Genomic DNA, 576,716 nt, shown 5'->3' with positions numbered 1-576,716 from the left:
TAATGACCACTTAAAAAATACTGGCATTACAATTTTGAAAACCCGTAGTTAACATTTAAATGTAGAAATGGCCCAGCGTTTATCATACTGTAGAGATACACAAATTGTTAGCTTACGTACATTCTACATCATGTTGAATAAAAAGAATTTCGTAATGTAATTTTTACTGTATATTTTTAAAACTTTAATCAGCTCAATAAAGTTAATGTTTATTTGTAGGAAGTATTTACATACTGATTTATGTCCTTTAAGCAAAAAAACAAATATACATACATATACTTAGTGTCATAATATTTGTTTTAAAATATTTCAGGTTAAATTTTGCTTTAAAGTATCTATCGGACAGCAACTTTAAGTTTGAAAAATACTAAAGAGATAGCGCCGCGTTTATAATGCTAGCTATACAGAACCAACAATATATTAAATATATTTGACTACATGTTTGCTCCAATAAATTTTTTCTGGCTAATATTATTACAGGTTTTTTAAAGTTGCGATTATATATTGTAATGACTATTCAATTCTACAAAATGAATACTTTTCGAAACTGGGCTTTATCTCAAAGAATTTTACATTAAATTTCGTGTGAGTTTCGTATTATAAGTAGAGACAGGAAAAATTCGCGAATTCATTTCGCGATATTCTAAAACACAAATAGTTATACCTCAGTGCTGCCTCTGCTATTGGCTCACAACTCACCTGGATGACTCTGGGCCAATGAGAAACACCCGACCAACGCTTTATCGAAACACAGGCTGCTACGTTGGGACGTCTCACACGACAGCAGTCAATGAGTGTGTGACATTTGATCTAGTGTACGTAGAACTATGGAGTTCATCCTGCAGGTCATTGAACCCGCGAATTTTTCCGGTCCCTAATTATAAGTTTATTTGCAACATGAGAACGCATGAATTAGCTCGTTACCGAGGTCAGATGTTTACATCACTGGCCAGTACTGAAATACTCCTTCACACAATTTATTATGTGTTGAGACATTTTGGCTAGAACGGGTTGTTTTACAATCAGACACTGAAAATCCCATAGTTAAGTTTGCGCTTCTAGCGCGGTGTCGCCTCTAAGCGAAATCTCGCCTTGCACAGGGTACCTATGAGATCTGAGCGGTTAACATGACATCATATGGCGGAGAAATGAAGATAGAGGTGTGATTGCAAGTCTCTTGAGTGCTTTCAACAATCTGTACCGGGTGTTACATGCCTAAATATGATTCTTAAACACGCGTTTAGCCTATTTCAAACTTCTAAAAATTCATTTCAAAACAGAAACATAACTACTCATCCATTTACAACGTTTTCTTATAGCCTTTTCGTAAACAAACTCCACTCGGATATTTTGAGTAGTTTTAAAACCATGTTGTTTATTTTTCTAAAGCTCTGCCCAACATGTGTACCCAGATAGGCGGGTCACTTACCTGTTCATATCCTTTAAATATTCTCTCCTTACGGAGATCCGTCAATTTCTCAGGCGCTGGAACAGTTGCGAAGGACAATAGATGATATGCCAAATAATTAAGGGCACGCATTTTTCGCGAATAAATCTGAACGCCTATTAGACTGAAACAAGGTAGGCCTATACCCGCACCAGGGATTTCTTCCTTGTGATTGGCGGCCGTCTAGCGAGAGAAGTCGTTGCCTTGTTTGACCGGGCCACTCAGGACGCGTTTGCTTCCGCACTTAATTACTGTGATTGGTGATGTAACAATCGACATGCGCCTGAAAGAAACTCACCAAATCACGAAACACAGACGGTGCTACAGTGTTTTAACTTCTAACTAATCTCGGAATCTTTTCGCGAAATATGCATGGCCCTACAAATAATTAAGTATGAAATCGATAGATTTAGCGTTAAATTTCTAATATTATATATAATATATAAGACCTATAAGCCAACCTATTTACATAAAGTTTCAATGGGAAAACTTCCACCCCACTTTTCAAACACTGGGACAAGTTTGTTAGGTAATGTTGGCAGTGCGACAGGCCCATCTGGAAACTTGTTTGGGAGACTGGGTCTCTATATCTCCGGCAGCGACTGGCTTCGGTGGGCTTTGGGGGGGGGGGGGGGTGGAGCGGGTCTTGGGAACCGGTGTCAATGAAGAGCTAACGGCACAGCACAGAAATTGGCCGAGTTTGGAATCGGAATGTCTCAGAGAGCTGTCGTAGCTGTCGCGGTCCGGGGGACGTATGGTATTTTTCACGTTCGCGCGTCTGTTGGTGATAGTGTTGTCAGTCACAGGACTTTCACCGTCACATTCGGGTACTTTTGCGTACAAGAGTTACTCAGTTCGAGTCTCATTCGGGCACATAACACAAAAAAAAGTGCGAAAACAAAATATTGCTTTCTTCTTTAACACAGATATCATATCGCTAAGGACTGGAAAAATTCGCGTTTTCGATTACCTCCAGGATAGACTACACAGTCCTCAGTATACTTAGGAAAATAACGGCTGTTCATTGGTTGCTGACTTCTGAGTCGTCTCAACTGGTCTGCCTGTGATACGATACTTCTTTGGTTGAGTGTTTCTCATTGGCCCAGAGTCGTCCGGATGAACAGTGAGCCAATAACAAAAACAGCTTAAAGATATATGTATTTGAATTTTAGCCTATCGCGAAATGAACCCTCAAATTTTTCCGGTCTCTAATAATCACTGTTCTGTTAAATATCATAATAGCGTGACAACGGAAAATTGTATATTTTTAATGCTGATGCCCGTGCGTAGAATTTTAAAATGAGTTTTTTTTTTTTTTTTTTTTTTAAGGAGGAAAGATAGTGTAAACGTTAAATACTACAAATTCAGCCACATGTGAAAAATAAATTTTCAAGTCAAAGGTTGGTGTAAAAAAATATTGTAAATACGGCCTGTAATATACATATGGCAACGTACATTTGTTTGTGTAGCCGAGACTGTTTTCAATGAGAGATATCCCTGATTGTGAAGTCGCCGCCCTGCTTTTTACTTGATACCAGCTGCAACTTGGTCCTGTGGTTCTTCAGAGATACTTGGGGATACAGCGTAGCCGAGGCTGTTTTCAAAAAAGACAAGGATTTTTAATGTCAGTACGTTGCGGTCAGGGCAAAGACTGTTTTCCACCGTAATTGGTTTTCCATTCCAAGTAAATATTGTTAAATATTTTTTTGTCTAATTTTTTCTCCCTAAATTCGATGACATTTGCGTGGGAGAGCGGTTCCTCTCGGCTGCCTGGTTGCGGACATAGTGATGCGGGTACGTGTGGCAACACTGGCTGCGGAGGCTGCAGCGGTTGGCAGCCCTGGAGGACCACGCGCCGCCACGTGACCCTGGGCGAGGAGGGAGGGGGGAGGGCGGACGGAAGAGAAACTGGTAGTAGCCTGCATCCACACCTGCCGCCTGCCCCCCGCCCCCTGTGCATACCCCTGGCAATATTCTTCAGAGCAGTTGCCGGAGATGCCTTGCTCCATTGGCGGTCTCTCCCGGACAGAGTTGCTGTGCGAGGATTGCAGCAAGAAGCAGTTTTCCTTCCATCTCAGTACTTGTTCACGTGAAACACTGTTCAACATGGAATATTTCTCACTGAATATTATCAATACTAATAATAAAAAAATGATGGATTCAAAAGTCTGTAGATTGGATGAAATGATTAAAAAAAAAAGCTATTGGAAATAGCTATTTAAATTATCGAGATTTGAAACATATAGTTTTAAATTTTTTAGTCTGTTTGTGTGTTCGAGTATCAAACGAAAACTACTTAACGGATTTTGTTCAATGTTTTTTTTATTTAAAAGGTCTTTGCTTAACTTAAAAACTAGGCTATAATAATTACAGAATTCCACCACTGAATGGGTGAAAAGGGGGTAAATATGTTTTAAGATAATTGATTATACCTCTGAAACAAATCAGGCAGAAGAAAAAAGTATTCGGTAACAATAATAAACATTCGAAAATATGAAAACGAAAATTTAAAATTTATCAAAAACCACCCCTAAGGGGTGAAAAAGGGGTAAGTATGTTCTATAAATGAATAATAATATCTCAGAATTTAATTAAGCGTAGTAAATGTAATTGGGAACCAATAATAAACATACAAATACAAACAAAATCAATTTTTTTTATTTTGCGCAATTCAATCCCTAACGGGTGAAAAAAGGTACTAAGTTTTTAACATTAATAGTAAATTAGAAGTAAATGATTTTGTGTACCATTACTAAACCAATCAACCATAATTTTTATATTTTGGGAAATTCATACATATTACTACATTAAAATAAATGTTATTATCAACTTCTAAAGCCGTCCAAGTATAAATCATCATACATCACGTAAAATTATCGTCCGTAAACTGACTTTAAAGACAACCCCCTTATTTTTAAATGCATTTTTGGAAAAATGAAAATAGCTTAAATGCGTGTTTTCAGAGTCATTTTTTTAAACATGAAAAACACTGGCAAAGATAATTGAAAGCACTAAAGGGACCTGCATTACACCTTTATCTTCATTTCTCCGCCAAATAATGTTATGGTTGCAGCTCAGGTCTCTATGCACGACGGTAAGTCGAGAGGCGACACCGCGCTAGCAGCACCAGCGAGCTTCGCGCTTATCATCCCGCCTCGCGGAAGATCAAAACAGCGGAAATCCCTGTCAGCAAGAGAATCTGGCGGCAATATGAAAATGTTCTTCGTTTTGATTGAAACAGGTTCGAAACACGGCGCGAGTGCGTGAGCTGTCAACTGCCACTCGCCGTGACACGTGACTCACCGCGCCGCCCTGTACAGTGCCGGCCAACACGTGCTAGCTCCACGGTACAGTCCCAGCTGCAAGGACAACTCTGCCGGCAACTCCCGCGCAGATTGTGTCGTTATGTTTTCAGCTGTTTATCTGTATGTTTCAGCTGTCTCTGACTACTGATCAAGTCTGTTTTAGTTTTATTATTATTTTTTTAATTTTGATTTATTTGATTTAGGTTAGGTAAGTGACATTTAAAATACTATGGATTTATGTAGACGCTCGGTTAGGTTACGTTAGCTACGTTAAAAAATATTGTTAACATCGTGTGAACGGTTGCTTACGTACGTTTCATATTTTAGTCACCTAAAGCTATAACTAGAGACCCGGAAAATTCGCGGGTTCATTTCGTGTTATGCTAAAATTCAAATAATTATACCTTAGTGCTGCTTCTGTCATTGGTTCACTGTCAATCTGGAGGACTGAGGGAAAATTAGAGACCCTCACTCATAGAAGTGTCGAATCACGGGCCACCCAGTCGAGACGACTCACAAGTCAGCAGCCAATGTATAGTTGGCATTTGCCCGAGTGTGTAGAGGATATTGGAGTCTATCCTGGAGGTCATTGAACCCGCGAATTTTCCGGGTCTCTAGCTATAACACTAACGTTGTTGTAAATAACTAGGAAAAATATTCAATAATACAATCTGATATTTTGGCTATAATGTTTTCATTACTATCCTTTAAATACTTTTTTAAAGTATATTAATATTACAATGATATATATTTTTTAGAAAATTAACTTATCTCTCTCTCTCTCTCTCTCTCTCTCTCTCTCTCTCTCTGCCGTTTCACCCCTTACGATTTACTCATGAGTAGAGACCGGAAAAATTCGCGAATTCATTTCGCGATAGGCTAAAATACAAATAGTTATACCTCAGTGCTGCCTCTGTCATTGGCTCAAAACTCACCTGGATGACTCTGGGCCAATGAGAAACGCCCGACCAAAGCTAAATCGAATCACAGGCTGCTACGTTGGGACGTCTCACAAGACAGCAGCCAATGAGTGGGTGACATTTGACCGAGTGTACGTAGAACTATGGAGTTCATCCTGCAGGTCAATTTTTCCGGTCCCTACTCATGAGTCTAGGTTTTAATTGCCAAAGAGGTTCCACCTGTATCACGTGTGCCTGAAATACTTTCGTTGGGTTTAATAAATCCGTGTCGCCTGGCGCGCGGGCCCCGGTGCGCTTCGGGCGCGGGGAAGGGGATTTATTCGCGAATGTTGTGTAAGTTGGCAAGGGCGGCGCGCGAGTTATTGGCGGGCCGCGCCGGCTACAAACATCTATTCCCAGTCACATATCTCTCCCGCGGCGTCCAGGGACAATACCCGCCTGCCCTGCTGCCCTTCTGCCCTTCTGCCGGCGCCGCGTAAAACACGCCGGCGATTATTTCCGTCCTATCAAATCTCGAAGCCAATTTACTGGCCCGGCCTTAACCCAATAAATATCGGAGATATTAGTTCGGGCGCGGCGATGTAATCCCGGATTGCGCTGCTCGAAATAATCGCCCAGTTTAATCAAGCCTCGCCCCTCCCCTCCCCCCCGCTAGGCCCCTGGTCGATGCTTCGAGGACGCCCAGGTGTGCAGCACATTCCCTCTCGTTATTTTCGGGCCGTTTCTCCGTTTTTACGTGGCATTACTATGTGCAGTAATGAAAACCGTATGAAATATTAGAAGTATACGTGTTACATGTAATGCTATGGGTAGGGACTGGAAAAATTCGCGTTTTCGATGACCTTCAGGATAGACTACACAGTCCTCAGTATACTCGGGAAATTAACACCTGTTGGTTGGCTGCTGACTTGTGAGTCGTCTCAACTGGTCTGCCTGTGATACGATACTTCTTTGGTTGAGGGTTTCCCATTGGCCCAGAGTCGTCCAGATGAACAGTGAACCAATAACAAAAGCAGCTTAGAGGTATATGTATTTGAATTTTAGCGTATCGCGAAATGAATCCGCTAATTTTTCCGGTCTCTAGCTATGGGTTTTTCCAGGGTAACTTAGCATTATCCAAGTTTCTGGGTTAAAGTTCGAATAATAACTGAAATAAATTTGAATTCAGCGTTTACCCGTGTATACCTAGGTCTACCCAACTCTTAATGGGTACGTGACGTTATTGTACATAGTCGCACTATGTGCAGTAATGAATACCGTATGAAATATTAGATGTAAACGTGTTACATGTAATGCTATGGGTTTTCCCGGGTAACTTAGCATTAGCCAAGTTTCTGATTTGAAGTTCGAATAGTTACTGAAATAAATTTGAATTCAGCGTTCACCCGTGTAGATACCTAGGTCTACCCAACGTAGGTTCGAGATCCCAGTTTGTTTGGGTTCCGCATTCTCAACGCTCTAAATTTCAACAACTGACAATTGCGGCAAAGTCACCAGTTATTGCTGCTATTCATTTAACGCCTAAAAAAGCTCCCAAATAAAAACCAAAATCCTAAACTGTAACCGAAGCTTAAAACTAAACAGACTTAAATAAAATGCCCGCTTTTATACGCAAATCCCTTTTAAAACAATGTTAATAAAGGGATGGCGGCCGGTTATCGCAGGATAAAAGACGCACCGTAAGAGCGAATAATCGGCTGATCGAGAGTAAGGCCCCCGACCTTCTCCAGCCAATAGGCTTAACGCCTCCCTCCATAGTTTCATGATCAAGATGGTGATTTTTGTGCGCACTTACAACTAACACACTTAAAATATTTGCAGGACTTTAATGTATCCCTTAAATAAACACAGCTATCTGCACTGGTAGCAAATCATTGAAGGGCTGCACAAAAATAAAAATAAACGGTTAAACATTTCTATTTGTGTTGATTTCACAAAGTCAAATTCCCTTTGGTTGAAAAGCTATAGGCTAAGTTTCAATATGGGCCCAAAATGTTTTTGCAAAAATTCTGTTTATGAAAATAATCTAATGGAAATTATTTATTTTTCAAACAAATTATAAATCTTTTGTGAAAAGTGAACTTAGTTAAAATACTCAAAAACGTACTGACTAAAAAATAATGTTTAAAAATCATTACTAACATTTAACAATTAAAAATTGTTTATAGGAAAAATTTGGAGCTTTGTCAATTTTGGCTTTTGGCCCCATTCCTTTGATCTAATTGCACAATTCTAAACACCCTATTCTAATTTAAAAGAAAATGCATAAATGGATTGCACATTTGCAAATTCATGTTTCTGGTTTTTCAGGCCGTATCCCAGATATCAAACTATTTTTTTTTATTACAACGTTTGAAGTGAACTTTCTTTGGGCGTGGAGGGAGTAAAATTTCAAGGCCGAATTTTGATGGAACGTTTTTTTCGTGAAACATTTTTTTTTAAAATGTTTCTGACGTCAAAGAGATATAAAGAGAACACCTAAAGTGTCGAGGATTTTTATTGCCAAAGAATTTTCACTGCTATCACGTGTACCTACTGAGTCACGCGCGCTCTGTTGTTCTAGTCAGAAGACTGGTCGTCCCCGGGTTGCTGTTCGCTGGTAGCACGCACGAACGCACGAACGCACGAACGCACGAAGGCGCGAACGAGCGGCGACGCCCCTCCCCCGTCACGCGACTGAAACCAGGACGGCTGGCGTGCCCGAGTCCGGACGGGACGTAACGCCCAATATTTCGCGTGCGAATAAATAAATCGCTTCAACAGCTGGGGAGCCGAAGAGGAGCGCCGCCGCGATGAAAGACTTCCCTTTGAATGACCCCGCCCTCCCCGGAAGAAAAAAAAAAAAAAAAAGGCTCTTGAACGTCGTCGTGCATTCGCATAAATTGCTTCCCCTTCACCAACCCCCCTCCCTCTCTTGATGGCCGGCGACTCATCATAATACTTTTAGAAAAGCTTCTTTTGAGGTCGTTGCAGGGCCACTTTCCCGCCCGGAGGAGGCTGTCCCCACCCCTTAATTCCGCAGTCACAAAACCTCCCTCAGAAACACCCACCCTCCCTCCCGCGTTGCTTTCTCCTTGTTATTGCTTCCTTCCTCCTTGGCGGGGTGGGAGCGGAGGAGGGGGGATAAACAAGCGGGCAGGCCGCTGGTCGCGTGGAGCCCGAGCGAGCGGAGGGGCGGCGGAGGGGAGGGTGGCGAGGTGCGCGCGCAGCTCCCGGGAGGGGAGGGGAGTCTGGGCCTCGCGCCTCGCCGCGCCGCCAGTCGAGGTCCAGCCGCCGAGCGAGTGGGAGGTCAGGACCCGCCGAGCGCGCCTGCTAGCCTTCAACCCCCGCGAGACACCGCCACTCCTCCCCCCCCCCCTGAAGCTGCGGTGATGTGAACCGGTGACGTGCGTGCCCTGCCGCCTTCTCTCCTCCCCCCCCACTGCCCCCTTCTCGCGCTGTTCGCGTCGCCCCCCGACACTTGCACAAAACAACCGCCGCCGCCGCCGCCGCTGCGCGTGGGACGATCAATACGGATTTTATACATACCGGAACCGGAGCGCCGTCTCCGCGTGTGTGCAGTGCGCGCGTGTGTTGCCTCGCCGCCGGCCCCGGAGAGGGGATAAGCCCCGCCAGCTCTGTGCCACGAGGAGTTGCTGCGAGTGTTGTTCCGTGTTGCACCTTCTCGCCGGTCGTCGGGGAAGTGCCCTGCTCGCCGAAGGACTCCAACACCTGGAGGTATTGTGTTTGCCCGTCAGCGGCAGGTCCTGTGTTGGATTCGGATTACGTCTTCCTTCAGGCCAAAGCTGGGAAAGTTTCTCACCAATGACCATAGCCGACTCCTTCAAACAGGATTTTCATTTGATAGAAAATCAGCTAAGTTTAAATTTGTAGGAGAATTTACCTGAAATCGTGTTAAAAGTCACGGATTTTTTTTTTGCTGCTTTGTTACAGTGCATAGTCATTCACACTATAAAATTTGCAAATGTAAGGTTCTAATTTATCTAGGTCAGCTATGTGGACGGTTGAGTCTGGATTATCTTCATTTATTTAAAAAAATGATGCTAATAAATCCGTAAGTTATTGAAAAAATGTATATAGTCAAACGGGATTTGTAATTTTTGGTCATGGAACAATAAGGGAAATTTTATTTCCCACGTGTGTATACACCCTACAAACAGTCCTTTTTGTGTTGCCATGTAGTCCCGTTGCAAGGCGGAGCAAGCCTAGACGTAACTGCTCGCACCACGTGTGAGGCTCGTATGAGCGCACGGAACTTTGGGTCCGGCGACGCGAAGAAATATTTTTAATTTTTTAGTTCATTTAACGATAAAAGCGGGTTTTTGTTAGTTTTTTTTAAAAGCTGTATTTTTTTTTTTTTTTTTTACCTGCTCAAAACAGTTAACGTTCCAGAGCTTCAGTGCCTGTCCGGCACTCTGGAGACAAGTCTTTTTCTCTCACTGAGCGGAGATAGTAATATTACACCGAACCAAAGCTAGTTAAAACGAATTATATTGAATTTATTTTTTGAGAAATTAACAATATAAATATTTAATAAGTGATTAATTTTTATTTCCTACAGAAGATTTACTTTATACAAGAACGCGTACCCGCTGTTAAAGATAAAGCAAGATATAGAGGCAGGTGCTGGAAAAAAAAAATTCCGGTTTTGACAGCTGAATTTTGTGACGTAAAACATATATAGATAAATGTAGCACTAGACTAGCTGATTGTGTATTAATATTTATTTTGATTTTATTTTTGTTTAAGTAGGCTATATTCATCTTTCGAAGTGTGAATGATCCTTCCACAAAAGTCTCGCCTTATCTTGAACAGAGTGTACCGGCTTCACGGCGTTGCGCCCTTGTTGACAAGTCAGCCCCTCCCCACATTCCTGCAGGGGGCAGGGGAGCGACCTCGCTCTTTTTTCCCCGGCCTTCGCCCCGCACCCCCCCTTCCCTGTTAGTGCCGCGCGACTAACTACACGTCACCTGCGATGGCCTCGTTATTTGCGTCTTAGCGGCACGCCGGCCCCATTCGACTGTCGTTACTGCATTTTGAACACGCGCACGTGACGTGCTCTGCGGTGTTAAGGCCTCCCCCCTCCTTTTCCTACCTGAGCGCGCGTGCGATCGATGTGCTGAGCTTCAGGGAAAAAAAAAAAACGCGATTTTTTGAAAACCACTCAAGATATCCGAGTGGGATCTGTTTACTTAAAGCATATAAGAACTCGCCGAGGGCCGAAAAAAATAGTTCTGATTGCGGATTAACTTTTTAAAATATATTTTAAGAATAGTTAAAATGGCTAAAAGGCGTGTTTTCACAGTAATATTTATAGTCACAAAACAACCAGTTCAAATACTTGAAAGCCCTTAAGGGACTTTCATTTCACCTTATCTTCATTTCTCCGCCGTATAATGTAACTGTCACCTCTCAAATATCATTGTCCTTTGGTGACAAGACTGCGCGCCAGTCCAGAGGAGACACCGCGCTAGAAGCACCAGCGAGCGTCGCGCTTATCATCCCGCTTCGCTAGCACAGATACAGCCGTGACTAGAGAGACGAAAGGCACAGTTCCTGCGAGTAAACATTTCTCAGCCAAGGAAGTGTGAATAGTCAGAAGTCACTATCATTCGCGACTCATGAACGCGACTCATTAATGACGGGTCCAGGGACGTCGAGAGAAATTGAGGGCCCAGGGGGAAATAATTATTTCAGACCCCTCCTTATTACTTAATTCACAACTATTAAAACCACTCGCGTTTAAGGAAAAAAGAGCACGTTGCAACTGGGTACATTTCCAGCCCAGATTAAGTTAATAATTTATTTTAATTTATATTTCTTCGTCCTGTATATATTTTTATCATTTGAAAACTCTTTGGGTTTGTTAATGTATATCTATGTAATAGAAGCTCTATGACTGAAACGAACGTTTGAGAACTAGCAATTGCAAGGACTCCTATAGGAACAATTGAACTTGTAACGGTAAATTGCTAATTTGACACCTTGTTTATTAATGTAAAATTTTATAATTAAATGTCTTTATTTTAGATGTAACGTAAGATTTTGTATTCCGCGCTATTGTTGCGCGCGGAATTGATGAATTTAATTTAAAGATTTGTAACTATCATTAGTTTTAGGCCAATCAGGAGCCGTATTTTAAATGTGGCACGCATTGTTAAACTACTTAAATTAAGAAGGTTTTAAAAGGGAATGTAATGGCCTATCAATGAATGGACACGTATCTGACTTCGTCGAAAACTATCTTGAAGAAAAGCTATTTAGAAATAGACATCCGCTCAAAAGTATGAAAGAAACGGATTGTTTAAGTGTCATTGTATATTAATAGGGCTTTATCCAAAAGGATAAAGAGTCTAGGAGTGCATAAATACGTGAGTAATATATGACTGTGTTTGTTACTCCATCTCGTTACGAAACACGTATCACGCCCATAACGAATTTATTTTGTGGGCTAACTTCAAGAAAGCCATTGAGAAACTTAAATATTGTAATATTAATTACGTGAATTTAATTTGACACTCGTATAACACACAAAAAAATCAAAAGACTGCAAATCTTTAAGAGATTATATTGCTATATAAATAGAAAAACACTAAGTGATTTTTACAGCATTTTAAGATAAGTTTTAAAATGAATTTATCATTAAAACACAATAATTGTTATCCCGGTCCACCTTTCCAATAAATGTGACAAAAAATTTTCTTTTAAAGTAACAATTTGCGTAATACCTAAAACATAACATAGGCTACTTAATACCGACTAACTTAAAAATCAGTAATCATATAAAAAAAGTTTTTCTTTTGCATATCAGGAAACTTTTCAATAGTGGAATTAAAATTCAACGTCCGAGTGAAGTCTTGATTCAATGCATAATGTTCCTAGATCAGTAAGTCTTTGTTGACTCATTGTTGATCTCAGGAAATTCTTTATTCTTCTAAGCACACTGAAAGACCTTTCTGCTTGAGCAACAGAAACAGGAAATACGCAGAATATGCGCAATGAAACACACACATTCGGAAAAAAAATTAACAAAATTGTGTTCTGTTAATTTGTTGAGCAATTTTAGACAGTGCAGAGTAGATTTAAAAATACTTGGCATCTATAACACCATTATTCTTAGCCAAACTGTATGTGTGCATTATGCCCACCGTAACTCGCTAACACTGCATGGACACTGTACACAAATCAAGGGGCGTAAATAAATCTTAAGTTACTGGCTGCAACAGAATCTGTACTGCTTATCATCTTGAAATAACCTCTCTCACATGACATCCACCTGTCGTTGCCGGCAGGTTTTTTTTATCGCCTTATCAGGTTTTTAACATCCCGCTGCCAAGCGATATATCCTCATCCAAGATGAAACAAGATATCTTATAGATAGGTACATTGTTTTGTCTCCTTGCCGTCTGTTGTCACAACTTTCTTCCGGGCAGATTTCAGATTTGTTTTGCACCAAGTTACCATGGCCGCCCCTTTAAACGTGATATGAGCATATCCCATAACTTGAGGTTTCCAGACTTGTAACTTTTGTCCTGCTATCAAGGTAAATTTTTTAGCATTCAAAGTCTTGGAAAAGAAATACTTGGCCCCGGGTATTTCCCCCTCCCCATACCCTTTCTCAATGCGTGTGGTTGCTTATTGTGTCTTCGAATGGAATTAAAAAAAAATAATTTTCGAACACAAATTCCCAAAATGATATATGCCTACTTGCAGTTATTGCTACATATTTTATAACTAGGGACCGGAAAAATTCGCGGGTCCAATGACCTGCAGGATGAACTCCATAGTTCTACGTACACTCGGTCAAATGCCATCCACTCATTGGCTACTGTCTTGTGAGACGTCCCAACGTAGCAGCCTGTGATTCGATAAAGCTTTGGTCGGGCGTTTCTCACTGGCCCAGAGTCATCCAGGTGAGTTTTGAGCCAATGGCAGAGGCAGCACTGAGGTATAACGATTTGTATTTTAGCCTATCGCGAAATGAATTCGCGAATTTTTCCGGTCTCTATTTGTAACATACCTAAATATTGTATAACACACCTACATATACAATATTTCTCGTTGTTTTCCTTCTGCTGGTGTCCAAGGTGAACAGCTACGTGCGATATGCTTCCGCATACTTTACTCAGATGTTATCTTCCAAACGACTCCAACCTTCTTCAAAGACGGCAAACACATAATGTCACTATCAGAGACAAAAGCCTATTTATTTAGCAATGCAGTTGGGATTTTAAATACCAAAATAATAATAACACCAACAATTTCAATAATTTTACTTGAGCAATGCGCAATAACAAAGCTATTATAAAACATTGGACATCTACATACTGATATGCACTTAATGCAGAGCGCAGGGACTTGGCTAAATAAGCCCGCGCCTAGGCGCATGCGCGCACTTTCGTCTCGGCGCAATTCGGAACGCTCGCAGGCGCCGCGCGGGTCTTGACGGCAGATGGTAAGGAGGGGGAGGGGGGAGGCAGCAAGTCGTCGCTGGGGGAATCTTGTACAAATTGCAGTATTATGGTAATGATTTTTCCTGTTCGGAATGGAATATGGACGGAGGCGGCATCGCGCCCGGCACGTCCATGATTTACCTACCACCAGGGGGAGGGGAGTGGGGGGAGTGGGGGATGAGATGTGGCGCCCACGTGACCTACCTGCGACCGTCATTACGTACTTACGTCTGCGGCTCGTTGCTTTCCTATTACTTCTATCCATAGCTCTCTCCGCTTATTGACGTGGGCAGGATAATCGAGGGGTGGTTTGCATGCCTAACCAACCAAAACCTACCGCAGTAGATCTACACTTTTTTTTATTCTCTCGATCAGTTATTTTAAAACAGATTGCTCAGAACTTGTTTTAAAAAAAATACTTTTGCTTTCTAGCCATAAATATATATTATTTTTTTTTTGCGGAACATACCATTTAAATGCTGTACCGTTTTGCATGTTATAATATAAATGACACGTGCTTACCGAATACGTACGAAACTAAGATAGTTTCTTAAGCAGAACATTTCTAGACTCCCATAGTTAGTTATTATATGACCTAAAAGACATCCCGCATTAAAAAATATATATATGTGCAACATTTAAGGGTGAATCATACCACTGAGCTTTGCTCTAATACAAATCAATTGTTTTGACTTCATGTGTAATATAATTTTCGTCAGAAATTCAATTTTTTTTTCTCTTTGAAATAGTTTCTGCGTGTAAACATTTTTTTAAAATCACAGTTTTCTAGTAATTTAAGTAAATAAGATTAAGTTGTGCACTTATAAATTCAGAACAAAGCAGGATCTTTATTTATATTAAAGTATCATTGACATATTTCAATACTGAGAAATACCATACACCAATATATTGATTACAAATAAAAATTTAATGATTTTTCCATTATTTTTAACACCCTTAAATGTTTGTAAATTATCATAGAAAACTAAAATTATATCTTGTAGTTGTAGTATAGAAAAAAAAAATTTAATTACAATTTTCCAGATTTATATGTCTAACTTAGTAGTACTACATAAAAACGTAGTGACACAGCTAATAGTGGAAAAACTACTTACAAGCAAGGTGTTACTTAATTAAACTAATATAACTAATGCCTACAATATGACCCGGTTTCGCGTAGACACAAACATTTTTTGAGATGATATCTACGTTCCTCCAACATAAATTTTCCTACATTCATTCATATTTTTTAAAAAATTTATTTTTAGTATTCAGTGTTTTAAAAATGGCCCCACCAGGCCAAAACCAAAGTCTCGGCTGTTTGCTTAAAGTCGCCATGTTTATTTGTAGTTAATTTGGACAGGTTTTAACTATAAATACCAATTAATTAATTGTTTTCTCATTTTTATCGCACATGATAATTAATGGGTCACTCAATCGGTATCTGATCATAGAAAGTATGGGAAGATACTGTATGGCATGATTAGTTTTAATTTGTACCCTAATGTATTATAAGTAGATTAAAATACAAGTGGCTAGAAAATTATTCAATATGTAGGCAATCTCTCCACCCTAATTTCAGAATTATAATACGTTTACGTACTTGCGTCCTCGTGCATTGTATTTGCCCTTGTGGTTTGAAAGAATATTTTAAATATGTACTGTTGCGTGTATGTTTTGACTTCTTGACATTTGTATTTTTTTATAATGGTTTTTAACTTTAGATAAAAATATAAGCTATTGAAGTACATTTTTATACTTAATATATATTTATAAATAATAGTAACTTAATCTAATTAATTGTCTACCTTGTGTCGTAAGTAAAAATCGATGTACTATGTGTATGTGTTTTTAGGAATTTAATAATTAAATTTTTTAGTATATATTTTCATTTAATACCTAAATCATGCTAAATATAAAATCTACGTTAATTTGTGTTTTAATGAGGTGTTATTTGTTCTATAATTTATTGAACTAAGCTGCGCTTCAGAACAAAAGTGTCATTTACGAGAGTAGATTCCGATACAAGGATAATTGTGCGCATTCAAGTGTCGCATACTCAATAGCTCAACCTCAATAACAACTACAATAGCAGGATTTTATAAATGTCAACAGTCTTCTTGGGTCGTTACCACAACGCCGAAATACCATAACGCCGAATGTCAAAATTGACCACAACGCCGACAGCTAGAAAACTGCTGTGTACCACAACGCCGAAATAACAACTGAATGAATTTGTGTGAGTTTTTTTTAATGTACCTTAACGCCGAAATACCACAATCAAACCTAACCTTACCTAACCTAGCGTAATATAACCTAACCTAACTTAACCTAGCCTATCCTATCCTAGCTTAAACTAACCTAGCCTAACCTAACCTAGCCTAACCTAACCTGGTCTAACATAACCTAGTCTAACCTAGTCTAACCTAACCTACTGTAGGGCCGCGACGTCTTGGCGTGTCGTTTTGCGGGGAAGCGGGGAAGAGTAAATGAGAGGGGAAGCAGCTGCGCGCGCACATCAGCCGCTATGCGGTTCATAGCAAAAACATCAGGCGCCACGCTCTCAGTCTGAAGTGAATAATGGAGCCCGACGCAGGACGTTCAAGATACAATAAAGTAATACATAGTGGGGAGAGGGAAATTATAAGTAGTGTAATCCAGTGTTGTGATGAAGAAGCTGCCAACAAATGTCTGCTAGTACCTCTAACAAATGCAACCGAAAGAGCTGCGCGATACACAGGTATAAGCCAAAGATCAGTTTCGCGCATCCGAAAACACAACAGAGAGACGACAAATAAAAAACAAACAACAACATTATAAGTTTTTCAATGCATTCCCCGTAATTTCACCCGCGGTTTGTTTGTTTTGCATTTGGCAATTTTCCAAACTTTCTGCACCGCTTGTTAGAATATTTTTTATCTACAAGTGTAGCCGATATTGCTACACATTATATTGCATTAGGTATATTACATGATATTATATTACATTATATACATTATATATTGCATTATATATTTTATAATATATATGATTTTATGATATATATTAATGTATATTATATTAATACATTATTTATTTACAATTTATATGTTTATATTTACATATATATATATATATATATATATATCACTCCTTTATTTGACCGTTAAACAGCCTCTCATGTTTAATTATTCATTTCAAGCCAAAAAAAACTGGGAAACGTTTGTTGTCAGTTGATGAGTTTGATAGAAGAGTGATCAGAGACACTAGCCACGAATTTTATGCAGTAAAAAAACGACAAGGAAACTACTGCCAGTTTTGAAAGAAAAAATCGGATGGAGTTAGGGAAAGACATCGCTGCGTAAAATACTCAAAGAAATGGGTTTTGTGTGGAGAAGAAGCCAAAATAAGCGAATGCTTCTTCTCGAAAGATCTGACGTTGTTGCTTGGCGATAACGGTAGCTGACTCAGATGAAACAGTGCAGGGAGGCTGGAAAGAATATATTTGACATGGATGAATCCTGGGTTGACACTAATTCAACCTTTCAGAAATGTTGGCAAAAGAAAGGTGACGCTGAAGGCAACAGGAAATGCAGCGCACAGACTGATAGTTTTAAGCGTTGGTTCTAGGCAGGGCTTCCTTCCCGGAGCCTCTCTTGTTTATAAAGCAAGCACAACAACAGGAGACTATAAAATACGCGAGGATGGTTTGTTATAAATATGGTTTTCGGACCCCTCGAAATTACTAAAATGGTTCTTTCAGAGTGCTGTTATGGAAAAAATACCAACCCGTGTGCATAAAAGTGGTAAGGTTCTTGAAGTGCGTGAAAGTGTCATGTCGATCGTCTTCACATTTCAGCCAAACCAAATGGAAAAGTAAGCATTAGCGAGGGAGTTACATGCAAGTCTTAATTAATTGTGTTTCCTACAGCAACCCACAATTACAAATTTAGTTCTTAACTTTAAAGAATTGTATAGCTATGTTTAACTATATTTAACTAAGCTGCCCAGTCGAGCAAATGGTGCACTACCTTTAAATAATAAATTACCGTAAAGCATTATCACATCTTTGTATCATTAAGATCTGCGCTGTGTTGCACCGTACGTGAGATTGTTCTCGACCAATGTTTTCGGAACGGCATGGAGACTTCCAGGCCGTTGTTATCTGCGGAGCAGACAAGGCGGGACGTGTCGATTACAAGGTCGCTGAGCTCTAGGGAGTCGACCCGCCAAGACGTCGCGGCCGTACTATAGTCTAACCTACCTAACCTTTGTGGCAGTCCTGCAATGACATTTTTCGGCGTTGTGGTATTTCGGCGTTGTGGTGCGTCCCCAGTCTTCTTGTATTTCAATAACTTTCCAGCGTCGCACGGGCGTCGTGCGGGTTGCATCGAGACGGGATGCCAGGCGCCTGTACCGCGCTCCCGTGGCTAACCCTGCCCACACCTCAAATACCGGTCCTGAAAGTGCCGAGAATTCCCGGTACTCTTGATAGGTGTAGTTAAAGAACCGGGAATTTAAAGTAGATTCCCGGTTGTTTCGGTAGTTTCAGGACTCGACATCGACAGTTGAGGTAGCTTCCACGTGCTCCTGTCTGGCGAGGCGAGAGGCAGTCGGCAGTCTGGAATAACTGTGTTCTTTCTTTTAAGTTTTCTGTGGAAAGAAACAAAAATGTTATTTTAAGTCTATAATTCTGTCGTATTGAATGCGTTAAAACGAGTATTTGTTCTCGTTAGTAGTTACTTTTTGCAATGAAAATTGCAGCACAAACGTTTATTTTAATTTTTTACTTTTGGTCAGTAAAACCTTTTTTCACCGTTCAAAACTAAATATTACTACTTTAATCATCGACTGCTGCACCATTAATAAAATTAACTACATTGTACCGATAGTTCCGGAAATTCTCGGTTCCGTTGAAGACTAGAAGCGAAATTCCCGATTCTGAAAATCGGTTGCGGTTCCGAATACCCAAGTCAATACCACTGTCTGGCATGCACGTAGTTAGTTTCCTTCATACTTACTTACAGAGGTGCATAAAATTAAAATTTTGTTACTATACCGCTGCATTTTCAATTTCTTTTTAGAACTTACACGCAAGACACTGTGTGATAGCTGGCTGACATCGGTGATTCATAGGCTCTTAGCTGAGTTGCATTCTTTCAACCTGCGGCATTAACACCGGCAATGTCTGGTGAAGTACAGGATGTCCATAAAATAATGTCCCAGTTTCAACGGTACATTATAACAGTTTAATTTGGACTATCGAGTCTGTATGCAAACAATTTATAGAAATAAAATAATTAAAAGACTGGAGGGATATTGTAAATACGGTTGTTAAATTAACTATAATTTTTAATTATTTATTGAATTATAATGTAATTTATATTTAAAATAAATTATGAATACGGGAATTTAAACTCACTTATATAAATACACTTGAAAATACATTAGAAATAGTTTACAAACACAATTACTGTTACTAATAATCCCAATAAATATATATTTTTTTAATTATGTGGACTAGTTCAATATCGATCACTAAAGTATAGGATTGAAAAGCAAATATATAACAATGTTTTATTTGTTTGTAGCATTTTTTTTTTCATTCGGTGATAATTTCTTCGTAAAAATTCAGTCGTAAAATTTTTCATAACGCGCCTATACTTGTGTTTCAGCAAGGTGCGTAATAAAGTCAGTTTTGCACGCGACTACCGTCAGTGTCTTGTTGACGTGTGCGAGTGGCTGCCGACTTGCCCTGCTGGAGGAGCGGCAAAGGGAGAGGCTTGCAAGCATCAAGCAGGCTGGGCAACTGCGCGCGGCACCAGACTGTACCGGGCTTGTATCGCGGTCCCACAGCGCACTATAGAGGGGCGACCTATTCTATGGCAGAATAATAAAGATAAATGCGGGCCTCGCGTCCCTGCGCTAATTACTTTAAAGTTGCTGTGTTGGAAGTTTGGAACTAAAAAACAAAAAAATTGTCCCCCGAGAGCCCAGGTTTCAGCCCTCCTAATGCCAGGGGAAAACGGTCCTTCCGAGACGAGGAAGTTATTTTATGAAACTGTCGTGAAACGTTCATCACACGCTATTTATAAACCTAACTCGATTTAAAAGTGGTTAATGATCGAGGCTGCGCCCAACCATTCAGAGGCTAAAATGGACGGACATTTGACTCAAAAGGATGCAGACGGTAGAGACCGAATTTTACCGAACTATTTCTACTGCACGTATGTTTTAGAGTGAATCCTGAGGCTGGTACACACGTAATTTCTAGAGTTCTTCCTGAGGCTGGTACACGCCATTTAAGTAAGAGCTGTGCACCTGCTATGAACACAATAAAGAAACATTTTAAGATAGAAAGCAAATAGTCTGGATAGTGCTTAATTTGATGTCATAGAATTGCAGGAAAACTTATCGTTATCGTTAAATATCTTAATTGAGTAGTTGCGGGCAGAAAGAGAAATTCAGTTTTAAAACAAATCAAAGCATGTTTATTATTTTATAGGTCACAAGCGTGTTTTCTTGTACTTTTTAGTAATTGGTTAGTATAATTCGTGCAGGTGTTTTCATGAAAGTTGTATGTGTTTAAACTTTTGTGTGGTTAAGTGCAGGAGACTTGGTCACGTAACATGAGTCGATGAAGTGTAACTAGTCCCGAGCGCAGAGAGCCGTGGAAGGGAAGGAGGGGGGAGTGGTGCGGTCAGTTTGTTTCTTGTCCGTCACGGGCCGCGGCGCCAGCGTCGCTCGTCTGTGGGAAGCTGCCCCCGCCTCCCCCGGCCTCCAGGCGCCGCGCTTTAAGGCCCTTGCCTACCCGCGCCTCAGGACTGGTGCTGGGGTCTGTCTCACGAAATTCATTTCAGAATACGCTGAGTAGTTCTGTTTACGTAATTTGTTATTTTTAGAAAGACGAAAAATGGCTAAAACCGTGTTTTTTTTTCCTCTTCGTAATAATGTTTAAACATGAAAAAACCCGATTCAGATTCTAGAAAGCGCTCTAGGGACTTGCATTAGCTAGAGACCGGAAAAATTCGCGGATTCATTTCGCGATACGCTAAAATCCAAATACACATACCTCTAAGCTGCTTTTGTTATTGGTTCACTGTTCATCCGGACGACTCTGGGCCGATGTGAAACACTCAACCAAAGAAGTATCGCATCACAGGAAAAACCAGTTGAGACGACTCACAAGTCAGCAGCCAAATGAACAGCCGTTATTTCTCCCGAGTATACTGAGGAATGTGTGGTCTATCCTGAAGGTAATCGAAAACGCGAATTTTTCCAGTCCCGATGCATTTACATATTCATCTTCATTTCTCCGCCGTGCAATGGTACGGTTGTCACTTAAAACAGCGTGGTCGTGCGCACGACGAGAAGACCAGCGCGCAGGGGCATCGCCGCGCCAGGAGCGACCAGGCGGGTCCCTGGTGTACAGGCGCGTGTCTCGAACACCCCAGAGCAGAGCAGTCTCGAGCCGGGAGCGCGAACAAAGAGAACAACAGTGTCTCGCCTGTCCGGACGGCATCTCGGCCGCAGGTGAACAGAGGAGAAGGAAGACGGGAGGGGAGGTGGTGGTGGTGGTGGTGGCAGGGAAGGTCCTCAGGAGGCGAAGAGATACTTCTCCGTCAAAGGGCGGACGACGAGGACGCTCTCCTCGGGCACAAAAGAGCGCGGGGTCCTGGCAGCCTCGCGTGCCGGCTACACACCAGCCAGACCGTGCTCCACCCCGTGCTCCACCCCGTGCTCCACCCCGTGCTCCATGCCGTGCTCCACCCCGTGCTCCACCCCGTGCTCCACCCCGTGCTCCACCCCGTGCTCCACCCCGTGCTCCACCCCGTGCTCCATGCCGTGCTCCACCCCGTGCTCCACCCCGTGCTCCACCCCGTGCTCCACCCCGTGCTCCACCCCGTGCTCCACCCCGTGCTCCACCCCGTGCTCCACCCCGTGCTCCACCCCGTGCTCCACCCCGTGCTCCATGCCGTGCTCCACCCCGTGCTCCACCCCGTGCTCCACCCCGTGCTCCACCCCGTGCTCCACCCCGTGCTCCATGCCGTGCTCCACCCCGTGCTCCACCCCGTGCTCCACCCCGTGCTCCATGCCGTGCTCCACCCCGTGCTCCACCCCGTGCTCCACCCCGTGCTCCACCCCGTGCTCCATGCCGTGCTCCACCCCGTGCTCCACCCCGTGCTCCACCCCGTGCTCCACCCCGTGCTCCACCCCGTGCTCCACCCCGTGCTCCATGCCGTGCTCCACCCCGTGCTCCACCCCGTGCTCCACCCCGTGCTCCACCCCGTGCTCCACCCCGTGCTCCACCCCGTGCTCCACCCCGTGCTCCACCCCGTGCTCCACCCCGTGCTCCACCCCGTGCTCCACCCCGTGCTCCACCCCGTGCTCCACCCCGTGCTCCACCCCGTGCTCCACCCCGTGCTCCACCCCGTGCTCCACCCCGTGCTCCACCCCGTGCTCCATGCCGTGCTCCACCCCGTGCTCCACCCCGTGCTCCACCCCGTGCTCCACCCCGTGCTCCACCCCGTGCTCCACCCCGTGCTCCACCCCGTGCTCCACCCCGTGCTCCACCCCGTGCTCCACCCCGTGCTCCACGCCGTGCTCCACCCCGTGCTCCACCCCGTGCTCCACCCCGTGCTCCACCCCGTGCTCCACCCCGTGCTCCACCCCGTGCCTCACCCCGTGCTCCACCCCGTGCTCCATGCCGTGCTCCGCGCCGTCGGCCTCACGCGACTGTCTGTCAGCGACTCTCCGCGGGGTCGCGAGATTCATGGTCACCCGCCTCGCTCGGTCTGCGCACTGCGGACAGCCAGTACACGCGGTAATTGTTAGGGACTGGAAAAATTCGCGTTTTCGATGACCTTCAGGATAGACTGCACAGTCCTCAGTATACTCGGGAGAAATAACGCCTGTTCATTGGCTGCTGACATGTGTGTCGTCTCAACTGGTTTGCCTGTGATACGATACTTCTTTAATTGAGTGTTTCCCCATCGGCCCAGAGTCGTCCTGGTGAACAGTGAACCAATAACAAAAGCAGCTTAGAGGTGTATGTATTTAAATTTTAGTGTGTCGCGAAATAAATCCGCGAATTTTTCCGGTCTCTAGTAATTGTGTTGGTCCTCCTAGCTTCCAGGCTGCGGAATAACGCGCACCTCAGCACTATGCGGCAGGGAGGGGATGAAGATAAAAACTTGTACTGCGAGTCGCTGCAAAATACAGTTTAGAAACGTTATGCGGAGACAAAACTACTCACCAGCCCTCAACGCACTGTTAAATGGTTTTCGTAAACAGACACCACTCGGATATCTTGAGCAGTTTTCAAATAGAGTGTCTTTTTTTGACCTGACAACGTCTAATAAATCGATGATCGCCGGCTGCACGCACGAAAAAGTGACCCGTTACGCGCATTTGTTCCGTTACGCTGTGTCCCGTTACGCTCATTGTACCCTTGCGCCGCATCTATCTCTCTTCCACTCGACTGTTTATAAAGTGAAGTGAAAAGTTAATGTGGTTTTCATTGCTTATTACAACAATTTCGGCAATAAAGGTTAATTATTCTTGCATTTTAAAAATCTGATTAGTATAATTTCAAGTATTTATTCTTTTATTATTAAAACAAAAATGATTCAATTTTATTCACAAAGTATGCAATCATTTCATCAATGTTTTGTTATGACGTTGTCACGTTAAACTATCGTACGTAAACCGACTTTACAGACAACCAATTTTTGTATCTCCTGTGTAAATTATCACTTTTACTCCGAACTGACGAGCACCATTAGAGATATATTAATTCGTAGCATCGACGTCCATCCTAACCTCCCAACCGTTGTTTTCGGAGTGAGGTTCTATTAAAACTACGTCCTCTCTGGAAGGTTGCTGAGGTTCTACGCCCGTTCTGCGAAGTCCTCGCCCGTGTGCGACGTAATTCATTTGTTTGTTCTTCTCCCCCGCACTGTTTCCAACACCACGCAACACATTCCTCCAGTCTCCCCTCGTCGGCGCCAGATTTATGCGCTAGACGGCGGGCCCGGCGCTCATGCGGCTCTGTCGGCAAAAGCCAAGTGATAAATATTATTTCCTGAGACAATGCACCATTTCTTTATAAGATTTTTTTTTTGTTTTCTCAAAAAGTAATTTTTCATTGATGAAATAAACTTTTTTAATATATTAAATTTTATTTTGCTTCCTGTATGTGAATGCGTTCGATGAGTTAGCGTAAAATTGAACGTAATATTAATTTATGTTTGATATTTAAGTTTAGCTGACTGCTTACTACAGGTGCTAGGCGCAGTTAAAAAACTCTTGTTAAATTTTTTTTATAATCTATTGTGGTCCTTTCACGTTTTTTAATGTTTTGAAATAGTTCTGCTCTTAAAAGTTACATTAAACCTGTACAAGAAATTTTTCCATAGTTCGTAATTCCAACTGTATCCTAGCTGTTCTCTCTCTTAAACTCCTGCGGCCTGTTTGTTCTAGTTTCATAGTAATATCGTGTTCTGCGCTCAGTTGTGCGGATGGAGTTTGGCAATAATATACATCTCCTTGGATGAGCTTCCAAGAATCTGCAAGCTGTTCACTTCTTGGCAGATCGCTTTTGCGTCACTTAGCTCTGGCTGGCTGTGCACTTGGACGCTATTTCGTCTGCGACTGAGGGTGTTTTTTTTTCTGTTGCTGCTATCTTAAGAATGGAATTGTGTTAGAGGTTCTCACGCTTGCTGTCAATTACGTTGTTGCTGAGTTCGGGTACTAGTGCCCATAACAAGCCAATGTGACGACTGTAGTTGAATAAAAGGAGAAAATACTCTCATTATCTCGTGACTAATACTGGTAAGCAAGCATGTATTACTGAGTCACGCCCATGCTGGTACTGAGAGGCGTTGATTATGGTCCTTGTAATGTAAATGTCAAAGAGCACGCAACCACGCTATTTTTACGTCCATATTTGGTCCCAGAACGCAGAGACGGCTATAGCCTCTCGTACACTGTAAAAACGTAGCAGTCGAACAGAACCAAGTTAAAATAAAGTTAGTTGTATCCAAGGCATTCAGAACGTCACCAGCGCTGCAGTCGTTAGTAAAAAAAAATCGATGCTTCAGATTCAATTAAATGTTTTCATATCACGGCGAGTTTTTATTTTGTATTTTTATTCGAATCACGCACTAACAAATAGTACCCAACCCTTTACGCAAATTTCTTACAAACTTAAGACAAGCGAATGAACCAGTGTCATGGGGAGATGTGAAGGGAAATAGTCATGGATATTAAAAGTTCGTAATACACTTTATTCTAAATTGTCTAGGCCGGTAAAATTTAAATAAGTTACTTTATAATATATTTACCTTCCAAAAATATATTTTAATCTGTTGATTTATTTATTTAGCGTTAAAATTTTATTTATCTAATCGCATGAACACGCGATTTCTCTCAAATGATATTTAAACTCTTATAATTGTTACTCGGTGATTATACATTACTTTATTTACATGGATAGTTTCTGTAATATTAGTTGAATAATTGAATATAATTATTTTTGATTCATTTTAAATTTGTTATTTTTTGATTCGTATGATATAGCACTTTCATCATTTATTTTTTTTGCAGAAAGTTTGTAAGTTTAATTTTTTTTAGTATTTTAATTTATTTTGTTTCTTAAACTGTAGGTATTTAGCTGTAAATCCTTGAAGGTGGAATGCTCATAAAGTGGGAGAAATGGGAGCTGAAAGAGCTATATTGGATTTTAACAGTTTATATTCCATAACAATAAATGAATTAACTATGCATTGACTAAATGGTTTGATCACTATCAGATGTCGATAGTTTTTTTTTTCGAAGTTTGATCAAATATAGTGGTTTTACGTTACAGATTATGTCTAACAACATTTGTTAGGTAGCACTAATGAAATGGTAACATTCAAACTGAATATTGCACCAGAGAAGATTTTATTGTAAATTTGAGCTTATATGTGTAGTTTTTGTTACGTTTGTGTATTTGATAAGCAATGTTATCTTGCAGAGCTGATGGGAGAGACACGGGAACAGAAAACACGAGGCCCCACTGGGAAAACTCGAGGAAATGTTCTCGATTAAGGCCCCCGCCCACCCGAGCACACACACACACACACACACACACACACACACACACACACACACACACACACACTGTGTGCAGAGATTCGCGCGATTTGGAAAACTACTCGAAGACAATCCGAGTGGAGTCTGTTCACGAAAAGCATCCAGGAATGCGCTGAGTGCCCCTTCCCGTATTTTGATTTTAAACTGTATTTTTCTAGAACAGTGAAAAGGGATTAAAAATAATGCGTGTTCACAGAATAATCGTGAAACACCCGGTGCAAGGGGCCTTAAATTACACTTTTAGCTTCATTTCTCCACCGGCTAAAATGTTATCGTTACCGCTGTGTTGGTAATTTAAACACATGCGTTTTGTAGATGTCTCCCGATTCCTTTGAATCTAGGCGTTACACATTACTAATATTTGTATTATTAGTTCAAATACACGATCTTTTGACTAGCGTAATTAAAAAAATTCGAGGACACACCAACCTGACAGTGTTACATTTGTTGATTCACAACTTAATTTAAATAAAGTCGGTTTGCGGACGATAATAAGAAAACATTGATGAAAAATTGCATACTTTTTAATTTTCATATATTATTTACAGTTTTTTTGAAAATTTAACTAAAAAAATTTGTTTAAATACAATCACGAACAATTAGTTAAAAAAAAAGCCAGCCTTAACCTGTTTGATATTATAGAAGATTTTCTCGCACGGATGGTTGGCATGGTTCTTGCACGCTCGGCTCAGGCGGAACGTGACAATGAGTCGTGCTTTTTTCGTGCGTGCAGCCGGCGTTCATCGATTTATAAGACGTTATCACGTCAAAAGGAAAATAATGTTAAATGGTTTTTGTCAACGTGAAGATGCTGTCCGTGTGTAACCGCAGTTGGTCCTGCAGTCGCTGGCTCTGCAGCCGGAGAGGCGGTGCTGGCTGCCGGCGGAGCAGGTACAACCCGGGGCGAGGGGCGAGGGGCGAGCGGGATGCTGCGAGCAGGTGGCTGGACCAGTTCCCCGCCGGGACAACGACCTCGCCACGCGACCCGTTCTCTCCCCTCCCCTCCTCCTCCTGGTCTCCTGCTGCGGCTCCCGGCGTCGACTGGAGCCGCCGCCGTCCGCGTCATTAGCGTCCCCCCTCCAGCCTGCGCCGCCGTCTGTACGTTAGAGACCGGAAAAAATTCCCGGATTCATTTCGCGATACGCTCAAAATCCAAATACGCATACCTCTAAGCTGCTTTCGTTATTGGTTCACTGTTCATCCGGACGACTCTGGGCCGATGGGAAACACTCGACCAGAGAAGTATCGTATCACAGGCAAAACAGTTGAGACGACTCACAAGTCAGCAGCCAATGAACAGGCGTTATTCTTCCGAGTATGTATACTGAGGACTGTGTAGTCTATCCTGAAGGTCATTGAAAACGCGAATTGCTCCAGTCCCTACTGTACATCTACAAATATATATAAAAAAAAAAACATTGTCAACGGGTTTTTTTACTTTCAAATCTCAACCTGAGGCACTAGATATCTCTCAGTCTCACATAGTAAGAGTTTTTTTTTCTTTCTTTGTCGCCAGGATGCTCGATACAATTTCAGATTTGCGTTCTTTTCACAAAATTAGACCTGATAATTTAATTTTCTTCAGTAATTAATGAAGCGATCGGGTGGTAACATGTAACCGTAAAAAAAACGCACATTAAGAAATATAAAATTATAATTTATGTTTTTTTTTACTTTTATTTATTATTTAATTCGTACTATTAATTCCTTCATAAACATTACAATTATTATTTAATTATAAGTGTTAATATTCTCGTTGAACTAGCTAGCTACAGTAGCGCTGGCTATCGTGTCGACTTGAAACTACTTGAGTGAGTACTTGTCGGGGTATCCGAGCTGCGTACGAGGACTGGCTTGTCTGGTGTTGATAGGCCCAGGGGACTGTCACTATGCGCTTATTGCACACGAACAATTCGTCTCTACGTCATTCACATTCAGAGCTGAATTATAAATAATTTTTTAATAATGTGACTAGTGAACAAACTGAGATTTTACTATCTTAATCTGATTATTTGGATTCAAATAAACATTTTAATGGTGACAAAATCATTTAACATTTTTGATTTTAGATAAAGTTGTGAATCAACAAAATTACTTTGTCAGGTTTCCTTTTTGCGTATTTACGGTATTTGTAGTTACCAATTGCAATAAAACCAATTTGTGTGTATTACATCAAATGGGCATTAGTAATGAGCAGAACGATTCTTTTTTACATTTGAATCAGTTCCATGTAATGATTCGTTCTTTTCATTCTTCCACGGGATGTGGCTTATCAAGAATCATAGCTCTGGAGTATTAGTTACGTCTTTGCGCGTGGCTGGTTGTCGTAATCTGCTCGGCTCGGTTAGCTCAAATTCCACACGTCTTGTTGTATACTGTCTGTTACAAAAATACTGACTGTTGATCCCTGCGAATGTTGCCTGCAATTATACATATTATTAGGGTGTATTTGCATGCATAGTCGCATTAACGATGATTCCTTTATACTCGTGTCAGAGCACGACCACCTCAGATGACGTCACGGCGGGAAGCCGTTGTTTACCTGGGTTTTTCGTGGCAAGTAACGATGTCAACTTAAAAATGTAAGTTAAAGGTAAAATAAAATAAAAAATACCCATTCTCATCTATGCATTGGAATGTTTTATTTACAAACGCTCTCTTTAAACTTTTTGGCATAACTTCGTGATGCCTTTGGAATAATAACTCTTGCTTCCTACAGAATATCTTTTATCACTTGCTGGTAATAATTTCATCCCAGAGTAGTTCAAATAAATCAAGAATTAATAGTTCCGCATGGTTGTTGGCCTCGTCATAAATATGAACGTAATCTCGCACCGCACACCGGCCCCTGTCATATAGCAGTGTTGCACGGCCCCTAGCAGCTATCCGCGGCTCTCTCGCCGCCGACTGGTGTGAAAAGAACGCAGTTCCCCGTATCACGTATCTCCGTGATTACCTCACCGGATGTGGCTTCTCCGAAGTAAAACGGACGCATAAATCATAATGTGGAGCGTGAAAACTAATTGTGTTAACCCGAGATAAATCTCGGATAGCGTTGTTCCCTGGCTGTTGGTTTAATTGTAAGGCCGAGCACCTGCCACCTGGAGCTTATGTGTCTTGCGCTTCGAGCCTGTGTGTCGGGTGGCCGATGTATCAGGCGTCCCTGCGCTCGGGGTTAAACTCCGCCAAAGTGAATACGACATTCCAAGCTGACAAACAAGTTATTTATTACTTGTTATTGTTGGAGTTGTGTGCAATAAAATAAACTGTAATTTATAGTTCTTTAAATTACGCTGCGTTTATATTTGCCCTAAGATGTCATACACAATTCTCTCGAAAAACGTTTTGTACCTTATCGCCCGAAAGAGCCGTGAATCTCAAGAACACAAAAATTCAGCCCTGTCACAGAGCGGAATGTATGCTGCGACACTTTTTCTCCAGGGGTAATGTTTTCATCTTAAACCATACCAGAGCCCTGCGCGTAGAGGCGATGAGGTGGCTGTTGGCCTGCCAGTGTCGACCTTACCAGAGCCCTGCGCGTAGAGGCGATGAGTCGACTATTGGCCGGCCAGTGACGAATTAGGCCGTCTCTCAAGGCGGGACCTCGGTGATGGGGGTCACTTGCCACTCATTGGCGTCTCGGCCCGGATGCCGGCTGAGTTTTCCAAACCCTAGGTTGACTCGCGTGCTGGCCCTTGAAGCGCGCTGGGATTGTTCGCGGCATTGGTGGGGGAGGAGGAGGGGGTTTACGACTAGGGTCGCCGTGGAAAAGGGGGTCGCGCACTGGCGAATTTTTATGATGGTAACGGTTTGTGTTTATCTTGGAGGGGGAAGGAGAAGAAAGATGCCATCTTGACGTGGCCAAGGGACACAGAGTCGGCTTGAAAAAAATAATCGCAAGCTAACACAAGCGAGGGTGAGCACGTGTACTGTTGCGTATTCTGAAATAGAATTAGAAATTTGAGAAGATTCCGTCGGTGCAAAATACAAAATGTGTAAACAATGAAATGAACAGTGAAGGTTGTAATGCTATTTCCAATGCGATGGAGAGTTGGAATAAGAAATGCGATTTTTGAGTGAAGATATTCTCAGACGTTACTAAAACAGATTGTAATTTTAATAAATTTCAACTCTCTGTAATTTGTGTAAGATGTCTCGGTTGATTTTAAATATTTTTTTCAGAATTTTTTGTTATTTGTATATATTATTGATTAAAATTAATAATTAAATTATTACCTGTCTTTTTTAATGATTGTAAAACAATTTTTTTCATATATCTGCATGAAAAACACAATATTCACAACGACTTATATATTATAGACAATTCATATATACTTTCCAATGGCGTGTTTGTAGTTATAATCGTAAATTTTACCTTTGAATTACATGTTACGTTGCAGTAGATATCTATGAAAACTCTTTTTTTAACTAGTCATATTTCACCTGCAGGCAAGCGTCGGCGAGTCAATCTAGGGTTTGGAAATACGCAGCCCAGATAATGTCGCAGGCGGTGAACGTGGGTTTCCTAGGCGTACTTCCAGCTTCCCCCTGGAATGCTCTCCGTCAATGCCGAACCATCGCCCTTCGTCGTGTGTGATGACCCCTGTGTCAACGCACATTAAGGCCCCTGCATACCCTGTCGACGCACGTTAAGGCCCCTGCATACCCGGGCAAGGCTGCAGGAGAAAACCTAGCGATTCGTTAAATCGCTCAAGATGTCCGAGTGGTGTCTGTTTACGGATCATCATTTGAAAATACGTTGATGCCGATGAATTGTTCTGTTTCGTATTTCCTTTATTTTAAACTGTATTTTTTTTTAATGAGATTGAAAATGGCTAGATAGCGTGTTTTCAGAATAATTCATGGGTATGAAACTTTTCCAGTAGATATTCGTGAAAGCACTAAAGGAACTTGCTTTAAACCCTTTTATCTTCGTCTCTCCGCCACATAAATGTCAATGTTACCGCTACGCACGACGAGAAGACCGCGCCAGAAGCAGCACCGACACAGACATAACCGCGGGGCGGGGGTTATGTCTGCGTCATCAGGGACGGCGCAGACCGGCACTTCGGGGGGGCCTGTGTAGCTGGAACAGCGACCAAGATGGCCGGACCAGGTCTTGGATTGTGTTCCGCGTGTCCGTGCAGTTGTTGACTCTCTGGAGCGACCTGGCCGAGAGAGGGTGGATGTGCCCCCCTCCCCCCCTAGGTCCGCGAGGTGAGGGAGATCTCTGCCGGGAGAACCAGGAACTACGCCCCGGGCTAAAGGAAAGAAGGGCCAGCAGCAGGGGAGGGGGGGGGGAGAGGGTCTGGCGCGGCGAAGACAAAAAGGGAAAGGCGAAAGGGGGCGGAGTTAATACTAGAACGAGCTCATCAGCCGGGTTCCCAGGGCTGCGCGGATCTCACCGTCGTCTTCTCGGGCTCAGGGGGGAGGGGGGGGGGGGAGTTTCATTTGGGACGCAACTAACAAGGGAAATAAAGAGCCCCTGAGGTCGGGATGGGTAGCAATTGTACTGCGAAGAAGGAAGAAGAGGGGGTGGACGAGCCCTCCCCCTCCCCCCCGCACTGCCAGGAGCTAACGCAGGTTTATTGCCGGCTGCGCGCCCGTTCCGGACTGGTGGCGCCGCGTGGAAGCAGTGGTTGCGTCCTGCTGCCGGTAGTCTCGTGTCTCCGCGAACCACTTTCACACGCCGGTGGCTCCCCTGCCTTCCCTGACTCCCCCCCTCCCTGCTGGGCGAGCAGTTACCCCGGGTTTCACCCGTCATGGCGGATCTTTTTTGAAGTTGTACTTCTTCATTCGCGTTACGAAAAAAAATTGGTTGTCTGTAAATTCGGTTTACGGACGATAGTTTAACGTGACAACGTCATAACAAAACTTTGATGAAATGATTGCATACTTTTATGAATAAAATTGAATCATTTTTATTTTTTTAATAAAATAATAAATACTATTTTGTATGGATACAAAGAAGGAGTGAAATGAGATCTACGATTTAATTGATAAATTTACTTTTATTAGCACTCATTAATTCAAATATATTTATTACTTAAACGAACAGATTATTTTAACTATAACTTTTATACATGTTTGCTATTTAACAGCTTCCAATCTGTGTTATTCTATTAAGGAAAGGACGATGCTAGGAAAAGTAGGAAACAAACGACTGGGAGTGTTTCAAGTTTAATGTGGCTCGAAAAAGTCAAATCGATGGTTGTTCCAATCGAGTGGAAGAGAGATAGATGCGGCGCAAGCGTACGATGAGCGTAACGGGACACAGAGTAACGGAACAATGAGTCATCCTTTTTCGTGCGTGCACCCGGCGTTCATCGATTTATTAGACGTTGTCACGTCAAAAAAATATGTGAGAGAATGAATAAAAGTCTACATACAAATACAAATTATACACGTGTTTTTAAATCACGTACTTAAGTGAATTATATTGAACTGGTCCACATCGTTAAAAAATATTTTATTATTGACTATTTGTGATATAAACTGTACTTATAAAATTTTCAAGTGTATTTTCAAATTTATTTTATATAAGTGAGGTTATATTCCGTACGTGTAATTTATTTTCATCATGAATGATACATTATTGCATTATTTATTTATATAATTAAAATTTAAAAAATAGAATATACATATTTACTGAGTTTCATTATTAATTAAAATTTAACTTGTTTTTTTACTAAATTAAATAATTTTATGAAAGTTTTTATATTAATATTAAATACTGAGTGTTTATTTAATTTTTTTAAAATTTTAATTGAATTTATACTTTACCAACCGTATTTATAATATAGCTCCAGTCCTTTTGTTATTTTATTTCTATTAATTATTTGTATGCAAAGTTAAAGTCGGTATTTTATTACGCCAATTAAGTATAACTTTTAACGTGTGCATAAGTACACAAACCTATTTTTCATGTGACTGCAGAAGTGAATTTGTATGCATAACCCAGCTGTGGAAGAACAGAAATATTACATCTAGCGAGTTCATATGACGCAATTAGTCAGGCAAAAAATTTAATTATCAATAAAATCCTGAATTTTTACAAATAACAGATACCGCGTGGAATATATCTGCAGTGTTTATACGCTCTTTAGTAAAACATCTGTAGAAATTGTAACAGGCTACAACAAAAATAATGATAAGTGAAAATGAAAACACCTAACATAATATGATATGTTGATTTCACGGTGAGAATCCTTGTTGCGTGAATGAAAAAAAAGTACGATTCGTATGTCAGCCAAAAAGTCAAATAAAACAAGAAAAAAGCTTTAATTAAGATTAACAATCTTAGTGAAATGACTTTCTGCCTGGTGAAACTGAGAATAAACATTCTAGCTGAGATAATGGTTTGTAATGAAGTTTTAAAATATATCTACACACTTTGAAACGTGGGAAATTGTTCGTGACCACTTCCAACATTTAGGATTATTTTATAATGCGAATAGTAGCTCTGAACTCTTAACAAGAGTAATAAATCACTCATGTGAAATAATTTTAGGATTTTATCTCTTATTTTTTACGTGCCCATTTTATTTGTTTTCATTTTACTTTTTTTTTGTACCGAATCTGTGTTGCAAAAAGACTCCGTCATGGCCTACATGTCTATAGCTGTCTTATATTTATCTGCAGTGTGAATTTAAATGGGCATTTAGGGCGGTATTACAAGACGTTCGGGTAAGGTAGCGAATAAGCATCGCCTTGTTGCGATACAATCGCAGCCTTAACTCACGGGCCGTGTGTGTCCAAACAGAATCCCAGTAAGGGAGCATATAGCCAACTGTATTAATATACGCTTACCCTGCGCGAGGCTATAAACTGGTTCCAACGCATTCTAGCGGATGTTTCGCGTCCATCGATACAATTGTTACGGCAAAAATCCTAGAGACGGCAGCACAATAGAAAAAAAAATTGAACAGCCTTTTCTAAATGTTCTCAAGTACTTTTTATGACCATTAAGATTTACATAATGTATTCCTGGATAGTTTCGCTACCACAAAGTTTCATTCGGCACACCAATATGCTTGGTACGTCTCCCGATTAACGTTCGCAGGGCTTTCACGGCCATTGTCGGAAGTAGCGGGGCTTCTTGGTTGTAGCCGCGTCTTCTTGGCGAATGATTCACCGACGGTTCCGGTCGGCATCGCAGTTCGCCGTCATCAGTAGTAGGCAACTGCTCCCTGACGATGGCGACTGCAATTGTCGGCCGGAACGTCGGTGAATTATTCGTAGAGACCGGAAAAAATTCGCGGATTCAATTCGCGATACGCTAAAATCCAAATACACATACCTTTAAACTGCTCTTGTTAATGGTTCACTGTTCATCTGAGACGACTCTGGGCCGATGGGAAACACTCAAACCAAAGACGTATCGTATCACAGGCAAACCAGTTGAGACGACTCACAAGTCAGCGGCCAATGAACAGGCGTTATTTCCCCCGAGCATACTGAGGACTGTGTAGTCAGTCTATCCCGAAGGCCATCGAAAACGCGAATTTTTCCAGTCCCTAATTATTCGCCAAGGACGCGCGGCTACAACCCAGAAGAAGCCAGGCTGATTCAACGTTTCCCGATGTTCACGAAGGTCACTATGTAAGAGCAGACGGCGGCGAGGAAGTTGTTGGAAGCAAGTGGCACGTCGTCACCTGTCGCTCCGTCGTCAAACAACAAGGAACTGCCGCTATCGTAAACGCTCGAAACCCCCTCCCCCTTAACAACATCTCCTCCCCGCGGCGCGAGCGAATAAAATTCGCCTCGGGAGTTTTCATCAGCCCTTTTTACGTGCGCCGTAAATTTTGTAATTCCTGCTCCCCCAGCCTTCCCCGGTTTCATGAAACCTGGCACGCGGGGAAGAAAAAAAAATGTTTCCGTAGTGACTCTGTTTGTTGCAGTTTGTTTTGTTTTTTTATGCGCTCGCAACCTGCATTGCGACTCGCGAGGGTTTTGTGGAATTTTGTTACATGTTTGAGGTTTCTTGTAGTAAATCGTGGATTGTTTGGGCGTTGTCCATTGCGGAGACCGATGAAAGCGTCGTAATGTAAACTTTATATGCAGTAGCAGTTCTGTGCAAGGGATGTGAGATGATGCCTTTCAATTCGGGAGGTTTAGTGTTCATATTCAGCAACTTTAATATAAGTAAGCCCGTATTATTTCATGTACAACTCTTTTACCACCACAATTTAAAACTCTTAAACTTTACCGTGGCCATAACTGTAGATGTGATGAAGAATCGCATAACTTACAAGGTTTTGCTATGGATTATATCAACAATATAAATGTAATTTTATTCGTACTATCAGGGTAAAACCGAGCCTTAAAAAAACTCATTCTAAAATCTAATGCGCTCGGGGGATCTCCACAACCCCCCCCCCCCCCCCCAACTCGACGGGTCTGTTTCGATGGAAACAATTTGTATGAATATACACTATACCTACACTATAACTACACGTCTTAAAAAAAAATTATATAACCTAGCGCATGCGGTGTTGGTTCACAATTAATTGAATCTGAGGAAATAACCTGACTATTTAACATGGGTAACTACAACTGCCATAATTGTTGTTTTACGAGTTCGCGAACGTTGACTTCAGCAAGACCCCAAAGGCATGTTCTTTTGCTGCGAGCCGCGAAACGCAACACAATGTCCTGGCTTAAAGCCCATCTGATTGACGGCTCAGACGAAGCTGCCAGTAACAGACTATGATTGCTCGGCATTTTGATCTCTGGGCTCCCACTGGGATTCGAACCCACGTCCCACAATCCCATTAAGTAACTGACATGTCAGTCATTAAACTGCGCTCAGCATAGTGAGGGGTCGAAAGCCGGGCACAAACCCGCTTGTTAATCAATATTAAACTTACTTTATAGCTAATCAGCAGTCCTTATTAAGGCCCCTGTTTACTCGGCCACACATACGGTGTGCTGAGCTTCAGAAAAAAAAAACGCGATTTCAAAACTTCTCAAGGTAATCTTGTGAGGTCTGTTTACGAAAATCATTTAAGAATTTGCTGTGGGCCGATACGTAGTTTGGTTTCCGGATAAAGTTTTTAAAATGTATCTGTTGAAGAGTTAAAATAGCTAAAGGGCTTCTATTCGTAGTAATCTTTAGGCATCAAAAAATCAGTACAGATTCTTGAAAGCAAGGGAATTCAATTACAACTTTATCTTCACTTCTCCGTAATATAATGGTACGGTCACCACTCAAATTTCATAGTTGTCCTATGCACGACGAGAAGACTGCTTGCCAGCTCAGAGGCGACACCGCGCTAGAAGCACCAGCGAGTGTCACACTTGTCATCCTGCTTCTCTAACAGATACGCCCCTGAATAGGCGAGCCACCTTAATGATTCCTCAAAAATTAACAGAAAGAGGTGGTGGGCGGCATTTTGGGGCCTGCGGGTATCATGTGTTGCGTGCAATCCTTTTCGTGGCATCGTTAGGTATAACCCCGTGACATGAACCGGGGGACGCACCACAACGCCGAAATACCACAACGCCGAAATACACTAACGCCGAAAAATGTCATTGCAAGACTGCCACAAAGGTTAGGTTAGGTTAGACTAGGTTAGGTTAGGATAGGCTAGGTTAAGTTAGGTTAGGTTACATTACGCTAGTTTAGGTTAGGTTAAGTAAGGTTAGGTTTGATTGTGGTATTTCGGCGTTGTGGTACACAGCAGTTTTCTAGCTGTCGGCGTTGTGGTCAATTGAGACATTCGGCGTTATGGTATTTCGGCGTTGTGGTAACGACCCCATGAACCGATGCAACGATGTTGGAATTACCACCGTTACAGCGCATCCGTTCATCAGTAGCCATGGGCGCAGATGAACTTGAAGCGGCCGCCTTGAATTTTACACACCCCGCGCCTAAAAGAAGAAAGAAGCAGTCGCCTGGTACAGTGATTCGAGGTGTCGGCTGACCTGAAGTGTCAGGCAGTTGAGTGGACGGTACGAGACCTCGCCGCGACTTCCTTTGTGACTGATCGAGTCCGTCGCGTTTCTTCACGTCAAGTTTCGACACGTAACGCATAGAGACCTGCAAAATTCGCGGATTCATTTCGTGAGATGCTACCTTAGCGCTGCTTCTACCACTGGTTCACTGTTAATCTTGGAGGACTGGGGGCCAATTGGAGATCCTCTCTCAAAGAAGTGTCGAATCACAGGCCACCCAGTCGAGACGACTCACAAGTCAGCAGCCAATGAACATGTGGCATTTGCCCGAGTGTGTGTAGAGTGTAGTAGAGTCTATCCTGGAGGTCATTGAACCCGCGAATTTTGCAGGTCTCTAGCACTAACGCTGCAACGAGTCCCCTATCTCAACTCTTCGGCGGTTTCGCGGTTCGATCCCCAAGTTCCGGCAGTCCGACTGCGATGGCAGTGCAGCTTGCGACACGCACTGTCGCGGTGTTGGCATCTGAAGCAACTGGTCCGAGCGTGAACTGGAAGTAGCGCGGGGGGCCGTGTGTGAGGTCTTGCTCGTTGTTATGGGCGAGTCATTGGCGGGGATAGCGGCACGTGCTGGGCTATACTAGCGCCGCTGTACTTACAGGCGGCAGACACGCCAAGCTGCCATCAATCTGACCCCTCCCCCTCGCCCCTGAACACTCAGGGGGGCGATCATTACACCGCTGCGCCGGCCATGGCACTTTTCGCCCGCGCCACACGAGACCGTAATAGTAGCAGAGGATACCTCGACGTGCGCATGCGCCGGACGTGAACCATGTGAGGAAAACCGAAGCATTCAAGTCCAATAAAGTACCTCATTTCTAGAACATAAAGAAAAATTATAATTATTGAACGAAAAAATAAATTTTTTTTTTTTTTTTTTTTTCAATACTGATGTCTTCAAATTTATTGCCGTAATTACAATTTTTGTTACATTTTTTTTAAAGTCAGTGTAGTAGCTTTCATGAATATCAGTAACCAACAAATTAAAAACTATTCAACTAAAAATAAAATTTTTTTTTTCCTGTTTGCAACAATTATATTTCGTACAATATTCACTAGCTGAGCAGTGTTCGGCAGAATTATGAAAAAAAAAATGTCCTGAACGTTAAGCTGGAATCACAATGCCCCGACGGCCCCGACACGACAGGCCCGACAAGTTCAATAGCCAATGAAATACAAGCTCGCCGTGAGGTCAGCCCGACAAAATACGCACCCCGACGGCCCGCAAGGAATAGATTCTATTTCTAATTTCGTCGTGTCGGGCTCCCGACAGAAAAGAAAACGGCAACAGAAAGGTAACAGTACAGAACTAAATTTCAAAAATATTTACCTACTTGGTAAATCTTTTTGCTGAAATTTCGTTTTACGTGTGGGTGAATTGAAAAATTTGTAGCTTGCCTTAGTCTGTTTGTATAAACATAAACAGATATCATCGTGTTTATGGTTAAAGACGTTATTTTAGAATCGTGAAGATTGGATTTAAGAATGGACGAGTTCAGCGAAGAACTTCTAATTAATAAATTCCAAGCTCATGCTATTTAGTATGATATTGGTCTGAAGGACTACAGAAACCAGCCAAAAAAAGAAAAAGCATGGGCTGAGATAGCAAATAGTTTTTCGGGAGAGGAAGTTGATGGTAAGTTAACTAAATAAATAAAAGAGCCTACTTTGTTTTTAGCGCATTCTATAATGCATTTTAATTGAAGTATTTTGCTTGGTACGACTTGCCGAAGGCCAAATTGAAAATCGTCGGGTTATATTATTGACGTGGTATTGTGACCCTACGCTTTTAAATCTGTCGTGCTGAGATGCTGCACGACAGTTTGTCGGGCCTGTCGTGTCGGACCCGTCGGGGCATTGTGATTCCAGCTTTATCCTACAACCGCAGGCCCTTGTTCATAACCTCAAATGTTCACTACTAACCGTGACATCGTACATGTCGCCCCACTGCAAGCCATTACGCATAGAGCATAGAGGTGATAAAACGTTTGATGTTCATGCTGGTGTTGTGTAGTTGCTGGTCTCGCACTCGACCGTATTTATTTAGCGTGCTAGATGCGATTAAATATCTGATGGATCTTTTTTAGTCTCCCTCCCCCCCCCCCCAAAAAAAAATTACCACTCATCCCGATAAGCATTTACCGTGTAGTCTGTTTCGACGTCACACGCTCGAATGCGTGTCGAAAATACATTTACTTGCCGGCGAAGATTTAAAAATTTATTGTGTCGTGTTTATCGCCGCTTCCTCGAAACAAAGCAAAAGCAAGACCTTGATTACGGTTCGGTAAAAAATATTCGTGTGATAACATAACACACGGCATTCAACTTTTATGTCAAGCTATTTAAATAATTATGCTACGTTATTTTAAACAATGATTAACTATTTTCAAATTATGGTACGTCATTTTAAAATACGCTACACTATTTTAAATATTGCTACGCTATTTTTATATTATGTTACGCTATTTGAAATTATGCTACGCTACTTATAAATTTAGGCCACGGCATGTGTTTCTTGAAGGTCATTGAGCCATACGTATTGTGTATCATCCTTTTAAGATAATTATGGCGAACAAAAACTTTATTACTAAAACACGAATAATAATGGTATTACCGATGCACCCGTCAAAATAAACTTTCGAAAATGAAATTCCTGACGCTCATTTCAGCGACGTCGCGCGCGCTATCTGGTGGAAGAAGAGAATATTTCCGATTGCGAAGTGTGTGCCGCGCGTGATTGGCTGGACACTGGCATTGCTCGCGCGACGCCCACGGCTGTTGGTGCGGCAGTCTCAACTCCAGCAGCTGTGGGCGGGGCAGGGGGAGTGTATTACCAGCTGTTCTCGAGCCGATATTGTGGATTTTGCGCGTTCTGGACGAAATAGAGGGAAACACCCCGGGAAGATTTACAGTTTTATCACCCCCCCCCACCCCCTCTTTGTTAGGACGAGGAGGGGCTACACATACTCGCCAAGCCTTGGGGAGGGGGGAACCATTTGGGGGAGGGGATAGGAATTTTTTTTCCACGTCCACACATTACGCCCCTTCTTCCCTCAAGCCCCCCTCCCCCTCCATTCATGCGCGAGAATATATTAATGTCTCGGTCATAACGTCAGCTAAAGGTCGACCTATTCCTGATCCCGTGTCCGAACACCCGGGAGGAGATTGGCCTCGCCCAAATATACGAACCACCTCCCCTCCCCCTTGACGCTGGCATCAAACTTTCAGCGGGTCCGGTGTTTTTCTTTTTTTTTCCACCGGCGTGATCATGTGACCGCCCTTCCATTTTTTTTTCCGCCTCGTTCGTCGAGGCTGTGGCCGAACATTGTAGTGGAACAATACAGTGGCGCATCCTTGCGGCGTGGCCTGACCCTACAGCGCAAGCGCATTTCAGACAATTTTAGCTAGCTATTTTTAGTGTACTTTTTTCCCAAGTTTTTTCTAGTTATAGTTATTTACTATGCCTAGAAAAAAATCGTACAGTGTTAGCTTGCATCAATTACTATGTTGCTAATTTAAAAAAAATATTTAAACTAATTTCCACTAAACCACTAGTCCCTGAAGCGGGTGTCCTAAAAAAATTACAAATTAATTACTCAAAAAAAATTTTTTTAAGGAAGGTGATTTTTTGCTCAAACTTACAATTAACATAAAAAAATATTAAAAAAGGCAGGGGTACCAACTCAAGTCTAAAATTTGTCCGCGGGACGAGCAAAGCGCGCCGCACGGTTGTCACACGATGCTGTTTCCGGGTTCTGCTCGCTAATTTCTTCTGGACCAAAGTGTTCACATGTTCGATTTCGATCTATTCGATTTCGATTTCGATTTATTTAGTGTGAATTATTTTAGAGATCCGCACATTGTGCACTCTAGGAAGAGCGGTCGGAAGAAAACTCTACGGCACTGAGCCTTCTTCTTGCAGCAAGCGTGGCTTCAGAAGGGGGGCGGTGGGGGCGATAGCCCCTCCCGAGACCAATTTTATTGATTAGTGTATATTTATGTTTACTTAAATATTTAATTTCACATGTTAAACTTTTATCTCATCAAAAGTTGCATGGAGCTACAAAGGTTCTGTATTTGAAAACCTGTAATTTGTAAATAACATTCCAAGGCCAATATCTGACCACTAATTTTTTTTTGCAACTACGACCTTTCTTTGTGCGATAGCGCCTCCCGAAGAGTCATCCTGAGGCCGCCATTGCCTTGCAGGAGCGGGCTGGTTGGTCGCGGTGTTCGCTTGGGTATTCAAAGGTAACGGCCGGCACCCCCCTCCCCCTCCACCACTCTCCTGGACTACCTCGGCAAGGCACGCCCAGTCGCCCCACGCACGGGCCCCGAAAAGGCGGAATGGAATTCCGGACGAAGTAATCACCGACGCACATGTTTAATGCACGGAGTGGATTGTCGCCGGAAACCGCTTCTTGTTTTTTTTTCCCCACGCGCGCCTCAGTTATCACCTTCTTCTCTTTCCACCTTTCTCCTTCGGCGCCCGGGGCTTCCGTCTTCGAACCGCCATGTTGGATCACTTAAAATAAATTGGTTTCTCCGGCGTGAATTATGGACGTGTTGTTCAGTTTGTATGGCTGGACAAACAACCGGAGGTGGCGTTTTCCAAGCGAACATTCTTGGGCTTTCGTAGCTGTTACGTCATGCTGGAAACCAGATTATAAGACCAAAAATAAAGCCTTGGAGTGCCAATAATTAAGCTGCATATATATTGTATGAAAATATGGACGCTAACAAAACTGTTCGCAGGCTTTCACGGCCATTGTCTGAAGTAGCTTGGCTTCTGGGTTGTAGCCGTGTCCTAGGCGAATAATTCACCGACGTTTCGGTAGACATTGCAGTCGCCATCACTAGGGGGAAGTTACCTAGGCGAATAATTCGCCGACGTTTCGGTCGACATTGCAGTCGCCATCATCAGGGAGCAGTTACCTACAGGTAACTACTCGTACCCCTCTGACTTCTCACCCCTTCGATTAAAATCCCAACGCATAGACCTGCACTGTAAATTGCATCCTAATACCAGGGTATTCCTAAAGTCTTTGACAACCTTGCTTCTCTCCTAAATGCTCTATCTATTCTATGATCTTAAATTCTGAGTCTTCACTTGCTTAAAACTTGCTTTCTTGAGGCCTTTGGTTTTCGGGGGAGCGGAATTGTTGCCCCTTGGATGGGCAGCCCATCAGGATTTTTCTGGCAATTGTTTTGTTTGTACAGCGACTGGAAGGGCAGCCCATCCAATTTCTGAAAACATGTTTCTTTAAGTGTTTAAATAATCCTGAAAACTTGCCCCTTGGGAGGGCAGCCCATCAGGATTTTTCTTACAGTAGTGTTTTTCAAAGGTTGTCTGAATTGTTGCCCCTTGGATGGGCAGCCCATCAGGATTTTTCTGACAGTGGTTAGGTTAGATTAGGTTAGGTTATGTCAGGTTAGGTTATGTCAGGTCACTTTACAAACTAACCACTGTCAGAAAAATCCTGAAGGGCTGCCCTTCCAAGGGGCAACAATTCAGACAACCTTTGAAAAACACTACTGTAAGAAAAATCCTGATGGGCTGCCCATCCAAGGGGCAAGGTTTCAGGATTATTTAAACTCTTAAAGGAGCGTGTTTTCAGAATACGGATGGGCTGCCCTTCCAGTCTCTGTTCAAATAAACCACTGTCAGAAAAATCCTGAAGGGCTGCCCTTCCAATGGGCAACAATTCAGTCGCCCCTGGTTTTCAACCACCGTAAGGTATCGTTTCAGACTTATAGTTTATTCTTATATCTCGTTTCTTTTATGTATATATACATAAAACTATTATATTAGGCAACACAAGCACACATATATGCATGCTTATATTGCTGTTTTGTATATTTTCGCAATATATGCTTTGAATCAAACTTGAAGTCCATTGGGCCTTATTAGGGCGCGGTTACACAGAATGCCAAAGTACTTCACAATTGAACAGTTTTAGGCTAACATGTTTACAAACGCGAAAATGTACGGTTACACTTGTCAGTTGGTATTAAGTGTGTTCAACGCCAAAACCGATTGTCTACTGTCATGTGTTGCGGATCCCATCTATTTGAGCAAGTGTAGGCCTACACCTCTGTTATAGAATCGCCGTCAGCATCAATTTTGAAATAATAAAATACTCACCTGTTGATATTTTTTTGTTGTAATAGGATAATCTATATTACCCGAACATGTGCCAGTAACATTATCCATTTTGCTTTTTTTCCTTCCAAAGGAATGTTTATACTCTCAATATTAAACAGCCAATCAGAGGCATATGTGGTAGAGATATCATTCTGAACTACTACTTTTGCCAAACATATTTCGATTGATTGAGAAATTGTCTCGGAACGAAATACATTCAGACTGCGTGTAACCGCACGCAAAAGTTGGACATTGTTTACCTGAAGTGTAGTTCAAGAGTCCTGCGCGACCGCGCCCTCCTAATAACAATTTGATCGTCCCTTTTGTTATGTCACGTGTGTGTTCTCCACAGGTAGGCCTAAACAAAGCGGGGGGAGTAGTGTTGAGGGGGGGGGGCACTACGTCTCCCGAGATAAGAAGGGTCTCAAGCTCCATCCCGGCGAAGTAGGGTAGGGAAGGTTAGGGGTGGGGGGAGGGAAGGCCTGGCGGCCCGTTATTAGATTATCCGCCCTTGTTTTTGTGTCGACGCGGCGACCCCCCCTTCCCCCTTGTCGAACCCATGGCGCGCGGGGTAATTAGTCGCGGTATGCTGGCCTTTGTGCAGCCTGCAGAGGCACAAAAGAACCTCAGGCCCCACCTGTCCCCCCCCCCCCCCCGCGGGTACGCTGTCCTCGTGTCCGCTCGCCCAATTAAATGAAATGAAATTGGTGGACGAGCTGAGGAAGGGATTCCCCCCCCCCCCACCATCTCCCGGGAGCCCCCAAGGGCGAGCCGAGGCTGATATTGGACGTCAGCATCGCGACATCGCGTGGCTGCATTTGTGGCTGGCCACTAGGGCGCAGTCTCCCCGTCCGTCGTGCGTAGCGGTAACACTGCCATCGTATTACAGATAAATGAAGATCAAGACGTAATGAAAGTCCCTTGCAGACTTTCAAGAATCTGTATCGCTTGATTCATGCCTAAAAACACTATAGTTTTAGAAAATAAGCATGAAATAAAAAGAAACTACTCATCCGCCTTTTTTTCGCAATGACCACTCTGACGTATATTTGAACAGTTTTCAAATCGGGTGGTTTCTTCTGAAGCTCTGTACATCGTGTGTGTGTGCGCGCCCGGGTATGCAGGGGGCATGTTTACAGTCTTGTCGGCATCGAGAGAGAGTCAGCTGAAACAGGGAGTGCGCGCCCCTCCGGTTGAAATGTTTGCAATTTCTCGCGAGGGAAGCTAATTATCACGCCACTACTCGGACCATTTAGGGTGTGGTTTAGGGGAGGGAGGAGGGGGGATAGTTCCTCTGGCAGCCGTTGACGGGTGTTCGGGCGTCTACAGCCGCAGTCGCGCCTTGCACCGCGTTTTTAATGACGCCTGGGTACGAAGGGTTGACGGGGGGAGGAGGGGTGGGGACGGGTCGAGGGGGAGAATGGGGCATTAGACTCGCTGTTGGTCGCGCCCGGGCACTAGAACAAAAATCGCCGTATTTTTCCGTAAAGGACTTTTTTTTTTCCTTCCCCCTTTACAATCGCGCAGCCGGGAATAAAGGGAGTGAATGAGCGCGAGCGAAGATAGAGTGGGAAAAGAAGGGAACTGAATAGTGGAGCAAAGGGTACGAGTGAGAAAGCGAAAAAAAAAAAAAAAGACAGGTATATTCTGCAAGCTGAGCTGGTTAAATGGGACCGAACCCATATTCAGATTTTCCCCAGAAAGATGAGATTTCTCTCTCCTCCTGTGTCCTTCCTCCTCTCTCAGTTCGCGACTGTTATCCTCTCTTGCGCTGTGCCTTCACGCGCGGGGCTCTGACTGAGAAACAGTCTTGGCGAATACCGACCAAACAATCCATCACTGTCTTGGGGCGGCGCGGAGGAGATGAACAAGGGAGGGAGAGAGAGAGATGATGAACAAGGGAGGGAGATGCCTCGCGCAACAAAGGAACAGGGGGCCGGAAGACGGGCGCGGTAATGTCTGCTTGTCTAGTGGCAGTGAGAGAAGTGTGCGTCTCGGTGTAAGTGGAGGGTGTTAGTGTCCCCACAGCGACACACGCGACATGGACCCCCGCGTCCTTTGTCTTAAGCTGCTGCCGCTATCGGCACACAGTTTATATAGGGAACACACGTGGTCAAATGAGCCAACAGCTGAGACGTCTTCCCAGTCGGCAACCAATGAACAGGCGACATTGGTCCGGGTAAACAGAGCACTGTGGAGTCTTACCATAGAGGTCACTGGGAGAGAGATAGGCACCGAAATACGCACTTTATTTCAATATTTTTTTTTAGTACATTATATTTTTCTATCGTTTAATTTACAGATTTTTGGCTTCGTTAAAGAATAGAATGTATATATATAAAAATATAAAGTCTGACGTTTAGGTATCCGTTGGAGCAGGGCTTTCTTGCAACCGTGATTAGCTGACACCTGAGCCAATAGGAAGACGCCTTACGTGATTCACCTCCTGAAGAAGTCCCTTGGCATTATATGAAGAGTCTTACCGCCATATAACTCTCAGAAAAAGCAAATTAAAAGTATACAACAAAAAATAAAATGAAAGTCAAAACTAAAATTGTATATACCTATGTATTAATTAATTTTAGTATGGCTGTTGTGTCGACTGGTTATCTGAGAAAAGTGTTGGGGTTGGTAAAGTGGAAAATTAAGTTAAGAACAAGCAAACAGACATCACAGCCATCAATCATTAATTCATTAATTATAGTTTCTATTTCTATCGCTTAAGCAGGAGGTTGAGGTCCAGTGCATCAAGTACTCCAAATAACAATGCAAGGATCTCTAGTCGCTACTCTATAGAGATTCAAGGAATTCAAGCAGGGATTCTGCAAAAAAAAAAAATTAAAAATTTTTAGCATTCAGGTGATTTCTCAAGCCTGAAGATGCCTTCTGCAATGCAGAGCGAAACGTCGGTACAATCCACAGCTTCGATGCTGCTCAGCTTCGAAAGCAAAGATAGTTTATTGGCATACATGGAGTTAATGGTGATTGGCTGCCACAAATAGTTGGCGTTTAGTGTTTAATTAATTTATTTTGGAAATTACAGTTTTTAACAGACACTGTGTTATTGAATTTGTAGGTATCTCAATGTGTGATCTCTGCTATATACAAGGCGAAGTTCAGATGTTAAACTTAACTAAATGGTTGTGGCAGAGAAAAAAATACTATTAAACCATAATGGCGTCTTTCCGTTGCTATCCGTCCGCCTAACACATTTACCCATCACGTCCTCAGTGGCAACGTGTGTTTGCGCGTTCTTGAGCCCTACGTACTTTTTTACCGGTATTTTTCGAACCATAAACCAACAAACTTCATGTTTGGAATAAATTCCACTTGTGGTACATTCAGCCTTCTTGTACTTATGTATATGAGTTGATGCTATGCATGTTCTTGATTCATCACAATTGAATTCACAATTAAAATTGATTAATGATTTTTTTAAAGACAATTTTGTAAAATTAAAATAAACAACAAAATATTATGTTGTAATTTAAAATGATATCTTGTAAAATTAATGTTTTCGAAAATTAGTTTACAATTTTCATTTAGTCCTTTTTTTTTTAAAGTACCTAGAGATAATAGTGTTGGCTTTGTCGGACTTTGATATTTTTCTAGTTTTCATGCATGCAGTAACTTTCAAGGCGAGTAACGGTCGCAATTGCTTCATTGTGGAAAAAAAAATGGATGCGTGTAGATGTGTTCGCACATTTAAAAATTATACTTACTTGCCGTAATAAAAAACTAACTTTAAATTTGCATGCAAATAAGTACCGGTAATAGAAATAAAATAGTTAAAGGACTAGAGATAAATCATAAATACGGTTGATGAATAATCTATTCAAATTTAAAATTTAAATGAAAACTCAGTATTCAACATTTATATCAACACGTGAGTAAATTATTTGTTAGTAAAAAATTAACATAAATTTGATATAATATTGAAAATGAATAAATATGCTGAACGTGTATTCTAATTTATTAATTTTGATTATTTATTAAAAAATAATGATATAATTTATGAACCAAATAAATTATACATACGGGAACGTAACCTATAACCTCATTTATATAAATACACGTGAAAATAAACTTGGACAAGCTTATAAACACAATTTCAATCACTAATATTCACATTTAATAAATGTTTTTAATTATATGCACCAGTATTCAATATCAATCGCTAAAGTATAAGATTGAAGAGCACGTATATAATTTATATTTAAATGCAGCCTTTTTTCATCTGGTCAATTTTTTTTTTGCATCGTAAAATTCATTCTCATAATTTTTTTTCATAACGTGCCTAAAGAAGTATAACTTCAAAAAACACATTAAGATTGAAATTTTTTTTTTTTGGTGGCGTCATTGAAACGTGTGAGCGGTGTCAAGCCTGTAATTTACACGACAGCGATATAATTTTTTTTTAATGTTTCTCAGTTGTCGCAGTTGAAATACGGCGTTCCGCCACGCCTACTTCGCGAATAATGGCCCCGTTTCTTAGCTTCGTGAATTAATTACCTTACGTAATAATTATTTTTTCTCTCCACCCCTCCCCCTCCCCCTTTGCGCGCTTGCCGCTGACAGATCTGCCCGCCATCTTGCTCCACCTGACCGTCGTCACAGCTCGGAGGAAAGTCTCCGAGCTACGTCACGCCAGTTTTCTAAAAGAACAACAGTTCATCTTCCTTGTTTCTAAGTCACACAATAGATTAACTTACTATGTCTTACTAGAGATTGAGCAAGTCTTTTTTTACTGGTGCTTGGGTTGACACCCTTGAAAGACTTTATTTACTTTCGCGAACATTAAAAACATAGTAACAAAACAAAGTCAAAATTGTGTAAAAAAATATTAACTAATCGACAAATTCCAAACGAAGGTGTGTGAACGGTTTCTTGTCGAATGTTAGAGTTGAAGAAACGTGGCGATTTATAGCAAATTTATAAGCGTGATAGTATAAAATATTATTAATTACGATATGAGTTCTTTAGGTGCTTACGGTGCAGTCAGAATTCTAAAGAAACACATCTCCTGATATGTGTTGTTTGTTGTAGATTTAATAAATGCGCGTGCTCAAAGCCTTGCAAACTGCAATCTTAAGGGCTCCGCCTACTTGGACGCACATACGGTGTGCAGAGCTTCAGGAAAACCAACGCGATTTCAAAACTACTAAAGATATCCGAGTGGGGTCTGCTTAAGAAAAGCATTTAATAGTTAGCTGAGGGCCGAAAAGTACGGTTGATTTTGTATTTAAGTTTTTAACTGTATTTTTAGATGAGTTGAGATGGCGTAAAACAATCAGTACAGATTCTTGAAAGCACTTAAGGGACTTGCATCTCACCTTTATCTTAATTCTACGCAATATAATGTTACGGTCACAGTTGTCCTGTGACGACGAGAAGACTGCGCGCCAGTCCAGAGGAGACACCGCGCTAGAAGCACCAGCGAGCGTCGCGCTTATCATCCCGCCTCACTGACACACACGGGAAGCATTCTTTTCACAGACGAGAGAGCCAAACGCCCGATCGTGCACCTTCGTTTTTTTTTTGTTCATTGTAAATGTGTTGATAAAAGGATACTAATGGTCAATTAGGTTAAGTTAGCTACATTATAAATACTTTAAAACATTGTGTACGGTTTATTTGGTTAGGAAAGCTACATTAAAAAGATACGGGGGAAAAAAAAGTGAGCATGAACTTCGGGTAACTTCGGGTTTGACTCTCTCGTCTGTGAAACGAAGGCTTCCCAACACACACACGCCCCTGACGAGGCGGGCCCCTGGTGCAGGTACAGTCTCTCCGCAGAAGCAGTCCTGCGGGCAGCCGCCAGGGGCGCTGGTGGCCAGCACCTTAGCTCTGGGGCTCTGGCCGCCTACGCCAGGGATTACAAGCTCCGGGATCCAGGGCCCTGGTCCACCGCTTGTTCGCGGTCGCCTACACGGTCCTAGATCCCCGCGCCTTCTGTGATACTCAACATACTCGTGCGTTAGTCGTGCTTTTGTAACTATCACCATTCGCGCGACTTTTTGCAGCAGTTCAATTATGCTTAGTAAATATATGTTGAAAATATTAGTGACAAGAGAGGTATAGTGTTAAATTTACATAAATAGTACTTTAGTAATTACGAGAAAATGAAAAAAAAGAGGGGGGGGGAGAACTTGCCCTGTTAGATTTCATCTTTTTCTCTAGCTGTATTTGACAATAGTGTTGGAGGGGTGATATTGGATCAAAAAATAGCTTCCAGTTTTCTCCATTAAATGAATTTCGACAGATAACCTCAAATATGATTTTAGTCATGTCGCACTATAAAAGTTTATGTTTGTAATAAATTTTAATCTCATTTTTAAATTAAATATTTCTTCACAGTGCTGGATAGAGTCTTTGAACTTGTTATGTCTTTTGTTAATTTTTAAACTTTTAACTTATCTATACATTAAATTCTCTTTAATACTCGTTATATAATACAGTTATTGTTCAGTGAGTTTTAAAAGCTATAAACTCATAGTTTTCTTTTTACATTTAAATTTATTTTGTCTCCTACATTATTATTAAATTCACTTTCAGTTATTTCACTTTAAAAACCTATTTGATCGCCCTTGCGTTTTCTTCGCCATTTTAAAGATTCGTTGTGACGGAAACAATACATCATTTCCGTTTTCGCAGAGCTCGATTTTGATTGGCTGAGTGCATCCGACATATAATAGGACCCGTCATGTATGCAAAATATTTAATGGAAACTGAATTCATCCATATTGTGACAGCGTTCAGTGACGTATTCAGTATCGGCAACTTTATTTGATCAAACGTGGTGGAAGGTGTGGAAGCGAAAATTTTGACTGCGTGTGACTGCTGGGCCTTTTGCGACCTTCACGCGTGTGGGGCTGACTGAGTGCAAGAAAGACGTTGTTAGCACTCACGCGACTGTGTAGTGGGTGCACTTGGCGATCACGTCGTTATTCGGTAGATTCACGGACAGCATCGCAGTCGACGATTGTGCGTGGGGGGTCGTTACCACAACGCCGAAATACCATAACGCCGAATGTCAAAATTGTCCACAACGCCGACAGCTAGAAAACTGCTGTGTACCACAACGCCGAAATAGCAACTGAATGAATTTGTGTGTGTTTCTTAAGTGTACCTTAACGCCGAAATACCACAATCAAACCTAACCTTACCTAACCTAACCTAACATAGCGTAATATAACCGAACCTAACTTAACCTAACATAACCTAGTCTAACCTAACCTAGTCTAACCTAACCTAGTCTAACCTAACCTAACCTAACCTAACCTAACCTTTGTGGCAGTCCTGCAATGGCATTTTTCCGCGTTAGTGTATTTCGGCGTTGTAGTAATTCGGCGTTGTGGTACACAGCAGTTTTCTAGCTGTCGGCGTTGTGGTCAATTTAGCATTTCAGCGTTGTGGTATTTCGGCGCTGTGGTATTTCGGCGCTGTGGTATTTCGGCGTTGTGGTGCGTCCCCGTGTGCGGACACAAGGGAAAACAAGGGTGAGTTCCCGGTGGTTCAGCTCCACGGTCGATGGTCACACGCCTCGTGGTGAGGGACTGGTGGGGGGGGGGGGGATCGATGCCAATTGGTTATTTCATCTCCGCGCGGCGGACGAGGCGTCGGGACGCCTGGCGTCGTTTGCAATTCACATCGGCCGGCGCCGCGGCGGCCGGGAGCGGAGACTCTGGTTCCAGCGCGGGCGGCGAGGACTGTCGAGAGTTGCCGCTGCGAGTATCGACCTGTCGACCGTCAATGTATCGACCAGTCGGCCCGCAAGGTCGTGCCTGACGTCTTCCTGTTTCATCCTCCGACGAGTCTGAAACGGGGACGCCCCACAACGCCGAACGTACAATAACGCCGAAAACCATAACGCCGAATGCCAAATTGACTACAACGCCGACAGTTATAAAACTGAAGTGTACCACTACGCCGAAATACATTAAAGCCGAAAAAATGTAATTCCAGGACTGCCACAAAGGTTAGGTTAGGTAAGGTTAGGCTAGGTTAGGCTAGCCTAGGTTAGGTTAGGTTGTGGTACATTTTTCGGTTTTCTAGTTGTCGGCGTTGCGGTTAATTTGGCATCGGCGTTATGGTATTCGGCGTTATTGTAGGTTCGGCGTTGTGGTAACGACCCGTCTGAAACACAGCGTAACCGCGGTTCATAGCGGTCACATGCACTGCCAGTCTAACTTGCGATCACCATGATGCGTGTGTATGTTGGTCTCTGTCACAATTATTTGCTTCAAATAGTACGATTTTAACACATATTTTTTGGGCAAAATAAAAATATATTGTCAGCCTACTTTAATTCTTATCTGTATTATGACAAAACAAATAATTTTTTTTGTTCACCAGAGTTAGTTCAGTTAATATATTTAGGTACTACCTACATTTTTGTTTGCATGGTTTAAACAGCTGTTAGGTTAATTAAAACCTTTATTTTCTCAGTGCCATAATATCTTGTTAACAATTAATATATCTTATCGCGTGTTGTCATTGAAACCAGTTTATCTTCTGTTCCAGGTACAGCGGGGTAAGTGAGGGAGTAACAGCAACTCATTTGAAAGCCTTACGTGTTGAACGAGTGTCATGGTGGGGAAAGTGCGGTACATAGGAGGTATGTTACTCTTCCATTGTTATGTTATATCCTCCTCTGTGAAGGACAACGCGTTCTCAACAGTTTTTATGCCTTAACAATATTAGTATTGTTTCATATTGAAAACTTGCTTCCGTCTTAGCAAATATCTAGGGACCGGAAAAATTCGCGGGTTCAATGACCTCTAGGATGAACTTTATAGTTCTACGTAAACTCGGTCAAATGTCGCCCTCTCATTGGCTGCTGTCTTGTGAATGTGTCCCAATGTAGCGGCATGTGATTCGACACAGCTTCGGTTGAGTGTTTCTCACTGACCCAGAGTCACCCAGGTGAGTTGTGAGCCAATAGCAGAGGCAGCACTGAGGTGTAACTATTTGAATTTCAGGCTGTCGTGAAATGAATCCGCGAATTTTTCCGGTCTCTACAAATATCACGCATTAAAAGATGTACTAAGGCTATATAACATAGTTCCTATTGACAGTATTGTTGCGGTTCTAGTCTTGACCGAAAATGAGATCAATACTAAACGCCAATGGCTTCACAAGGGATTCCATTAAATTAAATACTATGCTTTAATGTAGCCTAATTTGGAATTCAAACGAATAAAAAAATTGCAATGGCCTAAAAAAAAACCCCCTGAAACCGAATGGCGTATATCGTTTCTTATTTTATGTTCTTAAGTATCCTAGTATTAAAGTTGGTAACACTGTGAACAAAGTAGCGCGTTCCTAGAGCAGCCAAGCGCGTGGAACATATTTGAAATTAGCAGTTGAAAAAAAATCACAGCCCGTAGACTGCATGAAAGAAATTACCACAAATTAAAAAAAAAAAGTATTTGTAGTGATAAAAAAATTTAAGGGTTACAGAATGTTTTTTTTTTTGTTGAGACTACAAGATCAGTATGTAGAGCGATAGATATACTGACAAAATATTTCGTTTTAACCCGAAGCTGTTTTTTTTTTGTGCACTCCCTGGTACGCACCCAGTTAAGTTGGCAGCGTGTCAAGAAAAGTAGTTCCTCGACTTAACATATTATTTAGATTTCCGTGTTCGTAATCGGTGGCTGCTAATACGTGTTATTCTGAATAAGATAAAGCGTGACGTGTTGCACACAAAGATTAGAGAAAGTTACAGACGGAGCATAAACACAGTTTGTAGGCATCTCTGCTGAAGCCAGGGGACGTAAGGAGGAAGCAGGTCGCCGCCATATTGTTCCGTGAAGAAAATCTCATTTTCTCATAAGTGATGTATGTATGGTGGTGGAAAAGTGCATGAATATTAAACAAATAAAGACTGTTGACTCGAGGAAAAGGATTGTGTACAAGAGTATGTAGTAAACTACATTTCTATATGCTATATAAACGAATGGCCGCCATCTTCTTACGTGAACAAGCTGGCCACAGTGCCCAGAGCTTATGCTCCATCTGTAACTTTCTCCAATCTCTGGTTGCCAACGGTCGCGCGGCCCTGGCGCGGGGCGGAAGGATATCGAAAGTAGGTCTCGAGCCGGGAATCAGGACGACGTCATCGCCGCTAACGACGGCGATGTTTTTCCTGCGCAGCTACCCTCGGAGTGTTGCCAACACTCCCGACCTAAATTAACGGCAAACAGATCGCCCGTGTAATGACAACAGCCGCGCGAGCGGGATATCCCGCGACTCTGCCGGGGGGGGAGGGGGGATGTTGGGTCATTTCCTGATTGGTCGCGGTGTCCGGTTGCGGGAGAGGCGGCCAAACATGGACGCTCCCGTGGGACCAGCCTTGTGGCCGGAAGTCTGTGGAAGCACTGGCCCTTCGAGTTCGAGGTCCCGGGTTCGACTAAACTCTAAACTCATTCGCTGTCTTCCATTTCGTCCCCCCTTCCCCCCTGGACGAACACACGGTTAATGTATCAATCAAACTAAATGATTGCCAACAATATAAATTAACATAAATGTACCCAAATGAAGATAAATAAATGAAATTTAGTGAAACTACGTGAAATGTAATCGAAATAAACCAACATTAATGAAATAAAACGATTTGAATTTGCTACGAAGTCAATGAATCGATATTTTGAATTGTAACGAAATGAAACAACCGGAAAAGATTGAAATATATTGAAATGATACCTAACTCTTCATATAAAAGTGATACAATCGAAATAATCTGACTTTAAAACTGTTCAGGAGATCTGAGTGGCGTCTGTTTACGAAAAGTAAATTAAGGATACTCTGAGGGCGGGTGAGTAGTTATGCTTCTGGATATAGTTTCTAAACTGTAGTTTCGGGAGAGTGAAAATGACTAAAACGCGTGTTTTCAGAATAATGTTTAGACATGAAGCACCCGTTTCAGATCCTTGAAAGCACTCAAGGGACTGGCATTACCTTTGCCTTCATTTCTCCGCCATGTAACGTGATGGTTACCGCGCTGGAAGCACCAGCGAGAGACGCACTTATCTTCCCGCCTCGCTGCACTAAGGGCCTAGTCTATAGTCTCATTATTATCAATTAACTGGAAAAAATATACTTAAATAAAAATGATATAATAATAAATTGTATTTCCTCCATTTGTTTCTCACTTTGATTACAATTATTATTTTAATTGAACAGGAAATGTGGCATTCACAAAAGCAAGCTTGTGTGTGTCTAGTCACTTCAACCTAAGTGCGGTATTTTGACTAATGTAAACATTTAAAAAAATTGTTCAAATAGACAAATAAATATTTTTTAGTTTAAAAAATCTTACATAAGTTTTATAAAAAATTAAATTAAATAATAGCATATATGTAATATAAGATAAAATGTAACATGTTCCGGAAGAAAATTTATACACAAAAAAGACAAAAATTATTATTTATAGAGAAATTACAAATATATAAATTAGCACAGTATATAAAACCTTACTTAAATATTACAGAAATAAGTTAAATTATTCAGCTAAAGATTGACATTGTAAATATAAATTCACGTTATGGTAAATTAATCACGTTTACATTTAAATACGTAGAATATTAATCAAAATATGTTAATAAATATATTTATTGCTTAAATAAGAATACCCACTTTGTGTGAACACTAAATACATACTGGCGTAACTAATACATTTAAATGCAAAATGTGAGTGGAATTAATTTTGGTGGTTTACAGTGGCTGAAATTTAACTGTTATAAAAGAATGACTGCGTGTACTTATGTACGCGCGTTAGAAGTTATACTTACTTGGCGTAGTAAAAAAATAAACTTAAATTTTACATGCAAATAATTAATATTAATAATATAATAAAAACACTGTAGTGATATTATAAATACGGTTCGGAAAGTATAAATTCTATCATTAATCATTTAATAAATACTTAGTATTCAATATTAACATAAACATGTATTAGATGCTATTTTTAATTAATAATAAAATTATTCAAATTTATTAATTCTATTTATATATTAAATAAAAATGTAAAATTTACAAATAATAATGGAAATAAATTATACATACGAGAACACAAACTCACTTATAAAAATACACGTGTAAATACACTTGAAAAATTTTATAAACACAATTTCTATCACTAATGTTCACGGTAAATAAATGTTTTAAATATATGGACTAGGGTTCATTATCAATCACTGAAGTATAAGCTTTAAAAGCACTCATATAATTTTATTTTTATGTAGCTTTTTGTGTGTACCTTTTTTTTTTCATCGTGTAATTTTCCGTAGCATGCTGCACGCGCAAGGTGAAAATACCCCCATCGTTTTTTTTTAAAGAAGTATAACTACAAAAAAAAGTTGCAATGTTTAACAAAAAATATATATAATATTTTAGCTTTGATAAACGTGCAGTTAATTTAGATAAAATTTCATGAAACCGGTTGAAGATAAACCTAGTTCACAGCTAAACTGTACAACGTATTTGAGAGGGCGCTAGACTTCCCTCCCCCTAGCACCCCTCCGCTGCTGACCACGTGGCCTCTTCCGCTGACGTCACGGCGTGCAATCAGCTCTCGTCTCGCGCTCTGGGTCGGTCGTCCATTGTTGTCGCTGCATGGCAACTCCCCCCCCCCCCCTGCCTTCCACCCCTTACTAGGTCACCACGAGGGATGTTCTACTGGAGGCGAGATACACCAACCGGCGGTAGGAAAACCAATTGTGGCAATCAAAATTCAAATTCAAATTGAATAAGATTTTTCTGTATCAAACCTAGTTAATTTTTTTTTTTTTAATATTCGATTTATTTGGACAGTAATATTTCTTTGAGGTTACGATATCTTGGTTTATAACACAAACTTATTCATATGAATAGGAGCTAAATTCGTCATTAAGGAAGTTATTACAATAATTTAATGAAAAGAGATTCCTTTGGAAATCAGTTTGCCAAAATATAGTTGCACTACTACAATAAATATATTGTGTAACTTTGTAAATCTCATGACTATAGCTAGGCTATATGAAATAATTATTTTAATTTATGTTTCATTCAAGAATAATTTTTTAAACACTGGAAAAAAATAATCGATTGTTCAATAATTGGACTTAATTAGTTTTATTATGCTTTTAGTCTGCGCAGTTAATACTGGAACGATATTTTGGGAACGGTTGACAAATAACTTTTTAACTATTGGAGGTACTGGGACAACACAAAGCATAAATGCCCGGGAAAGAATCTGAACCCAGTATTACTGCGATTTTCAGCGATAAAGATGTTTTCATGTAAATGTACAGATGTAAAAAAATAAATCAGTAATCTCGCATGAATATATCTGGTCCATTTATAAAGAAAAATACGAACAAAAATTAAATTGTTTGCAGCAGCTTATTCATTTCTGCAGCTCATATTTAAACCATATTTTTGTTTGTACCTACAAATGATTTGTTGTGTCGGAGAAAACGGTTTCCCCGAAAAGTGTCGCATTTGGCACGACTGGAGCGAGGCGGGCGTTGGAGGGAGGGGGGAGGATAGCGATGCTCAGAATAGCCGCGAGGGGCGCAAATGGGCGCGCCGACCGCCTTTGATGTTAAGCCCCGCCCATTAGCTGATCGGGGCGCAGTAGCTCAGGGTTGGTGTTGGGGGAGGGGGGAGGTAAGAGGGATCTCGTCGTCTCTTGGAGCCATCTGCGCAAGGGGGGGGGGGTGACTTAAGTGCGATACCCCCTCCCCTCTCAGGTCGTTACGTCTCCGCTGCGCCCTCGCACTGACAGTTGCGTCGCCGGTGACGTGTCTGCCTCGTGCGTTGGAAGGGAAACTTCACCATTCGGTAATCCTCTTGAACAAGGAAACAAAATATTTAAAAAAAAAATTCACTTGTACGATAAACAATGAAGTGTACAATGGAGATGTTCAATTAAGGTTCATGAACGCATTCAAATAAAATTTTAATCGGTGGTTTATACTTACTGTTGATAGTAAAAAAGCTTCAAAAAACTGACAACAGGGATAAATACATGAACTCACGTAGGACCAGTCAGTAATGCATAGAAAGCACGGGTAATTCAACGGAAGGAATTTAATGTTGAAATAATTACAGCAGAGATGAACACGGCGAAAAAATAAACGTATAATATGCACAGACAACCGCACGGATGAACACAGTAGACTACCTAAGGCAAAACAGTTGCGACGTTTCGGGAACTGACATCTGTCTTCAGGCAAGACAATCTGTGCTTACTTGGCAAGTAAAAATTAGACATTAGCTGATATTGTCTAGTTGTTCTCCGTGTTTTTATGTGTTTATCTTCGTTGTCCATTCTTGGGAATTTTCCATGAGATCCATTGTGTACCAGCAATGGCGTATGCGTATGTTCGTAAAATAGTTTTATTTAATTCTTCGGCAATCATTCGAAGAACGTTCATTATTGTAACAAAATTGGTCAAGAAAAAGTTTTAAAGCGTCTTAACATTATTTGTTTTTTCCCCCTACCCCTTTCCTTCTCACTTTTACCGAAAGGCTCCGAATATTTTTTCGTAAAATCCTTATAATTCCATTCTCTAAATATCCTGGCTTCAGCTCGTCGCTCTGTTGGTAGTAAGTCGTGGTTGGGGCTAGCGGGTGCCTTAATTCCAATCACAAACCAGCCCCTTAATGTTCAAACAGCAATGCCCCACCTACCCGGTTGGCACACGTACTGTGTACGCAATGTATAAACTGCCCAAGGTACATGAGTGGTGTCATCTTTCTGAGAGCGAATTAGTAGTTCTGGTTCCGTATTTCAATTTTAAACTTTTTTTTTTTTTTTTTTTTTTTAGAAGAATCAAAATGACTAAAACGCGTTTCCCCCCCGTGATAACGTCTTTTAAATTGATGAACGCCGGCTGCACGCACGAAAAAGTGTTACGTTCCGCCTGAGCCGAGCGTGCAAGAACCGGCCAAACCACCGTGCGAGAAAAATCTTCTATAATATCAAAACAGGTTAAGGCAGGCTTTTTAACTAATTGGTTCGTGATTATATTTAAACAAATTATTTAAATTAAATTTGCAAAAAAATGTAAATAATATTTGAAGATTAAAAAAGTATGCAATTTTTCATCAATGTTTTCTCATGACGTTATCACGTGAAATTATCGTCCGTAAACCGACTTTTTAAAATAAATTTTCTGGGATTTTATTTTTTAAGTACAGGTTGTTGAAACCACTCAATGGACTACTCACGCTACGCACGACGGGAAGACTGCGCTGCCAGTTGAGAGGCGACGCAGCGCTCCCTACTCCGGGGCGACTGAATTGTTGCCCCTTGGAAGGGCAGCCCTTCAGGATTTTTCTGACAGTGGTTAGATTAGGTTAGGTTAGGTTATATAAGGTTAGGTTTGGTTAGGTTAGGTCACTTTACAAACTAACCACTGTCAGAAAAATCCTGAAGGGCTGCCCATCCAAGGGGCAACAATTCAGACAACCTTTCAAAAACACCACTGTCAGAACAATCCTGATGGGCTGCCCTTCCAAGGGGCAACAATTCAGACAACCTTTCAAAAACACCACTGTCAGAAAAATCCTGATGGGCTGCCCATCCAAGGGGCAACAATTCAGCTCCCCCCCTACTCCGTGGATGCGGCACTAACGACTAACGCACGCCGACTCCCCCCTCGTTTAGCCGCCGACTGGCCGCCGCAAATTGCTGTCTGGCCTGCGGTTCTGCTCGCGGCGACCTGGTCACGTGACTGCGGGTTCCCCCCGCGCCGGCGCCGTGCTCCCCCCTTCTCTACCCTGGGAAGCCTTTCTTTCCACAGACGAGAGGGACAAACACCCCATCGTGCATTTTCGGTTTTTTTTTTGACGTGACAACGTCTAATAAAGCGATGAACGCCGGCTGCACGTACTAAAAAGGATGACTCATTGTCCCGTTACGCTCATTGTACGCTTGCGCCGCTTCTATCTCTCTTCCACTCGATTGGAACAACCATCGATTTGACTTTTTCGAGGCACATTAAACTTGAAACACTCCCATTCGTTTCCTACTTTTATTTCCTATCATCGTCCTATCCTTCACAGAATAACACAGATTCAAAGAAGTTAAATAGCAAACATGTATAAAAGTTTTAGTTAAAATAATCTCTTCGTTAAAGTAATAACCATATTTGAATTAATGAGTGCAAATGAAAGTAAATTTATCAATTAAATTGTAGATTTCATTTCACTCCTTTGTATCCATACAAAATAGTGATAATTCAATAAAAATGATTCAATTTTATTCATAAAAGTATGCAATCATTTCATCAATGTTTTGTTATGACGTCACGTTAAACTATCGTCCGTAAACCGACTTTACAGACAAACAATTTTTTTTTGTTCATTGTAAATAAATATGGTGGTGTTGATAAAAAATAAAGACCATAAACAAGGCAACGGTATTTATTTGTACGCCTGCCATGTTTTTCGTTTGCCGTGTGTCCGTGAATGTTTATTTTGGACAACTCATGATAACTAATGGTCAATAAGGTTAGGTTAGGTTAGCTACATTATAAATACTTTAAAGCATTGTGGACGGTTGATTTGGTGAGGATAGCTACATTAATGATACTGTGAAATCTTGTAAACGGTTTCCTAGCGCTGGATAGCTACATATTAAAAAGTTATTTTGCTAAGCAACCATAAAATGATTTTACAATATTTTTAAATTAGCTATACTTACCTTAAATAACCAACCATCCACAAACTTTAAAATATTTATAATGTAGATAACCTATCCTAATCGACCGCAAAATTAAATGCCACACCGGTTTATACAATGAGATAGAACGGCGTATGACGTATGAGTAAGCTACATCCCAAATAAATAGACCTGTTGTGGTACGGGAAAAAAAAACGAGCATGAACTTCGGGGAACTTCGGGTGTGGCTCTCTCGCCTGTGAAATGAAGGCTTCCCTCCCTGAACCGCTCTTCAGTTGTTGCCCGCCACGCGAAGGGCAGGCCGCGCGTTGTCATGGTGACCGTCGGGCCTTTCGGAGCCCTCCTGCTAGCGGCTGAGGGCTGTGTTCCGAAACATCACCACCGCGCACCGGCGCGGCGCTCAGCCCTGCCAGCAGTCGACCCCGGTTAGCTTCCGAATGTCTTGAAGTGAATCTTCTTTGGGCGCGACGGGAGTAAAATATTTCACTGGCCGAATTTTAATGCAACGTTTTCCGTGAAACATTATTTCTGACGCGAAAAAAAGACAGAGAATAGGTACTTGGCCAAAAGAGATGTAAAGAGAGCACTATGCTATATACGTTGCTGGGCTGGTTTTCGTTATCCTCTTTGTGCGATGATTCGTCTCTCCCCCCCCCCCCCCCAACCCCAAAAAAAAAATAGAACCGAGAAAGATGGATGAACGAAAGATTAAAACAAAGTTTCAGAAAATAGATATAGCCTAGGTCTCCTATACAGACAGCTGTGAGTGGCTTGAATCTGATATCTGCTACCAGCACGCCCGCGTTCCTCCTTGTTCAACCAGCAGCGTAGAGAGCGTTGGTGAGAAAGTTCCTAAATTTCCCGCATAGATTGCGCTACTTGTTTTAATTTCATATTTCTTTCAGAAATTTTTAGCGTGGCAATTTGTTTGAAGAAACAGTACGTAACACGCACAGTTTTTTTTCTTTATGGTGTGAGTATTTCAACAGCTAGTGTGATATTTATTGTTTCTTAATCATTAGTAGATAATTGTTCTCTCTCTCTCTCTCTTTTTCTACCTCTTTGCTGTTTTAACCCTAACGGTATACTCACGAGTCGAGGTTTGAATGGTGAAAGAAGTACCACTTCTATCGCGTGTACTGAGTTGTGCGCTCTTTAAAAAAAATTGGTTGTCTGTAAAGTCGGTTTACGGACGATAGTTTAACGTGACAACGTCATACCAAAACATTGATGAAATGATTGCATACTTTATGAATAAAATTGAATCAGTTTTATTTTAATAATAAAAGAATAAATACTTGAAATTATACTAGTAATCATATTTTTAAAATGCAAGAATAATTAACCTTTATTGCCGAAATTGTTGTAATAAGCAATGAAAACCTCATTAACTTTTCACTTCACTTTATAAACAGTCGAGTGGAAGAGAGATAGATGCGGCGCAAGCTTACAATGTGCGTAACGGGACACAGCGTAACGGAACAATGAGCGTAACGCATCAATTTGCGTAACGGGACACTTTTTCGTGAGTGCATCCAGCGTTCATCGATTTATTAGACGTCACGTCAAAATGAAAAATACATTTCACTTTGTTTTGTAGTAAACTGTTCGGACATCAATACGTGTATAACGAAACGTCAATGAAACAACTCAGAGATAAAATTTAAGACGAATATTCTTGTCGAATGAACTTGAAACGGCCCGTGTCTGCGTGGCAGCCCGTGCGTGCCGGCGATGTGGCAACGTCGCGTGGGACTGCACGAAGTTGCGCGGACTGCGAACTTCACGGTCGAGGTAGCGACACGGACGCCCGTTTCCGACTTGCAATTACTCATTTAGGAGGGAGCGCAGTTAAGTGAGCGTCGCCCTAGTTACATATTAAACACACGTCACTCCGTAACAAAAAGAAAAGAAAAGTACGAAAGAGCAATAAAACTTTTTAATGAATGATTAATTTCTGTGTGTTAATTAATCTGTCAACTGTTTCAGAACTATTGTAAAGATACAAATGCGCTGTTTTAATAACGTAGTTATAAACAGGAACATTTCGGACAAGTTTCTAAAAATTAAATCCGTAGTGCAAGTAATTTACATTATTTCTGTTACGAATTGCTATCCGTTATGTTACTATCCATTAAGTATTCAGAACCAAGAGTTTTGCTCGTCAAAATATTTTCCAAGAATGAGGAACTAGGATGAATTTGGTTTTGATTGTAAACAACTCCCAAATAATTTTTTTATTATCGTCGAAATTCATCGTATTTAACTATCCCAATATTGACGATACGTTCATTCGTTCATTCATTCGCCGTTTGCATGAACGGTGTCTCCCACGCCACGTCTCCGGGAATGCCAGAGTAAGCTTTTAATTGAAAAAAATATATATTCCTGCAAAAATAATAATGATAGGAGTTTTTTTAATGATTGAAATCACAGCGAGGATAAATGAAATATTTTACTTTCACTTTTTTTATGCTACATGTTTATTATTTAACCCTGGCCACACGGGAGTCCGTGTCCACCCTTTTGTCCAGGCGCGCCGTCATAAATAAAACGCCCTCGATACTAAACCGTGTTTGCAGAAGTTCAGTATAGTCGAACAACAATAGCCGGGTTTGTGTAATGTAACGAAAACAAAACAAAACAAAATAAACAAAAACAGTATTAAAAATTGAATATTCACCCATCAGCCATGAAAAAAATGACATTTTACAGTATATGAATTCGTTATCTAAACTGTAAACGTTTCTGGATGGTCAGGGAAGATAACGTTTCGAAAACGGTTAGTAATAATTACAGACCGGAATAATTCGCGAGTTCATTTCGCGATAGGCTAAAATACAAATAGTTATACCTCAGTGCTGTCTCTGCCATTGGCTCACAACTCACCTGGATGACTCTGGGCCAATGAGAAACACCCAACTAAAGCTGTATCGAATCACAGGCTGCTACGTTGGGACGTCTCACAAGACAGCAGCCAATGAGTGGGTCACATTATTTGACCGACTGTACGTAGAACTGGAGTTCATCCTACAGGTCATTGAACCTGCGAATTTGTCCGGTCCCTAGTAATAATGAAGTAAAATTATTACTGTTCGCACATTAGCTCTATAGCGCGGTGCACTAGAAAGCGAAAGATAATTTTATTGACGACAGTATATATTTCTTACCTTCGATACATAGTGCGTTATTCACTAGCGCTCTCTTACGAAGGCAGTCATTTGTCTCTCTTTTTCACGCTCACGTGTCTGCATCCTGGCGGTATATTTGCCCCACATTAACTTGAAACGAACTGTATGATACAAGCTACTGCGGTGAAGTCGGCCTCCCTAACGCGGCAGTCGGCTTCCTATGCGAGGGGTTCCGGTTTAAGTCCCTGGCAAAACACGGGTAGTGAAGTAGTCAAGTCTATACATGCTAATGGTCAAAAATATGTTACGAGTCAAAGAATGTGACAAGTCAATTACTTCGTTCCAAATAGGCCACTGAAATGGGGGGGGGATGGCTATATCTTTTGTAGAGAGAAATAACAAGCGAGCCAAACCTAAAAAGAAGGTGGTTAGAACTTCCTGCTGGTGAGCCAAGAGAAGGGCCTGGCCGGTTGTACTGTAGGCAGGGAAGTTCCGGAAATGCCACCGGAACTCTCTCCAGTGCGGTGATCCGGACGTGCCGGCCCGGAGCGGACCCGGATGAAGCCGCACGGAGCGGAAGAAGCCCCTCCTTGAATAATTCCCCCCTCCCCCTCAATATGGCAGTCGCGGAGATCGATGATCGGAGAGAACAGCCGTGGTGCTGATTGATTTGTGGAGGGCTCAGGCACCACACAACATGTAGTAGGGAATTGCCAGTAGACGGCAGCACTCAAAAACACAGCGGAAATGCTACTTGACCACACCTGGTGGTGGTTAATAAGTAGAGACCGGAAAAATTCGCGGATTCATTATACTCCATGCTGAAATGCAAATAATTGTATTTTTATGTGACTTCTGCTATTGGTTCACTGTTAACCTGGAGGACTGTGGGCCAATTACAGACCCTCAGTCAAAGCAGTGTCGAATCACGAGTCTCCCATTTGAGACGCCTCACACGTCAGCAGCCAATGAACAGATCACGTTTGCCCGAGTATGCACAGGATCGTGGAGTCTATCCTGGAGGTCAGTGAATACGAGAATTTTTCCAGTCGCTATTAATAAGTGTAAATTATCATAATTGTTGTCACACTGAACAATCACGTCTGGATAATACAGTACTTCGAACCTGTTTTGACAGTGCAAACAAACACCAGGCTCGACCCACTGTTTTGGGAGAAGAGATGCAGCCCTGGGTCCGGACTCCTCCCGTCAAGGATTTAGATGAAAATAAAAACTAGTGAAGACAATATTTAAAAAATTTTCAGCAACTTAGCTACATACGTTCACAGCTACTTCCGTTCTATTTTTCACGGAATCGCTCCAACCCAACGCCGTATGCCTCGAGCTAAGATGTTCACACGTCAGAAATCTTGTAAAATATTATATCAGTTTTTATGCAGATACGCAATTTTTTTTAAATATTAATTTATTTCCCATTTTTTTACACTTTGTTAACAATATTCACTTAATTAACCAGGAAATTTAGCACTCACGAAAGCAAGCTTGTATGTGAGTGCATCTAGTCACTTCAAATTACATGCGGTATTTTGACGATTGTAAGCATTTGTAAATGTATAATAACTGAGAAATGAATATATAAAATACAACCTAAGAAACTTGACATTAGTAGGGACTGGAAAAAAAATTCACCTTCAGGATAGACTACACAGTCCTCAGTATACTCGGGGAAAATAACGCCTGTTGATTGGCTGCTGACTTGTGAGTCGTCTCAACTGGTTTGCCTGTGAACCGATACTTCTTTGGTTGAGTGTTTCCCATCGGCCCAGAGTCGTCTCAGATTAACAGTGAACCAATGACAAGAGCAGCTTAAAAGGTATACGTATTTGAATTTTAGCCTATCGCGAAATGAATCCGCGAATTTTTCCGGTCTCTAGAAATTAGTAGCGACCAGAAAAATTCGCGGATTCATTTCACGATATGATAGAATCCACACCACTGTACCTTTATATTGCTTCTCTGATTGGTAGGGACTGGAAAAATTCGCGTTTCGATGAGCTTCAGGATAGACCGCACAGTCCTCAGTATACTCGGGAAAATAACGGCTGTTCATTGGCTGCTGACCTGTGAGTCGTCTCAACTGGTTTGCCTGTGATACGATACTTCTTTGGTTGAGTGTTTCCCATTGGCCCAGAGTCGTCCGGATGAACAGTGAACCAATAGCAAAAGCAGCTTAGAGGTATGTGTATTTGGATTTTAGCGTATCGCGAAATGAATCCGCGAATTTTTCCGGTCTCTACTGATTGGCTTACAGTTTATCTGAAGGACTTTGAGCCAATGAAAAACCTTCAACCAAAAAAGTATCGAATCGCAAGCGTCCCAGTTGACAGGTGTCACGAGTCAGTAGCCAATGAGCAGGTGGCATTTGCCCGAGTGTATAGGAGATTGTGGATTCTATCCTAGAGGTCATCCAAAGCGCGAATTTTCCCGGTCTCTAGACATTAGGTATATAAAGATGAGAGTTAAAAAGAGCTGACCAGTTGACTCCGCGCGGACAGCCCGCCAGGTAGCTGTTCCCGTGCAACAACCGTGCAAGTGCCGAGGGCAGCATGCCGGACATCCCAGCTCCCAGCTGGTCCCTCAAGCACTTCCCGCGGCTAAATGGCGACATGCGCCGCATCTCCGGGGGGTGGGGGAGGGAGGCGCGAGTTAAGCCCCTTCGCGAAGGAGGGGAGGGGGGAAGAAGTGTCGGGCAGTTACGCCCTCGAGGGACGCCCCCCCTCCCCTCGGGCGAAGATTACCCCCGCGTGGCGCCAACGACGCAGCCCTTGTTCCTAATTTGAAACGGGAAGTTTTTTCCCCCCGCGCGGCGCGGAAGTTTTCCCTGAGAGCGCTCCGGACTGCGCCGGTCATTCTCCGGACCGAATCACAGAGCAGCCAACTCAACAGATGCGAAAAGTGCCGCGGCGGATGGAGGGGGAACACAACTTCCGGTGGAGCTCCCTGGAAAAATGGAGCAATATCCTTGGGGGAAAAATAGTTATGCCAAAAGACATCACAGTAAAATTGTATAACGTGTTATATTTGTAAAGTAAATTTTAAATATAATTTTATTTTAGTTGCTGCAAAACATTTTTTTTTCAGTGCACGTTAGTACAAAACTTTACAATTATTTTAAGAGAACATTCACGCCCGAAATTTTTTTTTCCGAATGGTTGGAAGTGTAAATCATGGCTGGCAGGGACAATGACGCTGTAATAACGAGATCTGCTGAACAGCCGCCCGTTGTAGCTCAGTTGAATGCAGCTGGCTTTCGGTTTGAGGGCTCTGGGTTCGAGTCCTGGCCAGGCATCTTCTAAGTGATCATAAATCTGTTAAGTGTCAGTGAAACTGTTAAAAAAACAAATAAACAAATATATAAACGGTAGACAGTTGTCTCTTTGGTGATTTTTGATCTTCAACGAGCCAAACCTTGTACAATAAATCTACTTTCAAAATTAACAACTAAGTCTCAAAATGGATTAAATAACGTTATAATGTTCAATGTATGAAGTATATTAACGTTGCCATACGAGTAAAGTTAGTTACGGCAAACTAATTAGTCTTGTGAACACCAGTTCTTCGAGCTGGGCCTCAGACCCTGGCCCTTGTCGCGCGAATGTAAGTCTGGAGAAGGGGGGTTACTCAGTCTTCTACACCGAGGCGAACATGCAGAGAAACAACTACATTTTTTTTTGCAAGAATATTACAAAAACTGCATGAATTAGCGATCCGAACTTTTCGCGTGACATTTTTCACCACCAGGCAAATATTAAGAAAACAATTTTAGATATTTTGATACTGCACACATGCCGCGCATTTGGAATCATATCGTGATTAGGTTGCCAAGTACATACCAGGTCCATAATTTAAGATCCGATTAGTCTGTAACGTGGACCAAAAGTGAGTTACGTCTGGTCCTATTTCTTGCAGGAACAAATAAAAATGTTGATTTTAATAGTAGTTGCGAAATCTCAAGTTTGAAGTTTCGACCTTTGTAGATGACATGAATGTTTTATAATTAATAAAGGTAATATTTGGACAGTGCATGCCTACTTGGAACTATAAACTACGGACGTCGTGACACGGGTAATCTTGGAGGATTTAAGAACAGACAGGTGATATGGCTCGTCTCTTGCTCTTCTCTTCAGGCAGTCTTGCACTTCCATGCCATTCATCACTTCTGCTGACAGCCCATCACCACTCAAGAAGATTCACTGCAAACCAGTTACAACTGCATGCTTGTATCAGTATAGTTTAGAATATTGTCCTAAGTGACTGACCTTTTTAAACTGAATCATCGATTATTTTTTTGTGCTGACTAACAGTGAATGAGACTTCTGCAGGTAATGGTGACCAGTTCAGACTTATAGAGTTGAAGTAAATTCATATTATTCTCGTGGATTCCTAGGTACTTTTTTGAAATGCGGTTACAGAGTCAGCTTGGCTTGAGTATGGTGAACATTCAGATAAAAGAAGGGCTGGCCAGACAACAAGTCGGCACGCCTGATCCAGGGATATCGCGCGGTTTTCTTTCCTTCCCCCGGCTGTACCTGCGCCGCGAGCGCAGGCCTCCACTCTTGGCGCGGAGTGTACGGCGAGTGAATGATGCTACGGTGCTTGCGCGCGCACAACGTACCGCTAGGGTCTCGCTGCCCTTATATCTCTCCCCCCCCTCCCTTCCTTTTACCATCCCTCCCTGCCCGGGCCCTTTGCGAACTCCCGGCCGCCTCGACCCTCCATTCAGTTTCTTCTGATGGATGGTTCGCATTTCGGCCGCGCGACCCTCGGCGGCGCTGGGGAGGCGCTCCCACCCCCCATTAGTTCCGTCGCACGACTTCACTAATTATAATTGGCATATTTATTCGTGGAGGGAGGTTCGTAGGTTCTGCGGCGCGTATATCAGCGTCACCCATCGGGGACCTCTTTCCCCCCTCCCATGGCATGTTCCAGCTCTTATCTCCTCCAGTCCCCACGGTACCCGGGTCTGGCCTGAGATACGGCGCGGTATTGGCCGAGTATCTTTTTATTTTTATTTAATTTATTTCAAATGGGCTTGGCGTCTCGTCGACACGGCGAGGTCATTTGGGATTTATTTATCAACGTACAAAAACAATCGCCAATTGTCATACTTATAAAATTAACCATGCAATCGGAATATAAGTACTAGTAATAATTTACGATATATTAAATTTTAACTTGAATACAGAGCTTGGCCTTTCTACATGTCCGCCGACCAAAGTTTGTGAAGACTTGGGCTTAATGCTCTAGTTTTTGCTACAAAGCTATTTAACTTAATTTTTTGTTATTATTTTACGAATGTATTTTTGTCAGTTTGAAACTGTAATAAAACACTTTACACAGGATGTGTATAAAAAACAAAAAAGGTAGTTAAATCATAATTTCGTGTTGTAACGCTTTACGAAAATTAATCTTTGGTGCGTAATTATTATCATAACTTTGTAAACCGTTTAAGATACCGCAATAAAATAAAGACTTAATTAATCATGGGGTGAACATCGAAACATACAGAAATTTAAAGTCTCTATTATTAGCAGTATTTTTGAGTTAAATACTTTGTACATAAAGATTGAATTTCCACGTAAGGTTTGGGTTTGGTAACTAATTTGCTAACACGGGAGATGTTTAAATGGATAAAAAAAAAAAAGGTGATTGTCTGTAAAGTCTGTTTTACGGACGATAATTTAATGTGATAACGTCATAATAAAACATTGATGAAAAATTGCATACTTTTTAATTTTCAAATATTAATTATAATTTTTTGCAAATTTAATATAAATAATTTGTTTAAATATGATCATGAACAATTAGTTATAAAAGCCCGCCTTAATCTGTTTCATATTATAGAAGATTTTCTCGCACGGGTGGTTGGTCGGTTCTCGCACGCTCTGGCTCAGGCGGAACGTGACAAATTTTTCGTGCGTGCAGCCGGCGTTCATCGATTTATAAGACGTTATCACGTGAAGAATCGGAAAATTCGAAGAAAAAAAAAATTCGTGTTTTAGTTATTGGTATGAAGGCGGGGGTGTGTTAATGAAGGTGTTGAGGTCGTGTGGGTGCGGCGTGTGGTTTGCGCTCCCTCGCCTAGCAAGTGCCGGCGAGAGGAGGCCGGGCGCAAAGCCCTCTGCAATCCTCTTACCGCGCGGGGCTGAGCTGTTTGTTTACTCTCTGGCGCGGGCGAGGGCTTGTTCAGCCGGGCCCTTCTGGCGCCGGTCATCAGCCCTCGCCCGTTCCGTGGAGCGGCGCCCCTTACACCCCCCTCCCTCCCGTGCAGGTTCACTCGCTGCTGCTCGCGGCGCCGTGCGCGGGCCAGCTACCGCGGAGGAACGAAGATGAAGGGTGCAGAGCTGGCTGGCGACCGCCGCAACATGATATGCGCCGCGCGCGCCTGGAAGATAACAAGGATTGTCGCTTCCCCCCCCCCCTCCTTCCTTCACAACGCTCCCAGTGTGGCGCTGATAGCTGAGACACCTGACACCTCACAGCTGCGGAGTTACGCGAGCCGCCGACACGTGTTTTTCCAGAGATTTCTGCCGTCGTGTCGGCGCGGAATGACGTGACTGGCCCCAGCCGCGCTCGGTGAGTTCCAGAAATGGCAGCTGATATATAAAATGAGGACGTCGGACTCAGAAGAATCTGAGTTCAGAGAGAGAGAGTTCAGGCGGAGTTTCCGGGACGAAAGTGCCGCGGGTGCGGCAGATTGGCGAAGTCCTTGGACGTAGGTTCCAGGGCAGGGAGTGAGTGAGTGAGTGAGTGAGTGGAGTCGGGAGTTTTCCCGCGGCGAAGTCCCGAGTGAAGTTCCGAGCGAGGCGTCGAGCGGATCCTCGGCGAAGGCAAGTGCGTCGGCGGCGGCGGAGTGCGGCGACGGAGTCCCGCGGCGGAGACCCACGAGGGGTGCTGCGGCGAGAATTGCGCCAGAGGTGCTGCCCAGCGAGGTGTGCGGTGTGTGAAAACGAGAGACTGGGGAAGCAATATTTTTTAAGTGCAATTGATTATCCGCCATTTTAGATCATTTGTAGTGAAGTAACTAGTGGGCTATCATTTACGAACCCGCGGTAAATCGTAACAATACAATAGGAAAGCTTCAAGAACGGACAACAAAGATAAACACGTAAAACGCGCGAAGGACCAGCCAGTAACAACCGACGTCAAGAAATGTTAAAATGCCTAGAAAGCACGGGTGATTCAGTGGAAAAGAGTTAACACGAGAGAAAAAAAAAATTACAGCAGAGATGAACACAGTTGCAATAATAAAACAAGGCACTGGACAACACTGCGAATAAACTAAACGGGTAACATGCGCAATAAATACCACGTCGACCGCGCGGATGGAACTCATTAGGCTTCTGTGACGAAAAAACAGTTTGCGACGTTTCGGGAAGCGACTTGTTCTGTTCCTGTCTTCGGTCGAAATGTGTTGTTAAATAATGCGAGTGAGAGTGTGCGCTGTGCAGGGCCTAAACTGGGGGGAGGGGGGGGGGGGCAAGCGTGGCATACGCCCCGGGCGCAAAGCTGTGCGGGGGCGCCAAAATCGCTTGCATTGTAATTCCTACTACAACTGGTAACAGGTAAAAAAGTTTTTTTAACTTGCATGCCAGGAATGTCTAATCTGATTTACAATATAAAGTCTCAACATATTTATTATAATATACTCTGAGAAAACCGTTCAGTTCATCATTAACAACGGACCCCCCCGCTATATTGGTGTGGTATGAGCAAAAAATGAGGGGGGGGGGGGGGCATGAATCCATTCATGCCCCGGGTGCCAGAGACTCTAGTTGCGGCCCTGGCGCTGTGTGACGCCGAGACATGCCATCGGGCGCCCCACTCCTGGATCGCTCTACCTGCGTCTTCGCCCCGACTTTCTTTCCCTTCTGCAAAAAATAAGTCCCGCTCTGAGACGAGGAAGGAGCGAACACTGGGGGAAGTTGTGCTTCAAAGGAGTTGCGAGCATCCAGGGGAAATGCGATGCGGATCACGGCGTCTGGAGCTCTTAGAGCACGCGCGAGTGTGTGAGCTCTTAGAGCACGTGTGCGTGTGTGTGTGTGCGTGCGTGCTTGACCTCCTATCCCCGCGCCCCGAATATGAATTTTTTATGGCTTTCGGAGTGAACGCGCAGGCGCCGTAACCGCCGGGGAAACCGGGGAGCTATTTGTGTTCGCGGCCGGCGGGATATCGAAGCGAGAGGAAAATATTCAACATTTACAAAGAATTGTATGCTCGTTCACGTCGTAAAACAAACTTTTGTTCACAAATATAAACAGTGAAACTACATTTCTTTAATGGAAATGCCCAATAATATACTGACGGCCTGCTACAAATAGTTTCTTGCGTAAAATAATAATTGTCGTTTAGTATTGAATTTGCGTTTTCAATATTGACTACAACTGATATGATGATATTGTCAGTAACACTATTTTATAGTCTTAAAACTATCAAAAAAAGAGGGGGGTTTGTCTGTAACGTCGGTTTACGGACGATAATTTTACGTGATAACGTCATAAGAAAACATTTATGAAAAATTGCATACTTTTTTAATTTTCAAATGTTATTTACAGTTTTTTGCAAAATTTAATTTAAATAATTTGTTTAAATATAATCACGAACAATTAGTTAAAAAGTCCCTCTTAACCTGTTTGATATTATAGGAGATTTTCTCGCACGGTGGTTGGCCGGTTCTTGCACGCTCGGCTCAGGCGGAACGTGACACGGTTTCGTGCGTGCAGCCGACTTTCATCGATTTATAAGACGTTATCTCGTCAAAAAAACACACAAACTGTGGTTGAATTAGTGCACCCCAATTCCTGAAGTGCAGGAGATTATTAAAACACCACATTAAAGTAGTACGACCTGAAGTCTGAGGAGTGTTTCACACTGACGTGTGTAAGAAAACAACGCGAAACAAACGTGGATTAGTTTCACACGATTCATCTGAAATGTTCACCATCGCTTCGTTCCGTGGTCCCAATACGCTTAAGTCTTTCAGTTTGGAGGTGGATTCTGACCTTGCCTCGGTTCCACCCTGGCTGGCCCTTTTCCATTCCACTCCGTCAGAACTCCCTGCCCGCGCGGCAATTACTGCGAACCGCTTCTGTTTTTACGAATAAGCCGAATCAGAAACACAAACAAACCTGGTTGGGGGGGGGGGGGGGCGATGGCGCGCGAAAGAGAGGGGGGAGAAATCTGGCCTGGTTCTCCGCCAACACAGATTTGCATGCTGATTCAATTTAATTTGGCAAGACTGCGCGACCCCGGCTCAAACGCCCGCGGGGAAGTTTCCGCGAGGCTCTTCGTCGTAGCTTCCGAGCAACAAGACGTTGTGCGGTCAGCTCCCGCGGACACGAGCTACAGAGCGTCTCAACTCACGCCTAGTGCAGAGCGAATGGCGCGCACTGATAGATCATAGTTCATACGGCTTGTTTGCACCAAAGATTTCATTTTTCACTGCATCGTAAAACTAGGGAAAATTTTTTTAATCAGTTTCATTTGTAATATTTTTGACGTGATAAAGTCTTATAAATCGATGAACGCCGGCTGCTCGCACGAACAATTGTCACGTTCCGCCTGAGCCGAGAGTGCAAGAACCAGGCTAACCACCGTGCGAGAAATTCTTCTTTAATATCAAACAGGTTAAGGCTGGCTTTTTTTAACTAATTGTTCGTGATTATATTTAAAAAAAATTATTTAAATTAAATATGCAAAAAACTGTAAAAATAATATTTGAAAATTAAAAATTAGGTATGCAATTTTTCATCAATGTTTTATTATGACGTTATCACTTAAAAATTATCGTCGGTAAAGCGACTTTACAGACAATCCCACCCCTTTTTTTTTTCCTGCAGACTGCGGCGTGGTAATCGGTGTGTGTGTGTGTTCCATGAGTGGGGAGGGGGGGGGGGGGCGAGTAGTGAAGGCGGCTGGGAACTCTTGCTCTGATGTGTGACAGCGCGCATGCTCTGTCGCGTAGCGGCGCCCTGATCCCCGAACAATCACATCCCCCTCCACCCCCCTCACCCCCGGGCGGGGCTGCTAATTGCCCGGCTCTGCCCCCCGGCTGTTAATTGTTTGCGCGTCCCGGCGATGATTGCGTCGCCGGTGCGTGACGACACTGCGGAAAGTGCCCGGCCTTGGTCCCCCCTCCTACCCCTACCCCTACCCCTACTCCACCCCCTCCTGTCGGGGAAGCCTTCATTTCACAGGCGAGAGCGACACACCCGAAGTCACCCGAAGTTCATGCTCGCTTTTTTCCCCCCCTGTTCTATCTCATTGTATAAACCGGTGTGGCATTAAATTTTGCGGTCGATTATGATAGATTAGCTACATTATAAATACTTTAAAACATTGTGGATGGTTGGTTATATTAGGTAAGTATAGCTACATTAAAATTACTGTAAAATCATTTTAGGGTTGCTTAGAAAATAACTTTTTAATATGTAGCTATCCAGCGCTAGGAAACCGTTTACATGATTTCACAGTATCTTTAATGTAGCTATCCTAACCAAATCAACCGTCCACAATGATTTAAAGTATTTATAATGTAGTTAACCTAACCTAATTGAACATTAGTTATCATGACTTACAATGAATAAAAAAAACCGAAGATGCACGATCGGGCGTATGGCTCTCTCGTCTGTGAACAGAAGGCTTCCCCTCCTGTGGAGTCTCGGGCGGAGATGCGAGGAAACAGTTCATCGCTGACGAGTTGTTATTTTACCATCGTGGATTGGGTAGTACAGTGCACTTCGGAATGAAACGTTTGAAAGCTCAAAGAACCATGAATCTCAACTGCTTAGGTTAACTTTTGTCCATACCAAAGTCAAGCTTTCCAAAAACTCGGTTAAATAATTAAAAAAAGAGAATTACCTGAGTGAAGAGTTCTGGTCTTAGCCTGTGGTTGATTTTATAAAAGAAAAATAGGTGTTAAATCTCGTACAACTTGGATACAGTTACAAAAATTAAAAAAAAAAAAAAAAAATTGTAGACCCGAGTAAATCGTTCAAAAACCACCCTTTAGAAGAAAAAAAATTAAAACAACATTTTTAAGACAACCTTGGAAGTTAAATAGTTATGCTGATTTTTCTTCTGAAAAATTTTCATATTCCTATTAAAAATCGAATATATGATGTTCACGTTATGAAATGGATACGGGTGTACATTGTTAAAGGCAACTTTGGCGTCGACAGTGAAAGGGTCGGGAAGACAGCGCGCTAGAAGAGACACAGCCATGAGACCCCCCCCCCCCTCCAAGCTGGTTCCACCCCCGGCGGCGGCTAGCAGGGGGCGGCGCTAGGGACGGGCCGCCGTACCCCCTTTCCCCTTCAGCGCCACCCCTCCTCGTCATTTCCTCGCCATTGTGGCCGGCGCCTCGCTGCCTTCCGCCCCATCACGCCGATGGATGGTGGGAGCTGTTTCCCGGGCGAGGTTGCTTCTTCGCCGACTGCTGCGTCGCCAGAGCTGCTCCAGTCGTCCCAGTGGCCATTCAAGAACACTCCGAAGGTGGATGAGTGGTTCGATTCCCGTGTTCCTTTTATAAACCTTATAGCCCAAACGCGTGTTTTCAACCCTTTTTTTTTGACGTTACAACGTCTAATAAATCGATGAACGCCGGCTGCACGGACGATAGTTTAACGTGACAACGTCATAACAAAACTTTGATGAAATGATCGCATACTTTATGAATAAAATTGAATCATTTTTATTTTGATAATAAAAGAATAAATACTTGAAATTATACTAGTAATCAGATTTTTAAAATGCAAGGATAATAAATTAACCTTTATTGCCGAAATTGTTGTAATAAGCAATGAAAACCACATTAACTTTTCACTTCACTTTATAAACAGTCGAGCGAAAGAGAGATAGATGCGGCGCAAGCGTTCAATGAGCGTAACGGGACACAGCGTAACCGAACAATGTGCGTAACGGGACACTTTTTCGTGCGTGCAGCCGGTGTTCATCGATTTATTAGACGTTGTCACGTCAAAAAGAGTCGCTTTGTAGCCGTCCGAAATATATTTTTGGCTATATTCCCAGTTGGCAACAAAAATGTTGTTTTGTAATGACCATCAGATGGTATTTTGGCGAATATTTTTTCCCATCAATAAATGATAGTGTTGTGTTATGTCACTGTCACGAAAGCAGTTGGTGGGCCTGTACTGACAGAAGTATTCAGTGTGTGGATCTCCCGGTGACCGCGATGCTTCCATGAATAAAGAATGATGTTCGGTAGAAGGAGCCATTTGGCTACAGTTGCTAGGCAAAAGTGATTGATCGATTCCTGCTCTACACAGAAAAAAAAACATGTTTCTTTGGAAACCAATCCTCAAGAAACAGTTTTTTAGTAGGTACTACAAAAAGGCTTATGTGTACAACGCATGGCTATGGTTATTTTTGCATGTATGAAATACGTTTTTCGAGATAATTCCGCAAAACATTTTTAAACCATAGAAAAGATAATCGAATATTCAACCATTTGACTTTATTTTGTTGTGTAGTGCTTATTATGTGCTCAACTAACACTGGAAAGCTATTCTGGAAAAAAATTACTGATAACTTTAACTATTGGATGTACTGGGACCACACAAAGCATAAATGTCTGGCTAAGAATCCGAACCCAGTATTACTGCGAACACTATTTTGAAGTCACACAGTTGTTTTCATGTAAATGCACACGTTTATAAATATCTATAAATTTACGTGACAATTCCTGTTCCATTGACAAAATAATTTACAGTGTACGAAGTGAACTAAGTTTTGCGAGTATTTTTTACATTCCCGGGGATGGTTGAAGTTCGACGTACGTAAAGGTCAGATGGTTTACCGACTCTTGAACATGCGACGTATAATTGCCCTGAGAGAAGCATTCGTGTTCTAAATTCAAGCCTCACACTTGCAAAGATTGACCCTGCGCTTTATATAGTCATAGCGAACGCAAGGCGTTATTGGAAATTGAAGCAGTTTGAACTTTAACGCTGTCGGTTTCAAAATCAGAAGCATGAATTTTTATATTATGGTGTTAGGTAAAATTTTACTATAAAAACACTGGCGTATTGAAATTTAACGTTGTGTCAAAAATTCAAGTCAATCGATCGACTACTTTTCGAGTTTGGGGAGCACAAAATAAAGAAATTATCTTTGAAAGATTTGTTAATGGGAGTGCATGACTTGATGTAAGCTTTTGGCGTATGTCCAAACGCTTACATCAAAACAAAATAAAGAAGCTGAAGTTTTACATATATAGATGTTTCTATGTTACTTTTTATGATTTTTTTTTGCGCCAGATATATTTCAAACTTAATGTTTTATTTATAAAATGCCAAGGAAATATAATTTTTTTTTTTTACTGTTTTCATGAGTTATAGCCATTCAATAACAAGTTCATTTCCTGTGTTTTCACAGTCGGTAGTGCGGGATAGTTTGCTTCTGCAGTCCCGTTTTCGAAGTATTTCTCTGTAAGAATCTGACGTTATCAAAAAAGTAATGCAACGTGGCGGTCAGCTTTGAGAGAGAGAGAGAGAGAGAGAGAGAGAGAGAGAGAGAGAGAGAGAGAGATCGTGTCTGCCGTCTGCCCCCTGGCCCTATTCCGTATTCCCCTTAGCAGGTACCATCGCACCGTCTCTTAGCCCCTCCCCTGCCAGATACTTCCGGAGCGCTCCGGTGATTAACGTAACGTGTAGAACTAAATGGTTCGCTGGGGGCATGCACCCCTCCCTTCGCTTCCCCTGATCACCCCTCGCGAATAAAAAATCCGCGGAACTCGTATTTCGACCGCTGGGAGCGCTGCGCAGCCCGCGGCTCGCCGAGGCCAGCGCTAGTCTCTCTCTCGTCTGCCCGGATAACTCCGCAGTGACTCCGGGGGAGAATTATCCGTGCGAGCGCACTGCGTTTTGCAAGGAATAACGATTTTTCTCCCCTCCCCTTTCCCCAACCAGTCCCTCCCCAGTTCGTGCCTCGTGAAAACAAAACTAACTAAAAGGGACATAACTACAAGCAATGTGTATCGTAAAAAAGTTAAAAGTTTTTTGTTAATCGAAATAATTACCGACAAATCGAGTTGGTTCCTAGTGAGAAGAACACGGATATAGTTTCATTCCATCGTGCCATGTTTTGAGACTGCTGTGAGCCTGACATAAAAAAATTGAACGGAAAGAGAAATGAAAAGGACAAGCGCCGAGGCTCATTTTTCAACGAAAATTTTCGTTCTGAGTTATTTCTCGAAACACTATACGTATATTCCTGCTATTTGTTTTTGTTGGTATACGTGTGTTCAACAGGGTGCTTTTATTGCAAGGCAAACCACAGGTGTTCAACATCCTGACAACGTTATTCTTATTGACCTAGTCGTAGTCAGTCGATCGTGAAACCTCACAAACCTTTGCCACATTGTTTAGAATAATTCCAACCAGCAGCCTGACAGATTCATGGGAGATATTAACATGTCCTTCCACACGATTCAATCCATTTCATTAATTAAATACTTTGGTTTCAGAAGATTTAGATTAGCTTACTATTCGTCAGCATATTTTTATCTTTCTTTCAGAAATTATGAAAGAATATTTTGCTGTGATACTAAGAACGCTGATGAATTACTTGTCAGGAAACAAGCACACGTTCGTGTGATGGATTATACATCTGTCTCTGCTGCTGACTAGAGAGAGATTAAATCCATTTCCGATAGGTTAAAATTTCAAATACGTACACAGTAAATTATGTTTCTTCTGCTATTGGTTTGCAGATAGTCTGGAGCACTACCGGCCTCTTAGAAAACTTCATAAACCAAACAAGTATCCATTCACAGGCCACGAAGTTCATACGCCTCACGTGTGAGCAGAATACGATCGCCCGTCCAATAGACAGTGTAGTCTGTTGTCGAGGTCCTAGTGTCTTATGAGAGGTCTTACTTATTCCTAGCGCAGTATTCTCACACTAAGAAACGTTTAAATGTGTAATCACCACTACGTGTTTCCTTTGAGCCACTTTTGCGATGCATTTTCGTACAGATTATTCATGACAGTTATCCTCTCAGACTTACTCCCGATGAGTGCAGTCTAGGGAATATGTTGTCATTTATTCTTTCCATGATGCCTTATAATTTATTATGAGCCAGTCTTTTGTGGACTCTCTTGGGAAGACATGTTTTAATGCTAGTATGACTATTTATTGGGGCCTTGCTGCCTGAGCCGTAATAATGTTGTATTTAGTTTGCTCCCTTAACTGGTAACTGTAATTCTTCCTCTGCAGTAGACTTGTTACAGAACAGAGCTGCAGCGGAGTTGAACGTGCCTGATCTAACGGCGCACGACTCCTGTTAGGGCGGAGCTAACGCCACCTGCCCGTGCTCCGTGGAGCCGGGGGAACGGATACGCCCTTCAGACTAGCGACTCGGAGTTGTTTGAGGAGTAGCTGCAGAGAGGCTGAGGGTGCCCACCCTTCCTGCCGGCCTGGGGTCGAATGGGACCGCTCAGAGAGGGAGTCCGTGATCCGGCCGCCACGCCCCCCACGGACACACGGACACACGGACACACGGACACACGGACACACGGACACTCCTGCGTGTGTCCGGCGCCGTGTCATCTCGCCCTGGAAGCCACGCTCCTATGCAACCCCGGCGCCATGCACGGGGGGTAAAAAATAAATAAAACAAAAAAAATGCGAGATATTTTTTTTTCATGTCGGCTAGCTTCATTTCACGTGATCATCTTCAGCTGTCGAAACGAACGTGCCGCATTTTTTTTCTTTCTCTCTCTCTCTGCTTTGATTTTTTTTTTTATCTCCGCTCTTTCATTTCCCCGGCGACCTTCCCCATATGCGCCCGCTTAAAAAAAAAAAAAAAACCCGCGTCAAAAATAGGAAATTGAATAAGCCGGGGCGAAGTTCTCCAGAGCGCTAGTTTGTTTCACGCCGGCCGATAAGGGTGCGAAGGGAATGGGAAATATGTGTGTGTGTGTGTGTTTGGGAAGGGGTGAAGGGGGAGAGAGGTTTGTACGAGTGTTGATCAATGGGAATAGAAAATAAACGGAGGAACGGCCAATATCGAGAAGTCAGCGGTGCGACGGGATAAATCACGCCCGCTTCAACCCTCCTGTGACACTCCCCTCCCCCTCCTTGTTGTGGCTCCGTAGGGGATACAGCGGCGCGGCCAATGGGAGCTCGCGCTCTGCTTGCGGCGAGGAACACCTCCGAGTAGAGACCGGAAATGTTCAGGCTTCATTTCACGACACGCTAAAATGCAAATAATTGTATTTTTTATGCGACTTCTGCTATGGGTTCACTGTTAAACTGGAGGACTGTGGGCATTACAGACCCTCAGTCCAAGCGGTATCGAATCACGAGTCTCCCATTTACGACGCCTCACACTTCAGTAGCCAATGAACAGGTGACGTTTGCCCGGGTATGCACAGGATCTTGGAGTCTATCCTGGAGGTCATTGAATACGGGAATTTTTCCAGTCCATACCTCCGAGTTGTCTCGTCGGCTCCGGCGCTGCGAGAGTGGAGTATGTCGTTATCCCCCCCTCCCCGGCTCGCAATGCCACTTCATCCCCTCTCCTCGGGTGGCTGCTTGTTTCAAGCTGTCATCTCGCGGCGACATAAACTCAGCAAGGTCCGTGATGAGACGGCTCTTTGAACTGGAGAACTGGGCGTATTACCGCCGGTTGCGCTCGTCATTCGGTGCTTCCACGACCGTACATGAATCATAAGGACCCTGCTTGCCTAGACACACACATACACATACGCCTTGCGCAGAACTTCAGGAAAAAACCCCGAGTGGGGTCTGTTTACGAAAAGCATTTAAGAGTTCTCTGAGGGCCGAAAAGTACTTTTTATTTCGTATTAAATTTTTAAACTGTATTTTTAGAAGAGTTAAAATGGCTAAAACGTAAGTTTTCACAGTATATTTAGACGTAAAGAAACCAGTACAGATTCTTGAAAGCACTCAAGAAACTTGCATCACACCTTTATCTTAATTTCTCCGCAATATAATGTTAGTGTCACCGCTCAGATCTCACAGTTATCCTGTGACGACGAGAAGACTGCGCGCCAGTCCAGAGGAGACACCGCGCTAGAAGCACCGGCGAGTGTCCCGTCTCACCAACACACCTACACCTCTGACGAGGCGGGCCCCTCAAGCATTATTCTGTAAACATCTGTATGTTACCCGAGGTTCGAACACATTTTCCCGTCGGAATATGCTAGCTTTTCATGGATTCTAGCTGGGATGGATTTGCGATTGTAAATTGTTAATAATACCAGTGATTACAGGGGGCCGGCAGGAACGGTGACAAATGCGAAAATAGCGCGGCATTAATCTGTTACTAAAGCAGTTACGAATAAATTGCCTGCAATTACTCAGAATTACCAGTGCCGTTTTTAAGCGCAACAAATTGCATTTTATTTCACCACACCCAACTCCGCCGCAACATCTGTTTCGGGTGTGTGCTATCGAAATCACGTTACAAAATAACATTATAATCGCAACGGAATGGGCAGTGTTTTATTCATTGTAAGCCATCATAAAAAAAAATTTATCCTCAAAAATAGCTACTAATGAGAACCAATTGAAACAAGCCCTATTTTAAATCTTGCCACATACAACTGAATATGAACCTTATGAAGCATTTGAATAAATAACATGATGGCATGGAATTTCTATAAATCTGTCAGTAAATCATGTGGCAAGTTAGCCGCGTCACGTATATACAAAATTGGTTCTACAGTCTCATTTTTTATAAAAAATATTTCTTCATAAATAATTATGACATTTTCGAGAGAAATAAAACGGGCGAAGTCGAAGGTGTGTCTAATTGGTGAAACGCATAGGTACAATTTTTTTCCTTGGGGCAGCGGCGTGTTATTTGACGTTAGCTGCTCGCGACACTGTTTCACGAGACCCGCCAGCGAAGAGCCGGGCCAGGTAGCGCTGTCGGCGCGTGATAGGGCGTGTCCGCGGGTCACGCCCCCTTGGAGGGGGGGGTAGGAGTTATGGCGGGTCACGCAACCCTAGTCCATCCGCCTGCACCGGGCAGTCGTTGAGTGAGGCACAAACATCTATTTTTTTGTGAGTGTAATTGCCCCCAAGGGCCAGATAAACTGTATACGCCTCCGTCTCACGCGTCGTGTTGGGCTTTTCGCTTTCTTGTCATTGCCATCGTGCGAGAGAGCTTGCTTGTCATTGCCATCGTGCGAGAGAGCTTGCTTGTCATTGCCATCGTGCGAGAGAGCTTACTTGTCATTGCCATCGTGCGAGAGAGCTTGCTTGTCATTGCCATCGTGCGAGAGAGCTTGCTTGTCATTGCCATCGTGCGAGAGAGCTTGCTTGTCATTGCCATCGTGCGAGAGAGCTTGCTTGTCATTGCCATCGTGCGAGAGAGCTTGCTTGTCATTGCCATCGTGCGAGAGAGCTTGCTTGTCATTGCCATCGTGCGAGAGAGCTTGCTTGTCATTGCCATCGTGCGAGAGAGCTTGCTTGTCATTGCCATCGTGCGAGAGAGCTTGCTTGTCATTGCCATCGTGCGAGAGAGCTTGCTTGTCATTGCCATCGTGCGAGAGAGCTTGCTTGTCATTGCCATCGTGCGAGAGAGCTTGCTTGTCATTGCCATCGTGCGAGAGAGCTTGCTTGTCATTGCCATCGTGCGAGAGAGCTTGCTTGTCATTGCCATCGTGCGAGAGAGCTTTCTTGTCATTGCCATCGTGCGAGAGAGCTTGCTTGTCATTGCCATCGTGCGAGAGAGCTTGCTTGTCATTGCCATCGTGCGAGAGAGCTTGCTTGTCATTGCCATCGTGCGAGAGAGCTTGCTTGTCATTGCCATCGTGCGAGAGAGCTTGCTTGTCATTGCCATCGTGCGAGAGAGCTTGCTTGTCATTGCCATCGTGCGAGAGAGCTTGCTTGTCATTGCCATCGTGCGAGAGAGCTTTCTTGTCATTGCACTCGTGCGAGAGAGCTTGCTTATCATTGCCATCGTGCGAGAGAGCTTGCTTGTCATTGCCATCGTGCGAGAGAGCTTTCTTGTCATTGCCATCGTGCGAGAGAGCTTGCTTGTCATTGCCATCGTGCGAGAGAGCTTTCTTGTCATTGCCATCGTGCGAGAGAGCTTGCTTGTCATTGCCATCGTGCGAGAGAGCTTGCTTGTCATTGCCATCGTGCGAGAGAGCTTGCTTGTCATTGCCATCGTGCGAGAGAGCTTGCTTGTCATTGCCATCGTGCGAGAGAGCTTGCTTGTCATTGCCATCGTGCGAGAGAGCTTGCTTGTCATTGCCATCGTGCGAGAGAGCTTGCTTGTCATTGCCATCGTGCGAGAGAGCTTGCTTGTCATTGCCATCGTGCGAGAGAGCTTGCTTGTCATTGCCATCGTGCGAGAGAGCTTTCTTGTCATTGCCATCGTGCGAGAGAGCTTGCTTGTCATTGCCATCGTGCGAGAGAGCTTGCTTGTCATTGCCATCGTGCGAGAGAGCTTGCTTGTCATTGCCATCGTGCGAGAGAGCTTGCTTGTCATTGCCATCGTGCGAGAGAGCTTTCTTGTCATTGCCATCGTGCGAGAGAGCTTTCTTGTCATTGCCATCGTGCGAGAGAGCTTGCTTGTCATTGCCATCGTGCGAGAGAGCTTGCTTGTCATTGCCATCGTGCGAGAGAGCTTGCTTGTCATTGCCATCGTGCGAGAGAGCTTTCTTGTCATTGCCATCGTGCGAGAGAGCTTGCTTGTCATTGCCATCGTGCGAGAGAGCTTGCTTGTCATTGCCATCGTGCGAGAGAGCTTGCTTGTCATTGCCATCGTGCGAGAGAGCTTGCTTGTCATTGCCATCGTGCGAGAGAGCTTTCTTGTCATTGCCATCGTGCGAGAGAGCTTTCTTGTCATTGCCATCGTGCGAGAGAGCTTGCTTGTCATTGCCATCGTGCGAGAGAGCTTGCTTGTCATTGCCATCGTGCGAGAGAGCTTGCTTGTCATTGCCATCGTGCGAGAGAGCTTGCTTGTCATTGCCATCGTGCGAGAGAGCTTGCTTGTCATTGCCATCGTGCGAGAGAGCTTTCTTGTCATTGCCATCGTGCGAGAGAGCTTGCTTGTCATTGCCATCGTGCGAGAGAGCTTTCTTGTCATTGCCATCGTGCGAGAGAGCTTTCTTGTCATTGCCATCGTGCGAGAGAGCTTTCTTGTCATTGCCATCGTGCGAGAGAGCTTTCTTGTCATTGCCATCGTGCGAGAGAGCTTGCTTGTCATTGCCATCGTGCGAGAGAGCTTGCTTGTCATTGCCATCGTGCGAGAGAGCTTGCTTGTCATTGCCATCGTGCGAGAGAGCTTGCTTGTCATTGCCATCGTGCGAGAGAGCTTGCTTGTCATTGCCATCGTGCGAGAGAGCTTGCTTGTCATTGCCATCGTGCGAGAGAGCTTTCTTGTCATTGCCATCGTGCGAGAGAGCTTTCTTGTCATTGCCATCGTGCGAGAGAGCTTGCTTGTCATTGCCATCGTGCGAGAGAGCTTGCTTGTCATTGCCATCGTGCGAGAGAGCTTTCTTGTCATTGCCATCGTGCGAGAGAGCTTTCTTGTCATTGCCATCGTGCGAGAGAGCTTTCTTGTCATTGCCATCGTGCGAGAGAGCTTGCTTGTCATTGCCATCGTGCGAGAGAGCTTGCTTGTCATTGCCATCGTGCGAGAGAGCTTTCTTGTCATTGCCATCGTGCGAGAGAGCTTGCTTGTCATTGCCATCGTGCGAGAGAGCTTTCTTGTCATTGCCATCGTGCGAGAGAGCTTGCTTGTCATTGCCATCGTGCGAGAGAGCTTGCTTGTCATTGCCATCGTGCGAGAGAGCTTGCTTGTCATTGCCATCGTGCGAGAGAGCTTGCTTGTCATTGCCATCGTGCGAGAGAGCTTTCTTGTCATTGCCATCGTGCGAGAGAGCTTGCTTGTCATTGCCATCGTGCGAGAGAGCTTTCTTGTCATTGCCATCGTGCGAGAGAGCTTTCTTGTCATTGCCATCGTGCGAGAGAGCTTTCTTGTCATTGCCATCGTGCGAGAGAGCTTGCTTGTCATTGCCATCGTGCGAGAGAGCTTGCTTGTCATTGCCATCGTGCGAGAGAGCTTGCTTGTCATTGCCATCGTGCGAGAGAGCTTTCTTGTCATTGCCATCGTGCGAGAGAGCTTGCTTGTCATTGCCATCGTGCGAGAGAGCTTGCTTGTCATTGCCATCGTGCGAGAGAGCTTGCTTGTCATTGCCATCGTGCGAGAGAGCTTTCTTGTCATTGCCATCGTGCGAGAGAGCTTGCTTGTCATTGCCATCGTGCGAGAGAGCTTGCTTGTCATTGCCATCGTGCGAGAGAGCTTGCTTGTCATTGCCATCGTGCGAGAGAGCTTGCTTGTCATTGCCATCGTGCGAGAGAGCTTGCTTGTCATTGCCATCGTGCGAGAGAGCTTGCTTGTCATTGCCATCGTGCGAGAGAGCTTGCTTGTCATTGCCATCGTGCGAGAGAGCTTGCTTGTCATTGCCATCGTGCGAGAGAGCTTGCTTGTCATTGCCATCGTGCGAGAGAGCTTGCTTGTCATTGCCATCGTGCGAGAGAGCTTGCTTGTCATTGCCATCGTGCGAGAGAGCTTTCTTGTCATTGCCATCGTGCGAGAGAGCTTGCTTGTCATTGCCATCGTGCGAGAGAGCTTGCTTGTCATTGCCATCGTGCGAGAGAGCTTGCTTGTCATTGCCATCGTGCGAGAGAGCTTGCTTGTCATTGCCATCGTGCGAGAGAGCTTTCTTGTCATTGCCATCGTGCGAGAGAGCTTTCTTGTCATTGCCATCGTGCGAGAGAGCTTTCTTGTCATTGCCATCGTGCGAGAGAGCTTTCTTGTCATTGCCATCGTGCGAGAGAGCTTGCTTGTCATTGCCATCGTGCGAGAGAGCTTGCTTGTCATTGCCATCGTGCGAGAGAGCTTTCTTGTCATTGCCATCGTGCGAGAGAGCTTGCTTGTCATTGCCATCGTGCGAGAGAGCTTTCTTGTCATTGCCATCGTGCGAGAGAGCTTGCTTGTCATTGCCATCGTGCGAGAGAGCTTGCTTGTCATTGCCATCGTGCGAGAGAGCTTGCTTGTCATTGCCATCGTGCGAGAGAGCTTGCTTGTCATTGCCATCGTGCGAGAGAGCTTTCTTGTCATTGCCATCGTGCGAGAGAGCTTGCTTGTCATTGCCATCGTGCGAGAGAGCTTTCTTGTCATTGCCATCGTGCGAGAGAGCTTTCTTGTCATTGCCATCGTGCGAGAGAGCTTGCTTGTCATTGCCATCGTGCGAGAGAGCTTGCTTGTCATTGCCATCGTGCGAGAGAGCTTGCTTGTCATTGCCATCGTGCGAGAGAGCTTGCTTGTCATTGCCATCGTGCGAGAGAGCTTGCTTGTCATTGCCATCGTGCGAGAGAGCTTGCTTGTCATTGCCATCGTGCGAGAGAGCTTTCTTGTCATTGCCATCGTGCGAGAGAGCTTTCTTGTCATTGCCATCGTGCGAGAGAGCTTGCTTGTCATTGCCATCGTGCGAGAGAGCTTTCTTGTCATTTCCATCGTGCGAGAGAGCTTGCTTGTCATTGCCATCGTGCGAGAGAGCTTTCTTGTCATTGCCATCGTGCGAGAGAGCTTGCTTGTCATTGCCATCGTGCGAGAGAGCTTGCTTGTCATTGCCATCGTGCGAGAGAGCTTGCTTGTCATTGCCATCGTGCGAGAGAGCTTGCTTGTCATTGCCATCGTGCGAGAGAGCTTGCTTGTCATTGCCATCGTGCGAGAGAGCTTTCTTGTCATTGCCATCGTGCGAGAGAGCTTTCTTGTCATTGCCATCGTGCGAGAGAGCTTGCTTTTCATTGCCATCGTGCGAGAGAGCTTGCTTGTCATTGCCATCGTGCGAGAGAGCTTGCTTGTCATTGCCATCGTGCGAGAGAGCTTGCTTGTCATTGCCATCGTGCGAGAAAGCTTTCTTGTCATTGCCATCGTGCGAGAGAGCTTTCTTGTCATTGCCATCGTGCGAGAGAGCTTGCTTGTCATTGCCATCGTGCGAGAGAGCTTGCTTGTCCTTGCCATCGTGCGAGAGAGCTTGCTTGTCATTGCCATCGTGCGAGAGAGCTTGCTTGTCATTGCCATCGTGCGAGAGAGCTTTCTTGTCATTGCCATCGTGCGAGAGAGCTTTCTTGTCATTGCCATCTTGCGAGAGAGCTTTCTTGTCATTGCCATCGTGCGAGAGAGCTTGCTTGTCATTGCCATCGTGCGAGAGAGCTTTCTTGTCATTGCCATCGTGCGAGAGAGCTTTCTTGTCATTGCCATCGTGCGAGAGAGCTTTCTTGTCATTGCCATCGTGCGAGAGAGCTTGCTTGTCATTGCCATCGTGCGAGAGAGCTTGCTTGTCATTGCCATCGTGCGAGAGAGCTTGCTTGTCATTGCCATCGTGCGAGAGAGCTTTCTTGTCATTGCCATCGTGCGAGAGAGCTTTCTTGTCATTGCCATCGTGCGAGAGAGCTTGCTTGTCATTGCCATCGTGCGAGAGAGCTTGCTTGTCATTGCCATCGTGCGAGAGAGCTTGCTTGTCATTGCCATCGTGCGAGAGAGCTTGCTTGTCATTGCCATCGTGCGAGAGAGCTTGCTTGTCATTGCCATCGTGCGAGAGAGCTTGCTTGTCATTGCCATCGTGCGAGAGAGCTTGCTTGTCATTGCCATCGTGCGAGAGAGCTTGCTTGTCATTGCCATCGTGCGAGAGAGCTTGCTTGTCATTGCCATCGTGCGAGAGAGCTTGCTTGTCATTGCCATCGTGCGAGAGAGCTTTCTTGTCATTGCCATCGTGCGAGAGAGCTTGCTTGTCATTGCCATCGTGCGAGAGAGCTTGCTTGTCATTGCCATCGTGCGAGAGAGCTTGCTTGTCATTGCCATCGTGCGAGAGAGCTTGCTTGTCATTGCCATCGTGCGAGAGAGCTTTCTTGTCATTGCCATCGTGCGAGAGAGCTTGCTTGTCATTGCCATCGTGCGAGAGAGCTTGCTTGTCATTGCCATCGTGCGAGAGAGCTTTCTTGTCATTGCCATCGTGCGAGAGAGCTTGCTTGTCATTGCCATCGTGCGAGAGAGCTTGCTTGTCATTGCCATCGTGCGAGAGAGCTTGCTTGTCATTGCCATCGTGCGAGAGAGCTTGCTTGTCATTGCCATCGTGCGAGAGAGCTTTCTTGTCATTGCCATCGTGCGAGAGAGCTTGCTTGTCATTGCCATCGTGCGAGAGAGCTTGCTTGTCATTGCCATCGTGCGAGAGAGCTTGCTTGTCATTGCCATCGTGCGAGAGAGCTTTCTTGTCATTGCCATCGTGCGAGAGAGCTTGCTTGTCATTGCCATCGTGCGAGAGAGCTTGCTTGTCATTGCCATCGTGCGAGAGAGCTTGCTTGTCATTGCCATCGTGCGAGAGAGCTTGCTTGTCATTGCCATCGTGCGAGAGAGCTTGCTTGTCATTGCCATCGTGCGAGAGAGCTTGCTTGTCATTGCCATCGTGCGATAGAGCTTGCTTGTCATTGCCATCGTGCGAGAGAGCTTGCTTGTCATTGCCATCGTGCGAGAGAGCTTGCTTGTCATTGCCATCGTGCGAGAGAGCTTGCTTGTCATTGCCATCGTGCGAGAGAGCTTGCTTGTCATTGCCATCGTGCGAGAGAGCTTGCTTGTCATTGCCATCGTGCGAGAGAGCTTGCTTGTCATTGCCATCGTGCGAGAGAGCTTGCTTGTCATTGCCATCGTGCGAGAGAGCTTGCTTGTCATTGCCATCGTGCGAGAGAGCTTGCTTGTCATTGCCATCGTGCGAGAGAGCTTGCTTGTCATTGCCATCGTGCGAGAGAGCTTGCTTGTCATTGCCATCGTGCGAGAGAGCTTGCTTGTCATTGCCATCGTGCGAGAGAGCTTGCTTGTCATTGCCATCGTGCGAGAGAGCTTGCTTGTCATTGCCATCGTGCGAGAGAGCTTGCTTGTCATTGCCATCGTGCGAGAGAGCTTTCTTGTCATTGCCATCGTGCGAGAGAGCTTTCTTGTCATTGCCATCGTGCGAGAGAGCTTTCTTGTCATTGCCATCGTGCGAGAGAGCTTTCTTGTCATTGCCATCGTGCGAGAGAGCTTTCTTGTCATTGCCATCGTGCGAGAGAGCTTTCTTGTCATTGCCATCGTGCGAGAGAGCTTTCTTGTCATTGCCATCGTGCGAGAGAGCTTGCTTGTCATTGCCATCGTGCGAGAGAGCTTGCTTGTCATTGCCATCGTGCGAGAGAGCTTGCTTGTCATTGCCATCGTGCGAGAGAGCTTGCTTGTCATTGCCATCGTGCGAGAGAGCTTGCTTGTCATTGCCATCGTGCGAGAGAGCTTGCTTGTCATTGCCATCGTGCGAGAGAGCTTTCTTGTCATTGCCATCGTGCGAGAGAGCTTGCTTGTCATTGCCATCGTGCGAGAGAGCTTTCTTGTCATTGCCATCGTGCGAGAGAGCTTTCTTGTCATTGCCATCGTGCGAGAGAGCTTTCTTGTCATTGCCATCGTGCGAGAGAGCTTTCTTGTCATTGCCATCGTGCGAGAGAGCTTGCTTGTCATTGCCATCGTGCGAGAGAGCTTGCTTGTCATTGCCATCGTGCGAGAGAGCTTTCTTGTCATTGCCATCGTGCGAGAGAGCTTGCTTGTCATTGCCATCGTGCGAGAGAGCTTTCTTGTCATTGCCATCGTGCGAGAGAGCTTGCTTGTCATTGCCATCGTGCGAGAGAGCTTTCTTGTCATTGCACTCGTGCGAGAGAGCTTTCTTGTCATTGCCATCGTGCGAGAGAGCTTTCTTGTCATTGCCATCGTGCGAGAGAGCTTTCTTGTCATTGCCATCGTGCGAGAGAGCTTGCTTGTCATTGCCATCGTGCGAGAGAGCTTTCTTGTCATTGCCATCGTGCGAGAGAGCTTTCTTGTCATTGCCATCGTGCGAGAGAGCTTGCTTGTCATTGCCATCGTGCGAGAGAGCTTTCTTGTCATTGCCATCGTGCGAGAGAGCTTTCTTGTCATTGCCATCGTGCGAGAGAGCTTGCTTGTCATTGCCATCGTGCGAGAGAGCTTGCTTGTCATTGCCATCGTGCGAGAGAGCTTGCTTGTCATTGCCATCGTGCGAGAGAGCTTGCTTGTCATTGCACTCGTGCGAGAGAGTTTTCTTGTCATTGCACTCGTGCGAGAGAGCTTTCTTGTCATTGCCATCGTGCGAGAGAGCTTTCTTGTCATTGCCATCGTGCGAGAGAGCTTGCTTGTCATTGCCATCGTGCGAGAGAGCTTGCTTGTCATTGCCATCGTGCGAGAGAGCTTGCTTGTCATTGCCATCGTGCGAGAGAGCTTTCTTGTCATTGCACTCGTGCGAGAGAGCTTTCTTGTCATTGCCATCGTGCGAGAGAGCTTTCTTGTCATTGCCATCGTGCGAGAGAGCTTTCTTGTCATTGCCATCGTGCGAGAGAGCTTGCTTGTCATTGCCATCGTGCGAGAGAGCTTTCTTGTCATTGCCATCGTGCGAGAGAGCTTGCTTGTCATTGCCATCGTGCGAGAGAGCTTGCTTGTCATTGCCATCGTGCGAGAGAGCTTGCTTGTCATTGCCATCGTGCGAGAGAGCTTGCTTGTCATTGCCATCGTGCGAGAGAGCTTGCTTGTCATTGCCATCGTGCGAGAGAGCTTGCTTGTCATTGCCATCGTGCGAGAGAGCTTGCTTGTCATTGCCATCGTGCGAGAGAGCTTTCTTGTCATTGCCATCGTGCGAGAGAGCTTGCTTGTCATTGCCATCGTGCGAGAGAGCTTGCTTGTCATTGCCATCGTGCGAGAGAGCTTTCTTGTCATTGCCATCGTGCGAGAGAGCTTGCTTGTCATTGCCATCGTGCGAGAGAGCTTGCTTGTCATTGCCATCGTGCGAGAGAGCTTGCTTGTCATTGCCATCGTGCGAGAGAGCTTTCTTGTCATTGCCATCGTGCGAGAGAGCTTGCTTGTCATTGCCATCGTGCGAGAGAGCTTGCTTGTCATTGCCATCGTGCGAGAGAGCTTACTTGTCATTGCCATCGTGCGAGAGAGCTTGCTTGTCATTGCCATCGTGCGAGAGAGCTTGCTTGTCATTGCCATCGTGCGAGAGAGCTTGCTTGTCATTGCCATCGTGCGAGAGAGCTTGCTTGTCATTGCCATCGTGCGAGAGAGCTTGCTTGTCATTGCCATCGTGCGAGAGAGCTTTCTTGTCATTGCCATCGTGCGAGAGAGCTTGCTTGTCATTGCCATCGTGCGAGAGAGCTTTCTTGTCATTGCCATCGTGCGAGAGAGCTTGCTTGTCATTGCCATCGTGCGAGAGAGCTTTCTTGTCATTGCACTCGTGCGAGAGAGCTTTCTTGTCATTGCCATCGTGCGAGAGAGCTTTCTTGTCATTGCCATCGTGCGAGAGAGCTTTCTTGTCATTGCCATCGTGCGAGAGAGCTTGCTTGTCATTGCCATCGTGCGAGAGAGCTTTCTTGTCATTGCCATCGTGCGAGAGAGCTTTCTTGTCATTGCCATCGTGCGAGAGAGCTTGCTTGTCATTGCCATCGTGCGAGAGAGCTTTCTTGTCATTGCCATCGTGCGAGAGAGCTTTCTTGTCATTGCCATCGTGCGAGAGAGCTTGCTTGTCATTGCCATCGTGCGAGAGAGCTTGCTTGTCATTGCCATCGTGCGAGAGAGCTTGCTTGTCATTGCCATCGTGCGAGAGAGCTTGCTTGTCATTGCACTCGTGCGAGAGAGCTTTCTTGTCATTGCACTCGTGCGAGAGAGCTTTCTTGTCATTGCCATCGTGCGAGAGAGCTTTCTTGTCATTGCCATCGTGCGAGAGAGCTTGCTTGTCATTGCCATCGTGCGAGAGAGCTTTCTTGTCATTGCCATCGTGCGAGAGAGCTTGCTTGTCATTGCCATCGTGCGAGAGAGCTTTCTTGTCATTGCACTCGTGCGAGAGAGCTTTCTTGTCATTGCCATCGTGCGAGAGAGCTTTCTTGTCATTGCCATCATGCGAGAGAGCTTTCTTGTCATTGCCATCGTGCGAGAGAGCTTGCTTGTCATTGCCATCGTGCGAGAGAGCTTGCTTGTCATTGCCATCGTGCGAGAGAGCTTGCTTGTCATTGCCATCGTGCGAGAGAGCTTGCTTGTCATTGCCATCGTGCGAGAGAGCTTGCTTGTCATTGCCATCGTGCGAGAGAGCTTGCTTGTCATTGCCATCGTGCGAGAGAGCTTGCTTGTCATTGCCATCGTGCGAGAGAGCTTGCTTGTCATTGCCATCGTGCGAGAGAGCTTTCTTGTCATTGCCATCGTGCGAGAGAGCTTGCTTGTCATTGCCATCGTGCGAGAGAGCTTGCTTGTCATTGCCATCGTGCGAGAGAGCTTTCTTGTCATTGCCATCGTGCGAGAGAGCTTGCTTGTCATTGCCATCGTGCGAGAGAGCTTGCTTGTCATTGCCATCGTGCGAGAGAGCTTGCTTGTCATTGCCATCGTGCGAGAGAGCTTTCTTGTCATTGCCATCGTGCGAGAGAGCTTGCTTGTCATTGCCATCGTGCGAGAGAGCTTGCTTGTCATTGCCATCGTGCGAGAGAGCTTGCTTGTCATTGCCATCGTGCGAGAGAGCTTGCTTGTCATTGCCATCGTGCGAGAGAGCTTGCTTGTCATTGCCATCGTGCGAGAGAGCTTGCTTGTCATTGCCATCGTGCGAGAGAGCTTGCTTGTCATTGCCATCGTGCGAGAGAGCTTGCTTGTCATTGCCATCGTGCGAGAGAGCTTGTTTGTCATTGCCATCGTGCGAGAGAGCTTGCTTGTCATTGCCATCGTGCGAGAGAGCTTTCTTGTCATTGCCATCGTGCGAGAGAGCTTGCTTGTCATTGCCATCGTGCGAGAGAGCTTGCTTGTCATTGCCATCGTGCGAGAGAGCTTGCTTGTCATTGCCATCGTGCGAGAGAGCTTGCTTGTCATTGCCATCGTGCGATAGAGCTTTCTTGTCATTGCCATCGTGCGAGAGAGCTTGCTTGTCATTGCCATCGTGCGAGAGAGCTTGCTTGTCATTGCCATCGTGCGAGAGAGCTTGCTTGTCATTGCCATCGTGCGAGAGAGCTTTCTTGTCATTGCCATCGTGCGAGAGAGCTTGCTTGTCATTGCCATCGTGCGAGAGAGCTTGCTTGTCATTGCCATCGTGCGAGAGAGCTTGCTTGTCATTGCCATCGTGCGAGAGAGCTTGCTTGTCATTGCCATCGTGCGAGAGAGCTTGCTTGTCATTGCCATCGTGCGAGAGAGCTTGCTTGTCATTGCCATCGTGCGAGAGAGCTTGCTTGTCATTGCCATCGTGCGAGAGAGCTTGCTTGTCATTGCCATCGTGCGAGAGAGCTTGCTTGTCATTTCATATTCCATCGCGGTTGCTCTTTTGCTTTCTGTGCTTCGACTCGAATTTACTCAACGGATATTTATAAGATATTATTGAGTGATGGTAACAAAAAAAATCACGTAAGTGTGACTAATGAGTAGAGACCGGAAAAATTCGCGAATTCATTTCGCGATAGGCTAAAATACAAATCGTTATACCTTAGTGCTGCCCCTTCTATTGGCTCACAACTCACCTGGATGACTCTGGGCCATTGAGAAAAGCCCGACCAAAGCTTTATCGAATCACAGGCTGCTACATTGGGACGTCTCACAAGACAGCAGCCAATGAGTGGGTGGCATTTGACCGAGTGTACGTAGAATTATGGAGTTCATCCTACAGTTCATTGAACCAGCGAATTTTTCCGGTCCCTACTAATGAGAATCACTCGTGTGAGTGACCTTGCTGCAGCTCTAAAATAACTTTCAGTGCCGGTGAATGTGCGGAGAGAAAAGTTATGAACCAAAAAACGACTTAATAAGTTTATGGGAGATTCTCTTAGCTAGCAATTTTAATAATAATAGGAAATTACGAATTCTGCTTGTATTATATTCATGTAAAAAAAATTAAAATATAATTAAAATTATTAATATAATACTGTCATCTCTCTCACACACATTCATGCAGTATTTTATTGGTTATGTTTTTAAACATCGCGTGCATGAGATTAAACGTTTTCAATGAGTAACATATACGGAATGATCTAATAGGAGATCTAAAAATACGTTTTAATGCATTTTTTGGCCACTGCAATGGCACATGAACAAAAAACTGCATTAAATCAAAATTCTCCATTGCATGAATCATTTGAAGAACCTAAAAATACGTAATATTCTACTTTGTTCTGTTCAGAGAAATATACCTGTAAGTCTTGCCACTGGAAAACTATTTTAACAAAAGGCAATGTTAAAGTTATTTTCTGTGATGTTTATTTCATATAGTTTTTTTGGCGTTTAATTTATTGTATTTGTAATATATTGCTACGTATGCCTACAAAGCGTACTACAGCCTAACAGTTTTATTTGTTTGTGGATAAATACACACATAAATTATAATAAGTAAGTAACAACCATGCATTCTGTAACAACGCGGCTATGCTACGCTCTGTTGCAACGAACAAAAAAGCGACTGTAACCTCGTCAGGAATCGTCCTTCTAGACTGATCGCGCAAGAGTGGAAGCTCTGCACTCTGCGCTCGTCATACGAAGAGTCGAATATGCACTCAGCGAAGGCGTGTAGGTCGACCTTATAGCCATCTTCGCCGGCAAAACACAAGTATCTCTCCTTGAAAGGTTACTTGCCAAGGATGCATATAAATATCTAAATAATTATTTAATTGAGGGATTAAATACCTAGCCATATACTTAACCAATAATGATTGTTTCAAGAAACAACAGCTGTGGTCGAACACACGAAATCACTTCACGCTTATACGTAGAGACCTGCAAAATTCGCGGATTCATTGACCTCTAGGATAGACTCCACAGTCTTTTAAATACTCGCGGAAATGACACCTGTCCATTGGCTACTGACGCGTGAGACGTCTCAACTAGGCTGTCCGTAATTCGGCACTTTCTTGGTATAGTGTTTCCCATTGGCTCACAGTTCCACGCATAAAATGTGGGCCAATTGCAGATGCGGTACGAAGTTATAGTTGTTTTGATGCTAGCCTATCGCGAAATGAATCCGCGAATTTTGCATGTCTCTACTTATACGTTGACCAAACATTCTAACTACTTGATAAGACTCTATTATATAGATGATTTTACTCAGAACTTATATACAAGCAAAAGTATTTTACTTAAAAATTAAATTAGTTAGTACAAAATCTATATAAAATTAACTAAGAAAATAACTTGGGAAAAAATGTTATATACGGGATATGTGTACTTATGTCTTAATAAGTGCAGTTTATGTGTTCGTCGTTGGTATTGTGACGTGATTGTAATACGTGTCGGGCAGTGACTGGCACTATAACACTCACGATAGTGTGTGTCGGGTGTGTCGCAACAGACGAGGTCGCGGGAGCGGGTGTTCCAGCTCCAGGAGAGACCTCGAGAGATCCAACATGGCGCCGCGGTATCTCCGGAGATAACCCCGAGGCTGTCGCCGGGTGGGCGGTAAATCAAACGAGTGCGCGGGCAGACTCGTTCGGGCCCCGCGACGGGGAAATTTGCCTCCCGTCCGCGGTCCCGCCGCGTCGTAAGGAACAATGCGGTATTGGGGAAATTTTCGGGGCTGGAGGTTGGTAGCGGAAAAGGGGAACCTGTGGGGGGTAGGGGAGGTGAGGGGGCAATAAATATCCTTGTGGTTCGGAGGAGGCGTCCTGAAGTTTGTAAGTTATCACTTCCGGTTCCTGTTGGCGATGCTGGCTCCCGCCCGGGTTTGATCTCCTCCTCTTCCCTCTTCCCCACTCTCTGGTTGTAAAGAATTTAGTGGAATTTGGGGTTGGGGTTGGGGGGGGGGGCAGAGAGAGAGAGACTGGTCGATAGGGCATTGTGTATGAAATTGGCCTCACAAGCGGGGCTCATAACTCGCTATACTTTCTGCCTGCGCCTTCGCATTACCGAGGCGCCCGTTGACTTTTCCACCCCCTCCCCTCCCCACTTTCTCCCTCCCCTCTCCCGGCTGCCGTCAACAATTTCCCAGCTCCATTTTTTACCGTTGCTTGTTATTGAAATCGCCTACGTAACTTCCGGCCATTTAAAATTAAAATGTCAAGTGGACGCCTTAAAAAAAAAAAAATTCCAATTTTGTACTCTAAATGTAAATTACCAGAACATATACGTGATGGACTCACATAACGTTACAATAAGTCATGCCATATTTCCGGGGAAGGAGGGGGGGGGGTAATCTCATATGAGCCCAAATTATTAAATTGCTGGTCTTTGTAGCAACCAATTAAATAGGCATTAAACCATTTAATGCTATCTGTAATTCTTCGAAAATGGTTGCTTACGTTATTGAGATAGCAGCAAAGTACTTTATCGTACGCAATTCAATTTCCTCTGGACGAATTAATGACGAGTTTCAGTTTTATGTGCTCAATAACATTACATAAAAACAATTCAGTGCTGTGATGTTTCCCACCTCGCAGCCTGGAAAAAAGGGTTACAACACAATGGTTTGACTTGTTAAATAATTTGTTTGTGAAATGAGCTCGGGTTTCTAGGGAAGAGTGGTTAGTGAAGGACAAGGGAGCTGCACCCTCACGACTGAGGGTACAATATCGGAGGGTCCTCGAGCAAAAGCAGCCCACGTGACATGTGAGGAGCCCTTCCGGCGAGGCAGTATCCATATCGAGCCCTCATTGTGTCCCCCGAGCCCATTATGGCGCCGTTTCTGCCTCCTTTCACTCGTCGCTTGTCAGCGGCATCCGCCTGGCGACGCCTGACGTCATTAGCTATCGGCTCTCCCCATTGGTCCTCCTCCGATCCGCCGCGGACTCAAAGTCCTGCCGAGTCTTCGTCTTCTGGGAACATCCCTTCTTCCGGAGGCTAGGCGTGCTCGTCGTTAAGGGGGAGGGGGGAAGAGACATCTTGACGTCAAATACTCTCTCAGAACGTAACAGTTAATAAATTGTGGTTTGTTATTTGAAAATTTGGCTACTTTAAAGCATGGCATGTAATTCTGTGGAATACTTAAAGTGGACTTTTAATGATTTCAACAAATGTTTTTTTTCCTGTGAAGTCATTGGTGGCTCACGGTTTAGTTACGGAACGAGGCGGTGCAGTGTTGGAGCCGGGTTCGAGTCTCTGTTCCCGCCCATCCACGGGTTTCCCAAAGATCTCACCAGGAAAAAGCTGTGATGTAGCTCTTCACTGTTTAATCAGTATTTTTTATGTGCAATCACCTCTGTTCTATCCTAGCCGAGCCACAGAGTTGCATGTGGTCCACCGAGACAATAAACAGCCCACGACCAAACGAGATAGACAAACGTTTCCGTCCAGGTTGGAGAGAGGACGAAACGAAATGAAGTAGCGGAATGACAAGGCTCATTTCAAGTGGGACACGGGTTGTATTGTATCCTGTTGCAGTGACACGGGTTGTATTGTTTCCTGTTGCAGTTAAGGGCCTTTAATTCTTCGCGTGTGGGGTCACAGCGATGCCGGATTACTGATTTTGTCGGATTATCGAAACGACAATATAGTTTTCTTGGGAACATCAAATATATAATAACTTACATCAACGTGGTATTTAATTTTTTTATACTGATAAGCTGCTCTTTAGAAAGAAACAAATGCAGTATTACAGATTGTTTTGGACATTAGAATGCCAAATTACAAACATTTCACTGTTGAATGTTTTCGAATTTATAAGTCCGTAAAAGCCGTTATTGGCTATGTTGTAGAGCAAAAATAAAATAATACAATGTTGTCGAAATTCAATAACATTTATTAAAAAATCATCCATGGCGACTGATATATATCTCCCCGTCTCAATTTCCTAAATACAGCATCGCCTTGTTTGCTAGTTTGGATGTTGAAGGTATGACGAAGCTTCAAGTGGCAGATTTGGTTTCAACAGTTTTTATGCCATAACAATTGTTATATTTTAATATTGAAATTTTGCATTCAATTTAGAGATTATGAACGACCGTAAAATAGTGTCAATTGACAGATTTATTACAGTCGAAGGAGTCATCCTCAAAAAATGAATACAAAATTAATCGTCATTGACTTCTTAGGTTAACTATATCTAGCAGTCTGTTATTGTTAATTAAGGCATTCCACTAAGTTGTATACTACGCTTTAACGAAGCCAAAATTTTGAAAATGTAATGGTAGAAAACAGTAATGTTAAAAATACTGTTGGAAACAATGGGATATCTCTGTTCCTACCTCGCCTCTTGCTCGGTTCATCAGATCACACATTCCCCCTATATCCGGGGGAGGCCGCCAGCGATAAGCCAGCTGATAGCGATGCCCGCGGCCATTGTTAATTAAGTGGTCGGGTATCGTGGGGGGAGGTGGGAGATAATCAGCGCCCTGGAGGTCTGTGGGGCCAGAAGACCCCTTCGCCCATTGGCGGGGGGGGGGGAAAAGAGGTGTTCCACGCCCCTCGCAATCACCTGGGTAGGGGGGGGGGGGGGGGAAGCCCAGAAAGCCGCGACTATAGCGTGCGCCTGAGATTGTTGTTGTCTAGGCAACCCTGCAGGAAGCACCTGCCCGTAAAGAGGCCTAGCTTCCAGGCGCAGGCAGTTCGCTACCCCCTACGGCCCAGTGGGCGGCTGGGTAAAGAGAGATGGGGAGGTAGGCCTTATTTCGATAAAACTCACCCCCGACTACCCCCGCTTACAACCCTTATCGCGTTTCTGTTTCCACCGCCGCCACGAGGTCGGGATAAACTGGCAGGATATTTATGACTTGACCTTCTCCCCCCGCATCTGTTCCTCTCCAACACCTGGCTGGGCCGTGACGCCACGGAGGCGTGACAGCCTGTCACGCCGCTGGATATTAATGACAGCGAGCGCAATTAAGGCTGGGTCTCGCTCCCGCCGCTGTGTGTCGGCGATGATGACGTCGAAGCGGCGCGGGTGTTTTCGCCGCGCGGACAATGCGCTTACGGGGAAGGGGAGGGGGGGGGGGTGTAAGTGTTAGGAGTGTTTTCAAAGTGGAATTCACTCGAAAACAACCCAGATTGACGCGGCATGCCGTGGGACACGCGCATGCATCAAATTAACGGTTGGTAAACAACTTTAATTGAATGATTTATTAATGCTTATGGAAATATCCGATTCAGTGACATAACCAATCCTGCCTATTAATATTTTTTTGTGTTACGTTAGTTGTCGTCGGGTTAAATTTCGATTAAGTTTGAAAGCACCATCGTTCACTCAGCCGCGTGTAACGTTATTTCCCGACATCCACACTCATACGAGATCAACTATCTGGTAGTGAGAAATAGAAGTTTTCAAATATTCATCAAAGCTTTAAACAAATTTAATTTCCTTCCTCTATAAGCCGTTCATCGAGGATTTTTAAAACAACGAATATATCATACTATCGTACATAATTGTATATATTTGTATAATTTTAAACTAAGATAATGGAAATGTTAGAAATTATTACATCACGAAAGTAAAGTCAGATGACTTAGGTACTGCAGTGAAGTGATGACGTTACCGATCAGTTTTTAAAAGCAGTTGCAGTAATACTCTAGTTATTTCGTATGTAAATGTCACCCGCATGCAAACAAACAAATACCAAACAGTATTAGTTTCTGTCGAAGATTGTAGACGAAACAATCCCGTTGCAATCACTTTAGGGGCCCGCCTCGTCAGGGGTGTGTGTGTGTTAGTGAGGCGGGATGCTCGCTGGTATTTATAGCGGGATATCGCCTCTAAGCGCCAGGCTCTGAACTGGCGTGCATTCTTCTAGTAGTCACAGGATAACTGGGAAATTTGAGTGGTGACCGTATCATTATATGGCCGAGAATTGAAGATATAGGTGTATTGCAAGACCCTCAAGTGCTTTCAAGAATCTGTACTGGTTGTTTTACGCCTAAAAATTACTCTAAACATGTGTTTCAGCCATTTTAACTCTTTCTAAAAATACTGTTTAAAAACTTAATCCGAAATCCAAATTACTTTTCGGCACTCAGCGAACTCTTAAATGCTTTTCGTGAGCAGACTCCACTCGGATATCTCGAGTAGTTTTGAAATCGCGTTGTTTTTCCTGAAGCTCAGCGCACCGTGTGTGTGTCCGGGTGGCCGTAGCCCTTCAGTCCAGACCACACCGATATGAAACGACGCAGCAAGCGACGGGGAAAGGCGCGGACTCGATGCACGTAAAGACTGACTCCACCCTCCGTAACTCTGACCTCGTCGGGTTTCTGGAGGCCGTATATCACGTGACTCATCGGCCTCTGCAGGGCTTCATCGCGGCCGCCCGGCTGTCGTCTCCTGACCGAGTCTCGGCTCATGATGACCGCTGAAGGCATTGCATGACCGCAGACTACTTTCATATGCTCTTACTAGGGACACCTGTACTTCGCGAATACATAGGGACCGGAAAAAAATCGCGGATTCATTGACCTCTAGGATAGCCTCCATTATCCTCTGCATTTCTCAAGTAAACACGTGTGTTCATTGGGTACTAAATTGTGAGGCGTCTCCACTGGGTAGCTTGTGATTCGACGCTTCTTTGGTCGATAGTCTCTCATTGGCCCAGAGAGCTCCAGTTAAACTGCGAGCCAATAGCAGAACCAGCAGAAATGTACACAAGTTTGAATTTCAGCCTATCAGGAAATGAATCCGCGAATTTTTCCGGTCTCTACGAATACATTTCGTGTCAAGGTATTTTACAAAACACTGTAGATTTTTCTTGTAATTATTGGCTGTGGTCGGTGAAGGCTGTTTTCCCGCACTTGACGGGGCCAATAAGGAAGTAGTTACCGTACTGCTGCACGCCCGCAATTCGCCAAACCTCTTAAGAAAAAAGCTACAGTTATGTGTGAAATAGCCTGACACGAGATGTATTCGCGAAATACAGGTGTCCTTAGCTCTTACCAATTCCGCAAGATTTCATTAAGTATTTTGATATTAGCTCTCGGTATACGTCATTCGGATGGCACGAACCAAAGTTCACAAATATAAGAATTAACTTTATAATGAACCTTTAACAACTTTGCTAGATTTTTAGTAAAATTACTTTTGAAAATCAGGCCCAAAGCCGGGATTTAGTAATTTTTCAAGTTTTTTTTTTTTTTTTTGCTTTTACGTAGTTTAAAATGTTGGTCTGACAATCAGATAATTCTATAGTTAACGTAGCTGCTCCGGCAGCGAATTCTAGCGGCGGATGCGGAAACTACGTGTGATTCGTGTCGAGAAACGTACTGTAGTTTTTGTTGTTTTATCGGTAGAGCGCTACTAATGACTACTATATTTTTCATATTAACTTTTTTTTCCTAAGTATCCTTTATTTTTTAAGAATTTTGTGTTGAAATTGTGAAGAAAATATTTTGATTTTATGTAGTTTATTTTTTATCGTCATAAAATTCCATGTAGATACGTGTATAATACATGTTGCGACTCCGTGAAGAATGGGCTGATATCAGTGGTAAGTCGGCCGACCGCCTGGTCTAGGAGGATCTAGTTCAGCCTGGCCACGACCGGTGCCTAGATCCCTGGACGGGCCCCCGCACTTCCACCCCCCCCCCCCTCTGGGCACGTCAGCGGCCGCTAATTGCGGGTGGTTCGCGCGCCACGGTCGGTCGCTTCGTTACCCGGCATGCATCGCGCCTTCTCCCCGCCTCCACGCCTCCACGCCGCTGCGGTGTTGTCGCACACCCCGTACCGGCTCTTCAGGTTCGTGTTTTTACTAGCGACCGGGGAAAATTCGCGAATTCACTTCGTGACGTGCTAAAATTCTAATAAATAAATAGGTACCTTGTGCGGCGTCTGCTATTGGTTCGCTGTTAATCTGGAGAACTCTGAATTGGAGACCCTCGCTCAAGTGAGTATCGAATCATAAGTCAGCCAGTTGAGACGGGTAGCTGGCAAAAAGACCGAAAGTCATTTGACGAAATTTCGGAGAAACAACTTCCGAGCTAGTGTCTTTCGGTCAAGTGCCTGTTGCCAGATTTAAGACATATCAGCAGTGACATAAATAACTATTTAAGTTTTCCGTCTAGTTCCTTTCGGTCTAGTGATTTTCGGCCTATTGCCGCGTCCCCGTTGAGACGACTCACAAGTCGGCAGCTGAGAAACAAGTGACGTCTATCCGAGAAATGCATGAAATTGTAGAGTCTATCATGTAGGTCATTAAACCCGCGAATGTTTCCAGTAAAGGCCACATGCTAATTGGCTACTGACTTGTGAGACCTGTCGCCTGGGATGCTTCCGAGTTGATACTTCATTGGTTGAAGGTATTTCATCGGCTCAAAATCCTTCAGATAAACTTTGAGCTTATCACTGAATCAATATGAAGGTACATGTGTTTGGATTATAGAATAAAATGAAATTAATCCGCGAATTTTTTCCGGCCTCTATGGATTGCTCCCACTTTAGGTTTGTTAAACCAGTCTTCTTAGCTGTAGCCTTACCGGCCTGGGGCCCCACGGGCGAGGATACGGAATGCGCCGTATACGCGAATAGGGAAAGGTGTTAGAGCTTAAGCAATGACCAGACTAGGATAACCCATCCCTGCATAGTCACCGCCTCGGCCCCCTGCCTCACTCAGCTAACGAGACAGTTGGCTGTGTGAAGAATTCGATGTTTCACTGACCTCCAGGATAGACTCCACAGTCCTCTGTACACTTCGGGCAAATTCCACCTGTTCATTGGCTGCCGACTGGTTCAACGTATCAACTCGGTGATTCTATAGTTGAAGGTTTCTCATTGGTCAAGAGTACTCCCTATAAACTGCGACGCAATAGCAGAAGCAGCTTAGAGGTGTACACATTTGAATTTTTATCCTATCACGAGTTGAAACCTCGAAATTTTCCGGTTCATAGCCGTGTTGCTTCTTTTGTGTTGGTTGTTCGGTGGTAACCTGATGGTTACCAAGCGTTATTGTCGAGGTGTAAAATGCCACGCACACGTGTTAATAGCCGTGAACACTCGCGTGGTAGGTAACGCTTGTTAAATATCTGAAGAAGGAATTCATAGGAACTGGAAAAATTCGCGTTTTCGATGACCTTCAGGATAGACTACACAGTCCTCAGTATACTCGGGAGAATAACGGCTGTTCATTGGCTGCTGACTTGTGTCAACTCGTCTCAACTGGTCTACCTGTGATACGATACTTCTTTGGTTGAGTGTTTCCCATCGGCCTATAGTCGTCTCAGATGAACAGTGAGTGAGCCAATAACAAAAGCAGCTTAGAGGTATGTGTATTTGGATTTTAGCGTATCACGAAATGAATCCGCGAATTTTCCCGGTCTCTAGAATCCAGAAAGGGGGAGAAGAAAACGCAACAAAAGCAGAAGGGGTTGTGGTTGTGTGTAGAATGTCCGTCGTGGAGACGAAACTCTGGCCCGTCCGAGCCCAAGTACTCGTGAAGGGTGGAGATGGGGGATGTTCCGGCCGGCCCCTGACCCGGAGGACTTATCGACTTCGGCGGGGCTTCTTCGCGGGCAGGGTAGGGGGGGGGAAGCGGGGCTGGGTAAACGGCGCCGAGCGGCGGCCTAATCCCCGTAATGACCTTCCTGCCGGCGCGACCCGGGTCGTAACGCGAGCGTCGCGACGCCGCCCGCCGGCGTCTCCTCAGCGCGAGGACTCTGGAGTCTCCAGCGGCGCCGCACTGGAGTCACACTCCAGAGGTCCCTGATTCACGGAGACCGGAAAAATTCGCGGATTCATTTCGCGACAGGCTAGAATCAAAACTCTATTACCTTCGTGGTGCTTCATCGATTGGGCCACAGTTTATCTGAAGGACTCTGAGCCAATGAAAAACTCTAAGCAGAACAAGTATGTAATCACGAGCAAACCCAGTTAAAAGGTGTCACGAGTCAGTAGCCAATGAGCAGGCGTAATTTGGCCGAGTGCATAGAGGATCGTGGAGTCTATCCTAGAGGTCATTGAAACAGCGAATTTTTCTAATCTCTACTGATTCAGCTTTCACGCGGTTAATGTTGTGGTTCCTTGCCATGAGCTATGGCTAGAGACCGGAAAAATTCGCGGATTCATTTCGCGATAGGCTAAAATACAAATCGTTATACCTTAGTGCTGCCTCTGGTATTGGCTCACAACTCACCTGGATGACTCTGGGCCAATGAGAAACACCCAAGCAAAGCTTTATCGAATCACAGGCTGCTACGCTGGAACGTCTCATAAGACAGCAGCCAATGATTGGGTGACATTTGACCGAGTGTACGTAGAACTATGGAGTTCATCCTACAGTTCATTGAACCAGCGAATTTTTCCGGTCCCTAGCTATGGCCGACGCCTTACTATAACATTCCCAGTTACTGTACACGTAGGGACAGTAGAAAATTGAGCGTTTTCAGTGACCTCCAGGATAGACTCCACGGTCCTGAGTACGCTGGGGCAAATGTCACCTGTTCATTGGCTGCCTCAACTTGGGAGCCTGTGATTCGGTGATTCTCTGGTTGAGGTTTTTTTTTATTGGCCCTCTGCACACACAATCGCTCGCCTCCTACTACGCCTAATTGTGGGGTTTGTAAGTGCGTAACGAAACTAATGAATAGAGACAGGAAAAAATCGTGGATTCATTCGGCGATAGGCTAAAATTCAAATACATATACCTTGTAGATGATTTTGCTATTGGCTTACTGTTAATCTGGACGAATCTCAACCAATTATAAACCCTCAACCAAAGAAGGATCGAATCACAGACAAACCAGCTGGGACGACTTACAAGTCGGCAGCCAATGAACTTGCGTTACTTGCCCAAGTGTACAGGGGAATGCGTAGACTATCTTGAAGGCCGTCGAAACCGCGAATTTTTCCGGTCCCTACTAATGAACTTTTTTTGAAGGTTTACTTCTTTGGGCACGTTATGAAAAAAATGGCGGGAGTAATTTTTTTACGATGCGCGCGCATCGTGCAACGAAATTTTTCACATGATGAAAAAAAAAAGCTACATACAAAATTAATATTAGTGTATTTTCAAGCGTATGTGTAGGTAAGTGAAGTTAAGTTCCCGTATGTATAATTTTTTTACCTTATAAATTATTACATTATTACTTAATAAATAATTGGCATAAACATTAAGTATATTTATTGATTTTTCATTATTAATAATTTATTTCGAAAATTGTATTAAATAAAATAATTAATTTCATACATTTGTTTATATTATTATTGAATTCTAATTATTTATTTTAATTTTTAAATTTGATTGAATTTATACTTTAATAACCGTATTTATAATATCACTCCAGTCCTTAAATTATTTTATTTATATTAATTATTTGCATGTAAGATCAAAGTTAGTTTATTACTGCGCCAAGTAAACATAACCTCAAAAGCGCGTACGTAAGTACACGCACCCAGGTGTCTCTGCGTGAGAATGTTGAAGGCCGAGCACCTCGCAGCAGACCGCTGGTTCCACGTGTGTATGTACCTTCTGCGCGGGTTTTTCAAACAGCGCTCGCTGTGTTTGCGAGGTGCAGCGCAGCTAACACGTGGCGCGTGTTTGGGCATGGCGGCCACACTCATTTGTTGTTATTATTGACGTTCATTTACGGGAAAGCAAACCATCATTAATTAACTCCACGGCGCCGTCACAACCTCGTGCGTGGGGGTCAATAAAGACTAATTAACGAATTGTTCATAGCTTTGTCCCTCCCGCATGCACACGACAATGTTAAGCATGCAACTTCATAACTACTACGAATCAGTGGAACTCGAACTGGAAAACTATTCGAACTACTTTTATTTTAAACCCTGTATTTACCAGAGTTTTTTTTACAGTGTTTATAAAAGTTTCATATTCAAAGTGGAGACTCTTCTTACTTATCTCACGAGATATGTAATTAATTACCCAACTCGCTTCAAACATGGCGTGCGTAAACACGCTGGAACTCAAACAACGAGCTATTCGCAGGAAATAGCCTATAGGCTATATATTTTTAGCAGAAGCTCTTTTTTAACGCGCGCGCACACACACACACACACATACACACACACACAATTTTGCGCTTGACTTGGCGGGCAGTTTAATTTAACAATTTTGTTTTTCATAATTTAAAAAAAAAATGCTGTTCAGTTGTTTTGTTTACCACTTTTTTTAGTGCTGAGTAACGAGATAACTGATCGTTTTTTTTTCCCGGTAGCAGCCAGTCAGTACTAATGACTAGAGACTGGAAAAATTCGCGGTTTCGATGACCTTCAGGATAGACTGCACATACCCCTGTACACTCGGGCAAATAACGCAAGATTCATTGGCTACCGAATTGTAAGTCGTCTCAGCTGGTTTGTCTGTGATTCGATCCTTCTTTGGTTGAGGGTTTATAACTGGTTGAGATTCGTCCAGATGAACAGTAAGCCAATAGCAAAATAATTATCCAAGAGGTATATGTGTTTGAATTCTAGCCTATCACCGAATGAATCCGCGAATGTTGCAGGTCTCCACTAATGACACCCGGCTAGGCTTGTGGGTGATGTCACGTAACCGCCGGTGTGAAGGACGCGTCACGCCGTAGAGGTGAGAGAAGGGTTCGAATTGAAACCGAACGCCCGAAAAAAAAAACCCCGGGAGACAAGAGCCAGATGCACCATCATTTGGTTTTTTTTGTTTTGTTTTTGGTTTTGTTTTCATCCTGCCTCGTTTTCCTTCCCCCCCCCCCTGCACCCCCGCGAAGGCGCGAAATATTTACGGCCGCAATAAACAACGCCAATCGCGGCGGGTACGAGGTGTAAATAAATCCCGGCGACGCCTGAGGGGGCGGGAAGGGGTGAGAGAGGGTCTGCGCGCGGAGGAACAAAGGGGGTGGCTCTGCGGTCCGGGTGCGTGGGGGTTGGGGGAGGGAGAATAAACACCGTCGCGCCTCGTGTGTGGACAGACGAGAGTTGCGCCCCCGCCGTGCAGAGCTGGAGTTATTAGAGGGATGTGCGCGAAGCAGGCCGAGACACCGCGACACACATACCCCCTCGAGTAAACACGGGTGGTTCTTGGCGAGTGTCACGGGCCGTGTCGGGGATCTACCCCTGTTCCCCCCTGCCGCTTTAAAGTGATGTTTGTTTTTTCCTAACCTAAGTTAAAACTAAGTGTGTAAGGGAGGGGTTTAGGTAGGGAAGACTCTAAGTGCGTCTCAGGGCAAGCCCTATACGCTCTAAACATGCGGGTTTTTAACCATGCAGAAAAGGTCACGTGCATCATGTGCTAGGAGGGGATTGGCCAGCCATGGCAGACGTTTTCGCCATGACTAACTCCCCTCACTCTTAATTCTAGACTAAAACTAGATAAGTTGGGCCCAGGTAAAACCTCCATAGACAGAGGGAAAACCCTGGGCACATACATGCGGGATGCAAAGGTCATGCATTATTACAAGCAGGTGGATTACAGGAATAGAAGGATGGTCCTGGAAGAAGAGTGGGGCGTGGTAGAAGTTCTACTATGCAAGGCGTGGGGCACTTGGACTTTTAAGTCCGCATTGGTTTGGTCAGGTCTGGTCTTTTGGGGGCGGCTTATGCCGTTTCCCGTCGTGCTGCCAGTTAGCACTCATTGTGGCTGTATGATATGATCGTGTAAGTGGGGCGGTCGCGAACTGTGGCGTCGGACTAGACTCCAGAGTGGTGACAGAGGTTCAGGTCGACCTGTCGAAAACAAACTAACTAAAAATTGGTTGTCTGTAAAGTCGGTTTACGGACGATAGTTCAACGTGACAACGTCATAACAAAACATTGATGAAATTATTGCATACTTTTTATTAATAAAATTGAATCATTTTTATTGAATTATCACTATTTTGTATGGATACAAAGGAGTGAAATGAAATCTACAATTTAATTGATAAATTTACTTATATTTGCACTCATTAATTCAAATATGTTTATTACTTCAACAAAGAGATTATTTTAACTGTAACTTTTATACATGTTTGCTATTTAACTTCTTCCAATCTGTGTTATTCTGTTAAGGATGGGACGATGATAGGAAAAGTAGGAAACGAATGGGAGTGTTTCAAGGATGATGTGAAGGAAAATGGCTTACCCAACACCAAAATGCAGTCAAAAATAATATATTTGCGCCACGGACTCTGCAGCAATGCTAGGAGGAACGGGTTAGCAAAAGAGCGATGAAAATGTTACATTGAAATGCATGAAAACAGAATTACGCTACGGACTCGGTCGCAATGCTAGGAGGTTCAGGTTAGCAAAGAGCAATATAAAATTAGCGTAATGGGACACAGCGAAACGGGGAAATGTGCTTAACGGGACACTTTTTCGTGCGTGCAGCCGGCGTTCATCGATTTATTAGACGTTGTCACGTCAAAAAAGCAAACTAAAATTTGAAAATGTGCTTGCATCAACTCTGATTTTCCTTTTTTTTTTTTTTCAATTTAATGCCAACAAAAAAATCACAATACTGCCTTTGAAACGGTTTGTAATATACAAAAAAAGTTAATTGTAGTCTTGGGGCCTAAGTGTGTGTGTGTGTTTTTATTTAAAAGTAAAAAAAGATTTAAATAAAAAATTTGGGGAAGTGTATAAGCCTTAGTTTTTAACGCATTCGTAATATGAAATTTTTTAAAAATATTGCAAATAAGTAGTGTGTCACTAAAGAACGTTGTAAATGTTTACGGATTGGGTTCAAATAGGAGCTCTTTTTCCAGCAGATTTCCAGTGATATTCTTCTGACTAGCAGTAATTTTAACCGTTTGAAGCTTAGAGTGTAGGATCTTAAAAATTAACATGTCTGCAATTAAAAAATGGGCGCGAGTATTTATGTACGCACGTTAGAAGTTACATAGTAAAAAACAAACTTCAATTTTGCATGTAAATAATTAAATATGAATAAAATAATAAAACGACTTGGGTGATATTATAAATATGATTGTAAAGTATAAATTAAAGCTAATGAACAAATTTAAATACTTAGTATTTAATATTAATATAAACACATGTATAAAATTATATTTAATTTAATAAAATAACAGAAATGATTTTATTAATAATGAAAATCAATAAATGCACTGAGTATTAATTCTATTTTTATTTTCACTGTTTATTAAATAATAATGTATTAATTTATAATGTATAAACCAAACTATAGTATAAATAAGGGACCATAATCTCACTTACATAAATACACTTGAAAAAGTTTATAAATACAATTTATAGAACTAATGTTCACAATAAATATATATATTTTTAATTATGTGGACTAGTATTCAATATCAATCACTAAAGTATAAGCTTTAAAATCACATATATAATTTTTATTTGTATACAGAACTTTTTTAAGTAGTATTTTATTTTCATCCTGTGAAAAATTCGTTGTATTATGCGCCAGGGTCGTAAACATTTCACTCTCGTCATTTATTCATAACTCGCCTAAATAAGTATAACTTGAATAATCATAGTAAAGCCTCAGTGGCCTTTAAGGTAGACCTCGCGGGCACTTGTGAAAGACACCTTAAGTCGGCGGCTATCGCGGCTGTTAAAACGTCGCTGAAGCAAAGGTGTTTTTTTTTCCCCCTCTTACATCTCGTTATTCTGTGAATTTTATTCCCTCCCCCTCCCTTTTGTATTTACCGTGCAGTTTCAAGCAGTCCATGGCGGGTATTCCCGCCGTTAGCTGCGAGCCCGTGGGGGGAGAGCGTGCTATTGGTGGAGGCGCCGGGTACGGCCGCGTGGTCGATAGCAGGGCGTAAAGGAGGGGTGGGGGGGGGGGGGTGGACGGGAGAAGGAAGCGAGCCCACACAGCAGTTAAATTTTCAAATTGTTGGGGCGCTCCGCCCTGGAAATGGAAAATGCTCTGTTCTCTATTTCCGCGTGAACATCCGTCCCTCCTTTACGCACAGTTTCTCTCTCGCTCTCTCTCTTCCCCCCCCCCCCCCATCAAACAGCGGATGGCGTCACGGCAAAGCGAACACGAGCGCTTTTAGCAAACAGCTTCGCTCGATATTAACTCGGCGGTGATTGGGCAGGGAATGACAAACAATCGGGATTTTTTTTTTTTACTAAACTCTCCCTGGGACACCGACTTAAGAACACTTATTTTTTTTTATACACTAAAGTACAGTTTTGTGTCAACCACGAAATATTTTTGAATAAGTTCATCTTGCCAAATACTTTTAAGGCGATGTTATGCTATACCTTGTAGGCTACTATAACATTATTATATAGTTGTCACAAAATATTTGATTTTAATTTTTATATTGTATAATAATAATAATTATTTTTTTTACCAACCATACATTTTTCTATTTGGGTAGTATAACCGACTCACTTTTGGATTATCCTGTATGATCCAAACTTGAACATCAGACTTTTTTTCTTTTCTCGTTTAGATTTGACGGAGAAAATTTGTGTACTTGAAAAAAAAATCAAATCCAAAATTAGAAATGAGGACAAAATCACTATGTAAATGCGAATCACTGTTAAAAAATCGGTAACGTTTGTTTGATTGTTTTGGCATACGCCGTTAAAAAAATTGATTCAAGGTTAAAACCAGTGAGTTATTCTTAAATATATTCTAATTGAAATGTAATTTTTTTTTCTCCATTGGCAAATATATTGCTATTGTATGAGAAAAGAATCCTCAGCCTTTAAAGATTACGTGTAATCAGGTTTCTTCTCAAATTGTGTTATATTTTACTCTGATTTTAATCAGCGAGTCGACTGACAAAACGAGTCGGTTGACGAGTGGTCGCGGAATGCTTACGAGTCTCTCCGAGAGATGTCAGGCGGCGTCTTTGATGCCGCGCTGTTCATGAACAGGTTCAGCCACGTGTTTACCACGCGCTAAAAAAAATAAAGAACATCTTCCGCTAATTGCCACGTGGGACTATTTTACATCCAGTTCTAATTCTGCGTCATCGGGAAGCTGGTGCGCGGACAGGTTGGCCTCAAAGCGCCGACAGACGCATGGACAAAAAAACCAAAGTGGGAAAGCAAAGGTCACCACGCATTATTCTGTTGGGACAGCAAAATACTTTTGTAGTGACCCGCCAATTTTTTTTTATGGTATCGTGATTTAAAATTAATACCTTCTTTTTAAGTCCCGCTTAGGGTAACTATAAACATACTTGGTTATCACCACAAAATATATGACGGAACGGAACTTTCACTCTTTTTTTTTGGTTGTGTAAACATCTTAGATCTCGGTATGCAAGTCGATGAACGGAAATGTGTCACAAAGATGGCGGACCTACGTGTAGCAACATAAACCCGCAAATAGTATAAGTACATTAAAGACATACCAAACGTATTGGTGGAGACAGGAAAAATTCGCGGGTTCAATGACCTTCAGGTTAGACTCCAATATCCTCTACACACTCTGACAAATGCCACCTGTACATTGGCTGCTGACTTGTGAGTCGTCTCGACTGGGTGGCCTGTGATTCGACACTTCTATGAGTGAGGGTCTCTAATTGGCCCCCAGTCCTCCAGAATAACAGTGAACCAATGTCAGAAGCAGCACTAAGGTATAATTATTTGAATTTTAGCATAACACGAAATGAACCCGCGAATTTTTCAGGTTTCTACGTATTGGTGTGTCAAATGAAACTTTAGTGAATCTACCCTAGAATATAATACGTAGACTAAAATAATAACGGGTTTTAAACTACCTAAGAAAACTGGTATTACATAAAATATAATATCTATTGTCCTTCCGAATTCTCACGACCCTTATAGTCCGGTCAAAATATACATAAAAATAGTGATCTAATAACAAAAATTCTGACAGAGCTGAATTTTGGTAGAGACCTTGGGTACACCAGTAGAAATAAAGTGCCAATAGTCCCCATAGAGCTCATGTGTGCTAAAAACGTTATTCAAGGTCAAATGTCAAATTTTTGGTTTTTTGGATTTTTCTCAAAAACTAAAGGTTTTATCAAAAACTTGGCCCAGACAAAAATTATAAATTATAAAATTATCTACAAAAATGGTCCTAATACTGTTTTTCTAAGAATCACCATGCCTAAGATATCGCCATTCTAAAAGTTGGAGTTATCCGAATTATCTAAAATCAGCGACAGTCTAAAGCCGGTGTGTAGGGGAACATGCGACAGTCCAGCCTCGTATAAGATCGCGGCAGATTGACGCTACGGAACGAACAGCGCGGTGCCTATTATTAATGCAGAGTTTAATTAGCACGTGCCTATACCCTGTGAAACAGTATACCAGGTACCTGACTCACTAGGCACACACAGTTCCGCGTTATTCCGCCAGAGCGCACGTGATAAAATTACGTCTAATCACAAAATGAGGGCGCGCGTATGGCAGAAGAGCCGTGCAAATTGTGGAACAATTATTTCAGCATTGCGGCGCCAAGTTTTTTCCCCCCTCTGTTGTGTACACTCCGTGCTTGTGTCAGATGGCACACCGCCCTGTATGAGTGGCGGCTGATAATTTGAAACTTCTCATCAGCTGTGTTGAATGCACGCAGTTTTCAGGGGAATCGGGTTTCGCTCTTTCCCGAACCACTTACATTACAGACCCGGTGCCCTGAATAGCCAATCGCGCACCACTTTTGTCACTCCTGCTACTACAGTAGTATACCGTGTTCTGCATGCCAGTAAACTTCAATTAATTTTTCAAATTTCAATTTTGCTTTCGTGTCATTCATGTTTGTAGAGTTAATTAGCGTAAAGGCTTTTCCCTAATTATATCTCTTGCATCGTTATAATTCGGATGATAATAAAAACACACCTACTGTATGTTCTAATTAACAAGCTCTTTACGATACCGGTTCATGCGGATGCAAATATGTATTTTTTTTCTGCTTGCCTTCTCTTTTACTCGTTTCGAATGTAGTTCAACCAAATAAAATGTTTTAAACTCGAGTTTTAGTTAGTTTATAGAAACTACACACACTTATCTTGACTCGTACATGTATTCGTTCTGTATACTGTGTACATGTATACATTATACGTATATGTATTCAGTGCAGCATAGGATGAAAGCCTTTGGCATCCGCGCGGACGGAAGTAGTTGCCTTGTTTTCAGAGCGGCACCGTTACAAAGCGGATCCAGCGATTGCAACCGTCACAGATGGGAGTGACATCTGGGACTTGACATACTAGCGTGGAGATAGGTTAACCCAGTTCGCGAGTCCCGAAGTTAATATGTCGAATATTTATTTCATGATTTCGCACTAAATTGACATTCTGTTTTACAAGCTTGTTCTAGGTAATTTCCCTTGCAGTTATATTATAATTTTTTTTGCATGTAGTATTATTTTGTGAGATTGGAAAGTGTTTGTTCGCCTCCAACGCGAGAACTCGCGGCAGACAAACCGCTTTTTGTTCGTCGCGACCTCCGCGGGCGGAAGGCAAACACTCACTCGCGTTAAGGCGGCCGGTAGGCGTCATCGGATCGCCAGGGGAATCAGCGCACGGGCGACTGACCCCCGCTTGTTTGACGGCAAACACGCCGTGCCTCGCGGCGATGCGCGACTGTTGACCCGCCCACTCCTTGTGGCCGACCAACCTCCAAGCTCATCTGTTTTGTGATGGGCCGTCTGTTTTTGTGACCCTTCTCCTCCAATTTTCACTTCATCCCGTCCGTAGTCTCCCCCCTTTTCCCCTACTTCATTTTTATACACATCCTCGCCGCTCTTTCGCCGCAACGCGCAACGCAATTGCACGCTTCATTATCGGGCCCCCGGGGGAAGCCAACTGTAACATCTCCTCGGAAGTCGCTCATTAGGGCGCAATTACACTGGAGCGTGCCTAATGCGCCGGCCTGCACCAGCCCAAATGACACGCCGGGCGAAGGGGGAGCGGGAGAAGCAAGACGTGGGTCGCAGGCCCTAATCAAGGGGGGGGGGGGGGAGGGGAATGCGGTGTATCAACTCTGCCGCGGTGCTAGGGCCCGTGATTGGTCGTGTCTGCGCGCCTTGTTCGACCACACGTCTGGGCCTGACGTCTTCCTCCGGAGCGCCTGCGGGCTTGTTGCCCACACGACTCTAGCACTTCCCACCTCTACAGTTCCCCTTTTCTTCCGGGCTGTTTCTCTCTTCTGCCAAGTCGAAATTCGACCCGAACTTAAACCTTGCCAATATTTTCCCCATTGATTTTCCCTGCATTTTTTTAAAGTTATTTCTTCTTTAGACACGTTATGGAAAAATAATTTATGAGTATGAATTTTTTTACATGCACGCGCAGCATGCAACATAAAATTGACGCGATGAAGAAAAAAAAGGCTACATGCAAATAAAAATTATATGTGTTTTTACACTTATTTATTGTGACAATTAGTGACTGAAATTGAGCTTAGAAGTTAATTTACAAGTGTATTTATATAAATAGTTTTTTGATGTTTACGTTTATCAACCCCGTTTCACAGTCACTATCTTGCAAGCACAAGCGGGCCTGCTCAGTGAGGGTATTCTTGATTCCGACGGGTAAGGGGGGGGGGGGGAGACAGGGCCCCCTCTTACCCCCTCTAGGGAACTACGCTCATACTCGCTAGGATTGACAACAAAAAAGGGGGTTGTCTGTAAAGTCGGTTTACGGACGATAATTTTACGTGATAACGTTAAAAAAAAAACATTGATGAAAATTTGCATACCTTTTTAATTTTCAAATATTATTGACAGTTTTTTGCAAATTTAATTTAAAATAATTTGTTTAAATATAATCACGAACAATTAGTTAAAAAAAATCCCCTCCTTAACCTGTTTGATATTATAGAAGATTTTCTCGCACGGGTGGTCGGCCGGTTCTTGCACGCTCGGCTCAGGCGGAACGTGACAATTTTTTTTCGTGCGTGCAGCAGGCGTTCATCGATTCACAAGATGTTATCACGTCAAAAAAAAAGTTTAATAAAAATCATTCAGTAAAAGGGTTTTTATAGTTAGAAAAAGCCTTTTTATAAACAATTAAAATATTGTTATATTGTTAATTTATTTAAAACAGACAAAGAATTATTATAAGCGAGGGGAGTCCAGGCGTGGGGGACCATTGGCCGGCGATGTGTTGGTCTTATCGGCCCATCTCGAGCCGCGAGTCCACAGCTGCGTGGCTTACCCCCCTCCCTCCTCTTCAGCAGACCTCTGTGTCGCGGCAGTCTGGTTACAGACCCGCGGCGGAGTGATAAATGACTCTCCCTTCGGTCTCTGTGCTCGCTCTAGGCCTGGGGTGGGGTAGTAGTGGTAGTCTCGAAACTGTGCTCGCTACCCCGGGGGTAGCGAGGATTGTCCTCCAGGGGTTGGCCCGCCCGCTGCGGTTCAATTACCCGCACTTCGCCAAACCATCCCTTCTTTCCTCCCTCACTCGCCCCCTTTCTTTCCCCCCTCCGCACCACAGGTCTAATGAGTCGCGGAATCTTTCACGCTTCCCCCCCCCCCCCCAATCCTCCGTCTTTTTTTTCCCTCCCGCATCACCTACCATAAATATCCACACTCCCATTCGTGAACTTGCTATTCACGCAATAATTGTGCGGCGAGATAAAACAAAAATTAAAAAAAAAAAGGAACTCTCAGGAGCTTTATTTTAAAATTTAGCACCGCGAGTCCTGAGTTGACACAAAATTTCTGCAGCGCTTTGAGTTGCGAAATGCACGAAATAAAATATGTATGGATGTACATACATACATACCTCTCGCTGTGTGTGGCCGTAAGCGAATTTTCTCCGCCGCGAGTGAAGCGCTGGCTGTGGGAATATATATCACCTCCCGCCGGCGGCGGATTGTATTAAAAAAAAGAAATTAAATTATCAGCTCGGTAAATATAAAATACGATCTCCATCCTTCCGTTAATTTTTGAATGACCACAATTTTCAAGCGGTAGGTAGATTTAATCGACTAATTGATGAATGAATATTATGTATATATTTTTATATCTTTTTTTTGGAAATAACAGAGAAATAAAAAACATTATTTCAGAAAAATCAAGCCATGATATACTGATAGTAAAAAAAAATTGTATTTTAGGTATTTATAAGATTGCTGAAATTAGTTTTTAAGGTTTTACTATCGGTCAACGTGAATGTCAAGTTCATCTAGTTTAGCAACATCGGTATGAAATCCACAAATATTTTTAAATGTCTTCGTCTTGTAATTATTGCATTTTTGTCTGTTGAGCGTTACTTAATATCCATCTCACGAAATGTTTCTGGAGACATGTATTGGCAATAATATTCCCGTCTGTATATGTTAATACACGCCTTTCCTCGTGGATTTCGTGATATACGCCTAATTGAAGCCTGTGCTAGAAATTTCCTGCATCCGAAAATGCAGAAGATATCAAGGCTCAGTCTCGCATGCCAAGTGTAATTTTTTTCTTCGTTTTCTCTTCATTACTGTGTTCTCAAATTGATTCATGCAATGAGGAATTTTGATTTAACAATTCCATGGTCATTACGCCATTGCCGTTTTGCACTGTTTGTCGTTGGGAAAATTCATAAATGCAAATTTAGAAATAAAAATGGAAAACAATCCCACAGAGAACAAGATTAATTCAGCTGATTTGAGATAAATCCAACGATGTACCTAACCAGTCATTATGTACACCACAACAAAGACAGCACAGACAAACTCATTCAAACGTAAATATCAGATAGCACAAAGAATTCCGTAAAATGAATTTTGTCGTGGAAAAAAAATAACATCACACACAAACATATACAAACGACGACTTCACCGACGAACAGAGTAGGTTTCCTGTGACGACACAGTTGCGACGTTTCGGTAACTGGCATCTGTTGCCGTCATCAGGCACACATTAACGCCGAAATACGGTCTTTCAATATTAAATCGTTCCAGTGGTTAGCTTGTTGATATTGAGGATTACCAGCTAGCTAAGTACCTATTTATTAAAAAAAATAATTTTTTTTTGCAAAAGTATAATTGTACTGGCATTCGATGGGTTGGGGTTCACATCCTGATCCATCCATCCATTTTTAATTTCGCCTTCTCATATTTTCCCGGGTGGCTCCAGACAAATGCTGGGGTGATATTTGCTGACCAATACATTGCAAAGCTGTTAAGGCCCCCGCCTACCCGGGCACACACACGGTGCGCAGAGCTTCAGGAAAAAACAACGCGATTTCAAAACTACTCAAGATACCCAAGTGGGGCATGCTTACGAAAAGCATTTAGGGTTTCGCTGAGGGCCGAAACGTACTTTTGATTTCGGATTAAGTATTTAAAATGGTTTTTGTATAAGAGTTAAAATGGCTGAAACGGATGTTTTCAGAGTAATTTTTTTTAGGCGTAAAACAACCAGTACAGATCCTTGAAAGCACTTGAGGGACTTTCATTACACTTTTATCTTAATTTCTCCGCCATGTGATGTTACGGTCACCGCTCAAATTCCACAGTTGTCCTGTGACGACGAGAAGACTGCGCGCCAGTCCAGAGGAGACACCGCGCTAGAAGCACCAGCCAATCCCGCCTCACTAACACACATACACCCCTGACGAGGCTGGCCCCTTAAGGAGATGTTCCTCAGCGAACCGAGATGAGAATGGAAGGCGGTGGTGTCGGTTTCCTCTGGTGTCGCAGCGGCCTCTGGAGAAGGAGGGGGGGGGGGTACTCGAAGGGAAGATAACGTCCGAGCGGACAGCTGGAGTTGCTGGACAACCGCTTCCTGCAGTCTTGTCCAGCCTTGCTCCATCCCTCCAGTCTCGCTACTTACTGCGTGGCTGGACACCCCCCTTCCCTTCCTCTCCTCGTGAAGAGCCCTCGACACAGTACATACATCGAGGCGTTGTCGAGGGGAACAAATTATACCGTCGGCAGTTTTCCTTTGGACCAAATCGAATAATTGGCGAGTTTTTTGAGTTGGGCAAGGTGTCTCGTTTGGAAAAAAAAAATCAATTATGTATTTGAAGGTTTTCGATTTTAACAAATCAAAATCAAACATTAAGGCTATTTTATGTTAGAACAAAATCAGTCGCGAGTTAGCGTTTGGCGGACTCCATGCTGTTGTATGCGAGTCGACATAAGGTTTATTATAAAATTTACATCATTATATTTAAAAAATCTTCATGGAAATATTAAGGCAAAACAGTTTTAAAAACATTGTTTTACAGGGAAGTTCGTCTATCATGTAGAGATTTTCGTTTCTTGGAATATTATCGATTCTACAGTAAATTATCTAATGTGTTTATTGATGATTCTTCAGACGTACAGAGCAAAAAAAAAAAAAAAAAAAAATTCGTAATTGTTAAAAAATTGTAATTTAAAACCTGTTCGTGTCATTTCAGAATTTGGGGAAGGGGGAAGCCACTTATCTCTATTCTCATTGGATGAGACAACGTTTCTGTAATTAATAATAGTTTATCGCTTCGTTCCCTAACCTCACTGTGGACAGTTTGATTATTTGGCTGTGCGTGATACCTTCAGATATATATTAATCTGTTCATCGCTGTAATACTGTGCGATATGGTTTCGGCGCAGAAAATCCAAATGGCTTCCTACGTTGGACTGGGTCTGAACGCCTCCGACGTGTTGGAGGTCATTAGAGACGATGCGACGGCGGGATAATGGAGCAGCGACGGGCGGGCGAGACCGGAGCACCGCGAGAAAACCCCCACCGGGTCATTGCAACGCCCGTCACATTTCCCACGTGCGGAAAAAAAAATGGTTGTCCGTAAAGTCGGTTTACGGACGATAGTTTAACGTGACGTCATAACAAAACATTGATGAAATGATTGCATAGTTTTATGAATAAAATTGAATCATTTTTATTGAATTATCACTATTTTGTATGGATACAAAGAAGGAGTGAAATGAAATCTACAATTAAATTGATATATTTACTTTTATTTTCACTCATTAATACAAATATGTTAATTATTTAAAGGAAGAGATTATTTTAACTATAACTTTTATACATGTTTGCTATTTAACTTCTTCCAATCTGTGTTATTCTGTTAAGGATAGGACGATGATAGGAAAAGTAGGAAACGAATGGGAGTGTTTCATGTTTAATGTGCCTCGAAAAAGTCAATTCGATGGTTGTTCCAATCGAGTGGAAGAGAGATATATCCGGCGCAAGCGTACAATGGTCGTAACGGGACACAGCGTAACGGGACACTTTTTCGTGCGTGCAGCCGGCGTTCGTCGATTTATTGGACGTTGTCACGTCAAAAAAGAAATGTACGTTGTTCCTCCTGAAGGAATCGAACCCGGAATTTTGACAACCTCGGCGTGGCTCGCGTGTAGGAGGAGGCCTGCTAAGGTGGGACGCGGTGTAGCTAGCTTCGCCGTTCGCCGGCGCAGTTCCTTGGAACCATCCATCAGCTCAGTTCTCCCCGCCCGCCCCTTCTCTACCTTCCGGCTGCGAGAACATGCAGAACATTTTTAGAGGGCAGCTCTTCGAGGCGCCGACAACAGACCCCTGCGTCGGGAGCCAGTGGCGTGTCGAGTACTGCAGGAGGGAGGTTTGACAAATTGAGGGCTCGGCCGGGCAATATCCCTTGTGTTTGTCTCGCGCCGGTAGAGCGACGTGCGGACAATGCCAGGCTGCCGACACTCATACAGCAATATTCTTTTGGTGTGGTGTTGGTGGAAGGGGGGCTTAATGACTATATAATTGGTGAATTTGAAGGGGTCGAGGATGTATAAGTAGGGGCAGGCATTTTTCGCGAGAAGATCTGAACGCCTATTAGACTGCAACAAGGTACACCCGCACCTGTGGCTTCTTCCTTGTGATTGGCGGCCGTCTGCGAGAGAAGTCGTTGCCTTGTTTGACCGGGCCACTCAGGACGCGTTTGCTTCCGCACTGAATCACTGTGATTGGTGTTGTTACAATCGATATGTAGCTGGGGGAAACTCGCCCAATCACGAAACGCAGACGATACTACAGTGTTTTAACTTTCAGCTAGTCTCGAAATCTTTTCGCGAAATCTGCATGCCCCTATGTATAAGGACTTAAAAAATTTCGGTCTCGATGGCCTTCAGGATAGACTACACAGTCCTTCGTACACTCGGGATAATAACGCCAGTTCATAGGCTGTTTACTTGCGATTCGGTTGAAGGTTTCTCATCGGCCCAGAGTCAATAAGAAAAGTAGCTTAAAGGTAGGTATGTGTATTTGAATTTTTAGCCTGTAGAGAAACGCATCCGCAAATTTTTCCCGTCTTTAAGGATGACTAACTGAATGACAGTAGCAGTATTGTAAATAAACTCATCGTACTGACGATTATGATGGAGATGAACGGCTCGGAGGCTAATGACGCGAGATGATGCAGCAGTGGGTCGCCATTGCCTTCCGCAGTGACGAGGTGAAGCGACAACACAAGACGCAGTCGGGGTTCGAACCCAGTACCCTGGTCTCCAGTCAGCAACAATTATTACCGAGAAAAACAGGTCGGACAACCGCACTGAGGGAACGACAAAATGTAGAAGATAAAGTGAAATTTAAAAACAAAAATTTGCTTCATACACGCACTGAATGATAAAACTATTTCCGTGAAATAACTGACTAATTTTGCTGACACGTAAAGTAAATTCACGGTTGGTTAGTATACAGTTCGATAACCTCATCACGTTTTTTTTTGCAATACTTTGCCCCTTTCTTAAACGACAAAAATATGCTAATGAAGATGATAATATTAATAGATAATTAAATTTGCTGAAAGATTTGTTAGTTCATTCTGTCAATTATTTTGATTAGTAAATGGAAGTGATCGATATTTTACGAATAATGTTTTTTTCAATATTTTCTCTTATTTCGCGGAATTTCTTTTATAACAATAATTTGTTTCATAAATACCTTTACGTTTAATAATGTACTTATTTTTACAATCATACGTAACCTCTTATGTATTAAGAATTTACATTAGTTTGTAAAAATTACATAGAATGCTTGCTACGAAAAAGTCATATCATGCTAAGCCCTATTAAAAAAATATATTTCTGGAACAAACACTTGTAACCATTGTATATTTTGTGAAAATCCTCCTTGGCTTCAAAATAATTTTTCAGTGTTTACAAGCATTTTCCCATGCGATAGTTGTCCATGTGTTTTAACTTTACGATTTTAACTTGGAATTATTTTCTAATATGTTCACAGCGTGATTGGGCTGTGCCCTTCAGCAAGTGATGAAGCCAAGTTCTTACGCGGTTATGACTAGGGATTTTTTTAACATTTATTCCAAAAGCGTTCTTCAAATAAACGCAAACGGAACATAAATCTGGGTATAATAGCAATTGCTTGCCTGCAGAACAACTCAAAGGTATAATTCTGTTGAGTTTCAGTATAAATTTTCAGCTCCGTCGTGGTAAAAAGAGAGAGGTTTTGAATTGCACAACTGTTTTGAAAAAAAAAGAGAAGCTTTGAGCACATGACAATAACTGCGAATGGCGTATTAAGCACAGCATTAGGCAGCGTGGTTTCAAAGCCGCCGCAGATGCCGAGTAAATTAATTTAAGCTCGTAACCAAGCACGGCGGATTTTTTTAAAAAATGTTTATAGCTCTCACTTTCTCTCTCGGAGCTGGCCGTGTGTTGTGATAACTCCGCGCCTTACTGCGTTCAAAAACACGAATTAGCGGATAACCGTCCCCAAGCACGGTTTAACGGTTCCAAAACCTTCCGCAAGAATGATTTACCTTATCGATATTCGCAAACGAAAAAATAAGCACGTGTATGCGGAAAACGGTATATTAAGTGTGAACGGGCAATTTTTTTTTTATTATCAAGGAGAGGTACGCGTCATTCTCTTAGACCTCATTTCAATAGTAGTTTACCGTTTTAGCAATTGGCGACGTTAGGTTATATAATGTTAAAGAACTGTAGCATTGGTTGGGCTGTTTTGGTTTGGTTAGTTTAGCTTCAGTTAAAATACTATAACATAAGTGGTAAATGGCGATAAGAAATCACCTGTTTTAAAGGCAGCCAACCTAGCCAACCGTAAAAACGTAACCTGCCAAAAAAGTATTTTAACATATCGAAATAACTTCTTAAAAAAAATAGAAAAACAGATACCAGGAACAAAAAACAAATATATATATTTTCGTGTTTTTATTTGCTTTTCTTCGGATGACACCTCCACTTGATAACCCACCCTTTTTAAATCTTTATTTTAGTTAAAGCTGATTAATCGCTCACGGGATCTCAGAACACCGCGCTAAACCGAGATCAGGAAAGCTGGATCGGAGTTCGACTCGGCGATAAGCATGTCGTGTGTTCGCTGGTGACTCGTGGCAGGTTTTCTTCCGGGTGACTGGGATAATGTTTGGATTGCCGTAGTTGCAATTAGTTAAGTACTTGAATGATTATTGCTTATGAACCTAAACAAATAGACATGTGCAGTTCTTGAAAACTAAAACAGTTAAAATGCTTCAAGTTTTCATTGTTATATTGCGTGATTTTGCAGACATTTCACTAGTAGGCTTACTGTTACAATTGCAATTTTTCCGTGTAGTAGGAAAAAAAATTCAAAGCCGCTATAAAGAATGAAATTATTTCCTCAGTCCCTTAAAATGTGTGGAATGTGTAGTGAATGAGCTAGATGTTGTCGTCAGCTAACATGACAGACCCTATGCTTGACAGCGGCTATATTTCTTTTCATGCTCTCTTTAAGCCTGCGCCTCTTTTACTGGCTAATCCTGTGATCAAAGTTAAACCTAATCTTAAAAAAAAAACTAAGTAAAATAATTTGCTTGTCGTCTCTGCCACCGATTCGACGGTATGATTAAAATAATTACACCTTTCATCACGGATAATGGTATGTAATTATTTTAAAACTTCAAATGGCGTGTCGGTTGCTTCAGGTAATTACTAACCATTAAGAGCTATTAGTCATAATTAGCAACGTCCATGGGTAGATGCGAAGGAATGTTTTACATTTCGCTTTTAACTGCAAACGTGTTCCATTCGTCAAAATTTATCGTACGCGGATAGTAATGTTTTTCCTTAACGCGAAATTAGTTATTGCCATTGATAATTAATTACAGTGTCCATAGCATGCATACAAAATGATCTTAGTTCAGTCGACTTTTAAGTAATTAAAAGCGTTGATAAGGCTACGATATAGTATATTGTGTTGTTTTTTTCATTCCGTTTAATCCTATCAGTCACAATATATCAATTCCTAGGATAAAATCTCAAGTTAATTTTTATTTTAACTCAACTATTATCTTTATATTTATAATTATAATTTTAGTGTGATATTTATAGTATAAAAGTTATTTTTATAGTCACAAGGTATAATGTCGACTACAACGTGTACCATGATCCACATCTTCTGGGTTTGATAAGCTATATGTATCATTAGGGACCGGAAAAATTCGCGGGTTCAATGACCTTTAGGATAGACTCCAATATCCTTTACACACTCGGGCAAATGCCAACTGTTCATTGGCTGCTGACTTGTGAGTCGTCACGACTGGGTGGCCTGTGATTCGGCACTTCTATGAGTGAGGGTCTCTAATTGGCCCCCAGTCCTCCAGATTAACAGTTGACTCATGACAGAAGTAGCACTAAGGTATAATTATTTGAATTTTAGCATATCACGAAATGAATCCGTGCATTTCTCCGGTCGTCAGTCATTGAGATATAAATATTTACTGCCGGTGTTGTTGGAGAAGGTCTTAACTAAAAAGAGTATCGGAAGTAGGTTGACGTTTTTAAAAGTAGCTTCCCTTCCGAATTGAGTAGTATCAACGTCCCCTTGTTGAGTCGCCGGCCACTGAGTGACTGGCCGCAGGGTTTCCCCTCTCCCCCCTCTTCCGCGGTCTCAGAGAGACGTGGTAAACTTGGTCGTGACGCGACCTTATTGCCTTCCCAAGTGCTTGCTGGTGGCCGAGCGTCTTTATTATCTCCTCCTGAATATAGCAGACTTCACGGGTCACTTCCTTTAAATAGACTGACTTTTAAATATTTGTGACACAGAAAGGTCTGCCTCATCAGATTATGCCAGCACCACGGACAATTTTGGTCCAGACGACAGCGTCAAAATCTTAAACTTTATATTTAGCAGCTAATCGAGTGTCAGAATTATGAAATTCTACCCTCGTTAATGCGATTTATTTTAGCGTGGATCTACACACACACACCTATATACGTATGTGTGTGTATACATACATAAAGCACGATGCACAACTCACTGACAGACTGGACTCATCCATGCAAATACTAACCAACTTCAAGTGAAGCTAGAAACTCGAACCGAGACCAACGAAAAAAAAAATCCAAAATTGCTGAAATTGGTTCATTTAGACACTATGTATAACTGTGATTCTAAGCATGTTAGTTAGCTTCCCAAGGATGAAGACCACAACAAGTTATTGTTAATCTCTTACAGCACCTCGTGTCGGTAGCCAATGAACAGCGGCAGACACTTGCCACCCTAGAGGTCATCCAGGCAGGAGCGAGAGGTCTCCGACACATCGCGGCGTGTGAGCCTGTCTCTCTCTCTCTGGAGCCGGGGGGGGGGGGATAAAAATGGGAAAGTTGGTGGGCCGGGACCGCCAGCCGTCGGGGAACAGCGCGCATGCGCTGACCTTTGACCCGGGGTCGGCCCCGCCGCGCGTGATGGGTTTACCAACGAGAGCCAATGAGAGTGACTAATAGCCGTCCTGGGAACCTCAACCCCGCTTCTGCCACACTGCTTCTTTTTTTTTTTTGCGCGCGCGTGTGTGTGTGTGTGCGGGTCTCGGCGGGGGTGGGGATTTCGAGGGCGGAGGGCACAAAGGCCTTCGACCCCCCAACCCCCCCCCCTCCTTCCACAAAGCCCTCTGGTGGCTCTCCGCTTCTTTCGCATTCAGGCGCGAGGCGGCGCCACACAAAAGCCGGAGCCGAACGAATATTTCTTTTATCTTCCAGCCTCGGCCGCAGTTTCCTGGTGGACCTCGCTTCAGCCTCGTTCTTTCACATCATTCCGGATCCGTGCGATGAAATGTAAACTGCAGGAAGGAATGTCAAGTGCTTTCAAACCCGGCTGAGAAAACAAAAATGAAATCAGAGTTCACCAGTGAGTTACCAAGACAAAATTACCTATTACAACCGTGTATTTTTTCGCGAAAATGTTTTCCAGACCAGCTGTGTGTGTGTTAAAGCATTGCAGAAATATATGTGTTTCTTGGTTGGCTGGGGTTTATTTCAGGCACATGTCTACACTCAGCCATCCAGTGCGGAAGCGAACGCGTCCTTGATGTCCCGGTCAAACAGACGGCCGCTGATCACAAGGGAACAATCCCTAGCACGGGCATGCCTTACTAAAGTCTAATGGATGATCATATATTTTCACGAAAAAAATTCATGCCCATATCAATTAGTGAAACAAAAAAAAATTGGTTTTCTGTAAAGTCGGTTTACGGACGATAGTTTAACGTGACAACGTCATAACAAAACATTGATGAAATGATTGCATACTTTTATGAATAAAATTGAATCATTTTTATTGAATTATCACTATTTTGTATGGATACAAATAAGGAGTGAAATAAAATCTACAATTTAATTGATACATTTAATTTATTTGCACTCATTAATTCAAATATGTTTATTACTTTAACGAACAGATTATTTTACTATAACTTTTATACATGTTTGCTATTTAACTTCTTCCAATCTGTGTTATTCTGTTAAGGATAGGACGATGATAGGAAAAGTAGGAAACAAATGGGAGTGTTTCAAGTTTAATGTGCCTCGAAAAAGTCAAATCGATGGTTGTTCCAATCGAGTGGAGAGATAGATGCGGCGCAAGCGTACAATGAGCGTAACGGGACACAGCTTAAGGGGACAATGTGCGTAACGGGACACTATTTCGTGCGTGCAGCCGGTGTTCATCGATTTATTAGACGTTGTCACGTCAAAAATGATGATGGTATCTAAGATAAAACCCTGAGCGGTTAGATTATGCTTGAGTGAATAAAGTTCTACAACCACCACGAATTTTGTGGTCGTAAAAATAATTAATTTAATAAAATAACAGGTGGTTGTAATATTGGCATTCAATTGATTTCAATTAAAATAATTTTGCCAAAAGCTCGTTTGAAGTTCAAACTAAATTTTATCGCAGACGACTTACTGTGATGACGTAGGCTATAAAATTAAACATACTATGTTTTAGTATTTTTTCTGCTGAATAGGTAACACATTTCTTGAAGTAGTTGTTAAACATACATGACAGAGACAAATCAATTATATTCCAAATTACAGTTTTCTATTTTGCCTCCGTTCAAAAAACTATCTGAAAAAATATTCATACATCGATGAATTCAAATTCCCGCTGTTGTAGTACTTTTTTTTGACGTGATAACGTCTTATAAATCGATGAACGCCGGCTGCACGCACGAAAAAGCATGACTCATTGTCACGTTCCGCCTGAGCCGAGCGTGCAAGAACCGGCCAACCACCGTGCGAGAAAATCTTGTATAATATCAAACAGGTTAAGGCGGGCTTTTTAACTAATATTCGTGATTACATTTAAACAAATTATTTAACTGAAATTTGCAAAAAAAAAAAACTGTCAATAATATTTTAAAAATAAAAAGGTATGCATTTTTTCATCAATGTTTTCTTATGACGTTATCAAGTAAAATTATCGTCCGTAAACCAACTTTACAGACAAACACCCCCCCCCCTTTTTTTTTTACTAGACAATAACTAGAGACCTGTAAAATTCGCGATTTCAAATCCCTAAAGGATAGACTCCATGATCCTCTACGCACTCGTGCAAATTACATCTGCTGATTGGTTACCGACTCGTTACACCTGTTGACTGGAATGATCGTGATTCGCTAATTCTTCTGTTAAAGATTTTTCATTGGCCCAGAGTCCTTCAGATAAACTTGGCCCAATAAATGAAGCAAAATAATGTCAAAAGTATTTGGAGTCTATCCTATCGCGAAATGAATCCGCGAATTTTACAGGTATAATAACCAATTATCATATATGTTTTTTTTGTGTGCAGGTAGGATAGTTTTCAACTTGCCTTGCAACCGTGAGTAGCAGGCTCTGGAATAAATTAGACCAAGCGACAAGGCAAACAAAAAAGCTAGCATCCTTTAAGTACAGGCTGAAAAAACATCTTTGTAACAACTGCTTACCATGACCACTTCGCTGCTACCCTACTGCTTGATTCTGTGTGTGAATGTGCGAGTGACTGGTTTTAATGTAGTAGCACCTAATTTTTTTTTTCGGTTTTGATACTATTTGCTGTATGTTTAATTACTTTCCTTTTTATGTATGTCTATGCTTAGTTTTTAGTTACTTTATAATTAGTTATGGTTGAATCTTTTGTAATAGTTAATATTTGAACATTAAGTTAAATTTTTAATTTGTTCTCTTAATATTTAGTCTATATCATGCTTAGTTTTTAATATTCAAATCTTTGATGTAATTGCAGAAAAGTGGTTAAGTGTAAGAGAAGGCGTACCGCCTTAACTTCGCCACCAATAAAAACGATAAATAAATAAATAAATAAATGTGATTGCTGATTGCGTGTGATCGATGGAAGTCCCGCTCGCGAAGTGCCGGTGACGACAGCTGACGACTGATCGGGAGCAGCGCGCGAGGCGCAGGTAGTTTGTAAAAGCGCGGCGGCGCCTTTGATGTGCGGCGCCCCCCCACCCCCTCACCCACCCATCCCCGGGACCCATTTCTGATTGGCCACGCCTCGTGCGCTCTTTGTGTTCGTTTCGCGCGGGGGTCGGCGCCGTCAAAGCGCTGATTGGCCGGCTCACCTCTGTGATGGAGCCCTGACCGAGGGTGGAAAAAGGCCAGCGATTGTCGCCAGCGGTGCCATTTAGAGTTCCAGCCGAAATCGCCCGTAAGGTGGGGAGGGGGAGGGGAGGGAGAAGAGTATTTTGCACCGGTCGTGTAAAAAAAAATGTTTTATAGCTAGGGGCACGATAATTCCACGTATTCTAAACCCCCACGCTATAATCAAATATCTTAAAGGTACATTTTCTGGCCGCTTAAGTGTTGACTGGGTAAACATTGCGGGTTGAGTGAACTTCAGGGTAGATTCCGAAGTCCTCTGTTGACTTGATACGTACACGGGGACATGTATGGTTCGCGAGAAAATCTAATCGCTAGAGACCTGAAAAATTCGCGGGTTCATTTCAAATTATGCTAAAATTCAAATAATTATACCTTAGTGCTGCTTCCGTCATTGGTTCACTGTTAATCTGGAGGACTGGGGGCCAATTAGATACCCTCAATCATAGAAGTGCCGAATCACAGGCCACCCAGTCGAGACGACTCACAAGTCAGCAGCCAATGTACAGGTGGCATTTTCCCGAGTGTGTAGATGATATTGGAGTCTATCCTGGAGGTAATTGAACACGCGAATTTTTCCGGTCTCTTGTAATACCGCTAAGCTGCTTACGCTGTTGACCAATGAGAAACCACCAACTAAAGAATTGCCGAATAACAGGCCTACGCATCACCTGTCTTCGGCCAATGAACATTTTGGCTGCCACAGTTGACCTCCCGGTGGGATGGCGTGTGATTGGGTAATTTAATGTTGTAATGCTGTGATTGGTTTCTTGTACCTACTTCAGAGCGTGGTGTATAATGGTACGCATTCCAGATTGTCTCCATAAATAACTCGTATTTTGAATTGTCTCCATTTATGAGAAGGCTCAACTGTAGAGACCTGAAAAATTCGCGGATTCATTCGGTGATAGGCTAGAATTCAAACACATATACCTCTTAGATAATTTTGCTATTGGCTTACTGTTCATCTGGACGAATCTCAACCAGTTATAAACCCTCAACCAAAGAAGGATCGAATCACAGACAAACCAGCTGAGACGACTTACAAGTCGGCAGCCAATGAACTTGCGTTATTTGCCCGAGTGTACAGGGGTATGTGCAGTCTATCCTGAAGGCCATCGTAACCGCGAATTTAGCATGTCTCTACTCAACTGTTTTCTAGTTTTTTTTTTTTTTGTATTCCAGCCCATTGCGAATTGACCCCTGTAAAATCACGCGAGCCCTTGCAGTGTTTGGAGTACGTGCAGTGCTCTCCTCTCGTATGGTGTCGGGATTGGGGAGGGGGGGGGGTTTGTAAAGGGAAAAAAGAAGGAAAATAAGGAGCGAAACTGTGTCCATTTCGACAAGGACTGCAGATTGCGACTCTGTCCTCCCCGGCGATTTCCCGCCGGGAAGCCGATGGCTTACTGCCTGTCGTCCTGCGACCCCAGACGATGACCCGACATTCGGTCGATCTATCGATCTCTCGATCTCTTCCTCTTCTTCCACCTCTCCCCCTCCCTTCCCCCAGCCCTCGCTTGCAGTGTTGATCCGCGGGGAGAACCAGATTCCTTAGTTTATGTCCTGCGGCGGGGAGTGCCAACATTCCCCCGCGAAAAGTTACGACAAGCAGACCGTCGCGCCGGGATAACATCGCGGGAACACGTCTTGCACCGACTCGCGCCCTGGGATGGCTACAGCGTTCATCGAGATCCGGAGTCGATGAGTCGAGACTCGTAACCATTTTTTTTTGCGACTGTCCTTCAAACATCTATACACTTTTCGTCTTCTTGCGTGATTGGACGGTTCGTTATTTCGCCAGCCCTGGTGTACCTCCAGCCAATGGTAAATAAATACATTCGCGTATCCGAGGGAAGGAGTAGCTATTCCTCCTCTCCCCTCCCCCCTCCTGCCCAAACCAATTGAGAAAACACAATAAAAACTGCTAGGAACGGTATTTAAGAAAATTTTGTAACTAATCCTTAGGGACTGGAAAAATTCGTGTTTTCGATGACCTTCAGGGTAGACTACACAGTCCTCAGTATACTGACGAAAATAACGCCTGTTCATTGGCTGCTGACCTGTGAGTCATCTCAACTGGTTTTGCCTGTGATACGATACTTCCTTGGTTGAGTGTTTCCCATTGGCCCAGAGTCGTCCGGATGAACAGTGAGCCAATAACAAAAGCAGCTTAAAGGTATCATGTATTTGAATTTTAGCGTATCGCGAAATGAATCCGAGAACTTTTCCGGTCTCTACTCATAGCCTACGCAGATCGTAAGTTACGAACCATAAGTAGAAGCGGATTCAATAAATAACTTCAAAGTTTGTAATTAAGTGTAAAATTTAATGTTTTTTAAAATTAGAACTTTTCAGGATTAAACTATCGCCCTCGTTGCTTCGTAGCCGCCGGCGCATGGTGGGGGGGGGGGTGGGAAGGGGGGGGGGGTAACAGCGTCCCGGCGGTGTTCTGGCATTTGCCGGTGGAAATGTCAGTCGTCCACGGCACAGATGGCGGGCCGATCCTCCAAGGAGACCCCTGTTCCCGCCATCTTGGAGCTACCGCTGACATCAAGTAACTAGAGACCGGAAAAATTCTCGGATTCATTTCACGACGTGCTAAAATGCAAATAATATGTATTTTTATGCGACTTCTGCTATTGGCTCACTGTTAACCTGGAGGACTGTGGGCCAATTAAAGTGTCGAATCACGAGTCTTCCAATTGAGACGCCTCACTCGTCAGTAGTCAATGAACAGGTGACGTTTGCCCGAGTATGCACAGGATCTTGGAGTATATCCTGGAGGTCATTGAATACGCGAATTTTTCCAGTCTCTACAAATAACTGTTCGTCATGCACGCATTGTCTACTTAATAACACTCGAACACTGACTCGCTCAACCGGTGGGTCTAAAAGCATTAAATCTTAGCACAGGAGTTCCTTATATAACGTGGGTGAGCATTAAGAAAGGATTTTTTGATAATTCATCCCCTAAGGGGGTTAAATAGGGGATGAAAGTTTGGGAAATCTGTCTGGGACGCGACTCGATACTAAGAACATTTTATTGCAAGAGTTTCATTTGACTAAAAGGTTTTTAAAAAATTAATAATCCTCTTAACAACAAACACCACTTTATAGAAAGATAATGACCATGTCACGAATATTTTCAGTGAATGAATAATTACACGTAATGATTCCCATGCCTGGTAGACCTGGAGATATTTATGCTACGTTGCACAACAACTCGTGATATGCTTTAAACTGTCCTGAATATGTAGCTTGTGGGAATGTATCGTGTTTTTCTTACTGAATGTAAATATGTTCCCTAAATTAATCATACCGAGATACGAAATGTTCTTGCAACTGTCTTAACGTGAACGAGTTCTAACCCGATAACCTTTATTTGCTTTGACCAATGTTCGCGTACAAATTAATACCTCGCAGGGAACAATTTATTACTGAATAATTTGTGTAAATATTTGCCAATGCAATTACTTAGTAAAACAGAGAGATAATACCAAATAAGTCCTAAAGTTTTACTCTTCCTTTTTGTACTTCTTTTCAAGTGTTTCATGATGTAAAAATTCAACAGCAAACTCTATTTACACATACCTTAAGTTCCTAGCATATTCATCGCTAAAATAGCGAACGTCATTCTTTTATGTAAGTAAGTGTTCTTTCATATCCATTCTTGCATATATATACATGTACACATGTACAGTCCGAGGTAATACGAAGTAATAAAGGACTCCACGTAAAATGCGAATGGATACATATTTAAACGTTCGTTAGCAAAAAAAAAACATTCCCGCCAGTTTGTGGTATGTAAACCTAAACGTCCAGTGTGTGGTGTTGTGTTGTAAATGTTTTTTTATGCATTTTGAAAACTGCTTGTAAGAAGGAAGTTATACCTGAAACTAGCGCGAGATTGCATATCACGCGACAGGGTTTTACGAGATTATTTTTTTGGCTTCGAACCATTCGTCTACCGATTTTCGTAACGTCAGTGGCGATGCTGGACCCAACTTCATACCGTCGCATGGCGGGAGCTGGGGGGGGGGGGCAGTGCTCCACGTATCAGGGGAAGGAGAGTTATGCCCGCGGCAGGAGGGAGGGGCTGACGCATTGCCACGGTGAAGGGGTGAGGAGGGGGGCGGGCGATAGGCAGGATGCCAGCGCGGAGGAAGAGAAAGCAAGACTCGGTAGTCTCAGTTCTTCTTGGACGACGACGCAAATCCCGAGTCTCACAGGCCGCGGTCATAACTGCTTAAATTGTAACGAAATAAATCAAAGTAAATAACTGAAATGTGTGGTAATGTTTCCTAACCTTACATTTTATTATGAAATAACCGTAATAATCTTAAACGATACAAATGGAAATGAAATAAATCCACATATACTGAAATGAGTCGGAAACCTAATACATCAAACAAAATCACTTAGTAAAATACAAATAAAATGATTTGTACCCAAATGTAATTAAATAAATAAAATGAAGTAAAATTACGTGAAAAACCATCAAAAGAACGCATTTATAACGAAATAAGTGTACTATAATAGAACCGAATTAATGATTAAATGCATGAATTGAAACGAAATAATTCAAAGGAAATTACTGAAATGTGTAGAAATATTTTTTACGTGATAGCGTCTTATAAATCGATTAACGCTGGCTGCACGTATAAATCGATGAACGCCGTCTGCACGCACGAAAAATGGTCACGTTCCGCCTGAGCCGAGCGTGCAAGAACCGGCCAACCACCGTGCGAGAAAATTTTGTATAATACCAAACAGGTTAAGGCGGTTTTTTTTAAAACTAATTGTTCGTAATTATATTTAAACCAATTATTTAAATGAAATTTGCAAAAACTGTAAATAGTATTTGAAAATTAAAAAGCATGCAATTTTTCATCAATGCTTTCTTATGACGTTATCACGTAATATTATCGTCCGTAAACAGACTTTACAGACAACCCCCTTTTTCTTAACCTTAATGATTTAAATTTTCTATTAGATGATCAGATATTAAAATTTTGTACTTTTTGACGTGACAACGTCTAACAAATCGATGAACGCCGCTGCACTCACGAAAAACTGGCCTATAACGCACATTGTCCCGTTACGCTGTGTCCCGTTACGCTCATGGTACGCTTGCGCCGCATCTATCTCTCTTCCACTCGATTGGAACAACCATCGATTTTTTTTCGAGGCACATTAAACTTGAAACACTCCCATTCGTTTCCTACTTTTCCTATCATCGTCCTATCCTTAACAGAATAACACAGATTGGAAGAAGTTAAATAGCAAACATGTGTAAAAGTTATAGTTCAAATAATCTCTTCGTTAAAGTAATAAGTAATAATGAGTGCAAATAAAAGTAAACCTTTCAATTAAATTGTAGATTTCATTTCACTCCTTCTTTGTATCCATACAAAATAGTGATAACTCATTAAAAATGATTCAATTTTATTCATAAAAGTATGCAATCATTTCATCAATGTTTTGATAAAAAAAAATATGTGGTCTAAAATGCTTCTCAAGGCTGTTGGTAAACGTGTTTCAAGTTGGGGCTGAACAAAAGTATATATCCTGTAAATAATAAAGAGTATTGAAGATGAAGCACAGAGCGTCTTGATTATGTTTATTTCAACCGAAGTTCTACAACCACTGAGAATTTGGCTACAGCGACATCATTAGTTAGCGTTGGTTGTTGAACTTCGTGCAATTAAACGTAACCCACACGCTCATTGACTTTCTTTATTATTTCCAACGGAAATGTTGTTTAACATCAACTTCAAACACGTACACCGGCCTTTGGGAAGTCTTGTAAATGTTTTCAAAATATTTCGTCGTATTCGGATCACCCTGTATTTTGTGTTAAATAAAATAAGTGCAAATTTTTTTATCGTAAAATATTTTTTTTTTAATTTTAGAAATAAGAGGATATTTATGCACAATATTAAAGTCTAAACACTGCTCTTCTCGACAGGGACGCAGGCATTAACTGTGTGTGTCAACGCCTGTCTTTGAACACACAAACATTTAGTACTTCCATGTCTTCCTTCCAACTGCTTCAGTGGGACTGATGTGCGTGGCGAGAAGATTGCATATCAGGGGCGAGTACTTATGTTGTGTCGAACCCCCTGTGTGTGTTCATTTAAAAGGGGGTTACACTTTTTCTTACACTGAACAATGAGACATTAAACAACGTATAATAAGTTATGTCTACGAATCAAACATTAATATACATACTAACAAATTACACCAATTACTGATGAATAGGGACCGGAAAAATTCGCTGGTTCAATGACCTGTAGGATGAACTCCATAGTTCTACGTACACTCGATCAAATGTCACACTCATTGGCTGCTGTCTTGTGAGACGTCCCAACGTAGCAGTCTGTGATTCGATAAAGCTTTGGTCGGGTGTTTCTCATTGACCCAGAGTCATCCAGGTGAGTTGTGAGCCAATAGCAGAGGCAGCACTAAGGTATAACGATTTGTATTTTAGCCTATCGCGAAATGAAGTCGCGAATTTTTCCGGTCTCTACTAATGAACCATCTACCAATTGAACATCCAAGTTTAGTACTGACATAAACCATATGAAATCATTTATTAAATATAAAAAAATATATATATAGTCAAATAAAATCCTGAAACATAATAAATATGATTTTAAATAGGAAACAAATATTGAAATGTGCCCTAAGTGAGGTCCTTGTTGTGATGATGTCGCCCTGTCTCGCACACACGCAGCTACGCGATGAAAGCCGGGGGTGGGTGCCACTGGTGCCGGCGGGGCATGGCGGGGGAGGGGAGAGGAAATGAGCGTCCCGGCATTGTGGCAGGGTCGGGCGAGACATGCCGTGGACGGCGCTACGCAGCAGCGGCTATTAGCGGCGAATGGCGCGCATATCCTCGGACCGCACTACCCCCCTCCCCTCCCAGCACGCGGCGGTGGAATGGCGCGCGCATAAATCACGGCTGACGATGTGGCAACAGTGTCAGCGAGCCGGCACGATGGAGGGGGCAGGGGGCAGGGGGTTACAGCTCGCCCTCTCGTGACTGATGGCGCGTTATCTTCGACCAGGGTAGGGGGTGGGGGGGCATCCCCTCCCTTCATTATCGACGGATTGTGCGAGCGATCGATACCAGGTAGTCAAGACGACCCGGGATCGCAGTCCAAACTATACAATCTAAAGAACCTTTTTTTAAAAAATTTTTTTCTTGGGGTGATACAGTCTGTCCATAAAAGAATGTGCAAGTTATACAATGTTATAGTAGTATCAGCTGTAAGCGTTTTAGAGTGTTTGTTCGAGATCACACTTAAAGAGTAGCGCAAGTAAGATCATGCGCAAGTACTGCTTTGTTGGTTTCTCGCTTGTGAAGCGAAATAATGGCTTTTTCCCCAATTAGCGGAGGGTGAACCTGTGAACTTTTATTCGGCTACAGGATGCAGCCCCTCCCCATTGGAATCTCCTTGCACGAGAGTGGTTGAAACTCAAGTCCCTGACCGTTGTATTGGTCGTAATGGTCGAGACGACAGAGCTCTTTTTTCGCTGGCCTCCACGTTTACCTCGCATAACGCAATGAGATTTTTTTTTTTTTTTTTTCCTTTCGTGTCTACGTTCCGCCGCTACCTAATGATTCGCCAGAGTTGAGACACAGAATTGTAGAGGCTATTGCTTCCACTACTCTGGACATGTTTACCAAAGTATCGAAAAAAAATGGACTTTAGGTTGAATATGTTTCGTAATGGACATAAGTGAATTTTTACAATGCGCGCGCACCATGCAACGAAAATTTCACAGGATGAAAAAAAGGCTAGATACAAAAAAAAGCTTCATACAAATAAAAATTATTTATGTTAGGTATATTAAATATTATCTATTAGTGATTTATATTGAATACCGGTCCATGTAAATAAACACATAATTTATTAACAATATCATTGATAGAAATTGTGTCTATATGCCCCCGTATGAAAAATTATTTGCATCATAAATTATTCCATTATTTTTTTAATAAATAACTAAAATTAATAAATAAGAATAAACATTCAGCATATTTTTTTATTTTAATTATTAATTATAATTTATCTCGATTATTTAACTAAATTAATATATGTGTTTGTATTAATATTCAATACTGAGTATTTATTTAAACAATTTAATTAATTAATTTCTACTTTACCAACCTTATATATAACATCAATCCATTCCTTGCTTTATCTTATTTCTATTAATGATTTGCATACAAAATTAAAGTTAGTTTTTTTATCACACCAAGTAATTATAACTTGTAGCGCGCGTTCGTAAGATCATTACTAAATCTTGTGTAGTTTAATCTAGAAATGTTATCCATCGCTAGGAATTATCTCGAAAAAGCATAGCTATTTCATATATGCAATGTGTTACAATTAGAGACCGAACAAATTCGCGGGTTCAATGACCTTCAGGATGGACTCCAATATCCTCTACACACTCGAGCAAATGCCACCTGTGCATTGGCTGCTGACTTGTGAGTCGTCTCGACTGGGTGGCCTGTGATTCGACACTTCAATGAGTGATGGTCTCTAATTGGCCCTCAGTCCTCCAAGATTAACAGTGAACCAATGGCAGAAGCAGCACTAAGGTATAATTATTTTGAATTTTAGCATAACACGAAATGAACCCGCGAATTTTTCAGGTCTCTAGTTACAATATATGTATATATTTTTTGTAGTGTTTTAAAAAATGTTTCTTGGCAACCGGTTTCCAAACGAATGTTCTGTAAACTTACAGGAAATTGTTTTTCTTTGTACCGACACCAGGGGGTAGTGCCTGGAGGGTGGTCCTGGAGGCGGCGGGACCCGGCGGGTCCCGGGTTCGATGCCCGCGTCTGAGGCCTCCAGGTAGCGCGTGTGAAGGGGGGGGGGGTGGCTGGAAGATCGCCAGCTCCGTGTCCGGCAAGACGGCGCCACCCAGGGGCCTCATCTGCATGCGGACATCCACCGTCGTCCGTGGGCGACCTCTCCGCCTCCGTGTATGCAGATACTCCACCGATGGGGGGATTCGGTTTTTTCTTCTTTTTTTCTTTTTAAATTTTATTGTGCCGCCCGCATGCATCGAGGACTACAGGCATGCGACCTCTCTCCCCCTCCCCCTTTTCCCCGCGAGCGGGGGTCAACAACACCCCCCTCCTTCCCTCCTTCCCCCCTCCCCCCAGCGGCAAGGCCGCGCAAACAGCGGGCTCCCGCCGCGGACGCATCGATCAATGAATTTAATTAAATATTGCGCGGAGGGTGGACCCGTCTATCGGGGTGCTTGGAACACTTCCTGCGGTGCGTATCCTCCCTCCCCTCCCCTCCCCTCCCCTCCACAACCCATCCTCGCCTCTACGTGTCTTCAAACTGAACAAACCACCACGTGCGTCAGTTAAACACGGAACTGATCCTGTGTTGCGTCGCTTCCACCTCGCGTGTCTCAAGGCATACTTGACCTCGGGACTCCTTAACATTCTTTTACATTGTTTGTTTTTTATTAATCAATGAAACTGGATCGTCAATTTTATAATACTGCTGTGATTTTTAAAGCTTTGAAAACAGTGTGTTGTACTATGATCACACTTTCATGTGTTGTTGAAAAACCATCTGTTATCGTAATTAATTACAAGATCAGCTAATCAATAAACGTTGTTTTAATTTTATGATTTAAGGAACTATAAAAAATGTCGCTATGTCATTGATCGGGTTACAATTAATAATGAATTGTTTTAACGTCTGATGAAATATAGTGGTTTTATACTGCATAGCATACTGGCAGTGTTGATTGCGTAGGGTGGATGGAAGTGATAGCACTGCAAACTGTGCTTGGGAAAAATATTTTATTGTTGATTTTTACTTGTCACGTATGGTCGGAACGTGTTTCGTTACTTATTGAGAGCGTGATGTATTTACCTATGTTTATCTTGAAAACTGGTTAATGAGGCAGGGAAAATACGTTTGGTTGGGCAGAGAAAACAGGGAACTCAGGAAAACTGTCTAGAGCAAGTGTGGGAACCCTGTGACACTTTCGATCGACACGTAGAGGGGTGCAGTCAAAACTTAGAAACAAACACACAAGATATAATTTTTTTAAAGTTATGAATAGAGACAGGAAAAATTCGCGAATTCATTTCGCGATAGGCTAAAATACAAATAGTTATACGTCAGTGCTGCCTCTGCTATTGGCTCACAACTCACCTGGATGACTCTGGGCCAATGAGAAACACCCAAGCAAAGCTTTATCTAATCACAGGCTGCTAGGCTGGAACATCTCACAAGACAGCAGCCAATGGGTGGGTGGCATTTGACCGAGTGTACGTAGAACTATGGAGTTCATCCTGCAGGTCATTGAACCCGCGAATTTTTCCGGTCCCTAGTTATGAAAGTTTTAAGTTATGACGTTTCTAAGTCGTGTGTTTCTGAGTTAAGTGTTTCTAAGTTGTGATAGTTTTAAGTGTTTTGACGTCGACCCAAGTGTCGCCCTAATTTCCGCAGTCCGTTATGTTGTGCCAACGCCTTCTCCTGCCCGTGGCAGAGGCGTGTAGTGTAGTGCGAACAAAGTGCAGTGTCAGTGCAAGGTGCAACGCGACGATCGGCCGCGAGCCGGAAGTGCAATAGCCTCCCGCGCGGCTATTCTGTGAGAGTTATGGAATCAGTGTATTCTCCCCTCCTGGGACCAATTAGTTACGTGAAACCATTAATTATATTATATTTATAATACATTTTATAAACCATCCTTCCTGTAATGTTTGATAAGTCCTTTTGTTTAATTGTTGTTGACCGCGCGACAAGGCCGCAGTTCGAGCCCAGACCGTCTGCCGCGCTCCGCACGATTCGCGCGCGATGTTCCGGCGGGGAGGGGGTAGTTCTGGCGACGAGGCTCTCGGAGTTGGACGCGCCTCATCCCTCAAGCATTGGGGATCCGTCATTAACTACAGGTCCATTCGAACTCGTTCGCATTGTCGTTTAAATCCGCCCCGAATTTCGGTGATATCAAGTCTGCCGTGTAACGGAGTAGTGAAAGAGTTCACCGCGTCCGCGTGATCGGTGCGAGGGAGCGAAACTGTAAATATTCAGTGTCTTAGTGTATCTCTATGCGTAATCCGTGTCGACCACTGATTGGTCAGTAATTGTACTGTGTGATGCGTGTTGTGTAGGCTAGTCTGTAAACACCTTTTAGTTCGTGCTCATGTAAACCGGGCGTCCCGCACCGGGAATACTATCGTCGTGTACCGGATCACCGATTGGTCAGGAAATGTACTGTGTGACTCGTGTTGTGTAGGCCGGATTGCAAACATCTGTGCGTTCGGAATCAACCAGAAAACGACCACTAATGTGTTAGAGCCGTGCCCATGCACTCGCAGACGGAAAGGGCTAGGATTGAGACAGCGCCATGTACTAAGGGGAAGGTGTAATTAAATCACAAGAAAGTTAACTCATAAACTCTTCATTTCGTCGCCACTGTCTCCCGCCACATGGCCAGAAACCCGTTCAGAGCTAGTCGGACCTAACAAACCATACAGGAGATAGTTCAGGTGACATCAGTTTATTTTATAATTTACGACGTTTCTAAGTTCGTTTTTTATGGCGTTGTATGTTACTAATTTACATGTTTTTAAGTTATGATTTAAGTTGTGATAGTTATAAGTTACGACTTTCTAGGTTATGACTTTCTTAGTTACGACGTTTCTGAGTTTTTTTTTTTTTTGGCATTGTGTGTTTCTAAGTTTAGTGTTTATAAGTTATGATCGTTTAACCTTAATGACAGTTCTAAGTTATGTGGTGTTTTTTTAAGAATTCTAAATTATGTCTGTTCTAAGTTATGTGGGGATCCCGACGTTTGGCACGATGACTATAAACCCCACCCGTGTGGCGGAACATGGGCACAGATCTCGCGGAAGAAACAAGGCAGAGCTCGTCTGACCACGAACAGACCGTTAGCAGAATGGTGTGTTGGCTTCGCTGGAAGAGCGGGCCGGGGGGGGGGGGGGGACGGGAATGTGCGGATCGCTAAGAAGCCGAAATTAACGGCGTCCATTCGAAAAGCGATGCCGCTGGGAACCAGTACCGAAAACCAACCCTCGTCGCCACACGCGGCCGAGCTACCGCCGCCTCCGCGCCGCTTTGCGCTAACGACCGTCTTTTGGTTTCCGGCAAACATTCTTCTCCCCTCCACCCACTTCCTCTCTCCTTTCCCCCCCCCCCCCCTTTCCAGTCCCCGGGTTCTGCTGGATCTCCGCTTGACTGCAGAGCCATCAGCATCGTGGAGACATGTACCAATTAAAATTTTCCGGCAAAATGAATTTTGGACTTGTAATAATTGTATGTTTTTATCTGTCACTTAATTTTTTTTTCGTTTTAAACAATGACTGTGTTGCTCGTGGCGAAGTTAAGTGCTTTCGCCTTCTCTGACACTTAACCTATGTCATGTATAGTTGAAATAACGTCTCTCACAAAAAAAAACTATTACTCTAAAATAAACTATATTACCTAAACAAATGAGTTGTACGAGTGTTATCAGTCCCTCGTAGGAGCGCCTGTACACTCGAGCCAAGTTACCTCGCGAGCTGTCCGGCTCGAGCTCTGACGAGTAGTTCTGTGCCTGGTGTTTCACTGCCTGACAATCATTCCGAAATCACACTAGCTTTTATCAATTTTCACTCTTGTAAAAACACAGATGAAAAAAAGAAAGACTATAAATTACTCATCCGGTGAGACCGGAAAAATTCGCGGGTTCAATAACCTCCAGGATAGACTCCACTACACTCTATACACACTCGGGAAAATGCCAACTGTACATTGGCTGCTGACTTGTGAGTCGTCTCGACTGGGTGGCCTGTGATTCGACACTTCTGTGAGTGAGGGTCTCTGATTGGCCCTCAGTCCTCCAGATTAACAGTGAACCAATGGCAGAAGCAGCACAAAGGTATAATTATTTGAATTTTAGCATAACACGAAATGAACCCGCGAATTTTTCAGGTCTCTACTCATCCGCCGTCAGCTTGTCGTAAACACGCCGTGTGTGCTGAGTGCCCGGGCACAGGCTGTGGTCCCCAGCCAGGAGACAAGGGAACGAAGGCTGCGCGGGGGCGGATGTTTCCGGCCCGGGTAGTAATGAGGGTCTGAGTCTGCTCGCATCAGCAGTCGCCGGAGGGAGCGTGACGTGACGGGTCACGTCGTGGTGTTGGTGACCAGGAAGCGGGCGGGGAGGGTCTGGCGGTTCCCCGGGTGTCGGGGGGAAGGGGGGGAGAGGACCGCAGAATGCAGACGACGAACTACTGTCGTCGGCGCACACACTAATGGCGAGACGCTCACTCAAGCAGGACACGTAGCTAGCCGCGGGCCTCCACCCCTTCTCTCCCCACCTCCCAGTCCTGGGAGCCACTACCCCCGGGCTAGGGGTGGCCACTAACTCCTGGCAAGGACCTCCTGAAATCCTCGTGCCCGTCTTCCACAGCTGCTTCCCGATGGTTATTTCATATATGCCTTCAACTAAAAACCAAGAGAGGAATGAAGTTTAAAGGAAATGCAAATCATCAGAGACCAGAAAAATTCGCGGGTTCATTTAATGATAGGCTATAATCCAAACAACTGTATTTTTATATTGCTTCTGTGATTGGCTTACAGTTTATCTGAAGGACTTTGAGCCAATGGAAAACCTTCAACCAAAAAAGTATCGGATCGAAAGCGTCCCAGTTGACAGGTGTCACGAGTCAGTAGCCAATGAGCAGGTGGCATTTGCCTGAGTATGTAGGGGGTTGTGGAGTCTATCCTAGAGGTCATCGAACGCGCGAATTTTTCCAGTCTCTACAAATCATGCGTTCGCGAAGCAAATCTTCGCGTTGGTCTTCCCACCTATGGTCTTTTCAAGCTTAGATGTCAGAACAAGAGTGTATCACGAACACTGTTGCCAGATTTATACTACCCGGCTTGTTTAAATTGAAAGTCTTATTTTGTATACCACCGTTAATCATAATGATTTATAATATAAAACAATTTTAACCCTTGTTCCTGATGGCATGATCGTGTATGATTGATCCTGTGGTGCATGATGCTTGCTGTTTTAATTTAGTACGTCGAAAGATCCTGGGACATAACAAAAAAAATTGGTTGTCTGTAAAGTCGGTTTACGGACGATAGTTTAACGTGACGTCATTACAAAACATTGATGAAATGATTGCATACTTTATGAATAAAATTGAATCAAATTTATTTTAATAATAAAAGAAAAAATACTTGAAATTATACTAGTAATCATATTTTTAAAATGCAAGAATAATTAACCTTTATTGCCGAAATTGTTGTTGTAAGAAGCAATGAAAACCACATTAACTTTTCACTTCACTTTATAAACAGTCGAGTGGAAGAGAGATAGATGCGGCGCAAGCGTACAATGAGCGTAACGGGACACAGCGTAACGGAACAATGTGCGTAAAGGGACACCTTTTCGTGCGTGCAGCCGGCGTTTATCGATTTATTAGACATTGTCACGTCAAAATATTGCAATACAAACTATGTTAGGAAGTAAAATTAAAACAATTTTCGGATTTTTATTTGATCTGATAATACGATCACAATTCATTGTTACATCACAATTTTTGTTGTATCCAGGATCTTTCGATGTACTAAATTAAAACAGCATCATGCACCACAGGAACAATGCATTCAGGATTATGTCATTAGGATCAAAGGATAGGCTTGCATACGCGATACGAAACTTTTACTTATTTTTTGAATTTTACTATTTCTTGTTTTTTCTAAGACCGTAAACAGTATCTGCTGACATATTATTTCATCTGTAATCATTCTGACAGAAAAAAATAATTAAATGCTAAACTCCAATTAATATGTCACAAGAGAAACTATTTGTAACATTGAGTCACTAAAGTATGTTCAATGCTGAAAAGATATAAACCTCTTAAAATTTAATAATGTAAAATTTTTTCAAACAAAACTGTTGTAACCAAGATGGCGTCTTTCAATTACATATTCTAAGAAATCAAATACAAATTGAAATTATCAGATGATGCTCTTGATGAAATACAACGGGAAAATGTATTTACACAATTTTCATCCCAAACGTTACATTACTAAATATACATTTTTTCCCTGATACCTTAAACAAATTTTCTTTACATTACAAGGGTGTGTCTGAAACTGTTGCGCTCCACGGCGTGCGTCTGGCAACACAGCACATCAAGACAATGACTGCGCTACTGGCGGGAATCATGCATTGGAAACAGAAAGTAAATGCCCATTTGAATGCACACTGCAATCCAAGGATGAGATGCGCTTTAAAATGCCCACCTCAATGCATCCCCTTCTATTTTTAGGTATGCAGATAGTCAGTGTCTGGACAAGAGATAGCCAATATTTATATAACGAGAGCTAATCAGAGAATTATTTTTTAAAAATCTATTGCGGTAATGTTTATCATGTGTGATCTTTAACGTGTCAGTAACATCCCTCCCCACTTTATTTTTATGCAATTTCGGGTTTGTGTTTGTGATTGATTGTAACGGGATGTTTCCTAGACATCCGTCAGCTCATATCTCGACTGTTTGTTCTCTCACGATGCAGTATATCCAGGCACTGATTTCATGTATCAGGTGCTCTGGACAGATAATCTTCAACCCCGCCCCCTTTTTTTCTGAGTTCCCATCAAACATAAAACATTTTTACAAATTCTAGTTTTAAAACAGCACTTTAATGCATCTAAATACTAAGGTTTTTCAAACCACATAGGCTGATTGTGTTTATTTCTTATTTAAATTTAATAAATGGTTGTTGCGATTTTTTACGGCTGATATAAATTTAAATTTGTATGATTTGCTTTTTTTTTTTTTTTGGAAAACTTATTTTTCCCGCCCCTCAAATTTTTGGGTCTTATTTTTTTTTGTTTCGCACCTCAGATTCTCCCGCCCCTCAAAAACTGGCTCTCTGGGCAAATGGCCGGTTGGCCCCCGTTTGCAAATCTGGAGCAGATGTTCCTTCCACGCGGACTGAGTTGTCGCCTCCGCGCGTGTTTCTTACCCGCCACCAGCGCCGCGCGGCGGCCGGCGTGGCAACCATGTCCTCGGGAGACCGCAGGAAGTTTCACTGCACGCGCGTGTGTGGTGCGACCTGTCTCTTTGGGGCGCGTCTTCCCTTGCCTGCCCCCCGCTTCAGGGTAACACCGGCGCCCATTAGCGGCGCCGACCCGCGCCGGGGACTCGGCAGACGCCGCGAGAGCAGAGGCAGGTATGTTCGAGTCGCTTATCAGCCATTCTCTTTGACCTCCTCGGAGCAGAGTGCCGTGCCGAGGGATCAGGGAACCTCGTGAGTTCTAGAAAGAGTGATAATGGCGGTGAAATATTCAAGGTGACCCATTAGCAGGGACTGATGGAATTCTCGGATTCATTTCGCGGTAGGCTAAAATTCAAATACTTACAACCTTGGCGCACAGTTGACATTGGCAGTGACCGGAAAAATTCGCGAATTCATTTCGCGATAGGCTAAAATGCAAATAGTTATACCTCAGTGCTGCCTCTGCCATTGGCTCAAAACTCACCTGGATGACTCTGGGCCAGTGAGAAACACCCAAGCAAAGCTTTATCGAATCACAGGCTGCTACGCTGGAACGTCTCACAAGACAGTAGCCAATGAGAGGGTGGCATTTGACCGAGTGTACGTAGAGCTATGGAGTTCATCCTACAGGCCATTGAACCCGCGAATTTTTCCGGTCCCTGTGGTCCAATGAGAGACCACCAACCCAAGAGGCATTGAATCGCAAGCTATCCAAACGAGACATCTCACAAGTCAGCAGCCAATCAACACGCGGCATTTTCCCCGAGGAATCAGAGGATTGTGGAAAACTAGCCGATAGAGGTCATTGTATCCGCGGATTTATTTTTCTTATTCAGTCCGTACCAATTAGCAGGATGGAACTCGATAGACGAGCCAGTGGAAAAAAAAAACTGGCGGGGGGCTTCATTGTGGTTTCAACGAGGCGAGAATCTTTGAACTGTGTGCAGGAAAAGATTCACCCGTCTTGAAGCAGTGAGATGTATGTGTGTGTGTGTGTGTGAATGTGTGTGTACACACACACTAGCTGAAGTACCCGACGTTGCCCCGACTATACCACCCTCGGGGGCTGATTTCCACAGACGTGAGAAGAAGCGACAAATCCAACCCGAACTGCAAAGCAACCGATGCACGGCTGATGTTAACGCGGAGACGCAGAAGGTATCGGACAGGCATCGAGGGACCTCCTAGCTCCAGGCGGCCCGGGAACTACGTGCATGGACCTCGCGAACCAACTGCCGTGGAAACTGCGCGCGGCGGGCATCAGGGACTCATCGCTGTAGAGACGACCCCCCCCCCCCCCCCTCTTCGCGAGTCCAGCCGTCCAGCCGCGGGCGTCCGTGCTCTGGAACAAGCCTACCCCTCCCCCCTACTTCCCCCCGTGCTCCAGGGCGGATGGTGGTTGAGTGGTGAGGGGGCAGAACAGCGCAGCTATAATTGCCGGTACACTGTTACCGCGACTAATTACCGACCCTAGCGCCGACGGCCGGCTCGCCCCCGGGGGCGGCTGTTGGGGGCGGGGCCGCCGCCACCGGTCACGGAACAGCGAGGACACTGAAGCAGCGTAGCAGTGATTCTGGAGGTCAACAATTTCCAGCCATGAGTGTTGATCCGGGGGGGGGGGGGCATGGTGTCAAACCACCACCCCCCCCCCTCGAGGGGGTCCTGCTTGCGTTTCGCCAAATCGTTGATAACCGTGAACGTCAAAAATATTGTTTCATGGAAGTTTTCTGTGTATTTAAAATTTTTCTACTTATTGCATGCAGATGGATAAGTATATGCGGGCAGTATACAACATACAAGAATCCAATCCGGAAGACGGAAGAGTCCACTTGTGGCCGTTAAAAACCCAAGTTTTAAAACTCTCGGGCCGCGCGGGGTGTTACGCCACTGGTTGTGTGTGTTCGTCTGTTGGTCGCCGTGCTGTCCAAGTCTTTTTGACGTGGCAACGTCTAATAAATCGATGAACGCCGGCTGCACGCACGAAAAAGTGTCCCGTACGCACATTGTCCCGTTACGCTGTGTCCCGTTACGATCATTGTACGCTTGCGCCGCATCTATCTCTCTTCCACTCGATTGGAAAAACCATCGAATTGACTTTTTCGACGCACATTAAACCTTAAACACTCCTATTCGTTTCCTACTTTTCCTATCATCGTCCTATCCTTAACAGAATAACACAGATTGGAAGAAATTAAATAGCAAACATGTATAAAAGTTATAGTTAAAATAATCCCTTCGTTAAAGTAATAAACATATTTGAATTAATGAGTGCAAATAAAAGTAAATGTATCAATTAAATTGTAGATTTTATTTCACTCCTTCTTTGTATCCATACAAAATAGTGATAATTCAATAAAAATGATTCAATTTTATTCATAAAAGTATGCAATCATTTCATCAATATTTTGTTATGTTGTTGTCACGTTAAACTATCGTCCGTAAACCGACTTTACAGACAACCCCCCCCCCCCTTTTTTTAGAGCGGTTCTATTTAATACTTGAAGAAAACCAGTGTAAACACTCTACTTTAAACTGCGCTAAAAATAGTGGATTTCAGGTCATGTCGGCCAACAAACGAGAGTTCGCTCGACTGCAGGGTTGTATCCCGCATTTCGAACACGCGAAGCGGGCTGCACCATGTTGTTCCGTGTAGTTTTACTGGTCAAGCATCCATGTCCATTTGTTTTCCTTCCCCCTCGGGCTTTATCGATCCTCTTCATTAATAGCCCATGTGGTCTGAACAACTGCGCCAGGCATTTTTCACGACGGGAAGATGGGCGGGCGTGAATCATTGAAGCAAACGGTCGGATAATTAAGAACCCATTATGGCGTACGAAGGTCCATTTAAGTCCAATCCGTCCAAAATTTTTAATCTGGTGGCGCTCGGTTGTGATTTCTTCGGTTGGTGGTGTCCTTGGGAGGACAGTTTTGTCATGAGCGATTATTGCATTAGACATTAGGATTTCAGCCATGTTTCAAATCTGTACGGGTATTGTTGAAAACGCTTTCTACGAACTGTCAGTTACTCCCATCTTCCCTGAGATGGCCCTGTGGTTGTTTGAAAACCATACACAGGGAAGAATGGAACAGGTTAGCAGGATATTATTTAAGTCGGAGCCATGTGTTAGTTTATAACATCCATTTTGTAATTTTTTTTTTATTGGTTGATATTTGAAAGCTTCTGAACAATAAGAGAATACGAGTATACTAGTACTCTCGTAAATTTTCCTGTTTTTATTGATTTATAAATATTAATTTTTACCTTTATATAAACCTAAATTTTTGAATGCCTATAGAATATGTCAGTAAAAATACAGTAATTTTGCAAGAAATTCAATGGTCAAATTTAAATATACCATAGGTAACGTCTAATAAGAATCATAATTATTAGTCTATTTGATTTAATACTAATAATAATTCTTACTAATTTCATCTAAGCCACTGACTGATATCCAAGTCCTCGCCATAGGATATGTCAGTACAAAGCATTAAAAAATTGTTCAACGCAACATTAAATTTATATTCTTACATGTCGCAGATGCATTGACAATTTTATTTCCACGTGAATTCCTATTCCCGAGACACATTTAAATATACGACTGTCGTTATAAAGTCACTTCACGTCAATTTTTTTATTCTTTTTTATTGTAGTTGATCTTTAGTCGATGCATGAAAATGTTCCTATTGACATAAATTCTCCTGTGAGGTTGCCATCCAGAACCTTTTGTAAGCTTTTGGTTGTGCGTAGCGAAGAGATTTTTTGTCAGATCTCATTCTGTTATGAATTATCTGCGATGGAAATCATTAAAAAAAAAAAAAAGTTGCTGTAGGTCCTATAGGTAGAGACCGGAAACATTCGCGGATTCATTTCGTGATAGGCTGAAATTCAAACTTGTGTGCAATTCTGCTGGTTCTGCTATAGGCTCGCAGTTTAACTTGAGCTCTTTGGGCCAATGGGAGACTATCGACCAAAGAAGCGTCGAATCACAAGCTACCCAGTGGAGACGCCTCACAATTTAGTACCCAATGAACACGCGTGTGTACTTGAGAAATGCAGAGGATAATGTAGGCTATCCTAGAGGTCATTGAATCCGCGAATTTTTCCGGTCTCTACCTATAGGACCTAATGTAATGTGCTCAGCGATAGTTCTTCAATGCAAATGCTCTACCTCTGAGGGGATCAGGTATGCGACAGGTTGCGGCAGGTACTGGAGGGCTGGCTGCGAAGGGCGGAGCCAGGTGGTCGTCTCGTCGAAGCCTGGTTGCCCGTCAGGACAGAGGTCATCACTCGCCCAGTGCCGAGGCCGTCTGGGTTCGATTACCCGGGGTATGCCGAGCGATGAAGATAGTGGGGAAAAGTGGCGGCGTTGTAAATCATGACATCTTGTCTGCCATTTTGAATTGTGACGTCGTCCGCCGATTTGTAACTATGATGTCACAGCTGCAAACTTAAAAAAAAATCCGTTATTACCATAAAAAAAATTAGTAAAAAAATTTAATTTATGTAAAAAAAGTTATTTACTTACAATTTTAATAAAAAAAAAAGTATTTATGTCATGGAGTACCGGTTGGTTTTCTCTGGGTGTCTCTTCCCCCCTCCTCACCAAATCACATGGTTTCAGTGTTCTAGTCTTGACAGCTAGTAGATGTGGCCTCCTTCGTCCAGACCACTGGATCTCTAGGTGTCCCAGAGGGATCACAGGGTTGTGGTAGACCTGAGAAGAGCGCCTTGTGATACCTACTCTACTATGCGGGTTCTCACTTCTACGGAAATAAGTTGGTCTCTTTGAATTTAAAAAAGTTTGTAATTTGTCTCTCGTCTCTCGGGTGCGTGTCGAAAACAACCAGCGGTCCCGACGAAAGCGCGCAGTTAACACGTGTAATGCGGTGTGCGTTCCGGCGTCTCCCCGAATGATGGTCTGCGACGATAACTCGCAAGTAAAGTTAGTTTGGCGGGTGTCCAGTTAGTTCCCCGGCGCGGTGGAGAGAGAGCGCTAGTGGCGTGGGGTCGACATGACCTCGCGTGGAGTGGGGATGGCGGTGTCAGAGCGGTGAGTGTTGGCGGTGACGTAGGCACGGCAGCCGGCGGTTTCGCTCGCGCCTGGCCACAGGAAGAGAGAGAGAGAGAGAGAGAGAGAGAGAGAGAGAGAGAGAGAGAGACAGAGACAGAGAGGAATAAACGAGCACGCTGGATGTTCCGTCCCTGCTCCACCCCCGATGTTGGGTTACCGTTAGAGAGACTTGCAAAATTCGCATTATTATTTGAAGAGAATATGATGGAATGCATACCATTACGCGCCTGAACTTCTTTCTAATTGGTTCACTGGTAGTCTTGACACGAACCAGTAGCAAACATTGCAGAATCCAAATGAGCCAATCGCATGTGATCCGGCCGGAAGGCAACAACCAATGGACAATAGACAGTAGCCAGAAGATATCACGAATTTTGGAGGTCTCTCGTTATCGTATCTTCACACCGTTAAATTTTTATCTTGATCAATTTCTTCGAATGGTCTACTATATAATCATTGAATTTCGTGTTCAGTTGCAATTTTTGCTATCTCATATAAAGTAAAAACGCAGGCAAATTATATAATTAAAAATGTTACCTGACTAATTTCTGCGTGATAATTCACGTCAAGTTAATTTTCTGGGTTTCTTCAGGTGAGTAACACATACGAGATAACGTCTTTGATCTATATTTTGCAATGTATTTTTCTAAATCTGTAACTAACCGGAAAAAAATATCAACAATGCGCGTAAAGCCGATCTTTCAGGTTCTCGCGCCATGTTGAGTCACTGTATTATTTACCTTACTAGCAGATACGTGCGTATTCTGGCACCAGGGTAAACTCCGCAACGCCGATGGTTACTTCCACATTTAAATATTTGTTCGGTTTGCATTTGAATCTTTAAAGTTGCTATCATATATTTATTATTCGGTTCTAGCCCTTTATGGCATGTCAAATGACTCAGGATTCAATGTCAAAGTTAATTCAAAAGAACAGTGGTATACAGGCTAGCTAATTGAAAAAAAATAATAATTTTGCGGGGTCCTCTGTTGATTAGTTTGCTACAATTGTTTCTCTATTTAAGCTCTGCATGTTATGTTTTGTTGAAAATGTTTGCCGTCAGATAACACTTCATGTTATCTCAATGGCATAAGAGCATCCCACTCGTAGATTGCAGTTTGAAAGTAAATGGGTGCTTTCTCTCTCTCTCTAACACACGTCGACAGTCGCGAGCGCTGTCCTTGTCCTACATAAATTTCAAGGCCCATTGCACGGAGTCCTTAATAACACAAGGTTATGTATGACCACGTATCAAAAGAAATCTGGAAAAATTATGTTGGACAGGTTATAAAAAAAAGGAAGAAGAGTTGTGGAGAGCTGACGAACTTCATTACGACGAGGAGAGGTTTTTGTGTTAAGTTTAGCCTCACCCAGTTCATATGAGTCATTTCAATCGCCCCAACCCTATTCCTTTGGTCAGCCCTGTGGCACTCTTATGGAAGGGGTGTCCACTTGGATCTACGGTAGCGATAAGGTATGTGATTATTAATTTATTTAACAAGTTCACGTTACAGTAATTTGAATAGGGACTGGAAAAATTTGCGTTTTCGATGACCTCCAGGATAGACTACACAGTCCTCAGTATACTTAGGAAAATAACGCCTGTTCATTGGCTGCTGACTTGTGAGTCGTCTCAACTGGTTTGCCTGTGATACGATACTTCTCTGGTCGAGTGTTTCCCATTGTCCCAGAGTCTACCGGACGAACAGTGAGCCAATAACAAAAGCAGCTTAAAGGTATATGTATTTGAATTTTAGCCTTTCGCGAAATGAACACGCGAATTTTTCCGGTCTCTACCAATGAATGCGTGTAAACGGTTTCTTGTTGTAAATTAAAGTAAAAAAAAAAGTTTCTATTTATTTAAAATATATAGACGTGCTAGTATAAAATAAAAGAAATCGTTATATGAGTTTTAAAATGCTTCTTGTGCAATCATAATTCCAAATAAATAAATCTCCTGAAATGGTTAATGTGTTAGAGATCTGGCAACAGCGCGCGCTGTAAAGCCGTGCACTGCAATCTAAGAGTGAGATCTTTTCGCGAAAAAAAAAAAATGCACTGCCCTACTTATGCGTCGATTAAAATGCGTCGATATTTGTGAATCGATAATGCCCCGCACACAGTGCGCGAGAGCTGTTGCGGGAAGGGCTGGTTTGCACACACGGCTTCATTATCCCGAGTCCCAACAAGGGCCCTTGGTGGGTGGGGGGGGGGGGGGGTCGTTATGCTGGGCCCCGCCCACCTCCAGCCACGCCCCCTCGCCGGCGCATTAATTACAGGCGAGCCTTTGAGCCGACACCCGGGGCTCGCGGAAAACATCCTGGGTCGTCGACGCCTCCGCCCGACCGCGCGTTAAGGCTCTTGTCCGCCGCGTTAAGGCCCTTCTCCGCCTCGCGAGATGTCAAGATTCACGCATTGCTTTCATGCAAGAAAAACTACCGTTGTTGAAGTCTTGTGTCCCTCGGCGTATTTACAGTCTTTAAACGTTTAAAACTTTCAAACAAAAAAAAAACATCTACTAATAATTTTTCAGAAACACAATGAGTACAATGCTGAACCCATTTTATTAATGCATGGGTATGATATTTTCAACGGGGCGTGTTACAAGAAAACATTATTTGGCGAATTATTGCTTAGTTGCAAATAGATTTAAATAAAAAATAAATGTGTTTTCTAAAATGTAACTCTTAACTTGGCAGTCGTTTTGAGTAAAAACTTTGTTAATTTTTTTTTCTCGCAAGTAGGTGTTGATGTTGATCTGTAACAACCGTAAAAGTCTCCACGAGACATAACTAGTGTCATGCAAGTTCAGTGACCAAACATGGCGGTGTTTATTTCAACCTCGAGGATCCTTCGATGCTGTTTCAAGTTTCAGATCTGGTTTTACTTCTGTCCTGTAATGGCTAGGGACCGGACAAATTGGCGGGTTCAATGACCTGCAGGATGAACTCCATAGTTCTACGTAACACTCGGACAAATGCCACCCACTCATTGGCTGCTGTCTTGTGAGACGTTCCAGCGTAGCAGCCTGTGATTCGATAAAGCTTTACTTGGGTGTTTCTAATTGGCCCAGAGTCATCCAGGTGAGTTGTGAGCCAATAGCAGAGGCAGCACTAAGGTATAACGTTTTGTATTTTAGCCTATCGCGAAATGAATTTGCGAATTTTTCCGGTCTCTAGTAATGGCTATAGATAGAACCCGAAACAGTTTGAGGTAAAAGGCTTTTTTCTTTACATAGGTTCTCAATTTTCTGCTAATATTCATTCCATCAATGCTCAGTTCTCATATCACGACCCTCCCAATATTCCCGATGTCAATGAGACGGTAAGCACATTATTTCATTTATTTGTTAATTCATTCATTCATCATGTTTGGACGTCCGGCTTTTAATAGAGACCGGGAATATTCCGCGGATTCACTGACCTCCAGGATAGACTCCAGAGTCCTCTGTGCACTCGGGCAAATGCCACCTGTTGAGACGTCTCTACTTGGGAGCCTGTGATTCGGAAATTCTTTAGTTGAGGATGATCTCGCTGGCCAAGGAGTAGTCCGTACATATTGTGTCCCAATAGTGGGAACATCTCAATGGCAGACACATTTGAATTTTTATATTTTTGTAACCTCTCGTGACTAACGCGAGGGGCACAAGGGATGAAATGGAAAACAGAGGTGTGCAGTGTTAAACACTTTTTCATCAACAAACACATACTCTTAACGACATCAGATTAAATACAGAATATTATAACGAAGTACATTTGATTTCAGAGCCTTGGCTCGTAACGGAAGTCGAAAGTAACTGCGAACAAACAAAACAAATGATTAGCAGAGCCCTTATCTTAGTGAGAGCGCCTTAACAAAACACTGGGCTTGCGGCTCGTCAACCACCGCGCAACCCCGGCGGGGAAGCGTCGGCTTACACTGTCAAAACAAATCACGTGACAAGCAAAAATAAACCATTCTTTACTGCTCCAGCGAGAACAGCTACACACGTTAATGTACGTAGTGCGAGAGCATACGTGACATTTTCACGAGATGAAACCCCCGAATGTTCCCGATCGCTAGCCACCGCGAGTAAGTGAAACCAAGAACCCAGAGCAGCACAACAATAGCCGAGGGAGGAAGACATGAGGTGACGTGGTTGTAGTCTCTCTCCTCCTCGCCATGGCCACGTCGCGACACCCGCTGTTGGACGAACTAGCACTTCCGACCTTCCTAAAACCGTTTCCCGAACGCACAAGTGTTTTGGATGACCTGCAAACATGGTATAGACCGCATCAGCCCGTGTAGTAAGGCACACGCAGCGATGAAGCTAAGGGTTACTTTTCATCACGACGAGCGATATACCTGCATGTATGTGTATATGTATTTTTTCCCCTCGCGCCTGTACGCCCTAGCTTGCGGACGGGATATTGGGGGTCGCGGGCGGTAATGTAATTAAGGCGTGGTCGATGTTAATTTCGGCTCGCCAGATACCGGTGAAGGGAGGGGGTGTGGCGGGGTGGGTATCCCATATCCGCTCTCTCGCGGGCGCAGTAGTAACCCTTCCGCCGCCGTGCCGATCGTGAGTTCCCACCCCCCGAACACTTCCCGTGTTATAAATACGGTTGGTAAAGTATAATTCAATTTAAAAATCTAAATAAATATTCAGTTTTTATTATTAATATAAACATGCGTATAAATTAATTATTTTATTTATTAATATAATCAATATAAAATTTAATTAATAATTAGAATCCATAAATATCCTAAATGTTTACAAATTTAGTAATTTTAATTACTTATTATTAAATAATAATTAATAATGCAATTAATAATACACACGGGAACATAATCTCACTTACATAAATACCCCTGAAAAGGATATTACTAAACACAATTTCTATTTCTAATTTTCAGTATGAATAATTGTTTATGATTATATTGACCAGTACCTATTCAATATCAATCACTAAAGTTTGCGATTTAAAACACACATTAAGTATAATTTTTTATGTAGCTGTTTTTCATTCCGTAAATTTTTGCTGCATGATTCGCGCGCATCGTAAAATTTCACTCTCATTTTTTTTTTCATAACGCACCTAAACAAACTTCAAAAAAATAAAAATTCTGGAAAAATGTATTTATGTTATCCTCTCATTCGGTTTGATTATTCTCTGGAACAGCATAGCTTTGTTATCAACTAGTTTACCGGTAGTTTGACCAGTTGGTTGTGTTCTTCCGCTCATTGGAGGACTACTCGTCATCCGTCCCTAGCCGGCAGGAACGGTCACAGGGTCACATGGGATGAAACATAATTAAAATATTAAATTATGCACCTTATGCACTCAAGTTTTTCTCGGAAGAACGTATTTCCTATGCAATAATAACCATAGCCATGTGTTGCACAAAGTTACAATATCTTTCTTGTAGTGTTAAAAACTATTTATTAGCAATTCGTAATCTTCTGTAAAAGTACCGTACATAATTTTATTTTCTGAGTAGACTTAATAAAGCGAGTCAGTTGCTACGGTAACAGCTGACAGTGACGAGAGCTCCAGTTTTGTTCCAGACAGATTCCACTTCGTAAAAAAATAAAAGAAGACAAAAATAGCCTGTAACATGATTAGAGCGACACAGCCGAAACGACGTCTTCATGAAGATGAAAACTTGGAAATGTGATAATCTTCGGAACAGCGTGTCAAAGGTAGCGTTAAGAGCACTTAAAAAGTGCCGCAGTGTTAAACAGTTCTCTGGCGTAATTAACTTTCTCCGGACAGAATCCCGCCCGGCGGATGGCTTCGAGAGGAAGAGATATTTTATGTTATGAGCGCGAAACTAATTACTTCCTCCATCTTTCTTCTCGGGACCTAAGAAAGGAATTTAAACAGTGAGACCGGAGGGCATTTGCCAAGGGCCAACGATGACGCAGTGTTCGGCTTAAAACTCTCACGCAGGTCGCAGTAAATATGGAATAATATCACTACACGTTAGCTCTGAAACATCTGCGCTGAAGCCAACTTGTGTATCACCGATGTTGGTCGACAGAAAAAAATTTTTTTTAACAAAATAAAAATTGTTATTGTCTCAACTGCGGTTTTATCAAATATCCGTCAGAAACTCTCCAAAATACGGTAAGGTGTGATAAGCGATATTAGCGCTCCTGGGGCAGACTATATTTTATGTTTATATTGCGGATTAGCAAGTTATAATGTATAATTTACTAACAGCTAGACAAATACTAAGAGTAAAAAAAATCTAATACGTTATGTATCTTTATTTACTTTATACATACTGTGCAGACTTTATATATTTTCTTTAAATTACGTTTTAATATAAATGTTACCAACTCAGTTGTAATCGTAACTTGCGTAGGCTAACTTTATTGTGTAATTATAAAAGTTATAAATATTAACAAATGGAGGATTTGGAAACAGTGATATTTATTTCGAGCTATTATTTTACACAGTGAAAAGATTCAAGTTCCATCAAAAACTTCGTGTATTGAGACATTATAACAATGGTCGGCGCTCAAGTCACCAGGGACGCTAGTATCGTTTGTCGCACTCTTTTTGCATTCCTCAAGATAGAAGTTTCTCATATTTGCGTGTTATTGATTTGGTTTAATAATAAATTTCTGGAACACTAGTTTTATTTTAAATTTTATTTTTGTCTTTTTGTAAATATATATATATTTTTTGCGAAAATCCAAATGAAATCACACCGCAGTGAAAATATTTGCTACACATTATTTGCGATAAAATGAAAGGATTTTCACGGAGGTATTTTCTTTTGTGTGGATCACGGGGGAAATTCATTGTAAAATCACAGCAGCCTAATCAAACAACGAGAGGGACAATGCAAGACCTGTTCGCATACAACCTCGCAGAACAAAGAAAAAACGAATAAACAACAGTTTTGTGCTAGTTTGAAACCGTTGTATTTGGCGGGGTAGGAAAGAAAATTGACTGCGGCACATTCCTCCGTACATTGTGTCCATGTTGGCAATGTTTGTTCCCGCAGCGCTGTTTTGGCACTGGACTGGGCCAGAGAGAGCGAAGTACCTCAAATATTTATTGAATTGTGTGATTCGTCTGAAAAATTATTAGCTTTGTTGGATATTGATATACCAGGCATTAGAGCAACAAGGAGATAAGGTATACTGATGACTTCCTACAAAGTAAAAAAAATGTAATTTTACACCAATGTAGTCATGTGGCAGCACGGTATACAATTATGTAAGTACATTTTTACAAGTTTACATGTTCGTGTTTTCAAACACTCGGGCTAAGAAAAATACTATCAGACGTATTAAAGTAAGTTTACAATTTAATTTTTTTTTTACAAAGAACATGTCAATCATGTGCGTATATTTACTCCGTGGTATATAAATTTGCAAATGCAATGCATCTGTAAATTTATCGCAACTGCTAGTTAATTTTATTCAAAATATAGTGAATTTACACAAACTATGAATGTGTAGCTTAAAGCCAAATAATATACGATGCGTATTTTAAAGCGGTTTCTATATCACTATTTAACTGTATAAAAAAGTCTTGTTATTTACTGAATGCATTGGTGGAGTATACAACCCATTTCGGACTGAAGTCGTAACGTTTTGCTTATTGCTATACATGTCCAACCACTGCTACATAAACAACAAGAGAATGTAAATTTAGTGAGATTTTGTCATCATGCATCATATGTATTTTTGCTGATATTTCATGGTTCTAATTTACGATGGATAATATTTTGCACTGTTAGCATGAAGTGTTTACAAACAGAATACAGATTTATTTAACAATTTTTGGTGTATTTCTATTTTTCATATCTACATACAAATGTGTAATTTAACACGTTATTTATTGTAATTACAGATTTGCATCCGTAAATTTTCACTACGGCCTGAAGTATAATCTGGTTTTTTTTTTGACGTGGCGTCTAATAAATCGATGAACGCCGGCTGCACGCACGAAAAAGTGTCCCGTTACACACATTGTTCCGTTACGATTGTCCCGTTACGTTCATTGTTCCGTTACGCTGTGTTCCGTTACGATGTCGGCGAGTGCAGTAATAATAGGTTATGTTACAATTGACTAAAAAATTATAGTGATTCATATAAATGATGATAGATATTTGATTACAGTTTATTTATATGAAAACTTGTTCATAATTATATTTAAACTTTATAGCTAAACGCCAGTTTTTAAAATTATTTACAAGTCATCTACACGTGAACTGTTTCGTCGACTGTTTATAAAGTGAAGTGAAAAAATAATGTGATTTCTTGCATTTTAAAAATCTGATTACTAGTATAATTTCAAGTATTTATTCTTTTATTATTAAAATAAAAATGATTCAATTTTATTCATAAAAGTATGCAATCATTTCATCAATGTTTTGTTATGACGTTGTCACGTTAAACTATCGTCCGTAAACCGACTTTACAGACAAAAAATTTTTTTTAGAGACGTCTGCACAAGTAATTTTACGAGTCATTTTGACAGTGTTTGCAAGCGAGCACTTGAAAGCCCGTTGTCGCGGATGGCAGTTGCAGTAATTGCTCGGGAGCGGAGTGGCCGCTGGAACAGCGGAGCGCTGCGTGACTGCCGGCCGGACACACGGCGACACGAGTGCTGGACTCGAACCCGCGTCGATGAGCGTGTAATGTCCGGCCTCAGTGCTCTGCCGTGACTGGCTGGCCGGGGTACCTCCACTCACGAGGCCTGGCTCTTCTCACGTGAACTCGATGTAATGACAGAACACTAGATATGCTTGCACTTGAAACCATTTCAACAGAATTTAAAACGTGCATAAACATGGCTGCCACCGCGCCAAAATACTCGGCTTCTTGATGTAAGCTTTTGGACATACGCCATTGCTAAAGCACATGTATGTCTGTAGAAGAAAACTACAAAAAACACAAAAGACAAAAACACAAATTAAGCAAAAAATTGCTGTTGTCAACAGGATATAAACACCACAAAATATTCCATAACATGAATATGGTCACAAACAAAGAAAAACAAAGAAAATGGACTAACGGAACGAAAAACCCCCACAAATGATGACAGCACAAAAATATTGAACCCAAAATATTCAGCGCAACAGTTGAAACATACAAAAACACAGCAAAACGATAAGACGAAACAAACACAATAGTTATCTCGGCTTGTCTCGGCTTCTATTGGCCGCACGGAGTAAGTAGCCTACTGTAAACGTAAGAGCTGGGCTAACCCGTACGGGTCTGTGTACGCATGCGTGCCAGTGCAGACACTCTTTCCCGTGATTTACGTATCCCCATGCGCGCCATTGCACAACAGGCCTAACAACATTTTTTTTTGGCAGTTCAAAGTCCCAAATATAATTAGAAGAAAAAAATTTTTTTTTGTAATTAGCCCACTAACGTTCTCGCAAGATTTCTCAGTCCAGCAGTTTGGTTTCTGCGGTCACGTGTTTTCCCGAGTGAAGTTAATAAGGATACTCGCGACACAGTGCGTGTCGCGCCCTCATTCATCACTCGCCGGCTCGCAGCTTGTGCTCATACTTCAGCCGAGCGATGTTTGCTAGAGGTTCTTGGCGTGCAGTACACACACTTCACTCCCTACTTGCGTTTGTGTATCTCCGTGTTCGTAAATCATCCTCCCATTCTTATCATCATCACGACCTCCCTGGAAAGAAGTCATTATATATATATATATTTTTAAATAGCGCTTTGCTACGTTTCGTCACATTTATTACGGGTGAAGATTAAAAATAGCTGCTTTCTAATTAACGCTGTATCTGATGGACTGTAAATTTCATATTCTCAACAGTACCTACGGAAAGAAAGAAAAAAGTCTCAGCAGCTGCCATTGGTCGTGACGTCAGTGTTTGTTACGGTATCGCGGCGAGCGATCTTTAAGATCCTCAGAGCCCAACAACTGAGTTACGGTACCAACTTCCAGTAGTGCTGTCAGCTTTTACATAGTCATGACGTGTTTGATGCAGTCCGTTCGTTGGTGCCTCGTTATTGGTTATTATAGTTTATGTTTGTGAATCGTAAAATTTTTATAGTACACATTTATTTAACGGTCATATTAAATTTTTTCTCTCGATAATATTAACATTATTTTATATATAAACATTAATAAGAAAAACCTTTTGCGACCATTACAAAATACTTTGTAGTCTAAGCAAAACCAATTTTAGACTAAATATTTAACTGTTTCTCAATATCCACGTTTGGACACTAAAAAATTAATTTGTTGTCACCACGAAACATTTCATATACTTAGGAAAATTATATTTTGTTGTTTTTTTTATTGTAATAGTGTAACTAATGTAACAGGCCAAGATAAATATGGTTCATACTGAAAACATATTTTTTTTTTTAAATTGCCTGATAAAAAACTGGAATGATATTTTAAAAACGGTTGGTGAAGCCAAAATTCAATTAAATGAAATTTAAAAAATACACATTATTCTATATTAATATAAACACGCGTATAAAATTAATTATTTAATTTAATAAAATAATCTAGAGAAATTTTAATGAATAATTACAGTCAATAAATATGCTTCATGTTTATCCTAATTTATTAATTTTAATTATTTATTAAATATTAGTGTAATAATTATAATGAAAATAAATTATACATACGGGAACATAAGCTCAATTATATAAATACCCTTTAAAAGGTTAATAAACACAATTTATATCACTAATATTCGCAATAAACAAAGGTTTTTAATTATATGCACCAGTATTCAATATGAATCACTTAAGTATAATATTTAAAAGCACATATTTAATTTTTATTTTAAGTAGCCCTTTTTTTATCCTGTCAAATTTTTGTTGTATGATGCGCGCGCATCGTAAAAATTCATTCTCGTTAATTTGTTTTCAAAACGCCCTTAAAGAAGTATACCTTTATATATGTAATATTTGCCAGTTAAATGTTGATATGTCTAGGTTATTCCTGCAGTGGTTTGCCAGCCTGGCTTCAGGAACGTCACGTGACTTGCAGGTGCCCGTCTTGCGCGCGCCGCGCACAAAGACCGTCGCCCCGGATGCATGCCGGGAACGGAAGAAAGAGGGAAGTAGACGAGACTCGTGCATATATAGCCGACCCTCCCTTCACCCCACCACGCCGCAAGGGCCTGAATGCCCTGGTTGGCTAATAAGCGTCGCCGGGCTCGGCACGTCTGCGGAATATTAAAGTCCCTAAGTCAGGACCAAGATAATGGCCGGATGTGTAAGTATAGTCTGTGCCACTTAACTCTTCTCGTATACGACCCACCAGTGATATCCATTTCCCTACCGTTTGCTAAGCATCGCGAGCACTGACAACGACGTGCGTTAAGTCGTTTAAAACACCGTCGTGACATCACTATTAATATTATAAATGCACGCGAAAGTGCGTTTGTCTGTTTGTTCTTCTTTCAAACAGCAACGGATCAACGTAAGGACGTGATTTCTTGCGTAAAGATATGGGCCGGAGAGTGGCATAGACTACATTTAATTACGAAATTCCATCCCTAAGGGAGTGAAAATAGTGTATATGAGGTTTTGTTAGAGGAAATCATAGAAGGTAGGCCATAGACAACCAAAAATTTAGTTTGGGTCATTTCTCTATGTCCACCATACGGTCATATAGTAAGGACTGGCAATTTCCTAGCCTTCTCCTTGGCGAAACCCATATCCGCTTTGTGAAGCTCGCGGCTGATAGCGAACTAAAGGAGCTAATAACAGTTTATTTTAGAACCTCGTCAGTAGATGGCGTTGCCTTGAATTTGTAACGCGCTATCGTTTGGTGCGTTCGTCACGTCTTGCCTAGGGGTTACCTGCCTTCCCACGAACTGAAGCTGAAGATTGGTGTCCGGTTTTGCTGATGCGTAGCCTTGATGCACCGAGATTATGCAATCAATGAGACTTCAAAATAAAAATCTCCCGTTTTTCAAGTGTTAGTCGTACAGACTTGAAAGTCGGTAGTGATGTTCCTTGTATCATGATGTGTTTAGCTGGTTAATGCAGCCAGTAGACTATACATCCGAGGAGAAGACCCAGTACCGCGAGAGAACCACCGTCTGGTTACTACTCCTGAATTCGGAACGCGCTCGACAGTTTTTATATCCGCAAAAAAAAAATTACCGAAAAAGAAGAAAAGCAACACACTAGCGCTGACAGAAAGTAAAAAAAGTCAAGAACACGAGACACAAGAATGGCACAAAAAAAAGAATAAAACAACGTAAAAGATGACACGAGCCTTAACCACGTTTCGGGACCTGAAACGTGTCCCCATCTTCAGGGAGACGCTGGACGGTGGATTGTTAGTTCTCAGTCTGGCTTGCGCCCTTCGTCGGTTTGTCTTATGCACAGTGTTCAAAATTTTCACCTTAAAATTTACGAAGTTACGAAGAACTCTGGTTACAAATTATCCAGGGATATTCGCAAATTTGATGTTTATCTTGGACGTCGCAATCAGGCATAAGTAGAGACCTGAAAAATTCGCGGATTCATTTCTTGATAGTCTAGAATCCAAAAACGTTTGCCTTTTCACTGCATCAGTGATTGGACCACAGTTTATCTAAATGATACTCGTCCAATGAAAAACCTTAAACAAAAGAAGTATCGAATCACTAGCGTCCCAGTTAACAGGTGTCACGAGTCAGTAGCCAATGAGCAGTTTTAATTTTCCCGAGTGCATAGAGGATCATGGAGTATATCCTACAGGTCATTGAAATCGCGAATTTTTCCGGTCTCTAGGCATAGTTCCTGCGAATGTCCAGTCGTCTGAGATTACAAACAACACCACGTTTATTTTCGGTTAATTCTTCGTTGAAAAATCCGTGAATTTACTATAATTTCAAACACTCGGCTGTACACATGGATTTAAGGCACGGGACCCTTAATTCTACAGTGGTCTCCGAACTACACTTCGCTCGTCAGTTGTAGTCATGCGGGGTGTCGTTCACTGCGTGAACCCTGGTAATAGCTTTGGACGGCAGTTCACTGCGGACAAGTTGAATCGTCCATGCAACTGCTTGCTAGGCCGGTGAAACCAACTTGTAATTCGACGAAGATAGTCTAATTTTTCTTTCAAATTTTTAAATATTATATTCCTGATAAATTATACTTAAATAATTAAATAAATTTAAATTATAATATTCCTGTGAAATTGCGTCATTATTCGAGGAAAGACAAATTTTGAAATATTTTTCTTGATGTGAAATCATGAAAATTAATGGAACTTGAAATTACATAATAATAACAATTTTCCTTTTCCTAGTAACGTCCAGATTTTTTTATATAAAAGTATGAAAAAATGAACTAAAATGGAAAATGGCCAGCGTGGAGCCCTGCGCGATTGTTCGGCCCTAAAGCCGCCCTTGATCCTAACAATGCGCTAGTTGTAAGTAAATTTATAATAACTGAACATGTGAAGAATTTATGTAGAAGGAATCCACGAGTTGAAACTGGCAACCACTCCTGTTCAACCGCACAGTCATACTCTTCGTACCTTAATGAGTAGAGACCTGTAGAATTCGCAATTTCAAATCCGTAAAGGATAGACTCCATGATCCTCTATGCACTAGTGCAAATTACATCTGCTGATTGGCTACCGACTCGTAACACCTGTTGACTAGAATGATCGTGATTCGCTAATTATTCTGTTAAAGATTTTTCATTGGCCCAGAGTCCTTCAGATAAACTGTGGCCCAATCACTGAAGCAAAATAATGTCAAAAGTATTTGGACTCTATCCTATCGCGAAATGAACCCGCGAATTTTACAGGTCTCTGCTTATTACCCACAAGTAGCCTTCTTATAGATAAAAGATCCTCTTGGAGAGGTAATTTTAAGTGACCTTTGCTGTTTTAAGATATATTTTCTTCTTCTCGATCTCTTATTCGATTACTGTTTCTCCCTCTCCCGGCATGTTGTTTTCGCAGAGCGCCTTCCCAGACGAGTCGGGGCACGTAATGCCTGTTCGTGGCACTAAAGACGGCCTGTTCTCGTATCGGAAGCCGATAAGCCGATACCTGGGGGCCGGCTCCGCCGAAGCAGCTACAACGATCGCAACATCGGCGAGTGAAGGAAATGAAATACGGCATCGGCGGCTCTAGGGCTGAGTCGCCCCGGGAAACTGCTCGCTTTCCGTCGGCAGAACTCGGCTCTTTCCGGCACAACTCGGCTCCGCTTGGTCCACAAAGTCTAAAAAGTTTGTGTGAATTCACACATTCTGTGTGTCTTTTTACATTTTTACATCACTGGAGATACATCTGCCACCTTCATCGGTATAAAATTACACTTTTATTTTAGAAGTTCGCACAAGTTCATGCATTCTTCCCACACGTATTTAATTTTTTCAAATTAATTATTTCAAATCACACATTTAAAATGATGAACAATGATTTTTTTTGTTTCTAATGTTGAAGTTACTTGGAATAGTCATTTAGTAAAGGTCACTGCTAAAAAAATATTTTCACTTCAAATTTACGAAGAATGCTGGTCGAGAATTTATCCAGGGATCGTACATTTACGGCTACCTTCGTTAAGTTAGCGGAAACTTAGTTCACTTACTTTGAACACGTAACCAAAAAATATATATGGTGTATTAAAAAAACATTAAAAAAATCGTTTCAGTCTACAACAAGAACACATTTATTTTGTCCACGCTTGTGTTCACTTTGGTTTAGAACGAAACGGAACAACTCTGAAGTCGAAATGCAGCTTAGTTTATACGGAGATTCAATTGTTTGAAATGGCGAAGAACTCTTCGGTTCGTTATTTGTGTTCGAATTCTTCGTCGAGGAGACAGCAAACTTGCTGTAATTTTGCAACGGCGCGAGTAGAAACACAGGCGCGACTCCTGCGCGGACGATGTGACTGTCAGAACACGGGACACAGAGTGTTGCCGGAGGACAGGCACTTCCAGTGGGCTGCAGCCTTGTTGGGAGGTGGTCCGTCCAGCCTCGACGGGACACTTGTTGGATCTCCGGGCGCGTGTGGGACACATCTCCCTGCGGGGGTGGGGAGTGAAGTGCTGTACCACGCAGCTGTGACTGCGTTATTGCTAGCAATTCCCACCCCATTTCTCTCTTTCCCACCCCTCGCTCCAACATTCCTCCCCTTCCGGGGAAACAACTCCGTTACAGGTCTGCCCCCACCCCACCCCACCCCCACCCCCGTGTTTTTTTAACCCCTCCCCCCCCTTTTCCCACGCCCAAGAGCGCGCTAATTTCTCCTGCGAAGTAATTATCCGCGCTTCGGCTTAATAAGGGCGAAGAGGTGTTGGCTCGCTTGATGAATTCTGCTCTCATGAAACTGGAGAAGTTTAGTACCTCTTTGGCCATCCTAAGCCTACGTTCTCTTTTCCATCCCCCCTGCCCCCACAAACCATCACAAATTTTTATATATTTTTTTCCGCCTCCTCAGTCTTAAATAGCCACGTGATCCTTAGAGAATTCACGTTGGCATGAACATTAATGAAAATAAATACATAAACTTCATGTAGGCTACGTCGTGGTCTTCAAAGGCGTCACCAAAGAGGGATCGAGAAACCCAGTTTTACCACCTTGGCGACTTCAAAAAACATTTGTGGAAATTTTGGTATCCCTAGTAAATTCTGCGGGAGATAGTGTGATACGTTTTAGATAGAACTTGGCAACTGAATTTTTATATATTGACCCGCTAGTCTGTGTATTACATGATCATTTGCTTATAATTTTTTTTATTAAATAATTATATTCAGCTATCAACGTCTGAATGTTCCTTGCAGCACTTGCTCGAAAAACGTCACCTTATCTCGAACAGAGTGTAGTTGCATTTGGCGCTGCCTACACTTTGTCTGGTGTTATTTGCTTATTTCACTAAGCCAGCTTCGTGTGGCATAACAGTTACATAAGACTTCCAGCGATAGCTTCAACAGGTACTCACTTCCACTTCAACAACAGTTGTAACAAAGCAAAGTAGCAAAACGGATACAAAAAAGAAAGAAAGAAAAAATGTTTTTCAACCGTGATGATTCGAATCTCCGGGTCCACTTATCCCGACTTCAGTTTTCAATGATGTCCTGAAAACAACCCGGCTTCGCGTCGGGAGGGCATTTTAACCCAGCGGTGATCGATTCTTTCCCTCGTTTTTACTGGTGGGTGTTGTACAGTCGTGGCCAGAAAACGTTGAGCAGTGAAAATAAACTATTCAACTCCAGCAATTTTCCGCTCTACGAAAGAAAAGGAGCGTTAGTGCTTGGGCAACACGCGAGGGAAAAAAAAAGCCCAATTTAATTGCGTCAGAAGACTGTGTGCCAGCTCACAACTTTGCGCTTAGGTCCGTTCTACAACGGCACGGAAACTTAGACAACCTACCCCCCGGGACATTAAACTATCGCGTCTGCTGCCTCCACAATGCACGGAAACGTAACAAATATGAACCAACGATATTGTATTCCAAGGTTACGAAATATTAATTTAATTTTAAAAAAATTATGCTTTGAGATCACAGCATGGGCAGAATTTACGTATGTAATAATAATTAAAGGTGAAGGTAGTAAATAGAACACTGGATAGTCTGTAACTTGAAGCAACTTTTAACGTATTTGAAACATAAACAAACCTAACTACCACCGCCACTCGGCTTCTATTGGTCGCATGTAACAACGTAACCGGAAGAGCTCAGCATTTCCGAGATAATCCGTACGGGTCCGTCTCCGTCTACGTGCTATTGTAGAAAGGACCCTTGAGGCAACATTAACACAAATTCACTCCTTACCTGGCAGGCTCCCAAAAAAAAAAAATTCGATACCGACCCTCTACCGAGTCGATACCGAGACTACTGAGTCGATACCGAGACTACTGAGTCGATACCGACCCTCTACCGAGTTAATACCGAGACTACCGAGTCTATACCGAGTCTGATGCCGAGACTTAAACCCGTTTAACTGTCACGCTCGTGCAAGTGCTTGCAGTGCCCCCCTCCTGGATCCACGCCCGTGCCAACAATCCACCAGGCGCAGCCAAGCGGCGCTGATGACGTCACGAGTCTACCTCGCCGACGAGCAAACAAGCCGCTATTCCGGCGCCTTTTTCTTTCTCGTCGCGTTGATAAGTCGGCACTCGCTCGGAAGGTGTTTCCGATTTCCTTTTGTGCGCGTCAGTGGCGGAGGGAGGGAGGGAGGAAGGGAGGAAAAAGAAAAACAAGCGAAAGTTGCGGGAAGGCCGAGTGCGAAGTGCGATAGGAGGCGAGAGAGAGAAGGACAGGTGGTGTCGGGAGACAAAGGAGTGTCACCCGGGGGGTGTCGGGCGATGTGGTTCATGAAACACGCGAAATGTTCTCTCACTTTATTTTTTTTTGTCGTTCCCCCGCCGGTCCCTGAGGAGTTGTCGCCCGGTGGTGCGGGGTGCGGGGTTGACGAGCCAGCAGGAAGCGAGCCAGCACGGAGTCGCTCGGCGAATCAGAAGGGAGAAGTCCCCGGGGCTCCGGCGACAAGTCACGTGCCAGCTGCGCCCCGCCGGCTCCCAGCAGTGACGGACCCCCAGGTCCTGGAACACCACCCCAGGTCACGAACAACCTGCCAAGTCGGTCGGTTGTAAGGTAGTACACGTAATGCTGGTAACACGCAGGGACCGGGAAAATTCGCGGATTCATTTCGCGATACGCTAAAATCCAAATACACATACCTGTAAGCTGCTTTTGTTATTGGTTCACTGTTCATCCGGACGACTCTGGGCCGATGGGAAACACTCAACCAAAGATGTATCGTATCACAGGCAGACCATTTGAGACGACTCACAAGTCAGCAGCCAATGAACAGCCGTTATTTTCCCGAGTATACTGAGGACTGTGTAGTCAATCCTGAAGGTCATCGAAAAGGCAAATTTTTCCAGTCCCTAGTAATACGTTCTTTAAATGTTCCATGCTATGGGGAAATACTGATTTGATTCGATTTCCTGAACAATACGGCATTTCAGTTTTGCACTGTTTGTCACGGGAAAAAATTCACGAATGCAAAATTAGTAGGGACAGGAAAATTCGCGGGTTCACTGAACTGCAGGATGAACTCCATAGTTCTACGTACACTCGGACAAATGCCATACCCACTCATTGGCTGCTGTCTTGTGAGACGTTCCAGCATAGCAGCCTGTGATTCGATAAAGCTTTGGTTGGGTGTTTCTCATTGGCCCAGAGTCATCCAGGCGAGTTGTGAGCCAATAGCAGAGGCAGCACTAAGTTATAACGCGTTGTATTTTTTTGCCTATCGCGAAATGAATTCGCGAATTTTTCCGGTCTCTAGATATAACCAACGATGAGCCTTAAACAGGTATTATGGACAGCAAAACGATGACAGCACAGACGAAATACCTTCAAACTTAAATATCAGACACCACAAGAATTCCGTGCAAGGAATTTAGTCATGGAAATAATAACAACACAGACGAACACAGGTCGCGTTTGCTTCCGCACAGGATGGCTGTGATTGGTGAGCTGACAGCGAACCCGGCCAACCACGGGACACAGACAGTACAATGCACGGCCCCTGGCTGTTCGCGAATGTGTCGGTGCGATAGATTCGGAACGCGCGCGCGACATACGCCGTAGTTACGGCACGGACGCGCGGCACGGACGCCGGATGGACCGGGGAGATTGATTCCGTCGCTCGGACGCGTTCCGGCGCCGCCGCTGACGGAAGCGTCGCGACGCCCCGCTATGTATAGCCCCCCGGCTCCAGCCCCGCGGCTGACACCCCAGACAATGCTATTTCCACAGCGCGTTCCCGCGCCTTTCCGCCGCACTGCCCGGCCCGCAAACATCGACTCCTTCTCTACACCCCAGTCTGCAAACATCAACTACTTCAGGTACAATAACTAGAGACCTGAAAAATTCGCGGGTTCATTTCGTGTTATGCTAAAATTCAAATAATTATACCTTAGTACTGCTTCTGCCATTGGTTCACTGTTATTCTGGAGGACTGGGGGCCAATTAGAGACCCTCACTCATAGAAGTGCCGAATCACAGGCCACCCAGTCGAGACGACTCACAAGTCAGCAGCCAATGTACAAGTGGCATTTGCCCGAGTGTGTAGAGGATATTGGAGTCTTTCCTGGAGGTCATTAAACTCGCGAATTTTTCCTGTCTCTAACAATAACTCCCCTCCTGTATAAACATTTATCTCATTTCCAGCCAGTGTGGCTTCTTTCCTGACGTCCATGCACGCCAACCTGTGAAAATATAACATTTTCACTTGATTCAGTCTAAAAAAAATCTTCTGCTGTATCACTGCCTTGTACACATTGGCTACCAATATTGATAATTTTTCTTTTGAAACTGCTCATACTTTACATCTCAACCTGTACTATAAGCTTTTCCACTGCCGTTGACTTTACACCTCATCAAGCAAAAATAGACACTCTTTTGTCGGTCACAAATAAATTGCAATTTGGAGACATACACCATACTTCTGCGAAGTGATGATAAGTGATATAAAATTAAGAGATAGTTTACCTTTGCTGGTGGGACGAACTTACCTTTTTGTTGAATGACCACAGTACACCAATAAAAAAATATATAAATAAACTGTGGTGGCTTACGTACCTTTATTTTTTTCAACAAACTGTAACGTGTATTACTAGTTATTTTCCCACCTAAATTCATTGGAAGTGGTCAATAATTTTTTTTTCGGCCACAATTTTTTTTTTCTGTTGTGTGTCTGAATGCAGAAACTGTGATAAGATTCCATTTTCAAGTGTTTCATGAAGTTTTTTTTTAACAAATAAATGCACTTAACCACGACTGACGTAGGGTACTTTTTATTTGTTGCAGGTGGACGTAACGAAGAAAGTGCGTGGTGAAAACTGTGCATGGACACGATGTGGGGAGATAAACTGTGGATATGATCAGAGGTGAGTAACTGACGGATCCTCAGCTTTTATATGTTGTCCTTCCAGAATCCTTACGTCAGGAGTGTGAAAGTGACCGTAGCTGAAGTTGCGGCAAACATAATACCGGCTGCCAGTTGTAACGGATGCATTGAAGTTGTAAAATTTACTTCATTAAAGGGAAATAAAAACATTTTGGTCAGTACAGACCACACAAAATTTATTTCGTTGTAGTATTAAATTTATGGGTGTTGACTGAACTTTTTTTTTTCAAATTGATTGTACAAATTACTGCATTAGTAGAGACCGGAAAAATTCGCGAATTCATTTCGCGATAGGCTAAAATACAAATCGTTATACCTCAGTGCTGCCTCTGCCATTGGCTCAAAACTCACCTGGATGACTCTGGGCCAATGAGAAACGCCCGACCAAAGCTTTATCGAATCACAGGCTGCTACGTTGGGACGTCTCACAAGACAGTAGCCAATGAGTGGATGGCATTTGACCGAGTGTACGTAGAACTATGGAGTTCATCCTGCAGGTCATTGAACCCGCGAATTTTTCCGGTCCCTATGCATTAGTAACCACGTAACAGTTTAGTAGTCAGTTATAATTGTCTTTTACCACATCGGAAACGCTTTATTAGTCTATATCGGCAAAATATTCTTATGTTATTGCAAAAAAAAAAAAAAAAAAACACGTGTACAACACACGTTTCGCTTAAATATCTGTTTTTGTTTATTATTGTGTCCAGAAAATCTTTTATGTGCAGAATTGGGCGAAGACATACATGTTACATGATGTATATTAAGTATAAAAAGTGGCCACGAAAAATTTGGCTTTCGAGCATGTAGGCTTCGATACAGAATCATCCTGGTCTAGTCTACGGCCCGCGCGAACTGCTCTGCTCCGCGGTCAGACTCCGCCGTCGACTTACCCCCCCCCCCCCCCCCCCTCATCATAATCATCGTCCGCCGCGGATATCAGATATCCCCCCCCCCCTCCTTCTCAATCCGGGCTCTAATGAACTGGGCTGAGACAATCCGCGCGTTAATCGCTGTGTGAGCCAGGTGAGGTGGGATTGCATCAGCGTGGTTAATTTAACGAACGTTATTCAGGAGTTACTGCTTTCATCTCCTTGGAATTTAATCTTGGAGCTTAGGCAAAAGAAGATGGATTTTTTTTTTAAATTTTGGTTAGATTTTGAACCAATATTTATTTTTAAATATTATTTTCAAACTATAGGAATTTGTAATATTATACGTAAAATAATTTTTGGTAGTTTTTTATATCTTGTAGTTCTGGTGATTACTAATAAATTTATAAGAAACCTTTTTTTGTTTCATAAAACTACCAAAACTCAAGCGAACAAAACTATTTCTGAAAAAACAAAAAAAAAAACATAAAGTTGAAAATAAATGTTAGTGTGGAAAAATAGCAGCTGAGTATTCCAAGTATGTCAGCCGATGGGGTTATTTTATTACGATCGCAAATATTTCCGATTGCATGCAAGTAAATCACATGGTCTTTTTTTCTTTCGCGGATGGTTGGCAGCATTTAAAAAACGGTTAACCGCTCGTAAATATGTTTTTTACGAGCTTCCATGGGAGGTCGAATCCCGAACAGAACTGAACAGGCAATGAACTATATTCAAAAATAATTTTCCAATAAACTTAACATTTCTACCTGTACCTGTTCAGTACGAATGTACACTCGGTCCAAAATAAAGTGCCAGTATTTGATAGGAGTTAAAGTGAACATTCAGACCTTTGACAGCTGAATATTCGCATGAAACTGACAAAAATAATTATAAACACGTGATTGGCCAGTCTGGCGGCGCAAGAGCCAGCGTTTGCTTGTTCAACACGTCGCGATGTTCAGCTGTCGGAGGTCGGAATGTTCTCTGCAGCACGCACCAAAGGTCAAAGGTCAAAGGTCAAGGTTCCGCGCCCAGTTATCGTTAGTGACCCGGAAATTTCGCGGGTTAAATTGGAATCAGGCTAAAATTTAAAGGTTTTGTGTATTTTCTACCCGCATCTACCTTCCTATTGGTTGATTTCTTACCGCCGTAACCTCTCCTTCCTATTGGTTGGGTGACGTGATGCGGTCACTCTCCTACTGCCTGGTAGCTGACTGGTGCACAGTCTTAGAGTGGAGGGGCGAGAGAACTGTGGACCAATCATCAAAGAAATGCATAGTAATGCATGTTTGCAGTCCACCTTGCGACCAACAGAATCCGTGAAATTGCCCGGTCTCTAGTTATACTATACACTAGTCCACTCTGTGGACTAGTTCATGCGAGGCATTAAGCTGTAATTTAATGTAAGTTAATACATTTTATAATATTACTTACTTTATTTTCCAAGCATTTTTTTCTCACAAATTATTTAAGAATATTCATCTGTCAAAAATATAAAGTCGTTAAAGTTAAGTATCAGAAAAAAATGCACTCGTGTTAGGGATAGTGAATCAGGCGAGACAGTCCCTGGAATGCGCTAACCTCAGCGCTTTCACCCTCCTCCCCCCTCCGCTCTCCCTGCAACATCGACCCAGTGAAGCCACGTGGAGGCTGGAACAAGGCAGATGGCGGGCTGCTGGATGAGAGTAATTACTGTATTCACAACCACCCCTCTACCCCGTTCCACCCCTTAGTGCCACACGCATTCTGCGCGCGCTCCTTCGCTCCCGTATTTATCATCATTTGGCCGGAATCTGAACAAAAAAATATATATATTAGTGGCTGGGGATTGTGCGAGGGTTGTAGGGCGAGGGGTGGAGCGAGGGAGGGGGGGAGGTCGCCGCTGTAACTTTCCAATTACAACTCGTGCGTCCCGAAACAAAAGGGAATTTATTAACAAAGATAAAGCGTGCGAACAGCGCAGTTGCGTGGGTAGGGGTGAAGGAGGGGGGGGGGAAGATGGCGCCCAGGATCTGCGCCGTGCGAGGCTTAGTGGCGGTCCCTTAAGGGGGGGGGGGGGTTTACATCCACGCAGTTAATTTAAGCGAATGCCCCGGCGGTCCCGTGGTAATTATCGCAGCCCGCGATTCCGACATTCAAGGAGTCGCCCTCCTCTTCCTCAGGTGGGGGGGGGGGGGGGGGTTACTGGCGATTTACTTCGCGTGGGAACCACATGGGAAAAAAGGAGGGGGTTGGGGCGGAAAGCACAGCCCGTGGATTAAGCGGTGCCAACTTTGAAACCTCCAACTTATGAACTTTCAACGTGATCTACTGTGGGGGTATTCCGCCCGCTGTTCTAGCTGTTCACGTCTCGCAGCGTTCATGTTCAGCCCCCGCTTTTTTTTTTTTTGCGTGTGCAATAGTCTTTCTGAAGAAACTTATATCATGAACCAAGTTTCTTTTAATTGATTTCATGAAAATGTTTTTTTTTTTTGTGTTTATCGCACACCAATTAATATACATTTAATAATGCTGCCTTACAAACCAGAGAAGTGCTAATGCTGTATTGGTGGCTGTGAAATGAAAATAATGAAACGTTACTCGTTGCATCCATTTATTTGTGATAGACAGCGCAGTAGTTATGTAGTTGCAAAGGAATTAAGTGCCGATGTGGTGAGATTCCAAAGTTTTTTTGTAGACTATAGCAATTCCAAAATCACTCAAAGATTTTACAAAGTGTCTCAAATCTAAAAATCACTATCTATTTTCAGTAGTATCATCATTAAGAAAAAAAAACTAAAATCACACCAATTATATAAATATTTGTGAAAACAGTGTCGGTGTTGCCAACTGGTGCTTAAATTTCCATACAAAACTGACAAAACCATGTTGCATGTAACCAGAATTACAAATTTCATGAATCCTCGCTTGCGCAACTATGTAAAATTTTGGATTCGTAAAAATTTTTGTGTGCATATATTTTAGGTATTACATTGAATGGTTACACGAAATAAACCAGAAGAGTTCCAGAATGATGTGATTGGAAAACTCAAAACAGAATTTTCTGATTTGCTCACTTCGAAGTTAGATTACTGCATTAAATCTCCAATAGATTTGTATCGTGTTATAAAACATGTATTTGTAAATATTTGTAAGAATATGGTCAAGCGTTATTTGTGATGGTTAAATAGTGTTTTTTTTTTTGTGTAGACAACAACCAGTTTTACTGGCCGCAGCTAAATGATTTTTTTTTTCTGTGTCTACAAAACACTTGGCGAGGTGCATTTCAACGTTTCGACTTTTCCCCCCTCCCATCTTGCGGTTACACCGTGCAATTAGGAGCTGAAGAAAGCGGACATTAACGCCGGAAGCACTCTTGTATCGCACACGCCTCCTCGCATTATACAGGTAATTAAAAAAAAACTGTGGCAACCTCGCCCGCGCTTCGCAGCGAGGCAATGCACGCAAAATATTCAGCGGCACGTAATAACCCCCCCCCCCCCTTCGTTCCCCCCCCCAAAAAAAAAACATTGCGAGCGTAGACAAAACGATGTATAGCTGGAAAGCATTCGGTTAATTATGAGTTCCCGTAGCCGAGCGGCGCTCATTCATATCGCCGGCTGCGATGAAGATAAATGATTTTTTTTTCCCCGTCCCGCACTCGTCGCATGGGAGAATACATATATAAAAAAATGCGTGGCTAAAATGTAAATGGTAGAGAGGAAAAAAAAAAATTTATCCCTTTCTTTCAAATCCCGAAATAATCTCGGAAAAAATGTTGCCCACGGCAATAGGCCTATCGTAAGGCGAGATTTAATCTACGCGCATTTAATGGGATAGAGTACTCCCTAGTGACTGCGCTGAATTTTACACGCTTTTCTCACATTTCAAAACAGCCCTTATCGGTTTTTTTCTAGTAAATTTAATCCCTTCTGAATTGAACTGTTTTGAAATTATTTTGCGACAAGATAATTGGTTATTGAGTGATTGGTTTTTCACTATTTAAAACCCCAGGATATTGATCAAACTTCCAGACCATTCGCGTAGAATGATCATTACTTTCGTTATTCGCCACAATAAAACACATATTTTTACTCTCTATCCCCAGAAATGGTAAAACATTGAGGACAGTAGAACATAAAACCAGGCGTTTGAAAATGGACTATATTACATGGACATAAAACTCTACAATTTAATATACCAGAAAATAACAAATATAAATAGTTTACATGTATTTAAAAAAAGTGAAACAAATTCTTATAGAACATTCTTCCTACTCTTTGAAGGAACTGCTACATTTACTGTCCAAAGTGATAAATTTTTCTTTATAAAAATAATTTCCTTAAATTAACTATACCATTATCATGTACCTGTTGTACAGTTAATTTTTGTGAACATGTGCTGTGTTTTAAGGAAATTAACATGTTTGTAAATTTTTTTTCATTTTATGTTAATAACAATATATTTTACATTATATGACTTGGCACGTTATATATCCCGGCGCTTTGACTCCATCTGGGATTCACGGAATAAAAATATATAAATACGTATTTACCAACAGGATGAAGTCTGTAAGCGCCGCAAATAAACAATCTATTTATTACTTTATTACTACTGCTGTCATGATAGTCACACCAGTTCACAAGTGTTGACTCCGAAAAGTAGTCAAAGCTAAGTCCTATTCAATGGCAATACAAAGAATTTAGCACGGAAGCTTTATTGGAAGCGGTATGAAAATATTTGAAATTGCAAGATTGCGGGTCCTAATCTCCGTTAACACAGTTCAGTGTCCTTAGGCATTAGGGTAGATATCAAGTCGAAAGATTTTTAAGGTATATCATTGCGAAAAAAAAGATCTTGTAAGCTCTCGTACTAGTCTGAAGCGTTTGGAGTCATATTGTGTTTATTTATCGTGTAAATATGCGTTCGCCAGTGCGCAAAATCAATTTGTCTCTTTCGACAGGATGACAAAAAATTGTTTAACATAAACGATATATAAATTATCGTGGGAAATCGTTACAACTCGTTTTAAAATTCTTACAGCATTACCAAAAAAAAAATGTTTCTCTCAGATATTTGGTCAAAATAATGTTTTTTTTTTGTCGAGTGGTAGGTATTTCTTTTTTTAAACCGCGCGCGGCTCGGAGCTGTTTTCACAGGCGGCGGAAGTCGCGTGCTTCCTGTCTCTCGGCGCACTTCCTGTCGGCTCCAGAGCTGACCCACTTCCTTCTTCCGCGCCGAAGGAGCACGTGTCGTCAGATGCTGCCCCCCCCCCTCCCCCCCCCCCGCATGACCGACATCTCGGATACTGTCGCGAGCCAGAGCTATTGTAGCCGTTACCATGGCGCGACTTACGGAAAATTTTGACGTGACAACGTCTAATAAATCGATGAACGCCGGCTGCACGCACGAAAAAGTGTCCCGTTACGCACATCATTGCCCCGTTACGCTGTGTCCCGTTACGCTCATTGTACGCTTGCGCCGCATCTATCTCTCTTCCACTCGATTGGAACAACCATCGATTTGACTTCTTCGAGGCACATTAAACTTGAAACACTCCCATTCGTTTCCTACTTTTCCTATCATCGTCCTATCCTTAACAGAATAACACAGATTGGAAGAAGTTAAATTGCAAACAATTATAAAAGTTATAGTTAAAATAATCTCTTCGTTAAAGTAATAAACATTTTTGAATTAATGAGTGCAAATAAAAGTAAATTTATCAATTAAATTGTAGATTTAATTTCACTCCTTTGTATTCATGCAAAATATTGATAATTCAATAAAAATGATTCAATTTTATTCATAAAAGTATGCAATCATTTCATCAATGTTTTGTTATGACGTTGTCACGTTAAACTATCGTCCGTAAACCGACTTTACAGACAACCAATTATTTTAGACAGTTTTTCGTTTCATGGTCCATATACCCCAAAAACTTCGTCAACTCAAGAAAATATTATTATTATTTTTTTCCCTCTCTACCATTTACATCTTAGCCCAGCATTTTTTTTATGTGTTCTCCCATGCGACGAGTGCGTTACGGGGAAACATTTTGACTGCAAGTAAAGTGTGAACATATTCAATACGTCCTTTCGGAATATTTTTAGGACTCTGATGATTAGAGACCGGAAAAATTCGCGGATTCATTTCGCGATAGGCTATAAAATTCAAATACACATACCTCTAAGCTGCTTTTGTTATTGGCTCACTGTTCATCTGAGACGACTATGGGCCGATGGGAAACACTCGACCAAAGAAGTATCGTATCACAGGCAAACCAGTTGAGACGACTCGCAAGTCAGCAGCCAAATAAACAGGCGTTATTTCTCCCGAGTATACTGACGACTGTGCAGTCCTGAAGGTCGTCGGAAACGTGAATTTTTGCCAGTCGCTAGGTATAAGAAGCCTGGAGACGCGGGCGGCAGTCGCCGGGTGGGCCTGGAAGGGCGAGGAGGGAGGTGGGGAGGCAGGGAGGCGGTGTGCCGCGCAGTCACGAGGTATATTTAGTCCCGGGCAGGGCGCGCCGCGCTAGGATCAGTCGCCCGGTCTCCGCGCTGCCCGCCGCAGCCCAGGCCAGTCCGTCCTGCCGGCGAGGTGAGTCCCGTCCACACCCGGTGGCCGCTATCGTCTACCCCTAAATCTCCTTCCCAACCTCATGTCACACACCCCTAAATCTCCTTCCCAACCTCATGTCACACACCCCTAAATCTCCTTCCCAACCTCATATTACATACCCCTAAATCTCCTTCCCAACCTCATATCACACACCCCTAAATCTCCTTCCCAACCTCATATCACATACCCCTAAATCTCCTTCCCAACCTCATATCACATACCCCTAAATCTCCTTCCCAACCTCATATCACACACCCCTAAATCTCCTTCCCAACCTCATATCACACACCCCTAAATCTCCTTCCCAACCTCATATCACATACCCCTAAATCTCCTTCCCAACCTCATATCACACACCCCTAAATCTCCTTCCCAACCTCATATCACATACCCCTAAATCTCCTTCCCAACCTCATATCACACACCCCTAAATCTCCTTCCCAACCTCATGTCACACACCTCTAAATCTCCTTCCCAACCTCATATCACACACCCCTAAATCTCCTTCCCAACCTCATATCACATACCCCTAAATCTCCTTCCCAACCTCATATCACACACCCCTAAATCTCCTTCCCAACCTCATATCACACACCCCTAAATCTCCTTCCCAACCTCATATCACATACCCCTAAATCTCCTTCCCAACCTCATATCACACACCCCTAAATCTCCTTCCCAACCTCATATCACATACCCCTAAATCTCCTTCCCAACCTCATATCACACACCCCTAAATCTCCTTCCCAACCTCATGTCACACACCTCTAAATCTCCTTCCCAACCTCATATCACATACCCCTAAATCTCCTTCCCAACCTCATATCACATACCCCTAAATCTCAACTCTCAGCAGCTCTCGGAATTCCCCGGGTTCACATCCGAACATGGGCTGGAATCCCAACCTAGTTCACCCTTCGTGCTTGCTTCAGTACCTGAGGCCGCTCTCAGTAGAGACCGGAAAAATTCGCGAGAATTCATTTCGCGATAGGCTAAAATACAAATATGTAGTTATTATACCTCAGTGCTGCCTCTGCCATTGGCTCAAAACTCACCAGGATGACTCTGGGCCAATGAGAAACGCCCGAGCCCAAAGCTTTATCGAATCACAGGCTGCTACGTTGGGACGTCTCGCAAGACAGCAGCCAATGAGTGGGGTGGCATCTGACCGAGTGTACGTAGAACTATGGAGTTCATCCTGCAGGTCATTGAACCCGCGAATTTTTCCGGCCCCTAGCTCTCTAAGCCATTGGAAAACTCTCAACAATAGGTTGCGTCGAATTCGCGAGCCATCCCGGATTAACAGCTTCCACGAGTCAGTAGCCAATGAGCAGGCGTGATTTCCCCCGAGTGCATGGTTGATCGTGGAGTCCAGCCTAGAGATCATCGTTGTGTTCGTATACTTGCTGCGTTTTCCAGGGTTTGTCGTCTGTCTAAATTTACTGTTATTGTTGTAACTGTCTCGCTGTTGTTAGGGTTAGCCCAGTGTGTTCGTCTGTGCTGTTATTATTATTTTTTTTTCATGACTAAATTCCTTCCAAGGAATTCAAGTGCTGTCTGATTGTTCATTTTGAATGTATTTGTCTGCGTTGTCCATAGTACCTGGTCAGGTTCATCTTGTGGGTTTATCAGTTTGACATCAGCTGATTTAGTCTTGCTCTCTGTGTATTTTTTTTTTATGTTTATGAATGCTTTCAAACGACAAGCAGTGCAGGGCTGTAATGGCGTAGGTCCAAGAAATCAAAAAATCAACATCTTTCATTTCATGAGTCATTTAAAGAACGTATCCCGATATATAGCCTATATATTTTTTTCGGCGGTTCACCCTGATCAATGTCAATCCTTTTATCTCGCGCAGTAAACCTGCTTGCTCGCGCTCTGGCGTCGGGGGAAGCATCCAGCCTCCAGCCGAGCTCCCGGAAGTTCATTAGTCGGGTCGACCTGGCCAGTAATGGCGGGCTTAACGTCGGAGGGCCGTAAAAGTGGGGGTGTTCGGAGCGCGCGCCGGGCAGTAGAGGCGTGGGGGAATTAACAACCATAACCATCTCAGCCGGGGCGACCCGGCGGCGTCAATTACATCGTGAGGGGGGGGGGGAGGGTGTTGCCAACCGGCCGTTAAACTTCCGGCTGGCGCGACGGCACACTTAGGCCCTCCGGCGTGTCTCCCGGGACCTCATCTCCGCGTGCTGCTGACCTCCGTGACCCGGCGGCCGCTGGTCAGTGCTGTTCCTTCCTGAGCCGGTACAGGCGCGAGAGAGACTTCACACGGACCGTCGAGGAAAGTTTTTAACAACACACCGCCATTTTTTATCATGCGTATGGACGCAACGAAGGAATGTGAACTATATTAAAAAAAAACCTGACAAAAGCCTTATTTGGGGCTGCCGGCACGGTGGCGAAACCAGATGGATAAGTTAGTTATTCTTGGTAAAGGCAAATGAGTAGGTGGCAACACCACTCACCCAGGCGAAATTTACCAACAGATGCCTGATCGGTAGGGACCGGAAAAAATTCGCGGATTCAGTGACCTCTAGGATAGCCTCCATTACCCTCTGCACTTCTCAAGTAAACACGCGTGTTCGTTGGTTACCTTATTGTGAGTCGTCTCCACTGGGTAGCTTGTGATTCGACGCTTCTTTGGTCGATAGTCTCTCATTGGCCCAGAGAGCTCCAGTTAAAACCGCGAGCCAATAGCAGAACCAGCATAATTGTACACATGTTTCAATTTCAGCCTATCACGAAATGAATCCGCGAATTTTTCCGGTCTCTTCTGATCGGCCAAGCATGCACATCCATCGTGTGCTTGGTCGATAAGAGAAGCAAAGCAAGTGCTCCTAGCACACCCTCACGGGTTCAGGTCTAGGAGTGGAGGTGGTGAGGCCGGGCCGGGCGTTTGCCCGGAATAACTTGTCCCTTCCTGAGTGCGTCTCGAGCCACCAGCCTGGCGAGACCTTTCCGCGATTAATCGACGTCATTAAGTCAATGAAATTGTTTTCCTACACGTCTCCCCGCACGCTCGCTGACCGGCAGTAAGGTCCAGGCTCCCCAACCCAGCACGGTTGAAACTCTCCGCCACTGACTTAACTCTTCTTCTTGTCCTGTGTTGATCCTGGTCTGCTTGGTGCTTGCAGTGTTTTCTAACCCTCGCATGAATGAGCCCGAAAATTTTCGCTTGTGTCTATGTAGGGTTTTTTTTTTACCCGGGACCAACTTTAACCAGTTATAGTTAGAGACCTGCAAAATTCGCGGGTTCAATGACCTCCAGGATAGACTCTACTACACTCTACACACTCGGGCAAATGCCACCTGTTCATTGGCTGCTGACTTGTGAGTCGTCTCGACCGAGTGTCTGTGATCCGACACTTCTGTGAGTGAGGGTCTCTGATTGGCCCTCATTGCTCCAGATTAACAGTGAACCAATGGCAGAAGCAGCACTAAGGTATAATTATTTGAATTGTTGCACATCACGAAATGAATCCTCGAATTTTGCAGGTCTCTAGTTATAGTGTAGATCTAAGATAGGGGAGTTAGTCACGGCATGGCTGGCCAATCCCCGAACAAAGCACACGATGCATGCTTGCTACCCTCTGCTGCATGGCTGAAACCCAGGCTGATCAGGCGTCAAGGCTTCGGCCTGGGACGCACCTAGAGTCTTATTTAACACAGACCTCTCCTAAACAAATGCACGTAGTTTTAGTTAGTCTAGCGCGGTGTCGCGCCTTTGTACTGGCGCGCAGCCTTCTCCCAGTGCATGTATGCGGCGGAGAAATGAAGATGAAGGTTCAATGAAAGTCTGTGTGCTGTTAATATTTTTTTTTTCATGTCTAAATTCCTTTCACGGAATTCTTCTGCTGTCTGATATTTAAGTTCAAATGTGTTCGTCCGTTCTGTCGTCGTTGTTTAGTACATAATAGGAATGATTATTAGAGACCCGTGAATTTCGCGGATTCAATGACCTCCAGGATGGACTTCAATATCCTCTACACACTCGGGCAAATTCCAACTGATCATTGGCTGCTGACTTGTGAGTCGTCTCGACTGGGTGGCCTGTGATTCGTAAATTTCTAGGAGTGAGGGTTTCTAATTGGCCCCCAGTCCTCCAGATTAACAGTGAACCAATGGCAGAAGCAGCACTAAGGTATAATTATTTGAATTTTAGCATAACACGAAATGAATCCGCGAAATTCACGGGTCTCTAATAATTATTTAGGTTCATCGTTGGGTTTATCTGTTTGACATGAGTTGTTTTAGGCTTGTTTTCTGTGGGTTTATGTTTTTTTTTTCATTTCTATTTCCTATTTTACCACTTAACGAGTTCCTCCCCGAGACAGACGAGCAGTGTCGTGTGTCACCCCCCCCCCCCCCCCCCGGCCTAGGAGCGCTGAAGGAACGCGCGCCGCGCATGCGCGCAGCGAGCTGCGCCCACGGCTGAAGGGCGGCGACTCTGGCGGCGACTATTTCGGGGCGGGTCGACCCTCGAAGGTCGCCGGGCGTCGCGACGCTCTTGCAGCATCCACAAACCGTGCACGCGTCGAATTAATAGGAACTGGAAAAATTCGCGTTTTCGATGACCTCCAGGATAGACTACACAGTCCTCAGTATACTCGGGCACAATAACGCCTGTTAATTGGCTGCTGCTGACTTGTAAGTCGTCTCAACTGGTTTGCCTGTGATACGATACTTCTTTGGTTGAGTGTTGCCCATCGGCCCAGAGTCGTCCGGATGAACAGTGAACCAATAACAAAAACAGCTTAACAGGTACGTATGTGTATTTGGATTTTAGTGTATCACGAAATGAATCCGCGAATTTTTCCGGTCGCTATGAATTAAGACACTGAACTATTTTGAGATTTATTTTTTACAAAAATGTATCAAATATACACTCAGTATTCACTATTAATATAAACAAGTTTATAAAATTAAATTAATTTAGTAAAACTATTGAAATAAATTTTAAAAGAACAATTCAAATCTACAAATATATCGAATGTTTATTATAAATATTTAATTTTAATTATTTATTAATAAATAATGTAATAATGTATAAATTACTATGCAAATAAATTATACATACGGAAAAATAACTTAAATATATATTTCAAAATACACTTGAACATGTATAATCACTATTTATATCACTATATTCACAATAAATATATGTCCCTTGGGTGCTTTCAAGAATATTTCCCGGGCGTTTCATGTCCAAAAAAAATATTCTGAAAAAACCCGCGTTTTCGCCCTTTTCTCTCCCCCAAAAATACAGTTTAAAAAAGAAAACAAAAACCACCGATTCGCTCTCAGATTTTCGTAAACAGACACCACTCGGATATCCTGAGCAGTCTTCAAATCGCGTGGTGTCTTCTGAAGTCTGCGCACCGGCCTTTATTTTTAAAATAAAGGTTCATTTGCTGCATTGTAGCGCACTGGGACCAACAGACAGACTGACGGTGTTGTAGTACGTGCGATAATAGTACTGCAAGTATTAAAAGTTTAAAACGAAAGAAAAATCTAAATACTCTAATTTTGTGATCATATAAAAATATTTTGTTTTGACAGAAAGTAGTTGTTTAGAGTCTACGAAATAGATTATTTGTGACAGCTAAATTTATTTTGTATGTATTTTTCGCGAAAAGATTTCCAGACCAAACTGCGTGTTGAAACTCTGAAGAATTGTCGTGTGTTTCGTGGTTGGCTGGGGGTTATTTCAGACAGGTACCTACGTGTCTGCAGTCGGCACACCAATCACAGCCATCCGGCGCGGAAGCAAACGCGTCGCTGAATGGCCCGGCCAAACAGAACAGGGCGATGACTGATCTTGTGCTGACGATCAGACAATCACGAGAGAACAATCGCCGGCCGCGGGCGGTGTAATGAGCGATCAGTCTGTTTCGCCCCGACGCACGAGTGGGATGTGGAAATGATGGCTGCTCGCTTTTCTCGGCCTGTCCTCGCGGAGTTGTTCCGCCGTCACTGCTTGCGGCGAGCGACAGAGATGCCGGACTGTGGGGCGTGGCTGGAGGGGATGCCGGACTGTGGGCGTGGCTGGAGGGGCGTGTCGTATCCCCGCCGAGGGCTCGCCTCAGCAATGACCAGGGCTTACCTTGTTCAGAGTGACGCGGGAGACGCAGTTAGCTCATTATTCGAGATGTAGCTCGTCCGTGCAAGTTCAATGGTAAAATTTTTGCATTGATTGCTTATGGTTAAGGACAGGTATTTTTTGCATGATAATGTATTGACTAGAGACCCGGAAATTTCGCGGATTCTTCTGGCCTCAGGGTAGAATTCAAAATTATAGGTGTGCTCGACCCATGTTTACTTTCCCATTGGTTGATTTCTTAGCGAGAACATTTTTATCCTTGTTATTTGGCACTACCTGATTCGCTTACTTCTCTTCTAGTTGGGCATCATTGGCTCACGGAGGTAGAGGGGCGTGTCCAAACAACTGCGTGCCAATCATGAACACAGTGCGAGAGTGTGAAGGTTTGCATTCTAGCTTGCGACTAAATGAATGCGCGAAATTTCCGGGTCTCTAGTAATGACATCTTTTGATATAATGTATTAATATATAACACAAATACAAAGTCAATACAAATACATAACACGAAAGTCACTATCCGCGCTGTTTTTTTTTTCTTACTTCTAAACTCCAAAAATGGACTTTGATGTGGTTTTCACCGTCATCTAGTGAATATCTTCAGGAATTTTTGTGCGTATAACGCATGCATATTAAATTTAAAGTTAGTAGAGAAATCTCGATGTTTTGTAATCAAGTCGTAAAAGGGTGTTTTTTTTAAAGGCTTACACTGATTTAAACATGACTGAAAAATCAAATAAATTGTAGGTCTTAAAAAATGAGGCCCACAGAAAAGTCTGCAATAGCATATATGTCTATCTTCAAACGGTGACTCACAATACCAATTTTTTAAAATTAAAATTGTTTATTTATGGGCAGTACGTTTATGTATTAATATATTTTTTTTTAAACACCGGATAAACTTGATACCCATAAGTAGGGGCATGCTGATTTCGCGAAAAGATTTCGAGACTAGCTGAATGTTAAAACACTGTAGCATCGTCTGTGTTTCGTGATTGGGTAGGTTCCTCTCAGATACATATCGATTGTAACAACACCAATCACAGTAATTCAGTGCGAAAGCAAACGCGTCCTGAATGGCTCGGTCCAATAAGGCAACGACTTCTCTCGCAGACGGCCGCCAATCGCGAGGAATAAACCACAGGTGCGGGTATACCTTGTTGCAGTCTAATAAGCGTTCAGATATTTTCGCGAAAAACGCCTGCCCCTACCCATAAGTAGAGACCTGACAAATTCGCGGATTCATTTCGTGAAATGCTACAATTCAAATAATTATACCTTGGTGCTGCTTCTTACATTGGTTCACTGTTAATCTTGAGTGATGAGGACCAATTAGAGACCCCTTACTCATAGAAGTGTCGAATCACAGGTCAACCAGTCGAGACGACTCACAAGTCAGCAGCCAATGAACAGTTGGTATTTGCCCGGGTGTGTAGAGTGCAGTGGAGTCTAACCTGGAGTTCATTGAACCCGCGAATTTTTCCGGTCTCTACCCATAAGTAAGTACTTACTTATTGTAGCTAGATGATGCCACATTAGTAGGTCGCAGGGGTCGCTAGTGTGTGTGTGAGTGTATGAGAGAGAGAGAGAGAGCCGGGTGATGCAGGAACAATACCTTGAGTGCAGGCTAGCGATATCAGTTGGGTTATTGCGGGTGGAGGGGGGGGGGGAGGGTGGATATAGGTCCTTATGGGACACCCTGCAGGGGTAGCAAGCTCTTATACCCCCCCTCACACACACACACTCGAGGCAGCGACCAGACTGTGACCCCCCAAGTATTCTCGGCACGACTGCTCTCGCGCGCAGGAAGTGCCTACCCAGGTCTCCAGGGTTGCAGGACGGCGGCGGCGTGGAGGCGGCGTGGAGGCGGTGTGCCGCCCCCGGGGGCGGGTCACTGGTCAGTGCTGGCCGCCGCCGCCGCTGTCCACCGCCCAACACAGCTCCGTCTGCAGCTTCCAGCTGGAAACGATGGCTAGAGACCGGAAAAATTCGCGGATTCATTTCGCGATACGCTAAAATCCAAATACATATACCTTTAAGCTGCTTTTGTTATTGGTTCACTGTTCATCTGGACGACTCTGGGCCAATGGGAAACACTCAACCAAAGAAGTATCGCATCACAGGCATACCAGTTGAGACGACTCACAAGTCAGCAGCCAATCAACAGGCGTTATTCTCCCCCGAGTATACTGAGGACTGTGTAGTATATCCTGAAGGTCATCGAAAACGCGAATTTTTCCAGTCCCTAACGATGGCTCTGTCTCTAAAACTGTGACGGAACAAGGACCGGTTAAATTTCGCGGATCCAAGGACTTCCAGGATAGACTGCACAGTCCTCTGTAAACCCGGGCAGATGCCACCTGCTCATTGGCTGCCGACTGGTGTGACGTCTCAACTGAGGAGCATTCAAGTCGGTTTCCCACTGGCCAAGAGTGTTCCCCATAAACTGTGCGACAATAGCGGATGGTGTGCACACAATATTGAATTCTATCCTGTGACGAAATGAATCGGCAGAATTTTTTTCCCGTCCCCCTAGGTATGCAATGTTAGGAGAATGTTTACCATATAAATATGATATATCTAGAGACCTGAAAAATTCGCGAATTCATTACGCGATAGGCTAAAATACAAATAGTTATACCTCAGTGCTGCCTCTGCCATTGGCTCAGAACTCACCTGGATGACTCTGGGCCAATGAGAAACGCCCGACAAAAACTTTATCGAATCACAGGCTGCTACGTTGGGACGTCTCACAAGACAGCAGCCAATGGGTGGGTGGCATTTGGCCGAGTGTACGTAGAACTATGGAGTTCATCCTGCAGGTCATTGAACCCGCGAATTTTTCCGGTCCCTAGTTATATCTCGTATGCAACTGACACGCGCTTGAAGACATTTAGAAGAGACAACGAGTGCCCGGGGTCGGGAATCGCGGGGTATCTTCTGTGTGCCCTGGTGGGCAGGTGTATGAACCTCTCGCAACTTGTTGTTAGGTCCTCGCGGTGGTGTGGCGAGAAGGGCAGTGGGCGGTGGGGCGGGAGTTATCTGTCTGCGCGCGCCGCGGAGATAAGCCCTACTGCCGCCCCAGGGAGGGCGCAGATAACAACCCCCTCCCCCACTCGCCCCCAGGGGGCGGGACTCTGACCCTTCAGACCAGTGTTGCCAGCCACGGCACACACAACTCGGGTACTTTCAGGGCCGTCAAGTTGTCAGTTCGGGTGTCATTCAGGTACATAGCCTATACACAAAACATGTATGAAAACAAAATATCGCTGTATTCTTTTAAAACAAATATCATCAAACGCTGTTCTGTTCAATCTCATAATAGCGCGACAACTTCTAATTTTATAGTTTAAATGTAATATAGGCTCTACTGCTAAGGCCCGTGCGTAGGATTTTAAAATGCTGTTTTTTTTTGGAGGGGGTGGGGGGATTATAAAGTAAACGTGTAATACTAATATTCCAGCCAAATTTGTAAAAAGGTATTTTTAGGTTCAAAGTTGGTGTAAATATTACCTGTAATATAATTATGGCAACTTAAATTGGTATTGTGCTTTAACAGTGTAGCCGACACTGTTTTCAGAAAAGCGAGGGGTGTTTTATGTCAGTGCGTTAAGGGCAAAGGCAAATTGGTTTTTCATTTGAAGTGTATGTTGTGTAATATATTTTTTTAATATATTTTTTTTTATTTTTCCTAAATTCGGGTACATTTGCGCACCTGAGCTGATCTCCTCGGGTGTCGTGTGCAGCCGCAGTAATCTGGGTTCGTGTACTTGAATTCGGCTTCGTCTGGCAAAACTGACTGGCGCACACGGGTAATATCCCTCGAGAGAGATTCCCTTCCCCTTCCCCCCCTCTACCCTTTATCTGCCGCCACAGAGCGCCCATATGAGGGACAGCAGATATCATCAGGCTTTTTGAATGATCCTTGCAGCTTGGCAGGTTGATTTAAAACATTATTTTCAACAGGATATTTTAGTGAAGATTATTCATTAAAATAAACTTTTTGGCCGGGTTTATGAACTATGTAAAATACGAAAGAACACAAAAAACGCAAGATGCAAAAGTTTAAATAAGATGTTACATGTACCGGGCCAACTTTCAGCTTCTAGCGTTTCGACTTGCGTTTCCGCCTTCTTTATTTCAAGTGAAGTCTTTCGAAAACTTTTTAATGATGCAGACCTAACGTGTACAGAATGGTTTGATTAATTTTTGATCACGTTTTCGCATATTAAAATATAGCAAAGTGAAAACAAATTACTGTTTTGAATTAAATTAATAATTTATTCATTTGTGAAAATAATACCAATGAAGAAAATAGTTTCTGCAGTTTTACTGTTTCAAGCTGTAGGGTTGGTGACGTATTGCGACTTAGGTGCTCTTTATAAACCCCCGGTAGTGTTATTGCGGTTGTTGCGTGTTACGTCCTTCCGCTGTTGCGTTTCCTACGTTTACCAGCTTTACGGAGTGAAGCGGCGCAGTTTAACACATTTGCAGCAAAATATCACTTATTTGGTGGTGTTAGGATTATTTTAAATTTAGAGCGTGGTAGTATTTTTTGTATGTTTTTTTCTTTCATAATTATTTACGTGTGTATGAACATCGGCCGCGTGGAAAACATGTATCGGTATTTTCATTTCGATAAACACAAAATAACAATTCTCCTTTGAAAAAAAAAGAGGGATTCTCGTCCGGACATTGTAAATGTTTCCATTAAACGATTTGAACTTTTCCTCTCTTCTAAATGCCACGGGTTGTCTGGCTGCTTCACTGACGACAGCGCGTTAGCTCGCTCGCGCTGGAGGCTCATGTCACAGTTTGAGGCTGAGGATCACTAACCCGCGGAAATTTTAAAATAAATGGAAATCCGAAGAGTAATCTAAAAATTACTAGGTAGGTAACTGTTAGTGCGTGTACTTGAATATTAATTACACTGTAAAAAAACGCTAGACTTTATATACAAACTTTCAGTAATTTCACTTTTTTTTCCTTCGTATAGTCTTGAAAGAAAACAGTACCTAAATTTGGTGTAGTTTCACATGAATATTTCCATTAAAAATATTTTGCTACATGCTTCGGTAAAAATACACAATGTACATCTGTTTTTGTTGAATCACACCTATGGATTTACCTATATGTGAAATTACACATGCAAAAAAGTGCTAAACTAATCATTGTCCTACATTTTTGCCGTACACTATGTTTGTATATAAAAACTCAATACGTGTAAAAGTGCATAATATTTGTCAAGAGTAAATTTACGACTATGCAGCTGCAAAAATACAATGTATTTTGTAATTAATACTGTCAAAAACACATTTAATTTACATACGAGGTATTTAAATTATTTTTCCATTTTTTATTTTAATTGAATTGAATTATAATTAATGTCATCACCCTCAAAATAACACAGCTGCATAAATAAGTACACGCACCCATTTTTTTTACAGTGTAAGGACAGAAAGAAATTTTGGGTTCGTTAACCTTTAGGTTTAACACTACAGGCCTCTGGAAACTCGGGTGAAAGCCACGTGTTCATTGGCTGATGACACGGGAGACATGTGACTGTGTTGCCCGTTATTCCATGCTTCTGTGCTTGAGGGTTGCTGATTGGGCCAGAGCCCTCCACATGAACTGTGGGCCAATAGCAGCAGCCGCTCAATAGCAAACGTATTGGTATTTTTTTCTGTTCGTAGTTTGAATCCCCGAAATTCTCCTGTCTATAACAATAAATAATTAAATGTACGTACGGACTATATTAGGTTACACACAGTAAAATAATACGTTTTATTGTGTACAATGTGCAGTGATCGACAATTTTCAGGAAATGACAGGATTATCTTTCTCTTCTTAATTTATTTTTGTGTTACCTGCCATTATTACGTTTAAATTAATTTAAAGTTCCTTTTATTTTAGTTTGTTGTGTTAGCTTGTATGTTACACTATCCGAACAGGTATGTGTTAAACATGTAATGTTTTCCTTTAGGGAAAAAAAGTGAAATAAACGGACAATCAAAAACAGAATCGAGGATGTAACATCCAATTAAAATGAAAATGACGTGGGACTGATGCGCCCGATTTTACTGTCGGTTGGCCAGACAACCAATCAAAAGCAGAATTTCATATTTGCCTCTTCAAAAATTACTCTGTGATATGTTTCACTTTTTTTTTACTTGTGATAATTGGCAAGGCATATTTAATTTGGGCTACTAAATGTCAGCTTATTAACCATAACGTAATTGATCCTTTCTTTTAGGGATTGTGCTGTATATTGTTTTGGGTTGTATTGTGACTGTGTTGAAAATGAGTGGAAAAAAAAAGGGGGGGGGGGGGGGTTGGAAAGGAACTATAAGTATAACAAAAATGTTTCTCTCTTCCATGTTGACTGTACTAGTCGAAAAATGAATTTTTTTGCAGAAGTTACGAACAATCCACTAAACATTAAAAATTCTGTATTGATCGCTTACGTGTATTTTATATACAAATGATTAGCTTAAATTTTATTAATGGAACGCGACAATTTTACATACATATCTGCTGAGTAATTTAAGAAACATCATTTATACATACGATGATATTGTAACGAGAATTATGTGTGTAGGGTTTAAGTAGAAATCAAATATAAAATGTTTGCATGAGGAAAAATATTTGTTCACCTGTCTGTCGCAATATATCTTTATTGATAACGCGATAACTACTGCAGCGTTTAAAACTTTTTTCCCTTGTAAATTGTGGTTTAAAACAGCGGAAAGTCTGTTACCCAACTACTGCATGTCGTTGCTGAAGGCAATAGATAGAAATTTTAATATTCGCACAAAAATCCCTTCAGACTCTGTCTCGTACGCCATTGATTTTAAAAATTACTTTTACTTAGGTGATATTATTATAGTTTTAACTCAATACCTCCCTTCCATTTGCTCTTCTGTCACAAATATCTTCAAAATATATTCACTTAGTGAAATGCAGTCGGTGTAAAAGTTCACGTAAGTCTTCGTAATTATTATCTATCACTAGAGACCGGAAAAATTCGCGAATTCATTTCGCGATAGGCTAAAATACAAATCGTTATACCTCGGTGCTGCCTCTGCTATTGGCTCACAACTCACCTGGATGACTCTGGGCAATGAGAAACACCCAAGTAAAGCTTTATCGAATCACAGGCTGCTACGCTGGAACGTCTCACAAGACAGCAGCCAATGAGTGGGTGGCATTTGTCCGAGTGTACGTAGAACTATGGAGTTCATCCTACAGTTCATTGAACCCGCCAATTTTTCCGGTCCCTAACTATCACTGGCTCGACTTTTTTTTTACATCTATAAAAATACACTACGTGAATATCTATTGCAAAAATTGTGACAGAACAACAAATACAAAGGAAGTATCGAGTAAAATATAAAAAATAGCTCTTTAATTAAAGGTAATGACGAAAAAAGTGAAAAAAAAAACATGGCGTTTGAGGCCGAGCCTTGCAGACGTACGAAAATTTCGCGCATTCATTTATTTGCAAGTTAGAATGCAAGACTTCACACTCTCGCACTGTGTTCGTGATTGGACCGCAGTTATCCTGACACGCCCCTCTACGACCGTGAACCAACGATGTTCAGCTAGGAGAGAAGTAAGCGAATCAGGAAGTGTCAGTTAACAAGGATTAAAAAAAAAGTTCTCGCTAAGAAATCAGCCAGTGGGAAAGCAAACACGGGTTGAGCACACCTATGACTTTGAAGTCTACCCTGAGGCCAGACGAATCCGCGGTATTTTCCGAGCCTCTATTTATACGTAGAGACCGGAAAAATTAGCGAATTCATTTCGCGATAGGCTAAAATACAAATAGTAATACCTCAGTGCTGCCTCTGCTATTGGCTCACAACTCACCTGGACCAATGAGAAACGCCCGACCAAAGCTTTATCGAATCACAGGCTGCTACGTTGGGACGTTTCACAAGACAGCAGCCAATGAGTGGGTGGCATTTGACCGAGTGTACGTAGAACTATGGAGTTCATCCTGCAGGTCATTGAACCCGCGAATTTTTCCGAGCCTCTATTTATACGACCCTGAGTGGAGCTCCTCACACGAGGTGACTGTCCAAATGCCCACCCGTCAACACTGCGGCTGGCCTCGTCTGCCTTGTCACGTGGTAAACGGGCGAAGCCGTTTATTTTTTTGCTTCAGCTAATGGTCTGTTGGTTGGCTGCAGTGTAGTGTTCGCATCGTGGAAGCAGCTTTGAAGGACTATTATTTTGTGAAGGTGACTGTGTTTAACGACGGATATTCTAACCATAATCAGACGTGGTGAAGCACCATCTTCGCAATATTTTTTTTGGCGTGGTAAAAAAAAGGGGGGGGGGGGTTTGTCTGTAAAGTCGGTTTAGGGACGATAATTTTACGCGATGACGTCACAAGAAAACATTGATGTAAAATAGAATACTTTTTTAATCTTCAAATAATATTTACAGTTTTTGCTAATTTAATTTAAATAATTTGTTTAAATATAATCACGAACAATAAGTTATAGAAATAAACTGAAATAAAATCAATGTCAATAAATTGTTAATTTAAAATGGCGAAATTGGACAAATAAATAAAAATTTTTAAATTGCTGCTGTTAAAAAGCCCGCCTTAACCTGTTTGGTTATATAGAAGATTTTCTCGCGCGGTGGGGGTTGGCCGGTTCTTGCACGCTCGGCTCAGGCGGAACGTGACAATGAGTCATGCTTTTTTTCGTGCGTGCAGCCGGCGTTCATCGATTTAAAAGACTTTATCACGTCAAAAAAAAAAAAGGAAACTTCAACTACGTCACAACATGGCGTCTCCTGACATCGCGCGCGGAGTCTCCGAGCGACGCATGCGCACGCGCGCCGACCTGTGACATGTCTGCCCGGCGTCGTCCGTCGGGCTTAAGGCCCCCGCCCACCCGGGCACACACACATCGGTGTGCAGAACTTCAGGGAAAACAACGCGATTTAAAAACTACTCAATATATCCGAGTGGGGTCTACTTACGAAAAGCATTTAAGAGTTCGTTGAGGGCCGAAAAGTACTTTTGATTCCGGATTAAGTTTTTAAACTGTATTTTTAGAAGAGTTAAAATGGCTAAAACGCATGTTTTCAGAGTAATTTTAAGGCGTAAAACAACTAGTAAAGATTCTTGAAACCACTTAAGGGACTTGAATTACACCTTTATCTTAATTTCTCCGCCATGTAATGTTACGGTCGCCGCTCATATGCACGACGAGAAGACTGCGCGCCAGTCCAGAGGAGACACCGCGCTAGAAGCACCAGCTAGTCCCGCCTCGCTAACACACACACACCTCTGACGAGGCGGACGCGAAGGGATTGCCTCGCTCGGTTGTTTTCGCGCTGCGGGGTTGGTAAGCCTGGCCGGCCCCGTGCACCCGCACGCGCGAGGATATCGCTAATTGCGACCCTTTTATCGTCCCCGGTTGTTCTCCTTGGTTTGATTGCCTCTCCGAGAGGGTTTGTAATTTCGCGAAACTAGTTTCGCAATTCCTGGCAGTAACAGTAAAATCCGCAACTCCCCCCCCCCCCTTGTCCCGCCGCTCTTATTCTTCTTTTTTTTTATTCGCCTGGTAGACACGGGAGCTAAGCCTACTCACGATACATTCGCAGAAAGAGAGAGAGAGTGTGCGAGAAAGGGGGAAAAGTCTCCAGCCTGCTGGTGTCGACTATTATAATCGATTTGTTCCGAACGGCCGTCTGCTGGTTGTACCTACACCTCATCGTAATTCAGGACCTGTGTGGACTTAACGGCTTAACCTAGAAAATACGGCTTCAAGTATCGAGTGGAATGACCCGAAAGGCGAATAGGGGAAAAAAAAAACTTTTTTTGTGCTAAATCTGGATACAGTTAAAACTACGTGTGTAATTAAGCATTATAAATGAAATACTTTCTACATTTAATTTTTTTATGTGCGTGATTAGGACTGCTTTTATTGAACATAGATTTTTACCACGCTTGTCTGAAGTTGACTGAATTTTTTGTTTGTGTAAAATAACTGGGAAATAATATCTCGAGTATCACATAACAGTGTATATTTAAAATTTATTAAATATATTTTTTTAATTTGACGACTTTCGAAGTTTATGATGGAAATTCATTTATACTAAATATATTTTTATGTATTTTTAATTTTTTTGCTATATTTAATAAAAATGTTTAGAGTAATTTTTTTGGGGAGATCCAATACGGCAGAATACAATATTCCAAATTGGCGGCCGGGTAAAGTTCAAAGGTCATCCAATATGGCGGTTGTGAAGTCATTCAAGGGTGCGGCCATACCCACGCTATACAACTAACTCGCTATTTAATAACCGCGATATAATTACATACACTGTTGTATGCTGGAAAACGGTGGTTTTTCTCTGTTTTTTTTTTCAATGTATAATCGTCGTATGATAATTTTTCCCCGCAAATAAATAAACTTAAATAAAAGCAAGAGTTGTTTTTATTACTTTTCATGTGCGATACGGCACATTTCCCCAAATAAATCTAATGGTGCGATGAAGATGAAATATCTTGAAGATTCTCTGGCAGAGAGAGCCCAAAGATAGCTGCCATCCAGGCGATAATATTCGCAGAGATCGGTATCACGAGACAACAGCGGTAATAGCAGGGGAAGAGATAAGCTAATAAGACGTTGTTCCTCCCACGTCGGCAATTACGGGCTTGGTTTCATGCAATTTAGAGCGGTGAGGTATTTAGAGAGAGATTTAGTTCGTTGCCATCATTCACGGTTCATTTCCCGCCTCCCCGCGGACGAGTAGCGATATCGGACCCCCCCTCCCCCCCTCCTTCTATCTTCTTCTCCACAACCCCCAAACACTCAGGTTGTAATCTTGTTCCCCGGACTACTTTCCCTGGCCCTCCCCGCTGTTCTAAATGGTGAAGTGGCTCATAATTAAGTCGTGTTTTATTCATAACCACTTCCGTTTTACCTCTTCAAGAAGTTTTTCTACCGAAAATCATGTAATTAAACACGTAGAAAAAAATCCCCAGCAGTGGCTGGTTTTGTTCTTAGAGTACGTATTTGAATCTGATGAATAATGCGTTGAAAAAAATTGGTATTAATTAAAAAAAAACATGGATAGCAATTTTTAATTGCAGATTGTAGTCAGGAATTTTAACATAAAACATTTCCGATCATACATTCAATTAATCTCTTCAAGTGGAATGGTTTTTTTTTAAGTAGATACGTAGCAACGCACACGTTTAAGGGGGAGATGTTGAAGTCAAAATACGTCTAATTGTACTCAAAAAGTTACTTGTTAGATATTAAAAATTATTATTTAACCTTTGGACAAATCGAGGTAACTAATTAACTTTGTTAGATTTTCTAAGACTATAAAAGATAAACTGTTGGATATAAATTGTTAAGCTGTATAGTTATTCTTAAAAAAAAATTAATACATACGGAATCCTTAATGTTTCACAGGATAACTTAATTGCTGCAGCTACTTTGTTTAAAAATTACTGTGAATTTACAAACTTTTCTACGAAGAATGCGCCACAGATAAACGAGTGTCTTAGTTCCAGATAGATGGATCTTCGTATTTGGCCCGTTATACAATGACACGGAAGCGGACACATATGACGCAAACGGAGACGGATCTCGCGGAACGGAGTATACACAATGACATTCACTCCTACGGATCAGCTCGGCAATGCCCAGCTCTTCCGTTTACGTCGCTCCGTGCGACCAATAGAAGCAGAGCATTTTCCGCTGTGGTGGCTGTGTTTGTTTACGTTCTGAATACGTTAAAAATATTTTTACAAGTACAAAGTGTGTTGTATTAGTACTTTGTGGTTTATTTTTATACGTGTTAATCCTGTCCCGTGTTATTATCTCGGGAAAAACAACGCGATTTCCAAACTACCCTAGATATACGAGTAGAGTCTGCTTTCGAAAAGCATTAAAACTCGCTCGAAAAGTACTTTTGATTTCGGTTTTAATTTTTTCAACTGTTTTTTTAGAAGAGTTAAAGTGGCTAAAACGCGTGTTTTCAGAGTATGTTTTATGCGTAAAACAACCAGTACAGATTCTTGAAAGCACTTAAGGGACTTGCATCACACCTTTATCTTCATTTCTCGGCCATACAATGTTACGGTAACCGCTCAGATTTCACAGTTATTCTGTGCACGACGAGAAGACTGCGCGCCAGTTCAAAGGCGCCACCGCGCTAGAAGCACCAGCGAGCGTCGCTAACACTCACTCACACACACACACACACACACCTACACTCACACACACACACACACACCCGACCAGACGGCCCCGTAAGGCGACGACACACGACACAGCACTCTGCGCAGTTCATCTTGCACGGGATGGCGAGCTTTCAAGGTAGTCTCTGCGGAACATGGCTTCTCCACAGGATATTGCGTTTCATTTCGCGCGCGGAAAACCCGTTCAGCGCCCTCTTCGTCTTGCAGGACGACTGCAGTGCGAGCGTCTCCGCTCCAGGTGCTTTCCGAAGTCCGTGTGCGAGAAGCGCGGAGTTCGGAGTCGGCGTGTGTGCGACAACCATACTCAAAATGCCTGTACATGAGCTGTCTTTCGAGAACGCCTATCGGTAGAGACCGGAAAAATTCGCGGATTCATTTCACGACACGCTAAAATTTAATTAATTGTATTTTTATGCGACTTCTGCTATTGGTTCACTGTTAACCTGGAGGACTGTGGGCCAATTACAGACCCTCAGTCAAAGCAGCGTCGAATCACGAGTCTCCCATTTGAGACGCCTCACACGTCAGCAGCCAATGAACAGGTGACGTTTGCCCGAGTATGCACAGGATCGTGGAGTATATCCTGGAGGTCATTGAATACGCGAATTTTTACAGTCCCTACTAGAGACCGGAAAAATTCGCGGGTTCAATGACCTTCAGTATAGACTCCAATATCCTCTACACACCCTGGCAAATGCCAACTGTTCATTGGCTGCTGACTTGTGAGTCGTCTCGACTGGGTGGCCTGTGATTCGACACTTCTATGAGTGAGGGTCTCTAATTGGCCCTCAGTCCTCCAGATTAACAGTGAACCAATGGCAAAAGCAGCACTAAGGTATAATTATTTGAATTTTAGCATAACACGAAATTAATCCGCGAATTTTTCAGGTCTCTAGTCCCTACTAATATCTTCCACAGAATTCTCTGTGCTTCGCATCGTTTGGACTTTGGGTTGTTTTTCCAAGTTATTTTGGTAGTAGTTATTTTTGTAACTTGTGGTGGTTTCTCTTCGACGTGCCTGTGAAAGTGTCTCACCACCACGGCTCCTGGCTGGAGGAGGGAGGATGGAGGTTCCTGACGAGCGAAGGAGACTCGGAGCGAGCGAGCTGGTGTAATGGGGCCGACGGAAGGGTCGCGGCAGGGAAGGGCAGGGGGAAAGGGCTCGGATCAGTCAAGCGCCCGCGCCCTGCTACAAAAGGACACCCTCCACAGGATTAATGGCTGTTTCGTCTGACAGCGCGGGGTTTACGCCCTTCGCCAGCGCAGTGGCGCCCCTACACACAACATCTTCTAGAACTGAAGGATAAACTGTTACTCTACTCTCGTATTCATCTGACATTTGAAGTTGGTTCCATTTGGTTGTATAAAATTGTATTAATTTAATATTTTATAGTGCTACTGTTTTTTGTTTGATTATTGTATTATATCTAAAAACACTTAAAAATCATATATATACTTAATTTTGATAATTGACTTTAGGAAAAAATGCGTTAAAATAGCCGTTTAAGGTAGGAAATATTTACGATGCGTGCGCACCATGCAACGAAATATTTTACAGGATGAAATAAAGACTACATGCAAATAAAAAAATATATATTTTTTTTAAATATTATACTTTAGTAATTGATAGAGACCCTGAAATTTCGCGAATTCGTCTGGCCTCAGGGTAATATTCAAAGTCATAGGTGTGCTCAACCGATGTTTGCTTATCCATTGGTTGATTTCTTAGTGAGAACAGTTTTATACTTGTTAATTGGCACTAGCTGATTCGCTTACTTCTCTCCTAGCTGGGCATCATTGGCTCACGGTCGTAGAGGGGCGTGTCCAAATAACTGCGGTCCAATCATGAACACAGTGTGAGAGTGTGAAGGTTTGCATTCTAACTTACGACTAAATGAATGCGCGAAATTTCCGTATCTCTAATGATTGATATTGAATACGGGTCGATATCATAAAAATATTTATTTATTGTGAATATTAGTGACATAAATTGTGTTTATATAATTTTTCGCGTGTATTTTTATGAGTGAGTTTATGTTCCCGTATGTATAATTTATTTGCATTATAAATTATGACATTGTTATTTAATAAACAATTAAAATTAATAAGTTAGAACAAACATTCAGCACATTTATTGATTTGCATTATTAATTACAATTTATCTCGACTGTGTTACTAAATTTAATAATTAGTCTTAAAAACGGGTTTATTTTAATAATGAATATTGAGTAATTATTTAATTTTTAATTTGAATTAATTTATATTTAATTTATTAACCGTACATATATCACTCCAGTCATTTTATCATTTTAATTCTATATATTATTTCCATGCAAAATTAAAGTTGATATTTTACTACATCAAGTAAGTATAACTTCTAACGCGAGTACTAAAATACACGCACGCATATTTTTTTGATTTCCAAATGTTTTATTTACACTATTTTAGTGATACTATAATTTGTGTGGTTTTTTTTTTAATATTTAGAATGTAAGACGTTAGGAATAGTGCGTTAAAATAGCCGTTTAAGTGATTACATATAAATAGAGACCAGAAAAAATCGCGGATTCATTTCACGGCATGCTAAAATGCAAATAACTGTATTTTTATGCCACTTCTGCTATTGGTTCACTGTTAACCTGGAGGACTGTGGGCCAATTACAGACCCTCGGTCAAAGCGGTGTCGAATCACGAGTCTCCCAATTGAGACGCCTCACACGTCAGTAGCCAATGAACAGGTGAAGTTTGCCCGAGTATGCACAGTATCTTGGAGTCCATCCTGGAGGTCAGTGAATACGCGAATTTTTCCAGTCCCTACATATAATTTTTTTTTTTTTTTAACATTTTGGACTGTCCACTTTTGGCAGGTGTTTCATGTCACACGAACTCTTCGGTCACTCGACGTCCCTGGCTCTGAAGCCGGACTTTGTGACGTGAGTGACATCTCGGGAGTTTGAAATCGGCGAGTTGAAAGTCAAGAGAATTCGGAGATTCTTGGAAAAGACACGGGGAATCCGAGGTGAAACTGTCGAGCTCCAGTCTGCCGTCACCCGGTCAGTGAAGGCATTTTTTTCTTTGGTCGTTTTCTGTTTTATTGCGTAGTCATACACACTATTGTATGGCGTATGCGAAGTTCTGTTTGAATTACATAGGCCAGCCATGGGAACGGCGGAAGCTGGATTTCTTTCGGAAAGTTGCAAAATAGGTAAATTATATTAAAATATGTATATTCTTCGAGATTTGTAGTTTCGATCAATGAAAGCAAAGGTAAAATCAATGTTTATTGCGGACATCCTGAAAGTAGACTGGAGGCGTGTGTCGATGGTTGGACTGCCAGGGCCGGAACAAGTGGTTACTCAGGCACGGGGCAGGTCTGCAGGAGGGAACCTCGCAATGGTTTCTCCCAGCCTTCCCCGAGCGACTGACTCGGTCTACACATCGCCGCCGGCAGGGTTCACATGGCGATGGCCTGTCAAAGGAGGGGGGGGGGGGGGTTGTATCGCGCCGCTTTTAATAACCGGTTCACCGCCCACACTGCTAATTTCCCCTTTATCAAAATGCATGGACCGCGCCTGCTCATGGGACAAGGGCAGGGGGGGATTTCAAAACTCCATTCAAAGGGAAAATTGAATGAGTTACGTTGTTTTTGTGCGAAAACCCCTAGGAAGGGTGCCGATGAAAGGCCGGTGAAGGGAGGGGGGTTTGCGCGGCTCCCCTTGTTATCTGGAAACCTACTAATCTCTGTGTTTTTGTTTTACGGAACCCCTCAACCTACCATCCTTCCCCCCTCTCCATTTTTTTTAATAAAAAAGAGGCGCCCGAGGGAAACTACCCCAGGGGGAAAGAGCAGAGAAAAATAAGGGACAGGTGGAAAATTAAGGAACGGGGGGGGGGGAGGGGGGAAGAGTTTTGTAGTGAACAAGGGCCGAAGAAAAAAATGGTCGTGGAGATTTTGCTGCAGCTGCGGAAGATGAGGCCGGGGGGGGGGGGGAGGGGGAGGGGTTAGAAAGTTAATAAAAGTTGGCCACAACGCCGAGGCTCGTTCTGCATATCCCCCCCCCCCCCCCAACACTTTTTTTATCTCGCCAGTGCTCAAAAAAAGAGAGAGAAACAGAGCGCATGACAATGCCCGATTAAGGGAAATTAATGAGGGGGAGTCATGCTTGTAGTCCTAGGCGCGTAGCCCCGCCCCCTCTTGCCCGAGGAGTTATGGCTGCTTATTCGTACACGAAGCCTGCGCACGTAAAACTCACAGGCAAGTATTTTTTTTTTTGGTTGAAAAGGGGGGTTGGTGGGGGGTAGGAGGATAAATTTCAATTTCCGTTTCATTGTCCACATGTTCCCCGCCCGCTGATGGAACGAACTTGCGGCAATTAAGTTGGAATGAAACAAAACAAATGCAGCGAATGCAGTGAGTGGGGGGGTGGGGGGAGAAAAGGCCTTAAAACGACGGGTGAACGCAGGGAAGGAAATGTGAAACTGCTAGAGCGACCTCTGTCATTTCGCTGGCGTTTGTGAGCTGATTATTGTCACGAGAATTACCCCCCCCCCCCCAATTCGAGAGTTCATTATTTAAGCTATTACTCCTGATGTTATCGAGACTGCTTTTGTTTGGAAATCTGTGTTGAATTTACCGTCAGATCACAAAGTAAACCATTTCTGTAAGTTTTACAAGAAAAAAAAAATATTTTTCTCCAACTTAGTTGCCAAAATATTTTTTTATTGCAGCGCTTCAAGTTAAATACCCAAAATCTTTCGTCAGGATAGTTGGTCCGTTAAGCTGGGTGCTGTGTGGGCTATTGTGAGGGTGGTTGTATTTTAAAACCAGTTATGAAAAAATTAATATCTTGAAGTTTTTTTTAACGATCACGGTATTCAGTCCTTATTCTTTTAACGAATGGTGGTTAACGGCCAGGGTAATTAAAAAAAATATATGCCACTTTAATTCTGAAAATAAGAAAAGTTTCTTTTTTCTAAAGATATTCATCGCTATGCTAATGGCGTACTTTCGTGTCCATATTGGGTTATTCTTACTCAGCGAGTCAGAAGAAAAAAACACATAACAATGCATGTAGATGTCAGCAGAAAAAGAACAATTTTCTTCGTGCATATCTTTCGCGGTAAACAGAAAAAAAAATTATTGCATTGTTACCAAATATTACTATGGAAACCATTTGCTGAGAAGTAGTTTGTAATACTACAAGAAAAATATTGTAATTTCGTACAATAAATGACTATGTTTTTTTTGCATGTACGAAAGACGTCTTTGAAGATGATACTGAGTATTTTTAAAGTGAAACATCTTTGGGCGCGACTTGAGTAATATTTCAAGGCCGAATTTAATGCATCGTTTTCGTAAAACGACGATTTAGCTTGGCTTCTGGGTTGTAGCCGTGTCCTTGGCGAATAATTCACCGACGTTTTCGGTCGACATTGCAGTCGCCATCATCAGGTAGCTGTTACCTACGTTGGTAAATTATTCGCCAAGGGCACGGCTACAACCCGGAAGCCAAGCTACTTCAGACAATGACCGTGAAAGCCTACCAACATTATTAATAAACGATGTTAAGAAACGTTTCTGACGCTAAAAGGTCGGAGGATATGTTGCGGACGGTGCAGAGAATGCCTTGAGCGGGCTCCACGTGGCGGGGTGCGGCTCAGGTTGAACCCTGCCGACCAGCTGGCATCTAGTAAGGGAGTATTTGGGCAGAAGGCAAAACAACGGAGTTTGAGCTTATTTTGAAGTGAGTACCTAATAATTTCGTTATTTCATGTTTATTTAGAAAAATGTCTTTTCTCTTTTTTCTCTCTCTGCCGTTTTACCCCTTAACGATACACTACGAATCGAGGTTTGAATTGCCAAAGAAGTTTCACTTTTATCCCACTAAGTTAATGAGTTACCTGTTTTTTTTTTGACGAAAATTGGCGCATAATATTATATTTTAATTGATGTTTCATCCAAGCACAATTTTTTTAAACTATGTAAAATATATTAGAATATTCAATAATTGGACTTTATTCACTTCTCTTTATTTAATGCTAATGTAAAATTTACAATTATTTGTATTTTGCATGATTAAATCAGTTCAATTTAGGGGGGAAAAAAATTTACAGTACGTATAATGGAAGTTTTTTTAACCTGGCATATTGCATATAAAATCTGTACGGCAAATTTACCGTAAAAAATTTATACAATGGCGTAGGTTGAGTTCCTGTATTGGTGGTCATATTCCCAGGACGTGGTTGACAGGCAGTTTTTTTAGTTCCACTACGTTTCCTAAACTGGAGATGAGTAATCATGCATTTCGGCATAGGGCTACAGTTCAAAATAATTACTTCTTGAAGTAAAATCTCGAATCTGCAGACTAATATAAACTTCTCAGAGACTTATTTCGTGTTATTTGCTTACGTTTTCACGTCACCCAGTTAAAAATAACAGTTTAACCGACAAAATTGGAAGGCTTGAACAACTTTAGTTTTATAAGCTGAGAAAGTAGTATTTGACATAGAAAATGGCAAGATCCAGTTCAGCAACCTGCCCAGTTCTCCTCATGCGTGTGTTCCGTACGCGCTGAGAGCGGCTGGTACAGTCGCTAGTCACGTGAGACATGTGCAGCGGATGTGTGTTTGTGTCAGTGCTAAAAAAGCGCGCAAGCTGAACAGTGAGGCTAAAAAAAAAAAAAAAAATAACGAGCTGAAGTATGATGCTCAAGGGCAGGCCTGACGTAAGCGCAAGAGTTTTGGGAACTGCAGTTGACGCTCGATGGGACGTAGTTTACGTTGTTTTTGGAATTGGCGGTTGGGGTGAGAAGGGGGGAGTTGTCCCCTCCGGAAACTGAGCATGTGCTCCGCAGCTGAAGCTCGGTGTGTAAGTGTGGTGGGGGGGGGGGAGAGTGGTGTGTGTGTGAGAGAGAGAGAGAGAGAGAGAGAGAGAGAGAGAGAGAGAGGTTCTCGTCACTAGACGCCCCGCGTGGGGTCGCCATGTGCTGTCTCGTCGGGGCTGAGCACTTGTCCTCACATGCTCCCCCTTAGCTTCCCGCGGCTGGGACAGTCCCCCTCAGCAGCTGGTACAGCCAGGCGCAAATCACAGTCTCCAGTCGGCCCAGGTGGCGACATCTCCTTATTCCTTAAATATCCCCTGGCTTTGCACACGATTTAAAAAAAAATACACACTATGCGCATATTTAATAGTTAGGGACCGGAAAAAATTCGCGGGTTCAATGAACTGTACGATGAACTCCATAGTTGTACGTACACTCGGACAATTGCCACCCACTCTTTGGCTGCTGTCTTGTGAGACGTTCCAGCGTAGCAGCCTGTGATTCGATAAATCTTTGCTTGGGTGTTTCTCATTGGCCCAGAGTCATCCAGGTGAGTTGTGAACCAATGGCAGAGGCAGCACTAAGGTATAATAACTATTTGTATTTTAGCCTATCGCGCAATGAATTCGTGAATTTTTCCGGTCTCTACTTATTACCTAATGTACAGAATTTTCAAACTCCACAATTAGAAAAAAATTAAATACTGTAAATTTTACCATGGCCACAATTGTAAAGGTGAGGCTACACATAGCTAGGCTGAGTTCGCGATGTTCTCTATGTATGCTATGTTTGCGATTTCGGTCATTAAAAAAAAAAATTCAAGTCTCTATTTATAGTCTTACTTCGTGTAAATTGTCTCAAATTTGACATTTCTCAAAAGTAGTACCAGAAGTCGACATATTCTTCTGCCACTGTGGTGCTGTTAACAGTTTTCGCAAACAACTTCGTGTGATTGACGTTGCTTGTCGACAAACATCATGTGTTACTTTGGAAGTGTCAATTGGCTGGTGCCGCTTTGTGAGACAAGTTACGTGGCACAAACTGCAGCCGTCGTCTGGTTGGACCAAGTATAGTGCTAGTGTGTTCAGGTTCTCGACCCTGCTTTCACAACTGTAAGGGATTTTTTTTTCTGTTATTATTTATAATCACCTGTTTGTGCGTTACCGTTTATTTATTGCGTCCGCATCGAATTGTGGGCGTCCCCTGCCTAGTTTAATCAAACATTGCGACGAGCTGTAAAGTGTAATTAAAATCCCCGGATTTCATGGGAATGAAATAACGTGGAAAATGTCACATGCGTGGACGGTGGTTTTTTTTACAGCGGTTTATAAAGTTTCAAACACACATTCGCCAAGTTTTAATCCAGGGTCGTTCGTTAATTAAATAAAACAAGTTTGTTTTGGAGCTCTTCGAATTGGGAAATATTTTTCGCTTTAGCGTTAATCAAACATTAAATATAAATTTATTATTTAAAAAAAATAATGTATTGCATGTATAATACCTAGCTTTCATGATATATTGATATGCCTCTGGCTTAAAGTTTCGACAAGCTAGTTGAAACATCATTAGGGGCATGTATGTTTTTACGAAATGATTTCCAGACCAGCTGTGTGTTAAAACTGTGTAACATTGTCTGTGTTTCTTGGTTGACTGGGTTTATTTCAGGCGCATGTCTTCTGTCAGAACATCAATCCTAGCGCAAGCAAACGTCTCCCGAATGGCCCAGCCAAACAGGGCAATGACTTCTCTTGCAGACGGCCGACAATTACAGTCGCTAGCGCGGGCATACCTTACTGCTGTCCTAGTGAGGGATCAGATCATCTCGCGAAAAATTACATGCCCCTAAATATCAGCTATCCATATAAATGTTATTTCATTACAGAATACACCATGGCTGTTGCTTATCAGATAAATCATTTGAATGAAAAGTCGGTCATGTTATTTTGAGTAGTATTTAGCAACTTTAGGGAAGTGTTGTATATTCCATTCATGCACGAGAATGTAATAGAATATATAAACCATAACCATAGACAGGGAAAATTCGCGATTTAATTGACCTTTAGGTTTGATTCCATGATCCGCTCATGCACTCGGGCAAATTACGTTTTTTCTCATTGGCAACTGGATCGTGACACCGATTAACTGCGATATTTACGATTCGGTATTTCTTTTGTCGAAGGTTTTTTTTTTTTTCATTGGCCCCAGAGTCCTTTAGATAAACTGTGGCGAAATCACTGAAGTAACAAAAAAAAAGAAGGGCAAAACGTATTTGAATGGCAGCCCATCTGACCGCAGCTGACCAGGTCGCGCGCGACGCCTGGAGATCACGGCTGCAGGGCTCTACCCCTCCCCCTTACCCCCCCCCCCCAGCGTGTCCCTGGGGGCGGGGGGGGGGGGGCGGGGCGAACGTTATTGATATTTGACGCACGCGTCGGGGAAGCGACTAATTAATGCCGGACTTAATTATTCACGCGCTGGGAGGCGGTCCGCCGGGAGACACCAAGCCCCGACGTTATATTCAGCGAACAATACCCCCTCCCCGCTCTCCCACTCCCACTACCCCCTGCCCTCCCTGGCCGGTGGCATTGCGGAGCCAGCCCCGCGCGGTCAGAAATTACAGCAAATTCACGGACTTTTTTTTTAGCGCAGAAGTTACCGCAAATAAACTCCGTTATTTCGACTTCCGAGCTGTATGTTTCGTCCTGAACAAACAACACACACACACCTCGGCTGTATGGAGACTTAACTCTTTTTTAAAAAAATGTTTTGTTAATACATAGAGACTGGAAAAATTCGCGAATTCGTTATGCTTTATGCTAGGATCCAAACAGCTGTACCTTCATATTACTTCTGTGATTGTGTCACAGTTTATGTCAAGGACTTGTGAGCCAGTGCAAAACCTTCAACCAAAGAAGTATCGAATCGGAAGCATTCTCGTTGACAGGTCTTAGAAGTAATTAGCCAATGAGCATGTGGCATTTGCCCGAATATGTAGGGAATCGTGGAGTCTATCCTAGAGGTCATTGAACTCGCGAATTTTTCCAGTCCCTATCAATACAGCAAATAAATTTCTTCTGGATTCGTGTTCTAAAATAGTGATCTCAGTGTGCGTCAGTTCAAGATGATGTTCGTAAATTTCGGGAGATCCCTGGATAATTAATTATAAACAAGCGTTCCCCATAAATTGAAGGTGAACATTTTTAACGGTGTAGGGCGCGTCTCGTCAGTTACGGTTAGGGACCTGGAGATTTGGTGGATTCATTTGGGGTGTGGCTTAAACTGACAGTCCAATGGTAAATATGCTCACAATTTGTTTTCCTATACGCTGGTTTATTTATGCGAATCACCTTATTTAAAATGGTTAACTTGATTCGGGCTGTCTACTGCTAGCTGGTAGATAATTTGCCCACAGTCGTAGAGGGAAGTGTCGAAACAATTGCAGTTCAATCATCAAAGAAATTCTGTCTACTTTAGGATGGGAAAAATCCGCGAAATTTCCGTATCCTCTAGAAGTAGAATACTACAGTGTTAAATGACAGCCAAATATACAGAACAATTGCAGATTCAGACACAATGATGTCGCATATTAATAAGGTATCAAAGTAGTCTCCAAACTCATTTATAGATCTCCTTTTTCTTTAATGATTGGACTAAAGTTGTCTTTACACTCTCAGTCCAAAATAAGAAAACAATTAGCTCCCCTTGGTATGCACCAATAAACACACTACACGGCAGCTGAGTATAGCCGGCCAATTAACGCATTTAAATGGTTTTATTATCCATAGAGCAGTTAAGTATAGCCTGAAATGTAAAAAATCCACTTAATAATCGTGGCCCTAAACATTGACTACTGTTAAACAACACAAGAAATACACTCTGTTCCAGATAATGTGACCCTATTTTGAAAGTTGCCTTACCGAACATTCGGACTACGATCGAAGATTATGTTTGAATAATTAATAAATAACTATTGGTACAGTGTTTGTTTTATCAGAACGAAATATTCATCTCTCAAAGTATGAATGTCCGCTAAGGCACCTGTCAAAAAATGATATATATTCTGGAGTATGATATCCACGCATGTTGAGCCTCAGTCACATTTACAGCGAAATGTTAAGGTCAACTTATAACACTTAGTGTGCCCCACTTGCAGTTGTCGGTTCGTTAGATCGACTCTCACTTTGACCGTGGCCATTTTTGACTATTACCTACTCTTTTAAATTTTAAGACTTCCCTCACTATGTTTGCAGGGTCATAATAGCCTCCATAACATAATTACTAGAGACCGGAAAAATTCGCGGATTTATTTCGCGATACGCTCAAATCCAAATACACATACTTGTAAGCTGCTTTTGTAATTGGTTCACTGTTCATCCGGATGACACTGGGCCAATGGGAAACACTCAACCAAAGAAGTATCGTATGACAGGCAAACCAGTTGAGACGACTCACAAGTCAGCAGCCAATGAACAGCCGTTATTTTCCCGAGTATACTGAGGACTGTGTAGTCTATCCTGGAGGTCATCGAAAAAGCGAATTTTTCCAGTCCCTAATAATTACTTCTACTCCTGTATCTGGAAACGTTATATTTGTAGGTATATTTGCGTAAGTGGTCATTCCTGTTAAAAAAAAAAAAATTACGAGAGGCCAAACATGATTGGCCGGTACAGAAACCAATGGCAGGAAAAGCTCTCTCCTGGTTGGCTGGCATGTGAGCCAGTAGAAAGATGCCTCTCATAATTGGCCGTCTGAATAAAGTCCCCTGGCAGTACTCTCGATTCATTTCTCAACCCTGATGATGCCTGCTGCCTTTCAGAGCGCAACGTCGGTATAATCTACCACTTATTCTTGACTCGACCTCGAAAGCAAAAAAAAAAAAAATAGATCGAAAGATTTTTTTGCTCTCGCAGGAAAATATATCTATATTTTTTCTTCGCGAATTTAATCAGCGATAGTTTGAAAAGGAGTTAAGGGAGCTGTAAAATAACAGTCTCTGAAAGTGGTTTGAACGTAAAAAAAAAAGTCATAGATATATATGTATTTAAGACATTAATTCCCAGACTCCTAATGTAGCGGTGACTCGTCACCAGCGAAGCGGTTTGTTATGTATCGTCTCTCGAACCCCATGAGGGGGGGGGGGGCCGTGATTTACTCTTTATCGCTGAGACGCTACACTGCGCGCGCCCACAGATGTGTGCGAAATAAATGCCAACTGAATTTAATAATGATAGTAAAAGAGGGAACTCATTCTTTTGCTGCGAAAAAAAAAATGACGCGCAAAAAAACGGGGATCACCCTTATTTTTTCCCTCTCTTTTTCTTCCGCCTAAAGGGCGGAAATATTTGATACGATGACATGCCTTTTAGTGGCTATGCTTTTTTAAAATATAATTTTATTATTTCTTATTGATTAAAAAAATAATCTACCTGCTAGAGTAGTTTACGTTCAGTAACTGTATTCATTTGCCATGGGTTTTTTTCGCTTGTTCCAAATATTTATTGAAAATTATTTTAAAAAGTCTACTGAATCAAAGTGTTACCAGAATTTTTACAAGAAAAAATTAAATTTGAGGATTATGTGTGGCGCAAAAATTAACATCCAGAAGTTGTATGCAATGATTATAAAAGCGAAATCACAATAAAACAAATATGCAACAAAGCCGAGGCTTAAACACGTGCTGAACCTATCAGCTTATTTTATATTTACTTTATTATTGATTTAGTGACCCGGAAATTTCGCGGGTTCAATTGGAATCACGCTAAAATTTAAATGTTTTGTGTATTTTCTACCCGCATCTACCTTCCTATTGGTTGATTCCTTACTGCGTAACCTCTACTTCCTATTGGTTGGGTGACGTGATGCGGTCACTCTCCTACTGCCTGGTAGCTGACTGGCGCACAGTCTTAGAGGGGAGGGGCGAGAGAACTGTGGACCAATCATTAAAGAAATGCAAAACAGTTGCTACTGCAATGGAGCATGTCCAAAGAATTGTATTAAATCATAATTCCCCATTCTATGAATAATTTAACGAACAATAATTATTTTACATTAATTTATACCACTTTATTTTTTCTAATGCACGTTTTTTTGGAAGTGTTTTGTGAAAGCTACTTTTCCCTCTGCGTATGCTTTAGCCACATACTACAGAATTAACGAGGAAACGGAAAAATTCTCATTTCCACTGACCTCCAGGATAGACTCCACAGTATGTACACTCGGGCAAATGTCGCCTGTTCATTGGCTGCCGACTGCTGAGACGTCTCAACTTGGGAGCCTGTGATTCGGTAATTCTTTAGTTGTGGGTTTCTCATTGGCCAAAAGTATTCCCTATAAATAGGAGCATGAATTTTTCGCGAAAATATTTCTAGACTAGCTGTGTGGTGGAACACTATAGCAACGTTTTGGTTTCGTGATTGGTTAAAATTTTTTGAAGTTCATGTCTATTGTAGGTGTACGAACCACAGCAACCACAGGCCAAATCAAGGAGTGGCCTCTCTTGAAGACGGCCACCAATTACAAGGAAGATACCACTTGCGCAGTAATACCTTTTTGCGTTCAGAATTATTTTGCTGAAAAATCCCCCCCGCCCCCTTTTATATAAACTACGCGCCATTAGCGGAAGCAGCTCAGAGTTATACACATTTGAACTTTATCCTATCACGGAATTAACTCACAAATGTTTCCGTTCCCTAATGATAACCAAGGCGTGTGTCTAAAATCTTTGATACATGCGTCCGTCAAGTTTATGAATCTGACATTTTTATAAAAACGTGGTTTGTCGTCAGCCTTCTAGAAGCCTAATCTGATGGCTAGGAGATTAGGCATGTGTCCTGGTGTTATATTACCGGTTATAAGGTCCAGTATTATTGTGCTCACACACACTTACAGATTAGCTCTGACTCTATATTTGCAGGATTTTCAGAGCACTTACTATTTCCTCGTTGATTTTTATATAGAAACTTAAATGATATTTTATATTGAGCTATATTTTACACAACTTTGGGACTGCTTTCCCTCAAAATCGGCTCGGTAGTAGAGTGGGGAAGGAGTGGATATGGAGGAAACCAGGAAACCTTTTTTTGGTTTTGCCAGTCGTTGAAAATAACGAGAGAAACTTTCGGTGCCGTCTTTTCGAGAGAGGTGGAATTTCCATGGATTATGTCTGCTCCGAAGTCGCTCCATGAATGGCAAGTGTAAAAACTTGTGCTCCACTTCAGGAACTTCTGTATCCGAACAAACTGTGGCGCCGTGCTGTCGTGGGGGGGGGGGGGGGGGCACTAAGCGACGCACGTTTCGGAAAGAACCCTGTCAAGACGTGGTGACGTAGGACCTAGTTAGGTCGGGCGGGTACTTTAGGGAACCCGCCTGGCCAGTGCGATGCTCGAAGGTGCTTCTGGCGCGGCGACGCCTCTGGACCGGCACGCAGTCTTCTCCCAGTGCGTGGCGGTAACCATGCCATTACCTACATGGGCGCTTTCAAACAATCTGTACCGGTTGTTTCGTGCCTAAAAAAACACGCGTTTTCAATTTACTTTCTCTCTCGTGAAATTACAAAATACGGAAAACGGAACCACTGATCCACCAGCCACCCGGACGCCGTGTGTGGTTGGTGGGTTGATTAGCGAGGGAGGGAGGGAACTCTCCACGCCCCATGCCTAGAGACCGGAAAAATTCGCGAATTCATTTTGCGATAGGCTAAAATACAAATAGTTATACCTCAGTGCTGCCTCTGCTATTGGCTCATTACTCACCTGGATGACTCTGGGCCAATGAGAAACACCCAAGCAAAGCTTTATCGAATCACAGGCTGCTACGCTGGAACGTCTCACAAGACAGTAGCCAATGAGTGGGTGGCATTTGTCCGAGTGTTACTTAGAACTATGGAGTTCATCCTGCAGGTCATTGAACCCGCGAATTTTTCCGGTCTCTACCCATGCCCCATGGCTGGACGCGTCGCTACCTGTGCCCGGCCACCACCACCCCCACCCCCCGGGTCCTGATGGCGTAATGGCGTGCGCAGGCCGGCTATCAGGCGGCACTAACTCAGCTGGCGCGCTATCGCCGGCTGGGAAAGGAGGCAGCGCAGACCGCACGCGATACCTCCCGCCCACGTGAATAAACAACCCGGCCTTGCACGCCGCGACACGCGCCGGTTCTGTGCCGCGTGGACAGTCCTCAGACGCGGCGCCAATGTCTCCAAGTATCCTTCCGCCACCGTCGTTCCGTTTGCAATCATCACGCGATGCTCCGGGATGTGTCCGGTGTTGGACAAGTCTGCGTGACGCAGTCCCAGTCGCGGCGCGCGAGGGAACCAGCAATGCTCGCTCCGGGGCCGCATGTGCCCCGGAGCGGGGATTGAGAAGGCCCGTCAGTCAGCGTGTACACGTCCATCGGGCGGGCTCGCGGCAGTGCTGCCAACAGAGGCTCAGTTCACACTCCGTGTTATTGGCATTTTATCTGGGTTAACCAAGTTATGACCAAGAAAATAAGTACTAACTCACAAGTACAATACAAACTAAATAAAAAAAGAAAACATTAGCAAGCAAACAAAAATTATAAAAAAATTAAAACTTCATTAAATGTAGTAATTTATTTCTCGTACCCTATACAAATTTAAAACAAAACCGAATAAAATAATTTAACATATTGACATTATTAATACGGTACTAAAGATAATGAAATAGAAGTAAAAATGTTACGTACGTGTTCCTCGTTATGATCACTGGCATTGACTTGAACATCTGGGAATTTATGTAATATAACATCTGGTGAAGAAATTTGTGACCCAACGACAAATACGAGAGAGCTAGCGGAAATTTACAGGAATTAGTTATGATAACAAAAGAAATAACCTATGGTATTCAGAGCTTCCGAATAAATACCATGCTATTTGGAAGCTATTCAAGATATCCGAGTGTGGTCTGTTTACGAAAAGCTTCAAGATGAGTAGTTTTTTTTATATCTTTAGGATAATTTCAGAATAATTTTTAGGCATTTAACTCCTGGTACATATTCATGAAAGCTTTATCTTAATTTCTAGCCATCTAATGGCATGGGTGCCGCTCAAATGTTATAGTTGCCCTATTGTAAAAGTAATGGGAATTTAAAATTTATTTAATTCTTTTACTTGAAAGGTTTTATTGTTTGCAAAAATATTTATTGAAACATATGAATAATTTTCTCTCTCGCTATTACTGCGAACACAAACATACACAAATGCTTCCGACAGGAGGTCCTGACGGGAAGCCGTATTCCACAAGCCGGACCGAAACTTTCCGTTTCCCAGCATGCCTGTCACCCGCCGAAACCTCGGCCAATCACAGGCCGCCGTCCAGGAAACTGGAGAAAAACGAGGTTCAACGATCTCAAGAAAATAAAAATAAAATTTTAATTAAACAGTCCGTGTATGAAAATGTGCCTGAAATAGTATTCAAAACATATAAAGCTGTTTAGTAAAGGTTGTTTAAACGAATCAAATAGTTACGTCAGGTATGGTAGCAAGGACAATTAAACCGTAAACAGAGGTTTAAGTGCGTAGTTTCGGCTCTGTGTGCTATAGAGCACCACGCACCACGCCTCACGCACACAGCCACGCCCCAAGGGTGGTGGGGGTAGGGGTTCTGTACTCTCCAGTTAGGCCCCGCCCCGCGGGAAGAAACAAAGCCGCACTCGGCGACGACGACTGGGGCTTAGCGGAGCGGAGCGGCTGCGATGTGCCAACACGCGCCAACAGCTACTGCGCACACTCGAGGGCTCAAGTGGCGGTACCCTGGTCCCGCGGGGTACTCTGTGTCCTGCGTGGAGTCTGTGTCCTGCGTGGAGTCTGTGTCCTGCGTGGAGTCTGTGTCCTGCGTGGAGTCTGTGTCCTGCGTGGAGTCTGTGAGCGTCCCGAGGCCCCGGTACCTCTGATGTCGCCAGCATGCTGAGTGTATCGAGCTCTACAGGTGGGCGTTAGAAGTTATATATATATTTATTATTTAATACACTAATCAAATAAATACTCAACACATATTCAATATTAATATAAACATTAGTATAAAGTAAACTATTTAATTTAGTAAAATAATAAATATTTAAAAAAATTAATAATGAAAAATATATAAATATGCTGAATGTTCATTATAATTTATTAATTGTATATATTTATTGAATAATAATGTACTAAATTTATAATTATTATTTCAATTAAATTATAAAAAAACGGGAAAAAACCTCACTTATAGTAATGCACTGGAAAAAGTTTATAAACACAAATGCTATCTCTAATATTCACAATAATAAGGGTTATTAACTATATGGAATAGCAGTCAATATCAATTACTAAAGTATATGATTTAAGAGCACATATGTAATTTTTATGTTTATGTAGTTTTTTTGTTCTTCCTGTAAATTTCTGTTAATCGTGTCCTCCTAAAAGTCTTATACGTGGGTAACAAACAAATTAAAATTAAGAGTAAATACAAAAAGAAAATGACGCCCTTAATTACTTAATTAAAATTACATGTAAAAATTCTTGCTTAAGAATGTCATAGAGAAAACCTCTGAAGAATGAACCAAAAAAAAAAATATCCAAACGAACATAAAAACAAGCCAAAAATAAGCCTATGTCAAATAATGTTAAATGTACACACAGCACAGAGAATATTGTGGTGGTAATTGTATAAATGTTACAGCACAGGCGACGACGAGACAGTTGCAACAAGAACAACAGATACAGGCAAACGGCACAGCGACCTCGGACGAGAGTGTGTCAGGCTGAAAACAGAACTCCGACTCGGACTGAGTCAGGAAGGCGGGTTGGGAAGGATCTCGGATCTCTTTCAAGGGGGTTTCACAGAAATGAACAATAACTAAAGGAAGATAAAAAAAAATCACTTACAAAAATTAATTTATTGAACGATAGAAGTAGCTTGGCTTCTGGGTTGCAGTCGTTTCCTTGCCAAATAATTCACCAACGTTTCGGTCGACATTGCAGTCGCCATCATCAGGGAGCAGTTACCTACTGAGGTTCTTAACCAGTTGTCCTGTCTTTATATACTCTCGCCTGAGGGGAAGGTGCTTCCCTGATTGGCTGCTGCTGTGGGCCAATCAGAGTCTTTCCTTTCTTCTGGTTGGTTGGGCTGTTTTGCCAATCAGGGGCGATTTGTCTGATGTTGGCTGTGGAGCTATGTTGTGAGGATTTCTAAAGAGTGGGTTCCATATTTTGCTTAATTTGTAGCCATCATCTCTATTAATGTTTGCTGGGTGTTTTAATATTTCTACTGTTTCTGGAATGTATCTTTTTCTTGTATTGTCGGATGTTTGGATATGGTGTGGAATTGATCGAAATTAATGCTGTGTCTGGTTTCCATGCAGTGTTCTGCTATAGCTGATCGTGGGTTTTCATGTTTGTAGTCACTGATGTGTTATTTACCTCTTGTAATTTATTATTCGTCTTCCAGTTTGTCCTGTATATACCTTGAACGATAGTCTGTCCAAAATTTAGCAATCATCGAAAGTTTGAAAGCGAGGCACGCATGAAGTTGTTCACAGACTCCGCTGACAGGACGGCAGGTAGACTTGCTGCGGGAAGTGTCGAGTTGCGCCGAAGGGGGAGGGGTAGGGTGAGGGGGGGAGGGGGGACGAAGACGCCGATGCGGGCCGCGATAGCAAGACGTGGCGGCGTCGCGACGCAGATTGCTTCCTCCCGCCGCCTCCGAGACGCCCTAGACGCCTCCATCTCCGGCCGCTGATACCGAACAAGCTCATCTTGTCACAGCACGTGTCTACACAGCATCTCGCCTTACCTCGAACAGAGTGTATGCTCGCTGCACTGCTGCGGGTATACGTATCCTTGAACCAGCGGAGTGTTCCAGCAGTACTTAACTAGTATCGATGCTTACAGACTCCAGATTAATGACGACTTTCTAAAGGATCAACTTTCGAACTTTTGATCATTCTTTCGCCACTTCAAAATAAAAAAATAACTTAACTTTAAATGAGTCGATTAGTTCAATCTTTATAAAATAAAAAGAAATGTAATAGCAAATCTTAACACTAACATACTAATGTATGAGACAACTAAGAGGAAAATTGAGACAAAGGTTTGATGTTTTGAAAACTTATGATTGTAAACCGTACATTTCTTGTTTGTCGTGTGTATATATTTTGAGTGTGTATATACACACACAAACACATACATACATACAGCAAAGAAATGGTAAGAATGGCTTTTATAACAATTAATCTAGTTCGTGTTCAAATCGCAGCCCGTATGACGTGTGGTTGATAGTACCGAATACATATGCAACAGAACAAGGTGTATTATGCCGTATGTAATGACCAATTCCTAGTACTTAACAGTCAAATTCCTCGTTATTAATTTTTTAATACCCTGCTATTAAGCATTTTATAAGTTCATTAGAGACTGTGTTATAGTACCGACGTCAATATTTATTATACTTCGAGCTGCAGCCCTGTTTTCCTTTTATAAACATACCTGGGCTTCGAACATCACCGGAACACCAAGGTCATTACTCCCAGCTGGTCAGCACTCTCTTCGCTACTTCGGAGGTCGTAAACAAACAGAAATGCAGTCAATATCAAAACTTTCACTGCAAAAGTTCACAATATTTTTTTCGTTGTACTGAAATTAGTAAACTATGATTGCCGTGGCCTTAATTTTCATATGAGGTTCCATGGAAAATTATTATCTGCATGCTTAAACACTTACTAGCATAAATATAAAAACACGTTCCTTTGATTGCAGACGTAAAGAGAAGTTCGGAGTAGTTTTACCTGCTTAGTGGTTAGCCCCCTTAGAACTGTATTTACATGTCTTAATATCTATCGACTGTTCCAATTACTGCTTTCTTTCTTTCAGTTCGTACTGCAAATCGTTTCGGCTTCGTGAATCGCTCAGACGTGCAGTAGTCGCATTGATTGGGGTGTAGCCCATTGTGATTTGAATTGCAAAGTAGAAAGCCACTACTATAAAGATTTACATTTAAGCACTAATTTGTTTCCTTGAACTTGAAATGTAAGTTCGTAAGAAAGTATTGAATATTCAAAGGAGCCAGAATATAGCAGGAATAGATTATAAATTAAGTAAAGTATTATGTAGTACATTGTAGTACATCAAGGCTTGAATATTTTTTAACGAGTTGAATTTTTTTTTAGAATTTTTTTTTAAATTGAGTTAAAACAATATGAATGACTTTGGAATTTCCTACAATCCAAATTCATAAACCCAGGTCCAATATGGTGCATTCGAGATGAAGGTCGGGTTGAAGGTCATAAAAAATGCGGAGGTGATATGCCTAAATGTCAGTCGTGAAGACACGGATGAAAGAAGGCGGCCAGCTGTTCAGTCTCACTCCTGCCAGGAACTCTGTCCCAGGACATGATGATAGTTTAGTTCTCCTCCGCCACGTGCAGTAAGACCACCCAGTCAACGAGTGGCCAGTGTCAATATCACCGAAGGTTGCCCGCCCGAAAAGAAAAGCCAGTTCCTAGTAAGAAGCAGGCGCTCAGCCATCCATGTCCGCTGGTTGAAGTCGTGCTTGTGAGCGCCGAGTGTTTCTTGTGGCGTCTCGGCGCCTGTCTCCTGCTGCGGCTAGTCCGCCCGACAACCCGCGTAGGCAGTCCCTCGCTGCTCTGGGAGAAGCCCGCCTGCCTGTCTGCTCTTCTACCTCCCTGTCTGTCTGCCTGCCTGTCTGCCTGCCTGTCTGACAGTCTGCCTGCCTGTCTGCCTGTCTGCCAGTCTGTCTGCCAGTCTGCCTGCTCTTCTACCTGCCTGTCTGCCTGTCTGCCCTTCTACCTGCCTGCCTGTCTGCCTGTCTGTCTGCCAGTCTGTCTGCCAGTCTGCCTGTCTGTATGCCAGTCTGCCTGCCTGCCTGTCTGCCTGTCTGTCTGCCAGTCTGCCTGCCAGTCTGCCTGTCTGTATGCCAGTCTGCCTGTCTGTATGCCAGTCTGCCTGCCTGCCTGTCTGCCTGTCTGTCTGCCAGTCTGCCTGCCAGTCTGCCTGTCTGTATGCCAGTCTGCCTGCCAGTCTGCTGTCTGTATGCCAGTCTGCCTGTCTGTATGCCAGTCTGCCTGCCTGCCTGCCTCCCTGTCTGTCTGCCCTTCTACCTGCCTGCCTGTCTGCCTGTCTGTCTGCCAGTCTGCCTGCCAGTCTGCCTGTCTGTATGCCAGTCTGCCTGTCTGTATGCCAGTCTGCCTGCCTGCCTGTCTGCCTGTCTGTCTGCCAGTCTGCCTGCCTGTCTGCCTGTCTGCCTGTCTGTATGCCAGTCTGCCTGCCTGTCTGCCTGCCTGTCTGCCTGTCTGTCTGCCAGTCTGCCTGTCTGTATGCCAGTCTGCCTGCCTGTCTGCCTGTCTGTCTGCCAGTCTGTCTGCCAGTCTGCCTGTCTGTATGCCAGTCTGCCTGCCTGCCTGTCTGCCTGTCTGTCTGCCAGTCTGCCTGCCAGTCTGCCTGTCTGTATGCCAGTCTGCCTGTCTGTATGCCTGTCTGCCTGCCTGCCTGTCTGCCTGTCTGTCTGCCAGTCTGCCTGCCAGTCTGCCTGTCTGTATGCCAGCCTGCCTGCCTGCCTGTCTGCCTGTCTGTCTGCCAGTCTGCCTGTCTGTATGCCAGTCTGCCTGCCAGTCTGCTGTCTGTATGCCAGTCTGCCTGCCTGCCTGCCTCCCTGTCTGTCTGCCCTTCTACCTGCCTGCCTGTCTGCCTGTCTGTATGCCAGTCTGCCTGCCTGCCTGTCTGCCTGTCTGTCTGCCTGCCTGTCTGCCTGTCTGTATGCCAGTCTGCCTGCCTGTCTGCCTGTCTGTCTGCCAGTCTGTCTGCCAGTCTGCCTGTCTGTATGCCAGTCTGCCTGCCTGCCTGTCTGCCTGTCTGTCTGCCAGTCTGCCTGCCAGTCTGCCTGTCTGTATGCCAGTCTGCCTGCCAGTCTGCTGTCTGTATGCCAGTCTGCCTGTCTGTATGCCAGTCTGCCTGCCTGCCTGCCTCCCTGTCTGTCTGCCCTTCTACCTGCCTGCCTGTCTGCCTGTCTGTATGCCAGTCTGCCTGCCTGCCTGTCTGCCTGTCTGTCTGCCAGTCTGCCTGCCAGTCTGCCTGTCTGTATGCCAGTCTGCCTGTCTGTCTGCCCTTCTACCTGCCTGCCTGTCTGCCTGTCTGTCTGCTTGTCTGCCTGCCAGTCTGCCTGTCTGTATGCCAGTCTGCCTGTCTGTATGCCAGTCTGCCTGCCTGCCTGTCTGCCTGTCTGTCTGCCAGTCTGCCTGCCAGTCTGCCTGTCTGTATGCCAGTCTGCCTGCCAGTCTGCTGTCTGTATGCCAGTCTGCCTGTCTGTATGCCAGTCTGCCTGCCTGCCTGCCTCCCTGTCTGCCTGCCCTTCTACCTGCCTGCCTGTCTGCCTGTCTGTCTGCCAGTCTGCCTGCCAGCCTGCCTGTCTGTATGCCAGTCTGCCTGCCAGTCTGCTGTCTGTATGCCAGTCTGCCTGTCTGTATGCCAGTCTGCCTGCCTGCCTGTCTGCCTGTCTGTCTGCCAGTCTGCCTGCCAGTCTGCCTGTCTGTATGCCAGTCTGCCTGCCTGTCTGTCTGCCAGTCTGTCTGCCAGTCTGCCTGTCTGTATGCCAGTCTGCCTGCCTGTCTGTCTGCCAGTCTGTCTGCCAGTCTGCCTGTCTGTATGCCAGTCTGCCTGCCTGTCTGTCTGCCAGTCTGTCTGCCAGTCTGCCTGTCTGTATGCCAGTCTGCCTGCCTGCCTGCCTCCCTGTCTGTCTGCCCTTCTACCTGCCTGCCTGTCTGCCTGTCTGTCTGCCAGTCTGCCTGCCAGTCTGCCTGTCTGTATGCCAGTCTGCCTGCCTGCCTGTCTGCCTGCCAGCCAGTCTGCCTGCCTGTCTATATGCCAGTCTGCCTGCCTGCCTGCCTGTCTGTCTGGTTCTCCCGCCGGAGCAAGACCATAACTGGGCCACTGGAACAATAGGAAAATAGACCGATACTGTAAAGTCTCACGTTGTGTGCTGTGGGGTATCGGGCACCTACGCATCACCGTCTTGATGTCATTTTACTTGGTCGTACAGTACGCTCTGTAAACTATTTTGTGTTAAAGTGTGGGTATGGTGCTGTGCATTCTTAAAAATTTTATAGCCCACTCGTAAATATACAAATTCATACTGCGTTATGAACAGTTTCGAATCGCTTGGTTCCTTTTGTGGCATGAGGTGAGGGTCGATTTGTTGCACCTTAATAATTTTTTCGTCATCGTGAAATACGAGTAATTTTCACGTTTTTTTTATAGCAACGAAACAGTTATATCAATGTATTAAACTGATTAATAGTATTAAAGTTAAATTCAGGAATTTCACATGATCAGATTTTATCCAAATATTTTCAGACTATAAAACTATTTCGACGTTGATGTCTGTCGCTTGATTTTCTAATATTAAATAGCTACGATATATTTTTGGTATCAACTTTTAAAATAACTTTAACATTTTCAGAGGGATCTTGTAAATAAAACGCGTAGCTAGATATTGATGTAATTTTTAATGTTAGACGTTTGAATCAGAATAGTTATATTGGGTTATAAAACATTTGTACTTATTTTGCGTTGCGTTTCATAAGTTCATGCAGACATAGATTGTACAAAATTGTTCTCTTGTTACAGTGATTCGTTGGACGCATGGGCAGCATTTATTGAAAAAATAAAAAGGTTGTATGATGTTACACCGTTGCTGTATCCTCGCCATGAATATTGCAGGCAGCAACGCACTGCGCATTCGTGGGGTCACTAGCATACGAAGAGACGGCTGAGCTCCTTTTAATCCAAGTTGCGTTGTACGTGCCGCGACTTGAAAGCTTGTTCCTTTGTTACTGAACAGTTCTCTTGATTACTTTTACACTTTTACTGGGTTTTTTTTTCACTGCCAGAACGGGAGAGAGAGAGAGCGTTATAAGCGTGACTACAATCAATATTAAATTAATTTAATTACCTGAAGTTGTTATTCTGGAGCGATTTCACCGAGAATAACCCGTGAGCTAATTTTGTCTGGCAAAAAAAAAAAAGTAAGAATGGAAACTCTGAAAGAGAGAACTTTGCAGTTCAGAATGTAGAACCACGGGTGCCTGTTGGAAAAGAAAGGCGCAGAGAGAGAGAAAAAAATTAAATTAACATCCGACTAAAATTTACGCAGACAAAAGAAAGAATCCTAATTATTAATGGTAAGATTTTCACAGGAATGTGGGAAGTAATTATTTACATATTCTATCCCAGTAACATAATTTCCATCTCAACTAACTTTACAAACTAATACTGAACATGTCTCTAAAAAAAGCATTTACAGCGAGAATATTTCCTATCAAAGATATTTTTCGTTCATTTTCCATTGCTAGGAATTTATTGATAATGAGTCCCCCTTTCTCCCTTCGTTTTCACGGTTACTTGTTATTGGTGTACGGATACTTTTCACAAGATGCTTAAGGTAAAATTAATTAAGGAATGTTGTGAACTGTAAGTGACTTAGTGTTATAGGACACGTGGTACTCAACTGTGCAATTTTGACTTTTAGGAATCTTAACACTGATTAATATCTTTTTTGACCATTGAAAAAAAGAAGAGATAGTTTAGTCGCTATACTTGCCACCAAATATCTTGTGGTAACATGAAAATGAATTTGGAAATTTTTATTTAATATAAATTTTTTGACATACGCCATTTCCAAATTTTTTATTAAATCTATAAAATGATTCTGTAGTCTCACTAAAACTATTTATTACTCCCAAAAAAATATTGTCACTAAGGCGAGCTACACACTGAAGAAACCGATTTCATGCAACGAATTCGTTTCATGAAATTTATTTCATTATTATCGTACACTAATTAAAATATTTTTTTCTCAACGTCGTCTTACAGAAGAAGAGTAAGTGCTAGTTCTGTTTGTGACTGCGTTGTTGTTGAGAAGGGAATAAGAAAAAAAAGGGGGGGGGGGGAACGTTTCTGGGTTCATCCACTAGCCATGATAAACAGCATAGAAGTTATGTAGTTGCAAAGGAATCAAGTGCTGGTGTGGAGAAATTCCAAATTTTTGTCAAAATGTCTCAAATGTAAACTCACTATCTCTTTTGGGAATCATAAAATAAAGAACGATCTTAAAACACTCCAATTATATATATATATACATATATATATTTAAACAATGTCAACTATTCAAACCGTTAGTTATTAGTTAAAAGGTGTAGATAAGGTTTCACTGCGCCCCCCCCCCCCTTAATTTTCCTTGTGATAACGGTCATTGATATGATAACTCAGGAAACTAAGACTTCTGTTAATTCATCGTTTATGGCATAGGTTTCAATTCTTCTTTTTTTACATGCTTTATATTAGCTTCACCTGTAACTCTGTCTGTCCGTCTGTAACTCTTTCGACTAAGAGTGAGTGACTCATCACAGTAAAATGTCCCACCCATTTCATTACGTTCGTTAGCCGAGCGGTCTAAGGCGCGCGACTTCTGTGACGTCAGCTTTCGGATTCAAAGATCGTGAGTTCTACTCCCGGCCACGCCGAAAAAAAAATGTTTTTTTTTTTCCCCCGGTAAATTCTAATATTATATCCATACATCTAACTGCAAATGATTCGTAGAGACTTTACCATTTCTTTGTGACGTTGCAACTCCAAATAGTTATCTCAGATGGTAATAGGTAGTGTCGGTAACTCATTTCCCTATGATAATTATACATAAATATAGTTTAAAAAACTAAAAAAACATGCTTTTAAAGAATATCAAACTAAAAAGTTAAAAATAAATATAGTTTAAAAAACTAAAAAACATGCTTTTAAAGAATATCAAACTAAAAAGTTAAAAATAAATATAGTTTAAAAAACTAAAGAAACATGCTTTTAAAGATTATCAAACTAAAAAGTAAAAAATAATTTTAAAATTAAATTTATGACAAAAGTATATAAGCAATACTAGTATAAATGAGTAAAAAGCATGGGGCGCTTAATATTCAAAAAATATGGCACAAAGCGCCTCAAGCTTTTTTCTCATTTATACTAGTATTGCTTATATACTATTGTCATGAATTTAATTTTAAAATTATTTTTTACTTTTTAGTTTGATAATCTTTAAAAGCATGTTTCTTTAGTTTTTTAAACTATATTTTTCATGTTCAGCTTTGATCGTCTGCTCACAGCTGTCCATTGCGTCGTGTTTGCAAGTCACTCAGTCACGAACAAAACAAACTTATACTGTCCCCCGTGTGTATATGTATATATATATATATGTGTAAATTATATAAGTACAGCCAATGATTGATCAGACTAGTTGCTTGTTCAGACAATGACGCGTCGGAGCATGCTGCAAACTGTATTGTAATCATATCTGTAGCGGACCTCACGGTCTGAATGCCTTATTCGGGCATCGAACAGCGAACCCGGGCTATGAAGTACCGTCCATCACCTCGATGAGAAGTGTATGGTAGTTGGGTTGTGATCGCGGTAAAAAAAGACCAGGAGTAGGTGGCCCTTAGTGTCAATATATTACTGTAGATTGTCGGAAAAAGGGACGGAAATTAAATGATCGATACTACGTAGGGAGGTTGGTTTTGAATCCCGATGGGAGCACTGTCTGTCCGGAACTCTGGTCAGCATCCGCGGGTCCTGCTGATCTCGCGCCTCTCTTAACTTTCCTCTGGAGCTTCTTTCGAGTTGGCAGACTTGGGCTTTCTCTCACGGCGTGACGCATGTGCTGATGCATGTCTAACGATGCTTCTTCTAAAATATATATATATATAATATATGGTCTGGAACAGGGGCGCAACAACTAAAATTCCAAAAAGGGGGGGGGGAATATACCTATTTATAAAGAATCATTGATCCCCCCTAATGAAGTGGGGGGTCCGGGGGTCCTCCCCCGGGAAGATTTGTATTTCAAGGTGGAAAATGGTGCTATTTAAGCAGTTTTATTATCTAAAAATTGATTACACAGCACTTTGTTTGCCCCCGTTTGCCCCCACTTCAAGGCTTCAGAGGGGGGGGGGGAAATACCCTTGCCCCCCCCCATCTGTTGTTGCGCCCCTGGTCTGGAAGAACCTGTTGGCTTCAGAAACCTTCGCTTCCACGACATCGGCCAGACTGCCTCGTATCAACTCCTGGTCTGCTGGGCGCGGCGGGCTGGCTAGTGGAGGAGGGGGAGGAGGGGGAGGAGGGGGGCGGAGCGACAAAACAGAGCGAGGGACGCCTCCCCCTTAATTCGCGCCCGCAGAGGCCTGCAGGCGGGGACGGCGACCCTAATCTGCAGTCGTTAGTCCGCGCGGAGACCCCAGGAGCGGCCGTCGTACTGCGGAAGAACGACCCGGCCCCCGGTTTTTGCCGGACCCGGCCCCACGTCCAGAACACTGCCGCCATTATGCCGCGGCGATAAAAACAGCGGAGGGGCAACTAATTCTGTCCACCTATCTCCCTCTCTTCCCCGCCGAAGGAGACTTAACAAGCGACCGAGCAAATCGTTATTCCAGGCCTCGCTTCCTTCTGCGCGCTTCTCTCGTCTTCCAGGATTATTTGTCCGCCATTACCTTGTTCCCTTCCCCCTCCCCAACCCAACACTCCTCCGCGGGCGCGGCACCGGAAGTCGGCCATTGAGCACAGCATCCGCCTCTCTCCTTGTGTCTGTGCCGAGGCCCCGTGTTGAGAGCACAGCGCGTCCACCCCTCCCCTCTGACCGCTCGCCCTGGATGAACCTGTTTACCGTGCATTGGCCTGTTTACCATTCGGTAATTCCTCTCTCTTTCCTTCCACCTTCGGTCGCGGAGCTTCCTCTTAATACTGCCCCCGCCGCGCCTTTCTTCTCGTCTCTAACTCCTCTTTTTTTTTAACGACCCAAAAAAAAAATTGTTCGAAAATTGTGTTGTTCTCTTGTGTGTTCGCCTGTCTCGTACCACGAACTCCCTTAAAAATAAAAACTTTGGGACGCACGGACCGTTTAATGAGGTACGCGCCGGCCTCATTTCCCGTGCCCCGGTCTTCAAGGGCTATCCCTGTCTCCGTCTTCAGCGGGGCGTGCATCTTAATGCCACGTCAATACGGGCGACTTTACGGCTGGGAGGTTTGCGAGACTTACTGCTGGATGTCGACCACTTGAAGGGGCTCTTTTCATTTCATTCTTCCAGTTTTATCTGCCGTAAAAAAAATTTACATGGTTTTTTTTTCCTTTACATGTTTGTTTATGTATTGATCATACCTCAACTAAAAAAATAAAAACCATACTAACTAAAAAAATTAAATGTATTATAAATGATGTTATGAACATCCATGCGTATTCTATTATATAAATTAATATTTATGAAGTTGCCAGTTCAAAAAATGTTTGGGCATAGTTTTGAATATTTGCCACCTTCCCCCCCTTTCCAGTACATCATCCCTTTTACGAAAATTCCCGACAAGTAATAAACGAACGTGCTTGCTGATTAACACAATCGTGACTTGGTTCATTAGGTGGCTGTGTCGGGTTGGAAATATTGCTTATTACTCGTGACCTATAAGTGGTCTCATGGCACTTTTCGCTCTGAGGTCATACTGATTATTTCTACTTTTTTTTATGATTTTGATAGATTTACGTGACACAATTGTATTAGGATAAATCACATAATTTTGCTTTGTAGACATGTGTCATTTCATTGGCTGGGTTGAGTACAGAACGAGTTTATTTCGCCGATAAGAGCCAATGAGAAACGGTATGTTGCAACTGCCGCTATAAATTATCATCATCTGTAATCATGCCATTAAGTTAAAATATTAGACAATGGCGGCCCTAGACAATGCAGGACCCTGGTCAAAATACTTTCGCGCGGGCGTAATATTCTGGAGAGGAACTTTATGGGGGGAAGGGAATAATGAAAAGCCCCCCCCCCCCCCCCAATATAAAAATAAACTTTTTGGATCAACCTTTTTTTTTTAAGATATCTGATTTGTAATTTCGACAATGGTTTTGCTTATTTATCTTAATAAATGTCTATAGTGTTTCCTGATAAATTGTGGGCCTACTCGGGTTAGTTTTATATAAATTCGAGTGATCAAATTCCTGTGAGATTGCGTCATCACATTTGGCAATAAAAAATTTGAATGTTTTTCTAAAAAAAATCATGAGAACTCTTTTGTAAAAGGATGTCCTTGCTGGCAAACAAGAGAATGAAAATGAAAAATACAGGTCCAGGGTTCTGATTGCTTTTAAAAATTTTTCACCTTCAACTTAATGAAGAATGCTGGATACAAATTATCCAGGGATCTTCATGGATTTCCTCATATCTTCGTAAACTTACGGACACTGTGTTAGATTACTTTGAACATGAATGAATCTAAAATAATATTGTTGGTACATTAAAAAAATTAAAAAACTGGGTAAGTGTACATTAGGACATTAAAGTAGCTTGGCTTCTAGGTTGTAGCCGCGTCCTTGGCGATAAATGCACCGACGTTTCGGTCGACACTGCAGTCGCCATCATCAGGGAGCAGTTACCTACTGAGGTCTCAGTGAGGTCTCGGTAGGCAACTGCTCCCTGACGATTGCGACTGCAGTGTCGATCGAAACGTCGGTGCATTTATCGCCAAGGACGCGGCTACAACCCAGAAGCCAAGCTACTTCAGACAGTGGCCGTGAAAGCCTACGAAAATGATTACATCAGGACATTCTTCTTTAGTCCAAATTGTGTTTATAGTTTAACTTTCACGAAATGAAAAATATATACAGCGCATACTTTTTGCATAATTAACTGCCAAAGTTACATTTTTTACGCTTATGGGTTGTTAACATAAGGAAAATTTAATTTATTGCAGAACTGAAACTTTTTAGGTTTAACTGCAATGCAACTGGCTACTTCAAGATATGGTTTGCATTTCTATCACAAAAACTCATTTCATGTTTCTTGGCTGTCGTTTATCTCAGGTGAACTGTTCGTTTTGGAAAGTCCGTGAGCTCACAGTGATTTCTGCCAGTGTAGCTGCTGGTATTGTGGACAAGAAACACAGGGAGTGCTTGTGATGCCGTGAGCGCGCAAGGCGAGGTGGCACGGGCTATACAGGCCTCCGCGCGACAGCTGGCGAGAGCAGTGGCTTTGTGGCGGGCCTGTCATCGCAGCCAGGATGTTGCCGCGCAGCAAAAACATCCTCCGTTCGTCCAAATAAACTCCCTCCCATCTCCCAGCATCCCAGAATCCCAGCATCCCTGCTACAGCATCTTGCTCCGCTCCACGCCTCTTACGCAGTTGGTCCTTGAAGCCACGACAGAGCTGGGTGGGGGGAGGGGGTCGATATTATTACAACTATCGAAGCAATGGTTGAATTATAAATTAAGTTAAAGCTGATTGTTTTTCACATTATATATTTTTTTTCCATGATTAAAGGTGTAATTTAGTTTATATTAATTTCCTTACCTATTTGAGGAGTATCGTTAACAATTATATTATTAAAAATAATACATTTTACTGTAAAAATGACAGGTTCGTGAAATAAAACGAAACTTTTTCACAAACGCAAAATTTATTTCGTAATTTCTACACTACTACAAGAACAAAAGCACACGCATCATTAACATAATTCATCCAATTCAACATGATGATTGCCTTTAGTGTTGAATTCATTCTTGGAAATTACTTCTGCTGTAATAAAACTGTCTTAATACGCACATGTTATGTCCTTTGATGAAAATCTCTTTAATACTAGCAGTTTAACATATGCTGGAACTAGTACGGCGTCGTTTGATTTTTTTCTCTCTCCCCGTAAAGGGTGATAAGTTAAATAATGGGTTTTTCGAAGACAACACATTCCTTGGGGCGTTATCGCAGGGCACTGCAACGGACCAGCAGCGATTCCTTTTTTTAAATTTTTTTCCCCCCTTTCGTGCATGACCGGCCGCCATTCCTGTCCCCGGCCCAGGAATAATTACCCCCTCGCAATCTCTGGCGGCGAAGCACTTGCCCGCGACCTATCGCAGTGCGGCGATTACTCCGCTGTTCTTCCGCCATATTGCCTGTGCTCCCCCCTCTCCCCCCCTGCTACCCTCCCACCCCTCCCACCGGGACACCGAGCTATGGCTGTTCCCCGCGACAGCGGTCTCAGAGGACTGTAATCATGACAATAAAGATTTCAAAATCAAATGGGATTTATACTCTAAATTCTTAAGTGTTAAAAATTGTTAAGACAGTTTTACACATACTTATACAAAGAAAAAGAGCGAGAGAGAAAAAAAATTATTTAATTTTAAAAAATGAATGTGAGTTTTTTTATAAATAAAAAGAATGTAAAAAAACATATTTTTCTGTTAAAAATATTTTTTTCTCTGAAAATTTTTAATTTATAAAGTTTTAGTATAAAAAATAGTATATTCCTATGCTAACTTTAGAAACGACTATGTGAGTTCGTACGGAATGTATTTATACATAGTCAATGAATTCAACAGTTAGATATGTTGTTTTTTGAAAAGGGGAAAAAAAATTGTGGGGCCTAGGGTATGAGTACATGTTCGGAATCAAAACTTACGTGATCAAATATTTGTTTGTTTTTTACCGAGTATTTTTCCTTGTGTCGTGTGACGTAATTAACACTTAAGTGAGAGGTACACGGGCCACGAGTTATTTTCCTTCCCAGGAAAGTTTTTTCCACCTCCTCCTTTTGCTTGTGTTGTTCGGTTGTAGTTGTTGTTGTGGGGGAATGGGGGACTGTGGCTTGCATTTTAAATGAACCTAGAGCTTACTTCCAAAAAAAATAAAAACCACCGAGACGAAACACTTCGCTGTCCTTGCCCGCAGGAGTCAGCCAGGCCCCCCCCCCCCCCCTCCATCAACCTAACATCAGCTGGCGTACAACTTTCCTTCCCCACTATTTAAAAATAAACATTTTTAGTCTGTAAACATTGCCGTGTCCATAACGGCAAATCTGACCTGCGCATACCGCGTACATTGTCAGAAATTACATTCAATTTCATGACTTTTAAACGAAGAATTTAACTCAGATAAACGAAGAGTTTTTCGTAATTTCAAATAAGTGAATCTTCTTAGAAGCTTCGCAGTATCTTTACTTTCCTGTTATATATTGAGTTCTAAACAAAGTTAAACACACGCGTGGACGAAATAAGTGTATCCTTGCTGTAGAAATAACCAGTTATTGAATGTTTTGATAGTATTCCATGAATATTCTTTTGGATTCACGTTCAAAGTAAGTGAACACGTTGCCGTAACTTTACTAAGATCCCTGGATAATGTTTAACGAGCGTTCTTCGTAAATTGAAGGTGAAGATTTTTAACAGTGTAACTTGGAAGATTTCCAATGAATTCTTTCATAAATAGACTTGTAACTTTCGTCCTGTTAGATAATAATTATTGAAACTCTACCTTTTGGTTCAGGAAAAAGTGGAACCCACGACAGGTGTTTCACAGAAAAAGAACAGTATTGAACGATTAAATTTGTACTTTGCTTTTGATTTTGCATCATGTTTTTTTTACAACCCACGGTTCGTTTATTATTTTGCTAACAAGTTGAACCCTATTATAATATTTGCATATTACTCGCAGCTTGGTAGCCTATGTAAATTCGATTTCAGTCGTAGTTTGACTTAAATAACTTCAAATTTGTAGTGATATCTTGTACATTGTCGCCTCTAAGCGCGAAGCTGTGTACTGGGACAACCGTGTGAAGCGAGAAGTAACCACAACATTGCGTAATGCAAGTTCCTTGAGTGCTTTCGAGAATCTTACATGAGAATGTTACATGAGAATGTTACATGCCTAAAAATATTCAGAAAACCCTCTTCCAAGAATACATTTTAGAAACGAAACACGGAAACGGAACTACGCCCCCGGCGTATTCTTAAATGCTTTTCGTAAACAGACTCCGCTCGGATACCCGGAATTTTCTTCACGTAGTTTTTTTTTCTTCAAAGAGGAGGAAATATAATAACTTATCATTTCACGTGAGTGATTGCAGTGGACACAATAGCTACACAAGACCACGAAGGTTCCGAAGATATTACCTGTGGTTTGTCGACCCATGAAATTAAAAATCATGCTGTAGGTTGTAGACAGCTTATAGATATAGAGACCGGAAAAAATTCGCGGGTTCAATGACTTCAAGGATAGACTCCAATATCCTCTACACACTCGGGCAAATGCCACCTGTTCATTGGCTGCTGACTTGTGAGTCGTCTCGACTGGGTGGCCTGTGATTCGGCACTTCTATGAGTGAGGGTCTCTAATTGGCCCTCATTAATCCAGATTAACAGTGAACCAGTGGTAGAAGCAGCGCTAAGGTATAATTATTTTAATTGTAGCATATCACTAAATGAATCCGCGAATTTTGCAGGTCTCTACTTATAGATAGGGGCATGCAGATTTCGCGAAAAGATTCCGAGACTAGTTATAAGTTAAAACACTGTAGCACCGTCTGTGTTTCGTGAGTGGGTGAGTTTCTCCCAGGTACACGTCGATTGTAACAACACCAATCACAGTAATTCAGTGCGGAAGTAAACGCGTCCTGAGTGGCTCGGTCAAACAAGGCAACGACTTCTCTCACAGACGGCCGCCAATCACAAGTAAGAAACCACAGGTGCGGGTATACCTTGTTGCAGTCTTAATACGTGTTCAGATCTTTTCGCGAAAAGTGCCTGCTCCTACTTATAGATAATAACGAATGTAAACGCAAAGGGAATGGTGTGATTCCACTTAAACGCAGGAAACAGGTGGGCTAGATGATGTTTCCGCTGGGGTAGGTCACTTTTTCTCGATGATATAGCTGCGGTAAATAAACACTCGGTCGATACAGAGGCGGACCGGCAGATCGTCCAATAATTTCTTTCACTTGTGCCGGGCGGGCGAGGGAACAATCCATCAACATCTCGTTGGGAAAATAGCCCTGTCGTTGCGCGGGAGGGTGTCATTTTTCTCGATAGTCCCGGGCTTTGCCGGCGTGGAAGATGGCGGCCCTAGGCAAGAGCGGTCTAAGCGCAGACACGTGTCCGCCCAGCCACGGTAGTGTTGCGTTGTTTCAAGCGTATTTGTATAATTGCGTCTGCGATCCCGTATGCATAATTTATTTGCATTATTAATTATTACTTTTTAATTAATAAATAATTTAAATTAATAAATAAGTATAAACAGTCAGCATATTTAATGATTTTCCTTGTTAATTAAAATTTATCTTGATTATTTTACTAAATTTATTGAATTTATACACATTTTCATATTAACATTGAATACTAAGTATTTATTTAATTTATGTTACAGTAAATTTTAAAATAGTTCAGTGCCTTTAATGAAAAAATTGTGTGTACATATGTACATACAATTTCTTTCTTAGGTTTTTTTTTGGGTGCATCCATATATACCTTGTCAAGAATTTTTTAGTGACGATAGAAAAATTCAAGTTTGACCACAAACCGATTTATTATTCACTTTTGCTGTCAGCAAAAAATATGTGGCAAGATGAATAATTAAAAAAAAAATGTTTTTAGCTGATACATTTATTTTCAGTAGGTATGCTGAAAGGTTAGCTGGCAAATGGAAAAAAAAAAAAAGAATGAATAAGGGAAATGGCCAAGGCTCTACTGGTTTTTTTTTCTTGTGTTAATATCACAGAATATATTCGCGCTAGGTTAGCCTTAACTGTACTGTCATCAGGATGGGGCTTTTTAAAGAAACGCCCCGTGGAACATGCGTGGAAAGTCCAGTATGACAACAACCTACCTGGAGGAGGTGCTGGAATGTCCAGGTGGAAACTGTCTGCAGCTCTTCCAGGTGTGACCTCACCCAATCACTCATTATTTTCACATATTTACCACAGCGCCTCTTCTAAAAGACCCATCCTGTACACCGTGTGATGTGCATTGCCTGAGATCAAAGCCAGCGTCACTTCGACGTTTGGACTGCGCTTTACGTGGACTTCAGTGTAAATAATTTAAGTTGATTTGCGGAAGACCTCGTGATAATTTGAACCAAGATACACAAGAGAGTGTGTCCTACAAGGCGACCCCAACCAAACAGGGTGGTCACGTGAAGGGGAGGGGTAATTCAAGCAGCTGTGTTGAAGCAGTCCTCGTTGGTGTTCAGTTTCGGCATTATCGGAAGTGGATTCCACGCAGGGAATGGGAACTAATCCAGCCAAACGCACACCGCATTGAGGCCACGGGAGATCGGGGCTCGGCTGGGAGTGTTCTGGGACTCGAAACATCTTCGGTTCGCCCGCCGGCCGCGAGAGTGCGCCGTGGAAGCGAGAGCAGAGAGGAGTTAGCGATCGAGCGAAAATGCAAAAGCAAGAAAACAGAAAAAAAAGGTCCCTAGGACTGCTAGGGCGGGAGAGAGAGGGTGAAATGCTAAAAGCAGGGGAGACTGTGCGGCCCTCCTAACCCGCAGTAATCCAGCCCCGCCCCTCACTGACATGTGGGCCAACTGTCTCTGCCGAGCTCTCGTCTTTATATTTTTTATAATGGCCGGATTATTTCCGGTTGGCATCACTGAGGTGTACGTGATGCGATTACAGAAGTCGCGGGAACCTGACTCGGCAAGGGGGAGGAAGAAACAGGAAAGTTTTCTGAAGTTTTCAGTATCCTGTCAAAAAGTATTTATCGAGGGGAAAATAACTATATACAGTATGAATGGTACGTTACCGAACGCGAACGCGTTTCTGTTAGGCTTGCTGTCTTTTAAAAAGTTTTCGGTGTTAAACATCACAAAAGCATCCCTATTCGTTTGTTCATGCAAATGTTTATTTTTTTCTTTAAGGTAACCCTGTACTTGACTCGCTCATGTATGAGCACCACACGGGGTCTCGGTGGATCGCAGCCCACAATAGTTATGTCACCGTAGACTTGTCTTCGTTTAACTGTACGAATTAAATATTTTTTGGCGTGATAACGTATTTTATAAATCAATGACTCTTTGTCACGTTCCGCCTGAGCCCAGCGTGCAAGCGAGAGCGCGGAACAAGCGACAGAGAGGCACGATCGGCTTGTGATGCATCTATCTTACTTCCACTCATGTCATCACGTAAAATTTTCGTCCGTGTACCGATTTACAGACAACCGCCCTTTTTTTATTTCGTTCTGTTTATTTATTATTAAAAATTCCAATCCTATTAGAAATATAACTTATTTATAAAACAGTTTCTAAGACAAACAAGTTCTATTTAAACTAATAATTTATTAATGTATTCAGCACTTTTACAAAGTTAAACTTACATGTTGAATTTTTGCTTTTAAATTTGTAAGAAAGCTTCAAAGCTGACAAAACGCAGATTGCGGGAATACGTCACTGAATCGGGCCTTGGTACCATTTCGTACGTAGAAGCGCCAATTGGAACACGGCCCGCGGCTTCGCTTTACTGCCAGCCCGTCGCAGGCTGGACGGCTTATCACGTGGATGTTCGTGATTTGAGTGGACGAGTGGGGGAAGTGGGGGAGGGGAGGGCGCGGTGCTAATGCGGTCGCTTTGTCGGGGCGGTCGTGGCGTGTTCCAACAATGGCCTCTCGCGGCGTTTCCTGCCCCGCTCTCTGCCGTGTCTCTGCCGTGTCTCTGCCGTGTCTCTGCCGTGTCCCTGCCGTGTCCCTACCGTGTCTCTACCGTGTCTCTACCGTGTCTCTACCGTGTCCCTACCGTGTCTCTGCCGTGTCTCCGCTGTTCCCTGCGCCCGCTCCAGCCTCGGCTGACCTCCTTCCGGTATTCATCTGTCGATAGAAGCGAAACATTTCCACAGCCGGCAGAGTAATACCAGGATCACGTGGTATCGGAAGTGAGTAGGTAATGGAGTTAATGTGTGTAACGTATGTAACGAAAATTGCTGGATGGCGCGGGAATAAAAAAAATGGTAATGATGAGATTAACGAACAGAGTAGAGAGTAAGACAGGATTTATCACTATGCTTGTTCCAATTGTGAACATTAATTGTGTACTTTATTTTAAAAATTAATAGTAGCATATATAATTTAATGTTTTAAAGTGAAACCTCTTTACAAATATTAACAGAGGTTTTTCGTCTCATAGTGTTTAACAATTGTAAACCTCTATTTTGTTATTTATTGTTTTCTTCTACCATTCAAGTGTATTTTTGAATATTTTCAAGTGAAACTTATTTACAGCCGGTCACATATAGATAGCATTAGCAGCGCTGTCAGTGAGCTGACGTAGAACTACGGTGAACATACTTTTGCTTGCAACAACGTTTCAGTTGGAAACACATTTAACATGATTATGATGACTTCATCAAACTGTAAAGAAATATAACGAAAAGTGTAGGGAACGAACATTGAAGACAACGCAAAATGTTACCATCAAGAGTGGGGCGCTCGATGGTATGTTTGCATCGTAAAACACTCACATAATTGCACATATTCAGTGTTATACCTCTGTGAAGTTTCCCTTCAAACGCGCGGGGCAGCTACGCGCACACGTGTTTTTAAATGTGTATCGAACTGTAACTAAGTGTAACCTAATCGGAGTCCGAGCTTTATCCTTGACGACAATTATAAAAAAAGTATGATTTTTGACATTTAGGATCAGTAACAAATAAAGTAATTACCTAATGTGTGTCCATACAAATTGGTATACAGAAAATAGTTGTTTAAACTTGGTATGTTTACTTTACTGCACATACTCTACAAACATAGTTAAGCTGTCGTCTCCCAAACGTACCTACGCGATCGTAAATATTTAGCCAAGACGTTGGGGCTATATTAAAATTTCCTCTCATTTAATCTTAAACTTGCATGATAAGTTCGAACATATGTGAGATTTTTGCAATGGGGAATATTGGTTTAAATTAACTTCATGGACACATGCCATTGCTGGTAATTATGTGTGTCCATGGTGATTGTATACTCTTGATTGAAAAAACTAGCACATCCCTCCTTTTTATATAATTTTTTAACGTGACAACGTCTAATAAATCGATGAACGCCGGCTGCACGCACGACAAAGTGTCCCGTTACGCACATTGTCCCGTTACGTCGTGTCCCGTTACGTCGTGTCCCGTTACGCTCATTGTACGCTTGCGCCGCATCTATCTCTCATCCACTCGATTGGAACAACCATCGATTTGACTTTTTCGAGGCACATTCAACTTGAAACACTCCCATTCGTTCCTACTTTTCCTATCATCGTCCTATCCTTAACAGAATAACACAGATTGGAAGAAGTTAAATAGCAAACATGTATACAAGTTATAGTTAAAATAATCTCTTCGTTAAAGTAATAAACATATTTGAATTAATGAGTGTAAATAAACGTAAATTTATCAATTAAATTGTAGATTTCATTTCACTCCTTCTTTGCATGCATACAAAATAGTGATAATTCAATAAAAATGATTCAATTTTATCCATAAACGTATGCAATCATTTCATCAATGTTTTGTTATGACGTCACGTTAAACTATCGTCCGTAAACCGACTTTACAGACAACTAATTTTTTTATATGATTTGTTTCCTAACCTCACTTATTCCAAGTGTGCTGGGCTGGGAGGGGTCCGGGTCAGGGAAGACTCTAAGTGCGCCCCAGGCCGAAGCCTCGACGCCTACTCATGCTGGGTTTCAGCCGTGCAGTAGAGGGTGGCAGCCACCGTGAGCATTGTTCTGGGATTGGCCAGCCGTGGCATGGCCAGCTCCCCTGACTCAGCTCCAGACTGTGACACGTCGGCAAGGGCGCGCGTCGAGTACGGGACCAGGAGAAGAGTCGTGCTGACTTCTGAAAAAAAAAAAGGGCCTCCTCTACTGCAGTGCAGCCAACTTATATGAACTTAAAACTTAAAGTCCCGCCATTATGCGTGTCCTTATATACAGGCATTTCGAAACACGGAGGAATAAGTAAAAAAAAAAAAAAAATCTCCAAGAAGGAGGCAATGTAGTAGGCCCTTCGTGCCAGGGAATGATAAAGGGTTGAAGAGGGGGAACGGGTGTTGTAGAACATCTTTGCCCGCTGTTTGCTTTCAAAGTCTTTCCTGGTGTCGGGGAGTCGCGGCCCCAAAGGCGCCCACGGCAGCCTGCCACACGCCATTGTCGCCGCCCCAGGAAGGGGATAGGAGGGGGGGGTGGGGCCAGGAGGGGTTGATGAAGGTTTAATTAGTTGTCTCGCGGGGCTTATGTTTCCCGGATTATTCCTGGCAACCGCGTCTCCAGGAACGCGCCAGGGTTTCGCGATGGGGCTTTGACGGGGTGGGGGGGTTCTGGGGGGAGGGGGGCGAGTAATTTGCGCAAGCCACCTGTACGGGCGTGGTCCCCGCCAACTGGGGAAATTGTGATGGCGGAGGGAAGTGGGGGGGGGGGGTAATAGAACGTTTGATATGCAATTAGTGTCGACTTGCCTCGCCAAACACACGCCACGCGCTCTGGAGGTAACCAGCCCCCCTACCTCCCACTCCCCACTACGTCATTTGGCCCGCGCTGGGTTCGCGAGTACAGTCGCGTCCACCTCCGGGTCCCGAGGCCTTCGACGGTGCGTGATCGGCCTGTCAATCACTACCTCCTCCCCCTTCCCTAGCTCCTGCCCGTCACTTGCAGTTCCGCAGTTGCGAGTCTCTCTTCTTCGTGCGTGTCGATGTTGCAGCCTGGGTCGGGGTTTCTGGTGCTCGCCACTGCGCCCTCTCTCTCTCTCCTCCCTCTCTCTCTCTCCCTCTCTCTCTCCCTCCCTCTCTCTCTCTCTCTCCTCTCTCGTCTCCCCTCTCTCTCTCCCTCTATCTCTCTCCCTCTATCTCTCTCTCCTCTATCTCTCTCCCTCTATCTCTCTCCCTCTATCTCTCTCTCCCTCTATCTCTCTCCCTCTCTCTCCCTCTATCTCTTTCCCTCTCTCTCTCTCCTCTCTCTCTCTCTCTCTCTCTCCCTCTATCTCTCCCTCTATCTCTCTCCCTCTATCTCTCTCCCTCTATCTCTCTCTCCCTCTCTCTCTCCCTCTATCTCTCTCCCTCTATCTCCTCTCTCTCACTCTCCCTCTATCTCTTCCCTCTCTCTCTCCCTCTCTCCCTCTCTCTCCCTCTATCTCTCTCCCTCTATCTCTCCCTCTCTCTCTCCCTCTCTCTCTCCCTCTATCTCTCTCTCTCCCTCTATCTCTCTCCCTCTAATCTCTCTCCCTCTCTCTCTCCCTCTCTCTCTCCCTCTATCTCTCTCCCTCTCTCTCTCTCTCTCTCTCCCTCTCTCTCTTCCCTCTCCTCTCTCCTCTCTCTCTCCCTCTCTCTCCCTCTCTCTCTCCCTCTCTCTCTCTCCCTCTATCTCTCTCCCTCTACTCTCTCCTCTCTCTCTCCTCTCCTCTCTCCCTCTCTCTCTCCCTCTATCTCTCTCCCTCTATCTCCTCTCCATCTCTCTCTCCCTCTATCTCTCTCCCTTCTCTTCTCCCTCTATCTCTCTCTCCTTCTATCTCTCTCCCTCTCTCTCCCTCCATCTCTCCCTCTCTCTCTCCCTCTCTCTCTCCCTCTATCTCTCTCTCTCCCTCTATCTCTCTCTCCCTCTATCTCTCTCTCCCTCTCTCTCTCCCTCTATCTCTCTCCCTCTCTCTCTCTCCCTCTCTCTCTCTCTCTCCCTCTCTCTCCCTCTCTCTCCCTCTCTCTCTCCCTCTCTCTCCCTCTCTCTCTCCCTCTCTCTCTCCCTCTATCTCTCTCCCTCTATCTCTCCCTCTCTCTCTCCCTCTATCTCTCTCCCTCTATCTCTCTCCCTCTATCTCTCCCTCTCTCTCTCCCTCTCTCTCTCCCTCTATCTCTCTCTCCTCCCTCTATCTCTCTCCCTCTATCTCTCTCCCTCTCTCTCTCCCTCTCTCTCTCCCTCTATATCTCTCCCTCTCCCTCTCCCTCTATCCTCTCTCCCTCTCTCTCTCTCCTCTCTCTCTCCCTCTCTCTCTCCCTCTCTCTCTCCCTCTCTCTCTCCCTCCTCTCCCTCTCTCTCTCCCTCTCTCTCTCCCTCTCTCTCTCCCTCTCTCTCCCTCTCTCTCCCCCTCTCTCTCTCCCTCTCTCTCTCCCTCTATCTCTCTCCCTCTATCTCTCTCCATCTCTCTCTCCCTCTATCCTCTCTCCCTCTATCTCTCTCCATCTCTCTCTCTCTCTCCCTCTCTCTCTCCCTCTCTCTCTCCCTCTATCTCTCCTCTATCTCTCCCTCTATCTCTCTCCCTCTCCCTCTCTCTCTCCCTCTATCTCTCTCCCTCTATCTCTCTCTCCCTCTCCCTCTCTCTCTCCCTCTATCTCTCTCCCTCTATCTCTCTCTCCCTCTATCTCTCTCCCTCTCTCTCTCCCTCTATCTCTCTCCCTCTATCTCTCTCTCCCTCTCTCTCTCCCTCTCTCTCTCCTCTATCTCTCTCTCCCTCTCCCTCTATCCCTCCCTCTCTCTCTCTCTCTGTCGCTGAAGACCCGACGGAAAAGCACATAATATAATCAAACGATGGGTGATACAAATACGTTAGTAAAATATAAATTTAATAAAATTAAACAATTTAAATAAGTACTCAGTATTCAATGTTAATATAAATATGTCCATAAAGTAATCATTTAATTTAGTAAAATAATTTTGATTAATAGTGAAAACCAATAAAGATGCTGAATGTTTGTTCAATTTTATTAATTTTAATTGTTTATTAAAAATTGATATAACAATGTAGTAATGAAAATAAATTATACATACGGGATCATAACTTCACTGGTATAAATACACTCGAAAAAGGTTTATAGACACAATTTCTATCACTAATATATTCGCAATAAATAAATGTTTCCAATTCAGTGGACCAGTATTCAAGACCAATCACTAAAGTATTAAATCTGAAAGCACATATATAAAATTTTATATGTATGTAGCCTTTTTTTCATCCTGTGAAAATTTCTTTGCATATTGCGCGCGTATCGCAAAAAGTTTACTCTCGCCATTTTTTTTTCCAAAACGCGCCTGAAGAAGTTTAACTTCAAAAGATAACTAATTTACGAATATTTTTTCTTTTTTTTATAAATATAATCTAATTCAAAATTGGTTGTGTTTTCATATGTGGGTCTCACAGACGGACCGGCCTCCTTCACTGACTCGCACCTTGCTCGAGTGGGGGGGGGGGTCAGAGGGCCCCTTAGGTCACGCTGTCGTGCCCTTCGGCATCGATATTCATACAAGCCCCGCGGAGCGAGAGGCAATGCGATTGCGATAGCGCCACCTCATTGGTCGCGCGCCGGGACTCGCACCCCCCCCCCTTCCCTCACCAACCACCCAGGAGCTGCTCCGAATTGCAAGCGTGTAAGCGGGAAAACCTGCGCCGCGGGGGAAAATAAAAGAGCAGAGAAAATCCATTAAAATATTTACCTTTCGAGAAATTTCCTTTCCATTTCCCCGCGCGTCCCGTGTTTGCGCCCTTTAAGTATTATAAGGGAGGAATTTTTTTTTATTTTTTACTAATCCTCTCCTTTCACATTTTCAATTTCCCACGAGCTCAAAGGTGATTTTTTTTTAGTTTCTTCTAGTGCATGCGTTCCGTGTGAGAGATTAAGTTGGCATACGTGCCGTTTTCCGCCGAATGGCAGCGCCACCATAGCTCTGTCCAGATGAGGCGACAGTACTACAGCTTTGCCCGGGGGGAGTTGACGACATATCTACACGTAGTATTTATAGTCAACGTGATTCTAAAGGTTATATGTTTTTGAATCAACGAACTACATCAACCTGAAAAAAAAATAATTTGCGTGCACTTAAAAAAAAGCATCATTAAATTATTATTTTTTTTAGTATTTTTTGAAGTAATACTTCTTCAGGCGCGTTTCGGAAACAATGGATGACAGTTGATTTATAGGATACGCGCGCAACACGCTACAAAAATTGACGGAATGTATAATGTATACATGCAAATAAAATTTATTTATATGCTTTTAAATCATATTCTTTAGCTATTTATTTTGAATACTGGTCCATATAATTAAAAATAATTATTGTGAACATTAGTGATATAAATTGTGTTTATAAACTTTTTCAAGTGTATTTATATAAGTAAGTTTATGTTCCCATATGTATAATTTATTCACATTATAAATTATAAATCATTAAAATTAAGAAATTAGAATAAACGTTCAGCATATTTATTATCATTAGAATTAAAATTTATCTGGATTATTTTACTAAATTAAATAATTACTTATATATATATAAATATTAAATACTAAGAAGGTATATATTTAAAAATTTTAATTTGATCGAATTTTTTTTAAACAACCATTTTCATAATATCACTCCAGTCCTTTTATATTTTTATTTCTATTAATTATATGCATGAAAAATTAATTTTTTTTATCACGCCAAATAAGTATAGTTAATAACGTGAATATATAAGTACAACCCTTTTAAATATATTTTTTTTCATATGGATATCACAAAGTGACTAGTAGTAGCCCTAACGCACAACCTTGTGTTAGTGAGTGTTGTATTTCCTTAAAATGTAGTGTAATGGTATAAATATTAAAAAATAATAATAAATGACAACATCCTGGCCACGCCTCCTTTTTTCTGTTAAGTTTCAATTCTAACGTGCGTGGCGTCCACACACTATTTAATTAAATAGTACTTTTCATTTAGTTTGGGTAACGCTAAATTGTAATAAATGTTTGGTTTTGAAAACATGTAACCTCTCGTGTCAAACGCAAGAGGAACAAGGGGTGATAAGGTAGACAGAAGGTGTACTAAGTGTTAGATATCAATTTTTTATTCTTCAAATACACATTCCCCCTCATCACAAACAAACATTAACTTCAATATATAAACAAATTACATTTTTTCTAGAGCTTTCACTTGTTACACAGCTGGAAAGTCTCTGTGAACAGAAAATACAAAAATGATTAGGGCAGTCCTTACTTAAGAGAAGCGCCTTAACAAAAACATTGCGCTTGGGGCTACTCGACTAGTACATAACGCCCGCGGCAATGCGTCGGGTTACACTGTCGAATCAAATTACGTGGATTCACAACAAAATACATGAAGCGACAATAAACCATACTTTAATGCTGAAGGCAGAACATTGATGCTGATGCACGTTAACCGAATATATTACAAAAATAAGGATATCTGCAGTTCCTTGAAAAACGAATAGTATACAAGTTTTATGATTTTCAAACACACAAATCTAAAACTCTCATCATTATCGTTAACACTCTTAAATATATTAATTCTTAGGAACATAATTATTAAACATCAATAAACCAAGCGAGGGAGTGACTGCTAAGTTGATCAACGTTTAAAGTCCTCAATGTTCAAAATTATTCTTGTATCTCCATTTACGTGTTGGTTTATTAGTAACTGAAAAACACGTAGTTCTGACTGTTGAATCCGGGAGTTACTGTTATTTGTCGAATCAAAGAAAATGTCTCTTCTGGGTGGTTTTAAGCTCAAACACCGTAATCTCCAAACCATGCCGCCGTCAACGCTAGCCCCTCTTCTGAATTTATAAATATTCATCCAACTGGTATCGCTGTCTTAAGGGGCCCGCCTCGTCACGGCTGTGTGTGTGTGTGTGTGTTAGTGAGGCGGGATGATAAGCGCGACGCTCGCTGGTGCTTCTAGCGCGGTGTCTCCTCTGGACTGGCGCGCAGTCTTCTCGTCGTCACAGGATAACTGTGACCGTAACATTATATGGCGGAGAAATGAAGATAAAGGTGTAATGCAAGTCCCTTAAGTGCTTTTAATAATCTGTACTGGTTGTTTTACGCCTAAAAATGAATCTGAAAACATGCGTTTTAGCCATTTTAACTCTTCTAGAAATACAGTTTAAAAACATGATCCAAAATTAAAAGTACTTTTCGGGCCTCAGCTAACTATTAAATGCTTTTCGTAGACATACCCCACTAGGATATCTTGAGTAGTTTTGAAATCGCGTTGTTTTTCCTGAAGCTCTGCACACCGTCTGTGTGACCAGGTAGGCGGGCCCCTTAACGCTGTTGCTCTTAGCTAGGCAAACAGTTATACGTAGAAGTGTCTTACCAAGTGGTTGGAAGTTGCTCGGGCAGCGTGACGGCAGGCAGGCGAGATTTCTGACGGTGTAGCAGTCGCGGGCAGCAGCTCTCCGTCTCGGTCGTCGTCTCGTAGCTGTCTCTCCCCCAGGGCGAAATAGGGGACCTTACTCTGGAACTCGAGGTAGAAAACATCGGAGATTGTTCTGGGCCTGCATGACCGGAACGCCCGCCCAACGAAGTTCGCCGAGCATTTCCGAGCGGTTCCGATGCTTTCCGCGCAGCGCGCGACAACTGGTGTTGAACACGTTGCATCCAGCGCGCGGTTAGGCGCCGCGCTGGCGTCATCGATGTACGTATGCCGGGTATACGTAACAAACACGTATGTTATAAATGTTTTAGTAATTGATTTATTTAGTTTGAAAGAGTAAGGATGACTGCTGTACGGCGGCGCTCCAGGTGTCGGCTGCCCCGCGCATGCAGACGAGCCAGCTCGTCAGGGCTGCCGCGCGGGTTGCCTGCCTCACTTCTCGCAGGGGTCGCGGTTACCGGTGCGCGATCGATGCAGGTCGGCGTATGGCAAGTTGCCGCATAATCGAGGACGTAATTAACGGAATGAGTTAACGGAGGAGCCACGGGAAAGGGTGGGGGAAGGGAGGGGAGGGTCTGGGGGGGGGGGTCGAAAGAGCGAGCAAATATTTGCGCGCCCTCACTGTGGAGAAACACAAACAAAACAAGGGCGCGCGCTTATTTACCTTCAATTATTTGCGAGCCCATGCGAGCGTTCGAAGAGCTGTTTTACCGCGCGGTTCGCGAAAGCAGCGTCGCAGAGGAGCGGCGAGACAAGAAGCAGAAACGCGGGGAGAGAGAGAGGGAGAGAGAGAGAGAGAGAGAGAGAGAGAGAGAGAGAGAGAAGGGATAGGAAAGGCGGTCGGACCGAGAACGATAACAAAAGAGGAAAGGAAGGGCCGTTCCGTCAGAGGAGGGGGGAATAAATCTGAATAATCTTGGCGCAGGGCGTGTTCATTTGAATGTAAAAAAATCCGACCCCGGTAAAAAAAACCCTGACCCTAAGGGGGGTTGGGGGGGCTATTTTGCTCGCAAGATAACAAGACCTGCCAATTAAAACAGGGGCGCAAGGAAGCCTCCAACCCTTGGCGGCGACTCGGAGAAAGAATGGCGGGGCGGACGCGTCCACCCCTTCGCCGCGACCGCCCCACCACGAGGCATTTAGCAAGTACCGAAGGGGAGGGGATGACCACGCGGCCTTCGTTAAATTGCACGACGACACTCTGGTTGCAGAAGAAGCCTCTCCTCCCCCTCCCCCCGCGGGTTAAGGAGGGGGGGGGGTGTTCTCCCCTCCCTAGCTCATTACTTCGAAACCTGCGCACAATAACCTCCGGTCGCGATTCCTTGCCCCCCGCGAACCTGACTGATGATGCCAAGCCGGTCGTAAAATCCGTCTTCTTGCGTAATGAGGACCATGTCGTGATAAAATAATAAAAATTAGAGTTTTTTTTTTTTTAAAAGCTGAGCTCTAAGTCCGAGTGCTGCTGGAGCCACAACTAACAGAAGTTCGACCTATCTCAAAGAAATTGCACTATTGCACTATAATAAGCCATAACCTTCTTTTCATAGACTACATAAATTAATACTTACTTTTTCTTCAATGAATTGCTTTATTTATAATTTCGCGATGTATAGAAAACTTTTCGTCTAAATTAATATCATGTTATATTATAAAATTAATCTATTACGTACCTAGGTGCATTATTCATAATACGGTAGTTCTTGTTTATTATGTTTAAATGCAGACTATTAATAATAAATAAGTACTATTTTGTAGAAGAAATATGAAAAATAATTATCGAAACATATTACAAATAGTTATCTTTATATATAATTAATCTATTAATTAATTTGTATACTTACCAAACAATTATCTTGTAAGATTTCTATGTAAACTAATTTTTTAATGATAATTAATTATCTTTCAACTCGAAAAATTTAAAGAAGAATTTGTTGGCGATTCGTTTCTCTGCAAAACAATTGCTGGTAAAACCAAGGTATAAATCTTTTCCACGAACCGGTCACGACCTGACCACGACCTGACCACGACCCGGCCCGGCAGGAGGAGGCAGCTCCGTGACTTGACGGGGTAGGCTGGTCATGCACTGACACTCCACCGACACCAGGTCAGGTACTACCATTGTAATTGTTCCGGCGAAAGACCGTATAATGTCAGATAGAGGGTTTTCTCATAGAATCACTTAAGAGGCCGTGTCACAAATTTGCGCTCCTATCTATATCAATGTTATTTTAAAAGGCAGTTTTTCTCAAAGTCTATAAGAGGTAGGGGCCGGAAATTTTGCCTACTGAAAGTATACAATACATTTAACATAACCGCTTTTTTCAAATTTAGTTATCATATCATATATTATTTCTGTGATGAAAATAATATTATCAATATTTTGATTTGTCCAGATACATTGAAATTTTGCTTATATTTATAATTATTTAGCAAAAACTGAAAACGCCATTGAAATGTATTGCACATTACCTTCCGATCAGTGTCTTCATGATCATGATGGGTTTATAAACCTGGGTGTAATCAAGTCTTTAACAATTACATGACAACATTTATACTTAATAATTTGGAGATATGCCTTTTCTATCCTCAGCCCCTGAGCTTTTACTATCTGGTCTGGCGACGGACCTGACACTCTTCAACCACCCCAGGGGTCTCCGATTGCACATCTTATCAAAAAAAAAAAAGCTGTTCGTTCATTTGTTTTTGTGTTCGAGCGAAGGTTTACTTCTCCATAAGTGCCACAGACTTCACACATTTATGCCAAGGGAATATTCCGCTGATGTGACGCTATACGAATGTATTATTCGCGACCATACAACTTTTTTGTTTGTCATCGGGAAAATGACGCCGCAGTTTGATTTTTTGTGGTGATATAAAATAAATTTTCTTGCTAGGGAATGTTCATTTTGAATTGAGCATTTTTAAATGTCAGCGTAGAATATGCTTATCTGCCCATTTTGTTTCTTTCCATAATAATGAGTAAAGTTAACATTGTCATAGACATTTTATTATATTCGTTTGCCGTCCAAGTACAAATGTCACACTATATCGCACGTAATTCTATTTTTTACTAATTTGTTAGTTGTCATTTTATTTAAGTTATAAATAACAGTAATAAAAATTATTACTTAATAGTCCAGAATAGAGATTGAGTTATTTTTCATTTAATAGGAGTTTAAAATATGGTACTACATACATATTTATATTATCTTGTTGTCTTCTTTGTAACTTTACTGGAAGAATGGCATTTGGTATGTATGTTAACTCACAATGAAAATACTTCAGAAGTACTCAATTAACAGTGAACAACCTAGGGCCTATACTAATTTCATTATGTTCATGAAATATAATTGATATTACTAATAATGAACTGTATGTGTTTTGCGTAGAGATATCGTACGAACTGTATGTGGTACAGACCAACATTAGCTAAGACTCTGTAAATAAGTAATTTCAGTTAATGTGTAGAGAATATTAAAAGTTAGAAATAATGATATATATATATAAAACAATGCAGAGTAATCAGCATAAAAATAGAAGTTGTTTTTACGTAGCGCCTACTGGAATGTATATTTTGTGTTGAATTATGTGGTATGATTAGTATTCTCTTATTGTAAGATGTGTTTTGTTAAAATCTTATAAAACATCACTTACTGTTGAAGGATTTTCATTTTTTTTGTGATGATCTTACTTAAACAAGTTTTAATTATATTACACATGTATATTTTAAAAGCATTTTAATGTATACTTATAGAATTGTAATAGGCTTTATACGGACTCTCACGATGCATGTGAGCATCTATAATTAATAGAGACCGGAAAAATTCGCGGATTCATTCGGCGATAGGCTAGAAGTCAAATACATATACCTTTTAGATGATTTTGCTATTGGCTTACTGTTCATCTGGACGAATCTCAACCAATTATAAAACACCAACCAAAGAAGGATCGAATCACAGACAAACAAGCTGAGACGACTAACAAGTCAGCAGCAAATGAACTGCCGTTATTTGCCCGAGTGTACAGGGGAATGTGCAGTCTATCCTGAAGGCCGTCGAAACCGCGAATTTTTCCGGTCCCTAATCTACATCAATATTATGGCCGTTTCACAAGATCAAATATTTATTGAATTCAATCTGTTGCATTCATTGTACATGATTTTCGATATGTACATTGAATTCAATACAAATTGAAGATGTTACTCAACTAAGCTTATTCTTATTAACTTATAAGTATTTTGTTTGTTCAGTACATAAAAGTAAAAGATTCGTTATTATTTAAATAATGAGCATCTTTAAGCAATAACGTTTTCAAAATATTTACATAAACATAATGGAATATATTTTTTAAATACTTTATATCTACGATCACATCAATGGCAGTATTATGTAATCAATGAGGTAATGAAATATCCTGAAAGGATATTTTCTTCTCTGTAAAGTAAATTTGTAATGCAGCCCTCTTAATGTTAGTCTTGTGAGTTATTTCGTCTTCTAATATGCTACAGCAATGTATAAAATTAAGTTTTGTTAGTGTTTTAGTCTTGTGTAATGTGATAAATTCAATATTTTTTTTGTATGTTCGTATTCATAAAGGTAGGCTACATATCGTATTAAGATAAATAGTAATATTTGTAAATTTAAATTCTTTGAAACAACGTCGATAAGAGGTTCACCTACCTCTGTTAAACTGTATGATGGTGCATTGTAAAAAATTAGGTAGTCTGACTTAAGTGAGATTGTATTTAGATTGTGTGTGATGCATATGCAATATCTAAGCATATGCATTTATGTTATTATCCTTTTAAAACGTTACATGATGAATTTCGTATACTTTTTAATGTCAACTAACATTATTTTTCACGGACTATTACATCCAGATAAAGAATAATTACCACATGTTTGAAGATTAATTGTATTCCGATACGTTTAAAGTATTAAAATTTTTAGTTTTAGTTTTAGATACGACTCATACTACATTTGTTAAAGTGAGGTTTCTTGATTCTGAATCCCTGCATCTGCAATTTCCTAGTGAGCCGCCGGTCAGATTGTCATCCTCTCAGATTGTCGAGGAACCAGATACATTTTTCGTCGAGTAAACTCGAGCTGTCAACCTTCCCACTAATCCTGTGATAAGGGTATAGTAGCTTTATCACGCTCTGCGGCTACAGTTCCTTCGGTTGAAAAAGCCACTAAATCTCACTGTTAAAAGAGAGAACTTCTAGAGCAGAATATTGGAAATAAACATTTACTGACACGGCCTCTTAAAAGGCTACCAAAATAATACAGAAAAATATCTAATTATATTTTTATGTAATTTTTTTTCTGCTGCAGAAATTAAATTACAGTCATATGAATCCTTTAAATATCCGACATTGCGATCTAATTACGACGTTCATAGTCTTTCAAGTTGGAACAGCGAGAGGCGGAAGTTATAAAAAAATTCTTTATAAATTATTTCAAAGGCTTTTATTTGTTATTGTATATTACTTAATACAGAGAATGGAGGATATGTATAGGTATGAGACAGGAAATTTAATAATAGGCTGTAATTAAAAATTGTGAATCCATTGTTTGTTTGTTTTTTTGCAAAAAAAAAACACAATAAAGTACGGTTTTTTTTCGCTAAAATCGTATTAATTTAAATACATTCATTCTACACACAAGTACATATGATCCGAAATATTATTTTTAATCAACGCATTATTTGGAATAAATTCTCTCATTCCCTGGAGAGGAATACGACACAATAACAAAATGGAGACAATAATTTATTTAAAAAAAAGAACCTTTTATTCAACAACTAGCCATGTGCCCGATGGGAAATTATTTGACCCTCATTTTTGATGGTTTACCATAAACGCCGATACAACTGATTTTATTTGTAAACAGTAGCCCAAACAGATATCCATATTTATAACTCCATCCCCTATTTAACCCCTTTAGGGAACTAATTTTCAAAAAAAATCCTTTGTCAGTGTTCACCAACGTTTTAAAAGGAACTCCACAAAATTTCGTGCTTTGACTGTCAGTCAGAGTTAAAGTTTTATTAAGTAGATAGTTTGTGAGGATGAATTTCAAGGTTTCTCTAACTACAATTCCTTGCTATGTGCTTTACTTTTTTTCCCACTTTGTAAAATTGGTGGGGGATGAAGTGGGGGGGGGGGGGAATTGGGGGCATCTCCGCCTCCCCTGGTACGCCCTCGTGTGCTTTAATGAGCCAGGAAAATTCCTCCTTGAGTTGGCAAAAAAAGTGGGGAGTTTTGAATTATAATAAATCCCGGCGGTGTGGGAACCGCGCGGGCGATGTTATCAGCGGGCGGCAGACGGCGCGGCAACAGCGCGCGACGTGGCAACGCTGCGACGGCCCCTGCAAAGCGCTGACGCCCGCGGTGACGCTGCAGACACCCCCCACCTCCCCCCTCACGCGCCGTCAGCTAGTTCCGTAATCAGCCGCTGCGCCGCGCCAGTGTCTGTGACTCGGCCCGCTGCGTGTGACGGCTCTCTGAGTCCCCCGCCGCAAACACACCCGAGCTCAGGAACAAAGGAAAACAATAACAGTCAAAAAAATTGGTTGTCTGTAAAGTCGGTTTACGGACGATAGTTTAACGTGACAACGCCATAACAAAGCATTGATGAAATTATTGCATACTTTTATGAATAAAATTGAATCATTTTTATTTTAATAATAAAAGAATAAATAGGCTACTTGAAATTATACTAGCAATCAGATTTTTAAAATGCAAGAATAATTAGCCTTTATTGCCGAAATTGTTGTTGTAATAAGCAATGAAAACCACATTAACTTTTCACTTCACTGTATAAACAGTCGACGAAACAGTTCACGTGTAGATTACTTGTAGTTAATTTTAAAAACTGGCATCTATAAAGTTTAAATATAATTATGAACAAGTTTTCATATAAATAAACTATAATCAAATATCTGTCATCAATTATATGAATAACCATAATTTTTTAGACAATTGTAACATAACCTATTATTACTGCACTCGCCGACAGCGTAACGGAACACAGCATAACGGGACAATGGGCGTAACGGGACACTTTTTCGTGCGTGCAGCCGGCGTTTATCGATTTATTAGACGTCACGTCTAAAAGGGGGAATAAATATGTTAACCGTAATCATTTAAATGAAATAATTTGACGTCAGCAACAAGATTTGCGATGTTGATAAAACTTCGTTCAATTAAATATTATAAAGGCACTTAAATGTTTAATCTTAAATACGTTCTATATTAGGCTACATGTTAACAAATAACCAGTTGTTTTTGATCTGTATTCATGGGCACGTACCAGCTTTCGATGCACTAAAGACTTTTAAGTCGGGTATAGTTTCCCGGTCGAATTCTGTATCGTCCTGTAAGGTTCACGAAACGTAAAATTCCTGCCTTATGTTTGGGCTGAACATGAAGGTTTGTACATTGACTCGGCGGCACGAGTATTCTCTCAGCGCCGAACTAAAGCGCGCCCAGACGCCAGTCCTGCGCGCAGTGGCGCTGACACATCTGTGGAAATAATAAGCGAGTCAGTTTTCATTCAGTCACCGAAACGAACAGTTGGAATTCACAGATTTTTCGCTGAGAAGTTTCAGTTGGATTTCCTATGAAAATTTCCCTCTTTTTTTTTTTTTCCTGATGCAGCTTCGACGATCAAAACTACCAAGTGAGAGTTTGTAAAAAAAAAAAAAAAAAGTTGTTTGGTCATTTTGCAAAAAACTCTGCGAGGGTAAAAGCTGCGTGGGTGGACAGTAACGTTTCATGTCTGCCGTGGCTGTGTGGGAGGGGGGGGGTTAACTCTCCTGTCAGCGGACCCCGGATAGTGATGGAGGGATGGGGAGGGGGGGAGTTGCGAATCTGCAACAGCCAGCCAAGCTGGCCACAACCCCCTGTAATCCCAGAGGGGGGGGGGGGAACTGGCAATGGAAAAGGGCCCTCGAGTGTTGGAGGGGGGGGGGAGGGGTGGTACGGCGCTAAGCTTCAAAGTAACCCTCTGATGCCACAATCAATACGACACTTCGCGATTTCAGCACCCTCCCCTCCCTCCCTCCCTTATAGGGCAACCCTTCGGTTTCCATCTCTACGTCGGTCTCTCTCTCTTTCGACGTCGATGAACGAGGCCGCCTAGGTTTGTTTGCCCACGCCTTTCCTCGCTCTCTCCTATTTCGTTTCTTCCCCCTCTGCATCTCTCTCTTTCCCACATCGTCGCCAGAATGATGAAGAAAAAAAAAAGACAAAAATTCTTAATTTACTTTCGCCGTTTTCTCCTGCTCTCGCCCCCTGCTCCCCGCTTGACCCAACTCCAGAGCTGCGCAGTCCTCTTCCTGTCTCGCCGAAAGTCCTGTAGGACCTCCGGCAGGACTCAGGACCTGGCGAGTCCCGGGCGACAGCGGGGAGTGAGGCTATAACTGTTCAGCATTGTAGTGTGAACGCTTACAAACGCTACGTGTGTGTGTGTGTGTGTATAATATTTTTTGACGTGACGTCCTATAAATCGATGAACGCCGGCTGCACGCACGGACAAAGCATGACCCATTGTCACGTTCCGCCTGAGCCGAGCGTGCAAGAACCGACCGATCACCGTGCGAGAAAAATCTTCTGTAATATCAAAACAGGTTAAGGCGGGCTTTTTAACTGATTGTTCGTTATTATATTTAAACACATTATTTAAATAAAATTTGCAAAAAAAAACTGTAAATAATATTTGAAAATTAAAAAAAGTATGCAATTTTTCATAAATGTTTTCTTATGACGTTATCACGTAAAATTGTCTTCCGTAAACCGACTTTACAGACAACCCCCTTTTTTTCTCTCCTGAATTAAAAATTCAAATTGGGGTTGTTGTTATAATGTACACATTTTTTTAGATCAGTAGAAAATGAATTTAACTAAAATTTTAATTTTTGTTTTAAAATCAGAAGCACAATCTGCTTTCAAACAAGTTGTAAATATTTTGACTTATAGGGCATTAGGTCTTGAATAAAAATCAGACGTATGTTAACCATTCATCCAGAGTCAAGCTCACAATAGAAATTCATCTTAGGTCGACCGCCTTACTTGGTAACTATTTATAGTATTTATTCTGTTGGCATTTGACTATTTTTTTCTAATGTTTGAGTAAAAGTACGGTTATTTGTAAAACTAGGTTTTAGTCGTGAAATTATGAATTAAAAAAATATTGCTAGTTATAAAATCCAGACATTTTGATTTCATTAAAAATCTTCTTTCAAAGCTTCATGATTTGAGAACCATTAATTTTTAAAATAAGGTTTTTTTGTTTGCTCATTTGTTAAGATATTTCCCGTGAATTTTTTAGGAGAATTCTACGCTCCTCCATAGAAAAACAAGAAGCTATTCAATTTTTTTACGATTGCACGTAGAGTTAATTAGCTTATGTAGGATACCTAGAAGGTAGGCATAGTATAATACATGTTGTTTTATCTCGGGGCGACTGAAATGCTGCCCCTTGAAAGGGCAGCCCTTCAGGATTTTTCTGGCAATGGTTTGTTTGTACAGCGACTGGAAGGGCAGCCCATCCAATTTCTGAAAACATGTTTGTTTAAGTGTTTAAATAATCCTGAAAACTTGCACCTTGGAAGGGCAGCCCTTCAGTTTTTTTCTGGCAATGGTTTGTTTGTACAGCGACTGGAAGGGCAGCCCATCTAATTTCTGAAAACATGTTTCTTTAAGTGTTTAAATAATCCTGAGAACTTGCACCTTGGAAGGGCAGCCCATCAGGATTTTGCTGGCAGTGGCTAGTTTGTAAAGTGACCTAACTGAACTTAACCTAACCTAAACTAACCACTGTCAGAAAAATCCTGAAGTGCTGCCCTTCCAAGGGGCAACGATTCAGCTCCCCCCTTCATCTTCTTGCGGAAGCCTCGCGCGACTCGACGAGTGTCGATGAGAAGCGAGCTGGTCCGTCGAGGAGTGAGGCTGTGACGTCCTGGTCCCCCCCTCCCCCCGGCTAGCTGCGGGCCGGAGATCCCGACTGAAAGACGGAGGTAACACGAAATGCGATTACGGCGAGCAACTTAGCAGAGCGAAAGCGTTAAAAAGGAAGGCGAGAAAAAGATGGCGAGAGGCAGGGAAAGAGAAAGCGAGCTATTCGAGGGGGGGAGGGGGGTAGAGAGAGAGAGAAAAAAAGGAAATCGTAGTTAACAAACAAATTTCCACGAGAGAAGAGAAGAGCGGGCGAGAGGCGGTTTGGAGCTGTTGCTTCGGTGTCCATGGCTGCAAACCTAGTTAGCGACGCTTACGCAGTTGGCCGCCTTGGCGGTGGGCAGGGAGAGGAGGGGAGGAGGAGGGGTCTAATGGCTGGCGAACAGACGTCCCTCCGGAGTGTCGGAGAGAGATGCTTCGTGTCGACCAATGACGGGCGAGAGACCCTACTCTCCTAGGACACTCCTCGGCGCCAATGATCCGCCGGCTAAATAATTAAAACACGGTAAAAAAAAAGAGACGCAAAAATTAGGCGCCTTGTGCAACGGCATCAACCCCCCCCCCCCCTCCCATGAGTAATCGACGACTGGGACTCAACCCTTCCTCCTTTTTTTTATCACATCGCACTCCATCGCAGCACTCATCCTAACAAACTCCGGATTTTGAGAATTCGCGCCAGCAACCAGCTGGCAAGAAGAGATATTTTTGTACTTGTACAATAAACGAGCGCGCGTTTGCTTGAAAAAAATACTGGATCTTGTTTTTTCATTCGTTTCATTTGTGTTGTATTTTTTTTTTTAGCACGATTTTTTCATTTGACTGGAAGATACTACTTGAAAATAGAACGGTAGTGTATTGCCCTAAAGTTTTTCGGACAAAACGCCGCCAATAAATAAAGTGTTTAGGTCACTACGTTGAAATTTGTAAAAGTTTACGTTCCGCGCACCTCTCCGACCGACCATGGGGCGTTGTTTTGTAGTTTTCGCGCTCGAACCACCTCGAGCTTGAACACGTTCATTAATTAATTCACCCCCCCCCCCCTTTCGCCCTTCTATGTTGGAGCGAAGTGGCGCGGTGAACTCCCTAGACTAACTACAGGCCATGCACAACACCTGGCCGTGTGTTGCACTTTTCGTTACGCCCCACGAGTCTTCGCCTCGCTCCGTCCTACCGGCTGTGAATAATTTTCACTGGGAAAAGTGACGAAGGAGCGGGAAATGCTAGCCGCAAGATTTCCTGCTGTCGCGCGTGTGTTTCGCGCGGCACCGAAGTCATTTGTCAGCGGGATCGATCGTTAGTTGTTTAACCCGGAAGAGGTGCTTAATCGACTGGCAGAGAATCGACCCTACCCCGCGCCGTTAAATATGTTCCAATTACGCTCTCCATACAAAGCACGACACGGCAACATGAATAACGCGAGTCGACCAAAAAAAAAATCACACGCTCTCTTCACGCATGCTACGTCATTAAAAAAACGTTCGATATTAGTACAAAGAAGCGTACCGTTAAAAGTTGTGTCCAAAAATATTTGTAATACAGGTTCTTTTTTTGTCAGTTAACTTGTGGTCGGGTCTTTGCCTCCCGACCCAGAACTAGGTTTCTGAACGGATTATTATATACTACTTTCGTGAGATCCATAAAAGATCCAGCCCTAGTAACCATACTGTTTTTAATGTTTCGTGCACTAGTGTAATTAAATTAAGTGAACTCACTGTTACGCCTCAGGCGACTTTTGATACACAACGACTTGAAGTTTTGGTCCGCGGTTTAGTCTGACGATTTTTTTGCTCATCACTATGCAGAATTATAAAAAAAAAATTAACAACTCGCCATGCACAAACGAAGCGCTCAAAGCTTCACGTTTATTTATTTTTGTTGTTATTTTTGTCATGCTTTCACACTGTCGATCAATCTGAACATTATCCTGTCAACTGTGAATGTCGTACACCGTTCAGGTTACATTCCCGAGGGAATGTTTTTCACGCAGTTTTCATTTCTTGTCTAGCAATGTTTATTTGCCCTCTGGGTTTACAAAGCTAATTATCAAGCTAATATAATTGGCTGGGTTTAAACTAGAATTTCATTTACAGTTGCTGTCCGAACCACGTGACAGTATAAATAATTTTGATCTCAATTTTAATTAGTTTCCAGTAAAAAAAATTATACGTTTAACGAGCTCCATAAGTTGAAAACATGTTAAGAAAATACTTATACAACACTGGAAGTAAATTACCGTATTTCAGAAACAATGCTGTTAAATAAAAATTAATTGTTACAAAAAACCATAATGAAAAAGGCAGTATTTATATATTAAAATGTAATATTGGGGTTTTGTATTCGAAAGTGATGTGTTAAAATTGACAGTATCGTGTGGTTAAAAATTATTTCGGTAACAATTGTCCAAATATTTATTCTTATGAGTATTATAGTGTTACGAGTGGGAAAAACGTGTTCGTAAGAATAGTCCAATTAATTTTTATACAGTTTTATTTACTACTAATATTTACATTTCTAATTAAATCACCGCACATAATTTCTGTTCACAAATCACTTGCATTAAAAATTGTCTGTTCACAAATCACTGAATAATTATCTAGTCCGCAGTTCGCACTCCTCACTGGAGCTAGGCTCAACAGTGGTTCGCCCCTCACCTCGCGACTGTCCGCACACACACAGTCTCGCGCCACTCAGTCGCACTCTCACGGTCCCGTCGTTACACGTCGTGCCACTCGCTCCACTCGCACTTCAATCAACTCGCCTGCTGGAGCTTTCTGAACTCCCGCGGAGGCCGGCGTCGCCGCTTTTATACCCTTGGCGGTCTCTCTGGAACCGACTGGAGTGGTTGTGACGTGTAGCGTCAAACCGGGCCATACCGTCGCTCGAAGCATCCAGAATAACGGCGCTTATTCACGTCACTCCACGCGTTATTGTCTAGGCCACTATGAGCTAGATAACAGCGCCGAGGAAGGAGGCCGCAGGGGCAGGGGGGGTGGACCCGGGCCGCTATAATCCCCGAAGGTATGCGTGTGACGTCAGATAATTGGCGCGCTTCCTGGCCTTGTCTCCCGCGTCCATTTAGTCCCGCAGATCCTAAACGATATATACTGAGATATATAAAAACACATGAATTATCAATAAATATAAGATGGTGTTTTCAAAAAGACAGGGATGTTTAATTTCAGGGCTTTAACGGTCAGGAGCTAAGACTGTTTTTCCACCCTGATTGGTCTTACATTCCAAATCAATACTGTTCAATACATGTTGACTAATTATATATATTTTTTCCTTTGTCACGAATGCGGCGAGTGTAGCTGCTATATGGTTGCCGGCGGCGGCGCGGGGGCTGATCGCACCTGTCAGCCCCACAAAGGCCCCCGCCGCCGCCGCCGCCTCCCGGCGCAGCTCAAAGGACGTCACGTGGGAGGCGGCACAAGGCGAAGTTGGTCGCCGGCGAATAAGCACCTCCCTCTCGCCAACTTCATTCCTGGGTTAGTTCCGAGTTCCACCGACCGGGGGGAAGGGGCTTGATAGCGCTCGTTTGTCATCGGCCTCGATGGGGAACTTCCCCTCTCCCCTCTCCCCTCTATCATCCCCCCTTCACCCCTTCCCCCCTTCCCCCCTTCCTGTGCGACGACTTCTGCAGTTCTTCGGCTCGGAGTTCGCTTTTTTATCCGGGCGGAACCCGCGCAGCACGACTGCGGAACAAATGAGAATCAATTCTCACCTTCGAATTATAGGTGCTTAGAGACAAGGGTTGATATATGAATGGAGCATGGACGGGAAATAATTTGATGCGAAAGTGTGTGTGTGTGTTCGGTGTTTGGGGGGTGGGGTGGGGAATTATCCCTATAAAAAAACACACCGCTCACAGGAACGTCAGTGTAACGCGATGATTAAAAAACATTTTTTCTGAATCGACGTCTATCGACATTTACACCTCTTATACACTATGGTCCAGACAAGGTGAGGCTTTTTTTTTTTTTTACTGGTGCCACAGGGAACATTCATATGTTAAAACAATGGTGTATCCAGCTCAAAATTGTTTTTAAAAAAGAAATCAACCTCTTATTATGCCATACAATATAAAAATTTATAAAGAACATAATTTATTAACAAATAATTTTTTTCAATATTATTTTGCGAATTTAAGTTGAAATAATTTGTAACTACAGCTGTGTTTGTTTTCCTACTTTGTAAAAGGAATTGGGGTCAAGCTGCCCTCCCTTGTTTCTATCTGGAAAACGCTCTTTGCGTTGGCATCTGAATATTCATGAGGATTTTTTTTTTTTTTTTTTTTACAAAATGGTTATTGATGCATTGTTAGCTAGTGAGGTGTTCGGTAAGTTTTCCCCACCCCTTCAACTCCTGTTTCTCACGACACAACATTCAGCTGTCTCCATGCAACACGTGGGAGGATAGTCTCGCCTTGTGAGCAGAGCGCCCGAGGAAGACACTGGCCATGAACAACCCTTCCCCCCCTGGTTCCTGCTCCGTGTGGCCATGCGGGTCTATCCCCCCCTCCCCCCTCCCCCCTCCCCCCTGGCCCGACGTGAGCGCGCTGTTTCACAAGCAGCCATCACTTGAACTGGTCGGTCGAACCGTCCAAGCGTCTTCACAAACCACGCGTTGCGCCACATCTCGTGTGACTATTGCGGTGTCTGTCGGCGGTCGGTGTTCAGCCTGGTTTTACTACAGCGCTACGCTGGTTTACGTAGCTTACGTAACCGCGCTTACGGTTGCGTTTTTTTATTTTAAAAACACCACTGTACTGATACGGCCCCTAGCATGAAGGGGCAAACAAGCAAATGACATTTTTTTTTTCCCCTTTGAGAATAATTTCGAAAGTGCGCATTTGTGTTTACGATCGGATACGTAGATGAGTATCATGACACACTCAAGGGAAACACATGTACTGAACTCTTGTTATCGGCGGAGTAACAATGTGCGCATGGTTGATGGGAGATTACACCCCGCGCTATGGGGACTCTGGAGGCCGTGTGTCTAGGAATGTCCCCGGGGGGGGGGGGGGTACAGCTAGTCCTGAATCCGTCCATCGTGAAAAAAGTATAGAATGGGAACTTCTTGGCTCTGAAAAGATTTATTATGCCACGTAATACGTATACATTTTCAGTATCCCTCGCAAGGAATGTGCGGTTGTCTGGGGACACAATCTCGCCTCACTTTACATACCAATTAATTACGGTCCTGAATAAAATAAATTAAATTAAATTAAAAAGTAATTAATTATTTATTAATATGCATTTTTTTCAGAACGCTTTTAACATATCTACCATGCACAACATTATTGGATACTGTGACTACAAATATTTATTACGCACTAATTAATAACCCTACTATTGATGATATTTGATCCAGGGTGATGATTTCAAAACGTTTGAAAAAATGATTTTAACTCAGAAAACGCCATAATTTTTTTTTATACAGAACAGTAACTAATTCGCCCATAAATATTGTGTTCAGCTTGACATTGAGTTCTGGGCGAACCTGTGTGTGTGTGTGTTTGTGATTATACGTGTATTGTATGTGTGTGTGTGTATATATATATATATAACCCCATCGGGAACTTTTGCATAAAGACTGTTGTTTGCAGACTAAATGAAATTACAATTTTCTCCCTTTTTGTCATCCAATATGCTTCACAATAAATCTATTCACATTAAAAAAAAGACTACTTTACTGGAAGTGTAATTGAAAAAAAATAAAAGGCTTATCCCTTACCCTCTTCAACAAATACACGGGATACAAAATTATGCCTTAACTAAGAACTATGTCATCAACCATTGATACACATTTAATTATTCTGATAATATTAACCGGGTCCTTGGTTATAAATGTGAATGTTTCGGATGGAAATAAAAGTAAGTATTCTCTCGAGAAAAAAAACTATCATCCGAAGTGTAGACATGCGAAAAGGGGGGGGGGGGGGGGTTGTTGCACGAGGAACGAGAAACCAGGCAGGCAAGTACCAGCTCGTCGTCGTCCCCCCCGCGGAATAATTTAAAGTAATACGGCAGTGTGAAGCCCGCAGCAAAGTGAGTTAATTATAACAAGGACCAACTTTCAGCGAGAAGAAACTTCCCCCCCCCCCCCCCAAAAAAAAAAAAATATGGAGTTCTCTTCTAGTCAGGTACAAGACAGGCGAGAACCGATATCACAGCTCTCGCCGGGATTAAATGTTTGGAAGAAAAAAATAATACCTCCACCATTTGAAAAAAAAATAATAATTGAAAAAGCGCGATGGTCAAATAACTGTGTTCTATCTTTTGTTTCTTCACACGCACGGATGACTCTCGTCAAACACTTCTCGACCGTCTGGCCGGCAGACCAAGATGTCAGGCACGGCAGGAAATTTCACCCTAACTGACAAATTTCCTTTCCAACTACCCGTAGACTATCTGAGGGAAATTAGAAAATTTCAGACCAAAATTGCCGCTAATAGTTTTCATCGTATGTGTAGATGACGTCGCATATTGATGTGAATCGTGCGTGGAAACGAGTCATTAAGTCCTTGCAAATGATTATTTTGCCATTTCACAGGAGAATACACGATTTTTTGAAAAGAAAAAAAGATAAATAAAACTAGACAGGGATTTTAATGGTCTTCATCCAACGGCCAATCAGCTGTGTCGTAAATGACTGTTATTTGCTTGCTTTGTTGAGTGCTATGTGAGAAATACCGCTGTAATATTATCCGTATTTTTTTTTTAATTCTATCAATGGGTCAAAACATTACTGTACATTACTGTTAAGATATTTGTAGATTTTATCGTTGTAAGGCAGGCGAGATAAAAGTTACGCTTACCAGTGATGTTTTTTTTTTTTTTTTATCGGCGATAGCTATCTGGGTGTGGTTTCAAAGGAATACGGCGTTGTTACAGGATTTTCGCAAATATTTGCCGTTAACGTTCGATATTTTTTTTTGTCTGTGTGGACTAGCTCTTCTGACGTGCTATATCTTGATGTTAAATAATGTCAAAGCTGTCTGTTGTCTTATCGTTTTCCGTGTAGTTTTCTTTCGGGCTGATAACCCGTCTTTCATCAATAAGTCAACCCATTCGCAGCTGAGGGAAGAGTCATAGACGGACAGTTTTCCGTGGGGAGGGGGCAGGGGGGAGGGAGTGCGAAGGCAGTCGTCCTTCCGCAGTCACTACGCAAACATCGATCGACTGGAAGAGAAGAATCTTTCAGCACAAACTTCTCCCCCCCTACCCCCCTCCTCCTCAAGTTCCTCTCTCAAACCCTCTACACTCTGCTGCCCAAACCTTCCCCAAATATTTTGATTGTTTTTCGCCCCGTCTTCGTCCCTTGTTCTGTTTTCCAATGAAAGGCATTACAAGTTGGGAGAATTTTTTTTTTCCCCACGCCATTGTGCGCAGTGTTCCCAGCGACTCAAACTATATTTTCCCTTCGATTTGCCCTCCCCATTGTTTTTAAATCTGTCCTTTGTTCTCGGCGAAGTACAGCTTCAAGAATAAAATAAAATAAATCCAGAGGTACGCAAAATACAGCAGCCACGATAAAAAAAAAATTCTCTATGGCATTTCAGAATGTCTGTTAAGAACAGCAGAACATATTCATAAAAAAACAGCAATTAATCAATATTTGTTTTTACGATGATGTATTCATGTGCGTTTGTCACTCTGTTACGAAGGACCTCGAAACGTGTGGACTTTGATAGGAAACTGGATTCAGCAACATTTTTCCGGTTAAAAAACACTTTACACAGTCGTGTTTTATCCTCGGAACAGAGTCGAGCTTAGCCTTCGTCTTGCAGGCTGATCTTGTTATTTCAGTTTTTTTTATTGATATCAATTCATGAATTTCCTTGTGAACTGCATTTTGTTTTGATGTGACAACGTCTAATAAATCGATGAACGCCGGCTGCACGCACGAAAAAAGATGACTCATTGTCCCGTTACGCACATTGTCCCGTTACGCGTAGTCCCGTTACGCTTTGTCCCTTTACGCTCATTGTACGCTTGCGCCGCATCTATCTCTCTTCCACTCGATTGGAACAACCATCGATTTGACTTTTTCGAGGCACATTAAACTTGAAACACTCCCATTCGTTTCATACTTTTCCTATCAGATTGGAAGAAGTTAAATAGCAAACATGTATAAAAGTTATAGTTAAAATAATCTGTTCGTTAAAGTAATAAACATATTTGAATTAATGAGTGCTAATAAAAGTAAATTTATCAATTAAATTGTAGATTTCATTTCACTCCTTTCTATCCATAATAAGTAGTGATAATTTAATAAAAATGATTCAATTTTATTCATAAAAGTATACAATCATTTCATCAATGTTTTGTTATGACGTCACGTTAAACTATCGTCCGTAAACCGACTTTACAGACAACCATTTTTTTTGTATGTCTAGATATCATTTCAAACTATTTTTTTTTCTCGGGTTGTAAGAGTTAAAACGAGAGACCATGTTCGCGGGAACTAGCGGCTTCGTGATTAGAAATGTATTTTTGCCAACATGTGTGATTAGACGCAAAATGTGATAAAATTTACAGTGAAATGTCTTAGTTGTTTGTAATGACAAGGGCATGGCGCATGACGCCTCGCGGCGGACGCCTGCTATCGACTTGCAGGCGACGGAATCAGCGGAGCCTGCTGGCAACCCACGGAAACGTCCGACACGTTTCTCGCTTTGCGGTGAGAGCACAATCAAACCGGAGCCTAAACGCGAGCCCTCTCTGCAGTCTGGCTCCGTTGTTGCTGCTCCCGCGTGGAGCCAGCATAACTCTTAGGAATTACAGCCAATTTACCGACTTTTCTACGAAGAATTTAACTCAAATAAAAGAAAGAGTTCTTCGTATTTTCAAATAACAGAATATTTCTAGAATTTATATAATAGTATATCGACTTCGGAGCTGTATGTTTCGTTCCAAACAAAGGTAAATGCACACATGGACAAAATAGCGTGTTCTTTCTAGACCAAACAAGTTTTGTTAATATACCAGAATATCCTTTTGTATTCACGTCAAAAAATTATTTTTTTCCCTAACCTAACTAAAACTAAGTGTATTTTGGAGGGGTCCGGGTTAGGGAGGGACCTAGGTGCGTCTCAGACCGAAGCCTATAAGCCTAGTCATGCTGGGATTAGTCATGCAGGGAGAGGGTCCACAATCATTGTGCCCTTTTTTCATATAAGCCGTGTGACATTTTTTTTACCTCCCTTCAGCAGTCTATGTCTTTTTTTTGCACGTGTGTCACTCTAGTAATGGAATTTTTAATTTTAGTTCAACAAAACCTTTTGTTGATGTATTTAGCAATTTTTTAATTAGTGGTTTTTAATATGGTTCGTTATGTGGCTCTTCGTCGTAAATTACAAACGTGATTCAATTTTGTAGCAATGAAATGTTTAAAATTGTGTTTTCGCAAAACTGGTTGTTAATTACCACATGAGTTCTGCTTAGGAATACAATTTTTTTCCGTCGGAATGACAAAATGAAAGAATTATTTACAGCGAATACATTTTTTTACATTGTGTACATTGTAGAAGATAGATTGTCGTAATGTTTAAAAATACACATTAATGAATATTTAATAATTTTAAAATAAAAACGGTTTTATTTAGTTTAATATAGTATATATTAAGTTGGGTATCGTAGACTTCAGATGTATTTCTTGCAACTCCGCCGTGAACGCACGGGAGAAACAAGCGGTGCGGCTCCGCAGCAGGACGTAAGTGCGTAGTGCGTGGTGCGTGGTGCGTAGTGCGTGGTGCGTGGTGCGTGGTGCGTGGTGCGTGGTGCGTGGTGCGTGGTGCGTGGTGCGTGGTGCGTGGTGCGTGGTGCGTGGTGCGTAGTGCGTAGTGCGTGGTGCGTGGTGCGTGGTGCGTAGCGTAGCTGCTGACTCGGCGGCGCCAGTGGTCAGACCAGCGATCCTGTTCGAGTCGCGGGTAAGACATGGCCTTAATCATTCACAATTCTGTCACGTCAGTAAATTGTAAAATGAAAATTATGTCAACCTCGCCACAAAGAAGCCATTTAGAAAACAAATAGAGGTACACAGTGGTAAAACAATGAACTAGAATTTGTAAGGAGCCGGTACAGCAATTTTTTTGACGTGATAACGTCTTATAAATCGTGAACGCCGGCTGCACGCACGAAAAATTGTCACGTTTCCGCCTGATCCGAGCTTGCAAGAACCGGCCAACCACCGTGCGATAAAAATCTGTTATAATATCAAACAGGTTAAGGCGGGCTTTTATAACTAATTGTTCGTGATTATATTTAAACACATATTTAAATTAAATTTGCAAAAAAATGTAAATAATATTTGAAAATTAAAAAGTATGCAAATTTTCATCAATGTTTTCTTATGACGTTATCACGTAAAATTATCGTCCGTAAACCGACTTTACAGACAAGCCCGTTTTTTTATATTTCAGTTTAGAATTTGTAAGGTGGATCCTTGGTCCTTCCTTAAATTAAGCCATGGCCCTGCATTTTGTTGCTGTGTTTTCTTCTCGTGACTTTGCTTTCAACGAGACACAGAGCATGTATACCAGACGTTAAAAAAATCTTCGCTGTGAATGTAAGGGAGCGTATGTTCTGTAAACTCTGCACTTTGGAAATAACGTGACACTTTCATATTTCCCGTGGCTTCGAGAGAAATGGACGAAAATTCATGAGGAGATGCAGACTTTTTTTCGCAGTTGTTATTCAAAAATGTTCATCATACTAAATATTGAAAATACATTAAAAATTATTTGCGACTAACCTTTTGCTTCTTAAGCCTCGACAAGTATAAAAAGGATAGTTTATTTTAACATAATATTTATTTAATATTTTCAACATAGCACAATCTATTTATCAACTCTCATGCATAATTTGTTGAACGAGCCAAGCCAAATTTTCTGGATATCACAGAAATTATATTTGACAACATGCAGAAATTAATATTGTATTATCAAAACTTTTTTTTTCTCTTTTAAAATACAAAACTGATTGAAAGGGTCATTTTAATGTATAAATTGGTTACCTTAAAAAAAAAATTGCTAAGTTTATTAATTTTTATACAGCCTTTTTTTAATATAATATCATGCGCCACAAATACCAGATGATAAAACAGTTAAGTGTGTTAAAGATATCAGCTTATTCACAGAAATGTCTACGGAACTGTGTATGCAACTTTGTGTTATTTGACTTGAGTTCGTGAGTTATTGGTTTACCTCGATCTTCCCGCCTGTCTGAGCTTGTGAACCGAACCCGGCTGAACACCTGAGCGCGATTAGGCGACCCCGCATCTCTGCGGTCAGCTTTTTGGTGGTGCGTGGTGGAGTGGGGGGTTAGAGAACTCCCGGGCGCAGATCCGACCTCCAGATCGGGCTCGTGTTTGTGTTCCGTCTTATAACTTGGCGAATTCGCGGAAACCGCGTTTTGCCAACACCGCCCCCTTCCCGCGCGTCTATACACCCCCGCTGGCGGACCGTCAGTTTACTCAGGCTTCCTCGTCGGGCCAACTGGCCAGCTGGCCAACTGGCCAACTGCCCCCCCCCCTCCCAGCGTCGCTGGCCGCGGGTCGCCGGTTCGACTCTCGGGCGTCGCACGAGACTGCCTCACGCGCCATCTTGGGTGTTTCATTTTCTCGTCGTTGTTACTATTAAAGAGCTGGAACTGAAATCGTAACACGATACCTCCCTCGCATTTGTTCTTCTGGTATTCACTAATAAAACGGATGTAAAAAAAAAAGTCGCGCAAGTGTCCGCAATTATTTTCACTTGCGCGAATATTTTACTCTCTTTAGTGAATTCTGTTGCAACTATGTATTACATGACAACAGATTCAAGGGACGTATCGTGTAATAATCGTATAAATAGCCCTGAAATAAGATAAATTACGAAAAACTTGATACTTATAAGAACCTACGTATTAAATCTAAATGAAGCCACGTTAGTATATAGCATCCGTGCGTAGCCTGGGTGGGTCGCTAGTTACGCAATAAGCCCTGCAGTGCGTTCAAGATAGTGTGAGCAGTTTGTAGCTCGTTCCTGTCAACAAACTGCGCACAACGTGGTCTCACACCTGGTGCAGCTGATCGCGCATTGGAAGTCAGAGTTTCATGTTAAAACCTATTTTGGGCTCAAAGCAAACACTTCGCAATAGGGACTGGAAAAATTCGCGTTTTCGATGACCTCCAAGATAGACTTCACAGTCCTCAGTATACTTAGGAAAATAACGGCTGTTCATTGGCTGCTAACTTGTGAGTCGTCTCAACTGGTCTGCCTGTGATACGATACTTCTTTGGTTGGGTGTTTCCCATTGGCCCAGAGTCGTCCGGATGAACAGTGAACCAATAACAAAAGCAGCTTAAAGGTATATGTATTTGAATTTTAGCTTATCGCGAAATGAATCCGCGAATTTTTCCGGTCTCTACTTCACAAGGACTCGAGTGTGTTCAGGTTATGTGTAACGCACTGTAGAGATGGATGTGTGTGTGGACTCGGTGAGAATGTGCAGTTCACTGGACATTAGTAAAGTAATAATGTTTGCGAACGTACTTTGATGTAAAAAAAGCAAGTAAAATATAACAGCTGAAAAATTCTTATTATATTTAAATTTCACAAAAACATCAGTTTAGCGGGAGCAAAGCTAGTACAAGTGGGTAAGAATAGTGGAAGAAGAGACGGACACACACACACACACACACACCTACAGGAAGTTTATCTCGTAATTCCGTCTTAGTACTGAAAGCAGGTACAGATATTGATGAGCCTATAACACTGTGTATCTGAACACTGTGCCTCGCCCCAGCTATATTTATTTATTTATTGCCTTATTTTAAGTGGCCACTTCTTACACTTAACCACATACATATTTACTAACTAGGTACACATACCAAAAATTGACACAAATACATTTAAATAAAAACTGAATTAGCATATCAATACAAATATGAAAAAAATTAGCATATAAGATACACATGAGCTATCTGAAGTATAACGTATTATAGGCACCTGAAGTATAACGTATTATAGGCAATACACAAATAAGACAGCTTGGAGAGATTTATTTCTGTGATTTGGACAAAAAGATGAGCTGCATAGGTTAGTCGAGTTTAAAGAGTTGGTTTGAGTCCAAGAATCTGCCCTGTGTCCTTGTCCGCGGTGTACATACCGCTGAAGGGTTGGTCGATGCTTGTCTGTAGCTCGGACGGCGTCTCGCAATAAAACAAAAGGTCTCGGACAGTAATTCTTCAAAGGAACTCCACGGAAGAGCGGAAGAAACACGCCGCTACTGGCTCTAAGCCGCTCGGCCTCCCAACTGGAGATAGGCTTCCAGGGCATCAGGGCTTGGGAACTTTTTCCTGTCGTGCAAACATTGTTTCAACGTGACCTCGATATTTCTTTTCACTCGTGTCTTTTCCTTTAAGAATATAAAACGAGAACATCCCAAGACCACCATATACGATTTTATGCTTTATTCAAATGTTTTCATTGGTCGCTTTTTTCTTCTTCTTTGAGCTTTGGAAATGTTCGAATGTTGTTGCGTTTTATATTTTTTTTAGATGCTTAAAACAAATTGTTCCGACTTAGAGCTCTTGTCAATAAACAAACTGAGAAAATGGCATATTAGTGGAGAGTTTTATTTTAACATTAGAAACGTAATGATGTATCATACGGTGCAAATAATGCTTAGCGTCACTAATATATATTTTTTCTTTTCAGAATGAATGCTGCTTCGAAGTTGAACTCTAACAAGCAGGTCCAAAACTTGGGTGAGTTATACAAAGCTTTAACATTAATTTATATTCTGTTGGTGCAACATTACAGATTTATAAGTATGAATTAAAAAGTAATTTTTATTTATACATGCTTAAGGAGAGACTAACTTCAGGCGGATGTTAAAGGATTAATTTTTCCTTTTGGCTCTCGAGTTACTTGTCTTTGTTAGAAGAAAGCCCTCCTTTTACTTCAGCTTGGTCGGGAGTTGCATTACAGCAGAAACATGTTATTTATTATATTATATATAAATGAACCAAAAATAACCAACGACAATACAGCATAATTCGAACCAAACCACAAGGGGGAGAAAATAATATCAGCTGGGATGGTCAGAAGAACTGAACTTTATTTAGTTTTATGTATTTAAGTCATTGTAATATTGTCTATGTTATTTAATAAACAAGGATTTATCATTCTAAGATCTAATGGCAGAGTTTTTTTTTGTTTGTGTGAGCAGGGCTCTCGTTGCGTCCTTTAGCATTATGCGGTAAATTTTTTTTTTTTCGGATTATTTTATAATTTTATTTTTGATTGACTCGGGTTTGGAAAATGAGTTGATTTCAATGATGATAGTTTAAGGTTATTCTGCATATTCCTATTAGTTCTATATGAAATGTTCGTACTAACTATGATCATGTTAGGGTTATTGTCTCAAACACAGTTATTCATCCTCCCTCTCGGTGTAGGCTGGGTTCATGCCAGCACGCGTGTGTTTGATTGCAAGACTAAGTGAGACCCAGCTTGCAAGATGCTCCTTTGAACAACTTACCAGCGTAAAAATAGTTAGGAAGTCCAGTAGGCTAAAATTAATGAACATTTTCAAAGTTTTGTATTGTGAATACACCGGTAGAAATAGCAGGCAAAATTTCGAACTTTCTAAGAAAATGCAGAATATTCGTATTTCCAGATCCGTTGGATCTGCGTATGGACTACGCCTATCCCGACTCCAAAGTGGCTTGCTGCTTGTAATCAGGGAAACAGGCTCTAGGCAGGAAGAAGAGGATTTCGCCTGTAGACTTAACAAATTCTTTCAAGGTTAAGAAAATCATTTATTGTGAGTTCATCTCCTGTGACTATAGCACCCGTAGATATTCAAACATATCCTTGAATATTCCTGGTAAATTGTAACAAGTGTTGTTCGTAAAGTGAGTAAAATCTTTTGACGGCGTGGATGGTATCGTGCACCAACTAATCGTAAAAAAAGAATCAACCAAATACTGATATTTAGTGACCTCGCTTATAGGAACGACATTTTTTTCCGTCGTTTTTCGCTGGGTTTCCGCTCTCGTGCGACCATAACCGGATATAAGTAGGGGACTGGGGGGAAAAAAAGGGGGGGGGGGGTCAGGGCTGATTGATCGAGGGATCTGGTTGGGTCCATCGTGTTTCCGATGCTGCTGATAAATATGATGGATCAAGTTTCCGGGCGGCCAGAGCGAAAAATTTCCACTCTCCGGCCGGTGAATCCGATCGCTTTCTGAGATCCCCCCCTGTGACGGCTGTTGAAGGGAGGGCGGATGGAAGACGGAAGAGTTTAACGGCCTCGTATGGGGCTGTGAAGAGCTCAGGGAACTGTCAAGTACGAGGGTGTTCTACACCGTGTATTTGATCTAGATTAATGCCTCAAATAACACCTGTCTTGTCAACCGTGTATGTGTTTTTTTTTATTTGGTATTCGATCTAGACCGATGCCTCAAAAGATTTCTCGTCCTTCCTACCATATTGGGTGTTTCACAAGTATATTTGAGCAGAACTGCAGTGGAGTATGTCCCAAGAAACTGTATTAAATGGGAATTCCCCAGCGCAGGAGTCGTTGGAAGACTACTTGATGTAAGCTTTTGGACATACGTCATTGCTAAGCACATGTATGTCTGTAGAAGAAAACTACAAAAAAACCAAAATACAAAAACACAAATAGTTTTCTTCTACATACATACATGTGCTTAGCAATGGCGTATGTCCAAAAGCTTACATCAAGTCATGCACTCCCATCGCAAAAAATCTTTCAAAGACGTTGGAAGACGGTAGGGCCTGGATAAAGGGGCATCACAAGGAAACACAACGCCCCGCCGGTTGGTTCGTAGTGAGGCCCGTGTCTCGGCGGAGCTGGGAGGGAGTGTGTCCGTGTGTCCGTGTGTCCGTGTGTCCGTGTGTCCGCGAGCCGGACAGACCTGTCCGGACTGCTGAGCGGGGGCCGTGGGGGAGGAGGAGGAGGAGGGGGTGTAACTGGTCCAGCGCGGATGAGGCTGCGGCCAGGTAGCGCCGCCCACTCGGGAGCGTGGCGGGGTCAACGGCCGCGCGGCCACGCGCCTCCGCCGACGACTCGGAGACGCCATCTCGGATCCAACTCGTCACGAAGGCCCTTTACCCAGTTCTGCGCCAGCATGGAGCAAACATATGATCATAGCAAGGCTGGATTAAGATCCGAAAGCGAACAAAGCTTCAACCGTTCAGCCGTTGCCAGGAGACGAAGGAGGCGTCTACAGTGCGATGAGCTGTTGCCATGGATATCATCAGGAAAAAAGTGGTCAATATTAATTAATTATTTAATCAAGTTACATAATCGAGATAGATTTTAATTAATAATGAAATTCATTAAATATGCTTTATGCTTATTTTGATTTATTATTTTAATATTTATTAAAAAATAATATAATAGATTATAATTAGAGACCCGTGAATTTCGCGGGTTCAATGACCTCCAGGATAGACTCCAATACCCTCTACACAATCGGGCAAATGCCACCTGTTCATTGGCTGCTGACTTGTGAGTCGTCTCGACTGGGTGGTCTGTGATTCGACACTTCTATGAGTGAAGGGTCTCTAATTGGCCCCCAGTCCTCCAGATTAACAGAGAACCAATGACAAAAGCAGCACTAAGGTATAATTATTTGAATTTTAGCATAACACGAAATGAATCCGCGAAATTCACGGGTCTCTAGTTATAATGTATAATGCAAATAAATTATACATACAGAAACAACCTCACAACCACTCCCATTAAAACGGCCAGGATACTATTAAACCTTCCACAGACACTCCCTGCCAGCGACAATAGAAACTTACAAGCAACCTGATATCGTTATACATACGGGGACATAACCTCACTTATATGAATACACTTTAAAAAAGTTATAAACAGAATTTATAACATTAATATTACACAATAAATAAATGTTTTTAATTATATGGGCCAATATTCAATATCAATCACTAAAGTATAAGATTTAAAAGTATTAAATATATTATATATCTTTTTTTTTCTTGTGAAAATTTCGTTACATTTTCATATAACTTGAAAAAATTTTTAACCTTTTTTTCCGTAATGGGAATTTTAAAAATAAAAAATGTATATAAAATTTTATATATATATATATATGGGCAATGTACACAAGTAAAGTATACTAATTCGGGAAATTGTGTATTTGGAATATCATCTGCACAGTTGTACTGTGGTGCGGCGGTGTTGTAATTTGTTATTAATTTAGAGTTGATACCATGGATATTTGGGGGGGGGGGGGGGGTCAAGTCTAGTTACTACCCTGGGTTGGTGGGACAGAACATGCCACAGCCAGCACACTGTTAAAATAATATTACAGTAAATTTGCGAACTTAACAACGAAGATTTAAACTCAAATAAACGAAAAAAATTCTTCGTAATCTGTAATCTTCGTAGAAAACTACACCGTATTTCGACTTTCGTCCGAAACAGAACGTAAACTCGCGCGGTGGACACCAGTTTCCCGAAAGTTTTTTTTATTTTATTTACCAAGACCTTTCTACGGGATGCATGTTCGAAGTGAACTCAGGGAGATGGCTAGGGACCGGAAAAATTCGCGGGTTCAATGACCTGCAGGATGAACTCCATAGTTCTACGTACACTCGGTCAAATGCCATCCACTCATTGGCTGCTGTCTTGTGAGACGTTCCAACGTATAGCGGCCTGTGATTCGATAAAGCTTTGGTCGGGTGTTTCTCATTGGCCCAGAGTCATCCAGGTGAGTTGTGAGCCAATGGCAGAGGCAGCACTGAGGTATAACTATTTGTATTTTAGCCTATCGCGAAATGAAGTCGCGAATTTTTCCGGTCTCTAGTTATTGGCGACTCGGGAGCTGGACGGTGCAGTTGTGGCGGCAGCTGGGGGCGATGCCCTCCGCGCAGAGCTGCCTGACCTCTGCAGCTGCAGCTGCGTGGGCGCGGTCTGACCGTTACACGGCCCCTGGACTCGCCGGAGGTTCCTCCCCCCCTCCCCCCCCCTACCACGCTCCGTGTACCGGCCGACTGCGCTCCACCGAGCTGCGAACACAAGGTTCACAACTGGGCAATTGCTTTGGAAGATGGACATGCGCTGGACACTTTCTTACCGCTTAGACTAATTTAAATATTGATACACCAGTATTATATTAATTTAAAATTTTAAAATAAAAAAATTGAAAAGCCGAAAATAATATTCGCAGGCTTTTACGGGCCATTGTCTGAAGTAGCTTGGCTTCTAGGTTTTGTAGCCGCGTCCTTGGCGAATAATTCACCGACCTTTGCGGTCGACAATTGCGGTCGCCATCATCAGGGAGCAAGTTTACCTACCACTGATGATGGCGACTGCAATGTCGACCGAAACGTCGGTGAATTATTCGCCACTGGACGCGGCTACGACTGAAATTAAATTTACAGAACAGTATTGTGCGGCGCACGAGCTGTGACTTTTGTATTAACATGTAACTTTCTTATTGCGTTTTTGTGCAAAAATATGTAACCAAGTTCCTGTTGTGATTGTGAAAATGTCATTGAATGTGCTAAAGAGATAATAACCACGTAATGGTAAAATAAACAATCATCTTTAGAAAGATCTTGATTTTTTTTCTTTCAGATCATGCAGGGTTATACAGTTGTATGAAACTAGCGTCGTGAGGGCTTCACCGCTGGTTTCACGACCCAAAAGCCAAGCTACTTAAAACGAAAATGTTTAAAGATTGGAATTTGGTCCGCCGCACCGTCAGAGAGTAAAACCGAACTAGTCTGTCTCGTGGCCAGCTCCGCACGTGTCGCTGCGGTGAGGTGGCGACCACGTGGTACACACAGGAGGGTGTGACGTGTGTCACGCGGGTATCTGTGTAGCTGTCGGTGCCTCCGTAGCTCCCGAACACACGAACACACGCTCTCTGGTGCTTCCAGCGCGGTGTCACCTTTGGACTTTCCTTTTTTTATCTATTTTGTTAGTTAATTTTAAGTCTGCTGGGAACTGCTGGAGAACTGTTCTTCGACCTCCCTTGGGTGAAGTTAGTTCACGTTAGTTCACGTGTACGTAAAAACGTCTCCGTAACGAGTGCCCAGTCAACAGAAGCGTGGCTCATACTGAATATACTCGTTTTGAATGCGGGGAATTTTTTTTCGGTCACTAGAATTCCATAATTTACATTTAATCCTGTGTAAACGGCTCCAGGATAGTGATGGGTAGAGACCGGAAAAATTCGCGGGTTCAATGACCTCCAGGAAAGACTCCAATATCCTCTACACACTCAGGCAAATGCCAACTGTTCATTGGCTGCTGACTTGTGAGTCGTCTCGAATGGGTGGCCTGTGATTCGACACTTCTATGAGTGAGGGTCTCTAATTGGCCCCCAGTCCTCCAGAATAACAGTGAACCAATGGTAGAAGCAGCGCTAAGGTATAATTATTTGAATTGTAGCATATCACGATATGAATCCGCGAATTTTTCAGGTCTCTAGTGATGGGCCTAGTCTCGGTGCGGGTATAGGCGCGAATATTTTATCTTAAAATGATTTTTAAACTCAATAAACTGAATGTATGTATGATTTCTCTCTGCCTACAAGTGTGTTTTTTTTTTACTTTTTATAATGTAATGTCAGTTCACCCGGCCGAGGGCCAGTTCACCCGGCCGAGGGCCAGTTCACCCGGCTGCGGGCGAGTTCACTCGGCCAAGCCCCTCGCAGAGCCCTGTTACGTCCTGTCACGGACTACCCCTGTGCGAGTCTAGGGCGGCTGTTTCACGTGGACTTCTCGCCGAGTGATTTATCCCGCGGCCTTATCACATGTATCGCCACTCGCCGAGCAGTTTTAATCTGCGCCCGTTTGTCCGCCGCCTCCTCCCCCCCGCAACCCGCACATGGCAGGAGCGCAGATTCCAAGAGTCGTGTTTTGCTCTGAACGTGCGATTTTTATTAGAGTTTTTTTTTTTTTAACGAAATTGCTGAGTTATTTGCCCAAAATCAACTCCCTCTTTTTTTTCTCTCGTTATAACCTGATTTCTTATTATTGTAGATTCCAAAATAATTTTTTTTAAAATAATTTTTTAGCTTATTCAGTGGAATCAAATAATCTTCCGCTCGCTTCATCGTCGATTTTGGCGGCAGTCCGTAACAGATTGGCGAAGCATTTTATTTTACTCTCTCGCGGGACCAAACTTCTACAATTTACGCCGTTTTTGCTACCGATTTGATCAATTTCTGGTAACAACTGCATACCTTTGTCCCTTAGGCAGCAGAAAATTGTTCAGCAGATTTTTTAAAAAAACTGTTTGAATTTTATTTATTTCCAAATCGTCTTATCGAGTGAATTACAGACAATTTGACGTGTCTAGTCAATGTTCACCCTTCCAGACTTTGAGGCAAGGGAAATTATCAGCTAATGAACAAAACTACATTTACGGTCTTTTCAGCGAACACTTTGACTCCGATCGACGAAGAGTTATTCGTAATTTCAAATAACTGAATCTTAGTAGACACCACGCCGTATATTTCGACTTCCGAGTTGAACGTATCGTTCTAAATAAATGTAAACACACACACAAAGGAAATAAGAAGTTTCTTACTGTAGACTTAACCAATTTTTTTTTTTTTTAATGTTTTGTTAATATTCCGTCGAAATTCCATTTTGATTTCGTGTCCGTAAATTTCCGAAAGATCCCTGAATAATTCGTGACGGGCGTTCTTCGGGAATTGAAGATGGAAAATGTGTACATACCTGCGTCGGCGCGGGAGTTGGGCGGAATGGAAACTCGTTAGACGCGCGAAGCGCTCCAGATGGAAATTAATTACTCGCGAGCGAACAGCTCTGTATCCGAGCGACGACCAGACGTATTGTAACTGCTATCTCTCTCTCTCTCTCTCTTCCTCGTCGTTGCGAGTCTTCCCTTTACGGAGTGGGAAACCCCCCCCCCCCCCCCAAGCGGAACAAAGGGGTAGCACGGAGAGGTGCTTTTAGCGGGATTAGGAGAAAGAAAAAAAAGGAATTACAAAAGATTATAAGAACGTGTGATTTATGACAGTTTATCGGCAGTGTCGTTGGGGGGGGGGGGGGGGCGTGTCTCGGGAAGTCCGGGTGCTGGCGAGTTGTTTAATTCCACGCGAGGCTCCTTCGAACGGGGTGGGGGGTAAAAATAGGGGGGTGGGGAATTTTTATTTTGTTTCGGGAGTGGTTAAGAAAAGGGAAGGGAGTGAGTGAGTAATAAATGCGATTCTGGAGGGAGAAGAAACAGACTCTCGTGCAACTCTTTTTTATTTTTATTTTATTTTCTTGTTTCTTTCCTTTTTTCGAAAACAACTGGCTGGAGATCAAAGTGAAGTGTTTCATCTGGTTATTCGACTGTCGAAAAGGTTGAAATGCAAGCAACTGGTGGTTTGCACATTTTATCCTGGCCGAGGGGATATATATGTATTTATATATAAATATTTTTTTTTCCACACAGCTCGAATATTTTTGTCAAAGCATGTGAAAAAAAAATTTCAATATTCTTACCTTCAAAGTTAATTCCCGCTTGTAAATTGGACTATTTTTTTTCTAATCGTACATGTGCAGTCTGACTATTTGTTGCAGTGTACTGTCGTTTACCGGCAGTCAGACATTTTTCATTCGTGGAAAATTTCCTTCACTTTCGTACGACGGAAGGGAACGGTGGACCTTTGCAGGATCTCTTCCCGCGCTGCTCTAGGAAGCGAGCAAGGAGGGCATATATTTGATGACGGATAACTAGAGACCGGAAAAATTCGCGGATTCATTTCGTGATAGGCTGAAATTCAAACATGTGTACAATTCTGCTGGTTCTGCTATTGGCTCGCAGTTTAACTGGAGCTCTCTGGGCCAATGAGAGACTATCGACCAAAGAAGCGTCGAATCACAAGCTACCCAGTGGAGACACCTCACAATTTAGTACCCAATTAAAACACGTGTTTACTTGAGAAATGCAGAGGATAATGGAGGCTATCCTAGAGGTCATTGAATCCGCGAATTTTTCCGGTCCCTACGGATAACAGAAACTGACGGGCTAAAAAAGTGTTGGTTCATCGAAGTTTTTTTGTATTTTTGTCTACGTACACTGTGCGGAGCCGCTAGTGCGTAGGCGCACGCACTTTCCGCGAAATAACCTGATCGCTAGAGACCGAAAAAATTCTCGGATTCATTTCGCGATAGGCTAAAATTCAAATACACATACCTCTAAGCTGCTTTTGTTATTGGCTCACTGTTCATCCGGACGACTCTGGGCCAATGGGAAATACTCAGTTTTAAGAAGTATCGTATCACAGGAAAACCAGTTGAGACGACTCACAAGTCAGCAGCCAATGAACGGCCGTTATTCCCCCGAATATGCTGAGGACTGTGCAGTCTTTCCTGAAGGTCATCGAAAACGCGAATTTTTCCAGTCTCTACTGATCGCTCATTAGACTGCAGTAAGGCATGCCAGCGCTAGCTAGTGATTGTTCCCTTGTGATCTGGCGGCCGCCTGCGAGAGAAGCTGTTCAGGACGACCACCGGATGGCTGCGACTGGTGTGCGGACAGCTGGTCTGGAAACAGCATCGCCCGTGTGGTCCCCCGCGCCGACTCCCAACGGGCCAATCGGCGCTGAGATATGTGTTCGCCCGCGTGGAGGGGGGAGGGGTGCAGTTGCGTCCCGGGCGCGGGTCGGTCCAGATTAGGTACAGGGTGCCGCGGAATATTAATAACTGGCCGGCCCGGCCGGGTGGCTTATCTGCGCTCGTAATTAACTCTGCGCCGGCCGTCGGTGGCGATCTGTCGCTCGTCGTTGGCCGTTAGCGGCGCCACCGTCGCCGCTGTTGATGGTCTGTTGGCCCGCGGCCGGCTGTGAGAGTTGTCATGTCTAGGGACTGGAAAAATTCGCGTTTTCGATGACCTTCAGGATAGACTACACAGTCCTCAGTATGCTAGGGAGAAATAACGCCTGTTCATTGGCTGCTGACTTGTGAGTCGTCTCAACTGGGTGGCCTGTGATACGATACTTCTTAAAACTGAGTATTTCCCACTGGCCCAGAGCCGTCCGGATGAACAGTGAACCAATAACAAAAGCAGCTTTCAGGTATATGTATTTGTATTTTAGCCTATCTCGAAATGAATCCGCGAATTTTTCCGGTCTCTAGTCATGCCCGCGTCTCTCCGACTCTTGCCTGCTTCAGATCTCTTCTCTTTCCTGAATCCTGCCGTTTATTGAATATTCAGCGCACTTTCAGCGGGATCGAGGAATCTTATCTCAAGTTCCATTAAACCTATTATAGCAACACATTATAGTTTAGTGAAATTATACATCTTTTGGTTACAAGTCACAAGGATATTTTATATCTTACGTGAAATATAATTTAAAAATAGTTATTATCTGGCTTACAAGTTCGAGTTCTATCAAAAAAACTATATATTTTTTTTTTTAAGAAAAAAAGAGGGGTTTGTCTGTAAAGTCGGTTTACGGACGATAATTTTACGTGATAACGTCATAAGAAAAAAAATTGATGAAAAATTGCATACAAACCACATTAACTTTTCACTACACTTTATAAACAGTTGACAAAACAGTTCACGTGTAGGTTGTGTGCTGCCGCTGTCTCTCTTCTACTCGGACGCATCGGCCGATGGAGTGGAAGAGAGATAGATGCGTCACAAGCCGATCGTGCCTCTGTCGCTTGTTCCGCGCTCTCGCTTGCACGCTCGGCTCAGGCGGAACGTGACAATGAGTCATGCTTTTTCGTGCGTGCATCCCGGCGTTCATCGATTTATAAGACGTTATGACGTCAAAAACATGTATGTAAACGTTCACACACAGAAAACTTCAGATGAATAAAAATTATTGAATAACTTGTTGAAACCTTTTTATTAGTCAAATTTTTTTATCTTATTTTGAGGTATATTATTTGAAATTAAATTTAATGTCAGGTAAATAGCAGCTAGTTATTAGGATTTCACAGTTTGCATGGCTGCAAGAGGAGATGTAATCTGCTGCAATCTTTTATAATGAGCGGTGGGGTATCGAGTTAAACATTTTGAACAGCGAAGTTGGTCGTGTTCTTCTTTCGAAGTCGCGCGTCAAAAGTGGAGCGAAAATCGGGTTACATCAGGCCGAGCTAAGTTAGATTTATCGCGCAAACTGCAAACTCTCGTTACGTAATTATATCACCGGAAGTTCGCGAGTTGAAAGGCGCGAGAATGACTCGGCGCAAGCGGATCACTCCATTAATTCATTATTGTAATTACGAACTGCGTAATGGCCGCCGGGTTCCGCCGCGCGGTCGGCTGCTCAGCTGTTCAGCTGTTTCAGCTGCTCAGCTGTTCGGCTGTTCGGCTGTTCAGCTGTTCAGCTGTTCAGCTGTTCAGCGCTGGGCGCCCCCAAACAACGGCGACAAGATGACTGCGCAGCCACAGAAACCTAGAACAACCATTGCTGAGAATTCTCGGAAAATAACCCTCATAACTTAAAAGTGTCATATGTTAGAACGATCATAACTTATAAACATGTCCAATAAACTGCTCAGGCTGTTTTGTAAACTTTCTAAACAATATATAAAGTATGTTTCATTTAATTTGTAAATTATTTCAGTATTTAGCCAGCCCCTACTTAAGGTCTTGTTTGGTGAACACATTGTGTTCACATTTAATTATGCTTCTAAGGTCTCTGCTCACATTGCTAACTCGCCCGACACTTGGGTCGAGTTGGCATTCTGCGCGAGTTACAAGGAAATATTGTTCTCATTTTTGCCAACTGTTTAAGACCGTTCACACATTGTCGGGGACGCTACTGTTTTTGTTTTGGATGGACTTTAATGAAGCGTGTTGTAGGACAGAGCGAAAGTGAAATGTGTTGTGTTTCGCAGTATTCATTTAAACTATTACACTTTGGGAGGACTCAGGAGTCCTAGGGAGTGCTATGGGAGTATTGTTGTTAAATCAGTTGTGTTTTAATCCTCCAAATCTTAGTCATTGAGAAATTTTTTAGCCTTGAAGTTTAAAGTGGTTTGAATCGGATGTTGCTTGAATTTTAAACATGCAAAAACCTAATACTAAATGAAGCACATATACTAAATAGCTTAGCTGGGACTCGAACCATGAATTAATTGAAACATATGTTCGTTTGATTGATATCTTATATTCATTAATTTTTATTTTAGGTCTTGTTTACGTTTCAAGCCCGTAATTTGGAGAGCTTAATGTTCGTAACAAATTTCCGAGATAGTACCCGAACCCAAGACCTAGGGTTAGGAGGAAGGTGCGCCGGCCACTACGCTACTGGCCCCGACCCGAATACGTAACTAGAGATAGTCAGGACTGAAAATAAGATAATCAGACGGACTTTAATAGAGAGCGAGCAGTGGTTCGTCCGCGGGAATTACGAAATTACAATTTGAAATTACGTCCGTCGCTTCCTTCCCCTTCAATTACCGCCGCTTGGATTACTGTTTGTTCGCGGCTGGCTTCGGGGCCGGTCAAGTCCATTACGTCCTCGCGCGGGGCCGCTTGCTGTTTCTCCCACGCTTACGCGGTTAATTTGCAATTATGCAACTTACCCAACCTTTCGCCAATTACCCCCTTCCTCCTTTCCCCCCTCCCCCTTCAACCACCGTCCAAATCCCAAACGAGAAACGAGTACGTTTCCCTCCGGTTGTGGCTTTGTAGAGTTCGCGCGCACTGATTGTGTTACCCGGCCTTAGGGCAGGGCTTCAAGAGGGAGGGGGGGGGGGTCCGCCGCGCGGCCAACAACAACCTTGGTGTCCGAACTTCGGCGGGTACGCCACCTGGACGAAATCAACTAAATAGCGAGCCTTTGGGCAGCAGATAGGTCACGGGTACGACATCGAAATCCGTTCCCTTAAAAAAAAAATAAGGGAGTGGCCGTGTCCCTATCGTGCACTTGGGATGCGATTAGGGAACAAACATGTGGTAGCACATTCAACACCCGAACCCCTTATTTTTGTGTCTCTTGCAATACCGACCCTAGCGTAATAGAAACTCGCGCAAGTGAAGATAATTACGAAGTGATGTACTTGATCGTATAACTGTACAGTAATTTTGGTAATATTTCGGTGAAACTGAATACTCACCAACTTGCACGGGTCTCAGGACAAATGAGGTAACGAAGTGAGCAGGCGTGTGATACCTTCCAGTCAACTACTGTTCTCTCTGATTGCAAATATTTCGCCTGTAACTTCCGCTACAAAGCACTGCCTGGAGTTTCTTCATTAAGTCCCGTAGCAGTACAACCAAATTAACTTCTGCTTCTTCGCGTAAATCTCTAGTTCTATGAAGGAAAAAAAAACTTCTGAATTGTTATGTTGTTAGACGGCGATTATCTTCGTTTCTTTTTTTAAGTCTTAAGAACGGTGTTGTTAGAGTTTTTGTTTTGACAAGCTTAGCTGTTCATTTTATTAGTTTTTTATAACGTCGTTTCTAATCAAGAATACTATTTTAATACTTTAAATAACTGGGAGGGTTTATTTTACTTTTACAAATATTTTTTTATAGTTATATTTAGACCACTCTCCCACCTCGAACACTTAGTAAATAGACAATATTTGTGCAAAACCTTCTCTAATAAGTGTTTCGCTTCAATAAACATTCTTTGTTTCTGACCGAGGCCATTATGTTAACGTTATTTATAAACTATTTGGCCGAATACATTTAAAAAAACACGCCGAAAGTACATTGTACCAGGGATCTTCGTTTATTTACGGTTATCTTCGTAAATTTATGGACACGATTCATTTACTTGTAACATTTATCCAAAATAATATTCTGGTATATTATAAAAACATTAAAAAATTAAAGTCTACAGTAAGAACATTGTTATTTTGTCAGTGTGTGTGTAATATACAACTGGGAAATCAAAATACGGCGTATTTTCTACGAAGTTTCAGTTATTTGCAGTTACGAAGAACTTTTCGTTTATTTAAGTTAAATTCTTCGTTGAAAATTTACGGCAATTTAGTGTTATTTCTAACAGTGTAGAAGATACATTGAAGTTCGTTGTAATTTATCGAGACATTGATTTTTTGTAATCTCGCCAGCCCGTCGTACAAGAACAGAAAATACGCGACAAGCATTGATCGAGAACCTAGCACAGGACACGGGCGAAGAAGGTTTTGGCATACAAAAGACGAAACAGAAAATTCCAAAATCTAAAAATAAAAGTTGTTCAAGATTTTCCCTGTAGGGACATTATATAAATAATAACAACACATGTATTAATTCATATGATTTTATTTAATTGTCTGTGAACGGACTGTTCTAACAGAATGGCGAGTAGACCAGGCCGAGCTTACTCGACTAATGTAGACCGGTATGAAGGACTTCAACATCTTGCAATATCCAGTGTTCTGCATCTGCTTGCAGTAAAGTTTCCGTGCTACATTTTGTGGGTTGACGTGGCATAGGCATTAGCTTTGGCTGCTTGATGAAGTCAACACATGTGAACTGGTGTGATAACATGACGGTTATAGTTGCTCGCGTGAAATTATTAGATTTTTCCTTGCGATGGTACCAAACTAGAACCTGTTCGTAAATATGTATTAGAAGTTCTGGGAGATGTGATTTATGCCATGACACGCCAAAAATCTTGGAATACATATATAATAATTAGAACCATAACAAAATAAAATTGAGTGCGCATTAAAAGTTGAACTTAATTGGCGTAATGACAAACGTACTTTAATTGTGCATGCAAATATTTAATCTAAATAAAATAATAAAATGACTAGAATGATATTTTAAATACGATTGGTAATGTATAAATTCAATCAAATTTAATAATCTGAATAACCAGTATTCAATATTAATATAAACATGTATATACATGTCATTAATTAAATAAAATTTTCGAAACAAATTTTAATTAATAATGACTATCAATAATGCTGAAAAGTTTATTTTGTTAAGGTTTATAAAAAATTATATATAACTTATATTCACAATAAAATTATGTTTGTACTGAAATGGACTAGTATTCAATATCAGTGATTAAAATTTAAGATTTAAAATCAAATACAGATTTTTTTGTATGTAGCTTTTTCTTTACATCCTGCGAAAATTTTGTTGCATGCTGCGCGCGCACAGTAAAAATTCACTCTCATCTTTTTTTATAACGGTTCTAAAGAAGCATAACTTAAAAAAATGTAAAAATGGGAGTTGGGGCGGGGCCTAATGCCGAGTGTGCACGCGGGACGCCCTTATCGCTTCACTCCGCCCACAGAAATTCACCCCTGGGCGCGCTGCCCCGAAAAGATGCCGGCGATACGGAATAACAATCCCACCAAACAAGCCCTCTCCCCCAGACAACCGGAAATATTTTATGCCGCGCGCGTTAGGCGCGAGAACAAACAACCACGGTGTTCGCTCCGCGGGATTGTCTGCGCTGCCCTCGCACCGAGCAGGCGACGCCCCGAACAAAACCTGCCCCGTGCGCTGCGTACAGCGTTCCGTTTCTCGGCGACTGTGATTTAAGCGCGCTTCGAGCGCAACTGTAATGTATACTGCACGAGTCTGAGTTACACCGACAAAATAAGTGGAAAACATCTGTGCGAATTATTGTCTTTGGAAACGGAGCTGAACAGCATTTCTGTTGTCAATAACAGAGAAGGTACTGAGCGTCTGTATTATGTCTAATTGATTTAAGTTCTACAACCACTACGAATTTCGTCGCTGTCACAAAAAAAATATTTCATAAAAATAACTTCATGTTCATGTGACATGTTACTACCCTTCTCCCTCTTTATGATTTCAATGAAATAAATTTTTTGTGACAGTAATAAAATTCGCGGTGGTTGTATAATCTATGTCTGTTGAACATAACTCAGACGCTCAATTTAACCCCCTAGCATACCCTAAATTGGGGTTGGACCTATGAGGTGGATATTGGATGAATATCGCCTCAATAGGTTGGAAACGTCTGTCTTACATAACACAAAACTGAGCGGGGAAAAAATACAGGTGATAAGGGCGTGGAATGAACCAATATTGACAAATGTTCCCGCAGGCAGAGAAAATCTAGAAAACAGGAATAATAATCAGGGAATTGAAAAGTCTTCTTCTTAAAACTATAAAGAAATTGACAATATCTATGTATAGAACAATGGTATCTATTAATAATCAATTAAATGCCCTAGGAGCGAATGAATTTTGATCATAATTCGTTTGCTGTTAATAAACCATTATCTGATTTTTAATGAAATAAATTAAACGTTAAGTAATACAGACAACTATGTATTAGATTAAAGCACAGTAAAATATATATTGCGTTACGCCCGATACACAATAAATAAAGTATCTACGGATCGTTTCAAAGAGTCGACTCCGTAATGTTGATGGAACTGACACCAGTGCAAACGGAATGTTGTACAGGAAAACATTATATAGTCAATTATGCATGTTATGTACGTTTGTCGAATTTTTTTTTGTAATGCATATAAGGAAAAGGAGGGAAAACTCGTGAAATGAGGACTCCCTGTCAGACTAAACGACAGTCAGGAGAAGAGGTGGACAGAGATGTTGTTGCTGACGTGTGTCCCTGTAATCCAAGGACGAGACGTGCTATAGCTAGAGACGAGAAAAATTCGCGGGTTCATTTCGTGTTATGCTAACATTCAAATAATTATACCTTAGTGCTGCTTCTGCCATTGGTCCACTGTTAATCTTTGGAGGTCTGAGGGCCAATTAGAGACCCTCACTCATAGAAGTGTCGAATCACAGGCCACCCAGTCGAGACGACTCACAAGTCAGCAGCCAATGAACAGTCGGCATTTTCCCGAGTGTGTAGAGGATATTGGAATCTATCCCGGAGGTCATTGAACCCACGAATTTTTCCGGTCTCTAGCTATAGCACACCCGCACCAGGGCTTGGTTCCAGGATGAGGGGTTGTATGCCCTAGCTTCAGTGAGCACCGGGGGAACCTGGCTAGTGTTCCCAGCGAGGTGCTGTGATGCGTCTTCCTTGGCATTCGCGACGCCCTAAACCGGCCCGGTCCACTCTCTCTTCCGCACGGATTGCGCGCGCAATCTCGCGTGTCTTCTCTTCCCCCCCCCCCCCAACTACTTTCTTCATCCTCCTCGACGCACACAAAGAAAAGAAATGCCTTGGCCCCTCGGAAGCCAGGAATGGATCAGCGGGAATGAAATGTTGGACGCATTACCGGATATCTTTTCACGAGGGTTATCAGGATCAGTGTTTCCTTGGGTGGGGAGGGGTGGGGGGAAGGAATTTGTACCACGCAGCCAGCCCTCGCTTTCCGCCCCATCGCCGAGGGGTGTCGGCGGGGGAGGGAATGGAATAAAACGCCGGTTCGCGCACGTGAGCGAAATGCAATCGGAGAAATGGACTTTTCCCCAACCCGCCCACCCCCCCTCAACCAACCTCTTCCTCGGGCATAGGCCGTATCCTCGCAGGCACCTCCGGCGACGTCGTGTGGGTAAAGTGTGTAGGGGGAGGGAGGGGGGATGCAGTGTAGCGTGAATTCAATTAGACCTCAACCCTGCCTCCCGCAAACCCAGCATTTCCTACCCCCTCTCGACTTCTCGCGCCTCCAGCGCGCGACGAATAGGCGATTTTGCGATTTCCTAGGCGCCTCTCCCAGGCGCTCCCCGCTAGGACACGTGATTCCGGTACCGGCGAGCGGCAAGGTCGACTCGCGCAGCGTCACCCAGCGCATATTCACCCTTGTGACCTGTCAGGTCTCACCTGGTGTCTCTGGGACATCTTTACTCAGGGATGAGCACGTGACAGGGCACCATGTTTCCATTTTTTCTCTCTCCCTCTTTCTCGTAGCCAAAACCGAGCTCCATGTCGCATTTGTCTGAAACACAAACTAGAAACTAAAAGTTCTGGGTTCGCTCGAATACGTTATGTATGTGTGTGGTGTCATAATTGCAAGATTAAGTTTAGTTTATAATCCCTCATTCCTTTTAATAATGTTCTCAGGCTTTCACGGCCATTGTCTGAAGCAGCTTGGCTTCTGGGTTGTAGCCCCGTCCTTGGAGAATAACTCACCGACTTTTCGGTCGACATTGCAGTCGCCATCATCAGGGAGCAGTTACCTACAGTAGGTAACTAACTGCTCCCTGATGATGTCGACTGCGAGTAGGTAACTTGCTCCCTGATGATGGCGACTGCAATGTCGACCGAAACGTCGGTGAATTATTCTCCAAGGACGGGGCTACAACCCAGAAGCCAAGCTACTTCCTCGTTCCTTTTGTTTAACCTGTCGCTATAAAAAAAAAATAATGGTACATGACATATCAGTAGGGACAGGAAAAATTCGCGGGTTCAATGAACTGTAGGATGAACTCTATAGTTCTCCGTACACTCGGACAAATGCCACCCACTCATTGGCTGCTGTCTTGTGAGACGTCCCAGCGTAGCAGCCTGTGATTCGATATAGCTTTACTTGGTTGTTTCTCATTGGCCCAGAGTCGCCCATGTGAGTTGTGAGCCAATGGCAGAGGCAGCACTGAGGTATAACTATTTGTATTTTTTTCCGGTCTCTACATACATATCAGTTAATTCCACTGTGCCGTGGGAAGGCCTGAAGTAGACAGCGCCGACCATAACTCCGGTACGCACCAGAACTCCGGCGCGCGCGGCAGTTCGTGGCCGACTCCTGTCCGCGCGACCCTCCGACGGTAAACAGGTCGATAGCTCGCCGCGAGACTGGTCGATGGGCGGGAGTCGTTACCGCCGGCGGCGACCTGCTTCCCGTTACGCCCGTCCCGCGCCGGGCGGGCTCGGGCGGGCTCGGGCGGGCTCGGGCGGATTTAATCTCTTCGTTAAAGTAATAAAAAAACATATCTGAATTAATGAGTGCAAATAAATGTAAATTCATCAATTAAATTGTAGATTTCATTTCACTCCTTTGTATCCATACAAAATAGTGATAATTCAATAAAAATTATTCAATTTTATTCATAAAAGTGTGCAATCATTTCATCAATGTTTTGTTATGACGTTGTCATGTTAAACTATCGTCCGTAAACCGGCTTTACAGACAACCAATTTTTTTATTAGGATTTTGAGGAAAATATTAGGAAAATATTTTTATGATTTAAGGATGACATGATAAAACTGAAGTAATTGCTGACAAAACTGATCATACGAAGAATATTCAAAAATTAAGGTCAAATTGGTCATTAAATTCCTGAAGAAAAAAATGGGGTTGTCTGTAAAGTCGGTGTACGAACCATATTTTTACGTGAAAACGTCATAAGAAAAAACTGTAGAATAAATTGCATACTTTTTAATTTTCAAAAATATTATTTACAGTTTTTGTCAATTTAATTTAAATAATTTGTTTAAATATAATCACGAACAATTACTTAAAAAGCCACTCCTTAACCTGTTTGATATTATAGGAGATTTTCTCGCTCGGTGGTTGGCCGGTTCTTTCACGCTCGGCTCAGGCGTAACAAGACACTTTTTCGTGCGTGCAGCCGGCGTTCATCGATTTATAAGACGTCATAATGTCAAAAATACATAGTTACTTCATTTTTTACACATGATCGCCCGTAAAGTTGTGACTTTTTGAAACAGTCAACCGGTTGTTTTTACCCCTCTGCACAGAAGTTTGCTGCCTGCCCCTGTGTGGGGCTTCACTCGTCTGCATTGCGAGTAGCGGTGCTTCCTGGCGGGTTGATTGCCAGGCGGGGTTACAGAAACTGGTTCACTGCTTCAAAAAGTTACAACTTAACGGCGATCACGTGAAAAAAATGAAGTAGATATGTAGTTAACAAACATTGTCAATAAAAACATATTTTTTTCCACGAGTTTATTATTTTTAATGACCAAGCGGAACTTAACTTTATGAATATACCTCGTACAAACGTTTAATTAAAAACTGTATACCACGTGATTACAACCTCTCAGTTCATGTCGAGTTGAAACAGGCATGAGTTGGCATTTAAGGTTATTAGAAACATTAATGAATTGACGAATACATTTGTACACTATTAAAAAATTTTAATTTCAACAACGCGATAAAACAATATGTTATACAAGCAAAATAAAGGCTCGGCTCTTAAATGGAAGTAACGACGAAAGAATTTAAAAAAAAATTCCACATGTTGTTTGCGACCGAACGTAGCAAGTTATCTCTACACTGGACTTACTGTTGTGTTACCGACACTGTGGGTTCAGTTGAAGTGACGGGAAGCGAGGTTGAACTGGACCACTCACCGCAGTGGAGTGGGGGGGGGGGGGAGTGTAAGAAAACATGAGAGACTTCCAGCAGCACATCAGGTATCGACCAGCGCCGCAAGGGTCGCGATGATTGGTCGCCAGGGGGTCGGAGGGAGACTTGACAAGTGGGAGCCACGCCCACCTTCATCGCGCCGTGAGTTGACCAGGCTCTCGTCCACGTGGTTGTTACAAGCTCCAGACGCTGTTCTGTGTCAGTGATATTATACGTATTTTTTAAAAAATTATTTTCGTATCATTTGCACAATTACATTATGTTTTACAGAAAATATAACTCTCACACTAGCTAGATTATGCATGAAGGCTACTTCTTTATTTAATTATTATGTGTGGCATTTTTTACAATATGTACAATTATATGAACAATATCATAAAGTTTTCAATTAATTATCTTATTTGGTGGATACATCGAAACATAATTTTATTGATACGTAAGTAATACAAGATAAATCGTGTAATATTTATATTCTAAAATTCTTTGTGTAATTTTCCTGTATGTGATGTTTTTAGTTGTTTTTCTTTTGACTTGATAACGTCTTATAAAACGATGAAGGCCGGCTGCACGCACGAAAAAAGCATGACTAATTGTCTCGTTCCGCCCGGGCCGAGCGTGCAAGAACGGGCCAACCATCCGTACGAGAGAATCTTCTATAATATCAAACAGGTTAAGGCGGGCTCTTTAACTAATAATTGTTCGTGATTATATTTAAACAAATTATTTAAATAAAATTTGCAAATAAAATGTAAATAATATTTTTTTAAATTAAAAAAAGTATGCAATTTTTTCATCAGTGTTTTCTCATGACGTTATCGCGTAAAATTATCGTCCGTAAACCGACTTTACAGACAACCCAACCCCCCTTGATTTCGTCATTACCTTTTTTTTAAGGGTTATTTATACAAATATTAACTCGACTCGATACCTCAACCTGCATTTGATGTACTGCCGTGAACACTTTCAACAGATGTTCGCTCGGTGTAATGTCGACGGGTGTGAATGATCGCGGAGATACTGGGAGAAAGCGTGGTTGGACCGAGCTGGCGATGCGGCGAGGCAATGCACCTGGTGCCATGACGGAGACCTCTGCTCTCTGGAGTCGCAGACCGCACCTCCCCCCTTTCCCCGGGCAACTCTCTCTCGCCGGCCGCAGTCGCAGCTACTTCCCTGGAACACGAACCAACCAGCCGTCGCAACGACACTTCTTCTTCTTCCACGTTGGCTTTCGCGTCGGCGGACTGGTTGGGGCAGCAGTAGAAACCTGATTCGTTGTGTACAAGTGAGCGGTCGTGCGTGATATTGTAGTTTTCGATATCTTTAAAAGAATTATTTAGAAAACAATTAATTTCATTGGCCATGTCATCAACTTTGGTTTACGTTTAATGTGATAGAAAAAAAAATTAGTTGTCTGTAAAGTCGGTTTACGGACGATAGTTTAACGTGACAACGTCATAACAAAACATTGATGAAATTATTCCATACTTTTATAAATAATATTGAATCATTTTTATTGAATTATCTCTATTTTGTATGGATACAAAGAAGAGTGAAATTAAATCTTCTATTTAATATATTAATTTACTTTTATTTGCACTCATTAATTCAATATGTTTATTACTTAACGAAGAGATTATTTTAAATATAACTTTTATACATGTTTGCTATTTAACTTCTTCCAATCTGTGTTATTCTGTAAAAGGATAGGGCGATGATAGGAAAAGTAGGAAACGAATGGGAGTGTTTCAAGCTAAATGTGCCTCGAAAATGTCAAATCGATGGTTGTTCCAATCGAGTGGAAGAGAGATATATGCGGCGCAAGCGTACAATGAGCGTAACGGGACACAGCGTAACGGGACAATGTGTGTTACGGGACACTTTTTCGTGCGTGCAGCTGGCGTTCATCGTTTTATTAGACGTCACGTCAATAACAATTAATTTCATTGCCATGTCATCTTTCGTTTACGTTTAATGTTATAGAAAAAAAAACCTTTAGGATGGAACGACAAATATGAATACATAAATACACAGAGAACAAAACAAAATCAGCTGAACTCAAATGCCAAATGTCTAGACCGTGGAAGTAATGTAGCCAGAAAATTAATCACAGCAAAACGATCACAGTGCGCTGACGGCGCAGAGACAGTTGCAACAAGAACATCGAATGCAGACGAACAACAACCATTGACAACTCAGCGGCAAGCAGACAACCCAAAGATGGAACTAAACATTGACTGGATAACGCATCGACGACAGAACAGACGAACCCAGTTGGCTTACGATAAAAAAAAAAAGGTTCCGACGTTTCGGGAACCTGTGTTTCAAACGCTTTCCCCAGTCATTTAGCTCCCAAACACAGATAAACGTACGTATCTTCTTACTGAATATGTAATTTACACACAAATAAAAAAAAAAAACAGTTTTGTCTAGATCTTCTAGCGAGCGAAGAATCGGAATCTTACCATACAACAGGTCCATTCCTTAAGTTCGCAATTAACGTCCACGAAGTTTTTTTTTTCTTTTTTTTTTCTTTCAAGAAACCCTTCCCCATATTTTGTGGTGATAACGAAATAGTTTGTAGCTTCAAATTATAATTTATTAGTGAAATTTAAAAGATTTCTTTAACCAATAAGCCGTTTAGTAGCTAGCCGTTAAAAAATATTTTTGCTGTCAACACAAATAATAATATTATTCCCCCGGTTTACTTGCCCTCTAAATTTTAATAAATTGTTAAAAATATATTGTAGTTTAAAAGCACCAAGCTTACACTCTTATCCTGATCTAGGAAGCCGCGCTATCTTGTTCTTTAACGTCAGACCCAACCTTCGTCTTTAGCTTTGTCGTCGTCAATGCATTGTTCAGTCAACAGTATGTGTAGAAGAAACATGAAATATTAACTCGCTTCCCATTACCGAAACCAGCGTTATGTTTAGCCAAACAACCTTTTTCCTTCGGCTCTTGCTCGGAAAATGCAATTTTGTTTCCTCCTCAGACGCCATAGTGTTCTCCAGCGACTTAAATAAACATGGGGAGGAAGTTTGCGTTGAAGAGTGGAGATGCAGGCACGATTAACATTATTTATGCATAGCGTATATTCCACGCCCACCATATCGGCCGGGTTCTTTAAAAAAAATTATACAGCTTTCTTCCTAACCAGTTACACTGCACCATCAAATTATTTTTGGTGTATATACATAAATTATTAGTCTGTCCTTCTTTTACATACATCAGGATGCCGCGCTTCTAAATCCCTACTCTATTTCTTATAATTATTTATTTAAATAAACAATACTTATGTTTATACGGACCCTTCAAATTCTTTACGTTCTTCCAAAAACTTCTGTTGGGACTGAAAAAGTTTCTCCTTGTCAAACATGTGCCCGTGTATGCATGTTTGTGTATATATGTGTATAGGTGTGTGTGTGTGTGTCAGACCGACACATGAGCACAGTTAATGAAGACCTTGGAAATGTTTCTTAAATAAACTCATCGTACACTCGAGACGCTCTGTATTCGTTCTTTCAGTGATCATTGCAATGGCGAACATACATAATGCTTGGCACACGCCATTACTAGTTTGTGCTGGTTGTCGTGAAGAAAAAAAAACAATACCAAGAATGGACAACAAGGATGAACAACCTACACAAACACACGGAATACAAGCCAGTATGAGCTGATGTTCAAACGACATAAAGAACTCCGTTACTTAATTCCTTCCGTTCCGTCTAAGCACGGAATCAAGGCATTCAGATAATATCGGCTTTTAACTCCGCGTGTTCACGCATACATCTTTTTGGTCCATTCCTGAAGGTTTTTTTTTTGAATGGCGACCAGCTTCCAACCAAAATTGACGTACGTCCAGCATGCATGATGTGATTCACGTGCGCATGTTAAGCCCGAGTGCTGTGTTCTGCGGCCCGGGCTAGGGCAAGGTTAATCCGCGGCGCGCGTGAACACGCTAAGCAGATGCGCATGGAGTCTCCGGGCAGCGGAGGAAGGGGTGGTGGGGCGGAGGGAGGGGGGGGGGAACCCTCCAGGGCCCCCGCATGCGCCCCTTGAGATAACTCCAGCAGGCCGCGATAGGGGTCGGCATTAGGGGAGGTTGTTGCCGGCCGGCGCGGTGTGAGGGGTAAGTTATTACCTGCCCGCCCGCACACCCTCCCCACTACACCCCTCGCCACGTCCGCTATCTTCCACAAGCCCTCGGCGAACCGCCTGCAACATTTAAATGCTCCCGTTTGAGCGAGACGCCGGCTGGCAGGCCACGCCCCCTCCCACCCCCACTCCGTGCACGTCCCGGGGGGAGGGGATGGTCAGCTGTGCGCGCTCACCCCTGACCGCCAAGCAGCCCTCACCAAGGCATTACGTCGTTTATTGCTTGTTGATCACTTTTTTTGACGTGATAACCTCTTATAAATCGACGAACGCCGGCTGCACGCACGAAAAAATTATCACGTTCCGCCTGAGCCGAGCGTGCAAGATCCGGCCAAACCACCGTGCGAGAAAATCTTCTATAATATGAAACAGGTTAAGGAACGGGCTTTTTAAACTAATTGTTAGTGATTATATTTAAACAAATTATTTAAATTAAATTTGCAAAAAAAATGTAAATAATGTTTGAAAATTAAAAATTTTTGCAATTTTTCATCAATGTTTTCTTATGACGTTATCACGTAAAATTACCGTCCGTGAACCGCCTTACAGACAACCCTCCATCCCCCTTTTTTTTTTTTGTACAATTGGATAACACGATCATTACCGATGCATTTCTTCTTCAACCCAGCATGTCTGGCCTGGTGTAACACAGGAACTCATGGTGAAATGTATCAAAACATTTTGCTTTCAGAGTTGTAAATAATTTCTTCGGTGACGTGTTTTTTTTTTACGAGGGCCTTTTGTGAAACTCACAAAAAAAAAACTGTTTGCGGCGCGGAGGAAGGGGTCAGGCAGGGCAGAGCCGCGGCGACTGTAGACACAGCCCAGGGGTTGGTTCGTGTGAAGGAAGGGTGCGTCTTGAAGGGTCGCCTCCCCTGGAGGGTCGCCCCGTGATGGATGGCCGTCGCCTGAGCGCCGAAGATGCGCTGTCCTCTTCCCCCCGCGCCGAGTGCCGGTCTAATGGACCGACACCCGACACGACAATCCACACCGCCGAGAAACTGCAGTTGTCAAGTTCATTATCTCTCAAGGGGTTTTTTTTGTAGGGGGGAATAAAAATCTCCCTTCGTGACAGCCAAACAATTATATTTGTGGTTGGATTGGCGATGGTTAGAGACAGGAAAAATTTCGCGGATTAATTTCACGATATGCTAGAATCCAAACAACTGTACCTTTATATAGCTTCTGTTATTGGCTTACAGTTTATCTGAAGGACTTTGATCCAGTGGAAAACCTTCAACCAAAAAAGTATCGAATCGCAAGCGTCCCAGTCGACAGGTGTCACGAGTCAATAGCCAATGAGCAGGTGGCATTTGCCTGAATGTGTAGGGGGTTGTGTATTCTATTCTAGAGGTCATCGAAAGCGTGAATTTTTCCGGTCTCTAGCGATGGTTTCATCGTCCTGAAGGCCACGGCAGAAATTAACTGCTTGACTAATTACCCTGTCTTAAAAACTTTAATTTGCATATGTGTTTACTTGGGCCCAGGTGAAACCTGCGTAGACACAGGGTAAACCCTGGACACAAGGCGTGGGCTGCACTGGCAGCTATAGCGTGTCCCATCGTTAGTGCGCAGTGTGTGTACTCCAGTGCGTGATTCCCGCCAGTAGCGCTGTCCTTGTCTCGCTGTGCTGTGTTGCCAGACGCACGCCGTGGAGCGCAACAGTTTCAAACACAAACTTGTAATGAAATGAAAATTAGTTTAATGTATCTGATAATTTCAATATTATTTATTTTATTTATAAGGAAATTCAATTGAAAGACGCCATTTTGGTTTCAACCATATTTCTTATTATATTATCTTTTATACAATTGAATGAACGTAGTGTTTATAGTTGCTTATTTATGAATTAAACGGAATTCTCAAATACTACAAAACTTTTTTCTTGTAAAAACTAACGTAATATTCAAAAGACGTTTTTTTGGTCTGTAAGTTGCGCGCACAATTACAAACGTCGCATGACTGCGCAATGCTGCGACAGCTCTTCGCCAAATAAAGTCGAGGAAACACGTGACATGGTTGGTCGATGTCGAGTCTCTCCAGTCGCGGTGTGGCTAGCTGCTAGGACTGCGCCGTGGCGAAGGGAGACCGACTCTTGACTCTTGACTCTTGACTCTTGGAAGAACTGCTCCTCCAGTCGCGGTGTGGCTAGCTGCTAGGACTGCGCCGTGGCGAAGGGAGACCGACTCTTGACTCTTGACTCTTGACTCTTGGAAGAACTGCTCCTCCAGTCGCGGTGTGGCTAGCTGCTAGGACTGCGCCGTGGCGAAGGGAGACCGACTCTTGACTCTTGACTCTTGGAAGAACTGCTCCTCCAGTCGCGGTGTGGCTAGCTGCTAGGACTGCGCCGTGGCGAAGGGAGACCGACTCTTGACTCTTGACTCTTGACTCTTGGAAGAACTGCTCCTCCAGCGCCGGGTCCCGACGAGTCGTAAACGTGGCGGACGTCGCCAGTGGATTCTCAGCTTTCTTCACATTTACCACTACGTTTTAGATGACATGCCCATTTCGTTTACCAAAAGTACCTATCGGAACATGTTCCAAGGAAAAACTTAACTAGTATTTTCATGATTAAACTTTTTTTTTTAAACTTAAGCTCAACATTTTCACATTCGTAGATAGTTTCAGTTTGTTTCTAATATAAATCTCCGTTCTTATCCTGATCTTGACTAAATATTGCACACTTGAGCTACAAAACAAGAGCAAGATAACTACGCGTGATTACGAGAAAACCAGAATTTTTCAGTGTTCTTTGCCGTCACAGCCTGTAGGCTAAGTAGTGTGTGTGTGTGTGTGCGCGCGCGTGCGTGCGTGCGTGTGTGACCACCAGTGACGACCTACGATAGTGAGTGGTTTCGGGGGAAATCATCGTCAACTTCCAACAAATCATGAGGACTGAACCTGGACTCGAACCCTGGCACTCGCCGATGTGCGTCAACTGCGTTTCCCCTCTTTACCCCTCATCAACCGTTTAGAGATTGCAAACAGAAGGGATCGGCTTGTTTTTAGCCAGCGAATGCTAGTTTATTTCAGCTCTGTGAACTGCATTACGCCTACACAATAAATAATGCCGCCAGTAGCTAATCCATGGGAACACGCCCCTTTTTTTCCCGGGGAAATCCTTTTAAAGTTCAAAGCTGGGTTGAGCTTTTTTTTTTTTACCTTCTGTTTGGATTCGCTTCCCCCGGGCGGTAGGCATCTCTTTGACGCAGCGGTGTTGTGCGGGTTGCTGCCGCCCGGCTGCAGGCGGACAGTCCGCTCGGGACAACCGGCTAGGAGCTCCGACTGCAAACAACCCCCCCCCCCCCCCCTCCATCTTCTACTAGACTGCTTCAGGGGGCCCACGCAGCGCTGATAATTTATTAAAATTACGGTGCTCCCAATGTCTCTTACTTTGTCATTCTGAAACGCCATGCATATTCTCGGCGGGAATTCTTTCTTAATCCAGACTAATCTCCGTGATCTTTGACTTTTACATTTTATACTAACTTTAAAAACCATGCAAAATGGATACATGACAAGGTGACTTATAGAACCCCAATTTTATTTTTAACACTGTGAGTGTGATAGATATTCAAACCTGCAAATAAATATTTCACTTGAGCGAGCCAGAATGATATCTCATCAGATTCTTCCAATGGACTTAGATGATCATAAAACACAATAAAAATACCTATTACGAGAAACCCTACAAAGCAAAGCTTTGATTTTTTTATATGTTTAGTTTTAAAGTAATTCACGAATTGATAACACATTTGCGAGCGGTAGCTGTCTCTGTCATGTCTGCAAGAACATGTCAGTGATTGAAGGCTGCTTCTGGAAGCAGTGACTGTTGTCACTGGCGGGCCTCGGGGCGGTGCTAGAACTCACGCATGCGCGGTGGGCTTGCCAGGACACGCCCCCTCGCAGGGCGGCCAACGTGACCGCGCGAGAGAGTACATCAACTCCCGACGTGATGCGAGGGAAGGGTTTTTTTTCTTTCCCACCTCCCCATGGTTTATTTTTACCCAGTTGGTACACTGGCAAAGGGGGGGGGGGGGGCTTGATGGGGGAGGGGGTGGAGGGGGGAAGGTACACACAACCTGCGCTCTGTGAACGAGGCGCGCGCTGAATTCGAATCCCGCGGCGGCCGCACGTGTCTGGTTGGTGCGGAGCTACGTGCTACGTGCTACGGTGCGCCTGTCCCTTTGTCGCCGTCAGGTTGGCCACTCGTGCGGCCACAGAGCACAAGCACAAGCAAACACAGCTCTGTGTGATCCTCCATAATTATTGTCGTGTCTTTGAGAAACGTTCAATCTGTGTTTGCCAAGTATATGCATGGTTTAGGAGTTTTTGTGAAAGCATTTTTTTATTTCCAAGACTTTAAGAGCTACGTGGGTGCTGGCGATATTCAGTCTCATTTGTATAAACTTCATTTGGAAATTATGGGAGTTGGTTGGACAAGAATGCTCGAGGAAAATGAAAAAAAAAAACCCCTCCAGTTATAAAAAAACCTCATTTATGAGGAATGGTCATTTACATGAACCGTGATAAAGACAAGCCAGCTGACACAAATCCACAAAAAATCATGTGCATTACTAATTTAGTTGTTAATAGCTTCAAATGCTGTTTACTGCGATATTACTATAAGTATTATTAATTAATATTTCACTGATTTTGCACAAGTACGCTATGTTTCACAGAAAATATAATTCTCACACTAGCTAGCTTATGCGTGAGTGCTACTTGCCTACTTAATTTTTTGTGTATCATTATATATATTGTCATGGTGGGTCTTAAATAAATAAATTATGAAGATATAAAATGTAAATAAATACAAAATACAGGGATGAAAATCCATTCTTAAAAGTAGAATCGAAGACGTTCATTCTTAAAGTAACTCAACACAACCATTCACATCTTCACACAACGAAGGGGGGAACGTAGCTTAAACTTACTTCGCAAAAAGGTAAATCTCGAAATTATGGAAAGCATCACTATATTTTAACCTAACCTTTCAGATGTGTTTCTTAAATTTAAAACTGAGGTTTTATTTAAAATCAATAATAACTTACGAGTTTCAAGATGAGCAACTGCTAAGGCAATTGGAACCAGTTATGACGGGGGAGGCATAAAAGGTTTCTCGCAGCGGGGATATTGCTCTGTACGCCTGGCAACACCGACACACCGAGGTTGCGCTGTTGCCAAGCGTCCAGGCGTGGTCGGGAGGGGGGGTGTGGTTGAGCCAGGCTGCGCGGGGCGGTATCAGGCCGCAGTAGCCCTCGCTGATTGCCGGCTATCCGATTTACCGGTAGTTTGGCGGTCGGGTGGTTGGTTGGTGTTAGAGGGGTGGGGGTTTGGGGGGGGGGGGGGCAGGATGCGGCTGGAAAGAAGTCGTAAAGGGCCGATCTGGCCGCGGAGGAAGCCAAGGGCCGACTAGCCCCTTTTAACCGACCCTTCCTTCGGACTTGATGGAATTAGGCGGCCCTAATTATCGGCGCGGGATGAGCAGATCGGGGGAAGGAGAGAACTCTCTCTCTTCTCTCGCCTCCTCTCCTGGTTCATCCTCCTCCCCTCCTTGTCTTGGAGATCCTTGCCGCCTCCGTCTCCTCCTGGACTCTTGCGCCCCGGGTGCGTCCAGGGGACTAGTTCCGAAACTCAGCGTCTTACCGCTACTGCAGTCCTGGTCGCTACTAGCCAGCTACACATCAAAACGACTGTTAATTTTTTTTTTTTTTTTAGATAAAAGGGGGGTTGTCTGTAAAGTCGTTTTACGGACGATAATTTTACGTGATAACGTCATAAGAAAACATTGATGAAAAATTGTATACTTTTTTAATTTTCAAATGTTATTTACAGTTTTTGCAAATATATTTTTGTAAATATAATCACGAACAATTAGATAAAAGGCCCGCCTTAACCTGTTTGATATTATAGAAGATTTTCTCGCACGGTGGTTTGCAGGTTCTTGCACGCTCGGCTCAGGCGGAACGTGACAATGAGTCATGCTTTTTCCGTGCGTGCAGCCGGCGTTCATCGATTTATAAGACGTTATCACGTCAAAAACAAAAATTTTCATACATGTATTCATCGCAAATTTTCTTAAGTTACAATCGACACGTGTGCATGCATGTATTTGTTGAAACTTCCTTATGAACGTATTAAAAAATTTGTGGTTTTTCGATTGATATGTTAATCTAGGTAAAACAGGGCTTGGAAAGAAGTTACTTAGAGAGGTTTTTGTTTGTTTAAGTGATGAATGATAAAACATAACCTACAAAACGGTTTTCGAAATGCCGAGAGCGACGTTCCTGTGCCTGTTAAGTGCACGAAGAAGTACACTCGCTTCACTTGCAGCTCGGACAGCCCTCTCGGAGACACAGATGTATTCCGACCTGGCGGCCGGCATTTCTCATCGTTACCCTCCCAACACGCGCCCTTGAAGGGTAGGGTGGGAGTAACTTCCAGTTCTGTTTTAAAACATTGCAGAGATTTTTTAATAATACAGAACTGTTAGGGCTCGCTCCCTGTTGTTTGATCGGGAGGGTATAAGACCAGCGGCTGGGGCCACCAACCCAGCATAGTCACCGCCTCAGCCCTGTAACCTCCACTCAGCTGACCAGACAGTTGGCTGTGTCCTACCAGCACTGCTGGCGCCTGCATCACACTCGGAGACACAGCGGGTGACATGCGCGCTGGTTCGTGAGATGCTCACTAGACACCGTGGCTGTGCTCGCCGAGATCTGCCCTGTCCGGTGTTGCCAGCTGTAGCACACACTGCTCTGGTACGCTCGCGTCTGCATCCGGGTGCTCTCGGGTACGAGTGTTATTCAGGCCCATACACAAAAAAAAAGTCCGAAAACGACATGGCCAGACCCTTATTTTTACGGAACTGTGTCCTTTCCTTCATCCATCGTTTTTTTTTTTTAATATTTAAGGTAACCAAGAATGACTGTAATATGTACAATTCTCGTGCAACTTGGATTTATATATTAAAAAAAGTCAGAAAGGCTATGAATTAAATTTTTGAATTATAGTTACAACTAAAAATATTAAACACAGAACATATTTTGATTGGAATCATTGGATTAAAAATAATTTTTTTTTTAGAGGTTAAGCTTAACAGTAAAACATTTAATGAAAAATCTTGCTCTCTTTTGTATGGATGTTATAAACACATACATATTCTATAAGTAGAAACTCTATTTAAGTTTAATTGTTCGAAAATGAGCATTTTAAACTTATGAGTAAGTATTGTGAATTATAACAATTGTAAAAAAAGAAAACATAACTGTATAACATAATTCAGCATAGGTTTTATCCCTTTTTTTAAAATGTAATATGCAGGTTGGGCCCCATCTGGGCATGTGTTTACCTCGCGGAAGGTAACAAGTGTTGGAAGCTTGCAGCGGGAGCTGGGACTCTGACGGGGCCCGGCCTCCACTTCTTGTGGGTAAAGCCGGCTGCGGGCAGACCGCGTGTGTCGAGGCGGCGCACTTGGGGGGCGGGACTCGCGGCTTTACGGCCGCGGAACTGCCCCGAAGAGGGTAGTTACGCCCCGTCGGCTCGCAACTTCGCCCCCCTGCCCCCTTCCACCTTCCCACCTCTTCCTGCGGAGCGGTTCGCGGGCCCGGGCTTTTTCCGCGCCAAGTCTTCTTCCCCCCTGTTTGATTTGCCGCGGGGAAATCACCCCCCCCATCCTCCCCTGCCTCCACTACTTGAACCCTCGGCAGTTTCCCTGATGAGTGCGCGCGCGGGTGTGCGGCGCGGGTGTGCGGCGGTGCATTATTAATAAAGGCAAGGAGTTGCCTGCCGCAGTAGTGTCGGCTGAGTAGCGCTGCGGGTAGCGGCCCCTGAGAGCACCGCGCGCTACCCCGCCGGGCACACTGTACTGTTTCCTGCATACTCTGTTAACAGGAGTATGACCATCAATATCATTGCGCCTTGGGAGGACGGGCAGCCTTCTTTTCACAGACGAGAGAGCCAAACGCCCGGTCGTGCATCTTCGGTTTTTTTTGTTCATTGTAAATAAATATGGCGGTGTTGATAAAAGGATACGAATGATAAATTAGGTTAGGTTAGCTACATTATAAATACTTTAAAACATTGTGGACGGTTGATTTGGTTAGGATAGCTACATTATAGATACGGAAAAAAAAACATGAACTTCGGGGAACTTAGGGTTTTGGCTCTCTAGTCTGTGAAAAGAAGGCTGCCCTGGGCGGACTGGTGTTTAATTTGAAATATATATCTCAATGTTAACATAGCTTGTGAAATTTTGTCACATTTTGAATAGTAAAAATGCTTGATGGGAACTTTCTAGTGTCTTGCATATCCAGGGTATCACATTTAAAATAAACTTTTTACCTTTATTATGTTTACACTTGGTCAAGGTAGGCAGATGCTGCAAAAATCATCGTTGTTTTTCAGTCAATCTTTCTCTCACTGTGATGGATTTCTTTTCTTTTTCATATTTTTATTTCCTCTAAAATTTTTTTTTATCTACTCCTTCATCTTTCAATTCTTCAATATTCTCAAGTATTCTATAAATTTTTCATGCATACATGTTAAACCATTGGAAGGCTTATGTTCAAAAATAAGTGTAGACATAAATCAATAGTAAGAGTAATTCATGGTACGCCATTATACTTTTTTATTTGTTCACAAATGTTAGGGTTTTGAGCTTCTAAAGAAACCAGGAACTTCGCAGTACTAAGCATAAATATATTTGAGTGTGTAAAAATGTAAATATAACTTTTTTAAGGTCAGAAATTCCGGAGTGCCATGCAAATGCAAGGAGATACATGGTTGTAAGTTAGACGCCCTTCAGCTTGGTCCACAGTTGGGATAAGCTATATTTTTAAACAATGTTTCCCGAACTGCGCCGCGACGCCAGATACGCTAGGCGCATGCGTGTGTGGACGTGACGTCACACTCGGCGAGTGCCGAGCACTCCTCTGATTGGAGGGAACCAGTGGGGCGCAGAGATCAGAGAAAGTTACAGATGGAGCATGAACACAGTTTGTAGGTATCTCTGCTGAAGCCAGGGGACGTAAGGGGGAAGCAGGTCGCCGCCATATTGTGACATGAAGAAAATCGCATTTTCTCATAAGTGATGTATGTATGGTGGTGGAAAAGTGCATGAATATTAATTAAATAAAGACTGTTGACTCGAGAAAAATGATTGTGTACAAGAGTATGTAGTAAACTACATTTCTATATGCTATATAAACAAATGACCGCCATCTTCTTACGTGAACAAACTGGCCACAGTGCTCAGAGCTTATGCTCCATCTGTAACTTTATCTAGTCTATGGTGGGGCGAGTTGAGGCGGTGACTCGCCAGAGCTAAGTGGAATAAAGTGTAACTGCATTGTTGTTTGGCGCCATCTTTGGTCCACTTGCACTACTTTTTTCGACACCCAGTGGCTGCGGACACGTCGACTGCATTTACACACACACACACACACACACACACATTATCCTGTAGCATCTTGAACACCACTTAAAACTGAACATAACAATAATTACAATATAATAGCACGTGCACTGAAGCCAATTAAGTCTAGCCACCAAGTCACTCGCCAAAAGCACACATGGCAGAAACAGCGACGCCAGTGAGTCTACGGGGAACTACAACAAGTCTGTGAAGTTTCGCTTCTGACGCTCCGGCCACGCGAACACGTGGTTTTTTTTTCCCCCTTCTACACTCGCTTAGCGTGGGCGCGCTTACCCGGAGCTTTGAGCCTGTACAGAGCGTCGGAACAGCATTTCTCTGCGATGAGGACGTTACTTATGACTGATTCACCCCGAAATAAATTTTATTTTCAAACTTGCAGCCGTGAACGAGCGGATTATTTCATCCATCATTCGACGATAAAAGTACGGTTTAAAATAACAACGGCGAGAACGGAACATTTCAACTTCTCAAATGGAGTGGCTATTTTCGCCGTCGGATGAGACGGATAACAGAAAGCAAATACGTGTTAGCATCCGACATCCCCCCACCTCTCCCCCCCCCCATCTGCTAATCTTCCTCACTCCTTTCACGTCACTCTTGCCTGGCGTTTTTCAGCTTGATTCATCCCGCCTGCAACCTGGAAAAAAATCGTTCGATGGTTTTCGAGAGAAGATTATAGTTTTTTTCGAATCTAGTAGCGATTTTATGAACTTCGCAAAGTGTGCTTGAACATTTAAAACTTTGGTTTAGATACTACCGAACAGAGTTTACAGTCAGTTTTAAGATATTTATAAACACAATTTATATCATGTTACATAACGGATATATTACTTAGCATTTACGTAAGTAATTTTTTTTTGTATGTAGCTTTTTTTTCAGCATGTGAAAATTTCGTGGCACGGTCCGCGCGCATCGTAAAGATTCATTCTCATAATGTTTCCATATCGCGCGTAAAGAAGCATAACTTTCGAAATAAAACAAATTAAAAGGGGTTTTTCAAACTAAAAATACAATTTTCTTTGTCTGGATGATTTAACTGATCATAAGATTTCTCTAATATTTAAGTACGGTTTGGTTTTCTCTGGTAGCGTATATGCATATATGTATTTTTATTTTTTAACTTGATTAATATATATATATATATTAATTGTGAGATACTTTATCGAGCCTAATTTTATATGCTTTTTAAAAAAAATTGGTTATAAATAGTTATTGTATTTTGTATAGTTTTGTATTTTTTTTTAATTTTGTGTAATTTTTTTAATACGTTTGTTCCCTCATTAATTGGATGATTTAGTTAAAATATTGCACGAAGCATAAGGAGACTTGTAGCACACGCGCACCAGATTGCTTCAGTAAGTGCTATATTCCCTGAGAACCTGGTGCGATGGCGCGAAGGAAATAAGTAAACAGTGCTAATGAGATCGTCGCGAGCGGAGGTGTTCCTGAGGCGCAATCACGCGGCAAACAGAAAACAAAACGTGATTTCATTTCCGCGGATCTCCGTCTCTCCTAGCGCGAGCTGTAAGACCGCCTGTGTGTGTGTGTGGGGGGGGGGGGGGGGATAATATCCCTCCGCCTGCGACCCCGAAATCCGGACGCCTACGAAATGCGGAATTTTCGCCTGTGTGCCCCGCCAGTTCCGCGCGTATGTGTGTGTGTGTGCATGTGTGCTATGCTGCAGGGGTTGGGGGGGGGGGAAGTTGCGCGAGAATCGAATCAGCCTGTATGAAATTTGATTTACGTTCCCTTCCACACCGCGATATCACGGACCCCCCCCCCCCTTTTTTTCCCTCCTTCTACTCTTCACACATCTCCACGGCACTTTTTTTTATCCTTTCGTCCTTCATTTCTAGTAACCCACTTTTTTTTTATCTCCCCCGCTATTCCTCTTTCTCACCTGCCATTTTTGTTCCTGCGCTCCCCATCTGAATACCGTCGCCCCGCCACGCCCGGAGACCATGGGGGGGGGAGGGGGGTAGGCTTGGGATCTCCGTGGGGCAGACAGAGCCCCTCTCGGATTGGCTGGCGACGTCCTCTTCAAAACACCAGGTACTTCCCGTTACCGCTCCAAAATGTTTCTTCGTAGAGACTGTACACCTTGGCCCCTCAAGGGGGGGGGGGGGGGCTGGGTGGACCCCTGGGTCCTGGAGGGGGGGTTCATGCCCATCCACGTTTATTTTTAAATGTTTAACCATTATAATTTTTTACAAACTTAAAAAAAATTTTCAATTATTTTTTATCCAATGCAATTTTAGAAGATTTAACACACCTACAGCTAATTTTATTTTTCTGTGACTATTTTCATTTTTATCTTAGTGTGTGAAATAAATATAAATACTCGCTGTGGTTATTTTAAATTAAAATAATTTTATAAATAAAGTTTAGTTTGGACTTATAAAATAGTAAACATAATTTTTACCCTGTATTTTCAGGTTAAATAACATTCTAAAAAGAGTGTAGGTAAGAAATAACCATGCAATTACAATGTAGCACGTGACTGTACAAGCCGATGGGGGAGGGGGTTTGGGCGTCTCCGATCCTGGGTTCAGGGCCCGTAATCGAATTTGGGGGCCATGCTGCACACACATACTGTAACGCCCCTCGTGCCCAATTTTTATATTATTTTAAATTAATCAAAGAGTCCTTGGAAACTGCTGGGCAAAATATTAATAAATAAAAATTAATTACCAGAGGGGGCACGAGACGGTGAACAAGAGAAAATTTAGACTCCCTGCACACTAGTAACTTGGGAGTTCGTGGATCGTTACAATGAAGAAGGTATCTGATAAATGAATACACAACATTGGTAGCTTGGTCTATAGGGTTTCCTAGTTTATTATTATGGAATTTTGTGTTCGTATTATTCAAACCTGACAATAAAAATCTTAGTAATTAACAAGGTTAAAGGGGGCGCCCCAGAATAATTTAAAACAATACACATTACACCTTAACAAAATATTATTACATAATCAAAAATTTAAAAATTGCACCAAATTTGAATGTCCCAACAATTACATATATATATATATATGAGTTTCCTCGATTTTACAGATTCTTGAGGATGACGTCCTTAAAGCACTGCTCGCTGGTATCTTTGTTTTAGTTCCTTCTATTTAAGTGACAAGAAAATATATATATTTCATATCACCCGGGTCTTGCCAGGATGACCTCGGACTGCCGGCCAAACTCTTCAAACAAGGGGGGGGGGGGGATCAGCTGGAGGTCCCGAAGATCATGCGGGGGCAATTTCTCCTCCGTAACTTCGACCCTGTCAAACAGGGTGTGGAAACAGGGCTCGCGAGGTGTCTCGCGCCGACATCAGGATGACGCGCACCGAAAATTCGCGGATGCGCGAAGGAAACCAGAATTGTTAGAATTAAATATAAATAAAAATAATTTAACTATGCATGACTTTTCTAAAAACTACCTCCTCTGCCTGGCTACTGTACAAATGGGATCACATCCCTTAAGTAACTGACTACATCTTTTGTGTAACCTAAAATCGCCGTTCCCGCGAAAGGCCTCTTAGCGCAGAGGACGTCGAGCACACGTGGTCAGTAGCCGAGCACAGAGAACTAAGTGCCCGAGGGCGGACGAGGCTTCTAATTAAAACAGGCGCTAAATCCCTAGGGAGGAGGGGGAAGGTTCGGTTCTAAGCCGAAGATATCCGAAGGAGTCCGAGGCGGGCGTGACAAGAACACGACATGCGCGCTCTCTACCGGACCGAAACGAAAGCAACGAACAATCGACTTCTATAGGTCGGGAGACGAAAGCATAGGGCCATAAGGCGTAGCGGCGCTGCGCTCTGGCGGTGTAAAGCGGAACTAACGGAGGCGGTGAACTGACTCGCCGCCAGGTGTCACGAGCGTAGTCTCAGCTCGCTGGCCACCATGGGTGAAGTTGCTTTTTTTCTGCCGCTAGGTTTCGCGGAGGTCTCTTTAGGTCTCTTGGCTAAGTTCATGTCAGGTCACTGCTCCTGGATTTCTCAGAACTAAAGTGATGTGGAGAGAGAGGAAGGGGGGGCACAGAAAACGCCACTCCGGTGGGAACGCAGCTCCACTGGAGACTGTTTCGTGACGAGACATGCTATTCTCAGCAGGTCTCTACAAGGTAGCAGCTTGCAGCCTGGGAGCTGCTCTTTGCAGTTTTGGTCATGCAGGGAATTAAAATTACAAACTCGGGACGTGACTGCAGGCGAGAGAAATTTCAACCGGGCTGACCATGTCCACATTAGACAGCAAAATATCAGATTGGCCCCCTGGGAAAGGGCTTCAGTCCACTGGCACAAAGTTTAAATTCGTGGCGTACACCAGCCTCACAAAAAGTAAATCACCCCCATTAACAACCAGATAAATTAAAAAAATAAGAAACCCCAAAAAATTTTAAAATTATAGAAAAAATTAAAAAAGGTGACGAAATGCCTAATTTCCGGCACAATACGTTCGCTCTATATTTGGAACTGTGTCCACTGCTGTGACTTAGGGTAAAAAAAAAAAACAGAATAAAAGTTATACTGTTTGAAGCTAGCCATTTTCGAGAAGACTTTTACGAGTTATATTTCTTTAAATGTATGCTTGGTCAATATAAGTATCACTGGTATATTTCCGCGTTGATTTAAAAAGATAAAACTACGTGCAGGTTTATGAAAATTACGTTCAGAATTTTGAAATTCGTCGTAGAAACGCGAATGCGACCTCGCCTCAAATAGAAAATTCCTAGTTTTTTTTTTTTTTTTTTAGTTACCTATTAATTCTAATTTCCATGCAGATGCAATAACGGAGCGTGGCTCGGAGGGTTTCGGGACGGAACTCTGTTCGGAATTTCTAGCACGTTTTCAACGCGTGGCTGAGCGTAATTGTCCGTCGTTTTGTGAACAAATTAATTTCCCTCAGGAGTGGTAGGGCCTGACCCCCTCCCCCCCGGGGGTGGGGGGGGGGGGCTGGGGTGGTTCGCTCAGAGGTCGTCGTGGTTCGAACTCCCGCGGGTGTGTCTGGCCGCGACTGCGCGGTGTGTTATAGTCATGCGAACTGGCAGCACGCCTCACATCCTTATAACTAGAGACCTGAAAAATTCGCGTATTCATTTCGTGAAATGCTACAGATCAAATAATTATACCCTAGTGCTGCTCATGCCATTTGTTCACTGTTAATCGGGAGTAATGACGGCCAATTAGAGACCCTCACTCATAGAAGCGCCGAATCACAGGCCACCCAGTCGAGAAGACTCACAAATAAACAGCCAATGAACAGTTGGCATTTGCCCGAGTGTGTAGAGGATAGTGGAGTCTATCCTGAAGGTCATCGAACCCGCGAATTTTTCCAGTCTCTACTTATAACTAACCTTCATGTGGGGGTGGGACCACTGCTTGTTACTACCAACCCACGCGTGGATTCCCTGCTGTCCACAAACTGAACTTGACAGTCAGCTAAGTTGCGTGGTTCCACGCCTTAAGAAAAGGGGTAACGTTTGATTCTCAGTCGTGGATTTTGGTTAATTTGTGAAGTGAAAACTTCTTAAGCCTCGTTGAGCGATTTTTGGTAGGGGCAAAACTTATTGGTTTGCGTCACCGAAATGCTAGTGACGTGTTGCGCCAGACTGGCTAATCGCAGCGGCCTGTGTACATGTACACGCATATATACACTAGTACATTGTATATACTCGACTGTATCATGTGCGTGTTGGACTCTTTTTTGGATGGGTAAAATCTTGTGAGTTCGCGTTGCCGACATGCCGTAGTAGCAGCAAGTGAAGTTAATTTGACCACGTGAATACATGACCTAGGGCTGACATCACTGGTAAGTCATAGCTAGGTAATTAATTTTTACGTAATTTTGACATACCACTGACATCTGTTGTGACTAAAAAATTATGTAAGGATAAATGATATCATGCTGACATCGTACTGATATAATACTAAAATCAATTTCTTACGTACATTTGACGTAGAAATGATGTCATATTAAACATTTAAAAACAAAGTTTAAAGTTTTTACTTCTGTTGACAGTCCCCATGACTGGCTATTTATTTTATTGTTCACCTTTCAATTCAATCAATAAAATAAATAATCTTTATGCTTAATCACTTGTACTTTAAAATATCAGTGAATAGTAGTGAATTTGCATAAATGAATGCCACAGGATAGGCTAGTGTAAGTAAGCGTTAATTGCGTACATTTGGAGCGTGTACTACCTATCGTACCTAGCTGACAAAATAACATATTACCAGGAACATTCTAATGCATATTATAACTACTTATAAAGGCCACATTAAAACAATGTGAAGTGTGATGAAAACAAAGAACATAGACCTACTATGGAGTGGGTAGCTTCCAACTGTTTTCTTGTTAAATAAAACAAGGCACAGTCAACCCCGTGAAGAGGGAATATCAGTAGATCCAAAATGGTTCAGAGTAAAACATAATTTATTTTGACCGAAATTCTTTCAACTTACTTTCAGCAGACGTGAATTCGTTTAGCCTACATGGTTATTTACCTTCTTTCTAGATACATATTTGCTAAATATAGTCAGCTAAGGGTTACTTTTAATCGTGAGGGTTTTGCATTCAAAAGCAGGAAGATTTTGTCCAGAATTTTTCTGGCAGGATATCGTTCTTCCACAATCATATTTACTTATTTTTTATTTTCTATGCAATCACAATTTAACCTTTGCGGCGACTTCTGCTACTGAGATAATCGTATTGAAGGGCTTTAGACACATAGGACCTGTGGGAACACACCTCAAAAGTTTTCTCAATCCTTCAATATACCTTCTTATGCTGTGTCCGCTCATTCGTTTTATTTTCTCTGTACTTTCTCCAAACTACGTATATTGGAACATGCCAATAGTTTCTTAGTCATTCTTATTGGATACTACTAGGAACATCTGAAGGCATCGAAACAGCTCGAAGACGCCAACCTTTGCGAGAGAAATAAAAAGAGAGCCTCGGAAACAGCGGCGCTGAAGTATATTGTTGTGTGTCGGGAAGGAAAACATGTTTGTCCGGTCCGCCGAGTGGTGAGTGGGGTAGGGGGGAGGGGGGAGGGGGGAGGGCTGCGACAGTGTCTTGTTTCTGCTGCGACGGACGCAGTAGTCCATCTCCGATGCGCGGAAACAACCCCCATCGACCGCTTCCACCCCGAAGGTCCCCCTTTTACGCGATTTGTATCGCCCGGGAGAAAAATACCACCGCCATCTCCTCCGTTTGCGGATCATTTTTCTTCATCTCTCTCCGCCCTTCCGCCGCAGCCGTCTGGGCGCCTTGTCCTCCGGCCTTCCTCGTCCCTGTCTATTGCTAATTCTTCCTTCCCCCTCCCCCTTTCTTTCTGCGGTCGTTTGGCGCCCGTCGAAGGACATCCTTTCCTCGTCCCCGCAACAATTTCCGCCTGCCCCCCCATTTTCCCAGCTCCCTCTACTGGCGCATCCGCCGCTCCAATTTCCCTAAGTCAATACACCTCGCGGAGGCGAGTTGGCACATTGTCTGACGCCTCCCTCTTTCATCAGCCCCTCTCCTCCTCTGCTCGTCCGTCGTCGCCTCTGGCGGCGTCTTCCGAGCGTCTGTGTCCTGGGCGAGGCTTGCTGCTGGCTGTGGCGCGCAGACAGGCTGGCGCAGACGGGCCGGCGCACAGAGCGAGCATGCCCGGCTGACTAGAGAGTATTCTGGCCGCCACAACATATTTCAGGCACAATATAGACCCCCACCAAATATTTTCTGTCGGCAACGAAAAAAAAAAAAAAAAAAATATCGAGTCGGTGATACGAGACGATGACTCTTCATAGCGTAACTGAAACAGAAAAAAGTGCAACGCTTAGGAGTGGGGCACTCGATGGACAATAACGAGATATAGTAGAGAGACAAGACAACTGTAAGACCCTTTGCTGGTTTTCTGTCGCCATGTTTGCTAAGAGTGTGAACTGAATATTCAGAGTGAACCGCCGTTGTGTAATATTAAAGAGTGAACCTTCATTATGTAGGTACTTTATTGTTTAGTTTCATAGTTCAAGTAAATTAATAAATATATTTTGTTATACTTAAAGGGAATTATTTAAATGAGAGGTTTTCGCTTATAAAGTAACACACAACATTTTTTTTGTAATGCGAACGAATTGGTTTAGCACTGACAGTAATACTTTGTTGTCACAAATAAATAGTTTTGTCGCAGCTAAGAAATGTTCGATGGGGTCTGAAATATGACGTGGAGGCCACAAGACTTGTTTTTACAGTATACATTTTACCCTTACATTTTTTTCAAAGTTGGCACTGAAGGTATTCGCAATATGCATTTCCTAATATGTTGACTATTCAAGTTTCAGTCCATTCCTTAAGCCACTCCTAGAATATGCTGGTTCTCAACTTTCCCGGCTGACTGAAACCCCTACTGGACCTATCGTTGTGAATGTCAGCAAGAACCACGCGATTTGAAACCTGATCAGGATATCAGAGTGGCGACTGTTTACGAAATGCATCTAAGAATACGCTGTTTACAGATATCTATTCTAAACTGCAAATTTTACGAGAGTGAAAATGGCTAAAATGCGTTATTCCAGAATAATTCTGACGCTTGAAACATCCGGTACAGATTCTTGGAAGCACTCAAGTGTCTTGCATTACCCTTTTTATCCTTATTTCCCCGCCATATAATGGCATGGTTAACTCGCACTCATGTATGTGAGCTGTTCTGTGCACGACGAGAAGACTGCGCTACTGTTCAACACTGTGCGCGTATGCGAAACCACTGGGCCGATTCTCGCGATCAACGCCACTTAGAACACTTGATACGGGCCACCGCTCCGAGCCTTCAGAGCGGAAATTCACCCATAGTGATTAAAAGGTTTCACAAAGAATGTATTTTTTTTATTGACAGCGCGTGGAAAGATAAAAATTTCTATATTCAAATGTGTTGGTGTCTTAAACAAAATTTACTGAACAGGAAAACAGATTTTTTTTTAAATTCATTCAAACATAAGCTGTATTTGAACTCAATAAATATATTGGTTTTGGTTTTCAATTTCAGATTAAAATAACTTAATTTTGGCGCAGCAATACAAATAGATATATTTAAGGTGAAATAAATTTATCTTCCAGCGATCTGCAAATGTTACTGGACACGCACGACTTTGCACTTGAAACGACTTCATGTTCGCTCTTGCGGCCTTTTTCTGCGCCGACTGATGTCCGAGCAATGTCCGAGCAATGCCTGAGTACTGTCCGAGCTATGTCTGAGCTATGTCCGAGCAATGTCCGAGAAATTCCCGGGCAATACCCGAGCAATGTCCGAGCAATGTCTGAGTACTGTCCGAGCTATGTCTGAGCTATGTCCGAGCAATGTCCGAGCAATGTCCGAGCAATTCCCGGGCAATACTCGAGCAATGTCCGAGCAATGTCTGAGTACTGTCCGAGCAATATCCGAGCAATGTCCGAGCAATATCCGAGCCATGTCCGAGCACTGCGCGTGGCTTTCAGCCTCACGTCTCCTAATGCGCTTCAGAAATGAAATTAAAACATCGCTGCGGTGTCCCGAGAGAGGTGCTACTCGCGCTCCAGGAAAAGCAAAGCTAAAGAAATAAATCCAATGTGGAAAGCAAACATTTTTACGTCAAAGACCATGGTTTTTATTTTATCGCAAGTCCACCGTTATTTTTTGTTTTGCTTTTTTGACATGGTAAATTATTCTTTTTGTTTTAATATTGAAGCTAGATGTATTCTCCACTATATTTGTTATGTTTGAAAGGTCAGTAAAAATTTCATAACCAATTTTTTTACCCTTGGAAACGTTATTAACACTTTATGGAAGTTATTTTTCTATTTTTTCCTGAACTGGAAAATGCATACAACTTTAATTTTATTGTTCCATTATCGAAATAACTCCTTTTAAAACTGGGATTAGCATAAAAAAAATATATAAATTCGCCGTAGTGCGTGAAACCGAGTTTTAAATTAACGCTGATGGCCGTGTTACATATTTGCAATGAAGTAATACAAATAAAATATTTCCCCCCTTTTTCGAGAATTTCACTCTGGTAAAATAAAATCATAATTTTTTGAAGATAACGGCCGATGAGTGATTTCCGTAGGTAGCAGAATCCTCATTTTCTAACGAAATCTTCTTTTAAACTCGCTATGATTGGTTGAATTTGATTTCTGTTGTTGAGACTGATTTTTTTTTCTTTTTATTTGGCCGTATCATAATATTAATATCTTTTCGTGCTTACAAATTTAAGTGTAATGTTTTACTATTTTTTATATTGTCCGTTTTTTGAACGATTCTTCCAACGGAAAAGATTTATTAAAACTTTTTTTATGGAAATACGTTTTTTTCTGGTTTACAGTGTATGTCATAATAAAACCCAATGGACGGACGAAAAAGATAATTATAGAAACACACCGTGAACAAACCAAAATCAGCTCATGCCTAGACAGCACAAAGACTTCCGTGAAAGAAAGTAGTCAAATAAATATTACACCACAGATGATTACAACGTGCTGAGAAGAACCGAAAATACAAACAAACAACAACTTTGGACAATACAGCGACAAAAAGACAAACTCAGCGATGGTGCTAAACAAATAATCGGGACAACACTCCAGCAAAGCAGAGAACGCACGGCCAACCCAGCGATGGACGACACAGCGGCGACGGCACAGACGAACACAGCAAGGTTCCTATAACAAAACAGTCGAGACATTTGGGGGACTTGGATCTGTTCCCGTCGTCAGGCACAAACAATTGGAATTCTCTGTTCTGTCCACGCATTTAACATTTGACATGAGCTTATTCTGGGATACTAGCCCTCGCCCCGGCCACACTCGCCCTCGCACTGGCCACACTCGCCCTCGCTCCGGCCACACTCGCCCTCGCCCCGACCACACTCGCCCTCGCTCCGGCCACACTCGCCCTCGCTCCGGCCACACTCGCCCTCGCTCCGGCCACACTCGCCCTCGCTCCGGCCACACTCGCCCTCGCCCCGGCCACACTCGCCCTCGCCCCGGCCACACTCGCCCTCGCTCCGGCCACACTCGCCCTCGCCCCGGCCACACTCGCCCTCGCCCCGGCCACACTCGCCCTCGCCCCGGCCACACTCGCCCTCGCTCCGGCCACACTCGCCCTCGCTCCGGCCACACTCGCCCTCGCTCCGGCCACACTCGCCCTCGCACTGGCCACACTCGCCCTCGCCCCGGCCACACTCGCCCTCGCCCCGGCCACACTCGCCTACCCGCCAGGCGCTAGGGGACTGAACGCAGCCTGGCTGCCGCGTCATCGCCGGGGCACGAGCAGCAGCTGTTGATCGAGGAATGGCGGGATCGTAAGTCATTTTTTTTTCAATAGCGAACTATGGAAACAATGTAACTACCTAAAAAAACTGGTTAATAATCCAAGATGGCTACCACAGTTGGTGGAGGCGTGGTTTTTGCAGAAGATAGTCCCGTGGGAGCCACGACTACCTGTGTGGCCCTACGGGGGGGGGGGGGGAGGGGGAAGGGGGCTGAGACTCTCGGTCCAGCGCACTTTTCGGGAGCGCCTGCCCTCCCCCTCCGCCCACAGCAGTTCATATCTCCCCGCTGGAGACCATGAATAATACATGGGACGCCCCAGTCGGGCCCCGGGCTGTTTGTCGGGGCGCTGATAAGAGCCGCCCCTCCCCCGGTCTGGCGCCGATTAGCTGGGTCAGCTGGCCCGAACACAACCCCTCCACCCCCCACCCCACCCACGTGGGTGGCCAGCAGCCCAGCGTCCGTCGGGTCGTGAGTAACCGCACGTCACTGGAGCCATTCACTGCACGTGCAGACCAGCTGTGCATTTCTGGGCTGTCCTCTGTCTTACACGTCATCACTGCCATCCAGGTACATCCTGAACGTCAAGGTCAAACAGGGCAATGGCTTCTCTCGCAGACGGCCGCCAATCACAAGGGAACAATCAACTAGCGCTGGGCTACCTCTCTGCAGTCTAGTGAGCGATCAGATAACCTCGTGGGAAATACGTGTCCCTACTTGTAACAAACACCCCCTGGAGGGCCTGAGGTGTGGTTCACACCAGGACCCTAGCTGGTCCCTCTGCACTAGCGGGGCGATTATTGCAAATACTCGAAGCCTCGAACACCATCAAGTACTTAGTATTCGAAGGAGTCGATTTTCGAGGGGGAGGGGGGACGTTTTAATAGCATGCGAGTAAGTGTAACAGTTCCACAAATTATAAGTTGTTGTAACATTGTGAAAATTGAGGTGTGGGGGGATAAAAATATCTGAATTGATTACTTGACTTACAATAATATATATATTTTTTAAATTGTTAGGTCTGCGCTAGCATACCATTTTGCGTGTTTTTCCCATTGTTTGAGCTATGGAACGTATATAAATATAGAGTTATCAAGCTCCGTTCAGTATTTAAATTAATTAAAATTAATAAATACATTAATTAAATGTTTTTTTTTATAACGGTACAAGGAATAGTTTGTTGAAAATACCTGTTCAATGAAGTAAATGGGAAATTAGGATGTTGGAAATTGCATGTTATAGCCGTTAAAAGTTGTCACGTGTTTTCTATCCCAGGAAATAATTTTTTTTTCTTCCTTTGTTAAAACAAAAAATGAGCACTGAAGAGAGCATAATTTCTGTCTCCTTTTACTGACACGAAAGAGAATTGTCTTGGAATTGAACCGCCTTGCCGCAAGTATTTCGTGGTTATCTCGAGAATCAGGCGGCTCTGAGACGGCGGGTGGAGCGGGTGTTTGTTCTGCGGAACTCTGACTCCGCCGTCTCGCGTTTGACATCGTCGCCGGAGCCCGAGTAGTAGCGGTGGCGGCTGCTACTCGCTGGTTGTTTGTTGTTGTAGCGAGTGCCTGTCTGTCCCGCTGCCGGAGACCACAAGTCCCGCAACTCGAGGGAGGAGTTCCCGCAACTCGACTGGCGAGACTAGCTCGTGATGACTCGCACAGAGCAAACACGGGGTTATTACAGCCGTCGTCTCGCCCGCGTGAAATACTGCGCCGTGCGGCCGGTGAAACACCTTCGCAAACTGATATGAATGAGTTTACGACTTCCTGCCACACGTCACGTACGATGCAGACATTAAGGACTCGAGGCGCCTGCCTAGCCAGGGGTGTACTTGTGTAAGTCAGGTGTGGTGTCGCCTCTAAGCCAAAAGCTTGGCAATCTGTTTTTTTTTTAGTCTGCAATCGAGAACTACTTCTTTGCCGACGCAACTGTTAAGCTGCGTGTGTGTTTGCTTGCACAGATGTACTTGATTGGCAGATTTTAAGTCACATTTTTGTTTTTTGGAAATACGTTTGTCCGATTTGTATGTACATCCATTATTAATTTGTATCCCGTGAAGAGCACATAGGTGTGTATAGCTATACGCTATCTATACAATAAATTAAGATAAAAAAAAATACATGTAACGAGAAATTTCTTGTACCTCAATTAAGGAAAATTGTCTATAACAGTCATGCCAAAACGAAACAGAACGTGTGCTGTTAGATTTGTGGAGCATTCGCAACAGACTGCAAACAGTTGGCCTCATCTGGCGTCTGCGGTAGCGCGCTCGCCGCTAACCAACGAGGTTTCACGTCGCGTTAACAACCTCCTTGGCCGCCGCGCGCGCCCGGAGCAGGAGTACCAACTCACTTCGACCAGCAGTTTCCCCAATCGTGGTTTTACTGCAGGGTTATCTCGGGACCGTGGTTTACGAGACCGGCGGGGCCTAACTGCGGCGCCGTTAGTACCTGCGCCTCGCCCCGTCGCGGCCCTCCGTGGCTGGACTCGCCAAGTCGGTTCAGAACAAACATTGGTAGCGGCAGGCATTTCTCGCGAATAGATCTGAACGCCTATTAGACTGCAACAAGGTATACCCACGCCAGCGGTTCCTTCCTTGTGATATTGGCGGCCGTCTGCGAGAGAAGTCGTTGCCTTATTTGTTTGGGCCACTCAGGACGCATTTACTTCCGCACCTAATAACTGTGATTGGTGGTGTAAAAATCGACACGGACCTGAAAGAAACTCACCCAATCACGAAGCACAGACGATGCTACAGTGTTTTAACTTTCAGCGAGTCTCGGAATCTTTTCGCGAAATATGCATGGCCCCTACTCATTGGTCGATACTACACTGTCACAAATTACAATAAACTTACGTACTTTTCAACGAATAATTCACCTCGAATAAACGCAAAGCGTTTCGCAATTTCTTAGTAAAAACTACACCGTGTTCCAAGTTCTGAATTCTCTTTATCGGTAAAACAGGGAAAACACACACATGAAAGAAAATGTGTGTGTTTTGCGTGAGTCCTAACCATTTTTTGAATGGTTTTTTGTACACAAATATTATTTTAGTATATTCATATTCACAGTAAGTAAACTTTGCACTCGTAAAGTTATGAAGAGAACGATACATTTACGGATGCACCTAAATAATTCGTAACCACAATTCTTACGAAGATACCTGGATAACTTGTAACCAGCATTCTTAGTAAATTTCAGGTGAAATAATTTGACAGTGTAAGTTCACGTCACGACTTGGCGTGTTCCACGTGACTTTTTACTTGTTCAGAACTGGCTAAGGGTTGTCCAGGGCGTGTGAAGGTGTTTTTAGACCAATCATAACACGGAGATGTATATGTGCTTCAAGTCTGCTTTGCTTCCAATGAATCAACTCTTGGATGCAAACACCATCACTGTAGTAACTGCGAATAAATGAACGCATTTATCTACCTGGCTGGTGATACATCCAGTTCAGGGGCTGTTCATTTGACGATCTTAGATTTCATAAATTTTAACCGCAACCTTCAGTGCTTATTACGTGTTGCAATTTATAGCCTGCCAGGGTGAAGTTCACTTGTCGAATTAAAAATTAATGGACCAGTGGGTTTTTACGGCTTAAGAGTTTGCCAGTACTGAATAATTAGGGTAGTTATTTTTTTTCTGGCAGTTGTGCGGTGGGTTTTATGCTAAATAGCAGATTCTTATAACTTAAGTACGTCTAGAACATCTTATTAAAAGTATAATGGTTGAATTGGTGACGATTAAATTCTCTTCGTGATACATAAATACCGCATTATTTTTCGAATGAATTGTTTGTTGAGTATGATCGAAAAAAAAAACGCATCATTGTGGCGTCGGTTCACTGATGCTTGTTCGAGCTTGAAAAGTGGGGCACTCAATATTCCCGTCGTCGAGGCCCCACTCCTGAGCGTTGCATTTCTCGTTACTCCCTGACGTTCAAACATATTACTTACAAACGGTTATATATTGAGATTAGTAATTCAGATAAAATAATATGATTCTTTTTAACGGCAGTGTAAAAGTTAATCTTCCCTTCCACGGTGACTGATTGTTAAGAAACGCACCACCGCGCGCTAGTTTGAACGAGGGCAGTTAACCCCACGACCAGGTGAAACTCAGAAGCAAGGAAGCACGTGGGAAGGATTTGCGTGATCCGCCGTTGAATGAGTTCTCACACTGGGCGCTCTGTTCAGCCTGACGTGGAGGGGCGAGCTAATGGCCGCGCTTCCTCCGCTGTGATTTGCTGTCGCCGCGGGCCAGATGGTACCTCGGGGACTCCCTGGCCCGTCTAACCCCTGCGCCCCCCATCCCTGTCGCTCGGGGGTGGTCGTTTGTTTCCATTTGCGCCCCGGGGGCGGGGCGGAGCACTCGCTGTCTCGCGCCTGGGGAGACAGGCAACCCCGCCTGACTCCCGTGTTGCGCGGGTGCTCTACCTCGCAGGGGCACGCGTGAGCCTATAGAACATCGAGCATGGCCTTTTTTTGTGACAAGTTTGCAACGCACTCAAAGTTTCTGTATTTACTACTACCACTGCTGTACTAATAACCTATTTCCACTACCACTAATTATAAAAAAAATTGATGTATGTACTTATGTACGCGCGTTAGAAGTTATACTTTCTTGGCTTAGTAAAAAAAATACTATGTATTAGATAATAAAAGGACTGGAGTGATATTATAAACATTTTTATAAAATTTATTATTTTATTTCAAATCATATACTCTCTATAATTAAAAACCTTTATTTATTGTGAATATATAGTGATAGACATTGTGTTTATAAACTTTTCCAAGTGTATTTATACAAGTGAGGTTGTTCTCCCGTGTGCATATGTATTTACATTATAAACTATTACATTACTTTTCAATAAGCGTTAAAAATTAAAAGAATAGAACAAATATTTATCATGTTATTGATTTTATTTACTAATTAAAATCTGTCTGGATTATTTTACTACATGAAATAATTATTTTTTATACATTTTTTATACAATGCAAAATTATTTTTTTATTATGCAAGTAAGTATTGCCTCCAACGCGCGTAACATATGTACACGCGCCCATTTTTTTTAATTTCTGGTTTGTATTTCATAAAGACTTTTAACAACCAAACTATTTACACCTAAAACAAGTTTTTAATTCTACTTTCTGCATAAAATTTACAACAAATGCTGTGGGATGTGCAATAATTAATGCAGTTCCTAAAAGTGAAGAGCTGCTTCTTTTGTGGATATTTTCGTTTTAATTGTGCGGATGCAGGAACAATTTTCATGCTATATAAGAGTTCTAGACTTTATTTTTTCTGCAAATTTAAAGGGCTGTAAAGCAATAAATAAGATTCAGCTGGAATTAAGTTGTTAAAGCTCAATTGCCTTTAAAGCAGAGGTACCTGGAAAAGTCTTCGTATCAAACGGATTCATCGGACTTAACCGTTAAAGTGATGAATACAACTCGTCTGTCCAGTTTGTATTTTTTTTTATCCTACTTCCCCTCGTCCATCCCTTCAAAACTGTTTCCGCCCCTTTGTTCAAGGAAGTTAATTATAACCAGAACTCGAGCATGGACCGCCTCCCGAGACTAATGCAGACTAAAGTTTTGTTTATCTTCGCTCAGTTACTTAATCCTCTCTCTGTCTCTTTTGTGCCGGTTTTTTTTTATGTTCGCGGGGATATTAAGCCAAATAATCAGAAAACGTCGGACTTGGTGAAATATTCTTGTTTTCGTTTCCACTTTGGAGATCTCTTCTTTAGCGCCGGGAGTAGAAAAGTAAATAAAAGCTATTCAGACTCAAGTTCCCTTTTTTTTTTACCCCTCCGGCGCCTGTATGTCCTTTTGATCATTACTGTTTTCATTTGCTCGGCTGGGAAGCACCGACGCGTTGAATGCCTGGCGAGAATCCGGGGGGGGAGGGGGGGAGGAATTCTCTTTTCACGTAATCAACAAGAAGGGGTGGTAAACATGAAAAGAAACGCTAGATGACGTGTAGTTTCGATGTGTTGGTTTTGACTTGATTGCATTCATCAACTGCGCCACGAGACGAGAAACCCTCGCAAGTAGGACGCTAAAGTTTTTTCTTCCCGAATATTTTGTCTAATTACACGTGCGCAGAATGATGGGGGAAGCAGTTATAATCTGGAGCGGGGGCGCGGTGTCTTTAACTCGTCCTGGCGTCGTTGTATCCCCCAGGTTCCTCGTGCAGGAGAGACCATCACAGGTCCTTGGGCCCTTCTGGGGGGGGGGGGGGAGTCCCGCCAATCCGAAGCCGAGGCCACGTGCGTGCAGTTGCATGTATTGTCATCCTTGCACGCGAAGGTATGCCACGCGAAAAATTTTTGAATGTCTTACATTTTCGAAGTTTTCACGAATTCGGGACAATGTTTGAAGATTTTACTGCTTGTGAAAATTTTGAAAAAAAGTTATAAGAAATATTGAAAAGTATTTCACATATTTAGGGAACAATTGTTTTGACAGGATGTATAACGCAGCCACTCAGCAGTCCTTAAATTCACTCTTACGTAAATTACTTATTTTTGTTCCCCGCCAAAAGTGGTTTAAAAATAGGTTAGTATGTTGTATAGGACGTTTGAAATAAACTTTTAAATTTGTTTTCCTTCCCATAACAGAACGTATTTTAACTTTTAAAAAACCCGGGTGAACGTGTAATTGATTTTTAGTCACATTATAAAAATTAATTTCATATTTTATTTTTTTTTTTAAATTTGATGACCCATAAACCTAAGCACAATTTCTCTAGATTGATTCATAAATGCAAGTCACAAAATTAACAAAAAGCTAGTTTTGTTAAATGGCAGAACAACCTACTTTTGAACAAAAATAAATTTCTCATCAAAGCTTTCAGAATAATGTGGACTTGAAACAACTCTAGTTTTCATTTCAAATGAATTAATTACAACCATTACTGAGAAAAAGACTCCTTTGTGTTATCCCCTCCTTCCTTTTTATATAAACTGCGAATGTCCTCATTTCTTGAAAAATATACTTCGGCAGACACGAAAAAAAGGGGGAGAGGTATGAAGGAAATTAACGCAAGCTAAAAGGAAGGCCAAACTATAAAATAATTTGAAATGTCTGGTATATACGAGAACATTTTTAAAAGATGATTTAATGCTTTTTGCGTCTCTTGGAGCGTAAACACGTGGGCGCCAGGGAAGGCGAGCGCTTATTTCAAGGAACTGAAGGGGGGGGGGGGGAAATACGCCTGCAAATAAAGAGAATCTGAACATTCTGAACTGAAAAAGGAGATAAAAAAAAAATTCGCTGGATCGTATTTTCAGAGATTCGTGTGGTTCTGCGACCGAAGCCTAGGGCTGCCCCCCCCCCCCCGCCCTTCCCAAACCCCTCTACAAACCACACCATTCACGCTCCTTTCAGATTCTTTCACGCACATTTCCACATCCCATATTCAGATTGGTTTCGTAAAGCAAAAACTATCGCGTCTCTGTCTGTGTTCTCGGCTTCGTCGATGTGCAACTGTTTCACGATCGTCTTTTGTTTCTCAGGTTTTCCGTGCTAAGCGCTGCAACCCGCAGATTTGATTCAATGTAAAAAAAAAATCAAACTCCGCGCAGCGTTGTTCTAGTATAATTTTCTTCTCTGCTGCGCGATTGTATTATTTCTTTTTTGTCGTTCGCGAAAAAGAGTTGGAACTAAAACGTACTACAACCAGCCAGGCGATGTATGGATATATACTGGAATTATATAAAAGTCTTGCCTCGTGGGGGGAAAGAAAACCAGTTGTGAGCCTCGTGATATCCGTAGCTGCACCGTAATTTGGTTTATAATCCGGGAACTCTAAACAAATGTTTTTCTAAAACAAATCTAAGAATATAATGGAAATTTAACTTAACCTATACAACTGTATGGGGTATTCACTAAGTATATGTCATATTTCTCATAAATTTACATAGGAAGGATTTAAATGCATAGTAAATGCACCATATTTGAATGTAACATTTCTGATAAAATTTTATAGATTATTTCCATGAATGCGTAGTAATGTTAGCAAAAACATTTACAGCGTTAAGCACACAGAGAAAAAGGTTTGTTTGAATCAAACTAATATTTGTTTATATATGGCGAAATAAATACAAAATTTGGTGGAACAAAATGTTTTGTTAGTTTAACCAAACTCGGTAAGTAACAAAAAATAATTTGTTACACCTAACCAAATATACATTTGAGTTGACAAAATCGTTTTGTTGGGTCAACAGTATCTTTCCTACTACAAAATATCTGTTTGAATTAAAATATATATATATTTTTATTTCGCCATATATAAACAAATGTTTTGTTGAGGCAAACACTCAGTGCGTGCAGTTATTACCAGTTCATTAAGTTTCTGCAGGTGATGTGCTCACCGGTGAAACATAAAACGTTAATGTCACTGGTAGAACCAACACCTCCTCAACTGGAGTGTTCGCTGTTGGCATCCACGTCTCCGTCGGGAAGCAAATACTTCCGCGCAGCTGGAATGCGCGCGTCAGCCGGAGTAATGGGTCTCTCGCATTCCTGCGATCCTGCAGAGCGAGGATTCAACTGTTTTCCGCTCGCTGGCCCCTCCGCCAGCGATACCTCCCTGCCGCCCGACCAGGTAATGAAAACGAATAAGGACGCTGTTTAGTCCCGCGCGATTATGTACACCCCCCCCCCCCCTCGTGCTTTATGTTAATGGACTTGTTAGCGTCGCTTTTCTCCCCGAGTTCACTTTTAGGGGGAGCAGGAGTCGTCTCACAGATCTTACAATCCAGAGCCCAACATCTGAGCTAGACCTGGAAGACAGGTGCCCTCCGCTCTGTCCGAGCCGCGGACCGCCAACTGCCTGCGCGAGTCAGTAGACAGGCCAAGACCCCACCAGTGCGCACTGACCCCGGAAACTGGTGACCACCGAGGTCTGCCACCAGACAGGCTTCAACCAACTAACTTGTCAATCCGGGTAGGAAAAACCAGAACCGTGCCCCAGAGATGATAGACACTACAACACACACCCCCTCCAAGTACACCATTCATAATCACGGGACAGATGTATTCCGACCTTGCGGCCGGCGTTTCTCAACGTTCCCCTCCCAATATGCGCCCTTGAAGGGTAGGGTGGGAGTAACTTCCAGTTATCTTTTTAAAACATTACAGAGCTTATTTAAAACAGAACTGTTAGGGATCGCTCCCTGTTGTTTGATCGGGAGGGTAATTAGACCAGCGGCTGGGGCCACCAACCCAGCATAGTCACCGCCTCAGCTCCTCTACCGCACTCAGCTGACCAGACATTTGGCTGTGTCCTGAGCCCTGAGACTATCAGCACTGCTGGCGCCTACATCACACTGGGACCCGGTGAACCCGCGGTCCGGTGGAGGCCTAGCTGTCCAGGCTGGTAGACACGGGACAGCAGTGGACCGGGACTTCTCCCCAGGAAGTCTCCCCAGGTCCCGCCGGGCAGTCGGGCCTTTGTGCTCGTGTTGGGCGGTCCCGCCGCGGAGCAGACAGTCCCGCCGCGGGCAGAAGCTCCTCCGGTGCTTCGCTCGCCTGCCGCCGGCGTTAAATTAAAAATTCCGGCCGCGAACGAAATGTTTAATTAGGGCGAGAATGTCGAACAAAGCGCTCAGCGCACCGGGGGGAAGGGGGGGTTGACATTCATCAGCATCACCTTCGCTCCGCGCTGTAGGCATGACAAGGCCGGGGGAGCTGATGCTGCCATACTCGCCTGTGCACTCAAGGTTATTAGATGAGCTATTCATGAGCGTCAGCCAAGGAACATTCGAGATTATAATAACGTCGCTCCGCTATTTTAAGTTTAATAAGTCCTTGTTTGAGTCCTCGATCTCATAACCTCCTCATATGCCTTGCGTTTTTTTTTATCCTTTATCTGCTTAGTGAGTTCATAACATCAATTTCACCCTTAAGAGTTATTTTAGCCGAATACGGACGCACTAAAATATGTTGTTTTTAAACAACATATTATCTCTTATTTTCTTCAAACGTCAAGATTGCCCGCCATTGTATATTGCAAATAGTTATTCAGTCGCTCAGCCTTATTTTAAATAATTTATAAATTATTAATATCTCATTTTATCTTTAGTTAGTTCCTTTTAAAAAATAATTACGGCAACAGTTTAATATTTTTTGGTTCATAACTGTATTATACACGTTACCAAAATTGGCATTTGAAGAAAAGTATTTCGCGAGTCCTAACCTGATCTTGATATCTTGTTATATGCCGAGGTCGGATGATTAGTTCTGCTTCCGTATTTAGTTTTTAAACTGTATTTTAGGAGAGAGAATGAGAATAAAACGCGTGTTTTCAGAATATTTTTTAGACATAAAACTTCCGGTACAGATTCTTGAAAGCACTCAAGGGACTTGTATTACACCTTCATGTTGATTTCTCCGCCATATAATGTTATGGACACCGCTCAAATCACATAGTTAATCTATGCACGATGAGAAGACTTGCCAGTTGACAGCCTTGCGCTTAGAGGCGATACTGTTCTAGAAGCACAAGCGAGCGTCGCACTTATCACCTATGCTCTTTAACACAATATTGTAACTTAAAGCCCTATATTAAAAAAAATCTTTGGCTTTACAATCGAAATTGTTTAGAACTTCATCGTACTGACCAATTGCAAATTGCAAAGATATTTTCCGTGAATCTACTTTGTCTTTCCTGTGTTTTGCGTATTCCCCAAGCAATGTTCGTGTTGATGACTTCCATTACTTGATTAGGGACATTTTCAGAACTATTTTTGTTTCATTTATATATAATTAAATAAATTTCAACTTGATATTTATTTTTTAAATGTGTGCGAACAGTCAACTTGAAAGAGTTTTTGTCTACCGGTAAGGTACTGTATATTTATCGAAGGCTTAATTCTCGCCGGTGTTTAAATGAGCGAACGCTAATTAGTTATTCCTCCCTTCCGTAATTACTTCTTTCAGCCAAGTGCAACTTGGAATTAGTTGTGTCTCCCCCGACTGCCCCCGGACGAAGGTGTGGAGAGGGATGTTTGGTGATGATTCGAGGGGGAGGGGGATATTGAAAACTGCCCGAATAAAGGACGCATCACTAGGAAACTAACTGGGAAGAGATACCCCCAGGCCACCCCCATCCTATCTGCCGCAGTGGCAGGCGAGCCAGCCTGCGAGGAAAGGATACGAATTAAAAGGAAACAAGTATTCAATTATATTTTTCCTTGGCATTTATTCCTTTTTCCTCTCTTTTTTTTCTCATTCTTTCCAGCGACGTGCCCATTTCGGGCAGTCGGAAGTTATTTCTGTGCGCGTTGCGGGAAGAAAGTGTTTAGCCCCGAGGGGTGGAAACTGCGAAATAAGAGTAGGTTCTCGAAGGGGCTGGAAAGAGGGGGGGGGGGAGGTAATATGGAAACGGTTGTGGGTCGATGAGGGGCGAAAGAGGTTTGGGGGGGAGGGGGGACAAAATGGCGTCTCCCTCAGGAAATACACGCAGCCAGAGGCCGCCTCTGTCTTCCGTCGCGGCTCCAGTTTTTATTGGCGCTACCTGTTTTTATTCCCGCGACGAGCAAGTTTTCCTGCGCTGAGAAAGTTCGATAAGTGTGCGGCCGAGGGCCGCGGAAGTTTGTTTGGTTAGTATTTACAGGGTGTTCCAACCTTCATGGAAATAAATGCCGCTCGAGAGTTGTTGGGGAACCATGTTCCAAGACAGATTTTGTTTTGTGTTCACATTTTATTGTTTGCGTTGCCTCGTCGCTCTTGACTGCAAAAAAAAAAAACCACGGAGTTAGGAATTTTCAGGACACGTCACTTTTTTTTAACCTCGCTATCGCTATATTGTTCCGCCCCAAAAACTACGGAAATGGTGCTCGTTCGCTACTTTCATTAACAAAAAAAAAACATCTGAAACTTTTTTTACGATGCAAACATTACACTTCAGCCAATGTTTTTTGGGTGTCAAACTAATTAGCGCAACAATTATCTGCAGGAAAAACAAACGGCATCATACACTTGCCTTGTGATCATGCGCACGTGGACTCTCCCTTGGCATGAACTATATCTGGGGGGGGGGGGCGTGTCTTTCGTGAAAATATTTCAAGACTAGCTAAGAGTAAAAAAACATTGTAACATCGTCTGTGTTCGTTGATTGGGCGAGATACGTTCAGGTACATGTCATTTTTGTTGGAACACCAATCACAGTGATTCAATGCGGGAAGCAAACGCGTCCCGAGTGGCTCGGCCAATCAGAGAAACGACTTCTCTCGCCGACGGCCGCCAGTTGCGGGTGTACCTTGCAGTCTGATGGGACTCAAGAATGTTTCGCGGAAAAATGCGTTCCCCTCACAGCGATCCACACGGACCTGTACGAACGAGGAGCATATTTAATAAGAATATTAAAAAAAATAAAAACAAAGGTTTTTGCAACTCAATAAGTACAAAATTTAAAGTATCGTTAAAAGATTCCCAGTGAAGAAAACTTGTGTTTCCAAAAGTGGAAAATGTTTCAGTTTTTCTGTTAGAGATAAACTTTCCGAGATATAAGCCTTTTTATTTTAGTAATTATAGGCATAGCTACATGTTTGTGTGTTACACTCAACATTGTCAGTTAAATGTTGTTTTTTTTTTAATTTGATTAGTTAATGTGGGAGCGGGGGTAATCGTTACAAAGAGCAGCAATCGAGTATCGGTGAAGCTGTCCGATGTCAAAGGAGCCTTGATCTATTTCATTTCCGTTTTGACTCAAAAGAAACCCGATTGGCGAAAGGGGGAAGTAATATTGCCTTTACGACGAAGAGCTGGAAATCCGCCTCCACCAGTAACGCCCACAAAGCTTGATATTAAATTCCTGTAGCCAGGTTTCATCGAAACAATGCGTATGTGAAAAGATCGGGTTTAAGTCGAACCGCTGCGTACTTCCACTACGCTAGCTAACAACCAAAATATACCTTTTTTAGGGAGTGCGAATAACTTTTTTTTTTTTTTGCTTTTGAAGGCTGTATATGTAAGAAACCTGAGCGAGTTGAAATATATCTTTTTTAAAGAGGCGTAGTGTTTTTATTAACAAGAAACGTTTTCGCTTAATCTCCCTCCCTAATTGCCTTAGAAAAACAGTTATTGTGTGACCTACCTTAAGAGACCTGCAAGGTTGTGTTTTTTTTTCCGTTACCAGGATCACCTGCACACACTTTTACACAAAAATTGTCGCTGGCTTTTGTCCGTTGGCTACTACCCTTTTTGCATGAGGATGGCCAGTTTAACTCGAGTTTAAACGAGAATGCAGTTCAGGTGTACAATTGTGAGCATTCTAGCGTCCGTCCAAATGATAACGCGAATTTTAGCAGAATTCAATGCTATTTTTCGCGAGAAAAGAAAATTGATCGCCCATTAGACTGCAGTAAGGTAGGCCAGCACTAGCTACTGTTCCCTTGTGATTGGCGGCCACCTGCAAGAGAAACCACTGCCCTGTTTGACCGGGCCATTCAGGACTCGTTTGATTCCGTACTTGGATGGTAGTAATTGGTTCTGGCAGCAGACATGCGTCTGAAACAAACCCAGCCAACCACGAAACACAGACATTGCTGCAATGCTTTAACAAACAGCTGGTCTGGAAACCTTTCCGCGGAAAACACGTGGTCCTAGCTATACGTTAACGAATGCAGATTTTAGAATACCGATTTCTGCGAAACGTCTCCATGCATAATGTATAAATTCACGATGGCAACTTTGATGAGTTGTGCGAGTTAAGGGCAACCTCCCTTCTCCCAGCAGTTGGAGCGGCGCATTAATTCCTCCCCCCTCCGTTATCCTCGTCTGTTTTCCTCCGCCAAGGTACATATAACCTAGTTAATTGTGTTTGCTTGTAGCTCAGTTGGGGATCGGCTCCTAATTAGAAAGGGGAATACGAACAGCTACGGAGTGTAGATGATGAGGGTTGATTGAAACGTATGGGCCCGGTGGGTCGATGAGGAGAGTGAGAGGGGGGGGAGGGAGGTAGGCGGCCCGCCACCTGCGAACCAGCCGCCGCCCGCCCCATTTGACACCGCGGGCCAATTAGAGCTCTTCCTCCGTGGGCGCCGTCTAATGGGGACAATCGTCGGAGGGGAAAAACCTTTCAGGGACACCCGACTGTGAATTTGCTATAACTGCTTAATCAGTGTTAATCGATGAAAAAGTTTTTTAACGTTTTTTTTTTTTGCTGTCAAATACCACGTGATTCCCAGATGTTTTAGCAGCTTTATATTTAAGGTTTTAATAGGGCCATGCACTTACTTTATCTCGAAATGATTTACAGACCAGTGGTTTGTTTATGGCTTTCGCATTTGTGTTGAAGTTGTAGAGGCCAGAAACATTCTATATATTATATATTATCGTTTATATTAGTCTGTGTCTGGGGTGAAAATCCGCATGTCCACAGAAATGCCCATATTTGACCGTCGCGTCGCGTCCTTGGCGCTTTGCGATGCCAGCGTATCGACGGGCTTGCTCGCAATCGATAGTCGTACTCGATGTGTAACGACTATCGATTATCTGCCGCCGCGCCATGCCAGTGCGGAACACAACAAGCTTGACCACCCTCCCCCCCCCCCCCCGAGGGAACCAAGAGGACACGCTAGCGATGGGGGCGGGGCTAGAGCTGCCCAGAAACCAATTTCCGGCCGCGACGTATGAAAACATCTTGTTTGACGGCACACTGCGGCAAGAGTTCCGCCGGCGTGTCTGCCTGTCCGTCTGTCTGGCGGTTCTCTGAAGGGTCGTTAACACCAGGGCTGCGCAAACGCGCTACTCAATTTAAGAATTTCAACCATGTTTAACTTTTTCTTGGTAACGTTTTTAATCGTGTAGTTTTCAATCTATACAGTTACAGTTATATGAAAAAAATATTTCATGCAAGTACAATATTTATCTTAAATATGTTCAGGAAAAAGTCAAATTTTAAGAAGTAGCATACCTGCATGGTAACTTCTCTATGAAAATAGTTTAGTTTAATAACTGTCGTTTCATATTTACAGTTTATTTAATGAGTAACAATTTTTAAGACAAAAATGAGCTCTCGAAGCAGAACAAAAAAAATTTGAATATAAAAATAATTACTATTTTTGTGAAAAATGTCACCAATTTTTTTAAATATATATTTTTGAGACAAATTAAAACATACATTTTCAGTTCCCTAGCCTATGATTTAAATGCACTGTGTTAGTTGTAAACGGAGATAAATAAAGGGTTGGTCAAAAAAAAGTTGGTTTACGGTGAAACAAAAATTTACTTGAAACAAAATCTTTCGCTGAATTAACTAAATTTTTTGTTTACCAAAATTTTTTATATTTCTTTTGGGTCTACATAATATTTTCCTTTGCGTAAAATTGTTTGAGAGAATCAGTTCAATGTATTTATTCGACCGAATACAAACAGTAATTTTCTTGAGGCAAACATGCCGTGGTTTCGGTGCATGTGTCCGGCGATTATCATCCTTCTTTCGAAAATAAGTAAAATTACATTAAAAATTTTTAAAATAATAGTCAAATGATTGAAGTAATATTTAAAAATAAGAGTTTTCAATATCAACACCACGACAAAACCTAGATCAAACTGTGAAATTTCTTGTTGAAATTCGTCGCTTGTTTAAATTTAGAGAAAACGTTGATTCTTAAAAGTCCATGTCGCCCAGTCGTAAGGCCGTGTGTGGGTGCGGTGTGCCAAGGACTCTCGCCTTATTACCTCACAAGAACAAATACAACCCCCGACAAGCATGACCTTGGAGGACAAGGGGTTACGGCGGGCATCAGAGTGGACTCGCCCTGCCGCAGTGTGGAATCAGTAGGGTCTGGCAAAATTCGCGTTACCGATGACCTTCAGGATAGACTACACAGTTATCAGTATACTCGGGAAAATAACGGCGGTTCATTGGCTGCTGACTTGTGAGTCGTCTCAACTGGTTTGCCTGTAATGATACTTCTTTAGTTAAGTATTTCCCATTGGCCCTGAGTCGTCCGGATGAACAGTGAGCCAATAACAAAAGCAGCTTCTAGGTATGTGTATTTGAATTTTAGCCTATCGCGAAATGAACCCGCGAATTTTTCCGGTCTCTAGGAATCAGTCTCGTTAACGGAGCAATATTAACAATCCGCGCGCCACGTCCAGTACGGCGGAGAGTTAACGAACGTGTTCCAGCGGTTTGGGGTTTGGGAGGAGGGTGAGCGGAGAGGGAAAGTAAGGGGGGGGGAGGATGATGAAATGTTAACTCGGAGGGCGAACGATATTTCTGTTGGCGGGCTGTAAACCGGGCCGTTCACTGCAGCAGCGCGGGCTGGTCCTTGGACGAGAAGCCACTAACGTCAAGGGGGGGGGGGGGGGGCGACCGCAGATCGCGCATTTACGCCCTCGCGTTCAACTGCACTCCCGCGATTAAGTGGCCTCCAACAATGTGTGGTCGCCATTTGAAGTAATTCCATTCCCCCCACTGTTCGGATGCGCATAGTCGATTGATTTTTTTTTCAACTAATTAATAACCATTCGGTAAGTATTTGTAGCAATGCTTTGTAAATTTTTTGTTTCGAACAAAATACAAGGATTAATGCGAATTGAAGTTGATTTTTTTATTACAAGCATAAATAAAAGAATTAATTTATACAAATTTTTATTACAATGCCGAATATTTTATACATGATGTTGTATGGGTTATATTAATGTACCTATAAGATATACGGCATTTTAATAAAACAATGTGAAATAATCCTTGTATTTTGTTCGCTTAATGATATATGTTTAATAATGCATAGGTTAAGTAGTGTGCCTCGTCACAGGAAGCCTGTTATGCTGCCGCCATTTTCGTGCACAAGATTTTTTTTTTCGCTATTGTTTTTTGTCTGCGCTGTTTTCCATTATTTGTCGTCCAGAGCTGTTTGCCTGTTGTCAGCAATGTTGCTGTTGTTGTTTCAATTACGTTAATACTCTAGCAGTTGTTTCCGTGGGGGTGTTTTTTTTTTTTTTTTTTTTTTTTTCCTTCCTGAACTTCTATTTCTTCTTCGGAATCCCTAGTTTGCTTGCTCACTTCCTCTGCACTAGCTCACACGTGTTATTGATCGGCAAGGACCGGAAAAATTCGTGAGTTCAATGAACAGTAGGATGAACTCCATAGTTCTACGTACACTCGGTCAAATGCGACCCACTCATTGGCTGCTGTCTTGTGAGACGTCCCAACGTAGCAGCCTGTGATTCGATAAAGCTTTGGTCGGATGTTTCTCGTTGGCCCAGAGTCATCCAGGTGAGTTGTGAGCCAATAGCAGAGGCCGCACTGAGGTATAACTATTTGTATTTTAGCCTATCGCGAGATGAACTCTCGAATTTTGTCCGGTCTCTATTGCTCGGTGTTGTTGTCCCAGGAAGTGAGCTCGGCGTGCAGTGACGGCATGTCCTCGTGTCTTCGCGGCGCCACGGACATGGACACAGGACACAGGACACAGGACACAGGACACAGGAGCGGTCCCCGGACTCCCTGCGGGGTCAGGTCCGCCCCCCCCCCCATCCCCCATGATCGCCGCGGCGTCAAGGGGTGGGCCGTAATTTCCCCGGCCGGTTTACACCGATCATTTGCCCCCCCCCCCCCGGGAAATAAATCGCGTCACTTAATTAATGACGAGCGATCACCTGTGGGGCCAAAAAAAAAATGTGCGAAAGGGGCTTATTTCGCCACCTCTCTCCCCCCACACCCTCCCCGTGGGCGCCGGACACGCCAGGCCAGGGGCAGAGGGGGAGGGGTTGGAGCGGGGCATTACAGGCAATAAGGCCGTCTGCGAATAGCGAGACTCGACCGCTAACGTCATAAAACGGGGAGCGCCGCAGCTTTGAAAATTGGAAGATTAGTGGGTTGGGAAAGAGGGGGGTGAGAAGTGGGGTGAGTATTCCGAAAATTGTTAGTGCGGCGATTATCTCAAATGTACACCAATCAATCTCTCTCCCCCCAAAACCACCGCTGCTTCTCCGCAATTAGTGCCGTGCCGAGAGGCGATATTAATTATGGCGATTGATTTTCAATTTTGTTGGCGGCCGCGGCTGTCCGGGCGCTGTCGCTCGCGTCGCTCACGTCGCCCGCGCGATGTCGCGCACGTGTCGGTCCCACTGGCGCCACTCATTAGCAGCTCCGAGCAATCCGCTCGCCATTACTAGACATACATCGTGTTAGTATGTACAGCGAGAAAAAATGTAATGAATGGATGGGGTGGGCAACTTTGATATTGTTTGTTTTTGTTGTTCCGATTCTTTATACGTCCATTGTTATGGTAAAGTGGTAATAAAGAGAGTGGGTGATATGCATAACGAAACTTTAACGCGCACTTTACGACCGACTCAGTGAAAGCTCCAAGTAACACTGTGATATTCTGAATTGTGTGCTGTCTATACATTTAATATTTGAACATGGGTTGATTTGGGCTTGTTTTCCGTGTGTGTGTGTGTGTGTCCGTTATTTTGGTTTCTTCTGTGTCATACAGGATAAACCAGCCAGTGTTCAAAATAATGTTTTTAAATTAATCTTCCCCATCGCTACAATAATAATTCAAAGTAATATAATATCACTGTCAGTATACTCTATTGTTATGATATTTTTAATATATTTAATGTGTGATCTTTGGCTTAATGAGGGAAAATTTCTAATATCAAACGTAAAATAATTTAAGGGTCTGCAAGAGACAAGGGATCTAAATCCAAAATATTGATTTTAATGTTTTTTTCATATATAAAAAATAATCCCTTTATCGTTTGGAGTATGCCAGGTGATCTCATTGTACACCATTCCTTATTAACACGAGCCTTAAACACTTTTAAACCTATTAATGAGAATTTTTAAAACAAAATTGTTTCCCCGAAACCTTTGAAACTGGTATATAGATCCAGTTTGATGCAAACCCTTGAATCGTAGTCGCTTGAAGACCAGCACGGCGGCTGTCAGCGGCTGTGTCCACCAGCGCTTAGCTAACCGCGGCCAATGAGGTTGCAGCTTCGCGGCGCGGGTAATGCGATTGGCCTGCGCCAGTGGCTCGGCTCCTGGTCACGTGGGGGGGGGGGGGGGTCGTGTTCTCCCGTGTCGTTCTCCCCCCCCCCCCTCCACGGGGATATCTGTGTTCATCTGTGATGAACGCGCGCGGCCCGTGTGAACGAGTGTACATTTCACACGACGCGTGTTCCAACCCCGCTGCACATTGTCTGCACTGCTACAGAATAAGTTCAGCTTTCAAATTTACAAAGAAATTTGGTTACAAATTAGCAAGGGTTGTTCGTGAACTATTCAGTATATTCGTATAGTAACAAAACCTTAAAAATTTGTTGAGTCTCCAACAAAAAAAAAACTCCTTTCTTCCTGCATTTTTATTTTGTTTTTTTCACAGAAACGATCTCGTGTTTCGGAAGAATCCTTTCATTTGAAGTGCATTCCTCGGTGGAAAAGTCCGTAAATTCGCGGTAGTTTCTTACAGTGTAACTGGACTTGCATCATGTACTTAATATTTTTTGACGTGACAACGTCTAATAAATCGATGAACGCCGGCTGCACGCACGAAAAAGTGTCCCGTTACGCACATTGTCCCGTTACGCACATGGTCCCGTTACGCTGTGTCCCATTACTTTCATTGTACTCTTGCGCCGCATCTATCTCTCTTCCACTCGATTGGAATAACCATCGATTTGACTTTTTCGAGGCACATTAAACTTGAAACACTCGCATTCGTTTCCTACTTTTCCTATCATCGTCCTATCCTTAACAAATTAACACTGATTGGAAGAAGTTAAATAGCAAACATGTATAAAAGTTATAGTTAAAATAATCTCTTCGTTAAAGTAATAAACATATTTGAATTAATGAGTGCAAATAAAAGTAAATTTATCAATTAAATTGTAGATTTCATTTCACTCCTTCTTTGTATCCATACGAAATAGTAATTCAGTAAAAATGATTCAATTTTATTCATAAAAGTATGCAGTCATTTCATCAATGTTTTGTTATGACGTTGTCACGTTAAACTATCGTCCGTAAACCGACTTTACAGACAACCATTTTTTTTACTTATAACTTAAACACACGAGTAAAAATACATCAACACGTAAATTACTCTAACATCGATGGAGAGACCCCGCTGCGATACATTTAGTGTAACATCACAATTGCTATGGTTCGGTATAAATGCCGTAGCTGTGGTCTCATCTTTACTCTGTGTTAAATCAATTTACAACTGCACGCATTTGTAGAATTAGCACAACCGTCTGTTGATTTTAATGCCCCTTTTTCTAAATTTGCATTAACAATAAACATGTTAATTTTAACTACTTCCAGTTAAGTTGTATCATCTTGTAATGAATAAGTAATTTCTTCCCCTAATCTAAGTGACATAGCGGTGGATCGAACCCCCAACATTTTGATTTTGAGTGCATCGTGTACAATAACAACCATGAAGAAATTTGAATACGACCGTCGTAACCTAATGTAAATTAAATCGGGGTTTGCAAATATGAATTGTATAATAAAATTGTATTTGTGTAGTTTCTATGTCGTTGAAAATTTACAATGAGAGATTTTGTGCATTTTTACAATGGCATAAGTGTGTATATACAACAGTGTACTGATAAGAAACAGTAGGCTATTGATTAGTTGAAAATTTGTTGTGTGAGTGGTATCACTTATACATTCAAATGTGTTATTTAACACATACATTATTGAAATAAAATATTTACTTGTGTGTATTTTTACCGAACCGTTTAGTTAAATATAAAAAATTGTGTAAAACTACACAAACTGTACAAACTTACTAAACGTTTGTTTATGTAAGTTCAGGAAAGATTTTTGCATTGTAGGTGTAAATCTAGCAGAAGGATTGTTAATTTACACGGCAAATGTGTATTTTTACACTAATATCTTACACCTACATTTGGTATAAAATTACACGATGTAGTTGTAATTTTGCACAAGAAATGTATAAAACTTCACAATCTGTGTGTGTGTTATTTTTCCGAATTACATGATAAAAATATAAAAAAATACACTACAGCAACTTTGGTGTAAATTTAGGAAAAACAAATCCAAAGACCGAAATTCAACTTGTCCCTAAACGTCTAGCCGCACGCACCATTCAGCGGAGGAGTGTCTGGTCGTGCAGTTGGCTGCCCTGTGCCGGTTATCGGTAGCAGAGCGGGAGCGACGAGCGAACAATAATCCAAACAAAAGCCTCCGTCCGATTAATTATTTCTTCGCTACTTTTCCGGTCGGAATCCGTTACGCGCGCACTCTCGTGAATGGTCAACGAGGAACAAAAAAAAAATGGGGCGAAGGGGGTGGAAATGGAGTGGCGATGGATGTATCAGATTATTCCCTCACGTATAGTGCTTTCGAGCTAATCCTAACACTTTTAAAATAAAGCTTAAAAAAAATCCTACCCTCTTGACTCCATAGGATTTTAACGGGAACACCAGCCTGTTAGGTTGGCAATGAATCAGGAAATTAGTCCCCGGGTTCAGATCCACGCGCTCAGCATCCTCTCTGCGCGCACAACACTCTGAACTCGCTTCAAACCGTGTGCAAAATGGCGAAATCAAAGACTCAGGCCTTCTTTTCTATCCTGTACAGATATGACTAGGGACTGGAAAAATCCGCGTTTTCGATTACCTTCAGGATAGACTACACAGTCCTCAGTATACTCGGGAAAATAACGCCTGTTGATTGGCTGCTGACTTGTGAGTCGTCTCAACTGGTTTGCCTGTGATACGATACATCTTTGGTTGAGTGTTTCCCATTGGCCCAGAGTCGTCCGGATGAACAGTGAACCAATAACAAAATCAGCTTAGAGGTATGTGTATTTGGATTTTAGCGTATCGCGAAATGAATCCGCGAATTTTTCCGGTCTCTAGATATGACACTAATCAATAGAGACGTGGAAATTTTGCGTTTATTGTCTGGTGCCACGCTAGATTCCATAAACCTGTGTGTTTACGATCGTGATCCTACCGCCGTATTGTCTCGTAAACATGGCAGGCGCCTGCCATTTCAGAGAGTTAGATGCCTTTACTTCTGCGAACTCTCGGACCTCGAGGAACTGGTCATTGCTAGAGACCTGCAAAATTCGCGGATTCATCGACCTCTAGGATAGACTCCACAGTCCTTTAAATACTCGCGGAAATTACACCTGTCCATTGGCTACTGACGCGTGAGACGTCTCAACTAGGCTGTCCGTAATTCGGCACTTTCTTGGTTTAGTGTTTCCCATTGGCTCACAGTTCCACGGATAAAATGTGGGCCAATTGCAGATGCGGTACGAAGTTATAGTTGTTTTGATGCTAGCCTATCGCGAAATGAATCCGCGAATTTTGCATGTCTCTAGTCATTGCCCATTCTTCACGGGGTCTCGAGGGGCCATTGTTGCTCACACTACTGCTCGTGCCAGATCTACCAACATGCTGGAAACAAACTCTTCACACACGTTAATTCTCTACACACCGCACTCAAACACGTTACAAACAATGTACATACTCTGTTGGAAATTACAGTTTATTTACGGAATAAGGGAAGTGTTCTTCGTAACTGCAAATAACTGATACGAAATTCCAAATAACACGCGGATAAAATAATTTGGTTTAGAAACAATGCTTGGTTAAATAAACAGGCAGCATATCGAGGTGTAACAATATTGATGTTGGAGCGGCTGCTGACCTTATTTTAAAATGGAACTCTTGAGAGTCGCATTCCAAATCATGGTCTGTTGTCCTTTTCCATTTCCTCCAGACAGTTTACACGAGATGAGGATAGCTTATTTGATTTCGCGGTTGTGATCGAGGTCAGCAACCTAAAACAGCGAGTATTACTAGAGACCAGAAAAATTCGCTGATTCATTTCACGACACGCTAAAATGCAAATAATTGTATTTTTATGCGACTTCTGCTATTGGTTAACCTGGAGGACTGTGGGCCAATTACAGACCCTCAGTCAAAACAGTGTCGAATCACGAGTCTCCCAATTGAGACGCCTCACGAGTCAGCAGCCAATGAACTGGTGACGTTTGCCCGAGTATGCACAGGATCTTGGAGTCTATCCTGGAGTTCATTGAATACGCGAATTTTTCCAGTCCCTAAGTATTACTGCTGTTTACAAATATGAAAAATTACACTGTTAATAAATAAACCGCGGACAGGCGAAGCTCCGCTGGTTTTCAGTAGTTACTACCAGTTTCGCGTTTTTCCACAAGGATTACTATTTTCTTTCCCCCAGCAGTACAAAGGAAGTAGGCGACCGCACTACTAGTGGAGCTCGTTACTTGCGCAGCAACACGCGAGTGTTCAAGAAGTGCCGGCTGCCAGGTGGGTTGGGGGAGGGGGGTTGTAGCTTGTCGACGCAGCCACAGTCGGTGCGGGCTATTTGCGTATCAGCGCGGGCGGCGAGTATCGACCAGGGCCGCCGCAGTTGTGTCGCGTTACGTCATGCTTCTAGCTCTGCTACAAGCCTGGATGGTAGGGCGTATACTTCACCTCTGGGATTGACTCCACGGTCACGCATATACTCGGACACATTACATCTGCTCATCGGTAGAGACCGGAAAAATCCGCGGGTTCAGTGACCTTCAGGATCGACTCCAATATCCTCTGCACACTCGGGCAAATGCCAATTGTTCATTGGCTGCTGACTTGTGAGTCGTCTCGACTGGGTGGCCTGTGATTCGACACTTCTATGAGTGATGGGTCTCTAATTGGCCCCCAGTCCTCCAGATTAACAGTGAACCAATGGCAGAAGCAGCACTAAGGTATAATTATTTGAATTTTGGCATAACACGAAATGAATCCGCGAATTTTTCAGGTCTCTACTGACTCGTGACACCTGTTAACTGGGATGCTCGTGATTGGAGACTTCTTTTGTTGAAGGCTTACCATCGGCCCAGAGAACTTCCAGATAAGCTGTGGCCCAATCACTGAAGCAGTAAAGAAGCAAGCGAATTTGGATTCTGACCTATCGAGAAAATTTCAGGTGTTTAGTTATACGTGACTGGGTAACCTCTTCTCATTGTTTATACCTGGCTCAAGCAGTCAAGGGTGTGTCTGTAGCCATGTAGTCCCATCATCAACGCGAAGCAGATGTAGAATATGTGCTTCGAGTCTTAATTTGCTAGTCGATGAACCCGTGAAATAAACCTTGTTCTAGTTAGAAAACTTTAAAAGAGTCTCGCTCGGGCTATCCGTGCTGGGTTTATTTCAGGTGAATGTCTACTGACAGTAGGCACACCAACCACAGCCATCCAGTGCGGAAGCAAACGCGTCCTGATTGGCCCGGTCAAACAGGGCAATGGCTTATCTTGCAGACGGCCGCTAATCACGAGGGAGGAACGCAGTCTAATGAACGATCCGATATTTCCGCGAAAAAGTACATGGACATGTATGTCTTCGTTTTTTTGAAATGTCGGTTTTAAAGATTTTTTGAGTATCGGAAATACACTTTGCGTTGTGTGATCTCTGCCTGGCAGGATTTTTTTTCGACGTGATAACGTCTTATAAATCGATGAACGCCGGCTGCACGCACGAAAAATTGTCACGTTCCGCCTGAGCCGAGCGTGCAAGAACCGGCCAACCACCGTGCGAGAAAATCTTCTATAATATCAAACAGGTTAAGGAGGGGCTTTTTAACTAATTGTTCGTGGTTATATTGAAACAAATTATATAAATTAAATTTTTAAAACTGTAAATAATATTTGAAAATTAAAAAGTATGCAATTTTTCATCAATGTTTTCATATGACGTTATCACGTAAAATTATCGTCCGTAAACCGACTTTGCAGACAACTCCCCTTTTTTATTTTACTTAATTACTTTCCCTTGACGGGAGTGGCTGGTCCAGTACTGGCCTCTGTTCTCCGCTGTTCCTCCTCCTCCTCTCCCCCTCCCTTCACGGGTTCTTTTACCCGTCGCAGCGCCGGCCTTTGTCAAGCCGCGGCGCTGAGGGTCGCACAGGACGTGTTCTCGCTCAGCACTGGACATGTTTATTCATTATTTGTATCTTACCAACAAAAACCGGGAATAAGGAATTATTGAAAAAGAATTTTAAAATATGCTATGATTAAAAACCTGAAAAATTCGCGGGTTCATTTCGTGTCATGCTAAAAATTCAAATAATTATACCTTAGTGCTGCTTCTGTCATTGGTTCACTGTTAATCTGGAGGACTGAGGGCCAATTAGAGACCCTCACTCATTGAGGTGTCGAATCACAGGCCACCCAGTCGAGACGACTCACAAGTCAGCAGCCAATGAACAGTTGGCATTTGTCAGAGTGTGTAGAGGACATTGGAGTCTATCCTGGAGGTCATTGAACCCGCGAATTTTTCCTGTTCCTAGCTATGATACACTGGAATCTGCTCGGCTAATATATATATATATATATATATATATAGACTACATATTCAGTGTTTAACACTTGTGTCTGAGTCAATGATTGATCAGTAGGGGCCATGCATATTTTCGCGAAAAGATTCCGAGACTAGTTATAAGTTAAAACACTGTAGCACCGCCTGTGTTTCGTGTTTTGGGTGAGTTTCTTTCAGGTACATGTCGATAGATACGACACCAATCAGAGCAATTCAGTACGAAAAGGAAACGCGTCCTGAGTGGCTCGGTCAAAAAAAAAAGGCAACGACTTCTCTCGCTAGACGGCCGCCAATCACAAGGAAGAAACTGCTTGTGCGGGTATACTTTTTTGCAGTCTAATGGACGTTCAGATTTATTCGCGAAAAATGCCTGCCCCTATTGATCAGGTTTTAAAATATTTACTTAATAGAGACCGGAAAAAATGGATGTTTCACTGACCTCCAGGATAGACTCCACAGTCATCTGTACACTCGGGCAAATGTCACCTGTTCATTGGCTGCCGACTGGTGATTAATTAAAGGACTGGAGTAATATAAATACGGTTGGTGAAAAGTTAATAAAATCAAATTAAAACATTTCAATAAAAAAGTAATAGTAAATTAATATAAACACATGCATAAAATTAATTAAGCTCAGTAAAAAAAGAGTTATTAATTACTTAATAATTAAAATCAATAAAGATTCTGAATGTTTATTCTAATTTATTAGTTTTAATTATTTGTTGAATAATAGTGTTGTAAATTCATATTTATAATGAAAAAAATTATAAATACTATATAATTAACCTCACTTGTACACCTGCAAAAGTTTTTTTGAAATTAATTTCGATGAATAATATTTACAATACATATTCTTTTAAAAATAATATGGACCAGGTTTCAGTACTTATAAATCACTGAAGTATATGATTTAAAAGCACATAAATAAACTTGTATTTGTGTGTAGCCTTGTTTTCATCCTGCGTAAATTTCTTTGCATGGTGCGCGCTCATCTTAAAATTCATTCTCATTATTTAGTCTATAACGTGCCTAAAGAAGTATAACTTATGTTCCTTTGCTAGGGGTGGCTTCACACTACTTCAGGTTTAGGACGGTCGCACTTTGAGAACTGTCCTGCGCAGAAGCAGGAGAGGGGTTGGATCGAATCCAGCACCGCCCGTGAAGACTACCCTCCCCTCCACTTGCAAGGAAGATAGAGCCGCAACTCAGTGCTATTACTGACGCTCTAATTTCCTTTGGAAATAAGCCAACCGTGCGGTATTTATCGCAACATAAAAGCTTAAAAGTCGTTAAATTTCAGAACGTTAAGTGTTGCCAACCTTGGTTTTTATTTTGTGGTCGTTCGTTGCCGAAACAATTCACCTTATTTGCTTAAGAATATATATTCCCAATACGGAACAACCAAAACACTATGTTCAAATACTTTATCTTTTGTTTCAAAAAATAAAAATAACCGCATAGCCGCAAAGTATGAGTGCTGAAAAACTAACCTCAGTTTCAGTCGCAAAAAATAACACACGTGCACAATGTGTCCACATGTGCACATGGCAGCTATGCTTATTTCATTGCTACCAAGGTAATTCAATACTGTCAAAAATTATTCCAAAGCATAATAGTTTGTAATTATACTCAATACACTACTCTGTTAATACAACATTCCATAAATTCTGAACCATGCATGTTTGTAATTATATTTTTATTTATTATGTTTGAAAAAATGCTATGTTTTATTTATATTTAAAACTTAGTTTTTGATGTTGACATTTCTCAACCGCGCAGTTATTTTAGTGGTCGTGTCCCACCTGTCCATGCGCTGTCCGCTCCCAGGGACCGTCTGCATGATGCATGTTCTGTCCCATTATTCGGCCGTGATCATTATCCCCGCATGGACGTAAACACCCTGTCGTTCCCCCCCCCCCCCCCTCTCAGCCCGCGAACACCCCCTTGTTTGCGGACACGTGGCAACACCGCGCAGTTCGTGTCTGGAGGCTCGCGCATGGCTCATACATGAGCTCTCGTCGCCTTCAACCTCTGTGCACAGCCGTGTGACGTAGGAGAAATCTACTTTATTAATCTAAAATTGCAAATAAACAAATTTTTAACTTATCTTAACTTCCTTTCTATTTTTTTTATACCGCAATAACGCAAAAAAAAAAGAACTAATGTTTTCACACCTACTCTAAAGTTAATTCAATTCCGAGATACTGTGTTAGACGTTTTAAAATGCACGCAAAGTAGGTACCTGTTATGTTTATCAATTTTAAGATCACTCTTCAAATACCAGAGACGTTTTTTAAAACTTTAAGCGCACGAAACGAGGCAATGTTTTATTTCATTTTGTCATCACTTTTACGTAAGGTCTGTTTCTTAAATTTTGACTCCATACCGCTCTTGCAGTTGTTTCGTAACAAATATTTCTAACAGAAACATTTCACTAAGTGAATACACGTTGAAGATACTAGTGCCAGAACCGGTACAGCCACACGCGGCCCGGTACAGCCACACACGGACCGGTACAGCCACACGCGACCCGGTACAGCCACACACGGCCCGGTACAGCCACACACGGCCCGGTACAGCCACACACGGACCGGTACAGCCACACACGGACCGGTACAGCCACACACGGCCCTGTACAGCCACACACGGCCCGGTACAGCCACACACTGCCCGGTACAGTCTCACACGACCCGGTACAGCCACACACGGCCCGGTACAGCCTCACACGGCCCGGTACAGCCACACACGGCCCGGTACAGCCACACACGGCCCGGTACAGCCACACACGGCCCGGTACAGCCACACACGGCCCGGTACAGCCTCACACGACCCGGTACAGCCACACACGGCCCGGTACAGCCTCACACGGCCCGGTAAAGCCACACACGCGGCCCGGTACAGCCACACACGACCCGGTACAGCCACACACGGCCCGGTACAGCCACACACGGCCCGGTACAGCCACACACGGCCCGGTACAGCCTCACACGGCCCGGTACAGCCTCACACGGCCCGGTACAGCCACACACGGCCCGGTACATCCACACACGGACCGGTACAGCCACACACGGACCGGTACAGCCACACACGGCCCTGTACAGCCACACACGGCCCGGTACAGCCTCACACGGCCCGGTAAAGCCACACACGCGGCCCGGTACAGCCTCACACGGCCCGGTACAGCCACACACGGCCCGGTACAGCCACACACGGACCGGTACAGCCACACATGGACCGGTACAGCCACACACGGCCCTGTACAGCCACACACGGCCCGGTACAGCCACACACGGCCCGGTACAGCCTCACACGGCCCGGTACAGCCTCACACGGCCCGGTACAGCCACACACGGCCCGGTACAGCCACACACGGCCCGGTACAGCCACACACGGCCCGGTACAGCCTCACACGACCCGGTACAGCCACACACGGCCCGGTACAGCCTCACACGGCCCGGTAAAGCCACACACGCGGCCCGGTACAGCCACACACGACCCGGTACAGCCACACACGACCCGGTACAGCCACACACGGCCCGGTACAGCCACACACGGCCCGGTACAGCCACACACGGCCCGGTACAGCCTCACACGACCCGGTACAGCCACACACGGCCCGGTACAGCCACACACGGCCCGGGCAGAGCGCGTGGGCGGGAGGACCGACTGTAAATCTGAACGGTCCGTGCTCCACAATGGGCCGGACCGCCGACTGTTTTAACAATGCAACTATGGCGTGCCGGGCGAGGAATCAATTTGTCGTTTGGCGGTCCTCTGGTTGTTCTGCCAGGAGGGCGAGGGGAGGGGGCTGATCTCGGTCCGTGGCCCGCCGGGCCTTGTGCCAGTGGCACATCGCGCGGGTCTTTGTGCGGCGGCCATTGTGCGCGCATTCCTCGGCGCGCCGCCATTGCGGGTGGCCAGGCCACGCCCCTCGCGGCGTTCACCAGTCGCGTCAGTTTGGAGCTAGGTCCGCTTGGTCATTAAAAAAATCTTTTTTAGCTATAGCTATATATTTTATTTATAGCTTACTACATATCTACTTCATTTTTCCACACGATCGCCTTTCAGTTCCAAGCACTTTTAGTGACGCTGCACCAGTTTCTGCAACCCCTCTGCACACAAGTTCGCCGCCTGGTGATCAACCCGCCAGAGAGAACTGCTACCCGCAGTGCAGACGAGTCAAGGGGAAGCCTGCACACAGGGCCAGGTGAAGATCCTTCTGCACACACAAACCGAATCACACGTCCTGGCGATTAGCCGTGCCTGCCAGGCGCGTGACTCGCGTCGGCTCGGTGGTCGCAGGGCCCGGGGTGCTACGACAAGTACACCTGTGAGCAGGCTTCCCGCCTCACTCTTCTGCACCGCGGGTAGCCGCTCTTCCTGGTGCGTGACTCGCCTGTTCGCCTCAGAGATCCGCGCTGTTTGCTGCTCTTTGCTGGACTTTCTTTTGCAGATGTTGCCGTGTCCGCTTTGTGGCTGACTGCGATCTGACTACGAGGAACTCGAGACTGCCCGTTGTCAACTTGTTTGTTTCCCAGGCGGCGAACTTCTATGCAGAAGGGTCAAAAAAAACTGGTACACCGTTTCAAAAAAGTGCTTACAACTGAATGGCGATCATGTGGAAAATTTAAGTAGATATGTAGTTTACTAATACTGTCCAATGACCAAAAAGACCTTGTTTTAAAAACAGCCCTCCTATTTTGGGCATACACCGTTGCTGGTTTGCATTGTAGGTTATACAGAAATCCTGATTATTGGGAATATAACAAGGCAATACACAGACACTCAGAAAACAAGCCAAACAATAGCCGATGCCAAATATTGAATATATAGACAGCATAGGAATCCCAATCAGTCATCCCAATTTCATATTCAAAAGAATGCAATCACCTAAAGTTTTCTCGACCACTCTTCGTGAAAACAGGATCCTTAGATGCATAAATGTGTCATAATTAAAATTATAGCTCCAGTGTTTTCGCATTATACTTTAAAAGTAGCCTGGCTTTAAAACAAATATACTTCTCTTTCATTTGGGGGATTTGATAGCTATCAATTGTACCTGCCGCACAGAACTGTTTAGTCGGTGGGAAATACGGAGAACTAGGAGTCCGTCTTGTTAAAATTGACTCAATCGGCAACCGATGAACATCTGATTGATAATCGAGCGAATATAGCACGGCAAAATATATATTGTGTGAGGAAAATAAATAACGAAATCTTAAGAACTGTACTAAAAAATCCCTTGGTGCTTATTATACTCAGCTCCTAGTTTGTGCTCATAAGTGGGGAGATGTTCCTTGTTTCTTATTTGACACGGTTTTCGGTTATTTCTGGGATGTTAAGTTCCTAGCTGGTCAAATAAGCGTCTTCGTGGACGTTCTAGACTTGGCAATTTTTTAATTGGAACCCGTGATTATAAGCTTTGTAATTGTATTGCACCCATCTTAGTTAACACATATTGGTTCAAATATGCGCATACAAAACGTTATCCTGACTGAAAGAATATTCTAAAAAAGTATTTTAAAATGCTTGACTGTTTAACTGAAAAGCAGTACAGGAAGCCTATGCTAATAAAAATAAAACGTTCCGGTTGACGGGTACGAATGCTAGTTTCCGATAAGTCGTTAAAGACACGTGACTGCTAGCTTACTGCATATACGAGGCAACGCTTGGTTTCAGTTATCTGCAGTTATAGGTTTTCAAATATTTATTTGAAACGCGATCAGATATGCGCGACAGCACCACATCTTCTCCAACGTCATTTCCGCTAAGCTGCGTGGATGAGGAACTCAGCTCGGAGGAACTGTTTGCCTTGCAAATAACCAAGGTTAACGTTCGGTAGCCGTTCTTTGATGGAGGCCTTAAAGGAGTGTTTGTGGAGTGGAGGGAGGGGGTGGCTTCTGTTCACCACGCCCTTCAGGGGGGGGGGGGGGGTGTAGATACTGCCGTGGGCCACGGTATACACACCGAGCCCCGCACGCGAGGTTTACGACTCCATGCCGTGCCGCCCCGACATGACGATGGGGCTTTTAACATGTGGCTGAACAACCGCTAATTCTCCAACCCTTTCCTTATTGGCCACCTCTCCTCGCAGCCTTCGATCCGCCCACCCTCCCACCTGATGACACGGGACTGAGACACCAACAAACTGGTGGTGTCTTAAGTCGCTTGACAAGGGCTGGGTTTCTAAGGGCGTATTTGTGTTTGTGAGGCTCGCTGGGGCATAGCAGCAAGGCTCTGAACTGCACAGAGAAAAAAAAGTTTGTTTGAATCAAACAAATATTTGTTTATATATGGCGAAACAGATATATACTGTTAGTTTATTAAAACTCGGTAAGTAACAAAATTTTTGTTACACCTAACCAAATATACATTTCAGTTGACAGAATCATTTTGTTGGGTCAACAGAATCTTTCCTACTACAAATTATTTGTTTGAATTAACAAAATATATGTATTTCACCATATACAAACAAATATTTTGTTGAGGCAAACAAACATTTCTCTCAGTGTGGCGCCCAGTAATCAACGTCGTGCAATGAGCCATTTCGGGTTCTTGAGTAGTGACCCTGGAATTTAGCGGTGTAGCAATAATAATATAGGCATAATACAAACATATTTGCTGCTTTAGAAAATATTTCATTCCATATATTTCAAATTTTATTGTTTTCATGAAAATATATCCTATTAAGTCATTTTCACTAATGTCTGGAGGGTCTCTGGTTCTATCCTAATCTTGTCATTGCTACAGTTTGTGAACCCAGGTGACGTGATTAGTTCAATCCTGAGTTGTGTCATGAGAATGTGAGTTATTTGCCCGACATTGCTATTGGAAGAAACAATAGTTAGGGTACTTGGCATCCTCTGACTGGGCACACACAGGTACCGTGTGCTGAGCTTCACGAGAAACCACACGGTTTGAAAACTGCTCAAGGTATCCTAATAGCGTGTGTTTACAAAAAAACATTCGAGAATACACTGAGGGTGTATGAATAGTTTTGTTTTCGTATTTAAATTTTAAACTTTATTTTCAGAAGAGTTAAAATGGCTACAAATCGTGTTTTCAGAACAAATTTTAAGGCGTGAAACATCCGGGAAAGAATCTTGAAATTACTCAAGGGACTTGAATTACACCTTTAATATTTATTTCTCCTAAATAAACATGTTATGGTTTCCGCTTCAATCTCATAGTTGTCCTATGCACGACGAGAAGACTGAGCCTTGCGCTTAGAGGCGATACCGCGCTAGATGCTCCAGCGAGCATCGCACTTATTATCCCGCCTCACCAACACAAACACAGCCCTGTCTTGGCGGGCCCCTTACTCACAAAGAACGAAGGAATGAGCATGGCTGCTCAAAATTGTGTCCATAACCCGAGGATCCCTTCAGTATCCAGGTACCAAGTGCAATAACTCCAACGCCAAGTTTTCAGCGATAGATTTTCTGATATAAATCTTCGTATTCTGAATCAAGCCTGGTGAGGAATCACCCACCCAATATTGGGCTTTCTCACCCCAGAACATAGCCGTGATCTTAGAAACCTCACCGTTGTAAAACCCACAGAATTGGGAAGAAACTATTAGACGAAAGTGCCGAGTTGGACGGCATTAACGACAGTTCCAAACGAAACGGTGGAATGTGACACCAGGTGCGTGACAATTGGTGATACGGGACTATAAGAGTTGTGAGTACCCGAAGAGAAATTTAATTTGTGGAGGGTTGGTGGCAGAGCGTGCGTACGGGCGCTTAGTCCTCCTCCCCCTCCCCCCCAGACTGGCGTGAGCAGGATTGCCAACTGTCGAAAGTCAGGGAGAAGAGAAAACCAATTAGAGGAGGCGGTGCGTGAGGCCAGCGGAAGGGAGAGACACTTCCAGAGAATCAGCTGAAGGCAAGTTTTCCTCGAGGCTTCACCGCGCTGTGATGCCTGAATCCTTCAGCCGGATATATCAGTCGTTAGTGGAGACAGAAATGTCAGTTGCTTGCCAGGATAGGTAAATATAAATGTTTGGGTATGGATATGCTCAAGGTGAGAGTAATAGAGTAATCTCTAAGTTTATAGTTGGTTCTGAACCGCTGAAGTACACTCATAGACACGCATGAAGTACACTCATAGACACGCCTGAAGTACACTCATAGACAAGCTGATGTACAATCATAGACAAGCCTTAAGTACGCTCATAGACAAGCGTATAAAGGTCGTTTTAGCTTGATGGAAAACTCACCCCCCCCCCAATACTGATGTTTATTTGAAATTGGTTTTTGTTTTCTTTTGTGTTCCTAAGAATACGAACTGGTGCGAACGCACCATAAATATCGGTGAGTGAACCCGCCCTAACGTTTACGCTCTTACGGCTTCGCGCGTGCCTGCTGGATCTAATGGTTCGAGATAGCATCCATGCCACGTTTTCAGGAAATAATTCGCTGCCTCCCATCCTCAGAATTATTTGTGCATGAGCTGGAAATTACCTCACCAAATATGCAAATCAGCCGTAGGGTTCATTACTCTACAGTGGTTAATTCTTCATTTACTCACCCTCCTCAAATTGTACCATCCTATCTTCCCTACCTTCCTGTTGCTGCCTGCATGGATTCGTTTCCGTGATCCATTTCCGCGCCTGTACTGCTTTAAAGCCGGCGCAAGTAATCAGCCCCTGCGAGCACTCGAAACGCAGCACGCAGCGCAGGACTGCTGCGCGGGTTGGCGTACCGTCGCTCGGCAGGGGGCGAGCGATTATCGCTTGCGGGCTGTAATGCACAGCACTTAAAATGCCCAGGGCTGCGTTCCATTAAAGCCAGCAGTTTTTTTCCCCCGCGGTAATCTCTGCGCGGGGTGGTTTCCAGTAGCATATGCAAACATTTGCGGTATCTATTTGGCCATTGCCCAATGTGTTTGTGGTCCGTGCACAAGTGATACGGATTAGTCACGCAACTGATATTACACGTTCGGCCGCAGCTTTTGGAATCACCTTCACTACACCAGTGATGCATCTTTGTCAGATATACTGTTTTTTAGACAGTTTATTTATTCACGGGGGCACCGTTCAATTATGTCTGTGCATTTGGATTAGTTTTGTAACATGCAAGTTTAGACTAGCTATAGGCTTAATCTCTTTGAAATGAGACATTTAAAAAAAAAACAAATTTAGACGGTGAAGAAACTTTAGTAACTTGGGTATAAAAATAAATGTAATTTCTATCTGGCGTCAAATTAATCGCGAAATCGTCAACAACGCATCGCTTTGAACACACCAACTGTTAAGAATTAAACATTATCTAGCTTGAGGTTGGAGGTCTTTCTTTGGTGGTTGGCAGTTGCATAATTTTCATTCTTAACTTGTGCGGGGATCGAGGAGAGAGATCTCTGACGGTAGGACGCGGAACTAGCGTAATCACTGTAGCAGAGCACCCCCCAGATACCATTAGTGTTCATGCCCGGAAATTACAACCTAAACACGCCACGTGTTGGCGGGATGGCACTTCGCACCTGGAAGTCTCGCTTAAAGGCGCGCCGACCGAACATCCCGAGCGGTTCTAGCGGCCGGGGGGGGGGGGGAAGGGGGGAGGGAGAGCTCTCGCCGTAGACTTGGCAACGTGGCCGATAACTCGTCGATGTCCGCGGGCCCCGGCGAGACACGGCCGAGCGAGAGGGGTTCAGGGGGTGGGAGGGATAATTAGATCACGCAACGCCGCGCTGGCCCGGGGCTGGCTTCGCGCCTGCCGCCCGGTTAACCCCCCCCCCCCCTTGGGGGAGGGCGGTGTTGCCAGCTCGCGCTACGTTGCCAGAACCAACAATTTTCAAGACACGTTTCAACAGTGTTTGCTACACAACGTGTCAAGTTACGACTTCTCTCTATAAGTCGGCTTCCTAAAATACGAGCGGACACAGAGTGAGTTCTTTTAAAAAAAATTAATTGGGAAAAATTAAATAAAGATCAGCATAAAATTTAATTTCTAAATGATTGTAGCTCCACATACAGGTTTAAAGATGTTCCAGAATGTTTGGGGGGGTGGGGGGGTGGGGTGGGGGGAACAAAGTAAATGTGACGTGGAATATTTTGTATTCAGAAATCAAAATGAAATATGGAATTATAAAATAATGTGTATGTTTAGGGAACTTTCCCAGCTGGTTTGAGTCCGGGCAGAGGTGGCCGCCGCATCTAACGAGTTTCGTTACGGCTGATGACGTCAGCAGGGTCGGGAGGAGCCGGCGCCAGCCCGGAGCGGATTACAGTCCATGACTCGAGTCATCCGGTAATCCGTGGCTCGGGCCGCGCGGATTGGCGGAGCTGCCAGATCCGAGCCTGCCCCGGCTCCGAGCTCCGTCTGCCATTTTCATTCCATTATGCTCTGTTTGGAAGAACTGCGGTCCAGGTGGAAAAAAAAAATAGAGACCTTTTTTTTTTATTCCGCAGTTTTCCCTGCGCTCTTAAATTGTCTCTCTTTTCTATCTCTCCGCCCTATATTATCTCCCCCTTTTTTTTATCTCCCTCTGATTCTCCACCTCTGCTGCCTCCTCGTGTTCTCCACCGCCCCCTGTCCCTGCCTCTCTTGCCGCCCTCTCCCCCCACACTTCTCCCTCGATGTGGCAACACTGCTCAGCTCCGGGTCCAGGCTCTTGTGAAGTACGACCACTGCAGCCAGTTTTCTGTTTGTTTGGATTTTAAAAGAAAATTAATTGTCGCACTATATAATGCTCATAGAAATTTAAGTAATGATTTATTTTTAAAGAATATTAAACATTTTATAATTTGACTTTTATTTAATTGGGTTTAATACTTTGCTCTTAAGTTCACTGTTCTATTATTTCGTTAACGTGACATGTGTGTTTTATTAATTTCAATTACATTCATATCTATGAACTGTAGATCACATGCTTGCGTATAAATGTAAGGGTTACAAAACGTGTTTTTTTTTTAAAGGTGTATGATAGCTTGCGTTAGTAGCAAGCAATGCGAAATGACAGCAGCTTGGACGTAGGAGGAATAAAGGGACATAATGAAGCGAACCCAATTTAAAAAAAAAACGTTTTATTAATATAAAAGCGTATAGCAGTTACGTGTATGTGTTTAAGTCCGTCGAGAATGTAACTATGGACTCACATTAAGAGCGATGTAGCTAAGAAAAGACGACGGACGCCGTCCAGAAGTGTTCGGGCGATGTCACCCAGGGACGGACTGACAAATTAGTTGAACTTTCGGTGACGTCCGACAATTTGTTGGTTTGTTCGAACAGTCGGCATTCGTCGACGGAGTTACTTCGTGTGTCGTCAGCTGGTAGAGTGGTTAAGGCCACTTGCCTCCCGTCAAGGGCGAACTTTTGTTGGCTTCGAACCCGTGGCTTCTGTCGATCGGGAAAACGTTGCGGACGTTGCCGTGAGCAGGTGCGCCATCTCGGGGCCCCATCATGTCCCCATCCTTCAGTCCATCGTCGTCTGTGGTGACCACGACGTGGCTGCTGGACGTCTCCCACGCACTCGTTCATTGGTAGAGACCGGAAAAATTCGCTTGTTCAATGACCTCCAGGATAGACTCCAATATCCTCTACACACTCGGGCAAATGCCACCTGTACATTGGCTGCTGACTTGTGAGTCGTCTCGACTGGGTGGCCTGTGATTCGGCACTTCTATGAGTGAGGGTCTCTAATTGGCCCTCAGTCCTCCAAGATTAACAGTTGACCAATGGCAGAAGCAGCAGTAAGGTATAATTATTTGAATTTCAGCATAACACGAAATGAACCCGCGAATTTTGCAGGTCTCTATTCATTAGTTACTTGCGGTTGTGTTAAAGCCAGGTTCCTGGAGTCGCTATTCCTGGGTAAAAACACCTCTAGTGAATTATTTAAATAGCTCCCAAAAATCACGGACCAACGAGCTGGTGTCTTAGAGCGACAGGTCTGAAGACTTCCCACTGCTACAACCGCGTCGACTTTGTGCCAGCTCCGTCTCCCGCCATCGATATCTCCTGCTTCCTCTCCTTCCTTCTCCCGTTCCCTCCTCCCGTCCGTTCCGCCTCCTTTCTCTTCATTTGCCGTCCGTCCCCGCGCCCGCGGCGGTACAGTCGCGTCGGGAAGTCGCGGACATTTGTCTGCCCGAGCCACAGGCGCTGCGTCTTAATCCTCCTCGTCTCTTGCGTTAGCCGGGGCGGGGGGAAGCGCGGGGGAAAGAAATCTCGACGACGGAAATAATCTGTTCCCGACTGTATTCCCGGCGACGGGCAACAGCTTCCACCTTCTCCCCGACATCATCCTGCGCTACTTTAGCCAACCCGGTTACTCAAGGGGAGGAGGAAAAAAAAAGGATTTGTCTGAGTTAGCGAAATTCTGGTCTGCGTATCGCGACAACAAACAGGCTGCCATTTTCTGTGGAAAAACATTTGAATGTTTTAACGTAATTTTGTTGTGCAACAAAAACTTCTGTTGAACATCGAACAAAATAACGGTTTTTTTTATTTAGTTGACGTGGCCCTTTTGGTTAGCCGAATAAAACTTTATAATCCCATTTAAACGTTTTCTTGAATAAGATTTGAACATTTTGTTATGTCACATACAAATTAGTATTTCGTTGAGCGTTATTAATCTTTTCAGTTTTGGATATCACTGGTCTGTTGTGCAATGAACTAAATCCGATGTATAAACTGTAAAAAAAAAAAAACACTTTTATAGCAGTGAAAATATTATATTTCTGTTGAAATAGAATAACTCTACTAATAACTCTACTATTTCAAAAATAATATTTAAAAAGTATGATTAATTTTTTATTGGATATATTTGACTTATTTTTGAGGTTTTTTTTGTTACACTAACTTGGCTTGTATTTCAATCTACACCTTTTATAAATAGGAACTAACTATACCACTGAACTGTTAATACATTGTGTATTTTAATGATAACTTAAACATGCAGTAGATTCAAATATGTAAATTCAGAATTTTTTCGCAGATACAAAAATTAAGTGTTTTATAATTAATAAAATTTTGTTGTGACAAAGAATGCGATTTCTTGTGTAGTTAATTGTATCTTTCGCTCAAAATTTATTTTGTCTTGCAGACAAAAATACATTTTGGTTATTTATTGGATGAAAAATATGGGCAAGAATTTTGCAGTGTCGCATGCCAGGGAATGTTCCCATTCTTGAGTTATTGTTCGGTAAATTATTATTATTCAGTAAATATTCCAAAAATTTTAAAACAGTGATTTTACGCCCAGAATTATTTTTATAAAAAAGCTGGTAACTCTCTCTCTCTCTCTCTATGTGTATATATATATATATATATATATATATATATATATATATATATACACACACACACACACATAAATTCCTAATAACTCGAAAAAATTTTTAAGAAAATTCCTAACGGTTTATCGAAAAATAATTTTTTTATTCACTATGTTGTTTTTGCCGCTTAAAAAATATATTTTTAGATGTAAACGGCCATTGGGATCGTAGGAATTATGTCTACAAAATTATATTACTTTAAGTGCAGCAACTGCGTTCGTAATCATTACGTTTTTCTAAATGTTTTTCGTTAATTCCATTACACGTAGCGCCCGGATTTTGTCATTTAAAAGTCCATCCCCGAATACACTTCCATTCAAAAAATACATTTTTTTCTCTCGATATCTTCGTGTGTTCAGTTTTCAAATGGCGAAGCGAGATTAGTTTGTGCAGGATACAACAAAATCGACCTCACGTTTAAAAAAAAAAAACAAATTCAGGGCATTTTGCGGAGAACAGAAGGGGAGTTGAAGGGATTTCTGTACTCGGTGCGACGTGGAAACGCCTGTCAAAGGCAGACAGTTTTTATTTTAGGAAACTCCCCACGCAGCTCAAACAAGCGAAGGCAACTTTGTTTGTTAGCACTCCCCCCCCCCTCCCCCTCCCTCTTCCACCTTTTCATGCCATCCCATTCCAACCGACATATTCTGTTACGGATTTTGGAATCCCTTCCCCCCTCTTTTTTTTTTTTAACCATGCAATTAATATCCTTAAAACCGATGTTGTTCTCATTGGGAGAGTTCTCTTCTTTTTTTTCTATCTTTTTCAATTGGCATATCAGGACCGTGTAATGCGGGCAGCTGTCTCAGCAGGCAGGGATGATTGAGAGCGTACGAAACGAGGGAAAAAAAAAAAAAGATTGTTATAAATGCCGGACGGAGGAGGGGTGTTAACTGCGCCGGTTCAATAATTCCGGGCGATGTACTAGGCGGGGATTGAGTCCGGCACAAAAGCAACCGTGATCTGTCCTGCTGTTCTCTGCTACACCTCCCCGGGTCTCGAGGCCGCAGGGAGCAGGTACGCCCGGAACGACGGGCGATCCGTTTATCGCAAACATTGTTCCCCGCTGCACTTCAAAGGAGAGCCAGTTTGTCGGGCTTGTGTGCCGGGGGATTAGCCCCCCCTCCCCCCCCCCGGGGGCTCTAAGCCCCGGTGCTGGCTCGCAACATTCGTGGCCCGTGGAAAAAAAGGGGGACTGTAACCACGGGGAAGCCTTTTTTTTTATTTCCTGGAATCACCTCTGGCCGACAAGTGCCTCTCGCTCCTCCGACGTCCCTCCCTCGCGCTGACGGACGACTTGACGAGCCTCGCGTGACACGGGACCTCCGGGACTCGAACCCAGGACGTGCGGAGATATCGGCGCCGTGTCGGAGTCCAGCAGCACCCGGTGGGCATTAGCAGCGGCCCATCACAACGATGCAAGCTCACCAGAAACAACTACGGTACCATGTGATACATTGACACAAAGCACGTGGTTAAATTAACATATGACTAGGGACCGGAAAAAATTCGCGGGTTCAATGACCTGCAGGATGAACTCCATAGTTCTACGTGCACTCGAACAAATGCCACCCACTCATTGGCCGCTGTCTTGTGAGACGTCCCAACGTAGCAGCCTGTGATTCGTATAAAGCTTTGGTCGGGTGTTTCTCGTTGGCCCAGCGTCATCCAGGTGAATTGTGGGCCAATGGCAGAGGCAGCACTGAGGTATAACTATTTGTATTTTAGCCCATAGCGAAATGATTTCGCGAATTTTCCCGGTCTCTACGTATTACACATTGTCACATACCAACGCTGAAATTGCCCAGCAACAACGCAGGTGCAAAAACGTACCCTCACCATCTCCACCACCGTCAAAGCCCATCGATGTAAGAACTCCAACGATGTCAAAGCCCATCGAAGTAAAAAAAAAAAAAATCCATCGATGTAATCCGTCTTCACGATGTGCGTCCGCCATCTTCCCGCGGGTTCCTGGAGGCTTCTGCGCAGACGCAGCGCCGCTGTCCCGCATTTCCCGCTCCATTGTCGCGAGACTGCTCCTGCCAGATATGGCGTATACCGGGAGCTGAGATGTTTGTTTACACGTCAAAAAACTACGGGAGCTATAAAAAAACTGATCGAGACATTAGAGTGGGGGTTGAGTGCTGATGAGCAGTTCGTATCCTTAATTTTGTTTCTAAGCTGTTTTTTTTTAGAGGGAAAATACCCAGAATTGTTTTTAGGCACGACGCGCTTGGTACAGATACCACGGGGGAGCTGAATTGTTGCCCCTTGGAAGGGCAGCCTTTCAGGATTTTTCTGACAGTAGTGTTTTTGAAAGGTTGTCTGAATTGTTGTCCCTTGGATGGGCAGCCCTTCAGGATTTTTCTGACAGTGGTTAGTTTAGGTTAGGTTAGGTTAGGTTAGATCACTTTACAAACTAACCACTGTCAGAAAAATCCTGAAGGGCTGCCCATCCAAGGGGCAACAATTCAGACAACCTTTCAAAAACACTACTGTCAGAAAAATCCTGAAGGGCTGCCCTTCCAAGGGCCAGCATTTCAGTCGCCCCGATTCTTGAAGGCGCTCCAGGGACTAGCACTTGGCCGCACACACGCACTGGGAGAAGACCGCGCGCCAGTCCAGAGGCGACGCTGCTGACACAAACACACCCCTGGCCGAGTGCGGAGACGCATGCCCTCCCTAGTGGGTCGCGACTGCACCGCCGCGGTGAATTATTCGTCTGGCGGGGATGTGTGTGTGTGTGGGGGGGGGAGGGGGTCGCGACTGTGGTCCACGCTCGGGTTTCCGAAGGTAAACAGCTGAAATGCGAGCTCCAGGACGCGTTTATGATTTCCCCAGTCGCTTCGCGCTCGGACGGCTAATTGGAGGGGAGGATGAGGGGAAGTTACGGGTCCGAGCCACGGATAAACACCGTGTTTCCAAAACCACGTCTCCCTCGTTTCACAGGCGAGCTGAGGCCGAGCTGCCAGTCATCCTGTCTCCCGCCCGGCGCGACTAGCGACCGGGAAACATTCCGTGTATTCATTTTTCCATCTCAAAATTCCAATACTTTATTCCTTTTATTGTTATGTCGCTTCTGTTATTGACTGATTCGCTGTTTTCAGGGAATCCTTTTGGCCAATGAGAAACCACCAATCAAAAAAATTGAAGAATCTCAGGCAACCCATTTCATGCGTCTCAGAAGTCAGCAGCCAATGTAAAAGATGCTGTGTAGTCCATCGTAGAGGTCATTGAACTTCTTGGTAAATCCACCAAAAGTGTAAGCAATTGCTAACTTCGATAAAAAAAATAATTGACTTCTTCCAAAGCAATTAGGTTTGTAAGGAAACGAGGTCTTATTTGAAACAAACAAGCTTTGCCCTGTTTGACCGAGCAATTCACTGGATGGCTGTGATTGGTTTTGTTGACAGTGGACATGTGCCTGAAATAAACCCAGCCAACCACGAAACTCAGACTGTGCTAACACAGCTGGTCAGGTAAATCTTTTTCCGCGAAACAAAATACGTGGCCCTACTTGTATTTTGTGAGGTTGCCAGATGAACTTCTTGGCACCGGACTTGCGATTGCCGAGGTGTCGAGGTAGGCTCAGGCGGCGACCGGGTTCTGCTTTTTCCCTCGCTCAGGCCGGTCCTGGTTGTGTTTCTGCGAGGATCTGTAGTTTGTTTTCCTGAGATATAGATTGATGAGACGGGGAACACAGATTATTCCGACCTTACGGCCGGCGTTCTCACGTTCCCCTGCCACATATGCGCCCTAAACAGAATAGCGTTCCAGTTCGCTTTTTATAAACATTCCAGAGATTTTTAAGAAAAACAGAACTGTTAGGGATCACTCCCTGTTGTTGATCGGGAGGGTATTAGTGCTTCGGCAATGACCAGCGGCTGGGGCCACCAACCCAGCATAGTCACCGCCTCAGCCCCTCTACCACGCTCAGCTGACCAGACAGTTGGCTGTGTCATCAGCACTGCTGGCGCCTTCCCCGACCTCCCACAGCGAGAATTCAGGGAAACTGGGCATGGGAACCTTGTCGGGCGTGACGTTGGTCGTCAGTCCGTCAGGAAGATCCGCCTCTCTCCGCTTTCTGCGAGGTTGTTCCATTAGTTTCCCCCGAGCTGGTTTCTTTGTCTTTCCTAGCGCCTTTCCCCCCATCCTGTCTCTCTTTCCCACGATAAGTACCAGGTTAGTCTAACAAAAAGGAATAAGAAAAATTCGTGACATAAAGCTTCATTAAGATATATCTATACCGTAAATGTTCTTTAACGTAACGGACCTAAATGAAACCGGCTAGCGAGCCCGCAGCAAAAGGAATGTTTCGCCATTGTTCTGCGAGCTCTGAGGAGGTGGTATTGTCTGACCGCGCGATTAAACCTCGTAATATTGTGAATCTCGAACGCTCGTGTTTTTTTTATTTTTTATTATTCTCTGGTGCGAAAGAGGAGTCCAACTACGGGAGGGGAGAATCAGAACCCTAGTTACTGCAACGAACAAGAGATGGCGCCGAAGGAGAAGGGGAAAAAAAAGAGTTGTGTTTCTTTCTCTCTCTCCCTCTTCCCCTCTTTCGTCGCAGTTTGTGCCCGCGTGGACATAAACCACTAAAACTTTTTAATTTGAAGTAATTTACCGCGAAAAATTATAATGGCTTTCGCGAACGTAAAAAAAAAGAGAGAGAGAGAGAGAGGGGAGTTTTCAAAGCGCCGAGTGCTGTGGAGTGGCCGGGTCTCAGGGCACGAGGTGAGCGCGGGGAAGACATGTTGCTCTTCGGGAGGCCGCCATAGAGCAGTGCTGACGTAGACCGACCCTCGTCCACATCGCCTGGCGGGTCGCCAGCAGAGCGGCGGAGACCAGCGGGTGTAGACAGCGACACAGGACTTCGTCAACACACACGTGGCGTTCGTTTCAAATTATTCAATACAAGGTAGTATTTTGACGCAGTATATACTTAGTTTAACGTACGAATCGGAATACTAAGATCGGATGAAAACAGCTATCAAGGATCGCAGCTATCAATGATCACAGCTATCAAGGATCGCGACTATCAGTGATCACAGCTATCAAGGATCGCGGCTATCAGTGATCACAGCTATCAAGGATCGCGGCTATCAGTGATCACAGCTATCAAGGATCGCGGCTATCAGTGATCACAGTTATCAAGGATCGCGGCTATCAGTGATCACAGCTATCAAGGATCGCGGCTATCAGTGATCACAGCTGTCAAGGATCGCGGCTATCGAGGATCACACATTGTGGGGTAATCAATGCGAAACCAGCCATCACGCCTTGGGATATCCTCTTCGAGTTATTCCACTTCGAGACGGTTGTGTGTAGACGATCTAAACTTTGTCGCAGCTGTGCTGTGTGGATTTCCTCGTCTGAATTATTAACTTTCTTGCGCGAAGTGCCGTTCCGTTTAACTGGCCTTGCGAGGCTTTGCAAGTTTCTGCCCTGCGCCTCTACCCGGCTTCCCCTGCGACTTCTGCAACTTCCGTGTTGCGTGACTACTCGCTGGGTCAGCTTCGGGACTGGAGGAGTTTGTTTCTCACGCCACTTCTTGACATCACGGTTATAATTGCAAAGCCTGAGAAAAAAGAACGTGAAAAAAACAGGGGGGTTGTCTGTAGAGTCGGTTTACACACGATAATTTTACGTGATAACGTCATAAGAAAACATTGATGAAAAAATGGCATACTTTTTAATTTTCTAATATTATTTACAGTTTTTGCAAATTTTTATTTAAATAATTTGTTTAAATATAATCACGAACAATTAGTTAAAAGGCCCACCTTAACCTGTTTGATATTATAGAAGATTTTCTCGCACGGTGGTTGGCCGATTCTTGCACGCTCGGCTCAAGCGGAACGTGACAATGAGTCATGCTTTTTCGTGCGTGCAGCCGGCGTTCATCGATTTATAAGACGTTACCACGTCAAAAAACTGAAGCGAATCTTTTCCGCCCCTTCGGTCTTGGTTATTTTTTAAGAAACTGCCTTATCTCTTTGCTCTTGCTTGTTCTCCCAATTATCTCACCTTATTAATCTAGTTCCAGCGGTGAGTGTTTTATGAACGTTTTAAAAATATTATTCCTTAAAATAAGTTCAGTTTGTTAATATTTGTTACCATTTTTGGTGGTTTAATTTAATTTGCCTACTCGTCTAACTTGTACTCTTGGCGCGTTTAAGTGCTGGCCGCCTTGTCTTGCACATACCACAGTAAAACACAAAACATTTTCCTAACAAAAACATAGTACTATGTCTAAAATAATATTTTCAAACAGAAAAAAAAGAAATTACGAGAATAGCTCTCATTAAAGTTACTAAATTAAAAAAATGAAATGGTCGAGGAGTTTTTTTGATTTCAGTATTATCCATAGATAGACCTTATTTAAGCTCATTATTTTAGACCTAATAAATGTAGAAAGAAAATTATATTCTTAATGTTCAGTGTTTATTCAATTTAATGAAATTTAAATTAATACACGACTCGATATATGTATTTCCAGTTTACGGCCTGTGACATTTTCCCAATCTAATCTACTTTTTCCGCCAAAGACCCTCTCGAAGGCCCACTTCTAATCTACTTGCAACCGCCTGTTGTTGAAATTAATCTTCCATGTAAACATGCGCAAGGCAGGAGAACTGCTAAGAACATGGCGCTCGGTATCGCTGGCTTGTGTATGTTTGAATTAAAGTGTTTGTAAAGTTTGCGTGCCCAAGGGGAAACTGAAAGTAAATCTCGAAGAAGTTGATCGAGAGCTGGAAATCCACAAGCACTCCATGTTTATCTTACGAAAACTTCCCTTTACAGCTCATCTTCCTTCTGCATGTCTAGTGATGTCATGCCTGTCATCAGAACAAAACGTGCTCATAATTTCGAATCGCTATAATCGCTCAAAATCATGCACAGGACATGTTTTAAATAGTAAATACTATAATTTTATTGATTTACAGTTTAGTAAAAATTTAAATTGTAATCTTTAAAAAATATATTTCGCACCTAGAAGTTTTCACTTTCAAAAACGTTTTTCAAAATTCAGTTTAGTGGAAGTTTATAAGATTTACTTTCATCTCCGTGTGCACGCTGCTCTAGTTTTGAAGTTGTCATGACGGTTCAGTGATTCGTAAACTATCTGAAATTTGAATCACGAGATAACCAAAAACTGTGTTCGCTGTCATAGCACTTCTGTGTCGGGAGTGATGTTCGCTGTCACAGCACTTCTGTGTCTGGAGTTATGTTCGCTGTCACAGCACTTCTGTGTCGGGAGTTATGTTCGCTGTCACAGCACTTCTGTGTCGGGAGTTCTGTTCGCTGTCACAGCACTTCTGTGTCGGGAGTGATGTTCGCTGTCACAGCACTTCTGTGTCGGGAGTTATGTTCGCTGTCACAGCACTTCTGTGTCGGGAGTTTAGTTCGCTGTCACAGAACTTCTGTGTCGGGAGTTATGTTCGCTGTCACGGCACTTCTGTGTCTGGAGTTATGTTCGCTGTCACAGCACTTCTGTGTCTGGAGTTATGTTCGCTGTCACAGCACTTCTGTGTCGGGAGTTATGTTCGCTGTCACGGCACTTCTGTGTCGGGAGTGATGTTCGCTGTCACGGCACTTCTGTGTCGGGAGTGATGTTCGCTGTCACAGCACTTCTGTGTCTGGAGTGATGTTCGCTGTCTCAGCACTTCTGTGTCTGGAGTTATGTTCGCTGTCACAGCACTTCTGTGTCTGGAGTGATGTTCGCTGTCACGGCACTTCTGTGTCGGGAGTGATGTTCGCTGTCACAGCACTTCTGTGTCTGGAGTGATGTTCGCTGTCTCAGCACTTCTGTGTCTGGAGTTATGTTCGCTGTCACAGCACTTCTGTGTCTGGAGTGATGTTCGCTGTCACGGCACTTCTGTGTCTGGAGTTATGTTCGCTGTCTCAGCACTTCTGTGTCTGGAGTTATGTTCGCTGTCTCAGCACTTCTGTGTCGGGAGTTATGTTCGCTGTCTCAGCACTTCTGTGTCTGGAGTTATGTTCGCTGTCACAGCACTTCTGTGTCTGGAGTTATGTTCGCTGTCACGGCACTTCTGTGTCGGGAGTTATGTTCGCTGTCACGGCACTTCTGTGTCGGGAGTGATGTTCGCTGTCACGGCACTTCTGTGTCGGGAGTGATGTTCGCTGTCACAGCACTTCTGTGTCTGGAGTGATGTTCGCTGTCTCAGCACTTCTGTGTCTGGAGTTATGTTCGCTGTCACAGCACTTCTGTGTCTGGAGTGATGTTCGCTGTCTCAGCACTTCTGTGTCGGGAGTGATGTTCGCTGTCACGGCACTTCTGTGTCGGGAGTTATGTTCGCTGTCTCAGCACTTCTGTGTCTGGAGTTATGTTCGCTGTCACGGCACTTCTGTGTCGGGAGTGATGTTCGCTGTCACGGCACTTCTGTGTCTGGAGTGATGTTCGCTGTCTCAGCACTTCTGTGTCTGGAGTTATGTTCGCTGTCACAGCACTTCTGTGTCGGGAGTGATGTTCGCTGTCACAGCACTTCTGTGTCTGGAGTGATGTTCGCTGTCACAGCACTTCTGTGTCGGGAGTGATGTTCGCTGTCTCAGCACTTCTGTGTCGGGAGTGATGTTCGCTGTCTCAGCACTTCTGTGTCGGGAGTTATGTTCGCTGTCTCAGCACTTCTGTGTCTGGAGTTATGTTCGCTGTCTCAGCACTTCTGTGTCTGGAGTTATGTTCGCTGTCTCAGCACTTCTGTGTCTGGAGTTATGTTCGCTGTCTCAGCACTTCTGTGTCTGGAGTGATGTTCGCTGTCTCAGCACTTCTGTGTCGGGAGTGATGTTCGCTGTCTCAGCACTTCTGTGTCTGGAGTTATGTTCGCTGTCTCAGCACTTCTGTGTCGGGAGTGATGTTCGCTGTCTCAGCACTTCTGTGTCGGGAGTTATGTTCGCTGTCTCAGCACTTCTGTGTCGGGAGTTATGTTCGCTGTCTCAGCACTTCTGTGTCGGGAGTGATGTTCGCTGTCTCAGCACTTCTGTGTCTGGAGTGATGTTCGCTGTCTCAGCACTTCTGTGTCTGGAGTTATGTTCGCTGTCTCAGCACTTCTGTGTCTGGAGTTATGTTCGCTGTCTCAGCACTTCTGTGTCTGGAGTTATGTTCGCTGTCTCAGCACTTCTGTGTCGGGAGTGATGTTCGCTGTCTCAGCACTTCTGTGTCGGGAGTGATGTTCGCTGTCTCAGCACTTCTGTGTCTGGAGTTATGTTCGCTGTCTCAGCACTTCTGTGTCGGGAGTGATGTTCGCTGTCTCAGCACTTCTGTGTCGGGAGTTATGTTCGCTGTCTCAGCACTTCTGTGTCGGGAGTTATGTTCGCTGTCTCAGCACTTCTGTGTCGGGAGTGATGTTCGCTGTCTCAGCACTTCTGTGTCTGGAGTGATGTTCGCTGTCTCAGCACTTCTGTGTCTGGAGTTATGTTCGCTGTCTCAGCACTTCTGTGTCTGGAGTTATGTTCGCTGTCACAGCACTTCTGTGTCTGGAGTTATGTTCGCTGTCTCAGCACTTCTGTGTCTGGAGTTATGTTCGCTGTCTCAGCACTTCTGTGTCTGGAGTGATGTTCGCTGTCTCAGCACTTCTGTGTCGGGAGTTATGTTCGCTGTCACGGCACTTCTGTGTCTGGAGTTATGTTCGCTGTCTCAGCACTTCTGTGTCTGGAGTTATGTTCGCTGTCTCAGCACTTCTGTGTCGGGAGTGATGTTCGCTGTCTCAGCACTTCTGTGTCGGGAGTTATGTTCGCTGTCTCAGCACTTCTGTGTCGGGAGTTATGTTCGCTGTCTCAGCACTTCTGTGTCTGGAGTTATGTTCGCTGTCTCAGCACTTCTGTGTCGGGAGTGATGTTCGCTGTCTCAGCACTTCTGTGTCGGGAGTGATGTTCGCTGTCACGGCACTTCTGTGTCGGGAGTTATGTTCGCTGTCTCAGCACTTCTGTGTCTGGAGTTATGTTCGCTGTCTCAGCACTTCTGTGTCTGGAGTTATGTTCGCTGTCACAGCACTTCTGTGTCGGGAGTGATGTTCGCTGTCTCAGCACTTCTGTGTCTGGAGTTATGTTCGCTGTCTCAGCACTTCTGTGTCTGGAGTTATGTTCGCTGTCACAGCACTTCTGTGTCTGGAGTGATGTTCGCTGGCACAGCACTTCTGTGTCGGGAGTGATGTTCGCTGTCACAGCACTTCTGTGTCGGGAGTGATGTTCGCTGTCACAGCACTTCTGTGTCTGGAGTTATGTTCGCTGGCACAGCACTTCTGTGTCGGGAGTTCTGTTCGCTGTCACAGCACTTCTGTGTCGGGAGTTATGTTCGCTGTCTCAGCACTTCTGTGTCTGGAGTTATGTTCGCTGTCACGGCACTTGTGTGTCGTGAGGGAGGGGCGAGGGGGGAGGGAGGAGTGACTGAGGCGTGGTTGGTTGTTTCAGGCGCGCGCGCGGGGACCGGGGTCATGCGCACAACTCCGAGGAGCACCAACTGAAGCTGAGACGCTGAAGCACTTGGTCCGAGCGGTGAGTCGACTGAGACGGAGCTCCCAAACAGCCTCGCCTCGTTGAAGCAATGTCTCCTACACCGGTGGCCAAAACACTTATTTGTAAATCGTCAACTGTATGTACCTTGGCATTCCTGGTTGTTTCTCAGTTCGTGGTTAGTACGTTAGTGACTGGACAAGCACAATTCATTCACCCTACTTGTGCTGCCAAGTATCACGAATTCTCCCGTAATTATTACTGATCTGGATGTGGTATGTCACTTGTTTATTACGGAAGCATCACTGCTGTGGTCGCCGCTTAGAACACTTGCTTGGATGTTGCTTATATGTAGGATTCGTGTAGTTGACAGTTTTGGGGAAAAAAACGTTTCCTTAAATTCATTGATTCCATGTCATTACGTCTTTTCCTGTTTTTTTCTTAGTTCATTATTTCCTAACACAACACACTAGCAGTTAACCGGCTGACTATAGCATGTTAGTTTGCAGTGTGCAACTTATTGGGCGTTTACTCTCTCTTTCCGAAGCACGATATCTGCTATTACCGCTGTCCTTGTTTTATATTTCTCTGTCGCCAGAAATGTGCAAAGAGCACTAAAGTTTTAGAAAACTTGATATAGTAATTTTTTTAATTAAATTTAAAATACTTGTTTTTTTAAGGAGATTTGGAATGTGAGTTTTCTAAATACATTTTCTTGTTGTATTTAATCAAGAACATCATTTCATAATAGTCAACTCTTATTTCTAAAGAAACGTAACTGAAATACGTCAAATTGGTTCCAACCGCTGTCAACAAATTGTTTATATTATTTAATATCAATTTTTTTTTGTTTTGTTTGACCATATCACATAATAAATTAAATGATATGTTATTAATTGTGACAGACTGTTACATATAGTTTCTCCTGTGAAATTATAATTGGTGTTTAGAATATTTATATATATATATATGTCTTTCTGAAAGTATACAACTGTAATAATACTATAAAAATACGTTAGGTTAGCCAAATTAAAGGAAAAAGATTTACTATATAACTGTCTGTGTCATACAAAATATAATTTTAATAGAAACCAGCGGGTAGTCTCGACTCGGCAACAGCGGACTGCAAAGTAATCGTGATAGTTATGTTTTGTGTTATGATAACTATAGTTATGTTGTATCGCCCCTGATATGTGCCACGAATTCTGAAACATTCTGTAATATCAGTGGTTCATCTGAAAACTTATTATAAAGAGTATTATAAAGAGTACATTTTTCTTGTCTCGAAGCAACTTTGTAAACTGCAGGTGAAATAGTTTTCTCGTCCTTGTGAGTTCTGGACGCGAGACTAGATCGAGCGCATTGTTCCCCAGCAATGTGTCGACACCAGTAGCTTCTTTCTCCCTCCTCCGGGCTGCTGCGAAGTGCCCCTCCATCGAAGCGAATCAATCGATCAATCGACGCGCTGACTGACTGTCGAATGCGTCAAGTGCGCAAATTAAATTACAACAACTCCGTCGCCAGTGTCCAGATTCCGGGCATATCGGAGGATATCTCATTTTCCAAACGATGGCAACTCCTTAGAGATTAAATTTTACAAATAACTCATCAGTTTTGTGTTTAAAATATCATAGTTTTTTTCGTGCTGTAGTTTTAGTAACGAAAATTTACCATCCTAAAAAATTAAAGATTTTAATAAAAGTTGTGCACAGGAATACACTTGATAGGTCTACAAAAAAGAGTGCTATTTGCAAACAATATGAATTACTCAGGAGTGTTATATTGGGAAAAAAATTCCAAAGTCAGACCATCATAAACGTAAATAAATGGTTAAAATAAACCTAATGGACACCGTCAATTAATTATGATTCCAATTCGATAACCTAAACAGCCGTTAAATTATATATTTGTTCATCGTGCTTGAGTTCATTGAAATTCAAAATGGTTGCAGAAAACGTTTACTCGAAAATTAATTTGGTTATGGGAAATACATTCTGTTAAAAAAAAAAAACATTCGCTGCCAGTGATAAAGCTGTTTATACACTTTGGAACTATAAACTACTTCAATATAAAAATAAAATCTTTCACTCATTTAAGCAGATAAAAAAGTACCGCTTTAAATAGGTTATAAAGTCAGTTATATATTTCCTTTGAAGATTTCTGCTTAGATTATCTAGTGGCACTTGGTTTAAGCTATAAAGTAGGAGTTTCTACATCAAATGCCATTTCGTATTAATTTTTTACTAAGAATCCTCCTTAAATATATACCGCTCTGGGGTAAGAATATATCAGAACACTTCCTTTAAAAAAAAAAATAGCAGAATAATACGCGTGTTGTCTTTATTCTTAATACTATGCGTTAGAGGTCTCTACCCAGGGTAGACGGACCCATTTTACCTGTTTCGCAGCACTACGAGACGAACACCTACTAGTTGCACTGCAGTTAGAGCAACTGGAAAGCAACACGCAGCAATGTGAACACGCTGTGTGGGTGTGGGGCACCTAGGCGATGAATGCGCAGGTTCGCGACCCTAGCCTAGGGCGCGCTGGAGATGAAACACCGAGTGGGTTGGCAGCGCTTCATCGAGCACCAAGTGCCCGCGGGTCAAGTTGGCAATATGTTCTTTTTTTTTTTCCTGCCCGCGCCTCTGTTCATCGCTGCTCCCAACAGCTCACTTGCGCCTCGCGGACTTATGTTTTTATGGATGTTCCGCGACCCCACCACTCCTTCTCCTCAGCATCCTCCCCTCCCCCCTCAGGTCCCCGAGCTGCTGTGTTTCCTCTCGGCCGCACTTCCGGCCGGCCGAGAGGACCCGCCAGTTCTCGGCCGTTTCCGGCCGTTTCCGGAGGAAGACCCGGGTCACGCCTGCCGCGCTAGGCAACACGCTACACCGCTACACCGCTACACTGCCCGGTTCTTTCCACCGCTGGCTCTGTGCGTTCCTCGTGCGAACACTTCACGCACTTCTAAGTCTTAAACTGAAACTAATGCCATAGCATATCTCTACTATTGTAAAATGGTAGTTTGCCTGTGTTTGTTTGTTCGGGTTGACGCAAAAACTACGAGACATTTTAATGTTTGTTTGTTCGACCATCACGCAAAAATTACTGGAACGATTTCGATTAAAACTTTTGCGTTTTAAAACTTACCATTAGACGTAATGACTGGTGTATTTTTTACATCCTCATGATGACGGTAGCTGAAGATATATAACAATAAAATCACATTTTTTCACAACCAAGAGCATAAAATATAGGTTGAGGTCCCATTCCAAGTTCATTCATTTTGAATATTCATTCAGATGTTATTTTATCTACCTACTGCTTCATTTTGTAGTTCTTACTCTTACATAATCAGTCAAAAATACTAGCACAATATTTAAAATAGCAGGCTTAAGATCTACTCATTTGAATAGACTTTTTTTTTCCTTTTCTTCGAACGCCTGTAAGCAGTACTTCTACCAGAACTCGAACTGTCTACTCTGGTGGCACACACAATGGCGCCATCCAAAGTTTCAACAAATCCAGCATTTAAAGAAAAGAAACTTTCCCCCAGCGTTCAGTTGTTTAATCGCGGTCCTTCCTCGGCCGAACAAAAGGTCCTTCGACGGAAGTTTAGAACCGTCATGATTTTATTACTTTATCAAGATTTTCTGTTCGTATAAGCTTTCGTATTCATTCGAGTTGGAAACAATTTTTGTGTGTGTGTTTGTGTGTATGTGGCGTAGACGTCTTAATACTTCCCCCAACCACCTGGCATTCATTCGTTCAAAACTTGCTATCGAACACTCAACTCCCCACGCAGTCTGGAGGAGGCCCGCTATTCTATCCACGTGTCTGCAAGTCGGTTATTATAACTGACTGGCATTGTCGGGCCTCTTAGTGGTTACTGGTTACAGGGAGAGTATAAGTTTTTTTTTAAATATCCTTGTTTTTTTTTTAATTGATTACTAGCTAATACCCAGCATGCGTTGCATTGCCCCAATCAATTATTTTTTGTAATTTCTAGGTACAAATATACAAAGCATCTCTTATCTCTCTCTAGTTATCTCTCTATTATATCTCTGTCTTCATATATATCTACCTCTTTATCGCTATGTATCTCTGTATCTACATATCTCTACTATATATATATATATATATATATATATATATATATGTCAATATACAGCAACAGCAAAAATATAAGTCTATGTTTTTACCTCTATACATTTAATCTATCTTTTTACGTGTCACAGTTGTGACATATGTATATAAAAAGACGCGCGAATTCGGATGCAACGTTGTGTCAAAATTTCAAAGCAATCGGTGAAGAACTTTTCGAGATTTAAGATTATGAACGAACATTCACATTTTTAAAGCATGAAAAATTATTAATAAAGCGTACGTTTTATAATACCCCGTGTCGCATGGAATATAAAGTTGTGCAATTATGTACAACTTATGTTCTGCGCTGCACATTACATTTATTATTGGTCATAACATCCTGTAAAACACCTGCTGTTTTCCTTCCGTCACGTCCACCCCACCTCCATTAATTTTAGCAAGTTTTTTCATTGGTAGAGACCGGAAAAATTCGCGGGTTCAATGACCTCCAGGATAGACTCCAATATCCTCTACACACTCGGGAAAATGCCACCTGTACATTGGCTGCTGACTTGTGAGTCGTCTCGACTGGGTGGCCTGTGATTCGGCACTTCTATGAGTGAGGGTCTCTAATTGGCCCCCAGTCCTCCAGATTAACAGTGAACCAATGGCAGAAGCAGCACCAAGGTATAATTATTTGAATTTTAGCATAACACGAAATGAATCCGCGAATTTTTCCTGTCTCTAGTCATCGGTCCTTCTTGGATGCGGGCAGCTAGGACAAGGTCGTTCCAGCCTCGCTCTGATCTGAACGTGCATGCAGACATACATACTAGGCTACCACTTGGTAAGTGGTTCTAGTTAGTTGTTGACGCAGATACTGCAAACAGCGAACACCCGCGCAGCTGTCCGCTCCGTTTGACCACATCAACTGCAGGTAGCTCTCCGTCGCGAACACACATCCCTCTGCTGATTGGCTGCCCACACCTTCCCCCCCCCCTCTCCCTTCCCCTCCCTCACCAGGCGACATTCCAATCACGGTGTGTGCAGTTCCTGATTGGCTATTCCCTCTGTTCTCGAGATGGCGATGCTCCCCTCACGCGAGCGAGCGGACTGCAGAACGATTAGTCGATCATGATCCGCACGCCGTATCGACACCTGTAGCCGAGGCGGCCGACCTCGGCTCGCAAACTGCTCCAGAGGTGGTTGTTCCACGTCATCTGTGTTGTTACTACCGAGGTGGTTATTTCATGTCATTATCTCTACCGAGTTGGTTATTTTTGATGCCATTGTCACTGCCGAGGTGCTTATTTCATGTCATTATCTCTACCGAGTTGGTTATTTTTGATGCCATTGTCACTACCGAGGTGCTTATTTCATGTCATTATCTCTACCGAGTTGGTTATTTTTGATGCCATTGTCACTACCGAGGTGCTTATTTCATGTCATTATCTCTACCGAGTTGGTTATTTTTGATGCCATTGTCACTACCGAGGTGCTTATTTCATGTCATTGTCACTACCGAGGTGGTTATTTCATGTCATTGTCACTACCGAATTGGTTATTACATGTTATTGTCACTACCTAGGTGGTTATTTCATGTCACAGGGTTGCCACTGGTCCCTAAAAGTCCCTAAAAGTCCCTATTTTTCCATAGGTCCCTTAAAAGTCCCTATATTTTGATAGGTCCCTAAAGTCCCTTTTTTTTAAATTTTGAAATGGATTCATTGGAAAATTAGCATATTTATTTAATTTTTTATGAATGTGTCATGAACAGTGGCCATCAACACGCTTCCACACATCCATAAAGTTTTGCATCTGTCGAGCTACATTTTCCTGCATCTTACTACATGTAAGTTTTACAGTATTGATATTGTTTTATTATTCTTTCAATGTTTTTATTAAAAAATATTGTGTGAACAAATTAAAATTTTATGGGGGAGATAACATTCTTAAGCCCCAATGAAGATTAACTGAGGGGCACACATGCTCCAACTTGGTATAACACAAGTTGTTTGTAGCATTTTATTTCAGGTACCTTCTATATAGCTTATAATCTAGTTGCAGAACATATAATGACAAAGTCGTCATTACTTAAACCAATACTGAAATGTTTTCAGTGTCTTCAGCCTAACAAGAGAGTGTTAGACCAGAGTTCACTTGATATTGTTACCATCAGCAAATCTCTTCCATTGAACATAAATACAAACCTGCTTTTTGATGAGTGGAAGTTATTGCAGTCAGAACCAGATCAAGACATAATTGACAAGTGTGAAGTAAGAAATGACAAATACTGGTATCATTTCATGACATTAAAAAATGCTTTAGGGTCTCCAAAGTATCCAACAGTTTCAACTGTAGTCGAGCTGCATTGGCAGTATCACATGGAAATTCAGATGTAGAGAGAGGGTTTTCAACTTCAGTGAGAATTTTAACAGAAGACAGGTCTTTGTTGTCAGAATGCACTCTCAATGCTGTGTTAATTGTAAAGTCAGCCTTAAAAATATATGACAACAAGCCACATTTGGTACCTGTAACAAGAGAGCTCCTGAATCTTGCAAGGTGTGCTCATCAGAAATGTTGTGCTTATTTAGAGGAGCAGAAAGCAAAAAAAGGATTGGAAGCAAAAAAACTGGAAGAACAGAGGAAAAAGGTTGAAGAAAAGCAGCATGCTATAATGTTGGAGAAAAAAAAGATGTCTATTTTCCAAGCTGAAGAGAAGTTGAAATATTTGAGAAATAAAAAAGAAAAAAAGGAAAACTGCTGAAAGGTTATTTTCAGAAGCTAAGAAAAGACTTAAAGAGGCTTTTAAGTCAAATGATATTGCTGCTTTAAAAGAAGAAGCAAGTCTTGCACAGGCAATGAATGATTGAAGGGGTTATGAAAGTCCAGAATAAAAGTTATGGTAGAAAGGGAATGGTATGAGCAAAATATATAATGTTTTTTCCCCTAAATTAATTTATAATCAAAAACAGCATTTATTTGCATTACTTGTTAGTAATATTTGACAAAATGTTTCTTAAATATTTTCTAACACTGAAGATTGCAAGACTTTAAAAGAAAAATAAGAAAATTGACATTACTTACCGCAAAACTTCAAGGTAAATTCAACTATAAAGTATAATATTATGGAATGACATACACACATTGTATTTTTGCTCATTGGGGAGAAGGGTGACCATTCTTTTAACGAAGGTATTGATCACATTATCTATTGTGGTTTTGGTTGTAGCAGAACAGGGACTCAAGTTTTATATACTGGATTACTTGGTATGCTGAGTTAATACTGTGTTATTTGTTGTACTCGACCATAAAATTGTATGAAAAATTCTAGAAATGTTAAGGTTTCCGCAAAATTTCAGTCCCTAAAAAGACCCTAAAAGGTCCCTTTTCTTATTCTGTCAGTCCCTAAAACACCCTATTTTTGGAGGTCCAGCTGGATGGCAACCCTGATGTCATTGTCACTACCGAGGTGGTTATTTCATGTCATTGTCACTACTGAGGTGGTTATTTCATGTCATTGTCACTACCGAGGTCGTTATTTCATGTCATTGTCACTACCGAGGTCGTTATTTCATGTCAATGTCACTACCGAGGTCGTTATTTCATGTCATTGTCACTACCGAGGTCGTTATTTCATGTCATTGTCACTACCGAGGTCGTTATTTCATGTCATTGTCACTACCGAGGTCGTTATTTCATGTCATTGTCACTACCGAGGTCGTTATTTCATGTCATTGTCACTACCGAGGTCGTTATTTCATGTCATTGTCACTACCGAGGTCGTTATTTCATGTCATTGTCACTACCGAGGTCGTTATTTCATGTCATTGTCACTACCGAGGTGGTTATTTCATGTCTGTCACTACCGAGGTCGTTATTTCATGTCATTGTCACTACCGAGGTGGTTATTTCATGTCATTGTCACTACCGAGGTCGTTATTTCATGTCATTGTCACTACCGAGGTCGTTATTTCATGTCATTGTCACTACCGAGGTCGTTATTTCATGTCATTGTCACTACCGAGGTGGATATTTCATGTCATTGTCACTATCGAGGTCGTTATTTCATGTCATTGTCACTACCGAGGTCGTTATTTCATGTCATTGTCACTACCGAGGTGGATATTTCATGTCATTGTCACTACCGAGGTCGTTATTTCATGTCATTGTCACTACCGAGGTGGTTATTTCATGTCATTGTCACTACCGAGGTCGTTATTTCATGTCATTGTCACTACCGAGGTGGTTATTTCATGTCATTGTCACTACCGAGGTGGTTATTTCATGTCATTGTCACTACCGAGGTGGATATTTCATGTCATTGTCACTACCGAGGTCGTTATTTCATGTCATTGTCACTACCGAGGTGGTTATTTCATGTCATTGTCACTACCGAGGTGGATATTTCATGTCATTGTCACTACCGAGGTGGATATTTCATGTCATTGTCACTACCGAGGTGGTTATTTCATGTCATTGTCACTACCGAGGTGGATATTTCATGTCATTGTCACTACCGAGGTGGATATTTCATGTCATTGTCACTACCGAGGTGGATATTTCATGTCATTGTCACTACCGAGGTCGTTATTTCATGTCATTGTCACTACCGTGGTGGATATTTCATGTCATTGTCACTACCGAGTTGGATATTTCATGTCATTTTCACTACCGAGGTCGTTATTTCATGTCATTGTCACTACCGAGGTGGTTATTTCATGTCATTGTCACTACCGAGGTCGTTATTTCATGTCATTGTCACTACCGAGGTGGTTATTTCATGTCATTGTCACTACCGAGGTCGTTATTTCATGTCATTGTCACTACCGAGGTCGTTTTTTCATGTCATTGTCACTACCGAGGTGGATATTTCATGTCATTGTCACTACCGAGGTGGTTATTTCATGTCATTGTCACTACCGAGGTCGTTATTTCATGTCATTGTCACTACCGAGGTGGTTATTTCATGTCATTGTCACTACCGATGTGGATATTTCATGTCATTGTCACTACCGAGGTCGTTATTTCATGTCATTGTCACTACCGAGGTGGTTATTTCATGTCATTGTCACTACCGAGGTGGATATTTCATGTCATTGTCACTACCGAGGTCGTTATTTCATGTCATTGTCACTACCGAGGTGGATATTTCATGTCATTGTCACTACCGAGGTGGTTATTTCATGTCATTGTCACTACCGAGGTGGTTATTTCATGTCATTGTCACTACCGAGGTCGTTTTTTCATGTCATTGTCACTACCGAGGTGGATATTTCATGTCATTGTCACTACCGAGGTGGTTATTTCATGTCATTGTCACTACCGAGGTCGTTATTTCATGTCATTGTCACTACCGAGGTCGTTATTTCATGTCAATGTCACTACCGAGGTCGTTATTTCATGTCATTGTCACTACCGAGGTCGTTATTTCATGTCATTGTCACTACCGAGGTCGTTATTTCATGTCATTGTCACTACCGAGGTCGTTATTTCATGTCATTGTCACTACCGAGGTCGTTATTTCATGTCATTGTCACTACCGAGGTCGTTATTTCATGTCATTGTCACTACCGAGGTCGTTATTTCATGTCATTGTCACTACCGAGGTCGTTATTTCATGTCATTGTCACTACCGAGGTGGTTATTTCATGTCTGTCACTACCGAGGTCGTTATTTCATGTCATTGTCACTACCGAGGTGGTTATTTCATGTCATTGTCACTACCGAGGTCGTTATTTCATGTCATTGTCACTACCGAGGTCGTTATTTCATGTCATTGTCACTACCGAGGTCGTTATTTCATGTCATTGTCACTACCGAGGTGGATATTTCATGTCATTGTCACTATCGAGGTCGTTATTTCATGTCATTGTCACTACCGAGGTCGTTATTTCATGTCATTGTCACTACCGAGGTGGATATTTCATGTCATTGTCACTACCGAGGTCGTTATTTCATGTCATTGTCACTACCGAGGTGGTTATTTCATGTCATTGTCACTACCGAGGTCGTTATTTCATGTCATTGTCACTACCGAGGTGGTTATTTCATGTCATTGTCACTACCGAGGTGGTTATTTCATGTCATTGTCACTACCGAGGTGGATATTTCATGTCATTGTCACTACCGAGGTCGTTATTTCATGTCATTGTCACTACCGAGGTGGTTATTTCATGTCATTGTCACTACCGAGGTGGATATTTCATGTCATTGTCACTACCGAGGTGGATATTTCATGTCATTGTCACTACCGAGGTGGTTATTTCATGTCATTGTCACTACCGAGGTGGATATTTCATGTCATTGTCACTACCGAGGTGGATATTTCATGTCATTGTCACTACCGAGGTGGATATTTCATGTCATTGTCACTACCGAGGTCGTTATTTCATGTCATTGTCACTACCGTGGTGGATATTTCATGTCATTGTCACTACCGAGTTGGATATTTCATGTCATTTTCACTACCGAGGTCGTTATTTCATGTCATTGTCACTACCGAGGTGGTTATTTCATGTCATTGTCACTACCGAGGTCGTTATTTCATGTCATTGTCACTACCGAGGTGGTTATTTCATGTCATTGTCACTACCGAGGTCGTTATTTCATGTCATTGTCACTACCGAGGTCGTTTTTTCATGTCATTGTCACTACCGAGGTGGATATTTCATGTCATTGTCACTACCGAGGTGGTTATTTCATGTCATTGTCACTACCGAGGTCGTTATTTCATGTCATTGTCACTACCGAGGTGGTTATTTCATGTCATTGTCACTACCGATGTGGATATTTCATGTCATTGTCACTACCGAGGTCGTTATTTCATGTCATTGTCACTACCGAGGTGGTTATTTCATGTCATTGTCACTACCGAGGTGGATATTTCATGTCATTGTCACTACCGAGGTCGTTATTTCATGTCATTGTCACTACCGAGGTGGATATTTCATGTCATTGTCACTACCGAGGTGGTTATTTCATGTCATTGTCACTACCGAGGTGGTTATTTCATGTCATTGTCACTACCTAGGTGGATATTTCATGTCATTGTTACTACCGAGGTGGATATTTCATGTCATTGTCACTACCGAGGTGGATATTTCATGTCATTGTCACTACCGAGGTGGATATTTCATGTCATTGTCACTACCGAGGTGGTTATTTCATGTCATTGTCACAACCGAGGTGGATATTTCATGTCATTGTCACTACCGAGGTGGTTATTTCATGTCATTGTCACTACCGAGGTCGTTATTTCATGTCATTGTCACTACCGAGGTGGTTATTTCATGTCAGTGTCACTACCGAGGTGGATATTTCATGTCATTGTCACTACCGAGGTGGTTATTTCATGTCATTGTCACTACCGAGGTGGTTTTTCATGTCATTGTCACTACCGAGGTGGTTATTTCATGTCATTGTCACTACCGAGGTCGTTATTTCATGTCATTGTCACTACCGAGGTGGTTATTTCATGTCAGTGTCACTACCGAGGTGGATATTTCATGTCATTGTCACTACCGAGGTGGTTATTTCATGTCATTGTCACTACCGAGGTGGTTTTTCATGTCATTGTCACTACCGAGGTGGTTATTTCATGTCATTGTCACTACCGAGGTCGTTATTTCATGTCATTGTCACTATCGAGGTGGTTATTTCATGTCATTGTCACTACCGAGGTGGTTATTTCATGTCAGTGTCACTACCGAGGTGGATATTTCATGTCATTGTCACTACCGAGGTGGTTATTTCATGTCATTGTCACTACCGAGGTCGTTATTTCATGTCATTGTCACTACCGAAGTGGTTATTTCATGTCAGTGTCACTACCGAGGTGGATATTTCATGTCATTGTCACTACCGAGGTGGTTATTTCATGTCATTGTCACTACCGAGGTGGTTTTTCATGTCATTGTCACTACCGAGGTGGTTATTTCATGTCATTGTCACTACCGAGGTCGTTATTTCATGTCATTGTCACTATCGAGGTGGTTATTTCATGTCATTGTCACTACCGAGGTGGATATTTCATGTCATTGTCACTACCGAGGTGGATATTTCATGTCATTGTCACTACCGAGGTCGTTATTTCATGTCATTGTCACTACCGAGGTGGATATTTCATGTCATTGTCACTACCGAGGTCGTTATTTCATGTCATTGTCACTACCGAGGTGGTTATTTCATGTCATTGTCACTACCGAGGTGGTTATTTCATGTCATTGTCACTACCGAGGTGGATATTTCATGTCATTGTCACTACCGAGGTGGTTATTTCATGTCATTGTCACTACCGAGGTGGTTATTTCATGTCATTGTCACTACCGAGGTCGTTATTTCATGTTATTGTCACTCCCGAGGTGGTTATTTCATGTCATTGTCACTACCGAGGTGGATATTTCATGTCATTGTCACTACCGAGGTCGCTATTTCATGTCATTGTCACTACCGAGGTCGTTATTTCATGTCATTGTCACTACCGAGGTGGTTATTTCATGTCAGTGTCACTACCGAGGTGGATATTTCATGTCATTGTCACTACCGAGGTGGATATTTCATGTCATTGTCACTACCGAGGTCGTTATTTCATGTCATTGTCACTACCGAGGTGGTTATTTCATGTCATTGTCACTACCGAGGTGGTTATTTCATGTCATTGTCACTACCGAGGTGGATATTTCATGTCATTGTCACTACCGAGGTGGATATTTCATGTCATTGTCACTACCGAGGTGGTTATTTCATGTCATTGTCACTACCGAGGTCGTTATTTCATGTTATTGTCACTCCCGAGGTGGTTATTTCATGTCATTGTCACTACCGAGGTGGATATTTCATGTCATTGTCACTACCGAGGTCGCTATTTCATGTCATTGTCACTACCGAGGTCGTTATTTCATGTCATTGTCACTACCGAGGTGGTTATTTCATGTCATTGTCACTACCGAGGTGGATATTTCATGTCATTGTCACTACCGAGGTGGATATTTCATGTCATTGTCACTACCGAGGTCGTTATTTCATGTCATTGTCACTACCGAGGTGGTTATTTCATGTCATTGTCACTACCGAGGTGGATATTTCATGTCATTGTCACTACCGAGGTCGTTATTTCATGTCATTGTCACTACCGAGGTGGTTATTTCATGTCATTGTCACTACCGAGGTGGATATTTCATGTCATTGTCACTACCGAGGTGGATATTTCATGTCATCGTCACTACCGAGGTCGTTATTTCATGTCATCGTCACTACCGAGGTGGTTATTTCATGTCATCGTCACTACCGAGGTGGTTATTTCATGTCATCGTCACTACCGAGGTGGATATTTCATGTCATTGTCACTACCGAGGTCGTTATTTCATGTCATTGTCACTACCGAGGTGGTTATTTCATGTCATTGTCACTACCGAGGTGGATATTTCATGTCATTGTCACTACCGAGGTCGTTATTTCATGTCATTGTCACTACCGAGGTGGATATTTCATGTCATTGTCACTACCGAGGTCGTTATTTTATGTCATTGTCACTACCGAGGTGGTTATTTCATGTCATTGTCACTACCGAGGTGGATATTTCATGTCATTGTCACTACCGAGGTGGTTATTTCATGTCATTGTCACTACCGAGGTGGATATTTCATGTCATTGTCACTACCGAGGTCGTTATTTCATGTCATTGTCACTACCGAGGTGGTTATTTCATGTCATTTTCACTACCGAGGTGGATATTTCATGTCATTGTCACTACCGAGGTCGTTATTTCATGTCATTGTCACTACCGAGGTGGATATTTCATGTCATTGTCACTACCGAGGTGGTTATTTCATGTCATTTTCACTACCGAGGTGGATATTTCATGTCATTGTCACTACCGAGGTGGTTATTTCATGTCATTGTCACTACCGAGGTGGTTATTTCATGTCATTGTCACTACCGAGGTGGTTATTTCATGTCATTGTCACTACCGAGGTCGTTATTTCATGTCATTATCACTACCGAGGTGGTTATTTCATGTCATTGTCTCTACCGAGGTCGTTATTTCATGTCATTGTCACTACCGAGGTCGTTATTTCATGTCATTGTCACTACCGAGGTCGTTATTTCATGTCATTGTCACTACCGAGGTCGTTATTTCATGTCATTGTCACTACCGAGGTCGTTATTTCATGTCATTGTCACTACCGAGGTGGTTATTTCATGTCATTGTCACTACCGAGGTGGATATTTCATGTCATTGTCACTACCGAGGTCGTTATTTCATGTCATTGTCACTACCGAGGTGGTTATATCATGTCGTTGTCACTACCGAGGTCGTTATTTCATGTCGTTGTCACTACCGAGGTCGTTATTTCATGTCGTTGTCACTACCGAGGTCGTTATTTCATGTCGTTGTCACTACCGAGGTGGTTATTTCATGTCATTGTCACTACCGAGGTGGTTAATTCATGTCATTGTCACTACCGAGGTCGTTATTTCATGTCATTGTCACTACCGAGGTGGATATTTCATGTCATTGTCACTACCGAGGTCGTTATTTCATGTCATTGTCACTACCGAGGTGGTTATTTCATGTCATTGTCACTACCGAGGTGGATATTTCATGTCATTGTCACTACCGAGGTCGTTATTTCATGTCATTGTCACTACCGAGGTGGTTATTTCATGTCATTGTCACTACCGAGGTCGTTATTTCATGTCATTGTTACTACCGAGGTGGTTATTTCATGTCATTGTCACTACCGAGGTGGTTATTTCATGTCATTGTCACTACCGAGGTGGATATTTCATGTCATTGTCACTACCGAGGTCGTTATTTCATGTCATTGTCACTACCGAGGTGGATATTTCATGTCATTGTCACTACCGAGGTGGTTATTTCATGTCATTGTCACTACTGAGGTGGTTATTTCATGTCATTGTCACTACCGAGGTGGATATTTCATGTCATTGTCACTACCGAGGTCGTTATTTCATGTCATTGTCACTACCGAGGTCGTTATTTCATGTCATTGTCACTACCGAGGTGGTTATTTCATGTCATTGTCACTACCGAGGTGGATATTTCATGTCATTGTCACTACCGAGGTGGTTATTTCATGTCATTGTCACTACCGAGGTCGTTATTTAATGTCATTGTCACTACCGAGGTGGTTATTTAATGTCATTGTCACTACCGAGGTGGTTATTTCATGTCATTGTCACTACCGAGGTCGTTATTTCATGTCATTGTCACTACCGAGGTGGTTATTTAATGTCATTGTCACTACCGAGGTGGATATTTCATGTCATTGTCACTACCGAGGTGGATATTTCATGTCATTGTCACTACCGAGGTCGTTATTTCATGTCATTGTCACTACCGAGGTGGTTATTTCATGTCATTGTCACTACCGAGGTGGATATTTCATGTCATTGTCACTACCGAGGTCGTTATTTCATGTCATTGTTACTACCGAGGTCGTTATTTCATGTCATTGTCACTACCGAGGTGGTTATTTCATGTCATTGTCACTACCGAGGTGGATATTTCATGTCATTGTCACTACCGAGGTCGTTATTTAATGTCATTGTCACTACCGAGGTGGATATTTCATGTCATTGTCACTACCGAGGTCGTTATTTCATGTCATTGTCACTACCGAGGTCGTTATTTCATGTCATTGTCACTACCGAGGTGGTTATTTCATGTCATTGTCACTACCGAGGTCGTTATTTCATTCATTGTCACTACCGAGGTCATTATTTCATGTCATTGTCACTACCGAGGTGGATATTTCATGTCATTGTCACTACCGAGGTCGTTATTTCATGTCATTGTCACTACCGAGGTGGTTATTTCATGTCATTGTCACTACCGAGGTGGATATTTCATGTCATTGTCACTACCGAGGTCGTTATTTCATGTCATTGTCACTACCGAGGTGGTTATTTCATGTCATTGTCACTACCGAGGTGGATATTTCATGTCATTGTCACTAACGAGGTGGTTATTTCATGTCATTGTCACTACCGAGGTGGATATTTCATGTCATTGTCACTACCGAGGTGGATATTTCATGTCATTGTCACTACCGAGGTGGATCTTTCATGTCATTGTCACTACCGAGGTCGTTATTTCATGTCATTGTCACTACCGAGGTCGTTATTTTATGTCATTGTCACTACCGAGGTCGTTATTTCATGTCATTGTCACTACCGAGGTGGTTATTTCATGTCATTTTCACTACCGAGGTCGTTATTTCATGTCGTCACTACCGAGGTGGATATTTCATGTCATTGTCACTACTGAGGTCGTTATTTCATGTCATTGTCACTACCGAGGTGGTTATTTCATGTCATTGTCACTACCGAGGTGGTTATTTCATGTCATTGTCACTACCGAGGTGGATATTTCATGTCATTGTCACTACCGAGGTCGTTATTTCATGTCATTGTCACTACCGAGGTCGTTATTTCATGTCATTGTCACTACCGAGGTGGTTATTTCATGTCATTGTCACTACCGAGGTGGATATTTCATGTCACTGTCACTACCGAGGTCGTTATTTCATGTAATTGTCACTACCGTGGTGGTTATTTCATGTCATTGTCATTACCGAGGTGGTTATTTCATGTCATTGTCACTACCGAGGTGGATATTTCATGTCATTGTCACTACCGAGGTCGTTATTTCATGTCATTGTCACTACCGAGGTGGATATTTCATGTCATTGTCACTACCGAGGTCGTTATTTCATGTCATTGTCACTACCGAGGTGGTTATTTCATGTCATTGTCACTACCGAGGTGGTTATTTCATGTCATTGTCACTACCGAGGTGGATATTTCATGTCATTGTCACTACCGAGGTCGTTATTTCATGTCATTGTCACTACCGAGGTGGATATTTCATGTCATTGTCACTACCGAGTTCGTTATTTCATGTCATTGTCACTACCGAGGTGGTTATTTCATGTCATTGTCACTACCGAGGTGGATATTTCATGTCATTGTCACTACCGAGGTGGTTATTTCATGTCATTGTCACTACCGAGGTCGTTATTTCATGTCATTGTCACTACCGAGGTGGTTATTTCATGTCATTGTCTCTACCGAGGTGGTTATTTCATGTCATTGTCACTACCGAGGTGGTTATTTCATGTCATTGTCACTACCGAGGTGGTTATTTCATGTCATTGTCACTACCGAGGTCGTTATTTCATGTCATTGTCACTACCGAGGTCGTTATTTCATGTCATTGTCACTACCGAGGTCGTTATTTCATGTCATTGTCACTACTGAGGTCGTTATTTCATGTCATTGTCACTACCGAGGTGGATATTTCATGTCATTGTCACTACCGAGGTGGATATTTCATGTCATTGTCACTACCGAGGTCGTTATTTCATGTCATTGTCACTACTGAGGTGGTTATTTCATGTCATTGTCACTACCGAGGTGGATATTTCATGTCATTGTCACTACCGAGGTGGATATTTCATGTCATTGTCTCTACCGAGGTCGTTATTTCATGTCATTTTCACTACCGAGGTCGTTATTTCATGTCATTGTCACTACCGAGGTGGATATTTCATGTCATTGTCACTACCGAGGTGGATATTTCATGTCATTGTCACTACCGAGGTCGTTATTTCATGTCATTTTCACTACCGAGGTGGATATTTCATGTAATTGTCACTACCGAGGTCGTTATTTCATGTCATTGTCACTACCGAGGTCGTTATTTAATGTCATTGTCACTACCGAGGTGGTTATTTCATGTCATTGTCACTACCGAGGTGGATATTTCATGTCATTGTCACTACCGAGGTCGTTATTTCATGTCATTGTCACTACCGAGGTGGTTATTTCATGTCATTGTCACTACCGAGGTCGTTATTTCATGTCATTGTCACTACCGAGGTCGTTATTTCATGTCATTGTCACTACCGAGGTGGTTATTTCATGTCATTGTCACTACCGAGGTGGATATTTCATGTCATTGTCACTACCGAGGTCGTTATTTAATGTCATTGTCACTACCGAGGTGGATATTTCATGTCATTGTCACTACCGAGGTCGTTATTTCATGTCATTGTCACTACCGAGGTCGTTATTTCATGTCATTGTCACTACCTAGGTGGTTATTTCATGTCATTGTCACTACCGAGGTCGTTATTTCATTCATTGTCACTACCGAGGTCGTTATTTCATGTCATTGTCACTACCGAGGTGGATATTTCTGTCATTGTCACTACCGAGGTCGTTATTTCATGTCATTGTCACTACCGAGGTGGTTATTTCATGTCATTGTCACTACCGAGGTGGATATTTCATGTCATTGTCACTACCGAGGTCGTTATTTCATGTCATTGTCACTACCGAGGTGGTTATTTCATGTCATTGTCACTACCGAGGTGGATATTTCATGTCATTGTCACTACCGAGGTGGTTATTTCATGTCATTGTCACTACCGAGGTGGATATTTCATGTCATTGTCACTACCGAGGTCGTTATTTCATGTCATTGTCACTACCGAGGTGGTTATTTCATGTCATTGTCACTACCGAGGTGGTTATTTCATGTCATTGTCACTACCGAGGTGGATATTTCATGTCATTGTCACTACCGAGGTCGTTATTTCATGTCATTGTCACTACCGAGGTGGTTATTTCATGTCATTTTCACTACCGAGGTGGATATTTCATGTCATTGTCACTACCGAGGTCGTTATTTCATGTCATTGTCACTACCGAGGTCGTTATTTAATGTCATTGTCACTACCGAGGTGGTTATTTCATGTCATTTTCACTACCGAGGTGGATATTTCATGTCATTGTCACTACCGAGGTGGTTATTTCATGTCATTGTCACTACCGAGGTGGTTATTTCATGTCATTGTCACTACCGAGGTGGTTATTTCATGTCATTGTCACTACCGAGGTCGTTATTTCATGTCATTGTCACTACCGAGGTGGTTATTTCATGTCATTATCACTACCGAGGTGGTTATTTCATGTCATTGTCTCTACCGAGGTCGTTATTTCATGTCATTGTCACTACCGAGTTGGTTATTTCATGTCATTGTCACTACCGAGGTCGTTATTTAATGTCATTGTCACTACCGAGGTGGTTATTTCATGTCATTGTCACTACCGAGGTGGATATTTCATGTCATTGTCACTACCGAGGTCGTTATTTCATGTCATTGTCACTACCGAGGTGGTTATTTCATGTCATTGTCACTACCGAGGTGGATATTTCATGTCATTGTCACTACCGAGGTCGTTATTTCATGTCATTGTCACTACCGAGGTCGTTATTTCATGTCATTGTCACTACCGAGGTCGTTATTTCATGTCATTGTTACTACCGAGGTGGTTATTTCATGTCATTGTCACTACCGAGGTGGTTTTTTCATGTCATTGTCACTACCGAGGTGGATATTTCATGTCATTGTCACTACCGAGGTCGTTATTTCATGTCATTGTCACTACCGAGGTGGATATTTCATGTCATTGTCACTACCGAGGTGGTTATTTCATGTCATTGTCACTACTGAGGTGGTTATTTCATGTCATTGTCACTACCGAGGTGGATATTTCATGTCATTGTCACTACCGAGGTCGTTATTTCATGTCATTGTCACTACCGAGGTCGTTATTTCATGTCATTGTCACTACCGAGGTGGTTATTTCATGTCATTGTCACTACCGAGGTGGATATTTCATGTCATTGTCACTACCGAGGTGGTTATTTCATGTCATTGTCACTACCGAGGTGGTTATTTCATGTCATTGTCACTACCGAGGTGGTTATTTCATGTCATTGTCACTACCGAGGTGGATATTTCATGTCATCGTCACTACCGAGGTCGTTATTTCATGTCATCGTCACTACCGAGGTGGTTATTTCATGTCATCGTCACTACCGAGGTGGTTATTTCATGTCATCGTCACTACCGAGGTGGATATTTCATGTCATTGTCACTACCGAGGTCGATATTTCATGTCATTGTCACTACCGAGGTGGTTATTTCATGTCATTGTCACTACCGAGGTGGATATTTCATGTCATTGTCACTACCGAGGTCGTTATTTCATGTCATTGTCACTACCGAGGTGGATATTTCATGTCATTGTCACTACCGAGGTCGTTATTTTATGTCATTGTCACTACCGAGGTGGTTATTTCATGTCATTGTCACTACCGAGGTGGATATTTCATGTCATTGTCACTACCGAGGTGGTTATTTCATGTCATTGTCACTACCGAGGTGGATATTTCATGTCATTGTCACTACCGAGGTCGTTATTTCATGTCATTGTCACTACCGAGGTGGTTATTTCATGTCATTTTCACTACCGAGGTGGATATTTCATGTCATTGTCACTACCGAGGTCGTTATTTCATGTCATTGTCACTACCGAGGTGGATATTTCATGTCATTGTCACTACCGAGGTGGTTATTTCATGTCATTTTCACTACCGAGGTGGATATTTCATGTCATTGTCACTACCGAGGTGGTTATTTCATGTCATTGTCACTACCGAGGTGGTTATTTCATGTCATTGTCACTACCGAGGTGGTTATTTCATGTCATTGTCACTACCGAGGTCGTTATTTCATGTCATTATCACTACCGAGGTGGTTATTTCATGTCATTGTCTCTACCGAGGTCGTTATTTCATGTCATTGTCACTACCGAGGTCGTTATTTCATGTCATTGTCACTACCGAGGTCGTTATTTCATGTCATTGTCACTACCGAGGTCGTTATTTCATGTCATTGTCACTACCGAGGTCGTTATTTCATGTCATTGTCACTACCGAGGTGGTTATTTCATGTCATTGTCACTACCGAGGTGGATATTTCATGTCATTGTCACTACCGAGGTCGTTATTTCATGTCATTGTCACTACCGAGGTGGTTATATCATGTCGTTGTCACTACCGAGGTCGTTATTTCATGTCGTTGTCACTACCGAGGTCGTTATTTCATGTCGTTGTCACTACCGAGGTCGTTATTTCATGTCGTTGTCACTACCGAGGTGGTTATTTCATGTCATTGTCACTACCGAGGTGGTTAATTCATGTCATTGTCACTACCGAGGTCGTTATTTCATGTCATTGTCACTACCGAGGTGGATATTTCATGTCATTGTCACTACCGAGGTCGTTATTTCATGTCATTGTCACTACCGAGGTGGTTATTTCATGTCATTGTCACTACCGAGGTGGATATTTCATGTCATTGTCACTACCGAGGTCGTTATTTCATGTCATTGTCACTACCGAGGTGGTTATTTCATGTCATTGTCACTACCGAGGTCGTTATTTCATGTCATTGTTACTACCGAGGTGGTTATTTCATGTCATTGTCACTACCGAGGTGGTTATTTCATGTCATTGTCACTACCGAGGTGGATATTTCATGTCATTGTCACTACCGAGGTCGTTATTTCATGTCATTGTCACTACCGAGGTGGATATTTCATGTCATTGTCACTACCGAGGTGGTTATTTCATGTCATTGTCACTACTGAGGTGGTTATTTCATGTCATTGTCACTACCGAGGTGGATATTTCATGTCATTGTCACTACCGAGGTCGTTATTTCATGTCATTGTCACTACCGAGGTCGTTATTTCATGTCATTGTCACTACCGAGGTGGTTATTTCATGTCATTGTCACTACCGAGGTGGATATTTCATGTCATTGTCACTACCGAGGTGGTTATTTCATGTCATTGTCACTACCGAGGTCGTTATTTAATGTCATTGTCACTACCGAGGTGGTTATTTAATGTCATTGTCACTACCGAGGTGGTTATTTCATGTCATTGTCACTACCGAGGTCGTTATTTCATGTCATTGTCACTACCGAGGTCGTTATTTAATGTCATTGTCACTACCGAGGTGGTTATTTAATGTCATTGTCACTACCGAGGTGGATATTTCATGTCATTGTCACTACCGAGGTGGATATTTCATGTCATTGTCACTACCGAGGTCGTTATTTCATGTCATTGTCACTACCGAGGTGGTTATTTCATGTCATTGTCACTACCGAGGTGGATATTTCATGTCATTGTCACTACCGAGGTCGTTATTTCATGTCATTGTTACTACCGAGGTCGTTATTTCATGTCATTGTCACTACCGAGGTGGTTATTTCATGTCATTGTCACTACCGAGGTGGATATTTCATGTCATTGTCACTACCGAGGTCGTTATTTAATGTCATTGTCACTACCGAGGTGGATATTTCATGTCATTGTCACTACCGAGGTCGTTATTTCATGTCATTGTCACTACCGAGGTCGTTATTTCATGTCATTGTCACTACCGAGGTGGTTATTTCATGTCATTGTCACTACCGAGGTCGTTATTTCATTCATTGTCACTACCGAGGTCATTATTTCATGTCATTGTCACTACCGAGGTGGATATTTCATGTCATTGTCACTACCGAGGTCGTTATTTCATGTCATTGTCACTACCGAGGTGGTTATTTCATGTCATTGTCACTACCGAGGTGGATATTTCATGTCATTGTCACTACCGAGGTCGTTATTTCATGTCATTGTCACTACCGAGGTGGTTATTTCATGTCATTGTCACTACCGAGGTGGATATTTCATGTCATTGTCACTAACGAGGTGGTTATTTCATGTCATTGTCACTACCGAGGTGGATATTTCATGTCATTGTCACTACCGAGGTGGATATTTCATGTCATTGTCACTACCGAGGTGGATCTTTCATGTCATTGTCACTACCGAGGTCGTTATTTCATGTCATTGTCACTACCGAGGTCGTTATTTTATGTCATTGTCACTACCGAGGTCGTTATTTCATGTCATTGTCACTACCGAGGTGGTTATTTCATGTCATTTTCACTACCGAGGTCGTTATTTCATGTCGTCACTACCGAGGTGGATATTTCATGTCATTGTCACTACTGAGGTCGTTATTTCATGTCATTGTCACTACCGAGGTGGTTATTTCATGTCATTGTCACTACCGAGGTGGTTATTTCATGTCATTGTCACTACCGAGGTGGATATTTCATGTCATTGTCACTACCGAGGTCGTTATTTCATGTCATTGTCACTACCGAGGTCGTTATTTCATGTCATTGTCACTACCGAGGTGGTTATTTCATGTCATTGTCACTACCGAGGTGGATATTTCATGTCACTGTCACTACCGAGGTCGTTATTTCATGTAATTGTCACTACCGTGGTGGTTATTTCATGTCATTGTCATTACCGAGGTGGTTATTTCATGTCATTGTCACTACCGAGGTGGATATTTCATGTCATTGTCACTACCGAGGTCGTTATTTCATGTCATTGTCACTACCGAGGTGGATATTTCATGTCATTGTCACTACCGAGGTCGTTATTTCATGTCATTGTCACTCCCGAGGTGGTTATTTCATGTCATTGTCACTACCGAGGTGGTTATTTCATGTCATTGTCACTACCGAGGTGGATATTTCATGTCATTGTCACTACCGAGGTCGTTATTTCATGTCATTGTCACTACCGAGGTGGATATTTCATGTCATTGTCACTACCGAGTTCGTTATTTCATGTCATTGTCACTACCGAGGTGGTTATTTCATGTCATTGTCACTACCGAGGTGGATATTTCATGTCATTGTCACTACCGAGGTGGTTATTTCATGTCATTGTCACTACCGAGGTCGTTATTTCATGTCATTGTCACTACCGAGGTGGTTATTTCATGTCATTGTCTCTACCGAGGTGGTTATTTCATGTCATTGTCACTACCGAGGTGGTTATTTCATGTCATTGTCACTACCGAGGTGGTTATTTCATGTCATTGTCACTACCGAGGTCGTTATTTCATGTCATTGTCACTACCGAGGTCGTTATTTCATGTCATTGTCACTACCGAGGTCGTTATTTCATGTCATTGTCACTACTGAGGTCGTTATTTCATGTCATTGTCACTACCGAGGTGGATATTTCATGTCATTGTCACTACCGAGGTGGATATTTCATGTCATTGTCACTACCGAGGTCGTTATTTCATGTCATTGTCACTACTGAGGTGGTTATTTCATGTCATTGTCACTACCGAGGTGGATATTTCATGTCATTGTCACTACCGAGGTGGATATTTCATGTCATTGTCTCTACCGAGGTCGTTATTTCATGTCATTTTCACTACCGAGGTCGTTATTTCATGTCATTGTCACTACCGAGGTGGATATTTCATGTCATTGTCACTACCGAGGTGGATATTTCATGTCATTGTCACTACCGAGGTCGTTATTTCATGTCATTTTCACTACCGAGGTGGATATTTCATGTAATTGTCACTACCGAGGTCGTTATTTCATGTCATTGTCACTACCGAGGTCGTTATTTAATGTCATTGTCACTACCGAGGTGGTTATTTCATGTCATTGTCACTACCGAGGTGGATATTTCATGTCATTGTCACTACCGAGGTCGTTATTTCATGTCATTGTCACTACCGAGGTGGTTATTTCATGTCATTGTCACTACCGAGGTCGTTATTTCATGTCATTGTCACTACCGAGGTCGTTATTTCATGTCATTGTCACTACCGAGGTGGTTATTTCATGTCATTGTCACTACCGAGGTGGATATTTCATGTCATTGTCACTACCGAGGTCGTTATTTAATGTCATTGTCACTACCGAGGTGGATATTTCATGTCATTGTCACTACCGAGGTCGTTATTTCATGTCATTGTCACTACCGAGGTCGTTATTTCATGTCATTGTCACTACCTAGGTGGTTATTTCATGTCATTGTCACTACCGAGGTCGTTATTTCATTCATTGTCACTACCGAGGTCGTTATTTCATGTCATTGTCACTACCGAGGTGGATATTTCTGTCATTGTCACTACCGAGGTCGTTATTTCATGTCATTGTCACTACCGAGGTGGTTATTTCATGTCATTGTCACTACCGAGGTGGATATTTCATGTCATTGTCACTACCGAGGTCGTTATTTCATGTCATTGTCACTACCGAGGTGGTTATTTCATGTCATTGTCACTACCGAGGTGGATATTTCATGTCATTGTCACTACCGAGGTGGTTATTTCATGTCATTGTCACTACCGAGGTGGATATTTCATGTCATTGTCACTACCGAGGTCGTTATTTCATGTCATTGTCACTACCGAGGTGGTTATTTCATGTCATTGTCACTACCGAGGTGGTTATTTCATGTCATTGTCACTACCGAGGTGGATATTTCATGTCATTGTCACTACCGAGGTCGTTATTTCATGTCATTGTCACTACCGAGGTGGTTATTTCATGTCATTTTCACTACCGAGGTGGATATTTCATGTCATTGTCACTACCGAGGTCGTTATTTCATGTCATTGTCACTACCGAGGTCGTTATTTAATGTCATTGTCACTACCGAGGTGGTTATTTCATGTCATTTTCACTACCGAGGTGGATATTTCATGTCATTGTCACTACCGAGGTGGTTATTTCATGTCATTGTCACTACCGAGGTGGTTATTTCATGTCATTGTCACTACCGAGGTGGTTATTTCATGTCATTGTCACTACCGAGGTCGTTATTTCATGTCATTGTCACTACCGAGGTGGTTATTTCATGTCATTATCACTACCGAGGTGGTTATTTCATGTCATTGTCTCTACCGAGGTCGTTATTTCATGTCATTGTCACTACCGAGTTGGTTATTTCATGTCATTGTCACTACCGAGGTCGTTATTTAATGTCATTGTCACTACCGAGGTGGTTATTTCATGTCATTGTCACTACCGAGGTGGACATGTCATGTCATTGTCACTACCGAGGTCGTTATTTCATGTCATTGTCACTACCGAGGTCGTTATTTCATGTCATTGTCAGTACCGAGGTGGTTATTTCTTGTCATTGTCACTACCGAGGTCGTTATTTCATGTCATTGTCACTACCGAGGTCGTTATTTCATGTCATTGTCACTACCGAGGTCGTTATTTCATGTCATTGTCACTACCGAGGTGGTTATTTCATGTCATTGTCACTACCGAGGTGGATATTTCATGTCATTGTCACTACCGAGGTCGTTATTTCATGTCATTGTCACTACCGAGGTGGTTATTTCATGTCATTGTCACTACCGAGGTGGATATTTCTTGTCATTGTTACTACCGAGGTCGTTATTTCATGTCGTTGTCACTACCGAGGTCGTTATTTCATGTCGTTGTCACTACCGAGGTGGTTATTTCATATCATTGTCACTACCGAGGTGGTTATTTCATGTCATTGTCACTACCGAGGTCGTTATTTCATGTCATTGTCACTACCGAGGTGGTTATTTCATGTCATTGTCACTACCGAGGTGGTTATTTCATGTCATTGTCACTACCGAGGTCGTTATTTCATGTCATTGTCACTATCGAGGTGGTTATTTCATGTCATTGTCGCTACCGAGGTGGATATTTCATGTCATTGTCACTACCGAGGTGGATATTTCATGTCATTGTCACTACCGAGGTCGTTATTTCATGTCATTGTCACTACCGAGGTGGATATTTCATGTCATTGTCACTACCGAGGTCGTTATTTCATGTCATTGTCACTACCGAGGTGGTTATTTCATGTCATTGTCACTACCGAGGTGGATATTTCATGTCATTGTCACTACCGAGGTGGATATTTCATGTCATTGTCACTACCGAGGTCGTTATTTCATGTCATTGTCACTACCGAGGTGGTTATTTCATGTCATTGTCACTACCGAGGTGGATATTTCATGTCATTGTCACTACCGAGGTCGTTATTTCATGTCATTGTCACTACCGAGGTGGTTATTTCATGTCATTGTCACTACCGAGGTGGATATTTCATGTCATTGTCACTACCGAGGTCGTTATTTCATGTCATTGTCACTACCGAGGTGGTTATTTCATGTCATTGTCACTACCGAGGTCGTTATTTCATGTCATTGTTACTACCGAGGTGGTTATTTCATGTCATTGTCACTACCGAGGTGGTTATTTCATGTCATTGTCACTACCGAGGTGGATATTTCATGTCATTGTCACTACCGAGGTCGTTATTTCATGTCATTGTCACTACCGAGGTGGATATTTCATGTCATTGTTACTACCGAGGTGGTTATTTCATGTCATTGTCACTACCGAGGTGGTTATTTCATGTCATTGTCACTACCGAGGTGGATATTTCATGTCATTGTCACTACCGAGGTCGTTATTTCATGTCATTGTCACTACCGAGGTCGTTATTTCATGTCATTGTCACTACCGAGGTGGTTATTTCATGTCATTGTCACTACCGAGGTGGATATTTCATGTCATTGTCACTACCGAGGTGGATATTTCATGTCATTGTCACTACCGAGGTCGTTATTTCATGTCATTGTCACTACCGAGGTGGATATTTCATGTCATTGTTACTACCGAGGTGGTTATTTCATGTCATTGTCACTACCGAGGTGGTTATTTCATGTCATTGTCACTACCGAGGTGGATATTTCATGTCATTGTCACTACCGAGGTCGTTATTTCATGTCATTGTCACTACCGAGGTCGTTATTTCATGTCATTGTCACTACCGAGGTGGTTATTTCATGTCATTGTCACTACCGAGGTGGATATTTCATGTCATTGTCACTACCGAGGTGGTTATTTCATGTCATTGTCACTACCGAGGTGGTTATTTCATGTCATTGTCACTACCGAGGTGGTTATTTCATGTCATTGTCACTACCGAGGTCGTTATTTCATGTCATTGTCACTACCGAGGTGGATATTTCATGTCATTGTCACTACCGAGGTGGATATTTCATGTCATTGTCACTACCGAGGTCGTTATTTCATGTCATTGTCACTACCGAGGTGGTTATTTCATGTCATTGTCACTACCGAGGTGGATATTTCATGTCATTGTCACTACCGAGGTCGTTATTTCATGTCATGTCACTACCGAGGTGGTTATTTCATGTCATTGTCACTACCGAGGTGGATATTTCATGTCATTGTCACTACCGAGGTCGTTATTTCATGTCATTGTCACTACCGAGGTGGTTATTTCATGTCATTGTCACTACCGAGGTGGATATTTCATGTCATTGTCACTACCGAGGTCGTTATTTCATGTCATATTCACTACCGAGGTCGTTATTTCATGTCATTGTCACTACCGAATTGGTTATTACATGTTATTGTCACTACCGATTTGGTTATTTCATGGTATTGTCACTACTTTTAGTTAAGGGATTTTCCATTTATTTATTTCTATAGCGATCTTGCATTTGCTGTTGGGTCACAAAAATTTCTCACCAGATAGTTACCGTAAAACGGGGCTACTTTGACATGTTTTGGAAGTTTTTTGGTGGTTACTTTTTTTTAACATCCAAAATTAATTATATATTTGATCCAACAGAACAATGTGTTCATTGGCTATCCAATTCATATCAATATTACTCCCCACTAGTCCCCCAAAATTTTATTTATATTTTTAAAAAAGTGTCAAAGTTACCCCGAGTGTGGGGTTACTTTGACAAGGCATTTAAATGCCACTGATGTCAAAGATCTAAAGCGTAAAGGTTTCTTTGACATTATTTAGATAAACAAATATTAATATTTTATACATTATACACAAAAATAAAAAGTAAAAACGAGTTTTTTAAAACAATTTATCATTTTTATTAAAGACTTATTTAACACAATAATACCAAACACTTAGGTTACAATTATAGGCACATAATCAGTCTTGCAATTATCTTTGAAATCATAATTAACATAAGCATTATTACAATCAACTTTAGTAATAAACGTAACAAATTTGTCAATATAAAAAGCTAAAATTAATTATTAATCCGTATCTTCGCACTCCATACATTCATAGGCAGGATTGGTTGAGCCTTTGTTACACATGCCACAAATCCATTTGTTGCAAGTGATGCAGCAAATCCAGTCAGCAGCATGGTGGTAGAATCTGAAGTCACACTTACAAATGTAACAGAGGTTGTCCTTGTTCTTGCCTTTCTTATTGCGCTTCTTTTTGCCCGTTATTTCCATCTTACGAGACAAATCACTTAGAGGAACACCTTCATCTGAAGAAGTCTGGTCAGTCTCAGGCAGAACCCGAGATGTTGAGGGAATTGATGTGAAGGTCGGGTCATCCTCGATAGCTGAGACAGTTTCAACTGAGACATCATTTTCCATTTCTGGAGCATTATCGAATGCTGGGACATCTTGGGTTGTTATAGAGATCTGTGTACCTGGTTTATGAACGACTTTCTTTCCTCTTCTGTGTCGAATTCTTTCAGAGTTGTAGCCCCTTGTCTCTTTTAAAAACTCCAGCAGACTGCTGTCGAGGACACGTCCAGACTCTTCTGAGCGATCTGCTGGAAGCTTTTTCAAAACGGCTTCCGGATCAAAAGGGCAAAGACCTGTAGTTCTGAAGGAGCTCTGTAGATTTTTTTTTATATTAGGAGCCAATGCATCCATCAATCTCTTTAGCAGCATGGGAAACTGTGGCTTTGGGATGGCGCCCCGTGTTCTTGATTCTTTTCTCCAGCTATCCAGAACCTTCCGCCATTGTTTCTTTAATGGTCCATAGATACCCACATCCAGTGGTTGCATCATGTGCGTCGAGTTAGGGATCAGAGTTGTAAAATAAATGTTGTTTTCTAGTGCAGTTTTGATGACTTCAGGTGAAAAATGAGACGCCAAATTGTCACCAATGACAACGACTTTTTCATTTTCTTCTCTGTGTTCCTTGATGTGCGGTAGCAATATTTTGAAGAACCATACTTCGAAGAGGTTCATATCAAACCAGCCGCTGCTGCTGTTCCTGTAAATAGTTTCAGGTGGCCCACCCAGTGTCCAGTTGTCGTAAAGGTGCTTCGATTTGTAGACAACCATGGGAGGAATCAAATGTCCTTCTGCTGTGCCACAGAACATGATGCTGATAGATGATTTTGAATGCTCCTGGACTCTTTCCACACGTTTGTGCCCTCGGCGTACTAGGACTTTTATCGCACCCGGGTCGTCTGTAATATTTGTCTCATCATAATTATAAATGAGAGCGGGACGTGTCTCCTCTAAAGCTGGTCTCAGATTCTCGAAAAACTCTTTTATCTCGTTAGGACCCACTGATGCCCTTGAAGTTTTGATGTTTGTGGCCAGTCTCTGCGTGAGGTTGTTCCGAGCTGCAAATTCGTTCACAAAGTCATAGCCTGGCAAATTGTCTTTCCACTGTTTTACAACTCTACCTTCCCTGTTGATAATCATTTGAACGATTGTTCGAATGTCAGCTTTTGTGAAAGGAAACCCCCAGTCTGCTAGTACACACAAGGTATCTGCTATTAATTTTTCACTCTGAGGTGTCAAAACAGTGGGGTGGCCTGGCTTTCCTTCGTGCTTGTGATGGATCCTGTTAAGAATTGTGGTCCTATTAATTTTGTATTTCTTGGCAGCACCTGCCTGAGTAAGTGTCCCCGCTCTCACTTCTGCAACAGCTTTAGCAAGGTCTTCATCACTATAATGTCTATAGTTTCGGGCACCGAGTTTTCTTTTATAAGTTCGCACCATTGTGACTCATCTGTAATGCAAATAAACACAAGGTTAACCTATAACAAATAGAAAAACCTTATATACCTACCACCGATTAAATCACATATGCACACATTTATATCTTAATCTACCAAAAAACTATATATGATTACGTAAATAATACTATAAACTTACCGAAAACTAAGCATCCAAACTGAACTAAGACGTATTTACGCACCACACTACAAACACTAACGACGAACACGCTCGGACTAGTCGGTGAGTCAGGTGATCGCAACACAACACACGCGCCCCCCTTACCGCGCCCCCCTCACCAAGCTACCCCCACCGCAACATGTCCCACTTCCCCCACCAACAACTCGTCCCACTTCCCCACTCCCCGCAGTAACCCATTCCCAGCACACACAGCACTCCCTTTCTGCCTCACAAGTCACGAGAATTCGCTCTGCACACGTTTACACCTTATTTTGGCACTCTGTTAAAGTAGCCCCAAAAACTGTCAAAGTTACCCTTAAAGTCAAAGTAACCCCGTTTTACGGTACTAAGCATTAGTCTAGTCTGTAAATAACATGCAAAACGCCCTTTCTGGCTCATTGCTGGTTATGTTGTTATCTTTTTGAAAGTCCAGTTATCTTATGGTAGAACTGGTGAAATTTTCTTTGGTTGATTTTTGCAATGAACGTTCCACCAGAAATATTTAACCTAACTAAAATAGGGCGATGAAGTTATAGTATTTTGTAAACTATATTGACCCCGAAATAAATTTCGCGATAAATCATCATTAGGGCCATGTATTTTTCGCTAAAAGATTTCCAGACAAGCTGTGTGTTAAATCTTTGTATCATTCCGGGTGCATGTCTGCCGTCAGCGCACCAATCACAGCCATCCAGTGCGGAAGCAAACACGTCCTGAATGGCCCGGTCAAATAGGGCAATGGCTTCTCTTGCAGGCGGCCTACAATAACAAGGGAACAATCGCTAGCGTGGGCATACCTTACTGTAGTCTAATTAGTAGGGACTGGAGAAATTCGCGTTTTCGATGACCTCCGCGATAGACTACACAGTCCTCAGTATACTTAGGAAAATAACGGCTGTTCATTGGCTGCTGACTTGTGAGTCGTCTCAACTGGTCTGTCTGTGATACGATACTTCTTTGGTTGAGTGTTTCCCATTGGCCCAGAGCCAATAACAAAAGCAGCTTAAAGGTATATGTATTTGAATTTTAGCCTATCGCGAAATGAACCCACGAATTTTTCCGGTCTCTACTAATGAGCAATTATTAGAGACCGGAAAAATTCGCGTGTTCAATGACCATCAGGAAAGACTCCAATATCCTCTACACACTCGGGCAAATGCCACCTGTTCATTGGCTGCTGACTTGTGAGTCGTCTCGACTGGGTGGCCTGTGATTCGGCACTTCTATGAGTGAGGGTCTCTAATTGGCCCTCATTACTCCAGATTAACAGTGAACCAATGGCAGAAGCAGCACTAAGGTATAATTATTTGAATTTTAGCATAACACGAAATGAACCCGCGAATTTTTCAGGTCTCTAGCAATTATATTTTTTTCGCGAAAAATACAAGCCCGTAATGATCATCCACGTGCGGGGAGCTAGTCTTGTCCACACCAGCGCGCACGTGGTTCGGCATCTGCCGCTAGATGTCAGTGGCGGGCAATGCGCCCAGGCCCGAGCACACAGACACTCGGCCGCTGATCCGCGGCCTGGGCGCGTCCTCACCGCGGCAAATATTTACAATTTGTAGTTCGTGGCGGCCAGCTGTTTGCCCTGCCTTATCCCGAAATAATGTATTCATCCGTGAACATTGCTGGCTGGCGGACACCCAGAAGTGTCAGGATTTACAACAGTGTGACACTTGACACATTTCGGAACTGCGACAACAGATAACGTGAGCATATTGAGAATGGGTCTTAAGTGAATGCAAAATCGAAACAAAACTGATGAATCAATTCATAAGTAGGACAGATATTCAAATGATTTAAGATTTCCCGTTTGCAAGAACCATTCAATGAACGTAGATAAGTATTTAGTTATTGAAAAAAAAATCACCTTAAACAATTTAAGTAAGATTTAAAAAAAATGTATCTAAATAAGTACACGGTTAACTATAACTTTTATACTTATTTCACACATAATAATTAGAAATTAAGGAAATTTTGATAAATTTTGTAAGTTTACAAACCGGTAAATTTAATAAATAAACCAACTCTGAGTGTATAACATTGTTTTTTTGAAAATTTTGATACGTGAAAATTTTTTTTATGATTTTCGCGCATTTCACCAGGACTTCCGATTGTGTAGTCAGAATTCAATAGTAATTTATTTTTCGCTGGACGTTGAACGAATTTTCTCTGAGTTTAGAGATCTCCTCAAGGGCTCTGAAATTTATATATATATATATATATATATATATATATATATATATATATATATATATATATATATATATATATGAATACCCATGCATCTCTGCATCTCTGCCAAGTCTGATTGTTGGGAACATGCCACTGAAACATGCTGCAGCGAAGTCTGCCACACCCTCGGTTGCAGTCAACGGGTTGATAATTGTTTTTTCCCCCCTTCATAAATCGACGGAAATGGTGATCGGCGATTTTTGTAGGCGAGATATCATTTGCTTCAGATCGAGCGACAACAGCAAATCGCTCGGAACTCAGCAGGAAGTTCCGCAGAGAGAGCGAAAAAGAGAGAGAGAAGAGAGAGAGAGAGGCGCGGGTATAAAAGCACCCGCCGTCCATGCACGGGCGGGAAAGCGCATTACAGAGCAGGTTTCGTTCGACATGGATGCACCCGGCATGTCGAATCAAAAGAAAACAACGTGCCATTTTGTGCGAGAACAAACAATAACAATAACGGTAATTTTTTCTTCTTCTTGGGCTTGTTATTTCCACTACAGCACGTGACGCGACATTTGGAGAAGTTTAACAGTGGTCAGGGGAGGACCCTTGTGTAGTTACGTGTTCCTCGAGCTGGAATATTTTAAGATATACGCACTGGATGTTTTGACAATGATAGTTTGTAATAATCTGAATCTTGTTTTGTATTCATGGGATAACAGTTTGTCTTTAATCCTACTGTAAAGGTTTCCTTGTAGAAACGTGAGTTTAAAACACTCTGAGATATAATATTACGCTTGGGTATGGTTTTCTTTAACGTATCTGGGATAGTATTAAATATTTGAAATAATAAAATAACCTTAACATATTTTTTAAATTATATAACTACGTGGAAATCTGCGTAACACATGGTATATTAATGTGGAAAAAGCATGTTGAATAAATTACAAAATAAAATTCTTTGTAACGTTCCTAAATATGTAGTAAAAATTAAAAACATTTATAATTTGATGGGAAGTGTCCCAATAATTCATGACATATTTCCTAACTTTGATTTTAAAAAAAAATTAACTCTAAAGACATGTACGATATGGTTAATTTGTAATACAATATTTAGGAAAGCTACCAATTTTTTTTAAAGGGTACATAGTTTCTTGCAATTTTTGTTCAGGTTTTCGTTTTTATGACTTTAGATTGAAGAGAATCTATTCCTCACAGAAAATGTATTCTCCAGCTAAGAGGCGTAACCCGAACTGTTAACATCACCCTTCAGTCTATATCTGTGACTTTTTTTCCATAACTTTACCTGCATGTGAGACACATAGTAACATTAGTTAGTCCTGTATCTATATTTAGAGACTGGAAAAATTCGCGTAGGCTATTAATTTGTGTCGCTTCTGCCATTGACTCGCAGTTTATCTGGAGAACTATGAGCCTGTACGAAACGTCCGACCAAAGAATGTATCCCATCACAGGCCACCCAGTTCAAACGGCTCACAAGTCAGCAGCCATGGATGGGATCTCTGAACTGAGTGTGTGGTGGAGGTCATTTAACCCGGGAATTCTCCCAGTGTGTGTCCATAGTATGTCCATGAGCGGGCATGCAGGGCAAATAAGCATACAGTTTGCAAGTTAAAGAGAAAAAAACCGTAGCGTACGGAAGTGTCAGTTGTGGAAGGATTCGCGACGCTGTTGGCGCGCTCGAAGAAACGGAACGCCGCCTCGCGAGTTGGCGCGCCTGTGTCCCCCGTGCAGGGACCGAAGCAGCATACGGAATGCCGCGCCGCTATTCGGAGACCGTGCGTGGACTGCGCAATGGCTCTCGGCTCCCAGCCTCCTTCGCACTTCGCACTTCGCACTGCTCTGCACTCAAAACAACCAACAACTCCGTCGAGAATACTGTCGTAGTACTAAAAATAAATCTGCATATAAAAATACTTTTACAGAAATACATATTTTGTTCAGTAAATATTTATAAAATAACTTCTATGTTTTTTAAAAAAAGTGTTTTAAAATGTGACATGTTTTATTTTTAGCTTTTGAATAAATTTTCCACCACATACTGTTTTTTTTTTTAACTGTTTCCTAATATGTACAAAAAATCTTACTTCTTGTAAACACCTTTATTCTTCAATAGGTCCCCTGAAAACGAACGTGTAGTGGGTATCAAAAAACGTACAAATTCGTGTCTGAACGTAAACGAGTCTTTTAAATAGTCAGTTTCCAGTCGTAGCCACGATTTAGATTATGCATGTTTAATTGTATTTATTAGATGAATATTATTGTATATGAAATATTTCACGCAGTATGTAGTAGGTGAAAAAAAAACTACGGATACTTAGAGGGCGATGCATATGTCATATGGTGGTAGCATTATAAATACTCTGCAAACGTTTGTGTGAGTAGGTTTGTTGGCAGTAGTACATAGAGCAACGCCAGCACTCCTAGTAAGTGCCCCATCACTTATGCAGGCAAGACTAACTGCCCTCTCAGTCTCTAGTATCGCATGTCAGAGAGATATGAATACATGTCATCTTGGATTTAACTTTTTGTAGGTCATGATATTTTACTATCGTTTATGTCTTCAAGAAAACACTCACATGGTTTAACGAAATTCCTAAAAAAATTATAACTGGTTATAAACAACGAACTTCTCTGTAACAATCTCTTCAACTGTATTAATATTGTATAGTTTCAGAAAACCTATCAATGAGTATAAAGTGCCTTAACGCATCAGAATTTTGTCAAATCTATGTTAAAGTATGTTGCGAAAACTAGGTGAATTTCAAGTGGCGACTATCCCTCCCCGCGTTCTAGAAATTTATAAAGAAATGTTTCAAATTCATGAGTAGAGAATTTAAGTTGTAAGAATATTTAAGTTTTGGGAATAAAAAAAAGAACTTATAGTGTGTGTGTGCACATGGCACAAACAGACTTCCAATAAATACAAGTTAACTTGTTGCTTGTACCTGATGTCAACATTTCTTGCAGATATGGCGAGCAATGCTTACAAGGACAATCAGGGGTAAACGCCGCCCGCGAGGCACCTGTGCGGCGCGGGTTGCAGGCCCGGCCCGCGGAAGGGGCTGGCCTGCTGGCCTGTCGTGTGCGACCCCTGGGTAATCGATAGACGGCGCCCCAGTGTTGGCGTGTGTGTGTGCGGCAGACCCCGCCCCTCCCCTCGCTTCTTCCTCCCGTCTTGATCCCTCCCCCTCCCTTGTCGGCACAACTCCCTTCGCTAACCGCGACGATTAGCGGTGCTTTCTTTCCTTTGGGCCCGATAAGCCCGGCATCAGCCGCCTCTGCGTCGATGTGTACATGTACACAGTCATGTGTAATGCTTATCGCGTAGGTTTACTGACAGCGCCTTGAAGAAAGTCATGGATAAACAATTACTTTTTCTGGAAATTAAAACAAAATTTATATCGAAGAGATCAATAAATGTCAAAGTGGTTCAATTAATACAGAACTACGTATACTCGACCATCTATTTTTTTCCCTTCATTTTTTAATGCAATTTCTTTTCGTATAAAATTTGCAATTCACCTTGTTTGATTATTGTCACAGAAGTCACGTTGCTTTTATAACAGTTGAAATTAGAAGGTTTTAAATAACGATGTTACCATTGAAAATACTTTAGTTGTTTAAAATAAACACATCATTTATTATAATAAAAATACACGTATGTAGAGCTAATTTGATAAACTAGTTATGTGTTTTAAATGGTTACGAATGCGCGCGTGGATGCCATTGTTATTTTTGAAAGGTTGGTGTGACGTACCGGAGCGTAACCGCCGCTCTGTCTTCCCTCGCCGGGCGAGCAGAGACGAGGGACAAGAGAAACAGGGAAGACGGGCAATATACCTGGCGGCGAGCATGAGCCCGGAGCGCAGATATGAGATTGTAAGAGGCCGTCAGGATCCGGAACAAACAAACAAACAAACAAACACTCTGCCCCTCGCCCTAGTACAGAACCTTCTGCCTCGACCTAGTTATGCGAGAGCATCGTGTTGGCAACCCTGCATGCGCGCGTGTGAAGTAGCGCTCGGGAAAAGTTCGCTCGCTGCAAATGAGGAGTTGTGTGACGTCAGAGGGCGATGTGAGGCCGTAACGGCCAGCCACCGGCTTCACAAACAATTTTTTTTCTTCCTTTTTTCCCTCTCAACATAACAAAACAAAATAAAATAATCCCGCTTTCGAGAAAAAAAACATTTCCCTTCTCACCGCGGACGCATTTTCCTCTCTTGATGTTCGATACACGTCTCGATAAATTTTTGTATGGTAAATGCACGGTAAAGCGACGCGAAATACGCGATGCGACAGAAAATACTGCGTTAACTAGAACATGCGCGACAAGCAGGGAGAAACATCTAGATGCGTGACGTATACGACGGCCATCGGTGTTCAGGAGGTTGCTGAAAATGTCTTGTTTGATAACAATTTGATCCATACAAACATATTTATACCCGAAAAAAGTATTTGAACGTATTTAATCGCAGCGCATCGCAACTATTTGTAATGTTATTGTCATTCCGGAATAAATCCAGTATACCTGGAGTGATTTTAGCTCTTATTTTATTTCATTTTATCGTCATTACTATTACTAAAGAGCTTTTTATAACATTTTAACACGATACCTCCCTTAAATTTGTTGTCCTGTAACAAATAGTTATAACATACATTCACTTAGTGTATAATGATTATATACCTAGTTGAGGGAATGAGGTTTTTTATATTATTGCTAAATTTACATTAAATTCAAATAAAAATCATCAGCTTTTTCTTTAGTCATGAATTTATTTTTGATTTTTAACATTTTAATAAATACATTTCTTTAAATTTACTGATATCTTAAATATTTTATTGTTATTCCCTCATAAATTCTCATTCCCTCATTAATAATTTTGGTGCTTGCAAAAGGTTGCGTAAGACTTGGAAATTATTATCACTTGCTCGATTTTACACCCTTAACATTAAACTAAATGAGCATATGTTGAAAACATTTCTTGCGGAACGACAGGTGCAAGGGAGGTATCGGGTTCAAATTTTATAAATAGCTATTAAATAATAGCAATGACGAGAAATTGAAGAAAAAATGAACACGGATTGTGTGGCTGAGGCTCCTAGACGGCGGGCACGAGGGGAAACTGGGGCGCGATTACACCCATAACCCACCCCTACGACACTATTCACGAACACTGCCCACTAGATCACTCGGGTCGTGTCATTCTGCTGAAAATATCATTGAAGCAAACTTTTGAATGTACCAGTTTCTTTTCACTCATCGGAGTTTATCCTGTTTTAAAAATATATTAGAGCAAGCATACTTGTTTTTAAAATACAAAAGCAGTTACTCTCTTGACTTGGTGGGAGGGGGGAATTCTCGTGTAAAGTATGCGTATTTTATTATTAGGTCCTTTTCAAACGTCACTTCCATTATAAGTCCATGTTTATAAAACTGTAGCTACGCACGCAAAAACATTCCTTCCACCGAAATAATTTTTTTACACTGAATGCAATGGTTTTAATATTTCCAGGATATTGATATTTCTCCTTCAGTGCGTGGGCAGTCTTTGTGCCAGTATTTCATTATTAATGCTTTTGTAATACTTGCAATACTTTTGCAACTCTGTGAAGGATTTTATGTATACGCCATTGTGATTCAAATAGAATTGAAGCCGACTATATGTATGTGTGTATACATACAAATACATACAAACACGGACAAACATAGATTTACTTTTGTTAGATGACATGCACAAGAAAACACATAAAGAATTCTCGGACGGAACTAGTTCTCTAAACAATATAGTATAGTCATAATGTGTGGTTAGCAGTGACGTAGCCAGGATTTGTGTATGGGGGTGTGTTAAGAAGCATGGCCACCCCTGTATTAAGCGGGGGGGGGGGGGAATTTGGATTTTAAGGTGTAAAATAGTGCTATTTTAGCAGTTTTCGGTACTTAAATTTAAATATTGTAATGGTAAAAAAATTATTAATTTTAATATGAAATTTGTTTGAGTGATGAATAAGAAATTAATTAAAGATTTGCTGCTAATGCGGGGGGGGGGTTAACCCCTAACCACCCCCCCCCCCTGGTTACGCCCCTGGTGGTTAGAGGGAAGTAATTTTTGGAAAGCTAATTTTTGCTGGAAAAGATCCTGTATGTTCACCTTTACCTTTGGAAGGGAATACGAGACAAGGAATAAAAATAACAGAATGTGTTTTGCTTTTTTTTTTGTAATGAAACAATACTGTTTAAATATTCTCAAGTGTAAAAGTTTCCCCTATCACCTGGGGTGTTACCTCCATTAGAAAACACTGCAGCAACGCGGCAACAGAGGGACGGGAGGGGGAAGAGAAACTGCTGCCAACTGAACAAAACTAGAGTATCTGAATGAGAAACGAGGGAAACATAATGTTCGTTGACTCAGTGTTAGACGCCCGAACAATTCGCGTGTGCGCCTATTAGGTTCATTTTTAATCTTTTTAAGCTGTTATTTAAGTAATATTTAGGGTAGAAGAGTTGCATAAATAGCATATTTACAAAAAATATATTGCATGAATTTATGTACGCGAGTTAAATGTTGTACTTACTTGGCGTAATTAAAAAAACTCATTTAATTTTGCATGCAAATAATAAATAGATAAATGACACCAGCGCGTCAGTCTCATAACGCACTCTTCTACAATCCACGTGTGTGTCACGTGTGGGGAGAGAGTGTATATATAGCATGTATCATCCTTAGGTTGCAGTGAGCATTTTATTGGGCATTTACTCTTTCTCTCTTACCAATGCACAGTTTATCTTGTTTTGGTGTGCTCTGTTGTCGGATACACCCCATAGAGCACAACAGTCTCAGATACAAATTTATAATTTATATTAATTTTATTGTGTCAAGGGAAAATTTGGAATAAAAATTTTGGAAGTACATTTTGTTGTTGTATTTCACCAAGGGTATCTATCATATGATCGTAGCCTATTCAATCTTTACTTATAAAATTACATAACTGAAAGACGTTATCTTGGTTTGGTTTCGAGGGTTTTTTTTGTCAACAAATGTTTATATCACTTAATATAAAATATTTTCCTGTGATTGAGCATAGCTAGAGACCTGAAAAATTCGCGGATTCATTTCGTGTTATGCTAAAATTCAAATAATTATACCTTAGTGCTGCTTCTGCCATTGGTGGCAACTGAACAGCGCTGACAAGGCGAGGCAGCTGAACAGCGCGACAAGGCGAGGCAACTGAACAGCGCGACAAGGCGAGGCAGATGAACAGCGCTGACAAGACGAGGCAACTGAACAGCGCGACAAGGCGAGGCAACTGAACAGCGCGACAAGGCGAGGCAACTGAACAGCGCGACAAGGCGAGGCAGCTGAACAGCGCGACAAGGCGAGGCAACTGAACAGCGCGACAAGGCAGGCAGCTGAACAGCGCGACAAGGCGAGGCAACTGAACAGCGCGACAAGGCGAGGCAGCTGAACAGCGCTGGCAAGGCGAAGCAACTGAAGTCACCGAGTCGAACCACAAGCAGTTTTGCACGTACAAAGGAAAAGTTGCGCAAGAAATAAATTCCGCCCGGATTTACTCTCTCTCCCGTGCCTTCGTTAAAAAAAATCAGACGTCCCTGTAATTCCTACGGGATGCTGGGTTTCCCTTGAAGAGTTGGGAGGAGGCAGTGGAAAGAAAACCGCGACTCCTGTTTTTCAACGTGGACGTCCAGTTTGTTAGCGGGCGACGACTATCGTGTGGTTGGGGGAGTGGAAAGGGGGAGAGATGTCTGCCTACAACCCCACGTGTCACATAAAATCAGTTAAGAAGCGGTCTCACTGCCAGCTTTCCAGGGGATACATGAGCGGAAGAAACGCAATAAATCTCTCTCTCACTCTTCGTTTCGCTCTGTCTCTCTTCCTCCCCCTCCCCCACTCCTTCCTCCACTCTCCTACGTCTGCAGTTCCGGGAAACCTTTTTTTTTGTCCGTCTCTTGTGGCAGCGAATTCGCGAATAAGACTTTGCGCAGCGGGGGTCCCAACTAGACGCAGTGCGATATTTTTTTAAAAAAAAAAAAACTTGATATATTGTAAAATACTGTGGCAACTATTGAAGCTGAATGAATAGAGACCTGTTAAACTCGCGTTATTTTCTGCCCCGAGATAGAGTTCACGTTCTCGCAAATAATCAGTTGGTAGGGACCGGAAAAATTCGCGGATTCAATGACCTCTAGGATAGCCTCCATTATCCTCTGCATTTCTCAAGTAAACACGCGTGTTCATTGGGTACTAAATTGCGAGGCGTCTACACTGGGTAGCTTGTGATTCGACGCTTCTTTGGTCGATAGTCTCTCATTGGCCCAGAGAGCTCCAGTTAAACTGCGAGCCAATAGCAGAACCAGCAGAATTGTACACATGTTTGAATTTCAGCCTATCACGAAAGTAATCCGTGAATTTTTCCGGTGTCTATCAGTAGAGTCAAGAAACAGTCGCGTTTTCACTGACCTCCAGGATAGACTCCACAGTCCTCTGTACACTCTGTACACATTGGCATACAGTTTATACGGAATACTCTTGGCCAATGAAAAACCTTTAACTAAAGAATTGCCGAATCACAGGCTCCCATGTTGAGACGTCTCTTAAGTCGGCAGCCAATGGACATGCGACATTTGCCCAAGTGTACTGAGAACTGTGGAGTCTATCCTGGAGGGAATTTAAAACGCGATTTGTTTTCCTGTCTGTAGTCATAGGTAGAGACTTACCAAACGTAGTGTTACTTTCTGTAACCAGGATGAAATACACCCTCTTGTTCGCTAATTAGTCCGAGTCTTCTGTCCATTGGTCGCTGCCACATTTCACCTTCCGGCCAGATTGCATGTGATTCGTTCATTTCAATTTCATGTTGTTTATTGATTTCTCGTGCTTCGGGATGTGTTTCTGGTCCAATGACAACGCAGTTAAAGTGGTGTAATGATATCCGCTTCAGGCTCTCTCTTGAGATATCGTTAATTTTTCAGGTCTCTTCGTTGCTTCCCTAGATTTTCGTCAGTACGGTCTTTTTATTTTATTTTTTGACGTGATAACGTCTTATAAATCGATGAACGCCGGCTGCACGCACGAAAAATTGTCACGTTCCGCCTGAGCCGAGCGTGCAAGAACCGGCCAACCACCGTGCGAGAAAATCTTCTGTAATATCAAACAGTTTAAGGCGGGCTTTTTAACTAATTGTTCGTGATTATATTTAAACAAATTCTTTAAATAAAATTTGCAAAAAAAACTGTAAATAATATTTGAAAATTAAAAAGTATGCAATTATTCATCAATGTTTTCTTATGACGTTATCACGTAAAATTATCGTCCGTAAACCGACAACCCCCTTTTTTTTTTTTTTTTTTTTCGTCGATTCGTGTTTGATGTCCATGGAAAGAAAACTACGTAAACTCGAATTCAAATAGTGTCCAGACGCATGCCGTTGAAGAAGGTGACGTCAGGTTGTTTCCCCCGTGAAGTCTCCAAGACGTCTGACCTCCAGACGAGGTATCATGCAGCGCGGTCGTAAAACAAGGACCGGGGGCGGGGGATGCTTCGATCATAATAATCTCTCGAGACGACGCCGTAGAAACAAAATATTTTTTTGAATTCCGAGTGGGATTATAAAAATAAAAAATAATAAAAAAGGGGGGTGGGGTGTATCCGGCGCGGCGGTGCGCGACCACAAAGTTTTAAGGGCGCGGCCACGGAAAAAGGCGAAAATATTCCGTCTCCGCTCACTCACGTCTCCGCAAAATGTCACGCGTAGCACGTGTCGAGGGGAGGAGGGGATAAATAAACAAAACCGTGGGAGAGGGGATTTCTCTCTCTCTCTCTCTCTCTCTCTCTCTCTCTCTCTCTCCTTCTTTACTGTCGCGAAAACCACGTGATCTTGTTACGAAAAAAATAAAAAAAAACCGGCGTGGTGAAGGCGCGAGCAGGACGTTCTGCCGACGAGTTTATAGTTGGCGCGCCCGGCGATAGAGATCAGCACATCAGCTGCGCGCGTCGCGCCGGTTTACGACCTCGACACTCGCCCCACGACGCAGTCCTGGGGGCGGCTTGGCGGGACACCAGAGGTCGGCCGATGTGTGTGTGTGTGTGTGTGAACTCCGCAGTTTTATGTATCGGTTCTGTTTTCCTCGGTTTCCAATAAAGCTGCGCCGGGGGCTGGAATTGCGTCGAGCAGGGCGAGTGGGAAGACGAGGGGCGAAGGGGGGACGACCCTTCCAGAGTGGCGCGACAGTAATGAGGTCAATAGTTCGCGCGTATTGTTTGCGACTGTGTGCGGGGAAGGGGGGTTGATACGACACGAAGCCACCGTTGTAGAAAGGCCAAAGGGGAAGGGGATGAAGGCAGTAAATATTAACGGGCGGCAGTTATGTTCGCGGTATTTCAACCCCCTCCGGAGGCCTTCGTTATCTCGTCGTCGGACACGGAGCTTTATAGTTCGGGAGGTGACCTCTTTGATGTCGCCGTGTTGCGGACGCGCGTACCTGGTCGCTGGGCATAGGTTGTTTGGCCTTTTTTTTTGTCTCCCCAATTGGTAGGGACTGGAAAAATTCGCGTTTTCGATGACCTTCAGGATAGACTACACAGTCCTCAGTATACTCGGGAAAATAACGCCTTTTCATTGGCTGCTGACTTGTGAGTCGTCTCAAATGGTCTGCCTGTGATACGATACTTCTTTGGTTGAGTGTTTCCCATCGGACCAGAGTCGTCCTGATGAACAAGGAACCAATAACAAAAGCAGCTTACAGGTATGTGTATTTGGATTTGAGCGTATCGCGAAATGAATGCGCGAATTTTTCCGGTCTCTACCAGTTGGTTCCTCGACAGTTCTGCCACCGCCGTTAATAGAAATAACAAATAGAAAACCTTTCGTTGCAGCGCATGTCTGGTGGCGTAGTGGTAATGCACTGAACTCTCGTTCCAGAGGGTCCGGATTCGAATACCCGTGCGATGATCCTGTCTTTCATGTTGTAGACGGCTTCTCGGAAACACTCCGGGAGATCGCTGGGACTACTCCTCACCAACGACCTTGGTAGATTCCTTCCTCGACTGCCCCGAACATCCCTAGGCAATTTCGCTCTCGGACAGACTTGAAGTCAGACTTCTAAATGGCATATCTGACCCATCAGGGTGGATCCCACAGACCTGTTCACACTCCAGGGGATGGCAAACTGTTCATCCGCCACTTGCATCGGACGCTATATCCGACTACCCATGACTCAATGACACAGGCGGATTGAATTCCCCGGTTCATTGACCTCCGAGATAGACTACACAGTCGACAAGCGGGTGGAAGTCTCCTGTTCATTGGCTGCTGACTTGTGAGACGTTTGAACTGGGTAACCTGTGATTGGATACTTCTTTGATTGAAGGTTTCTCACTGGCCCATAGTTAGACGCACGGAAATATCGCCAATTCGTTTGATGCCCTATTTGTGCTCCACCAACGTTTGTTTTTCCATTGGCTAATAGCTTCGTTGAGAACCTTTATTTGTTCTTGTTAGTCGACACTACCTGTTTTGCTTACTTCTCTCCTAGCTGGACATATTTGGCTCACGGTGGTTGAATGGCGTGTCATAATAACTTCGGCCTAGGGGAATGTATTTTTTCGCGAAATAATCTGATCGCTCATAAGACTGCAGTAAGGTATGTCTGGGATAGCGATGGTTTCCTTGTGATTGGCGGTCGTCTGCAAGAGAAGCCATTGCCATATTTGGCCGAGCTATTCACTGAATTGCTATGATTGGTGTGCTGCGATAAGACATGTGCCTGAAACAAACCCAGCCAACCACGAAACACAGACAGTGCTACAAAGTCTTAACATACAGCTGGTCTGGAAATCTTTTCGCGAAAAAAAAATCTATTGCCCTATTGCTAGGGACCGGAAAAATTCGCTGTTTCAATGACCTTCAGGATAGTCTACGCATTCCCCTGTACACTCGGGCAAGTAACGCAAGTTCATTGGCTGCCGACTTGTAAGTCGTCTCAGCTGGTTTGTCTGTGATTCGATCCTTCTTTGGTTGAGGGTTTATTATTGGTTGAGATTCGTCCAGATTAACAGTAAGCCAATAGCAAAATCATCTACAAGGTATATGTATTTGAATTTTAGCCTATCGCCGAATGAATCGGCGAATTTTTCCGGTCTCTACCTATTGCTGTTCAATCATGAATAACACAGTGCAGGAGTATGAAGGTTTGCATTCTAGCTTGCTACCAAATGAATCCGCGGTATTTCCATACCTCTACTTAGTGTCTTTCAGATAAACTGTGAGCCACTAGCAGAAGTGACACAAATTTATGTGGTTTTTTTTAATTATAACCTATCGCGAAATGAACCAGCGAATTTTTCCTGTCTCTGGTGATTACTATAGACTCTTTTGCTTCTATCTCGTGGCAGGTACAGTCACACGACATGTAGAAACTCATCGATGTTTCGCGGGACAGCGCGGTGGTAGCATATGGCGCAAAAAATAAGTAGGGTCACTAGCAACTAGTATCCCATTGGAGTTTGAGATCAAAGCCCACATTTGACGCTTTGAACTACTGTGGCGATGTCGGAGAACCGTGTGTTAAAAACCGAGCAAAATTATATCCCAGTTGTGTTCCCTTTACAGTGGTTGGCCGTTGTGACGAGATGGCTGTTTGTGAACACTGTTCATTGTTTTATTCGCGTCAGATGAACGTTGTTTGAATAAGTAGTGGGTGCGACGCAAGGTTAGTTATCGTTTGAATTTTTAATGAGCGTTCTCCATTACCAAGCGCGAGAGAACAAACTAATTACAGAAACTAGGCGTTACTCTCCTTTGCGAGTGTAAAACTACTTTAGAAAATCTTCTCCTACAATAACATTACTTACAAAGTGATAAGGTATGTTCGTTTGTAAGAAAAATAAACTCGGAAACTACTGAACCGTTATAAAAAAAGTCATTGAAATGAATGTAAATTATTTCACGTGAAATAGGTTATAATATTACGTGTATAAAAATTATGGCACACATTAAATACTGAGATATTTGCTTACGCACTAAAAAAGTTTATATTAATAGTTTTATTACAGTCACTCTTAAATATGAATTCAATACTTAACACCAACGACTTTAAGCAAGAAACTATTCGAAGCAGTCAGTCCATATTAACTTTAGGCACTCAAAATTACGTACTGCACTCAAACGAAGCCAAATATCCAGTATTAAACTATGAAAATAGCCTCAATAAGTTGAAACCCTCTTCCTCGAGTAATGACTCTATGCACAAAATGCCGTGTTTTTTTTCCGATGTGGGTCTTTGAAGCTGATTAGTGAAGCGAAGGTTTTGACTTGTTTGTAGGCTGCGTGGATGCTGCCTGCAGACGGCCTCTACCCTCCTCCTCATACACTCTGTGGGGCTGATGCCCCTAGGCCCGTCTGTTTGTGCGCGGGTCATGCGGGGAGCTGTAAACACTGTCCCCCCCCCTGCCCTCACGACCTCACGACCCAGCGCGTAGAGTGTTCTCTCCCCGGGCCAAACACGACCATCAATCTCTGAGATCGGCATTTGTAACGCTTGAAAAAAGAAAGATCTTCCTTTGTAACCTTTAAAAGGACCTGTGTTAAATTGAGAGACTCATTGGCTAGACGGATAGTTAAAAAGTTGATCCATAGAGGGTGTGTCTACACGCGAGAAAGCCACGACTCTGAAGAACTATTCGCCAAAGTTATGAAGCTCCCGGACGATGCGTCCTCGTGCAAAATTAGGTGCTTCGTGTGGGACCTGCATACTTGGAAGAAGCTAGGACAACAAAACCTTTTCAACGCCAGCTCACCTGCTCACTACACTATACCTGGCGTGTTGGCCAACAAGTGTCATGCCGGTCGTATTTGACACGTTGTTGACGTCATAGCACTATGTATGCATGTGTTTTTATAAAGTGACTTAAACCTTAAAATATGCTCTACCTTAAAATATGCACTGTGTGAAAATACAACTTTTAAGATAGAGTGTCCATAAAATAGGGACCATTTTCCCACTATGATGGGGAGGGGGGGTTGTTAGGTGGCCGTTATTGGTGCTGGGTAACACATACTCAATTTTATCACTTTTTTTTGCCATGGCAAACTTGTCACCGCATTGTTTTTTTGTTTGTTTCATTTTACTTCAATTTCATTATTTAATGGCAATATAAATTTTTATTTCCTCCAATCTAGTAACAAAAGATAATTTATTATTTTTATTCATACTTCTTGAAATATACAACAAACGGCAATTTTTACGGGGTTTTAAGAGCCAGCAGGAGTGTTACGATTAAAAAATATATATTTCACAAATGGATATCACAAGAAGCCGAGAAGTTAGCTGCACTGTCATTGTTGATCTCTTGCCCCGCCCTTCTCCTTTTCCCCCTCCAGATGCAATCCTAGTTAGGGCCGCGACCGCCCCGAGCGCTGAGGTCGCTCCACTCCGCACAGGCGCGGACATTCAACGAGTCGGGATACGCTTCGAATCAACCCCCCACCCCCTTCCCTTTTTTTAACGCTTGCGGCTGGAGGTAGGTAAAGCAGGCGAAAGGGTCCTAGAAAGAATCGCCTTCCCCCCCCCCCCTGTTTTTATGCGGTGTGGGGGGGGGAAGAAAAGGAGCCAGAAAGAGAAGGAGGGGGGTGTTGTTCCAAACCCATGCGTTTAACGACGCGACAACTTCGGTGTCCCATGTTCTGTTTTTAACTGGCTGCAGGATTCAAGCGATGTTATTGCCCATCATACTCCTTCCCCCCTTCATTCTTCTGCCCGATCCTTCTGCATAACAAGCGCGTTTTCTTTACGAGTATCGAGCCCGGTAGCTGCTTTTCGGCCGGCTTGGACGCTTCGAATATCGTTGGGGTTGTGGAGGGAAGGGGGTGGGTGGTTAGCCGGATATAGTCCATATTTCCTGACCCCCCCCCCCTTACTCCCCCCGGATCCAGCCCGGCTTCCTGTATCGCCCTGTCACCTCCCGCCATGACCTCCGGAGTCCACCCTACCTGCGCGATATTTCCGCGCCCTGAACAATTCAATATCCACTCCCCCCCCCCCCCCTTTTTCACGTGAGTCCGGGTCCAGCATCGCATCGCCAGCTCTCTCTCTCTCTCTCTCTCTCTCTCTCTGTCCGCAGCCCGACCTGCGACCTTCAGCGTCTGTCTGCGAGACAGCAGCGTCTGGAGTCACATCTACTTGTTCCCGTCACTAGTTAAACACTTAGAGGAATACTGCATTGGTTTAGGATGATTAAATGTGAAGTATCGTGAAGGGAAAAGGGAAGGGGGGGCACTTCACTTTACCTCAATTACGTTAAAAAATAGATAAATGACAAAAAAGCATTGGCCCTAGTAATAGGGTCAGGCAGAGTGTCAGACGTGTTGTGCAAAAAGTTAAGCCGAAAACCCCTAAAGAAAAAAGCATAAATATCATGGCAGAAATAATACACAACTTTATGAATATTTATCGAAAGAGCAAATAAAAAACAGCCCTATATATATATATATTGTAACCCTTCTTCCTCCTTAATTGGAAGAGGGGTTGCGTCCCCGACTCACTCTGGGCGCGAAGGGAAAAAATAAATATTAAAACCAGGCATAAAAAGCTAAACAATATAAATTCCCCACACCACTGCCCAGGGGTCAGGCCAAAAACTTCAAAGGATATAATAGCAGAGTAACCATTAAACAAACAAGAGGCAAGACTTTGGACGTATGTTATTAAAAAATAGAAATTTGCAAAAATAGTATTTACTATACATAACCATACAAGCTTAGTTACAAAAGCTGACGTTAATAATGGCAGCATCTTATCCCCATTTGCGATACTAACAATAACCTTTAAAAAAATCGTAAAAAAAATAAATACTGATAACAACAAGTATAAAAATATATAAGGGCGTGAGGCGTGGCCACTATAAAATACCAAAATTAACTGACTGCCCTAATACCTAGAATCAAACAAGACAACCAATACAAATAAATACAAAAAAAATTCTACAATAATAATACTGAAGTACAAAAAATTTATTTAAATAAAGTTCTTAAACTCTCAATCAACGGTTTAGTCTTTCTTCAGATGTTCGTTGCTAAAGACTTGCCAAAAAACAAAGTTAATATCCTAGGCGTGCGCTGGCTTCCTGACCTTCCTATGTTACCACAGAAGTATTTATCATCTACTTCAAACAAAGTCTTACTTCTTTATTAACTTGCCAATGATTTCATAAAAACGTAGAATGGCCGCACCAACGAAAATCAGACTGCGCATGTAGTGCAATATCGATCGCATACTTTTAATAATACTGCACAAGCTAATTATATTAGCTAAAGCCAACTTTAAGTATGCAAATTCCGAAGACAAAGTCTCAAAAACAAATTGCAAAATGTTCGTTTCTCCCAAACAGGCAAACGGGCGACCTTTTTTAAAAAAAAAAAATCCCACACTGGAACAACGTGTGAAACAAATGGGCTCCTTCACCAAACAGGCTAATAAAAGTTCCGTCCAAATAAAATTTAGTATGGGAAAATACACAGTTCACTAGGTTTGCCAAAAACCAGTGCAGCACCACGAGGGTAAAAATCAAAATTGCGGCCTCTCTTTACCTTGATTTCTTCTGTATCACAGGGCAATCCATTGCCCTGCCACCCAGCGTGGATCCTCCATCCCAATACTCTTCGTCGCCCGTTGCCGTCCGGCACACCAGTCCGCACCGTCACATAGCTCTCTCCTCCACGGTCGCTGGCCACCCACTTTACACGCGGCCCCAGCTGATTTTCCACTCCCGGCAAGCCGAAAGTCTGACGTCATCAGCCAACCGCCGGGCGCCCGCCAAGTGGTATTTACGTGAAACACAATCGATGTTCTTAAACTCATAATCGATAGCTACCAAACGGCGTATAACTAATAAACAGAAACAAATATAATTAAAAAAATTTACAGATAAATTAACAATAATTAAAAAAGGCATAAAAATACGTAAAATAAAAAACCATATAAAATTTAGAGACCAGCAACAAAATAAATTACAAGTAAAAATGTGGCCCTGCCGGCCACTATATATATATAAAAATCCAGATGGCGCTATTGTTGCATTCAGTAGGCCTGGAAGGAGGTGCCTACGTCACGCGGTCGTCAGAAGGGGCGGGAGGGGGGGATTTAAGGGGAACGAGGGAAGGGGAGGAGCAGGCGGGCGTCTGAATGCCGGCGCGCACGTTGCAAATGAAACGTGATTTAAACGTCGATAGTAATTCTCTTAGTCACAGTCAGCATGTGTTGTTTCAAAGTTTGATCCAGTGTTGGTAGTGGTGTTATATCGCAGTCTGGCCACGCTAGTTGCATAGCATTGATGGAGATGATAACAGTGCAACTGTGTATGGTGCAGGGAAATATTTTACGTTAAAATTTACATGTTTCGTGTGTTCAAATGTGTTTATTTTAAGTACTTGTCGTTTAGTATATTTATGATATATTTCAATATATTTTTGATGGGTCAGGGTAAAATTTGAAGTGGGCAGATAAAACAGGTAAATTTATTAAAGTAATAGTGTGGAAAAAACCTGTATACTATATATAAAATTTTTCTTGTCATTACATACGTCACCAAACATACGACAGCCATCAATGTTAGTCATTCTTTTATTCCACATTTTTGAGGGAAAAACATTCAATCAAAGTTAAAAATTGTTCGCAAAAATCACTATGCGCAAAACTTTAAACTTTGGTAAACAAAAATAAAACATTATCTTACATTTTCTCACACACTGATTCTTAATATGCAATTTAAATAAGTGATATTTTTGTAATTGAAAAATTCTGGTAGTGATTTGTTACCAACTGGTAAATCAGAGACTGCACTATGAATCTCTCCTTAAATTTGTGTAATTCACTGATAAATCTGTGAAAATCACCTAAAAAGTCATCGAAGTTCACAGCAGCAATCCACCGATTCAGTCGGAGCAGTTTTAGACGATTTGCGATCACATTTAAATTTTCAACTGTTTTTTTTTAATTTTTTTTTTATTTTACAGTTTCAAAATGCATACGGCATTACTTTTATATTTGCAGTTATGAAACAAGCTGTAGTTAGTAAAACGAGCCCAAAGCCCATCATGGCGTGAGGTTGAGGCAGCTTTGCTTCGGATTGCCAGCTAGTCTCCTTGTTCAGGGACTGCTACACATCTAGATACAGGACAGATCACTGAATTGTGTGGCTGGTAAGGAGATATAATTACAGTCGTAGACACTTTGCGAATTCTTTTGATGATAACCTTCAACAACATCGAATCAAATATCTCGCTGAAAAATGTTATTCTTATATTAATTCTTTAAATAAAAATTTAACATTATACATACACCTATTATTTAAACTACTCAGAACCATCAGATAGGTTTAATATTGGATCACTGGGTGGTATTTATCAAGAAATATATTTTGATAAAAATTATAAAAACCAAGGGAGAAACATATTTTCAAAATATGTCGTCGAAAAAAACTGAAAGCTGCGTCCAAAAAAAGAGTGTTGTCAGGCCTACACACACTGCTCTTGTGTAAAATTAAATTTACTTTTCATTCTGGAAGACTGTAAGAAATTTCAAAGACTAAGAATCTTTCAAGAGGTATATTCCCTGCGGGTAAAATATTCTATGGACACTACAAATAGGTAAAACATAAAATGATTTATGGATATTGATTCCCAACGGCAGCCTGATGTCACCATGAACTGTGGTAAGGACAGTGTAATCTACCAAGCGACCGGCAGCGGGATAGTACAGAGAAGCGCGGGTTACACTAGACGAGAAGAAAGCAGCTCTCCCAGAGGGTGAGAGGAACTTACTAAAATAATAAATCGTTGCCATCCGTGCAAGTTTAAGCTATCTTAGTTTTTTTTTCCCCTTCCTTCGTGTCGTAGGAACTCCGCGGAAACTTAATACCGACTTCACTGTTGAAGTCGCTGCTCCATTGCACGACGCCTCAGGGAGAGCGGAATTTACATTTTCACGGAGTTTGCGATAAAACACATTTGCTCTTCGCGGAGCGTCGGGCTAGCAACACTCGCCGCGGGCGTGTTTTCTTCCCCTCGCCGTCCATCGAGCAGTTTTCAACCATGCGTGCATTCGCCAACAATCTCGCCTCTGTGCCTCCGTCCTGTTGCAATTTGTACATTCCCACGAAGCATGTTATTACACACGAGACACTTTCGAATTGTGGTCGTCGCGATAGCCCCCAGTCCCCTGCTGACGCGGCGAGAGTTGTTATCCTAGGAGGCACTATCGCGACACTGTCGTGTGCTAGTCACTTCCTCGTTTAAATGTGTCGAATCCTGGAAATCAAATCAGCATGGTTGTCTGGTTCAATAAAAATAAACTGGTTTGATTTGGAAATGAAGTAAATACATTTTCACATCTCAGGAGCAACATTCGAATAGGGTGCAAGTACAAATAAACACATTAAATTAAATTTTTTACAAATAAAACGATAAAGGTACTAAAATCAAACGTAAAAGCAATATATATATATATATAATTGTTTTCAATAATCGTTTAAAAGAACCAAGCCAAAGTTTCAGTCGGTTTTCTGTTTTGCTTTCCCATTAAAGTTTTGAGTTTTTTGAGATTCAAGTTTTTTTTTTTTTTTTTAATTCCCAACCAATGATTGAATTTTATCGTGCAAAAAAAAAACAGTCCACACAGTCGGCCATCTGATTACCAAACTTCCGGTGAATTTTTATGTAGCTTTATAACTGTAACTGTTTCAACATACAGCCGGAATTCCGAGTTTTATTACATGAAAATTTACTGATTAGATTGGAGTGTATTAAAAAAAAAAGTCGCCGGTCTTTCGGGCGGGAAGTACTCGCCCGCTCTGAGCGGGTTCCAGCAACGGGCGGTGTTATTGGTTTGCGGGAAGCGCGGGCGCATTGTTTTCCCGCAAGTAATTTCTGGCGCAATCTGTTTCTCGTGTTGCCGGTCCAAATGCCGGTTTAATCCCCGCGAGATTTATTTTTATATCTGCATCACTCCCCCCCCCCTACATCCCTCCCCTTTCTAAACCGATTTGTCTTGTACAAAGTAATCCTTCATCGGCTCGAATCAATTTATCGGCGGCCTCGACAAAGGCCCGCGCCGGCAAGCGGACTGGCAAATACGCCGCGTATTCACGGCTCGATGCGATGAAAAGAGGCGGTCGGAATGCGAAAGTTGGTTCCGCTAGAGGAGGGGGTGAGTGGGGGGGGGATGTTCAAGCATTCCGCGTTCATTATGGTCGGTTGCGGCTTGATTATTCAGCCAGTTAACCGTCCTTTAATTATTCTAATGCGGACATTCAAGTTTAATTTTTTTTTCCTTCAAATGTTTTCCTCCTATTATTTTTTTTTTTAGATCATGTTCTCTTGGCTGGTTTCTAGTTCACTTCAGGTCATTTTGCTTCCAGTTCACTTCAGACCGACTTGCTTCCAGTTGAATTCAGACTATCTTGTTTATAGTGTCCATCAGGTCATCTTGCTTCTAGTTCACTTCATGCCATCTGATGTCTAGTTCACTTCAGATCATCTTGTTTCCAGTTAATTACAGGTCGTTTTTTTTTTGCACGGTCACGTCAGGCCATTTGTTTATAGTTCACTTCAAGCCATATTTTATATTGTTCACTTCTAGTAATCTTGTTTCTAATTTAATGCAGTTATTTTTTTTGACATACGCCTGTTTTGCGCTGTTTATCATGGAAAAATTATTAAAAGAAAAAAAAATATGAAGATAAAAAATTTACAGAAAACAAGACTGAATCAGCTAATGTCGGATAAACGGAACCAACGTTGAAACTAAACGAGTATTATGAACAACACAACGACGACAGTACGGACAAAAAAGGCTTTATTTTTTATATTATTTTTTCCATGAATAAGTTCCTTCAACGAAATTCTTGTTTGTTATTAAAATAATACTTTTATAGGATTGCACGTAATTATACAAAAACTATTCATTCATTTTTTTAGCACAGCATGCTTAATAAATTTGTTCTGAAACAGTTATTTATTTTTAAGTAGTCCATTAAACCAAAGTAGTTAGTGGTTTGTTTCGTAATTTACTTTTTTTTTTTAAAGAGGAAACATTCTCTCTCCCACGGTATTTTGAATTAAAAAAAGTACTAGGTATGTGAGTTAACGTACTAAAACGTTAAAAATCGAGAAGACGCGCTAGATCCAGCACTGAAGACAACCACAAGCCGAGTGTGTTCCACTGTTGCCAGACTGCACGTCTGCGCAGTTCCCTCAACCGCGGTCCCACCACCCAGCACGAGTCAACAAACAGGACAACGCAAATAAATTTAAAAAAAACACACGACTAAACAAAATACCGAGCTCTACTTTGTTGTTTATTTGCTTTGTATCTGTGTTGGAATTGTGTCACTGCTGCTGTTTTTTTTTTTTTTAAGTGAAAAATATTTACTTCTGTTAGGAGAAGTCTATGCCATGATCTATCTCATCAGGGCATAGCGAAAAGAGCGACGATCGGGAGTGGAGAGCACGTGCATACTTGTTCACTGGCACACTCGCTCACTGGCACACTCGCTCACTGTCACACTCGCTCACTGGCACACTCGCTCACTTAATAATATATATAACATTTTTTAAATTACAAAACAGCGTTAAGTGTTTCTCGTACAGTTTAGGTCTCTGTTACTAAGCATTTAGTCGTCAAGTAGTTAAATTAACATTATAAACTTAACAAAAAAACTTTGTATTTGTACCTCCGACCGAGTATTTGTCGCTAGTAGTTGTGGGCCCACCCAACAGATAGCGTCACGCGTCGCGAGAAACATGGTTTCAGTTGCCACTTCAAGAGTCGCACGTCCATTGGCTGTGCGACTGCGTGCTCCTAGCTGCACCGTGTCCTGGCCTGCAGCCAATCGCAGAGCCCGACAGATGTAATCCGTCTGCTCGTCAAAAGTTTGGCAGAGTCATGCTTCTGATGGACGGACGGGCGAATGGAATGTACATTTGGTTTGGTTGCGCCGGTCAACTGTCACCTGAATACAGAACTGTGGAGTTCGTGTTTGTTCGCTGAGGTGTTTTGGAAAGTAACGTAACTCTCGTTGAAACAATTCAGTCATGACTGCATTAATATCCGAGAGAGAAAACTTATTTTGGAAAGGAAGGATGAAGCTTGGTCAGCTGCGTGGCCTTAACGGACCGAATAGTGACGGACTAACGGTATTTTTTTAAATTATGTATCTGTGTTTACAACACAGAATGCAATGCTTATTTAGTACCTCTGAAGAAATAACCGCAGATGAACAAGACAATGGCACGGAAATGCAATAACCCAGCAACAACAAAGAACTGCGGAAGAGCCCAGTTGCTAAAATTGGTATGTGTACAGCTAATGAAACAGAGCGATGACCTTTGGCTTTCTGCGTCGAAACGACTGTGGATTTTTTTTGGAACTGGGATGTGTTCCCGTCTTAAGTGTTGTTTGTGCTTGCGGCAAGTTCTTGGGAGACACCCTGTGTTTAGGAGGGCCTCCACGACCCCCCCCCCTTTTTTTTTTTTTACTTTCTCCCGCGAGCGCATTCGTTTCGTAGGAACTTCAGAGAAAGCAGGCACTTCGGCTCGGAGATTACTCGTAAATTAGGCAGCCGGAGGAACAATAACAACTGTGCCGCAAACCGCCCGTTACAAAACACGACACGATATATATATTTTTTTAGTCGGATATTTAACAGCTCTCGATTGCATTCCTCTGAAAATATCGCCTCGGACGAAGCTACACTTCCAAGAACTCGAGGACACTGTTTGTAGGTTACTTATAATTTTCGTTGCGTGACATCGAACTGACGAGAAGTAGTCCTCTCTGCTCGGAGCGTATTATTATCATTATTTAGTTTAGTTTTTTTTTCTTCCTGCTGAGTCGCCACGGGCGGGTCTAGGCACGCACGACTCCACACCAGGTCTTCTCGGACCGTGGACTGCATTCCTTCCACACTTCCACACCTCGACACTTCGATTCTTCGACAACTCCACACTTGGACACTTCGAAACCTCGACAATTCTACACTTCGATTTTTCGACAACTCGACACTTCGACACCTCGACAATTCGACACTTCGATTCTTCGACAACTCGACAATTCGACACCTCGACACTTCGACACTTCGACACTTGCCGATGAACACCGTAAACAGCTGAACAAGAATCAAACTACGTACCACATCAATGACATTGCACTCAGATCACGTGTGATTAAACTGCAAAGGAGATTCGTTTGAAGAGATGTTTGTTGCCACAGCTTGCAGTACAGCTTATTAGTATTATTATTACTGGCTCGACATGACACATCACTCAGTTCTGGACACTTGCTGAAATCGACATTCGTGGACAAGTTTAGTTTCACCCACGGAAATATTCATTTATTTTATCGCAGAAGTAACATTCTAAAAAATACCAGAATCTAACAAGGTTTAAAAGTTTGCGGATATGTTATGCACTGTATCGCCAAAACATTTAGTTACATAGCTCAGTATTGCAATTATAGCAAATAAATTGAATAATACAATATAGTTAGGATAAAATTGTGAGTATTTGATATTGAATAATTAATAAATAAGATATTTAAAGTTTAATTAAAAACCGTTCGGGGCTAAATTATAAAGGCTGTTACAGAAAGTAATGTGTACAGACCTGCGAATTGTCACAATATAGACTCATTGTGGTCAGACACTTTTTCACTCTCTCTCACTTTTTCTCTTTCTGCTCCCTTTTTTTCTGTTTGAAATCTTCACTGCATAAAATAATTTGTAATTATAGGTATATGCCGTGTGCTTGGTGTAGAGTGATTTTTCATTCGGTAACGCAAGGATACAGTAATAATTAAATTCAGATGTCAGTAATCCTACGGTTACTGTGTTTGGAGAGTTCGCTGAAAAAAACAAACATAAAAAAAACAGATGTTCTCCTATTACAGAATAAATATGTTTTTTGTCTAGATAGAAAACGTTTGCTGTTAGCTCGTTTGAATGATTTTGTTTTCTCGGTGGTGTCTTAATTCGCAAAATCATTTATATATGTTTCTTCAGTACTTTTTCAAAGAAAATAATCTCACCGAACTGGAAATGTCTGGTCGCCGCTGCGCTGTGGCATTTCCAGTGATTCCCGCCGGCGGTTCACGCTCGTTAAAAATGTAGACCTCATTTTTTAGAGTGCCTTGAAATACTCTTGAAAATTATACGCGCAAATACCCGTGCCCTTTCGCAAGTGCAAGAGAATGCAAGATGAGTTTGAAATTGACTAGTTGTGAATTACCACGGAGCGATAAGGGCGACGCCGGTCGGCGCATCGCACGTATCTTCGCCTCTATGCGCCAGACACTGTGCAGGCTATTCTTCAGTAATTCGACTCTATGGAACTGAGGGTTGACCGTGCAGTTCTGCAGCGCTGAACACAAAGGCTTCTGCCCCCACCTGAACCATTTACAGGATCTAGTGCCGTGTTCTCATATCTAAAGACGTTCGTGAAAACACTGTATTTAACCATTATAATAACAAGACTAGATCAGTTATATACGTGGGTTTAAGTCTGTTCTCTTATTGTTTTTAATTAGATACTGTGGCATGTTTAAGCGCCGAACGAAAGTGCTGACTGGATGTCACTTCACTGCAATTGTGCTGTTTGGATGCCGCCGTTCAAAGGCGGCAAACGGTAGTGTACTGTGTTCCAGAAACCTGCCGGTCTCAGAGCTACAAAAAAAAAAACACTTTGTCACAGTTGTAATTGTTTCGTGTTATTCGTTACGTGACGTACAATAACTGATCTCTCCAACAACTCAACAGCGGCAAGTCTAGAAATCGACATTTGACACGCCATTTTATTTCACCGTCCATGCTCGTAGATATCGGGCGCACGGTATAGAGTAACTTTTATTCAAACCGTCTTAATGTATTTGAAGGGTGCAGGGGAAAAACCAACAGGGTCCATAAAACTAAATTGTGCAGGAGAGAGAAAAGAAAGTTTGAAACGTTATAAGTGATATAATGTAATGTCCATGTTTGTATCAATTATTTAAAAAATTAGTTTAGACCTCGTTGTGTTCCCCTTGAAAATACAGTAACATTCTGTTTTTATTTTATTGCACAATTAATTATTTACTGAAACAGTGACTGGACTCTGTTGGTTATTCCCCTGGATTTTGTAATAGGCTCAATATATTTCTGGAAATATTGTTTATTATTGAATGTTTTATTAGACTATTAAGTCTGAAAACAACAAGAAACAATCTACAGAGTATATACCTTCGTTAAATTATTTGAGGTCAATGGTTTCTTTTTATGTTCAACTAACATTAAACAATATAAGATATAAAATTCTGATAGCAAAAAAAAAGATGCTTTTCTATTTAATTGTGTGACAGTATCTTTCCACAGATATCTTTATAATATTGAAATTATCAGCACACATCTAGATATCACTTTCCTCATCAAGGATGTCATTATCATGGCTGTGCTGATGAATAGCAAGAAGTTGTCTGTAGTATTCCTTGGATCCCTAATCTTCACAGAACTTTGACAGGATTTCCAGGTCTCGACACTTCTCATTGGGCAGAGGAATAGGTGCAAGGTAGAGCTGGGCAGGTTCTTGAAGATTTGACAGTGTGGATTTTTTCTGCCGCTTCTTCAATTGATCCTTTACAAGTGCAGAGAAGAACACTCCATTGTACATTTCTCTGTGATCTACGGTTTTTGGATCTGATTGAACGAATCTTAGCAGTTTTACTGGCCGTATAGCAAAAGGAAGCTTCTTCTTGTACAATTTTGAAGAAAGAAATCCACCCCAGGCTTTGAACATTGGTTGGCCACATGATACAACAACAAACGGATTCGGCTTGGCTCTGGCCCCTTCGATAACTTCTCTCCAGGCATTAGGAGTTTCAGCCTTTGCATGCTTAGGGATTAAACCCATATTTTTATCAGGTTCCATGAAAGAATGGCCACGCACCGGGTATGTAACAGTAACCATCTCAAAACGCCTTAATTCTGTAGTTACATAGTGCAGGAACTGAATGATATTATGATTTTTGTTTTGTCCTGCACATGAGTCGGCGAAGATATGAAGCTTTTGAATGCCAGTGTCCAGATAGGTGTAGAAAAAATGATACAGCATTGAGCAAACATCATCTGACCCCTTTTTTGCCACTGTCTGGTCATAGGTATACATGATTGAGGAGCCACTTGATAAAACATGTACATTGAAGATGTAAAATGCAAGCTGTCTTCTAAAGTACACCTCACTTGAGGTTATGTTTGGCGTAGGAAGATTTGCCCCGAAATCAATAGCAATGGCCTCAACAGTTGGAGACTGCATAGCTTCCTTTTTGGCACTTCTTTTCTTTTTGTAGAACCAGTCAGCTTTCTTGAGGTGAAGTGTTCTCTCATCTTCTAGCCTCCTATGATCCTCCTGCAACTTCACTAGATCCTCATTACTTGTAGCACTGGCAATTTTTCTAGCGGTATCGGTGAGTTTGGCTTTATGTTCATCACACCAACAGCATGTTTCGGTTCGAGGATAGCCGAAAGCAATGTTGAACTCAGACACGAAAATTTTTCGGAATGTTTCATAAGAGATCTCAATATTGAGATGTTTAGTCAAAAATAGCCCAAGAAGTTTTTTGACATTCAATTCCTCTGGAAGATACACTTTTTGAGAGTCTTTCAAGCTGTAGTGTGCTTTACGTCCCTTTAAACTACCAAAAAACTGCATCACAGCTTCACGGGTCTGTTCAGTGAGCTTATGAGGGCGATTAGCGTGTTTGCCTCGTCCATCAATAGGTGACGTGCCTGTTGTTCTCAAAGATGTTTTTATTGTGTGTAACCGGGAGGGTTTAATTCCAAACAGTGACTGGAACCCTTTAAAGCATACTGGTACTTCTACTGTACAGCCACTCCTTACCACATGAACTTTGTAGCTATAGGAACTATCATTTAACCTAGCATCTTCTACATTCTTCCTTGGTCTTCGCCGTGCCACAGAATGTGTTGAAATAAGGCCTGAGAGATAACTGTTCTGTGCATTAGTACCACCTTCATGTCCAATGTTGTTGAATGTTCTTATTAATTCATTTCGTTCAGCCAAAGAAATATTCTGAAAACATCCAAACCGTTTACACTGACAGTCAACTCCAGTTTCAAATGTCGTTGCCCGCAGCTGCTTGGTAACATCTTTGAGGCGACCAAATTTCTTGCGTTTTTTCGTTGTTGTTTCATCACGTGCATGTACATTTTCATCACTCACTTCACTTTCAAGTAATTGAAATTCGTCGTTAATCATTGTTTGCACACAAGTTACTACAGAAATTGCAGAATTATTTCATTCACCATGAAACATTGATTGTAAGAATCTTTTATAACTGGTATAACACAATACAATCTGCATCAATAAACACAAACACACAAACAACATAAGACAATAAAAACCGTCTGGGCCAAAGATAATATAACACACAGCAGTGCAATACCCTACAAGAATAACATAAGTCAGAACTAGGACTGTGTTGGTTATTCCCCTGTTTCAGATGGACTCTGTTGTTTTTTCCCCTGCACTATAAAAATAAAAGCTGCAATACCTTTGGACTGCATCGTTTTTTCCATTTTATCTACTTGCAATGTTACAATAAAGCATGACAGCACTGCATTACAATCATAACCTCAATTTTAACTTTTTTGGACTCTGTTGGATTTTCCCCTGCACCCTTCATTTGTGAGTTCAAAGAGCATTCAAAAATTCTTTTTCAACCTTGTTTTTTAAGCCTAAAATATCATAGTTTGTTTTCTTTTAAATTGATAATTTTTTGACACAGAAAATGGTTGTTTGATTTTGAAATACTCCTTCAAGTTGAAGAGGAACCCTGGTACTTGCTATTTAAACCGGTATAAGCATTAGCAGCGCACCTGTATGTACATTATCATGCCGTGAAATAAAGGAGGTTGATAGTTAAAATCAAACAGAAGCACGTTGCCGACGAAAATAATGACTTCAGATCAGTCCCTCGCGCTTAAATGTGAAGATGTATGCGACACACAGGCGCGCTCCCGCGTTTATATGCTTGGAACACTGGGAATCATCAAGCCAACGATTTTTTGGGACGAAGTATTTTACAAACTTAGCTGACGAAGTCACTAAGATACGGACTGCGACAAATCTCCTGTAGCGTGCGTTGAATGGAAATAATTCATAGATTTTTTTTTCGTACACGATTTACCCTTCGTGTACGATAATCGTAAATAACGTTATTCAGTGGTACTTGGCAGAGAGTATTTTCTGCGGAATTTATGTTCTGCGGCTATCGAGCTAGGAGCTGGCGACTTTTCCCCGTAGCACATCGGTCCAAAAAAAAAAATGAAAAATCTGGATTTATCGTCACTGCATTATATCAGTTCTGTGCCACTGAGTGAAGCTGGGAGTTCGAGAGGAGGTATTAAATGATGCTGTGCATTCCCTCGAGATTTATGACACTGGTCACGCGAATGGACGAGAACTGCACAGACTTAAAGAAGAAAAAAAAGAAATTCATCTCCGTTGGTTTTCATTCGCCAGGTCTCGTTGAAGCTTTTTTTGTCTGAGTGTTTTTTGTATACAAAATGCCGGTTGAGATGTTAAATTAAGCGGTCTCCCCACCCCCAGAGCTATTTTGAGTTGAAAGCCTTTTCCATGGCAAGTCCCTTTGGCCCAAAGGGCTTTGTAAATCCCTCCCCCTTCCTCCGCTCACTCTGGACAGAACAGGACTCTTCTAGTATCGTACTAAACTGATGTATTGAAAGATGTGTATGAATGTGGGAATTTGAGTACAACTTCATGAAACTAAAAATTCACTAAATCATAACAATTTGCGATGTAAAATAAAGGGGGGGAATTTTGGGAGATTATTATTTCCAAAATTATAAAAAAATTATATTTTGGTGAAGGCCGTCCGGTCCCGGTCTTAAAACAATGAGTAGGCGTGGTTGGCTCTTTATTTAATAATAGAAGAAGTTGAAGATAAAGAAATTGTACTGCAACTATGCGAGGGAAATGCTGAAACAACTGATTTTCCAAATAAAGACTGAGGAAAATCTTTTTTTTTTATTTTTAATTAATCGGCACTTTCAAAAAATGATAAGGCGACAAAAAATTTCGTTTGCATACAAACATAATGAAAACATTCTCTCGTAGCGTTGCAAGCACGGAGAGTAAAAAAGAAAGTTACTTTTAACTAGTTTTCATCTTTCTCGAGTTCATGAGAGTTTCGGAAATTTTCTGGGCTCTTTCATTAAGTAAACAGTTTTGTTTGTTTTACCCTCCAATTAGTCTTAAACCAGAAAAAAAAACATTTTGTTTATTGATTTTTTTTTCGTTTACACAATTTACTTATATAAGCATTCCTAGAGAATGATGGAGATGCAGGAACATCGCCCTGGCAAGGTTATCCACCTTGTTAGTGGTCAGTAAACTTCTAGTTTCCTATCCTTACCGTATTTTTGACGTGATAACGCCTTATAAATCGATGAACGCCGTCTGCACGCACGAAAAAGCATGACTCATTGTCACGTTCCGCCTGAGCCGAGCGTGCAAGAACCGGCCAACCACCGTGTGAGAAAATCTTCTATAATATCAAACAGGTTAATGCGGGCTCTTTAACTAATTGTTCGTGATTACATTTAAACAAATTATTTAAAATTAAATTTGCAAAACTCTGTAAATAATATTTGAATAATTAAAAGTATGCAATTTTTCATCAATGTTTTCTTATTTATGACGTTATCACGTAAAATTATCGTCCGTAAACCGACTTTGCAGACAACCACCTTTTTTTTTAAATTATATTTACGTAGCTATATTATTATAAATCAACTTTTATGATATACATAAGTATTTTATTAAATAAGCTTTGTTTATTTTGTATTTATACTATAACAAATAGGTTTTGCATAATTGGTTGGTAGGTCGCGAATTAAAAAAAAAAAAACGTCATTTCGTGCCGACCATGCGTGCTATGGAGTTCCCACCAGGAACATCCTGTACCTACGCCCTCCAGCAGTGGAGACGTCGAGTGTCGCAAGTCGGGAACATTGCCGAAGCAAGTGGCGGCCGTCAGGCTGCGGAGTCCTGGTGCGTGGGGGGGGGGGGGGCGGCTCCCCGGTGGCGGGTGACGTCACAGTGATCTCGTTAACGCCGTCAGTTACCGCCGCGGGCCGCTGATTTGAGCCCCGACCGGACAATCGATCTGCCCGGCGCGCGACCCGACACGGCCTCTGCGCTGCCATTGGCTGGTCGCGGGCCTCTGCGCTGCCATTGGCTGGTCGCCGGTGGCACTCGCGGGCCAGGACACGTCCCTGATGGAGCGGACACAGACACACAGACACACAGACAGACAAGACAGATGAAAAAAAAAGGGGGTTGTCTGTAAAGTCGGTTTACCAACGTCTAATTTTACGTGATAACGTCATAAGAAAACATTGATGAAAATTTGCATACTTTTTAAATTTTCAAATATTATTTACAGTTTTTTTGCAAATTTAATTTAAATATTTTTTTTTTTAATATAATCACGAACAATTAGTTAAAAAGCCCGCCTTGACCTGTTTTGATATTAAAGAAGATTTTCTCGCACGGTGGTTGGCCGGTTCTTGCACGCTCGGCTCAGGCGGAACGTGACAATGAGCCATGATTTTTCGTGCGTGCAGCCGGCGTTCATCGATTTATAAGACGTTATCACGTCAAAAACATTTATGAGCTCGTAATAATATAAATAGCCACTTACAACTGATTATTTCATCCATCTACAGACCCTTTTTTACCTCCAACAGTTTTATTATCATTATAGATTTATGTATGTCAGCCGGTTCCAGTAATATATCTGCGCCGGTAATCTCTAATAACGAAACAATATTAAGTCAACAACAGTGTCTGCTTTGTCAGAATTTTTTTGAACACTCGTCAGTAATTTTCGTTCATATAGCCTAAAACAAAAAAAAAAACATAATTTGTGATTGTAATTTATGTCTGAATTAGTTTCGTAATTTTTTTTTAACACTTCAGATAAATAAACGTGTGCTTTGTTTGTGGAAAATATCATTTTATGATAATTAATTATACTTCCCAAACTAATCAAGTTTAAGATTCGAAATTGGATACCAATAATAAACATTAAAAAAACTACCAAACTCAATTTTACCATGTTGCGAAATTCAATCCCTAAGGGGTGAAAAGATTAATTATTTATCTACGAATTAAAAAAACCATAATGAAAAATATCGGGTACAACATATAATAAACGTACAAAAGCCATCAACTATAATTTTACCATCTTGAGAAATTCAATCCCTAGGAGGTGAAAATGAGGTTAATGTGGTTTTAAGATAAATAATTATAACTCCGAATCTAGTCAAGAATAATAATAATAATAATAATAATAAATGGGGTACCAATAATAAACATACGAAAACTACAAGCCAAAATTTTTCCATTTTGCGAAATTAAAAACTTAAAAGGTGGGTATGTTTTCAATGATAAATTAACACTTCCGATTCAAATAGAACACACTAAAAGAGGTTTTATAAAATTATATTTTTATTCTATACTAAATAAAACCAATTTAAAATATTATTAGATGCTTTGTTATTAATTAAATAGTTTATGCGCCCCTCTATTTATTGTGTCTATTTGTTTAGTAAAAACGTTTGGAAACAATTAGGCTTACATACTTTTCTTTCTATGATATCACCAACACCCTGAAATGCGCGAGCGAAGAAGTAAATAAAGTAATCCAAGTTTGATTAATGGAAATATGGATTACAAATTAGTTACTTAATTGATTTGAAACATTATTGAATTTGTAATTGTATTTTAATTATTTTAAAAAGTTTTCATAGGTAAATATGTTCACACATTTACATATTTTATCTTTGTGCACTGGTTTTGTTATGTTTTCTGAGGAAAAATAAAAAAAAAATTTCCACATAATCTACTAAAGGGCAATGATTTACAAAGCAAAGCACACTTTTATGGCCTCCCAAGAAATTTTTTGAAAAATAAACTGAACTGAATCAAACTCAATTTGAATATTCCCAACAACATGTAAAAATACCTGTGTTGTTTTATTAAACTCAAAGGGGGGTTTTTATTTGCCGCTTTGCGTATGCGTGTGGTGGCGTGTCCCGGCACGCGATAACGCCTCGCGCCGCGCATTTGCAAGAATGGGCCGTCGCGTCGGCCAGTTATTATTCAAACACACGTGACAACACTTATCTTTATTCTCGGTGCCCCCCACCACAGGGGCCTATCACATGTCCCGGTCGTGCTAACGAAACACACACAGCATATTAATTTAGAGGGAACAGCAGAGCGGGGTGCTGGCTGGAATACAAACATAATGGTAATGAGCCCTTTTTATTTAATCCCTTTTTTTCTCTCTCTTTCGACCCGTGTGCGGATGCATCCCCCCCCCCTTCCCCCCTCCCACAGTTGTAAAGCACCCCGTGGACCACGGAGCGATTCCCTGTATTTGTTGTGGACGATATCGCTGGCTGGATTAGGCCAAGTCTTACTATTTTTTGCTGTTTCGGCATGTCCTGTAGTGACCATCTTCACGTAAACCACTTTTTTTTATTACTCATTTCGATATATGCTTGTATGAACTGATTACATCGCTGCAAGATATTGTAAGTATACATTTTCATGGACAGTGTAGGAAAACGTATAACCATTATATTCAATATCTATTGTGGACAAAGGGTAACAATGCTGTTCGTATTTAGGGCATTCTTTTCAGCTATTCACACTCAGACTTAAACAAAATTTCTCAAAATCTATTGAATCTAATGAGAAAAAGGGCAGGAAATGCTGTGTCAGGAATAGTCAAATAATGTACTGTTGGTGGTGACTTCTTCCACTGCTTCAGATACTGATTTTTGATAATGCTACACCTACTGAAATTCAAAGTGAAATGTATTTAATTGTTATAAACCACTTATTTAGATTTAGAATGTTAAATCTTATGCATTCCGAGCACAAAATTTGCACTGTTAAGATCGTTAAACTTCAAAAGTCGCAATTCTAAAAAAAAATTGTGAATTCAAAAAATAAAATAATTCAGACTGTTCGAGTTCATAAAGTTCAGAAATATCAACTTCAAAAGCTGACCGTGTTTAGGTATTTCGACTTTGAAAGCTGTCAGTTTTCAGATAATCCCATTTCAAAATCCAGGCAGAAACCTTAAGTCTGACGGTGATATTTCCACTCGTCGGAAATAAAGCACACCGACTTCACTTGACGGTAGACAGTGGACGTATACATAGCTTTCCACTGTCGGGATTTCATTTCTCAGTGGGGTTTTTTTTTTCCTTGTGTTTGCTCACCGTGATTGTGTTTGCTTGACATCTGCAGGACTGCCAACCTTTCCAAGGGGCACTTCAATTAATATTCCCGCCATCCCAGGAAGATCTCGCGCGCTGCTACGACCAGTGCACTGCCGCCGCTGATGCAATTACGGGGGGGGGGGGGGGGGTTCTGGTGAGCTCTTTCCCACTCAGTTGTTTCCTCGCGGTTCGAGCTCTGGAATGACATTTGTTATGGCTCCGTCTCCGTGTTTGCTGAATACTGCATCTAGGGATCTTTGCCCTTTTGTTTGCAGAAAAAACTTCTGGATATTGCTAAAATACTAGAAAGAAAAGGAAGTCTATTGATTTATTCATTGCACTGTACACAGTAAAATATTTTGTCCATTATATATATTTTTTGAAACTTATTAAAAATATTCTAGTATCAGTTGAAATTATATTATTGCATTTTAGAGACATCATGTATCATCATGGTAAATTTTCCTTACACATAAGACCTTATACATAAGACCATTTGATGTTTTCACTATTGTTATCATGAATAGGATGCTTAGGAACATTGGTCCAAGACTCTTGGTACCATCAAACATGTATATTGCATGGCAAGAGGAATAGATTAAGCCATAAATTTGCAGCAATCAGTGCTACTTTTAATTAGGAGTGTAGCATTTTATGTGAAATTATTAAAAAAATTAACTCAAATAAATGTTGCTGATGTGTTTTTAATGGATTTGATATATTGTTGTAACCTATAACAGATTAAAAATACATATACATATTTGTTTAACAAAGAGATGAAAAAGAATGTAAATAATAAGCTGGATTTGTATGGTTATAAATGCAAAAAGGGTTATCGTTCAAAATGACACACCTAGCATTGTGTATCATGCTGTATAGAATAATAATTTAAAAAATTCTCGTAAAAGAATTTAAGTAAATAGCACCATGAGAGAGATGAAAGGTAAGGGTCAGTTACCAAACAAAGATTTTGTTTGTCTAAATAATAGCCAGGAAGCTGGAATATGCATATCATGTAGCAAGGAATAATGAAAGGCGTGTTTAAGAAAATGTTAGACTTTTCTTGAATGTAATCTTGTTTTATTTATTACTTACTATCATTGATATTATATTTTTTTTCAGATTGTTTTTCTCACGAACTGTCCGCTGTACTTACATGCTGTTAAATCGTCGGTGGCAGGGTAATGGAGCGATGGTAGATGACCTGTATTTGAGATTATAAAGCTATGTGTGAGTTTTTTTTTTTAATTTATTATAAGGTCCGAGTCCCTGTGCCACTGGTGTGTTCTCGCATGGTCGGTGCCGTTCTCGCGAGCGGTAGCCGTGTAATAGGAGCATCCGGTGGTTCCTGGGCGGTTCGGGAGGGTCCGGGATTGTTCGGGAAGTTTCGGGGAAGGTTCTCGAGCGAGAGCGCAGTTAAGGGCAAGCTTCAAGGTCGCGGTTCTGAATCACGGTCACCAGATAGTGTTGGGGTGGAGCTGAGAGCGACAGATCGCAGACAGAGATAAGACCGTGGCAGCGAGTGGGCCGAAGGGTGGGAGGGGGGCGCCGGCGGGATCACGTGTCCATCCGGTGTTGCCAACTGTGTGTCCCACTGAGGGGAACAGCCGCGTGCCTAGCTAGGGGCGGACCGTTAGGCGAGAGACACTCACTCAGCAGAGTTTCAGCACTAGAAGACCGGGACAGCCGGAATCTTCATTGGGCATCGTATAGAGCAGGATGTTTTTGGAGATGAATTCAGATAATACGACATCGATAACGTTTTTTTTAATTATAATCCTACAACCAATGGTCAGTTAAACTGAAATCTATTGCATGTCACGTTCAAGGATGACGTGCACTTACACGTCCCATAACATAAGCCCCGTCACTCTGGCGGGTTTTTCCTACACACACTCGCATTTCATTTTATGAACAAACCTATTTTGTTTTTAATTTAAAATATTTTAACTTATCCACATAATGTATGCGAATATTACACTTGTTACCAAATGTTTGAATTATGTTTATAGATATAAACATAAATATATATATATATATATATATATACTCGAGTTATAGGGCAGGACTATTTTCATAATATTAAACAATTTGTCATTTATTAAAAAATTTAACAGTAGTCGAGATGCGTTTCTTGAAATATAGTTATTTATTTCAAGACACAAATATTTCGTAAGAAATAAAATACGATGTACATACATCATATACTTGTTACACATTGGCAATGTAACAAAATGTAAAAAATTAGGACCTAATACAAGTATGTATTAAAACTTAAGTTTATAAAAGAATTGCCAAGTGCAAGTACAATAGGTAAATCAAGTACTCCGTATCGTTCATGGATATGTGTTCTTAGCTTGCAAACTTGTAAACTGAAGTAATCTGTAAATTAGTAGTATAAAAATAATTTAATATAATTAAATATCGTATTCCTTACACAGAAAAAAATGTTTTTGGACATTTACACAAAATTCCTTTAGAAATCGGTTGCCAAGAAATATTTCGTAATATTACAAGAGAAAATATAGTAAATTTCTACAAAACATTGATATGGTTATTTTTGAATTTATGATTTGCGTTTTTCGAAACAAAGCTGAATATTTACTTTCGCGCTTACGAATATTGCAATATTATATTATATTTCGACTTTTTTGTACAAGAGTTCATTTTTTAACCCTTGGAAAATGTAATAATATTTAGCAATTGGACTTCATAATTGTTTATTGTGCTTTTGTATGTGCGCATTTAGTCGTGGAAAGCTATACAGGGAAAAGTTTATAAATAACTTAAACTAATTCAGGTACTGGGACAACCCAAAGCATAAATGCCCGGGCAATAATACAATCCCACATTTGCAGCGATTTGCTTTCGTGCAAATGTACAGATTTACAAATATCTGTAATTCTGTGTGCATGAACATTTCAGTTTGATTGAAAAAAAATTTCTGAGTACTGTCTAAGCTTTCCAGTATAAGAATCAACAATGTTTCAGTCATATTGGCTGTAACCACGGTAAAGTTATGCTTGACGAGCTGTCAACAACTTTGCAGATGCAGCGTTCCTAACAAACTACATATATAATATGTGAACATGGAAATTTTTATAGTTTGTCTTTTATGATCTACAGGCCAGTGCAGACAAGACATAAAAGCAAATGCAGACTGACAAATGACCAGATTAGACAAAACAAGGTTGGTTACCAAATCTGTTAGACCTTTTACCTGAAACAGGGACGGAAAAGTAAAAAGAGGCGAAAGAAGTATAGGAATGTATGTCCGGGCACAGGCGCCAGGCGCTGGTGCCGGTGCCGGGTCAATGACCGACTGACCTCTGACGTCACGGCGGCCATCTTGGACTCAAAAGTTCCTCAAAATGACTCAACATTCCTCAAAAATGACTCAAAATTTCTAAAACATTTCCCGTTTTTCAGGGAAAAATTCCCGTCTTGAGGGAAAATTTACCGTTTTTAGACCTTAAAAATACCAGCGGCTAGAAATATCCATATTGAGGCTTAAGCATCCATGTCTACAGCTTCCGATAAGCCTCTGACGTCATCATTGAATATGTCATCATGTAATATGACGTCACCGTTGCAATTTCCGTTACGGCAGCCATCTTGAAAATCATTATTTATTATCCGATTTTAATGAAAAAAATTAAATTTTTTTATAAATATAACTTTTTTATAAATATGGATATTTCTAGTCGCTGGTATTTTTAAGATCTAAAAAGGTAAGTTTTCCCTCGAGACGGGAATTTTTCCCTGGAAAACAGGAAATTTTGAGTCATTTTGAGTCATTTTTGAGAAATTTTAAGGAATTTTTGAGTCCAAGATGGCCGCCGTGACGTCAGAGGTCGGTCGGTCATTGACCCGGCACCGGCACCAGCGCCGGCGCCTGTGCCCGGACATACATTCCTATACTACTGGCGAATCGAATCACAGCCAGTATTATCAGTCTGGACAGGCCTATAAATAGAGATAGGTAAATTTCGCGCATTCATTTCGTTGCAAGTTAGTATGAAAACATTTATACTGTTCCACTGAGTTCATTTTTGGGCGATAGTTATTTGGCTACCCCTCTGCGATGCCCAACTAGGAGAAAAAAAGTAAATCAGGTAGTGCTGATCAACTAGGATAAGAAATCAGCCAAAGGAAAAGCAAACATGGGTTGAGCACATGTAAGACATTTAATTCTATCCTGATTCCAGATTAATTCACGAAATTTCCGTGTCCCTACATGGAAGTAACGTGAAATCAGTACGTGTGTACGAAGTTTCGTATTCACTTAGTCATTTTCTCAATTTTCTAGAAGTGGCCATCCAAACCTCATTAAAAAATATATATTTCCTTTTAGTTTCCCATTACCAAGCAAATAATGATAAATCAGCATTTATTAACACACACAGAGATTTTCAGTAGAGTAAAATTGTTCTTAATGCATGAAAAATAATTATATATATACACATACACACACATATATATATGTGTGTGTGTGTGTGTGTTTGTGTGTGTCATTGAAATATAACTTTACTTTGAAAACGAAGTTTTTTTGCGAAACTGAGATCTCTCCAAGATAAAGAAGTTTGTTATAAGTTAGTAAGAACTACACATTAACGTATTTATATGTTTTTATCATTAATTTCAGTTAAGTGTAAGACATTCTTAGCTGAAACCGATTTACATTTTTAATATTCAATTGCTGCAAGAAAAAAAAAACCTCATAATAATAAAACATTAATGAAACCTGCCAGAATTTGAATAATTTTCATCCACATATAACTTCACAGCTAAAGTATTACATAATAATTAAAGTTGTTTGCTTTGATTTTTAAAAATTATTTTCAGGCAATTAATATCAGCTGAGAGTGAGTCAAAATAATTACAAGAAATGTTTTATGTATTTTTGAAACATAAATACGGTTCCATACGTTTCAAAGCTGTAAATTTTACAAATATTTTTCTTTATTGATCAGTAAATGCAGCGATATGAGTTTATATTTATGAAGGATCTTATCAGAGGATGTGGCTATGACAATGCTCAAAAAATTGGTATTGTGAAAAATGTGTCTAAATCAGAATTAACACAATATTAGATTAACTTTTCTTAAAAAAATTTATGTACCCTCTGCCATAATGTTTAATGCTAATGATTGTACAACTATTGGTAACCGTGTATTAATTATTACATTTACCGGTACTACAAATAGTTATTACGTAGAATGATCACTTCTTAAGTTGTTGCGAAATGTGAACCACAGTTAAAGAAAATACATTAGGTTTGAAAATCATGTTTTATATTTAATATTTTACAAAGAATTCAAAATAATAGTGACATTAACTCATTCAGTATAATATATCATACAAAATAGAAAAATGAGAAGAAAAACGATAGGCTATAACTGATAGTAGAAACACAGTTTATATCAGCATAGAGACCAAAAGACACGTATATTACTACAACATACAAAACAAATAAATAACCATAATAAAAATAAACAACTATAATCAGTTCTTCGGAATTCAGTGTAAATAATATTTTAAAAGGTATGTCTCAACAGAATTAAAATATAAACTTCAGATAAAATTATAACCTTATATAAAACTCATGTACAGTTACTTCCAAAAAAAAATTTTTTGCTTTCGTTTAACTTAATGTTTTCGATGTTAGAACAAATTTGAACACAACAGAACATTTTATGGCAATCGTCTAGAGTTTCAAAGAACAAAAATATCTTACTTCAATTATATTTACATTCATTTATCCCTTGCTTTTTCCGGGTCAGTTTTTGACGTCTTGATTGCTGTTTCTCTGCCAAGCTTCTTTCAGCTTCCAAAATGTAGTCTGGTTCTCTAATGGCTCTGTCTATGCTTTGATTTGGCACCACTATCTCAGGCAGAAAACACCTACGATAAAATCTAGTCAGTTTCGGCAACATTTCTGTTTCCCGCATGAGCTCATCTATTTCTACTCTTTCTATTTGTACATTTTGACGAACAACAGACATTACCATGAAGTAACAGTATTCGCGCTATGTATGTTTAAAGTCCCTTGCAGCTCATAAAAATAAAGGTGTGAACGTTTAAGAATTAAACTTCCGTTTCATTCACACGTGGAAAAAACTTTCTTTTTCTTATTGCAGTTTCTTGGAGCCCTTGGTCAACTGCAGAAGGCACACACTTGATTTCAGCAATCACATTTTCTTCGACCACAAGTCCGTCAGGGCTAGCACTGAAATATCCGTATTAGAGATCCAAAAATAAACCACACTTCTGTACAACTAATCCGGTTTGTGCTTGAAACCTCTGAATGGCAATATGCTCATTGCGACCACTGTACTCCATTGCCAGTGTCGAAAACGGGGGCGTGTAAAGTAGGTAAGTGTTTAACATGATTTGAACAGGACATAGATTCTTTCCGGCGACAAACAACGCCGAAATTACTGACTTTTAACCGCACACGTCTCATTTTGTGCCATAGCTCACAATCAGCTAGCATTTTTGTTCGTTTCACGATATTAGTTCTTTCTCCAAAAGTGACTTGCAGTGATTCAATGTAATCAACAATAATTACATAAGTAGTTTTGTCACAGAAATAATACTCCTAAATATACTAACTTGTGCACCTGTTAGATGTCAGACATGCAATTATAACATGCCAATAATATACATTTTTAATACTATTCATTACTAATAAATAAAAATAAACGTTATTAATATAGTGTTTTTCAGTCACATTATAGTAAATATAAGACGTGTGTATAATCACAATGGCAGTCACCGAAACTCAGAAATTATAATTTATTACTACTTTTAAAGTAAATTGATTTTTACATTAAATTAAAATTTTTAATAAAATGTTTGTTTTACATAGACGTATAAATAATTTATACATGGTAAAATTTAAAAATTGAATAACATAAAGCATATTTTACAGAAATATTTCGGGATTGTTTTCTTAGTTTCTGTTTTATAATCTATTGTCGCCGACAATAAGTGCCAGCACGTAAAATTGACAGCAAAGATTACAAAAAATTATAGACAAAATTGCATCCTAATAAAAATGGTATTTATAGCTGCATATAAAAATCAAAATTGCCCCGCATGCATCCGCAATTTTACGGCTAACATTGTCACTAGAACAAATGTGTAATGTATCATTAATACATTTTCAAACTATAGGCTTATTTTTACGCATAAAAGGAAACGTTAAATTCGTTTAAAATGTTTTTAGAGCAAATATATTTATCAACTCTTACAAATGTTAAAAATTAATTTCCAGGATTCAGTTTTCAATATTATTTTAAAAGTTTTACAGTAGGTCACATATAAATGTCTCATATCCGTGTATGTATAATAATATATATAACACATGTACATCCTTTTTATTTTTAGCAGTACCTACGTGCCAGAAGCATTTTCTTTTTTTGCGGATTTATTTCGCTTTGATAATTGTGGCCGTTTCTTGAGACATTTTGTGCTGCCGATAATCGCACAATGCGTACCAAGACTTGATAAATTTCGTTGAATAAGTCACACGTAGTCGAGCGTCACACTAATAATAAACAAGAGAGAATGAGTGACCTCGGTGAGACGCTGGCGCCAAACACCTTTCCCCATCCCTTCCCATCATGCAAAGTAGTCGAGGGTGCAACTAGCCACGGGCCTCAACGCCATAAAATTTTTTTATTACAAAAAGTTCTAATTGACAGAATGTGAGTGTCGCTAGGTTTTTTTTTTTATCTACTCAGGTCTACCAATAATATCAAAGTTTGAAGCAAACCTCCATAATGTAATAGTTTGTGCGTCTTCAGAAACATTTGCATTTTCAGGAGAAGCCTAAACCTAAAGATAGCAAAAGCTATTCTATGTTATTTTTTAAACTCGTTATTAAAATAAAATTTTATCAAGTATGTGTAGATATTCAGATAGGAATTTGAGATCTGTGTCACAATAAATGTGAAGTTAAAATTTTTAATAAACATTTGGTTTAGACAGGATTGTTTCGATGAAGCGTCGGTGTGCATAAAAGTGTGACATAAAATCCTCCTAAATTATATACGAAAAAACGACCACAGAAAAAGCTATTTAAAATAATGAACAAATTTAATTTGTGAAGACGAACTGCGCGAGCACAATTTATACTGTTTTTAATACATGACCATCATGCTATCAGTTTTTGTTTTTATTTTCTGTCCTGTAAAGAGTTAAACACTAACCAGTGAAGTTGTAAATGCAGAACTGTCAGAACTGTCAGTACCTCGCGCGCAAGGCGTGACAGATGACTAGCCCGTGTCCGTCTCCCTGGCTCACAGTCGCGAGGGGTGGGTGACCTTCCAGGAAGGAGCTGGCAACACGGCAGCCTGTCTCCGCCTCCCCGCGCGCTGTCCTCTCCCCCCTGCCACCCCTTGTCCACAACCACGTGCTGGGCCTCGCGGCCTCAATGTTTCCATTACAAATAACCATCCTGTGACTTTGTTTTTAAAGATAGAGTATCAGCCCCGCTGACTTTTTTAAAGAATTCAACTCAGTCAAGGTTCCAGTACAGCCGTTTAAGCGATTAAATGAATAGCCTGAAAACTATGATACTTTGAATATTATATCACATGATATCACCATCTTGAAATAAAAAATTAAAACTTTTAAAGATATAGCGCTGTTAAGGTCTTCAAAATCTACAACATGGTTTTTGTTTGACGCCGTTATCACAAAAATTGTGGAAATCGCGCGGGAATTTGTTTTGCATGTAAATGCCTATCCCGCGGCCGGAGTGAATTTGGTTGAAGCCCGGCCTTAACACTCGGCGAGTCCGCGCGGGCGCGAAGCGGAAGTTACGCCCCGGAAGCGGCGACTCGCCCGAAATGCGCGCGCGGGTGTCTGAACGAATTAATTTACTTTATCTCTTTGGCTGAAAAGGGAGGGGGAGGATGGGGGGGGGAGAAAAGAATGATTGCCGTTCGCGTGAGCGGTCAAGGCAGCCCCTGAAGAGGGAGGGGGGAAGTGAGTGCAGGAACAGCGGCTGTCCCGCCGAGCGTGGTAATGCGATTTGCGGGGCCGACTGGCGCCATTGTTGGGCGGCCATCACACGGAGCGTGGTCTCGTGATTTGTGGGGCGCGGGGAGCTGGCCCGGCGCCAGCCAATCACGGCAGGGGCGGGCAGGAGCGGAGATTGTCCACCTGCCCTCCCCTCCACCCTCGCCCCCGTGACGAGTGTCAGTCTGTCTGGAGCAGAGATGACACACTCTGCTCTGCGCGATCCACCAGACACGTGTTGGTTACTGCGTGCAAAAGTTTAACGTTAAAATAGAATATACACATTTCCTCCGGTATTTATAAGCTTTCCACAGTTTTTTCGTATCTGTTATTTAAGTGCTCGGCATACCACTCCATACCTAACATATATTTTTTTTAACTTTTTAAGTTGCAGAAATTAATTAAAGTTTTTTAGCTTATAATTTTCGATAATATAAATAATTTCTCCGAAGCTTTGTGTCTAGTGCTATTCTGATCAATAATTTTAATGCGCGTGTTTGAAGTCACTTGCTGGTAAATTACGTATCAAATGTAAGTAATGTTTTGCCATTATTTTGGTTTTCAATTGTCTCATATTTTAAATGCACTGGGGGTTAAATCTGGCACCAGTGTATTCTTGTACGTGCCGCTATTAGAGCTTCTGTATCCTCCGCGACGCAGCTTCACTCCTGAAGGATGTGTCTTATTTTCGAAACTCCGTTTTTTTTTTCCTTCGTATTACAGCAATATTCCTCTCCTCTGAACTCGCAAATTTCCTTTTCTGCCCCCACCTCTCCCCCCTACAGCCCCTCATCATGCCATCAGCCCTCTGCTTCGCTGCGCGGAGGAAAAAAGGCAGGCTGGTCTTTTTATTACTCTTTATTCTCCGTGAATGAGAGGGAAAGTAAATAAAAATGGAGCACCGTATTTGACCCTCATTTTTATTACTCTGTCGTGGGAGTTTCTGTAGTGCAGCATGGCTTCTTATAATTATTAGCTCTGCCGAATAATAAAGTTGCGTGAACTTCATCCAGGCCTTTCCTTTTTGTGAGATAGACACATATTTTTAGATTGAAGTTTAGTCAACTATCTTCAAGTTTAGCTGGCATACTTTGGCACTATTAATAATCACCTATCCTTTCCGAGATAAAATTATGCACCTTAAAAAATTCTTCGCACAACCCCATATACATCACTATAAAAATGTAATTTATTAGCGAAAAAATAATTTTAAAAAATCTACCAATTATGATGTAACACGTAAACATAAAGGAGTTGTGGAAACGAACGATGATTATTGAGTTAAATGGGTGTTTTATAAATGCAATCACAGGTTAAAATTAGCGTAGTTATCAAACTCATTTGTTGGCAGTAACCAAAAAGATTTATGTAAGAATGAAAAAAAAAATATATTCTGCAAAAATAATGAACCCGTGTTATAATTTACTAGAAAAATGTAATAATATGTAATAACAAAAGTTTATTAATTTTTTTGTATTTTCTGCATGAAATTTGATTATGTTATTCTACAGATTAATCATTGTCAAGATTAACTCATGTGTCAAATATGTTAGAAAATCATTTTAGTTTATGCCTCAAGAAGTATTTTTATAGTTATGTAATACTTTAGCTGACAATGCGGACTATTTACTAGATCTAAATGCAGTGCAGTTTTTAATAAATTCTACAGTTAAGGAATTTATGTGATTTGTGCTTGCATAAACTAGTACTGTTGGAATTCGGTTGACAGGTGTTATTGTATTAAGATAAACAATCTTAAAGAATCTTGGTGTATACATTTTTTTAAAATCTGTCATACTTGCCTTGTGTCAGCTTCAGTTTTTAGTTGTTTGCATAGTCTACCTGAAATACGAATATTTGTTATTGCGAAAAAACGATCATTTTTAAGTTCTTAATTTCTTGACTGTTTTTAATGAACAGCAGTGGGGGATGCAGAATTTTTTTTTGGAGGATCTGAAAAAAAATAGAAAAATAAATAAAATTATAATCTGTGTCAAAATAATGTGTATGTACCGTTACACTATCAATCTCAACATCTTGTTCCAGACGTTGACAGCTAATCCTGCATCCTTAAATAACATACTTATTCACCAAAATATTTATTTATTTATTCGTCTTCTTTTTTTACATGTAGCACCGCCTTGTCTTAAACATAACCGCAAATTTAAAAAAATAGATTTATTATTTTTACAGTTATAAATAAACATTAAGTAGTAAAACAAAGAAGTGAACATTAATAAATTATGACTAATCTAAGAAAATAGTTCACACTTAAACTACTGGAAAAAAATGTATATTTAATTAATTTTTCTCAGTATGTACTCTTACATATTAGTCTCATTTCTTACAGAGAAAAAGTACACAATACAAATATGAAATTTAAAATATATAAATAAACAAGACCAAAAACCCTTAATTTACATTACACACACACACACACACACACATACTATATCCTCCCATTTCCCACCCCTCTTGTGTCCGCCAACGGTGAACAGATTGTTTTGAAAAATGTTATATGAAAGAGTTATACATTGTATTAAGAAACTTAAATGTTTTTCACCATTCGTAATCGAGTTAATCACAACCGTGTATCACACCAGTGTAGCAGCCGTACGTGAACCGTATTTATTTAGTCCTTAATGGTTTCTTCGAAATTAATAGCATAGAAAATAGGAATTAGGTTTTTAACTGTATCGAATAAAATATCTTTAACCTTTTAGCAATATATTCCTGATCCTGGAGTTACTATAAAAATTGTTATTTATGATTGACGCAAATTACTGTGAAAATTAAATATTTAGGAAAGGTAAATTTTCACCCAAAGTTTTTGACATTTCACTTAATTTTTCTTTAATGCAAGACATTACAATTAGGGTTATAATATTAATTTATCACGAGTAGATTTAAATGTTTAGCTATAGCGCGTATCACCCTTAGATGCAGTGTGCATTTAAATTGGCATTTACTTTGTCTTTCCAATACACATTTTCTGCCATTAGCGTTTTCCTTATTTCGGTGTTCTCTATTGTCAGATATACTACACCATAGAGAGAAACAGATTTTTGAAAAATCTTTGTAATTTAATGTATATTTAAAAAAATGTGAACATATTTTTTTAAGTACAATTTAGAATTATAATTTTGAAAATACAATTTTCCTGTTGTATTTTATCAAGAGCATCATTTGATTATATTCATTTTTTTTCTAAGGAGTCGTAATCGAAAGACGCCATCTTTGTTTAAACTATTTTGTCGACAACTAATGATATCATTCGATATTAAAGATTTTTCTCTTTACAGCACAAAACATCATTTTATGGAATGCCTTGTAATTAAGAACAACCGACTGCTACGAATAGTTTCTCTTTGAAACAATAATAGATGTTTAGCATTAATTTATTATTTTTGTCAAAATGACAACTAATTATTCTTTCAGTAGACAATATTTTTTATCTTAAAAACTAAATAGTAAAAATTTAAAAAAAATAATAATTTAACTTATAATTAAAATTGGTGTAAAAATAAAATGTTGAATGTTATCAAGACGGGTAGTATTAATTTGGCAAAAGTGGTCACCATTTGCTCTGTACTGTAAACTAATCATACATACCACAATGACTTCGTTACTGGCGCTCTGATCGGCGAAGGAAGCTGGACCCCATTTGACCGGGCCAATCAAAGTGCAGCTACTGTTCTTTTATAACGTCCGTGGTTCGTTTGGTTTTTCCATGTAGCAGTGCTTCTTCGAGCCATTAGAGAAATAAAATTTTACAATGTTTTGGTGACTTATCTCGAAGGGAAAATATTTATGATTCTTTTTTCTACTTTTTCTTGCATTCAGGATAAGCGATATTATTTTAATTTGAAATTATTTGTGCTCACGCTGTTGCTGAATGTTTTACGTTCCCGCCCTGTGCCGAAAGTGCAGCAATGAGCAGTTCGTGCTTGCGAAGCGAACGCAGCTGTCTGAGCTGGAACTCCGCTCCGCTCCGCGAGGCATAAAGGAAAGACATAGTTTGTCGAGATCTTATCCCCCGACCGGGGATGCTGCAGATTTATTCTTACAGAATTTCATTCAGGAGAGAAGGGGGGGTGAGAAGACTCCCCTATCCTCCCCTCCTCCTTCCTCCTGCTTTACGTCTGCTGATTACCGCATTCCGGTCCCGTTTCGGAAGCGTGTCTGCGAAGGAGCAGAGATAGCCGTCCGCTGAAAATTCAACTGTTTTCCAACGGCTGCTATCGCGCCTTCGCGTACAAAACACTTTTTTTTCTTCCTTCTTCATCCTCCGAGATAAGTTTGTCACGTTTGCTCCTTAAGTGAAAAAAAAAGTTTTAAACTGCTTCACTTTTTAGGTATTAGTGCTTTTTAATCCCGCTTACGTAATTATTTTTAAATTTGCGATTTAAAATAAAAATTGTGAGCGGTCCTCGAAATGCTCTCGGAATGGCCTCGTTAATCATCTCCGTTGACGGAGTTAAAAAGCGGGGGAAAAAATACTGTTAAAATATTTTAATTTAAAAAGTTCACTTCGGAAAGGACGATCTTGACCTGGCCTCAAATGAAACGGTACTTAGTTTCATAAATCATTGCCATTTGGAGAAAATGTCTTGATAATTAAGGTGCAAAATAATTTCACTCTAGAGAAACTGTAGATAAATTTGCACTATGCAACTTACCAAAAAATATTCGTGTGAGAAATATTTGTTGTTCTCTCTGTTTACGGAACCAAGTTCTCTACATTTCTTTGCCTCGTTTTATGCCAGCATCCCAGATCGTAACATAGCGTGTAGATAGTTGGCCCGCTCACTTATTTGAAATCGAGGAAAATGATCTGTACGGGGAATATATATTTTTAATCAGCTTTAGATTTTGTCATAAGTAATACGGAGGCGGCCAACACAGAAATTCCGAAAATGTTTGTTATTTCGTAACAAAATTAAGCTAAAACTATGAAATGGCGTTTGATGAAATTAATCACGCTGCTAATATACGACGTTAATTAACCTTAAGGACATATTTCGCGCACATATTTGTTCTTACATGTGAAGCTCTAACAATATAACACTTGAACGCAGTCTTGGGCACAGCTAGTTACAAATATGTTCACATACTAACTTTATTGCATTTTGCCAAAGTGTATAATTTGTTTTACGTAACATCGACGTCGCTACCTTATTCCTGAAGTTACAGAGATATGGGCTTAAAAATGCTAGAGGCGTGACTATAAATCACTGCATCCTGGTCATAAGTGACTACGCTGACCATTTCACTACTGAGGCTGACCTAGTGGATAAGCATGAGTTTATTTTTTATTGGAAAGCGAAACAGTAGGAGAAAATATTTGAAAGTTTCCGAAATGCATCTTTTGTTTTTTATTTTATTTTTAATAGAACCATTCTTTAAAATAAATGTGCCAATCAAGGCAATGAAATAAAATGGCTGTTATTTCAAAAACCCAAGAGTTCAGCAGCGATAAAAAAAAACTAAACGTCAGTTTGGGATTTTTTTTTTTTTGCGTATTAAGTAGCTATTAGATGTAAGAACTAAGGATGACAATGGCTCGCACTTCATATGTCGCCCCAGCTTTACACACAAAGGCTGCACTGACGTGTAGTCTCTCAGCTGTCTATTTGCCTCTCGTGTGAATTCGTGTGTTTTTATTTTGGAGCTTTGGAATCAAAATCCTTAAGCATTTGGAAATGTAGACACGTAAACAAAATAAGATTAATTTACTTGATATAAATAATTAATTAAGTAATGATGAAGCCAGTGTTTAGCCTAAACATTTCCATTCCAGTACGCTGGTCACCAAAATTTTAAGATAATCTCTTTAAAAGCTAGTCGTAAAAACTATTTCGTGATTGGTTTTTAATTATATAAATATCGCGTCACGTTGTGTGATTATGAGTTACCGTATCAACTCATAACTCAGTTTTTATGAGATCTTTATGAAATGATTCGTCCTGGTTTCTTAAGTTTAAGTGGAATGCTGACACTTCTGGAGCCAACAATATTAAGGCTATTAAATTCATCATATACCAATCCTGCAAGTCAAATTCTTTCCTTGCACAGCTTTGTCATACAAGTGAGTTATGATACACTAGTCATGTTTTAACACCGCAACTATCGCTTGGCAAAATAAATAATGGATTTTACTGGCAGATAACAGACCTGAAGTGTCGTTTTATCCTTTTCACCCCCTCTTTCCGACAATTTGTAGCCTAGAAATAAAATGCGAATTAAGTAGAATTCTGACATTGGCAGTTTGTTTAAAGCATAATTTTTTATATATATATAAACAGAGGCCACTGAATATTGAGAGTAGTCGGCGCTCGGATACCAGCGCCTGCCCGTCACCCCCCCCCCCCCCTGACCGCCGCGGGCCGCTCCCCGCTCTGCATGCTAATGCAATTAGCCTGGACTGTTGCCGGCCTCCAGGGGTGGCTACCCTTGTCGCCGGGGAAGGACTGGCCCAGCGCCAACCAGGCAACCCTTCTCTCTCTCGATCCCGCCGAACAGATCGACCATCCGCCATCGACCCGCGAAATCAAGTTGGCTCCGGCGACTGCCCGCGCCGATTAACGTCATTAATTTAATTCCTCTCCCCCCCCCCCCCCTCTTCCTTCACCAACGGGGCCCCGCGCTCGACTGACGGGCTGCGTTCCGACGTGAGGACTTCTTCCGAGCGACCGGCCTTCGCGTCGTGTGTGTGCCTGATGACGGCAACAGACGCCAGCTCCCGAAACGTCGCAACTGTTTTCTTACAGTAAACAATGTGTGTTGGTCGGTGCTGTAGGGTTGTCCATAAGTAGGGGCATTCAGATTTCGCGTAAAAAGATTTCGAGACTAGCTGAAAGTTGAAACACCGTAGCCATCGTCTGTGTTTCGTGTTCGGGTGAGTTTATTTCAGTTCCACGTCGATTGTCACAACACCAATCACAGTGATTCAGTGCGGAAGCAAACGAGTCCTCGAGTGGCCCCGGTCAAATAAGGCAACGACTTCTCTCTGCAGACGGCCGCCGAACACAAGGAAGAAACCACAGGTGCTGGTGTATACCTTGTTGCAGTCTAATAAGTGTTCAGATCTTTTCGCGTTGTGTTCGTACACTTGCTGCGTGGTTCAGGTTTATTTTTGTCGGTCTGCATTTACCGTTGTTGTTGAAACTGTCTCGTCGTAGTTAGCCGACTGTGTTTTCTACTGTGCTGTCATCGTTGTGTTGTCCGTAACACCTGTTGAAGGCTCATTGTTGGGTTTATCTGTTTGGCATAGCTCATTAAGGTTTGTTCTCTGTGTGTTTATGTTTTCATTTTTATTTCTTAATTTGCGTTCTTGAATTTTTTTTATCATGACAGACAGTGCAAAACATGCAATGGCGTATGTCCAAGATATTGTATATAAATAAAAATCCCCCATTGCGTGATTCATTTAAAGAACGTGAAATATTTCCTGTTCTTGCACATAATTTAAAAAAAAATTCATGAAAGGTTTTATTCTACTAAACAAGTCCTTATTTATTGGCACTTTTTTATGTCGGACCTAGTATGTACTGTTATACAGTTTTTAATTAACCGTTCGTCTGTAGCCTTCGTATTAAAACTATTACTTTTTGGTACTACTTAGCAAATAAAAAAAAAATTATTTTCCCAAAACCTTCATGAACTCTAAATTTCTATGGTTTTTGGGAAAACGTAATTTTGTACTGATTACATGAATGATATAGCTCTGTTAAAAAAAATAGGATTTGAGACGAAGGCTACTTATTAAAAGTTACTAAAAACCTTTAAAAAAGTACTTGTTTATTAGAATAAGTTTTTATAAACAATTAAGTGTGTTTATATTAATATATTTCAAATAATTAGCATAGACACAAAATATCAGAAGCAAATATTTAGGATACTACTTCCTTAAGGCAGAGCTCACACGTAATACCTGTGTTGGTGAGGCGGGATGGTAGGTAAGTGCGACACTTGCTGATGTTTCTAGCGCGGCGTCGCCTCTAAGCGCAATGCTCTGAACTGGCGCGTAGTCTGTACGTCGTGCATAGGGCAGTTGTGATATTTTAGCGGTAATCATAACATTGTACAGCAGATAATTTAAGATAAAGGTGAGTGCTTTGAAGAATCACTACCGGGTGTTTGTGGCCTAAAGGTTGTTCTGAAAACACGCGGTTTAAGCCATTACAACTCTTATGAAAACACATTTTAGAATCTAATTACCAAACCGGAATACTCTTCCGTTATATCGTATCCTTAAATGCTTTTCTAAAATAGACACCACTCGGATATCCGGAGCCGTTTTTAGATCGCGTTGTTTTTCCTGAAGCTCTGCGCACCAGGTTGGCGAGGCCTTAAGAAATTTATAAAAACCATGGTTTTGTGTCTATTGACAGTACAATTTCATGTGTAATCATTCGCAAAAAAAGTAATAATTTTAGTACTAAACGCCAATGACTAGCAGCCAGCCGCTATAAAAAAAAACGATACAGCCGCTGTGTCTTAACGAAGCCAGATATTGACGACTGAACGATAGACGACAGTAATGGCCTGCACACTGTAGAAACAAAGATGGCGTGTTTCTGGTTCTGTCGCTCCCCACGTAAGGCCCCTGCGAGGATGGCGCGGTGCTGTAGCAAAAGGATTTAAACATGGTTCATCTTGTATGATTTGAGTGAGCCTGTCTGTAAAGGCGTCCGTGATTGGCCGGTGTGTTTCAGTGTCCGGCCCTCTCGGAACACTACAGCGCGCGAGGTTGCTTTGTTTTTTACGTGTTTATTGCCACGCGATTTCAACTGATAATCAGGCCTAAAATGTTTTTTTTTATTTTTTTTAAGTAATTGGACGTAAATTCACGCTCCCCAGTCTCGTGGTTCGAACGACATTGGCGCTAGATTGTAAAAGTATTAGCGGGGCGGGGCGGAGGAAGCAATCACGCAGATATAGGCCGTCTCCCATTGGCGGGATGAATCATGTATAATTACTTTAAAAATCCATTAATTACTTAAAGTGTTAAAAGGAACCTGCTCCTTCTTCCCACGTTGTTTTATCAAACAAAGAAAATTTGCAAAATAACAGCATGCGAGTTGATTGTGGTATAAGTACTTCCCGCAAGCAAGCAGTAATGAAATTAAAGTCTGTCGCTTAGAATCAAGGAAGATCAATATTTCACAGTAAAAATTAAATCAAACTAATCTGATTTTTTTAGACATTTTTTTTTGTTTTCACGCATATAAAGACATTAATTTTATCGCCACATTAGGGAAAAAGCATCATCGATATTGGAAAACAATTAACTGATATTGATTATTGGTAGACCTATGAATAGAGAGCAGGAGAGCTGGGGGGTTCATTTCGCGATAGGTTATAATTCATATGCGTATAGAAACCTTCAACTGTAGAGTCTATCCTGGAGGTCAGTGAAAACAGAATGTTTCTGCTCCCTACCAATAGATTTCTGATATGCAAACTAAATTCCATGTTGTAAATATACCCGTTTTTACATTATTTTTGTTAAGAAAACTGGCCTTATCTTCTAATGATTTTATTTCCAAACAGTTATTTTCCAGGTAAACGACAATCACATGCAATTTTGATTTCCTTTGTCGTCATGCGTGAAACAAAGTATTGCCATCATATCTACAGTAAATTACAATTGATTTTGTAATGAACACCGTAAGGTTTAACCAACTGGAGATGGAACTGCAGGAACGCTTATGGTTCGGCTTCACCGGACAAGCTTTCTTTATTTTATTTTTTTAGGTAGGTAATTCAGATATACGGGCTCATAAAGAACTATTCCGAAAATGGGAACATAGAAATATAGTTGTACGCATTACCAACTGTAGAAACACTGAAGATAAATGTATAGTAATTGACCATCATGCTAAGTCAGGCAAAAATTTTAATTTTGAATATTTGCCTTACGTTTTTCAAGTATCAGAAAACGTGAAGAATATGTATGTCGCAAGGTAAATAACAAAAATAAATAAATTTACAATAATTGTCTAGCGAAGCGTCCGTAGAAAATTGCAATGAAACAAAAATTATGCCGTGGAAATAGATTTTTTTTTAATTTTATTTAAAGCGAAGCATGTGATGGGATGGTTCTTGAGTCCACTTCTCCGATTTCCCTGAACTGTGTTGTTGTGTCTGTCAGTCACCGATAACATGGCTGCCGTCAATACGGCAAAGGAAATCAACGCACCACCAACAAGACGTAAAAAAATTAGACGCTTGTAAAAAATAAATTCGTGACGTAGCATGTACATAAAATGAATATGTAATTCAAACTGTGGATGATGACGGTAGAAAAAAAAATGGCATGAACCTAAGATGGCGGGTCAAACACTTTTTTTGAGCCAAAATAAACAATCAAATGAAAACAAATGTTGTGAAAAGCAGAAGGGGGGAAGAAAAAGAAACGTGATCGAAGGAACAGGCGAAGCGAAGGGGAAAAGACCCGATGCCGGTCTATCTCGCCTGCACGTTTCCTCCGCCATGAAGTAGCCGAAACAACTGGGTGGAAGGGGGATGGAGGGGGTGAAGTCAGAGTCAGGAGGTGACGAAGTCCCTGCGGCGAACTGCCAGTCATTCATCTTCCTCACCCCCTCCTCCCCACGTCGACCCAGCCTCCCCTAACTCTCCAATCCACTATCAGCCTCCTTCCCTCCTGCCTGGCAGGCCGCGGCTGCTCGCCTCTCTGTTAACTCTTCTGTTTCTTCCCGCGGCTCCGCCCTCGCTCCTAGTTTCGCGCGCCGCTGGCTCCGACAAGCCCCCCCCCCCCTACTACCCCCCCCCCCCTGCCTGCCCGTGTGGACTGCGACACACTTGACTCGTGTGCTGAGGCTCTACTACTTTAGGCGCGCTGTGAAAAATAATGAGAGGGAGTATTTTTTTTTTACGATGCGCGCGCACAATGTGACGAAATTTTCACAGGTTACGTACAAAAAAAGAAAGGCTACATAAAAATAAATAATATTACGTATGTGATTTTTAAATGAAATACTTAAGTGATTGAAATTGAATACTGGTCCATTCAATCAAAACGTTTATTTGTACATCGCCCCAATCCAAAGAAGAGTAGTTCTGAGGTAAGAAATCGTCCAACAGGAGACCAGGCAATGGTAGAGTGAGTATACATGACACTGTGACACTGTGAATCAATCCGCAGAATGTCCGGGTTTCTACAAAAATAAACGACTGCTGGCAGGGGCATAGATCTCTGGGGGGGGGGGCAGCTCTCCCCCCCCCCCTCTTCTGTAATTAAGGATCCCTCGTTGAAGTGGGCCTGGCTGCGCATGCAAAAGCGTGACTGTGAAACGGTTGTGATGTCAAAACTATGTCTCGTGGAAAAATTTCTGTGTATTTTATAGTCTTCTGCGTATTGCATGCAAGTAGGCCAGCATATGGGCAGTATACAACATACAAGCACCCATCCAGAGATGACTAGCGCAGGACTCTCGTGTCGCCCCCCCCCCCCCCTCCCGGATATCTCCGCGGGCCTCCCTTGCGAATCCTACAGATGAGCTCCTCTGACTGCTGGTGGAACCATTTCCGGTTTACTGCGTGTCGCGAACTGCCTTTTGCAAGAGTCGAGACATTTTTCCTGAAAAGATCAATTTTTTTTCGGGTTTTTTTCCGGTCAAATGACTGGTGGTCAAACGAAGTTTCGGCCAGATGAATTTTCGGCGAAACGACTTTTGGTCCACTGCCGAGGCCCGAAGGCGGGAAGAGCTGAGAGCAGGCTCGTGGCATGTGTCCGGCCGGGCTGTCCGACCACTCCTGTGTCCGGCCGGGCTGTCCGACCACTCCTGTGTCCGGCCGCCGACAGTGTCCGTCCCTGGCCTGGAGCCGTGTCCGTCCGTGAGCGCCAGGCGGCTGGCCTGTGCTTAAGGGTGTGCGTCCCCTTGCGACACGATTGGCCGAACTTCAACATAATGGGGGGGGGGGGGGAATGGAATGCGTGTACTTTTGTACTCCGTTCGAAAGCTATACGTACTTGGCATAATAAAAAAACTAACTTTAATTTTGCATTCAAATAATTAATTGGACATAAAATAATAAAATTACTGGAGTAATATTATACGTTTTATTCTTAGCTAGTGTGTTAATTTCTGCGGATTCATTTTAATGCCTGCAATAAAGTCATACATACTAAAAAAAAATTTAAATGTGTTAAATAAGTATGCCTAACTTTACGTTGCGTTTAGTTGAAGCATTTACCTGTGTTACAAATTTTGCTTTGCAAGGGACTTACATTACATCGATTGAAAATTGACATTAAAATTATAATGTAACTAGATAATGCCCGGCATGCGTTGCAATGCCTCAATAATTTTTTTTTGTAATTTTTTAAACGTATACTAAGCATCTCTCTTTATCTCTCTTATTCTCTATCTCTCTATCAATATCTCTATAACTCTCTCTATCTTGCTATTTATATCTCTATCTCTCTATATATCTTTCTATATATATATATATATAATATATATATATATATATATATCTTTCTAGCGGACCCGACAGACATTGTCCTGCCCAAATGTACTTTTTGTGAGATATGGATATGGCGGTAAGTATTTCTACGCTGGACATTTTGTATCTTCTCATTATACATACCCCTCCTCTTGGGCACGCCACTGCCGTTACCAAAAACCTTTCCTATGGTTACGCAGAAGGCAACAACAATGCAAAAGCCCGTTGCCATGGAGGCTAATTATCAACAATTCTTAGTTTTTTTTTTTTGCTTTTAAAGCGTGTTTTTTTTAGTTTTTTCTTAACTCAGAATCGAGATAAAATATCCAATTGTGAATCTAAACCATCCTCGAATCCCCGTGAACTCACACAAAAAATTTCATCAAAATCGGTCCAGCCGTCTAGGAGGAGTTCAGTGACATACACACGCACACAAGAAATATATATATATAAAGATATGCACCTAAATAAATAAAAAATTGCTTTTTTGAAAATGCAAATCTGTTTGTTTATAGCGTGGTAGTTGATGCGTTATCTTCACTGTTTAGTTTTTTGTATGGCGGGAATTTTAATGTTTCATGCGTCAAGCGATTTCTTTTTCATGAAACTGATATATCAACCTGACGTGAGGGATTTGCGTGGATTTTCATGGAAAGGGGGGGGGGGAAAGGTTGCAGCAGAAGAGGAAGGAAGATAAATAGCTGTTACTGGCCGAATCCGCTGTATTTATTCATCTCTGTAAACCTTTTCACGTCATCATGCTTGGTTGATGCTCTTTGGACTGGCATGAACTTTTTTATCCGAAAATATTAAAATAAAAAAGGACGTCGGATGCCAGGGGAAAAAAACACGAATTCGTATCATAGCTCCAGCGTGTACCGTCAACCCAGAAGCCGTGGCGGAAATACAAACGGCTGTTTTCTTGCGCCGGGGCGTGACTGGAATACAGGGAACGCCCGGAATGAAGTGGCGACCAACGGAATTTCGCCACCTCCTCCGTGGCTGCAGACATCTCTCCCCATTGGCAGATAGTGCCTACTGTCAGAAGTGGCACACGGCACGACCGCTGAGGCTACTGGAGGGCTCCGAACCATCGGGTCACTTGACTCTGTCCACGAATTATCACATTTCATACCGCGGGACAAGGAGATAAGAAAAATCAACCGTACAGAAAAAAAAAAATATTGGTTGTCTGTAAAGTCGGTTTACGGACGATAGTTTAACGTGACAACGTCATTACAAAACATTGATGAAATGATTGCATACTTTATGAATAAAATTGAATCATTTTTATTTTAATAATAAAAGAATAAATACTTGAAATTATACTAGTAATCAGATTTTTAAAATGCAAGAATAATTAACCTTTATTGCCGAAATTGTTGTTGTAATAAGCAATGAAAACCACATTAACTTTTCACTTCACTTTATAAACAGTCGAGTGGAAGAGAGATAGATGCGGCGCAAGCGTACAATGAGCGTAACGGAACAATATGCGTAACGGGACACAGCGTAACGGAACAATGTGCGTAACGGGACACTTTTTCGTGCGTGCAGCCGGCGTTCATCGATTTATTAGACGTCACGTCAAAAAACTTTCTGTACTCTTACAAAAGATTCTTTTGGAAACCAGTTGCCAAGGAATAACAACACTGCAAGTAAGATATTGTAACTTTGTACAGCACATGGCTATGGTTATTATTGCATGTCTGAAATACGTTTGTCGGGATAATACTGAATATTTCTTTAAAAAATAGCCCATGTTTTTATATTTTAATTGATACTTCATTCAGTTATAATTTTTTTCTAAACTATTGAAATATATTTTGTTTAACGATCCTGGGCATTGCAGCTGTTATCTTCAGGTTCGAGAGTATAAAGTGAGAACTGGGAAGTGTTGCGGCAGTAGGTATACTTTCCAGGGATCTTCCACAGGTAGCCAATAATAACGAAACGTCTGTAGACATTACCTCGAAAACCAAGATAATTTATTAAGAAATATATTCTACTTATAGTTATTATTTGGTAGTGAAATTGTCTAAAATGATAAAGTCTTTAAATAGGTTGAGCAAAACTAGTAAAAATATAAAATTAGAACTAAAAAATTATTGAAATACTGATTAAAGTTAAGAAGTGCAGTGTTAGAAATTAACCTTGAGGATAAAAGCTTTAACTTCGTTATTCTTACTTTAAACAATTCTCGCCGTATTCTAAGATATTTGAGACGATTGGTATTCGGGGAGATTTATGCACAGGTCCTTAAACTTCCCGCCCGATCGCGAGATAGCAACTTCCGCCGGAGATACCAACTTGCCCTCTCCGCGCGCTCTCTTTGCTGCAGTCTGGCAACACTGTGTCCGTCACGAGGCCTAGTTGAGTGGACAGTCCCTTGGGTTGGCCCGGGGGGGGGGGGGGGAAGTGTGAAATAGCGGACATGGCCAGGGAAGATTTCTTATCCATTATCCGTATAAAGGGGTCGTGAGAGAGCGAGGGGTTGGGGGCTGGAAGGTTCACAATCCAATCGACAAGTCGTAAAACTGGCGGGCTTCCTAATTCCGTGCCGCGATACCATCGATCCACGGCATGCCTGAGGGAGGGGGGGTGTCCGGGGGCGTAGGAGAGGATACCCCCTCCCCCCACAGCCTCCAACATCCTCCCCCTCTAGTAATTATAGCGAGCAAATGTACGGAGTGGCTTCGGAGTAATGGGACTCCGGGCTCTTCAATCTCCCCCCTTACCTCTGCCCGGGTAGGCAGCACACACGACACCATTGCGAGGCGGGCGGCGGAACTGACAGGCGCCGCGCGTCACGCCGCAAGGAGAGGCGAAGGCTGGCTGACGGCTCGGTGTGTAGTAGGCTACCCGCGACGTGACACCCTGTACGTCACGTCGACTCCCACTCGTTGCTTGTAATAGGTTCTGTGTCACACGCTACACCGGCCAAGCCACAAGACTGCAAGACCTAACACCTTAGCGACCAAGTTAAGAGTTATTTATTAATTTTATTTCAGAAAATATTAATTAATTTTAACCTGGCATTTCGAAATTCTCAACTTTCTTACGGTTTTGACAGCCAAGAAATATGAAATTAGTTTTTGTGATAGAAATACAAACCATATAATGAAGTAGCCAGTGGCATTGCAGTTAAACCTAAAAAAGTTTCAGTTCTGCAATAAATTAAATTCTCCTTATTTGTACAACCCAAAAAAAAGTTAAAAATGTAACTTTGGCAGCTAATTATGCAAAAAGTATGCGCTTTATATATTTTTCATTTCGTGAAAGTTAAACAATTGAAACAATCTAAAAGTTGATCAGTGATTAATGCATGGCCTGAAACGGGAGGCACCCCTCCATGCTGCAGACAGCAGGGGCTGCGAGCACAGCCGTGTGATTGGCCGCAGCCAGCGGTGCGGCGCGGGTGTCTGCAGGCGCTTCCCGCGGTCAGGATAGCAGGGAGGGGGAGGGGGGAGAGAGAAGCGCGACCCGGTGTTTAATCTCGTGTATTGGAAGTCTGGAGCAAGTTTTGCCTGAGTTTTGGAGTTTATTTACGGCGGTGGGAGAGTGTCTCGTTTGCTGAAGAGGGAGGGGGGGGGGGGGGAAGCCTGGTTCTTTAAGACAAAATTCCAAAGATAACGTGAAACAATTCTCTCCGAGAAGCGCCTTCTGTCTGCCCGGGGAAATTAATTTCATCACCATCGCTACAACCCCGACAATAGCTCAGAATACTAATTCTCCTTCTGAAAACATAGTACGGTTTTTTTTGCATTGAATGTGTTGGCACGAGTATTGTTAAAAAAAAATTATATGATAATTTTTTTGTATTAAAAATCTGTTATTGTAACTTTGTAAAGGTGGCGACCACGCCTCTATGATTCGCAGAATATCCCTGGTTTTATCCTTGACCGGATAACTAGGTTTTACACATTAATAGTGTTATTCGCTTGTTTATTCTTGGATTTGTCGCATTCTTTACGACCCGGTATGGATTCCTGCTCTAGAAATTCAGATTTAATTTTCCATGATCTGCCGATCGCTTCAAGATGGTCCAGATGGTCGCTCGAAAGGCCGTATCTGATTCCTTCTTCGTCTCCTTGCATGTGTGTTGTATGTCTTGTCTTCATCTCCTTGAATGTGTTTTGTATGTCTTGTCTTGATGACCGCGCTGTTGGCGAGAACTTATAGGCGTGCAAATGGCCGTGATAATCATTCCCTTAAACATTCAACCCTACAGCTTATTGATCGTAGAGGCAAGGTACGATCTAAGACTGCGTGCGGGCGCCCAGTTGTGTTTTTCACGACTCAACCACACAGCGGAGGATGGTCGCCTGCGGGGTTTCATTTCCCCCACGAAGAAACAGCACGACTGGCATAAGCGCCCTGCTGCAAGCAACGGAACGCGCGACTACAACGCGTGGATGCCGTGCGTGGATCACTCGACTGACGTGCCTTGTTTAAAAAAAAAAAAAATACAGCGCGTCGCCTAACTCCTCCGGGGCTTGGTGGTGTTCTGGTAGCGACTGCGTCGTTTTTATTACAGGGGTTTTCTCGTTTCCTCCCGTGGGGGAGCACGACCCCCCCCCCCTCCCCCAGCATCATGCAGGCTGATCAACCCCCCGTGGAGCCCGCGGGGCAGTCTTACACCCCCTCCACCCCGCGGCAGGGGAGGGCGTCATTCCACTGAAGTACAAGCCTGCATCCAACCGACCAGATTGTTCAAGTTCGTGAAAATATCCAGCTAGGAGTGATTCACAGTCGGAAACTTGTAATGACAACTGTACTCTCCGCGATTTCTTAAGTAGTTTACTTGAAAGATACTACAGAAACGTGAGTTACTGATAATTGTATCCTTCAAACTTGTTTACTGCTAATTTTCTACCTACTTTAAATCTTATGCAGGTTACATTACAAGTTTACCGACTATTCTCTCAGAAAGATGTTTTGTTCTTGAATGAATTAAAATAAAAACATTAATGTGAATAAGAATTATAAAAAAAATTATGCAGCAACTAAACAATAACAACTGTTACCGGTGCATTAATTAATTTAGTTTATGTTGCCAAATCTTGTTGCACGTTTGTTAATTTTGCCAAATCTTGTTAGTTATACGTGGTGTTATGATGCCAAAATTTGTTTATTTACAATTTTATTAACTAAACTTCACTTCATGTCATCCCTAGTTTAAGTTTTCTTATTTCTGTAGCGTGTCACATTTCAGCTTCTAGATGATTAGTTAAATGTTTGTACGTAAGATATTTTTTCTTGTATACTGCAATAGTCTAATGTCTGGATTTCATCAGCTATTCTCAGGCTAATACCTAACTTATGCATTTTTGAATTAATTATTCAAAAACTGATTTGCAATGTTGATGGATTTTTTTTAATCATTCACTTTATCGTAGCCTCTACGCGTAATAAATTCTAAGTATTACTAACTCTTCTGTCCATCTAGGGATGCAGCGAAGCTATTTTATTGTTTTGTAATACACTTAAAACAGACACAGCGTGGCTATAATACTGTGCTGGAAGTGTTTTGTACCCAAAATAATAGCATTGAAACAATTCTATTCAGCAGCTTTCGTCTTCCCAATAAACTATTTATTTATTCGACTTTGTTTGGTGCAGTTAAAGCCTGCACGCCTTCTCTTGCTCTGAAACATATTACATAAACAACGTGTAATAAGTAATATCTAGCAATAAAACATTAAATTACGTTCTTACAGATTACATATTACAGCAATTACTGATTAATAATCTACCAAATAACATTCAAAGTTAGCACTTACATAAACCGCATAAAATATGGTTTTAAATATTAAAAAAATTAAAATGCGGTATTATTATACTGTAATTCACACACACATTCATTCAGTAGAGAAAGTATATGAAACCATTACTACGAATTCTGCAACAAAAGGTTATTAAATCCTATTCGTCGTGAGACATCACGCAGGCATACTTAGCATGTTTCAAGTGTTGCGCGGTGTTAAATCTCGACGGAGCCAAACTGTTCGTTGCTGTCGCCAGACAGGAGAGTAAATTCCCTGCTCGCGGTGAATTATCCTGCGGCGGTGGGGAGTGTGTTTCCTTGGAGGAACTAACAACACGAGTCGAGTGGCTCCATTCTGTTGCGCCGTTCGCTCTCTCGTCACGTGATTCCACTCGTCCTTGAACATCCGTTCCCTTAACAAAATCTTCCTTTATACTTCTTAATGCATCTTATTCCATTTTTATTTTGCAAACGGGAGTTTAATCTCTTTCATACTTCCAAAAGTATTGGAGTCTTTACGTGCAGATAGCGACTGCCTGAGTTTCAGTCTTTGCTATATCGCTCCCATTTCTTCCATTCACAATAAAGACATATTCAGAAGCCAATGATTGTTCTGCGTGATTTTTTTTTTTTTGAGAATCGAGTATTCTGCAACTTACAGGGGCACACAAGAATAAAAGGGGGGTGGATCGTCGTTTCATACGCTCTTATTCGTGCGTTCCCGTGGAGATATGACATCATTTATTAAAATAAATATTTAGATTTTCATTCAGGATGATTCACCTGGTAGTTTTTCCTGCATGTAAGACTTGCTTTCAAATCGGTTTATATGTTTTTTTTTTGTAGGGAGACTGAAGATTCTTCCCGGAAATCCTTCGCTATTTTGTTTTTCAGCACTTCTTGAAAAACTGTTTATTAAGAAATGCTGGCTTGGTGTTCTCTGAAATATTATATCCCCCATCGCTTTACAGTCAAAAACTGTCGTATAAAAAATATTCTGTTACTGTGATATTATATGGTGACGAAATTAAGATAAAAGTGTAATACAATTCCCTTTAGTGCTTTCAAGAATCTGAACCGGATGTTACGTGCCTTAAAAAAATATACTGAAAACACGAGTTTTAGCCATTTTAAGTTTTTAAAACGAAACTCGGGAACAGAACAAATCATTCGCCCTCAGCGCATCCTTAAATGCTTTCCGTGAACAGACCCCGCGCGGATGTGTGGAGCAGTGTAGACGGGTAGACAGGGGCCTTAAACCCTTCCCCTTACCCATCCCCTGTACTTCAACCGACCCTCGGAGCTTCGGGCGGGTTGCGATAGCTCTGTCCTCGATCCGCCACGCCCCCTCCGACCCCTCCCCCAATACGAGGCCTTCCTCAATCCACGATCTAATAATAGATTGGCCGGTCGTCCCAGGCCCCAGTCTACCGTCGCGTGTCTGACGGCGCTTCCCCCCTCCTCCACACCCCTGGCCCTCTCTTCACCGAGACCCTTCAAACAGCCCGCCGGTGTTGAAGTCCGCTGCCGTGATTGGTCGGCCGCGGGCAGACCACGTGACTGTCTCACCCCCCCCCCCTTACCCGGGTGCGGAGCTTCGCTATTTGAATACCACTCGAGATAGCCTATACAGCGTTTAAGAACTCGCTGAGGACCGATAATTAGTTTCGTTTCCGGATCCACTTGCTAAACTTCAATTTTACAAGAAGTTGAGGCCACTTGCTGGGCCTCAGTCTTCCTGCACCCTTTTTATATAATGTTTTTTTAAATTAAAAATATATATATAGGTATATAAAAAAGGGTGCAGGAAGACTGAGGGCCAGAAAGTGGCCTCAAAATTAAAATGCCTGAAGCGCGTATTTTCAGTATAATTTTTAAAGCAGAAAACAACTGGTACAAATTATTTAAAACACTTAAAAGGTATTTGCATTACATCTTTATGTTCATTTCTCCGCCATCCAATGTCACGATCACCGGTGCTACGCACGACGAGAAGACTGCGCGCCAGTCCAGAGGAGACACGGCGCTAGAAGCACCAGCCAGTCCCGCCTCGCTAGCACTAGCACTAGCACTAGCCTGCCTAGACGGGCTCTCAGCCGGGTGACTGCTCTGGCGTGCTCCATTGCGCTCGGCTAACAACTGATTCAGTTCTTCAGCACTGCAAATTCTGTCGCAAAATTTTACGCCGCGTGCTATTTGCTATTTGTTAACACTCACACAGGTATTCTTTCTGTTGCGAGCCATTGAGTCGTGACCATATGCTCTATGAGTTCCTCCTCTGTGTTTCCTTGCCCGGGCCGTGCCTGCTATCCGACTTCTTTAGTCACTTCAGAAGTAACGAAATAAATAGTAACGGTGCTGGGTACTCACTAGAAACGTTAATTCCCAAGAGCCTTTTGCTAACTTGCATTTCAAATTTTCACTCCTCGCTTCAGTTTGTAGTCGCTCATTTATTACAAGTAGCTGGAGACCGTTCACTTAAATCACGGGGAAGTTATCTAGGAAAAGCTTTCCAACATAAAAATCAGCCTATTCCTACATTTAATGCGTATTAATATTTTGTACTACACGATAATGCTTAATTTCGCTCAGTTGATATATAAAGTTATCATGCGCTGTCACTATAAGGCTAGTTACCTAATGGATTGTTGGTACCACATGTGTCCGTGCTACATACGGGACTATTGTAATCTGTGGTTTTAGGATGTCCTTATAGTGATAATCTTGTTTGTGCTGAAGTTTGGTTTGGACCATGCCAACTTGCTACGTAACTGTTGTTTTTGGTCTGATTTTTTTCTTTGGCAATTAATGTTGAGTTATTGCATTTTTCGTGTCATTAATTTTCCTTTCGTGGTATTTCCTACCGATGGTTCCACTGTGTGAGTATTGCATACTTGTGTTCTGTCGCATATTTCATGGCCGGGTGCATTTTCCGTGTGATCTTATTATGTGTCAGTAACTGCGTAACAGTAACCCACGACGAATTACTTGTCTGAGTTTGCACAACAGCATAGCAGCATAGCGCATACAATTAAGATTTAGTAGGCTCTCTTTCGAAATATGTATTTTTGTATAAATTTTGCAATCATAAAAAATCTAAAACCCAGATCTGAGTGACACCTGTGAATGAATAGCATCTATGGTGAATAAGTCCTATCCATATGGGATTTTATATAATATCTTCATAAGTTAAGTATAGAGTTAGGTGTTTCAAAAAAATCCTGCCTAGCGTGCCATAAGTGCCGTGAATGATATTTAAATATTTATTGTATTTATTTGTAGTTAATTTTTTTCTACGTATGTGCTCTTGTTTTCTTGAAACTACATAGTTGTTTTTCTCTAATTTTTTTATCACACGCAATGAATAATTGATCGTATTCAGCCTGTAACAATATCAGATGCCGTGTTAAGGGAATGCTAATGCCACTTTAAGCTTTGATTTTTAGTATTTTACCTGTAAGGGGATTCACAAAGAGATATAAAAATGCCCACGAAGGAGGAGGAAATGTTAGAAAATGTTAAATTCGAAATGGTACCTCAGTCCCCGCATCTCACCTCTGGATGTGTGTGTGTGAGAGAGAAAGTGAGTGAGTGTGTGTGTGTTTTAGGGTGAAAATGGAAAAAGGTGTTTCCAGAACAACTTTCACATATAAAAACCGCGAAACCGAATCAAACAGCGCCGCGGGGACTTGCATTGCACTTCTGCTCTTCACACAAGTCCCATATATGGCGCCAGTGAGAGCCTTGCGCCTAGAGGCGACAGGGCTTTCACCGGTGATGGGAAAGCCGACCTTAGTAGCGTGGTTAGTTGCACGCCGGGTCCCGATTTCGAGTACCGCGTAGGCTTGTTTGGTAATGGAAACATTGTTGCACTAAGTAATATCATAAAGTTTAAAACTAACATAAAGGTGCTGTGATCGCTAGGACGTCATGCTCATTATGCGAGGGTCATGAGTTCGATCCCAACACCTCGACATCACTCATATTTATGAGCACTGATTCGGTGTCCTCGGAGCCTGCTCTAATCTTGGACAAATCTTTTAAGTCAGCAAAGCAATATGTACGTGCACACAATTATTCTCATGTGTAATTTTCAGCTTTACAGTTTCCACAGACGTGAGGTGAAGACAATTTCTTGACTCTCCCTCCCCCCCCCCCCCAAAAAAAAAAAAGTACCAGCGTACTCCAACGCCGAATCGAAAATTTAATTTTTATTCTCGCGTCACTCGTTTAATACTTTTCCCAGGGGTTAAAAATTTATCTCGTATTTTTCCCCCCACCCCAGGCAAAAATATCCTGTCCAGTTGTGATTTTTATTTTTTTTCCGCAACCCTCAGGTTTGTGGAGAATCGCGAGTAGCCATTTCACCAACACGGCTTGTGGGCGCCAAATATTAGCTTTCTGCCACTGAATTTCGCGCCGCGGGGTTGTTTACACAACAAATTTTCAATCGCCCCCTTCCATTTTTTTTTCCACACCACTCCCGAAGTTCAGTAACCAGTTTCTGGCGGCCGAGGGAAGTAAAAAAAAATAAACAAAACATTTCAATGGTCACGACGGGTCTGAAATTCCGAATTCGGCAAAGCAATCAGCGCCAGGCCTGGGTCGTAAAGCATTTGAATTCATGTATTTGGTATCCAGCCGAGTTTCTAATTTCACTCAACTTTAATTCTTCCTGTTTTTATGCCTACAAGTTGGTCAGGAAAAAAAGGGAAGGGAAACAATCTCAAACTGTAGGTAGTTGCCTAAACTTATTTTGAAGCAACGTGGCGCTAATAAAATACGTTTTCAGCGAACTGAAGTTCTCAGACAATGCAGGATGGAAGGAGACGTTTCAGTATCTGACTTAAGAAGATTCGAGTCACAGTTAAACATGTTTACCCAACATTTGCATAGAACTATAGTTACAAACTGTTCAGGCATCTTCGTTAATCTTCGGTTCGTTACCTTCGCAAATTTACAGTTACTGAGCTAATTTATTTTGAACATAAACCCATAATAATATTCTTGGAATTCCAACAATACATTAAATAAACTTGCCAAGTCTACAGCCAAGACACTCTGTACTTAAATGTGTGTGTTTACCTTGTTTACAACAAAATAAATAACCCGGTAGTTGGAATACAGCGTAGATTATGCGAATATCCAGTTAACCGACACTGCTAAGAACTCTTCGTTTGTTCGACGTAAATTCTTCCTTGAAATGTCCGTAAATTTACAGCGATTTCTTGCAGTGTAGGAGCGACTCGCGAATTCTCTGTTCGACTCGGTGGAACTCGGAACACGTGGTGACAATAATTGACAATGGCGTGTCGCGCGGAGCTGGCTGCAAGGCAAGCGGTCACATACACCGTCACTGTTCCTGATGACGTGGATTTCGAAAAACAATAATTGGACTCAAAATAGTAATAAAATGGAATAGTTTTATTAGTTTAAAATACTAAAAAATTAACAAAAAGTATATGTATTACAATCAATTCGGAAATGTGCACTTACGGAAATGGATTGAGTTTAGTCTCATGGAAAAGAAGTCATAAAAGACGACGATGGGTGATGAAATGAGAATGGAACTCTGATGTATGAATTTGGTGTTGGTGAGGGGGGGATAGGAATTCGGGTGTGGAGGGGGGGGGGAGCATAAACCCAACACTTATCACGGAGTTGTTGCATTTTGCGCAAACGCCATGCCTAGTCAGGGATTGCATTAGTGTTAGTGAGGGCGGTGCTTCTGGCGCGGTCTTCTCCCAGTGCACAGGACAGCTGTGAGGTTTGAGCGGAGACCACGGCATTATGTGGCTGAGAAATAAAATAAAAAAATTGGTTGTCTGTAAAGTCGGTTTACGGACGATAGTTGAACGTGACAACGTCATAACAAAACATTGATGAAATGATTGCATACTTTTATGAATAAAATTGAATCATTTTTATTTTAATAATAAAAGAATAAATACTTGAAATTATACTAGTAATCAGATTTTTAAAATGCAAGAATAATTAACCTTTATTGCCGAAATTGTTGTTGTAATAAGCAATGAAAACCACATTAACTTTTCGCGTCACTTTATAAACAGTCGAGTGGGAGAGAGACAGATGCGGCGCAAGCGTACAATGAGCGTAACGGGACACTTTTTCGTGCGTGCAGCCGGCGTTCATCGATTTATTAGACGTTGTCACGTCAAAAAAAGTTTTAACACAAGTCCTTGAGTGCTTTAAGAATCTCTGAGGGGTGTTTAATGACTAAAAATTATTCTGAAAACCGCGTTTCAGCAATTTTCACTCTCCTGTAAACCCATTTTGAAAACGAAGTACGGAAACAGAACTACTGATCCGCCCTCAGCGCATTCCTAAGTGTTCTTCGTGAACAGACCCCACAGCAGTCCTGAGGCCCGGGTGGGCAAGGGCCTTAAACTGGCTGTGATGGGCTGTAGGAGCGTGTCCGCATTTGACCTGGCCAATCAGAGCGCTGTTACTGTGCCTCTGTTAATGCGCTTGAGACGCCTACCAACACAGACACTAAAAAAAGCTGTAGTATATTTTTAGAAATAGCTTGGCACCTTAAAAAAAATTTAAATTGCAAAATACATCGGGTTTATGACATCATTAGCTCTGCTTAAACAAAAATTCACCGTAACCACCAAAAAACACAGTTTTGCTTGTGAACGTTAGTATTCGGATGTTAGTAGTCGAAACTTTCCCTGGTGGTTCCAGGTAGCAGCAGTGCCTTCGTTAACGTTTCATGGCTGGCAGCTCGAAGAGATGCGATACAAACAACACAAGGATAACAGTTAGTTGGTGCATATATGTTTCATCAGTGTTTCTCCCCGCCGAATTAGCATACTTCTCTGGGGTAGTAGTGAACGCGTCTCACTTGCAACACGATGACGATGTATTTAGGACTGAACTCGGGCGTAATAATTTTTTATTAATACTCGAAGAAACGCCCCATAAACCCTCCATCGTAGGAAAATAGACTTTAAAGCTATTTAAAAGATAAACATAAATTTCGGAGGTTGATTTTGTAACTGTTCAAATGAACCGGTTGGATGTTAAGTATTTCATTGACGCAAGCAAACATTTTCTCTTGTGCATTTGGAATCAGCTTGCCGTTTGCTGAAATTCTAAATATTCTAGCTTCGTTCCATAGTGGAGTGAGTCCGACAATTTTTTATTTAGCTCAAACGTCCAACTTTATTTTTCTGTTGGTTAAACACGCCGCGCATTGGCCGGCCATGAAAATTAAATTCCTTGGTTTAAAATAACCGTGCGTGGTTGTGATTCGTTTTTTGAGTGCTTTTTATTTTTTAACTAGCGATGCGAGGCGAAATTTTCCGTTATTTATTACTTCAAATCATTCCCGCGCCTCTGGGCGAGGTTCTGCAACAGATGGACAAGTTAAAGCCCTCTGTTTGAATCCAGAGCGCCGAGCTTCAATACCATCGGAATATTTTAAAAAATGCTCTCCGAGTTGAAGTTGAATATTCTGTCTTCATTTGTACAGAAACACATTATTTAATGGACACAAATCATAGAACGACAGTATTCGAGAGGTAATCATATTTTCTTACAAAAGATATATATTAAATTAAATGACGTTTCATTTCGGGTTTAGTAAGGAACTTAAAAATGCAACTTCATTGCAAATGATGACTTTTTTTATCTGGTCAGTTTAAGTCACACAATGATTGGTCGAGCCTCTTGCAAGCGACAGTAAACGATCACCTTTCACTAGCACGTGGTGCGACTAAAGGGAGTACAGACAAATCTGTGCGATACTCTGCACAGCACAACTAAGACAGCACAGCGGAACACAGTTGGCATCCTACGAAAACATATTCGCGAAGTTTTCTATGCTCAAATAAATGAACACCCCATACGTCGCTGGCAGCAAGACACACGCCTTGTGTGTATGCAGCCGTGCGGGCCCGCTGCGCAGCGGCACACCGCGTGGAGTCTACCTGCCAGGCGCGGACAGGCAACACATCTGCAAGGCCTTTCTATTTCCGGCCTAGGGGCACGCAAGTTCATCCAAGAAACGTTCCAGATGCATTCGCGCTGAGCTACATGCATTTTTTTTAAATTTATACGCAAAAAGGAGGGTGTGTGTAACACTCCTTTTTTTTCGTAATTGCATTGAATCTAATAACAAAATTGTATAGGTACACGTAAGGAAAAAATATTTCCGTGGCTATATTTTATATTTAAATTTTAATGATTATAAGGCGCATAGAAAGATACGTTCGTTAGTTTGTCTTCTTGAAACGCAGGAAATTGTTTTTGTTAGGGGAGGGTAGTATCTAATGGTAAAGGAATATCTGGTCACGTGTGATAGGCTGGTTACGTAGATGCGATGGTGAGTTATCTAGTGGTTAATTTTTTATCAGCTCTAACGAAACCAGACGTAATCCAAACGTGCGTCTCATTGATGTTCGCAGGCTTTCACGGCCATTGTCTGCAGTAGCTTGGCTTCTGGGCTGTAGCCGCGTCCTTGGCGAATAATTCACCAATGTTTCATTGCTAGGGACTGGAAAAATTCGCGTATTCAATGACCTCCAGGATAGACTCCAAGATCCTGTGCATACTCGGGCAAACGTCACCTGTTCATTGGCTACTGACGTGTGAGGCGTCTCAATTGTGAGACTCGTGATTCGACACTGCTTTTGACTGAGGGTCTGTAATTGGCCCACAGTCCTCCAGGTTAACAGTGAACCAATAGCAGAATTCGCATAAAAATATACAATTATTTGCATTTTAGCGTGTCGTGAAATGAATCCGCGAATTTTTTTCCGGTCTCTATTCATTGCCGTGACGCATTTTTCACGCGAGCTTATTTAGGCTGCTCTGTTTAGCGGATCGCGAGTCGACGACAGCGGAATCCGGTCTGTGTCACGGTTGGCCGGAGGCGAAGAAGCGCCAAGGGAGGGGGCAGGGGGCGGGCGATCGGGCGAGCGGTGAGTCACGCGGCGAAGGGCCCTGCGAGGCCCTCCAATTAGGCCCTGCGAGGCCCTCGAGTCTCCGCGTGCCGGGCCGGGCGACTGCTCTAATGAACCGGGGGGCCCCGCCCCAGTGGCGCTGCGATTACGTGCCATTTCAGCTCGACCGCTGTTCCGACGCTGGGGCAATCTTTGCCGTTTTAAAACATTAAGGTTGTTACGTTCTGTGAATGATTGATTCACGCAGTGGGTAAGAGAGAGTTAAAACAATTTTATGGGAACAGGTAATTGTTTTTTTCGTTTTTTTTTTGTTTTTTTTTTCACTTTGCGGCAAAGCAAAAACCACAAGAGGGATTAATGCAAGAAGAAAAAAACAAACAACCGATGTCAAATATTAAATGCAAATACATCACAGAGAATCCCTTGGAAGGAATTAGTTGGAGAAATGTGTCACAGCGCAGACGAACAACAGTGGGCTGGCACGACGAGACATTTGTGACAAGAACAGAAAATACACAATTATAGCAACCTCGGACAGACAAATCCAACATTGAATCTAACAGGTGATCTGGACAACAACGACAACACACATATTCTGAACAGCACAGACGAGCGCGGTAGGGATCTTAAGACCTAACAGTTGCGACGTTTCGGGAACTGACATATGTCCTCGTCATCAAGCAGAGTCAGACTGTGTTCGTGTATTCATCTTTCTCGTCCATTCTTGTGGTTTCTCTGTGACATCCAGTATGTCCATGCAATTGTTGTTAAACTAACTTCCGCGGAGTCTTTTGTCCGAGTGTTCTTCCGGACTGTTTCCCTGGGCTGCGCGGCGCAGGTCTCTGGAAGATGGCACACCGCGGGAAGTGGGCCCGGCCGCAGACATGTCTGTGCGACCACGTGGCCCTCGGCGAGCGGGCGTGTCCCGGGGACAGGCGTCCACTCCGGGGGACTGCGTGTGGGCCGCATCGCGTGCTGTCGCGGTGTCGCCTCTCTTCGAGCGTCCGAAACGAACAAAAATCTTCATCAGAAACTACGAAACTAAGAGGAACTCTTCGTTTATTTGGTTTCAATTATTTCGTTACGAAATCCTGAAATTTACCGTAATTTATATTGGTGTGGGTCAATTGAGTTTTTTTTTAAATGTTTTTTGTAGGTTTCTTGCCCTTCTGGGAAACTCAAAACTACGCATGAGCCAATGAGAGAACATTTGAAGAGTATTTTGGTTTGCAGTCCGGGCCGTCTTTGAATAACGCCTATATGCAGGTCTCTATACATAATGTTTAGTCACTTGAAATGAAATTGCATACTACTGTTTACTATTAGTCTTATAATTTATGTTGGCTACATTATTTTCTAATTTTCTATCGTTTTAAATTTATGCATTCGATTATTTAAACTTATTAAATACAGGATGTCCATAAAATAATGTCCCAGTAGTAAAACAGTTTAATTTGGACTATTGACAACAAATCATACTTCGAGTTGAAGGTAAACTGACCTAGTTTTTCTTACAAATGTTCAATGTGTGCACCTTTAATTATACAGCACACACATCCAACCTGAAGTTCAATTCTGCCCACACCCTGGTTAACAAGTTCGGAGTAATGGAAACAATAACCTCCTTCAATTCTGTGTCTCGACTCTGGCAAATCATTAGGTAGCTGCGGAACGTAGTAAGCGATCTTTTACAATCATGAAAAACCCTGAAAACTGAAATCGGGACGGGTGTACCGTGATCATTTTTTTTTTATGATTTGATTTTTTACTTCAACCAAAATTATGTTAACTGGCCAACTATACGATTTTGGTTGTCAATACTTTCAGTGCGACAGGGAAGAGGGATTGTTTGACGATGCCAGGAATAAACTTGATTGGCAGCATCCGCCTGTTTGCCTCGCCGGGAACATAGCTCATAGCTAGAGTCCCGGAAATTTCGCGGATTCCTCTGGCCTCAGGATATAATTCAACGTTTTAGGTGTGCTCGACCCATGTTTACTTTCCCATTGGTTGACTTCTTAGCGAGAACATTTTTATCCTTGTTATTTGGCACTACCTGATTCGCTTACTTCTCTCCTAGCTGGACATCGTTGGCTCACGGTCGTAGAGGGGCGTGTCCAGATAACTGCGGTCCAATCATGAACACAGTGCGACAGTGTGGAGGTTTGCATTCTAGCTTGCGACTAAATTAATCCGCGAAATTTCCGTGGCTCTACTCATAGCGCATGCGCGTGTATCGCAGTTCCCCGCCTCCAGTGTGGCTGTGGAGCCACCACACGCCGTGAGTGGTGTGGAAATAGCGCCGTCAGGCCGGGTGATAGGAGGGGAGGGGGTGTCTCGGACAATTTGCTGTCGCGTCTCGCCTGATCGCTCTCCTTTGTGCCGGGGCGTGCTGGTGTCACCGCGAACAGCAGCAAATGACTGAAAAGGTTTTTTTTTTTTGACCGGGGACTGCAGCTATGGTCACTGGTCGAGGGGTAGTGGACAGGGGGAGGGGGGGTTGTATTTTCGGTCGCTCCTGGTTTGCGGGGAAGCGGGGGAGGGTATTATTGTCTATAATCCCGGCTGTTTTGTCCGCGGTGAATTCCCCCCAACCTCATACCCCCCTCAGCCTGTGTCTGTCCTGACGTTTAAGGATCATTAATAAACACCGCTGTCGGTGGTTGGTGTGTGGGGGGGGGGGGGCGGTTTTGGATGGTTGGTGAGTGGAGGGGGGGGGGGGTGGAGTCTCTTTTCATTGGCCCGGCGTCAGCAGACCGCGAATAACTCGTCTGTCGGGGCGCTGCCTCCAATCGAACTGATTGCGAACCCGCCTTCCGCCCAGATTACCATAGCGCAGAACGAGACTGGCGAAGCGCGGGCGGGAGATCGATCAATCGATAGATCGATATATTTAGCTGTCAATTCCTCTGTGGGAACAGCCCATCTCCTCTGTCCCCATCATCGCGGTGTGTCGGCAAAACATTTGTAAGGGGCTGTTTCTTGAGCAAATGCGAGTTGCACGGATATCCCTCCGAAGCACGGTCTCACTTCGACCCAGAGGCGGCTCCGGTCTGGGCTCGAGTTGCCGGCTCTTCCAGTAACGGTAACATGTGCTCATGGGAGGATATATTTTTTTTTTTTTAGTCGACACATTTTAAGCTTGCTTCTCGAGTAATAACGGTGAGCATTGCACTTCAATATGACGATTTTTTTTTCTTTGCGGTTCAGTTAGATTCAGGGCAGCGTTTAGTGGAAAACTTTTTGCTCGAGATCTAATAATTGATTCCAACGCTCCAGTCAGCTGGTCCAGACCATCTCTTGCTTCGCCCCTGGTTCACTCCGGAAGCAAAAATGTGTGCCCCTTTGTAATTTTTTTTTTTTATTTCGGTTGAAGAACTTGCTCGCTTTGAGTGCACATAATTAATTTTTAGTTTTGTTATCCCTTCTCCACCACGCCATCATTGTGTGAGATAAATAGATGAGCTCGGTGTCTACTTCATCAACAACTTGTGATGAAAACCAAGCGATTATTTGAAATAATTTCAATTTTTTTTTCCTTCTCTCCGGAGTGCGCTAATGTCGAGGCCCCCCCCCCCCCCCCCCACTCCTGATCGCGGAAGGAGCCGGATGTCCCGTGCGGACGTGACGGAGTGGGCCGCTCGGGGCCAGACCTCGCTTGACGGCGCTGACTCGGCGCGCAGTCGCCATGGCAACCACCGCGCTTCTCGCCCTTACAGGTCTCTCCCCCCCCCTCCCCCTGGCGCGATGCAGTGTCCCGTCTGCCCGCGCGAGACCAGGTCAGGGGTCACGGCCTCCCCTCCATCGCAGGTCGCACGGCACGTCGTGAGCAACTTCAATGACGGACAAGCCCATGTGCGTTCCAGGCATTTTTCACTTTTTCACATCGGCCGATGTTTGGCTTGTTTCCAGTGCATTTTCATTTTTTTTTTGGTTCGTTTTATTGAGGTATCTTTATGAAATACAGTGCGAGCAGCTATGTCCGTTATAACAATTTTTTTAAACCTATCTTCTTCATTGCAAGACCATTTAAATAATGGCAAAGCTCTAATATAAAATTATCCAGAAGAAAATATGAAAAAAAACTATCGCAAATTTACGCAACCTTACATTCATATTTTTAAATTTAATTTTTGTTCAGTATTTGTTTATTTAATTTTTCTTTTCCTTATATTTGCGTTGATACTGATCTCTTTTATGAAAACAGCTGTGGTGGAAAAAAATTGTTTTGAAATGACATGTATTATAACTGAAAATAAAAAAATTAATATAAAAATTGGCAGTTGTCACTTTTAATCGTTACTCTGGAACTCTCACATTCAAGAAATTGCGCGAAGTGTAGGATTGCTACTAATGAAAATCCGCATGATAGCAGGCGTGGAGTCGTCCGCCACGTCTCCGGCGCCGCGCTGTTTGCTCTGGGTCTAGCGGCGGCTATCGATCGCTCGGCCGAGCGCCTGGGGCTGCCTATCTTTCCCCCCACCACGTAGTTCCTGGTTCCCCTACTTCCCCTCCGGCGCCCCCACTCCTCGCCGAGAGGATGGCCGCCTCTCTCCCCCCACCACGGACCTCTCGTTCCCCTACTTCCCCTCCGGCGCCCCCACTCCTCGCGCGCGGCCGAGAGCCTGGGTGCCTCTCCCCCCCTCCCCCCTTACCAAGAAACCGTGGTTCCCCTACTTCCCCTACTTCCCCGCCGGCGCCCCCACTCCCCACTCCTCGCTCCGCGCCGGGCACCTGGCTAGCGCAGCCTTAATATTGCAAGCCCGGTGCTGCCTCCGCGTGCACGCGGCTCTCTTCCCGCGCAGGGTCCGGGCACGTCTTTCTTCATGCTCTCAAATATCGTAGCAGACGAATATGTTAGCATTGGCGAAGCGCGAGACAATTTCCTGCATTGCTTTCAAGCTTTTTTACACTCCCACTACTTTTAACTAGATTCACGCACTTAAAAACGTAGTTACACTCCACACCGCCAGTTTCGCTGGCATCACTTGTCTCGCGTATATTGTCCTTATTACAATATTTTATACACTCCTTTGATACAACGAAGCAAATTTTAATTCAAATTGTGAACAATTGGGCTAGGCTTTGTCGGAACACGGTTGCAAGTTTGTGACGTGAATACGTCGTGCAAATGGGACAACGTCCGCCATCTTGGCTTTCTTCCTCGTCCTGCAGTCTGGTCCGTTTGCACTGGGGGAACAGTCACGAGCTGTTCTTTCTATTAATCCCCTTTACTTCCAATATCGATTGCATTATGTGGCCAGATGCATCGACAGTGTAATTTTTTTCGCTCTGTTCTTCGTAATTTCGTCTCACAGTTGTTACATCATAAACATTCTTAAAACTTTTCAAACGTGATTTAAATAGTTAACTCTTTTCTGCACAAAGTAAATGTTATTTTATTCAAATTGGTGTACGCATGGGTCCAATATGTACTCTAAAAGCGGATGAATTACCCGGATAGAATTTTTGAGAAACTTGCCTATTACTCTAAGTGACCTTGTAAATTCACAATAACTGTTTATAATGGCCCATGCAAAACCCTTACCCTGCTTATGTATATATGCAAATCGAATGTAATAAGCTTTGTTTATATTTTATATATTTTCAAAATATTTCCTATTTTCGTTACAATTCACCTTTCAAACTGGCATCCAGATTTTTAAAACATATTCACGTCAAACTGTTTAAATTCCGTGATAAGTTGAGCTCCGAATCCCCTTGTACAACGCAAGTCGAGAACATCGGGGAAAAAATAATAGGCCCTTTTCCTGTTATAAATCTTCGGAAAATCATGAATACCGGAAAAATTAAATTACATAACTTGTGTAGCCGAAAAATTTTCATCGTGGTCTCTTAATACGTTTAAATAAAAAAAGAAGAGCTTGAAATAAAATAAAAAATATATCGATAGGACTACCTGAGTCTCAAAGTACGGTTTTTAAACGTTAATTAATCACGATACAGATAGTAAATACGTAATTATTGATATATTAATACCAAATTCTCAAACTACATTTTGAAACGTTATTTTTCAAGATGCAGGAAGTAAGTAATTTATTTTTTTATGTGTATATATCTATTAAGCTCTGTAGTTGTGCAACTACTGAGCTTAATGGCATTCACGAGATGGATGTTGAGAGTGTAGCGGGTTGTCGACTTCATGAGTGTCAGGCCATAACAGACCATAACCGCCATGCTTAATGTGGTGACTATAATCAGCGGCATGCGTGCATGACTGGCGCCATGCCATTAATTAAAGCATGTAAAGCACGTTAAAATTTAATAAGTATAATTTTTATTGGTCAGTAAAACGATGTTGCAAACTTAATATTTACAGTTTCATTGCTAGGATATATGAACTACAATTTTAGGAACAAAAGTACTGTATCAAATAATGTTTGTTATACATATTGCCCATATGTAAATTACTCATCTTTAAACATTACATCAGATAGCATTCCAAGGATATAACAAAATTTGTGTCTGGCACAGAATAGGTCAGAAAATCTTTGAAGTTCACTAGTTTTTCAATAAAAATGCTCTTCAGTTTTCTTGCAAATATAAAACCAGTTTCGTATTTGCACGGAATCGTTTTTAAGAGCACCGTCACACAACTCAACTAAACTATTTGAGTTAACATGTTTAGGCAGCCATATTTTAAAACATTGGCTCGGTTGACATGAGAAAAAAAGTGATTTTCATGTAACGTAGGAATCGATTGTTTGCGGTTCAAATCGATCACAAAGTTTCTGTTTATGTTTCGGTGTCATTAGGATGGATTGTTAATCTAATGCTTAAGTCTATCTACTACCGCACAAGTATTCTGTACTTCCGTCCGCGCGCCTGCAGGGTATACTGTACCGGGAGTGTGTGTGCCTGGCGGGTTGCAGGCATGTCGGGGGCCAGACCAGAGATGTGCATGTCCTGTGCTACGCCTGCAGGGTATGCTGTACAGTGGGTGTGTGTGCTCGGCGGGTTGCAGGCATGGCGGGGGCCAGGCTGTGCGTGCTCTTGGCGCTGCTGGCGACGCTGGGCAGCGGCGAGCAGAGGTTCGCGATGGAGCCGCAGGACCAGACGGCCATCGTGGGCAGCCGAGTGACCCTGCCGTGCCGGGTCATCAACAAGACGGGCGTGCTGCAGTGGACCAAGGACGACTTCGGCCTGGGCACGCACCGCAACCTGTCGGGCTTCGACCGCTACTCCATGATCGGCAGCGACGAGGAGGGTGAGTTCCCCCCGCCCGTGTTTCCTGGACGCTGTCAACGAGCTGTGACACATTGTTACCGTCAGGAGATGAACAGTACGGAAGCTTCCGAGCATTTGCCTGGTGTAAACTTGGTAGCTTCCGAGCATTATCGTGGTGTGAACCTGGTAAACAGTGTTGAACCACGAGAAGCCGTAATAATATGGCAGTTCTGTTATTCGAACCCGCATCCACTGGTACGCGAAACTAATGTCTAATCATTTCTGCTTGAATCTCTCGGGAATTTTTTTTTTTAAATATTACAAGTACATTTTAGTGAATTAAATCAAATTTCTAAACATAGTTTTAAAACAAATGAAATTATTGTGTGGCCAAAGAAATTCCCGTAAGAGGGCACGTTTCTACCGAGATACCTCGCACTATTTTAGGGACATTTACGGAGAGAAAATTCTTCATTAAATGCACTAGAGGAAATAGCTCTTAACATATTATCTCACCGGTCACACATTTCAAACATCATTATAGTCGTAAATAATTTTTTTTACGAAATATATTTTCACAAATCTGTGCGGATTTCGTGACAGCCGCTATTTTCGTGTTAAAAAAAAATGTTAATAACAAATACTTTTTTTACTAAAGTTATCCATTTGAAAAAATAGTTGGGCATGTTTTTTATAGGTACGTGTTGTGGATTTTCTAATGCCTTAGAAGGGCCGTATTTGATACACCGAGATGTGTGAACAAACACCGTGTGGAGGGAAGACATTCGCCTTAACTGCGGACCTGGCAGGTGTGTCGATAGTTCTCCCTGCCCCCACCCCCACCCCTCCCCTGCTGTTTCACCGCACGAGCCCATGCGTCTGCATCACGCGTGATTACTCCTCGCTGGCAGAGATGACGCAGCCGCCATAACCCTCCCCCCTCCCTCCACCCCCGTGCTCAGCCCCTGCGTGCGTGTGCGTGTGTGTGAGGCCGGGGGCAGAGAGACTCGAGACTTGTCTTCTGCATGGCCCCCGCCAAGTTGGCCACGCTCGAAATACCCGTAATTTAAAATTTCAATCGTTTGATCATATTTATTTCATGAATAGTATGTTTATTGCTACTTTAAACAAATATATATCCAAAATTATCCGCATTTAATTTAATTAATAACCTTATATTTACCAACCCACCTGTAAGATATTTTTATAATTTGTACAGTTCCAAAGAGAGAAAAAAAACAGTGTTTATGCCGCCACATTTTTTTCCCCCCACTATAGACTCTCCCAAATATGTTGTAACCACAGACAGTTTTTTTTAGTGTCCTCAAAGTGAATTATTAGTAACAACTAAATTATATCTCAAATAAGTTAGTTATGTTTCGACTACAAAATTATGTTTAGACCAGAAAATTATTTTGCGGTCGCCACAAAATATTTGGTGAGCCAATTGTATGATCACCATTTATAAATTTATTTTTTAACAAGAACAATACTATTTGAGAGTTAGGGGGAATAACTCTTCTATTGTAACACTAGACACCTCGATAATGTTTAATTCAACCCTTTTATTACAATGTAAACTCATAGTTAGTTCAGATTTGTTTAATAATGGATTCCGCTCATCTGAAATAAGAGCAAATGACTCGCTGAAACAGCGGTGTGGTGTCTGGGATACGCAGCTCAGGGAAGAGTGGTCTTGCGTGGCCAGACGGCCGGGAACTGCGATACGTCCTGTTAGCACGGGTTTCGTGCGGCATCTTGTTTATTTCCGGGGGGTGGGGGGTGGCCGCGGAGCTCTTTACAACCCCCAGCGTTCTCCGTATTTTCACCTGTGCCCACCCTTTTTTTTTTTTTTCATTTCATTTTATCATGTTGCCAGTGAGGGGCATGGGCGTCTTGTGACTGTCGACTCTGAGGGGAAATTGGGCTCGCTCCCCCCACGAGCCGGTTGAGTTACGCCCTCCTCCCTCGCGAATGGTGCGTTCATTTTGCTTTACGAGGGCAGGGTGCCCCCCCCCCCTTTCCCCTCGGGAGCCTCGTGAGCTGGGCTTTTCTTGCGTCCTTTGAATACAGGCTAGTCTGCGAACCATTATACGCTTGAAACACGTTTTCTTTTTGATCATGGATATACACACCTGTATTTCAAAGGTAAATTTTGACTGTTGGTCAAATTTCAACCCATTTTGTTAGTGTTTATCTCGATTTAAATAAATAAAAAATTACTTCAGCTACATCCATGCCAATTATTTTCATGATTTAGGAAATTATAAGCTATTTCCAAACGAATGTTACGTCTTTCGTGATCTCCCTACACCTACAGTTATAGTATGTATAAGCGTTGTTTGGGTATTATTTATGGTCATTAATTTGTATTTTTTCTTGTAACCGGTGAATAATTTCTAATTTTTTTTTGGGGGGGGGGGGGGATTTACGTCATTTTAGCGTCCTATATTCTGGCGTGTTTCCCTCACAGAATAATCTTATCCATCATTTGTTTTCTCTTCGCTTCTCTCCTACCATCCACTTATACTACCACTGCCATTTTGATTAAGCTCCGTCATATTCAATTTTATGTTCCCTCTTTGTTACTATAATTTCAGACGGCTGCTCGCGTTTTCACTTTCCACTGCGCCTCTTCGCTTCTCGCTTTGCCATTTCTCTGCTTTCTTGCCACTACCAAGTCATTTGCATACCCTCTAGGGTTTTTTTTTTTTTTTTTTACTTGTACTCGCTTCAAAGTATAATTTTAGTAGAATCAAGTTCCAGTCTAACTGTTAGTATTTTTTTTTATTTTCTTTGTGATGCATTGACCCAGTATGAAGTTAATAACGGGTTGTCTTTTTATTTCAATGTTAAAATTATCAAAATTTTCTTCTTGATATGTTCAAGTTTTTTTGACAACGGTTTTTTACATGCTTGTATTGTTAAATATGTAAAAAGTGCTGTTTGTAGTTCCTTTAATTCTCCTGATATATTCTGCGTACTGATCACATTTTCCAGATCAAAAAATATGCCGAAAGTAAGCATCACTCCTTTTTTTCTCCATACTAGAACTAATAAAGAAAACTTGAGTACTTCTCCTATTTGATTTTACTTTAGTACTCGTGTGTTAAGATGAAACAGATTTGCCCAGATATTTTTGACGTGATAACGTCTTATAAAACGATAACGCCGGCTGCACGCACGAAAAAGCATGGCTCATTGTCAAGTTCCGCCTGAGCCGAGCGTGCAAGAACCGGCCAACCACCGTGCGAGAAAATCTACTATAATATCAAACAGGTTAAGGCGGGCTTTTTAAAAGCAGCAATTTAAATTTTTTTTATTTATTTTTCCAATTTCATCATTTCAAATTAACAATTTATTAGCATTGATTTGATTTAGTTTTTTTTCTATAGCTAATAGTTCGTGTTTATATTTAAACAAATTATTTAAGTAAATTAAATTTGCAAAAACTGTAAATAATATTTGAAAATTAAAAAAGTATGCAATTTTTCACAATGTTTTCTTATGACGTTATCATGTAAAATTATCGTCCGTAAACCGACTTTACAGACAACCCCCTTTTTTTTATAGCTATCTTTATTGAGGAAGTGATCTCGTCTGTGCACGAGTGCGCCAGAGAAAGCCACGCAAGCAGCCAAGTGGGGGGTGGCGATCCACCCCAGGAGTGTAGGGTCGCTTTCCGCTTGGTCTGCAGTCGAGGGATCGAGAGTAGATTAATCGAGACGGACGCGAACAAGGGGAGGCTCGGATTCAAAGACGCGCGCTTCATCGCGATGACGTCTCGAGAGGTCGTTAGGCCCGGAGGGTCGGAGGGTCGGAGGGTCGGAGGGTCGGAGGGTCGGAGGGTCGGAGGGTCGGAGGGTCGGAGGGTCGGAGGGTCGGAGGCCCGGAGGGTCGGAGGGTCGGAGGGTCGGAGGGTCGGAGGGTCGGAGGGTCGGAGGGTCGGAGGGTCGGAGGCCCGGAGGGTCGGAGGGTCGGAGGGTCGGAGGGTCGGAGGGTCGGAGGGTCGGAGGGTCGGAGGGTCGGAGGGTCGGAGGGTCGGAGGGTCGGAGGCCCGGAGGGTCGGAGGGTCGGAGGGTCGGAGGGTCGGAGGGTCGGAGGGTCGGAGGGTCGGAGGGTCGGAGGGTCGGAGGGTCGGAGGGTCGGAGGGTCGGAGGGTCGGAGGGTCGGAGGGTCGGAGGCCCGGAGGGTCGGAGGGTCGGAGGGTCGGAGGGTCGGAGGGTCGGAGGGTCGGAGGGTCGGAGGGTCGGAGGGTCGGAGGGTCGGAGGGTCGGAGGGTCGGAGGCCCGGAGGGTCGGAGGGTCGGAGGGTCGGAGGGTCGGAGGGTCGGAGGGTCGGAGGGTCGGAGGGTCGGAGGGTCGGAGGGTCGGAGGGTCGGAGGGTCGGAGGGTCGGAGGGTCGGAGGCCCGGAGGGTCGGAGGGTCGGAGGGTCGGAGGGTCGGAGGGTCGGAGGCCCGGAGGGTCGGAGGGTCGGAGGGTCGGAGGGTCGGAGGGTCGGAGGGTCGGAGGGTCGGAGGGTCGGAGGGTCGGAGGGTCGGAGGGTCGGAGGCCCGGAGGGTCGGAGGGTCGGAGGGTCGGAGGGTCGGAGGGTCGGAGGGTCGGAGGGTCGGAGGGTCGGAGGGTCGGAGGGTCGGAGGCCCGGAGGGTCGGAGGGTCGGAGGGTCGGAGGGTCGGAGGGTCGGAGGGTCGGAGGGTCGGAGGGTCGGAGGGTCGGAGGGTCGGAGGCCCGGAGGGTCGGAGGGTCGGAGGGTCGGAGGGTCGGAGGGTCGGAGGGTCGGAGGGTCGGAGGGACGGAGGGTCGGAGGGTCGGAGGGTCGGAGGCCCGGAGGGTCGGAGGGTCGGAGGGTCGGAGGGTCGGAGGGTCGGAGGGTCGGAGGGTCGGAGGGTCGGAGGGTCGGAGGGTCGGAGGGTCGGAGGGTCGGAGGGTCGGAGGGTCGGAGGGTCGGAGGGTCGGAGGGTCGGGCACGAGGGCACGTAGCAGCGGCGTCGAGCACGAGGACGTCCGGCCCTCGGCGCCGGCGGGGTCCCTCGCAGGACGAGGTCCTTCCAGCGCCCCGGGTCCCCGAGGACTCTCCAGAGCAGCCTTCACCCTCGTCCTGCCGCGAGCCTCGCTTACACTGGCTAGCCCACCAGCCTCTAGTCCTGCCGTGAGCCTCGCTTACACTGGCTGGCTCACCGGCCTCTAGAGCCTCGCTTACACTGGCCGGCCCACCGGCCTCTAGAGCCTCGCTTACACTGGCTAGCCCACCAGCCTCTAGAGCCTCGCTTACACTGGCTAGCCCACCAGCCTCTAGAGCCTCGCTTACACTGGCTAGCCCACCAGCCTCTAGTCCTGCCGTGAGCCTCGCTTACACTGGCTAGCCCACCAGCCTCTAGAGCCTCGCTTACACTGGCTAGCCCACCAGCCTCTAGTCCTGCCGCGAGCCTCGCTTACACTGGCTAGCCCACCAGCCTCTAGAGCCTCGCTTACACTGGCTAGCCCACCAGCCTCTAGAGCCTTGCTTACACTGGCTAGCCCACCAGCCTCTAGAGCCTTGCTTACACTGGCTAGCCCACCAGCCTCTAGTCCTGCCGTGAGCCTCGCTTACACTGGCTGGCCCACCGGCCTCTAGAGCCTCGCTTACACTGGCTAGCCCACCAGCCTCTAGAGCCTCGCTTACACTGGCTAGCCCACCAGCCTCTAGTCCTGCCGCGAGCCTCGCTTACACTGGCTAGCCCACCAGCCTCTAGTCCTGCCGCGAGCCTCGCTTACACTGGCTAGCCCACCAGCCTCTAGAGCCTCGCTTACACTGGCTAGCCCACCAGCCTCTAGAGCCTTGCTTACACTGGCTAGCCCACCAGCCTCTAGAGCCTTGCTTACACTGGCTAGCCCACCAGCCTCTAGTCCTGCCGTGAGCCTCGCTTACACTGGCTGGCCCACCGGCCTCTAGAGCCTCGCTTACACTGGCTAGCCCACCGGCCTCTAGAGCCTCGCTTACACTGGCTAGCCCACCAGCCTCTAGAGCCTCGCTTACACTGGCTAGCCCACCAGCCTCTAGTCCTGCCGTGAGCCTCGCTTACACTGGCTGGCCCACCGGCCTCTAGAGCCTCGCTTACACTGGCTAGCCCACCAGCCTCTAGAGCCTCGCTTACACTGGCTAGCCCACCAGCCTCTAGTCCTGCCGCGAGCCTCGCTTACACTGGCTAGCCCACCAGCCTCTAGTCCTGCCGCGAGCCTCGCTTACACTGGCTAGCCCACCAGCCTCTAGAGCCTCGCTTACACTGGCTAGCCCACCAGCCTCTAGAGCCTTGCTTACACTGGCTAGCCCACCAGCCTCTAGAGCCTTGCTTACACTGGCTAGCCCACCAGCCTCTAGTCCTGCCGTGAGCCTCGCTTACACTGGCTGGCCCACCGGCCTCTAGAGCCTCGCTTACACTGGCTAGCCCACCGGCCTCTAGAGCCTCGCTTACACTGGCTAGCCCACCAGCCTCTAGAGCCTCGCTTACACTGGCTAGCCCACCAGCCTCTAGAGCCTTGCTTACACTGGCTAGCCCACCAGCCTCTAGAGCCTCGCTTACACTGGCCGGCCCACCGGCCTCTAGAGCCTCGCTTACACTGGCTAGCCCACCAGCCTCTAGAGCCTCGCTTACACTGGCTAGCCCACCAGCCTCTAGAGCCTCGCTTACACTGGCTAGCCCACCAGCCTCTAGAGCCTCGCTTACACTGGCTAGCCCACCAGCCTCTAGTCCTGCCGCGAGCCTCGCTTACACTGGCTAGCCCACCAGCCTCTAGAGCCTCGCTTACACTGGCTAGCCCACCAGCCTCTAGAGCCTTGCTTACACTGGCTAGCCCACCAGCCTCTAGAGCCTCGCTTACACTGGCTAGCCCACCAGCCTCTAGAGCCTCGCTTACACTGGCTAGCCCACCAGCCTCTAGAGCCTCGCTTACACTGGCTAGCCCACCAGCCTCTAGTCCTGCCGCGAGCCTCGCTTACACTGGCTAGCCCACCAGCCTCTAGAGCCTCGCTTACACTGGCTAGCCCACCAGCCTCTAGAGCCTCGCTTACACTGGCTAGCCCACCAGCCTCTAGAGCCTTGCTTACATTGGCTAGCCCACCAGCCTCTAGAGCCTTGCTTACACTGGCTAGCCCACCAGCCTCTAGAGCCTTGCTTACACTGGCTAGCCCACCAGCCTCTAGAGCCTCGCTTACACTGGCTAGCCCACCAGCCTCTAGTCCTGCCGCGAGCCTCGCTTACACTGGCTAGCCCACCAGCCTCTAGAGACTCGCTTACACTGGCTAGCCCACCAGCCTCTAGAGCCTTGCTTACACTGGCTAGCCCACCAGCCTCTAGAGCCTCGCTTACACTGGCTAGCCCACCAGCCTCTAGAGCCTCGCTTACACTGGCTAGCCCACCAGCCTCTAGAGCCTCGCTTACACTGGCTAGCCCACCAGCCTCTAGTCCTGCCGCGAGCCTCGCTTACACTGGCTAGCCCACCAGCCTCTAGAGCCTCGCTTACACTGGCTAGCCCACCAGCCTCTAGAGCCTTGCTTACACTGGCTAGCCCACCAGCCTCTAGAGCCTTGCTTACACTGGCTAGCCCACCAGCCTCTAGTCCTGCCGTGAGCCTCGCTTACACTGGCTGGCCCACCGGCCTCTAGAGCCTCGCTTACACTGGCTAGCCCACCGGCCTCTAGAGCCTCGCTTACACTGGCTAGCCCACCAGCCTCTAGAGCCTCGCTTACACTGGCTAGCCCACCAGCCTCTAGAGCCTTGCTTACACTGGCTAGCCCACCAGCCTCTAGAGCCTCGCTTACACTGGCCGGCCCACCGGCCTCTAGAGCCTCGCTTACACTGGCTAGCCCACCAGCCTCTAGAGCCTCGCTTACACTGGCTAGCCCACCAGCCTCTAGAGCCTTGCTTACACTGGCTAGCCCACCAGCCTCTAGAGCCTTGCTTACACTGGCTAGCCCACCAGCCTCTAGTCCTGCCGTGAGCCTCGCTTACACTGGCTGGCCCACCGGCCTCTAGAGCCTCGCTTACACTGGCTAGCCCACCGGCCTCTAGAGCCTCGCTTACACTGGCTAGCCCACCAGCCTCTAGAGCCTCGCTTACACTGGCTAGCCCACCAGCCTCTAGAGCCTTGCTTACACTGGCTAGCCCACCAGCCTCTAGAGCCTCGCTTACACTGGCCGGCCCACCGGCCTCTAGAGCCTCGCTTACACTGGCTAGCCCACCAGCCTCTAGAGCCTTGCTTACACTGGCTAGCCCACCAGCCTCTAGAGCCTCGCTTACACTGGCTAGCCCACCAGCCTCTAGAGCCTCGCTTACACTGGCTAGCCCACCAGCCTCTAGAGCCTCGCTTACACTGGCTAGCCCACCAGCCTCTAGAGCCTCGCTTACACTGGCTAGCCCACCAGCCTCTAGAGCCTCGCTTACACTGGCTAGCCCACCAGCCTCTAGAGCCTCGCTTACACTGGCTAGCCCACCAGCCTCTAGAGCCTCGCTTACACTGGCTAGCCCACCAGCCTCTAGAGCCTCGCTTACACTGGCTAGCCCACCAGCCTCTAGAGCCTTGCTTACACTGGCTAGCCCACCAGCCTCTAGAGCCTCGCTTACACTGGCTAGCCCACCAGCCTCTAGAGCCTCGCTTACACTGGCTAGCCCACCAGCCTCTAGAGCCTTGCTTACACTGGCTAGCCCACCAGCCTCTAGAGCCTCGCTTACACTGGCTAGCCCACCAGCCTCTAGAGCCTTGCTTACACTGGCTAGCCCACCAGCCTCTAGAGCCTCGCTTACACTGGCTAGCCCACCAGCCTCTAGAGCCTCGCTTACACTGGCTAGCCCACCAGCCTCTAGAGCCTCGCTTACACTGGCTAGCCCACCAGCCTCTAGAGCCTTGCTTACACTGGCTAGCCCACCAGCCTCTAGAGCCTCGCTTACACTGGCTAGCCCACCAGCCTCTAGAGCCTCGCTTACACTGGCTAGCCCACCAGCCTCTAGAGCCTCGCTTACACTGGCTAGCCCACCAGCCTCTAGAGCCTCGCTTACACTGGCTAGCCCACCAGCCTCTAGAGCCTTGCTTACACTGGCTAGCCCACCAGCCTCTAGAGCCTCGCTTACACTGGCTAGCCCACCAGCCTCTAGAGCCTTGCTTACACTGGCTAGCCCACCAGCCTCTAGAGCTTCGCTTACACTGGCTAGCCCACCAGCCTCTAGAGCCTTGCTTACACTGGCTAGCCCACCAGCCTCTAGAGCCTCGCTTACACTGGCTAGCCCACCAGCCTCTAGAGCCTCGCTTACACTGGCCGGCCCACCGGCCTCTAGAGCCTCGCTTACACTGGCTAGCCCACCAGCCTCTAGAGCCTTGCTTACACTGGCTAGCCCACCAGCCTCTAGAGCCTCGCTTACACTGGCTAGCCCACCAGCCTCTAGAGCCTCGCTTACACTGGCTAGCCCACCAGCCTCTAGAGCCTCGCTTACACTGGCTAGCCCACCAGCCTCTAGAGCCTCGCTTACACTGGCTAGCCCACCAGCCTCTCGCCTGGCAGTGCGAGACTATCTCGGAGCTCATTCATTGCGGCCATCTGTAAAGCTCCATAAACTTATTTGTTGCAAACAATAAAATATAAATTACTATCAATTTACTATGAATTCAAGTTTTTCCTAAACAGATATAACATATTCCATGGTTTCATGGCACATATCGAAACATTTTTTTAATGTTATGTGTTTTAAAAATTATTATACAATTGTAACTGGCCTTGTTTTTTAAAAGGTTATAAATATATAATTATCTTTGGATTTTTAAATAAAATAAGAAGGATAATTGAAAACATCACAATGCAAAAATAAAAACACAATGTTTTCACACGAATTCTCTTTTGAACATGTACTCGTCCTTCTTAATCCACAGTCGTTGCTTCAGTGACAACACCCTCACACCACGCCAACGAGTTTCTAGTAACTCGCCCATGTGTTTCCAACCACGTGCGAATAAGACAGGTTCCATCTCAATTGAATAACACTCTGCGTTATTTTTCATAAAATAATGTTAATACTATTTAAGATATGGTTACGATTTTATTCCACACAAATATGAAACTGATATTCTTTAAAAATGGTTAGTTTTATTCATTGACACTAATTTTTAAAAAATTATAATATCAAAATTTGCACGTTTTTAAAGGTAATTAAAAATTGACTTTTTGAATAGCGGATTAGGTTGTATGTTTCTAAACAAAATCATGTCAAAATCACGAGTATGGTCACAGCATATATATATATATTTTTTTTTAAGCTAAGAAAGATATTGTTTTGTTTTGCACGAGACTCCGCGTAGCCAATTGTCCAATGACCTGGACTCTGTGAATCACTCCTAAGTTACGTTTTATCTTTGTTGGAGCGCAATTCCCCATGTATCGTGGCTCAAATGCACGAGATGTATCCCACCTTGTCACGGCGTGATGTAGTTTCCGAGTTGGTGCTTGGTGAGCAATTTCCGTCTGCGGCTGAGCACCGCCTGGCAGCCCAGTGAGGCCCCCGCAGCGAGCGACCAAGTTGTTTACTGTTCGGAACAAAAACACATTTATAAAGTTTCTTGAGCTTGTATTTCCTACGTTAAAGTGAAGCTTTACGAGACAGTGTTATGAGAATGTATAAGAACGTGGCAAGTACACGAGTGTACGAGTGTGAAACTATGCAGATGCGAGTGCGCAGATATGCAAGTGACTGTAATAGACATGCCATCGAGCGCTCCCCACTCTGGTAATGTCATTTCCCGAAATGTTATTTCTTTAGTACTACTTGCTCCTAGTACGTCCACTTGGTCCAGTGGTTAGCGTGTCTGGTTGGTGGACCAAGGGACCCGGGTTCGAGTCCGGGTTGGGGAGGGGATTTACAAACCTTCTCCCTGGGTTCAAGACTGGGTGTTTGTGATGTACCTTTCACCTTTATCCCACGGTAGGCAGTGGCAAACCACCGCGGAATCATCCTGCCTCTGCAAGCATAGTGACGTTACGGCTGTAATCACCGTGGTGATGTTCAAACTTGACATCCAGCGATGGGCTTAAACGACTACCTAATCATCATGATCACTCACCCCTAAAAAACTGCTAAGTTCAAATGTTTGTAACCTAACATAACCAAACGTACACGCTAATTAACAGTATATTTTAAAAGTATATAACCTACCCCAACCATTCGTTCACACTAATTTACAAAACTATGGAAGCTAACCTTACCAACCGTTCACACGATTTAACTGGGCTCATAACATGATAAAAAATTTTCTGGGCATGTTTACTGTACAAACCATTCACTCAGTTATACTTGTATTATTCTTCCGGTAGTTGCACGTTGCTAACAGCAACATCCTCAAAGTACATACACCTGCTGGCATGCATTAATTTAAAACGACTGGCATCTGTGTTGCTGGCATAAAGAAGTATTTCTTCAAAATATTCACACTTGTAGTAAACATGGCTACGAAAATCCTGCAGAGTTTTACATTTGTCTTTCTCTCTACTTTATTCGTTGTTTTCTCCCCCCCCCCCCCCTTTTACAAGTTGTTTTCAAACCCCTTTTAGTCCTTTACTTATGTTACCTATGTTACATTTACTCACTTCCGTTAGGTACCCTGACATGACTTCATCTCTCAACTTACCTTACCGTGCTGTAAATAAGTTTCACCTCACTTCTTGTCACGAGTCGTGATCATGACTGTGCTCAGTTTGAACAGTCACTTGTGAGAGTTAGTTGCGCGCGCTGCCGCTTGGAGCGCTGAGCCCCGCCCGTAGTTGTCAGAGAGTGCAAGTTGCCGGTGTGTGTGTACTTCTCTATGGCGAGGATGTCGGAGGCGGCGGTAATTCGTGTTCTGGAGGAAGCGGGACCGGGACGGAGAAGTGGTTAGTCTTGCTCCTGAATGCTCTTTGCTCCCCGCGGCTTGCTCGTGTTTGAGGAAGGGAAGTGAGGGGGTAACAGGATTTACACGGTGTCCTGCGCTGGTTTGTGGGAGGGGGGAGGAAGGAAGGACGCCGACACGAGAAGGCAGACACCCCGTTATCGCGGCAAGAGGCGAGTTGGCACCGGCTCCTCCCTCGTCAAAGTGATCAAGAATTTTAATTAGCGACGCCTCTGCCCCTCCGGAGGGAGCTTTATCGGCGACGCCCGCAGAGTTTCTGGCCCGGGGGGGGGGGGGGGTGGAGCTGGTCCGAGCTCTTTACGAGCCGGGTTCAAGGGTCGTATGCGAGCTGCCGTGAGGCAATCGAGCCCGACCCTCCGCCTAACAGCCTCCCCCCCCCCCCCTTCTCCCACGCTAATCGGGCAGTTCTGAGAGAGCGGCTTCGCTGAGGTGTTGCGATCTCTTCAGGCCGGCCAATCCTCCTCTTCGAGTTGTTTTTCAACCACTTTTAGCCGCTGAGTCAACTTGCGTGCGGCGAGAAAATTCGGGAAAATTCAACAAATCAAACCGTCTGCAGTTTATAACCCGACAAAAATAAAATTGTTGTTTGAAAATTGGTTTTTATTGTTTACTCCCGTCAATCGTCGTCCAATGTTATAATATATAAGAAATGTTTAAGTATACAAGAGGAGACACGTAAAATAAATTGTGTTTAAGATTAAAGTTTTTTTTATAGATTGTTAAAAATTTTAACTATAAGTTTCTTTAAAGTGATATTATGATACTCTGAAAACAACACAATAGTCATTAACATATGTATATAATGTTGTCATACCATCGTAAATAAAATGCTCAATTATAAAATTATATTACAAATATGTATGTGAGAAACATGTATTTTTCTGCATATGAAGATTTGTGGTGTATTTCTTAGTTTGATATGAATTTTAGAAAATCCCTTGAATATCGATGGCTCTCTATGAGCACAAACGTGCAACAAAAACCTCGCCTTTACGTAAATAAATATAAAAAAATTCCTTTGCGGCGGATTAACCGATGTAGAAATACTTTGACTTTTATGTTACTGTAGTTGTAGCTGTAGCTATAGCCGTATCTAAATTCCCGGGTGCACTTAAATATGATTTTAATTACAAAATAATAAAATGATAAATAAAAAGTGCGCGTGTACCAGCTACTGTTCCCTTGTGATTAGCGGCCGTCTGCAAGAGACGTCATTGCCATGTTTGACCGAGACATTCAGGACGCATTCGCTTCCGCACTGTGTGGCTGTGCCAAGTAACATTACCTGAAATAAACCCCGACAAGCACGAAACACAGACAATGCTACACAGTTGTAACACACATCTGGTCTGGAAATCTTTACGCGAAAAATTACGTAGCCTTGAATATTGTTTAATTTTCAAGCAATCGTCGTCAACCCAAACTTCTTGTGTTTTATCGTGACTTAAAACTACTTCAAATAGACGATGAAAACGGACAGCAATGACAGCCGAGTATCGCCGAGTATCGCCGAGCGAGTTCGGACGCGAGCGAGTAGCTCGCGAACTCGTCCAGGGTAATTCCTTCCACTCCCCCCCCCCCCCTTCCCAACCCCTTTCCCAGCAGATCAACTCACGGCAAAAAAAAATTGTAGCGTTTCTTCCACTCTCGTGGAACCGGACACTCTTCTGGTGGGGAGGGGGAAATCACCGCCCTTTCGTTTGTTATTGTTTTTTAACATCCCGGGACGCAGGCACTTCAGGATGTTATTCAACCATCCTCAAATGAACACAGGCATGGCGGTCTGTAATTACGTGCCCGTCGGGCCATCAAGACCAGCCGCCGCAGTCTTCCGCGGGGTGGGATGCCGAGAGGGGGGGAAAGGGGAATTGGGAAATGCGCCACACTCTACAATGAGTGTTTTTTTACATTCGGGCGTATTTCTGTAGGGAAGCCTTCTTTTCACAGACGAGAGAGCCTAACGCCCGATCGTGCATCTTCGGTTTTTTTTTTTTTTTCATTGTAAATAAATATGGCGGTGTTGATAAAAGGGTACTAATGGTCAATTAGGTTAGGTTAGCTACATTATAAATACTTTAAAATAAAACATTGTGGACGGTTGATTCGGTTAGGATACCTACATTAAAGATACTGTGAAATCATGTAAACTTAGGGAACTTCGGCTATGGTTCTCTCGTCTGTGAAATTAAGGCTTCCCATTTCTGTAGGCGCTATTTTCCCCTTCGACCTGCGGCCACAAAGACTGTATATAAAAATAACATTAATTCAGCTACTGAATGGCTGGGTGACGAAGAGGGGGGAGGGGGGGCTTGTAACGGGTGGGTCACGGCCTGAATGGCTCCACCAGGTGGTGCTAATTACCCGGCCGATGTGGTGTCAAGTTGGGTGAACCACCTTTTCTTCTTTTTTTTTTTTACCTCCTCGGGAAACTTTTCTTTAACGGCGCTTGAACGACTATTCCTGAAATACAAGAAAAACACAAAACTCATTTATATATATTTATTTATATGTATATATAAAGGAAAGAAATTAGTTAAATGTTGTTGACGAAATTCGAAAAGATCGCCTCGTGCCTTGGTGGCATAGCTATTTCAACGCCACTTCAGTGTGTATTGTTTTGTGCTTCTGGCCGTGCGGTAGACGCCGAGGCCGGTACCCCGGCGCGGCGCGTTAAGGCCCTGTCACACGCTTCCAACACCTTCCAATATGTCGTATAAAATAAAGTTGGAGGATTATGACGTCACTGAAATCGTCACAAGCACAGCCATGTTTGTTTGACAAGTTGGTTGACTTGACTTCCCGTCAAATATATTGTATGTTGGATGCAATGGGCCAATCAAAATCGTGCCTAGCGAAAACGGAAATGACATCCGATTCTTTAAAATGGTGAAGAGCACGTGGATGATTAAAGAGGTTGTAAAAGTAAAATTAATAAAATAACGTTAATGCGAATGTCGTTTGCGAAAACATTTTAGTGTAGAAATGAAATAATGCTTCTATAACTTAAAAAAAAATCACTGATCATGTTTTTCATCCGGTAAAGAATATTATTTTTTATTTAAATTTATACATTTTCAAAAAAAAATAATGCTCAAATCTTATAATAATAGTAAAAATTCCATTCAGCACAGTTTAATTTCAAAATTGAGATTAAAATAGAACTTGAGATAACAGACGAAAAATAAACTTGATAGAGTGACATGATTTAAAACGTATTTGAGGTTATATTTGACGGAGAGAGTCGGAAGCCATGTCCAACTCTATTGGCATACATATTGAGAGTGTGGCAGGGCCTTAAGGGCGGGTGTTGAGCGAGCCTACACATGCACAGCGGGGCATTGTCCGCGGGGTAATCGGCCCCTGCACATGCCCGGGGAAGGGGGGGGGGCGGCCATACGAGATGCAAATTAACGCTTGGAGCACCGCCGCCCGGCTCGCAACTGGCTCCGTGATGCATTGCCTTCTGGGGGGGGGGGGGTTGTTTGCCTGCTCACACCTTCTCGCGTACAGGCCCGCCATCTTGGGAGCCTTACCAGCACCGAGCAGGCCGCGCGCGACTGTGGTGTAATGTCGGCTGTGTTGGTGTTGGTAGTAAAATAAATTAGAATTTAGTTACATTTGTTTTTTAAGTGTTGCAAGACATCTCTCTCCTGTAGTGTGATAGTCAGCTGTTTGAATATTGTTTGTTTTTTTGTAATATTGTAAATCCTGAATCGTATTTATGACGGCTGCAAAAAATATATATATATATTTTCTGTGAACTTCATCTGGCTGCAGAATTGCATAAAATGAAACAAAATAACGACTTTTACATCTGAATCTCTTTGCAGTCTGCACAACCTTCTCCGTTTTCTTTTTTCCAACGATACTCATGTATTTCAAAGCACGATTTCTGTTATGTTATAGCTTTATTTAATACAAAGCAAGCGGAAATAAATCGATACACAGAACATTTAGAGAAAGAAAGAAGCTTTCTGTTACAGAAGTATTTTTTTCTGCAATATTGTTTATTTAATAATAAACTATATGACTATTTTCATTTCGCTTCTTGGTTCTATTGGTGTGCAATTTTCATTTCAATATCATATTCCACATATGTTACTTGCATGACAGGAAGGTAGTATAGGTTTGTTAGATAGGTAAGGGGGGGAGAGGATATCCTTTATTTTCACGTTTAGGTAGTTGCAGTCGAGCGTAATTGACCCATGTCTGGAGTCGTTTGAAGTACATTCAAATCCCGGATGGGGTTACCTTACTACGAATAAATGTGTATATATATATATATATATATATATATATATATATATATATATATATATATATATATATGCCAACTAAAAGTTCTGGTAGTAGCGTAGGCCGGCGTCGCCGCTTTTACACAAATTGGCCGTCTTTCTGGAATGAACTGGAGTGGTTGTGACATGTCGCGTCATCCCGGGCCGATCCGACGCTCGAAGCATCCAGAACAGCGGCTGTTATTCACGCCACTCCACGCGGTGGCTTCTGAAAGCCCGCATAGTTCCCAGGCCATTCAGGGATATATGACAGCACAGGGTGAAGGAGGGAGGAGGAACAGGGGGTGGCGAGGCCGGGCCGCCATAATCCCCAAAGGTATGCATGCATGACGTCAGTGGCACCAGGCAAGGTACCTGTTACGTGCTGTGGCCTTGCCTCCCACTTCACAACAATATTTTAATGGCTCCATTTGCCATCAAGTTAGTGAACTATATATACTAACTGCTTGATTATGTGAATTTAATGTTATTTCATCCCCTGCCGTGCATATTTTGTCCGATTTAAAACAATTTCATGGGCATACACCATTGCTGTTTTATATCAGATGTCATAAGCAATGGTGTATATCCATGAAATATTTTTTAAAACAATCTTGCCCGTGGCATGAATATTTCCAATGACATATTTAGTCTAGTCAACGAACAACTAAAATGCAATCTTTGGCGCGTGTGAGTACCAGTTTGATCGACCTCTAGTCTGGTGTGAACACATGTTTGTCTGGAGTTCTTCAGCCCCGTGAGGGGATTCGTGTTTGAGTAGCCTGCCCGTGTCGCAGGGAGCGAACGGCAGGTTTTTGTGAAGGGGAGGTTTAGTATAAACATTATATCTGTAGCCCACTAAGGATTACAATAACCCTTCCAAAATAATCTCCCTGTAACCTTGTTTGATTTATGCTGTCTTAGCTTGTGTTTTCGACGAAACAACGTCTAATAAATCGATGAACGCCGGCTGCACGCACGAAAAAGTGTCTCGTTACGCACATGGTTTATTACGCTGTGTCCCGTTACGCTCATTGTTCCGTTACGCTGTCGGCGAGTGCAGTAATAATAGGTTATGTTACAATTGACTAAAAAATTATGGTGATTCATATAATTGATGATAGTGTACTGATACACAGTACAGAGTAATGTTTTTTTTTGTTTACGTTTTTCACCGCCTCAACTGCGTGTGCGATATTTGTTTATGTATATGTTGGTACTCTATGCCGGCATTTATTTTCGTGCGTTGCCGTGACAACTACCAATATAAACAGTCGCCGCGGCTAGGACGCCCAGAGACAACAATTAACATTAAAACGTGTGCTACGACGGATATTAAATAAGAGTACGTCTGGAAATAATAATTTTCATTCGTGAATTAAGTTATTCACGATATTTGGCCGGACGTTACGAAGGCCAAGGCTTCTTTTCAGGTATGGCTACATCCTAACTTTGAACTTTGAAGTGACGTTATACCGTTTTCCGTTTATTAAAGACGTGTTTTGCCGCTAAAAACATCGTGCATTTGGAAAATTATTATTAAACTAACTTTGTTTCGAGTTGCAAATCCTAATAATTCCTTTTTACACAACTACCAAGTTCAGTAGTCCCGAGTTAAGGAATTTCAAACTCTATCGACTGAGTGAGCTGGCTAAAAGTTACCCTGAAATTTTAAAATTTAATTTTGTTTCGCAAGAATTACGCATCTAAAAACTTTTGATTAATGTGTGTGCATCTTACTGGCAACGTGGAAGCTAGCTATTTGCTTTTGTTTTCAATATTATTGGAGTGTTATGGAAACTTATTACATAATAAAATAATACTTCATTTGTTCTTGTTTGGAGAAACCTATGATTTTCATTGTAGCTAGTGTTAATTACACAAGTCAGAATATCAGAGCACAAATTTTATTTTTGTTATTTATAAGGTTATGTTTACCTAACTATTGGTATATTTATGCTGTGACGTACAGAAAGTGACGCAGCAACGTGTAGTTGTACATGTGTACTTACAATAGTTATTTGATTACAGTTTATTTATATGATAACTGTTCATAATTATATTTAAACTTTATAGCTAAACGCCAGTTTTTTAAATTAATTACAAGTCATCTACACGTGAACGGTTTCGTCGACTGTTTATAAAGTGAAGTGAAAAGTTAATGTGGTTTTCATTGCTTATTGCAACAATTTCGGCAATAAAGGTTAATTATTCTTGAATTTTAAAAATCTGATTACGAGTATAATTTCAAGTATTTATTCTTTTATTATTAAAATAAAAATGATTCAATTTTTATTCATAAAAGTATGCAATCATTTCATCAATGTTTTGTTATGACGTCATGTTAAACTATCGTCCGTAAACCGACTTTACATACAAACAATTTTTTTTAATTCTGGAAGAGAGGGGTCTAAACCCCACGGAGCTTCCCCCCCCCCCTTCCTCCCTCCCAGCTTTCTGGCTGGTGCATTATGCCATTGCCCTGTCTCTCCAGGTAGCTGTGTGACAGGCCAAAAAATGCTTGTTCATTCAAGTAAGATTAGTAATGCCACAATCCTACCACCAGGCCCCATCTTAAAAAGCAGTGTCCCAAATTGTGTCCATGTGACCCATCATGCTTGGTGTGGACAGTGGTCCGAATCACAGTTGGTCAACTTTTAACTTTTTGTCCCAGTCTGTGTCTTTTGGTAGCACTGAAGAAGGATAAGAAGATTCATGATATTTGCCATTTTTTCATTTTTCACAACTCTCACAAGTTAAATGGGTAATTCAAAACTTCTCAATTGAATCTATGACAACAATAAACAACAAAAATTGAAGGAAAAAAAAACACTTATTACATTGTTTATTTATATTTACAGTTCTCTGGTGAATACTTTTTGAGTTCAGTGGATTCGAACATTGCAATTGTTGACTGGACATGTTTTTTTTTTCCGTGCGACACACATTAGGATAAGGACACGGACCGCCCACGGGTTCAGATTGTTGTAGACGGACATTCTCAATAGCTTTAACACGCCCAGCTTGCTGCCAGCTTGTAATACGTTCCCTCCGTCAGTAAGTGTCTAAAGCACTAAATCAGGAATTTTGTTTTAAATTAATGATTTTGGTTTATAGAGAAATGTTTTCGTGAGTGGTGGCCCCGCTGACTCTCGCGTGCTCGCTGTGGCAGGCGACTACTCGCTGGACATCTTCCCCGTGATGCTGGAGGACGACGCGCGCTACCAGTGCCAGGTGGGGCCCGGCCCGCGCGGAGAGCCAGGCATCCGCTCCAAGTTCGCCAACCTCACGGTGCTGGTGCCGCCCGAGCCGCCGCGCATCGTGCAGGGAGACTTCCTGGTCACCACGGAGGACCGCGAGATCGAGCTGGAGTGCGTGTCCATGGCGGGCAAGCCCGCTGCCGAGGTGAGCCCCTGCCGGGCCTGGTCTATTAGGTCTCCCACTGCTTTTCTTAAAACATTGGTAAAAAAAAAACAGTGTTGTAGAAAACCTTATTAGTAGGGACCGGAAAAATTCGCGGGTTCAATGACCTCTAGCATGAACTCCATAGTTCTACGTACACTCATTCAAATGTCACCCACTCATTGGCTGCTGTCTTGTGAGACGTCCCAACGTAGCAGTCTGTGATTTGATGCTGCTTTAGTTGAGTTTTTCTCATTGGCCCAAGAGTCATCCGGGTGAGTTGTGAGCCAATAGCAGAGGCAGCACTGAGGTATAACTATTTGGATTCTAGCCTATCGCGAAATGAATCCGCGAATTTTTCCGGTCTCTACTTATTAGTTATGTGATACACAAAGCTCACATTTACAGTTATGGGTACAGTAATGTTTACAGTCTTTAAATTTTTTTTTGTTTAATTGTGGAAGTTGAAAATTTGTGCTTTAAATTACTAAATATTAGGGAGGGAACCCAACAAAATTAGTTGCCCCTGGTCCCTTGCTTTTCCCTCTGCGGCAACGCAACAAACATTTTCTCTTGCTTTGTAAGCAAAGTTTGTAAAATATGAGAACTAAGGGTTTGGCCTGGTAAGCATGGGCAATCTGTGTTGTCGTTTAGGTGAGCCTATAAAACAATTCGTAATGTATTAATAATTATGAACAATAAACAATCATAATGGAGATAAGAAAGAAAATTGTCAAAAGAATCTATTTTTGTATTTTTAATTATTCTTGGTTGCAAGTTAACATAAAAAGATAATTTTTAATTTTCATAAAAGTGAACATTCAACATAATTTCTATTGTATCAATGTTCACATTTAATATTCCTGTACAAATAGATTAAAAAATTAAATTGTCATTAATTACAAAGATTGGTATGATAAAAAGTATGCCCACTATTTTAAAAAATGTTTTCTTTTGCGAGGTTTTGAATTAGATGTTTTAAGTTAGTAGTAATTAAGAAAAAATTTAAAAAAAATTAAAATCTTTTCTTTTGGCAGTTGAAAAATCTCATAACTATTTTCTTTTGGTCTAAAAAAAATGGTATGAATTTCTCATAGGCTCATTTAAAGGGCCAGATGGTTGAAGATACGACTTTGTATCAGGAAAAGAGGCTAATCTGTAATCTCCTATGCTTATCCGGCTATACCCTTAAAGACAATTTACTTGAGAGAGATTCTTTTAGTTTAACTCTCATGTTTTTGTGATTGGCAGACTAGAGCTATTGAGAATCTGTACAAATTTAAGAATGCTCTATGTAGACTTACTTAATAGCAACTTCAGATAACTGCATAGGTAATGAATAATGCAGCACTCAGTTTAGTTTTTTTTTTTTTTTTTGGGGGGGGGGGGTGAGTCCGAGCAAAGCCTTCAGTGAAAAAGTTGAATTATGTATAAAACTTCTAGTCCTAATATGATGTAAGAACAGGATAGAAATTTAAGTGAACCTTTAATAAGAAAAATCACTATCAATTAGTACAAATAAATGTATTTATGTCGCTAGTTTTGTTGCAGAAAGTTAAATTGAATGTAGGCTTTAATAATAATGTAAATGATTTGGTAATTTATAATCTAGAAAATTTTTGATAAGTATGGAGTATATTCTGTATTCAGAGTTGTGGCGTGTGGAACAAGTTCAAATCCAAACACACGTGCTGTCGTCATGATCAGATCCGCCGTGTGTCTCGGAAGGCTGTGATCGACTCTGTTACTGTCCCCAACTCGCAGATAACGTGGATCGACGGCCTCGGGAACGTGATGAACGACGGGCTGGAGTACATAGTGTCCTCGCTGCCCGACGGCCGGCGGTTCAACGCCAAGTCCATACTGAGGCTGACCCCCAAGAAGGAGCACCACAACACGACCTTCACCTGCCAGGCCCAGAACCAGGCCGACCGCACATACCGCAGCGCCAAGCTCCGTCTTGAGGTCGGTTCTTATTCCACCCCAGACACTAACAAATAGTATCTTAATGCCAGGTTCCTTTTTTTTTTTTTTGACATGATAACGTCTTATAAATCGACGAATGCCAGCTGCACGCACGAAAAAAGCATGACTCACTGTCACGTTCCGCCTGAGCCGAGCGTGCAAGAAACGGCCAACCACCGTGCGAGAAAATCTTCTATAATATTAAACAGGTTAAGGCGGGGCTTTTTTAACTAATTGTTCGTGATTGTATTTAAACAAATTATTTAAATTAAATTTGCAAAAACTGTAAAAAAATATTTGAAAATTAAAAAGTATGCAATTTTTCAGCAATGTTTTCTTATGACGTTATAATGTAAAATTATCGTCCGTAAAGCGAATTTATTACAGACAACACCCCTTTTTTTTTATTGACAGCATTATTGAACTCGTGGCCCCCACAAGGGTGGGGCTGGGTGGATCCCTGGGACCAGCCCGGTTATTTTTGAATGTTGAACTATTATAATCTTTTTACTAACTAGAAAAAAAAACATAGAATATTTTATAAATAAAGCTTAGTTTGGACTTTTATAAAATAGTATCCATGATTATACCCTGTATTTTCAGATAACATTCTGAAAAGTGTGTAGGTAAGAAATTTCCATGCAATTATAATGTAGCACGTGACTGTAAAATTTTCTTTGGGGGGGGGTATCGATCCTGGGTCCAGGGCCCGTAATCTGAATGTGGGGGCCATGATTGAATTGCAACAAAACCATTTTCTCTACTCTGACTAAGTCTTCATTCAGTTTTACAGTATTTTTTGGGGGAAAATGAATAGAAAATGGTATTGGACTATAAAATAAAGGATAAAATCAGATTATAATAATATATTGTGTACAGATCTACAGTAACTTACAAAAATAAAGAAAAAAAAATTTTCAAACGGGTTTTATATGACTAGCAAATACTAGATCAGGTTTAACACACATCTAGTTAGACATACATGCAAGCAATTCAATTTCCTTTTCTTTGCAATAGGTACCTACATACCTGAATATAAACCATATCAAAATTATTTAAGTCATAAAGTAATACTGAGTGTTTTGATGAGAGTTGAGGCTATAATAATTACTCAAATGTCATTATTTGTTGCAATAAAGAAGAGGAAAAATGATTTGTTGCAATAAAGTAGAGGAAAAATGAAAGTGTACAAGGTTGATGCTGTAATTTACTTACTTACGTGGCCACCATAGTTGACTTGCCTCTTTTTGGTGCAGACGCGCCAGTTGTATGTACGTGAACATACCGCAGTTGGATATCTTATGATTTTACTTACCCTTTCATATCTTAGTTTTATTTTTAGAGCAATTTGAATGATGTTAAACTATGGAGTATTAAGTGTAAAATATTTATTACGTTTTGTTAATTTTTGAAGTGAAAACTTCTTCAGCAGCGTTGAGCGATTTTTGGTAGGATTAAAACTTGTGGGTTCACGTCACCGACATGCTAGTGACGTGTTGTGCCAGACTGGCGAATCGCAGCGGTCTGTGTACACGTATACGAATACATACACTAATACATTGTATATACTCGACTGTATCATGTGCGTGTTGGACTATTTTTTGGATGGGTAAAATCTTGTGAGTTCGCATCACCGACATGCTATAGTAGCAGTGAGTGAAGTTAATTTGACCACGTTAATACATGACCTAGGTCTGACATCACTGGCTAATCAATTTTTACGTAATTTTTACTTACCACTGACATCTGTTGTGACTAAAAAATGATGTAAGGATAAATGATATAATGTTGACATCGTACTGATATAATACCAAAATCATTTTCTTACGTACATTTGACATAGAAATGATGTCATATTACACATTTTAAAACAAAGTTTTAAGTGTTCACTTCTGTTGACAGTCCCCATGACTGCCCTTTTTTTTTATTTATTTATTTATTTATTTATTTATTTATTTAAAAACCATAGGTACGCTAGAGTACTTACACTTCAGAAACATGTTTAAAGCCAAATATGTTTGTGTTTGCTAATCAATCTGTTTTAGAAAACTATTGTGTTTGTTACGTCTTTTCGTTTTGTCTTGTTTTTGTCTCGTTTCAACTGTTGTGCTGAATTTTTTTTGGGTTCAATATTTTTGTGCTGTCATTTGTGGGGTTTTTTTTTTCGTTCTCTTCGGTTTTTGGAAAACTATTGTGTTTGTTCATCTTTTCGTTTTGCTGTGTTTTTGTCTCGTTTCAACTGTTGTGCTGAATTTTTTTGGGTTCAATATTTTTGTGCTGTCATCATTTGTGGGGTTTTTTTCATTCTGATAGTTCATTTTTCTTTGTTTTTCTTTGTTTGTTGACCATATTCCTGTTATGGAATATTATGTGGTGTTTATATCCTATTGACAAAGGCAATTTTTTTTTATGTTTTTGTAGTTTTCTTCTACAGATATACATGTGCTTAACAATGGCGTATGTCCAAAAGCTTACATCAAGTTTTGCCAATGAAACTTGCACAACTCGAGAACATGTGAGATGAGTGTGGTCGGGGGCTCTCGCAGGTGAAGTACGCGCCCAAGGTCAGCCTGAGCGTGGCGGAGGCCAAGGAGGACCGGCTGGTGGAGGGCCAGGACGTGACGCTGGACTGCCGGGCCGATGCCAACCCGCAGGAGCTGACGTACCGCTGGTACTTGGACGACGAGCCGGTGCCCGGGGACTACACCACGCGCCTGGTGCTGTCCAACGTGTCGCGCCGGTTCCACGACGCCATCGTCAAGTGCGAGGTGCACAACCCGGTGGGCAAGAGCGAGGAGTCGGAGACCCTCGACATCAGCTGTGAGTGGGACACTGTTTTACCAGTAGACGGAATGAATTTTTGGGCTGAGAGTTTGTATAGAGAAGCAAAATTAACCACCAGAAAAAAATTTGAGAAAAACATTTTTTTATGCAATTGCTAAGAACAAAGAAAAAACTTGCAGATATATTTCAAAATATGGTAAATTTTAAATTCATGCCTGCTGGTGCAATTGGATCACAATTCATCATGATGATGTTGAGCCAATGAGCAGCACTGATAAATCAAGGGAATCCCATTCAAGACATCTCAATGAACTCACCTATTTTTTTCAAAACCAACCAATTGCAAAATAGTGGGAGTGGGCCAATAAAATCCTCTATTACCATCAAATTCAAAAAATTCATTATTTGAGGATAAAGATTCAAACAACAGTATTTGAGGAAATAAAGTAAATTAAAAAATTTAACACTGAAAACCACTATAGTTTATTAAGTAAATTTTTCTTCTTCATACCTATCCTGTTACCATTCCCCAAGATATTATAGGTACTTTTAACATGTAACTATATAAATAAAATTACAATATTTATTTATTTTGGAAACTTAGTTTGTGAAACAACCATTTAAGGGTAGAATGTTTCGTTTCAACACTACAGTTAATAAATTAATAATATTCAAGTTGCTCTATGGGATTTGAACTCAAGAAAATTGGGATTTGACCTATCACTACAAAATAGTGGTTGTACGTCGAAGGAAAACAATTTCCAGGTTTCTTGTGACAATCAAATGCTCTGCCCTAAATCGCAACAAGCAACACCCTGCCCATAACTAATATTCCCACATCCTTTGATGATAAGGGTGTCTCAAGTAGTCCCGTGCAAAGTTCCAAATGTCTTATCAAAATACTTGGCCTGCTGCAAAAAAAGAACTCTGCTAAAAATTCGCCAAACAGACACTGAAAAGAAAAATTCCAAAAAAACGTAAGCTTGCTACAGATTTTTCTATTTCTTTTGTTGATGAAGAGCGAGACATACCTCCCAAAGTCAGCCATTAGAACAACATGTTGTGCATCATTCTCTTATTGTACGGCAGGAATGTCCGGCAGAAAATACGAGATCTGGTTCGGCTGCAAGTTTCTTCCGTCCTGCCATTGCAGTTTGTTCGCTGGGAGGTTGTGGACATGTTGAGATGCAGATGGAGCAGAGACAGAATGAATGTTTGGGGGAAATGAGAGTGCCCCGAGGAAACCTGTCAGCTCGTGTGACCCCGCCAGGAATGGAACCCAGTGTCGGCCATGTTCAGGAACGCCGTGTGTGTGTCCCGCAGACGGTCCCCGGTTCCGCGCGAGGCCGCGCAGCCTGCAGGCGGACGCCGGCGACACAGTCACGCTGTCCTGCGACGTGGACGGGAACCCTGCGCCGGAGATCGAGTGGCGGCAGGACACCACCCACAAGGCGAGTGTCGTCGCCCGGACTGCCGGGCTGCCGGGTTGGCCCCTGCCAGCTGAACCGGTCAGTTTTTTGAAAATAATAAAGAAAAAGATACTTACGATGAAACACCAAGCGTCTGGGTAATGTCCAATTGAATACAGTCCTACAAACACAACAAATATTCTCACTGGAGTAAAATTATTTAATTTAAATAATTTAGGGTAACACCCTGATTTCCCACAAATTATTTTGATGCGTAGTGGTTTTTAAAGGAGGCTTATTAAAAAAACTTCAAAAGTTACAAAAAAAGGTCCCTTGTATGTACTGTCCTGTTCTCCACCGTTTTCACGAAGAACTAGTTTTATTAAAATTTAAAGCAGAATACTTCAACGCCAGGCAGGTGTGCGACCCTCAGAACACTCAGTTTGAAACTGCTGCCTAATATCAGGGGCACGGATTGTCAAGTTATGTATACGCAAATGAAGGTTTTCCCAAAAAAAAAAAAAAAAAAAAAAAAAAAACCATAGAACTAATTATTAAACTAAAACTGAAGACATTATTTTAAAGCAGTTAAACGTGAATGCTTAAAAAATTATATGTGTCATCAAACACCACAGGAATGAAATAATGTAGTCACACCTACCTTTATTTGCAAAGAAATATCCTGTCATAAAACATGACACGTTAGTTTACACTGGCAGGATTGAATCGCTAAAGTGCGAGCTAGCGTGGTGGTGTGTGCGCAGGTGGTCGGCACTGCTGCCAACCTCACGCTGAAGGTGGAGGAGGGCACTGCGGGGCGGTACCTGTGCCGCGCCAGCGTGCCGCGCTTCCCGGACGCCCGCGCCGAGGCCACGGTGTACCTGCGCGGCCCGCCCAACATCACCAGCCACGGCGCGCAGCTGGGCGTGCAAGGGGACGGCGCCCGGCTCGAGTGCGTGGCGGCGTCCGTGCCGAGGCCCGACCGCGTGCTGTGGACGCACCGGGGCAGCGAGGTGGGCACGGACGACAAGGACTACACCGTGCTGGAGGAGCCGCTGCCCGGCGGCGTGCGGAGCACGCTGGTGATCCGCGAGTCCCGGGAGCAGCACTTGGGCTCCTACAACTGCAGCGTCTCCAACCCGTACGGCAGCGCCGTCGCCGAGATACATCTCGAGGCTCGGAGTACGTCCCGTCATGTCCCGTCACGTCGCCACACACACACTACTCAGCTTGTTGCAGCAGTAATACTGTCCGTATGAGGGAAAGCATTTGTGTGCTTTCTTGAGATTGGCAGTGTAGTCAAATATTGTGCAATAAATACCGTATTTACTCGCATATAGGTCGCACCCATAATTTGAGGTCTTGAATTTGGTATTTAAGATTCCCCCCATATAGGTTGCACCGGTAATTCATTACCGCGCCGCGCGCGGAGAAAGGTCATTGTACTCGATCAGCTGCTGTTACGGCACGCCTGCTGGCTCTCTTTGTTCACTGAGCTGCGCATGTGCAGTATAACTCACTCAACGCTCCGCCCAGACAAGTGACCTTGCATCAGCAGCCAGCCAATATATGTGAGCTTAGCGGAAAAAAATATAAGCTCCACCTCCCGTGTACCAGTTTTGTCCAGTTCTAATACGACTTTATTGGTATACGCACCAGTTTTCTCGCTGCCGTGACATGTTCAAGTTTACGTCCATCTTGATGTCTTGATACCAATAATTAATTAATTACGATCCCCAGAAATAAATTGTTAGTTTAAAAAATATGCGTCAACTGTACAATACTTCCGAAATTATAAAATACGTATAAAACAGTTACCAAGACTCCACTCATTTTATCTTGTGAAGTTTGTCTCGTACCAGTATTTCGGCTAAGTTGTGACATAAATACAGTATCAGAAATTAACAATCAGCCACGTTCATACATTCGATTCGTGAGTTTACGTTTTTCCCTCGTGCAGTTTAGATTGTCTCCTGCTATAATTACTCTGAATTTTACACGCCTAGGCTTAAATTATTACATGTTTAGAAATAAAAGCAACTTTTCATGTTATAAAATATGTATATTTTGCGATTTAAAATGTTCATTGCCGACTATAAACGTTAAATTTGCCTATACCTTATAAACTTCTTTTTCACATTTTAAAGCAAAATATTGCAAAAAAAAATTCCTCAAAAATTTTTCTTCACATATAGGTCGCACTTCATTTTTTCCCCATCAAATCTGGTAAAATTGCCGCGACCTATATGCGAGTAAATATGGTAATTGGAAGGTGGTAGTTCGGATGGATTGGGATATACGCATAATATATTCCGGTGGCAACATTAACCTTGCAACACAATTTTAAGTCGCCTTCTTATAAAGTTCTGAGATAAATACGTTGTTTGGTTTACAATATTGATGACTTACTACAATCATAAATTGTAATAAGTGTAGATAGAGCAGGTTGTTTAGCAAAACTGTAACTAATGATCAAGCATAAAAAATCAAAGTCGGCTAGCCAACTTTCTACATTTAAGATAAAAATGCTTTTAATCACACGTGCATCTTAAAAGTGTATGTTAAATCTGCTTTTTCTATTTTAGAAACTAAGAAATAAAGAGGGATGTGACAGAATCAATGACATCTTATGTTCGAGTAAATTCAGTACATGTAGTTACTATCTTCATCATATGAGTTTACTCTAAAGATTGGCTCAAAAGCGCTGGCCATTGGAGAGAGATTGAGATATGCAGTCACTTTTAATTGAATCATGATAAAAAACATAATAACTGCTCACTTTTATAGCCTGATGTATCATTAAGTCTAAAAGCAAGCACATAGAGAATGGAGTGCAAGCATTTGAGAAATTTTATCCTTCACTGCTTTTAAACTGTAAACTTATCACTTACTTACTATAAAAAATGTAATCCATACAATCTTTCCTAAATGATACAATTTTTTTTTTTCCAGAAAATTTTCCCTTACTGATGATTCTGACTGGAGTTATTGGAGGTGTGGTCGTAATCATCGCCATAGCAATGGTCATCATCCTGTGTCAAAGAAGAGAAAAGAAACCACAAGGTAATACTCGTTTTCCATCTGTAAAATGCCAACAATTTGGAAATGATGTGCCAGATTTAAAAAAAAAAAAATTGGACTTGTTTGTTCACGAAGAACCTGGCCAGTACACTCACTGTCTGGATGTAGTGTCGTACACGAGCGAGGTGTGTACGATCAGTGGCGTAGCCAGGATTTGTGTATGGGGGGGTTAAGAAGCATGGTCCCCCACCCCCCCACCCAAATAAAGCAGGGGGTCCGGGGATCCACCCCCGGAAAAAATTTGGATTTTAAGGTGTAAAATAGTGCTATTTTAGTAGTTTTCGGTACTTAACTTTAAATATTGTAATGGTAAAAATATTATTAATTTTTTAATAAAAAACTATTTGAGTGATGAAGTAAGAAATTAATTAAAGATATTTTTATCAATCCAAGTGCCTTGTTTACGTCCACTCAAAATCATAAATCATGCTCGAAGCTCGACAATACAAAATAAAGGAGTAAAAATGGCTGGGTTTCGGCAGAACTGGCCTATTCCTGGAAACTATTAGCTTTAGCTTGGAGAGTTACCCAGTCACCACCTGCTTATAATTACCGCGCTGGTTAAATACAGTAGGTGTCAGATATTTGAAAGCTTGGGACCCGTCACGGCGTCACAACCTTATAGCTTCTGCTCGCGACAATGGGTAGGGGGAAGGGAAGGAGAATCGGTAGGGCTCGCTTACTCTTCCCCTCCAGTGCAGTGGCCGGTGATAGCAGTGAGACACCCGGGCTTTTAGCTAACCTGCTTTCAGTTAAGAAAAAATAATTTGTGGCTATGGGGGGGGGGGGTGGTTTAGAACCCCTAAAACCACCCCCCCCTTCCCCTTCCCCTGGCTAAGCCCCTGGGTATGATTGTACGGTTAGAGTATTGGACTCTTCACAGCGCGGATGTGATATGACACCAGGCAGGTGCCGGGAGTGTTGACGCGCGGGTGGTGGGATGCCCCAGGCGACTGCAGAGACGTGGAGAAGCAGTGCAAGGAGTCGGACCGCTCGTCCAACATCTCGGAGCTGAAGATGGAGCTGCGGACGGGCTCGTCGGTGAGCAACGTGCACTGCGAGCTAGAGTACGGGCCCGGGGACTCCGAGACGGGCAGCGAGAGCGTCGTGACCCGGGTGGGGGTGCCAGTCGCGCTCCCCGCCAACGGAGGGGAGCACCTGTACCCCCGCTACTCCGCGGAGTTCACCGACCCCACCTTCTCCCCGAACAAGGTGAGCCGTGTGCCGTTCTTTATTGGCATGTTCTCCACATTCACAGATCTTCAGTGTTCAGTTCCATGTCATGAGCTGCCTAGGACAGCGCCTAGCTTCCTTTCCACGTTGTTCTCGAATGTTTAGAGCCCAGGGTTTTCCCTGTGTCTATGCAGGTTTTACCTGGGCTCAAATTATATAGTTTTTCAGTCTAGAATAGTCAGTGAGGGGAGTCAGTCATGGCGCCAATCGCTGCCATGGCTAGCCAATCCCCCTCCTAGCACATGATGCATGCTACCCCTCCTGCATGGCTAATACCCTGCATGATTAGAGCGTATGGGCTTCGGCCTGAGACGCACCCGGAACCCTCTGCAACACATTTAGTTTTTAGTTAGGTTAGGAAAGAAAAAAAATTAAATCTCGAATGTTTAACCAAGTCACTGAATCCTAGTCCACTACCAACCGACACATCACAAGCCTGACCTCGTACACTTGTACACTGCCGACGCATCACAAGCCACATCTCGTTGTTGCTTGTTCCAGGACGGACAGAACAACAACGGCTACGTCCCGTACGTGGACTACGCGCGGGACTACAACCCCCCTCCGCCCGTGGAGAGCCGCGAGGCGCCGGCGATAGACCCGCGCTACTCGGCCGCGTACGGCAACCCCTACCTGCGCGGCGCCGGCGCGGCGCTGCCCGCCCCGCCCCCCTACTCCTCGTCGGCGGCACGCAACGGGGCGGCGCCCCAGGTGGCCCGGCTGCCCAGCTCGCCCACCCCCCAGTACATCGTGCCCAGCTCGCAGCCGGCGCCCGTGCGCCGCGGCACGCTCGCCACGCACGTATAATACACAGCCTCCTCCGAGTAACCAGGGTGCAGCGCGCGGGGGTTGTGCCCATCGAGTTCTCCGACACGGCGCAATAGCTACTCTCGCTTCGCTACCAAACTTAAATGTTTTGACGCGTTAGGTTTTTTTTTTTTTTTAACTAAAGAAATGCGTTCTTTCACATATTTTCTGAATAATTTAGTATCAGAACAACACCAAACATTACAAAGAGTATCGTACACTTTGCCAGCATACGTGAGAGTTGTTGCAGAACCAGAGGCTTTTGTAAACTAATAACAAATCTTGAAAATACTATGGTGAACCCCAAAAAAAAAAAAGCTTTCGAGTTTTGATTGCGTCATGCTGTTTACATAATGTCGTACATTTATGAGTTGTGACAGACCCGCATATTACATTATTGTATACGAATTCATGCAAGAGTTGATTACCATAGTTATAATAATGGTGGTTCATCCCAGAAAGCTGTGCTTCTCTCTCACTAAATAACAAGTCACATTTCTCTACAGGAAATAAATTTTAAAATTTGTCATTTTCTACAAAAACATTTGTTCTCAATATTGGGATAAATTTTGCATGTAATTCATATTGTTTACTTTTAACCACTAAACTTGCCCAAGTCAGGTAATGCTGGTGACTGTAACAATAATGCTGGCAAATACTGTGCAGCTGGATTCATTACTTTTAACTTGGCAACTTATAATTTGTACGGTTTCTTAAAGTTTTTTTTTTTTTAATCGGCAACGAAATGATGGTGAAAGGATGAATTCTCGATGATGCAACATTCACTGCGACTGCACCAAAAACCAAAAAGCCTTGCCTTTTCACGAGTACAATAGTCGTGTACTTGGTGTTTAGAAGTCTTCAGACTGTATCCACAAGATAATAGCTGCAGAGGTTTCAAACTATGAATCATCAGAGCTTCCAAGTTTATTTACTTCTCGTAGGTGACAAGGCGTATTGTTAATGATTAGATACATACCAAAGACTTTTTTCTTACATAACAAATTTTCTTCATTACGTTAAAGGGAAAAAATTAATAAACAGTTTCATTTTGAATAATGCCAGGCAAAAATGCTGTTGCATTTTCTTTCCATGAAAGATGGTAGCAAACAAGAATGAACTTGGCTTTGCCAAGCTTCACAGACTTCCAATGCTGTGTCCTGGAATTTACGTAAATGTTGCTTGGTGTTATTCGACGAAAGATCTCAGCCTGTGTCCTGCGCAAAGTGGAATACACTGACGTGTCCTGCAACGATGAAGCGTGTGCTCATAACGAAACACTGCTCGACTTAAAACTAAGTTTTGTTTTAGAACAACGTAAAATCAACGATGTGTGTGCATGATGATTGCTTGTATACTTTCGTTGATGTTATTGAATCTGTACTAGATGGGCTTTGTCGCTCTCCTCTGCTCCATGCTACCGAACTGGCACAACGTAGAGGACATCTTGTCTGTGATTACGACTTCTGCGTGTACTCGCTACGAACGAACCTAAACTTGTTTTCCATTAATGTTTTGTTTCACTTGGAGTTAAAAGTTGTTGTCATGAAAACTGATTTAATGTTAGAATATGTTTCTGGAAATTTAAAAAATATACAGGCCTAATGACTCAATTTTTTTTGGGGACAATGTTTTCTTTACTGAAGTAAATAAAAAGTGTTTTGAATGTTTAATACAATGAAGTAAGGTCTGATGTAACTAGTTGCCAAATGGCTTTTATCAACTTTATACTCCATGTCAATTCAATGCAAAAAGCACTGTTATGTTCCGTGACATGAGCAGCCAAGTGTTAATATCATGTGATAGTTGTTGAGTATGAAGTTGGTATTTTTATACTGTAGTTGGTAGCCAATGGACTGCCAGTCCTCTCCCGTCCCTTCAGCTGCTGAAAATAGTCGTTATCGGCATTACTGTGGCGACTGCTGACTTGTGTGAAAAAGCGTGATTGTACCACTAATCGATTTTGTGTTGGCTCGATTTGCCTGTGTCCGATGCCAACATCTGCACAGCAGAACACGTGTCTACTGAATGCGGAATTAAAAATTCAGGAAAGTAAGGATATGTTAAAAACTTAACAATTTTAATAAATAACACTGGTACTGTCAAATGCTCAAAAGTCAGGATACCTAAATTTTAATTTCATTTAAAGTAATTTAATATTTGGATAAGTTATACCTTATCAATAGCGTACAGCTGTTAAAACTCACTGAAGCAATACAATCGTCAATTTTCAGCATTTATTAGAGCATCTCAGACAGCATTTCTTTGTAGTCCAAATGTGCAAAAAGAACAACCAGACTAAATTTTTGATGTTAGAAATATCAGCTCTAATAACTTGGACTTGCTGATTATAAAGTTGTTACAGACTTATCCCTAGGAGTAAACTGCAACGTGAAAAACCTAATCGTAAATTTTTCTGGGCACCGTATTCCTGAAATCAGCAATTGCCAATATTTAGTGAGCTCAAGTTTGTATTTTTCTATCTATGATGTCCTGTTTTGAATCTATCAACACCATGTTGTGTATGTTTTGCAGTTGTGTAGATACATAGTTTCAATTACTGGTAAAAAAATATGAATTTTTTTTTGTTGGGGGGGGGGGGGGGGGGAAGAAAAGAGAGGGGACTGACTCAGATAATTTTTGTTAATTTCAGAAATTTGGCCTAAAGGAAAAGATTGAAGTTGAAACAACGATGAGATATTACACATCAGAAATTATTTGTTATACTAATTTAATTTCAGATACTGTGTCAAATTGTGTACTTCCAATTATGTTACCTGATTCTATTGTAAAATATTTGCCTGCTTCCTATGTCCTCCTCCCCCCCTTTTTTTTTTAAGTGTTTGAACATACTCATCTTATGTAAAATACATATCTTTGAATTATCCTCTTTTATTTTATATGGACAAAAAAGTGATGGATTTTATAAGATTGAGAAATGTGTTGCATTTTTTTTTTTAGCATGGCAATCTGTTGAACTTTTTTGAATGTATGAGTAGGTTTGCTTCAATTGTTGGCTGTATCTGTTTCAAAAACTGATTTTGTGATTTACAAATCTGTAAAGAAGATACTAAACATCCATTTTGTAAAAAATTAAATACTGTGAATATGTATAAATTAAAAATTCTTGTTTATAGGTTGCTTCCTGTGTTTTTTTTTTTTGTTTATAATGTATTCAACATGTGTCGGTAAAGTCACTTATCAGCGTGCTAGATTTGTGATTAAGTTGGCTTTTCTCCCCTCCTCCTTGCTTTTACAGGTAAGGTGGGCATGGCCTAAATGCTAAGGTCAGTCCAATCCGTAGAAAAATTTATCATGATGCTCACGTCATACTTAAAATGCTGATGCTAATCTAGCATGGGTTTTAATGGAAGTATTGTAGAAAATGTAATGCTAGAGTGAAATACAGCTGATCCAACAAGAGCACTAGAAATAAAATTAATCTATAAAAAATTGAAGAACACACTTTAATTGTTGCATGAACTAAAATGTAAAAAAAAAAATCATTAAATTTAAGTAATTTGTTCAACAGCTACAGAATTAACTAAAACTCTGTATAATGAAATTTCTGTAAGCTTAAAATAAGAATCAAGTAATCAACAAAACAATTAATTTTAATTAAACAAAAGCAATGGGTGCTCTCTTCTTTCTCATAATGACCCTGTCCTAACGAATAGACATTAGTGGTAGAAAATTTATGGAGACTGATATCAAACACACCTTTTTTTTTTTTTTTTTTTCGTTCCAATGAAGTGTTTTGTTTATTACTTGATTCTTATTTTTAGCTTATTAAAAAATTTCACTATACAGAATTGTTATATCTATTGCTGTTGAACAAATTACTTAAATAAAATTTACTTGCTTTACTTTATTTTACTTTTTAGTTTATATTGATAGTTTTTTTTTTTTTTACTTTTTAGTTCATGAAGAATTATTTTTTTTACATATAAATTTCTTTAAAGGCACTATAAAATCAATTTTCAAGGTACCAAAAATTTCGGAGGCAATTCACAACCCCTCCCCAGGAGATCCGATGGTGCCTTGAGGCCCCAGAAGCACGTCAAAATTAAAATACTTTAATTGTCACAACTTTTCAAAAATCAGGCAAAAATGACCTCTCTTGGGGGGGGGGGGGGGGGGTGTCGAGGTCCCCGAATGGCTCGGAAAAAGGATTGACTCAAAATTTTGTGGCTTTGACCTTACCCTCCCTCCCTCCCTCCCCCCAGACAAAACAAACAAAAAAAATAACTAAGGGAAAAAAATATACTATGTATATAAAAATACAAGTAACATAGCTACAAAAACAAAGACATGAATACATGATAACTTTATGTTATGTACCTTTATTTCTGGTCGCTACTTTATCAATAGGTGCCCCTGGCAGTCAGTATTCAAGTTTCTTGAAACAAGACAAAAACTTTAAATGGATTAGCATAGTTTATTTTCTAAACCTGCAGTTTTGAATTAATCCACATAACATATTTTACTTGAACTAAGTTAATTACATAGCATTTTTTACGATTTTCTGGCAGGAAATAATGGTAACTTTTTTTTACTTACAAGGAACTATTTAGTCCACACAGTTCTTCACTTACAGCCCACAATTTTTCTGCAGTTTCCTCATCTATTGTGGCTTTCGACTTGTAGACAGCACAGTTTCTATACATCAGCCCTGAAATTCCTTCCAACGATTCCTCTGTAGCACAATGCAAGACCGTCTCAGCGCCCTGGAAAAAAAAAAGATCTTTATAAGGGACTTTTCTCATTTTGGACCTCTGCAACTGCAAAAAAAAAAAAATATATTATTTTCACTGCCTGGTTAATTTCCCCCTGGCACTTTAGCGATTCTGCCCGGTACTTTAAGAAAAGGAGCAGTGAGTGCCTTCCTTCTGAAAAGAAGCCTCGGAGGAAAAGGAAGACCTCTGCACACGGCTCGAAGGATCGGAGACAACTCCCAACACCAGGGCCAAACAGCTGAGAAACAGTACAAAAGGCTTTCTCGTATCTACTGAAGACAAACATATTGGTGCAACTCATGTTGGACGATGACCCTTACAGTGAAAATGTTTGTTTTGTAGCAAATGAAAAATCAGTGCTTTTCCCACAAATGGTAGCAATCAAACAGCTAAAAATTATCATTCATGGTGACTGACTTGCATACTTGTTGTGGTTAGAATGTAGGAAGCCCCTACAATTAAATTGGCTCAGAAGAGCCTCCCTTAAATACTGTCTCATCTCCTATGTTCTTACAACCGGGAGTGAATAAATACCCGAAAGGCAAAGTGTAAGGCCAATTCTAGCATACTACAGGATCATCCAGAATGATTTCCGAGATTATCAACTGCTGTGTAAAATAAATATTAAATGGATATATATGTGTATTATCTTAAAATGTTTATTTTTATCATTTAATTATTATCTTGCTATTGTGGTAGTTCTGCAATTGACTGACGAATCCAGGTGGTCCACAGGTCGATTGTCCTCGCACACACGTCAAATACGTATCGTTTTACAATATAAACTAATATATTGGTTTATACACTTTATTGGAAATAAAGTTTTTTATTGCAGTAACCAAAGTTTCCTTTGCATCCTTAGAAACATTTATGTTACTTGAACCTAAATTGGAATTTTTTTAATGATTTGGGCATACCATGCTATCTCACCAAACATTATTATACAAAATGAAAATGTTATACAATTTTAAGGGCCAAAGTACTACTTTATTGTAATGAAACTATTTTGAATGCAAATGTACCTCATGTGCTTAACTTAAACCTTCATACAATTTTTTATTTATATTTTTAGATAAATGCAGTAAAATGATTTCTTCTAGCTTAAATAATAAAATTTTTAGCAGAAAACATTTTAGTAACAAGCAAAGCATAACTGGCTGTAAATTACACTGGTATGTTCCTTTCTTTCATGACTAGTTTCATGTGTGAACCGAGGGCTAACAGCCAAGACCGTCGATTAATAAATGAATAAACAGCTGGGAATGAGAAAGAGTCATAATGAAACATGATAGAGCTTTTACGAAATAAAAAAAAAAATGTGAGTGTGTCTTTCAGTACTTGCCTCTGTTAATGAGCGAATTCATGTGTTCTCATGTTGCAAATTAACTTATAATAAGAAACTCTGAGACAAAGTAAAATGTAGAATCTTTTTTTTTAAATAATTCAGAGCATGATAAAGTTTCAAAAAGTTCTCATTTTAGGGAAAAACAGTAAAAATTGTTCCTCTTTATAAATAAACCCAAATATGATTCTGTTTATCAAGATAGCAGCACTTGATTTCACAGGGCTAGCCAAACAACAGGAGTACCAAATGCCTTAATGCTGAACCTGCGACATTTTCCCCTGGATTGGCATTATCATCACCCGTGTTTTAGAGGTTATACTTCTTTAAGTGCATTGAGAATGAAATTTTATTATGCACCAGAAATGCAATGAAGTAAGCATTACACAAAAGAAATATAACAAGTTGAAAATCCAATGTGCATACATGCAGAACTGCAATAGTCATGCGCCACTATCACTAAGATAGTGAACCCAAGTGTGGCAGCACCCGTATATATTAACTCTCGTGAACATCTGGGGATATACTAAGCTTTTGGTGTGCCAAAGTAAACTATATGGTAACAAAGTGAAACTATCCTGGAATAATTTATTAAAATTGTATAGTTATAAGAAGATATAATCGCAACTTAAAAAATACCTAAAATTTATTATCCAGGAAAATAGTGTTGGAACAAACATAGCGTCAACGATGTTTAACAATTTCTTCGATCTCTAAAACATTAGGTATAAACACTGCGCTATATTTCAAGTATTTTTTCAAACTAAAAGTTGCAGTCCTATAAATACTTTAAAACAAAATTAATCTGAAACATTTTAATACACATATTATAACACAAAGTATTTTTATGTATGATTGTTTTGCTTTCACGACAGGAATCAGTCTGTAATTACTTCCTACAAACAATCCTTAACCTTATTTCGTTGATTTTACAGTCAAAATTTCACTTAATTTCAATGTTAACTGAAGATTGTCAAAATTGTAATGCGTATTTTTTAAGTTTTCATTTCTTTTCATGACTAAAAATTATAACATAAATACTAGTTGTACTATTATAAAGTATACTTTGACCCACAATCACGATGTTCGGGAACGTTAATCTATTTGTATATAGGCTACAGATGAATTACAGGGGTTCACCATCTTTTCGAGATTTCTGAGACTTCCACAGATGGCAGCACCTTGTTTACACATTTCCGTCCTAATCAACTTCCTTTCCTTTCAAAAAATTACTTTTACCAAATGCTGAATAACAAAAGCTTAGATGTTCACAAATCAAACAAAATTACAGGACCCTTATTAAAATATGTACATCACGATAATAACTTCCTTATTAAGTTATTATGATTTTCAAAAACTTGTGTTATTTTCTCTTTACGTACGTGCGGACGAAAGATAACATCCTACAAATGGTGTTGAGAAGACAGTACTATATTTGTCCCCTCCTTAGCAGTCTCACCCGCACACAACTGCAGACGCCAGGCTTCAGCTACGAACTGTCTGCTATGATGCATGCATGTGGACAACAGACTCCTTGCAGGTCCAGACAGCTCCTGGTGCTGTTCATGGAGTACATTGTCGTCACCATGTCTGACGACCTCGCTGTAGGAGAGCTGACCGGCCCAGGGAACCTGGCTTCCGGCACTCACCTGCGCTGCGGTCCTCAAGGCGTACAGGGCTACCGGCGCGACCAGGACGTAGTGGTACCACCGCACGGGGGTGTGGCGGAACAGGCCGGTGTAGGTGAAGCCGGGGCAGAGCACGTGGGCGTCCACCCCGGAGCCCTGCAGACGCCTGGCCAGCTCCCGCGTGAACAGCACGTTGGCCAGCTTGGAGTTGCAGTAGCCCGGGTTGTGGCGCCCGCCCCCCGCCGGGAAGCCCCTCTCGCCCCGGGGATCGTCCAGCTCGATCCTGCCGCGCTCGTGCAGCGTGGACGACACCGTCACGACCCTGCAACGCACCTCCTGGCTTCATGTTCCACCTAGAAGATCCGTTAATGGTCGAAAATATCATTCAAAATTGTAAGTATCAAGTTCTATAATATATAAATTAGTAAAGGGGAGGGAAACTAAGTCTTAAATGTCACCTACGGGAAACGAAATTGAGTTTAACATCTTGTCAACGAAAGGTGATGAGTAGAGACCGGAAAAATTCGCGGATTCATTTCACGACAGCCTGAAATTTGAATAGTTATACCTCAGTGCTGCCTCTACTATTGGCTCACAACTCACCTGGACGACTCTGGGTCAGTGAGAAACACTCAACCGAAGCTGTATCGAATCACAGGCCGCTACGTTGGGACACCTTCACAAGACAGCAGCCAATGAGAGGGTGACATGTAGAACTATAAAGTTCATCCTAGAGGTCATTGAACCCGCGAATTTTTCAGGTCCCTAGTGATGAGACGTCAATAGAGCATTGATGGAATGAATAAGCGGGGGAAACAAGGGTATCCCAAGAACATCCACAGGCCAAAGCAACGTCTCCCACACTTCCCTTCGGCAGAAGAGTGATCTGACCACTCTACCACCTTGGCCACATTACTCGAAGAATTCTCACGATAAGATCATGGGGAGGGCAACAGCACTATAAAGATCACAAACATTTGGGTAAAATAATAAAAACCTACTGATCAGCTTAGTCAAATATTTACTTAAAAAAAAAAAAAAAAAACCTCTATAATGATCACACACAAAATAAGGTGAAAAAGAAAAATATACTTTTACCTTACAACTTGCATGTTACCTTCACTTTTACTGTATTCACTCTTATAACATTATGTGAGATGTCACGATTACTATCTAATAATATTTGTAGAAATTGTTTACACTGTGTGACCTAATGCAAGTTACCTAGGTAATACTAATGCACAATGAGAGTATGATTAAACACAAAGTGTGTGTGTAAACCTTTCATTACTTATCAGGATCATTAATGCAGATGAAGAGTGTAGTGTAGAGTTGGAAATGGCAAAATGCCAGCATATTAAACAACACACAATTTGAACCAACCAATCAAACAGCAGCCTACCTTGCAGGGGCGCTCTCTCGCAAGCGAGGGATGAGCAGATTGGTCAGCAGGAAATGGCCTAAATGGTTCACGCCAAAATGTATCTCGAAACCTTCTTTTGTTTTGCAGTTCTTCTCTACGGGGATATAGACCCCTGCGTTGTTGATGAGAACGTGAATTTTTGGGAATTCTTTTAAAACTTCAGACACAAATTCTCTCACTGACATTAATGAAGAAAGATCAAGATGTATTGGAATCTGAAATTTAAAAGAAAAATATATTATTAGTTCCCGGTAACAAAAAACATTAAATACAACCAATCATTCATTCTCAGTAAATCCTAATTGCAAAGTGAACATGTGTGAAATGTACCATGTATTTTTAAAGTTGGATATCATTTACATTTAGGCTATAGTGCAATGATGTTTATAATATGCCAAAATGACTTGTTATAGTTCCAAAATACAACTACGCTCTAAAGATGAGGCCACACAGAAAGCTAGCTACGTTCTTTGTACCAGGTGGCCAGACAGGATAGTCTACTTCGCGACATCAGAGAGACGCATGCGTGGGATTCGAGTGATGATTCCGACGATAATATTCTGCTGGCTCGCGCAGTATGTGAACGTAAAAAGAAATTAGTTCATGGAGTCAATTCAAAAAAATATAATTTTTGAACATTTCATCATTTGATGAAGCAGGTGCATGAAGATGAAGCCATATTTATGGATTATTTCAGAATAAATACAACTCAGTTTGATAGCATTTTATTACTCATGAAGAATAAAATTGGGAAGAAAAATCTAAATTGCAGGAAAAGCATTTTAGCAGAAGAACGAGTGACTATTTGCTTGAGGTCAGTAAACATTGATTTCATGACAATATAATTCTTTAACGATTAATCATCAACAAAATAAAAGGAAAATTAATAAAAATAGGAATTCAAACCAACAATTATTATTTCCTTAACACACAGCATTAGTGAACCTCCCTTTAAATCAAATCCCAGGCATTATCCCGTATATCCTGCTTCCTATAGCCTTCTATTGATTTATTCCATACACATTGATATTTTCGTACTTCAATAAAATTTTCAGTCGACATGAGACCAATTTTAAAGCAAACACAAAGTACCGCACAATTCCACACCAAAATAAATGATTTTGTTTATTTGCTCATCCACAAAGTCAGCGACGTTTCAGAAAAACCAGCCGAGAACCAAACACCTGGCAACGTCGCCAACGTAACAAAAAACACAGCTTTGTGTGGCCAGTGTCACCCGAGATAAAGCTGGCTACATCACAAACATAGTGCCCTGTGTGGCCATAGCTTTAAGGACATTTCAATAAAAAAATAAACAAAAACTTCTTTATCAAAAAATATATTGACATCCCAAAATTTTCCCCCTTTTGTACCAAATTTCATTTTTTTGCAAATGCTTAATTTTCTTTTTTAAAGGAAAAATAAAAAGGCATGGTACTTTTAAGTACTTCTAACACTGCTTCATTCATTATCAAGCAAAAGCAGTTTTTTTCTAATTGGATACATTCTCAATAGTCTGGTCAAATTTTTTTAAGATGGAAGATGCTTAAAATCATTACAATGAAATTGGAAACTAAAACATTGAAGTAACTTAATCACATAACGTCTAAAAACAAGACATGTGCCTACTAATTACTGAGTTAGTGCTGAGGCTGCCATTAGGTGGCTGTGGAATTCCTGATCTGCTCGAGCTCCAGAGGTAAAATGGTGCACAATTGTGACAAAACGCATTAACATAGGGGCATTCCATATCAAAACAACCAATAAAATAATTATTTTAAACCTTGAGGTTTTCAAAATGTATTATATTTGGTGATTGTGTTCTACTCATCAGTATGACCAAAAAGAAAAAATTAAATTTTTTTTTGACCTTTCATTTTTGATCTATAAATTTATGAAAACTTAAAAAAAAAATATTGTAGGAATGTTTTAAAATTTTGAAAGCATGTAACTCTAAAACTGTTTATCCTGGAAAGCTCAAATTTATACCACTCTCTTTAGAATTACAAGGGCTTTAATTTGACATATAACTTGAGTGTATCACATCAACTTTATATTTTTTCCAAAGAACTCAAAAAATGTTTTTTAAAAACAAAAATAAATTTTTTTAATTTTGATGAAAAAATATATATTTTATACCCTACTTGTTTAGTTAAAAAAAACTTGCGTTACTTTTTTATTTAAACATGTTTTAATAATTTATTCTCCATCATACCATAAAAATTTACAAAGGAAAAGTTAGGTCTAAATGTGATAATAGTTTCTGTGGTAAATATAACAACTGGACATGTATCAAACTGGACATGTTTTGTTCCTGTCTCAACTCTCAACTTGCAACGCCTAGTCAGCTTCCTCCTGCTAGGACTCTTGTCTTCAGTCACTGTGTTGTGAGCTGTCTCTGAGTGAACAAGTGCTCTGTGCAAGTTCATATACAACTGGATAAACCGTGTGGTAGATACTGTTGCAATCCTTGTAATAAAGACAGGCATTGGGTAACTACAAACCTCAGGAATGTCACACCATGGATGACAAAGCTAAGTGATATTATTGAAGGAGGAATGAAAATTTTCACATCTTGCTACTTAAGAGTTAAGTAAGAAACTCAAGTTCTGAAAGCGATACAAATATTCATGATGAACCATTGCCTGAAAATGTAAATACAAAACCAGGCTGCAGCAAAGATGATCCTGCGTATATGGATATATAATCAGGTATAGATATTTTAAATGACTCATTGATTGATATTAGGAGAAATAACTGTTGTTAAAATAAAATAAAAAATTCAAATAAGAAATACCACAAAGAAAATCTTGACACAGAAGAGGATAACAAGAATCCACCTGACAACTCTCAGACAGAAATTCTTGATAAGCTAAAAGAAAAATTTGCAATAGCAAACAAGAGTGAAAAACTTCAGATTTTAACAATTTTACCAACCAGTTGGTCTTGTGCAAGAATGGAACATGAATGAAGTATTAGTAACTATATGGTGAGTAAAGCATAAAAACTTGAAGAAAAGGGAGTGCTGCTATAGACACCTGATCCAAAACCTGGGAAAACTACCTCGCGAATCAGGTGTGTTGGTAACGGAATTTTATGACGACGAAGTGAGTAGGAAAAAGCCTGAGAAAAAAAATGTCTCCATGTGTAAGGACACTGAAAATAAGGCAATCCATGTTCCAAAAAAGGTCAATTTTGGAAAATTTGCACGAAATTCAGAATATTTACAAAACAAATTCCCTTAAAATTGGCTTTTCAAAGTTTTCAGAACTGAGGCCCAAGAACTGCATTACTGCTGGTGCCAGTAGCACTCATTCTGCCTGTGTTTGCTCTGCACACCACAATGTAAAACTCATGTTTTCAGGAGGTAGGTTAAATAAATTGACACTTCCTAAGGATTGGTTAGTTCATATACTTAATGTGATATTGTCAGAATGATATGTTAAATTTTTAATTGAATTTATTTTTATTTTTTATTGAAGTCTTTCATATGGGCCAGTTGTACAAAGACAGAGAAACCGAGACGGATCTCATGGAACAGAGTATCTACAATAAATAAATGGCACACATGCAGACACGGACCATGGATCATGGGTGGAAGATTCAGAGAGTGTGGAGAAGAATGGAATGAGGAAAGAAAGCATTCCTTATGAGGATGGGAAGGAGTGGAATAGGATTCGGGGAAAGATACTGGATGCGAGAAGAGGAAAGGACTTGAGGAAGAGCCTTCAGAAATTGGACAAGTGGGGGGGGGGGGAGGGAGGGGAGAGATTCCTTGCTACAGAGCAGAAGCCCAATTGCAAATGTAACTAACAATCAACAATCTAACACACACTGAGTTTTTTTTTTTTTTTTCAATTTCCATGTGATTTTGTTTCAACTAGGAAGTTTTTTGTTTAGGAAAGATTTTGGGGTAAAAATACTTATTTAAATATGTAATAATAAAGAAATTATTATTTTTACCCCAAAATTTCTCAAAAATTCGAAGTTTTTTTTTGTTTTAAAAAACCACATGGAAATTGACTGACCCCAAAAATTTTCATAAAAGATTCTACATTCATATTTACCCGGTGTTAAACGTACCAATTCACCTGATGATGTTTCATGTCTAATATCTTCTATCGCATTTCGAGCACTGCTCAAATCCCTGCAGGCCATTATGACACGAGCTTTCCTTTTCACCAATCCTCGGGCAGTTTCTTTGCCTATCCCTGAATTGGCTCCTGTAACTATAAAAACTTTATCTTGAAGAGAAGACTGCGATTTACACTTCCCCCATTGTTTTTCTTGCCATTTCCGTATCAAACCGGCAGCTACTATAACGACTGGAAATATAACGTACAATACAACAGTAACCATGACTAACAACAACGCATTCGATCAAAACCAACTTTGGACAAATATTGTAGAATATTTCTACAATATTTGCTTTGGATCAAAACCCAAAACCAAAACAATTTTCAAAACAATATAAAACAGAATGTTTGATAAAACATAACAAAACAAAATTCCCTTTAACTTAAAATGCCTAGAGTTTTATATGGCCTAGAGTAAGGAGTACGAAGCAGAGATGTTAGAAAGTAGCCCGATGATGTTGGTATAACTGCATCAGCTTACCCACTATTAAAAACTACATTATAAATAGGATTAAGGAAGGTAATTAAATTTGTGGAAGTAGTCATTTATTGCTCTGAAGCCATGCTAATTAATAGATATTCTATTTTTATTTTAAAGTCCAAAATTTGAATATAAGTGCATTCGTAAGGGATATCCCAATTAACTTTTATTACAATTTTATTCATTACTAATATTTACATTACTAATAAATAATTGAACTTTAAAATGTCTGATCACCAATCACTTGCTTTTAAAAATGTTTATTCGCAAGTCTCTCAATGTCTGTCAAGTTCCACAGTTCGCACTCCTCACTGGAGCTAGGCTCAACAGTGATTCGCCCCTTACCAAGCGCCTGTCCAAACACACAGTCTCGCGCCACAGTCGCACTCACACAGACCCGTCGCTATTCATCGCGCCACTCTCGAGGTGGCCTCTCACTCTCTTCGCCGATGTCGCACTTCCCTTCACTCACGAAACTGTCAGAACTCTCGGAACTCCCGCGGAGGCTGTCGTCGCTTATATACCTGTGACATCCTTCTCGAATGGACGAGAGCAGCTGTGATATGTCGCGTCATACAAGGCCGACATGACACCCGAAACACTCAGAAAGAGATGCTTATACATTTCACTCCTCCAGTGGCTGCTGTAAGCCCAGAATTCCCAGGCTGCTAAAGGTAACAATAGCCCTGGGCATGATCGTGCAGAGGGGGTGGGCAGCGAGAACCCTTGTAATCCGGCCAGGCAAGTGTGATTAAGTAAGATTATTTTGACGACGTTAGGGCCGTTCCCGTGGTTCGGAGTCGCTGCCCAACTGCTCCGGTAGAGAGGGTACGTGCCACGTGGCAAGGGAACTACCCTAACTTAGGTGGAATAAAAGAGTTTTGACGTTAAGGTGTGTTTAATGCACACGTCACACTGTACATGGGCTGTCACGGCTCCCCTCTGTGACAGTCCATCAGGGCGAGGCCCGGCTCCACGCACCTTGAGCGCGACACGACACTACCAGTGACCTGACTGGCGGTGACACGACAGTGACGCGACTGACAGTGGCGTGGATGACGGTGACGTGACTGGCAGTGACGCGATTGACGATGACATGAAAGACTGACGTAACTGCCGACGCGAACGACGGTGACGTGACTCCCGGTGACGTGATTGACGGTGACGTAACTGACGACGCGAACGACTGACGGTGACGTGACCTTCGCGACCGCGCTCTCTCATGCCACTTCGGCGACTGACTCCACCCACGCTCCGCGACGTCTCAGCGGCCTCCCCCCTTGCCGCGTGCACATGAATCTCCCCTCTTTCCTTCGTGTGCGAGTGCGTGGAGCCACATGGTCACAGGCGGGGAGACGCGACTCAGTCGCCCGGGAAACACATTTTATCCGTTTTGAACTCAACACAATATCAACACAACAAGACAAATAGATATCCACACCCTTACATAATTACATAAACAAAACCTGTTACACTTTTGCGCACGGGCGCCGGCGCACACGCAAGCCTGAAGCAGCGACGGGCAATAATGGCCTCAGCGAGCCGGAGGAGCACTTGGGACGACGTCAATTTATTTGTGATGTAAATATTAGTAATCAATAAAACTGTAATAAAACCTAATTGGCTTTTTTATTTGTGAATATCTACAATAAAAGTGCAATATTACTATCCTATACAAAAATATTTTAAGTGTGTTTATTTTTACATTTTGATAGTATCGGTGGAGTGCAGAAGTTGGAAAAATATTTTTTTTTACCTTTCGAATAAAATATTTTGCCTGCAGCCATGAATCACATCCTGTAGTGACCTTGAAAGCAATGCTTTTATGGTTCACATGTCCCAGTGCAACCATGTCCATTTGTTTTCATAATGTCCTTTAATGATTCCCTACGGCATTTTAAAGCAGCAAATACTGCTATGCTTGGCGAAGGTAATTTCATTTTATCGATTCCCTTTACAAATGCTCTCTAAGAAACGTCTCTTGGAAGACTCTGAATTATTCCCCTCATAGTTTGGATTGCGACAGGTACACAAAGAATAGCTAGAAGGAAAACATGTTATGCTCTTGGTGTTTGAGCATTCGCTATGACATGAATAACGTTCGATAATGTGTGAAGTAATTCTTTCCATACATGTTTTTGTTATGCCTGAGACGTTACTTGACTTCTAGGCTAATTAATTGCCTTAGAAAATAATTATAAGAAAAAAGAGGAACATTTGATCAAACTCGCATTAGTGGTATACATTTAGTCTAATGTAGTATTACTAAACCCCTCGGTTACATTAAATAAGCTATAAGTTATAAAAGTATTGCTGCCAGTTATTATTGCAAAACCATTTGGTAATTTGTTTCAAAACAAAAATAGATCAGTGACTTGAAAATTTTGGTGCTGTGATAAAGTCGTATGATTAGTGATCCATAGATCGCGGGTTCAATTACCGAGCTGGTCGGTGTTAGAAAAGGTTGATAATGATGAAGATGTATTCTCTATAGAATGTAAAAGCAGTTGAACTAGTGTAGCGGAATTATTAGTAAGCAGTACACATGTAAAGATACGAACCTAACTTTCTTCTATGTAAAAAAAAAGGGGGATATTGTCATCTTAGAAATGCATTTCTAAGGGATTCACAAGTGCTCCGGATAGTGCAAAGGCCAACTATCAATACTTTACAAGTAGAAATCTATCGCGAAGCAATCAATTCCTACGGCAGTAGCCAGGATGCACAATGATACCAATGAATAAGAAATCAAACAGCTGTTTGATCCTAGTCTTATTTATTAAGAAATCACTTTCAGCACTCTTCGGAAACCAATTACAGTGAAGATAAAACAGGCTACAAGTCTTAGGATAAAACAGCTTTCTATCTGCTTTCAAATAGGAAGACTAAGGTTTATATAACTCTGAACAAGTTTCTGATTAATTATCATCAGTTGTTCAAACTGTACGTATAATTTTAAAGTTTAATGTCTTTCCACTCTATAGTTCTCATATTTACCATTATTTTAACTCCAGGAAGCACATTCTGCTGCAATGGTACACATCCGATTGAAGATTTTCTTACAGAACTGTTGAACTCTATATCGAAGAAGCATTTGACTTTTTTTAATTGCATCGTCGTTGTAACCCAAAAAAGCTCTAATAGAATTCTGAAACATGAAAAATTAGAACATCCAGTTTATTATTTTCTTGAACCTAAAGGCGATCTTGGGAACTCAGTATATCTTGGGTTCAACGACGATCTAACGCAGAGCATTTGGGCGCCAAACTACTCATTCCAGAAAATTATACTGCATACCATGAACGAAGGTTGTTCGTCGTATATTTTACAGACGGCAAAACCTAAGGCCATTCTCACGATGTTAGCAGATTTACTTCGCCGTAGCACGAAGAGAATGGAGAGGAAATTCGTTTTCCTACCTCCTATTGATGTTTTCACTACAAGGCCTCACATGCGCAACGAATACACAAACGAAAGTGACATTTTTTCTATGAATGAAACAAGCTTCATACCAGACCTGCTACTTCTCAGACCAGTGTTCCCTGAACACGTGGAAAACACTCCAAGAGCTGGCTGCTATCGACAGGCGGATCAAGGAAATCACACCGCTCAAGCACAGGTTGAACTTCCCACTCACCACGTGCAAAGGGCCGGAATGCTGTTATCAGTGACGAATCGCGTACCAAACATTTCGCGTGCACATGTTAACTTCAAAGAGGATTCACGAGTGAGGTCGGTGAATGGCACCACGAGGGCCCAGATGGAGCGCTGCAATGCTCGGAACCTCATTCTCTCGGCGGCACGTGAGCCCAGACATCATCGGGTGCAAGAAGGCCTCGTCGTAGAGGCCCTCACACACCGGTACAAGCACCCAGACCCATCAGGCACCCGGGTGCTGGCGAGGTGGCCGGTGGCCGCCCAGGTGCAGCGGCATGCATGGGACATGTTCCCCGACAAGCTGGTCGACCTGGGAGGCAGGCCACTGACCGTCGCGGCCATAGACTACCTGCCCTACTCCGTCATGGAGTTCTCCGGCCAGCAGGGAGTGGACGATGGCACGGAGTTCCGCCTGCTGAGGGAGTTGGCGCGCAAGCTCAACTGCACATGGAGGAAGGAGTTGGACCCAGACAACTTGTGGGGAGAGGTGGAAGAAGATGGCACAGGTGAACTGCCCTGACTCTTACTTTACTTCTGCAAACACCTTCTTGGAGAAAAGAAAAATCTTTGTAAGAGATGAACCAAGAAAGAGAGAGACACCCCATTTCTTATTAATTTGTGGGGAAAATGCAAATAGGTCTTTCTAAAATAAATCATAAGTAAGGTGTGAGTACACAAACTTTTAATACTTTGCCATAATTTTATTGATTTGTATTTTTCTTATAGGAAACAGTTTTATATTATCAAACATTACTTAATTTACATACAAATCTTGTTTGCCCAGAAATGTACCTGCCCCAAACTTGCAGCAAGACCTTCAACTATACTATCATATATAGGTCAGGATTATTGCTTGATGGGCGGTATTTCCCAGATGAAATTACAAGCCTGGCCAGAGATGTTTCATATTGAAATTTGATCAGGACTGGCTATCATACTGACTCTTAGTGTTAAGCCAATTATATATAGATTGTAGGCTTCACGGCCAGAGCCATTGTGTGTTTATTAGTTCTGGGTTGAAGCCTAGTTTGTGAAGTACTTCTTCCACAGATAACTCGGAAGCCAAAAAGAACTTTATTCAAATTATTTGAGGCCATTTATAATCTCAGAAATCCCACCACCTTAAGTGTTTAGATGCTTAGTAATGGGATATTATGCACTTGTTTTCTGGCAGCGCAGGCAACGGCATTGCCGGGCTGGTGTCGGAGGACAGAGCGGAGATCGGCTTCAGCGCCATGTACCTGTGGCACAGCGTGTACCGCTTCGTGGACTTCACGTACCCGCACGCGGTGACGGGCGTGACGTGCCTCGTGCCACGGCCGCGGCTGCTGCCCGCCTGGAGGGTGCCCGTGCTGCCGCTCAGCGGCCAGTCGTGGGCGGGAGTCGTCGCATCGCTCGCCGTCACCGCAGTCGCGCTCCACGGCGTGGCCAAGGCCACAGACGAGTGCTTGGGTGAGTACTGCCCATCCCTGACTGCCACTGCTCTGTGATGCCTAGTGCGACCAGGCAACTGCTGCTGGTGCTGATACATTGGAAAGGGTGTACCAGGGTAAATAACTGAGGGGGAGGGTGGTCTGAACAGAACATCGCTCCTTAGAAGTATGGCTTTTGTGAATATATGAGTGTCATATGGGTGCTTTATAACTCGTGAAGGAGAGGTGGTTACAAAGAGACTGTGCCGTCAGCAGTAGGAAGCCATCCATCCCAATACCAGCCTGCTAAACCTACTTGTAACCTAGACGTATGACATGGTCAAACAATAGTTAGCTGCATACGTATGTACTCATAATCGGAATGTGTGGTGAACGTTAGTACTGGATTCCTGCTAGCACCATAGTGATATGTTCTCTGAACCAAGAACTGTATGTTTGAATTGGTTTTTTTTTTTTTTTTTTTTTTTAAGTTTTTCTAAACTTAGAGATGACAATATAGTGCCAAATACAAATTTTTTTCACAGGAAATTCAATACAGGTATTTAATAGTCAATTCACAAGACTAATACTGAGTAAACAGTATAAGATCTTTAACATGTTCTTAGATAAAAAATATTTAATATTCTCAATTAATTTAAGGCAAATTTATTCCCTTCATTTTTTGATGTTTAAATCCATTTTCTGTATGAAATAACAGCTTCCCCAGAAATAATCAAAACTCGAAACCCTAATCAGACATAGCCCGTTCCACAATACATTCTTGGTAGCACAGCTGTGCTTACGACTGCACTGTTCCAGGAATTGCAACACCCGGACGTTTCAACACATTCACCGACTGTGCTCTGCGCACAGTGGGGCTGCTTGTATTACAGATTCCAAGAGAAGATTTTCGGAATTTTCCAATAAGACATTTGACACTCTGGCTGGGATTCATGTACCTGCTCATCTCATCATCTTACAATGCTGGACTCTCATCCGTGCTGACATTACCAAGGTATTGTCTCTAGATGCCTTATGATACATTATTTCAATAAAAAATTAAAAATATATTTTTCATAATATTAATATAAACATAAAATGACCATGTTTAGAAACTAGCACTGCATAGCCAGAGTTTAAATCAATTGGGGTGCTGACTTTACGAATATCAGGTTATTTTCAAAACTATATCTGTAGCCGGAACACAAAACACAGACAAGAATTTAACATGTAGACTCTTATCTTCTTGTTGATGGGTCCAAAAAATTAAATTGTATTGTTAATCCTAGTATTAATGTTCTGTGAAACAATCTATAAAGTTCTCATCGAAGCAACATGCAGAAAAGGTTACATCATGTGTTTCTAACACAAATGTAATTTTTAAATGTGTAGATGTTTCAGCTGCCAGACAAATCAGATTTTGTCATCTTTACTTGGTTGTGAAACACTGTATAGTATATTTCTCATATTTTCTGTGACGAACATAGCATATTACAGTCATTAAAAATGAAAAGTGATTTTTTTCTTAATCTTGCATTTCAAAGCTAAAACATAGTTTACTCACAGTACATCATTAGAATCATTTCCAATGTACGTTCGTCAAAAGATTATTGCATAGAGGAAAATTGATTTAAAACCATTTCTTGGACAAACACAACTTTTTTTCTGACAGTCAGTTCCTTCTACGGAATTCTTGTCCAGACAGATGACATTGGCTTGTTCATCAGGTGTTGTGTCAAGTGTTGAGTTTCGAACCAGCAGTGACGTAGGTCCAAGGAGTCCAGCACGCCCCCAGGTACGCGCCGCCAGTAGACACGGTCCCGGACCTGGCCCGAAGCGGCACCCTGTGGGTCGCCAACCACGAGGCTTGGGTCACGTCCATCGTCGACGCTGAGGACCCGGACCTCCAGACCGTGGCCGGGAACTTCAGAGTTTTCAACGACAGCATCCTCGAGCAGAAGTCAGATGAAAGCCAGGTGGCATTTTCCATAGAGAGGTTGTACGGAGGTATTGTATCTTTTTTTTTTCTACCCTTACATTTCAGTAGATTCCAGTTTATGTTAATGTTGGCATAAACTATGAGGAACTACACAATCACCCTAAAATATCATCTACATAAAATAGTCACATCCTCCGAGATGTATATTAATAATTAATTTTTCGAATTCTAACATTCTAATATTTAACACAAATGACATAAATCCCTAAATGGCCATGCACTGCATTTCAAGACATATGGGAGCTTTTTATATATAATCAAACTAACCTGTTGAACAAATGACTCAACATCAAGAGGCAGACATCATTTAAAACAATAAAATATTTGTTTTCAAAGTTCATTCACATTAATTTTTTTATAGTTCAAAAAGGTCCCAAATTCACATTTATCGGTGTGGGCTGCATATCAAAATGTTTGCTAGCTAGGCCAACATAAAAAATAAATAGATATTAGTTTTTCGTGCTTCGCAGTTTACTTCAGCCGAGGACAAGGTTGCTAACTCGCAGAGACAAATTGCCGCGGAATAAATGCATTGTTGTAAATTTCACACTAACTTCCAAATATAAATGTGAACTTGTAAATATCTTGTTAAAACCTTTAAACGAACTGGGCAGAGAAAATTACTTGCATATTCGAAGTGCACGGCTGGCGATGCTACATATATACAGCAGGGTCGTAAAATTACGGCACCCAATTTCAACTGCAAATGTGCCTGGCGCACAAGGGCGTTAATCTAAGCATGGCTTAAAACCAGGTCACTAACGACGAAAACAACAGTCGTTACAAATTACTGACCAAGTTTGGGATTCGTGCTTCGAAGACTGTCCAGGGCGGTAGAACTTCAAGTATTATTTTAGTTTATCAATCATATTTTTTTTTTTACAAATTTCTCTCCAAAATGAGCAAAAAAAAATCATCATCATCATCTTGGTCTTAACGTTCTTGTTTTGAACTTAAAAAGTTTTTTTTTATTTTTTATTTTGTCATGTATGTTTTCTCTGGTAAGCGCAGGCAACTTCGCGGTGGGCGACTACATCCGGCCGGCGGCGGTGGGCCGCTACCGCCTCATGGGGCAGGACCTGTACCGCACGTACTGCACCACGGTGGTGCGCAAGGGGTCCCCGTACGCCCGGCGCTGGAACCGGCTGGTGCTGGCGGTGCTGGGGGCCGGGCTGTGGCGCCACTGGGAGGGCGAGGTGGCGCGTCGCTTCATGTCCCACCAGGTGCAGCTGGCAGTGGCCACGAGCGCCCGCCGGGCCAGCGAGGGTCCCAGGAGGCTGCGGCCGGAGCACGTGGGCGGGGCTCTCTTGTTCCTGGCCCTGGGGCTGGCCCTCTCTTCCTTGTGTCTCCTGCTGGAGCTGCTGTACCACTGTGTCCCGCCCTTACTGGCCCGAGGCTCCAAGAGTCCGCCCCGCTCAGCAATACACATCAAGTCTAGTCACATATCCCACTTAGGTGGCAGCAGGAAAAACAGACGTTGAAGAGGCGTTAAATTTTTTTTTTTTAGTAAATTATCATAAGTTATCGTAAGTTTTCTGCACATTATACTGGAACCACTATAATGGTGATTCTGTCGTTCTGAGCGTGCATTCATGTGTTGTAATTTATTTGTATTTATGGACCGTACTAGTTTGGCAAAGCCAAAAAAAACAAATCATCGATCTTTTTAAACAATTTTAATAAAGATATTGTACTTTGTATAAAAAAAAAAATACTGCTTCCTATTATGCTCGAAACAGAATATTCTGACATGAATTTTAGTAATTTTTTAATTGTTTTACGCAACAGCACCAGGAAAATTAAAATAACTATATCCGTAACTTCTTGTTGTCTTGTACCTCCAAAAAGACGCAGGCTTTCATCTTCAACCACGACAAATGATACGGAAACAAACACAGGGAAAAACTTTCAATCAATTGTCGGTTATTACTGCTCTGCCTGCGCGGGAAGACATGAGGACAGGAAAGGGAATGTCGATTGACATATAAATGATGTATGTCAACAAATGTATATTTGTAGCAATATGTAAGTAAAGGAAGTTGAACTAAGGCAAGTTAAAATTTATCATGACCCCAAAAGCACAGCATGAATCACTGTAATCACATTTCAGGAATGTGAATTTATTGATAAAATACCTGTATGTACAATATTAAATCTCTCTCTGTACAAACAATGGTAACATAATAGCAAATATCAGAACAAGCACTGTACAAATACACATATGAACTAACTACACGTTCTTCAGTTGGCCTGAGCACCAGGGACAGGGGTGGAAGTTTTCACTGCTTTGAGGGTCCACCAGAGTGGTCGATTTTATCTCTGTCAACAGTTCAATTATTTTCTGAGCGGTGGCTTTATCCGCCGGGACTCTACCTTTCTCAGATGCCACATCTTCGCCATGCTTGCCTTTTTCTATTTGAGGCACAAGGTCGCCTTCAACCAAACCATTTGGAATCCCTGAAAATAATTTCATTTTCTAGGTCAACTCTCCCCAAATACAATGGCTGTCAAGGAAAAGAAATTGGATACACTAGCAAAATGTTCAACAAAAAGCAACTTAATTTACTGATTACCGTATTTAGGTACTCTTTTACTATCATTTACTGATTAACTATTAATACTTTTAAGGGGAAGCCTGATATAGTGGTCATACGAATGGATATTTCACCATTAAGTGGAGTTCGATATACTTCTTCAGGATGGCAACACTTACAAGCATCCTAAACCAAAAACATGAAAAATCATATTTGTGCTGTACTGTCAAGATACAAATACACAATTTAAGTTTGTTATGTAAGTACAGACAAGTAAAAAAAATAAATTTTTTTAAATGAAATTAGGTGACCCATTTTTTTAGCTTTGCTGAAACCACTCACCAAATACCTACCCCACAAATGTGTAAAAGTTGACAATAATTGATTCAAGGTTATGTACATACACTGAAATACGTATGCAAGAACCATATTGTAAGCCAATGAGTAACTGAAGTTCGATAGCTGTATAATTAGCCACTTCATATCACATACCACCAGTTTATTAAAAACTTCTTTAGTCAATTATTCAAATAACAAATCAAACAAAAAAATTTAAACATTTTGAGAATGAAAACAAATGTGAACAAAGATAGTATCAAAAAAAAAAAGGGGGGGGGGGGGGGGGGGGAGAGGTTTCTGTAAAGTCGGTTTACGGACGATAATTTTACGTGATAACGTTATAAGAAAACATTGCTAAAAAATTGCACACTTTTTAATTTTCAAATATTATTTACAGTTTATGCAAATTTAATTCAAATAATTTGTTTAAATATAATCACGAACAATTAGTTAATAAGCCCGCCTTAACCTGTTTGACATTATAGAAGATTTTCTCGCACGGTGGTTGGCCGGTTCTTGCACGCTCGGCTCGGGCGGAAGTTGACAATTTTTTGTGCGCGTGCAGCCGGCGTTCATCGATTTATAAGACGTTTCAAAAAGTCCATCCGAGAAATCAAAACACGCACTTGTACGATGGAAACAGGATATTTGAAAGAAAGAAAAAGATGGTTCGAGACGCAGTGTTCACCTTGATGCACGGAAGGTGTTTCGTTTAGGACTCTGTGCTCCTTGTGCGAGAGCAGCTGCCGCACCAGGCCGTTCAGGCTGTCGAGCTTGGCTCGCAGCTCCTCCCTGTCCTCGGCCAGCCTCGTCAGCTGCTCGTCCTTCTCCCGGGCCCTCTGCCGGAGCACGCTGCGCTGCACCTGGTACAGCGCTATGTACTCCCCTGGGAACACACCCCGCCGGCATCCCGCCGTCAGCCACGTCAACTGTCACAGGCAGTTTGTAGAGACCGGAAAAATTCGCTGGTTCAATGACCTTCAGGATAGACTCCAATATCCTCTACACACTCGGGCAAATGCCACCTGTACATTGGCTGCTGACTTGCGAGTCGTCTCGACTGGGTGGCCTGTGATTCGGCACTTCTACGAGTGAGGGTCTCTAATTGGCCCTCAGTCCTCCACATTAACAGTGAACCAATGGCAGAAGCAGCACTCAGTTATAATTATTTGAATTTTAGCATAACACGAATTGAATTCGTGAATTTTTCAGGTCTCTAGCAATTTGTTCTCAGCTATCTTCAGCTGAAAATACAAAATAAAGATATACGCAATAACTTTCTTTGATAATCAAATAATCGCACGGGGGAAAAAAAGGAACTTTGAACTTTTGTTAAAACTGTAACTCCACAAGACATCAAATTTTCCTATAAACATCATCATCCTTTCCAACACTCAAAAATATTTTTTTTTTTTATCAAAAAAGGTAAATTGCAAACAATGACCACAACAAAATTGTAAAATCTTGTGTGGTGAATGATTATTTATTTATGTCCTCTAAGAATAAATTACAGCCTGCTAGAACCTATTACATTTAATAAATCCTAGAAATTACTTTATTATATTTCAAGTGAAAGGTGAATCCTGAGGGGGAAAACAGGCTGACCTGAAACATTTTAAAATACATATTATAACATTAAATGTTTGTAAATAATTACAACAAACAAATCTTAACTTTTTTGAGCTTAATCAACATTATTATATTATTTTAAAATGTAATTTTTTTTAATTATGTTACTTTAGGTTAAGAAGTGCCCACTCTACCACTGAGACATCAGAACAATTTGAGTATAGAAAAAAGACTATGCATTATAATGTATTTTCAAACTTGAGATTACTTTTCATTATGACTATTTTAATCTACCAAATATATTCCAGGGTAATTTCACTATCATTAAGTCTCATTTGGCACACCAATATGTTTGGTATACGTACCCAAATTTTTACAAAAGTGGCTACCTATATACAGGTTTTTGTTGCTACACTTGAGTCCAACATAATTGTCCATTTCCTTTCATCAACTTCAGTTACATTTTCAAGAAATTACTTTTACCAAATGCCATGTACCCAGAGCCAAGATGATTAAATAGGAAAGAGAAAAGAAAGAAAAAAAAAAAAAAAAGGACAGACCAGGCATACCTTGCACCACCTCCCTCGGTCCCACAAGAAATATTTTGACTGGTTACAATTTACAATGCTGGAAGATGAAAGCTACGTAAACTTCAGGGTCGTAAATTTCTTTATTAAAAAACCTCCAGAAGTATATAATAATAATAATAAACCAAAAATAATTTCTGCAAGTGGTGAAAACAACAATAAATCAATTACTATATACAGGTACTGATTCTTAACATGCAATCATTTATCATACCTGATCAAACATCATACCTAGAAAGGGAGTAAAATCGTAAAAACAATATAGCCGCAAATTAATGAGACTTGTTAATTACGTGCGATTAAATGCGAAAATCCCATATTCCTGCGAATTGACACTAAAAACTTCTCATAAACACTTTGCCGGGCAAAACTAACATTAAAAATACATTTTACAATAATTTTTCTTGGAAAATTTGACATTTAAAATGTTAATTTTTCACGTACATGTAATCAAACCCTAATATTTACTCTAGAAACAAACCACGCCACCATGTTGCCAAAGAATTGCTGCCAACACTTTTTTCGGCATTGTCAACAACTTTACAAACAATATGAGAGAAATAAAATATGGCCCCGAAATTTTACGCATATTGTCAATAAAGTGTAGTTTGCACGGATTTTTGATAAAGTGCTCACATTTTACCATACAGTAATTGTTTTTACGTGTTTATGATAATATGGGGCGGACCAAGTCCGTTTCCGTACATTCGCGCGCATTGGAATATAAGGGCCATCATTTTTATGTTAGCGATACAAATATTTTGATGTGCAAGCCGTGCAACCTTCGCATCAACTGGGAGAAAAAGGATACGTCGGAAAAACATATTAAAACATTGGGTCACATTGACAGACTCAAGCAATTTTCTGAGCAAGATGACAGGAAACGACATGCAACATTACCAACCACACAGCATAACCAAAAAAAAAGCAAAAATTGAGAAAAAGGAATTTATTGAAGAGACTGTGAAAATGTTTCTCAAGGCTAATATCCCTCTTAGAAAAATCGATGATCCAGCTGTAAGGGAATACATCAACAAGTACATTCCTGGTTCTGGGAACATACCCCAAGCATCTACACTGAGAAAAAATTAGGTCCCTGTGGTTGGTGAAGTGCTTATAAAATTCTATAATATTGGTAATAAATGCTATAAAAATGCTACAAGTAAATATTTAAATGCTATAAATGACCAGAATAAATGCTATTTTTCACCCTCTCTAATCATACCCAATTAAAGAGCATGCAAAAATAATGCTTTTTGAAACTGTAAACAGTAATTTAAAAAAACCGGCAAAATACATTATTTGTAAGAATATACGAAGAAACATTATTTCATTCCTATGTATTTCATTCAGTACTTTAATTTTTAGAAAAAATTACTAGTACAAAAACAGCAGCTCAGAATGGTGTTTTTATCAGCATAAAATTGCAGAAACCAACATTTTACTGAATTTTTTATAAATCAGTTATTGTATAGTTGTATCCACTGATTCCAATGAATGCTAATCCAAATCAATACAGCCTAATTTTAAGAATAAAACTGACACACGTATATGTTTAGGTTATTATTTCTCCTAGTTTAAATACACGTGAATACCAATATTTTCACATGCCAAGTTATTAAATTCCAGCAAGAGCGTCAATGAAATCATAGTGCAGGTGGGGGCCTTACCTATGGTTTCAGTTTCTCCTTGGAGTTGGAGGACAAGATGCTCGAGCCTCTGTTTCTCGTCGGACAGTTCCGCAACGTCTCTCATCTTGTTGGCAAACCTGTCTTCCAGCTGCTCCATGGCTTGCTTCATCGTCTCGTACCGTTTCTTCAAATCCTCACTGTCAGCCACCTCCGGGTTGTCTAGCCACAACAGAACGAATGTAGTAATTAGTACTGTTCTGATACCTCCGTTCCCGATACCGATACCACCACCGGTACCTGATACTTCAACAACACTTGCAATTACTGGCTACTGTACACAAAGAAATAATTTAAGAATAAATAAATATGTTTGTGGAAGTCATAATTTTATTACTAAATCTAAATTCCAAGCCAGCTTTTTTGAAAACATTGTGCCATCACTTATTTATTAGGTATACTTGTAGTTATAGTTAACTAATACCTAACTGAATAATTGAATTTGTGAACAAACTTTTCCGATACCCAAGACGATACCTTGGTATCATCTAATAGGTGATTATCGTCAGATATGTAATACCAGATATCAGTATCAATATAACCCGAGTACAAATTACAATTATAAAAATTATACTACGAGTCATATCATCATATGCCTATGTATAGTTTGAATGGGGAAGGAGGGGGGAGGGGAGATACACACAGTTATATACATACATATGTGTATAGATATACAGTGAAAACGCTTTATAAAATCACACGATATGACGACAAACTCCTTAAAACGTCTAAATTGCTTGACTCTGGTTGGTTTACCTTGTTTTCTATACAATAATACACTCTATAGCATCACGCTCACTCTCTTTAATGACAACAATATGGCATTATAAATCATTAAGCATAAGCAGTACTTTCTAAGTTGCCGAAGTTGATAATAACTGCAGCTGTGAACTTTCTTTTGTTTGCTGTTTTGTTGTTGTATTATCTAGAACGTGTTTACTTCTACTGACGTACCAGAAATTCTAAAAAAAAATTTTTTTTTTGATGAACTTGCACATGTTTACCTCGGTCACTAGACTTTTGTCAAGTTGTTACATGTTATCATTATCGCAGTTGCTTACAGACTTTCGAACTGTAAACATGTCGAGTAAACCAAAATCTGTGTGTATTGACGAAAAGGTTTTATTAATACTCTCAATAGAGGCTGGAGAAAATATCAGTGATGTTGGAAGACACTTTGGATTTAGCCGCTCTACCGTGTCTACAATATGGAAAAACAAAGAAAAAATTCTGCAAGCAGAAGAGGATGGAAAATCTACTAAAAAATTAAAGATACCTCAATACGTAGATTTGGTCAAACGTTGCTATCATGGTTTTATAGACATGTAAAATGTGTACTATATTAGTAAATATGTACATATTATTAAATAAAAGTAAAATAATATCTTTTATTTCTCTATATTCAACGACCACTCTCTATAATGCCGAAAAATGCTCAGTCCATTAAGTGTTGTTATATAGAGTTTACACTGTATATTTCATAATTCTAGCGCACCCACAAGTCACAAAGCTTTTACAGACTTAACCATGTTTGCGAACACTAGACAATACTGACCAGCTGAAGCGACAGACTTCTCTCGTAATTGCTCCAGAAGTTGGTTTCTCTCCAGCTCCAGCTGGCTCACGCTGGCAGACAGCGACTCCAGCATCGCGTCTCTGCGACCGTCTCCCTCGAGGGCTCCGGACGCTGTCTCGCCGGGCCTCGCGTCTCTCTGCGCCAGCAGCGCTTGCAACTCAGAGTTCTGGGCGGCCAGCTTCTCTATGCGCTCCTGCGAACGAGGCCAGACTACAACACCTCTGATAAAACTGCAAATTACAAAGATTAAACAACAGGTGACTGAATAACCAACCACAAAGTATTAAACCCCTACTTTACCATACCTGGATTTAGCAAGCGCATACAAACCGTTCCGAGATTTTTACTGGGAAGATTTAAAACTGGTCGAAAATAAGTCAAAATTCAATTTTATTTGATGAGTGAAAATTTACAAGCCTGGGCTCAAAATCATAAACCAGAACCAACCTCACATAAAAGCAAATGTAATACATACAGCCTTGAAACATTTCGATCCAGCCGGCAGTCCGACAGAATTAAAAGTTAGAACCTTATGAAAAAAAAATGAGCTGAACTTGCAACTTTCAAGAGATTTAAGATTTTGAACCAACCAACATTTACATTTTCATTTATATAGAGTGATAATTAGATTACATTATTAAAACAGAACACTTATGATTTTATCCAGACGTTTTAACGAGAAACCTACGGCGTGGACCTGCGGTATATTTTAAGGTTTGCGGAGGAGGAGAGGGGAAAGCGGGTACAACTCGAGACTGAGCCCCGACCACTGCGACGCACCTTGGCCTGTGTGAGCTCCTGCTGCAGCATGTCGGAGAAGTGTCCCTGGGCCTCGTAGTGGCGCATGCGGTCCGCGATCTGGTGGTTCTGCAGCACCTGAGTCGACAGCTCCCGGGAGCTCTGCTCCAGCGACGCGATTCGCCGGTCCCTGCCCTCCACGGCCTTCCTGCGCATCCCACACGGCGGAACATCGCTCCGACAGCTCGTGGTTTCTACCTTCGCACCACGATGAGGATTAGGTAATTACTTAGGTGCCATTTTTAAAAATTTAATACTTCAGATGTACATCCACCCCTCAAAGTACTGCCCTAATTTGTGCTGATCAAAACCGCTCTGATCAAATAGCTATCGCCTTGGTCAAGTAAGTTATACAAATGTTATCCTTCATTTTCTGAACTGAATATTATTTGCCTTGCTCAGATTCTAATCCAACTTGATTACTAAAGTTCACTGTCCACTGCTATTTTCGAAACATGATTGTTCTAGCTGGATTGACGTTTATTGTGAGAAACCACGGATGATTCTAATGTTTACCTTTTCAAATTCAAAAATCAAATCAATATTCTTTATTGCTGTTCAACTTATTCATGATTACTAATAGTCATTTACCCAGATGTCCATGCTCTGCTTAGATTGAAGTATTAGCTTGAGGTAATTTTTTTACGTAAAAATTTGATGTTTACTATGAAATGTCACATTTTCTTGCTGCCCATTTTAAGAAGTGATACATGGGAAGTTAATCTAACTATAATAAAGCATCCGTAACCGTTGGTTTCAATCGCATCTTCTAGTGTCGCAATAGTGATAGAAGATTTCGAATAACAGATCATTCAAATTTTGACATGAAAGTTGTAGAACTATGGAATCTCATGCAAAGTTCATGAACAATTTGTTTGAATAAACAAATATAAAGGTACATTCCAATTGGTTCAATGTTACATAAAACTTTCATAGTTGTCACTACAATGTCACCCAAATTTATTATATACCAGTAATCAATAGAATTACCAGTGGTCTTTATTCACATACATGGTATGAATTAGAGGAATAGTATAAGATCACAGTTTCTTTATCAGCATGGAGTCACTCCACATTATGTTAAAGATGACCGTTTAGAAAATGTAAGCTGTCACTGTCATGTTATGATTCTTACTCTTTACCTTCAACACAACAGTTATGTCATTCTGGCAAGTACCTACTAGGCAAGGATTTTTGATAGAAAATGAATTTTTTGTGTCAATTTGTGTTTATTTGGTTTTTATTAAAAGGGAAAATCTAATAACCCCAAAACCAATTACAAGAGGGATTTTTGGTTAACGATTTAGGAATCTTTTGGTGCTATATTATTCTGATGTTTCAGGCGAGAAAACATCTTAAACAGTGTGATATTAAAACAGGTTTTACTGTACTTAGAAATATTAACTTATTAAAAGGGTTAAACATACTGAAAGGGTAAAACCTTATGTATGTACACGTCAAGTGCTAAATATTTTTTAACATATTATGCAGGAAAATTTTAATTAGCGGGATTTTTTTATGAGGGATTAACTGTACTTCCATTATAACTACTGTATTTACCAGCAGTGTGGGTTGCATGTTTGATTTTGGGCATGAAATACCTAACTTTTTTTTTACCACGAGGGTCACTTTCAAAAACCATGTTTTGTTGCATATTTGTTGCACATCTTGTGCTAAAATCAAGCTAGAGCAGCAGGGGTGCGGGTGAATGCTCCCGTGATGGGGACACTATTACAACACTATTGAGAGCCATGTACTCATTACTGTGAGTCTATAAGGAACTATGGCAGGATTCCCCCTCGTCCAGGCGGGGGATGTGGACCGCAAGTGGCAGCAGGGTGTCGGCTCTCGCGGCTGGCACGGCTGGCACGGGCGGGTACCTCAGCTCGTCGAGCTCCGACTCCTGCTGCGCCAGACGCTCACCCAGCTCCTTGCTGACGTGTTGCTCGTACTGCAGCTTATCCGTCAGCTCCAGCTTGTTGTTGCTCTGCGACACACACCCCCCCGCCATCACTTCCCCCTCCTGCGCTCCGTGCCACCACACGCGTTACCGAGGAGGCAAAACAACTTCTTACCAATACCGTCAGTTGGGGTAACATTGGCCCTTTGAGGGTAACTTTGGCCCAAGACAAAAAAAATGTTAAACCATGTTACAACTCTTCCAAATATTTATTAGATGTGATGATACATATGTTACAACATATTACATGTTACATATGTACATATGTTACACATGTATCATCACATCTAATAAATATTTGGAAGAGTTGTAACATGGTTTAACATTTTTTTTGTCTTGGGCCAAAGTTACCCTCAAAGGGCCAATGTTACCCCAACTGACGGTACCACAAACGTTAACATGCCCAAACCCGAAGCAAAGTACGGGCAATCAAGCCGTGTAAACAAGGAGTGGCCAAATTATATTATTCGACAAAGACTAAGGTGTTTGTGTATTAGAAAACAATGCATTCAACAGGGACTACGAAGGTAGTTTCCAATGAGAGAATATTTAAAGTCATGTTTTACTTGAGCCCAGAGCATAATTAAGCAACACAATACACAATAGAACATTTCATACAAAGTAATACTGACAGGTAAAATACCATTATCATGAAAATTTAATCATTAGAAGTTATGCTGTCTGTGAACATTAAGACATAAATTTAGGTAAATACAAAAAAAAAAAAAAAAAACAATCCAGCGAAATAAAAATTGCCTCAAGCAATGATATCCTAAAGGGATACACACGAATAATTACGTCTAATGTAGACGAGCATTACAATTATCAAGGCCATCAACATTTTCAATGCAAGTAACACCCACATAACTGGAGTATAATCCCTGTACGGACCATCAAAAGGGCCGTTGTGTCAACCAACTCAATTACCTAAAGTTAAAGTTCGCGGATTACATTATGGCAAGGGCCACCGCCTCAATCACAATATATGACACTTACATAGCTTCCCCCCCCCCCCCCCCCCGAGGTCGCTCTCAAACGTCGATAAAGAAAACTCTACTTGAAGACTACATGCTCATGACTACTAAAAATAAAGAGAAGGGGGAATAAAACCCTGACGGCTGCTTATATGGAATCGGCGCGGCACAGCGCGCATTCGCCAACCCTGAGAGGGAAGGCTGGGAGAAACAATACACAACACTAGTAGGGGGAAGGAGGAGGGGAAGGATGCGCCGACGCACGCGGTGAAGTGCGAAGTTTGAAGGCAGCGGACCTGCAAGGACTTTTTTTTTTAATGTTGGCTGTCTGTAGTACAGTGAAAGGTGATTTATACAGGCATCCACTGGACCGGGACATTCTATAATCTGGCCAGAATCAAATTGCTCACATTCAGATTTGTTCCGTCAGGTCTCACTACTGCAACGCTGACGTTTTTATTTGGTTGAAGAGTTTGCAGTTACTGTCGGTTTTCATTTCAGCGGTGTTTCCTGTTTTCTTGGAGGTAGGTACCGTTTAAAATATTCACATTTTTGATACAACCACTAAAACTATACTGTCCTTGCACAATCCCGCTAAATCGCTAATCCAGCATGATGGTGGTCCCAAACACCAGACAGAAAACATTCCTCTGTAGCATTTTTGATGGAGTTGAAATATGATTTAGTGATGGGCCAAACGCCAATACCCTTGAATCCAAATCTCAAATTCAAAAGTGTTTTGTTTAGTTTGTGCAATTAACAAGGAGAGGTAGCGAACTTCTGGTCAGATTCAAATCCAAAAGAGTATTTCAAAAATACCCCTCAAATCCAAATACGTAATTTTTTTAAGGTTAACTGTGAATATTGTGGAAAAAAAATAAGGCACTTTGAGGTAGATGTACACACATGATAAGAGAACAAAAGTTAGGTTTTAATAATAAACATGTTTTATAGGTGGTGAAAACGTCACAAAATGTGTGGGTTCTGGACAGCTTTGGCACGACACGGAGTCAAGTTGCAGTTTTATGAGCAAGTGATACTTAAGTCTTTTGGTGAATGAAAGACCTGAGATTAAATATTAGTTGCGCACTGAAGAAGAAATTGTAGTTCGGTTTGTTGACAGGTTATATATTTTTACTGTCAGGAGTTCTAACCCTTGCAACTACGCTGAAACACCGTCGAAGTGCGGAAGCAGGATTGCCAACTCACCATCCTCACGAAGCCCTCCTGCAGCTCCTCCAGCTGTTGCTTGAGCTGCTGGTTCTGAGTCACGGCCCTGGCCGCGGCGACCTTGTCGCTCTCCATGGCCGCCAGCAGCCGGTCCCTGTCGGGTTGGCCCGACTGCAGCTTCTCCACCCACAGGTTCAGCTCCTCCAGCCTCCCGCCCCTCTCCTCCAGCTCTTCCCGCAGGGCCGCCATCTCCCGCTCCTGCACAGTCGTCGCCGCCTTCGCTTGGAACCACGCTTCAGACCAACTATGGTTGACAAACTCTTTAGTGACAGCCAGAAACAACAGAGCATCAACTTGTTAACGGGGACACACAGTGTCCACGAATGAGGCCGGGCATGCGGTCTCTCGCTGTAGGGTGCAGACGACACTGGTTGGCAAAATGGTTGGTAGAAACACTCACCGATGATGTTGAACAAATGCTTATCACAAGTTAACACTTTTGTTTCAACCGCCTCTCCGTACGTACTGGTCCAGAATCGACACGCTCACACTACTCACTCATGACGCCGTTTCGCCGCGGGACAGTTACTATGGCCTTTAGCTGGGCAGATACCCCTCCGTGATCTGCTCCCAATCGCTAGTCCCTCGAACTCTTGCCACACGGGGGGTAGCCAGACGTCTGGGTGGTCGGCACTGCGAGAGGTTGATGCAGTGAGCGAACCCGGGTGCCTTTGAAGTAGACAACTGCCTTTGCATGGCCAAGGGGCGGGCTTACATTCCGATTCTGAAGGCCTAGGATTGAGGTAGGCAAGGGAGGTTCTGGAAACTCCAGACGACCGAGGTACAGCGTGCACTCGGCCAGCCAGGTGGGAGAGGGGGTGGGCTGGGGGTAGTGGCTGGTTGGGTAGGCTAGGGCTGCTTTGTTGGTCCTCGAAGCGGTTGCCCAGGGCAACCAGAGACACGGGTGCATCCCACCAAGGTGCTTTGTTTATTTAATTAATTCAGGTTTTCCTGTTTCATCAGTAGAGCTCTATAACATGTTTTCCATTTACATGATTTTTTCTTACGTAGTCTTCATTTTTAAGACTATATTGAATTTGTGAACAAAAATATTTAGATTTTATCTAGTTTTATTTTATTACCTTAAAATTTCATTCAGATAAAGAGAAAAAACTTGATGGCGGCTCTCTAGAAAATTGGAGAATATTAATACTTGGTTCATCTCACTCGAAAATCTGCCGACCCATGGTCTAGAACGATTATAAGAAACTACGGAAAACCTAAAAAAGGATTTCTTAACTTGGAATGTTTTCCGTCTCATGCCACATGTCACAGAATGTCACAGTTTGGTTTCCAAAAGCGTTTGCACCCAAGCCAAACCTGAGCGTCCAACGCCAGCGCGAGCTGTCGCTTCTCGCCTTCCAGCGCCTCCAGCCTCTGCTCCAGCTGCCGCGTCGCCTCCGGCGTGCGCTGCGACTGCGACTGCAGCTGCAGCTGCTTCTCCAGCTCGGAGACGTGGCGCACCAGGCCCTGCTCGCGGGCCCTCAGCTGCTCGCTCTCTGCCGTCGCAGCCTCCAGCTGCACGCCCGCGCATTCCACACCAGTTCCACGTCAGGGGCGGGCCAGTCCAATACTCAAATACCATCACATCCTTAGTATCTGAGAGTTAACATTAGGGGCGGGCCAGTCCAATCCTCAAATACCAACAAATCCTTAGTATCTGAGAGTTAACATTAGGGGCGGGCCAGTCCAATCCTCAAGTACCATCACATCCTTAGTATCTGAGAGTTAACATTAGGGGTGGGCCAGTCCAATCCTCAAGTACCATCACATCCTTAGTATCTGAGAGTTAACATTAGGGGTGGGCCAGTCCAATCCTCAAGTACCATCACATCCTTAGTATCTGAGAGTTAACATTAGGGGCGGGCCAGTCCAATCCTCAAGTACCATCACATCCTTAGTATCTGAGAGTTAACATTAGGGGCGGGCCAGTCCAATCCTCAAGTACCATCACATCCTTAGTATCTGAGAGTTAACATTAGGGGCGGGCCAGTCCAATCCTCAAGTACCATCACATCCTTAGTATCTGAGAGTTAACATTAGGGGTGGGCCAGTCCAATCCTCAAGTACCATCACATCCTTAGTATCTGAGAGTTAACATTAGGGGCGGGCCAGTCCAATCCTCAAGTACCATCACATCCTTAGTATCTGAGAGTTAACATTAGGGGCGGGCCAGTCCAATCCTCAAATACCAACAAATCCTTAGTATCTGAGAGTTAACATTAGGGGCGGGCCAGTCCAATCCTCAAGTACCATCACATCCTTAGTATCTGAGAGTTAACATTAGGGGTGGGCCAGTCCAATCCTCAAGTACCATCACATCCTTAGTATCTGAGAGTTAACATTAGGGGCGGGCCAGTCCAATCCTCAAGTACCATCACATCCTTAGTATCTGAGAGTTAACATTAGGGGCGGGCCAGTCCAATCCTCAAGTACCATCACATCCTTAGTATCTGAGAGTTAACATTAGGGGCGGGCCAGTCCAATCCTCAAATACCAACAAATCCTTAGTATCTGAGAGTTAACATTAGGGGCGGGCCAGTCCAATCCTCAAGTACCATCACATCCTTAGTATCTGAGAGTTAACATTAGGGGTGGGCCAGTCCAATCCTCAAGTACCATCACATCCTTAGTATCTGAGAGTTAACATTAGGGGTGGGCCAGTCCAATCCTCAAGTACCATCACATCCTTAGTATCTGAGAGTTAACATTAGGGGCGGGCCAGTCCAATCCTCAAGTACCATCACATCCTTAGTATCTGAGAGTTAACATTAGGGGCGGGCCAGTCCAATCCTCAAATACCAACAAATCCTTAGTATCTGAGAGTTAACATTAGGGGCGGGCCAGTCCAATCCTCAAGTACCATCACATCCTTAGTATCTGAGAGTTAACATTAGGGGTGGGCCAGTCCAATCCTCAAGTACCATCACATCCTTAGTATCTGAGAGTTAACATTAGGGGTGGGCCAGTCCAATCCTCAAGTACCATCACATCCTTAGTATCTGAGAGTTTACATTAGGGGCGGGCCAGTCCAATCCTCAAGTACCATCACATCCTTAGTATCTGAGAGTTAACATTAGGGGCGGGCCAGTCCAATCCTCAAGTACCATCACATCCTTAGTATCTGAGAGTTAACATTAGGGGTGGGCCAGTCCAATCCTCAAGTACCATCACATCCTTAGTATCTGAGAGTTAACATTAGGGGTGGGCCAGTCCAATCCTCAATTACCATCACATCCTTAGTATCTGAGAGTTAACATTAGGGGCGGGCCAGTCCAATCCTCAAGTACCATCACATCCTTAGTATCTGAGAGTTAACATTAGGGGCGGGCCAGTCCAATCCTCAAATACCAACAAATCCTTAGTATCTGAGAGTTAACATTAGGGGCGGGCCAGTCCAATCCTCAAGTACCATCACATCCTTAGTATCTGAGAGTTAACATTAGGGGTGGGCCAGTCCAATCCTCAAGTACCATCACATCCTTAGTATCTGAGAGTTAACATTAGGGGTGGGCCAGTCCAATCCTCAAGTACCATCACATCCTTAGTATCTGAGAGTTAACATTAGGGGCGGGCCAGTCCAATCCTCAAGTACCATCACATCCTTAGTATCTGAGAGTTAACATTAGGGGTGGGCCAGTCCAATCCTCAAGTACCATCACATCCTTAGTATCTGAGAGTTAACATTAGGGGTGGGCCAGTCCAATCCTCAAGTACCATCACATCCTTAGTATCTGAGAGTTAACATTAGGGGCGGGCCAGTCCAATCCTCAAATACCAACAAATCCTTAGTATCTGAGAGTTAACATTAGGGGCGGGCCAGTCCAATCCTCAAGTACCATCACATCCTTAGTATCTGAGAGTTAACATTAGGGGTGGGCCAGTCCAATCCTCAAGTACCATCACATCCTTAGTATCTGAGAGTTAACATTAGGGGCGGGCCAGTCCAATCCTCAAATACCAACAAATCCTTAGTATCTGAGAGTTAACATTAGAAGTGGGCCAGTCCAATCCTCAAATACCAGAAAATCCTTAGTATCTGAAGGAATCAACATTCGCGGGAAAAGATTCAAAGAAAAATATTAAGAGCAAAAAAGTAAATTAAAAACATTTAGGGATGGGCCAATCCAATCCTCAAATATCATCAAATCCTTAGTATCTTAGTATCTGAAGGAATCAACGTTGGGGGGAAAAGATTCAAAGAAAAACATTAAGAGGAAATAAAGTAAATTAAAAACAATTATGGGTGGGCCAGTCCAATCCTCAAGTACCATCAGATCCTTAGTATCTGAAGGAATCAACGTTCGGGGAAAAAAGATTCAAAGAAAAATATTAAGAGGAAATAAAGTAAATTAAAAACATTCAACACTTGACCTCCAGTTTAAGTAGATAAATTTTTTTCTTCGTACCTATATTGTTACCATCTCTCAAGGTATTGCACTTTTAACCAGTAACTATATCAATAAATTACAATATGTATTATTTCTGGGAACTCAATTCATAAATAAAACATTCAAAGAATTAAATTTTTCAACAACATAGTAAACATTTTTCATTTATTGTGCACTATTTTATTTTTGAACCTTCAGATACACATTCGGATTCAAGGGGTATATAAACGAAGTACCCTTTGTGTTTCGAATTCAAAATTCAGACTAGAAAATTGGATCTGACACATCATTAATTAAAATATTATGGCATACAGGTCAGTGATACACTAGCGTGACATTGGTTCCACAAAAAAAAACTCTTGCAGGGTTTTGAGTGCTACATTTTGATAACATTTCTTTTAAACAAATAAAACAGATTAGGAGAGGGAAATCAATTACAGACACCTAAATAAATTTACCAAGAAACTCGCTTGGAAATTTTCTTGAGAGGATTACACCTTTCCTGTTCGCAAAACCAATAGCAGAAGCAGCTGAAATATCTAATTATTCAAATTTTAACATATCACAAAATGAATCAGCAAATTTTTTTCCCCGACTTTAACTAAGCGGTTGGAACGGAGAGGCTGCCAGTTTCTGCTCGGTGATTCTTTCTAGATCAAACGTCTACACGGTCGATCTTGACAACTTTACCCAGGACGAAGGAATGGTTAGAAACGTCACCTTAGCCGCGATGCTGTGCAGCTGGGAGTTGAGCTGCTGCACGTACTGCTGGTACTGTAGGCTGGCCTGGTCCCGCTCGGCCGCCGCGGCACGCACCACCTGCTGCAGTTCCGCCAACTGCCCCTCCAGCGACACGTTCCGCCGGTGCAGGGTCTCCAGCTGGCTGCTCGTCTCCGGGCTGTCCGGCGTGCTCAGCTGCACAAGCACCGCCTCTACTGCACACGCCTCGCTCCGATCCAACACACCATCAATTCATTCGTTCTGATCCTCAAGTTAGTCTGATAAAAAAAACCTTATCAACAAACTTTCGACAAACATAATACTATAAATTGCAAGATTCAACTCATTTACAGAGCTCTAAATGGAGAGGAAAAAAATTATCTTAGAATCATGTTCGCAGTCTTTCAGGGCCATTGCCTGAAGTTGCTTGGCTTCTGGGTTGTAGCCGCGTCCTCGGCAAATCATTCACCGACGTTTCGGTCGACATTGCAGTCGCCATCATCAGGGAGCAGTCACCTTCTAAGGTTCTTACCAGTTGACCTGCCTTTATATACTCTTGCCTGAGGGGAAGGTGCTTCCCGATTGGCCCACAGCTGCAGCCAATCAGGAAGCCCCTTCACCTCAGACCAAGAGTATATAAAGGCAGGACAACTGGTAATAACTGCTCCCTGATGATGGCGACTGCACCGTCGACCGAAACGTCGGTGATGATTTGCCAAGGACACGGCTACAACCCAGAATCCAAGCTACTTCTATATTAGAATCAAAAAATTAAAATTGTAATGAACAGGCACACACACACCTGCTGCACTCGCAGCTGCGTCAGAGCGAGCTGAGACTGCTTCTCCCGGCACTCCTCCCGCAGCGCAGCGCACTCGCTGCTCTTGGCCTGCAGTCGCCGCTGCAGTTCCCCCGCCTCCTCCTCCGCCTCCTCCCCCCGCCGCCTCAGCAGGCCCTGCTCGGCCCTGGCCCGGTCCAGCTCCAGCCTCAGGTCTGCGTTGGCCCTCTCCAGCTGCTTGGAGCCCTCCGACACCAGCGCCAGCTCCTTCTCCAGCTGTCCCAGGGACCTCAGGCGCCCCTGCAGCTCCTCGCACTCGGCTGCAACACACCACTCCTGCAGACACAGCTCCCGCTCCCAGCCGTTTGTAATACTCACTCCACCTGAATAGTGCTGCATTTTTACCATAAAATAATGTTTGTTAAAATGGTCTGAACCAGATACATCCATAACAATTAAACAAATTAAATTAATTATTTGGTACACTTTTTGGTCCGGAAACTGAGTTAAAGGCATTTTTTTGAACGATCATTCTCTAACATTTCCCTCCCTGATGTCTTTCAGCAAATTTTAAATGTCTTGTTACAGAATCAACAATAATTACACTACGAAAAAGGCGTAGAAACAATAAAATAACGACTCGCTGACAAGGAGATGGCCAGACGAACGACGGTGGCAGTGAGCTAACGCGAGAGGAACGACCCCGGGTTCGACCGGCACAAGGGAGGGGTGAGTACCTGCTTTCTGCTTGGCGGTGAGCTGGCTCTGGCCGAGCGCGGCCTGCAGCTCAGTCTTCTCCCCCACCAGCAGCCCCAGCGTCTGCACGTGCAGCTGCAGCTGCTCCTGCAGCGGGCCCACCTCGCGGGCCAGACGCACGTCGCACTGCGTCCGCAGCTCGTCTGCCTCCAGCTGCAGCTGGCTCGCTCGCGACTGCTGCACGCACAGTGCACTTCCCCCTCAGGGGCCCCGCCCACCCGGGCACAAACGCTTCAGGAACAACAACTCGAGATATCCGAGTGGGGGTCTGCTCACGAAAAGCATTTAAGAGTTCTCTGAGGGCCGAAAAGTACTTTTGATTCCGGATTAAGTTTTTTAAACTGTATTTTTAGAAGAATTAAATTGGCTAAAATGTATGTTTTCAGAGTAATTTTTAGGCGTAAAACAACCAGTACAAATTCTTGAAAGCACTTAAGGGACTTGAATTACACCTTTATCTTCATTTCTCCACCATATAATGTTACGGTCACCGCTTAAATTTCACCGTTATCCTTTGAATACGATAAGACTGTGCACCAGTCCAGAGGAGACCCCGCGCTAGAAGCACCAGCGAGCGTTGTACTTATCATCCCGCCTCACCGACACATATACACCCCTGACGAGGCGGGCCCCTTAACAGGTGGCCGAGAATAAGCCCCCCCCCCCCCTTCCCATCCCATCCCATTAAAAAGCGTTCTAAAACTCTAAAAATCACACACTTTAATTTTTTTAATATTTTTTTTTTTAACAAATAACTGTTAGGGGGGGAAATAAGCTTGTTATTGGATGACAGCAAAGAAATGTAAAAAACAGTAAATATTAAACTAGCAGTTCTGAAATACGTAACACAATTTAAAATGTTGGCCTCACAGGTTTCTGGCTATGTTCTACCCTAATTAAATACTCAATGGAAGAAATGATTCTTGGTACAGATACTGATTTAAAATATACATATTCTGACAGCAAAAACTCACAAAGCCACTCACAAAAAAAAAATATTTATAATATTCGACCTTCTTGTTTAGTGATAATAATGTACACATTTTCCCTCAACTCGGATGTGAATTTGTAATTCTCGATGAAATAAACATTACACAAACTGGTGGCATGAGAAAAACCCATTTGGACTGCCAGAAGAGAGACTCCAAACCAACTTCCTGCTACATTTGAGAGCTACCTTGGCCACTCAAAAACACGTTAAAAAAATTACAACAAGATGAAAAAAAAAGTAGCATTTCAAATCCTACTGCTTATGCACTGAGGCTTAAATCGGCGGGTCAGCAAGTTCATTGTACAACACCATGCTGATTGAGGGAGTGAGAAGCCGAGTTACAAGTGATGATTTCATCGATTTGTGTAAAAGCAATTAAAAGTTTAAAAAAACAAAACAGCTGATTCTTGAAGTAGTTGATCCTTACTTCGCTAGATTTCAGTACATGACAAACATTTACTTGTATACCTTTGCCATTATGTATTAACTATCCATAACCACTCTTAAGTCTATTTTTAAAAAGTCACTTGCATTGCTTGGTTTTTCACCCATTCAATACAAGTTCTCAGAAGTCTAACTACTTTCCAGGTGTCGTGCCAAATGCAAGTGTAAAGAGACAGAGGCGTTGGCCTGCTCACATGTTCTCTGAGTTGCTGTCGCAGCTGCTCACTGGTCTGTCTCTCGGCGGCCAGCGACGCCGCCAGCTCCTGGTTCCGACGCTCCAGCTCCAAGGGCTCCCCCCCCGGGGGCGCGGCGTCGGCGCTCTCCCCGATGAGGTCGCTGATCTGGTGCGACAGCTGGCGCAGGCTCTCCGTGCTGGACCGTCCGTGGCTCGCCAGGGCCTCTGCCCCCCCGGGCCGCTCCGCGCCGTCCCTGCTCTCTGCGTGGTCCCCGTTGGGAAGGACGTCTGCTCCCTCCGGCGCGGCAGCTTCCCGCGTCCCGTCCGCCGCAACTGACTGTGTTTCCTCTCCTGTCTCGGCGGGCGACTGCGGCACTACGTCTAGCGAGGGGAAGTTCGAGACGCTGTCGAAAAAGTTGTTGGCTACAAACATGTTACTTGGCGGATTGTCAGGTGACACATCTGTCCCGGATGGCATGTACTGCTCAAAAAAATTTGACTGTGTCGAATCTTCCTGCTCAGGGAACACCAGCTTCGATTCTAGTTCCGTTTTTTCGGGGTGAAAATCTGGTGGTTTGCTTTCCGCTACTATTTCTCGGCCGTTAGATGTATAATCATTGGCATTAATACTGTTTTCTGTTGTCAAAGTGCTTGGAAAGACTTCTACTGGTGAACTAAAAGGCATGAGGCTTTCTTCAGTTACATTAACATGGTTCATTGATGATAAATCCTGTATAGTATCTACATGTTCCTGAAAACAAAAGGAAACAAATTTAACTTGAGAATGAGTGAAACAAACATGTTAGCAAATGCACAAAAACCTAAATCAATACTTAAGTACACAAACATACAGGACAACTCTGATTTTAAAGGTGATAAGTCTCCACATCTGGGATTTTACAAACACTTTAACCACAGCATGTAGTTTACAACTTCCATACTACATGCTAAAGCTGAACACGGGTATAGGCAGGGCTTTCAAGGGGAAAAAGGAGTGGGGGGAGTATCAAAATCATCAAGGCATGGACACCAGGGAGCATTCAGTTTGAGTAAAAAAAAAAAAATTTGCTGCCCAAGTTTAAAGACGTAGGATGAAAATCATAAGTGTATTGATAATAGAATTCAGTAAAAACCTTACTAGTTATGCAATATGTGAAAATCAAGTTTACAGTTATAGCCATGGTAACATGTCAGTCTTAATTTTTTTTTTTTTAGGGGGGGGGGGGGGGGTTGAAAGTTGTGCATTAAGTAATGGAGAGGGGCCAAACAAAATTATTTGCCCCCAGGCCCTTAATTTCTTTTTACAGTCTTGGACAAAGGACCTAGCTTTGACAACTTGATGAAGTCAGTTTTCATGATTAAAAATCATTCCAATGTGACATATGAAGACATCTCTCAAGAGTAAGCAGGTGGAGTATGTCGATAAATATCAGATTGCAACAAAATATAAAAGCTTGGAATATATTGTTTAAATTACAGGAAAAAACTAACATGAAGTAAGAATTTTACAATTACAAATCAAAAAACTAATATGCAATATGGAATTATTATATATTACTATTATCATCTTCAATTGCATTGCAAAGGAGAAAAAAATTATTTACTGTTGCCGGTTAGTATATAAAAAAAAAATGTTTAACCCAGAAAGGGTATTTCGTCAACATAAACTGCCAAGACATACAGTTCATTTTCTTGACATTCAGTTTTATTGCACATATATTAGGTGTTGCAAATAACTTCAATGACTTATTTTCAACTGCATGGGATTCTGGCTGTTTACATTGGTCAGCAGGTTGCATTACTGCGCTGTTTGCATTTTCAGTTTTCTCAGGGTTCATAGTTACCATTTCTGTTTCGTGTTTTCTAGCGAGTAACATTTCATTAGCACATTTCCATAAAGCTTTTTTTTTAAAAAGGCCAATGCTCATAAGTATTTTTAATTTTTACTGAACAACTTAAATACAACTTTTTAAAATATCACTGTACTGTAAATTAATTTTTCTTTGGCATACACATTCAAACTATACTGACATTCAATAATCCGGCATGACTGTTACCAGTTTCTTTTTGTACTGTCTTCTAGTCCTGAGAAAGATAACTGTTAGAGTGAAAATTAGAAAAAATTTTAAACACTGTAATGCATGAAATTTCAACACCTGGCTAAATTACAAAAACACCTGTGGGATTATATAAACAGACCAACCTTCAAAACACTGTTCTCCAGTGTTGGCCCAGAGTCGAAAACAGAGTTCCCTCCCATGGTAATCTCATCTCTAGGGCTTGCTGTCACGTTACTTTCTTTCTTGTCCACATCTCTCACTGGGTGAGTAGAGTTTTCTTTGGTTTTCTGCTGGAACTCCTTGAGCTAATAAGAAAACACCAAGAAAAAAAAATCAAAAAAATTGTCAAAAAAAGAATTTTTTTTATAAAATCAATTTTCCTTCCCAGATATTTAACTGGGGAAGAAAATTTATCTTGTTAAGCACTGCAATCAAAGATTAAAAATTAACATCTAATTAGGTCGTTCTGAATTCCATGTGTTGGTCTCTACAAGCCTCACCAGTTCTTCACACTGATAGCAAAAATATAAATAAATCAAAAACAAAAGACCAAATTACTAATATCTGTGTCAGGGAGGTCTGACACAGACAGCTGTGTGAACTATTAAATCTACTGAATCAGACTGTAATGATGTATATATGTTGCAGCCTTACTACTGGCATCATTTATAATACTCTTTAAAAAAAAATTGTAATTTAGGTGCGCTTCATATGGTGTTGTCAAGACAAGAGACACAATATGATATATGGTCATTCTTCATTCCTACAGAATTTGGAAGCAAGGCAGTTAAAACTAATCTCCCACCTTTTGTTCACGGGACTGCTGGACGATATGTTCCAGGCACCGATACCTCCCCCCCCCCTCCCCCCGGTTCCTTCTAGAACGCAGCGGGCAGATTAACACATTTCAATTCAATAATATGCTTGCAATTGGGCGGCCAGGAGTTCTCCCCCTACTTTACTCTCTCATTTCCTGAAGCTTCTTCCACAGGTCTTTCGCAACCCTTACAGCCAATATCTCCCCATAAATATCCACTCCCGACCCCATTCTCACCAGGAATCATTACTTCCCTCTTCGTGTTCATCTCCACTCCCTTCATATCTCCTCTTTCTGTACCCACCTCTCTGCAATCTATCTCCCAGCTTCCCCCAACCCCTTTCTTCCCCTCGACACCTTTAAACAGTCTCACAAGTCTTTCCACCTTCCTCCTCCCCTGCATTAGTCACCCCCCCCCCCCCTCCCCGGCTCAGCAACTGTGTTCATCGGTGTTGTCCATAACATCTGTTTATCTTTATCTCTGTGTTTGTATAATTGCTACGTTGTCCAGGTTTTGTTGTCGTTCTGCATTCACTGTTGTTGAAACTGTCTCACCGTTGTTAACTCACTGAGTTTGTCTGTGCTGATATCATAAGTTAGAATATGTTCGTCTGTGCTGTCATCATTGTGTTGTCCATAACACCTGTTTAAGGCTCATTGTTGGGTTTACCTGTTTGAGTTCGGCTGACTTCGGCTTGCTTTCTGTGGGGTAATGATTTCATTTTTATTTCTTACTTTGCATTTGTGAATTTTTCCCATGACAAACAGTGCAAAACTGCAATAGCGTATGTTCCAGAAATTGTATTAATCAAAAAATTTTCCACTGCATTAATCACCCTCGCTCCTTGATCCTCACCCATAGTCCCTATGTCTTGCCCTCTCCTTCCATCACGGCCGTCAGGTCAACAAATCTTCTTGAGCAAGCAAAACTACAGCAGTTTTTATTTTTTAAAGCTTCTCTACATTCATACAAATTTCCTCATAAAATACACCCCAAATTTTTTTGTTATAAATGGATGTGCAAATTTGTGCTACAGCTGATCTCCACTTGAACGCAGCATTGTCTTATATACCAGAAACTATGAATTATCAATATTGATGGGTCAATCAAACAAGTTTCTCATTGAATATGCCCTTCATAGTAAAAACCATTGCTTAGGCTAAGACAGTTACATTTTAATTTGGTGAATCCTAACCAATCATTCAAACCATTTTACAGTATTTTTTAATGTAGCTAACCTAACCCTACCAACCGTCCATACTATACTAATATACTTTATAAAATCAGTAACCTAACTTAACCACCCACACTATGATTTAAGTATTTTTAATGTAGCTAACAAAACCTCATCTATAGCAGTAGTTATAATAAGTAACCTAACCCAATACCACAACGCCTGCTTAAAGAATGATTTTAAAAAGGGGCGAGAAGTAAAAAAAACTATTTGGAATGTTTATGTTTATATATACATATATACATATATATATATAAACATTCCAAATAGTTATATATATATATATATCCCCCCCCCCTTTTCAGAAAAGTATCACCCCTTCAAACTTATCGTGGCTCGGTTAGATGGTAAATATGTATTGTACGGATTAGCGCCAAAAAAAATCGTACAAATATGAAATAACTTTCATTATATGCTATCTTACGTCCTCTTTTCAGAACCGCCTGCGGAGATAAAAAATTCCAAATATTAAATACGGTTTATTTTCGTAACGTTTTGTGTAAGTGTAGTGAAGAGACAACACTTAGGGCAAATGTACCGTCTAACCTATGGTGCCCGTCGAGATAGTACGAAAATAAGCAGGCAATTAACACACTAAGTTATCATTAAAAATAGTAATTAAGGATACCAATAACATATAGTATAGGTTAAATATGCCTATTTGACGCGAGAGTATACAACTCAATTCAGATACCAATGACGTGTCAACTGTCACTTCAAGCATTCATTCACAAACATTTTCGAGAAAGTCTTCAAATGCATGATTATATTAATCATAAAACCATAAAATTAATTGTATTAAAATATGACTAATCAAAATAATAACATCAAACCTTTCGCCTTGCAGCTGCTAACTTTTCTGCTTTACTCATGTCTGCCATTTTCCATTTTATTTTATTTTTTTACAGTGTACCACCTGGAAGTAACTATATCAATAAACACATGGAGTTAGGAAATAGGAGACCACCTGCAGTGATATAGTAACTGTCACTTAGTTACCTCGCCATTGCCATATTGTTCCGCCCAAAACATTTTGAAATTGATTTTGATAACAAGAGAAGAATGAATTAGACTCTCCACTTTAATAAAAAAAAATATATTATGAAACTGTTTCCACATGCAAACACTACACTTCAGCCAATGTTTTGGGCTTCTAATCAATAATTATTATGAAATAATGCTGATTTGGCCACCTCTGAATACACATAAAGAAAATTTATTGAATTATGAAACCTGATGTAAATCTTCGAGAGATCCATATGTCTCATAAAAACTAAAATTTTCACACCAAAAATTAAACCCTTGAGTATTAAATTGCATTAAATATAGTTTTCATAACATTTAAATTTATGACATTAAGAGACATTCTTCCCTCTAAATATTTTTTACAAAAATGTACATATATATTTTTAAAGCTTGTTATCTTAATAATAATTTTTATTAACATTGTACAGCTAATATACTTTAATGTGTGACCAGGAGGGGTACTGGATGTTGGCATCAACTTAAAGTTAGCACATTACACAACAATTCACTTAACTGTTATAATTTTTCTACTAAAAAACACAGGAAACACTCTTAATCTTGTTCTAATTAATAAATCCTACATTAACTTAACAATACTCGGCGAAGCTGATGTTACAAAGGCAATAGGCAGTAGGCTGAATGCAGATAAAAAGTACCCATATCTAGCTTTAGAGTATTTTCACTTCCAAATCAGTGTATATTTGGTAAAAATAGTTTTTAATAATAAATGTGGGGCTTACGAATGAAATAAGCTTTTAATAAATCAATATTTAAAGTTGTCATAACATTATCTAATGTATTTAAAGTTCATAAAGCTAATTTATTATTTACAGGGCGCCAGCAGAAGAAAAATATACAATTTATTGTACTCCAGCACACAGTAGGGGCACGAGACTATTCAGGGTCAGGGGTTCAACACCTAAAGACCAAATTAGGGTGCTCTGGATGTACGATTCACGACGATTTCATTCCGGCTGTCCTGGATTTCAGAATGCCACACTGAAAAATAATATACACGCGGAGACTCAAAAATACTTTTATTACTAACGACCTCACTATAAAAAACTACAACGATTTCTTGTACATAGATATATAAACCACGCAAATGACTTTTTAGAAGTTAAGTATTAGTAGTAGATTATACCCGCCTACTGAAGAACAAGGTTTTCAATTTATATCATGTATGTATATAAAAAAGAAGAATAAGAAATGTGTTTAGGGTGGAGTATTGTTGACATGTTATATCAAGAATAATATTAAGTAAGTATTTATTATAATGTTTGAAAATGTATTTCATGTGGCATGAAGAGGAAGGCCAGGTGCGGTGTTTTATGATAATTTTATTATAACATGAACGAAAGGTGTGCTGAACCGGGCTCGAACGTTTGGATATTTGGGTTCTGCGTACTTATTGACTTTTTCATTAGTCATTTAATCCGTAATGTTGATTGGCAATACAATTTTATATGGCCATATTTAATAAAAAATGCTAGTTCTGAGTAAAAGTTGTGAAGTTTTGTTGTTGCTAACCTTTTGATAGGATACGTGCCCAAATCCCCGAGCTCAGGTTTGTGCTAATGATAAAACATTTTCTAGTCACTAAGCACATGTGTACGTTTACTGTTTTCCAGTTTCGATGATTATATTCAGGTTCGGTTCTATATCGATCTGCTACTCGTTCAGTTCAATTTTGCACGCACCTGTACCTCAACCCGAATTTGAACCCAGAACCCATTTCACTGAAGCTGGTTTGTATACAGTATCAGTACGTGGCATTGCCAAAATTCTAATTTTGTGGGAATTATGTTGTTGCAGTCTCACGGAGACAGAAGCAAACATGGCTGATCAGGGAGACGAAAAAGAGGGAAATACAAATTCTCCCTCACACACTGTAAATAGTAAGTGTATTATGATCATTTAAAAATAAAAAAAAATAATAAAAATACTCTGGTGTAATCTTTGGTTTTTATTTTTGAAATGTAATTCATTCCTGCATGTTTCCCGAAGCATGATTGTAACTTTGGTTGAGATCCTAACTTCCCATGTAGTTTTGATATGCATTTTTTTTTGCAGTGAAGAATCTTGATTGTTATTGCTATTGTGTACCAGTGATCATGTGTGACTTATTCAGGTTTTACTAATTTTTGTAGAAATTGTCAGTAAAAATTAGGTTGCTTGTAGTACTCTGTATTTTATATCACTTTACTACCAGAATGCATGTGTATACAGCATGTTAAGAGATTTGTGTCGTAACGCTTGTGAATCCAGCAGTAGATAAATGGATATTATTAGTGGCTAAGAAACCATTACCTTTTTTTAAATTCTTATAATAAGAAAATTTGTACAGAAATAACATTAACGTTTCAATTAACAGAAGGTTAATTTTACAGACCATTAATAGCCTATACCTTGGTTCATGTGTGCAGAAAATGGAAAAATGTGGATTTTTTAAGTTCATTTGGATCCTTGACAGCAAACAATGCATGCACAGTGCAGTTTGCGAATTTAGGGCTATGTGATTAGATTTTATCTATAAAAAAAAGTTTTGAATATGTTTTTCATGATTAGCATCTCACATTTAAATGAAAAATGTGTTTTTTACTGTCTTACTTTGAAGTTATAAAGTAAATGAATTTAGTTATAAAATTTAATTTTAGGACTATAAATTTCAGACACACACTATGCTTGGGTTACATATGTGTTCCAGACATAATTCTGGACAATAGGGGCTTTTAAGTAAGGATTGAACCTAACAACAAAATTATTTTTTGTGCCTTAACTATGTATGTAATATTATTTTCTTGGGGTAATGTGTGATATGTATTACAAATAATTTTCTACCTCTTCATAGTGGTAAAGGGATCCTTAAACAATCCTTAATGTTTTGATTTCGCAAGAGGGTTTGAACCATGTATACATTTTGGGAATGATTCTTGTAGTAAAGAAGAATGATTTGAAACATTTTTTTTTATATATATGCCATTCTGGCGTACACTATGTCATAGGCAAACCTCAAGAGTGGACAAGAAAAATGAATATACAATCACACAGAAAACAAGCCAATCATATCATGTCAAATGTTAAATGCATAGACAGCACACAGAATTCCGTGGAAGGAATTTGAAAAAAAGGTTACAGCATAGATGAACACAGTAAATACAGTCAGCAAAAACCTAGTATACAAATGAGCTTAGTATACAAATGTCTTAGATGCAATGTGATATATTTTTGAGGTGAATACTCAAGAAAGTAAGTAAAAAAATTTAAAAAAAAGTATGGAAATATTGTATGTAGAAGCAGTTTGTTTAATGGCATCATCATCGTATGTATAGTTACTCTCATGACTGACTTAATGGTTGTGTAACGCTGTGATATAGCACCTGCCTGCAGAATGCCAGCGTGTGGCGGGAAGTCGCCCACCAGGGGTCTGAGACCAGCACTCTGCAGGTAGCCACACTCGCTGTTCACACACAGCAACACTTTCATGTGTTTTATATGTATTTGAATCTGTCACCAAAATATTGCACGTGAAGTTAAAGAAAAGCTTCTTTTTTTTTTATTTGTGAGCTTTTAATCATTCTTATACTTTTCGAATTTGATTTATCAACTTTGCAAAGTAAGTAAATATTTAATTTATCGCTGAAAATCAATTTTGATTACGTATGTCGTTATAATTGATTAAAGATAATTGAATGACCAGAGACAATTCACACACAATGTAGTTTTTCAAGAAGTTATTCATTAAAAACAAATTTTCTTGCTAAATATTTTGTTGTCATTATCAGAAATAATTTTCATTTACACCAAATTAAAAGAAATTAAATTTTTAATAAATATATTGCATATATTAAATTAAATTGTTTGTTATATTCATCATTTTTTAACCTTAGGCATCTTACAACTATCTAGTAGAAAATATATTTGCTAAATAAAATTAATCTGGTAAGTATATGCAATTAAACGTTTTTCTCTAGTGATGAAAATTTATATTGGTAATTTTTTTTGTGTGAAATATTTAAAAAAAAAATGCTTCAACAATTTAAAAATTTAAGTATGTATATAGGTCTTTTAAAAAATGAAACATTTAACTTAGTTTTGTTTTTGAATGGCTGTCTTATTCAAAAAGAAACTCTTTAGAAAACTGCGGCTCACAAAATTATTGAGTAAACTCAACATTTTCTTAACGGGTCTGCCTACCTAAAAATTGGGCATTAGGATGTTTTAAATTGATGTAATTAAGGAAAATATACAGACTATTGCGATTTGCCTATTTTTAAGACATTAGGTATGTTGTGAGCTGCCAAACATGTATAATAATTAATATTTTTTTTAAATGCTAGTAACACGGGAAACAAGAAGAACAGAGCAGCTATGGCTCAATGGTATGTAAACAGTCTGTTAGTACAGGTGGACAACAGAGTGATTTCAGTGCAAATAAGATGATTCGGTAGTTTACTTGGACGGGGCAATTTGGCGACCCCAGCACGCAGTAGAAAAACAAAACGTTCTGTAAGCTTTTGTGTAACCATGGAAGGTTCTGTGTCAGACTCTGTAAATGAAAGTTTCCAGAAGGAACAATTGGCCTGAGACGTAGCAGAAACAGATATATAGTGACTCACAAGCTGCAGGGGGGCTTCTTTGGTTCAGGGACGTCAGTTAGTATGTAGAGTCCACGAAAGACACAGGGGACCACCCTGTACCAGTAATCTGTACTACAAGTTGTAAGACTGTCTAAGACAAGAGTTGTAATCGTGCTGTAGAGTAACTTGTATTCGAATGTAGCCAGATGTATGCCTCATTCGTATTAAGTGAAATAAACAGCAAGAATATTTCTGTGAGCAGTAGTTAGGTAATTGCCTTTCACTCTCTTACCTACCCACTCAGAAGAAGAGGTATCCAGTCCGCTCGGGGATACGACAATTAAGGTTCTTCTTCTTCTTCGTCTTCCATATTTTGAGCCCTTTAATTCACATGGCCAAAATGGGCATTTTCACACTGCTATACATATCTTAAAAACTTGTTATGGATGGTCTATGAAATCACCCAAAATATGTGGATTAAACTTTGATGCACACTTTTCAATGATAAAATAGTAATATTATAGTATTACTGCTTAAAGTGCTTCATGACTATGGACGACTAATGCTCACCACCTAGCTCGTGGAGGTACACCTCCTGATACATGTGCTGGCATCGCCCTTGCATCAGCCTTGTTTCTGTCAAAACAAAAAATACACGTAGGCACCATCAGCCATGTTGGATATTGCATTTTCATGTCATTATTTTTGTCCAGGAAAACTTCTTTGGATGTTCGACGATTAGAGATAGTTATTGTATTTTTTTGTTCTGTAACTAATTACAAGTTTTTATTTAATTTAACATGTTTGTTTGTGTCAAATCTTGCAAGTTAAATTCAAACCACTTCCGCCTGAACTAGAGAGCTGAAATTTTGCATGCTTGTTCTTATATATGATGACAATAAATTTATTTGATGCACACAGATTCCGCCATTTTGAATTTTGGTCACTATCTTTAAATTCAGTAATATTATTATAGAAAAAATTGTGAAAAGATGTAAAAATTTGAAATAATTTACTTAGTTACATTTTAATAAATTTTATTTTTTAGTAAATATTAATAACTTGAGTTTTAAAAGCAATTTTACAAATTAAATTTATTTCATCTCCAGATACATGCTGCAGTCAGTGCAGCCCTAGACTTGGCGAGCCGTGATAGTCTGGAGAGTGGCCATTCTGGTGGGTTAAGGAGTCATCCCCAGAAAATATAAATATAAATTCTTTTAAACAGTGATTTGAAGCCAATCTGGAACTTAAATTTCTGAGAGGTTTTGCTAATTTATCTTAACAAACTGTGATACCACAGGTGCATCAGTAATTAAAGGGGCTGGCGTAGGGCCCTAGGCAGTTGCCTTGAGCCACCTCTGTTGTCTGTCATTCATAAAAAGTGAGGTATTTATTATTAGTAACATTTTCGCCCAATTGTTTTTTCTGGGTTTTCACAGTTGAATAATTTATACTTAATTGCCCCTATTATCTCACGAAATATTTCTTAATAAAAATCTGAAGCCTTTTTTCACAGACGAGAGAGCCAAAACTCGAAGTTCGTGCTTTTTTTTCTCCGTATCTTTTATGTAGCTATCCTAACCAAATCAACTGTACACAATGTTTTGAAGTATTTATAATGTAGCTAACCTAACCTAATTGACCATTAGTATCCTTTTATCAACACCGCCATATTTATTTACAATGAACAAAAAAAACCGAAGATGCACGATTGGGCGTTTGGCTCTCTCGCCTGTGAAAAGGATTCCCTTCCGCCCTAAGCCACGTCGTTCAAGTTTGTGAATGGGGTGGGGGGAGCTCCGTGTTCACTTGAGGGTGGCGAGAGATGGCGCGGGGGTGTTTTCTTGACAGTCGTGTGTTTTGTGTTGGGGCGAATGCACTCCACCCGTCGACGGGCCGACTTGCTCTGCCCATGGCCGTCTGTTAATATACAGGCTGAAGGAGCGATTACACGCAATCTCTATCCTATACATGGTGGAGTAGCTGTGTCCACACACACACATTTCCAAAATGGGATGGTTCAGTTCAGTACAGAAGTGACTTGCATCGTGCAACTTGCAATCGTTTTCGTCGTCGTGCTCTAAGAAAATGTTTGAAAAATTGTGCAATTACATTGTTGCAATATTCTTAAGTTACTAGAAGGGAGAAAATATAGGTAGTATGTGATGTTCACCGTTAATGTTCCACACACATTAATTTTCGCTTTACAATTATAAAAATTTAATAGTTTATTATGTTTGTACCTGCTCATCTTCTTGAGTAAATAGAGCTGCATCATCTACTAGACTACATCCCAGGACCGCAACTAAGGGGGTGGGGGGGGGCAAGCGGGGCATACGCCCCGGGCACAAAGCTGTGCGGGGGCGCCGAAATCGCTTGCATTGTAATTCCTACTACAACTGGTAACTGGTAAAAAGTTTTTTAACTTGCATGCCAGGAATGTCTAATCTGATTTACAATATAACGTCTCAACATATTTAATGAACAAGTCTAGTAATTATACGGACTACTTTATGGACGTAGTGGGTTCATGCGTGGAAGTTACAGTAGCACAGAAACTTTTACAATTTAGGTATGGAAAATGCTTAAATAGCACCATTTTTCCGTGGGAGGGCCCCCGAACCCCCCGCTTTATTGGTGTGGGTGCCAGAGACTCTAGTTGCGGTCCTGCTACACCCTTCCACACAGGTGAAGTATCCGGGCTGCCCCACTCTCCCAAGTACACGAGGATAGTAGCGTGACTTCCCTTACTCGCCCTAGTTGCTACCCCGCTTACTCTACCCGTGTAGTCGCTCCTTTAGAGAGACAGCAACTGGCTGAATGCTGCCTGTTTGTCCTTGTGACATCAGCGGAGGTCCGGCTTCTACGCCATGGCTCTCCCTGTCGCTGTGCATGTGTTATGCTTGGGGAGGAAAATTAATTGCTGCAAGCTTCGTCACTGCAAGCCAAAAAGGCAATTATTTTTAAAGCTCCATGTTTGCTTCAGGCTCCGCGAGACTGCAACAACAAATTTCCACGAAATTAGAATTTTTGCAGTGCCACGTTCTGATACAGTGCAGAAACCAACAAGACACAAACCAGCTTCAGTGAAATATATTCTGAATTCAAATTCGGGCTGAGGTACAGATGTGTCTGAAGATTTAACTGAAGGAGTGGCCAGATCTAAATTAAAACGAACCTGTAAAAAATCAACGAAGAAAAAAAAACATATGCATGTGCTTAGTGACTATAAGACGTTTTATCCCTGCCTGTTTTGCTTGGCTCAAAAAATAAGTGGTTTTTTGAAACACAGAACTACGGTTTACATTGTCAATTAAACTGCTGTGTATTTGCAAAAACATAGTTTTTTTATCCCTGTGGATAGTGCCTCTAGAACCTAGATGGCGTGGATGCGGGCAAAGGTAGATTGTGTTCTAATTGTAGTTCGGTCCAAAACACCAATAAATCACATGCCAAGAATGCTGGCACCTTCCCCAGCTAGTGACCTGTGAATATACTGTAGCTTTTAAACGTCGCTTTTTATCTCTCTCTCTCTCTCTCTCTCTCTCTCTCTCTCTCTCTCTCTCTCTCTCTCTCCCTCTCTCGACCCCCCCCCCTTTTTATATCCCGCACAACAGTCAAAAACACAATTTTTTTCCATCCACTCGGAGCAGTGCATGGAGGTCGCCAAGCGACAGAGAACGGGGGTGGGGTTGGAAAAGCACGCAGTTTGCTAGAACCTGGATTTATATTGCGCGAACCAACCACAAATTGCCTTTCTAACTACAAAATTCAAAATATGCGCTAATGTTTGGCCCTCTCCCGCTCTTTTTTATTCCCTTTTCACACCGTGTAGTCCTGGTATCGCCAGTTGGTGACCGCGTGCGTCCATCTGTCTTCTGCTGAGGTTTGTGTCCGGGGGGAAGGGGGTCGAGGTTTATGGTCTGCGAGATGCGAGGAGGGATCGCGTGTAAACTCTTTGTTGCTATTTCCAGACGTCGATCCCAGCTGCGAGCTTTATCTCCGTCTCCGGCGCCGACATGCTGCAGTACACGACCCCGCGCGAGACATGGCTGACTTACTTCACCTCACTTCACTTCACTTCACTTCACTACACTACTTGGATTTTGGCCTTGGGGGTTGCCCGTTTAGCCAGAAATTAGACAAATTTGAGTTTGTCCCAAGTATTAGAGATAGTAACATATTTGGCTGCGGAAACGTGGACCTATGCCCGATAATCACGTTACTGACTGGCAGACAAGCACAGTCTGAACCGGTGGACCTAGAGATTTGAAACTCGGAGGAAATATTCCTTGAGTCCCAGGACTGCAGTAACGAGGGATTTTTTTAAAAAATCCATCCCTCTTAAGGGAGAGAAACGAGGTGGTAAAGTTTGTATGAAGAAACATCTTACGATGATGAAATATTGTAAATATATTCTTTAAAAGAAATAAAATAACTCCTTTTTTTTTAATTAATCTCATAAAAGGGGGGAGGGGGTTCAGGGGCTTTAAAGAACAAAATTCCAGTTTTTGCTTGAAAATCCCCATGGCAACAAATTTTGCATTGTTAATGTTTCCTTCGTCGCAATTGCAACGGCTATAGTGCATTGTTGATAGCATGTCACGATGGGAATGGTAACAGCAAATTGCATAACGCGCCAGAAAGGCGTTTTTGGTCGTTTGGACATTTTATGTGTGGTTGAAAGCGTTTTGATAAGTTTTTTGTAGTCTGATGTATTTATGTTATAAGGTAGGTTAATGAAACAGAATATTTTGTTACACAGGGAGGAATGGGAAAACTCAGGGAAATTGTCTAGTGCAGTGACGACCGTCTTTACTCTTTCCGAGGGTCATATATCCTTTTCTAAACTAATCCTAGGGTCCGGACACAAATTAATTAAAAATTAATTAGGTAATATTAAATGTCTTACAACAATTTTTATGTCGTATTATTCTCTTGAGCAACGAATTAATGCAATGTGTGTCATGTGATGATGGAACGAAAAATAATTATCTTATAAACCTTATTTATAAGAAATAAAAAATCGAGACTGAGATGAATAACCACTAAACAATTCTGTGAGAATAACACGGTGTCTGCTGACAACTTGTTCTACATATGCGTACCGCACATGGTAATGAAAGGCAATATATTTGCTAATATTTGTTCGTTGAAGCGAACCTCCGTCGCAATGAAATGTTCCCACGTGAGTTTCTTGGCGGTTCTTCTTCCGTTGTAATCGAATTGTCTTTTTGCCAGTGATGTAGTACAGGTAAATATGAAGGGATAAGCCAGACATCAAACCACACACAAATAGTGGAACATAGAAAGTGATTACCACACAGTCGTATGACATTATAAATTATGACGACCACTGCAATGCCCCGGATGCCGATTTTAAGGAATGGTATATATTTTTCTTCTTATATATATATTACATGTATGTCTGTATATATGTTGAAGTATACGTATACCCTGCTCAGGGATTGTGAAGTGAACCAGGTTGGGACAGTGGTCGGACCGGCTCGCGTGAAAGCGGCGACTCGTCGGGGCGGGTAGCGGCAGTGTCGCCAACCTAGTCGACCTCGCCGCACAAGTTGGCAGCACGTGTCGCGCCCTGTCGCCTCCGCAGGTACGTCTCGGCGCTGCTCGCCCGCCATCACGATAGCGCGGTGCAAATTCTACAGCGACTAAATACTCACATTAAAGAAAATGACGTACTGCCGGACGAACAATTTGGTTTTCGCAGCGCGCATTCAACAACGCATCAACTGGTCCGTATGACAGAACAAATAATAACTGCGTTCAATCAGAATAGCTATAATCTCGCAGCGTTTTTGGACATAGAAAAAGCCTTTGATAGAGTACTTCATGAAGGCTTAATTTATAAATTATATAAAACTGGCTTCCCCGATTGTTATATTAAATTACTGGCCTCGTATTTAGAAAATAGATCGTTTAGAGTCACGACAGAAGGAGCACAGTCCGATTTAAAAATAATTAAAGCAGGAGTCCCACAAGGCAGCATCTTGGGGCCGGTTTTATTCAATATTTATATCCACGATATGCCTAAGCCCGCACACCGATCAGTTCAGTTTGGCTGCTACGCGGACGATACGGTATTGTTTAGCAGATCTAGTATTCTAGAACTCGCAGCAGACAGATTACAAACCGCGTTAAATTCAATAGAACAGTGGTGCACAAAATGGCGAATTAGGGTAAACCCTACTAAATCAGAAGCTATAGTTTTTACGCGTAAACATCTCCCGCCACTTGAAGATAGACCACGACTAACACTTTTCAATGAGCAAATTCCTCACAAAAATGTGGTTAAATATTTAGGCGTACACATGGATAGGAAACTACTATGGCGCGATCACATAGAGGCGAAAAGAAAAACAGCTTTCACTAGGCTCATGGCCCTCTACCCCGTCATGAGCAGACGTTTAGGTAGCTCTGTTAAAAACGGAATAATAATTTATAACGCACTAATAAAACCAATAATCACGTATGCAGCGCCGGTGTGGGCAACAGCAGCGGAATCTCACTTAATCAAGCTACAGAGAATTCAGAATAAGAGTATTCGTATTGCGACAGATGCGCCTGTGTATTGCCCCGTAAGGGCTATGCACAGAGAGCTCAAACTCGAACTTTTAAAACATTATTATTTCCGAACTGCGCAAAAATTCTATGATAAATGTGCCATAAGCAGAAACCCATATATTTCATCACTGGGCGAACAAGATCCAGAGTTGCATGGAAAATATAAAATGCCAAATTCAATCTTGGCTCACAGACCTCCGTAGTGTGCTGTGGCTGGCTGAGCGATCGGCCAATCAGTCTCCCGCGAGTTGAAACTTAAATTATAGACATTAACGAATAATTTGCTTATTCAAAATGGTCCGAAGCACGCAGGTGTAGGTTCGGCTCCCGGGAGTTCACTGCCTGTTGTGTTAGGGCTGACTCCCTATGTACGATGGGCATGGCCCGCCTGGCAGGCTTCACCTCCAGTGCCGGTTGTGTTTCTGAAAGACATGGGATTTTGAATTACAAGCTTGCAACCATGCCAGAATGCGAATAGGTCTTGACTTAATTCACCTGTAACTTTATACACCGACAGTTCCTCTATATATAACTAGTAGTATAGTAGTAGATATTAGAGATTTGTAAATTAGTAATAAGCCCTAGATACTAAGTAATAGTCATCAAAAATATATATTTCTAAAATAATAATAAAAAATCTAAAAAAAATAAAAAATAAAAAAAAATTAAAAAAATATATATATATTTTTAGTTCTTATTTTAGTTTTATCTTAAGCACTGCACGTCCATCCCTGAGTTGGGTGTTTGCATATTTCGTAACGAAATGCCTAGTTTGTAAGTCATTTATCTTTTTTCTGTTTTAGTTTCTTAGTTTTTTAGGTGCTGACTGGCGGCGGAGTGAGTGGTCAGTGCAACCACTCACCACCAGGGGCGCTTGCGTCCCTGGTCACTAAATCCAGTCCTGGATAAAAAGCAAAGCGGACTACGAGTCCAAGTTCCCAACCCCCGCATGGTAGACTCTTTTCTACTCTGTCCAACACTTCATCCAGACCATCCTCTGTCTCCTGTAAACTCCTACACGTAATGCATGCCAATTTGCATCCCGCATGAATGTGCCCAGGGTTTTCCCTGTGTCTATGCAGGTTTTACCTGGGCCCAACCTATCTCTAGTTATAGTCTAGATTTAAGAGTGAGGGGAGTTAGTCATGGCGCCAATCGCTGCCATGGCTGGCCAATCCCCTCCTAGCACATGATGCATGCGACCCTCTCCTTGCATGGCTAATCCCAGCATGACTAGGCGTATAGGCTTCGGCCTGAGACGCACCTAGGTCCCTCCCTAACCCGGACCCCTCCAAAATACACTTAGTTTTAGTTAGGTTAGGAAAAAAAAAAAAAATCGCGGTGCGGATGTTTGAATATCCAGTAACGTTCGACACACACGTGACGTAGTCGCGACGGAAGTGGCGCACGAGACGGACTTCCCCGCGGGGCCCGTTACGCAATAACGCGGAAACGTAAAAAAAAGGAAACGGATCTGAACCCGCAAGAGACGCAAGTTTCGCTATCCGTCCGCCGCTTTCGCAATGCGTTGGAAAATAACAAACATCAACCAGTGAGATGAATTTCACTGTTAACGAAAAAATTATTTAGTCGGGAAAAAAACTGAGATACGAGAACACAAAATGGTCCAAATTTACACGAGGTTAAGTTCCCGTACGTATAATTTATTTGCATTGCAAATTATGAACTATTTCATTATTGTCTGAAGTAGCTTGGCTTCTGGGTTGTAGCCGTGTCCTAGGCGAATAATTCACCGACGTTTCGGTCGACATTGCAGTCGCCTTCATCAGGGAGCAGTTACCTACTGATGGCCTTGGAAGCCTGCGAACATGATTTAATTATTATTTAATATATAATGAAAGTTAATGAATCAGAATAAGCATTCCAGCATATTTACTGAATATCATTGTTGATTAAAATTTATCTCGATTATTTTATTCATACTTTACAAACAGTACTTATATCACGCCAGTTATTTTATTATTTTATACTTCTATTGATTCTTTGCATGTGTAATCAAAGTTAAAGCGCTGACGTAAGTGCACGCTGTGTTGGACCGAGCGAGCTGCAGGCGGTCGGGAGAAGTTAGTGCCGCGCTCGGCCGACAGAGGCGCGAGGTACTGGGTCCCGCCGCCAGGGGCGCTGCTCGCCGCCTCGCGGGTCGCGGGAACTCCAACCGCGTGTCGCGTGTCCTCCGCCTCGAAGCGCCGATGGACTTCGACTGCAGGCGGACAGAGTCGGGCGGCTTCGAGGGCTCCGTCGTCTTCCGTGAGTTCAGACAGGCTCGGTGGTCCCTTCCTGGGAGACATTGCAGGACCATTTCTGCCCGTAATGATAATAATATTACACCTGCAATTGGGCATCCGCCCGGTGGCAAGGAGTTCCCACCCCTTAACTACCCTCACTCCTTCCCCTTCTGGAGCCTCCTTCGTAAGTCCTTCCCTCCTCCCACATCCAGTGTCCTCCCCTCAAGCTCGTTCCACTCTCGCCCGGTCTTCACAAGGAATACCTGTCTTCCCCTCTCTGTCCGTCTCCATTCCCTCTGAATCTTCCACTCATGATCCCTCCTTCCTCTGTTCAACCTAGCTCCCAGCTTTCCCCAGCTTTCGTGACATCACCGCTACGTTCTCTCGACAATGATGTCATTATTATCTGGTACAACGTGACGTCAGCTCAGGATGTTGAGTAAACTAGCTGTGGCCAAGTTATCATCCCAGTGTGGCAGTTTCAGGTAATCTTAAATTGGAGATGGTTGGCCCAGGATTCGAACTCAGCTCCTCTTCTGGACTCTATGTTGAATTGCCACTCAAAAGAATCATCAAAGTCTGTTAACTTTGTGTTTTGGATTCTTTGTGTACAATTTCAATCAATTTAGTTATTTATGTCAAAATTTTCAAGTGAAACTTCTTTGATGAGGGGTCCACAATTTTCAAGCATTACGAAAATTTCGATCACATGAGGGGAATAGTTAAGTGCAGGGTGGGGGAACCGGTAGAGGAGGAGAGTGCGTCTGCGGCGACGCCACTCCAACGGTCTTAAAAGTTTTAAACAAAAATTTTTTTTCCCAAGTGATAGTGATACAACAGGTAATATTATAGTTCCATACAGCAAAAAATATATATATATTTTATTGTTATTGTAGAATAATACTCAATGGGCACCATATGGTTTTAATGTCTCTTATAATTACTTTTATATTTTATCTGTACATTATAAAAATTTTAATTTTAAAATAATGTTTTGCTAGTTTTCTTGTATATTTTTATAGTTTGATCATTTAATAGCAACATTTGTGTTTACTGTCGAAAATGATTGTTCTTTAAGAATGTAATTCTTAGCATGAATACTTTGTCTGGTATGCATTGGCTTGAATATTATGTGGTGCATTATTAATTTGCCCAGAGGTAAGTGTAATTTTTCAGGAAAGCAAGTTTTTGATTTGTTTCAAATTTCTTCCTTAGTAATAGGAATTGCTTAATGAACTTACCGCATTAATTCTTGGTATTATTATTATTAGATAAAAATACTATTTGAAAGATAATCATTTGATGTTTTAATTGTGCTAACTCGAATTCATAAATGGCCATAGTGTCTTTTACCTCCAAGGCACAGAATTATATTTCTGTATTTCTGCTTTGTTATAAAATGTGTTGCATAAATGTGTTGCTGAAAATACTGTAGACCTAACTTTGCATTACATGTACCATATTTTGCATGCATGAAAACAGTTGAAGTACCAGTGTTGATGCTGGGATCATCAAACGGTAAAGCGAGCAACGGAAATGTTGCAGCGGAACCAGAGCCAATGGGGTGCGTGGAGATTGTCGCCACTCTCGGCTCCATACTGCTGCTGATCATGACGTTTCCGTTCTCGCTCTGTGTCTGCTTCAAGGTAGGAGCACACGACATTCACTGTGATGTGCCGAGGGCACGCTCCGCACTCTCACAGCTGCCAGTTCCTGGCAGGCTGATAGTGGAATCAGTTTGACCGAAATATTTTACAATTAATTGACTTTCTGACATGCTATGTTATCGGATACTTATCACACTAATAATTTAACACTCAATTTTTTTTTTTTTAAATTGAGTGTTTACAAATAAACAATTTGTTATTCGAACTTGATTAAATGTTACAATTTTTTTTTCTGCAACTACTGCCGGCATATTTAGTAATAATTTCCTGTTGCTTGAAATTTGATATTAAAAAAAATATACATTTATAATTTGCATTGTATTGTTACAGTGTGTTTATGTAATTTGCAATACTTATGACTTCAAGATAATATTTTAAATCTTGTTATTATAGCAAACCAAAGTCATATGAGCATGTCCAGAAATATATAAACATGAAAAAAAAATTTACCTTTTGTAAATTTCATTAATCAAACCTACTTATGAATTAGAATCTTTATTTTTCACCCTTCCTTGTTAAAAAAAAACTAGGCCTATGAATTCACACTTCCTGTAGGGGATGTATGTATAGCACCATAAAATAGTATTTGAACCATTCAGTACAACGATCCAGTTATAGAAACTTGTGTAGGGCTTACATACAGCTTGTGATTACAAGAATTTGTTTTCTGAATTATGATAGTGTAAGTGATAGAAGGTACATACCAACACTTATGATATTGTAGAGTTAATTTCCATTTATAAAAAAATGTAGGGTAGAAATTATATGTTATGTACTATGTATTCATTTATATTTCATAACCACAGAATGGTGAACTATACTTTCATTTTAAATATATATTTAGTAATGAATTGTAGCATTGACGTGATTAAGGGCCTTGCCTACCTAGGCACACGTACAGTTTGCAGTGCTTCAGAAAAAAACAACTGTTTTTAAAAACTGCTCACGATATCAGAGTGCTGTCTATGAAAAGCATTTAAGAATACTCTGAGGGCAGATAAGTATTTCTTTTTCCGTATTTGGTTTTTAAACTGTAATTTTTAAAGGATGAAAACGGTTAAAACTTGTGATTTCAGAATAATTTTGTAGGCATGAAATATCCGGTACAGATTCTTGAAAGCACTCAAGGGACTTGCATTACATCTTCTTTTTCACTTCTCTGCCATAAAATATTTTTGTCACCGCTCAGATCTCACAGTTGTCTTTTGCACAACGAGAAAACTGCACGCCAGCTCAGAGCATTGCGCGCTAGAATCACCAGTGAGCGTCACACTTACCATTCCAGCCCACTAACAGAGTTAGGTTTATCCCTGACTAGATAGACCCCTTGAGCTCACATTTAAAATAAAAAAATGCATAGTTTTACAATTAGAAGATGTTGAAATTTGTAACTGCCACTTTAAGGGGGTGCCTCCCATTTCAGGTCAAGATTTTATATTTACAGTAATTACAGATAAACTTTTAGACTTTTTCAATTGTTTAACTTTCACGTAATGAAAAATATGTACAGCGCATACTTTTTGCATAATTAGCTGCCAAAGTTACATTTTTAACGTTTTTGGGTTGTACAAATAAGGAGAATTTAATTTATTGCAGAACTGAAAATTTTTAGGTTTAACTGCAATGCCACTGGCTACTTCAAGAAATGTTTTGAATTTATTTCAGAAAAATATTAATTAATTTTATCTGGCATTTCAAAATTCTCAAATTTGTTACGATTTTGACAGGCAAGAAACATGAAATAAGTTTTTGTAAATAAGTAAATGTACAGAAGGATTTACGTATTAGTTTATGTAAATCAAGTGCAGGGAATGTATTTTCAGTGCTTGTACTGAGACTAGATTGCATGGTGTTCTCTCACGTGGTTTGCTGGGCGATGCCAGGTGGTGCAAGAGTACGAAAGGGCCGTGATATTCCGCCTGGGACGCCTGCGCAAGGGCGGGGCTCGTGGCCCGGGCATATTCTTCGTGCTGCCGTGCATCGACACGTACTGCAAGGTGGACCTCCGCACCGTCTCCTTCGACGTGCCGCCTCAAGAGGTCAGTGTCTCGCACTTGTCGCTGCAACCAGCTGGAGGGTTGTTTCTGTTGATGTGATGATTTCCAGTCAAACGTGTGTGCATGGGCGATAATGTTCGTTGTTTCTTGGGCCTGCCAGGAGAAGTTGTGCAAATGCGATGTTCTCAGACCAGCGGGGCAATTCGGTGTAATTATGTTTTCGTAAGACAGCTGTATTATTAAAATAAAGCGTTCCTTCATTGGATCAGCGTGGCATCACGTAACACTGCGCAAACATTGAAGTTGCTAAGCCATCACAATGTTTGTGTAGGTTAATGTAGTTTAAAAATCTTAGACATTCTCCTTGAATACTTTCTCCAGATATCATACTGAAAATAAAGTTTGGTATTGTTTTTGAGCAGTGCAAGTATCTGTGACCATTTTAGTAGAATTTAAAGTACTATACTGGCAGGCAATGAACAACAAATTAAACAGTCTTAATTTTCTGTGGTCCACTTAGCTCGTAAATGATTAAAGGAATTGTTACATAGTTTATTGTATCAAATTTTTTCAGTGTGTATAAATATTGTTTTTAAATGTATGAGATTATAGTTTTTAATTAATTACTATCCAGTTGTAACAAGTCACAATTGTGTCCGGCTAAGGCTCATCTGACGAAATTATAACTTTTCAGTGTTTTGTTTTGTTTGTGCGATTGACAAGGAGAGGTAGTGAACTTCGGGTCACTGATTATGACCTCCCTTTGCGAGAGTAAAGTACTTACCAATAGCAATCCACCCTGCAAAAGATAAAACCCCAAAAAATATAATGAGGCACAACTTGTATACCCGTAACTTGCTCTTGAAAGTATTAATAAAATGTGGGAAAGCGGTTAAAGCATATGATGCAGCCACTTAGGTTCGATCCCACTTTCGATACTTATTTTAAATTTGTATTAATTTTTCATTGATAACATAAAACTTAATGTTTATTTATTGAAAATAATATTATTATTTTGTTGTTTTTTTTTCTGCAAACTTTCTAGCCGGAGTAGGTTTTGAATTGTCACACATTCTTGTCTAGATTCTATAAGAAAATATGAATAGCATTTTGAGGGCTAAAATTAATCAGTTTAAGGATAATATAATTAAAATTATTGTTTTTTTTTTTTAACAGGAGTGCAAAATACATGCTGTAAATATTATTATCACATAAAAAATTCCCTTAAATTTTTGAGTTGGTATTTGTAACATATCTTCTTAATGTTCAAAATTGTCAGATAACTGTTTCAGTTCCTGCAGGTACTACTCAGAACTGTACACTCAGACAACAGACATGCTAGTGTTTGTTTCTTAATGCTGAATAAAGCCACTGAGATCCATTTGGAGTACAAAATGTTGAACTAACTACTGCAATCACTATAATAACTGTTCACTCAAAAGAAGTTGTCTCTCTTTTTCTATTGCTGCACATTTAGAATACTGTGTACAGTTCTGAGCAATTTATTTTCCTGCATGCATACATTCAGGACTATGTTTGAACTTAGACAATTGTACCTAATACAAAGTTAGTATTCAAATGTGTTTACTATATGTTATACTGAATGTGTAGTGGGCAGATTCTGGTTATGTTTGTTATCTAGTTGTTTATAGAGATGTTGCAGTTAAATACAGATACGTCACATTTCCTCAGTTTGACACGTGGACCTAGATTATGCAGTGGTAACACACTGGACCCACTTGGGTTGGAATCCCGGCTCGGTATTCCTGATTACAGTTTTCCAAAATCACTTGAGGTTAAATGCTGGACTGTTTTGTACTGTTGTTCGTGCCCCTGTATATGGATGAAGGCCTTGTGAGGTCATTAGATACACCACGAGGGATGATACGATGGGATGGAGCCGAGACGTGGTGCGTTGCGGGAGGAGGGGAGGGGAGAACACCCTGAGAGAAACCCTAAATCCATCAGCTCCTTCATGTGAAATGTCCAGGCTAGACCTTGGTGGGATAGAAGCCGGACTGACTTCGCGGGAGGAAGCGGTCTAACCACTCGTATGCAGTAAGCTCTGAACATTTAAAATTTAATTTAACTTATTAGTGAAGCACCTACATGTTACGTAATGTACTAAAGTTCCTTTTGAAAAGTAGCTATTTGTACATCATTACGAGTTCACACGCCAAAAATTTAAAAACTTTAAATTTCCAATTGTTGATCTCAGAAAAGGCTCTTTATGCACACATTTTGATGTACAGAGATTTTATGTACAGTAATACCTCGACTTACGATACCACGTCTTACGCGATTTTTAATCGCCTCGTTGGTTGCAAAATTGACGGAAGGCCCCGATTCAATTAAAAAAGGGTTACAAAGTTCGGAAAACATAGACTCCAATGAAGAGCGCATTTCTGCTTGAAAACAAGAAGAAGAAGAAAAAATTATTAGCATGCTAGGCAAAAATTTTGCATGAGAAGGAAAAAATCTTGGATCCTACAGACGACTTTCTTAGATTTTATGAAGCCTTCGACGACAAAATAACGCCGGTTATATTTTTGCAATTAATAATGATATAATTTGCTGTATTAGCTAAGATTTTATTACAATTTTTTTTATAAATTATTGTTTTCTTAAGTTTCCAGTCCCAAGTTAACATAATTTGTATGTACAATACACTCCCAATTATCCGCGAAATTAAGTGGCAGGGCCACCGCGGATAGTGAAAATCGCGGATAATCCGCAAAAGAGCCGAAAGTGGGGAACAAAAAAGGAAACATTAATTTCAACTTAAAAATCTAAAACTTTATGTACAGTAAAAGTTACAATTAACAGTAAAAAATTTTAAATGTTGCTAAAATTGTAGTATTTGACTGAATAATTAACATACAATACATTTCAGTAATGTAAACATTAAAGTACTCAACCATACGACTAGAAACAAAGTGCGACAGAGACAAAAATAGCAACGCATGCCAGCCTACTGAGTGAGTTCCGAGAAGGCCTGTGGCGTTTTACTGTATACTGAACCCAATACACTTGTCAGTAGAGTTCAAATTGGCTCACTTGTAATAAAATACAGATTTACGTATGTGCTGTATTTTTTCGTAGCATGTGCGGATAATAGGGAGTTTACTGTATATATATTTAAAATTGTTCCCGACTTTTGTGCATTCGACTTGGTGGTTATAGCTCGGTCCCACCTATCACGTAAGTTGAGGTATTACTGTACGTGTCTTACTGTCAGTGTAATGGTTGTTGTTCTAGTGCTCATCTGTGTTCGGTGTGCTTCAAGCGTTGTGTGTTATTTCATGCTGTCGCTAGCCTGGCAGGCCACTGTACTTGCAGGTGTTATCCAGGGACTCTGTCACTGTGAATGTGGACGCGGTGGTGTTTTATCGCGTTAACAGCCCCATCATGGCCACCAATAATGTCGAAGATTACAGGTGAAACCCGCCAGTCCTTACCGTTCATTTCGTTTCTTTCGTTTTCAAATTCCGCTCTCCACTTGTATGTAGTGTGTACACTTTTCATTTCCAGGTATGTGTAGCACGGACGCACGTTATTTTTTTTTTTTTTTAAGTAGCAGTTTTTAAAACCATTATTGTTGTTATTATTATTACAATTTGGTACAGTCTTATTAAGTATGTTATTTCTTATTTGTCATGATGGAACTCAAATGTTGTGAGTTTATTTTCTTTGTTATTTTTGTTGTATTTATTAGGCCACAGTGGTTATCATGCTGAGTTTCCCTCTTCTTTGAACTGCATGTTCCCAATATCTTAAAGATGGTAGTGTGCCTAGATTCTAGCAAGCAGCCAAAATTGCCAAGTCCATTTTTAATTGCTTGTTGCTAGAAAATAACTTACTACATTCTGAAAAATATTTTACTAAACGGGAATATTTTATGGTGTTAAAGATAATTTTATGAAATTGAAATTTTTTTTTCAATAGACATCTTAGAAAATTAAAAAAATCACACTGCAAAAACTGCTAATGTATTACAAAGTTGATTTCCTTGAAGAATAACAATAATTGTTAGCATTGTGAATAATCAAATTAAAAAAATTAAGGAAATTGATACAGTAAAAATAAACTTAACCCAAATTAATGTTCTAGAAATCATTGTTACAATATCAAAATCTAACAAGTCAACAGTATGTACTGATAAGATTCATAATTAGCTATTAAATTCTGAAATATTAAAAAAATAAAAAATAAATTCCATATACTTATTTTTAACCTGGCCTTGCTTTTGGAGTAGGACCAGATAATCAGATGTGAAGGAGGCGAAGATGTGGTAATTACTGTAGTATATCACTCATTTTTCATCTCGTGCAGTGTGAAGTAAAAAAAAAAACTGCCACATGTCTGTCCACGTATTCAGTAGTAATAAGATTCAATCCTTCATCTGTAATTAAGGTGCGGTCTCACGTGCCATATTGAATTTTTTTTTTAAATTTCATTTCCTCATCGTTACTATTAGTTAAGGGCTATTTCTGTAAATATACCTGTTATGCATTAGCAAATGTTTTCAAGAGTTATTTACTGAGTGTGACATGACTGCATAACAAGGCGTGCAGGTGATAACAAGTAAAAACACTTGGGTGACTTTTAGTAATCATTGTATATTACACTTGGTAAATATCTGTTGAAAGTATTAGTGACGGAACAACATAGCGTGGTATTTGCAGAAAGAGCCCTCGACTGATAGCAACACGGGAGCACAGCAGAACTGCACAGTGGAGTCCGCCGCTGGGAGGAAACGAGCGTGGGGACGCTGGAGGGTGGGGGCAACCATTTCAGTTCCATCGTGACGCGGTGTCAGCATGTGCTTGTCGCGGTGGCGCACGTGTGTTCCCGATGTGTCGTGTGCATGCAGGTGCTCACCAAGGACTCGGTCACTGTGACCGTGGACGCCGTAGTCTACTACAGAGTCAGTGAGCCATTAGGTGCCGTTGTCAAGGTCAATAACTACAGGTACTCCTCCAGTTACTCTGCTTCCCGTGTCCGCGTGCATGCCGGCGATGCTTCCTGCTCCCGTTTGCTCTTCGCGTGTGGCTCTGGGCTGTTTGTCTTTTGTGGGGCAGAACCTCCGACAATATGTGGAGAAAAAAAAAATTTAACCATTTCTATTTTAAACCAACCTGTTTCTTAAATATATACTATGGTTTTGCTAATTTATCTTAAGGGTTAGTTTTATAATGCTAATGATCAATGTCATATGCGTCATAGTAGTCGATAAAAACTTTGAAGGTTTTACTCATAAGAAATCATGAAAACTCAGTTGAAATCAAAAGCAAAATGTATTGACCAGTACTTTAAACTGTGTGAAAGTTGCCATTTAATTCTTCTGCTTTCCGTTTAAAGTACATATTTTTTCGCAGAAACCCAAACAAAAAAGAAAATTATAATTAAAATGGTCGGTACGGGGCCCGCCAGGCGTGAGTCCCTGGACGGAGGCACGGCTTGTTCGGCTCTGAAGTCGCCCGCGAGTCGGTGAAACAAACTGTCGGTATCGACATCGCTGACAGTTCGAACACAACAACTTTCATGATAGTGGTAAATGAAAAAAAATTATATATAATTGTATATTTTGTTGTATGCGCAGTTTGGCAGTCCATGCCGGTGGCCATCTTAATGCTTGCTTTGTGATACACATCTTATTTTCAATAGTGCTGAGATAAATGTAATGTTGCCTGACACTTTCAATTTAAATTATTTAGGGTTTCTGTGAGAAAATAATAATTATAACAGCAAAATTATAGGAAAATGGCTTGCATGTAAAAGCATTTGTGAATAACATGTTTTGCTGAGCTGATTTTTCTATTTGTTTCCTTCTTTCGTTATAGGAATTTTAGTGCAACATTTGGTATTAAAAATCACTTGATCTCTAAACATTTGCTTGTATTATTTCAGCCACTCCACTCGTCTTTTGGCAGCAACGACTTTGCGCAATGTTCTTGGGACACGTAACCTTTCTGAAATACTGTCGGAACGAGAAGCTATCTCCCACACAATGCAGTCTTCCTTGGACGAAGCTACGGATCCGTGGGGCGTCAAGGTGGAGAGAGTTGAAATGTGAGTTACCTCAGTTTCACGCTATAGTAGTTGTATTTTGGAGGTGAAAGTGACATTTCACTGAATGTTTTGGGCTTTGAGCTGAGAATATATCTGAAATACCCAGCGTTGTCCAGGCTAAACTCCCCTCTGTTGATGACCATGTAATATAAGGAACATCACTGCTGGGTTTCAAGTCTGTAGTATGTAATATACTTTTAAAAAAAAACAGGAAATTTTGATTTTTAATGTGCTTAACCTGCTTTGGGGATTAATTTTAGAAAAATCTTTTCTTAGTGCACGCAAGGAATATTTTCTTCAAATTTCTAATCTCAAGGTTCATCGGTTTAGGCTGTGCATTGTCACTTTGAGAACCACTGCTGCAGCCTTGGCAGCGACCTTCCGCAGTTTCCTCGAACTGTGTCGTTGAGGCTGTCCTCACTAATGACCTCACTGCCAGCGAAATGTTTAACCCGAGTAAAAAAAAAAAAACTGGAGCGAGGTAGTTGTTAGTGGTGTTCCACTCACGTGGTGAGTGAGGATGGTGGTTTGATCCCCGCTCCTGGCTCGACTTCTTCACGAGCACTGGGTTGGTACCGTGTGGCTCGGAGCTGCTCTCAGTCTGGACTCTGGAGACATCGTTCCTCCTCGAGTGTCTGTTACAACTGTGCAGCGAGATACATGTCAGGGAAACATTGGAAAAGTGGGGAAAAAAATATACTGGCCATTTTAAAATAGTGTTTGAAAATTCGGAAATGCAAGAGAGAAAAAAAAATGAAAGTTCAGAAACACAGTGTTAGCTTAGTTATTTCTTTTAAACTATATAAAATTTAAAGCAATGTGCAAGTGCGTCAATTTTATATTTGGCACTATTTGAGGAGACTGTTATAAATGTTACTCTATAGTGAAGTAAACCCGACATTGAAACTAGGTATTTTCGCTTGAACACTTTGTGGTTAGGGTTTGCTCATTGGTTGAAATAACGAATATTTTATTTGAAAAGTGATTGGGATTTCTTTGATTGTTGGTGAGGGAAGGTGACAGGGACCAGCGGTGTGGCACGGCCGTTGTGCCACGTGGTGGCGTGTGTGGTGGCGTGTGTGCAGCAAGGACGTCCGCCTGCCGGTCCAGCTGCAGAGAGCGATGGCGGCGGAGGCGGAGGCTGCCCGCGAGGCCCGGGCCAAGGTCATAGCGGCCGAGGGCGAGATGAAGGCCTCCAGGGCGCTCAAGGAGGCGTCTGACGTCATGGCCGAGAGTCCGGCTGCCCTGCAGGTGCCACTATCTCACACCGTCCTTGCATGGCGGCTAGCATCAGGGAAATGTCTCGAGAATTTTTTTTAACTAAAAAAAATTACAATTTCAGTAGAGATTTATTTCGAGTTGTACCTGTTCCACGTACAAATCCTTCCTTCCCTTTTTTCCAACCCTTGTCTAGGTCTTACGAAAGGTTTATTCTCGATTCCTTTTTGCTCGTAAGCATATTAGCACTTTTACCAGGCTTCATTGTAATCAAATATATCAGTGCGATAAAATAGTTGACTCTTGCAATAGTTAGGAGTAGTATGCATACAAGTTGTGAATTTGAATTATTTATAGTTTTTGGTGACTTACTAAAGTGGTCAGGGAGAACGTATTTCAAAATCTGGAAGGGAATTTTCTATCACAGGTTTGCGAGCTACTCTGAAGAAAATCAAAATATATGCAATATTTTCAGAACCACAAGCTTACATGTTAAATTTTGATATTTATATACATGGATACAGTGGAACTCCATTGCAATAACATTCATGGAGGAACTGTGAAATTAAAATTGAAATAATATTGAAAATATAATTTAGGGTAACTATCTTATTAAATGAAAAGTTGTGAGGGGTAATTTACTAAATGTTTCTCTTTTATAACAATTAAAAAAAAAATACAGTCTTTAAAGAAAAGGTCAGAAAATGAAATTATATGAATATATACTCACAAATGCATAAAAATATTTTTTTTTTTCCAGCTCCGTTACTTGCAAACTCTGAACACCATCTCCGCAGAGAAGAACTCGACTATCATCTTCCCCTTGCCGATGGACATCCTCACTCCGTTCATGAAGCGCCCCTAGAGCCGTGGGCGGCTGGGACGCGATGGTCGTCACAGGTGAGGCAGGGGTGCAGAGTCGTGCTGGTCAGAAAGTTGGGAGAATGCAGGTGGGACTTGTGAACGTTCAGTGTTGTCCACCGCTACAGGTAACTGCCAACGAGAGCATGGCTCGTTCCGAGTGCAGTCTTGGGCGTGGACCCAACCCACCTTCCCACAGTGCGTCTTATACCCACACGTCTTGTACCCACACTGGCCTCAGCAAGGCACAGAGTCCGACTGTACGGGCACGCTCCGCAACGCTAGCCACACCAGACTTGGCTACTGGCACAGCTTCCCATAAGCACTTCAAACATTATTGTAACAACAGATAATTACATACCTATAACTATTGTGTAGCCTAAATACAGTGTAAATACATCATATGGTACACTGTGCTAAAGTTGAAGACGTGGTTTAAAATTTTCAGCTGATAAGTATGCCTTGAATTCATGTATGCCAATCTTTCTTCAAACCCAAGCATTGTTCACTTATGTGTAAAAACATGTCAACATGCTGCCTTTTCCCTGATATCTGGTTTTTTTTTTTGTTTAAGTTTTTTATTAATATTATATTCATATAGTCATTTATTCTGCTTAGGTATAAGTAGTGCCAGCTGTTACGTATGCATAACTCATTAACGGTTTCAAGGGGCGGATAGGGGGGATATATTACCCCTGTTTTTTTTTCTTCCCAAACTTGTGAAAAAATTTTCAAAATATCAGTGAAGTCAGTGTGATGCAAGGTGAACTGTCACAACGCCTGTGATATCAAATGTTGGAGAAGCCACGCTCCTTATGGCTTCTACTGTACGCCCATATGTCAGCGTGTCAAGAGTCAATAGTAATGTCTTTTTTTTTTTAAATACATTCCTTCCGAAAAAAATTCCTGTATCCTCCACTGCTCTCACTGTTCATTAATTGACAAGTCAATTTGTTTATAAAGTAAAATTAAATTTATTGTTTTCATATAACGAACCAAATCTCACCCTTTAAAGCTCCAAACTTTGTTTGAGATTTCTTCACTTAATACGCACGTAGATCTTTGCTTGCCGTCTCCCCCCGTACCGTCACACCATCAGCAAACAGTGCTGTCGTGTTGCCTGCAGTGACTCGAGTGAGACCTGGTTGTGTGTGTTGCAGGAAGGAGATGCCTCGTCGTCTCGCGGTGGACGTATTGATTTCTCGCTGTAGTCCACACCGCAGACATGGGAATTGTATGTTTGATGTTGCAACTGTCGCTTCTGCTCAGGCGACGGTGTCTTGATGTTGAGTAAAGACCTTGCACTTTGCCGTTTCACTTATGGACGTAAACTTGAAGGAAATATAATGTTGGATGTAAATGTTGGTGTTTGTCATGTTCCTTGAGAATATGGTTGTGGTTTTTATCATCTTTTGACATTTCTGGATAGTATTCTGGAGGTTTTAAGAGTGTTTTAAGAGTTTCATGGCAAAATAAATTTCCATTAATATTTATGCATATTATCTTTTTTTATTTTACAATTTGATTTTTTTTTACTTTGCATATTATTTTATTTTAGGTAATGCATTTTTTTTTATTTTTTTTTGCCATTTTTTGGTATGCTTCTAATATTGCTTTTGTATTGTAGTAAAAAATTATACATTTATAATGAGATTTTGCATTATAAACTTTTTTTATTTGATAACTTGCATTTATTTGATTTTTGCTATTTAATTTTTCAAATCCTTTATGTAGTGAAGCCATTTTGTAAAGCTTATTTCTTGTTTTAATTAAGAGGCCTATAATAGGGACATGAATGTAATTTATAATTGTTTTGTTCTTATTAAGTACTAACAACTGAGGTACTGAGGTATCAAACTTAGTAATCTCCAGTGAACTCTGCAGTTACTTAAAACAATTTTATTATGTGGTCATTATTGTAAACAATAAGGAAGAAATTTAATCTTAATTCATGTTTTACATCTGGTATAGATTATTTAAAAAATATATATATTGTGAAGTAGTTGTGAGTGTTTAAATAAGCATCAGCCTCTTGTTGTTTGGTACAATCATTAGATAATCTAGTGCTTGAAACTTTTTTCTTGGAACGTAAGTAGAATTACAAATATATAGATATTTGATGTAGGTATTATCAATACTCATATTGGGCCCTTTTTTACTTGATGCAATGAATATTAGCTGTGTTTCTCTGCATTTATTGATCAGAGGACGACTTCGTAACTGTTTCTGTAAACATGATCCTTGCTATCTCAGGTAATCCTTGTTAACTAGAACTGCTAAGACTGTGTTGTATATTCCCACAATCGATATGTACCTACAATTTTCATCTTGTTAAGCCAAACCATTGGAATCTTCATTCTTTCCAATATTGTTAAACAAACGTCCATTTAGAGTGACAATTCTTGCCTTGTGTGTTCTGATTAACAAACCAAGAACACCAACATTTTAATGGTACAATAGATTTAGTCTCACTGTTAACTAGAAACATTTTTGTTACAATGTAAAATTTGATGTTTTTGTTTAATTCTTTATTGTTCTGGGACATTTTCATCAAATATTAATTGTGATTATTCTGCCCTAAACTCAAGATAATCATTTTTTAAGATATGCTTAATGTATCAGCACAAATATACTTAAATTTTAAGCACACTTTCAGTGTTTTGAAGTAATTTTGTTATTGCTCAAGCATGTAGTGTGTGTTATATTCATGTAAAGGCATAATGGCAGTGCAAAGGGCAGCCAAATATTAAATTATTTAAAAATGTATTAGTAATGTAGTTGCTTCAAGTATAATATACTTTTTATCATTGTTGAATGTGTGTGAGGTAAATTAGAAAATTTAGAAAAATATATTTTTATTTATTAGCTAAGTAAGTCTGAATCTCAAATACTGCTGAATAGTGCAATGTATTAATATCATGCATAGGTACTACAAAATTTGAGAAGGGCAATAGAATGGTGACTAAAAACTTATGATAATCACTAAAGTGTTCCAATGCCAAAATACAGAACTTGTAAAATATTGTAGCAAAGTGGTTTTGAATTATAATTGTAAGGAGTTATTTGAATTTGAAACAATAAACCCACAACCTGATACACAAGAGCAGAAGGTATTCTTCTTTGAGGGAAAAATGACGTAACTCAAAAACAAAAAGAACTAAGTCATTATCAGTAGCGGATCCAGAAGGGGGGCTAAGGGGCTCAAGCCCCCTCCAAAAGCATCTGGGTCCACTATTGTTTTAGTGTTTGCCTTGATAAAGCCTAGCCTCAGCTGGGTCAAGCCCCTCCCAAACCAAAATCCTGGATCAGCCACTGGTCATTATTAGGGTAGAGCTGAGAGAGTGAGGCCTTACTTGAGGCACTCAAATTTAGAGCCAAAGTACGCAGTCGCACAAAAAGTGTAAAAGCAGCAAAAACTAAGCTCCCTAAGCAGGACAGGATGACATAAGAATTAAAATAATGCATCACTGCCTTGCTCATATTTAATCTTTCCACGTTTGCACCATGGCATAGGCTGGGTACTGATCATACAAGTTTATACTAATTGAAGATCGCGACCTTACATTAAAACAAAATAGAACTATGATATTAATAATAATACTGATACAACATATTCTTAAATTTGCAATCATTTAACAAATATAAATTCCTCCTAAAAGTTCTGAAACGTCATCGTAGATCACGTATTATTTAGTTGTCTTTAATGTGTTCCACATGTCCCCTTTTATAGATTTAAGCTCGTCAAATTGGTCCGAATTGGCGATGCAGTAGTCAGTGCAGAATAAAAGAACCACGCCATGAAAGAGTTTAAATCTCACTTCAATTCAATCCAGTTAGTTCGTACAGCCACATATGTTGCGTAAAGTTTTAGCTCGGAGAGTTAACGATATATATATGTCTAATAACATCGCGGTTTACAGCCACTTATGTCACTCAGTTAGTTCCACCAAAACTCAATCCGGTGCTCGGTTGATATAGAATGGTGCGTCGAGACTTACTTTTAGCATGCAGTTTCGTCAAGGGCCGCCCGGACTGGCCTCTGCTCGTGGCGTTGGTGAATGCGGTGCCGTCTCTCCATAGCCGAGCTGCAGCCAAAACTCTTGCTTCCGCAAGTCGGTGAGCGCGCCGCCAGCCGCTCGCTCCGTAATGCCTCGTCGGCCGCCGTCGCGGGCTCGAGCACACCTCTCGTGACGTCAGGCCGACCAGCGCGCCGCGCGCTGATCACGCGTAGAAACACAGAACAGCTGAGCGCTAGTGTCCGTTGCGTTGAACCACATTACAAGGCATATTTTAGGCAAGACAAAAAAAGTATCCATAATTAAGCATTTAAGCAAACAAAGAAAACAAAACCAGTTAAAGGACATTAATATTACATATTAATTAATTACTATTAATTTCATAATAATGCCAACGGGGGCGTGTCAAACGCCTCAAGAGTATTTACAACATTACTACTATTATTTTTGAGGGAACCTTATAGTTTGATCCCTGTACGGGGAATTCTAGTGGTATGACTATTTACTACTCCTAAAGGTTTAAATAAAAGAATTATTCTAAATAATTTAAAACTTAAACCTATAAAAATAAACATATATTAGTACAGAGATAATGCTTTATAAAACATAACAGTCTCATATGTTTCAGTTTTAGGTGTCAACATCCATTACGTTATCGATAATGGGACCAGTTGTGATTAAGGGAGTACCAGAACTTTAGTAGACATTGCTAAACTATTCGCTTAGAGAGACTTAAAACTAAATACTTAATTATGAACTTCTTATCGACTGAGTCTTAGATAAAAATTCAAACTTGCATGAACTGGAACTCCTCATATGTTCATCCCAGCCCCTGTTCTCATTGTAGGTTAGAGTTGCCTTTTCCCATCTCAACACTTATCACCTTGAACTTAAAGGAAATAGATACCTTGGTGGCCGGTGCCCGCCCAGTCTGTCTGAAACTTTACATCATGAAAAACAAACTCATTTCCGCCCCTAGGAGTGAGCCTAACAGTTACATCCCTGACTTGTTAGCACTGAACAGACTCGTTACCAGGACGGGCAGGAGCCCGCCCAGTGAGCCCTGAGCTCACTCTGACTCCTCCTTAAAAACCCTCAGCCACTCCTCCCACTTTCCGGAAGGTTTCGCCCCAGCCGAACCCAAACTTCACAATCAGGGTACATATTAGCTGAGTGGACCCCATGTCGCTCGTGCCGCGGGGGACATTGCCTGAAGTTTCGCCGCAGAGTGCCCCAGAAACGTCAGCACGGGGCAGCGCCGACGCGCGACTGGGCTCACGCCACACGTCGGTGTCTGCCCCGCCAGCTCAACCACCCCTGGGCCCGCCACTGAGCTGCACCACTCTGCAACTGTGGCAACCCACACAGAGCCCGCATCCAGAAAGACAGAAATTTAATGACGGCTACGCCGAAAAATTTACGAACGTGACAGTATTTTTAAATTCTATATCTTGTGATTGTGATTTGATTGTATTGTTGGTAGACAGTGATATGCATCTAATAAAGTGTAGCAAAAATACTGTGTTTTATCTGCAAAGCCCCCGCCTTTTATCTCAAGGTTCTTTTACCTGACAGTATTGTCTATGGATAACAGAAAAATCTGTGGTAAATGTTCTGAGCATACGGATATTTTTTTTTTGCCTAATTGAGCTTAACGTCTAATTGGCAGCAAGGCCGTTTGAGATGGTCGACACAACTGCACAGAACTGGGATATCGAAGGAAGTAACCGGCTGTCGGGGATTGTGCGTTTTCAAAAGTTACTGATGGCCGTCGTTAAATCTTGGGCGTCACTACGTTTATGGGCTAATGGACCCAGTTGAAATTTCTGTACTACAGAACCGTGATGTGTACTAGACTCAAGTCTTCCCCCTGTAAATGGGGCCTTAAAACTTCACCCGTGCTCAGCGTCAGGTATGCTACTTACATTTATGGTAGATGGTAAAATATATGGGCTAGTCTTGTAAGATTATATTTATTATATTTATTTGCCACAATCATTACACAGAGTTACTAAAAATCAGTATCAAAAGTTTTAAGGCTAAAAAGCCAATTGCATGTAGTTGGTTTGAGTGCAGTCCAGGGCATCATGTGACCAAGTTAGTCTATGGTTTAAAAAATTTGCAAACGAAATTTAAAAAAAAAGCGTGAGTAACTCAGTACATGTGATAGAAGTGAAACGTCTGTAGCAATTCAAACCTTGACTTGTAAGTTTATCGTAAGGGCTAAAACGGCAGAGAGAGAGAGAGAGAGAGAGAAGACAATTTTCTAAATAAATATTACTTTGGAAGTATACCATAAAGGAAAACGATGCATGTTCCTGTTTCTTCAAACAATTCTACCATTTGGAACATGCCAAGTCTGAAAAAAATATGAAATTCATAACAGGTAGCGCTATCTATACGGGAAATGCAGGGACTGTCAACAGAGCTCTCTACGCTGCTGGTTGGACAAAGAGGGATGAAGTGTGCTGGTAGCAAATATAACATTCAAGGCACTCACAGCTGACAGTACAGGATACCTCTCTCTCTCTCTCTATATATATATATATATATATATATATATATATATATATATATATAACAAGTGCATCTGCACACACTTAATCTTATGCTTTCGTTCATCTGTCTCTCTTGGTTCTATTTTTTTCTGGGCGGGGGATGAATCACTGCACAAAGAGGAGAACGAACATGAGGTACGGAAAAGGGATGATCCGTAGTTGATACTATAAAATATTCCCTATACAAGAGTTAAAACAAATTGGCCGACTAGATATTTGTATAACTAGCCCTCGCCGGTTGTTACAAGTTGGTCACTTATGCGCCAGGCACGGACTAGACTCGAGAATATCGGTGACCTACACATGACATGGGAGGAGACACAAAACTACGTGAGGGAAAGAAATATTGACTATAGCAACTTAAAATCTGCACTAAAAGTGCTTTCGCCAAAAAATATTTTTCCCTAAATATTTATGTACCTTGCTGAAAACGTAGCTCAGTTGTTAGATAACGTAACCACTGAATGTCAGAACTCCCAATTTGGTAATTTTAAAACAAGTTAGAGAAGTTTCTAAAATTTTACTTTTAAGTTTCTGGTTTATTTATGATTATTTAAGAGTTCTTTACAAAAGTCCAAATGATCCCATCTGATTCTCTGCTCCTGTTTATAACTGTAGTATTCTCCGTCACAGCGAGCTGAGTTATTGTTCGGCTTTAGAAGGGTTATTAATGACAGCCTACTCGACTAGATTGAAATCAGCGATAATCAATCTAAAAGGATTTTTCACTTCGGCTATTTCGAAACGGCACTCTGTGGATACATTTTTTCCTAAAACCATTCTACTCTACTAATAAATCATGTCGGTATTGATCGGGTACCTACTCCGTGGAATGTCCGTGCAGGACAGCGTGTTAGTTAACCACGGAAACCATACACAAACTGAGCAGGTGATTGACTGTATGGCCTGTGAGAACTTACCATCTCTTCGCTGTGTGGTTAACTGGTAAGCAAATAATTTGAGCAGAACTTATTTCTTGAATCGAAGTTTCTGCCAGAAACGAGAAAGATGAGTTTTTTTTGACGTGATAACGTCTTATAAATCGATAAACGCCGGCTGCACGCACGAAAAATTGTCACGTTCCACCTGAGTCGAGCGTACAAGAACCGGCCAACCACCGCGCGAGAAAATCTTCTATAATATCTAACAAGTTAAGGCGGGCTTTTTAACTAATTGTTCGTGATTATATT

The 576,716-nt window shown here is 42.1% G+C and overlaps 7 protein-coding genes across 19 annotated transcripts; 3 read left to right on the top strand and 4 right to left on the bottom strand.

Annotated features, from left to right (window-relative positions):
- Positions 1–21,799: 21,799 nt before the first annotated feature.
- LOC134537229 (suprabasin-like) lies at positions 21,800–22,879 on the bottom strand. Its single transcript, XM_063377495.1, has one exon. The coding sequence runs from the start codon at positions 22,877–22,879 to the stop codon at positions 21,800–21,802; it is 1,080 nt and encodes a 359-aa protein (XP_063233565.1).
- A 144,847-nt stretch (positions 22,880–167,726) lies between these two features.
- Positions 167,727–498,866, top strand: LOC134537337 (irregular chiasm C-roughest protein). 7 transcript variants are annotated; one of them, XM_063377666.1, is made up of 12 exons: positions 167,727–167,806; positions 262,092–262,141; positions 355,544–355,627; positions 465,199–465,441; positions 484,753–484,985; positions 486,747–486,947; positions 489,494–489,767; positions 491,055–491,182; positions 491,905–492,322; positions 494,093–494,203; positions 495,171–495,433; positions 495,956–498,866. In XM_063377666.1, exons 4-12 carry the CDS (start codon positions 465,201–465,203, stop codon positions 496,259–496,261), a joined length of 2,175 nt encoding a protein of 724 aa, XP_063233736.1. In that variant the 5' UTR covers positions 167,727–167,806; positions 262,092–262,141; positions 355,544–355,627; positions 465,199–465,200; the 3' UTR covers positions 496,262–498,866. The 7 variants fall into 7 exon arrangements, with proteins under 7 accessions (XP_063233736.1, XP_063233735.1, XP_063233738.1 ...); XM_063377665.1 differs by lacking the exon at positions 167,727–167,806 and adding an exon at positions 175,210–175,277; XM_063377668.1 differs by lacking the exon at positions 167,727–167,806 and adding an exon at positions 180,003–180,056.
- On the bottom strand, positions 305,990–306,463 carry LOC134537228 (keratin-associated protein 5-1-like). Its single transcript, XM_063377494.1, has one exon. It carries the CDS (start codon positions 306,461–306,463, stop codon positions 305,990–305,992), a length of 474 nt encoding a protein of 157 aa, XP_063233564.1.
- A 1,813-nt stretch (positions 498,867–500,679) lies between the features above and the next one.
- LOC134537338 (retinol dehydrogenase 12-like) lies at positions 500,680–509,900 on the bottom strand. 2 transcript variants are annotated; one of them, XM_063377672.1, is made up of 4 exons: positions 509,474–509,900; positions 505,370–505,605; positions 503,989–504,289; positions 500,680–500,988 (listed from the first exon to the last, which is right to left on the bottom strand). In XM_063377672.1, exons 1-4 carry the CDS (start codon positions 509,747–509,749, stop codon positions 500,818–500,820), a joined length of 984 nt encoding a protein of 327 aa, XP_063233742.1. In that variant the 5' UTR covers positions 509,750–509,900; the 3' UTR covers positions 500,680–500,817. The 2 variants fall into 2 exon arrangements, with proteins under 2 accessions (XP_063233742.1, XP_063233744.1); XM_063377674.1 differs by having other exon boundaries at positions 503,989–504,320; positions 509,474–509,876.
- Positions 509,901–513,767: 3,867 nt separating this feature from the next.
- On the top strand, positions 513,768–518,556 carry LOC134537227 (uncharacterized). The gene is made up of 5 exons (XM_063377492.1): positions 513,768–514,170; positions 514,844–515,116; positions 515,896–516,091; positions 516,872–517,083; positions 518,087–518,556. Exons 1-5 carry the CDS (start codon positions 513,768–513,770, stop codon positions 518,554–518,556), a joined length of 1,554 nt encoding a protein of 517 aa, XP_063233562.1.
- A 609-nt stretch (positions 518,557–519,165) lies between these two features.
- LOC134537329 (golgin subfamily A member 2) lies at positions 519,166–543,640 on the bottom strand. 2 transcript variants are annotated; one of them, XM_063377650.1, is made up of 14 exons: positions 543,531–543,640; positions 540,789–540,950; positions 538,605–539,336; positions 536,957–537,152; positions 536,244–536,539; positions 535,442–535,636; positions 531,651–531,848; positions 530,310–530,528; positions 528,047–528,153; positions 526,149–526,314; positions 525,348–525,561; positions 523,775–523,954; positions 520,637–520,834; positions 519,166–519,532 (listed from the first exon to the last, which is right to left on the bottom strand). In XM_063377650.1, the coding sequence occupies exons 1-14, from the start codon at positions 543,576–543,578 to the stop codon at positions 519,306–519,308; spliced, it is 3,138 nt and encodes a 1,045-aa protein (XP_063233720.1). In that variant the 5' UTR covers positions 543,579–543,640; the 3' UTR covers positions 519,166–519,305. The 2 variants fall into 2 exon arrangements, with proteins under 2 accessions (XP_063233720.1, XP_063233721.1); XM_063377651.1 differs by having other exon boundaries at positions 536,957–537,149.
- A 1,080-nt stretch (positions 543,641–544,720) lies between these two features.
- On the top strand, positions 544,721–572,055 carry LOC134537328 (band 7 protein AGAP004871-like). Of its 5 annotated transcripts, none has more exons than XM_063377646.1 (9): positions 544,721–544,983; positions 545,539–545,621; positions 558,683–558,783; positions 560,688–560,843; positions 564,141–564,238; positions 566,712–566,873; positions 567,959–568,124; positions 568,852–568,991; positions 570,113–572,055. In XM_063377646.1, exons 2-8 carry the CDS (start codon positions 545,561–545,563, stop codon positions 568,954–568,956), a joined length of 849 nt encoding a protein of 282 aa, XP_063233716.1. In that variant the 5' UTR covers positions 544,721–544,983; positions 545,539–545,560; the 3' UTR covers positions 568,957–568,991; positions 570,113–572,055. The 5 variants fall into 5 exon arrangements, with proteins under 5 accessions (XP_063233716.1, XP_063233715.1, XP_063233719.1 ...); XM_063377645.1 differs by lacking the exon at positions 564,141–564,238 and adding an exon at positions 565,675–565,772 and having other exon boundaries at positions 544,727–544,983; XM_063377649.1 differs by lacking the exons at positions 544,721–544,983; positions 545,539–545,621; positions 564,141–564,238 and adding exons at positions 553,902–553,920; positions 565,675–565,772.
- The last annotated feature ends 4,661 nt before the right edge of the window (positions 572,056–576,716 follow it).

This window comes from Bacillus rossius, chromosome 12 (assembly GCF_032445375.1).
Source record: "Bacillus rossius redtenbacheri isolate Brsri chromosome 12, Brsri_v3, whole genome shotgun sequence".
Lineage (NCBI taxonomy): Eukaryota > Metazoa > Arthropoda > Insecta > Phasmatodea > Bacillidae > Bacillus > Bacillus rossius.
The sequence above is the reverse complement of the archived record's forward strand: the minus strand, read 5'-3'. Positions and strand labels throughout refer to the sequence as shown.

Excerpts from the sequence above, each read along its gene's own strand:
- LOC134537229 (XM_063377495.1), bottom strand. The coding sequence starts at position 22,879 with ATGAATCTCGCGACCCCGCGGAGAGTCGCTGACAGACAGTCGCGTGAG.
- LOC134537228 (XM_063377494.1), bottom strand. The coding sequence starts at position 306,463 with ATGACGCGGCAGCCAGGCTGCGTTCAGTCCCCTAGCGCCTGGCGGGTA.
- LOC134537337 (XM_063377666.1), top strand. The coding sequence starts at position 465,201 with ATGGCGGGGGCCAGGCTGTGCGTGCTCTTGGCGCTGCTGGCGACGCTG. Across the intron at positions 491,183-491,904 it reads GGCAGGACACCACCCACAAG|GTGGTCGGCACTGCTGCCAA; the intron begins GCGAGTGTCGTC and ends GTGTGTGCGCAG. Across the intron at positions 492,323-494,092 it reads GATACATCTCGAGGCTCGGA|AAAATTTTCCCTTACTGATG; the intron begins GTACGTCCCGTC and ends TTTTTTTTCCAG.
- LOC134537338 (XM_063377672.1), bottom strand. The coding sequence starts at position 509,749 with ATGGTTACTGTTGTATTGTACGTTATATTTCCAGTCGTTATAGTAGCT. Across the intron at positions 505,606-509,473 it reads AAACATCATCAGGTGAATTG|ATTCCAATACATCTTGATCT; the intron begins GTACGTTTAACA and ends TTTAAATTTCAG. Across the intron at positions 504,290-505,369 it reads CGAGAGAGCGCCCCTGCAAG|GGTCGTGACGGTGTCGTCCA; the intron begins GTAGGCTGCTGT and ends GGTGCGTTGCAG.
- LOC134537227 (XM_063377492.1), top strand. The coding sequence starts at position 513,768 with ATGGAGCGCTGCAATGCTCGGAACCTCATTCTCTCGGCGGCACGTGAG. Across the intron at positions 516,092-516,871 it reads TCCGTGCTGACATTACCAAG|GTACGCGCCGCCAGTAGACA; the intron begins GTATTGTCTCTA and ends GCACGCCCCCAG. Across the intron at positions 517,084-518,086 it reads CATAGAGAGGTTGTACGGAG|GCAACTTCGCGGTGGGCGAC; the intron begins GTATTGTATCTT and ends TGGTAAGCGCAG.
- LOC134537329 (XM_063377650.1), bottom strand. The coding sequence starts at position 543,578 with ATGGCAGACATGAGTAAAGCAGAAAAGTTAGCAGCTGCAAGGCGAAAG. Across the intron at positions 535,637-536,243 it reads CGCAGCTGCGAGTGCAGCAG|CTGAGCACGCCGGACAGCCC; the intron begins GTGTGTGTGTGC and ends GTGCTTGTGCAG. Across the intron at positions 519,533-520,636 it reads AACACCTTCCGTGCATCAAG|GGATTCCAAATGGTTTGGTT; the intron begins GTGAACACTGCG and ends AATTATTTTCAG.
- LOC134537328 (XM_063377646.1), top strand. The coding sequence starts at position 545,561 with ATGGCTGATCAGGGAGACGAAAAAGAGGGAAATACAAATTCTCCCTCA. Across the intron at positions 558,784-560,687 it reads CGCTCTGTGTCTGCTTCAAG|GTGGTGCAAGAGTACGAAAG; the intron begins GTAGGAGCACAC and ends GGGCGATGCCAG. Across the intron at positions 560,844-564,140 it reads TCGACGTGCCGCCTCAAGAG|GTGTTATCCAGGGACTCTGT; the intron begins GTCAGTGTCTCG and ends CTGTACTTGCAG.